This window comes from Sinohyriopsis cumingii, chromosome 6, assembly GCF_028554795.1.
Source record: "Sinohyriopsis cumingii isolate HCF-2022 chromosome 6, ASM2855479v2, whole genome shotgun sequence".
NCBI lineage: Eukaryota > Metazoa > Mollusca > Bivalvia > Unionida > Unionidae > Sinohyriopsis > Sinohyriopsis cumingii.
The window spans coordinates 20569806-21146521 of NC_142966.1; the positions used below are offsets into that span (position 1 = coordinate 20569806).

Consider the following 576716-nt stretch of genomic DNA (forward strand, 5'->3'; position numbering starts at 1 on the left):
GTGATGTGGTCCATGTAAGAGATGCCAAGGATGGTTCTGTAGCATCTCATTTCAACTGACTGGATCCTTCGTTGTAATTCTGCTGTCAGGGTCAAGGCCTCACATGAGTACAAAAAGACTGAGATGACTAGAGCTCGCAATAGTCTAATTTTAGTTTTCAGACAGATATTCTTGTCTCTCCAGATGGGTCTTAGCTTTGACATAGCTGCCATTGTTTGTGCTGCTCTTGACAAAATTTCTGCTCTTGATCCCTCTTCGGTGATTATGGAACTAAGATATTTGAACTGGCTCACTGTTTCCAGCTCATGTCTTCTGACTTTAATCTTGGCTGAGATTTGTTTACCACTATTTGTCATCAGCTTTGTCTTCTCAGCGCTTATCTCCATGTCAAATCTGGAAGATGTTTCATCCAGGTTCTTTACTAAGGTGGCAAGCTCGTCTTCACTGCCTGCCAGCCCATCAATGTCGTCTGCAAAGCGAAGGTTGGTGATGTTACGCTCTCCAATGCTGACTGTCCCACAGTGGTTTTCCAGGGCTTCGCTCATTATGCGCTCTAAGTAGATGTTGAAAAGCGTGGGTGACAGGAGACAGCCTTGACGCACTCCCACTGTTGTCTGGAACCAGTCCCCCACAGAACCTTGGGCGATTACTGCACTGGTAGCCTTGGCGTACAGCTGCTTGATGGTATTGGTTAACTTTTGACCCATGTCATACTTCTTCATTGTGTCCCACAATGCCTCATGCCACACTCTGTCAAAGGCCTTTTTGAAATCTATGAACACATGATAGATGTATTGTTGGTGTTGCGAGTACTTTTCACACAGAACCCTGAGATTGAATATTTGTTTTGTTGTGCTCCGGAACCCAGCCTGTTCTTCAGCGATTATTTCTTCTGCTTGTGGTTTCAGTCTGTTCAAGATGATCTTCAGCATTACCTTACTTGCATGGCTGATCAAACTGATAGTTCTGTAATTATGGCACAGCTGGAGATTGCCTTTTTTGGGGAGTGTTATAATCAGTGACTGGGTCCATTGTGTTGGCCATTCACCTGTCTGCCAGATCTTGTTGCAGATTTTTGTTAATAGCTCTTTCACTGATTCCCCCCCCCCCTTTGATAAGTTCAGCTGTGACGTTGCCTACATCAGCTGCCTTCCCATTCTTCAGTACTCTTATTGCTGACTCCACCTCTTCTTTGAGAATGGGGAAGTCATCATCATTTGAGAGTTTGAAACTTCAAGCACCTCTGGGTCTCCTGTGGACTGATGGTTGTAGAGTTCTTTGCAATACTCAGTCCATCTTTCTGCAATGTCACTCGCTTCTGTGAGGCATTTTCCATTTTTGTCTTGAATGGTACTGACTCTTGGTTGTTTCTGTCTGGTGAGGTCTTTCACAATTTGGAATGCCTTTTTGCTGTTATTCTTTATCAGACTGCTCTCTATTTCTGTGCACTTTTGTCCAATCCAATCTTCTTTTGCTTTCTTCAAGTTTTTTCTGATATTCTTGTTTATTTCTCGGTACTCCATTGCCCCTGTTGTCATGGCTGTGTTGAAGGTGTCTGTCATCCCTTTGACATCACCATCCATCACAAGGAGTGGAGCAAATTTTCCTCCAATTGTGGCTTGGAATGACTTGCAGATGTTAGGGTCCTTCAGTTGTTCAAGGTTGAATTTGAGCCTGATGTTCTTTGGCTTGTTGATTTTCTTCAGCCTCACTCGGAAGTTCATAATCACGAGGTCGTGATCACTCCCAACATCAGCACCTGGGAACGTCCTTGTTTTTGCTCTGTTGATGTAGTTGGAGCATAGACTTGGATAATTATGATGTTAAAGGGAGATGCTTTCAGACGAATGGAGATGATTCTGCTTGATATGGGGCAGCATTCAAGCACACATCCCTTGATGGCTTTGTTTACAAGGAAGCCTACTCCATTTATGGACTTGTCACACTCTCCACTATAGTACAATATATGCCCATCTTCAGTTTGGTGTTCTCCTAGGGCTTTCCATCTAACTTCACAGAGTCCCAGAATGTGGCATGTGTAGTTTTCCAGCTCATGTGTCAACTCTTGGAGTCTTCCAATTTGCGCCAGAGTTCTAATGTTCCAGGTGGCGATGGAAATGCTGTCTCTCGCTCTGATTTTATGCAGAGTACCAGTAGCAAACTTGTCATCTCTGTCCTGGTGGACAACGGCAGGCGCGGTTCTTGTTGACCCGGGCGACGACCGATCCGGTATGGTATGGTCTTGGGCAAAAGTCGTCTGGCGGAGCCCATCCCTCTCCAGACGAAGGAGGTGCCAGAAGGGGATGTAGTACATCGTCCAGCTGCCTTAGGGTCTCCACTCCGGATTTTCTTATAGGGTTTACTCCCTTAGCCTTTGGCTAACCAGAGCCGACCTGGAATGCAGCAGGAGACTCGTGGATGGGCGGGTACGTCCATTTCCATAGCAGATAAAGCATCTGCCACTGCCCACAAGATGATCTTCAGCATTACCTTACTTGCATGGCAAATGGTTATAATGAAAAAGTGACAAAATTGAAAATTAATATTTAAAGCTTTAATTAGAGACCGGATGTTGACCTATCCCGTACCGAGTAATAGCTGATCTTACGTCTTACGGCCTTAAATACTGAATACATTTAGTAAATGGCACAATAGATATAGAAGCAGCTCCAAGAAGCAGCTATGGTGCAAATAATTCTCCTGAAAATGGATTCCACGAACCACTCCACCCCCACCCGCCTATGTGATTTCATGATTATTAACGACATGAAGATGTGAAATTGATAGGCGTTGTCTAAAGAAACTAAAGTATATAACGTTTGGCGGGAGCAAGACATTTCGACCCCAAGAAAATTCCCAAGACATTTCGACCCCAAGACATTTCAACCCCAGCCATGGTACAATTCGACCCCAATTCGTGCATTCATAACAGTAATTAAAAGTGTGATATGTGAATGAATAATAGTCCAGTAGTATACTTAAATATTAAAATACATTCATACAAAGTATACTATCAGAAAAAATTCGAAATAATTGAAATAATTACTTTTATATGGACCATTTTACTTAGCATTACATGATGATATTCCCAGACTAAGTTAATAACCGACATTATTATGTTTTCGTGTTGAAAGTATGCCTGCATGCATGTACACCTGTTGACAGGTCTCTTGGTGAACCATCACTTACCAACACCATTATCAAAGAAGCAATGGAGGTCACATTCGAGGTCATGAAAGAATGAAGCACTCGTCGAAAGAAAAATCTGATGTCCTCAGATGGTTTTTCCTACTGCGTAAAGGTAATTCAATATCAAATAAGAAACAGTCTTCTAGTTACAGAATAATAAGCTTAACTTAGATTTTTTTATTTTGTAGTCCGAGTTTTCTCTTACCCTTGCCACCCCATTTTTGATATTTGGATATTTACGTTGGGGTGTAGGGTCAAAGTCCATTTCCTATCGAAAAGTTGGAATTCGCCGGGGTAGCTGCTTACTAGCCGGCTCAGCAAACTTGAACGACCTTTCATAGAGATATACCTGCATGAAATCGATAGAAATATGATTTATTTTCTCAGAAATTGCAACCATAGCATTCGTTATGTCTTTAATCCGCCGACAGACGAGACGAGACGAAAGTACATCGTTGCTGAAATTTGACCTGGATCTGGCTATTTGCATTCCTAGCCACGTGACTATACGACTTTCGCACATCAGAGGTCATACAGTCACGTGTTAGAAACAATAAATAATTTCTAGTGTTGCTATAGGAAAATAAATCGAACATATAAATAAAAGTCACGTAATTTGTATAGAAAAATGAAAGAAAAAAAACCCATAAACGTCTCAAAATATTTATTGTGAAAACAACGACCGAAAATCTGTAAAGGTTGCAGCCATTTGAAGAAACCAGATTCACCACGCAGAGAGCACATGTCAACGTGTTAGTCACGTGACACCAATAAACGCATCGCTGACGTGCTCGGTACTTCTTGAAAATATTTTTCTCCACCCTGCTGCGATACTGACAGGTTTCTGGTCCTTGTTCTCAGAATAAATATGTTGAGAATTAAGTGTGCATTATATTTATTTACAAACATTAAGTAACTTCTATACAATATGTCCGAATTCTATGTACAACAACTTTGGAAATTTATTGTCGATATCACGTGACTATATGACCTCTGATGGCATTTACATGTTGGGTGTGAGATTTGTATAGTCATGTAATTTGGGGTGCAAATGGCCAGATCCAGGTCAAATTTCAGCAACGACGTACTTTCGTCTCGTCTCTCGGCAGATTAAAGACATGATGAAAGCTATGCTTGTGATTTCTGAGAAATTAAACCATATTCCTATCGATTTCATGCAGGTATATCTCGATGAAAGGTCATTCGAGTTTGCTGGGCCGGCTAGTAAGCGGATACCCTATGCCGACACTAAATGGCGTCGGCGAATTCCAAGTTTACGATATGGACATTAAGAATGAATCAATGCGCGGTAAATTATCTTTATTTTACTGTGTAAAACATATAGAATGTAACATTTTACGGTAGTTATATTTTTTATGTGTCATCTACTTTTGTTTGACGTGCGGTAACAAGAGGTTATTTGTGTTGTATTTTCAGAGGCAGGAGGACGGCAGCATCCAAGGGCGATGCATTGTCTGGCGGAAACAGCTGATGTGATACGCAAGCTTGACACAGATGAGGGACATCTTTAGCCGTGGCACTACACGTCACTGCCATCCAGCAGATCCACTGATGGCCAAGAGCGTCCGAATGAAGAGAGATGTAAGTAAGACGTAATTAACTAAGACATCACAGTAATACGGAAATGATAAATAGAAATGCGATAGAGCAAATTAATCTATCACTCGTCTATATTTTATAATTCTTTATCATTGATGGTAATGTTCTGTGTATATGGAAGCTTTTCAGCGTGGAAAAGCTCAAGAACGACGTAACGTCATGCAAAATCGCGTAACGCAACAAATAAGGCCAAGTAATTACTTTTGGGTGCAACAACAGAAGTTAACAATAATTATTAATGATCAAATAACCTATAAACGGTAATTCTAATATCATAATGGTATTGCATATACACCGTTCCAGAGGCATTGGTCGATACATTTAGATATCCTATATATTTCAGGATTGTGGCTGGCGATTCGCAAAGTCTTCTCCAGCTTGAGTATTAAGGAATGCACCTTCCACTGGGATCAGGTTGTTTGTGGATGGTGGTGGAGATGGGGGACACATATCCTGATCCGCAATTTGTTGGCGCTTCCATTCCTACCCAGGAAACACATCCGCCGTGCATTCCTGAAACTTCAAGAAAAGGCGGAAGGGAAAACACAACCCATGAAGGAGCTGTTCCAATACATCAACAAACAGTGGTTGGACAGCTCGCTGTGGTCTGAGCAGGGGTGGTCTATCTGCCGATAGCCTATCCGCACGAATAATGATGTGGAGAGAAAGTTTAGCGTTCAAAATGGAAAAAAAGATACATTTGATTAAATACTCCGTTATATTTTCTTTCATCAGTATGTTGAACAGTTTTAAAACATATAATTTTAACTTGAAACTAGATCTTACATATTATTTGTCTTTACAGGTTGGCATCGCAGGCTAAACGGAAACCGAGGCCTTTAACCTTCTGAGAGCTTCTTTATCGGGTTAGTTGTTTTGTTACTTTTTTGCGTTAATGTTTTCGAAAAGTATACATGAGTTTTACTACGCTGACGCCTTATCGAGGTCGCACACTCTCTGTTGCTATCAATTTAAAAAAAAAGTTATATCAAATAATGACAAACCTCAGAGAAGCTTACACAACTAGATTAGCTCGGGAGGGAGAGGAAGCAATAAAACAGTATATACCACTGAGAGATGCTGTTAAGGAAAAACTACAAGCAAGACAAGAAGCTCAAGTTGAATTTGCAGAAGGTACTGAACAGTTATTTAAACCCGTCACAAAAGTTACTGAAAAAGTTGCAACATTTACTGAAGGTCTTCTTCCATCATTGAAACAAACCGCTGAACCAACTAAAAAAAATAGCAACAAGAACTAAACAAACCAAAAAGATTTTACGAGGTCTTCCAACTGATATAGCTGCCGCGCAACCTCCACCCGTCGGTGAGGAAATACTTGAGGTATTAGTAAAGTTCGTACTGAAATCGCTGATGTGAAAAAAGTTCTTACCCCTAAACCTAAAATAAGAAAGGAAAATATTAAACTGATTGAAAAATTTAAAGAAGGTGTTATTGACGAACTTAAAGAAAAAGTTAAAAAAAGGATTTTTCTAGGTTTGCATTTAATAGTTTAGAACGAAAGTTTGAAATTTTAAAACCTAATTATGTTAACATAAATGCTACTAGTTATTTTAAATGGCTATATCGTGCGTATTATAACAAACCCCAGGCTAGAAATGATGATGAAGTATACAATAAGTATTTTAACGACATAAACAGATTTTATTTGGAGTCACAACTTCAACAACAAAAATTACAACCCTCCCAGCAAGAACCCTCATATCAACCTCCCCCACCTCTGCAACAAATACAACAACACCAATATCCTTCATCTCAGCAAGATTTGATGTTGGAACTTGAAAAAGGCTGAAGAGCAACATAAAAAAAGTAGAAAGATCACCTTTAAGACTATTTAAGAAAGCAGATCAGACAACAAATGAGGAAGAAGGAGCAACCGGAAGTGGTTTTACTGGAAGTGGTCTTGTCACTTGTCCCAATAATATTCTCAATGACGTAGAACGACTAGAAGTTCTTATAGGAGGAAAACGAGCTGGAAATAATTCTCCAGAAATCATTAATGAAGCAGCTGATATCAGTCGACGATTGTTCACAGGTGATATCATGGATATAAGCATTTACCGGGAACTTATTGATGAACTCGTTGATGATTACATTGATTAGATAAATAACAAATAAATCAGATGATCGTACACGATGGTACACACAGACCGGTAATGATCCTAGCAGTAAACTCGCGATTGCCTGTTTATGAAGCATATTACGTAAACGGACTTGGTGAAGTTGTTAAGGGATTATTTAGAGGAATTGCTCCCAAAACAGCACCAATCGCAAAACAATTATCAATGAAAGCTGTCGATGTTATTCGTGAAAAAGTTCCTGGCGCTCTTGTTAGTGCTACTGGTAAAGCTTTTACGGCAATCAAGGATAGGATAGCACAATTAATAAGCAGACGTCTAAACCACAAGTAAACTTAACATCCACACAGGTTATGTCCGCGGATGTTAGTAAACTAATAAATCAGGCCGCAAATAAAAAACTAGCAGAGTTGGCTGGTGTACCTGCCCAAGAAAAATATAAAAAAAAATATAACTGCAAGTTTGATAGCAGGAAGTGGTCTTCGTGTTAGACGATAACAACTATAATAAAAATGTTGAAGCGCATATCCGAAACAGCATTTTACATGGATGCACCAATCCCCAAAGATGAGTCTGTACATGATTATCAGTATTATTCGTATGATGCGCGCGCACCAAATGCACAAGGAAGAATTGAATTACAAGTTCGGGATACAAGTAAAAATTTACTACCTTCTGAAGCATTTATCGAAGTTGAAGGTAGACTCACAAAAGCAGATAATACAGCATACGGAGATAACGATCGAGTTGGTTTTGTTAACAACGGCATAATGGCACTATTCAACAGAGCCACATACTCGATTGATGGAAAGGATATTGAATCATGTCTTGAACACATTGACGTTGCCACGACACTACTTGGTCTTGCAATATACTCCGACGGCTATACGAAATCGGCTGGTGCAACAATGATGTTTGCGAAAGACACAACTAACTACCCTAATGGTAATCCATATACTATAAGACGACCACAAAAGCACAGTGCCCCCGCCGATGATGCAGATGTAGGGACTGTGGTCATAAATGGTAATCCAGAATTCAACTTGGGTTTTGCTTCACGCCGAGCAATGTTAACAGGTAACGAGGAGTTTTCATGCCCAATTCCACTGACTAATTCAGAATTCAGCTTGAGTTTTGCTACAGGACCAGCAATGTTAAACAACAATGAAGAGTTTTCATGCGCGATTCCACTGACCCATACTTTTGGACTTTGCAGAAATGTCTGAAAAGTTATCCTTGAAGCAAAACACACAGTAGTACTTGTTAGAAAATCTACTGACAATGAAGCCATACGGCATGCTGATGGAGTTGATGATGGTAAAGTAACACTAATAAAACTGTCACTATGGATGCCAGTAATGACACCATCGATTACTGAAGAAAACCGATTACTTTCTTTTATGAACACAGGTGGTAAATCAATGCTAGCATGGCTTACAACAACTACAGATAGTGCCCCCGTTAACTCCGCTGGTTTGTTTATGTGGCAAATAGCATCACAACAGGGTGTGTCAGCACCACGACATATATTTGTTGCACTTCAGGAAAACAAGAGAGTAGGCAGACAACAAGGAAATCCAATGGGATTTGACACACTTAGAGTTTCTGAAGTTGCCTTGAGGAAAAACGGACATCAAGAACCATGGGAAGAAATACTGCTGGATTTTGATCATAATCGGTTGCACGTACGTATCATCGATTAATGTCGTATATGGGATGTGTTCAAAATATCGATACCAGTTTACAAATATCTCAGCGCGATTTTACAGCATTGTATCCGATTTATTACTTTTCATTGGAACATCTTGATTTATTCAGGCGATTTGTGGTTGATATACACTTTCGAGCTCGTATAGGTGAAGAACCAGCAGAAGTAGCTGGTCCACCGGTTATTCCTGGTGGTGCTAGAACAATCGCGGTTATACTTAGTGACAAAGCGATGTTACTCGAAAGTGTTGGTGGCAGAATGAAAATCGTTGACGCACCTATGGAAATCTTTAACGTGTTACCTTAATCCTCGTGATTTAGAAACATGTGTATTTTATAAAATGTCTTACCATCACGTTAGTGTTAGTCTGACTCCTGGTCAGATCAAAAAACTACAATCCGCATCAGCAAAAAAATGTGGAACTTCAATAACGTTAACACACGACCAAATCACAGGCGGTGAAAACGAGTTATCGTTGACGGAACGTCAGCGCAAACATTTTGATAAAGCCAGACAAGCCACGACTGGATTAAGACTTGAACTCTCCGTTGGTTCCATTAAAGATACTGCTAAGACAGGCGGGATATTTCCACTCCTCGCGGCAATACCAGCGCTGATAGCTGCTGCTGCCCCAGCTGTTGCAAAAGCGGCCGCGTTACGTGCTGTTGGAACCGCTGCTGAAATGGCATTAAAAAAAGCAACGGGAAACGGTTTAAGACTTCTGGGAACTTATCGAGGAAAATATCTGAGACTTCCAGGAACACTTCGTTGAAAACTCAATGGTTTACACCGATGACAAATTTTGATTTACTTGATGTTGCTAAACAACTAAAAATAAACATTTTTTAGAGGTGTTTTTATGCTAGATCAATTACCACAACGACCAAACAATATTGAAACCGGTATTATTAATCTGGTAACAGCACTGGACCTGGAACTCATTGGGTATCATACGCAATTGATCCACGTGGAATTATTTATTTCGATTCGTATGGGTTAGCTCCACCGCAGAAATTTATCAAGTATGTTACGCCGCTACAAGTAGCAGGTTGGTACTCAACGCTGCCAACACAAAAATTAACCGATCCGCCAATATGCGGCCGTGAAGCAATTGCTGTACTCAAGTCTGTATCAAAATCATCGTTACCACCTCACAAAGTTGTGCGTAATTATACAAGTCAACAGTTTAAGAAATCATTGATATTAGATCCCCCATTTGAAAAAACGGAGAAAAGAATAATAGTATATATTTACGGAAGATCCCGCGGTGGTATTACTGCGAGGAAACAAATCTGACATAGATTTGTCAAGACGATCTTAATGATCTCATGAACCTGTCTGGGGTTGACCGATATGAAGTTGTTGTTTTTCAGGATAAATACGGCGTTTTGAAAACGAACAATATCAAATACAATGATATAGTTCGTAGAGTTCTCGGTGCTACCACTAATAACATCCCTGTGTTTACTGACGGCGGTAGAATCAGAGACTCAAATATATCATTTACAACCATCAGAGATGAAATTGCAAGAAGCGTTGCTAATCGTTTGAAGAATACCGGCGACACAATGACATATCAGCTCAGCCTGAACGTAAATAAAATAGCAGTGCTCAGAGATCCAACGAAGACGCGGCAACAAAAAATATGTAGACGTTAACTACAGCACCGTTGATCGTAAATTATCCACGCTGAGGGCTGAGTATGATCTACACGTAATTACGTTTACAAATCTTCGTAGAAATTTCATTAAAAGTAATGAAACCGCAGAGGAATTCTTTGGTACCCCGTTTACCACTGATGTGAAACTCTCTGATATCAAGACGAGCATTGAAACGATTAGAATTACACTAGAAGATGTCGTAAGTGGAATTTCTGATATCGTTAACAAAATGAATCTGATTAAAATTCCCCACAAACATATCATTAATAACGTATACACAGTGGCATCCTGTGTACAGGTTGTCTGTGTTCAACGCTGAAAAATTTAGTATATACATTACATATCCCTGGCGGCATTCAACCAATAAGTTTTCCGGGGTTGTGTCTGTTGTCTTAAATAGCGGGAACTAAGAAACATTTATACTGGAAGCAGCTGATAAGAAATTAACCGTAACATATTACTGGTGGTGTGTGGAATTTGTTGCTGAAATGCCTCAATCGGTTACTGTGTAAAATAATAATGGCGCTGACATAGTCAAGGGTCCAAAAATTTAGATATGATCAAGTACGTGAATGGCAAACAACACTAAAAACCATCGTTGACAAGTATACAACGAAAGTAAAAAAATACCGAAGACGTGTATTTGCCATCGACGTCATTGTATACTCGGTATCTACACTCGTTGCGTCCACCGGCGCAGTGTTATCAGTGCTGACCCCGCTAACGGTAGCAATAGCAACGATATGTGTTTCATCATCGGTGGCCATCGCTGAGGTTTTTAATATTATCGCGAAAAAGATATCCACGTGCACAAGTTCAAAATTAAATGACTAGGTTGTGCGATTAAGTATAGCCACAGCCTCGTACTCGAAATTATCATCGCTGATATCATCCAGCCTTGACCATACGACAATATCAGATTCCGAATTTGCCATAATGGCTAAGACATACAATGAAGTAATTGATTTAGAAAATGGAAATTTAAATAATGACAGAACTACTTCAGCAGATAGTCGCAAATTCAAGTCCGTTGAGAACCACGATGATATCAGTAAGCTCAACAAACCCTAAATTCAGTATTAATTTTCCAACCGCGATTCCAGTAAAATAAATCGCTCTTGCACAGTTGCGATTATACTACAGTTGGCCAAATATCAGGTCAAGATCATTCGGTGGTTTGCAATCAAATAATTCGTTGGTCTTTGCAAATAAAAATAAACCAGATGAAACACCTGACTGGATAGTTATTGGAATACCGACCGGAAGATATCAAATCAAACAAATCAATGATGAATTACAGCGCAGAATAATAAAAAAATATCACCGAGAAAGCATCCAAGATAGCAATAACAGTTCATGAACCAACACTGTCCGTGGCCATCGAGATAAATTCTCCGGATTACGCCGTTGATATTTACCAGTCATCGATCAGATCAGTGCTAGGATGGCCCGATGTTGCCCCGCCACTGCCCACACCAATACCTAAACCCAAACGGGTTCATTTTGCTTCAGACAAACAATCATATTGGGAAATTACCCCATCATACAAAAACATTTACTTAATATGAAAAGCGCAATGTTGGGTAGTAAATTTGGACGATATATCGTGGGTTTTATTGTTGAACAATTCGCTAGGATGAATATCTTTGACAGGTATTCACCTAAATCAAATTATTGAATATTTTGAAATCATTAATCAAGAACATAAAACACGAGAAAAACTACACCAAAATTCGACTGAATATCTTTTTGATATAGCAAGTTCAGGCAAGGAAATCATTAAATAAATATAAATATTGAATCAGCTTGTATCTGATATAGAATATATTAACCAGCGAGTAATTCAGGAAACAATTGATTGCACTGACGACATAAATCGTTATAAACAATTTTAAGATGCATCCTCGATAACAGAAGCAGATCTTCCGAATTTTAAATTTCCCGGGTGAAACGCACCCAAGTTTAAAAAAATCAGTCACTAAAAAAAACAGTACAGGTGGCAACTATTCTCCGGTACAACAATGATCCCCACGGGGCAGGCCGCGACATTTCTCCGGGAATCATAAATATAACCCCGCCGATCACGGTCAATCTTGTGTTTGATGTAATTGATGGAAACTATCAGACAAACACAGAAATATCAACGCAGGCACGGCAAAGATATATATTATATACTTTTACTCCGCAAGTCCCACCCGGATATCTGATTGTGCAAGAACCAATTAACCTGGTCTATCTAAGATGACATAATCCGCTATTATCAAGAATAAATTTCAAATTAACTGACCATTTTAAGAACGGCAAAATACGTAAATCGTATCTAAGGACAGCACAAAATACATGGGAGCCATTCTCTACATTGAACAGATTTTTGCACATCCTCACCGAAATCAACCCCTGGAGGAGCAAAAAGAATCCACCACGTCGTGACATGGCGGGAGGGTGTGTTTCTTTCCTGTTGAGTTTCGAGGCGGAGGCTGGGCCCCCAATTGTATATATAATAATCGCGAAATATTCGCAACCGTCGACAATATCCGTCACGGGGATTCGATCGCCAGACCTCGAGTATCAGAGTTCTATGCTTTAGCAATGAGCTACGAAGACATCTGAGAGATATATGTTTCAGAAATTATAAGTTATTACAACTTGAATATAGTTCTGCACACATAAATTCAGAGAAAATACGCTATTATAAACGTTTTTCTACTTAACAAGTCAGATTTTGAAAGTTAGTTATTTTCTGAATAATACATACACACACTCATATACATATATCTGAAAATAACTCAGGATATGGTGTGACTGCTCGATCTTTGTTTTTTTAAAAAAAATAATCGCAGAAAAAATGTAAATGAACTAGGAAACCGGGACGAATTCAATAAAACAAGAATATTTTTTCTGAAAAAATATTATTTATCGTCAGTAAACGATTACACCTACCTGTACTGAGAGCCCTTGATATAAAACAACGGGAAGTAATGTTACAACGGAGATAACTGTCAGCACTTGAAATAGACACTTCCCTGTAAGACGAGCTGATTGTTGAGATAGACCGTAGTTATTTACTTCCGTGTTCAATTTCGATTTGTCGAATTAACATTACACTATTACAGATTGTTTTTTCCAACTATTAGATTTTGTGACTTTAGGAATACATGACAAGAAAGAATTAACCACAAAAAAAAAATTATTCATTTACAAGTCAATATTATTGTGCAATCTATCCCGTTGTTTTCTATCTGACAGAGTCAAGGGGGTACCTCTATCAACCGCGTTACATGTCCACTGCAGAGTTATCTCTCTTCATTATCTGTATCTGGACATAAGAAAATGAGATCCAGTTTTCATACTTGTGTGAAAACGCTGAATTTTGTATTTTATCTGCAACATGTTGTACCCCGCGTGGGTTAATACCGAAATACCTACCAGCTGCGGTCATTGACTGAAATATTATTTCGTTACTGGTCTCTATATTTAAGGATTTAATCGCCTTAGAAATATTTCGGTGTTTCCCAGTATCCCCACGTGCAGAATTCTCACTCTGTGTGACAATTTGAAGGTTCTGTAAAGATTTATTAAGTTTTTGTCCGTCAGTATGATCGATCACATGACCATCATAAAAAGTCTCGAATACAAACCTATGATTGAAATACCTCTTGCTCTTCCCAACGTTGACTCTAAGATAACCGGCGTTATCAGCAGCACCAACTGGTTTTTTCAGTCGAAGTTTCTGGTTACACCATCACAAAATGCTTCATAATTCTTGATGATAGGATGTCTGGCAATTTTTTTCTTCTCCATTTATATATAATATTATTTGTCTAAATTATAATTTATCTTCAAATCTGGCTATATAGTCTTCAGGGGTTCTTATAACATTATCAAGGACAGGGTCGTTATTTTTCTTATCATAATATCGTTTTAGTTCTCTGTATCTTTTACCACCACAACACGCACACAACTGCGTTTTCCCTCTAACTCCAACGCCACACCGTGAACACGGCTTTGGACCAAGACTCCCTCTCCTCACACTTTGTAAATGTTGATCGCAGAATTCATTTACACAGGATTTGTTACAAGGAGTTGAAGATCCTATCATCAACAATCGACATTGATTCCTTATTTGAGTCATCATATATATACTATTTTTATTTAAATACTTGTCTGAAATATAATATGGAAGAGTTTGAGAGATTATCTACAATCAAGCTTTGGGAAACTTCGTATCCTGAAACCAGATTTGATCTTAACAGACTAACTCCCAACCCGGATAGGCGAGATTTGGGTAATTGGGATGTTAATCTGATTTTTGATATCAGAATTGATAAAAAAAATAATTTCGTAATGATGGGGCATAACACACGTTGACGACATTCTGTATTTGGGGCAGTGACAATGATGGCGGGTTGTGTATATATACCCTTTCTAAAATTTAATATAAGCGAGAGAAAAGTATTATTGATTAACTCGACGATCAAAGATATTTTATCAGTGTAAAGTTTATTGAGCCAAAGTATCCGGATGCGGAGATGGAGTACCATCCAGAGTGGATAATTCGTGACGAACGTGATCCTGTCCGTGTTGATGATAAAATCCTTTTGTTAAGTAAAGATTTCGGGTGGGGAATGCTGGCTAGAATTGATAGACAATATAGCGCTCAGTTGGGTAAAATATAGGCGATTGTTTATCGAATTTATCGGCTAAATGATAATGAATTTTTATATTAATAGGATTTAGCAGTGCAAACTGTTTAGGAGCATCTGTAAATTGCGGGTTTACGTGTTCTCGTCGAACTCAGTAATCCAGTCTTTTTTTTTTACTTGATCACTATACTAGCATTAATATTACACCTAATTGAACATAAATTTGCCTAAAATATAATATAGAAGAGTTTGAGAGATTATATACAATCGAGCCCTAGAAAACTTTGTCTCCTAAATCCAGATTCGATCTTGACAGAATAACCCTTGACTTGCGGAGGCGAGCTTTGGTTGATCCGACGAATAATATAATATTTGGATTGTCAAAAAAGAATTTCGTGATGATGGGGCATCTCACACATCGTCGACATTCAAAATTATACGCAACACCAAAGGTATCGACGAAGTCATTGATGCTACAATGAACGATACGCAGGCGAATACGATTATCGATTATCTCAACGATGAAAAATATTTTTTCAGAATAAAATTTATTGTGCTTGCAGAAACAGATTCTAATGGGTGAATTATCCGTGATAATGGAAAAACCGCTGTGTTAAGTAAAAATTCCAAGCCAGGGATGCTGACTGGAATTGACAGACCATATTAAGCTCGAGCGTATCCTATGACCCCGGTTGTTTATGGAATTTATCAGCTAAATGATGACCCTAGCATTAATGATCTTGCACCAATGAGATTTTCAAAGTCAAGGTTGAATTGTGTAGCTGAACGAGTAATCGAACATTTTACAAACGCTATGCGTGGAAACGGGTTAACGGATCTACGACGTGAAAGAATAAACAAATGGGCTGAAATTAGTAAAGAATACCGGAGCAACAATAAATGATGTCGCTAAGTTAGAGAAAACACTAAAATTCCAAATAATAGTAGCAACGATAACAAGGGAGATTTTGTACGATTCGAAACGTTAAAAAAAGGGAGGAGCCCCAATTGAAATTATTGATCATAATGCGCACGATTGGACCAGCGCAGTCACAATATTTCCACGAGATAGAACCTTATCCTGTATCAGTATGGCTATTTAAAAATTCCGATGATGAAAAATATGATCAATTTGTAAGACCTAACGGTGAAATATATCGTAAAGAATCTCTCCACGAAGAAATGAAAAATCATGCAAAGACATTTTCAACAGAGAATACTGAGTAATTATTAAATAATTGTTTCTCAGTTCCGCCAGTTGCAGCTCACTTTCCAGGAGTGACAAATTCGTGGAAGCCAGCACGATTTGAACTTCTCGAAGACGTACAGTCAAGTTGCTGTGAATACGGACACGTTGGATTGTGGAATACCATGTATGACCACAACGACGCTATCTGGGTTGATATGGTCGCGTGTTTTCTGGAAAGTTTTCTTGGCTACGGAGAATGTTCTGGATATTTTAAGAGTTGGACACCCAACAAACGAGACGACAAGAGTATCGATAAATGGACCCCTACCTGATTTTGATCTAACCAGATTCGCTCGTATTGTATCATTCGAGTTTGCTAAGGGTCTTCATCCGATCTGTTATATTTGGCTTGGTAGACACTTTTCAGAAAAACGCTTTGCACTAATAGTTTTATTACGATATATGCTTCATTGTAAAATACTGATATCGTTGATTGTAAGTGAGGCAATTATACATATCGGAAGCAGACCGTAAGTTTGGTTACCACCACTTGATGATGATAAAATTGCAAAGGATCTCGGTAGATGAATAATCGGTAAATTTACTCAAGGTGGGGCATACGATCATAAACGACATTATGTACGAGTAATTCTGGATGATTCTGAATATGATTTTATAATCGCTTATGCAGCAAAGAGAAATATATTTGTAAGTCGAGAAAACGCTTATTTATCTGACGAAAGACGATTAGGTACAATTGTTGATTATATTGATGGCGAGTCACCTCACTTTACTAATTTAAGATCTTCAATGCTTGCTTATGTTTCTATAACTTTATTATCGATGATAAATAGATTCCCTGACACTGCAGTCAGAGTTGCTCAAGATTCATTTTATATCGAAACAAATATTCACAATTACTAACTCGTTTTACAAGTAGTGATGCATCATGAGGCAAATGGAGAATAAAAGAAGAAATGTTATATAATTATTCTGAATCCGCAGATGTTACGATTAAAGATATTTATTACAAAAAGAATCAGATATAAGAATTATCGTCTGCGGCTTCTGTGAATGATCCAGTATCCAGAAACAAGACGGTCTATCTAAACGGACCGGGTGGTTCTGGTAAGACGACTCGGGTGATCGAATTATTTCGACAGAATTCAGATGATATGGTTCTTTTAACACCTACACACAGACTCGCAAGAAATGAAACAACGAGGAGTGCAATCGTGTACTTATCATAACTTTTTTCGATACAAGGTTGACACATGGACTCCTGATCGAATGGGAGAGAAATATATTCCAAAGATCATCATTTGGAATGAGAAATTTGTAACGTGTCAAGGGTCAAGGTCAAATAAAATGGAATAGATGGACAGTTCACGCCTTTTTCAATTACTAGATCTCTCCAGTGTATTGCAGTGTCAAGAAATGTATGTTCACCACAAAAGTTCTTATATAGATCATAAAAGCACAAAACAAAACAAATATAAATAGTCAGCACAGTTTATTATATGTCTTCCAGGCTTGAATGTGTTTTCTCACAAAATCTAGTGCTCAAAATAGTGAATTATAATATCTGCCAATTTTCAGAACAGATGTTTGATAAAGAATGCTGAAATGACAGCAATAATTTCAGTGTTAAAATGCTTGTGACAATCAGCATAAATTTTCCATTTGTCTTCATTCACATAATCTCTAACTCAAATAATCCCAATTTCCAAACTAATCTTATACAGAAAAAGAAGTTAATAGTTCTTAAAATTTGTTCATTTAATGTGTCGGTATTAACTTGTCTACCTTGCTATTAAGGCTTGAAATTATCAGTTGAGAAGATGAGAGACTGTTTGCTTGGTGTTGAGACCTTTACTGGAGTCCAGTAGAACCAAAACTGCCAAAAGGGCGGATCTTACCCCTATTTATAGGTTTTGGGAACACACTCGGGAAATTCATGACAAAGTTTTCACGAATATGACTAAATACGGAAGAATTCGGAAAGATTAACCTGAGCGCCTACAAGTGGAAAACCGAGCGCCCAATACACACAGTAGTAAAAACGTCGGCCGATTTCAAACGACAAAAATAGCAATTATTTCACAATAAATTATACAAAGATTCAACATTGATGATGAACAGTTTCATCACACTGGTGATGACAAATTATGAACTTACACGAGTCTTACCTTAATCCTGGAGAAAAATTGTTACAATTGCCTATTTCTCTCCCAAAATAGAAGGTAAGTGAGAACGGTTTACTATCATATCATGTACACACTGGGCTTCAAAAATCTTTACCCAGATGATAACTATTTAAACAAATCATTTTTATATAATTTGCATATTGTATCAAATTACCTTTCCTTTGTGCAAGTGTCAAATATCAAAATTTGTTACTACAGTTACTATTATTTGCATTGGAAACAGAGGTACGACTTTCCAACATGAAGGGAATGTAAACAATAAATGGAGATTATAAATTATCTCCAACATTAATGATCTGTGCAAATGCACTTTATAGGAATAAAAGTTGACAGGTAGTCAGGATTGTTTCACTACTCCACTCCCGCTGAAAAAGTTCGTCCTCGAACTTTTACTAGTTGTTAAGAAAGGTTAACATATATTCAGTTATCTAACTATTAAAAATTCAATGATACTGATTCAAAGACATGGAGTATCATCTTGCAATATACATGTTACACAACTTTGATAATATTTTAACTACAAAGGATATGATTAAGAATGGAAAAGAATACAATTTGAACCTTATCCTAATCCATAATATTCCAAACACACGCTCTCATACACAAACACTCAGTCATAGTTATCTAATTATCACGGTAAGTATTTTTGCCTGTCACAGGAGAGACCGGGGTTCAATTCCCCAACAGAGAGCAAATTCATAATGCTGGAAACACAGTGCTTTTTGATGGTTATTTAATTCCATTTTTTTAAGAATTGAATTTTGTATATCCATTTAAATTTAAAATTGATTGTCCCCCTCAGCCAATGATAATGAATGAAATTACAGCAAAAGAAGAATATTTTGGGGATAACAATTATTAACACTAATGTGAAAGAAATTGCGTAATTCAAGTTCAAACTGAAAAATGGAACGCTGTTTCCTTTTCTTTGGTGCTCTTGGCAGACAGTGCTATTGATAGTGAAGATTCTTCTGTCTGTGTTTCTATATGTCTGGTTAACGGTCTTTCATCTACAGTCATGGTGTTCTTATTCACCCTTCTGATGAAAGTGGGATCAGGAAACCAAATTGATGTTAATTCATGCATTGTCCCGTCTGCGAGAACTGCTTTTTCGACTCTCTTCAACCACGCTTCAGGAGCTGAGTCGGAATGGTATGCATTGGAGAGTTTTCCAAACAATTTGGACTTCATCCTTATTCGCCTCAAACATTTTGCCTGGGTAGTTTTTCAATATATGCTGAGAGCTCCCACAAATGCCTCCCTCGGATCAGCATCATGAAGGGAGGGAAGACGGTTTGTATACTCATACAGGGCTCCTTGTGTCGACGTCTCCAGGTGGATAGGCCTGACCATATAAGTGGACGATGGCCGCAGAAGTTCAACATTTCTTGGTGTGTGTGTGTGGGGGGGCTACATGGCTGCATCATTTCTAGTGGCGTTGAATGGTATGGTGGCACTTCCACACACGAGGATCCCAAACACGGTTCATAGGGTGAGTCAGGTAAAGAAGATGATTTCATTGCCAGAGCTGGCTAGTAAATAGACTTCTTTGGCAGCAACATTCACCACTGGTTCATTGCCATGTCCAATTTGGATTTGAGGCCTCTGGCATGGTGACACAATATCTTCCCGCTGTGGCGTTGAAGGAAAATCTTCCAGATAAATGGGGGTGGGTGATTTCAACGGTGTTAGTGGTGCTAAGGGGTGATCTGGAGTGCTCACTGAAGTCTCTCTGCTATACGATCTCCTGGGATTCTTCCTGAATGCGGGGAAACTTGAAATTGATGAGACACAGGGTCTGGCTGCCGAGACTCTCCCGGATTTGTATGTTCCCTCCTATTATACATAGCGGCTCTTTCAGGGTGCTTGACAGCATAGTGTGCCCTCGTCCGGTATTGCGTGTTCTTCGCTACGGTTTATGTGCAATATTCACCCTGTATTTTATCTCCATGATGGTATATGTTGTGTCTATTGAGCAGCTGCCAGTTGGCACAGGACACGCCACACTCGGCACACTGGACAACTATTCTGAAAAGTGTCCAGAGAGGTATTATTAAAAGTTATTCAATCCTAGGACTATATGGCTTACAAGAGGACGCAATCATTTTTGTCAGTTTTTTATATATTTGTTTTATGTACAAGAATGAAACAAACTCAACAAAGTAAAACCACCATATGCAGAGAGTTATTTCATAGAATTGCCTGTTGTTGTTTGTTGGATTAAAGATTAAGCAATGCCTTGCCATCACTGTGATAATTATGCAAAAGGAGTGCTATTCAAAATACCAATATTTCTTTTGATCTAGAGCACAAAACGACCCCTCCCAATACACTGGACAGTGCTGCCCATACCCTACTTAAAAAAATATATAAAATGTATCATATAAAAATATTAATCTGTCCATTCTTCCACTATGCCAACATCAGAGCCCTCAGAAGTGAAAGTCCTCGCTTCCCTGACTTTCATATCCTGGACTTTCCTTAAGGTGGCTGTGAATATGACAAACTACCAACTAACCTCAGCACAAATATCTGAGAGCATTTGTCGACTAATGCCTCAGAAAACAAATGGGTACATTAATGCCGGGTACCCAAAGAGTCCTGTTCACTCCACAAATAGAATTCACAAGAACACCAGGGCTTATAATACCCTATCTCTGTGTCTTGTTAAACAAATGTGTCATGCTCATCACAAATTAGAGGTTTGTATCAACTATGCGGTTCCCGCCATAAAATGGCTTCAATCTGTCATGATGGACAATTTTTGATACTGCTTTAGGGTCGTTCTGTATTTTATAAACTCTCCGATTACATGATAAGGGCCTTCCCAGTTTGTTTGCAGTTTTGGACTACGACCTTTCTCCTTTGTTTTTGTGTGGAGCCAAACAATGTCTCCTATTTTATACTGTCTTGCCCGTATCTTATGATCATAGTATCTCTTCTGCCTATTGCTTACTTCCATCTATGATTCCTTGCCTTGTCATGAATTTTCCACATTCGAGTAAGTAGATGTTTAATATGCTTATTTTCTGGTCGTCAACCGTTTCTTGTTCCACTTTTGGCGGAGGTCTGAAAATTAGATCAACAGGTAATTGAACTTACCGTCCAATCATCATCATATTCTGAGTTTGACCAGTGCTTTCATAAACAGATGATCTGTATGCAAGCATAGCTAGTTGAAGATGGTCATCCCAGTCTCGCTGATCGTGCGTAATATACTTGCTTAACATATCTTCAATGGTGCGGTTAAATCTTTCAACTATACCGTCACTTTGAGGATGAATGGCTGTTGTCTTGGTCTTGTCGATTTGCAGTCTGGAACAGAGTTCGCTAAATAGCTTTGATTGAAACTGGCCACCCTGGTCAGCGTGTAGTTGTTGTGGTAACCCAAAGCGGCAAATAAATTCATCCACAAATAGATTAGCTATTGTTTCAGTATTTTGTTCTGTCATAGGGAATGCCTCCGTCCATCGTGTGAAGTAGTCTGCAATTACTAATACGCACTTGTTTCCTAATGGGGCACCAACAATGTATTGTTTCATAGCTGCTCTTGGGCGTAGCTTGGGGCCTTTGCGGGATTGACATATTTCTCATTCTCGACACCATTGTCTAACACTCTCTTTATAGCCCACCCAGCAGAAACGACTTTCTACTCTTGCAATGGTGCGAGTCACGCCAAGATGCCCAGCACTGGGGTCATCATGCAGCATCTTCAAGATTTCATTTGTCTGGCTGTTAGGCAATATAAGTTGCTATCGGATTTCACCAGGGTAAACTATAGAGTTTTCCATCAAGCAGCTGTATACAATCCCATTGAGACCAGTAAGCCCTAATTATTGAATTGCATGGAGATACATGCTCCCACAATGGTTTTGTATCTCCAGCCTGCTTCCATTTCATCATAAAAGAAAGATTTTCATCCTTGGACTGTGCATATGAAATGAATTAATCTTTGTGCTGAGCAAACCACGTTGCAGCAGACTCCACTTCTTCAACTGCATCATTAGTGTAGAGATCTGTTGTTGAAGTTTGGGCTTTTGCTTTACGGATGGCCATGATTGTATTTGTTTCTGTTTCCAGGATGTGTGCCTGGTCCAATGATGCATCCTTCTGTTCTTGATGCTTACAGTGGTCACATGATATGCATGGTCGCCTTGACAACCCATCAGCATTGCTATGAGTTTTGCTGCCCGATACTCAGTTTTGAAGGTTAAGTGTTGAGTACTTGCAACCATCTGGCAATTTGACCCTCTGGATTTTTTAAACGTAACAGCCAAGTCAGCGCGCCATGGTCAGTTCTGACAGTAAAGTGTGTTCCATATAGATAGTGGTGGAAGTGCTTAACACTATCCACAATTGCAAGCAACTCTCGTCGAGTTACACAGTAGTTTCTTTCAGCTTTGTTTAATATTCGACTGAAGTAGGCGATAACATGTTCTCGGTCATCAAAGTCTCGTGACAAAACAGCACCCAGTCCATGACCACTTGTATCGGTATCAAGAATGACTGTTTTGGTCATATCTGGGTAGCTAAGAATTGGAATTGATATTAGGAGTTCCTTCAGTCTTTGGAAAGACATTTCGTGGTCTGTGCTCCAGTGAAAAGGAACATTCTTTTCTGTTAAGCGGTGAAGAGGTTTAGCTATAGTGGAGAATCATCCTTTGATAAATCTGCGAGAGAATAAGCAGGTGCCGAGAAAACGTTTCAGCTCATGGATATTCTCTCGACGAGGCCAGTCCTTTACTGCAGCAACTTTTTCAGGATCAGTAGAAATCCCTTCAGAGGAAACAATATGTCCCAAGAAGGCAACCTTTTCGTTTAACAAGGAACACTTATTTGGAGATATTTTCATTCCGGCATTCTGGATACGCAAGATTACCTCCTCCAAATGAGTGAGATGTTCTTCAAAAATATCAGCAAAGACAATGATGCCATCCAAATAGACTAAGCATGTTTAGCACTGTAGTCCATGGAGGACATTTCATCAGTCGTTCAAAAGTCCATGGGGCATTGTAGAGTCCAAACGGCATAACTTTAAATTGAAAGAGACCGCATGTTGTGGTAAATGCAGTCTTTTCAGCATCATTTTGGATGAACTTCTACTTGCCAATAGCCGCTGGCAAGGTCTAACGTTGAGAACCATTTGGAACCTCGCAGAGCATCAAAGGTATCATCAATACACGGAAGAGGATAACTGTCCTTCAGTATTACATCATTTAGTGTGCGGTAGTCTACACAGAATCTCACTGCCCCATCGTTCTTTTGGACAAGGAAATTGGGTGAAGCCCACGGAGATTTAGAAGGTTCAATTATGTCATCCTTTAACATTCGATTGATTTCACCCTCTGCAGCTTGTCGCTTAGACAAAGGAAGTCTTTGGGGATGCTGTTTTATAGGAGTGGCATTCCACTATTGATTCTGTGTTGAACTATATTTGTAACCCTATAATTATTTTTGACCTATAAACATATAACAGAATTTTCCATAATTACCTACAGTAGCATGTGTTGAGGTCAATTCGAACACTTACTAAGTTTCCGCCTGATTGAGGTCAGCCACTTGCAACACTGTTCCCATTTGACCCATAAACTCTTTTGACCCTGTCAATATTTTTGACTCCAAGTACCATTCCCATGTTAAATCTATGGACCGATTTAACACAGGATTTTCTGTATGACCCCCAAGTGTCCCTCACACTTTTACCTATGGGAATATACCATTGACCCCCAATCGCCACATGTAACTTCTTTCATTGGAAGGAAATATCAATCGGAACAAGCATACAATATATATCAGCATTTCTGACATTTCAGTATCATGGACGACAACTGCAATATACATAACAGTTTCTTATTATCTAGAACCACTAATTCAGGCTGATTTTTTAGTACATGGTAGCAGTCATTTTGGTTAGCTGTGTGTTTTTATCTTTTCTAAATGCTACAATTATAGTACCCAAAGAAATTTCAGCCACAGAACACGAAAGTAACAGATGTAAGCCTCCATTATTTCCAGTGTGCATGTTTCAAACAGAAGCAACTTCACCTTACACATGTAACTCTCTCAGAAGTTCACAATATCTGTGGAGCCACCCCCTCCAAGACCAAATAGTTATTAGTATTGTATGATTTAATTTTCTTTGTATAGCTAAAATATGTACTTCACAAGCAACAAAACAGTCCTTTTCAATAATTCTCGTGTTTTTACCCATTTTAATAACTGCTAATGATTGTGTACTTTAAACTAATTCTGGCTAATTTCACACACAATACTGACACAAGGAATACTGTGTAAACCAGACGAAAATAAGCATAATTAGCTTATTTTCATGCATAACGACAATGTTAATTTACCATTTTGTTGAGAAGATAACACATGATGATATGATAAAATAAATACTTGCACGAAGTTTCATATTTGTTATGAAGACAATATAGGTCTTATTATTATAAGGTGATTTAATTTTCATTGTCAGACTGAAACATTTAAGTCACATCATCAGAACAGTTCTTTTTTAATAATTATCATCTTTTCCCCCCTCAGAACAATATCCATTAGTAGCGAAGTCCTATACAAGCCCAGCTTCCACCCCCAATGATAAAAATTCGACTATTTTAGAAGTGCACATTGCATTTTCTCAACACAGATACCTATATTATGCTGAAAGACAGGTACATGATATTTGCCACAATGATTGCTGACATGTCACTAATACATTGTACAGTTTAAAAAGGGATGGAACAGATAAGGTTCATGGAGGTCAAAGGTTAAATTTTTTTACATATTCTTCTAAGACTAGGATATGGAAGAAAGCAAATTTGCTTTGTCATCATTTATTAATTTCATTACAAATGAATGAAGAGAAACATTTTCACTATATATTTATTTCACTTAATACAACAGCTTGATCAGCAGAGAGGGTGAACAGACCACTTGCAGGAAGGTCCATTTTTGAAAAAATAAAGCTTCCTACGAAATTGAAAATAAAAGGCCAATAACGTCAAAACTAAGCCTCTAATTAAAACCGAGAGTTTCTTTAATTGGATTAATTTATTTTGTTTCTTTTTCTTTGTCGCTTGTTTTTTTATCACAATTTTTTTACACACCGTGACACTTATTTGTGGTCGCACCCTCAATCCTGCAGTCTTTTTATCCAAATATTTGATCAAGATATATTCGATATCGTGTAAAAGGATCATGTAAATTTCTTGCTATAAATTCGTGTGGAGCAGATTGTGCTTTTGAAAATACGTTTTGAATTTAATAACGTCCATATCTCCTGAACACAAAGTCTGATGAGTATTTCACAGAGTGTGTGTGTATCGACTCCTCTTATGTCACATGTTTAGGCTCGAATAAACAGTAACACAAGAAAGAGTGAAAACAACAAGATTTGAAAAATACAATCAGTTATTTCCCTGGAAAAATTCAGTAAAAATGAAAAAATATGGACTTACGGATTTATATAATCAGATCCAAAAATAATGCAAGAATGATCCACGAATAAAATTTTTGAAGTCATAATAACCAAATGTTCTACTGATTTAAAGTTCCAATCACGACGAAGAATCCAAGATGGAAGACGATGAGTATGCTGAAATCTGTAGTGTTGAATTCTACAGTTCCTTGTAGAAACAAGAATTATTACTCCGGTTTTGGAAATTTAAATAAATTTCTTATAAGAACTGTCTTTGATTAAGAATCTCACATCAGCACATTTATTTTCCAGAAAAATAACAGATCTAATCCTTTCGAATCCAAAAAAGTGAAATAACTCCAAACAGCACAACATACAACTTCCAATTTATCAGCCCAGCTTCTACTCAGAATAATTCTCCAAAACAAAGGTTATATCGTATTCTAAACGTAAACAAGGGGACACGTGATCATCTTCTGGAAGTTTTTAGAAGCTACGTACTTGTTAAAGGTTACGTACACCCAGTGTGACCATGGCGTAAACCAATCATTTTACTCTAAGAAAAAAAGTATCATCTCTTGTGAATAAATTTACATTACAATATCATGTAATGAAAAATATTTTTTAAACTGACAAACAATTAAAATGAAATAAATATATATTAAATCTGATATAATTAATCGAAATATACATAACACTTAACCCATAAAGGAAAAGATTTATACATAAAGTTTTCTTTTACCACAACCTAGCTATGCATGAGATGAAAAAGAACTCATATAAATTACATAGTGTATACAAAATAAGACATTGTTATACACGGGAAAGTGCGTCTGCTATTAAATTGTCTTTTCCCTTTTATGTGCCTGATGTCAAGATTCTATTCCTGTAACAACAAACTCGACCTTAATAGTCTTTAATTTTTATTTTTCATCTTGCCGATGAAAGTAAGGGGGTTGTGGTCAATAAATACAATAATCCAAGAAGGAGCTGAATTTAGGTAAACTTCAAAATGTTTTAATGCCAGTATCAAAGCCAAACATTCCTTCTCGATTGTTGAATGATTAGTTTGGTTCTTATTTAATTTCTTAGAAAAATAGCACACTGGATAATAGATACTATTTTCATCTTCTTGAATCAAAACTGATCCAACCCCAACATAACTTGCATCAACAGACAGTTTAAATGTTTGGCTGATATTTGGAGCTGGAAGAGCTGGCGCTGTTTTAAGTACGGCTTTCAAGTTGTCAAAAACATCCTGACATTTTACAGTTCAAAGGAACTTGTTTTTCTTACTCAATAAATTTGTCAGGGGTTCAGCAATTATAGCAATTGCATCAGTTGCGTTTTATTAACATGCACAGGAGATACATTCATAGGCTTGACCTTAGGATCTATAGGTTCAACCTTTCCATGTTCCGCGATGTGTCCTAAAAGAGTTACACTAGCACGGCAGAACTCACTTTTGGAAAAATTAATTGTGCAACATGCATCTGTGAGTCTGTCAAATAATTTCTAAATGTTCTTTCCACGTGTCGTTGTAGAAGAGGACATCATCGATGTAAGCATCACAATTGTCTAGACTAGAGTTAATAATATTCGTGAGACGTTGAAAAGTACCTGGCAACCGTTTCATCCCAAAAGGCATTACTTTATATTGGTGAAGTCCATCTCGAGTCAAGAATGCCGAAATTTCCTTTGCTCTTTCCGTTAGTGGAATTAGTCAAACTTCTTTCAGAAGGTCAAATTTGGTGACATACTTGGCCTCCCCAATCATATCAATACAGTCATCGATTCTTGGTAATGGAATGAATCTGTTTTTGACACATTATTCACCTTCCTATAATCAGTACACACATGGAAAGTTTTGTCTGGTTTTTGAACAAGTATGCATGGTGAACTCCAGTCACTTTTACTGGGCTCTATAAAATCATTCTCAAGCAAACATTGGATTTGTTTTTTCAAGTATTCTTGTTTGAGAGGGCTCATCCTGTACGGGTGTTGCTGACAGGTTTGAAATTTACAATTTCAACGTCAAGGAACATTTTGTTTGTCCTTGTACAAACATTTGGATATAAGTTCTCATATTCAAATAATAACTGCTTAAGTTCATTTCTTTCTTGCTGTTGTAAATATGAAAGTTTCTGGTCCGTAAATATCAACCATTGTTATTGTTTAAGATCTGTTTAATATACCATTTGTATAATCGTGTACGACTTTGTGCGGTGGTTTGTCCGAATTCGACACCGCGTCAAGTACAGCAATTGCTTCATTTTCGCATATCTGTGGATCAGTTACTGTTTGTGTTGGCAGTACTGAATAACACACTGACGCGTTAATCGGCGTAACACAATTGATAAATTTCCGCGGTGGAGCTAACCTGTATGAGTCAAAATAAACAAATTCACGTGGATAGATCGCGTATGCTACCCAGTGAGTTCCAGCCCCTGTGCGTTTATCAAGATTAATACTACCTGTTTCAGGATTACTTGGTCGTTGCGGTAACTAATCTCGCATAAAAACATCACTGAAAGTTTTTATTTTTAGTTGCCTGGCAGCATCAAGTAAACCAAAATATGATAACGGTAGGACCAATAATGGCCCCATCAATGCAGTGTTCCTGTAAGTCTTAGACCCTTTCTTCGATAAGTTCCGGGAAGTCTTAGACCGTTCCCTATTGTTTTTTTAATGCCATTTCAGCGACGGTCCCAACAGCACCTAACGCGGCTGCTTTTGCGACGGCTGGTGCTGCTGAGGCTATCAACGCTGGTATTCCCGCGAGAAGTGGAAATATTCCTCCGGTCTTAACGGTGTCGCTGATGGCACCAGTGGAAAGTTTAAATCATATTCCGGTTTTGGTTTGTCTGGCTTTATCGAGCTGTTTAAGTTGACGCGTTGGCAACGACAGTTTATTTTCACCACCTGTGATTTGATTGTGTTTTAGCGTTATTCTGGTTCTTTTTTCTTTCACTGACGTGATTTGTAGTTTTTTAATCTGACCAGGAATTAAACTAACACTAACTTGATGGTAAGCTATTTTATAAAATACTCTTTTTCAAATCGTTACATATTTCTACTGATGTGTCAACGACTTTCATTCGTCCACCAGCGCCCTCAAGTAACATTGCCTTGTCGCTGACTATAACCGCGATTGCTCTGTAATTAACACCACCTGGATTTACTCTATCTCGGAAGTGTATATCACATTGTCTGAAAAAATCAAGACGCTCGAGTGAAAAGTAATAGATCGGATACAGTGCAGTAAAATCCAACTGTGAGATTTGTAAGCCAGTGTCAATGTTTTGATCACGTCCCATATACGACATCAATCAATGATACGCGAGCGCAAAACTATTTTTTTCAAAATTCAAGATTATATCCTCGGATGGTTTTTAGTGTCCATTTAAGGGGGTCAAATATCATGTGACTGCGTTCCTGACTACCCATCCGATCAGCATTTTGTAGCGCAACAAATATGTGTCTTGGTGCAGAAACACCTTGCTGAGTTGATATTTGCCAGGTAAATACCCCGGTGACATTACTTTGAATGCTCTTCGTGGACTTTGTGTATCATGCAAACAGAGACTTCCCGCCTGTATCCATGAAAGAAAGTAATCGTTGTTCTTCAGCGATCGATGGAGTCATTGTTTGCATCCACAGTGAAAGTTTATGTAAATTTACCTTACCAGCAGCTGCGGCTGATCGCCAAATAGCATCATTGTTGTTACCTTTTCGCACAAGCACAACTGCGTGTTTCGCTCCAAAAATAACATTTCTAACATTTCTGCAAAATCCAAAAATATGTGACAATGGAATCGCACATGAAAATCTTCAATTGTTACCTTTTAGCACGTTTTTACGCGTAGCAAATCCAAGGTTGTAATTCTTGTTGGTGTTTTGTAGCATTAAAAAGCAGCACCAGGTCTAGCTATTGCTTCAGCTGGTTGTGGGTCAGCCGCCGTATCTCGTGGCACTTGTACTTGAAGAAATTTCCTGTGATCAGGCTGATTAGAATTATCTTTCATAAACGTCATCGACGGACTAGCTGATCTTGAATAATCGTCGGAGCATCTTGCTAACCCTATTATTTTTGTGGCAACATCAACATCGTTTTGAGTTGTCTCGATGATTTGTCCACCAATCATGTGGGTGACACTGTCAAATAACGCTATAATACCAATATTAACAAAACCAACTACAGCGCCCTCGTCGTATGGTGTATTGTCAGGAACATTTGTTACAAGTTCGCCTTTTACTTCAATAAATGCCTCTTAGGGCAGAAAATATCTACTTTTATCATGAACTTGCAATTCAATTCTTCCTTTTGCATTGGTTACACGTGCGTCGTAAGAATAAAATTGATAATCACGCACGGATTCATCTTTGTGAATTGGTTCATCGATATCGAATGCTGTGTCGGATATGCGTTTGAACATCTTTATTGTATTGTCGTTTTTCCAAATGGTTATCGCGCACGTGTACGAAGACTACTTCCTGAAAAAAAAACTTGTGTTTGTTTCGCCGGGTTCATGTCTTACCATTTCTGCTAGTTTTTGAATTGCGGCTTGATTTATTATTTTACGTGGCATTTGCGGGCATACCCTCAGTGCTTGATAATTTTTCTTCTTGTTGCTGAACCACCTTTCGTCGTCGTACTAATCATGCTATTCTGTCTTTGATTGCCGTGAACGCTTTACCGGCAACGTCGCTGATTACACCAGGAGCTTTTTCAAGAATAACATCCATGGCTTTCATCGATAATTGTTTTGCGATTGGTGCTGTTTTGGGTGCTATTCTTGTAAATACTCCCAGAACAACATCGCCGAGTCCATCCCCGTAATACGCGCTGTAAACTTGTAATTGTGAGTTTACTAGTCTGACAATCTTGGGAGTGTGTGACCGTTTTTGTGTATAATCATCTTATTGTTTAGTTATTCGTTTAATCGCTGTGGTATCCATCCACGATTTCATCAATAAGTTCCCGATAAACATTAATATTTATGATGCCTCCACGAAATAACCGTAGACAAATATAGCTGCTTCATTGATTATTTCCGAAGAATTATTTCCAGCTTGTTTTTGCCCCTATGAGAACTTGTAGTCGCTGCACGTCATTGATGATGATGTTAGGACAAGCAACAAGACCACTTCCAGTTGCACCGGTTTTAGATGGATCATGAAATTCTTCTTCGGGATAATACATTTCTTCTTGTTGTTGCAGAGGTGGAGGAAATTGATACGGCTTTTGCTGTGGTGTTTACATTTGTCGTTCTATTCGTCGTTGTCGTCGTTGTCCCATTTCTATGAATCTCTTGTTGTTTTTGTTCTCGCTCTAGTCGTCGTTGTTCTTGTTGTTGTTGTTCTGCTAGTTGTTGTTGTTCTTTATCATACTTGGCCGCTCCAGATAAAAATGTTTTATAATAAAGGTTTTGCTTGTTTATTTGACTAACATTTCGGTTTATCTTAAACACCCAATCATTTCACGAATCGCGACTTACACCGTTAATGTGTTCGGGTTTTAAAACAGCGTCTCTCGAAGGATAAATTGAGGCAGCAAAATGTTCAATGTTTCCCTGATGGTATGTTTTTTATTGTTGCTATACTGGATTCAGTAATTTTCTCTATAAAACTAGTTCCTTTTGCCTTTTTGGGTTATTCTTCAAGTGGAAGTTTAGGCGGAGGCGGAGGTTGAGGTAGAGACTGAGGCGAATGTTGAGCTGCAGCTATATCAGCTGGAAGATCTCGTAAAATCTTTTCTGTTTGTTTAGTTCTTTCTGTTGTTTTCTCAGCAGCAGCTACGACTTTTTCAGTAACTGCTGTGATAGGCTTAAATAATTGTTATGTACATGTAGGGAATTCATCTTGGGCTTCTTGACGCGATTTTATTTTTTGTTTAACAGCATCTGTCAACGGAGTATATTTCTGAATTGCTTCTAGTCGTTCTCGGGCTAGTCTAGCTATGTAAGATTCCTGCGCTGGATGCATTGTTTGTTATAATTTTTTTTAATTGATAGCAGCAACGAGGGCGTGACCACCGAGCTAAGTCAGAGTTAAACACAGTTTAGGCCATCGTCGACACACACACACAAACACGGTGACAAAAATTAGCTGACCCGGGAATTTTTTTTCGAAAATGCAGAAAATCTTTCACGTGCTTGCTGCGTGTTTTATGCGTGTTTTTAAGGGTCAGTTTACCGATCTGGACCTTGGATAAAAGTGGTGGGTTCGCCCTCGAATATTTGTGTGGATTTCTTTTGTTGCAATTTTGTGTTTTTGTTTTTAAGGATTAATTTACCGATTTGGACCTTTGATAAAAGTGTTGGGTTCGTCCTCCTGCTGCTCGTGTGTTGGATGTCCAAATCGCTCAAAATACTTAGAACACTCTCTCATTACAATAAATCTTCCAGGATAACATGCAACCATATCACGGTTAGATAATATCCTTATGATCGTATCTGGTATTCCATAATCCACCGAGTCCATATTCGACATAACTCGAAAATCTGTCATTGAGAAAATCAAGTCTCGTATGTTTCCACGAATTTTTGTCTCTAGGAAAATGACTAATGGAATCGTAAAACAATTACTGAGCAACTTTTCATGCATGACATCGTCAATTTTTTTTTTTTTTTTTTTTTTGACAAAATGCGATAAATATCTCCATTAGGTCGTACAAACTGATCATAGTTTCCACCATCGGAACACTGAAGTAACTATACTGAGACAGGATCATTCTTTCTTATTTCGTTAATAAAATCAAATATATATCCTTGGTAAATTTAAGAATTCAATTTCGTAGAAATATTGTTACGCATGTGTATTATGATCAAAAATTTTAATCGAAGCTCCTTTCGACTTATACTTTGATTCGTACAAATCTCTCCGGTAATCGTTTTTACCATTAGTAAAAATTTTAATTTCTTTCCTAGCTACGCGACGTCTTGATAGACTCTTTAACTATTTCTGCCTACTCGTTTATTTGTTTACGTCTTTTATCTGTTAACCCAATTCCACGAGTTGAAATTATAAAATGTTCCGTTACTCACTCTCGTACACAATTTATTTTCTAAACTTTCATCAGTTTTAGATCATGGCCGCTGGATTTATCATTCAGCCTATATATTGCATGAATAACTGCGGTCACATGATAAGCTATTTCATAATATGGTTTTCAATACCTGTCAACATTCCTGGTTTCGAAATTTTTTTAATACGGCGATTGTTTCATTGTGAAGGACAGGGTCACGTTTTTTTAGCATTATGAATACTTTCTGACGGATCAACCAGAGATCGTCTTCGTGGATCAGTGGTTCTTCTCTCAAGATCTAATCTATAGTAAGAAAGTTTAATCTTAATCGCTGATTACATCTTAAATTCATCCATATTATAATTAAGACAAATATATATTTAAATTGAAATATTATATATATTATATAATTATTCAAACAAAGAATAAATGGAAATGGCTAATGATAGGTTCTACAACACCCTGTAACAAAGCTAAGGTAAACGAATTATGTGGACTTCACTTACAAAGTAAAAGGAGATGTAGTTTAGGTTCTAAATCTTGTTTGAAATGTGGTGCTGGGGTTAGAGGAATAACGCAGTTGTTTGTGCAATGTGCTGGTAAACAATACATAGATCTGAAAAGATATTATGATTATTAAAAAAACAATGATAATAATGACAACGTCATAAAAAGGGCTGACGATTATCTAGCTAGATTTTCAAAATAATAATCTAGACAAATAATCATTTAAAAAATAATATTAATATATAAATGGAGCAAAAGGAATTTGTAAAATATCATATCATCAAGAATTATGAAGCATCTTGTGGTGCTGTAACCAGGAACTGCCGACTAAAAATCCCAGATGATAATTCACTAATACTTGTTACCTCATGATCAATACTAAGGTGAATAAACATCATTCCAGTCATAGATTGGTTTTCGTGGGGGTAATCGAAGACGGTCTTGTGATCGATCATTCTATTGTCTAGAAACTCGATAACTCTTTAGATTATTTGCGAGCCATTAAATAAAGCCAGAACAGCAGACTTGGTGGTACTGTTTAACATTCAGAAACTGCAAATCTTTTTAAGTCTGTATATTCAGAAACTGATGAAGAAATAATATTTCATTCAATGAACGCAGATATAAAATATTTTGATATTTTATTGCGTTCGGTAAATTATGTTTCAGACTGTATTACCAGATCTGCTTTTTCGAATAAAAATAAACATAACATAACTTTTCATTATTGATGGAAGAAGATAACTCAGTCAAATTAAGTTCTCTCCGGTAGAGTAATTAAGTAGTTATATCGCTTGTTACTGTGTAATTGACCGCAATATTATTGTCGTGGTAACTAAGTATATACAAATATTCAGTAATTTAACCATCTGTGTGATAATTAGTATCAGAGAGGTAACATAATTTTGTAATAGTTCAAATTTGTGAAAGGATATTTACATCTTAATTTCGTTTCCCTTGAGAAAGGCAAGGAAGAAAATCAATCGCTCTCTATGTAATGCAGTAGTTAATTTTAGATCTCTCTGTTATACAGATATACAAGAATTTTAAATCAGACTTAGTCAAAGGCACAAATATATACAATATGTGATTATTTTAATACGATGTGATCTGGAAAATGGAAAATAAATCCACACTGTGGTTATTATAATGATCATTTCTAGGAAATCCAGCATAGGTAATTTCATAAACATTTCTCAAACACAGTTCTGTAAGGTTGGAAGATGACGCAGTAGTAGCGTGTTGACTCTCATACTCGAGGGTTGGCGTTCTAATCCCGTGACTAAAAAACTGTGAACGGTGGCTATAATCGCGATTTTTCATTACAAAATGGGGGCTCCAAACCCCAAAAATGTACACCTCATCACCACGTCAAACAAAGCGGTGAGTGCGATTTGCACTCTCTCCGTGGTTTGATATGGGGGATGTACATGAAAGTGAAAGGGCCAGAAAGCCCTCTGAATCTCTAAAATTTCGTTTCTTTTAGGAATTCTGTGTGTGTGGGGGGGGGGGGGGGTCTGTGGAGCCTCCAAAAATAAACCGTAGCGTGCTGTGAGCTCTCAATCTCACTGTAGGGTACCCCACACGAAAACATTCAGAAAGAATGTCAGCCGAAAAGAAAAGCCTCGTGGAGTGCCAAGAAGACCATAAGAAATATCTCACAAAAGGATCTTAGGGTAAGTCACAAAGGCAAATATGAAGGGATATAATGAACTTTGAAAAAAGTAATGTTATTTCTGCAATTAAAAAATTAAAGTATGACAGTATAAATATTGAACATGATCCAGAAAAAAATTATTTATGATTTTGAATCATTGCAAACACGAAAATACGAAGATAGATATACACTACCAGGAGAGTACAGATTTATTAAGCTCATCCAACAGTCTATGTTCCCATCTTTGATCATGGCTATAGATACAGAAGTTTAAAAAAAATAGCTAATGAATATAGAAGAAAAAGATTATTAACACGCGCGTGAAAATGTTGAAAAGGTTTATGTCAGATAGTAAAAGTGGTTGTGAAAGTAAAAGTACTGTCAGTGACTGTAGTAACAACGTCAGTAATGGTATAGTGAAAGTGAAGGTAGTAACAATGACAGTTATAGCAACTTGTGTTTCTGTCGTGGCTAGTGAAAGTTAATATTTATCCTTGACTTTGTCAATTTATTATTTTGAAATTCGGATTTATTTTTGTATTCAAATTATTTTTATTCATATTATTTTGTATTCAGATTATAATATTTAATTTGTCAGAAAAAAATCAGTTAAATAGCAGATTTTCGAAGGGTCAAACCTCACCCGATTCTTCAAATGATTTTAGGATTTATCGATAAATTTTCATGAAACACAGTCCAAAGCAAAGTTTGCTTTACTCAATTATGTCTTATTTTTATTGCTTTATCAGCAGAAAAAGAAGAATTTATCTATAAATCGTTAAATCATTTAGATAAAAGCGTAAGGTTTGACTCATCAAATCACAAAATCTGATTTTCACAATTTCTAGTACCTATTACCCCATCAAATTATAAAATCTTAGTGATTTTCCTTATTTTATGTACTATTTACCGATAATCAGTATATATAAAAAATCCGTTATAATCTCACAAACGTGAAGATCTATGATCTTACATATAAATTATTATCAAGAATTTCTTCTCTTAAATCAATAAGGTGTCGAGTCTGGTCAGTAAGTTTGAAATGTATTCTTGATAATAACGAATTATAACAAAGTAAATAAACCGGATTAATGGGTTCTTGTACAATCAAATATCCAAGAGGTATTTGCGGTGTACATATATACAGAATATATCCTTGTTGGGCTTAATTGGATTTTTCAAGATATAATTGATAGCTGCCATCAATTACGTCGCATACAAGATTAATTGCGACTGTTGATGTTATATTAATGATTCCTGGTGAGATAGGACGAATTTCACCGTACGGATTATTGCTATGTCTGAGAATACCTGCTGGTGTATTTATTTTTTCTCCATGCGGTTAATATTTTTTGAGAAATTTTCATTGATAATATTATTGACTTTTCTTTTTAGTCCGTCAGTTTCAAATCCTGGTATTACAAACGTTGGTAATTCTGCTTCAGGTAATCTATAATAATCGAGAATTATTTCTTTATAAGTTTCTTTTCTATTATATTGTGGTATTGAAATATCTAACTTAGTTATATCCTGAATAATCTTTTGATTAATATAGTCAAGGTCTGATACAACTTGATTTAAATGTTGCATTGTTTCAATGATTTTCTATTTTTAAATCGTCATTAGGATACTCCAGAACATAATTTTAAATTAGATTTACTAATGTCTTGGGCATAGTTATATGTTCATTTCTAATTTCATCAGTTAATGAATTTAATGTTTCTTCTTTAACAGTATAAAATCCTTCTACCAATCTGACCATACTAGGTAAATAGGGAACATAAAAATTAGGATGTAATAGAGATTCTTCTTCATAATATAGTTGGAGTTGTTATAAAAAATGTGTCAGCTGTAAGGAATTCATTTAAGTTTGGTTCTGGTGGTCCTTGATAAACAGGCGGATTTTCAGGCCAACCAAACACTGACCGGATCGATGACTGATAAATATCTACAACATAATTGGTGAATTTATTTCTATCGCAGCTGATAATGTTGTTTCATGAACAGTATCTATTTTTGATTCTCTTATATACTAATCATAGACTTAATTCTGCGCCGGAATTTATCATTGATTTGTTCAATTTGATAAATACCAGAGGGAATTCTGACAACTTGTCAATCAGGAGTTCCATCATCTTTATTTTGTTTGCAAATACAAGCGAATTATTTGCTGGCAATCCACCAAATTATTTTGATCTGATATTTGGCCAGCTGTAATATATTCGTAACTGTGCTAGAGCTGTTTCTTTCGCTGGAATTGCAGTTGGAACGTTAACGTTAAATTCAGGATTAGCTGAGCTTGCCGATATCATCGTTGTTTTTAATTAAGCTGCATTAATTACGATTTGCTAGAGTAATTCGTTCGGCGTTGACATTATTATTATTATTATTATTATTATTATTATTATTATTTAAATCAGGCGTGGATTCCATCACAGTCATTAGTTCCTTGTATATTCCAATCATCTGTGTAAATTCAAAATCTGATATTTTTCCATCACTAAGACTTGTTGATATTAAAGAAGATAATTTGGACTATGCTAGCGTCGCTGTGTGTAATTGTATGTACATGCACAGGTACATGTATATAAATCATGTAATTTTGCATTTGTATATGTGCATATTTTTTGCAATGATATTAAGACCAGCAGTTGTTGTTGCAGCTTAAACACAAATTGTTTCAACTGCTGGTGCCATCGCTGGCGATGGTGTTATTGTTGATAATAACATACCGTTTCCAGCAATTACATCAGACGCCGACTACACAATTATTTCAACAACAACTGTGCGTCTGCGATATTTTTTACTTTTACTTTATATCCGTCAACAATATTTTTAAGGTTTTTTTGCCATTCACGTGCTTGATTATAACTGTAATGTTGCGCTGCCCGTTGAACGTTGATCGGAATGTTCATTATATTTTAATTAGGTGCGAAATTGCCGCCTAATTCAAAACACCATTACTTAATCAAGCCGAGTTTTATTTTTCTTCGGGTTAAACAGTAAATGTTTCCTCGTCGTTTTGCTCCAAAATTATTAATATAAATCCAGGAGATCCACCTGACGGAGTCAGGAGTGGATAACGCCGTGAAATTGTGGTAGATATTGTAAATATTGTAACGCCAAGTACTGAAAGCCTGCATCTACCGGTAACCTCAGCGCGATGTTTGATAGATTTATTGAGTGGTGACCATAACGCTTGTCCAGACGCTACTGTATATAAAACATTGTCGGTTGAAAAAATTTATGTAGGAGAGTTTAATATCGATGGTTGTTCGACTTCCCAAAAATGAATTAATCGATCTATTTTTGTTTCTACGAAAAGTAATAAACAATTGCACATGATTAGAATAATCAGTTCTAAATGAGGTTATTTCATTTTTAACTGAAACTAACAAGTTCATTACTGGAAGGATGTTTTTTTTCTTTGTTGTTGTTTTTTTTTTTTCCGTCATTGTCTGATTCTGGTTCTTCAAGATCAGTAATGTTATTATTAGACATGTTGAGAGAACCAGTCATTGTATCACCGGATTGTTGTATTCGACCAAGACTATCATTGGCATAATAATACCGGGTTTAATTGTTCCATTATTATCAAACACAGATATGCTGTTTTAAGTTACTCTATTAATTTTAACGATACTATCTTTAAATGAAACATTGCTTGTTTTTAATTTTCCTTGCTTATGTTGAAATACAACCACTTCGTTTGGTTCTACATTTGCAAGATTTATTAATTCATATGTTTCATTATTAATCTGTTTTCTTTTATTTTCATGAGTTATTCTGTCAGTTGTTTTGTTTTTGTTTAGATCTTGCGTAAATATCAACCATTACACTTTAAGATCTGTTTAAAACGACGCGTCTACTTGTATAATCGTGCACGACTTTATGAGGTGGTAATGTTGATGATGACAGTGTCGTGTACAGAAATTACTTCACGGCCACATATTGGCGGATCTGTTACTGTTTGTGTTGGTAATGTTAAATACCATACTGGAGTTTGTATTGTGTTTACGTAATTTAAAAATTCTTTCGGTGGAGGCAGTCCATACGAATCAAGATAAATAATTCCACGTGGATTAATTGCGTATGCCACCCAATGAATATCAGGACCAGAACTTTTATCGAGATTAATGATACCGGTTTCAATATTGTTTGGTTGTTTTGGTAATTGGTCACGCATAAAAACACCTCTGAATTTTTTTAAATATTTAAATTTTTAGCAGCATTTAGTAAATCAAAATTTGACATAGGAAGAATTAACAAAGTGTTCCTGGAAGTCTCAGACCTTTTCAATATCGATGAGGAGTTCATGGAGGTCTTAGACCCCTTCCCATTTTAAGTCATTGTCTTGTTGCTTTCTTTAATGCCATCCCAGCAGCAGTTCCAACAGTACCTAGTGCAGCTACTTTTCCAACAGCTGGAGCTGCAGCGGCTATTAACGCTGATATAGCTGCAAGACGTGGAAATATACCAACTATTTTACTCGAGTCTTTAGCTGCCCCAGCAGAAAGATTGAGTTTAATGCCTAATTGTTTATTGTTTGGCATCATTGAAATGCCTGAGTTGACGTTCTGACAATGATAGTATATTTTGACCACCAGCGATATGATCTTGTTTTAGTGATATTTTTATTCCATGGTTCTTTGTTGAATTGTATTGAAGCTTTTAATCTGACCAGGATTTGGACTGACACTAAGATGATGATATGACATTTTTATAAGTAATACGTTATTTTCAACTGAGAATGGTACGTGTTTTCTATCGGTGCGTCAGTAACTCGCATTCGTCCGCCAGTACCTTCAAGTATTATCTGACAAAATAACTGCAATTGCTCGGAAATGAGCACCACCTACTGGTTTCACACGAGCTCGAAAATGAATATCAACGACAGATTGTTTGAATAATTATATATGTTCTGATGAAAAGTAATATTTTGGATATAACGTTGAAAAATCTACCTGTGATATTTGCAAACCAGTATCTATATTTTGATTACGTGCCATAAACGTCATTAAACGATGATTTGCACGTGCTACATGATTTTGAGCATAATCTAACAATATATCTTCAGTTGGTTCTTGATATCCATTTATCCGCAAGGAAACTTCACTAACTCTGAGGTTGTCAAATATCAAATGATTATTTAAGTGTGAATTTATTCGTGCAACGTTTCGTAAAGCAACAAAAAATATGTCTTGGTGCAGAAACGCCTTGTTGTGATGTTACATGCCATGTGAATAACCCAACAACATTAGTCTGAATGCTATATGTGGTCACTGGCAACTATGATATTAATGATTTTCCGCCTGAGTTGATAAAATTAGTTACTCTTTCTTCTTCAGCAATTGTTGGAGTCATTACTGGTATCTACAACGAAAGTTTAGTCAGTGTTACTTTTCCATTGAGTGCTGCAGTTGCAGCGGGATTAGCTCCTTCAGCAAGCCAAAGTGCATTATCATCAGTAACTTTTCTAACAAGTACACCTCTATGTTTAGCTCCAAAGATAATGTTTCTGACATTTCTACAAAATGCAAGATATGTGACAGTGGAACTGCACATGAAAATATTATACTATCACCTTTCAGCATTGATCTACGTACAGCAAATCCTAGGTTGTAATTTTGATATCCCTCTATTTCATCAATATTCATTTGGGTAAATCTGTTAAACAGTTTAATTTTTTCTATCCCTTCTATCTTTCTTCTTTTTGTAATTGGTTCTTCGCCTTCAAGTTCTGGTGGAGGTTGAGCAGCAGCTATTTCATTTGGAAGATCTTATAAAATAGTTTTTGTCTGTTTGGTTCTTCTTGCTATCTTTTCAGTTTGTTCAGCAGTTTGTCTTATTGCTGGAAGAAGACATTCAGTAGCTTCTGCAACTCTTTCAGTAACCTTTGTAACAGGTTTAAATATTTTTTTTGTACCTTCTGCATATTCAACTTGTACTTTTTGTCGTTCCTGAAGTTTTTGTTTGAGAACATCGCGAACAGGAAGATATCTTCTGATTGCTTCTAATCTTTCTCTAGCTAGTCTACTAGTGTAAGATTCCATTATTGATATAATAATGATTTAATTACTCACACATTTATAGCAGCAGAGAAGGTGCGACCACATTAAGTGTCACGGTGGGTCAACAAAATTTTGAAGAAAATAAATAAACGACAAAGATAAAGTAACAAAATAAATTGACCCAATTAAAGAAACTCTCGGTTTTAGTTAGAGGCTTCGGTTTGACGTTATTAACCTTTTATTTTCATTTTCTTAGGAAGCTTAATTTTTCAAAAATGGACCTTCCAGCAAGTGGTCTGTTCACACTCTCTGCTGCTGTTTTAAATTTAAGAGTATTTCACTTCTGTGTTCCAAGACTTCTAATTTCCACATAATTAAGGTCATTACACATACAAATAATATAAAGCCACAAGGCATATTGTGTAAGTAAAATAAGAATAATTAGCTTATTTTCATGCATAACATCAGTGTTCATGTACCGTTTTGCTGATTACCTCATACATGATGATATGAAAAAAAGAACGAATATTTGCACAAAGTTATATATTTGTTTTAAGATAGCACTCTGCAGTTTCATATCTTGCATATGGTTAGATTTTTCAACAAAGTATTGCCCACTACCGTTTTCTTAGTCCAATAAATCAGCCCCGCCCGCCCCCCCCCCCCACATCTATGATGCTGATATACGAAAATCAAAATCATCATGGATGAGGCGCTGATTTCTCGACCAACCGTTTTCTTCACTTGTTATTGTACATGTTAGGCACTGTTAAAGAACTTTTAGTTAATTGTCTTTATTTTGATGTGTGATTGATGGATGTAATATGGAATGTATTTAATATGGAATGTATTTAGATTGTCCTTACTTCAGATGTGCAGATGTAAAAAAAAAAAAAAAAAAAAACAAGAAAAAGAAAACAAACAAAAATTAAACTACTTCGTCATGGTCGTTTTCACTTACTATACTTCAGAGGTTAATTGTTATTAAAAAACGAATGAGCCAATAACTTTTTCACATTTATCTGGTTATTTATTCATTGCATATTCAAAAGCTGGTATAGTATGGCAAATTCCTTTTCCCTATTTTAATAACTGCTAAAGATAGTGTGCTTTAGACCAATTCAGACTCATTTTTCGAGCACATTGGAATTTGGAGCAGTCATTCTCATGATTTTGGTTAGCAGTATGCTTAGATCATGTACAGTTTCTATAAGTACAATATCCCAAACAATTTCAGGCACAGTACATAAAGGTAACATAGGTATTCCAATATTCCAACATTCTGTTCAGGGTGCGAGCGAAGCATATGATCATGCACAAATATAAGCTCTCTACGAAGAAGGTAATAACAGTCAGGATATTAAACAAAAATAAAATGTCGTTAACACAAGTACCACCGCTCCCTTCGGCTTTGAAACAGTTGCAGCACTACCTAAAAACAGCAGTAGAGCACGATGGGAGGGACCCAGTGATTGCTTACTATTGTAAGATCAGTTCTCAAGTCTAATAACCTTAATTAGGGACGTAATGTATGCCGGCACGTCTGCTGATGAAAAGGTTCCAGTTTACTCAATGTTTACCCCCAGTTACCGATAACTTAAAGTTTATATCTAATATTTGTGCCGTTTGTATGATTATTTAAAGCAAGTGCCTTCCATTTGAACAGAAAGTAAATGGTCGATTCTTTAACGTGATATCGGCAGTTATTGAATATACATATCTATATATTTTAAATTTTGCAGGTACAGGTCATGTTGAAATGAGTCATACAAGGGTGCGCAAAAACCTGAACACGGTCGAAACAACGAAATGTACAACAATTATGCATAGTGTATCAATGCTTGTGTCTGTCGAGTTAATAATTTTGATAATGTAACATTATTATGCAATAGTGTTGTTAGACACATAGTTGGAGGGACAAATAATGCTACACAACACCCATGACAATCGCGTATGTATGTGTGTGTGATTTGGATTTTTAACAAAGCTTTTAAAAAAATGTCAGTCATACCATATGATTATCTGCAGTATGGCAGTTTATAGTGATATCTTGCACTGGGGCATCAGGCCACAGACATGTTGAATGATTTTCCACCCAGTCATATTATCCTGACACCAGGCTGACCAATCCTAACACTAACCTCTTAATGCTGAGCACCTTAGTGAGGCAGCTGTTAGTACCATTTTTATAAGTCGTTGGTATGACTTGGCAAGGGTTTGAACCTGCAGTTGTCAGAATAGTGTTCAGATGTTATTTATTTTTTAAAGCTGATTTAAGAAGCAAAGCAAGCAAAACTAAATTTCAGAACTGTTGGTTGACAGAGTTTTACATTCCGAGTTTGCCAGCAAGAAAACAAAAAGAGGCGTGGGAATTTAATTCTTTGCACATACAGCAAACAACATGTCGACATGATTCCTGTGTGTACCATTTCTTTCTTTTTTTTTGATATTCCCCATACATAGGTAGCTGTGGGTGAGAGAAACATCCCACAGATGTTTTTACAATTCTTTGTCTATACATGTCTTGTTCTCTGTATAAATGCTTCAAACAGCTAGATTTTGAGCTATTAAATTGGGGAATATGTACAAGAAAAGAAGATAGCCTGAAGAAAGAAAACACTATAATATGTTAGTAAGAAAAGAGAAAGAAATGTGAAGCAGAAGAGAATAAAAGAGAGAAGAATTGTAAGAGTATATCATAGGTTTACATAGAAATCTTTTAAAAGTAGTTTATGTTGATATATACAAAAATATAACCATGAGCAAATTCAGGATTGTAGATGCATCAACTGATTTTCATAAATATATCCAAAACATTTCAAACAATAGAAAGAAAATGATTACTGTCCTATACAATTAAATTAATAAATGTGAGCCATTCAGGTTCAAAACATTCCAGTTTATTGTTCTTTTGGCTAATTCCATCTTGCAAGTATAGTATTGATTTTAAAAAAAATTAAACAAAGATAGGTATGGAGGTTTTCTTTCATGGCACATACTATATATGTATCTTTTAGATATCAGCAATATAAAATTTCAGTACCTGCTTTTCACATACTGACAGTTATTCCTGTAAATGAAAAGGTATGCAGGAAATTAGTGATATTTCTAATCCACTGATTCAAATCATTCCAAAATTGATTTACAATTGCACAGTCCCCAAAAAGGTGAATTAATGTCTCAGGTGAATCCATACAAAAAGAATATTTGCTATTCCAGTTCCTTATCAAAAGTGTTTGATGCAAGAACTTGATGCAGTAATTTATACTGAAACCAAATTAGATTAGAATCTTTTGTAATTTTGTATGCTAAGGCAAAATGCCTTGTCCAATTCAAATGGCCTGGTAGATTACCAGCAAGTTTCATTTTCCATTTAATTAGTGTTTTAGTTTATAATATTAATGTCTTTTACCAAGATACTATAAATACTTCTGCAACCTTTCTTAGTTTCAAGAAGTACGGTATTTTTGCAATCCAAAGTTTTTCAAAAATTTCTGGTTGGGATTCATTGGATAATCTATTCATATAAGATTTCATGGAATTAAGTTGCCCTCTATATTGTAGAAATTTAGTTCCAACATTATATATTGCATTCACTTTTTGCCATGAAAGGAATTGTCCATTTCTCTGAACAGTTTTGTTTATAAATAGTTTACCTTTTTCAAACCATTTTTTGCTAAAAATAAAGACCCTAATATTTTTAGTATGCATTAGGGCTTGACTAAGAAAATTTGAAAAAGTCTGGAATAAACTTTTTAGAGCATATGTTATACATGTATTATAAGAACTAAAAATGTCCTTCCAAATACTAAACTTGTTAAAATCCTTCAGGAAATTAAAACAGTGAAACATGAGTTTACTCCATCTTGTACTTTTGGTATGTATTCTTCTGACCCAGGATATTTGTAGAGAACAAATTAATTTTTTTAAGGGCCCACGAGTGGCCAAGTGGTCTAAAGCGCTCACCAATCCGGATCACTGCCATCTCACTTCTGTCTGCGTGGGTTTGAGTCTCAGGATCGGCTAATGTGGATACATGTGAAAGCCTGCCACTAGCTTCTCGTGGGTCAGCTGTTCTTCCCAGGATTTTCCAGGGTTCTTCCTCCACCTGTTATACTGGCTGCTATGTATATAGCCTATCTTGTGCTGAAAAATGGCATTAAACCCTACAAACAACAACAACAACAAATTTTTTAAGTCAGTCATTGCATGTCCCCCTTCTTCATAACTTTTATTTATTACTTTTATTTTTATCTTGTCAACTGACCCGTTTCACAAGTACTTGTAAATTAAACTAATTTTTTAATAAACCATTCTGGAGGATTGGTAAACTTATTAGTATGTGATTTAATTTTGATAAAGCAAGTGATTTTATCAAATAATTTTCCCATAGGGGGTTTGAATCCTCTTCGATCACTGAGTCACTAGTGTTTTGTTGTCATTTAATTTACTATCATAATTAAGATTTATCTTGTGACTTAAATTTGTAGGGAAGGTAATGCCTAATATTTGAAACTATCATCTATCCAGCATATGTTATACCTTATATACAAATGACTGTAACGTTGCTTTCTTTTCATGTTTCCTATCCATATTATTCTTATTTTCTCTATGTTAACGTTAGGGCTGTAGGTCTATGTATAGAATTTTAATGTATGTATTGTATTTCTTCCAGATCCATCCAAAAACAACATTGTATCATCTACATACTGAGATATCAGAAATTCATTTCCATCTATATTAATACCACATACCTTTGTTTTTCAATCATTAATGACAGTATTTCTGCACAGAGTAAAAATAAACAAGGTGAAAGGGATTGCCTTGTCTCTTTCCCTTGCCTTGTCTGTATCCTCTATATTTATGAAACCAGGATGAGATACGTCCATTAACATTTACACGTGATTTTATATTATGATAAAACATTTGAATCCATTTTATAGTTGAATTAAGTTTAGTACTTTAAATAAAAATTCCCATTCCATAGAATCAAATTCATCCATAAAACCAGTTTGATCATCATTAATTATGGTAATTGTTTTTAAAAAATTCTATTTACAATACATGGTGAGGCCACTTTGTAGGTAGTAATAAAAAGAGTTATTGGTCTCCAATTTTTAAATAATTTTTATCTTATCACCTTTGGGAATACAAGTAATAATTCTATCCTTCTGAGTTGATGTGAGATTATTTATTTCATAACCAAAATTAATTGACTTGACTAAAAAATATCCTCAATCATTCCAAAAATACTGAAAAAGTTCAGCAAAAATCTGATCAAAACCTGGCCTTTTACAAATTTTCATGTTTTTTGGGGCATTTAAAGTTTCAGGCAAAGAAATTGTATCTGCTATCTCTTGGCTGAGTATTAGAGTCATTGAGTTGAGATCTGTTTTCTTCATCTCTTGAGGCATATATACTTTCACAATAGGATTTGTGTCTCTTCAAGTAATTTTTTTGCTTGGTAATGATAGTGTTATCATATTTTATGATACTTTTCATATATTTGCTGAGATAGATTTGGTTCTCTAAGTTGCAAAAATATTTCATCATTTTCTCACCCTCTTCACTCCATCTAACTCTGGACCAAATCATATGACCCTTAAGTTTTTACTGATGCAGTTCTTGTAATTCATTGTGTTTTTCACCAGTCACATTAGTATTGATTATTTCTTTATCATCCAATAAATTATTAATCTCTTTAATTAGATCTTTCTCTCTGGTCTCTCTTTGCCTTTTCTTGAAAGAAGAATAAGATACTGTTTTTGCTCTAATCTCTAATAGAAGAACTTCATACTATAATTGGTCATTTATCTTAAATTGTATTTCATCATTTGCAATATCGCTGACATCATTGTGGACATAAATATCTGACAAATATTGTAATTAAATGTTTATATTTTCAATATAAGTATTGTCAATAAGTAGTGAGTTATTGAACTTTCAGAATGATTTTCACCTCTTGAAGTTTTATACTCTAATGTTAACACATTAACCCCTGGAGCTTTTTGTCATTTTTGCCTGAAAATCGAGTAGGAAACACATTTTGAAAGCTACTTCTGAATAGACTCGAAAACACCAAATCCCCGGTCATCTTTCAATAACATACTGCCTAGTTGTGTTAGAAACATGAGCAGAAGGGTAAAAGTTTAACTTTTTTTTTTTGCTAAACGGAGCAATTATTTTTGTATGGAGACCAGTCTTTATTCCAAATGCCCATCTTATCCTACTTTTTGCAAAGGCTCATAAGTCTGTTTGCAGTTCATACTGGTTTGCCTTAGATATGAGGCCAAAAAGTCTAAAATCCGGACACAAATCAGATTCCGACCATGGGTGAATTTTGGGTTTAAAAAAGTCGGGTCCAAAAAATGATGTTTTTCTATCTGTATTTTGTAGTGCAACTAGATATTCCAGATTATTTGGCATCATTGTAGAGCTACATCTGTCTACCTTTCTATAATACCACCCACTTTAGTGTATCTTGCATGACCATGACGCTACAGAGCTCGGCAGTAGGCTACTACCTCCTGCCCCGTAAAGTCGGCGCTAGGGGTTAATGTGTTGAGAGAGAATGGTCCAATCCATACCTTGGTACAATATCTGCTGCTTCATTATCTATAAGGAGGTTCTCTGAAACCCCTCCAAGTTCCCTCTGTGTCTTTTTGTGTTTGTTTTTTTTTTAATTCGACATTATTGTTACGAAAACTGCTACTCCTCTAGATTGACTTGAACAATTTCTTAAAAAAGCATTCATATCCTCACCCACAGTGTATATTTGTGTGAAATAAGTATCTTGTAGAAAATAAATTAAAGACTATTTTTGTGTAGAAAATAAATTAAAGACTATTTTTGTTTAAAGACATCTCTTCTCTTGGATTTGATACCTAAACCCTGACAATTCATGGATGCAGTGTTAATTTTATCAGTCATCAGGTAAGGTCCCATAGTTACATCTATTTAGAACAAATGCTCACAGTAGAAATATCTGGCAGTTCGGTACATCAAAATATTAATATAACTTAGATACAATTCTAAGATGCAAATGCAATATATTTGTACATTTGCCTTTCACATAGGAAAGGACATCATTAAAGAGGGAGAAAAGAAACTAGAGAAGAGACAAAAGTAATAAAAAGCGTAAATGCGTAAAATCTTTTTACCTTCCTCTCGTTATAAGAGAGCTTATTAACAAATTAGAAATTGAAACATTTCTAATAAATTTATATTTTCTACAAATACTTCCATGACTACATTAAATGCTTTTGCAACAAAGAAAGCAGGCATAAGCAGAGATCTCGGAAACGCTTAATTACGCATATTTGGATGACAGTTTTTATCTGGGACGCAGAAAATCACTGAGGCGGGAGTCCTCTGTGTGCATGTAATAGGTGTGCGGAAAAATTCAAAGACTTGCCAGTCCTGCTTGAGCCACCTGCTTTGTGGGAAAATGTGTTGATCAGTTAGCTGTGCTGATATTTACAATGACAGCATTCAGTGACTGAAAGACCCCTTGATGTACATACATGTTGCCATTTTATAAGAGTACATAAAAAAAGAACATGATACAATAGCTGGGTGACAAGTTCAAAGGCTTTGACTGGCAGCCGGGTGGAACATGTACTGATATTTACAGTGATTGAATTTAGAGATAGAAAGACCCAGAGATGTAAGTTTGGTCATTTATAAAAGTACATCAAATAAACAACTTTAGCTTTCGTTATTGTGTTCATTTCCGATTGTAAACTTCATCTTCTTCTGTTAGGAAAGCGAAAACGACTTCGCCCTGTGATTATTTAAGAGGTACATTGACTGACCATACCATATTTTTTTTAAATGCCCCTCACCTTAGCCCAGTTAGTTCTATTATTGTAGCAAAATGCATTCATCAAGGTATCAGTAGCTAGGCCTAGTCTTTATATCAATTATGTTGACAAACAAACTCTTGCCCGTTCACAAGCATTATGTTTTGAAAGCTGAAGGTGGCAACTATCAATTTCCTGCATGCTATCCATTGATGATAAAACATACACACTTTGTGTCTTAAGATCAGAATCATGATCTGGATATATATTAACTGCCTTTTATACAATATTTCATCATAAAATTAGTTTGAAACTGTAAGTGAACCAGCAGGCCTTACAGGAAATAATGGCGGACTTCGCTAAGTCTGGGATGTACCAGTTTATTAGATTGTCTGTTTTCTTAAATCATCATATATCTATTGTAAAAGGTATTCTTCAGCTATCCTGTGGTCGTCTTCTCTTTACCGTCTTCTTTTTTCTCTTCTCCTAATTCTGTCTCTTTCTTTTTTGTCTTCTGTTCCTTTTGTTGTCAATTCAGTTGGTTTTGTCCCTGTTGTTGTTGTTGATATCATGGGCATTTCTTGTACTTCCGTTTGCTTGGGATTAGTTGTCTCTTTTCTGTTCTCTGTTGCTGTTTGTTCTGCTGTAGTTTTTGTTTTAATTGTTGCTGGTGGGATCCCTGTTGTTGTTTGTTTCTGATTATTTCCTGCTTGGATTGATGTTATTGGTCATAACAGTGAATATTCAGTTGTTACAATCCCTATTGTTGTTGGTGTTTGCATTTTCTGGTTCTTGTTCGTTTTCCTTTGTTGAGAGTTTTCTTTTGTTTGTTTCTTTATAGGTTCTTTTTGTTTTTGCTTTTGTTGCTGTTGTTCTTGCTGTTGTTGGATTTTTCCCTGTCTAGCTTGTGTTTGCTTGTCTTTCTGCTGTTGGCTTGTAGTTTGCATTTCTTCGTCTGGTTGTTTCTTTCTGGGTATTTGTTGTTGTTGTTGTTGTTTCGCTCTCAGTATTCTCAGTGTTCTCTGTTCATTTTCTTCCATTGGTGTCTTGTAGTTTTTGGGACATTTGTGTGGTGTATATCCAGTCTGATGACATCAGTTGCATTTCCTGTGGTAAATGCACCCCTTAAATCACAATTTGGCCAAAAACCCATGTAGAAAAAAATGCTCTTTTGACTTCTGTTAGTTTACTCTTTTCTGTCTCCTAGATTCTTGTCCCATTCTAAATAGATGTGATGGGGATTGTATCTAGTCTTGATGAAATGACCTTGATTTTTAGTTTTGCCTCATACTTTTAAACTATTGCTTCCAGAGGTTTTTCTAATGGTATATCAGAAAGTTGCAGTTCTCCCATTTTGTAAAATTTAATTGTTACTGTTTCCCTTGCAATGTTTATCTCTCCAAAGGGTAATACAGGTTAAGTTTCTTTAGGGCATATGATGTATCCTTGATACCTCTTTTGGTTTATTGAATGTATTTGTTGCAAATAGTCTGGGTTTACAACTTTTATTGCCACCATCACAGATGTCATTCCCGGTATTCTTTCTCTGGGTATCCCTGTCATGTCAAGCTCCTGTGTTCCTTTTCTGTAACTACATTCCATGATGCATCCCTCTTTAGTTTCTGTTTGTCTTGTTTAAAAGTACTTTTCTATTTCTCTGACTTCTTTGTCTGTTCTGTTGGCTGCCATTTTTTCCCTTGCATCTCATGTGGCTTGTGAATAGTTTGCAATGTTGAATTCTTCTGTGATTTTTCTTCTTAATATTGTAGTAATTTTGTTTCTATATGATTCTAGTTTGGAAATATTTATCACGATCTCACTTATCCAAAAATGCATATTATGGAAAAAAAATGAATGATTTCTTGTCAACTTTTAAAAAAAGATAAATCTTATTCGCTGCTACATTTTGAAAGACTACCATCATGGGATCAGACCTCAGGCAAAGACTTATAAAAATGCCTCATGCTACATTAAAAATCCAAATCACACACACATACACCATCTATCTACTTAGTAATGTGATCATGAGGTAATTTACAAATATGTTGTTATATTTACAGTTGTTACATGACTATCTTGTCCTGATACCATTACACTTATCTCATATGGGTTGACCACCTGTATATGTTATGCAGCATATGAGAACGTTATAAATGTATAAAATGTAAAGAAAGAGTACAAAGACTGACATCACATCTCGGCCTCAGGTTGCATTATAAAATGGTTTTAGTAACAACTGCAAGGAAATAAGAAGAATTGATGACTCTCAATAGTACATGTCACTTAAGTCATGTGGGCGCATTTACTTTTTTTTGTTGTTGTTGTTGTGGGGTTTAACGCCATTTTTCAGCACACGATAGGCTATACATGGTGGCCAGTATTAATGGTGGAGGAAGAACCCGGGAAAACCCCAGAAAGAACCACCGACCCACGAGAAGCTACTGGCAAGCTTTCTCACATACCCACATTGGCTGAATCCTAGACTCGAACCGCCGCAGACAGAGGTGAGATGGCAGTGATCCATAACGAAGAGCACTTTAGACCACTCGGCCACTCGAGGCCCCGGCGCATTTACTCATTTTAAATGAAATATAAATTGTTCTTGCAAAATTTAACATTAATTTTTTTTAACCAAAGTCTGTTCAGTCCTAATTATTGAATGCTCTGCACCTTAACTGTCATCAAGAAACTTCCAGACAAACATTATTGATCACTGTGGACTTTTACAATTGTGGCCAAGTACTAAACTTGGGTCAAAATAAAAATGCATCGAGTGGAATTGTCACAATCGAGGGTAGTACATATTTGTTTATCAGTATGCGTAGCTTTCATTGTGACATCACAGTGTGTGACATCCAATCCAGATTGTACTGGATCACACCTTTAGGTTCATTTCTTCCAAAAAGGCCTATGTACGTTAAAGTTGATTTTGCTATATGCACCTTTTGGGTCATCTAAATAATAACCTTCCAAAGGAATAAGGATGTATACCAATCCAAATGAAGTGAACACTTGCCACTTAAAGCTATGTAGAATCAAATTCTAAAAAATGACACCCATTACTGAAATAATCGGTGTTGAATGCCTGCATGACCCGTGTGATTTGTACTGTAGATCATGATGTGGTGACATAAATCCAAATTCATCACTGGTGAAAGAAAGAAAAAATGGTTCATCTGCTAAGTTTCATGCAGGAATTTCCTTTCCCCAAATCTCAGCAGGCACTTAAACTTATTCGGTGTCATGAGTAGGGACAATATTTGTTGCCCAGATTGAGTGTGCATTAAATGTGGGGATCCACAATGGCACCTTATTGTTCCAGATCTAAATCATGATTGACAACTTATTGCTTGGCATTGTATCTATTTATAATGTTAATTGCTTGGCATTGTATCTATTTATAATGTTAATTTAAAATGTTTATAAGATCATAAAAACTTAGCCTTACCTAGAGTTTCATTTTGGATCTTGCAAACTTGAAGCCTTTGTGTCAACCTCCTTTTCTAGGCAACCATTCATTCCCTAATTTCATAAATAAATTAGATAATCAGCACTTTTGAGAAAGCTTGATCCAATTCTTAAATGTTTTGAATCTGATCAGAAAGCTACCATATTAAATTTCTTTTTTCTTTTCTTGTAACATATCAAACAAAACTATTGTTCATTTGTCACACTCTTTGCGTGTCATCCATTTTGATTCTAGCACTAGTCTAATATTATTATATTTGCTTCACTCATACAGTACCTCATTCAGTTATAAAAATTATTAGGCTACCAGTCTATACCCCAAGTGTGGATTACAGCAAAAATATCTACAACATTGTGTCAGGATTCTGAGTTTGAACAAAACAGCTTTGCTTACTCAGTGACATATATATACTGTACAAATGATTTCTTAATTTCTGTATAACAAAAATTTATTGGAGGAAAATGTAAATACAAGGATTGAAGGATTCTTTTTGATAATTCATTTGGTGATGAACACAGTAGCTTACTTTGCATGTCTACATGTACATCTGCTAATACAGCCAGGAATTGGCCTTCATCATATATAACTCAGATCAATCATATAACATTTAATATTTAATTAGAAACACAATATCCCACAACTTATATAAGAAATTTAGAGTTGTTGCTTAGATTTTATGTAAACCTGTACTTCATTTTTAATAAAAATGAATGGGATTTCTTTTCACATAGGTCACTGTTGCAAATGCAGCCAATTAGTTAGCAAGTAAGAATAAGTACATAATAAAATGTAAGAAACCTCATCAAACATAAATTAAACAATGTTTATTAAATGACATTTATATAAATTAAGTGATCAGACGATTTATTTTCCAGGTCGGCTTTATACTATGCAGAGTGGAATGCAGATTGATAAGAAGTCACCAGAGTGTAGGAAATTTCTAGTAGCTCTTATGGACTACCTAGAGCAGGTATAAAATGAACTATAATATTGTGTATTCATATCATTATTCTTTATTTTCATGGTGAATACATTTCAGAAGAAAAGGATTTACTAACTGTCATATCTTATTCTGCATCTTACTTCTTCTTATTGTGTTATGTTAAAACTGTACAACACTCAACATTGTGTATTTCATGATCAAGTGAGGTTCAGGGATGGGGGACTGATTGACATGTTTATCATAACATGAACTGTTTTTTTTAAGTATGAGATGTCCTTAATAAATATTTGCCTAATTGTTTTGAGATTTTTTAATGTGCTTGTCATTAAGGCCGGGCTTGTCTTTAAATAAATATGGTAATTATTAGGGCCTTTATTAACCCAAGGACTTACTGACAAAGATAACTGACACTAAGTCCAGATTTAAATCTGAGACACATTTTCTGATGTAAGGCTATTCTATGATTTATGTTACTGTGATAAAAATTGACACTATACAAAACAGTTGCTCAAAAGTATCCTAACCAGTACTAGTCTATGACCAGAGATGGTTTTTTAGGTGGTATGAGTGGACATGCCATTTGGAACTTAGAAAACACTTTGAATATTAGTTTTCTTATATAAAACAGGCAGCAGAGTGTTAAATTTCATGTACTTGAACAGAAAGTTAGGATATTAATAATTACAAATTTTGAAAATTCTATAAAAAAAAGTGAACTGAAAATAGTGAAATGTTAACAGAGATTATGACAGAGGTGTGGTAATTACAAACATTGTCAGGAGATGTTATGACTCAAAGTCTTAAAATGTGTAACGTGAAGAAAGTGAAACCAACAACAAATATGTTATCACAAGTCCAGAAATATAGAATGTTCTTAATGAATTCCAGTAATCTTGAATGCCCTGATATAAAACAATGATCTAGTCCAGAATGTCTTTGAAGAAGTTCACAAAAATCCAAAATTATGATTTAATCCAAAAGGCACTGAACACTTTAGTTATTCCAATGAAAATTTAAATAAATCATTTCTTTATATAATCATATATATATTTCCACAACACAACTGTAAACTCTGATCACAAAATAGATTCCCACAGACTGACCTAAAACAGGAATGAATTATTTGTTTATCAAATACCTATTTATACACATTTTCACTTGACCAATAACGTAATAGAATGTGATGTTGTTGTTGTTGAGGTTTTAACGCCATTTCTTAGCACAAGATAGCTATACATGATGGCTGGTATAAATGATGGAGGAGGAACCCAGGAAACCCTGGAAAGAACCACTGTCCCACGAGAAGCACTGGCAAGCTTTCTCACATACCCACATTGGCTGAATCCGAGACTCGAATCCTCGCAGTCAGAGGTTAGATGACAGTGATCTGTAACGGTGAGTGCTTTAGACCACGTGGCCACTCAGGGCCCCAATAGAATGTGAAGCAATCCACTGGATAAACCTAGCCTAATTGTAAACACTTGAGCTCAAATGCTGTTCTGTTCAAATTCTGTTTACAACTTACAATCAGGCACAGATGTCATCTTCACCTGCCAAGGTTCTGATATGTTAGCCTATCTTCACTTTGGAGAATCGATCACATATTTCCATGTTTCCAGTCTGTGAATTTCATAAGGTTCATCAGCAAACCACCACATCCAATCCAAATCAAGTTCCGATTTCAACACTGTTCCTACATGAAGGGGAGCACACAGCTGGAATGGACTCATAGTAAGCAAATTAGATTTTTTTGATAATCCCAATGGAACCTCACTTAGAATACAAGAGGGGCATGATCTGAAATTAGAGGGGCCACAGGTGTTGGGCTACCAACTTTTATAGCACTTCTTATAAAATAAAACATTTTATTTGTGTTATTTGGTCATTGCTAGAATCATAAAAGTGAGTGGCTAAAAAGTTCATGGTATTCAGTTTCTACATAAACATTTGTGCACATTCAAAGAAAAATATGTAATTTCCCACTAAACTTGTTTGGACTATACATTATTTTGAGTTATGATGGCCTCTCTATTTCATCCATATTTCCAACTTGTACTCCTTTCTTTCACAGGGAAAGTCTCATTTCAGGAAGTAGATCTCATATAGAGGTGCCAACTGTCAACTTTCATGACTGATTATTGCATCTTTACATAAAGAATTTTGGATTTTGCAGGCTTGCAGCAAGCTTTCAGACTTGGAAAAAATTTTTTTACAAGCTTGTGCAAGCACCCTCACCAGCTTGTGCAACCTCAGCTAGCTTGTCATAAGCTTGCTGCAAGCTTGTGGTAAGCATTCATTTTAGGGTCTGAATTGCAGTTTGTGAATCTGTAATTGAGGTAATTAAGATTCAGGTAAACATCACAAGTATTTGAGTTGAACACAATGTTTACCATTGCTGCATCATTCATGAATCATATTTCTGGATTTTTAAATACATGGTTTCAAGCTTTATGATAGCATACACCATACTTAGATCTGTGAAAATTTTTAGTAAATATCTACCTGGTACTTATTTATCTTAATGATCAGTTACCCAGGTTCCCAATCAAAGGGTAAATTGTATTAAATGTGTACAAACCTGAACTGCATTGTTGCAGGTTGATGTTTGCATGAACGGGATGCAAAAGTATATTTTTTCAGTAGTGGAAGTGTAGAAGTCTTGGTGTATTTTGCAAGTCAGATCCATCTGAAGGGCTGACTTTGTCAGTGAGACAGAGTTGCGTTTGGAAAAATAAATAAGCCCAACTGGATAGATAGGTAGTTAGGAATATAGGTAGATAGGTAGGTAGATTAACAACTAAACTGTAAAATATAATTGTATTATTGAGTGGAATATGTCACAAATAAATTGACATCTTACAACTTGTTCTAGTTAAATCCATTAAAACCAACAATGCTTGATATTTTAAATCGGTTTATATCATAAAACCATGAATTCAGTTATAGGTCACATAACAGTATTTATAGGTTACTGCATTTGTATGGGCAAATATGAACAGTGTTGTTTTTTTATGGATGTTGCATGACCTGTGGTAGTGCAGTATCCTTCTGAGAAATTCAGTTCATATTTTCCCATAAATGCCATGACCTTTTTATTATATTCTCATTCTACCTAAGGCTTAATTGTAAAAAAATACACTACAAGAACAAAGTACCGGTAATCAAATTTATGCTGTATTCTAAAATAAATGCATAATTGTTGATTCATCAAAACAATAACAATATTATATCACCCAGGGTTATTATCAGTAGGCAGGTACCTGGGTGCCCAGTCACCTCTCTAACTTTACTAAACCTGGTCAAATTTATAGGAAAAAATCAACTGCCTTACTGAGAAGGTCTTGTTAGGGTTGACAGGTTTGGCTTTTTCTTTTTGGATTCTGGATCATTATTAGGTATGATGTCAGTTTTTAATAAAATTATGCACACAAAAATCAATACCTGTAGCCGTAATGGGTGGTCAGTTTTAATTTTTTCATACAAAATTTGCATTTAAATAGTCAAAGAATGGGAACATTATCAATCAAGTCACATTCTTGACAAATAAATATAGTTATTGCCTCATTAATGTTGGGGTATGAGGTCTTCCTCTAATTTTTTTGTTTTTGTTAATTTCTTCCATCTCTGTTAAAACATCACAGTCATTGTACAAACAAAATTCTCAGCTTCCCACATTTTTGTGCAAATTATAGTACATAATAGCCATTCCTAAGTTTTATATTTGTACAGATTTTCTTTCTTCTTTTCAGAATAAGAAATCTCATTCCATTGAGGCTATACACAATGAAGTGGTCGGTCAAGCTCATGTAGAGAACTATGCCCTGAAAGTGTTCCTTTATGCTGATAATGAAGACAGAGCTGGTAGATTCAATAAGTATGTAAAAGTATTGACTGACATGAAGTACAAGTCAAAATGATAGGCTTGCTGGTTCATGAAACTTCATATCAACAGACATAAAGGTCTGTGATTATTTTATTGTATTATCCAATGCAAACAATGATTGCAGTCTTATTGTACTTGAACTTTTTATATTGACAAAAATGATGCATGTGTTCAGGAAAAAAAGAATCTTTGCCATGTGTGCGGATCGAAAAGGAATATGAACGCTTGTGGAGTAAGATTTGTGTCAGGAACATGTCAAGCTTTTACCCAACAGAAAAATCTTATCTCTTTGGGTCAGATTTCTCAATCTACACACAAACATGCAGACAATTTTGTTAGTCTCATCGTTAGTAAATGGTAAGACATAAATGTCAGTTCTGGCAGCCATGCTGATGCCATTATTCTTATCATCAACAATTGGAATTTATATCATAGCACTTATATAACTAATATAAATATCTAATCCCTTCTTTTTCTGGACACCATAATTGAGATTTTGTAATAATTTTCATAACTACATAAATTCTCTGGACATTTAAGATTGGGGTGGGTGGGTAGGGCTGAAGCCCCCAAAATACAAGATTCAAAATGGACCATAAACTAAGGAATATTTTACCTATACTCAGATCAGTTGATGAAATATATGATCATCAGACCATAAAATATCTTTCAATACCATATTTGTCCAATGCATTAACTGTTAGCCTTGTCATTGGAAAACAATAAAAACAGCTAAAATGACACACAGCACATGAACACACAGTTCCCTAAACAAACTGGTCAACATATGCATATCAGTTTTATTCTTGGATGTAGTGATTTGTCATCAAACCTATAGTAATGTTAAAAATGACTTTTAATATCAGTAATATATTACCTGCTCCTATTGCTTAACTATTACCTTTGGGGAGAAAATTACTCGACTGAATGATGGAAATTCTCTCCTCCAAGTAGTGTGAACCAGATCCTTCCAGAACACTGAATGAGCTGCTGCAAAAGAACCCATACATTGGACATATTTGAAAGACCATCTCATATATTTTTCATTTGCCACGAGGGGCCCCGAGTGGTCTAAGGCACTCTCCGTTACGGATCACTGCCATCTCAACTCTGTCTGCGTGGGTTCGAGTCTCAGAATCGACCAATGTGGTTATGTGAGAAAGCTTGCCAGTAGCTTCTCGAGGGTCAGTGGTTCTTTCCGGGGATTTCCCAGGTTCTTCCTCCACCATTAATACTGGCCACCATATATAGCCTATTCGTGTGCTGAAAAATGGTGTTAATCCCAATAACAACATCATTTGCCATGAGGTAATAAGAATCAACATTGCTAACAATTAGGAAGATGAGCACCTTCTTTCGTGGTTCAGTGAGCAATCTGTTATTGTCTTGTGCTCTAAATAACTTCAGGACTATTCCTCGAAAGATTTTTTAATCCAAAAACTGTTTAATTAAGCTCTCTTGGTGTACGTTTTGTAAATCTTTGTTAGTAATTAACATTTGTCATTTTATTTACATTCTAAGCTGCAAAGGTAGGTATTTTATTTGAATTTTCCTACCCTTAGAGTTTTTTTGGTAGTCTGTGGTCTCACCTACCAATCATTAAATTCACTTTGCCATTATCGTGAATTGTGACTTTTTGTAATTGGTAAGCAGGTTGAATACCACTAATTAATTGCACCGATCAAAACTTTTTTTATCAAGAACTCGGGTTCTTTTTTATTTTATTTTGTTGGATAGCCTTCAGTAAATTTTTTCTTATCTTAGCAACCATAACCTATTGGTTTTTGCTAATACTTTTTGGTCCCATCTTGTTTTTTTTTGAAAAAGAAGGCATGGTTGATTTATTAATCTTTCTTTCTTCCTGAAAGCTTAGTGTTGCTTCCTTTTACAATTTTCTTTTAGTGAAACTAGCAGCATCTTTATTCAGGACAGTGTCTAAGCAAGGGATGGGTAAGTGTGGCCAAAAGAAATCTTGTTTATCATGTACAGTCAGTTAGAGGACAGACAACTGTCCATATTGTAGCCTGTTGTCAGACAAGATATGGGATTGTGCAGAGAGCCAATGAACCCACCAGGCAAGGAAGAAGGTATCCTCATAATCTCTCTGGTCGCAGAAAAAGATTACCCAGGTCTCTTGTGAGACTCCTGTGATTAGTGGGCACTCTCTCAAGGGATGGTACAAACAGGTTGAGAGTGAGTCATGCCCTCCCAAAAGGGTGGAGCAGCACAGTCCTCATTCTGTTTTGACAGAGAGTGATTTGTGCCCTTCTGAGAGAGAGGAGCAGCACCCTTTCTTTAACACTAGGATACTGAGTCATGCTGTCCCTTTGAGGAGGAGCAGCATGCTTTCACATCTAAAAGGACAGACTGAGTCTCACACACACACCCAGGGGAGCATCATTCTATACTGACCCACAGCTCAGTAAGGGGGACAGCACCCTTTCAGTCCCAATGACCTCATGTTGTCAACATGATCTAGTCCCATGAAGAAGTGAATGCTCAGATCCAGGTCTATCATATCTGAGGATACAGTAGCTTTTACTACAGACCTGAGTCGCATGTCCTTGCCTGGTGAGTGGATACCGTGCATAGGTCTTGAGAACCCAGACGTCATATCGATATAACTGGAAAATTGTTAAAGCTACATTAAAAATCCAAATCATGCATCCACTGACCTCAGCTTTAAAAAAATGGAAAATTTGATTCTGGAAGGTTCCAAATGTTTACAAGATAAAAAATCTTAGTTATAATTAGAAATTGTGTTACTAAAATTATGATATAAAATGTGGTAAACAACAGGTAGACCTGGAATTTCATGGGGAATTTCCAATGTTCTGTACTAAGATTGAGATAAACATATTTGCAAAAAATAAAATCAAACGTTCAGGTCAGGAAGAAAATGAACATGATTTTGGACAGGGTCAAGTCTCATATACACTTATCTTTAGCATATAATGAATTAAAAAAATCTAACAATGCAAATTAAATACACATAACACCATGACCATTATGCTCATAACAGCCATTTACCCTACTAGTGGACATAATTTGTAAACAAGTTCATATGGCATGTGACTTTTTCTAATCTATGGTAAGAGCTAGATTTTTAAAGAAAAGACAGCTTTGATCATTTTAGCTAATTCATAGTGGGTATTGATTAAATAAACTAAGTGTAAAATGTAGGAGGACTTTTATGAAATTCTGGATGATGATGCAACTATTTAATCTTTTATAAGAAGAAATAAGTTTTAAAAGTAGATATGATGAGACTTGTGACAGATGGTTCCATGTATCATGATGATGAGTTAGGTTTGAGTAAAATTTGATCAAGAAACTATTCAAATTTGTTATTTCCAATTTCTTTCTCAAAATGTTTTTCTTTCTTTTCTTTATGTTTGTTTTAATGCTGGCATGTCTTTGGAATTTTCTTTTTCAGAAATGTAGTCAAGTCATTTTATACAGCTGGAATGTTGTTTGATGTGTTGTCTGTATTTGGAGAGATATCAGAAGATGTAAGTAAATCAAATATTTTAGGTTACAGTCGTAATAAAGACAGTTTCATGTAGCAAATAAGATGACAATGATTTGTGAATGATACTTTGATTGATAACTACATTACTTTCTTTTGGCCTAATATTATACATGGATGGTGTACACATTAACTTGGACTGTTATCATTTGTGTTTTATGCCTCTCCAGAGGCAAATAAATCTTAAATTAGCTTTTGTCATGCCAAAGACAGTTAACATTTTAAGATTTACCTGCTTTTAAATGTTAGGTATGATGGAAAGAAACAACATTTGGAACTGCTAAATTTAATTGCTTAATTAAGTTTATTCGTTACAGTACATTTACAAAATGTTGAAAATTCTCAGTTGATCAGTGACATTTGATGAAAAGTAAACCCAGAAGCAAAATTGTTGGATGTTTGCATTGCTTAGATGTTGACATGTCACAGTGATTGACGAGATGATAGAGGAGATACTGCTGTTAAATTAGATATATAATCTGTTATTGTCAGAAAGTTGCAACAAGTTGTCTTTAATGTCTGCTTTAGATTGAGAAAAACAGAAAGTATGCCAAGTGGAAGGCAGCTTACATTCATAAATGTCTGAAGAATGGAGAAACTCCAATACCAGGTCCAATGCCAGAAGAAGGAGGAGATGAAGGTAATACAGTTCGTGTCTTTGACGCTATCCATTCCCTCCACCCATAAATTCACTGCAGGAAAGAAATGGCATTAATAACATAATTCACCTCACCTAAGAATATTGCTCAACTAATAGTCAAATAAATTGTGAATTGTCAGGTAGGGACCTAGTCCAAGCTGGTCTCAGATTTCTTGGAAAAACGAATAGTCAGATAACTTATAGTCTATCAGAGAGGGACTCGTGCCAACTAGGCCTCAGAGTCCATGAAAAAACTAATCAAATAAATTGTAGACTGTAAGGGAAGGGACCTAGATCAAGCAGGACTCAGAATTGATGGATTTAACAGACACTATACAGATAGTTGGAAACAAGTGAGAGAAAAATCTTGTCAGTGCAGGTGTTTTGTTTTTGATCTTGATATTTCTTTTTACTAAAGTAAATTATTGCTAGCCAAAAGTAGCTATTTAATACTACCCATTTAATCCTTCATCCCACTACATTTTCATGTGAAATGTTTGATAAAAAGTATGTAATTTCTTCATGTTTTGGTCTTTAAACTTCTTTAATGCAATAGTATTTGGTTACAGGTTTGGCACAGCTTGGGATTACACACACTTCCTTAATGTCACATATGTATGATTGGTGGTAAAATCATAACATGCATATTTGAGGGCATTAGAAGGTACTAAATTAGCACAAAAGTTGATGTTAATGCATGCTTCTGCTGTGTTACCCATTAATTTTATTATTTTAGAGAAATGGGAAATGGGGAATGTCAGGCTCAGAATTATGCTATGGTAAAATCAGTTTTTGGCTAACTGCTGTTAGTTCCCATTGCCAGGTTATTTTATGTGAAGTTTTATCAGTACCAATGCCTTGCCCCATACTACATGTAATAACAACAAGCCCACACCTACCCACCCATGTGATTTCTGATCAAATTGTACGTCCCCAAGATTAAAATCACCCATTAGAGGTTACAGCAGTGTAATTGCACAGACCTTTCTGCACTCCAATACTGACCCCTTTTGCCAAAAAAAAGCATAGGGCAGGCTTTACAAGCCAATCTTCAGACATTATAGCAATTTGCTTTGACAGTATTTTCCACCAGCTGTTATTAAACATCAGGCTCATATGAGGAGCAAGGGATATCACTAAAAATGGATGCAATTTTGCTTGTGAAAGATCGAAATGTGTAGAAAGCAAGAACAATGATTGCTATAACACATGCCATAAAAAGCATGACGTTAGAAAAATAGGAATAGCCTGGTTTAAACAGCAACAACCAACCTAAATTCCTTGATGTGCTCTGACACTCTACCCATGCTAGTGAAAATGGGGTGGTGCTCCGTCACAGCGAAGAGATTAATGAAAGAAAACTTGAGCTACTTTAACATGACTGCTTTATTGATGAAATCTGCTAATGACAGAAAGGGAGAAAAATTGGAATTATAATGGTTAAATGATCATGGTTCGGTATTTATCGAAGTGTAAATTGTTACCTAATCACTCACAAAGTTAATATCAAGTCCTTCAGACAGTTCAGTATGGCTCACATTAATTTTCAGTTCACCATGCTACACAGTAGACGTGGAGAGTATTAATTTTTTTTAAACCTCCACTAGACCTCAGCTTCTTGTCGAGAATAGCTCTACACACACAAGTTGCATCTGATGACCACTACAGAGTGGACATGGTCTCGATAAATGGGGTGTGGTTTACTGTTATGACCTCTGCAAGCATGCTTGCACTGAGGAAGTGCAGAGAGGGAGAGGCGCCAATTTATCTAAACCATTATCTCTTTTGGGAGCAATTTAATTACTTTTGATCCTGGATAGATATCATTCAGTTAATTATAATGTATGTAAGTTTCATATATGTGTCAGAGGGAGAGAGCATTCTTTAGATTTTTTATCTTTAATTTAAACTGTAATGTTTTGTATTAATTATCAAAGTAGCAGTTTTTGTTTGTTTTTATTTTTAATTACAAATAGTTGCAGAAAATCACCCTAGATATATGATTTTCTGCAACCATTTGTAATAAAAAATAAAAATAAATGAAAGCTGCTACTTTGATAATTAATACAGAACATTATAGTTACCCTTTTTGAAGATAAATGCTCATGTGCAAACTGATTACATAGCACATCAGTAGCCATCATCATGATTTGTCTTCTTTGCCATGGATTGGTTAATTTTTCATGCAGGATCTGATAACCTAAAAGTACAACATCAGCAAACTGCAGGTTTGTCTTTTTTGTCATGTTCACAGTTGGCAATGTACTTCACGATAAGTGAACAGTGTTTATTTTTATTCAATGAGCATTTTGTTCAATGATAATTAATAATCATGGGTTATTCACTTGTTTGATTGTTAATGAAAAACCAGTGTTTGAAATAAGAACTTGAGAACTAATCAATACTTTTAGTATAAAACTTTTGCCCTTTTTGACTTACAGTCCTTTCATCAGTCAGTCGCCTAAGTAAAGATTATGTGTTAATGATGAGAGAGATCTAACAAGATTAGTTGTTCTTTTGTTCCAGATTACTTTCAAAGATGTAGTTCTAACTTTTATTATTAACAATGAGACCTACAGCATTTGATCATTTGACTCCATTTCTGTTTAACTACCTTGTATCAGCATTATTACAATTCAACAGTGTGTAACAGTACAACAGAAATTGTAAGTAAACCATCTATTTATATAAAATTTTACAAGTTACCTGAACTGGGGATAAACATATTGCATCAGTGTATTATAACACTGCTGATCAGGTATTCCAAGTTAGATTACTCCACTGGGACCCAAATGTAGTGGTATAAATAATCATTTATTCTTAAATCACGTTTCCAACTATATGTTCTACACATAAAAATAGTTTAACCCTTTCTGTTAGGATGTCAACAATATACAGCTGTAAGCCGTCATGTTAATTCTGCTTTACCTTTTTGATAACAATTAAGACGACATCATTATTTGGCAAATCTATTTGCTCTGATGAAATTAAGATGCATAGCTTCCAAAAAGGGTGGCTGTGTGGTCTAAAGCACCTGCCTTTACTGATTACTGCCATCTCACCACTGTTCATGTCGGTTTGAGTCTCAGATGTGGGTAGCGTGGGTGTGTGAGAAAGTTTGCCAGAGGTCTCAGTCTCATTGGACGTTTAGATTGGGTGGTAAATATGGACAAGTCGGTGTGGGTGGTAAATATGGACAAGTTTGTGTGGGTGGTAAATATGGACAAGTTGGTGTGGGTGGTAAATATGGACAAGTTTGTGTGGGTGGTAGATATGGACAAGTTTGTGTGGGTGGTAGATATGGACAAGTCGGTGTGGGTGGTAAATATGGACAAGTCGGTGTGGGTGGTAAATATGGACAAGTTTGTGTGGGTGGTAGATATGGACAAGTCGGTGTGGGTGGTAAATATGGACAAGTCGGTGTGGGTGGTAAATATGGACAAGTTGGTGTGGGTGGTAAATATGGACAAGTCAGTGTGGGTGGTAAATATGGACAAGTCGGTGTGGGTGGTAAATATGGACAAGTTTGTGTGGGTGGTAAATATGGACAAGTTTGTGTGGGTGGTAAATATGGACAAGTTTGTGTGGGTGGTAAATATGGACAAGTTTGTGTGGGTGGTAAATATGGACAAGTCGGTGTGGGTGGTAAATATGGACAAGTTCGTGTGGGTGGTAAATATGGACAAGTCAGTGTGGGTGGTAAATATGGACAAGTGGGTGTGGGTGGTAAATATGGACAAGTCGGTGTGGGTGGTAAATATGGACAAGTCGGTGTGGGTGGTAAATATGGACAAGTCAGTGTGGGTGGTAAATATGGACAAGTCGGTGTGGGTGGTAAATATGGACAAGTCGGTGTGGGTGGTAAATATGGACAAGTCGGTGTGGGTGGTATATATGGACAAGTTGGTGCTTGTTTCTTCCCAACATTTTGTTCATTTGGTTATGGAGATCCCAGTCCATATTCCTCCCAAACATGTTGACTGCATTGTCCTAGTGTCAAGGGATCTTCTTTTGAAAATATTACCTTGATGAGAGAGTTCCTTCAACTCTTCAGCCTCTTCAATGCAACACTGGATGTCATAAATCTCAGCTGCTTCTACATATGCCATTTGCAGATTCCATTAGATCAGCAGATAAAGATCAGGCACATCCTAATTCAATGGCAGAACAGAGAGTGGCTAGCACTGGAAAATTTGTTGGAAGCCCTGCAACCACAGGTCACTTTCTGTTATGATGTAAGCTTGACAGGTTGGGGAGCCCACCTGCTAATGGACTTTGAGATGGTCATTGGCAAGTGGACACAACAAGAGAGAACCCATCATATCAATGCCACACTGCAGACATTGTAGCAATATGTCTGAATTTTTTTTTAAGCTGCTTTAAAAAACCAAATCACACACACAGAATTGCAAATTAAATCCCAAATAGACCAAAAAGTTATATCACAAGTCCTAATTAATAAAGTTCTAATTAATTCCATTGGTGTCCGAAATAAAATCCAGTGCTGAAGGCGTTCATGTGCATGTAGTCTTGAATGTACTAGTGTGCTAGTAGTATGAAGTGTGAGGATGTGCTAACAGTCTTCCAGTTAATCATAATGATATAGTCTAAGATATTCTTGTCTCAAATCACTATAATTTCACATTAATGTTTCTGTCAAAGAATATTATTTGAGAGCACTTTGTATTTCCAGTAAATAATTTGAATAAATAATTTTACCCAAATAAAATACTGAACACATCAATACAAATGATTTCTGCTTCTGCTGGTATTGCAGAAAAGAATTTTTTTCAAGTGAAAAAAACTAAGGCACAAAAGAAGAGCCAGGATGTAGGACAGAAATTCATTTGTAGAACAATCTAAGTTTTAAGTAGATAAGATCTGTTACTAAAATTATAATAATTAATGTGGTAAACATCAGGTAGACTCTGTACTTTTTACGGTGAATACCAATGTTCTTGACTCAGATCCAAATAAATTTTTACCTTCTTTGATAGTGATTGTAATTTTTTACCCACACTAGGGAAATATTAACTATGTATTATTTGTTTACATAATGACCAGCTCTAGCTAGGTACACAGTAAACTTTATTTTGGGCAAGGTCAAATCCAAAATACAGTAATATGTACCATATAATCATGGAGAGAAAGAAAAACAAAACAACAACAGTAGTTCTACAGAAAGGAAGCCAAATAATTGAGTGCTGTAGGTCTCATTACATTTTTTAAGTAGTTTATAGCAAGACCTTTGTAAGTTTTAAACAACTAATCTGACTCATGCATGCATGGAATGAAGACAACAAACAGACAAATGCAAAAAATTTATACTAGCTGGATTGATTAGTTCACAAGTTTTTCTTTCAGTCATCGACTTTTCTTTTATGAGAATAAAACAATGGAACAGTCTTTGGTTATACAGTATAAATCACTTATCCTGTACATTTGTGTGTTTTCAGCATAATGGCAAAGAAAACAAACCTGCAAAAGTTGCTATTGTGTTTTTAGGCAGGTTATCAGTTCATACATGCAATTAACATATCCACAGCAAAGAAAGCAAAACATGTTGATGGCTTCTTTTTTGCTAGATTATTAATTTACACATGAGCATTTATGTTCAAAAAGTATGTGTCAACCTACATGTATGTAGGATGAATTTTTTTGGCCATTTGTGATGCAACAAAAAAAATGCTATTTTGATAATTGATAGAAAATAGTAAAGTTTAAATTAAAAAAGATGCAAAATCTTAATACATGTACAGCTTTTCTAATTGATAAATTTTGTCACAAAACTACACTTTCTCAAATTTCAATTACACCTCTTTAATCTTGTGATTGGATATCAGGAGAAATCAAACACTATGTTATGTAGAACATGTGCAGTGGTAAGCATCAGAGGTTGTGTGATTTTGTTTAACTTTCACTTAAGTCAGGTGTGATTTTGTTTAACTTTCACTTAAGTCAGGTATGATTTTGTTTAACTTTCACTTAAGTCAGGTGTGATTTTGTTTAACTTTCACTTAAGTCAGGTGTAATTTTTTTAAAATTTCTTAACGTTTATCATTCTTTTCACTGAAGGATTACAATGTCACCAACTTTCATATGATCATTAAAATAGCAAATAATGTGAACTGTAACAGAAATAATGACATGAATATGTAGATCCCAGTAGCATTGTATTGAAAAAAATTCATTGTTCAGAATGATGTATTTATTCAGTTTAGAGACACTGTTAATATTATCTTAAATTTGATTTGACTTCATATATCATATGTTATCTTCGATAGAACTATGAAATATTTATAACTAACTGAATGATCATATTTTTTTACTATCAAAAGGTAAGTAAATTGCTCCCAAAAGAGGTGCATCTCTCTCTGTCTCTCAACATCTTTAAGAGTGTGATTGCAGGGGTTATAAATAGTAAACCACATCTTAGTTTTGAGACCATGTCCACACCAAGGTAATCATCGGATGAGACTCCACGAGAAATTGTTGTGTGCAGAGATATTCTCCATGAGACACCAGAGCAACTCTGTCAGGATGCACAGAGAGATTGTAGAGAGGTTTTTCCTCATCCTCTCAACTCCACCATGATATGTGGGGTTTGAAAAATTGCATGGCCTGTACTGTAAGGTTGTGTAATTCCAAGCTATTTTAACCTTAGATTTAGATATTGTATCATTAAAGAAGTTTTGAGACTGAAAGCTTTGAAAAAAATTGATGATTTTGTGCATTATTTCAGCTAAAAATATAGGGGGATGAAATGATTTGTTTTGTTTTATCAATTTTTGAGGTTGCTGTCCAATGCTATTACCAGGGTTATGTAGTAATTTTCAGATTTATTATTGAGAGCTTTTAAAAAGAAATTCAGTTTTATTGATGATTTATGTATTTTAGTTCTATTAAAGTCGATCAACATGTAAAACACAGTTACATATTAACTTCTTTTCTCATTAAAAAAATCTGATCTCACTTCTCCCTTTTTTCTATGACTTTACCCTATGTAGACAGGTGGGATAAGTACCATGCCTGAAATGTGTTACCCTTATTGTCTTGTTTACTGGATGCAGACTTTCTTTTCTCCCAATAAAACTTAAATTCATCTGTCTTTCAAGCAAACTGAAGACTTTGCTTAATGTGCAATAAATCATCTGATGTGGAACATGTACTTATCCTTAAAGTTAGAGATGAATATATTCATCTGATGTGGAACATGTACTTATCCTTAAAGTTAGAGATGAATATATTCATCTGATGTGGAACATGTACTTATCCTTCAATTTAGAGATGAATATATTCATCTGATGTGGAACATGTACTTATCCTTCAATTTAGAGATGAGTATATTCATCTGATGTGGAACATGTACTTATCCTTCAATTTAGAGATGAGTATATTCATCTGATGTGGAACATGTACTTATCCTTCAAGTTAGAGATGAGTATATTCATCTGATGTGGAACATGCACTTATCCTTCAAGTTAGAGATGAATATATTCATCTGATGTGGAACATGCACTTATCCTTCAAGTTAGAGATGAATATATTCATCTGATGTGGAACATGCACTTATCCTTCAAGTTAGAGATGAATATATTCATCTGATGTGGAACATGCACTTATCCTTCAAGTTAGAGATGAATATATTCATCTGATGTGGAACATGCACTTATCCTTCAATTTAGAGATGAATATATTCATCTGATGTGGAACATGCACTTATCCTTCAATTTAGAGATGAATATATTCATCTGATGTGGAACATGCACTTATCCTTAATGTTAGAGATGAATATATTCATCTGATGTGGAACGTGCACTTATCCTTAATGTTAGAGATGAATATATTCATCTGATGTGGAACGTGTACTTATCCTTAATGTTAGAGATGAATATATTCATCTGATGTGGAACGTGTACTTATCCTTAAAGTTAGAGATGAATATATTCATCTGATGTGGAACATGCACTTATCCTTAATGTTAGAGATGAATATATTCATCTGATGTGGAACATGCACTTATCCTTAATGTTAGAGATGAATATATTCATCTGATGTGGAACATGCACTTATCCTTAATGTTAGAGATGAATATATTCATCTGATGTGGAACATGCACTTATCCTTAATGTTAGAGATGAATATATTCATCTGATGTGGAACATGCACTTATCCTTAATGTTAGAGATGAATATATTCATCTGATGTGGAACATGCACTTATCCTTCAATTTAGAGATGAATATATTCATCTGATGTGGAACATGCACTTATCCTTAATGTTAGAGATGAATATATTCATCTGATGTGGAACGTGTACTTATCCTTAATGTTAGAGATGAATATATTCATCTGATGTGGAACGTGTACTTATCCTTAATGTTAGAGATGAATATATTCATCTGATGTGGAACGTGTACTTATCCTTAATGTTAGAGATGAATATATTCATCTGATGTGGAACGTGTACTTATCCTTAATGTTAGAGATGAATATATTCATCTGATGTGGAACGTGTACTTATCCTTAATGTTAGAGATGAATATATTCATCTGATGTGGAACATGTACTTATCCTTCAAGTTAGAGATGAATATATTCATCTGATGTGGAACATGTACTTATCCTTCAAGTTAGAGATGAATATATTCATTGATGTGGAACATGTACTTATCCTTCAAGTTAGAGATGAATATATTCATTGATGTGGAACATGTACTTATCCTTCAAGTTAGAGATGAATATATTCATTGATGTGGAACATGTACTTATCCTTAATGTTAGAGATGAATATATTCATTGATGTGGAACGTGTACTTATCCTTAATGTTAGAGATGAATATATTCATCTGATGTGGAACGTGTACTTATCCTTAATGTTAGAGATGAATATATTCATCTGATGTGGAACGTGTACTTATCCTTAATGTTAGAGATGAATATATTCATCTGATGTGGAACATGTACTTATCCTTCAAGTTAGAGATGAATATATTCATCTGATGTGGAACATGTACTTATCCTTCAAGTTAGAGATGAATATATTCATTGATGTGGAACATGTACTTATCCTTCAAGTTAGAGATGAATATATTCATTGATGTGGAACATGTACTTATCCTTAATGTTAGAGATGAATATATTCATTGATGTGGAACATGTACTTATCCTTAATGTTAGAGATGAATATATTCATCTGATGTGGAACATGTACTTATCCTTAATGTTAGAGATGAATATATTCATCTGATATGGAACATGTACTCATCCTTAATGTTAGAGATGAATATATTCATTGATGTGGAACATGTACTCATCCTTAATGTTAGAGATGAATATATTCATCTGATGTGGAACATGTACTCATCCTTAATGTTAGAGATGAATATATTCATCTGATGTGGAACATGTACTTATCCTTAATGTTAGAGATGAATATATTCATCTGATGTGGAACATGTACTTATCCTTGATGTTAGAGATGAATATATTCATCTGATGTGGAACATGTACTTATCCTTAATGTTAGAGATGAATATATTCATCTGATGTGGAACATGTACTTATCCTTTTTCATCTGATGTGGAACATGTACTTATCCTTAATGTTAGAGATGAATATATTCATCTGATGTGGAACATGTACTTATCCTTAATGTTAGAGATGAATATATTCATCTGATGTGGAACATGCACTTATCCTTAATGTTAGAGATGAATATATTCATCTGATGTGGAACATGCACTTATCCTTAATGTTAGAGATGAATATATTCATCTGATGTGGAACATGTACTTATCCTTAATGTTAGAGATGAATATATTCATCTGATGTGGAACATGTACTTATCCTTAAAGTTAGAGATGAATATATTCATGTGGAACATGTACTTATCCTTAATGTTAGAGATGAATATATTCATCTGATGTGGAACATGCACTTATCCTTAATGTTAGAGATGAATATATTCATCTGATGTGGAACATGCACTTATCCTTAATGTTAGAGATGAATATATTCATCTGATGTGGAACATGCACTTATCCTTCAATTTAGAGATGAATATATTCATCTGATGTGGAACATGCACTTATCCTTCAATTTAGAGATGAATATATTCATCTGATGTGGAACATGCACTTATCCTTCAATTTAGAGATGAATATATTCATCTGATGTGGAACGTGCACTTATCCTTCATGTTAGAGATGAATATATTCATCTGATGTGGAACGTGCACTTATCCTTAATGTTAGAGATGAATATATTCATCTGATGTGGAACGTGCACTTATCCTTAATGTTAGAGATGAATATATTCATCTGATGTGGAACGTGTACTTATCCTTAATGTTAGAGATGAATATATTCATCTGATGTGGAACGTGTACTTATCCTTCAAGTTAGAGATGAATATATTCATCTGATGTGGAACATGTACTTATCCTTCAAGTTAGAGATGAATATATTCATCTGATGTGGAACATGTACTTATCCTTCAAGTTAGAGATGAATATATTCATCTGATGTGGAACATGTACTTATCCTTCAAGTTAGAGATGAATATATTCATCTGATGTGGAACATGTACTTATCCTTCACGTTAGAGATGAATATATTCATTGATGTGGAACATGTACTTATCCTTCAAGTTAGAGATGAATATATTCATTGATGTGGAACATGTACTTATCCTTAATGTTAGAGATGAATATATTCATCTGATGTGGAACATGTACTTATCCTTAATGTTAGAGATGAATATATTCATCTGATATGGAACATGTACTCATCCTTAATGTTAGAGATGAATATATTCATTGATGTGGAACATGTACTTATCCTTAATGTTAGAGATGAATATATTCATCTGATGTGGAACATGTACTTATCCTTAATGTTAGAGATGAATATATTCATCTGATGTGGAACATGTACTTATCCTTAATGTTAGAGATGAATATATTCATCTGATGTGGAACATGTACTTATCCTTAATGTTAGAGATGAATATATTCATCTGATGTGGAACATGTACTTATCCTTGATGTTAGAGATGAATATATTCATCTGATGTGGAACATGTACTTATCCTTAATGTTAGAGATGAATATATTCATCTGATGTGGAACATGTACTTATCCTTAATGTTAGAGATGAATATATTCATCTGATATGGAACATGTACTCATCCTTAATGTTAGAGATGAATATATTCATTGATGTGGAACATGTACTTATCCTTAATGTTAGAGATGAATATATTCATCTGATGTGGAACATGTACTTATCCTTAATGTTAGAGATGAATATATTCATCTGATGTGGAACATGTACTTATCCTTAATGTTAGAGATGAATATATTCATCTGATGTGGAACATGTACTTATCCTTAATGTTAGAGATGAATATATTCATCTGATGTGGAACATGTACTTATCCTTGATGTTAGAGATGAATATATTCATCTGATGTGGAACATGTACTTATCCTTAATGTTAGAGATGAATATATTCATCTGATGTGGAACATGTACTTATCCTTTTTCATCTGATGTGGAACATGTACTTATCCTTAATGTTAGAGATGAATATATTCATCTGATGTGGAACATGTACTTATCCTTAATGTTAGAGATGAATATATTCATCTGATGTGGAACATGCACTTATCCTTAATGTTAGAGATGAATATATTCATCTGATGTGGAACATGCACTTATCCTTAATGTTAGAGATGAATATATTCATCTGATGTGGAACATGTACTTATCCTTAATGTTAGAGATGAATATATTCATCTGATGTGGAACATGTACTTATCCTTAAAGTTAGAGATGAATATATTCATCTGATGTGGAACATGTACTTATCCTTAAAGTTAGAGATGAATATATTCATGTGGAACATGTACTTATCCTTAATGTTAGAGATGAATATATTCATCTGATGTGGAACATGTACTTATCCTTCAAGTTAGAGATGAATATATTCATCTGATGTGGAACATGTACTTATCCTTCAAGTTAGAGATGAATATATTCATCTGATGTGGAACATGTACTTATCCTTAATGTTAGAGATGAATATATTCATCTGATGTGGAACATGTACTTATCCTTAATGTTAGAGATGAATATATTCATCTGATGTGGAACATGTACTTATCCTTAATGTTAGAGATGAATATATTCATCTGTCATCAAGAGACTTAAAGGTAACTTAGTTTTATATGCAAGGAATAAACACCTATTGTGAAAGATGCACTTTTAAAAATGATTGACTGCTTTGATGGCCTAAGTCATTGGAGCATCCACCTTGAATGCGGGCTGTCATGGGTTCAAACCCTGGCTGAGTCATATCAAAGACTTATAAAAGAGGTACTAGCAGCTGGCGCTCAGCATTAAGAGGTTAGTGCTAGGACTAGTCAGCCTGGTGTCAGGATAATGTGACTGGGTGGGACATTATGCTACATGTCTGTGTTATGATGACCAAGTGCTAGACATCACTATAAACTGACACACTGCAGACATTGTATGTTAAAGCTACAATAAAATTGCAAATCACACACAAGCATAAAAAAACATTAGACAAGGTTTCAGTCATCACTAAAAATCCTTTACTTTCAGGTTTCACTTTTATTTCATGCAGGTTATTTGTTTTTTTTTATGAAGAAAATATTTAAAAATATTAAGTAAGGTTGAATAGCCACATTTCTATAATAATCATATGTCATTGATTCATTGTGGTATAATAATTTTGTTGGAATATTAGCATAACCTCACAGTTAAATATGTCTAATTTGTTTATTACATCTGAGGTCTTTTTCAGCATTTGAAGGAAAAGGCCAAGTGCATTTCAGCTGTATATTGTTCCTCTCCTGGACTTACATGAATTGTAGAAATCAAATAAGAAGTCCGACATAAGTGGCTAGATGGTATCAAGGATTTCTTATGGACTTTGTTATTTAAGTTGATTATATTGACAATTCTTTATAACACCAAGTCTCATGAAAAAAAATGTTTTGTGTACATTTTCAGCAGCTGGTGGTGTAGGTCCAGTAGGTTTTGAGAGCCACCAGCCCCAGCCAGGGCCATCATACCACCCTTCATCATCATTAGACCTACCCATGCCAAATCAGTACCCCACCCCTGGGACACATGCTCCCCCCACCACACCCCAGGAACCACCCCAAGCAAAACCAGCCATCAGTCCACCAAAGCAACCCACAAATGTAACTTACAATGCAAACTGGACAGCACCCAAACCTAGTAAGTTATCTACATTTGTAACAGTGTTGATGATCATGATGTCTGTTTCAGGTTTCTGCTCTTTTTTTTCTTCAAAAAAATTACTTTAAAGAAAATAGGAATCTACAGAATGTATCATTATTCTATGGGTCCATTGTCAGCACTGCAGGTACTTATAAAACTTGAGTAGAGAGTGGCCTATTTTGGAAAGTTTAGTGACCATTTCAGATTTTAGGCTTCCAAAACTTAATAATTTAGTTATCTTAGACACTGAGAGCAGAAATATATTGAGTGGGGAGGTGATCATAGAAAATGACAAAAAGTGGAGGTTTAAATTAAAACAAAGAGAAATTATTGAAAGGCATAATGTTACTTTAAATAGTATTCCCAGATACTTCAGACAGAACTGTCAACAGTCATCTACTTCATCCTCTGGCCAGGCATTAAAATTCACTATTTGGAGATCTCTAAACCATGATACATACTGCCTAGTGCAAATTAATGGATATATGGCTTTATTCACTTTCTAAACCATGATACATACTGCCTAATGCAAATTAATGGATAAGTGGCCTTATTCATTATTCAACCATGATACATACTGTCTGGTGCAAATTAATGGATATATGGCTTTATTCATTATTCAACCATGATACATGCTGCCTAGTTCAAAAATAATGTATAAATGGCTTTTTTCATTATTCAACCATGATACATACTGCCTAGTGTAGATTAATGTATAAATGGCTTTATTCATTTTCTAAACCATGATAGATATTGCTTGTGCAAATTAATGGATAAATGGCCTTATTCATTATTCAACCATGATACATACTGCCTAGTGCAAATTAATGGATAAATGGCCTTATTCATTATTCAACCATGATACATACTGCCTAGTGTAGATTAATGTATCAATGGCTTTATTCATTTTCTAAACCATGATACATACTGCCTAGTGCAAATTAATGGATAAATGGCCTTATTCATTATTCAACCATGATACATACTGCCTAGGGCAAATTAATGGATAAATGGCCTTATTCATTATTCAACCATAATACATACTGCCTAGGGCAAGTTAATTGTTAAATGGTCTTATTCATTATTCAACCATAATACGTACTGCCTAGGGCAAATTAATGGATAAATGGCCTTATTCATTATTAAACCATGATACATACTGCCTAGTGCAAATTAATGGATAAATGGCTTTATTCATTATTCAACCATGATACATACTGCCTAGTGCAAATTATTGGATAAATGGCCTTATTCATTATTCAACCATGATACATACTGCCAAGTGCAAATTAATGGATAAATGGGCTTATTCATTATTCAACCATGATACATACTGCCTAGTGCAAATTAGTGGATAAATGGCTTTATTAATTTTCTTCAGGTGATAATTTGTTTTAATAAATTCTTAGTATTATGACTGTATGATCTTATACTAAGTAATAGAAAAGAACAAAAAAACAATAAGTTTTGTGAAATTAATCAATTTATTTATTTCCCTTGAATACAAAATGAAAATTTGGAAAGTACTTAAGCAATGCAGATTAAATCCCAAGATAGTCCAAAAGCTTTTATCATCAGTCCTAATCAGTAAAGTTCTAATTTAAATCCAGTGGTGTTCAAATTGAGATCCATTGCTGAAGGTGTTGCTGTGCCTTTAGTGGCCTTTTCCATGGTGATGTGACAACACTCATTTGATGAATCTGAATAATATAATCCAAGATGTCCTTGTTTGAAAGCAATGTAACTCTCAATTAATATCTCTGTCCAAAAATATCATCAAGCACTTCATAATTCCAGAGAATAATAATTTGAATAAATAATTCTAGCCCAAATTATACACTTAACACAAGAAATGATTCCGCTTCAAGATCTTGCGTGCCTGAATAATTTCTAGATAATCAAGATTATAATACCCTCGTCTTGATCTAGGTCACAATTCTAACAAAACTATAACTTAATGGAAACTTATATTAATGTAGTCACAGTATAATAATAATAATAATAATAATAATAATAATTTTGTCTATTTCAGCTGGAGTGAATCTTACCCCAGCACATTATCAAAAAGCTTTGAAGTTGTGCAAATATGCAAGCAGTGCTCTACAGTATGAAGACTCACAAACAGCTATTCAAAATTTATCCAAAGCTCTCAGTCTTCTTACCACTGGGCAAGAGGAGTAGAGATAATGATACCAATAATATTGACCTTTTGTATCTATCTTGCAACAAATGGAAACAACAAATGTACGATTCCTTCTACAGTCCTGTTGTTTTGTGAAAAGTTATATTTTCTTGTAGTAATTATATAGAAATTCCAATAACATTGTAAACTATGTTTCTAAACAAGTAATTGCTTGCTTATCATGACATGTAATTTTATGGTTACCTGTATGTTGAGGATAAAGAAATCATTTGAACCATAAAACATTTATTTATACCCCCAATGTGATATTGGAAAGGAGCATATTATTATTCTGCTGTCCAACCATCCTAAATCGTTTTAACTAAATAACAAAACAGTTTTAAATTAGAGTCAATAAATTTTACACATGGTATTAGTGATGGATTTAATATGTGAACTGGGACATTCAAGTCTACTTTATTCTTGAATTTCATTATTTCCAATTATAAAGAGCATGAAGACTAGGTTTAAGTTCTAATATATATTAATATAAGCAAGACAGTAAGATTGTGGATCATTAGGAAGTATATTAAACTGAACACAATTTATAGTATTTACTGTATATGTTGGGACATGATAAAATAAACAATTTTCCAGTCCCAGAATTTATGGTGAAACTTTTTCACCTAGGTCATATGTCCCAAGACTTAAGAAACAAATTAAATTTGTATTGCATTTGTGCTCCCCCCATTGCACGTTGAAATAAAACATAAATAAATAACTGGCAATTGGCAGTGATCAGTAAAATCCTTCTTTGAACTTACCGACAGGACATCAAAGACAAACGTTATTTTTATTACAAAGCAAGCCAACTTTTGACACTCTGAAGCTGTTTTTTTTTTAAAGGATATCAATACAAAGGTTAATTTATTGCAAAGCAAGCTTACCTCGGAAGCTGACCATGGATTCTTTTAAGTGCGCCATTCTTTATTTTTTGAATATACAAAGACGGCCGAGATATGGAAGCTAACTTTGGTTCCTTTTCACCGGTATTCATTGGAATTTTGAAAATAAATTTAATAAATGGAACAATTTTTAAAGGGACATAATATAGTGCTTCATGCATGATCTGCGATGATCCAGCGATGACCAGAAGATTTGGAGAAAATAAAGGCATATGATGAATTTGTGAAGGCCAGAAGAGAAGCAGATGATTTCGTGGACATTGTGATCATTAACATGGATGAAATTCTAGTGTACTTTGATCGCATTCCTTGATGGACTGATGATAAGATGGGGGTCAGAAGTGTGAGAATTAACAATACTGGTGTAGATTTGAAAAAATCTTACTTTAGTCATTGCAGTTTCCGCTTCAGGTGATGTGTTGCCTCCAAAAAAAAATCATGGTATAAACTTTAAAAAATATTCATGTACCGAAAAGAATGGATTTTACGTGCATGGGAGAAGGGTTGTGTTGAGATGCTGCTGCAGTGGATTAAAGAGTTTTTATCTCAAGTACAGTTTTATATTTTTAAAATAAAATTTCAGTTGGAGTACATTTTCCAACATGTAATTTTCGAATAATTTAAGAGGTGTCCCACAACTTACGACTTGAAGAAATAAAACATGTCCCAGAACATACATTCCACAAAAAATTACTTTTAAAATTAATGTATGGTGTCCCAACATATACAGTAAATATGGTAGGTGAGAATGACAGAACAGTGTCCTGGTAATTGTTTTTGATAAACAAATTAAAACCATATTTGCTCTGATTTTCTGTTGATACTTTTAATGGCAACTTGCCGAGTTTTACAGGTTCAATTAGTGGTTTTGTTTTATTTACATAAGTCCATGAGAATGTTGTATGATGTAAAACAGCTTTGTATCATTTAGATAATATTTTTGTGTTGAGATAATGGCTGTTTGTTTTTAAGTAATTACTGTTGGGTGCTCTTTGCATAGGGTTTGATTTTTAAAGAAAATGAATCACATTTAAAACAGACCTTATATGTCTTTGGTAAAACAACTCTTAATTCCCTTTATTGTGGCATATACTTGATGGGTGTAATTCAGGTTATTGAGTATACAGCATGGAAGCCTTACTTCAGATGTGTGTACTTCTCAAAAGACTGCTAGCTCCACCTGATTGTTTCACTTTTTGGAGTTCAAAGATAAATTAGAAAGAAAATGAAACAATAACATATTTTAACATTTTATATATTGTATAACTTTCAGAATCTGGTATTGTCTAATCTGGCAAATATCATTGTCTCTTTTTTAATAAGTGCTAAAGATTGTGTACTTTGGACTTGTTCAGGCTCATTTTGTAATTTGTACTTGTTCAGGTTCCATGTGTACTTTGGGCTTGTTCAGGCTCATTGTGTACTTTGGATTTGTTCAGGCTCATTTTGTACTTTGGATTTGTTCAGGTTCCATTTGTACTTTGGACTTGTTTAGGCTTATTGTGTAGTTTGGACTTGTTCAGGCTCATTGTGTACTTTGGACTTGTTCAGGCTTATTGTGTACTTTGGATTTGTTCAGGCTCATTGTGTACTTTGGATTTGTTCAGGCTTATTGTGTACTTTGGACTTGTTCAGGCTTATTGTGTACTTTGGACTTGTTCAGGCTCATTGTGTACTTTGGACTTGTTCAGGCTCTTGGTGTGCTTTGGACTTGTTCAGGCTTATTGTTTACTTTGGACTTGTTCAGGCTCCATATGTACTTTGGACTTGTTCAGGCTCATTGTGTACTTTGGACTTGTTCAGACTCATTGTGTACTTTGGACTTGTTCAGGCTCCATATGTACTTTGGACTTGTTCAGGCTCATTGTGTGCTTTGGACTTGTTCAAGCTCATTGTGTACTTTGGACTTGTTCAGGTTCATTTTTGAGCATGAGAGCAGCCATTTTATCAACTGCCTGATAGTGCTTCGTTTCCATAAATACCACATGTGTAGAAATCTGGGTCACACTGCATAAAAATAGCATGGAGGTGTGCAGGCATTCTCTGTATAGTGCATGTTACTAATGCAAACAACCTTATTTTATACTGGTCACTATCTCAGAAGTAAATAATAACTATACAGCAGCACCATTATTGTCTTAAAGAAAAAATAAACCACTCTGAGTAATGAAGATGCATACAAGACTATTTAGTGCATTAAACACAGTATTTGGGTCTTTTTGAGACTAAGAAAGTGTTGTTTTGAAATTGGAGTCTTTACCTCTGCAAATTAGCATAATGGGCTCACCCACAACTGTCTTCAAAGGACTAAACAGTCGCATCACCCTAGCTTTTGTCAGCCAGTTAAGTAATATGTGAGATGATGGTTGTTTATACCTGACCACCTTGCTTTTTAATTGCCTCTATGACAATTAGATTTATAAACTTCCCAGAGGATAGTTTGATGAGAGCTCTAAGCAGAATTATTTATTGTTTATACGTGCTACATGTTTACAGGCATGTATTGAAGTATGGTTTGTTTGGTTTTTTTCTGTGAAGAATACTTAAAATCTTGGGGGGGGGTTATGACCATGCCAGGGGTAAGAGAGTAGAAATTTTTTTAATATGACATGTTACAGCAGCCACAACAAGTAATATTTCACACTGTCTAGATATATTTTTGTCAAACACATTTAGTGAGAAGCATTTAGTATTTCTCTCCTTATCTATAGTTGTAAATAATATTTCCAGACAAATACAGAAGTCTGTTAATATGAAGGATACAGTCATGTAAGTTCTTTATTATGAAGTTAAGGTTGTTGATGTTACTGCATGAATGTTGTAAATAGCCAGGATAGAAGTAGGCGCTTGTAACCTCCATTTTCTGTTTTTAAAGTACCTCATGAAACTTAGCATTATAAATAGGTAGGACAGAAGTAAGCCCTTGTAACATCCATTTTCTGTTTTAAAGTACAATCAAACCTATGGCCACACATGGGAAAAGTTAAAACTGGTCATTGTGCACAGATGACTTCATTATACATGTTCATCTGTTAAAATTTGTTTTTGAACAAATACCATGCACACAATATCAATATTGTTACTACTACTACTGTTACTATTATTACTGCATTATCAATATTCTTTTTATGCACTATTGAGCCAAATCATAAAATGCATGAATATATTGTTCTCTTCCATATTTGTTTCACACAAGATTACTGTATTCTGCTCATGTTAATCCATTCTATAAATGAAATCATCACTTGAAATAGTTACTAATCATTGTTTTGTTTTCACTACTGACTAACAGCTTGCATGAAGCTATAAATGAAGTGCCCTGAACCTTTTTATTGGCCAGCTTGTATATATTTCACTTGAAAGCAGCTGTTGACATTTTAAAATACTTGAATAAGCTAGTTGCTCAATATGCCAAGATCAAAAGCAATTGACTTGTGTGAGAAACCGGTGATGAATAACAATTCCAAAGAAGGTGTATATGTCTAGTCTCTGTTACTATGAACCATAACTTTGCCTGGCTTGACAAACAAGTTTTATATATTGAATGACCCCTGACCCTAATGAAAAAGGATGTAACTCATATCTCTTCGCAAAGACGAACTTTTCAGAGATAGCTTTAATTTACAAGGAAATAGATAAAGATATCGACATATATCTGTCATGCTGGAAGATTTCTGCTGTGATAGCATGACAACATGTCTCACTGTCCAGTAACAAATTGCTTTGACCCTCTGTTCTAATAATATAAGTGCCACACTTTAAAATTTGACACATAGAAGCCTTTGAGTTACATTGTCATTGCAACTGAAATTATGAATATTGATTCACATTGTAATCTTTTATCTAAACAATGCCTTCCTTTTGATGCAAAAATTCAGTTTGCTTAGACTGAGCAGTTACTGTAGATACACTGCAATGATGCTTTAGGCAGGAGAGAACCATTGTTTTGGCAGGAATCACCTAGCTTTCACACTGCAGAAGACACGTGGCCCATTACATTCAGGGCATTTTGCTGTGGGAAAATTAGAATGGTCAGTGTGAACAGGTGACGGATGAGTAAAGGTGACCATTAGGACAGGTTTGACAGTACCTCATGAAACTTAATATTATTAATAGCCAGGACAATTGTTGTTGTTGTTGTGGGGTTTAACGCCATTTTTCAGCACACGATAGGCTATACATGGCAGCCAGTATTAATGGTGGAGGAAGAACCCGGGAAAACCCCGGAAAGAACCACCAACCCACGAGAAGCTACTGAATAGCCAGGACAAAAGTAGGTCTTTGTAATCATAATTCTTTTAATTTTAAATGACATCATAAAACTTAACATTATAAATTGATAGGACAGAAGTAGGTCAATGTAATCCCACATTTCTTTTATAAAAAGTATCTGATGAGAATTAGAATTTTAAAAGCGCTATGTATGGTTCATTTTTAGCTCTCTTCAGGTTACAGCTGTGTTTGTATTGTATACTAACATTACATATACAAATGGTGTCCTCAGTCAGGGTCAGTTAAATTTACAGAAACTCTGCAGTGGTATGTTTCTTTTTAAAATATACTCAGACTGTTAAATATTGTGTTAAGGAACAAATTTAACTCCTGTATTTGCACATGCAATAAGTGACAGTAGTATGGTTAATGTTTTTAATTGTACTTTTTTTCTTGTAACTTAACTAAGATTGCATATGTTTGCAATGTGCCTAAAGTAGCATGAATAAACCCTCCTTTCATTTGAAATGCAGAGGTAGTTTACTGCTCCAGCTTCTGTTTCATAAACATTTTTTAATTTTATCAGTATATAAAGCATCTTTACAGTTGATTCTTAGTTCAAACCATCTGTTTTTGAAATCTCAAGTCATAATTTAGTTTTTGAAACGTCTTTGTGCTTTTTCTATAAAACCTCAATAATTGACGGATATGTGAGCTTTGTAGAAATGTATGCATTCCTTTGTAAACATTATAACATGTATTTGTCCGTAGGTTATTGTGATCTGATAATTGGTACCTGAAAGTTTGTACAAACATACATACATAAAATTGTGCATCAGGTCCATTAAAAGATGATTAAAATTGAGAAAATGTCTAAATTTGGCTGTATTTATTACAGTAATTTATCCTGTTTCCATCCTTTTCTGGGGAGATGCACTATATCAAGAGGGTATGGAGTTGGTGCATGCATGCAGGGTGATTGTTGCCATAACCCATGGACCTGAGAGTTTGATTCTCAGTAGGGGCAAATTGAAAATTATCTTACATGTATAATAATACTATTTCACGTGTATCATAGAAGAATCAAGGGATAGCACTTCTGTTCTGTCTGATGCATATTTGTAACTTTATATATGTAATGGGGGTTCAGAGGAGACAGAATAGAAGTTGCATAGTTATATGACTTTAGTGTCCTGCAGAAAATTAATGCTTTTCATGGCATGTTGAGAGGGGAAGGATCAACAGTCCTTTCTTCATGACAGCAAAAGGTACATTGTGTTACAAAGCTGTTTCATTAGAGTTTAAGATGTATTTGAACATCAGTTGGGAAGACTTGGTGGAATAAAATCGTGGTTCACAAAAAGGAGGAAAAGATGGCTGGTAGTGGCGGTTCGATCCGTTACTACCAAAATCCAACAGGGATAGTTGGGCAATTAAAATGACTGATAGCTTCTATTCAAGCAGGTAATGTTGGTGCAGAACTAGATAACAAGATGGTCAATATTTTTGATCATCTACTGGACAGCGCTCTGCTTGCGCGAGACCAGTACCAAATTATGTAGGATGATCTGATTGTATTACAGTGGAAATGCTTTACATTTTTAAACCGATTTATTGGCACTGTTAAATGGTGGTAAAATTTCATTGTGTCAGCACACTAAAATAAAAATATTACTCTTGATGATACCACACTGTTATTTCATTTTCACTCGGTAAGATCGAACGTGAGGTACAGTCCTCCCGTGGAATTAGACCAGAATGCGTCGTACGAGATCGCGTTGATTTCGGTAGAGATCTGGAACTGTTTTTTTTTTTTAACGTAACTACTAACGACAATCAGTTCCTGTACTGGGTTAGTGCACAACGTCAGACGATCACGATCTCGATAGTCGGTTACAATATTACCGACATCGCCACGGAGATTTTCAGGTTGATCACTGCCAACGGACACATTGCAAAAACATCAAAAATCAAACCCAATTATTCCACTCTGCGCACCGCAATCACGTTATCCGATGGTTATTGTACAGGATTTGACATCTCCCATCGGAGCCATCTGGGATTTCAGTACTGGAGCTGTGTTATAAGGTAATGGCGTGTACAAGGGAGATTTATCAGAAAACGTTACCAACGTGAACAGTTTACTCATCAACTGCTCTATCGCACAAGGGTCACTCTTCGGTCGGTTCGGCCTCCAACGTCATTTACTCCACGGCGATTAACGTGCATCCGGGATCGTTGATGCAGATTCGATAAAATCATTTCATTTATTACCCCCGTCGTGAACACGTAGACGATCTCGGAAATCACCATGTGGCTCACGGATCAGTCTGGGAACGCCGTGGATAACAATAACGAAAGAATTCCCTTTACGTGCGAGACACGAGAGGGCAGTCGAGTTTTCAAAACAGTAATGGATTAAAGTATGAAACATGAGACGATCACGCACAGCGCAACATAATATCGCTGGTGGATTATTATCCACGTTGTTTACTTCGAAAACTGGAATCGCCTCGAAAGCCACTCCCATTGCCTCAAAGTCGCTGGAGCGACCAAAGCTTCCTTTACCGCTGGAACAGAGGTGGAACATAGCATTGCCTGCAAGATCACTGGACAGTCGTCACTAGTGACACCGTCGGCCATTTTAAATGAGATAAAATATTTTACAAATGATGATAACGATAAGATTTCATTGTTTTAACAAAATGCATTATTGACTATTTAATATAATTCATTACAGTGTTGGGTGCAAAATATATATTTAAAGGAAAATAACGATCAACACATGGAAAAGGCAAACATTTCTAATTCTTACATATTTATCTTTAGAAATTTTGTATCAATAGTAAATATTTTACACTAACATCAGTTTAAAATATTTATGTGCCGTTTTGGTGTGTCTATGCTTTGTCTTTAGGCGTCTTTGTCCATCTTTGCGCGTCCTTAGTAGTGAAGTGGGGCACCCTACGTACAATGGGAATTAGCATTACAGGGACCCCTGGGTCACTCTACGTACAATGGAAATTTAACATGGCGAAAAATCGTGGGTCACTCTACGTACAAGGGGAATTTAACATGGGAATAAATCGTGGGTCACTCTACGTACAAGGGGAATTTAACATGGGAATAAATCGTGGGTCAATCTAGCGTCAAGGGAAATTGAATATAGGATTTTTTTTAAAAAATAAAAAAAATAAAAAATTTTTTTAAAAAAGGGGTAGGCAATTCAAAGGCTATCTCTTTTCGAGAAATATGGCTGGCCCTGAAAAGGGCCTTTGGGTTTTATGTTAATGTATTCATTAACATAAATGGCACCGCATTGGTCTTCTTCTTGTCCTTAGGCTGCGTCTTACTGTTGGTCCGTACATCAGCACTCTTTTCAGGCATCCTTGTCTTTCGACGTAGATCCTACGTATCCACAGGCTGGTGTTTGTCCTGTGGACAACGGTCCACTTCGATCGGACATACATGAGCAAGTCTGTCCGAAACATCATGGAAGACACAAGGGTGGATGACTCAACTGTAGTCCACATCTTGAAGCGACGAGAACAGGTGAATCAATGCATTGAACGGCGCTTATTTATAGGCGGAGGAAGGATTGAAACGGATTGAGTTCATTTACCAATCCGAACACGCGTTACAGAATTCAGTCAGCTCGCATCCAATCCGAAGAGAGCAGTCTGTGACGTCACGTAGTCAATATAGATTCGCTAGTGCTTGTGTGCAGTCAATCTATGCGACAGTGATTCAACATGACGGAAACTCAGAAAACGATCCAGTGGGGTGCACCAGCAGGGGAGACTGTCCAAGGGAACCCGGACTTACTTTCAGAAGAGGTGAATTGGGATTTTGTGGATTTTCTCTCCTCGCAAGAATTTGTTCCGGAACCTTCGTTACTTTCTTCATTACCGCAAGTGGAGAATTTTAGACAGAGACAGAAAGAAGAATTGGAGAAATTTATACAACGACAAAAGGAAGCGGAACAGACTTTTCTCCTACAGCAACAGCAACAAGAAGAAGAGGTAAGAAAAAAACAACAGCAACAACAGCAAGAAGAAGTAGCAGCAAAGAAACAAGAGGGTGAAAATCAAACGGTCACGGTACTGTTGGACATTTTAGCGGAGTTAAGAAGTCTGAAACAAATGTATCAGACTTCTTTATCACGACCGAAGAGAATACGACCTTCCCGAGCCAAACATGTCAACCCTGTGACTAAGCCTACCGTACCACCCTTAGTGATTTCAACCCAATCATTATCATCATCAACATTACGCAGTCCAGAAGTAGGCCTTGGCCGTGGCAAAGGCTTAAGGCAGTTAAAATTGATTGCTTAAACTCACCCCTACACCATGAAGAAAAAAGGCCCTTTTCAGGGCCACCCACATTTCTCGAAAAGAAATACAATTTCAATTTGCCAATAACTCAAAAAAAACTCACCCATGTTACCCTTTTAATACGTGTCTGTGTATGAGTGCGTGAGTGTAGCTTCTTATTTTAAAATCACAACTCAAAGACACTTACCTTATATCATTCATTTATTCTTTTCTCCATTTTTTACAATCCAATTCACAATTTATAACACAACACTTTAATAAAAAGTTCATTAATTTCTTCTTTTCTCCTTGTTTAGTCTCTCTGTTTTTTGAATTTCTTCACCGTCACACTCTTTTCCTCTTCTTCCTCCTCGCTTTCTTCCCTTCTTCTTTTTTTCTCCTGTTTCTTTTTCTTCACCTGTCTTCTTTCTTCCTCAGAAGAATCCCTCTCTTCCTCTGAAGAATCCCTCTCTTCTTCTGAAGAATTCCTCTCTTCTTCTGACTCCTCTTGTTTCTTTTTTGGGCAATCTGGAGACCAATGTCCTTTTTCTTTACAATAATAACAGGTATCTTGACTTTTGTCTCTTTTATCCCCTGTTTTTTTTCTTTTTTGACGGTCTGGACACTCTGAAGACCAATGCCCTTTCTTCTGACAGATATAGCAAGTATCTTGACTTTTATCTCTAAAGGAAGGAGAGTAGTCCGTAGGCTGGTCTGAAGAGAATTTTCTAATGACCCCTCGCAAAGCTCTGACGAAACGTTCCATCTGGTCAGTCTCTTCCATCGTTGTGCTCGGCTCGAGAGTGAAATGAATAGTGAAAGGACAAGACACACACCCTTTTATATACGCTGGTCTGCTATGACTATAAAGTAGTTTATGGTGTTTGAACTTGAGTCATTTGACTTTTTGCTTTCAAGATGAAACGATCCCATTCATTCGAGAAGAAAGAAGAAGAAAGTAAGAGGCAGAAACGTGATCTATCGCCTCGTACCAGGGCTGAGATCTTGGCACAAATTCATGCCAGTGATTTTGAAGAGGACATGAGTGAACCAGAATCCGAACCCTCTAAACCAAGTTCATCACCCTTAGTTAACCCTGAAAATTACTATTCCATTCGAGAGACGGAAAAGCGCTCCTCTAGAAAATTTAGAACCACGGCTTACAAATACACGGTGAAGTTTAAAGATTTCAAGGCTGAAGTGCCGTTAGAGAAAGCAGAAGGGTTCATCACTGAGGTGTGGGATTCTTTGCTCACTGCACTCAAGCGACAATGTCAACCCAAAGAAGACGATCGCTTGAGACTTTCCATACAACACGACGGTTTGAAATCCCCTGTTTGGATCGAGTTTAGCACCCCTGCAGAATTAACTGCTTCCAAAGTCATGGACAAGATTCAACACGTACAACAATCTAATGATCAGTTTGACATCACCGATGGTAAAGCCACACTGGACATGACCCACGTCTCTCCTCCTCAAGGGACTGGACGCAAAAAGATGTTATTGGTGGACGACCTTCGCAACACCAAAACGAGTCTCGTCCGAATTAACAACCCTCATGACCAGATGTGTTTAGCCCGTGCCATCGTGGTGGGACGAACCTATGCCAACAAGAACGACACGGTAGAATGGAAAAGAACCTGGAACACTATTCAACGTTCCGACCGAGCCAAACAACGAAACGAAGCAGAACTCCTGTTACAACAAGCCGGACTGCCCAAAGACACACCTTGTGGCATTCCCGAGATGCAAAAATTGCAAGATGTCCTAGCTCCACGATACACCTTGAAAGTGCACCCTCAAGAAATGCGCGGGCCTCTATTGTTTCGAGGCCAAGATTTTAAGGACGGAAAATACATTCACCTTTATCATCACGATGACCATTTCGATACCATTACCAGTATCACTGGATTCCTGAGATATGTTTATTATTGTGAGAAATGTGACTATGGTTATAATAATCGAGAGCAACACAAACATTGTGGATGGAAATGCTCAGGATGTTTGGCCTCTCCACCCTGTCTGAGCGAAGAACCAGTGCCTTGTTCCACTTGTCTGCGCACGTTTGTCAGCCCTACCTGTTACCAACAACATTTGAAGACACAAGGTTCACAGAAGAAATGCGCTTGTCAACTCCTGAGATTGTGCCCTACGTGTGGACAAGGCATACTTACCAATAATGCCAAGGCACACGTATGTCGAGGAAAGAAAAAATGTCACATTTGTCACCACATCGTGGACTTGGAACACCAATGCTACGTGCAAAAATACCAACCCTCACCAGAGAAAGAGGACGGTCACAAGAAGAAAGGCAATTTCATCTTTTTCGATTTCGAATGCATGCAAGAGACCGGCATTCACATTCCTAATTTTTGCGTGGCTCATCGAGCGTGCGAGAAGTGCATTCAAGAACCTATCTTCAGTCATTGCCCTCACTGCAGCAAGATTCCTGGAGGACGTGAAAAAATCTTTCGGGGACCGAACACGTTAGCCGATTTTGCACAATGGGTCTTAGACCCCATCCACAAGACGTGGAGCCAAGAGGACATCGAACGTTACGGAGATTGTCATCGTCATGCCACGGTGATGGCTCACAATTTCTCCGGATACGATGGACAGTTTCTTTTGAGGTACTATACGGAACAAGGCACCGAGCGTCCTAAAGTGACTTTGAACGGAGCCAAAATCATTTTCATGCAAGTGGGACAAGTACAGTTTAAAGATTCGATGAGCTATTTGGCCATGCCTTTGAGTCGAATGCCTAAAACGTTTGGAATGACAGAAATGGCTAAAGGGTACTTTCCACACTTTTTCAATACGGAAGTCAATCAACACGCCGTTCTACCCCATTTACCTGAGGCTCACTATTACGACCCCGACAACATGCGTACCGAACAACGAGAAGCTTTCTACGCTTGGTACCAGGCTCACGCTTCGGACCCTTTCGACTTTCAGGAAGAAATGCTAAAGTATTGTCGTTCCGACGTGGACATTTTACGGCGTTGCTGTGGAAAATTTCGAGAACTGTTCATGGAACACGGAGGGGTCGATCCTTTGAAAGAAGCTTGCACCATTGCCAAAGCGTGTTCCTTAGTGTATCGACAACGATTCATGCCTGAAAACACCGTGGCTGTCATCAGTCCTCAAACGACCCACTTTGTCAAACGTCAATACTCGGTCAAAGCCCTACGTTGGTTACATTACTTGTGCGACAAGGAAGACAAGTGGATTCAGCATGCCCGCAACGGAGGGGGCGAAAAGACCATCGGAACGTATTCAGTAGATGGCTGGGACTTAGAAAACCCCAAGATCGTGTACGAGTTTAACGGTTGCTTATTTCACGGATGTCCCGTCTGTTACCCTGACCGTGGTACTAAAAATCAGTTTTTGCAACGAACCATGGAAGACTTGTACCAGGACACTTGTCAGCGACGCCTAAAGTTAGAACAGGAAGGATACCAAGTGGTGGAAATGTGGGAACACGAGTACGATCACCGTATGAAAACCGATCCCGAGTTTAAACGCCTCGTGGAAAGTTACCAGTTCATGGACCCGCTGAACCCGAGGGATAGTTTCTACGGAGGAAGGACCAATGCCACCTGTTTGCTGTACCAAGCCGACGAAGAGAAAGGAGAAGAAATCAAATACTTGGACGTGTGTTCGCTGTATCCCTACGTGTGCAAATATTGTCGCTTTCCTGTAGGGCACCCGCAATTGCTGACGGAACACATCGACCTGAAAAACATTCGACAATACGAAGGCTTGATCAAGTGCAAAGTTTTGCCTCCCACGAACCTCTACCATCCCGTCTTACCTCACCATTGTCAAGGCAAACTGATGTTTCCCTTGTGCCGTACTTGTGCCGAAACGTGCAACCAAGACCAACCTTGTCAGCACACCCAGGAAGAACGGGCCTTGACGGGAACCTGGGTCAGCGTAGAATTGTTCAAAGCTCTGGACATGGGATACCAACTGTTAGAAGTGTACGAAATTTGCCACTTTCCCAAGACACAACAATACCACAAGGGTGACCCTACTCAGAAAGGCATTTTCGCAGACTACGTGGATGCCTTTTTGAAACTGAAGCAAGAAGCCAGCGGCTATCCTTCCTGGTGTCACACTCCCGAAGACCAAATACAATTCAAAGAGAAATACCGGGAACAAGAAGGCATCACTTTAGACCACATCGAGAAAAACGAAGGCAGGCGATCGTTTGCCAAAGTGATGTTAAATTGCTTGTGGGGTAAAATGGCACAACGACCGTGTTTACCCAAGACGGAATATTTGACAGAACCTTCCCGCTACTTCCAGATGATTCACGACAAAACCAAATACATGAAACACGTGGACGTCGTTCGAGAGAATTTGATCTTGGTCAATTACGAAGAAGATCTGGACTTTGTACAAGACGACCCTTTTGGAAATGTCATCATTGCGGCTTACGTGACAGCCCATGCTCGCTTAAAATTGTACGAAGCTTTAGAACTGTTAGAAGAACGCGTCCTGTACTTTGACACGGACAGTTGCATTTACATCCATCACCCGATTCAACATCACCCTAGCATCGAAGGAGACCGTTTAGGAGCCTGGACAGACGAGCATCCCGACGACAAGATTCTAAGTTTTGTCAGTGGCGGTCCCAAAAATTACGGCTACCAATACCGTGACAAACAAGGAGAAGTGCACACGACGTGCAAAGTGAAAGGACTGACTCTGAATTATCGTACCAGTCGAGTGGTCAACTTTGGGGTATTGAAAGAAGCCTTGCAATCGGGAGAGGATGGAAACTTTAAAGTGACCACCTTTCAACCGAACAAGATTGTACGTTTACCCACTCACCACATCGTCAGTCGACCCTTGGAAAAAGTCTATCAAATCGTGTACCAGAAGCGAGTTCGACTTCCCAATCATTTCACCTTACCGTATGGACACGTTGGTATAAAACATTGGTTGTAAGATAGTTACCCCACCAGAAAGATGACTTCGCCACAGCAAGAATCGAGTGAGAAACCCGATGAGAACTCCAAGTTCAAACCCTACCATTTTCCAGTCTTCTTACCTGACTATTGTGATTGTGCCCGTCGATTGGACACGTTTCAGAAATGGCCTACGGATAGGGAAGGATTACCTTCTTCGCATGTTTTAGCTAGAACAGGATTTGTCTACTTGGGACCTGAGTCAGGATTGGGATACGAGGTACAGTGTTTTGCTTGCGGACTGAAGTTACGAATGGATCTATGTATCTATAAAGATTCAGCTATTCTGGAACATACTCGATGGTCTCCGCACTGCCCTTACCTTTCTATGGCCTTTCCACCCATCACACTACGGTACAATGTTGACGGTACCTTAGAGACGGTACCTTCCGAAACAAGACATAAAAAACGTAAAAAAGGAAAGATGTACAAGCTGGAGACTGCATTGCGACTAGTATAAAAAGGGGGCTATGGTCAAGATCGATAGTTCATTGTGACTACCAAGACCGAGCGAACAAGATGAATACTTTGAAAAAGACATCGTTTCAGTTTGGGGATTGTAAAAAAGTTGTATCTTCCTCTAGTGTGACTAATATTGGATGGATAAGACCCATGCATTGCGACGGAAAATGTCCGGAAGGAAACTGCGATTGTCCATGTGGTTACCATTGTAATTGCGTAACGGAGTTTGCAGACGAGTGCGATTGTGAGCCTTGCGATGGGACCGATGCTGTACCTTGTGACCTGAGCGATGCCGTAAAGCATCATGGGAACTTTAGTGCCCCTACCCCTGTCATGGAAAGTGATGCTGTGCGTGTCAAACCTGTGGGATGCGAAAGCGATGCTGCTCGTCCTCTTGGACATTTTACTGGGTTTCGTTTTAAAAGGGAATGTTCACCTTCACGTCTACCCCCCTACGGATGTCATCCAGCCCTGAGCAAACTCCTACCCATGTCACTCAACCCTCATCGAAACGAACCTGTGAAAGACGAATATTCGTTTCCTGTGCGTTTGTCGGAATACTGCGACTTTGAAAATCGTCTTCAATCGTTCAAAGGAAAATGGCCAAAGTATCTGGGAGGACCGACCCCCGAAGAATTAGCCAGAGCCGGATTTTTCTACTTGGGCGAAGGAGATAAAGTCAAGTGCTTCAGTTGCGGTGTGTCACTTCACCACTGGGAACCGCAAGATTCGGCCTTCGTTGAACATGCTCGATGGTCACCGAATTGTCATTACTTACCTTTAGTGGGACCGAGACATTGAAGTAACTTCTTACCATAATCATCTGTTCATGGATACTTTACAAGAGAACATTTGTGCTTTGCCTGTGGAGTTGAGAGAACGCATTTACCGAGAGCTGGTCAAAATACAAGTGAAACGTAAAGAACAATTGCATCCGATACGTCACCGGTGTTTGAACCACTGGTACCTGAAGGCTATACAAGGACTGATTCAATTGAAAGTGTTCCATTGGACAGACATTGATCAACGACCTCCTGGTTATAAAAAGGAATGGTTTGGTATTGACGATTCTATCTACTACATTGTAAACGTATTGCATCGAATTCCAGAGGAAGAGTTAACGAATTACCAACATCTTTCACACAATGTCAACTTGGTGAAAGAGGAAACTTCTGAACGAATTGTAATGTGTAGATTAGTGACTCAACGATTTAAATTCGACACTGAAGTGAAACCATGTTTGTGCAAAGAGTACATTTCTTGTGTCAGACCAAAGAGGATTTAGTATGACCTATTCATGGATACTTTACAAGAGAACATTCGTGCTTTGCCTGTGGAGTTGAGAGAACGCATTTACCGAGAGCTGGTGAAAATACAAGTGAAACGTAAAGAACAATTGCATCCGATACGTCACCAGATCTTTAACCACTGGTACTTGAATGGTATAAGAGAACTGATTCGTCAGAAATTCTTTCAATGGTCAGACATTGTTCAACACTTTGAGGTCGCTAATGATCGACATGTTCATAATTATGGTTACTTCGAGATTCACCTGCAGCAATACATTGAGGAAGACAAGTTAAAGGATTACCAACATATTTTACGTGGAATCTACTTAGAGGAAGAGGAAACACCTAAACGAACTCTGACGTTTCGGTTACAGTATGCAAGATTTAGATTCCCTACTGGAGAACGAAGATCTCTGGCTAGAAAGTACGTCTATTGCATCCGAAAAAAAGAGAATATAAAAACAGGCTGCCATGCCACGGTTTATGTCACATGTCATCCAACAGATTCCGTGGAAGGAACTCAATGACCATATTCAAACCGTGGATCATTACCATCAATTATTACAAGAACTGTATCCATTCAATTTTGGACGACAAGTGGTGTGTGTCTTAGTGACTTGTTTTCTGGGATTTCGTTTACCAGCCGATTCTTTGTGGACTCTTTACGATCAGTACTTACCACCTCCATGGCCTTAAATGGTCACGAAAAACTCCTTTTGCTCAAAGCCTTGCGTTTTCATCTGGATACTTCTCGACCTCAACAGGAAAAAAAGATTCGTCAACTTTTAGCGACCCAAGACGTGTATGACGATGTGTGTGTAGCTTGTGACTTACACCCTCATTGGACAGATGTTCGTGATTGGAAAAAGGGGGGTTTTGAGGCTTGGACCCAAGAAGTGGCCCAGTATGCACAAGAGTTGTTCAAGGAAAAAAGTTACTTTTCAACCTGTGTTAGTGACGGTGCCAGAAGAACCCGTCACCGAGAACAACCACTCGCTTCAGGACAGGACTGTCATGGACATGCCTGAAAGGTCATTCCGGGAGGACACTTGTGTGACAATACCTCATGTAGAGACTGTAAGAACATTACACACTGTCCCTAGGACATCTTGGTTAACCAAAACATGTTGTACAGACACTTGTTTATATTCCACTTTGATCGCTTTGCTGTGTTTTATATTCCTGTACATCACTATTTGGGTTGTATGTATTTTTGTCTTTCGTGTTCATATTTGAAACATTCAATAAACGTGTTCTGAAAAAGTATATAAACTCTTGTCTTGTTTGTTTTTTCGTGTCACAAGTGACATTTCTCATACCATGGCTACCTCTGCTGTCTCTGCTCCCTCTTCCTCTACTGTCAAAGTCATCGACGAACACTTAGATCGTGCCAGTTGGGAGGCTTTGTATCTTCGCCATCCCTTTAACATGCTCATTGCTGGACCTAGCGGTTCAGGCAAAACCGAATTCGTCAAACGTTTGATCGAACATAAACATCATTTGATCGATCGGCCCCCTCAACGGATCGTGTGGTGTTACAAAGAGTGGCAATCGGCGTACAGCCTCTTGCGAGAAAGTCAAGGCGATTCCATCGTGTTTGTGGAAGGCATTCCTAAAGAAGACGATGGCATCGTCTCTGACTCCCGTCTAACCCATTTGGTCATTTTCGACGACATGTTAGGAGAAGACGAAGAAGAAATTAAATTGTGGTTTACGCGCAAAGGGCATCACCGTAATGCCAGTGTCGTTTACATCACCCAAAATTTGTTTCAACAAAGTAAAGCCCATCGCACCATCAGTCTCAATGCGCATTACGTGGTCTTGTTTAAAAGCCCTCGAGATAAATCGCAAGTGCAAGTCTTAGCCAAACAGTTAGGAACGCCTTGGCTGACTCAGGCGTACGACGATGCCACTCAAACGCCACACGCCTATTTACTCGTCGATTTGAAACCTACGACCCCCGAGGATTTGCGATTTCGTACCCACTTGTTTCACCACTGGTGCCAAGACGGAGGGCCTGTCCTGTACACGTCTCCGTCCTCGACTTCATTTCACTCCCCATGAAAAAAATCTATAAAAACCTCAGACCCTTTTTCGTCTGTCTCACACAGTGTGAACATGACGTCCCTTCAGTCGCATCTTCCCGTCAAATTGATTCGTGCCTTGTATGGCATCAGCCGAGAAAAAGATCCACAAACACGAGCCCGTGTCTTAGAAGCTAGTCTCAAAGAAGTCTTACGATGGTTCACGGTGACGGCACGTCAATTACTCCAAGGAATCATTCAGATTCCTCATCAAACCCAACGCTTTTTCGATCGAAACAAAGTCGCTTTGGTCCAACTGGCCGATCCCCGCATCGACACTCAAACCAAAAAACAAATCATTTTGAAACCTGGAGGGAGCGGTACTCTAGGAGGGGTCATCATTCGCTCACTCTTAAGATGGGATCCTAATGCCCCCAAAGTTATCCCCAAGACAAAAGTCCAACGAAGCCCCAAGAAGAAAAAGAAAAAGACCAGGTCCCCAAGAAGAATAACTTCTCCAGTGGCAGGACCCTCCTCTTACCAGACACCACCACCATCACCCCGGAAAAAGAAAAGAAGCCCCCAGAAAAAGAAACAGAGAAAAAGTCCTCAAAAAAAGAAAAGTCCACAGAAGAAGAAAACTAGTCGCAAGAGAGGCACTTCAGCCAGGACGCAACCTTACACTCGCAAGCCACGACCTGCCACAACGTCTCCGGCAGCCTCACGTTTGTCCACTTCTCCGTTGATGTCACCAGGAACTGAAGAGTACTTGGAGACGTTGATTACACCAAGAACTTCTCCGTTGATGACCCCCAAAAGAACTTCCCCAGTGGCAGGACCTTCCCATTTAGCGGCAGTGGCTGCTGCTCACAAAGTACCTTCTCCCAAAATCAAAGTTCAAGAAAGATCGGGCATGTTACAAAGTTTACTGGATTTGTCCAAGCAAGAACTGGCTCGATTTAGTCCGTTACGTACCCCTGCACGACGTGTCATGCCTGTCCTCAAACTGATAAAACGTAAAGACAATCAGTGGCGACGCGTTCCAGTATAAAAAAGGCCTGTGACCGAGTAGGGTATCAGTGTTTTTAGGTGCTCCTAAAGACTCAAAGATGTCACCCTCCAGAAAACCCCAAGGAAAGAAAAGGAAAGGACTACCACCACGTTTAGCCAAACATGGGGACCTGTTATCTGTCCTGTCCAAAGCTTCTCCACCCCTACGAAAAAAACTCATTCAAACGGCCTCCAAAGAGGTCATCGATACCGTGTGCGAATGTTGTTTGAACGTTTTGAAAGGCACGATCCCTTTGTCCAAACACCAGAAACAATGCTTAGGCAAACATCGTCACGTTCTTCGGAAAATGGTTCAAAAGAAAATTCCCATTCGTCAAAAAAAGAAGATGTTGGTCCAACGTGGAGGCATTTTACCTCTCTTGTTAGGCCCCATACTGAAAGGAGTCTTGGGAACCATGTTGGGAGGACTGGTGGGAGCAAGATAAAAAGGCCTTCGGAAGTCCCAAGATCTCAGAATTCACCCCTGACAACCCCATGGAAGGACGAAAACTAGCTTTAGTGCCTTACAAACGATGGATGGAATACCATCGGTGGCAAGAACAACGCACCCCGCATTTACCTCCCAATCCCAATTTGAGCGAGATGTCCCAGTTACAACACGAATTGCAATCCTTGATGGATCGCCAAGATTTGTCCGAAACAGAAAAATCGCAAAAGTATGGTCAACTCTTGCAACGACTGCAACTCTTTCACCAGAAAGCTTTAGACGAAACAGCTCTACCCACTTTGAAAGATTTTAAGACCTTGATGAAAAGTCCAGCACCATCACCAGTACCAGTACCAGTACCACCAGTACCCGTGACCAAGACAGAAAAAGGAAAAGAAGAAGAAGAAGAAGGATTTCAAACTCCACCAGAAAAAGTACGCAAGTTAACAACACCACCTACCTCCAGAATTGGATGGATTAAAAAGATGATGGCCACCCCTTCTTCCTCACAAGAGAAAAAGAAAGTGAAGACAGAAGTGAAAACAGAAGTGAAACAAGAACCGATATCCCCCGCTCAGACATCCTCCTCCTCTTCGACACCTATTGCTGGCCGCACACGCAAAGCCTTGCAATCCAAGAAAATACCCCAAGAGAAAAAGAGTAGCCTCTTCCAAGAGTGGGTGCCTTATTAAGACACCAATCAACACAAAAAAAATGGAAAAAGTCTTAGCTAGCATTTACTACGATCCCTCCCATCCTGCAGGTTACGCAGGAGTTCAAAAATTGTATCGTGCTGCCAAAACGCGACTGAAAAGTCTCCGTTTACCTCAAGTGCAACGATGGTTACAAGAACAAGCTACCTACACTTTACACAAACCCATTCGACGCAAGTTTGCCAGAAGTCGCACCCGAGTGGAAGGCATCGATCATCAATGGCAAGCCGATTTAGCCGATGTCTCTCATTTGGCCAGCTACAATCGTGGTTACAAATATTTGTTTTGTGTCATCGACGTCTTTTCCAAATTTGCCTGGGTCGTGCCTTTGACTTCCAAATCGAGCAGCGAGTTAGTGCGAGCCCTGCAACGGGTGTTGAAACAAAGTGGCCGTCGCCCTCTTCGATGGCAAACGGACAAAGGCACCGAATTTCTGAACCAAGCTTTCCAAAAAGAATTAAAGAAACGTGACATTCATTTTTTTACCACCGAGAATCCCGAAACCAAAGCCAGCATCGTGGAACGTTTTCAACGCACTTTGAAAGAACGCATGTGGAAATATTTTACGCATCACCACACTCTGAAGTACATCGACATCTTACCGCACCTGGTGCAAGCGTACAACCAATCTTACCATCGAAGCATCGGACGTGCCCCGCAAGACGTGACTCCCGACAACGAAGTGCTGGTGTTCGAGCGCCTGTTCGGTACGTCCCCGACGAGGGCTGTCCCCAAGAAAAGTGGAGAGTTGACCGTAGGAGATTGGGTGCGCATTGGCAAAACCAAACGCACTTTCGACAAAGGTTACTTACCTAACTGGACGACCGAACTGTTTCGCGTCACTGGACGAGTACATGGCCGTCATCCTGCCGTCTATAAATTGGAAGACATGAACGGAGAAGTACTCAAAGGAACGTTTTATTTGCCCGAGTTACAACGTGTCACCAAAAAAGAAGACGACGTGTACGACATCGAAAGCATTCTCGAACGCAGAACCCGTAAAGTGGGCAAACGACGTGTCAAAGAAGTCAAAGTACGTTGGAAAGGATATCCACCCAGTTTCGATTCTTGGATCGACGCTTCGCAAGTCATCGACTATAAAAAGAAGAAGTGACCATCATGCCCTTTCACACAGCAGACGCAGCTACGTCGACCAGTCCTTCTTCCCCTAGTTCTTCTGTGCAAGATTTACAAAAACAACCCTTGTGGGTGTGGTGTGGAGAACGTGTGCCTAAAACGCAAATCGTCTTTTTCTGTCAAATCTTCGTGGTGTATTGTGTCATCGGGGCAGCCATCGCCAATTTGAGTTTGCAACAAGGAGACAAACAATTGTGGACCATTTTATTGAGCAGTTGCATCGGTTACCTGCTTCCCAATCCCTCCCTGAAATTCTCCTCTAACGGGAACGTTGTGTCCAGTGCCAGTGCCAGTCACCACTCCAACAACCACAACCAGAACCCCATTTTGGGCGGAGACACACCTCTGACATCCACTAATATTCCCTCGGACAGCCACAGAACTCTGGAATTATGAGTCACCAAAACCAATTTTACTTAACCTTACCCAGTGACAGTTCCATGGAGGTGTTTCCCAACAACACGTTGTGCTGTTACACGGCCAAATTACCTCAAGCCATCCCCTTAGATCACGAAGCCCATTGGGAAGTGGCTTTAGTAGAAATGATTCACCCGACCCAAGTCCTCAATGTCGTTGTCAATCAAAATACATTTGATGTGGAAGTTTATGACGAACAAATACAACAGTGGATGGATACCCATAGCAAATATAAGCATAAAAGCCCTAGCACAAAAAATCTAAAGTACACCACCTATCACTTGTTCATTCCCCAAGGGTATTATTTTAGTGGTCAACATTTGGTCAACACCATAGCCACCAGGTTTAATGGCGTGTTTGGGGAAGCTTTTAAGAATGTCAAGAACAAAACTGTCACCCTGGAATACCACAAAACAGCTCGTCGCTTCCTGATAAAATTTCCTGAGGATAAAATCATGGGTTTCTATTTTTGTGATGAATTGTTTGACATGTTGGGCGGTGACATGGAGATGAGGAAGAGAGTAGAACAACAAAAAAAACCCCCCGAATTATCAATCATTTACGACAACGAGTCTTTTGGCCAGTATTTTCGTACCCCGGTAGAACTGAACCAAGGACAGAATTTGATGTTCGTGTATTCCGATGTGGTGGAATACAACGTGGTGGGACACACCTCCGTACCGTTACTGCGTGTCATTCCTTTCAAAGTGGATTCTGCCGCAAACGCTGACGAGGAAGGTGGAAACACTTACCACGTCCACCGCGAATTTGTCCATCCTCACTATTTGCCGGTCAGCAAGTCGTATTTGGACACGGTCAACATTACTATAAAAGGAGATCTGGGACAAAATATTCCATTCACCAAAGGAAAAGTCACGGTGAAACTCCATTTTCGAAAACGGTTCTCTCACGACTCGTAAGCAAGTCATGTATCCAGTGTACCGAGGGGTGGCTCGACAGCGAGGACACGGTTTAGGAGATATGTTAAAATCGGCCTTTCGTTCGGTGGCCCCGGTGTTGAAACCGATGGTGACACGCGGATTGCACGCCTTGAAAGATGCGGCACTGACGCAAGGCAAAGAATTTCTCCAAAATGTCATCATCGACAAACAAAACCCTAAAGAAGCCTTCATGAGGGCAGGCAAAAATGTCTTGCTGCAAACGGGCAAAGACATTTTGGGCCGACGAGACACACCTATAAATGCCCTGCACGCTACCGAGTCAGGCATTCAGCAAGGACAAGGCAGAAAGAGACGAAGAAGAAAACACCCTTTCACCAGACTTCAAGCGAGAAAGGCCAAGAAAAGAAGAACCGTTCGAGACTTAGACGTTTTCGATTATTGAGACACAGAACAAAAAAAATGATGCACCGAGAGTCTTGCGCTTGTTCCAAGACGGAACTGGATCTGTTTGCCATGCCCCCCACCATGATGACCATGCAAGAATCTCAGTGGGTGGAATTTCACCCCGTCTCCTCATTGACCGATTCCGCTCCCATCGAGTTTGAAATCAAAGGACAGCCCGAAGATTACATCGATCTGAATAGCAGTTACTTGTACCTGAAAGTCAAAATTCTAGATAAGACTGGAGGTCCTATAGACACTGAAGCAGTAGCTCCCGTCAACAATTTCATGCATTCCTTGTTCAGTGGAGTGGACTTGTACTTGAATAACAAACTGGTCAGTAGCAGCATGGATACTTACCCTTATCGTGCCTACCTGGAAAATCTCTTGACGTACGGAATAGATGCCAAGAACACTCATCTCAATTCCTGTGTAGTATGGGAAGCTGACGAAACAGGCGAGTTTGAAACATTCGATACTGATCCAGCAGCCAAAAAAAACAATGCGGGATTTATAGAACGAAGAGACAGAATCAAAGATGGACAGAGTTTAGAACTGATGGACCGTTTGCATTTGGACATGTGGTTGCAAGAGAAATATTTGCTAAACGGAGTGAATGTTCGCCTGAGACTGAATCGGAGCAGTTCCGCTTTCCATTTATTGGGTAATGTTGACGAGTACAAAACCAAAATCCTAGAAGCCAGACTCTACGTACGCCGTGTGGAAGTGTTACCTAAAGTGGGAAACGACATCAGTCAGACGTTGAGCAGAACGACCGCCAAGTATCCCATACGACGCGTGGAAGTGAAAACCTTCACCATTCCCAAGGGACAGCGATCCATGATCGAAGATCATCTGTTTCAAGGACAGTTACCCAAACGTTTGATCGTTGGTATGGTCGAGAATACAGCCTTCAACGGAGCTGCCGAAAAAAATCCTTTCAACTTTGAACACTTTGACGTGTCTAAGATCGAAGTCAGTCGCGATGGCAAGACCTTGTGTACCCGACCTTTCGAACCTGACTTTAAAAACAAGAATTACTTGAGATCGTACTTGTCCCTGTACGAAGCCACGGGACAGTTAGGAACCAACACCAGTCACGGCATTACGTACGAAGATTATGCAGGAGGCTACGCTTTGTGGGCTTTTGATTTCACTCCAGACCAAGGCAGCGACGAGGGACATTTCCACCCTATAAAATCCGGCCAGATTCGTGTGGAACTTCAGTTTGCAAATCCTCTGCCAGAGACAGTGAACGTCCTCCTGTATGCAGAATTCGATAATACCATAGAAATCAACAGTTTGAGAGAAGTCATTCTGGATTATTAGAAGCCATGGAAGACTGTTATCCCTCTTTACAAAGTGAAGAAACTTTGGACATGGAATGTAAGGAGACCGTGGAAGGAGAATCCCAAGACGAAGAAATTGTCATGATGAAGTCGAGATGGCCAGAACAAGAAGCCCATTTAGTCTCCTGTTTTGCCAAACACTTGGTCGACAAAATGACGGAATTGATCAAGAAAAATTGCTATGGATGTCAAAACGATCATCCCAGTCAAATTCAACACGATAAATGCCTGATGTTAAGTCAAGAAGAAAAATTGGACGAGTATCTGGACGAAGCTTGGAGTCTCATCTCGAACGAAGACGTGTTGCACCAGTGGTATAAAGACTTGCGTGAACATTCTTGTCCAGCATTAACCACTCAAGAGATCCATCGTATCGAAGCTCTCCTGAATCAGAGTGAGGAAACAGAACGAATAACCGTTTATTCGTCAGACATTTTCAAGCAAAAAGTCAGGATCGAATTGACGACTTATTATTACCTGTGAAGAAGAAAACAAACACAAAACAATGGATACCTGGGAACTTTATTACCTTTTGAACCACAGTTCGTATACGTCTTCTTGGAATCCCGTCGTCTGTGCTAAAGATGAACTCCCTCATCGCAAACCTAAAGACCATCAAGCTTACGTGATCAACACGGACGACAGTCATCTCCCAGGAACCCACTGGGTAGCCGTCTACTTTCCTCAAGAAGGCTGTGTGGAATATTTCGATTCGTACGGATTGCCCCCTTTGGAAGACGATATCATCGACTTTATGAGAAGAAATGCTCAAACCACCCGATTCAATAACGTGAAATTACAAGGCACAGATTCCTTGGTGTGTGGACAATATTGTGTGTATTTTCTGCATCATCGCAGCCTGGGCTATTCCTTAGAACATTTAGTGACTCATTTCGATCCTCGTTCTTCTGCTAGAAACGATGTGAAAGTAGATCGATGGTTTTGTGACCATTATGCTTATCTTTTGTCTCAAGCTAGGAAACGTAGTGTCCATCAATGGCCTAATGATTTCCAACAGTGGAAATCACAATTTCATTCACAACGTTGTCAGCCTTGTTTAAAGTAGATTGTATTTGAAGAAAGAAAATGTTTGTGATTAGAAAAAAATTGTTTGATGTTATCATGTTGGATTATTGTTAAAAATGTTGTTGTTTAGTGTTAAGTGATTTTTGAATAAAAATTGTTGTGTTTAGAAAAAATGCCTTTGTCTTTTGTTTAGCTAGAAGAATGTTGGATTGATGCTCTTTCATTTCTTACTATCCCTCTCATGAACGTTGCGGCTCGAAAACCGTGTGGGGGGATGTTTTCCTTCACGTCCGCGCTTTCACTTTAAGAACCGGGTTGTTCCCAGTCTAGCCATCCATTGTCGACTCATCCTCCTAAGAAGATGTGCTCCAAACTAGCTAAGCTCAACGAAGCCTACGTGAATCTGCATAGGGTCAGACACAGTCTGATACCGAAACCAGAAGAAATAGAGAATGTGAGAATGTTAAAAATCACTGAAGACCTGATAGAAGAGCTCTTCCGAGAAGAAATGAACAGGGAGAAAGAAGAATGGACAGAGAAGTACAGACTTCAGAGACAGCAGCAACAGCAGCAACAACAGCAACAGCAGCAACAACCTGAAGCTGACAGAGGCTTTGTCGATTGTCGTATCGACACCAAAGAATTCTTCTTCTCTTTCCGAAGAAGCAGACCTATTGCCAGAAAGTCTATCCTCAGAGGACATCGCATTCTTAGAAACTGAAAAAAGAATGCCATAGCAAAACAAAAAAAAAAACAGCCCTTTTCAGGGCTACCCCAATACTCTAGAAAAGAAGTAACGATAGATTTGCCAATGTGTGTAGATAGAGTAGTGTGAAAATAAACACTAACTCTTTTATAAAAAATGTCAGGATATGTGTTTGTGTGATTGTGTTTGTAAGTGAAAAAAATAGGTTGATGTGGATAGTAGATTAAAATGATGTTAGTTATTTTTTTTGGGCTGTTAGAGGTATATCTTTGGGGTTAGATTAGATTGCTTTGCGTATGTGGATAGTCTATTGAAGTGATTTATAAAAATTTTAAAATAGTGATGGGTAGCATAAAAAGTAAGTGAGTGTTTCTTTTAGGTCCGCGCGCTGTTGTTGTTTTTTGGTCATGATCTAGGTAAGATCAATTTTATGTTTTTAGGGGATGTTTTCCATCACGTCCGCGCTTTCAGTATAAATTGAAACTCGCTAGGCAGTCAAGCTACCCTGTTCATTCGTTGACAAGACAATGAATACCAGAATTGTGAAACTGCTAGAACTCCAGATGCACCTGGAATATGCCAGGCGCATACTTAATGAACTGGCCGCAGAGGCCATTGTAGAAGAGGCAAGGATGAAAGAGGAGGAGGAAAGAAGAAAAAAAGAAGAGGAGGAAAAGGAGAGAGAAAATTTCAGAATCCCAGAGACAGAAAATTGGGATTCTGAAGCCACTTATCCCGCCTCTGCACTCCCAAGAAGAAAGGTAAAAGGAGACTGGGGAAGAAGATGTGTGTGTGGTGCCAGGCCTGGAAGGTGCCATCATTAGATAGGTGCATCTGGAGTTAAAAAACAAACAGCCCTTTTAAGGGCTACCCAAATAATCTAGAAAAGAAATAACGATCAATTTGCCAATGTGTGTAGGTAGAGTAGTGTGTATATAAACACTAACTCTTATTTTAGATAGTGTGAGGGTATGAGTTTGTGTGTTTGTGTTTGTAAGAGCTCAGGTATGTTAGTGTGAATAGTAGATTATGGGTTTCTTAGCGTATGTGAAGAGTATAGTTAGGGTTTTATTATATGAAATGAGAAAGTAGGGGGATGTTTTCCTTCACGTACGCGCGATGTTGGGTCATCATCTAGGTAAGATCCATTTTATGTTTTAGGGGGATGTTTTCCTTCACGTTCGCGCTTTTCGTATAAGAACCCACAGTGCTCGTTGTTCAAACCATTCTGCAAAGAATACAAAGAAGATGGCTTCTAACCAAATGGACAAAATGGAAAAATTGCAAAACGTCCTCGACAATTTAGGAATGATAGAGCAAATGTTGGTTAACCTAAACGAGGATCACTATTCATATAGTCCCCATCGAGTGAAGATGGAGATAAACAATTTAAGAAAAATGAAGGTAATCATCAGTGATCTGTTGAAAGAAATAAAGGAGGAGAAGGAGGATGAAGAGGAAAAGATAAGAATAAGAACATGGAACGAAAAAATTGAAAAAGAAGAGGAAAATGAGAAGAGGAAGAAAGAAGAGGAGGAGGAGGAAGAGAAGAAAGAAGAGAAGGAGAAAAAAAAGAAGAGAAAGAGTGTTGGAGATAAAATAAGAAGTTGGTGGAGGAAAAGAAGAAATTAGAAGAAGAAGAAAACCCAAAGGCCCTTTTCAGGGCCAGCCATATTTCTCGAAAAGAGATAGCCTTTCCATTGCCTACCCCTTTTTTAAAAAAAATTTTTTTTTAAAATTTAAAAAAAATCCCATGTTAAATTCCCCTTGTACGTAGAGTGACCCACGATTTATTCCCATGTTAAATTCCCCTTGTACGTAGAGTGACCCACGATTTTTCGCCATGTTAAATTTCCATTGTACGTAGAGTGACCCAGGGGTCCCTGTAATGCTAATTCCCATTGTACGTAGGGTGCCCCACTTCACTACTGTCCTTGCTGCTGTTTAGTAGAACCAAACGTCTGGGATGTAGAACTTGGTATTCAACATAAATTTGAGAATTGAGATCTTAATACGGAGTTGTACGCTGAAATAGATAGGTCTCTTACTATATTACAAAGCTCTCTAATTATATTATAGAGGTCTGCAATTCAATTACAGAGGTCTCCAAATGGGACAATATTTAGGTCTGTACTTTAATCAGAGATGTATATGATTGATATGTAGAGCTACGTAATTAAATTGAATTAGAGATCTCTCTAAATAAATATATGTCTTATTGAATTAAGTATATGTAAAAAGGGCCACACATACACGTGTCTCAGGAGTCGGACCCCGTGCGTAGCGTCATATATGGAAGGCTCTCTGTTTGCGGAAATAAACGCATAAAACGAACATAAACAGTCGCATACGCCGGCTTTTTGAATACGTTGGCGTTCTTTTACGAGAATGTTGGCAAAATAAATGGGAATGTTAGTATAAAGCGCTAAATTATGTATTTTTAATGGTTGCCTTTTACAGCAAGAAACGTTACTCTCCCTGACTAGGTAAATAATGTAAACCTAATAGGTTGGGTTTAAAAAGAACACGAAATATTCATTTTATGAAAAAACAGAAGTTTATGCAAATGAATCAGATTATGCAAAAATCGTGTTACTCAATGTACTATATTTATTGAAAATACACCCAAATATTACCCCAAGAAAATCTTTCTAACACTTCCCAAAATACATCTAAATACTACTAAATATATAATAATATTACCCAAATACTCCAAAATATATTAAAAATGTTCAAACATATACAAAACTATACTTAAATGTTTATATTCTATCACACAACTAGCGCCAGTTAATATGACATTCAGTCTATATTTTCATAAGCCTAATATATATTTCTTTATTTTCATCAATTCAAGTTGCATTTCTGTTTGCGGATTCTGTCCAGCAATTTCTTTCATTCCATTTTATTAACAATATAAATAACTTTAATTCGTCCTATTTATTGCGTATTGTTAGCAAATTCTAATACCTACAGTTAACTCGTTAACTTTATTGACCAAGAGTGGATTTAAAACATCTTTCTGCTATTCAAATCGACATGTGAAGTCATGATAATTGACAGTCATGGGCAGAGTTATTGACGTCATGCATTGTGTATAAAAGTTTTATGTTATTACTTATAAACAATTTTATTATCTTGTTTAAAAATGAATGCGTAAAGGAAAATAATGCACATTTTTGGGAGTGGAGTAAAGTTTGACTCTGTAAAGGTGATTACATTCAATTACTTTGTTAAAATAAAAGCTCAGATTAAAATTAGAAATCTTATCTTTTATTAAAGGAACTAAATACATTAAAATAACAGATATTTCCCAAATAAAAATGTATTGTCATACAGCAAGTAATAAAAGCCGTTACAAGCTTATTCAACAATGCATTAGTTAATTAGATGTATATCACCTATGAGTGCTTTATTTCAGCTGTTCTTTTGGCTCTTTGCCTTTTCCTCTGGTTTTCGACCGGTAGTTTCTTTTCATCTGATGAATGGACATAGTTTGACCACAGTGGCGATCGGAGCAGAAAGAAATTTCTTGAAATTTGTTTCTTTCTCTTTTACATTCTTTGAATGCCAGGTTTGTTTGTCCAAAAGAAATGAAACAGATTAATTAAAAGCTTGTAGTTGCCAGCGCCATACCTAGCTCGACTAAGTAGATGACATGAATTTTGTAACGGAAAACAATTTGTGTACACGTTTTGAGAGCTTGAGCTGTTTTAACTCGGTGACTTGTTTTATATGACTGTTTAAAGATTATGCCTTGTTGCTGGTCCATAACTCTTCCCTCTCTTTATCATTAGAACCAGTTTTCTTTTTAAAGAAAATGCCCAATGTAATCTTTCAAATGTTTTGTACATAGCAGATATTATACTTTGGGAAATTTCTTTGTTAAAGAATTTCTTATCGATTTTTCGTCATCGTTTCCTAATGTCATATTTTGTGAGTCTAGTTTTTCTCTAATTTGTGAAAAGAAACGGTGGTAAGTACTCTGCCCACCATCGAAATAAAGATAAAGAGGTCCTAGAAAAAAAAATGGTGACTGGTCAGATCTTCTGCTACTCACACATCTGTTCTTATGAAGCAGTGTTGTTAGAAAAACTTGACCAAACTTAACGTTCTGTAGATGCTCATCACCCTGCCTCCTTCCCCTAAATAGGTTTTTCGTCAAGTCTTTTATCTGGTTTTCAGTGTACAAAATTAAAGCGAGTTGCTTTCTTTTCGTCTTTGTAACTTCCTGAACAAAAGGGTTATCGCGTAGCTCTCAAATTACTGTCAATATCTCGACATCAAAAAATTTTCAGTCACCCTCCGAGCTGTTTTCTTTTTGTTTTCTGCGGAGATTGTATCCTAGAGTGGGCGACCCGATTTAAGAGCCATGAAACTGTCGTCATTAACCATCTTCCTGACTACTTCCGTCGCCTTCTTCCTGCTAACCTTTTTGTATGCCATTTGGAGGATACGTTGGTCCATTCTTGTGTATGATTCACCGTTTGTTGAGATACTATGTGGATTATTTGATTTTTTTTAACATTTAAACATTCAATCAAAAATGTAAACAAGAAATGTGCAGTATTTAAGCTTAGTTTCAAAATGGAAGACGAGCTAATGAAAAATGAAGATTATATACCTGCATTTAAATTGCCTGCAATTAACAGCGATGTTGTGTCCAGAATGTAATTCCGTCTATTAATGATCAAAATAAAAAATATAAAAAAGCCAAGAAAAAAAGAAGAAACAAAAACACTCATGAAACTCACTCTATATCCAAAGAAAACATGATGGCAGAGTCAGTGCTCATTATGCAAACAAAACCAATTTGCAGCTGAATTTTGCATGTTGCTGGAGAACAAATATGATTCTTAACTTTATTAAGTAAAGGAGAACCTGCCGCTTGATCGCCTCATTCGGCAATTTCTTTCATGCCTGTTTTTTCATTTGTCGACAAAAGGGCCACGTGCCGTTTGATGATTCTGTTCGGCAATTCCTTTCATTTCATTTTATGCGATCGCAGACAATTTACCTGTAACTGTTCTCATTTTCTAATACTTATAATTAACACCTGAAATTGATTGGTCAAGGGCGGAGTTTTCAAATCGTACCAAGATGTCATTATCCTAAAATTGACAGGCGAAAACACTGGAAAAGAAATCTAATTACAAATATAATCTATACAAGACAGTTACAAAATAATACAATATTACAATTATATAATCCAAACATAGATTTTTTTAAAATTTGCACGTTCAGTTCGAATTTCCTCGGTTCTTTGCTGGATTAGTAAAGGGAGATTAATTTTTTAGATAAGTTTTGGAGGGCAAATGAAAAATATGCTTCTCATTTTTTTTAACTATATATATATATATATATATATATATATATATATATATATATATATATATATATATATATATATATATTGAATTTATGAAGCAAGTTGAATAATATAATGTCCTGCTTTTGAGAGCCTTGTTTCTTCTAGTTGTCTTGATTTATTACATTTCCTGACGGGGATGGGTTCTTTTTCTGTTACTGAGGACCTCTTCACCTATTCCTTTTGCTTCTTTTTCTCTTAAATGTGCTCTTTTTCTTAGGACACACAAGACCGATGTCCTTTCTCCTGACAATGATCACATGTATCTTTACCTTTGTCTCTCTTTTCTCCTTTCTCTCCTTTACTTTGATGTTGTGGGCATTCTGGCGTCAAATATACTTTCTCCTGACATATTTGGTAAGAATATTTACTTTTATCTCGTGAGGAGGAGTAATCCGTCGTCTCATGTGCAGTATGCTCTCAAATGACTTTCTCCGAATCTAAAATAAGAAGGGCGATCTACTCTGACTCTTTCATCTTCACAGTTTGAAAACTGAATTAATACTATTTACTCTTAGGGTAAGACACTTACCCCATGCATAGGGATTTGGTGGATGTAAAACTTAGTCAAGTTAAATTTTGCAGTCAAGATGAAACGATCGCACTATTCCAGTGAGAAACCAGAAGAAGCCAAGAAATAATGACTTGCCGTGTCCTCTCATACGCTAGCTAAAGTGTTAGCTCAAGTACGTGCTAGTAATTTCTAGGAGGACACGAGAAAACCTGAATCAACACCACCAACTTCTATCACAAAACCAAGAGAGTTCAGATCTACCAAACAAGTAAGTGGTTTGGCAGCTCCCGAAGAATATTATCATATTCGTGAGACGCAAAAACTGACTTCGATATGATTAAGAATGATGGCTTACACATACACGGTGAAATTTAAAGAGTCTACGTCCAAAGTGCCACTCTATAAAGTTGACGGTTTCATCACAGATTTATGGCATTCGTTGTTAGAGACACTGAAATAACAACGCCACGCTATAGATGGCGATAATTTGAATCACGACAGTTTGAAGTCGCCCGTTGGGATCCAGTTTAGTACACTGGCAGAATGAACACCCTCCAAATAGTCGTCGAAAAACATTCAACACCTCTAACAATCCAATGACGAGTGTAACATAACCAATAAAAAAAACTACACTTTACATAGCACACGTTCCATCTCCTAAAGTTAACGGACGCAGAAAAGTGTTATTGATGAACGACATTCGCAGTACCAAACACAGCATCATTCCAATTAACATGTCCCAAAACAAGATTACATTATCTTAATATTCAGTTTTTTAATGCAGCTTCCAGAATCTAACAAGTTAATGCAATAAATATTTCTAGATTCAAAATTAAATGAAAATAAAATAATAAAAATAAAGCCATAAATTATTTTAATAATATAGTTAATATATAACAAAAAATAATTTTAGAATGTAATATACATTTTTAATTCATATAATACTTTTGTAATTATATTTGTCTCACTATTATGCAAATAAATAATAACATTATATAATTTCAACTACATCGTAAGAACCATCTATAATTCTCCTTATACATAGGACACCACGAACATAAGAAATCAAAACTGACAAGAACGTATCTTGACCAATTAAGCTATGACGTCGATAGATAATCTCATATGGGTAATGACTTAATATTGAATTTATCAAACGAGTTCAATAGCATCCAGTTTTTGCGAGCGTTCATTAATTTAATATTAAATACCGCATACGACATGATTCCAAGAAGCAGTGTACAAACTGTGGTTCAAAAGGTAATACAGTTCCCAGGTATCCCTTTTTGTGTTGTTGTTGTTTTTCCTTGTTTTTCTTCACAGATAATGATATGTGATCAATTCAATCCTGACGTTCTATTTGAAAATGTCTGACAAGTAACCGTGTCTTCGTTTCGTCTCTGCACTCTGAGTCAATAGAGCTTCGATGTGATGGATCTCCAGAGTCATCAATGGAGGAGAGGAATGATCACGCAAGCTTTTACACCACTAATGCAACACGGCTTCTTCCGAGATGAGACTCCAAGCTTCGTCCAGATACTCATCTAATTTTTCGTCTTGACTCAGCATCAGACATTTATCGTGTTAAATTTGACTGGGATAATCGTTTTGACATCCATAGTAATCTTTCTTGATCAATCCCGTAATTTTTTCTGCCGGGTGTTTGGCAAAACAGGAGACTAAATGTTGTTCTTGTTCTGGCCATCTGGACTTTATCACTATGTCCTCTTCGTCTCTGTCTTCGTGTTCTACTTCTATGGTATCATCCCATTCCATTTCCATAGATTCTAACAATTCAAAGAAGATTACAGTCTTCCATAGTTTCTAAAAGTCTAGAATGACCTCTCTCAAACTGTGGATTTTTTATTATTATTATTAAATTTGGCCTAAAAGATGACGTTCAACGTGTTGTTTAAGGGTATTGACTTTGCAAACTGAAGTTCCACACACATTTGGCCGTATTTTATTGGGTGGAAATGTCTCTCGTGGTCTAGAGTGAAATCAAAGGCCCACAAAGTGTAACCTTCTGCATAATCCTCGTACCTAATGCTTTGACTGGTATTGGCTCCTAACTGTCCCGTGGCTTCATACAGGGACAAGTACAATCTTGAGTAATTCTTCTTCTCGTCACTAAATTCAGGTTCGAAAGGCCTGGTACACAAGGTTTTGCCATCTCGACTGACTTCGCTCTTGGACGCGTTGTAGTGCTGAAATTCAAAAGGATTTTCCTCGAAGGCTCCATTGAATGCTGTATTTTTGACTATACCAATGGTCAAACGTTTGAGTAACTGTCTTTGGAATAGATATCCAGCTGGATTGGTGAAAGTTTTCACTTCCACGCGTAGTATCAGAGACTTTGCGGTCGTTCTGCTCAAAGTGTGGCTGATGTTTCCCACTGTATGTAACTTTTCTACACGTCGTACGTAGAGTCTGGCTTCTTGAAAAACTGGTTTGTCATAGGCAGACTATCAAATGGAAAGCGGCATTGCTACGATTCATGCGGTTATTGACTCAGTTCAGCAAATACTTCTCTTGCAACCACATGTCTAAATGCAAACGATCCATCAGTTTTAAAAAATTATTGATCCTTTGTCTTTGTTTCGTCGACTGTTGAATCCCACATTGTGGTTTAGTTCTTTATCTGTAATCAAACCGGTATCGTTGAATTTGCCTGCTGTGTCAGGCTTCCATACCACACAAGCATCTAGATGGGTGTTCTTGGCTTCTTTTTCGTACGTCAAGAGATTTTCCAGTTACACACGGTAAGGGTAAGTATCCATGCTGCTACTGACCAGTTTGTTATTCAAGTACATATCCACGTCACTGATCAAGGAATGCATGAAAATTATTGAGAGGGCAACATTATCTTCGTCCTTTATACTGGGACCGTTAGTCGATGTACTGATCACTTTCACTTTCACGTACAAGTAACTGCTGTTCAGATCGATGTAATCTTCGGGCTGTCCTTTGATTTCAAACTCGATCTGAGCTGATCCTGAGTCCTTGACAGATGAGACGGGATGAAATTCGACACATTGTGATTCTTGTTTCGTCATCAATGTGGATGGCATGGCAAACAAAACCAATTCCGACTTGGAACATGTAGCAAGACTATCGGTGCATCATTTTCTTTCTTTCATTTTTCTCTGTTTTTTTTAATAATCAGAAACGTCAAAGTCTCGGACGGTTCTTCTTTTCTTGGTCTTTCAAACTCTAGGGGTGTGAAGTCCTCTGGAAGGGTGTCTTCGTCGTCTCTTTTTGCCTTGTCCTTGCTGTGGCGTCAGTGAAGCAGGAATATATGGTATTTATAGGAGTTTCTCGTCTGCCCACAATGTCTTGGCACGTTTGAAGCAAGACATTTTTGCCTGCTCTCAAGAAAGCTTCTTTGGCGTTTTGTTTGTTGATAATGAAATTTTTGCCTTGCGACATCTTTCAAGGCGTGCAATCCTCGTGTCACCATCGGTTTCAAAACCAGGGCCGCTGAACGTAAGGCCGATTTCAGAATATATCATAAACAATGTTCTCGCTGTCGAGCGACGCCTCATTATTTACACTGGGTACCTGACTTACTACTCACCGTGACTTTCCCTTTGGAAAATGGAATCTTTTGTCCCAGATCTCCTTTATAGCAGCCACTCACTCGTCCAGTGACACGAGAAATTCCGGGGTCCTGTTGGGTAAGTAACCTTTGTCGAAAGTGCGTTTGGTTTTGCCAGTGCGCTACCAATCTCCTGCTGATAACACTCAACCTTTCTTGGGGACAGCCACCATCGGAGAAGTACAAAACATGCGCTCAAAAACAGTCACTTCTCTGCCGGGACTGACTTCTTGGTAAGATTGGTTGTACGCTTGAATTTTAGAGTGTGTTGATGAGTAAAATATTTACACATGCGTTCTTTCAAGGTGCGTTGAAAAGGTTTCACGATGCTAGCTTTGGTTTCGGGATTCTCGGTGGTGAAAAATTAATGTCTCGTTTCTTTAATTCTTTTTGGAAAGCTTGGTTCAGAAAATCGGTGCCTTTGTCGGCTGGCCATCGAAGAGGGTGACGACCACTTTGTTTCAATACCAGTTTAAGGGCTCGCACTAATTCACTGCTCGATTTGGAAGTGAAATGTACGACCCATGCAAATTTAAAAAAGAAGTCGATGACACAAAAATATTTTGTAGCCACGATCGTAGGTGGCAAATTGAGAGAGATGGGCAAAATCGGCTTGCTATTGATGATCTATGCCCTCCACTCGGGTGTGACTTCTGGAAAATTTTTGTCGAATGGATTTGTGTAAAGTGTACGTGGCTTGTTCTTGTAACCATCGTTGCACCTGAGGTAAACGGACACTTTTCAGACGGGGTTTGGTAACACGATACAATTTCTGAACTCCTCCGTAACCTGCAGGATGCCCTTTTTTCGTAGTAAATGCTGTCTAACACCTTCTCCATTTTTTTTTAAAGTTTCCTAATCATCGCTGATACTACTTTGAATGAGGCGAACGGATGGTTTGGAAACTGCTTTACGTGTCATATGTGCCACGGGAGTAGAAGTCGAGGGTAGTGATGACAGTGGTGGTGGTGGTAAAGGGATAGCTTTGGTCTTCTTTTATTCTTTCCTTCGAGTTTCCCTTTTTTTCTTTTTGACTTGTGTCTAAGGAAGAGTGGACATTATCTTTTTAACCCATGCTTTAAGTTCTTCTCGTTGGGGAGTGGGGGAGGTGTAAAGAAGGACGCTGCAATCTTACTAGGAATGGGATCTGCTGTTTGAAAGACTTCTCTTTTTCTTCGGGCATTAGTGGCACTGCGTCTATCTTGACCACTGTGGTTGTGGTGGTGATAGACGTTTCATCAGGGTCTTAAAATCTTTCAGAGTTAGCAGAGCTATTTCGTCTGAAGTTTTCTGATGAAAGTGTTGCGGTCGTTTTCTGTGGTCTTTTTTTGAGGCCTTTTCTATTTCTTTTTCTGTAGGCTTTTCCTTTTCTGTTGACATGACCTGGTCTTGACACCACTGCTCCTTTTCTTCTTCTGGGTCTGTTTGGCTTTCTTGGGAGTTTCTTTTTTCTTGGGGAGGACTTTGGGGGCATTGGGATCCCATTTTAAGAGGGAACGAAAGATGACATCTTCTAGAGAACCGGTACCTCCAGGTTTCAAAATGATTTACTCTTTGGTTCGAGTGTCAATGCGAAGATGGGCCATTTACGTCAGGGCTACATTGTTTCTCTCAAAAAGCCGTTTGGTTTGTGTAAATGATGCCTTGCAGTAATTGACGTGCTGTCACCGTAAATCATCGTAAGACTTCTTTCCAAACTGGCTTCTAAGACACGAGAACATATTTGTGGATTTTTTTTCGCGACTGATGCCGTACAAGGCACGAATCAATTTTACGGGAAGATGAGACTTAAGGGACGTTATATTGACGTTGTGTGAGAATGTTTTGTTGTTGTTGTTAAGTCTACGAAGGCGACGTGTACACGACAGACCATCGTCTTGATACCACTGGTGAAACAGATGGGTACGAAATCGCAAATAATCGGGGCTAGCGTGTTTTAAATCCACGAGTAAATAGGCGCGTAGGGTTTGAGTGGCATCGTCGTACGCATGAGTTAGACAAGGTGTTCCTAACTGTTTGGCTAAGACTTGCACTTGCGCTTTATATATAGGTCTTTGAAACAGACCTCGTAATGAGCATTGAGACTGATGGTACGATAGGGCCTACTTTGTCGAAACAAATTTTGGGTAATGTAAATGGCACTGGCATTACTATGATGTCCTTTGCACGTAAACCACAGTTTAATTTCTTCTTCGTCTTCTCCTAAAATGTCGTCGAAGATGACCAGATGTGTTTGACTGTGGTCAGACACGATCCCGTCGTCTTCGCCATGAATGCCAACCACAAACATGATGGAATCGCCTCGACTTTCTCTCAAGAGACTTACGCCGATTACCCCTCTTTGTAAACCACATGATCCGTTGAAGTAGGCGAGCGATCAAATGATGTTTATGTTCGATCAAACGTTTGACAAATTCGGTTTTGCCTGAACCGCTAGATCCGGCAATTAACATGTTAAAGGGATGGCGAAGATGAAAAGCCTCCCAACTGGCACGATCTAAGTGTTCGTCATTGACCTTGAAAGTGGAAGAAGAGGTAGCCATAGTGCACGAAATGTGACTTTTGACATGAAAACAAAAAAGACAAGAGTTTGTATACTTTTTTCAGCCTGTATGTGTGTATTTGTGTGTTTGTATGCGTTCGCGTACGTGGATAGTATATTTCGGAGTTTGTAAGCGTGCGCGTATGTTTGTGTGGATACTGGATATTGGTTTTTTTATAGTAAATATTAGGTCATTTTTGATAGTAGATATTGGATTTTTCCCCTTCCCTTCTGTGTGAATATTTCGGCTTTGATTTTTCTACTTCCATTTGTGACGTGTGTGTGTGTGTGTGTTTGTGCGTTTGTATTTATGCGCCTACGTTTGTGTGGATATTATATTAAGTTGGTTTTTATGCGTGCGCGTACGTGGGAGTGGATAGTAGATATTGTTTTTTTATAGTAAATATTTGGATAGTTTTTATAGTAAATATTGAGAATTTTACACTTCCCTTCTGTGTGGATAGTGTATTTTGGCTTCTTCCCTCTTCGTGTGTGTGTATTTGTGTTTGTGTATGTGTGTATTTGTGTTTTTGCATGCGTTCGCGTACGTTTGTATGGATAGTAGCTTGTGCGTTAATGTCAATAGTAGAGTGTGTGTTTGTATGTATACGCGTACGTTTGTGTAGATAGTACATATTGTATTTTTGATCGTAATTATTGGGGTATGTTTTATAGTATATATTGTTTGTTTTTTTACCCTTCCCTTCTGTGTGGATAGTAGAGTGTGTGTTTGTATTCGTGCGCGTACGTTTGTGTGGATAGTAGATATTGTGTTTGTATGCGTTCGCTTACGTTTGGGTGGATAGTAGATCTTATGTTTATATGCGTGCGCGTACGTTGGTGTGGATAGTAGATATTATGATTTTTGATAGCAAATATTTGGTATTTTTGATGGTAGATATTGGGTTTATTTTCCCCTTCCCTTCTGTGTGGATAGGATATTTTGGCTTTGTCTTTTTTCTTCTTAAATCTGTGGTGTGTGTGTGTGTTTATGTATTTGTATGTTTGTATGCATGCGCGTACGTTTGTGTGGATAGCATATTTGGTGTTTTTGTATGCATGCGCTTACGTTTGTGTGGATAGTAGAGTGTGTGTTTGTATGCGTGCGCGTGCATTTATGTGGATAGTAGATATTGGAGGTTTTGATAGTACATATTGGGATATTTTTATAGTAGATACTGGTTTTTTTACTCTTCCCTTCTGTGTGGATAGTATATTGTGGTTTGTATGCGTTCGCAAACGTTGTGTGGATAGTATATTTTGGTTTGTTTTTTCTTCTTCCCTCTTTGTGGTATGTCTATGTGTATATTGTGTGTGTATATGTGTGTACGCGTATGCTTGTTGTGTGTGTATGTATTGGTCTTTGTCTGTCACTATAAATTCCCTCTATCCATATCAAATACGTTTCACCTTCCTACCTACCTAAAGTAGCGCGTATTCTTGTCAGCCACTTGTAACACTGTTGCCATTATTCCCCTAGTGTCCAGTACAGTGACGTCATTGAAACTGGATATTTGGAGACTATAAATATAGACTTGGGTTTTTCCACAGGTTGTAGCTATAAATAGATACTCGGGTTTTTAAACAGGAACGTCACACAAGCTGAGGCTAGAAATAGTGGATTTTTACAATGGAATTTCCCACAAGTTGTAGCTAGATATAGATAGTGGGATTTCAAAGGAATTTAGCAGGTTATAACTATAAATATATACATAGGAGTTTATCAACAATCGTCACACAAGTTAAGACTATAAATAGTTACTAGGTTTACACATTTTATTCTAAACTAATGTAATCTAATGTTCAACAATATGTTTAGTCTCCTTTAAATGCTTAACTTTTAGTCACATTCATTTTGGCGTTAGTCTTTTCCTTGATTATATCTATTTATAGCATCATTACAATTATGCAAATTTATGAATACCGCCAACATATTTTCATGTCTATGTAATGCTTTATATTTAAATCTCCGGCTTGTATTAGTATATTTCTGTTTATGTCTATGTTGTATTTGGACCAATATAGGCCCTACACAATTTCCCCATTGTCTCTAAATAGTTTCATCATATGTTAAACTTTCCCTTGTCCAGCTATAGTCCCACCCATTTTAAATTTTCATTGTCTCTATACGTTCCCAGGGAGTTTTTCATTATATGTTCTCATTTGCCTTACGTTATCATCTATGTCGATGTTTCGCATGTGTTATATATGTCTATGTCTATATCTCTCCTGTATTTGTGTCTCCCTAGAGACGCGTGTATTCACGTCAGCCCCTTGCTACATTGTTACCAATATCCAGTACCGTGACGTCACCTCACCTGTTCCATTCCTATTATCCCGCTTTCCCTTGTCGCTATACATTCCCAATATTCCCCATGTTCAATTCCCGTTCTCGCTATATCGTCTCAGGGTGATCTGAAAAGTGTTGTCGCTATATAGTCCCGGGGTGGGTGGGTCTGTAATGTATTTTCCATTGTCGCGATATCGTCCCCATACACTACTTTCATTTGAGGGCAGATTTATTTTAAAAATTAGAGACACCTGAGCACATGAGAGACTATGTAGTGCCGGATCAAAGAAAGTAAAGTGTTGCTTGAAAAGAGACAAACAACGGCACCTGACCTGGACTGGTCTTGGCAGAATGCAAAACCAATAAAGCCACTGAACGTTAGTCTGGCAATCTAAACGCCGACCAATCAAAGCTCCCGCATTTGAGGGCGGACAAAATGGAAAACAATAACTGAAAATGAACTTCACTTTATTAATCAAAATAGAAGAAATATTAAGTTGATCAGACCTTATTCAGTTCATCAAACCCTATGTGATCAACCCTTATTTAAAAAAAAAAATCAAACACTGCTTTTCATTTTCACAGCGGTTATTGGGTAACCGTAATTATATATAGAAATAATGGGCATCGGGTGGCCGAGTGGTCTGAGGCGAGCTCTCTCATTTACAGATCAGTTATATATCTCCCCTGTCCGCGTGGGTTCGAGCCTCAGGATTGGCAATAATAAATGAATAAAAAAACTTGAGTCTGATCGATAACTGTTCTCTATTTATTATCGCTCTCGGTTGAAAATTTCACCAACATACTTTATTGGAAGTGAGGGTGGGATTGGAGAACACTTTCATTATGCCAAAGTGCGCTGAAATTAGTTTATCAGAGCAGTCACACTGTTTGGTATATGAGTAAAGCACATCAACCTACTGATGGGTCGGACATCTAGCAACAGTGTAAATGTCGATCACGGCTTCTCTTGCGTTCATTAGCATATAGCAAAATATACATTGCCAGAAAATAATATTTTAATAATATGTGTTTACAGTTATGCAAAATAAATTAGAGCGCTCCTCCCAAGCAAGACTCAGTGTTCAGTGGGATCCACTTTTATATCTTTAGTATAGTTTACATTGACCTTTTCCATAACACAAAAGTACCATATTATCATTTTAGTGGGTATTTTGACCCGACTACAATTAAATCTACGCTGAGGATATCGAATATGATAGGAACTATGGACATCGCTTCAGCTACTCCAATCATCGTTATCTCCGTGCCGTATCAGACGATGCGTCTACCTCATTATCATCAAATATATATAACGTCTGCAGACGAGACAACAGTATAAGGTCACCGAAAGTACAGACGATGAACTACCGTATTTTAGACCGTAGCCAACAGTTAAATTCAAGCTGTTCAACAACATACTACGTAGAACCAGTACTATCGATTTTATTCCATTATTTCTCTACATATTGCACTGGTGATATGACTATGTAAACCATTCCTAAATATCTGGCATGTTTCTCCCTAAGGAAAAAATTATTCACAGAGTGCAATTATCTACATGGTGAATTTCTGAATATTTGGAATCGTACATTGTACATACTGATAAAAGAAAAAAGAATATATATATATATATATATATATATATATATATATATATATATATATATATATATATATATATATATATATATATATATATATACACACACACACACACACACACACACAAACACACACACACACACACACACACACACATATACATACATACATACATACATACATACATACATACATACATACAAGATGTTCTCTGATCAAGTTTTGATTTCAAAACACACCAAAAACCTCACTTTCTCGAGAACGACTGCAGTAATTTGGAATTCCATGTTGTTAAACGCTATTTCTCAAGAAAAGTCTTATTCCAAGTATTCGTCCAACATGCACACGAAAGTCGAAATGGTCAGAGCACTTTGAGTTGTGTTATTCCACTTGCATTTATGACTTGTCAAATGCAGGAATATTCTGTACTTATTGCTAAAAGGACCCTTCAGATGTCCATTACTCGAGAACAGCGAGATATTCCGGTTATTGTCTTAAATAAGCACCGATGTATGCCGACAAGAATGTCTGCACACAATTTCACATTGTAAAGAATATGCGAGTTTAACGCCAAATAATGTGGTCAGTATCAGTGCAGGTTTAGGGCTGATTTATCGGCCTACCACCTGAAAGCAATGACCATACCAGATATATATTATCATTATTTTTGTTTTCGTCTCGGTTGTCGTTGACCCAACAGATTTTAATTATTGCGATATAAGAATTTGGTCCTAGGCATTGCGTGTCAGTGGAAGAGAAAAGACACATAGATGGGTAATTATTTCTAATTTTGGGTAATTATTTCTAATTTTCATTCATTATTTATGTTGTATATAATGTTTAAAGAATAATTACAGTAAATGATATGCATAAATAGTAAATAGATTTTGAAATATGAAGAGGCCATTACATTTTCTTTTCATGTAAAAGGAAAATATTGATTTTAAACATCAAGGTACTATATCAGAGCTGAAATTCGATATTACTGAAATTATGCAGTGCCATTCAACGATGTCGTCCACTATAATTTACAACTGCAAAGATTTAAGACCTGTGTTAGTACAGAGTTTGTAAACAAACAAACAATTCGTAACATGCTAGAATTTGCAATCTGAACTCCAGATTTCACGATATATTGCCTTTTTGTAATTCTACCATTTATTCTAACATTTATAAATATTCTTGCAAAATATAAGGAATATCAAAATGTCAAAACAATATATGAACATTTTTCATGATTTACTAAAACAGAAAGAAGGTAAGATCTCATCCGGCGTTCGGCACGAATGAGCATCAGTTGATTAACTGTCGCATGGGTTACATTTTACGCTAACGTACTATTTTTTTGGAGCATCACGCGTATTTAAATTTCTGCATCTTAAAATTTGGGGGCCCCGAGTGGCCGAGTGGTCTAAAGCGCTCTTCGTTACGGATCACTGCCATCTCACCTCTGTCTGCGAGGGTTCGAGTCTCGGATTCAGCCAATGTGGGTATGTGAGAAAGCTTGCCAGGAGCTTCTTGTGGGTCGGTGGTTCTTTCCGGGGTTTTCCCGGGTTCTCCCTCCACCATTAATACTGGCCGCCATGCATAGCCTATCATGTTCTGAAAAATGGCGTTAAACCACACAACACCAACAACACCATCTTAATATTTAATGATCATGACACGATTTGCTTTCCTGCCTTAGTTTTAACGAGTCTAACGCGAAAATGTAACTAAAACAATATTGGCGTATACGGTACTTAGGTCTGGGACTACATTGTGTATAAACTTTGCGCTGGTCGCGGGTCTACAGTTGTCAAGTTAACGTATCTGCTCCACCTAAAGCTAAAAGGTCAATATATTGATATATATGCTGACATGTTGACATATCAGTGGATACTTCTTGATGAATACGTGAAGAAATTCTTTAAACCTCGTATACGAACAAAAGGTGTTCACTAACAGGTAATTTTTTTGTAAGAAAGTTATTCAACCTAATGATAGTAAAATCATAGTATATACTGTTTTTTTCAGAAGATGAGAATTGTATTAACAACTTTAAGATTGTATGATCATGTTAAATATATGACTTTAATATTAAGTTTCTTTTTTTAATTACGACAGTGAAAAAACGTACTCATTTTAGTTAAGATCTCGCTTAAATCTGAATTATCATTGGCTGGAATGGTTCAGTGACACGCAATGTTTTTTGGGTTTTATAATAATATAACGGAGCGAATAGAGCGGAGTATTGGGTCTTAGTGAAATTGAAAACATTACGATTTGGCTTCGCCTGGGTTTTCCACGTTCATAATAAATAAAACGAACGAATGCAATGAAATATTATAATTCCAGAACCAGTAATATGTTTTATTCGGAAAAATTATTGGACCATTCAAACTCTAGGGTATTTTCAGAATGTTTTAAGGAATTATAGTTTGAAGTCGTCTTACTGCAGTAAATGGAACTGTTAAAGTGATATTAAAAAATCAGCAAAGGCAAATAAATTTAAATAAACACTAGATATCAACGACTGCACGTGTAATAAGCAGGTCCAATGGAGATGATCGGACATATACAAGAATCTGCTAAAAAAAATTATGATTGCACAAAATTAAAAACAAATAAATTAAATAAAATGAACACAGATATTTCCAAATCGTATTAAAACAAAATTGCGCACAAACATATAATATGAGTGCAGAGAGAGACAGCATGATAGGAAAACATCAGAGATAATACTATGACGATAATCACTAATCACTGTAAGCAGGGAAGCTAGACACATGCATACATACATACATGCATACATACATACATACTGTCACGTTATAAGTAAGGAACAATAGCCAGATTGCAACATGTATATGCTAGACCCTGAGGCTAATTATTCGCTTCATAAATGTTGCGAGTGTAAGCCGACATCAAAAAGGGATGGGAAGCTAGTTGTATATAACATGGTCATAGGAACTTGTTACTGGCGCCTTATTCTGCTGAGTGCGATTCACATTTGAGTAGCATGAATTGCCGGTGTTGGCTCAAAGGAATATCAAGTTGGGATCGTAAATCCACCCTTGATGGACTGCCGGGGAGGGGGCAATATCTGCTAGTTATGTTAAACCATGGGTAAATCGACATCCACTCGGAATTGAGCAAGGCGTGGCCACCATTGGAATCACAAGTTAACCTAGTGTCTTGAAACTAAACGTCAGTAGTCGCTAAACCATCTTGCGGGAATTACATAAGGGAGTTATAAGCTACTCCGACGTCATTCAAAATTGGCGGGAAACATTGTTATTCTGGGAATTACAAAGGAGCTTCGGAAAGGAAGCTTTTAGGGACCGGAGGAGCTGTAGGAGACAGAGAAGGGAAATACCCTGGTACAGTTGGTCCCGAGTCTCTGGGAGACAAGAGAAGGAGAGAACGGAAAAGGAGGGTTGAAGGACGTGGTTTGGACTGAAAGGGTACTGGTCAAGAAATACTACAGATGAGTAGAAACACAGGACACGAGGGAAATCTACCACACTAAGTCAGATGATGAAATTGGCCGTCACTTGGTCGAGTGAAAGACGAGTGGTGGGGTTTTGAATATTGAATTTCATTTGAGGAAGGACTATCTGTAATTGAATGGCATTAAATTTGTTGTTGATTTGAATTTCACCTTTTGTGTATTCAGTAATTTAACTGTCGGCATCGCTGACTGGGGGCTCGGAGCTTTGCATCTCTATCACTACTTCAATATCTAACAAAAACGAGCCAGGGTGGGTCTTCTGATAATACTGGGAGCACCCCACCCCAACCTAAGGTAGTCTACGAAACCCTTTTCACATACATACATACATACATACATAGACCATCCAGACTTGAACCAATTGACAATGTGGTAACAATGTCTGCTTGCGCTTAAATAGCTTTAATTAATATGATGCACAATGTAATATACACCATGTAACTTTTGGAAAAAGATTCAACTTCTCCCGATTACATTCCGCACAGTTAAATATGTAAACAAAGCGTTTTCTTCAATATCATTCGATGGAACATGAAATACAATACAGTATGGCCTTTCTAATAAAAATATAGACGTTACACGTATTGTGAAGAATGTTATAGAAATGAAAAGTGGTTGAGATATAAAATACTAGCCGTTATGGAACTTACCTTAGGCACACATTTATCTGGTAAAATCCTATGCATAAAAAAGTAGTCCTTAGTAAACTCTGACATAGACAAATGCAGTAACAGTTTAAAGAACTCATCGAAATAGAATTTTAGACTAGTTTTAAAATAACGAAAAAGAACAAGTTATAATTGTTATGTGTTGCAAGTATTGCATCATGAGCGCCTCAAGCCACGTACTATTACTTTAGTAAACGCGCATTAATATGATTGTGTTAATGACGGTAATTGGGTGTCCAGTCGACTCTGAGTACACAAGTTCTAGGCATGAGAAAATAGAAACATAAAATCATTTCATTTCATATTATATACCTAATATCACAATTTAATTGATGGACTTAATGAAAAAATAAAAATAAGTAATTTATGTAAAAATAAAAAAAGTAATTAATAACTTTTAAAAGTAATTAATAACTTTTAACTTTATCAGTTTTAATTTGGAAAAAGTTATATGGTACATGTAGGCAACGGTACGTTAAAGTACACAGTTCAGTCTTACGAAGTGTGTAATGACTGAGGCGATTTCTACTTTATGATATTCTTGGAAATCTATATTTTCTGTCCTGGAAATACGAAAAGTGTTGCTATTACTAGTACAATGTGGAACAGAACGTGGAATGAACCACTTGATTAGTAAGTACAGGAATTTGGCAAAGTTTACATATCTGGATGTTTCCGGCTTTGCGGATGCTCTAGAGAGAGTATCGATTTTTGTTGCCATGTGTATCGACCGTGTGTCTGGTACAGTGTTTTATGTCACAGTTCGTTCCACACAACATCGAGAATTTTATCCTATCTGTAGCTCAGTCATTTTTCAGGTCAGCGGCATTAAATCTAGCTAAAAGTACATAATTCGTTTAACATGAATTATTTAAAAACCGATTAGCTACTTTTAGCTATATTTATTGACGCTGACCTGAACATTTTACAAAGTTACAGATGGGAATAAAATTCGCCATGCTGTGAGTAGTTCCTAGCATAATACTAAATAACTTAGCTTCGTGTGAGTGTCTATGTCTGTCTCTCTCAAAATGTTTGTATGGTGTGCTATCAGAGTTGGAGAGACTTTAAGATGCTTTATGATATTCTTTGTTGTGTATCTGTTCCTGATGTTTGATTATATAACAACTCCGTTAGGCACAGCAGAAGATGACAGGGGTTTCTTATTGTTACAAGTAGTTCCTAGCGCGACGACACCATGACTAGATAAGAAACATAACGTTAGCAAAACCGCTAGATTTCTCCATCGCATGAGTGAGGAAAACGGATCCGAATGCAGTTAACTAACCAATATTCAGCATTCCTGCTTTCGTAGATTTTAATTTGCTTACATTAATATGCCAGAATGTTTCAACAGCATGAATAATGTTAAGATAAGAAACGTTGAGCATAAGTTTACTAGTATGTTTTTATTTTCTGCTCAGCGTCCCGCTAAAAACGTTTTCTAAAGAGCATCTTGCATCTTAATTTCAAATTGCAATAACACTTGCTTCTACAATAATACTGCTGAGAGAGAGAGAGAGAGAGAGAGAGAGAGAGAGAGAGAGAGAGAGCAAATTGCTTTGTAATTTACGATAAATCATTAATTTCAGAAGTTTCAGAATGGTAATCTATACAAATGCGAGGAGTTATAAACATCAGTGTTTACCAGCGTCAATGCTGGGAGTTTGCTGCACAGTTTGGACGCTCTTGGCCATATTAACAGGTATGTTTATTTCGATGCTTTCGCTTATTGCGGTAAAATATATGAATTTCTTTGAGATAAACGTTAAAATATGATATACATTTGCTATTATTACATATATGTGATTTTATTGCACTAAAACATTTCATGTAATTGGTGTCATACATGCAGTTTTGGACCGCCATATGCGGAAATTCAAAATTCGGAGTTAGCGAAGAAAGAAAAAAGCAGAAGAATAGATATAAAAGAATTACAACAAGAAGGAAGAATTGGTGGCAACCATATCAGATATCGATGTTCGCAAATATTTTAAAGAAAGTATAGATGTTACCCATTGCAGCTAAACTCATTATCATTTTAGACCAGCAAGTATATCTCCGTCTTTTTTCCGATATTGCTTGTGACGGAAACTAGCGGTGTGTGACACTACATGTGACGGACGTTTTAGACAACTGCTGACTGGTTCTATCAGCCCCTCTCTAGTGACTTGTAAGTATAGTAAGTATAATCACTTCTCTTGACCCACGGGATTAAATCCTTCAGAACCATAACTCGTTTAGTTTTAATCTCTCTCAAAATGTATATTCAGTTAATCACCTGAAATTTTAAATCGCTGACGCATGCGTGGTAGAGAATCATCCCAATGCACTCTGCAACATGGCTGCTAAATGAGCGAATCTTCTATCTGGTGATATTTCCCCTATGCCGACCAACTCTGAGGTCACGTCTGTATGTTAAGAGCAACACATTAGCTTCAAACACGTGGCCCATTACCTTGTTAATTTTCATGACTTATGGAAGCCATTCTAATTTATCTCTTGGAAGTAATTTTAAGCTAAGCACATTTTTTTAAAAAATTGGTGTAATTATGCAGTAAAGGGACACAGTAGCTTTTCAGAGTCTATTATTGTCAGGAACTTTGCCTTTTTCTGAGAAGTCTTCTCCTAATGAGAGTGTTCATATTCAGGGAGTAGAGTACGGTTTTGTTAATGTTCCTCTAAATTGTGTAAATTTTTCATCAGACTTAGTCTCAGGACCCTTGACAGTCGGAACAGTCTCTGTTTTACCCGTTGAGGGCATTCATTTATTTCTAGGCAATCACCTAGTTGGAGACAAGGTTGTGGTTAATCCACTTGTAACTGACAAGTCTTGCTTGGACCAGAAAGTCGATCCAATTAAAAAAGAATTCCCTGATGTATTTCCAGCTTGTGCAGTTACCAGAGCTATGACAAAGAAAGCTCTTGAGAATGATGTTGATAAGGGCAGTATTCCTTTAACTGACACATGTATTGGTCAGGCTTTTGATGAGGTCACTTTCACTCCTTGTTTGGATTAATCAGAAGCTATTGATCACAGTGATCTTCTTTTAACGACTCATTCTCTTTATTCTAATCAGGTTGATAAACGACAATGAATTGTCCTTGAACAGGAAAAGGATCCTGAGTTCTCTGTACCTGCTGATGATGAATAGTCAGTGAACTCTCAAATTGTAGTTCCAATACTTTACAGACCAGAAATACTTAGTCTGGCCCATGAAACTCCAATGGCTGGTCATTAAGGGGTCAATAAAACTTATCACAAGATCTTAACTCACTTCTATTAACCAAAAATCAAAAGTGATGATGGTAAATACTGTAGAACTTGTCATACCTGTCAAATGGTAGGAAAACCAAATCAGAAAATTCCGAATGCTTATATACAACCTATTCCTGCCTTTGACGAACCATTCATTAGAATTATGGTAGATTGTGTTGGTCCCTTACCTAAGACCAAGTCAGGTAACCAATACTTGTTGATCATTATGTGTGCGTCAACAGGGTTTTCAGAGGCAGTTCCCTTGAGAAATACAAAATCTAAAACAATAGTAAAAGCTGTGATAAAAAAATTTTAAACTCAGTTTGTCCGTCTCAAGTTCGTACAGTCTGATTAAGGCTCAGGTTTCATGTTTTGAATTTTCCAGCAAGTTATGTACGAATTATGCATTAAACAATTCAATTATTTTGCCTATGACCCTGAGAGCCAAGGGGCATTAGAAAGATTGCAGCAGACTCTGAAAAAAAAATAAGATTTCAATCATATTGTGATATGGGTAAAGATTGGGATGAAGGCATTCATTTACTGTTTTTTGCTGTTGGGAATCAGTTCAAGAATCGTTGGGTTTCATTCCCTTTGAACTGGAGTTTGGACACACTGTGCGTGGACCGTTGAAGTTAATGAAAGAGACACTGCTTTCTAATGAAGATTTTTGAAATTAATCTTCTTGATTATGTTTCTATTTTTTAAATATAAATTGTCAAAGGCTTGTGATGTCTCAAGAGCAAACCTGCATTCTGCTCAACCTAAAATGAAGTCAAGATATGATAAAAACTCGAAGGAAAGGAGCTTTCAGCCTGATGATAGAGTCCTGGCTCTCTTGCCAATACCACAAAATCCTGCTCAGGCCAAGTATTATGATCCCTACATAGTCGACAGAAAAATAAATTATTTAAATTAAATTATAAATATTCCTTGGAGGCGTAAACAAAAAGAACTCTGTCACATTAACATACTAAAAAAGTATATTGAAAGAGATAGCCAGGTTAAACATGCAATTATTTTAGTTGTACCGGTCCCACTCAGTGAAGATTTAAGTGAAGGAATATCATCGAATTCTGTTGACATTGGAGTGAAAATTGTTCGGAATTCAGATATTATTGAAGATCTGGACCAGAAACTTTATCGTTTGCAAGAGCAAGAAAGAAATGAACTTAAACAGTTATTATTTGAATATGAGCACTTTTTCCAGATGTTCCTACAAGGACAAACACAATTTTCCACGACGTTAAAATTGTAAATTCCAAACCTGTCAAACAATACTAGTACAGGACGAACCCTCTCAAACAGGAATACTTGAAAAAGGAAAATCAATGATTTTATAGAGCCCAGTAAAAGTGACTGGAGTTCACCATGCATACTTGTTCCAAAACCAGATAAAACTTTCCATATGTGTACTGATTATAGGAAGGTGATTATTGTGGCAAAAACAGATTCCTTCCCATTGCCATGAATTGATGTCTTTATTGATAAGATCGGGAATGCCAAGTATGTCACCAAATTTGACCTTCTGAAAGAATTTTGGCAGATTCCACTAACGGAAAGAGCAAAGAAATTTCGGCATTCGATATTCCAGATGGACTTTACCAATATAAGGTAAGGCCGTTTGGGATGAAAGGTTCGCGACGTACATTTCAATGTCTAGAGAATATGATTACCTCTAGTCTAGACAATTGTGATGTTTACATCGATGATGTCGTCATCTACAACGACTCATGGGAAGAATATTTAGCAACAATTCGGAAAATCTTTGACAGACTCACGGATGCATGTTTGACAATTAATTTGCCTAAAAGTGAGTTTTGCTGTGCTTGTGTAACTTTTCTAGGACACATCATGGGGTATGGACAAGCTAAACGTATAGATGCTAAGGTCAAGGATATCTCTGAATTTCCCGTGTCTGTTAATATATAAAAAGCACCTGATGCGAATTTTAGGTATGGCCGGATACTATCGAAAATGTTGTTCCAATATTTCTATAATTGCTGAACCCCTGACAAATGTATTGAGTAAGAAATACAAGTTCCTTTGGACTGAGAATGTCAGGAGGCTTTTGTCAAGTTGAAAGCCATACTTAAAAGCGCGACAGTTCTTACAGCTCCAAATTTCAGCCAGTCTTTTAAACTATCTGTTGATGCAAGTGTTGTTGGGGTTGCAGCAGTTTTGATTCAAGAAGATGAAAATGGTATTGATCATCCAGTGCGCTATTTTTCTAAGAAATTATTCAACAATCGAGAAGGAATGTTTGGCTTTGATATTGGCATTACAACATTTTGAAGTTTACCTCAGTTCAGTTCCTTCTTCGATTATTGCCTTTAGTGACCACAACCCCCTTACTTTCATCGGCAAGATGAAAAATAAAAATCAAAGACTACTAAGTCGTAGTTTGTTGTTACAGGAATACAATCTTGACATCAGGCACATCAAGGGAAAGATAATTTAATAGCAGACGCACTTTCCCGTGTATAGCAATATATTATTTCATATACACTCTGCAATTTATATGAGTTCTTTTTAACCTCATGTATAATTAATCTGTAGTAAAAAGAAAGATTTATGTATAAATCTTTTTTTTTCTTTATGGGGGAAGTGTTATGTATAGTTTAATTTTTTTTATATTTTTCATTACACGCTATTGTAATGTAAATGTATTCACTAGAGATGATACTTTTTTTTTTAGAAAATTGTTTGACATTGACTGCTAGTTTATAAAAACCAGGTGTTGATCTAAATCCTGACCTTGGTTGAAAATTCGTAGCATCCACGTAAACAAGTTTTATTTTATTTTAAATCGATTGGTGGTTTCGAGGTCATGATGGGACTTCGTCTATAAGATGTAAACAATTTGTTTTAATTTTTTATTTCTTAGAGTAAAATGATTGGTTTTCGTCAGGGTCACATTGGGTAGACGTGATCCTTAACAAGTACTTATTTTCTATAACCTTCAAGAAGATGATCACGCTACCCCTTGTTTACGTTTTACAAGACCACATAACCTCTGTTTTGGAGAATTATTCTCAGTTGCAGCTGAGCCTTTTCTTTCACTAGAAGTTGTATGATGTGCAGTTTGGAGTTTATTTTAAATTGCATGGACTCAAAAGGATTAATTATGTTAATTTTCGGGAAAGTACGTGTGCTCATGTGAAATAATTTATTCAGATATTAAAAACCGGTTTGATAATTCTTGTTTCTACAAGGAACTGTAGACTTCAACATTACAGATTGCAGCGTACGTCATCGTCTTCCATCTTGGATTCTTCGTCGGGATTAGAACTTGAAATCAGTAGAACATTTGTTATCAGCACTACTAAAATTTTATTCCTGAATTATTCTTGGATTATTTTTGGATTTGATTCTTTAAAACCGTAAGTTTATATTTTTTCATTTTTGCAGAATTTTTCCAAGGAAATAAATTATTGTATTTTTTAAAGCATGTTGTTTTCATTCTTCCTTGTTTTATTGTTTATTCGAGCCTAAACATCTGACATAGGAATCGTACATTTCTGCACGATTCTGACAATTTAAAGCAAACGGAGAAGAAAATGAGCATATAATAAATGTCAACACTTTACAAAACTTCTAACAAGATCATTTTTAGTATGAACATTTTCAGAGTTTACGCCCCCACACTAAACACCACCACAGATGCCAAGGATGAGTTCTACGATGGGTTTGACTCTTTCATCGACAAAATTCCCAAGGAAGAGAACTTGATTTTGCTGGGCGACTTCAACGCTAGGGTGGGTGCCGACCATGACTCATGGCCTTCGTGTCTTGGCAAGTTTAGCGTTGGGAAGATGAATGACGACGGACAGCGTCTTCTAGAGATGTGCTCGTACCACGAACTCAGTATCACCAATTCATTCTTTCAGACAAAGCCACATCATAAAGTATCTTGGAAGGCATCCCCGGTCTAAACACTGCCACCAGCTGGACTTGATCATTACAAGACGGTCTGTGTGGAAGGGTGTACTTCTTACCCGCACCTTCCACAGTGCTGACTCCGACACCGACCACTAGCTGGTGTGCTGCAAAATGAAGCTTCAGCCAAAGAAGATCCACGCTCTAGGCAAGAGGATAAACCACGCATTGATGTGAGCAAAACGCCATATCCAGACACGGCTGAGGATTTCACCTATTCTCTTTACAAGATGTTTGATTCAGAACCTCCCAATGGCAGTGCCAAAAAAAGACGGGATCACATCAGAGAGACTGTGTACAGCACACCACACGGATCTTTGGTAAGAAGCAATCAAAGAACTATGACTGGTTTGAGGCTAACTCCGCCACACTCATGCCAGCCATAGAAGAGCGTCGCAGTGCTCATCTGAAATACAAGCAATCCCCCTGCCAGAACCCACTACAGGCATACAGGTCTACCAGAAGCAAAGTGCAGAGATTAGCACCGCAGTGTGCCAATGAATACTGGCTTCAGCTCTGTCAGAGCATCCAGTCAGCAGCAGATATCCGAAACATCAGAGGCATGTACGATAGCATAAAGAAAGCAATGGATCACACGAAGAAAGTGAAAAAGCTACTGAAGTCTTCTGCAGGCGATACCGTCCACAACAAGAGCAAACAGATGGAGCGTTGGTAGCAGTACTATTCTGAACTGTACTCCAGAGAGAACCACGTGACCAACGATGCCCTCAACGCCATTGAAAACCTCCATCTCGTGGCCGAACTGGACGAGAAACCTACTGTAGCCGAACTAAAGAAGACCTTAGAGAAACTGTCCTTAGGTAAAGCCCCAGGGAAGGATGGCATCTCAGTAGAAGTCATCAGGTACCGATGTAGCGTGCTGCTCACACACATGCACAACCTCATCTGCCAGTGCTTGGGTGAGGGTGCAGTGCCTCAGGACATGACAGAGCGCCAACATCGTAACCCTGTACAAGAACAAGGACGACAGAAGCGACTGCAACATCTACAGGGGCATATCCCTTGTCAGCGTCGTTGGTAAAGTTTTCACCCGCGTCATCCTGAACAGACTGCAGACGCTTGCTGACAGAGTGTATCCAGAGTCACAGTGCGGGTTTCGCGCAGAGAGGTCCACAATCGACATGATCTTCTCCATCAGGCAGCTGCAGGATAAATGCAGAGAACAACACAGACCCCTCTTCCTGTCCTTTATAGACCTCACCAAGGCGTTCGATCTGGTCAGCAGAGACGGACTCTTCACAATTCTGGCGAAAATTGGATGCCCTCCAAAGCTGCTAAGCATGATCCAGTTCTTCCACGATGACATGAAAGGCACAGTGCAGTACGATGGCTCAACATCCGACCCCTTTGACATCCGTAGTGGAGTGAAACAGGACTGCGTCCTTGCCCCCACGCTCTTCGGCATCTTCTTCGCAGTCCTGCTCAAGCACGCCTTTGGGACGTCCACATAAGGGATCTACCTGCACACGCGATCAGACGGCAGACTGTTAAATCTGGCACGACTGAAGGCAGAGAGCAAAGTGCGTGAAGCAACCATCTGGGACATACTCTTCGCACTCACATCGCATGCGATGAATTTGGGTTGACCATCAGCCATAAACAAACGTGATGGTTGAGGTCGCGGACCCCCCAAGCATCATCATCAACAGCTACGAACTTGAGGTGGTCAGTCAGTTCACGTACCTCGGCTCTATCATCACCAACAACCTCTCACTCGATGCTGAGCTCAACAATCGGAAAGGCTTCAACAACTCTCTCCAGGTTGTAGCAGGGAGTGTGGAACTTATTGGTAATGCTAGTGATATTTACCATTCACTGTCAAGACACCAAAGTGTTGACTATGATGTGGTTAAGAAAAATTCAGAAACTATAAAAAATAAGCTGGACAAACTCGTGTTGAATTTGCTAGAGAAAAAGAGAAGTTATTTGATAGATGGTCCTTAGCCAAGAAAGTTGAACAAGATTATGAAAGACTCAAACAACTTGTATTACTTTGAGAGTTCAAGAACTGTGTCCATAGTGACATTAAGACTTATGTTGACGAACATAAGATCGAAACCTTGGACAAATGCTGCTCGTGCTGTTGATGTGTATTCTTTAACTCATAAATTTCCTTTTGTAAAAATAAGACGTCCACTCAGCAGTCTCCTGGCAGAAAAGTATGTCAGCCTATTACAAGCCCTTCTAAATCTCAATCTGGCACAACTTCTAAAAATCAAACTTCAGATAGGCTTGATCAAAGATCATTGTTTCTTTCAACGTGTACATATTGCAGTTAGAAAGGAACCTTTATTTCTCATTGCTACAAATTAAAAAATAGGCATCAAAATGAAGGCAGACCTATTGCAAATGCTCTTATTTCTAAGAGGTCCAGGTCACAGCCCTGTATTGAAAGCAATACTTTTGTTGGGTCTAATAAAGCCTAGTCTGATTTTTGATGGAGAATTATGAACCATTTATATCGAAAGGTTTTGGCCAGTCCTATCCCTATTAAAATGTTAAGAGACACGGGAGTCTTTTATTATCACGTACTTTGCCTTTTTCCGAGAAGTTTTCTTCTAATGAAAGTGTTCTTATTCAGGGAGTAGAGTGCGGCTTTATTAATGTTCCTCTCCATTGTGTAAATTTGTCATCAGACAGTCTCAGGATCCGTGACAGTCGGAACAGTGTCTGCTTTACTCGATGAAGACAATCATTTATTACTAGGCAACAACCTATCTGGAGACAAGGTTGTGGTTAATCCACTTGTAACTGACAAGCTTTGCATGAATCAGAAAGTCAATCCAATTAAAAAAAGAATTCCCTGATTTTTTACCAGCCTGTGCAGTTACCAGAGCTATGGCAAAGAAAGCTCTTGAGAATGTTGTAGATAAGGAAAGTATTACTTTTGGTGTCACATTTATTGGTCAGGCGTTTGATGAGGTCACTTTCACTCAATCAAAAGGTATTGACCACAGTGATTCTCTTTTTAACAACTCATTCTCTTTATTCTAATCAGGGTGACAAACGAAAATCACTTATCGTCGAACAGGAAAAAGATCCTGAGACCTACTGTTTGTTTCAAAGGGCCATTAGTGAAACTGAAGCCACTAAAGTTACTGTCTGTTATTTTATTAAAAATGGAATTCTTATGAGGAAATAGAGACCTCCCGAGGTACCAAATGGGATGAGGGGTCAGTGAACTATCAAATTTTAGTATAAAAATCTTGCAGACAGGAAATGCTTAGTCTGGCCCATTAAACTGCTTTGTCTTGTCATTTAGGGATTAATAAAACTTATCACAGATATTGGCCCACTTTTATGGGCCAAAAATCAAAGTGAGTGATGTCTATAAATACTGTAGACCTTGTCATATTTGTCAAATGGTACGAAAATCCAATCAGAAGATAAATAAAGCCCATCTGCGACCTATACCTGCATTTGACTAACGATTTAGTAGAAACATGGTAGCTTGTGTTGGTCCCTTACCTAAGACCAAGTCAGATAACCAATACATGTTGACTATTATGTGTGCGTCAGCAAGGTTTCCAGAGGCAATTCCCTTGAGGAATATTAAATCCAAAATCATAGTAAAAGCTCTAATAAAGATTTTTTTAAAATACTTAATTTGACCTTCCCAAATTTGTCCAATCGGGTAAAGGGTCAAATGTTAGGTCTGGCACTTTCCAGCCTTTGATGCTTCAATTTAGCATTCAGCAGTTCAAATTAAAAGTGAAATTATCGTTGAGAACTATGACGGAGAGAACTTTTGAGTCTGGTCATAGAGTTCTGTCTCTCTTGCTCATTCTTCAAAATTTTCTTTAGTTTAGGTATTACGGCCCTTACAAAGTTAAAAAGAAAACGAATGCATTAAATTAAAATATTATTGCTCCTGGGATCGAAATAAATTATACGAGTACTAGAATATTGAAAGAGATAGCCAGGTGAAACATGCATTTAATTTAGTTGTACCTGTGAAAAATCTTAGGAATTCAGATATTATTAAAGATCTGGACCAGAAACTTTCACATTTGCAAGAACAAGAAAAAATGGACTTAAAGACTTATTATTTGAATGTGAGCACTTATTTCCAAATGTTTCAAGAACAAACAAAATTTTCCATGACGTTGAAATTGTTAATTCCAAACCTGTGAAACCACACGCGTACAGAATGAACCCTCTCAAACAGGAATACTTGAGAAAAGAAATTCAGTATTTGCTGGAGAATGATTTTATAGAGCCCAGTAAAAGTGACTGGAGTTCACCATGCATACTTGTTCCAAAAATCAGATAAAACTTTCCGTATGTGCACTGATTATAGGAAGGTGAATAGTGTGACAAAGACAGATTCATTTCCGTTACCAAGAATCGCTGACTGTATTGAAAAGAGGGAAATACAAAGCATTTCCCCAAATTTGACCTTCTTAAAGGATTTTGGCAAATTCAACTAACGGAAAGAGCAAATGATATTTCGGCATTCTTAACACCAGATGAACTTAATGTACAAGTTAAAAGCCATACTTAAAAACGCGCCAGTTTTTACAGCTCCAAATTTCAGCCAATCATTTAAACTGACTGTTGAAGCAAGTGATGTTGCGGTTGGAGCAGTATTAACTCCAGAAGACAAAAATGGTGTTGATCATCCAGTGTGCTATTTTTCTAAGAAATTAAATAAGCATCAAAAAATTATTCAACAATCGAGAAGGAATATTTGGCGTTGATATTGGCATTACAACATTTTGAAGTTTACATTAGTTCAGCTCCTTCTTCAGTGATTGTGCTTAGTGACCACAACCCCTTTACTTTCATCAGCAAGATGAAAAAACTCAAAGACTACTAAGGTGGAGTTTGTTGCTGCAGGAAAATGATATTGACGTCAGACACATCAAGGGTAAAGATAATTTAATAGTAGATGCACTTTCCCGTGTACAGAAATGGATTATTTCATGTACACTGTGTAAAATTCATAAAAATTCTTTTTACCCTCATGTATAATTAACCTATGGTAAAAAGAAAGCTGAAATCTTTCTTTTTCTTTATGGGGCAAGTGTTATATGTATTTGATTTAATTTATATTTAATTGAATTTAATTGTCTGTAAGTTTTAATTTTTTAATTACATGTTAAAGCAATGCAATTTTATTTACTGGAATTTGACATTTTCCAGAAATTAGTTTGACCTGACTGTTTTGTCGTCAACACCTAAACATGTAACTTTGTTCTATATGCTGACCTAGTTCCTGGCCTTGATTTAAAATTACTAACAGTTCGAGTAAACAACTTATTTATTATTATTAATGTGTGATTGATAATATAGAAATGGAGGCTGACATGGACTACGTGACTTTGGAAGTCAATAGCTTATACGATGTTCTAGAAATTCTGGTTTTACGGGAGGGTTGACCCTCATCCGGGTATCTGTTCTGCACATTATTCAGGTTTTATACCGATGTCTATAGAGAATTTAATCAGTCTGGCTTCCAAATACTTGATGTCAAGGTGTTCGTTTTGCTGTGACCATTTTGAGTTGAAATTTTATTTTATGGAATTCTTTTTCCTGGAATTATCTGAGTGGTCATACAGAATTCTTGGTCAAAGACAATTATTTAAATTTTATTCAGAAATTCAAAAACACCGGAATATTATCTTCTTTGGTATAATAACGAAATGAAAACACATCAGTCTTATAAAGGCTACAGTATACGCCATCGCCTTCCATTTCTGATTGTCGTCGGGACTCGAACTCAAATTTCTTAAGAACACTATATTATAAGGACATCTGATTGTTAATTCTTGGATTATTCTTGGATTAGTTTTGGATTTGATTCTTAAAACCGTAATTTTTTTCCTCATTTTTACAGTGTTTTTCCAGGGAAAGAATTTATTTGTTAAATTTTCCGAAGCTTGTTGTCTTCACTTTTTCTTCGTTATTGTTTATTAGAGCCTAAATAAGTAATTATATATAGCGCCCGAGTGTGTGTGTGTGTGTGTGTGTGTATATATATATATATATATATATATATATATATATATATATATATATATATATATATATATATATATATATATATATATATTTATATATATATAGACACACTCAGGCGATCGACCCTCAAACTATTTTGGAGGAATTTATGGAGGTATCTAAAACTTTTGTCGTTCTTCCCGATGGTTGGAATATGATGCATGTGGCAGAAAACTTAAATCGCTCTTTCGTTTGAATACCTTATACAGATCTATCAGTGAGGCTCAAAGATGTTACATGCGTTTTCAAATACATAATCTGGACACATTGATAAATTGATTAACTTAGGAATGATCTTAGAGTTGGAACCTAATAAACTAGGCCACGTTTATGGGCGGAAAAAATTAAGCATAACATTTGGCCTGAAGCTCAGCAAACCACGTGCTATATCTGACGCTAGCGAGGGTCGTTATTCGAATGAATCATCTGATAATATTAGTAGCGAATAATCAAACGGTAATGAAGATACCTAATAGCAAATTAATTAAACAAATGTTCTGGGTATTATTATAACTCACCAATCATCAGTATATCTATGAAATGTGCTTCAACGACGGAGAAGAGCGATTCAAGCACTGGAAACACATGTCACAAGCTATTAATAAAAGCAACGAAGCAAGCAGTCTTTAGGAAATGTACCAGTGCTCCAAGACATTTGATGTTATTGCATACAAACTTAAAAGGTCTGATAGTTCTCTAGTTGGCGCAGCACCCTTTAACAGTTTATTAGAGTTAAGTTGGGCTGATACTAAGATGTACATTTTTATCCACGTTTGCAGATGAATTTACAAAAACGTTTGCGACATTTGTGTTGATTCCAAAACGAACAAGCCTTTTAATTTGAGAAAGCCTTATTTAATATTTCCAATTACCACAAAGTCGTGTATTTGGTTGTGTAAAGTTCTCTATTCACCTAGCCTCAGTATCAGTGTAACATTTGATGTAGAGGAGGAGATAAAAGAGCGGCGGGTTGTATCCATACTTAAGGTGGTTGAAAAAATGGATGAAGTTTGTGAAGTCCGTTATGTGCCCATTGATGTGACTTTTCCAACCGAATACACTTTTGCATGTATAAAAATGTCAATGACGAAGAGACGCAACATATGCAGATGTGTATGCCTTTGAAAATATGAACTCAGCAGTAGAACTTGTCATTATGAATTTTGTGCAACACATTTTCTAGTGTTACATATGGCCATTGTGCTCTAAATGTGGCATCTCAGTCAAATCAGGTAATCAGCATTACCTGTAATGTGAATCTGTTAATAATATTGCGCGCGTATCTCAGATGGACAAAACCAACTGCGATTGAACAAACATGCACTTAAATAAATAAAATAGATAAAATCTATTACGACTGTATGGTCTTACAATAAGCAATACAAAAGAGTGAGAAGCAACAAGCTTTGTAAAATTCAACAAATAATGTATATCCTTAGAATACAAGTGATATTTCCAGTAGTCGTTGTAGATGATGACATCATCAATAAAAGCATCACAATTATCGAGACCACATGTAATTATGTTCATTAAATGTTGGAATGTACAAGGTGAACCTTTCATCCCAAACGGATTTTACTTTCTATTGATAAAGTCCGTCTGGAGTAACGAATGTCGGAATTTTCTTTGCCCTTTCCGTCAGACAAAATATTTCAAAAGGTAGTATTCGGTTGCATGTTTTGCATTTCCAATTTTAACAATGCATACATCGATTTTTTTTAATGAAAATAAATCTATTTTGTTTACACTGTGCACCGTTCTATAGTCTGTGCACATGCAGACATTATTATCTGGTTTCGATACAAATATAGATAGTGAACTTCAGTCTCTTTTACTCGGTCCTATGAAAGCATTCTCCAGCAAATACTGAATTTTTTTTTCTTCAAACATACCTGTTTGAGAGAGTTCATCTTGTATTCATGTTATTTCACAGGTGTGGAATCTACAATTTCAAAGTCATGGTAGATCTTATCTAAATTTTTGGATAGGTAAATTGTAAAGATATGATATTCAGACCTATCACTAGAATAAATATAAGTTACAACTCCAACAATGTATAAGTATCAGTATGTTTCACGTGTTTAACGTGTTAAGTAACATAAAGAATACGGGTGCACCATTTATATCCCAGGAGTACTAATACTGTAATAACTCACTCGGTGGCCGAGTGGTCTTAAGCGCTCTCCGTTACGGATCACTGCCATCTCACCTCTGTCTGCCTGGGTTCGAGTCTCGGATTCATCCAATGTGGTTATGTGAGAAAGCTTGCCAGTAGCTTCTCGAGGGTCGGTGGTTCTTTCCGGGGTTTTCCGGGTTCTTCCGCCACCATTAATACTGGCCGCCATGTATAGCCTATCGTGTGCTGAAAAATGGCGTTAAACCCAACAACAACAACAACAACAACATAACTCACTCGTTTCCTTCTAACTTTGTAAGGACCACAATACCTAATGGGAAGAGAATTTATTTTGAAGAATGAGCAACAGAGACGGAATTCTATCACCAGACTGAAAAAATTCTCTCCATTGTGATTCTTGCATACCTTAATTTCACTTTTGACTTCAATCGTTGGATACTTAATTCATGCATAACTTCCTGGAAGATTGCAGACATAAATTTGACCTTGATCAGATTAGACAGGTTTGAACAGGCCAAACTAAGTATTAAAAAAAAAATTATGAAAGCTTTTACTGTTGTTTTTATTTAAATATTTCTCAAAGGAAGTGCATCTGGGAAACATATAGACGCACACATTATAGTCAACAAATATTGGTTACCTAAATCGGTCTTAGTTAAGGGACCGATGCAGTCTACCAGTTTTATTCTGCTAAATGAGCCGTCAAATACAGGAAGAAGTTGTAGATGAGCCTTAGGTAACTTCTGATTGGGGTTTCCGACCGTTTGACAAGTGTGACAAGATCAAAAGTATTTACAAACATCACTTTTTATTTTGGCTAATAAAAATGATTAAAGATTTTGTAATAAATCTTATTGATCCCTAAATGACCAGCCAAATAAGTTTGATGGGGTACACTAAGAATATCCTATCTATACAACTTTGGAAATACAATATGATAGTTCACTGACCACTCGTCAGCAGCAGGTACCTCATGTGATCTCCATTTGCTCATAAAAACCCATTTTTGACAAAATACCAAACAGGTACTTCTGTGGATTCAGTCTCGCTAATAGCCCTATGAAATAAACAGGATATCTCATGATCTTTTTCCTGTTCGACGACAAGTGATTGCTGTTTGTCACCCTGATTTGAATAAAGAGATTGAGCAGTTACTAGAGGGTCACCCTGATAAAAACCTTATGGTTCATCAAAATGAGGAACAAAAGTGACCTCATGAAAAGCCTTACCAATATATGGGTCAGTTAAAGGATTAATTTCCTGATCAACATCATTCTAAAGAGTTTTTTGTTTTGCCATAGCGCTATTAACTGCATAAGCTGGGTATAAATCGGGGACTTCTTTTTCATTAGGATCGACTTTCTGATCGAAACAAGGATTGTCAGTTACAAATGGATTAACGACCTTATCTTCAGAGAGGTCACTGTCTAGTAATAAATAAATGCCCTCGACAGGCAAAGACGATACTGTTACGACTGTCACTCTTTCTAAAACTAGGTCCAATAAAAAATATACACAATGAAGAGGAATGTTAACAAAACTACAGTCTACTCCCGAAGAACACTCTCATTAGAAGACTTCTCAGAAAGTACTGACTAAAAACAAACACTCTCATATGCTCCTGTATCCCTTAAATTTAGATATGGATCGGATTAAACGAATCACCAATAGTGCTATAAAACCGTTCGACATGAAGGCTTCATAATTCTCCATAACAAATTAGACTGGGGTTAGTTTGACCCAACAAATGTATTGCATTCAATAAACGACCGTGACCTTGACCTCGTACAAATAAGAGCATTTGGAATAGGTCTGTCTTAACTGTGTTGCACATTTTTCAGTTTGTAGCAAACATAAATAACGTGTCATTTCCTCTTGCAACCGATGCACGTAGAAAGAGATAAGGATTTCTTGTCCGACTTATCAGAAGCATAATTTCTAAAGGTTGTGCCAGTATGAAATTTGGAAGTGCTTGATTAAGCTCAAGTAGATTTTTTATCAGAAGAGTGCTGAGTGGAAGATATAGTGACAAAAGAAACTTGATAAGCAAAGGAATACTCGTCAGCTGTATGATCTGCATGTTTCGACTTTGTGTGCACCAAGGTAAGTCTTATCGTCATTATGAACGCATTTCTTGAACTCTTCAACTGATATGAGTTGTCTGAGATTTTCGTAATCTTGACTAACTTTCTTAGCAAAGCACCACCTATAAAATAATTGTCTTTTTCTCTTGCAAATTCGACATGGATTTGTCCAGTTTTTTATTATAGTTACTACACTTTTATCGATAAGCCTCAGGTACCAACTCAACCCTTTAAGATAATTCCTTGGCCAGATCATAATTAGCACTTCGTTGTCTAACAGGGAAGTTAAGATCTCAAGAGCTTTACTAAAGAGTGGACTTTGTAATGACAGAGTCCAATGCTGTCTTGGCCATTTCAAAGTTTCAGCAATTTTGTTATCAAAATGAGGAAACTATTTATTTACTTCTTTTTCTTTAAAAAGGGTACTAACCTAATGTTCTTAGTAACATCAAACCATGAGCCAGTGTTAAAATTGGGGCATTTATTTTTCTTGCCAGCTCTAATTCTTTCTAACAAAAATTAAATAGGATTTCTTCTTTTTCATTCTCTGTAGGTACAATTGCATTTTGTTCTCTCTTTCCTCTTTCCATAATTTCAATTGTGTTTCTTCTTTCTGTAACTGCAATTGTCTTTCTTGAAGCTGAAGCTTTTTTTTTAAAACTGAATTCATTCTTGTATTTTAAATTCAGTTGAATAACTTGGAAGTTAGACGGAGATAGAAATTTACTAACGATGTCCAAGATACAGTTATCCGAAACATTTTCCCACCAGATATTGGACCAAAATATGTTATTTCTTGCTTCATTAAAGAAACCTGTGCCTCAGAAAGATCATATTTTCTGGCAAGCGCGAACAATTCATTCTTTTCAAGAAGTCAAACCTTTCCTGGGTAGGATCTAAAATAAAGTTCTCCACATTAGACGACATTGCTACATTGTGTTCATTTCAATAAAGATTTTTAAATTGTAAAATAATACATAGAACTTTGAAAATTCCCAAAAAAGTTGAATTTAAATCCAACGTTTTCTGAAATATTTTAGAGAAAATCGTATCCAGGAGAGATCCCAATTTTCTGTTTTGACTGTATGGTCTTAAAATATGTTATAGAAAAGAGTGAGGAGAAAACAAACTCTGTAAAATTCCACATACAATTATATTCCATATAATACAAAGCGAAAATGTAATAAAAAGGAACTTACGGCATTGCGAATTAAATCCCAAATAATCATAGAATTAGAGACACGAGTCCTAATAATTATTGTGGTCCGTATAATGCTGATGAATTCCAGCCCAAATGACAACATACTACAACTTAATCTGCCAAGATGTTACAGGGAATTAATATTTTTTTTAGTAAGAAGATTATAATGTCTTCTACCTGACGTTATGTCACAATTAATATTTTCTATTAAAAAAATTACCTAATGGAAAATAACTTTCTCGAAGGTTCAAAATGTTTACAAGATAAAGTTATAATTTAAAGTATTTATATTATATTATAAAATGTGTTGTAAACAACAGGTAGACCATGCAATTCATCGGGAATTTCCAAAGTTCAACAATCAGATTGAGATAAACATGTTTACTGCAAAACCAAAAATCAATAATTCAAGTCAAGTAGAAAATGAACTTCATTTTGGACCAGATCAATTCCAAGATACAATGTAACATTATCAATAGCATATCATGAAATGCAACCCAAAAAACCCTCCAAAATTTTAATTAAATATACATGACATAATTTGATGCTTTATAAGTAAGGTGCTATCGGTTACATGTAATATCGACACGGTTTACAGGTGATTCATCAGGCTTTTGTTGGTTGTTAAAATCAAATCATGTATCAGGCCATGTGCCTCTTTACGCCATGGATTTCCTGATAACTTTGTTAATGTAGCCTCGCTATCACCGCTGACTTTTCTTTCAAAACCCCTCGCGTTGGCAACCGATGGAACTGGAACCAACTGTGAACTTGAACGACTTTGCTACACAGTCGAACACAACTTCCAGTAATAGCATCTCGCCCATTACGTGTTTGAACTTGAGTCAGATTTGCAGTAATGTGATTTGCCTGACATTGTACACAATATAAAGACATGCTTGTATTATATATTGTAGTATTCAATGGCAGCACGAAAACTTAAATTAACAGATGCTTTCGAGAAAAATAATGACCTTTCCTCATTGTTTTCTCTGCACAAGCAACTCCTAAACCAACCAAGCATGGTGATATATTTCTAAACTTAGTTTGTGAACTGATTATTGCCCTGCTGGACCAAGAAAATCTCAACTGTTCTTGAATATGATTTTGCGATGGTTGAAGTGAAATTGGTTGTAAATTATTGCACAGTAGATTGATGATCAAGTGTTGTGATATTTTAAAAGATTCTCAAAAAGTGTTCAGTGACAAGAGTGGCAATACCACCATTGATGTCTTTCCCACCATCGATGAAAAACCTACTATTGATAATTTGGTTGTTAACGTAAATATATATTGTAGTGTACGCCGATCTATTGCATGAGCACCAAGTCAATTCCACGCAAATGTTGTCACAAAACAATGATATAATCTATTTGACTCAAAGATACGAACGTGTGCCTAAAGTGATTCGTGACAAACTTACACACTAAACAGCGGCAATGACTGAAGTAAACAAAAAGACGCTGATAATAATGTAGAAGCCGTTTTTGTATAAAGAAAAGGCACCAATTTACTTGATAAAGACCGTAAAGAGGCAGTTGCCAGGGTACCATACGTGCCATCCGTTTAGTAGTCAGCGGTTGAAACACCACAACACCATTTTAATAACTGTATTCTTTTACTTCATAAGTGCAGGTCTTTATGTAGCTTCCCCCCCCCGGAAAAAGTTATTAAAGAACCATCACATAATATAAGAGATAGATGACTACGGGTTTATAAACGGAATTTACTGGATCTAAACAAATCTCTGGTGAGCCGTTTTACGATCAAATTCTAATGTTTACTGTCGCTCAAAGAGGAGAACTTTCCCAAGCTAGTGAAGCGATGGCAAATTTTATTGAACAATTACACGCAATAAAACAAAGTCCTAGGTCCCTAATACCTCAAATTAACACTGAAACACAGGACAGAACGGTAGCTACGCCTGAATAAGCAGAAGAAGATAAAAACAGAAACATAAACAAAAAAGAAAAATTTGTAAAACGTGCAGCATGTGTACTCCGAAGCGAAGAGTTGACTGCGCCACCGCCAGAAAAACCCTAAGAATCTGACCCAAAAAAGGTCCAAAAAGGGCAACGTTCTAGCCAAACCTGCAAAATGAAAAACTCCAGCCAGACAAACGTATGATTTGTCGATATGCTCCATATTATGAAGCTGATCAATAACAATATCGTGTATGTGAGGAACAATATCCTGTATATAAGAAATGAAGTGACCACCAAGACATAACTCGACCCCATTTCCGTAATCTACTTTACCATTACCGGCAGAAGAAAAACAAAAATACGAAGAAAGACTTTCTGCACCGTCAACGGATGAAGAAGAACAGAATAGTTGGTACCAGTAGCAATATATGCGACAAAAACGAGCAGCACCTGCATCTGCATCCCATACCTACAACTATATTTGAACATCGGTTTCTCATAGAGGAAGAAAAACAAAAGACATGAAAAGGTACCAGCCAAAACAAGGAAATAACTTTGTTGGACTGTGTGACCCTAACGATCTTACTGATTGATTAGACACACACACGGGATCAATTCGTGTGGGAAACAACGAATCAGAAATCATCAATGAGGCCATATCAATTTGTCAGCAGTTACTCACCAATGACATTATGATATTATGGACATAAATACATATCGTGCTGATGCATGAACTTGATGAAGATACCCATGGTGTATGCAACGATCGGTGTTACACCCATGAGTTCTGAAACGATTGAGACGCTGCATATGTTACGCAAAATGTATGCTGTTATGCAACAAGTTGTTGTAAATACAACCCAAAGCTCGAATTCAGTATGACTTTTTCTACACCTGTTACCGTTGGGGAATCACACACACTTGAGATTGCGCTAGCGTATATGCGAGGTTATTAGAAATTGGCTTAATATCCGATCACAACCGTTTGGTGTCTGCCTGCAAACAACACATTTGTATTTTCACAAGATCGTCGATCACCCTACAGGCACGTACGATAATAACTCAATCAATAATGAGATACGACAAAGTTCGGAATTTACCAATATATGTGAAGATGAGCCCACAATCATCCCTGTCATCGCAATTGAATCTCCACAACAGTTGGTTAACACTGGACAGTCATCGGTGAAATTAATTCTTGGCTGGCCTAAAGTTCTTTTCAGAAAATAAACAAGTTTTGCGTGTTGGATTTAACGGGACTGCACATCATTTCGCTCTAGACATTGTGATGATTACTTCAGTGACACAGTTCAATTTAACTTTCGACGCTGTCTGTGGTAATTACGAAAGCAAGTCTGAAACGATAGGCGTGGCAGTTCAGGGTTATATAGTGCTTGGAATTTCACAAACAGTTGAATCCGGTGATTTTATATCGATTACGCCCTCAGCACCTGTGTATCTTGTATGCCATAATAATCGGTTGACACATACTCGTTTCACTCTTGTGGATCAAAGCGGGCACGTTATAGATCTGAATGGTAAAACAATGACGATACAACTGTACGTTAGAAATCCAACTGACATTTAAACATAATAACAGTCTTACGTGTACGTGTGAAATCCATGCGCGTTGTTAAACCGAGAAAACCAGTTTACACGGCATATGGAACTGGCTTCGGTGACGTTCTTCGTTGATTGTTCTCAGGTACACCTAAGTTACTTGCGGTATTGTCTTCATGCGATGCATCAGTCGCTAAACAAGTTGCAATGGGAGCTGTTGATAGTATCAAAATCGTTGCTGTTGATCGGATGAAAAACTGGGATTTACAAGCGACTCAATCGCTTCGAGATCGACAACAACGATTAATGACTCGAGCACCTTCAAAAGCGGTTACACTACCATCAACAGAAACTATGCTGGCTGCGGTTGTTAAATTATTAATGAAGTTGCTCAACAACGATTGTATGATTCGGTGATTGCAAATCTAGCAATGAGAAGTGGATTATGGTTGAAAAACTGAGTGACAATGTCAGTTTTGCTTGTAACTGCATGACTCCTGTTAGAGCCACTTCATTTTCATGGATAATTATTTTTAATAACCCATGGGTTGTGTATCATGTGTGGCTATCTTGCTAACAAGGAAATAAAGCCATGTGGGATAGAGGTCGTGACATAGAAAAGTAATAATAAAAGCAAAGAACGGCAAAATAACACTACTCTGCATAAGTACATGTACAGTTAAAGAACGTGATACTTACCGCAGGAAGAAATACCACGGTAAACCGGTATACGCATCTTTAAGTAGAAACTGGTCATGGTTAAGCAGTGATTTACATGTCTTTTATCACAGTTAATTTACAATCGAGTAAAGCGGTTACAGTCTATGAACATTAGAGTATAAGGCATTATATATTGCCAGTCCTCCACGTTTCTCAAATGAGAGTTAGAAGGGCCGGATTAATGCGCGTGTAGGCCCTAGGCACTTCTTTAATAAAACAATTGATATTGACATGATAACAGGTATGTATATATGTATGTATGTATGTATGTATGTATGTATGTATGTATGTATGTATGTATGTATGTATGTATGTATGTATGTATGTATGTTCAGGTATTGTAAGTAATACCTGATCAGGTTGACAGGCCCGGTTGTGGTGTGGAGGCGGAGGGATAGCAGTCTTCCATTTCCTTGTTGGTAGGGTTCTATCATCCCCAGCAGAGTGCTCCTGACAGCGAATCCAACACCAAACTCTCTGGCTTCGTCGGTACTCTTTCCTTGCGAGAAGAACGTGTAGTTCTTTTCTCTGTGGGACCCGGAATCTGGTAGTCGTGTCTCCTGTAGCAAGGCGATGTCGACCTGGAGTCTCGCAAGTTCGTCGTTGATGACTGAAGTCTTTCGAACGTCACTGATTGTCTGGAGATCATCTGAAAGCCCAGAGAGCATGGTCCGGACATTCCAGGTACCTAGCTTGAGGATTGGAGGTTTCCTTGTTGGTTTTCTTTTGTTATTTCTTGGGAAAGTAGTTGCGGTCCGTTTGTCGGGTACTCACGTACCTTAAGTCTTACGCACTCAGCAAGGCAGGCGAACTGTGGCGGGACAGCACCTTATTGGCTGGGGCTGTCCAGTTTGAGGCGGGCGATAGCTGTCCAGTGAAACCTGTTGTACTCTCCCACCGTCAGAAGCAACCCCTGGCGTCTGGCTCTACGCCAATTGAGCGGTGACATAACCGGTAAACTGCTGACTCCCGTGTTGTGTCTACGCTGTAGAGCGAAGGTGGAGTGTCCTCTCCAGGGCGCAAGTCTGTGTAGGGTGATATGGAGAATCAACTATTGCCCATGCAGCTGATCCCCCATCTCCACGCAGCTGATGAATCCAGGAGAAAGGACAAGCCGATACATCATGGCACCAGATACGTCGCAGGAGTTGCCAAGATGGCACTGAAAGCAATTCCAAGTTTCCTTAGGGACTCCGTCTCCGGATTTTCTGTTGGGGTGTACTCCTTTAGCCATTCCCATGAGAGGGTATAGTCGCAAGGCAGTGAAGGTTTGAAATTGGAGTTTACCTTCTCCTAGATGGGCTTTCACACAAAGTTAACGATCCCCATCTGCCCGAAACGTCTGGTTTTGAGGTGCCAGAAACTCGCCTGTCATCCTTTCTGTATTCAGTTTAAACAGGTTCCGCCACTCGTGAAGGCCTAAAGCTGGATTTGGTTGTCAGAGGCTCTATCAGACGCAAGCCATTGGGGAATTTCCAAGGGAAGTGGGTACTTATCTTCCACATCCGACCCCGGTGATGACAACCCTTGTCGCAGAGAATGTGGAACAGCAGCATGCTGACCCTGAACACTAAGATCTCCGTGTACCGTGCCTGCGTGCTAAGCACTCTCCTGTGATGGCTAGAGCCAACCCGAATTTCAGTCTTGGATTTGCACTACGTCGATCACAACTCATTGATGGTTCATTGAGGTTTTCGTGTTCAGTTTCCTCAGTCACATATTTGGTTTTATACAGATGTTCGCATGGTATTCCTGGAATCAACCACACAGTCACCTTATTTCGTAAATTCAATTCCAACGATGCAGTTAAGTGCACAGGCGGTATTAATGGCAAAGTGGAGTTGTCAACCGAAGGGTTTTTAGATCAATTGGCAGCTGCTGTTAATGTCGATAACAATTATGTCCCACTTGTCGACGAATATCTGCCTTGAAACGGTGTTGCCAGACCTTCGTATACACTGAAATACAATCTAGTTAAGGGTCAAATAGAAATCAACCGTTGGGACCACCATAATGTACCCAGTGTTATTTCTGATATTATTTTACCAGACTTAAAGACAAAGAAATAATATTGCATAACATTTTTATTGACAGGTTTTAAAGTTGAAGGTCATGGTGTTCATCGTCGAAATGTCATTCAGATGTGCAACATGGTGAACTATTACACAAGTCGGAATTGTCTGGATTTCGATCGTTACGGCTGCTTCTGTGGCTATGGACAAGAGGGGAGAAAGCCTTTAGATGATGTTGATGAGTAAGTTTTGTGTTGGTGATTTCGTTTGTCATTTTGTCAGGATATGTTCTATACAATGTTCTATGATTAAAAAAGAGCTTATGTGATGGGATAACTAAGAAAAATATGATATGCATTTTCTACTCCTACTAAACTTAACTGAATCTAAAATCAGTGGATATAGAGAGGCATTAAGACCAAATAATACTGCAGGAAACGGTTCATGTCCTTCAGAACATGGTTATTCTAAGACTTTCTTGTTTCTATCAACGCAAACGACAGAAATCCATATCATAACATACTGCGTTTTATTCTTTCTCACTACTGAATACTTGGTTATTCCATTTTCAATTGAACTGGCTTCGAGAATTTTTGTAATATTGAGACCAGTTATCATTGTTAACGTCAACCACGAAGTTCATTCGAGTGTAAACACTCCGAGAAACATATTGGACGTTGCATATTTACTTGTGCACTTAAAATTTACAATTGGAATATATTTTGTTTTTCTCGTATCGAATTTTCACTGCAGATGTTGTAAAATACACGACGATTGTTACGGAGAGGTACGTTGTTCGTTTTGGAGCGGTCTTGTTGTGGGGTATCAATATGACTGTAACCAATTATCTAGAGAATGTGAATGTTCGGGTAAGTTTTATTTAAAGCTAAGTGATACAAACGACCATTAAGGCTCGAAAGAGAGGTAGACTATTATGTTACTCACGATGCTTGATCTGCCAAGTAGTTGTAGTTTAGTTATCTAAATTTATCAAACATGTTGTGAACAAGTCGAACTGACTGATTTCTTGGAACATGGAGTCATGTGGCAATTATACCCCATCTATAGACAATAATATTGATAGGTGATTGATAAGGCGTTAATTGGCAAATAGCACCGTTTTTCATGAATTTATTTATTCTTCTAATCGAACTAAACTTTCGAAGAAAGGATATGATTTTGAAAAAGAAAGTTCTATGGCATAATCAATATGTTAGGTTTAAAAACCGCTCAAATATTCAGTGTAGACTAAAGAGGTGCTACTCTTAATTCACTCGATTTAAATGGCGCTCTAAAGTTTCGTATTATGCATAGGGTTAGATTTTAAAGAAAAAGAATTTCCTTGGTTTTCATCAACGGATTTAATAGATATGTTTAAAAGAATCTTGTATATTGTATGTATTATTAAAAGAACTTTGAATTTCCTTTATTTTGGTGTATGATTGGTGGATGTAATTTGGGTTATAGAGTATAAAGCTTGGCCTTACTATAAGAAAAAATCTGTTCTCAGCTTCGTCATTTTCACTTCACGGACTTCAGAAGTAAATTATTTTTTAAAAAATGAGCCGATAACATTTTTTACATTTTATATACTTTGTAATTCATCCATTGCACTTTTAGAATCTGGTCTGGCCTCGCAAAATATGTTTACTCTATTTTAATAACGGCTAAAGATGGTTTTTAAGCACATGGGAATTTTTAGTCAGACGTCTGCTTAGTTCATGTACAATTTCCACAAGTACAATAACCAGATAAATTTCAGTCACAGTACATGATCGTAACATAGAAGTATGCCAACATTTACAATCGATCATTAAATGGTCGTTAAAACATTCAGTGCGTTGTACTTGCTTAATAGGCGGCCGCGATCATGGCTGTGTCGAGTTGTAGCTTGGGAAAATGGTATAGCATTCCTAGAAAGCTACGACAAACTTTGAGGGGTCATACAAAGTCGAATGCTTGAACTAAAAATGGGTACCATATTTATTGCGCTACGTGAAGTGTAGCTTGAAATACACTGGACAACAAATTTTTACAAAAGTCATGTTACTGAAATAAAATTAGTCAATTCTTATCAATTTTTATGTGCTGAACACGAATATGACAGTCAAATTGCAAAATTGGCTCTAGTTTTTTTGTAATCTGCAAGAAATTAATGTTTACATAACGAAATGCATTCCAATAGTAAAAGGTCAACTGTAATAGCCTACCTATAAAAAATCAAGTCATTAACTACATCTTAGATTTCTTCGCCTGTCTCTTGTACAGCTGTTCGGGAGCATCTCTGAGGAGTGTCCAGCAGTAGTCAGCCAGCATTGTAGTGGACCATTTTCCCTGGTATCTTTGTTCCATTGTTGCGATATCTTGATGAAAACGTTCGCCGTGTTCATCACTAACAATACCACAGTTGCTAGGAAAGAAATCCAAATGGGAATGAAGGAAGTGAATCTTTAGAGACATATTGCAGCCAAGTTTCTTATACTTCATCAACATGTCTTCTACTAGTTCCTTATAGTTTTCTGCCCTAACATTTCCGAGGAAGTTTGTAGAAACTAGGTGAAAAGCATTCCATGCTTGTTTCGCGTCACCTTCCAGCAAGTTGTTGAACCGGTCATCTTTGAAAAGCTCTCGAATCTGAGGACCCACAAAAACTCCCTCTTTAATCTTTGCTTCGCTGAGTCAAGGGAATTTTTCATGCAGGTATCGGAATGCTGGTAAAGTCGGGTCAATGGCTTTCACGAAGTTCTTCATCAAACCTAGTTTGATGTGAAGGGGTGGTAGCAAGATTTTCTGAGCCTCAACCAGAGCTGGGTGTTGGATATTCTTCTCTCCAATGGCTACATTCTGCCTGTGAGTCCATTCCTTCCTCATGTAGTGCATTTCCCTTGCTCGGCTATCCCACTCGCATAAGAAACACATGTATTTTGTATATCCTTGCTGCAGTCCCATTAAAAGGGCAACTACCTTCAAATCACCACAGAGGTGCCAGCTGTACTTGTTATACTCAATGGAATTCAGTAGCTGCCTTAAGTTATCGTATGTCTCTTTCATGTGGACAGCATACGCTACTGGAATAGATGGAAGAATGTTTCCATTGTGCAAAAGCACAGCCTTGAGACTCAGTTTCGAAGAGTCCACAAATAGTCTCCATTCTTGTGGGTCATGAGTGATTTTTAAAGCATTCATGAGGCCCTCAATATCGGAACAGAATATCAGATTACTTTCCTTTCTGAAGAAAGGCTCCAATTGCTGGTGGCGCTTTCGATATGCAGTAATTGTGACATCTTCTTCTAGAAGATTCCATTGTTGGAGTCTTGATCCTAGCAATTCTGCCTTGTTCTTTGATAAGTCCAAATCACGAATCAGGTCATTTAGTTCTTCCTGTGTTATTCTGTGTGGGGTTGATGATGCACCACAGTGAAAATCTGGATCACTGCATGCTGATGGACCAGGAGAAGAACAGGTCGACTCACCTTTGTCTTCGTCAGATGAATCAAGAGAATATTCTGCTGGAGGTTCTGGAATAGGAAGTCCCTCACCATGTGGAACTGGTCTCAATGCAGACGGAATGTTTGGGTAGACTATTCTCGACTTCTTTCGCTTCGTTATTCCGCCAGAAAGAGGAGGAACCAAGCAGAAGTAACAGTCATTTAGGTGGTTGCTTGGCTCTCTCCACGCAATTGGGACTGCAAACGGCATTGATGACCTTTTGCAATTCACCAATTCACCACTGTGAAAGCTGTGTTGTACATGTAGCACAGCATATATGCGGAGCCCAAGGCTTGTCTTGGTCACCAACCTTGCATCCGAAGTAAAGATGATATGCCTTCTTCACTTGAGAATTGATACTTTTCTTCTGGTTGGCAAATGTCACTTCCCCACAAATATAGCAAAAATTGTCCGCGGTATTAACACACTTTCGAGGCATTACTGTTCTTTATTGTACGTAAATGGATAAAATAATAAGTTTTATGTAACAGTAGCTTGAACTGTCTCGCACAACGTCTAAAATATTTTAAATGCTGAACCTATCTGATTGGGCTTTATATAGTACACTGCTTACGTCAGCTTCAGCAGCCGCCTGGCATTAGTATAATAGGCCTACACATGTATAGTACACTGCTGACGTCAACTTACTTCAGCAGCCGCATGGCATTAGTATTGCATTGCATCAGAAAATGATGCAATCAACTGTGGATGATGTGAGCATGATGGTATTATGCAATGTTACATCATTATTCCGGATGTTGCTGCAGTCCTACTGGAGAAATTTACACAGTGAAACATAGAAAATGAGGTATATGAATATCTTCAAAACGAGAGCCAATACAAATTTTTCACGGTTATATTCGTGTTCGGCACACCAAAATACTACAGATTAGGGCCTTTTCAAGTCAGTAATGATTTCACTGTTGACCAGTGATATCAGCGTTGATTCTTAAATTGGTCGCGCAGGAAGGGAGACAAGCAGCTCCGGATTACCAGATAGACAGAGTAGGCACCGGCCTAGGGGCCCCGCGACAACGGATCAAAATAATATTGATAATACGTATTAGGAGATAATTTGCGTGGGTGGCCCCAAGATTTCGATTGCCTAAGGGCCTCCACAGGGTTTAATCTAGCACTGGAGACATGTGTCCTCCCTTGTAGTTTTCTTTCTATTGTACATGTATTGCTGATAAGTAAATTGTGAGCAACGATACGAATCACTGTGCTTTGATCATGTATAATTTCCACAACTACAATATCCATATAAATTTTAATGTAGATATTGAATCACCTTGTCTACAACCACTGTTAATTTTGAAAGAAAGCCATTTAGAAAAACTGCCGATGAGACATTACAATAAAAAGTATCGTCCAGTTACTTGTCCAAAATTAAAGGTTAGAAATTTATGACTTAAATTCCATGAAATAGAATCAAATGTTTTTTTCCAAATTTATTAAGCAGCAGGGGGGGGGGAATCCTACAAAATACTTTTCACAATAAACCCCTCCAGGAAACTATTCCTCGATAGAGGGCTTATTTCGACGAAATAACCCTTCTATTCAGAATACAGGACAAAAAAAAATGTCCTTGAGAAATGCTTCGCATTTCCAGAAATGCTTTGTCGCCGCTGATATAACGCGAGTTACTTCAATAAATCCGACTCGTATCCGACATAATTTCCACGGTGAGGTATCATCGAAAAATCAGGTGTAGTTTGCGCCCCCCTGCTGCTCTACGAAGACGAAGATTTCCAAGAAAACATTTTTATGTCGCAAATAGTGTATCAAGGCCGACGCGGTATCGTGTCCGCGGGTCGTGTAAATTTATTGTCACAAATCCGTGCGGGGTTCTTTGAGCGCGACTAAAGAAATTTTTGAATTTATTTATGTCCATATCGCCGCTACACCAGGTTTGATGAATATTTCTTAGTGTGTGGACATCAACTCCATTAAACACCGCAAGAAGATTACAGTTATCGCGGATCACTTTAGGAATTTGTGTGTAACGCTGCGTAACATAAATGACATCAGTGTTTTTGTGACGACCCCGGGAAAATATTCTTGCAGGATTTTTTTGTTTGTCCAACATCACATCATCGTACACTACTAGGTTATTTATTTCACCGTCGAGGTCTTCCACAGACGGAGCTTCTTCAATATCAGTTATAAATTCAACTACATCCTCGTCACTCAGCGCTTTTGCACTCTCATTAAAATCTTTTATAACATCATAACATCGCTGATCATCTACAGATGGTGCTACCAAATACATCTTATCCCACTTCATCCACTTCATTATCATGTTCAGCAACAGCTGTGTTTTACCCGATCCTGACGGTCCTATAATAATCATCCGGATCGAGTTTGGTAGCACTGAATTATGCTTGACTGGTTCTTTCCTTCGCGTCGCAGAAAAATCAGTGATCTCCATTTGTATATAAGGAATAATAATTATGGATCTATATTGTGTGAAGTGTAAGGCACAAACCCCTACGAATGATCTAACAACCATTACAACAAAAAATAACAGACAAGCACTTTCTGGTAAGTGTGCGCGATGTGGCACAAAAAAATTTAGATTTCAAAAAAAAAGCCTGACAAAGTCAGCGGAGGTGACATCGCAGCAACCCTCGGACGACTTCCAGGTACCCCTTGGGGAAAATATCCCGGAGAAAAGCATCTCCCAGGATACAATTACTGCGGTCCAGGGACACGACTAGATATCAGACTTGATGAACAGTCTAAACCAAAACCGGGAGAGTATCCGATAAACGCTATCGACGCAGCGTGTCACATGCATGATGTTGCTTATCGAAGTAAAGATCTGCAAGACAGGCATATCGCGGATGTGAAATTAATTCATGCACTAAGCGCCATAAAAAATAAATCATTTAAGGAGTCACTCGCTAATTGGTTAATAAGATCAGCGATGAAATCTAAATTAGCATTAGGCGCTGGATAATTAATAACGATGCAGACAAGTCCAAGGACTTCCAACGCTAGTGTTTCCATGCAAGCGATTTATTATTCCCCAATCGGATACTGGAGAGGTAACTCAGCAATTAATAAACTCGCCAACGCGACATCAGTAACACGCGAGGTTGCCAAAAAATGGCTGTCAAAACAAGCAATATGGCAAATCTACTTACCACCACCTCGACAAATCAACTTTGCACATTTTGATGTTAGTACCCCCAATGAAGTTCATCAGGCTGACATACTATTCCTGCCTCATGATACTGTCCGCAGAAAAATATACAAATACGCGCTAACAGTAGTTGATGTTGCCAGTAGATACAAAGAAGCAGAACCGTTAGCGACTAAAACAGCGTCCGAAGTTGCCTCTGCGTTTAAACGAATTTATCAGCGAGGACCTCTAAACTGGCCACGATTATTACAAGTTGATCCTGGCAAGGAATTTCAGGGTGCGGTGTCATCACTGACAAAGCAGCATAACGTTACCATACGACGAGGACATACTGAAATTCATCGGGATCAGGCAATTGTTGAGCGATTTAATAGAACACTCGCTGAGAGATTATTCGGATACCAGTACGCGAGGGAATTCATTTACGATACGAGATCTCGTGAATGGGTTGCAAGACTGCCAAACGTGATAGCCGCACTGAATAATGAAATTACCAGAACAACAAACATGAGACCTGTAAATGCAATCACAAAAAAATATATACCCCGCGTCAGTGAACGTGTTTCAACGCAGCCAACGACGCTAGCGTCCCCACTACTGGGTAATGTCACCGTTAGGTATTTATACGAACCCGGCGAACTCGAAGGAGGAAAAAAAAGGGCAACTGATCCTATATGGAGCGTTACAACACATAAGATATCTAGCATAACCAGATCAACTGGGAGAAACGCAATCTACAGATTAGATTCAACTGCTCCTCAGCGTGGGTTCACACGCGAGCAACTTCAGGTGATTCCCACGGATACACAATTACCACCTCGATCACTTAAATAACTGCAGCAGCACCTCTGCGTCGATTACACTCAAGACAGGTCAACATCACATTTTCACGCGTATGACCGCGATTACTATCTATTCTATCTACGGTAAATTGTCTTGGGTCGTTTTTCGGATACTGCCACAGCAATAAACAATTACAACTCGCACAGTGATTATTCTGACGCTCACGTAACGACAACACAGCGTTGATATCCAGGTTAAACTCTCTATTATTTTTCTTGTCGCTTTGTCGGTAACTGTCTAATTTTTTTCTTATTTGATCTTTTTGCGTTAACTCAACAACGGCTGACTTCGTTGACGTATCTAATACAATTCTTCGTAACTGAGCCATCTTTCTTACTCTGGACACGGCTAAATAAACTAAATTTGACCATTCGATGCGGTCATCAACGATCCAAACAGTTGTATCAGAAATAGTTAATCCTTGTGCTGAATGAATCGTCATAGCATATCCTAGTGTCCACGGTGATTTATTTATTGCTAATGCATCTTCGACCGCATCGACGTTAACTGTTACTATATCATTCAATACTAAATTTTGTTTCTCTGGTTTTCCGGGAATATCAACATCAATATTCTGCAATCGTGTATCATCTGGTCTATAACATAACGGCACTTCCAACGTTGGAAATTTCTGCCGCTGTAACTGAAATAGTCGCCGCTGAAGTGTATCTCTGACTGATTTTCTACTTGCAACAATTAAATCATCTGGTTTCCACGCCGTTAAAAAGTTATCAAATGAAGTCTCTGGAATTATTTCACGCATTATTTCACATTGGACTTTATTGGTTTGTAGCCTAATTAGTTTTTTAAACTCCTTTAATGTGTCATCAAGCGCTCTGATGTCATCACGCATTTCCTCGTAATAATCAACAAACGTTCTTAACCATTCGTGGGGGGATTCGCCGACAAATGGTGGTGGTTGACCATGATCGCCGCACATCACAACTGCGGTATTTTTCGTTAACAACCACGTCAGGAACCGTTGTAATGTATCCAGCGGCACAGTGTCTATTTCATCCCAGATGATTTTCTCCGGGATATACTTCGTTCCCATTCGCGTAGGAGTCCATGTACCGCCGCTGTATTTGAAAAAGCCGTGATAAGTGCAGGCCTTTACTCCGCGTTGTATCATTTCTCTGGCAAGTCTGTGTGTTGGTGTTAGCACGACCAAATCAGAACCGCGGAATAGTTCGATTGCACGAGTTGTCTTACCACAGCCTCCAGGTCCGTTCAAATAAACTGTTCTGTGTTTAGCAATTGGATCGTACACAGAAGGCAACGACAAAGTTGTCCACGACAAGGTTGTTGATTTACGATATTCATCTTTAATTTCAACATCAGCTGATTCACAGTACGCGTGCAACTCTTCCTTTTTTACTCGCCATGTTCCCCATTGATCATCCGATGTTGGTAAATCTAACGCTGTTAAATCGTCTTCGTTAATATAAAACGAATCTGTTGCAACCCTTACCGCGAAGGGAACTCTATTCACCATCGACAATAAATTTATAGAAACATAAGCCAGCATAGAGGATCTCAAATGAGTGTACTGAGCTGAATCACCGTCGATATAACTAACAACTGTTCCTAATCGTTTTCCAGGCATCCCCGGCAATGATATTATTATATCCTCGCGGCTACAAAATGTATCTTTCGCAGTAGTATCAGCGATAATGAAATTTAATTCTTCTTCATCCATAATTAATCGACTGTGATGTCGTTTATGATCATATGCTCCACCTTGAGTAAATTTACCTATCAATCTTCGGCCGAGATCTTTACAGTTGCGCTCATCATGTTTATACGCCAGTGTGCGTAATTCTTCTTCAGACGCTGTAGGATAATTTAATTTTAAGTCAGAATAACACGCAGTATCAGTTGGAGTTGGTAACCAAACTGAGGTTTGTTTTGAGTAACAAATAATCCCCTCACTGACAACAACAGATGTTAGTATTGTTTTGTCAACCATAAACCGCAACAACGGAAACGGCACCCACTTCCTTTCGTGGAAATGTCTGCCAAACCAAGCATAATTAATAGGATGTAACCGTGTTGCAAATTCGAACGATTCCACGCGAGCAAATCCAGTCAGGTCAAAATCAGGTAAAGGTCCGTTAATAGCTACTCTTGTCATTAAATTTGTGGGATGTCCAAATCGTTTAAAGTATTCAGCGCATTCGCCATAGCCAAGAAAACTTCCTGGATAGCACGCAATCATATCCACCGATACCATATTATCACTAACAAATACACTATTCCATAAACCGCCGTGTCCGTATTCGATGCAACTCTGCTGAACATTCTCGAGAAAACTCTTCATGGTTGGTTTCCAATTATTTTTTTGTCGTGCTATATGTGCGGCAACACTTGGAACAGTAAAACAATTAGTTAGTAATTGATCAACTTGCTCAGTTGAATATTTTTCTGTGAGCGCTTTCATTTCATTTTGTAACTCCGCAGTTCTATATATTTCTCCGTTCGGGGTCACGAACTGGTCATAATCACCAACTTCAGAACTTCTAAACAACCATACCGATACCGGATCGGTTTTACTCATTTGATAAATACAATCAAACATACCCGCGGAATAATACCTTATAACACGATCGCGTGGAAATATTTTAACTGATTCCGTCCAGGCGTGGCTGTTATGATCAATAATTGTTATTGAAGCTCCACTACGGTTGTATTTCGATTTATACAATTCCTCGCCTGTTAGCGATAATACCGTTATAGGAAATCTTAATAATTTTTCTAGCGCGGCAACATCCTTAATTGACGCCCCTACATCTTTGACTCGATTAGCCCATGTTGTTATTTTATTTTTTCTGATCTCAGTTAGACCATTTCCACGTGCTGCGTTTTTAAAATGTTCCATTACTCGCTCAGCTACACAATTTAACACCACTGATGTTTTCATTGGCGTGAGTTTATCTACACTTGGTTTCTTTATCGGATATATTCCGTAAACGACTGCAGTTACTGGATACGATCTGGCGTAATACGGTATATCAACCCCCGTCAACATTCCTGGTCTAGAATTATTGCTCAACAAAATAGTTTTCCTTTTAATGTCAAGGATAGGATCATTTTTATCACGGATAATCCACGTGTCATCGTCGTTTTCGTTGACCACTTTGACAATAAATTTTATCTGTATGAAATATCTTCTATCGTCGAGATACCCAATTATGTTACGCGCGATTGTATCGTTCATGGTAGCATCAATGATAACGCTCGCGTCGGGGATAATTTTATATGTCGACCACACATGTGCGGCACCATCACGACGAAACTCTTCCTTGGCATTCTTGATAACACCAAGCAGTTCCTTTAACTCTCTTCGTCGACGATCAGTGGTTAACCGGTCAAGATCGAATCGAGAACCTGCGGGTTTTATTCTGGATAGTCTTTCAAAACTCATTATTATAATTAAGACAAGTATTTAAATAGACAAAAATATTATATATAATGAACGAAAACTCAAAGAGTTTCTCCGGCGATGCTAGCATCGCTCATGCAAAGCATTTCTCTGGTGCGCTTGCGCACTCATGCAAGTGGATTAAACTAAATTTATCAGCGCCGTGTAGCAGACGTTGCAGAGGCGAATACTGTGGACAACATGCTCAACAGGTCCGCGGTGGGAGTCTAGGACCGATACCGTGTATCAGATGCGGCATTGGAGTACGAGGAAAAACGCAATTATGTTCAGCGTGTGGGGGGAAACGCTATCGAGAACTAAAACGTTATTACGATAAAAAAAATCCAGACTCGAACACGTTCTCGGAGCGTGATTACATAAATAAGTTTTCAGACAAATTATGAATTAGACAAATGATTTGCTTATAGTATAATGAATCAAGAATTCGTCCCCGAACAAGAATTCGTCCCCGAACAAGAATTTGTTCCCGAACAAGAATTTGTTGCACATCCAACTATTCCAAATTATGAGGCAAACCGAGATGGCACGGTGCGACACTGCACGCGAAGACGACCAGTTGGTACAGTTGATAATGCTGGTTATTTAAGATTTACTGCCACGTGCTCAAAGAGGTATTTATGTCATCGTTTCGTCTATGAGGTTTTTAACGGAGTGATCCCTAAGGGGTTTGTCATTGATCACATTAACGGTAACATACTTGATAACTCTATAAACAATCTTCGTGTGGTCACTCAGAGCAAAAACTGCCTACTGGGTAACACAGGGTGTTGTAAAACAGTTGCAAGAAGAGCTATTAAATCTATAAACGCAGGTGAAGAAATTGTATTCCAGTCAATATACTCCGCCGGTAGGTATTTCGGTATTTGTCCACCTGCTGTACAGCGTGTCGCAGCTGGGATCCGCAAAACAGCATTTTCAAAGAAGCTCAAACAGAAGATTTCATTCTGCTATATAACTCTTATCACTGACACAAACGACGATAACTCCTCCACGAGTGTGTAACGCTTTGCAGAGTTGTCGTCGTCAGAGGATTTGCTCCCCTGAGAAAGCCACCTTGATAAAATATTTTATCGAGTTCATAACATGTAATCATTTATTTACCGTAGAATATATATTTTTTTACAAACAATATCCTCGTTTTACTGAATATATCCGACTGTTTTGCTCTTCTGTGCTTGTTATATGACCGCGCTCGAGAAAACATACAATTAAAATATTTTAAACAAGTCCCGCCCACTGCTAGAGCGAATTTCCAACTCGCAAGTAACAGTTGGGTTATATACGAAATCGCTCCCTAAGACCTTTGGGTCGATCGAAAGTCAGCAGCGCAAGCAAAACCATAAATTAAATCCGCCAATGGCGGGTGTCTTTTGTGCACCATCCAATGGTCGATTCAATGGATGGTTTTGCTCTGCTGCTGATCGTAGAAAATGACCCACCTGCATGTTTGTGTCGTCATAGGATAAGGTCTTAGGATAAGTTAGGATAAGATTACATGTTCATTGTGCCTTTACTTGCTGTCATACTCGAATCAGAGGTAAAGGTTGTTCTGTGTTGTATCGTCCCTCCCGAGCTTCTAGACCGTTATTTGACGATCTAGAAGTTCCTCATGGGGTGAGTGACCCCCAAAAATAAACAGATAGATGGATGCATAAAGCTCTACGTCACCTGGGTGCCCACCAATAGAAACATTCAGAAAGAGTGTTGGCCAAAAATAAACGGTAACATGAGGTGCCTAAGGGAAAAATCACAACACGAAGGTCTAATATAAGACCAAGAAAAAAAAATCCTAACAAAGGACTCATGAAAGAACCGTAGGCCGGTGAAGAGTACCCAGTAAGTGATAACCGCTCATCATCTATCTGTTTATTTTTGTTTTTGGTGATGCTAGCACGAGAAGTCCCTTGGACGAGAAATGCAAAGCATTTTTCATGCATTTAAAAATATAAAAATATATAATAATATGAATCACGAAAATATAAATACCATACTTGTTGAAATTAAAGAATTACAACAGCGAGGTTTTAATATTTTACTAGACACTGAAACAATTATGTCAGATTTTGAATCCTTGAATGAGCTATCACAATCGGGGAAGAACAATCTCCCCGCGTGTTATAGGTTCATTAAGGGTTTGCAAGATCGCATTTACAGATCACTTGCCGGGATAACTGAAAATCAGGTATCTGAATTTATTCCACTGTGCCGTGCAGTTGAGAAGATTCGTCTTGTATTGTCAAGCGAGTATGAGACTCGAAAATTAATTAGCACCAGGGTGAGACGGTTAAAAGGTTATATAAAGAATCTAGACACGGAAATGCCTTGCATTTCTGACGAAAATACTAGTATTTGTGACTACGAGGCCGACAAGGAAGTATAAACCGCCGCGTGTGACTCACAGCACAAAGTGAAAGTAGAACCTGAGAAACGCTAGCCCGAGAAGTCCCTTAGACTTCCGGGGAAACTCAAAGAGTTTCTCGAGTGTAAAGCACATTTCCACGGTAAAAAAAAGTGTATTATTTTTTTTGCCCGAGCGTGGAAACTCTTCGAGTTTCTCTGGAAGTCCTTAGACTTCCAGGATTTGCTTAAGCGTTTCAACATCAATACAACAATGAGAATAGTTCATAATCTGTTCTCGTTGACACCAAGCTGTGATCATATGATTTTGCTGTAGCTGTGTTAATTGTGACGACGTTAACAAGAAGTCTTCGTCGCCGTACACGTCAACGATTATTTTAACGGGGAAATACTGTTCTGGGAATGTCTGTATTTGAAATGCGGTTTTTATTGCCTCGTGAAGAATTTGCTTATCATGAATATGAACTCGTGCGTGAATGTATTCACACATTATACACAACCGTTTTTTTAAATGCGCGCCTGCGTGCTAAGCACTCGCATGAGAAGTCCCTTGGACTTCCAGAGAAACTCTTCCAGAAATGCTTTGCATTTCCAACGATGCCGGTTTTGATGGGGTATTTGCACGCGATGACGAAAGTGGACCACTGCAGAAAAAAAACTATTATTATGGATCCGTTGACTTGTCCTTGTCCTCGAAGAGTTTCAGGACTTCACCAGTAAGTTCACGGAGACAGTCTCGCCACGCAGGTCCAACAACCCCCCCCGTTGGTCGGTGAGTTTAAAATTTATCGTTGACAACCACGGATTATTACACCGCAGATAGACCACATTGATTGGTTCTTGCACAATCAGAAAACCAGGAGGGTCTCTTGGTGTAAACGTATACAGGATAAACCCCTGTTGGGCCGTCGTAGTATCTGATGCGCTGTAGCTACCGTCAATGACGTCACATACAAGATTGACCGCAATAACATCTGTGATATTTACGATCCCCGGAGATACGTGTCTGCCATCGGATGCTGTACTGTTGTCGTGCTTGAGAATAACCGGCTGTGGTTTTGTTCGCGTGTACGTGGCAGAAATATCTTTGTAGGATTCCTCGATGAGATCCTGGACTGATTTTCTCAGTGTGTGCGCGTTATATCCAGGAAGTTTAAAATCTGAAATATCCTTCACGGGAATACCAAATAGGGTTGCAAAATTCGATCTTTTTCGGTTTCCATAATCGCCCTTGAGATCCAGTAGATGTTGAATTACTTTTTGATTTATAAATTCCATCGTGGATGCGAGTTTGTTTAGTTTTTCTATGGTGGTGATAATGTTCGTGCGAGAACTGCTTGCAGTTCCAGGTTTTGTTATATCAGAGATATAATCTTGAAAATATACTCGCAACAGGTCTAGCTGTTGTTTATGTGCTTGTTTGATCGGATTAAAAAAATGAGCTTCTATATCTTCTGCCCGGTAATCCCGGCCTCCATACCCCTCAAAAAAAGCTGCCCCTATTATATCCAAGGGAACTTTATCTGATGTTGAAAACCAGGCTTGGCCTGATCGTAATCGATCTGAAAATAATAAATACTCGCCGTACACGAGGTCGTGTAGTTCTTCCTTCGTGGTCTCGAAATCCGATTTTTCAGGTTTTGGTGGATCCGGTCCAACCTCGGGTCGTTCTCGTGGCCATCCTAATACTGTTCGGATTGAGCTGCTATAAATATCCACGGCGTATCCCAGTGTTGAGATTTCAATGACCGTAGACAGCGTTGGTTCGTGCGCGGATATAGATATTTTGGATTCCTTGCCGGTGATTCGTTTTATTTGGCGTTGTATCTCCGCGTTGATTTCTTCGATTTGATAACTCCCAGTGGGTAGCGTAATTGTATCCCATTCAAGTTCACGTTGCGGGTCCGCGCTGGGTCTCCCGAACACAAACGAATTATTCGGCTGCAAACCGGAAAATGATTCCGACCTGATATTGGGCCAGCTGTGATACGCACTGAGCTTCGACAACGCGATTTCGTTCACGGCAATTGGAGTTGGAAAATTAATGCTGAATTCTGGTGTCGTCGAGGACACTGAGATCATCGTTGTTTTTACCGGCGTTGTGTTTGTGACTATTTGCTGAAGCAGTTCCTGTGGCGTTGCCATCAGTGACATTATTTATTTGTTTAGTTTTCAAATAGTCATTGTACACATCTGACATTAGTTTGAATTCAGAATCTGATATCAACGCAGTGTCGCTGGATTGCGCGTCTAACGATGATGATATCAGCGATGATAATTTCTGATATGCGGTCGTGGCTGTATTTAATTTTGTCGTGTAATCGTGTAATTTTGTGTTAGCACACGAGGATATTTTTTTTGCTATGATGCCGAAAACTCCTGCTGTTGCTGTAGCAGCGGAAACAGAGATCGTGGCAGCGACTACTGCAGTCACTGGAGTGACCGCTGATAGTATTACTCCCGCGGATGCAACAACGGCGGATACTGAATAAACCATAACGTCTAACACTGTTATGCGTCTGCGGTATTTTTTTACTTTTTGACTGGTTACTTCGATGACAGTTTTTAACTCAGATTGCCACTCACGGACTTGATTATATCGATATTGTTGAGCATCTGGAAATGTTTCGGATTTCAACGTTGACATTATTATTTAAAAATCGCCGGCGATTTTCAATTACGCGGTAACCAATTGAGGCGTTGCAGCGACGAATTCCAAACAAAACCAGTAAGATGTTGCTGTTAAAGTATCGTCCTCGGCTTCAAGCATAAATGTTTCCTCGGCGTTGCTGTTTAGTATTACAGTGCAAACCCCGGAATACTTATCGGTGGAATGTCTCCAAGGATATGTTGTGAAGATTTCAAATTTAGCGGCTGAAAACACAGACAACCTGTAAACACCGGTGGCTGTTGCTGTATATTTGATAGTGTTGTTATTTTGTCGTGACCATGTTGCGAATCCCGATGATACCGTGAATACGATGTTGGTGATATGCCCGGGAGTAACTCCAGTGGGAACTTTAATCAGACTGGTTTTGTTAACGATCTCAGGAATACCCGATACGATATTCTGCTGTGTTTGTTTGATCGTGTTAATGTTATTTTCTATTATCTGAACTTGATCTGAAAAACTTTTTTCCGTTCTGACTACACCTAACCGGGTATTAATCTTATTGATATCGTTGGCGTTATTAGTAAGATTTGGTATGATTTCAGAAAGTTTCGTGTCGACGACTGGAGGATCCCCAAAGAACTTATCCACGGTCTCATCAGTTTTTGAGAAGTTTCTTCGAAGTCTTGTAAACGCGCCCACGTGAACATCATACTCTGCACGCAGCGTATTTAGTTTACCGTTGACGATGTCCACGTATTGTTTGTTTGACGCATCCTGGTCGGATTCGGGATTTGCTAACGCGGTTATTTTGTTGCCGCTCATGTCAAGTCCGCCGGTCATTACGTCGCCGGCTTTTGTTACTTTATCGATGATTAGGCCAGCAACGTGTTGGTACTGCGTGTCGACGTATTGTTTATTTGCGGCATCTTCGGGACCTTCCGGATTTTTTAGAACGGTTATTTTGTTGCCGCCGAGGCTGAGTTCTCCAGTCATTACGTCGCCGGTTTTTTTCACACATTTATCAACACCTTTATCAATACTGTCTTTGATGCTTGCGATTGATATGTTCGAGTCCTTGATCCGGCCGCCATCACTAAATGCAACGAAGTTATCCTTGGTAGCTCCAAGAACTCTGCGAATTATATCATTCCACTTAATGTTGCTCGTTCTTAGTTTTCCCTGCTTGTCCTGAAAAATAGCAACTTCATCTGGGTCAACTCCAGCTATATTCAAAAGATTATCGACTTCATCTCGGGTCGCATATTTTGAGAGATCAACATCTGTGCCAGGTTTGACTTTTCTTGTGAAAGGTCTTCCGTAAATATCCACCATTATTCTTATTGCTGTTTTTCAAATGCTAGCATGAAAATGCCTAGCATTTCTCGATGCGGTATATTCATACACTACTCGATGCGGAGACGTTGCTGGATTTCTTGAGATTGCATCAAGAACATTTAAAACCTCGTTTCCACAAATGGGCGGATCAATTAATGTTTGTGTTGGTAGCGTCGACTGCCACACTGGAATTGAAAATCCTTTGGATTTCTTAGAAAATCTGCTGTTGAGAGTGCGAGGCACTCCGCGGACATACCTGAGAAACTCAGTTGGCGGTGCTAAACCGTACGAATCGAAATAGATAATTCCACGTGGATCGATCGCGTAAGCAACCCAGTGAGTTCCCGGACCATCTTTGTTGTCGAGATTGATAATGCCAGTTTCTGGATTATTCGGCCGCGTCGGTAATTGATCTCGCATAAATACTCCTCTGAAATGTTTTACACGCAATTTTTTAACAGCATCGAGTAAATCAAAATTAGAAGCTGGAAGCGTCAACGGCGTTAGAATTTTTTTGGATACCATGATGGTGGAGTTCCTGGTAGTCTTAGACCTGATCCGCGAGTGGATCTCCCCTTTTTTTTCTTGTATCCTTTTCCGATTGCTTTCTTTAGTGCCATTCCAGCTGCGGTTCCAACTGTACCTAACGCTGCAGCTTTTGCCGCTGCGCCAAGTAATCCTGGAATTGCAGCGGCGAGTATTGGGATGAGGGGAAATATTCCACCGGTTTTAGTCATGTCCTTGATAGCTGCAGCAGAGAAATCAAGGCGGATACCGGTTTTTGCTGTTAGTGCCTTATTAAAATGTTTAATCTGAGTATTAGTCAACGACAGCTTGTTTGGACCACTACCAAGTTGATCTCGTTTTAGTGTTATTGATGTCCCGCATGTGCTTGCGTTCTTCGATTGCAATTTCTTCGTTTGACCGGAAGTCAAGGTGACATTAACGTGACTGTATGACATTATATTTCAAAGACTGAATTTAATTAGGTTACATATTCTCGACTGGAGCGTCAATGACTCTCATTCGTCCGCCAACACCTTCCAAAAGCATTGTTTTGTCGGAGAGTATGACAGCAATCGCTCTGTAACCACCAGCAGGAACTACACCCACCCTAGCCTTAAAGTGTATATCAACGACAGATTGTTTGGTTAGATCAAGATGTTCCAGCGAAAAGTAATAAACCGGATATAACGTTTTGAAATCCAACTGTGATATCTGTAGACCGGTATCAATATTTTGATCACGCCCCATAAACGTCATCAGACGGTGATACGCACGTGCGACCTGATTTTCTTCAAAATTTATATGAATGTCTTCAGATGGTTCTTGATGTCCGTTTATTCGCAGCGAAACCTCAGTGACGTCACAATTATCAAATACCATTGAATTTTCTTCTCGATTGTTTAATCGATCCATTCCCTGAAGTGCAACGAAAATATGTCGCGGTGCTGATACTCCCTGTTGTGATGCTATATGCCACGTAAAATTTCCAAGAATGTTACTCTGAAAACTATCTGTTGTTGTTGTTAACCATGATAACAGTGATTTACCGCCTGTATCCATGAAAGAGAGTAGCCGTTGCTCTTCAGTGATCGATGGAGACATTACTGGCATCCACAACGCAAGCTTGGATAATACTACTTTACCTTCAGCAGCACCGGCTTCACACCAGATAGCGTCATTGCTGGTACCGTGTCTAACAAGTACAACTGAATGATTAGATCCAAAAATAATTTTTCTGACATTTCTGCAGAATCCAAAGATGTGAGACAGCGGAATTACACATGAGAATCTTCTGTTATTGCCTGATAACATTAATTTACGCGTAGCAAACCCCAGATTGTAATTAGGGTTGTGATGAACTATCGGCCACACATCAGCATCAGCGTTATCGGCAAAGTTTCTTGGTCGTCTTACAATGCTAGATCTATGATCCGGATGATCAGAATTATCCTTAGCGAACATCATAGTCGGACCAGCTGATCTAGTGTAATCATCTGAGTATCGTGCTAATCCCAAGATTGTTGTAGCAACGCCAACATTATCCTGAATCGTTTCAATCTCTCTCCCGTCAATGCTGTATGAAGCACTTTTGAACAGCGCCATGATGCCATTATTAACAAAACCAACTCGAACATCAGCTCCGTATGCTGTATTAGCGGGGACATTTGTTACAATTTCACCCGTGACTTCAAGAAATGCTTCAGCGGGCAAGAAATATCTACTTGTATCCTGAACTCGCAATTCAATTCGTCCCGACTGATTAGGTACTGTTGCCTCATAAGAATAATACTGATAATCACGCACGGACTCATCTTTGAGTATTGGTGCATCCATGTCGAACGCTGGATCAGATATAGGTTTAAACATTTTATATAAAATTATCGTCTTCTAAAACGAAATCCGCTTCCTGATATCAGGCTTGTATTTATTTGTTCGGGTGTTTGGGTTACAAGCTCTGCAAGTTTTTGATTGGCAGCCTGATTTATTACTTTACTGACGTCCGCGGGCATAAGTTCAGTACTGGCCAGTTTCACCGGTGGCGGTTTTTTTGATCTACGAGTTAACCGTAACAGTCTATCCTTGATTGACGCGAATGCCTTCCCGGCGAGATCACCAACAGATCCAAGGGCTTTATCCTTGATAACATCAATAGCTTTCATCGACAATTGTTTTGCAATCGGTAATGCCTTAGGGGCTATTCTTGAAAACAAACCAGTAATTGTATCACCGAGACCATCTCCGTAGGTTGCTCTGTAGACTGGTAATCGCGAGTTTACTACGCGGACTTGTAACACACGAGCGTGTCCGGGTTGAGAATTGTGCACGATCATTTTATTTAATTATTGTTTCTCTAACTAAATTTGCTAGTCGCTGTGGTAACCATCCGCGAGTTCATCAATGAGTCCCCGGTAAACGCCGATATCCATAATGCCACGCTGAAATAGTCTCTGACAGATATCTGCGGCTTCATTTATAATTTCCGGAGAGTTGTTTCCGGCACGTCTTCCTCCGATGAGAACTTCCAACCGTGATACGTCATTGACGATATTATCAGGACAGATGTGGTTGTTATATCCGCGACCAGTGTAACCTTCTCCTTTTTTCTCTAGTTTTGCTAATGTTTTTAAAAATTCATCAAATAGAGCTCTTTCCCTTTTTTCTATCTTTTCTACCTTAGAGTGGGTACTCTTTTTCGGTATTCCTTTTTGTAATTTTTCTCTTTCCTCCTTTAAATTTTTTAATTCATTTTTTAATTCTTTTATTCGCTCTTTCAGTATTTCCTCTTCTGATATATCGGGGGGGATGGGCGACGAAACAGGAGTGGTAAAATCATCATCGGGAGCACTAGCCCCCATTTGTTCACGCGATGAAAATTCAGGCACTGGATCAGGCAGTGTCATTACGGGGTCTATTTTTAGAGCTGGTGGTCTCTTCTCCTGTAGTTTTGACTGTTTTTTCATTTCCTTTTCCTGTATTTTTTTCTTCTTTTCTTCCTCCCTTTCCTGCCTTTTCATTTCCATTTCCTGTATTTTTGCCTGCCTTTCCCTTTCCTTTGCCTTCATTTGTTGGTCTCTTAGTTCCTTACTAACCCCAATTACGCCAGTTTTTATGAAATTATAGGTATCATCAATTTTAGATATTCGAGAAATACCTCGGTTTATTTTGTAAACATAATCCCTCCAATCATTCAGGGTCATACCTGAAGCAGCTTCTGGTTTTAGAAAATCTTGCCGGTTAGGATAATTTAAGACAATCCAAGCAGAAAACTCCCTAAGCTCATCCACGCTAGTAAGTGGAATATTTTTTATATCAGTAATACCATCTTCGGTAAATTTATTAATAAATGTTTCCTTAGCAACTGTCACTACTCCGGCGGCACCTGGATCAACTACAGCACCTTCATCTGCCTGTTGCTGTTTAAGTTCTTCTATTGCTTGAAGTAACCCTCGTTTTGTTTTGGTAGGGTCAGCAGGATCAGGTTTTCCTACAATTGCAGTTTTAACTTCACCAGTAGCTGCTGTAATAGGCTTAAATAATTCCTCCGCAGATGTTGCAAACTCAACTCGCGCTTCTTGTCTTGCTTTTAATTTTTCTTTAACGGAATCACGGACAGGAATAAATTTTTTAATCGCGGCTAGTCGTTGTCGTGCCAATCTAGTTGTGAATGCTTCTCCGATATTTGCCATTATTTATTTATCAATGATTTAATTTCCCCGCGAAAACTCTTCGAGGGATCGGGGACATTTTTTTTTGTCCTGTATTCTGAATAGAAGGGTTATTTCGTCGAAATAAGCCCTCTATCGAGGAATAGTTTCCTGGAGGGGTTTATTGTGAAAAGTATTTTGTAGGATTCGCCCCCCCTGCTGCTTATTAATAATAATAGTATACCCGTAATTTTGAGCTATTCTGTATTATTTACGATCCTTGTATTTTTGCCAATATATTTTCTTTTACAAAACCAATTTGATCGTCAGATATTGTTTTATTCAATACTGCCTTAATTATTTTGGCAACATATAACTTTTTCTTAAACGTTAGGAATTACATGACGTTGACTCAAGTTTCCGGGTACTGACCAATGTTTTCGACAATAAAACAAGTGATATATCGAGGGTTTATCTACCATCTTCGATCGCGATTTTCTTCACTTTGAACAAATAGAGACCATTTCTTAAAAAATATTTTCTAGTAAAAAAAAAAGAATAGGATGCACGCCTGAGTCTGCGTTATTAATGGGTTTACGAGCTATCCGGGTTCGAGTTGTCGAGGGAGTATTGTGTATTGAAAATAAACCTCTTTATGACCTTTCAGTACTTTGAGATTGTCATGTGTTTTAATACATGTATTCGATCAAGGAATGCCCAACCGTATTCAGTATATTTACTATTTTGTGTCATTTTATATGTGCATGCTATGATTGGCAAGTGCAGTTGAGAACCTTCTTGATGTATTGTTAAGTCCCACTCATCTATTCAATACCCTTCCATTTTCAAATATAGATTCATTATTTGGATATTTAGTTAAGAAAGTATATTCCATGTTGTTGTTTTTTTACAACGTAATAAACTATGATACAAAAGTATATGTCGGCAACACTTGAAATAATATTAACACCTCCAGTCTTGCTGTTATAGAATTTGAATGTATTATGTGTTGCAATCATAATACATACATGAATTGGAGCTCAGTTTATGTCTGATTGTTCTTAAGTGAAGGAAAATATTATTAGTTTTTGTATAAAAAAACAGCATGATGAATTACCGTCAGTATTCACAGGTGAGCATCAGGTCAGTTGGGTTTAGAACATTTTAACCATTTTATTCCCTAATTTAAATCCATCTGTTTGTTAAACAATATTCAATCCATTGCTGTCTGAGTGAGGGAAATTTAAGGATCTGTATATGCCATTATTTGATAAGATGTATGGTGCTAAATTTCCTCACCTTACAAAGTAATCTCTCCCCTACTCTCATGGTTCATGCTATTTTAACTATAGATTACTGTTCCAGATAACACGCGCTGGGTCAATTTCATTGGCAACTGCTATCCAAACAAAGGAGAATGCCACTATCATGCATGGTGTTACATTTTTCTGCTTGGACTGCTAGACATAATATTCGCCAACTTCTACAAATCTTAACATGTTCATTTAACATGTTATCATTCGCAATAACCACCCTCCAACACCAGAAACTGTGCACATTGTGTTTAACAAGTGATTATTATTGAATGGAGATAAATCTTTTTCTCTAGTAGTTCTATACATTGACAGTGAGGTGTTGCATATCTACTTTTTGAAAATTATGGCTTCTTTTCCAAAAACAGTACACATAAATTCCGACGAAATAAACCAAATATCACAGAAGCTCGTTTCGTAAATATCGTGTTAACAGTTAACACTTGTGGAGGTCATTTGGTCTATGAAAGAATGTTAATCTTACTAAATCTTCTTAAAGTATCCAATTAGACAATCGAAAGTAATTCATATGAGAAAAATAAATGTATCAGGTAATTATTACCATGTAATTGCAGTCATACTTACAAGTAAGAATAAATGATAAGGAGAGTGGACCATCTTTGGTGTGTGTGTATGTGTGTGTTTTGGATTTTTAACGTAGCTTTCAGGGGTTTTCAGTCATATTGCTACGATGTCTGCAGTGTGGCAGCTTATAGTGATGTCTAGCACTGGGGCATCATACCGCAGAAATGTAGCATGATGTCCCACCCAGTCACATTATCCTGACACCAGGGCGACGAGTCCTAACATTAATCTCTTAATGCTGAGCGCCCAGCTGTTAGTACCATTTTTACAAGTCTTTGGTATGACTCGGCCGGGGTTCGAACCCGCTACCTCCAGCATCCGAGGCGGACGCTCTAACCACCAGGCCACCGGAGCCTTCGGACCATCTTTGGTGATATTATAGTTGGAATATACATTTTTCATTTCAAGTAATAGTTCTAACCTTACACCATGAAAACCCGATCTTAACATTGACTGAGAAAAAAAAAAAAATATATATATATATATATATATATATATATATATATATATATATATATATATATATATATATATATATATATATATATATATATTGAATGTGTTTCAAGATTTAAACTTGTTCTGGTAAATGATCGTACTGCTGAATTATTTGTATACATTCTTCACTTGTTTGCCTTTTTCATTTTTGCAAAAACCATGATTTTAAAATCTTCACATGAGGTTGTCAAATGGAATTTGTTAGGCATAATTATGTTCAATTGAAAAAACCTTATTAAACTTTCATGCCCTTTAATTAATTTTTTTTATATTTAGCACATGTATAAACATTTGGGAATTGGAAGTATTTGACATTCATCTTGCAAGGAAGATAAAGGAATCACTTGAAGTAGACCAATTGAATTTAGTTAGGCATATTTTTAATATATATATATATATATATATATATATATATATATATATATATATATATATATATATATATATATATATATATATATATATATATATATTAGATTTGCAAGCTTTAAGATGAATATATTCAATTTAAAAAATGAAAAACAAAACAAACTATATTTGGATTTTTTTAAAAACCAAACAAACTTGCTTGCATTTGCACTTTAAGGAATATATATATATATATATATATATATATATATATATATATATATATATATATATATATATATATATATATATATATATATATATACACACACACTCGTAGAGCACCAGGCCAAATCAGATTTTTAGATACCTATTTAAGTTCTGGTGACTTTATACTAATGTTTTACTTTTGCTCATATATTTAAAATTTTGGAACGAGACTTATTTATTTCCAGAAAAATCATACTGGCATGGTTATTAGAGAATACAATTTAGTAACCATATTTTTAAACCAGATGTAAATGACAAGAATAGGTTTTCTGACCATCACATCAGTTATTCCATTATTTACACGTTAGTAACATTTTTGAGTTGGCTTTCTATATCAAAATTTGTTAGCTTAAAAGCAGTTGATGCAGACAAATGAATTTGGTATGCATGTTGATATGCATATCTAGATAACTTCATTTGATTTCATGTTATTAGTATATAAGTTTTTCGTATTTTTACATATTATTTTTAAATTAGACCCTTTTGGTTTTGCACAGAGGTTGAAAAAAAAAACACCAGCCTTTTTTCTGGGTTGTTTTATTGAGGAGGATGTAGCTTTCTTATCTTAATTCCGTATTCAACACGCATTCAACGCGTATTCAACACGTATTCAACACGCATATGTTTATGCATTAATGAGTAACGACTAGTAGCAGGTAAGCAATATATAATTCATTCATTTATAATGAAATGTGTCCTAAAAATATCTACTTGTACAGACAACATTTCTGAGTTGCATGTTTTGTATCTTGTTAAAACTATTCAATTTGCTTTGTTTGTTAGCTAGTCTTTTCTTTTAATTTATTTCATTATATACTATTGTAATGTAATATTAAATGTTGGACTTAACTTTGTCCAAAATCAAGTTTATTTTCTACTTAACCTGAATTATTGATTTTGTGTATTTTATTCTTTAAAAAATTAATACATATCTAAAATATTCTCTAGATGTTTGTGGATTTAAAACCAGGATCATTAATAATAGAAGTAAATATGTTTATTTGGATCTGGGTCTAGGTTATTGGGAGTCCCCAACAATTTACCTGATGTACCTGGCATTGTCCAGGTTATATCTTATAAATGTAAGAACAAACTTTCTAATAATAGCTAACATTTTATTTTGTAAACATTAAGAACTTTCTAGATGGTTATTTTCCATTAGGTATCGATTTTTGAAAAAGTTAATTGTGAAATAGGGAAAATGAATTTTCCAGACAAAACACCAATCCCTGGATGTGTAATGAAAAGTTTACAAAATATGTAAAAAGTAACAAAAAAGCTATTGGCTCTTGTTTGGTCCAATTTATCGTTCCTTAAAACACATGAAACGTTTTGAAATATCGTTTCTTCTTTTATAGCATCAAAATATGATGTTCTTACCAAATGGTACACTAACATTGTTGTTATGCATGATGAAAATAAACTGATTTTTTTCACCTTCTCACTCAATAGGCCTTGTGGCAGTCTTGTGTGTGCATTGACCTTAATTATGGGGGAATTAGAAGTCTTAGAACACATGAGTGAAGTCAACTTAAATTTAAACTGTTGCATTAAGTGAAAGAAAAATATAGTGAAAAATATTTATTTGTATTTATTTATAATAAAAGAGAAAAATGAAGACAAAGGAGATTCGATTTCTTCTATATTCTAATATTAGAACAATAAGCAAACATTATAGCCTTTGACTTTTGACCTCCATGAATCTGATATGTTCTGTCCCAGTTCAAACTTTACATTTGATTAGCGCCATATCGGGAATAATTGTAGCAAGTTTCATGTTCCTGCCTTCAGGCCCGGCCCGAGAGCAAGGCGAATGAGATAACCGTCTTGGGCCCCGCGCTTTCAAGCAGTTTTTATGTGCTTGGGGCCTTGCGCTTATCGCTTGCTGCGTTGGGCCCCTCATGCTGCCTTGGGCCCCGTACATCCTATGTTGCTATGTTGAGAAAATGCAATGTGTATTTTGAAAATGTTTCACTTTTCATCGGGGATGGGGATGCGGGGCTGTTTGGGACCCTGCTGCTAATAAGTACTTTTCAGTGGGAAGAAACGTGAGCATTATTCAAAAGAACTGCTTTGATGCTTGCGACTTAAATGTTTCAGTATATAACCCAAATTAAATCATATAATGAGTATATCTATGTGGTGGTGGTGGTGGTGGTGATGGTGGACGCTCTACAGAGATTACGTACTTCAGAGAGAGTGACAGGTATAAGGTGAAGTTAGTTGGATTTGTAACATGCACAATGGAGAGAATGTTTACATACTTCTATGAGACTTTCATGTATTGCGTCTGAAATTTCTTTGGATATTGTACATAATCTACGCACACTTCTAGCCAAAATGGTTCCTCCCATGTGCTCGAAAAATCAGTTTGAATTAATCTAAAGTACGCTACATTTTGCAGTTATTAAAATAGATAAAACGAATTTTGTCAGACTTGACAATACTAGATTTTGAATGTGCAATTATTGAATTGCAAAATATATCAAATGTAACAAACGTTATTGGCTCTTTTTCTTACAATTTACCTCTGAAGTCCATGAAGTGAAAATGCCCAAGCGGAACTTGCAGTTTTTTGATAGGCGTACATCCAAAGTTAGTCCAAGCTGTAAACTCGACAACCCAAACTATATCCACCAAACATACACAGAAGATGAAGGGAATTAAAAGTTCTTTCAACAATACATGTTTTACAAGGTCCTTTAGTAAATAGCTTCTATAATCAGTGAGGAGAACCTTGGAAATTTGTTTTGTTTAAAAACTAAACCCTATACAAAATACGAAACTGTGGAGTGCTATATTAAAACAAATACGAAAACTTATGCAATTGCTTTATTTCTTTTATGTCATTGTGCAGAGGTATGCCAGCATTTCCTCCACTGTGCATGTTGCAGATGAAAGTAAACTTTACCTTATACCTGTCACTCTTCTAGCAGGCCGTAATGTATGTTGTTACGTTTATTTAATTTGCATTGCTTGTTGGCTTAAAATTTCTTCATGATTATATGTTATGCATAATGGTATTTTCACCTTAGTCCATAATCGCATTCACTGTATATTTAACTAGGGACATTGATTTTGTAATCAGCATAATACATAACTAATATTGCTCGGTGAATTTAGATTAAATATTAGAATCATTGTTAACTGAGGTAAAGGCGTTTATTTTAATATGTCTAGGACATTGCTTTACAGATCACTGTACTGAATTGTAAATAGATGTTATTATTGTTAACAGTATCCTAGTCGCTCCATATATTAGTACATAATGTCATAGACTTGTCATTTCCCCATAATCAAAAGCTTTTTAAAAATCAATAAAAGACTTGGACATCGAGTAGCTTTTGAATAAAAGAAAGTTGATATGAAAATGGCACTTACTGTACAACTATTTTTCTTAAAGCCAAATTGTGCATCAGTAATAATATCCTATATAATTGCCATGAGGACAGTCTTGAATCTTATCTACAAGTGAAACTGTTTCCTATGGAACTAAGCAATGTTATCCATCTATGAGTATCTGCATTGGATGGATTACCTTTGTTAAAACTTGGTATAATAAGACCTTTCTCCCGTTTAAAGGATAATTACCGCTGCTAATATCATTAAAAAGTTGAAGAATAATTACCGCTGCTAATATCATTAAAAAGTTGAAGAATAATTACCGCTGCTAATATCGTTAAAAAGTTGAAGAATAATTACCGCTGCTAATATCATTAAAAAGTTGAAGAATAATTACCGCTGCTAATATCATTAAAAAGTTGAAGAATAATTACCGCTGCTAATATCATTAAAAAGTTGAAGGATAATTACCGCTGCTAATATCATTAAAAAGTTGAAGAATAATTACCGCTGCTAATATCATTAAAAAGTTGAAGGATAATTACCGCTGCTAAATGTCATTAAAAAGTTTGAACATGCAATTTGATAAAAGTGAAACGACCTTATAATATTGATTAAATCTATCGGTGTCAAGACCTGGAGCTTTTATTGCTCTTTTTTTATCATAGTTGAACAGTTTTTCAATTGTAACAGGAACATCCAGCGCTGCAAATATCGGTTCGCTTGAATTCTGTTTTACTTCGTCTTGTATGTTATACTCGGCTCTAATTGACCAGCATTATTTTCTGATAAGGCTGCTGCATGTGTTCTTAGAATTTTCATAAAAATCGCAGGAATCATTCGAATAATTATTAAAATATTTCGGATTTATACAAAGATTCCAAAGCTCACGTGGATTTCCTTTTCGTAAATCATGTAATTGTTTCTCCCTTGCGCTATTGTAGAGTAACTTACGCGTTCTGTAGAACATTTTCTATTCCTTTTTTCTTCGTTTGGTAGTTCTTTTTATTTGCATTGGATCTGAATGAATTGTAATTAATCACACGATTTTCATATAGTTTTCATTTTTTCTTGACATACGCCAAGGTGCATTATCTTTAATATAAACATGAAATTTTACATCCTAAAAATGAACTTTTATTCAAATTATCGATTTGCATTTTTGGTAATAAAGAGCGTCAATGCTTCAGCTTTTTCATCTATTGAATTTTGGTCTCTGAGTTCAATAGTACTATCATTAAAGTGTTATTCCAGTTCCCAAATGACTCGTTATATTTTCTTCACTGGTTATCCTGGTTATTCAAAAACTACGTTGCATATCTTAGGTACTTTTGAAAGAACCTTTAATTCCCTTTATTTGGTGTACAATGTTTTGGGCTTAATTGGGTTATAGAGTATATAGCTTGGACTTGACTTCAGATGTGTACCTATCAAACAACTGCTAGCTCCGATTGGTCATTCCCTGGACTTCGAGGGTAAATTGGTAAGAACGACCCCATAAAATATATTTTGTATATTTTAGAATTCATTAGTTGCTATTTTAGAAACTGATGATGCTTACTCTGTAAACATTCGGGGGTGGGGTGGGGTGGGGTGGGGTGGGGTTGTGTTGCTTGATCTTTTAAAAACAGCTAATAGTATACTTTAGACTGCGTCAGGCAGATCTTTTGAGCTCATGCGAACAGCCATTTTGACAAGCTGTGAACTTAGATCATGCACAATTTCCTCAAGTACATTATGCAAGCAATTTCAGCCAGATGACAGGAAAGTAGCACAGAGGTATGTATGCCAACATTGTCTCTATTGGACATGTTGCATATGCAGACAACTTCACCTTGCATTCGTTACTCTGTCAGAAGTACGTAATGAGTGGAGTGCAACTCGAAGAAGCATACAGGAAATGCGTAACTAGTCGCTCAATTTTTGTGTGGAGGGTATGTCGTTTTTCATTTTCAGTGTATATATATATATATATATATATATATATATATATATATATATATATATATATATATAATTTTATAAATTTCACCTTTGTTTCTATCCAGACAAAGACCTATGCGCCCGCAGTGTATGTCAGTGCGACCTGATGTTCTCCGAATGTCTTCAGACGGCGAAGTACAATCATACCTACAAGGGATATGACAAACGGCTCTGCTATTGATGACGTTATACGTTAATATTTGCCAGCATATCTACTCTTGGAAATAGCAACCAATGTAACTAGACTGGATTTCAGCAATTTATTTCATCTGGAAATATGAAATAAGTTCGAGAATGACTTCTGTAAAACTTTTATATATAATGACCCAGTATATAAATTATCCAGGGAAGTTGATATTGGTAAACAGTTAAAAAAAATATTCAACACACTACACGCAATATAAATCAGGTAAATAGACTATTTTGACGACAGAGTTGTCACAGAAATACAAGTCACCTCAGTATACAATTCTAGTAAGATCAACACAAAATAAGGGTGAAAAGCAGCTTATAATGGACCCAGCGGAGGGAAAACATGTCTTGTTATTCTTTCGAGTCGTGACCAACGTATCATTCAAGGACTTAAAGGGTTTATACGGATATTTTGCAAAGTTTAAAGACGTTTGCACGTCTAAAAGTAAGAAAAAAAAGAAAAGAAATATTAATGGGATAATTACATAATTATGTGGGTTTTAACCTAATAGGAAACTACGACTGGTAGATAGGAATCTTTTGAAGCAGTATTTAACAACATAATGATTTAAGTGAATTGTTTGAATTTGGACGTATGGCTCAATTGTTACCTCAAAAAATACATGTCTGTTTCTTCACTTTGTTTTAACATTATTTCCTGTCTAAATTGACTTTTCTTGACTTAATCTTCCCGTAGAAATCCTAAAATTAATTTTAGTAAAACTACACGTTTTTCCAAGGCACATTAAAAATTTGCTCTTTTATAAAATTAAAATTTCGATGAAACCTCTTCTCTCCCAATCCTCCTTTTATTAAATAAAACTCTTCCATTTTCTTCTACAGTCATCCAGTTTCACGCTATGGCCGCCAAAGTTTATGTTCGAGTCGATGTTTTCTTGTAGACTATGTTTGTTATTATACGTTTGAAAATTTTAAGTGTTCATAGAGAAAGTGTTTTCGACCCATTCCACTCACATAAAATATAACGGGAACGAAGGCAATTATTTCTTGTATACCAGATATATCCTTAGACAATACACATCGTTAGTCGAATTGTACGCGACAGTCAAATTGCAAAGACCAGAACGAAAAGGGGGAGGTAATGAACTTCTCGAACGTTCAGTCCCATCTTCAAGGGTGGGGATCACATGTTTCCAAAGAGACTAGAGCCGATGGACTAAACCTCGTGCGGTGAGGACCAAGGTTCTTAGAAAGAGAGAAACCTGAAAATTCTGACGATGGGGAAGGGCGTTTCCTCTGCCCTTCATATATGAGTCTGGAATCAGAGATTCCAGATTTCAGTTGACCATACTTCACAAAGTGCAGTAGGGGGTTTTCGTGTGCAATTTGAACACCTGAGGCAGTACCGGTGAGTGGTGCATGGGCTCTTCTTGTGCCCACGCATCCACAAGGTCTCTTCCGATATTGTTCTTTGAAAAAAAAAATAAATACTAGTACTACTACTGCTGATAATAATAATAATAATAATAATAATAATAGGTATGCTATGGCACATGTAACTGTTGTTATGTAGTGTGTTACATGAACCCTAGTGGACGCACAGTATAAACAATAAAAAGATATCGTCTTCACATGTGTAATAAAGTAAGAATGAACATTGTTAAACTTTATTAAAAAACATGTTAAAAACACACACACAAACACAAACACACACACACACACACATGCCAAATATAATATTTACAAAAATGACAAAAACCGGATTTAGTGTTTAGATAATTAATTGACCTATCGCCAGTTGTCAATCATTCTGCTCGATTGACCAATCAGCGAGCGCTATTATACACACCTCCAGACACTGTTTACGTCCGCCATTTTCCTCCGACAAGCTGCTTCTGTCGATATCGTCTCAGCTATTTTATATATTTACAAATTTCGCAACGGTTCGGAGAAGTCGCCCCACTTCGTCTGGAGAAGTCGCCCCAAGGATCATATATAGTAATTCTGAGATATAGCCACGTGGTTAAGGCTTTATTTATTGTTGTTTTTCTTCAACCTAATAACTTATTAAATTTAAAAAATTTGCAATTTTCAACTTTCCCATTTGATCAACTGCGGAGTTGAAAAATAACGAAAAATAAGTGTTATCTGTCCCTTTTGCTCTGATCTTCAAATCATTAGATGCATTTTAATAATATTTGTAGAGATAGTGTTATCAATATTTTTTAATACATTTACATCTAAAGATGAAACATGCGTACTAGATGCAGTGTAAGTAAATTTAATCTTCGGGTGAAAATGATTTAGGCGATCAATCATTTTTTTTTCAGTTCTTCAGTTGAATGCTTCCAGATCATAAATATGTCATCTAAAATTCTGAACCAAAGAGATGGATTAAACTTTTCGTTTTGAATAAAATCCTTTTCTAATTACCCATGAAAGGGAAGAGTGTATATGAGCCATATTAATACCCATCATCTGTATGTAATTCGTATTATTAAATTGAAATTAATTATTTTCCAAGATAAGTTTTTATTGTTTACAAATATCTTCGCTAGTTAGTGTGCTATTATTAGGATTGTTATCAAGAAAATATTTGCACGCTTCAATACCATCTGCATGCAGAATGTTGGTATATAGTGATGTTACATCTAATGATACCAGGATTTAAATTATCAGATAGATGTGGAATATACTTCGACTTTTTAATGAAAGTAGTTGTATCTTTAATGTATGAAGGAAGTGATTTCATTAAAGTTTGTAAACACTATCAATACATTTGGATAGGTTTTCAGTATATGAATTACAACCTGATATAATGGGTCGTCCTGGAAAATTTAAAGGTAAATTATGGTCAGGATTTTTATGAGTTTTGGGTAATATGCAGAATTGAGGTGTACGTATGTTAAGAGGGATAGTATCAAATTCCTCATATACGGAATTATTATTTTTGAGGTGTACGTATGTTAAGAGGGAAAGTATCAAATTCCTCACATACGGAATTATTATTTTTAGCGATCTCATTAATGCATGTTGAAATTTTTTATTTAATTTCTAATTGACGTTCAACTTCTTTAACATAATCATCTTGATTCACAATAATAATAGTGTTTGACTTATCATCCTTTTTAATCACTATACTGTCGTCATTCATTAGATTATATACACACTTAATTTCGTCCTTATAAATATTACTATGATATTGCTTTTAGTTAATATCTCTTGTGTGATCGTGTATATATATATGAATCACGTAAAAGATCACTTAATTGTGTTATAAAAAGGTTATTTGGGTGACAAGCTTTGGGATGACTTCTCCAACCAATTGGGAAGACTTCTCCAACCATTCTGGGGCGACTTCTCCAGATACGTGGGGGCGAGTTCTCCGCATACCGACGTAACTTTGAGAAGTGCAAGCGATGGATAAATGCTCTCGCTTTCTGTCTCTGTCTCAGTGTTGCTTCATATGGCAAATATTGCTCACCAATACCGTCTGGTATATCTTTTAATGTTATCAAGCACGCCATTTTCACAGAATGTTTGTCGGAGGTTAAGACGTTGTCAAGTCACGTGTTCGGTAGGCGGAGCGATCTACCTTCTGGCGTAAGGTCAGTTAAGAGAATGAATACATAATTTCCACTATGTTAGGATGTAAATTTAAAACTGAGCTCGATTGTAACCTAACCCAAGTAGTATAAGTAAAAGGGGTTTTATAATTACACTATTGTTTCAATCGTCTCGACTCACTTTTTCCATGTAACCTGAGAGCGGAGACGATCATCTCTTTCTTTAGGAGATCAAGAAGCCTCTATGAGTATACATCAAAACTGATTTCGGAAAAGCTCCGCACGACCAATATTGGAAACGTAACCTGTATTCCCAATAACTCATTTTACTTCTACTGTAGTAAGAGATACTGAGGTAGGTTTCTAGACCATTGACAATTTTCTGGTTTGACGTCTCTACCTTTACTAAAGATTTATGACCCCCAATCTCAAGGATAATAAAACATCTTTCTCATCTTCTTCCTAAAAGATAAAATGTTTCAATTATAATGAAAGAAGATTTTTTAAAATAAAATTAAAAAACGAGCAACGGTCACGAATGTTGTTCTAAGATTTTTTTCTGCCTTTTCTTTCATTTAAGTGTATTCTAAATTTGTTAATATTTTCCAAGCTTCTGGACAATATTGATTCAGCCTTGTCGTTTTGAAATGCTCTCCTACTAAATCAACTTCAAGAGGCCACATTATTTTATTTTACTTCAGCATAATCAAGATCTTTATAAAGTTATTATTTTCTCCTTGTGTTACAGCTGCTACTTGTGCTTCGATATTTTTTCAATCACATATAAAGCAGTAATAATTTCAGCATCATTATAAGAAAACTTTGCGATGACACAATTTTTAAAAAAAGCTGCTGTTCACGCTTCAGCATCGGATGTTTTACCGTTTACTGCCAGAACAATTTCAGCATTATAATCTTGTCCGAGTTCTCTGTGCAATCGTCGTATAGCAAAATGCTCACGAATTTTAGGATTTTTACTTAATAAAAACTTTTTTTCTTCTCATGCGCCGATGCACTCCATGTCATTTTTATGTTGAGCATCTTGTGTTTTCTCAGCAAACTAAACTTAAGTATAGTGTTATGAAGAAGTCCCTCTACTTGTTCGTCCATTTCAGCTTTAGCTCTATTCGAACATTAATTAACAAATACATCATTCCGATCTAACATTTCTCTCATCTGCTCAGCTCTCAGCGAACCGACTTAAAATTGAACCAGTTTTCCGAAAGATTTTCGTATTTTGTCGTCGTGTTTTACACTGTGCAGATCAGAAACTGCTTTTGCCTGAACTGGTGAAAACGTTACTCCTTCCGGAGCTCTATATCCGAGATAATCACGATTAAAAACAACATCATGTAAACGTCAAATATATCGCTCATCTTTATTTTATTGTTTACACTAAATCGTCCAACGAGAATATTTAAAAAGTCATTAGACCAAGATTAAGCCGTACAGCATATGTACAAGAGATTCTGAACCACTTGTACTTTTTGCTGCTGTACCAAGTGTAAATTCATGCACAGCTGATCCGATGTGAACTCCAACTCCAAGAAATTGTTCAAAAAATGGTCTTACGAGCAAGACCAAAACTCGACATCAGACGAACTTAATAAGATGGGTCAGCGTACGTTTACTACACGTGCTGAAGATGTGTTTCTGCTGCCGCATAAAGCTGTTCTTGAGGTGAGAGGTAGAATACAAATAGCTGCAGGCGTCGATCTTGCTTCTGGCGTTGAAATTGCGCTTATTAGTAACGGTTGGAGTTTGTTCAGAAACGCTTAATATCAACTTGCCAATCAAATTGTCAAAGATATTTCCATGCACTTGCCAGTTGCAAGAACTTCTTAATATAGTGTCGTTCAGCGAAGAGTATTCGAGGAACATTGCAATGAATATCATGTGGTTCAACTGCAACTGATTTACTGAGATTTGCCTTAGCACCAGTTGCTTGGTGCTTATGCCGCCGGGACATGGGCTAATATTAATGCATTTTTAGCACCAGATTCTGCAGTTGATAAGGCAGAAGGATATACTAGAAACGTGCTAAACGTTCTTTGTAATGCGATTGGAATTATCCGACCAGGTGTAGCAGCTGACACAGAAGCTAAGTCTTTTGTTCCAATGACCAACGTTCGATCGTGCAACGAGGTTACTCCTCTAAACGACGACAGATAGTTCAAAGCAAGTTACAGTAACGCTTCAGTTACGTACAATATTTGAATTTTGTAGAGACTATAACAAAGTATTTCGCGACATCAAACACACTCTTATTCTTGACATAGCAGATCAGAAAGAATGTTTTATGAGAGCCGCTGATGTTGCTGATGGCCAGTTCATAATTAAACGACTTGCATTATAGATGCCACGAGTGGTGTCGGTTAAGAAGTCTATCGAACTCGAAACAGTGTTAGCGAAGAATATACTTCAAACGAAATAAGATTTATTAGACTGTAGTATCGAATTCAATCGAAAACACCTGGCGAGTAACAACAGCGCTGAGAACAGCTACCATGTCACTTATTTATCGTATTTCAGCGACATAACAGACGTAATAATCAATGCTGGTTTTGATAACCTGGGCGTCAGGCGAATATTTGTTAAAATAAATTCTAAATAGTAACCAGAACGAGCTATCGAATGCAATTTTACAGTTGGCCCAAATCGGTACGTATGTCGTGCGTTTATGATGCCGATGGAAGCAAAGCAAAGTACCAGGACGCTGATAATGGATCTCAGATTTCAGAAGAAGAGTTTAGAACACTTTATTCAATCTTTCACTTTAACGTATTAAAACATTCCGAACGAACTATTGGATCAAAGGCTGATATAGAAGTCACATGGACATTAGATGCTGTAAAAGGTAGAATGAGCATTAAAGTGTGAGTGGCGTCTAGCAAATTTTATCTAACGAAACAAGCTTTTGTAAAACGACAAGCGGTTTCAATTAAGATTGATTTCGTGACCTCGTGAGATACTCGTATCTCAGCCAAATTACTATTAACAACAACACAAATTAACAAAATTAATTCTAAATTTGTTAGCAGTACAAGTTACGGCAATGTCCAGATTGCATGCGATCCGAGGTGGTTCACTAGGACCTGCACTAGCAACTATTGCAAGAACAATAGTATCAAATATACTTCCAATGCTTGGAACCATAGGTCTTGCTGCAGCATCAGGCGCAGTTTCGGAGGCGCAAAGAAAACGATAGAACGCGAGAGTTCCGGCGGTGGCATCAAACAAACAATGTAATTTTGTCTAATGAAAACATAAATAATACCAAAAAAGAAAGTGACTGGTAAGTAAAAGAAAAACAAAGTCGAAATCGACTCGACAAGAGAAACAGGGAGGAATCATAGGACCACTGCTAGCAGGAGTAGCTGCAATTCTACTTCCAAATCTGCTAGGAATAGGACGTGGACTGCAACTTCGAGCAGCAAGCAGGATTCGAGCGTCTCAGGGAAGAGGGATGAAGATTCTAGGGACAAAATGTTAGCGTCACCGCCTCTTAGTAATTTTGAGATTGCTTACCAGCTGAATGGACTAAAAGGATTTATTGGAGTTTTTTATTCTAAAGATTAGCTGGCGGGGCCATGGAATGTAAGGCATCCTACAAGTTGTGTTATAAATATTCAAAACTTTAATGACGGTTCAGGTACGCATTGGGTAGGACTTTACGAGAACAACTTTTTGTATTTGTTTGGCCTTTTTCCAAGTGATGTTATTAAGCACTATGTGCAGTTTGCTAAGGGACCGTCATCGAAAAAAAAATACAGAAAAAATAAATTATTCTTCTAATCAGCTTCAGCCGATTTGAACTGCAGTCTGTCGTTATTATTATATTATGTTTGTCAGACAAATGGACAAGATGCGAGCCAAAGGTGGCTATGGGCCTAATAATTTTTTTAAGATTTCTTACGCATTTCACACCCAAACCATGTGCTGACAATGAAAAGATATGTGATAAATTTTATAAAACACTCAAATATAAAAATGACGTATTGCCTCAATTGTAAAACCAAGACAAAACATACAGATGAGATGACCAAAATTACTAAAAATAATAGATTAATGGTGTTAGTAGCAGAAAAAAGAGTATGTTTCTGAAGAAAAGAAGAAAGAAAAAAAATAGAAAAAGCCGGCAGTGGGATCGCAGGCGCTTGCGCCTCCGGCCCAGACAGAATTATTCTAATTAGCATTTATATTTTATTATGTCAAACAAAATAAATGCACCACTGCGACTGTGATTCAGATAGAGATTTTACTATACAGGATGACAAAATATTAACATACTGTCAACGTTGTAATCGGCGCGCTGTTATTGGATCAGGTTTAGATATTCATAAACTTACTGGAAAATTTCCAAAGCCTAAAAGAGGTTGGATATTGCCTGGGTAATAAGTACACAGCAGCGTGGAATCCACTTAATCAAGAGCTTGATGAAAATGATAATCCGCTACCAGGACAAGAACCTTATAATTAGGTTGATGCAATTGCTATGAGACACGACATCTGTTATCGCGATTACGAAGACGACAATCCAGGACGTGACTGAAAGATGCTTGACACACTAAAAAATGTGAAACCACTTGGACTTCGAGAACGTTTTCATCGAAGGCTAGTGCTGGGTATTATTTGACCAAAATATAAATTAGGATTCGGACTGATCAGACGTCCCTGGCGCTAGCGTCAGAATGACATCGACTTAAAAATGTTATCAGAAGAAACGCAGTTGATAATATTTGTGCAAGACATCTTGCCTATATATCGAATGTTGCTCAGGATAATGATAACAAACGATACCTGCTCAACATTGTTAATGTTATATGGACAACGTTCTTTTGCATACCAGGGCCCAGCAACATGGAATGAATTGCCCACTGAACTTAGACACAAAGACACAGTGATCCCATTCAAGAGTGCTCTTAAAACTCACTTATTTCGACTGCAAGAACAAACATAAAGACATAATAATGTTTCTTACCTTAAATATTTTCAGCATGTTTTTTTTCTAATTTGATGGTGTTTGTTTTCAGTAATCATATCATTATATATGTTATGGGTGTTGTATAATGTTGCAAAGCGCTTAGAGCTTCTAAAGACTATGAGCTATACAAAGTCCTCATTACTATTATTATTATTATTAAAGATGTTAATCAACTGGTTGACCTGCTAGCTGGCTAATAAGAACAGCATAAATCTTCTCAAGTTTTATCGTAACAGACTTACTTGACAGGTTTACATAATGATATTAGATAATGTTTCCTTCCTGCTGTGCGAGATCTGCTTGCATTGTCCCAATTCAGAATTTTCGCAAACATAAAATCAAACTTGATATTTTTTGTCGACCTGGTGTTCTAATGTTCATAAAATGTCTAAGCCTATTCCAAAAACTGATGATGCTCATGAATAGGAAAACCAAGGTTCTTAATCTTGTTAGCAAGATGGCATTTAACATTAATTCTTCCCGTTGTTAACATACTATAATTCTTTTGATTACAAGCAACTATTTTAGTAAAATCGTCAAGAACTCTACCTTCTTCTGGTGTTCCTTCTTCTTCAGGAGAAAGATAAGATTTAAGATCAAATTTTGATTGCATTTCTTTCAAGCTATAGGGATGCTCATAAATATATCAAGATTAGAGTATAGATTAGATATTATCTTCCGCAATGACATTATGATATTAACTTTTATCTGAATGTGGTAATAAAATGACAGTGATAAGATACCACACAGAGTATACGTCCTAAATTTAGAGCAACTAGAAGCTGTAAGACAATGTTTCAGAACTAGAGTAACTGTTCCGGTTTGTGCTAATCTTGTTATTGCCAAAGAAGAAAAAAATAATCTGTTGTTAGCGGCTGATGAAATAAATTGCAGAATAGAATTGGTGTTCAATATGATAGGAATCCAATAATGCTGTGGTCACATTATTGTATAAAAAATACAAAATTTATTTGGATTATAAGACCGGATCTAATTTACGAGTCGCAAAAATGAAAGAGGATTCTAACATCTTTGACTGATTGTGGGTGAATATTAGAATATTTTGCCGCTGCTGACATTGAAGGAAATCTTATTCTTACTTTGGTTTCCGTATTAATAGAAAAGACAGGATTTGCAAGTTGTTTAAAATTAACACCTCCTCCTCTTCCGCGTCGTATGTATTCTTTCGGGGTGATCTAAATTTTCTTTGCGATTGACGGTTATGATACCGTTGATATAATCTATAACAAAGCCTTTCTGAAGAGATCCGTGAAGAACTTCCCACAAAAAGATCAGTGTACTTTATAACAGATCCAATCAGTATTAGTTTTTCGAATCATTATTTGCAAGCAACCAACATTATTAAGATTACCAACAACCTTCTTTGTTCTAATGTGTTGAATCAAACCTCTGTCAGTGGCCTGATCATAAACGGTATGTAGTTGAAAGTCATCTTGTAGATTAGATTGGCAATATTATCAGTAGCATTTTCTTTTACATGATAAATACGAGACTCTTTTGGAATCTCGTCGCACAACAAAGTCCAAATGAAATCATGTAAAAACATTTCAGTACACTCTGTATAATTTGTTCCTCTTAACTCTTATCGTATTTCCCGCCGACGTTTAAAACCAAAAGACATACCAGCTTTAAGATCAGTCACAACACCTAACATGTTTCCAGCATAACAATCATATTTAAGATGTGGCCAGAATATTTATTGTTCTCTGACACATGGCTTAAGATCGCTGAGCATTATTTTTTCGCATTTTAAATCTCTAATTGACGTTTACTTAATTAGAGAAACAATCAGCCGCGATATTGCGGAAAGAAGCTTAATTAAAGCAGAAAAAATTGCTACAGCATTGTTAATCTGGATTTGGCAACATGGCTTGACATTCATTGGCTTGTATATGCGGTGACACCTAATCATTTACTGCATTTCGACTAATATGGACATGGACCTCAACTTGAAGCTGATGATTATTTAACCAGACAGGAACATAGTCGTCTTCCATTATTATTTTTTCCGACTATACCAAGGCAAGCTCGGTTGGATGTCCTTATTATGGAATAATCTTGTTGTTGAATCATTGCATGCACAAGAGCGTTCAACCTTTCAAAGACTTACTGATTTTACATTAAATTACGTTTACCATTTATCAAATGTTAATTGATATTTACCGACGTTATTCAAGAAGACGCGGTGGTGATGTGGATCTGAACAGGTATGCCACCAACGCGGATCTAACCAAGTTTACTAGTCGGGTTGTTGAGTTGACCTTGGTGAACTTGTGATTTTTCAAGATCGAACTGATAAACTGCAAAAATGAAACGCTGACATTCAAGGTATTCTTACTAGATTGAGAGGTGCCGTTGCAAACCAACTTTGCCGTGATTAGTGAACTCGGAGGAATCAAAGACTGATAGGTCGTTTGCGTTTATCAAAGAGTATTATTGGAGATGTTGCTTCTATAGCAAAACACTAAGTGGATGAACAAATCATAAGTATGCCACCATCATCATGTCTAGTAGATAGGTTTATAAATACACAACAATGTTTACCAACAAAGAATAGACAAAAAATATGAATGCATAACAATAAACGGTCGCATTTTTTTCTGACGTGGGTGTCTTTGGTAAATCTCACAACTTATCAACGCTGAAGTCCAGATTGTATTTATTTATGATATTCAGTTATTACAGTGGGTGTGATCAATTAACCATATCAATCAGCAACCAGCCTGGCAAACATGTAGTAATTTGTAAAAAGCTGACATACGTTTTGCAATCACTGATAGCTTTAAAAATGGAATTCAATTTTGAAGTATTTAACCTATTTCCACTCGGGTAATTTTATTTTTTTTAATTTTTATTTTTTTAAAATAAAAAAATTAAACAAGCCGAAAAGAGTGCTAGAAAGAAGGATAAACAAAAGCTTACTTTGGAGCTACGCCATCGTCTCTCGTGGACGGACGGATGCCAAGCCTCGGGTAATTAACCATCTTTAGCGTTTGTAGTTAGGATTAGATTCTCATTACATATAAATAATGGTCTCTGACTGCGGTGATCTGATTGCTTAATTTTTTTTTACTGAGAGGGTGTTAAGCCGATTGACAGGATGCTACCATTGATGTAGGTTTTGTTCCACTTGACGAATATTTGCATCAGAATGGTGCCAAAAACTCTGGTATACAATGTATTATAATCTTGTTAAGAGTCAAATCGAACTTTATAATTTAGACCACGCTAATGTGCTAATATCAACTAGAGGTCACTTGATGCTATAGCTTAGGCGCATGAAAGCGCCCAATCGTTGAATGCGCCACCACACATGAAGTCACTCCTGCAACATTTATATAACAACGAAGTGGAATTCAACGCCATGTTCACCCCGGTTAGCTTTTCGAAACAATATGTAAAATACAAGATCAACTCAACCGAGAAAAGAAAATTCTCGACTGTTATTTAAGAAGGACGCAATTGTTCGGGTAACAGTCGAAAGCGAGAGCGTTCGTTTAATACACCAGGCACGGATGCAACCAGTATATTTCTATATGACCATATTACTTGGCCCAATAATATAGAATCGTTGAAAACAAATATTATTCATGCTTAGATTGTTATGATTATACGACAGTTGAGTAAGAAATGGTACTTGGTTAGTTACGCGCACTTCTAACCGAGTAAGAAATGGTACTTGGTTAGAAGTGCGTGTAACTATTGGACATGGACATGGTGAATCTGGACAGCTGGACAGTTTGCCTGTCGTGCATTTGTACTACGTGAGTACATTACTGATAGAAGAACTATGATAGATCCTCAATGTTATCTACGTGAATAAATAATCAACAACTGCAAATGACCAATGACGACTGGGCCCAGTGAAAAAATATTTTGCTTTGATGGGCAAACGAGCGAAGGTAAAAGTTGGAGAAAGTAGTGCGAGTGCCAAAATGCGGCTCTCATCACATCCTCCAAAGATTAATAAGTTAGATGTGACCATGAGGTAGCAGTGACACGAACCTCACGGGCTTTAAGTTTCATAAAGGAAAAGTCCCTATCAGCAAGGGATGGGCAAGACCTCTTAAGAGTTAATGCAATCCACCTAAAAATGTTAGAAACTGAGCGATCGACTGGAGTTTTAATGATAGGTAAAGACGTTTCCTACCATTCCTTCTCACTCTAGTGGCTTCCAAGTAAAAACGGACAGTCCTAACTAAACAAAAAAGTATATATATTGGTCATTCACAACATGGATGCGGCTGAGACAGGGGATCTGAATAGGGGGTGAAGCACCTATAGGAAGCCGTTTTTCTCCCTAAGAGATCTGGTGGGCAAGAGAAACTGACTCGTAATTCACATTGAACCTCACGCAGCCCTGCTCTGTGGATACTGGATAGGGAGTGGAGCTCGCTCTTTCGCCTCGTAGACAATAAGGTGCGCAAAAAAACCATCTTAAGTGTAAAATACGCAAAGGAAACTTCACCCAAAAGTTCATAATGGGTTTATTTAGAGACCACTAGAGACAAGAGATTCAGGTTTGGCTTCAGAGAGCGAGGCACTGATCTTTGTAATTAGTAAGGTCTAAACAGGTCTGCAAAGTGAGAATCCACATAAGCAAAGAGAGGATCTCAACTCAGGCTGAAGGTGTCTGTTGCCAAGGTCATCTGTTCGCGGACTGCGGAAACATAAAAGTGGAGCTTGTTGTTCAGTTTGGTAGTAAACGGGTCTACCAAGAATGTTCCCCACAGATGGAAGAGAAAGTCTGCTACGCATTGGTGGGACCATTCCATAAGAACTATATTGTTCTTCCTGCCGGGAATTTGGCGTACTAGAAGGAATACTCCTTCTGAAGATGTCCAGTGAACGAGATTCCAGACCACCACGCAGAAAAGGTACGTGTATGATGCCTCATCGCCAATGTGTTGTTGGAGAAGACGCAAATGAAGCGTGCCTTGGGGAACCAAGAAGCCTGTGTCGTTCAAGGTCTTCTGTATGCAAAAAGAGAGGGGGGGGGGGGAGGGAGAGAGCTCAAACGAAGAATTTACATCTCTGCTTTTAATCTTTGCGTTTCCAACAAGGACATTGTCTTTTCTGTTCTGTCCAGAGGAACTCGGACTAACCCTTTGTCTGTTAGAAAATTCATCCCCACGTAGACGAAATCTTGAGATAAATTTATTTCTGATTTCTCTAAGTTTGGTAGGAGACCAATCATGGTCACTATCGACCAGAAACGAGACATGCCTCATCTAGGCTAGGTCAAGTTGAAGGGAGTCTAGATTTACAATGGATCAACCATCATCGAAATATTGGAGGATTGGGAACCACCTCTTATGATAGAAAGGACCCAATCATCGATCATCATGCTTGACAAACCCATTAAAATAGGCATAGTCTCGCGCGAAAGGCAAAGAAAGGAATGGGTATGGTCTTTAGTAGAGGTTGTTGTTGTTGTAGGGTTTAATGCCATTTTCAGCACAAGATAGGCTATACGTGGCGGCCAGTGTAAGTGGTGGACGAAGATCCCTGGAAAACCCCGGGAAATACCATCGACCCAAGAGAAGCTACTGGCAAGCTTTCTCACGTACCCACGTTAGCTGAACCTGAGACTCGAACCCACGCAGACAGAGGTGGGATGGCAGTGAACCGGAAAGGTGAGTGCATTGGAACGCTTGGCCACTTGGGGCCTCCTGCAGTAAAGTGAACGAGTTTCTAGTGATGTCCATCCTTGTCCATTGAAAAAGATAAAAGTCCTTTGAACTTCTTCATTAGTGCTCTTTGGAGTTCCCATCTTGATCCCGCCCGCTGAAGGGGAGGTCTGAAATGAGGCTGTTGCTTCGACTGGGGCTATACGGCTATAAAGAATTTAGTCAGTAAACCATGAGAGCAGTAGTGATGATTCCGCTTCTTGGCTGCTTTGTATGAGCCAGACAGGGATGAAAGCAACTAGTGTTGATCCTCACTAGCCAGACTGTGGAGGAGCCTTCCAAAGATAGGCTCAACGTCCAGAGGGCAGCCCTCTGAAACTTCATACTGTGATCTATTAAGACCTTGTATATGTCCAGTGCCGGTTACTATAAACATCGAAGTACACTGAAAAACCAAAATACACTGACATACACACAGAAAATACACATGCACTTACATGTTCTCTCTGTATATATCGGTTTCCACACACAAATTATTCTTTGTTTTTGTTTGAATAATAACATAAAGCAAAAATATGTGGCCTAAGTCTAGAAATCCCTTGTTGCATGTAGGAAAAGGGCCAATTGCATCCTTGGGGAGGAAGGCCACACATCCCATAGGGATTAAGAGGAATAAATGGGAATAGCATTATGCCAATTAAGCTGATTCCTATCTCTGCACCATATGGGGTCTAAAGACCCATGCCTGGTGCCCTGTCACCGAACAAGCACTCAAAAGGTGACTGATCTGTAGTAACAGCCATCCTCATATATGAGAGATTTATATCTGAGAACACCATTCTTCAGCAGGCTTGACTGCGTTGCTAACAATGGGTCCTCAGGACTGAAAGGATGCTGCCCCCACCATATGGGGGGTTGCAGAGTTTGACTCACAGTCAGCTCCTACCAAGATGTGGCTCAGGACATCTAGCTGGGGTTGGGGGGGGGGGGTACGACTTGCTCTCTGCCCTTTTTGACACAAAATGGTACTGCTCCTTCCCATGAGAGGGCACGGCTTATTCTCTATAGTGCCGAAGAGACAGTGTTGCTCCTCCATCATAAATGGGCACAACACTCTATGCCATCATGGAATGGAGATGGTGTTGCTCCATCCTCAAGTGAGGGTGCAACTCATTCTCTACCTGTTTATAACTTCCCCTGGTAGGGGGGGCGACTAATCCTAGGAAAACTCTGAAGATGGGGGTATCTTCTTTTACAGTTTGTTCAGGATCACAAGTGCAGTGTGTGTTCCAAGGGGACTTCTTATGGCAATACTTACCCACACTTTGCTTAGAACTGGTACTTAAGAAAGATGCTAAATGAATGATGGTATTCAAACAATTCTGAATGCAACAGGTAAAGTGTGGACTAAGTCTATGCTGATATAGTTTATTCAGTGAAAAGACACCTTACTTGAGTTTTTCACTAAAAATAAATGGTAGAAGGAAGTAGCATTATGCTATCAGGACGTTTTTTTTAAAACACAGGGCTATGAAGAAACTTGCCAAAAACCAATAAGCTAAGATTAGCAATTGTATATGCTATTATAAATCATATATAATTTTTTTTTACTGAAGGTTATCTGAGCTAAAATTAAAAAGAACCCAAGTTCTTGAAAAAATGAGCTTCACAGTAGATGCAATAAAGAAGTGGTGTGTGACATACACATTTAAAATGTAGCAATTCACAATATAGGCAATGTGACCAAAATGATTGCAGGTGAGTCATTAGGTTGGAAGAATGTAAAGATAAGGTAATTCAAATAAAACACCTAAAATGCAGCTTAAAATTGTTACTTAAATAAAAGTAAATAAATCAATCTGAATTGCTTAACACTCTTACAGAAGGGAAACTTCAGTTACCAAGACATACACCATGTGTATGGAAATTGTATTAACGAAAATGCTCAACAGAGCTTAATTATACACTGATTAAAAACAACTGATCATGTATAGTCCTGAAGTTCATGAAAAATATATTTAGCACACAAGACAATAATAATTTACTTGCTGACGCATGTAAAAAGGGTCTAATCTTCCTTATGTAAACAATGTTGAACCTTACAGCATGGCAACTTAAGAATAAATGAGAGAGTCACGCATGTCCAATGTATATGGGGCTCTCAAGTGGGGCTGATTCACAATAATGGAAGGACAGAATTTCTGGTTTGGTTGGGCATTTTTCTCTTGAAAAAGTACTAGCTATGCAAGAGATATGACATTTCTAATATTAAAAAAAAATATTAAATTCACATACTGTGCCGTGTGCTCATTTGAGTAATGGGGAAAAAAGAGGAATGTATGATTCAAAATATAGCTTGTGAGAATGGCATAAATATGATTTGTTTGGAACTATATATCAGCACAAAAATAGCAGCTTCTCTGTTATTAAAATCTACAGATCCTTGACTGATCATAATTAGAATAAAAGATCTATGGTTAAATCAAAATAACATAAATAATGAAGTCCTATAAAAATAAACTTGTTTATTTCTAGGGTTGCTGAAGGCCTAAAGTCTATGTCTGTATAATTGTGTCAGTAAGACAAAGATTCAAATTATCTTTCATGAGGTATGTACATGTATACAACTCACATACCGGTATTTAGGTTACTATAAAAAAAACATTGCACACAGAGTGAGTTGGTTACAGGTATGCTGCAACGACAATTTTACTTAAATAGCCAAAGAAAGTACTTTCAATAACACATTAACCACAAGGAATTTTGATAGCTACAAACAGACCTTAATCTTATGATATTAAATAGCAGAAGCGTATTAAATAGTATATCTACAGTCACAAAAAATGATCATATATTAAAAATTGCTAGGCAACAATATATAAAAACAGGAACAAAATGTAATATCTGATCAATGTTTCAGAAATAATGAAGGGACAGGTAACAATACATTAAAGTTTAATGAAATTTGTAGACTGTGATTCCATACAAAACAAGTAAAAACACAGGTCCTTGAAGGGACTGATGCTCTACTAGGCAAAAGAATTTCCAGGAATTCAAGACAATTTCTTCCTTTTTCCTACCATTCCATATGCCTTTTAGTGGAAACCTTATGTTGATATTGATTATCTATTCTGGAGAAGTAGCCATAACAATATTTTCATGATGGCTGCCTTGGTCACCATATTTGAGATCTGATGAGCACTGTTTTCATTTAGGACCAGCTTGACATCAAAAGACATAACAAAAGATGTCTTTTAATGAAAACTCCACGTTGATATGATAATAAGATTTTCATCAAGGTCAATGTGGCAGCCATATTGGAAGTGTGAGCAGAACTATTTTCATTTAGGACTAACTAGACAAAGGAATGAATGTGTGTGTAAAATTCAAAGGCAATCATCAAAGAAATTAATGAGTATTGATAACAAACTTGTGCTAATAGACTGATGGATGAGAAATGAAAGACCATCCCACAAGATCTTTTTGCTTGTACAAAGATTCTGAAACAAGACCGCTCCGGTGGCCAAGTCGTTAAGAGTGTCTGCCTCAGATGCGGAAGGTCGTGGGTTCCATCCCCGGCTGAGTCATACCAAAGACTTACAAAAATGGTACTAAGAGCTGCCTTGCTTGGCACTCAGCATTAAGAGGTCAGTGTTAGGACTGGTCAGCCTGGTGTCAGGATAATGCGACAGGGTGGGACATCATGCTACATGTGTGCGGCATGATGCCCCAGTGCTAGACATCACTATCAACTGTCACACTGCAGACATCGTAGGGATATGACTGAAAATTGTTAAAGCTATGTTAAAAATCCAAATCACACACACACACACACACACACACCCACACACACAGATTCTGAAACTGAGCCAAACAACACCAAAGAAAGAAGAACAGTTCCCTTGGGAAAAGGCAATAATAAAATAATGATTTCAAACACAAGATCTGACATCACATAATGCATTGAGAGACTTGAGTCTATGCTGAAATCATGCAGTAGAACAAAAATCATAGACCTTGATTTGCTGGCACATCATGTAACAGGAGAATGAGATTCTACACTGTTCACAACCATGTCTTATACATGTTGGTTAGTATATATGTGCTCTCCGATATCTATGTAAACTGCTCCATTTTGTGCTCTTGCTTCTCTAAAAATGCTACTTCCACCGCAAGGTGAGGTCTACAATTTTCTGGTTGAAACATCTGCTGTTGTATTTCCTTCATTCTTCATGAGATTCACAAAAAGTGACAGATTTATAATGCAACCTTATAGATGGTATATATCACTTTATGCCAATGTATATGGGGAGATACTGTTCAGCCAGTTTCCATGTTAATTATGTTGTTGTTATGGGTTTAACGCCATTTTTCAGCACACGATAGGCTATACATGGCGGCCAGTATTAATGGTGGAGGAAGAACCTGGGAAAACCCTGGAAAGAACCACCAACCCACGAGAAGCTACTGACAATCTTTCTCACATACCCACACTAGCTGAATCCGAGACTCGAACTGGCGCAGACAGAGGTGAGATGGCAGTGATCCGTAACGGACAGCGCTTTAGACCACTCGGCCACTTGGGGCCCCCCATGTTAATTAGGATATGGGACAAAACTACAGCATATAATAAGCAAGTAAATTTGCAGAATCAAATTGCAAATTAGCATTCCAATCAAACTACTTATCTTTCAAAGCAATTTAATGATAAGGCTCTATGGTACAAATTTGCACTGAGGTAAGTATATGAACCATAAGCACAACAAATTATTGTTTCTGGTTTTCTTAAATTACTCAAAACTCAGAGTAACAAAAACTTAAAGATACAATTTTTATCATCAAAGGTCTTCTGAAAGTGGCAAATGAAATATATTGACCCAGATAATACATACAGAGCTATAACACAATGAAGCAATGAAAATTAAATACTAGACAACAGAATGTACATATACAATTTTTTCATCTAGCAAGTACATTATGTTTCCTTAAAATAAAACCTGAAATCTGAAATTTTTCCACTCTGGATGGGAAAAAAAAAATTGTAATATGAAGACTGAAAATGTTTTTGATACATGACAGAAGTATCACACTCTGAAATTAAAGAAGGCATGAAAAGCATCAACATACAATTCATACCGATAAAGGTAGAATTATCACTCTATGACCCGAAACAGATCTTGCAAGAAAAGTTTGTAAACCAGACATTTGGGCTAGAAAGATGAGGTAGTGTATGATGAGCTGTGACTGGTCAAGCCAGTAGAGCTAACTTATCTAACTATATACAAAATGGTATGAATACCTAACTGTTACTGGCTGATGATGTTGTGGTGCAAGAAATTTAAGGCTTATTAACTTCCATCTACAGTCAATTAACATTTACAGGTGACTGATCAGGTGTCAAGTTCCAATTGATAATTCCTTTTGTTAGCATTCTGTATATGTGATCGAAAAGACTGGTCAGGACAGATCAAGAGATTTCCAAAGTTTGGTCATCAGTTTTGACCTCAAAAGAGTGATTTTCATCAATCCAATTTTTTGCATGCAATTGAACAAAATAATACAACCATTGAACAAATTTACATTTTTTCTACATATTAAAATTATTCACATCATCTGATCAAGTCAGACCTTTGACAGTAAGTAACATTCATGCCCTTCTTACCAAAAACAGTTTTAGCTTTTCTTAAATTGTTGCTGGATTATAAAGGTGTCAGTCCTCATCACTGTTGATCTTAGGAGATGATGTACTAGATCCAAGTTTCCTCTAGAGTCAGTGTGAATTTGTCTTGGAATGGAAAATAACCTTTTAGTGTTTGCATTGAAATTTGGCAATGTCAGTACAACTCTAGTGATTCCACCAAGAAGTTTAAATCATTCCCAGCATGTGGGTAGATTCAGATTGCCGACTATCTGCCAGAACTGCTCGAGATTGTTGCTGTCTGGGTCTAATTCTATTATTGTTTTAATGTCAGTAAGATTCTTCACTTGAAGCATAAACATATATATTATATCACACCCAATTGACTTTAAGCCTAATTTGCAAACACCTTTGTAGTTATCATCATCATTACTATCACCACTCTAATAATGACAATTAAATCCAGAAAAAGATTGTCACTTATAAGCATTATAAATAAAGAGAAAGATCCAACTCATCCCAGGCATTATGGATTACAAAGGCAGTTAGTGACATGAACTTTACATTCATTTTTACAAAGGTTTTCAATCAAGCTAAGTGGTATTTGTATTAGTTATTGTGACACGTTTGTTCAAAGCAAAGTGCAATGCACATTTATAAAAAATCATGATCACTGGTTGCGTTCTGCTGATGTGCACTCATGAAAGATTAAATGTGACAATAAAGTGGGTCACCTAACTTTATCCACATCTGATGAAGTGCTTGTTTGAGATTGTGATTCTGCATGACATGTGATTTCATTCTTGCCACTGTAAGAGACTTACAAACCAGCTTTACAGGAAGAGTAGAACACATATTCACGTCCCTTTAACATGATTGCAACCAATGAAATTCCTGTTTCCAAATGATTGCAACCAATGAAATTCCTGTTTCCAAATGATTGCAACCTATGAAATTCCTGTTTCCAACCATCATCTGATTTTGTAATATTTTGGATGCTTGTATTTCTGTGTTTTGAATGGCAAACTTTGACATCTCGACAAACTTTAAAACACTTAAGTCAAACGAATCCAGTGTTATGACACTTGTAGCTCCAACCATAATCAATTGCAGGTAATATCTTTAATCTTGTCCATCTTACTTTTGATCATATATAATATAAACTCTAATCCATTTCAACAACTTTAAGGTCCAAAGCCGAAGTTACCTTTCTGAGAGATTCAAAGTAATTTTTATTGTTTTTTGCTGATTGGGCTCTTCAGACTAGCTCAACCAAAATCAATTAACTTATTTAAATCATTTCTGAATTACTTCTGCTCTCATACTATATAATCCACCTCCACAAACTGCAAACAATGAAGCCAGATGACTTTACTGATCATGACCAGAGGGTGTAATTAGCAACTACATATTCCTGCATTGCTTAAGCAAGATCAGTCAGGTGGTCACAGGCAATGTTATGGCAAATATACTACAACTGAACCAAAATATGATAAAAAAATTGGAAAAAATAAAAAAAATTACTAATCATTTTGTGTATGTGGGAGATTCCAGTGAGTGATGAGAAACAATCCAAAACTGGAAGAAAAACACTCCCATGTGAGAGGTTCACATCTGTCAGGTAGTTTTAGTTGCCAAGGCCAAGCAGCCAAAATCAGTTTTAAATTGGAAGTAACACTCCTCAAAGGCAGCTATGTTCAGACTGTGTCTATGCAATATTTGCTCCTTGTTTATAGTGGAATCCATACACTTAAAAAGACCAGAAAAATTGCATGTATTAACTTTACCTTACCACTGTCATGAGAAGTGTATTGTCCAAAGAAAATTAATACAATACAACCTTCTGTTGTCATTCAAACAAGTAAACAGCGCTGCAAACACTCAAATCTATCCAACCACAAAGAATGGCACGTTAATATCAGTTAACCAATGCAGCCCTATGCCATTTTATACTTTCCATCTTCCCTAATGACATACAAATATTGAGGTACAAAGAAATTGCATACAAAATTTAATCACAAGCAAATGACTAGAAATAAATAAATCAATAAGTACTGTGCTACAAGGAGTCTGATGTGATAATACATTTTGGTCTGCAAGTAGACATTTATAATAATCTCAAATTCCAAGATAGATTCAAGGGTTTATTGATACAGAATAGTCCCAATGGGTTTTCCTGCATGTTGTAACAGGCGACCAATGGAGGCAGGAGTCAAAGTGTCTCAGAGATTAGTACACTGGATGCAAGTCTGAAAGGGCGTGGATTCCGATCCTACAATCATATCTACCTGCATCAGCTATCATGGTGTGTCTTTGAGCAGGACAATTTACTCCCATTTTCTTAAATAACCAACCAGTATTGCTGTGCTGTAAACACCAAACCAAAGTTTGATTTGAAATTGATACAACAATCAGCAACAGCCTTTATTCATGCAAATATGATTACAAATGCTCAGTTGTATACTGCAACCACTTGCATCTTCTACCTTTTAACCATTTAGTGACAGGAAAATCCTGCCAATTCTATGGTAGATATGAATCATTTTATTATGAGAGTTGACAGTAGAAGATATTTTGGTGGAGAATCTAGAATTTTCTTTGACAAAAACAATATTGCATTGACATAAACAATATTGCAATCTTAAAATTCTAACTTCTAACTAGATAAAACACAATAACAATAAGGAAAAAGACTTTGAACAAAAGTTCGACTTGGAGATATGAAAAGTTTTTCTAAGTAAATTACTGGATGATGCCATCACCATCACAATTTGCACAATATGGTCATTTTCCATATCATTATGTGAGAACAGGAAACAAGTATAATAAATACAGAAAATCATTTTTTTCCCCATTGACTTTGAGTCTCATACAACTAAATACTTTAATTACTCAACAGATAAGCTCGTTTGCTTATAAGCTGCCCCCTCCCCATGAATAGGTATCAAGATTAAACAGGGCATGACCCACAAAGAAGCTGATTCACAGTCCAAGACATCACAAGATGGTGGCAAGTTGTATATGCATTTATTCAGGCAAACTTATATCAGCAAACATTATGCATATACCTCTATTGGGGTTGGCATGTATGGTTATTACACTGAAATGTTATAAGTTAATTAATTTGTTTTAAGTCAATACATTTATTTAATTTCTGTTTTCTTATTGTTTCTGCCTAATTCAGATTTGTGTATAATTTGATCAGATGGTGATGAGAATTGAGCATTCATCAGTTGCTAAACACTACCTATCCCCTTTTGACTCTAGTTAATTTTGTTTATGTGCTATTGCATTAGAATTTTGTATCAACGCAAAATTAAGTTTTTATTTGCCTTGAAATTGTAAATACCCAACTCATTAAAATGTGATCCCAGCATGACAACAATGGACAACAATAGTGTTTGCTTCAATGCTCACATTTAGGCATGTTATATAATGGCACTACTGCATTTACATCGAAGGTTGGAAATTGCGCTAATGAAGTACATCCTGTTGAATGAAGTACATCCCATTGATTTGAATCATAGGCACCACTGCACTAAAATTAAATAATATCTTCAAAATACAATAATAATCTTTAGGAGCTCATTCAAGGATGATCTTGGATAAAATTTACTGATATTTCTAAGACTTCATAAATGATTTTCAAATGTTGAACTAAAATTGAAATGCTTTTGTCAAAGAGGTCAATAGTCAATTTTTTTCCTGGTCACATAGTACACGTTGCTGTAACCCATTTCAGTGGATGATACCTGAATCACACCAGAAGCAGAGGCGGATACAGAAATTTATTCTGAGGATTTTGTTTAGAAGAGCTGGTTCAGAGTAATTCAGATGGCTAACATTCTTGTTTTCACCTAATAGTGTATCATTTTGACAGATGAGAGAGGGAACCTAACCATTTGACACTATCCTCCCCCAAATGGATTTCTACATGGTAAGTAAATTAGTAGAACATTTCCAAAGCCATATAGAACAAAAGTATAAAGAGTTTCCTCACACAGATCTCATTCATATGCTCTTATTTTTATCTGATTAAATATTATTAAAGTATTTGAGGAACTTCATTCTTTTCTTTCATTGTGACAGTAAAATCTCATGCTAATTAATGTTCACCATATATTAACATTTTAATTTTAATATATGATATTATTCATACTTTTCACACATCAAGAGCTAGAAAAATGGAGGTATGTGACCATGTATAGAATAATTTAACTGATGTCATATCAGTTCTTCTGATGTGGCTAGCTAGGTCAGCTTTGTTTACAAGCTTGGGCAAGCTTGTACACCACTCCTTCGTTATCTCGTGCCCTGATAACTCACAAACCCGCTTATAACATGGAGTCAGGCGTGGATCCCATTTTTTAAACCAGATAAAATACCCCCAAATTTGATCCATATTTGCTGAACTTGGAGAAAATCGTGATCAAAATTGGTAACAGAAACTTTGATGTATTGCTCGTTTATTCGTCGAAAAAAGTAGATAGGACCTGGAAATTTTAATGTCACTCACGCCGAGTAGAGGCAGTACTTTAATAAATAAATACAAACTAAATAAAAAAAATTATCAATTGAAATTTGTGTTCTAGTTCCATCTTTTAGTTTTTTTTTAAGTGTAATCATCATAAAAGCAATGTGTCCTCTTGTAATTAAACACAAAATGCATCAATCTACCATAACAGCTATGTCCACGAGCATTTCTCTGAGAACCTAATTAAGTGCCGACTGTGTTTGGATAACTGACTTCTGGAAGTATCTGTTGTATTGTTGCAATGAATTAAAAGCTGGCCTCCATTGGGTTATCACGTTAATTATGTCTTTTGAATCAATTAAAGGAGGTGGAATAAAAGTTTAAAGTTAAAAGGCACGAAAATTCTACAAACTTAAAATCTAGCAGCCCCGGTCGTATGTTGGGTGAACTCACTTCATTTGATCAATCGAACACTTATAAATGTCATTGTCTATGAAACATAAACTACCTTAAATTAACCGACTCTTTCATAACTGTGATCAAAGATAACAATGCAGCCAAGCGAAACGAATACTTCGTAAAATAAAAAGCTTGATTTCACATATATAGAACATAGTGGGCAAGCGAGTTTCAGAGAATTCTTGAACTGGCACTTAGAGATATCCTCAAGGATGATAAGAAGTTTCATTATTAATTCCAATTAATTAATTCACGGCACCAATATTGTACTAATTGTGCAATACAAAAATTGAGTTTCAACGTAGGCGATTGTCTCATGAAATAAATGTTGCATGTTTTTGAAAATAAGGAATCTTGTTTGGTGGTGTATCAACAGTTAGTTTAGTCCCTTGCTCTATGGACTCCCAATTTTGTGTGTGTGTGTGTGTGTGTGTGTGTGATTTGGATTTTTAACGTAGCTTTAAAAAAAAATCAGTCTTATCACCACGATGTCTGCAGTGTGACAGTTTATAGTAGTGTCCAGCACTGGGAAATCGTGCCGCAGACATATAGCATGATGTCCCACTCAAGTCACATTATCCTGACACCAGGCCAACCAGTCTTAACACTAACCTCTTAATGCTGAGCACCAAGTGAGGCAGTTGTTGGTACCATTTTTGTAAGTCTTTGGTATGACACAGCTGCGGATTGAACCCACGACCTTTCACAACTGAGGGGGACACTAACCACTAGGCCACCGGAGCAGTCTCGTCTGGCATTTTCATGTGACTCAATTGTCATTGTTTAGTCTAGTGTGACCTTGCTTTGGGCACTTAAATCATCAATGTGACTTTTGTGTCTGCTATCGTAAGTGGCTTAACCACAAAAAACATTGGTACACAATGCAATAAAGTGAATTTGTAGTATCAGACCTTGTTATAACAACAACTTGACACTTCAAGGGAAATAATATGTAAATTTTATGATGAAAACTGAATAAAATAAAGAACAAAATTAAAGTACAGTATAATGTCAGTTTTGCTGCTGCTATCAAAGCAAAGTCAACTGGATATGGTTTAAGTCTAGAAAGGATTCAATTACAACTAGAATAGCATTTCTCTATACTAGACTATATAATTAATGACGTAGCAACCTTAGAAAAGATATACAGTGATAATGCTGATGTTTAAAACAATTCAATTAATCATACTTCATAATGCTTCATTATGATTTTCATACAATAGTGATGATGCAATTTTTGTTGAATTATAATAACTTGTGTGCAATGCTATTTGTGACGTGCATAAATCCAAATCTAACTGCGTAATTGCTCTGGAAAGTTGGTATTTAAGCTATTCACAAAATCACAAGTACATAATAGGCAGTATGAACTCCTACTTGCTGGTATATACTGCAACAGTGGATTTAAGACTAGATTCAAGTTTTGGTCACCCCACTATGACTGAGACATTTTAGAACTTTCTAAAAAATATAAGAACTAATTTTATAATAATCATCATCTACCTCAAACAAATGACTTTTTAAAAATATTTGCAGAGGAGATTTTTACATTTATTAATGATTTTATCATTTTGCAGTTTAAAATGCAAAGTACAAGATGTCACCATAGTTATAACAGCAAGCTGACTTACTGCTGTAATATTTTTGGAGGAATGGATGTAATAAGTAGTAGTACCAGTCAGCCTTTGATGACGGGGCAGAAATAACAATGATAACAGCTTCTATGTTGCATTTTAATTTGCTAAACAATCAAATCATTAAAAATTAATATATCTTTCTCTGTAAATATATTTAGAAAGTCATTTGGTTCATGCAAATTAAAAATAAAATAAAAAAACCTGCTATAAAGGTTCAATCATAAAAACCTGTACATATGGAATACTTCAGGAATCCATCTGGAAGAGATATGGACTGAAAGAATCAGACAATTTATTCCATATCAATTCCATAAGTACTTCACAGCAAGTGAAAATTCCATATGGAATAAAGTTGTAACTTTAATCCATAAGCACTTTTTTCCATATGGAAAGCAGACTCATGTATTATAGCATCATGGAAAATACTCTCTGAAGAATTAATAACCTAAACTATCTGATTAAAGTAGAAATACTGGTGGGAGTTAAGAGTACATATATATGTCAGTGTAGCTGATGTGGAAGGATGAATATATACTCATATAAATTTGAAGAAAACACATGCATGTCAGTTTTCTTTATTTTCACAGATGTTTAAAAACAAAGACATGACCAAAAATGAAGAGAAAATGTAAACATGATCAGAATATTAATATCTGGTAGTACAAGCATAGGTGAATCTTTGGACTTTGAAAGTTTGGTGCAAGATGGATTTTGGACTTGATCTGATGTTTACTCTGAAAAATATTTTTCTGTGCTTCCTATTAAAATATGCTCTACAAAAATCATACCCTAGTGAAAATGTGACTGAAATTTCAGCAAAATCACAGTGACCTTTTTTTTTACATTCACTAAAATGTTATTTTTTCACTAAAATTATGGTATTTTATATAATTTTACCGAAATTTCTGAAAATATCAGTGAAATTTTGTGATTGAAATATCACTGACTCTGCCAACATTTCTGAAAATATCAGCGAGAATTTGTGATTGAAATTTCAGAGTTTGTCAAAAATTCAGAAAATATGGTGATATTTTGAAACTGTAATATCACTGACTTTTCAATAACAAATATTAATAAGATATAATAAAATTAATTTTTTGTTTCTTGTACAATCTGAATGATTTTCAGCAACATTTATATTTCATGTTTCTGATAGCTGTAATTCTATTGTTCATTTTGAACACAAAAACGTCTTTCCACATCTCTCCTTGTTATATTTCTTTTTAAAATTTGTGCTGCTGTTGTATTTTTATTTAACTTAAATTGGATTTAACTGCCCTCAAACAAGTTTTCTTGTTTTCCATTTTAAAACAGCATTTCACTTTTCTTCAGACCTGAATCTGATTTTCCTCGATATGGACCCATTTTTTAATATCGTTCTCCAAAACTTTTTAAAAAATAATGCTCTATCCGATCCCATTCCACAATGAGCATTCTAATAAGTATTTGTTCCGTTTATTATTTAACACATGATCGCTGTAAAGAGCTTTCTGAATGGTCAAGATTTTGAACTTGTCCAATGAATCGTCGCGTAACGGAAACTGATGGGAATAAGCTTGCTTGCTAAACATGGCGATTCAAATTTTCAAGCAGGATATGAGTTTGAATAACCATTTGAAAAATATGCGGCAATGAGAATAGCTTGAAGGCAAAGTCAATGAGAACGTAATTGGTCAATCTGTATAGAATCTGAATGCCAGGACTAGCATTTTGCTTTTTGTGCCATAAAGAGATTTACATTAGCGGCTAAAACGTGCTAAAAAACGACAAGGAATTGAACAAGGATGATTTCGAACTTATATAACTCCAAACTGATTAACTTCCAGAATTAAAGGAGGGACAACGTATAGATCACTGATGGGAATTGTGGCCAGATACTCGTGTCTATCAAAGACAGTCATATATTTGCAGAGTTTTCTTGGCCCACAAGTAGAGTCATCCTTCAATACCATGAGTGGCATTATTGTGTATATTATCAAAATATTCTAGGTGTGTTAGAACTCAGTGTAAAATAAGAGTAATTATATCATGATAAACGTTGTCACGGCTGCTTATGAAACAAGGACTAATTTAAGAGACCACAACAGCATCATAATTTGTACGTTAATAAAAAATCAAGTCTACAGTACAAGTGACATATGGCAGGCTCCTAGCATTTCTTCTTTTCATAATCAATGTCTCAAATGGATTATTTTCTGTAATTTTACATCATTTTCACAGTTAATTTTCAACGCAGGATAATATTTTATATTTTATATATGTTTATGTGTTTAAAGATGCCTGTGCATATGTTCCAGGCTTGATACTTTGATTTTTAAAAGCACTTAATTATTTAGTGTCAAGTAAGATTCTTCACATCATGTTGTATATAATGTATATACCAGGTATTGTATGTAACAGACAGAAGGCCTCACAAAACTTTCAATGAAATGTTAGAGATCTTGCCAAAACATAAGTGAAAGTTTTGGCCAAATTTATTTTGAAACCGCACAAATATTTCAGTGAAATTTTAGTGAGATCTCACCACAATTTCAATGAAAATTTTTATTTGTGAAATCTCACCAAACTTTCCATGAAATGAAAAAAGACTTAAGTCATTCCATTATGGATTATGCAAGAAGAAAGCTGGACAAGAAAAACTTGAATCTCATGAATGTCTGTCAAAATAAAATTTATGATCCATTTGTAAAATTATTGTGAATATTTATCACTGATTCCCAATAATGGATAAAAACCATATAGCAGTTTAATTGAAATCTGAAGTAGATTTTTTATGGTTTAGGCAGAAAGCTGTTAAAAATCCCATCTGAAATTTGACTCAAGTCCACCTGGAAAATTTTGTATGGGATGGACTATGACCAAATTCCATATGAACAATTTACAAATTCCATATGGACCATTTACAAATTCCATATGGTATATTTCCAAATTCCATATGGACCATTGCCAAATTCCATATGGAATTTTAATTTTATTCCAGATGGACAACCTACAGATCTCATGGACTAATTTGCATATTCCATGGGATTTTCCATAAGAAGTATGTAAGGAATCCATAACTTTTCCATGTGGACATACTAAAATCCATAAGAGTGGTTCAGATATAGAATAAAAATGTCCATATGGATATTTCTGTAAAAGTATGTATGGATTCCATATCCAATCCATGTAGAAAATTTGGTATGGGAAGGTGGGGTGACCAAAATGTAAGGTAGTGCATACATTTTACATGAGAAAATACATTAACCAACCAAAGTAATATGTCATTAGAATTTAACCACATTCATCAATAATAATGCAAATTTATTTATTATATTTAAATTGCTAATTGGCTGTTCGTTTATCAGGGTATTTTTTTAATAATAACTGACAAAGCAAACAGCTCACCAACATCACAGAATACATCTATAAATAAAATATAAAGAAAGAACAAAGATAAACCCGTACACCTTATAGGTCTGCAACTGTATGTTATGAATCAATGGTCTTAAATTATGTAACTGAAAGAAGTGAAACCAACAAATTTAGTAAAATCAACAAATAATTTATTTCCTTAAGTTACAAAGTGAAAATTAATGAGGAACTGACCAAATGATTTTAAATGTCCTATCACAAGTCCAAAAGTACAGAATGTTCCAATGAATTCCAATAGTCTTGAATGTCTTTTAAGTATCACAATGATATAATCCAGAATGCTTTGAATGAGTCCTCAGCAAACCCAACTGAGTGCTTTAGTCCAAAAAGTCAATGAAAACTTTGCAATTCCAGTGAATATTTTAAATGAATAATTCCTCTCTAATTATATCTGAACACAACTACAAACTCTGATACTAGATTCACAAGACTGATATGAAAAAGGAATTAATTGTTTACCAAATCATATATATATATATCTATGTATGTATGTATGTATATATATATATATATATATATATATATATATATATATATATATATATATATATATATATATATATATATATATATATATAATTCTTATCATGCAGCAAGTATAACACTGACATAAAACGATTCATGTTCCAGTGATTTTGGAAATACTTTCAATAAAACAAAACATTTGACTTCAAATTCAGTCAAGACTGCTTCATATTCAGAAACACAAATCCCCAACATATATTTCCAAATAAAAAAGATATTTCACTGGATCTGAATTAAGACTATGAGATACAATATAATGCCCAAATAAGGAAGAGTAAAATTTAAGATCTACTGCTTCAAGTTAACACAGTTCAAATATGTGACGTGTGGATTTGATATCAAAACATAATAATTATTCTAAAAGAAAAATATCTTCATATTTCAAAATACAAAAAAGTGAATTGCAATTTTTTTTCTTTTTTTTCTTCAACTTCCAGTAAAGCAAAGCAAAAAGATCCCATTTTCATGCTGATCTTGTTATTTCCATCCACTCTTGCAAGCATGTCTATGTAAGTGTATTTCTGTTTACATATTCAAATCATTCTCCTAAACTTAATATGTGCTATATCCAAGAAAAGCATACTATGAACAAAGCAACTTTTGCCCTAATGAGATCATACAATCCAACCTCCTCAGGGGACTATATTAAATTTACTGGGAGATGGCAAGGCAGCAAATAATTATCTATTGAGGGTGGGAAGTAAACCATGAATTTTTAACAAGCATGTCTATCCTATAGTCTGTGGGTTGCATCTGGCCTGCAACCCAATTTTATCTGGTTATATCTGACCCACACCCTCAAGGAAGTTGCATGCCTGACCTAGGACCTAGCAAAACTGTCGTAATTTGTGAATAGCGCCTACACAACTATGAACACTGCTGACCCAGATTTAATGCAATGTGCAGGTAGAACAGGTCTGTATCATGTTAAGTAAATGTACTGGAAGAACACAGTTTGTATTGTGTTGAGTAAATGTATTGGAAGAACACACTTTGTATTGTTAATAATGTACTGGAAGAACAGGGATTGTATTGTGTTGAGTAAATGTGCTGAAGAACATGGTTTGTACTGTGTTGAGTAAATGTGCTGAAGAACATGGTTTGTACTGTGTTGAGTAAATGTGCTGAAGAACATGGTTTGCACAGTGTTGAGTAAATGTGCTGGAAGAACACAGTTTGTATTGTAAGTAATGTACTGGAAGAACAGGGATTGTATTGTGAGGAGTAATGTGATGAAAGAAAGGGTTTGTATGGTTTCTTCTTATGGTTTTAAAGGTAGTCAGCTTACTAACACAGCTGAAGTTGATGTGATCATTAGATTATAACATGCTTGATACAGCATCACTTTTCAAAGTATTATAAACTTGAGGCAAGAGTGAATGTAAAATGATTACTTCTGTTACTTATTACTTAATGAAAATGATCACCAAGCAAAAAAGTGTATATTAAGACCTTGGGAAATCTTTAGGGATCTACAATAGTAGATCATTCCAGAAAACAAGAGCAATATAAATAATTGAGTCAGACTAAACAAATTCCATCATCAACATAAATGTTTCTTTGTGTATTTGATTTGAGAAAGCTGTCTACGACCTTCAACCTGTGAAAATTTGTGGAACTTTTCAATACTTATTCAGCTTCTATTTTATGGCCAGCTTACAATATGGTACTTCTTCCTATGTAATGACACTTACTTGAGGAATAAGTTTCAGCTAGGAGTAGCATAAAAAATGCATACAAAGTATAAATTTTTAAGTGATTATCAATTGCCTGGACCCTTAGCAAAGTGAAAATATCAGTTTCTAAATAGGTTAAATACCTCAATGTTTTACAAGTGAAAAGAATAGATCCGGATCTGCCAGCAGGTTATATGTTGGTAGATGTGGGTCCAAGGCATTCATAGACTGCAACACACTGTGATCTGCCAGCAGGTTATATGTTGGTAGATGTGGGTCCATGGCATTCATAGACTGCAATACACTGTGATCTGCCAGCAGGTTATATGTCGGCAGATGTGGGTCCATGGCGTTCATAGACTGCAACACACTGTGATCTGCCAGCAGGTTATATGTCGGTAGATGTGGGTCCCTGGCATTCATAGACTGCAACACACTGTGATCTGCCAGCAGGTTATATGTCGGTAGATGTGGGTCCATGGCATTCATAGACTGCAATACACTGTGATCTGCCAGCAGGTTATATGTCGGTAGCTGTGGGTCCAAGGCATTCATAGACTGCAACACACTGTGATCTGCCAGCAGGTTATATGCCGGTAGATGTGGGTCTGTGGTATTCATAGACTGCAACACATCTTCTGCAAACAGACCTGGGTATGTGGAGTTCATAACTGGCTACACATTATGATCTAACATTATGTGTCAGCAGATCTAGGATTGGGGTGTTCACAGCTGCCTACATATTATGATGTGCCAGTGTTTTAAATGAATGCAGAACTGGATCTATGGTGTTCACAGCTGGCTACATTAAGATCTAAGTGTTTTATGTGTCAGCAGATATGGGTCTATGGTATTCACAGCTGGCTGCACACATGATCTGCCAGCTTGTTACATGTCAGCAGATCTGGGTCTGTGGTGTTCAAGCGGTCTACACATTATGACCTGCCAGCATATTATGTACAAGCAGATCTGAGTCTGGTCTGTTCACAGCTGTCTACACACTGTGATCTGCCAGCATGTTATGTGCCAGCAGATCTTGGTATGTGGTGTTCACAGCTGGCTAACACATGTAACTGATACACACTGACAATTATTTATTGTTTTTCAAGGGTGAGGGATGAACCAAAAAATAGTATTTTGAGATCTAAAAGCCTTTTTGTTATTATCTTTGTTACCATTTTTTAAAATCTATTTTTTAATCTTTTTAATTTTTTTCCCTAAGCTTTACATTTTATCAGCTGCTGGAATACAAAAGTTGGACTTCTACATCTTCCAAGTAAATTTACATGGAACAGTCCGGAATCACAGGTACATAAGACCATATCTAAACAACTGGCTATCTACACCTTTTGCCCATTACAGAATGCTCTAACAAGTTTTTTTTTTAAAATATACAAAGTATAGTACATTTTATCCATGCTAAATTTATTATTTAGTTCCATCAGTGAAAACACTGACTTGATATCATTACAGCTGCAATAATATACAGTATCAGAAAATGGTAAAGGTAAAAAGGCAAAACTTCTGTGCTTAAGCTGTCAAAAATAATCTTTTGCTTTTTTGGTCTGATGTTTCCATCCATATACATTTTGCTGGTAACTAATACATACAATGATAAATTACAACATGCTTTTCACAAGGAGTACAGAAGAATAATAAAAACATTTAAAATTTGATAAAATTATGTGACTGTCTCAAATCCTTCAAGATATATGATCCTCAACACTTTACTTTCAGTACCTTAGTAACTTCTACCTAGATTTATTACAGTGTTTAATAGACTTAAATGTTAAGATTGAGAACATATTTCCGTAAAGAATTACTCTGTTTAGAACTTTCCATAATATGAAAATGTTTTAAATTTAGGAGGCACAAACTGTTTATATAACAGGAGGGTGCAAATAATATAGCACAAATTTCATTGATCGCATCTACGCAGGACTCCATGACATATATATTTCAGAAAAATGTAAGATCGGGATCAGAAGACAGATATGATACAAACATTGAGCAAGATGAACAAAAAGAAAAAATATTAACATACAGAAGTCAAAGTGGATGGTTCACAATCTCATTTTGAAAGTATGTAGTAGATGATATGCATAAAACACACAATAAAATTTGAATAATTATATATTAATAAAAAGTGAGATGCACTTTGGGATCAGCTAGATATCCAGACTTATTAATGCTGAAAACTTGCCATAACAGTCAAAATAGTCATAAACAATTAATAAAATAATTATGACACATAACAAGCAGAAATATTCACTTTCCACGATTTGAATAAATAAATCAACAGAACATGAGTAAGAAAAAAAAGGGGGGGGCACTTTCCATTTACACAGCTTTGCTAAATTATTAGTGTAGCAGCAACTACCAACTGAATAAATATGTCATTACCAGTGACTGGCAGCACAAAACTACAGATTATTTTGCCGACAACATGGAAACAAATTGGCACACACCAATCAACATCTGTTTGAAATGAAAGATCTCAGGGACATTTGAATTGCTGCAATTATGGGTATTATCAACCAATGAGATGGGAATTCATGGTTAGACTTGAAAGTTAATATACTTGTTAAAAATAATATTACAGTTTATATTAACTGGACATGTTCATTATCATGGCATCTTAAATGCCACAGACACCTGCAATGACATGTAAATGGAAAAACCCGGAGAAGATAACTAACAACTGTACAACAAAACTGAGAAAACTTATAGCTCTCTCTCATGTGTTATCTTTGCTGTCATCCACAGGTTCCTCTAGTTCCGATTTCTCAACAACCTGTTGAACTGTTGGGGACAGTGAGGAAGGGGATTCAGATTCTTCTTTGATTGACTCCATTTCAGGCCTACTCTCATTTACAGCTGAACTGCTACCAGTTACCGATCCTGAGACTGTGGAGTCCTGATAATAATAATGATAATAATATTATGCTTTATTCTTGAAACATAGGTCACTAACCCAAATTATATACATACACAGTAAAACAGTGAGAAATTAACAACTAAAACCAGTGTATCCAACTGGATGCAAGATTGAGAGTCACAATTCCCCTTGATGTCAGAACTGAGGGTCAGACTGAGTAAAAGCAAACTTTGGTATCAAAAACTGGGGGTGAAATAAAAAAGTTGGGGTAATCCCTGAAGCATAAATGATGGTAAAGGGAAACAATATAAAACACTGACTATCTTTTAAACATTTTGCTAGATGAGGAGCAAAACAAGCAGCTAATCATCAATATGATTAAGTCTCTGCATACAGTCTTAGAAAATGTAATTTGCATTACAGTAAGTGTTCAAATGCAGATAAGCATTCCTGAAACTACTGTACTTTGGACATTTTACAACAATGGGAAACTCCTCTATGTTGGCACAAAAATGGCACCTTCTATCAATGCTGGGAATATTTTAAAATTTACCTTTATTTACAAACATAGGAAGTTTTCATTTCTGAACATACACAGTAAGCAAACAACGAAGGAAGACTTTAAACAATGTTTAAAATAGTGACAACTAATATAATAATAATAATAATGAGGACATTGTATAGCACCTAATCTTCAGAAGCTCTAAGCGCTTTACAACATTAGACAACACCTATAAGATAAAACAACATATATAATGATATGATTACAAAAATAAACACCATGAAATTAAAAAACATAAAAAACATGCCAAAAATATTTATGGTAGGAAACATTATTAGGTCTTTAAGTTTGTTCTTGCAGTCAAAATAAGTGAGTTTTGAGAGCACTCTTGAATGGGATCACTGTGTCTTTGTGTCTAAGTTCAGTGGGCAATTCATTCCACGTTGCTGGGCCCTGGTATGCAAAAGAACGCTGTCCATATGACTTGTTTTCATAGTGGGAATAATGAGTATACGATTGTCAGAAGAGGAGTGTAAGTATCTTGCTGGTGTGTACACATGGGTGAGGATGGATAGGTATGTTGGACTGGAGTCCGTCAGTGAAACGTAGCACAAAGAATAAATTTTGTGTTTCATTCTGGATCGAATGGCTAGCCAGTGTAGGGTACAGAGCAGTGGGGAGGTGTGCTCTGATCGTGGTACTCTAAGTATGATCCGAGCAGCTGTGTTTTGAACTTTTTGAAGTTTCTGGAGCAGATACTGATACAAACCAGACAGAATTGAGTTACCATAGTCCAGTCTTGAAAGTACTAATGAACACACAAGTGTTTTAGTGGCATCAACTGAAAGATATTTGCGAATGGAGCTGATGCGTCTCAGCTCAAGATATGCAGCCTTGCATATGTTCATGACATGTTGGTGCCAATGTGAGAGTACTGTTCAGAGTAACACCTAAGTTTCATACTGATTGTGTGAATTTAATGTTGGTGTTGCTGATATTTATTGTTTGAGGTAAAGGATGTGACTGAGAAAGTCTTAGTGTTGTGATCAGAATGGCCTCAGTTTTATCATCATTCATCTGCAGCTTGTTACATGTCATCCATGATTTCACATCAGAAATGCACCTCTCTGCACCTTGGATGGCAGCATCAACTTCAGTTGGGTGGCTAGATTTGTATATTTGGGTGTCATCAGTGTACAATTGGTGAGAAACTGGATGATGATCTCTGACACTTGAGAGCGGCTGAGTGTACAGAATGAAGAGAACATGTCCAAGAACAGACCCCTGTGGAACACCACAAAACAGATCAACTGGGCTGGAGTGTATTCCATTTGCAGACACAATTTGTGTCCTGTTGACCAAATAGGACTTGAACCACAGTAAAGCTGTATCATGAATGCCAAATACATGCTGGAGATGGTGAAGTAATATATCATGGTCTATTGTGTCAAATGCTGCAGACAAATCAAGGATGGTGAGGACTGTAATCTTTCCGCTATCCAAAGCAGAGAGAATGTAATTAACTACTTTTAGAAGAGTAGTTTCAGTACTGTGGCAAGGGCAATATGCAGATTGTACATTGTTAAAAAGACTGTTTGAATTCAGATGAGATACAAGCTGGGATAGAACAACCTTTTCTAAGATTTTTTATATGAATGGGAGATTAGAAACTGAGTGGTAAATCTTAAAATCGTTAAATATAATTTCATAATATATCCTTTGAATTTAAACTCCCATTTTATTTAATTTTAAATATACCAGTGCAGTTGAGAATATGTTTGACTTTTTGACCAAAGAAACTTTTTGTAATCACTACAACAAGAGTGGTCTGTTTACATCAAATTTTTGAAATGCCACCATGACCTGTTGAGGAGTCAGTTGGTTTATTAAGTAGTGACTGGCTTTCCTATTCTGCTATATTTACTTATAATATAGTTGCCTCCCTTTGATTTGTTTGCAGCATCAAAAAATTGACTCCTCCAGAACTCTGCACAAATATGGCTGATTACATGTATACAGACCAGTCTTTTTTCAGCATGAATCAAATGAATCGTCTTGCAATGTCAATATGAATTATGTTAAATCATTTGCGCATGAAACAAATTTGGTAACTTCAGCTACAATTTCAACACAATGACATGAAAATTGAATGAGATGCAGACAAGGATCATTTGTGATGCTGTGCAAAATGTAATTTTCTTTTTGTTTAAATGAAACAGAAATTAAAACACAGACTCCGATTTGGATGGAAGAATGTATTCTTTTAATCTTTCTTTAGGAATGCATTTTGTGTCACTTTCTGGTGCATATCATGATAAGTCTGAATAATGAGATGAGGGTAGCTAAATATGGAAGGGGTGTATGACGGCATGCAACCCACAACAAAAACAGCAACAACAACAAGCAGCCTGTTATTCTTTACTAATGGCTTCTGAAGGAAAAGGAATGATAAGAAATAAAAATTATGTGTTTTTGTTTAACTTGATCATTTTAAATTTCATTTATTATTTTAGTTGGCTCTATGGACTTTATTCAACTCTTAATGTACATAAATTCACACTCTTGAAGTCTGTCAAATGGGATTAGAATATGTGAATTGAAACTATACAAACAATGATAGTACTGAAATCTGCATTTAATCCAATTAACCTGCAATATTTATTGGCATCATTATTTACTTGTTTCCATTTCATGAATTACTTTAGTAACAACTTTACAGTATCCTCTACGACACAGATAACTGAAGACGTCTTCAGCAGACTATAACAAGGAGAAATAAAATTCAAGCAATAATTTTTTGAAGAAATGGATTATACTGAACAGATATGAATTTTACTCTACTTTTAATGCAATCATAGGCATAAAATGGTTTCTATCAAAAGAGAATAAAAGTTTGGGTACCAATTTGATTTTACCCTACAGAACCTGACAAAGCCACATATTCTCTCTCTCTCTTGACGTATATGTGTGTGTGTGTGTGTATGTGAACTTCGCCTGCAAGTCAGGAGCAGTCGTGTAAAAGTACAACTGTTGTCTTCATTAGCATACAAAATATTAAAGCATTTGCTGAAGGCTAAGCTGGAGATTTTTTAATTATTTTTAATGCATATAATAAGTTAATTTTACTTTTACCTTTTATGTTTATCCTGATGCACAATAACTTTATTTGTCTATCGTTGCCATGATAAGATTTTTTTTAAACGAATAACTTGAAACCTTCATCTTTCTAAAAATTTGAATTAATTTAAAAGTATCCCTGAAAGCAACTGTTTTCAAATAATGCTATTTAAACCTGTCATTGATATTATCTGTTCATCGTTATCTAGATTATTTCTTGTTTTTCATTCAAGTTTCCTTTAGCTGATTAGTGCATATGTTTTGCTCATTACAATTCATGTACGTATGAATGAGAGAAAGAGATTTGAGACAAAGTCTATTTTGGAACCCTATCCTTAGCACTGTTGCCACTGTTACGAAGCTGGATTTAAATGTCATATTTTTCTTTAATTTTCTTACTTAAAATGTCTCAATGTGTTAAATATGGTTTTGTGCAGATCATAAGAATCAAGTGAGATTGTAAACCATAACTGCTTCATCTTTATTTTCAAATAAAGTTATAAATGAATAGATTGCCAACCTCAACCCTGGCACAAAATTCTCTTTTTCTCTGCGGAAGCAATCTCTTTTAAAAATTTCACAATTTCCCAGGACTATTGTGTTTGTGTTTGTATGCATGTGAATATTGGTGTGCCAGTTCAGGCAAACATGCACGGACAATATTTTCTGTTATTAGTATGGTATGGACATCATATTCATGAACACGAAATTTTTAAAATTTTTCGCAATTTAATCTAACATTATTAAAGTGGCATACATGGTTTAAAGGCTTAGCTCTTTGTTCAATTACTTACAACATGGTTGGTCAATCTGAAATTCATTGTGGGTTTGAGAACATAAACTTACAAAGACAAATTGCTATGGTGTATATCTTGGTATTCATAAGTGACCATCTATGTCCAAGTCATTTAATATAAATTTAAAAAAACAACTGGGGAAATAACAAATACATAGATATGGCTTATTTTCTCACCAAACCCCCAATCTAGTGCTGTTTCATGATTAACCACTGAATATACAAAGGCCTAAGGGATAAATACATTTTAAATTTTTATATATTATATAATGCTGATTTCTATTTGACTATGTGACTGATTATTTTGACAATAAACTTAATAAGGGCTTGTTAGCCACCAAATCTATAATCCATGAAAAAGGTGTTACAATGGAAGAGAAAACTTTTGGCTTTTAATAGTTGCTTTCCTTTATTAAAAGCAGTCCTGGAGAAAAATATATCTTGAAGGGAGAGGTCCAAATTGGCCCTTATCCTATCTTGTCATTTAGTATAATACATATTTAGGATTCTAAGTTCATCAAAATGATGGAAATCAAATTCAATCCAAATATCACTAATACAAAGATTCATTGTCAAATCTGGTTCAAACTGAACAATCCTTGGTAATGCAATATCATCGGGGTGGGGTGGGGTCAACACCACCACCAAAGACCCCTTACAATCCAGGCCATGGAAAATGTTGATTTTTTAACTGCCAAAAGCCAATCCAAGCCTTACATGTAAGCCTGGTTGGTGCCAAAAAAAATATAATTAATTAGCAGAGGAGATGACCACATCCAACTGAATGATGTTCAAATACTATTTCATGGGTAATTGTAATATTTATTCTTAATTTGTTATAATTGTTAATTTGTAATCAGGCACCCCATCCCCAAATGATTCCAGGTTGCAAAACAAACAGCCTATAGGGTTCAGAAAGGGGGACCAGGCAAGTTTCACCTAAGTTATATTTTTTTACAGATTATCTGTTCATTAATATTTTAACATCTTCACAGCTGTCCCCAATTATAATAATTTTATTAACAAATGCCAACAAATTATCCGTTGCATGATTCGAACAAAGCTTCCACTTGCCGACCAATGGGCTGCTGAACAAACTTCCCACCATGCTAAGCGTTAAACTGTGGAGATAGTTGTTTGAAATATATTTTGAAACTGATATATAAAGATACCCATGGCATCAACAACAGGCATGTTTTAAACATGATCCACTTAATTAAGACATCAATGTTATTTAAATACCTCTGTGTGTATAGCACTGTGATTTATTAGCATTTTTCAAATACAGCCTTGCTTTTATCAGTAAATTTGTTTGTGTCAGTCTATACCACTATGCTATTAAGGAAGTAAGTTATTTTTATCCGCAACAGAATATGTGCCATTCTGGAATTCTAAGTTGTTACTGGAATTCGAAGGGGTCTGGTAGGTCGTTACTGTAGGTAAAAAAATATATCGTACATTACTAAATATACTGAAATTTTATTTTTTGATTATACCACTTCGATAGAGCTGATTTTTTTCCTCAAGTCATAAGACTGGTTTCTGATCATGCACATTTTTTGATTTTTTTACCTAGATAATCTTCAGCATCTTTTATTGTGGCACCCATGACATCACTTTGTTGTTCACAGCATCATTTTAAGTGCTCTCTATTTTCTACAACTACTTTGAATACAAAAGATTTTCCCCTCATCCCTATTCCGCTTTTTACACATGGTTTTGGTGCTTAACTTCCTTGCTGAACATTTGCTAAATGAGATGCACAATACTCATTAAAACAATTTTTTCCACATGGGGTTGTCAATCCAATCATAAGCCACTTACAAGTATTTTTTGCTTGTGACATTATTATATAATATTCCAAAATAATGTTCAATAAGAGAAAAACATGCCCTAATTATATAATGGGCTGGTGGACTGTAGCAAAACAATTGCAAGAACAGTATCATAATCTCATCAGTGTTAGACAAGCCCTTGTTAAGTAAAAACAAAATGACCTAGAAAATTAGTGAAATCAGATTAAATTGTTAGAAACTACAAGAGTTTGCAAGATTATTTATGATTAAACCAGCTGCAGCTAGGTTTGATTTTGATAGAGTAGACGACAAAAAGAAAATGCCCACCATTTCATTCACATTTACACAAACAAGCGGGATGATGCAACTCATGTTTGTTCAGCTTTCTGGATAGACCATGACGGTATTTTCAATGATGCTACAATGAATGACCAATAGGCAGTGATGATTATTGATTATTTAGCTGATGATAAAAGGTATTTAAATTCAATTTACTGTCAAAATTTAATGGCAGCCAGGATGGCCCAACATGGATTATTCAGGATAAAGTTGACCCTGTTCAATAATCACTAGCACGTGGCCTGCATATCACCGTTGCAGATAAAAATTCTGTGCCCAGAATGAAGACGGGCACTGATAAGTCATATTATGAAAAATTATTTCCAGCGACTGCTGTTGTTTATGCACTTTATTGTTTAAATGAGCCTGATATTAATGCTCTTCAACCGATGCAGGGGCAGCAGTGGCCACTGGTATCTTAAAATGTGTAGCTCAACACGTAACAACATTTTATGAATGCCCCACGAGGAAATGGACTGACAGAATCACAAATAAAAAATAATGAATGGACAGAGCGTGTTAACTACAATGGAGCCCACTTGGAAGACATTTCAGTGTTGGAAAACAATTAAAGTTACCCCTAGTTGTAAAAACAATAACATATGAGGTTTTTTATGATTTCAACAACTATCAAAGTAAAGGCGTCTCAACAGTGATAGTTGACTACAACGCTCACGCATGGATGCATGTTTAACAAAATTTCTGCCAATTTACCACAGTAAAATTTTTGAGGAAATTTATATTAGCAAACTTGATCCAGTCTCATTCGGGCTGTTTCAGAGTGATCCTGAATCAGGATCCAATGGATCTAGGTTTGATTTATTGGATGAAACAGGTAGCGATAAAATATAGCATAGGCGAAATGCTGAATAACTGTTTTACATTCATGTCTGTGGTTGCTCATGTCCCCCCCAGGAATTGTTTTTAATGGCGACCAACACCTCAGGGACTTCTTGATATATCCTGTTTATGTATTGAATCAGGACATGGTGACCTTTCGAACACAAAATATAATCCTGCTGATGTTATTTCAGTTGATGTAGTGGAGTGTTACCCCGCTAGTTTTCTAAGAGCGGGTCAATGTGAGCTGTATTTCTCATGATTTGGTCACCAAACACATGAAATGACCAGAGTTGCAATAAATGGACTGCTGCCAGCAGTGGATCTAACTGGATTTGCCAAGATTAAATTATTTGAGTTTGCAGCAAACATACAGCTACTGTTGCTTGGTTTGGTTGTCTTTTTAATAAGCCAGATACATGATAAATCTCCAAAACTGCTGTGCAAAAAATAAATGTGGTTGGACTTAGTGCTACTGAGATATATACTTGATGCAAGGAAATAGATAAAGAGACAGTAAATCAATCAACATCATTCAGGCCTCCAAAAGTAGAGAAACTGTATGTTCTTAACTCATCTTTAAACATATTCTTTTTTTATAACAAGGATTACCAGTGGAGAAAATTAGGAGAATACCTTTCTTAAAATCTGAACCCTACAGAAAAATGTACAACTCTGGAGTGGAATCTAAAGATAAATTTTAATAATGGTGTTATTCCTTTTCACTTTGTTACACAAGATGTTTGATTTTCTGCATTAAATGGTATATTAATACAGCTCTTATGCATGAAAATGAACTAACTATGCCTGTTTTCCTAAGAAGTAATGACTGTATGGTAACTTATTCCATGCAGTAACTGCTGCAGACTCTCTAATCAAATTACGCCTGTACAGTTTTTCCCTTAAATGTCATGTTTTGTCACTTTGATAATTACTGGCTATTATTACCACTGATAATTGTCAACATGGCAAAAGCCGACAGTTGAGAAGCACTGAATGTTCAGAACAAGCCAGTGTGACATCTGCCATAAAGTAAAAATGGTATGTTAGCCTCTGTGGTTTCTCTCTCTCTCTTATATTACAAAATATACTTGAAAGAATGCCGGACTACAATCAATTGATCATGTGACCAGCTCACTTCCTTTATAAACACTAAGCAATCTGTGTAATAACAAAAAATTTCCAAAGAAGGAATAAGTCTTTGCAAAAAGTGCTAAATATCATCAGACATGCGCAGATTAAATAGAAAAGAGGAACAACTAAATGAAATGAGAGACAGTAATTGAATCAATGTTAACAAATTTGATAAGACAAAGGATTAAATAAACATTATCAGTTATACATTCTGCAGCAGTGGCAAAAAGGAATGAACAGAATAGTAATTATAATGTGATAATTGTACCCTTTGTGTATTGACAAGGTGGTTCAGAAGCACAATTGATTATTCACAAATATTTTAAATAATATTGCAAACAATATCCAAGATGTGGCTATCAATTGCTGGCTTGAGCCTTGTCTAGATGGCAGACATATATTCTTCCCAATCCAGCTTCTAAATTATTAGATTCAGGTCTGTAGACAGAGTAGGACAAAATTCCAGGTCTCACAACATTCAGGGGCTCACTGCCATCACAGTCTGTGATTCATAGGGGCCTAACTCCAGAAATTTTCCTAGGGCCCACAAATCCAGTCCGTGGCCCTGATATGATTAATGCAGCAAAATGTATAGTATCAGTGTTTTTGACAAAGAAAAACCTTAAAAGAAATAAATATTTCTTTTGATCCTTCTATGGATTAAAGTGTGTACATCTCACTGAATCTAGGCAAGTGGTTGAAGTCCTGGGACAAGTAAAAGTGTATGTGGGACAAATAAGTTTTCTGAAACTACCTGACCTACACAAGTGGATGAATAAAAAACTGACATGCTTGCAGAGATTTTGATCTTACACCTTTTGATCCAAATGCAGAGTTCTTTCCTTACACCATGTGCAAGTTATCTGCAAAGTTTGCTAACTGTACATGGTTGAGGAGCCATTTTTTCTCAGTAACAGTGACCATGACCTTTGGATTCTGGAATCTCAAGGATTCTTACTTATCCCAAGTGCAGGTCATCCATAAAATCAGGTAACTTGTCAATGGTTGACAATACTGGTGTTCATTATGTGGAATCAAAATTGCTAACAGATAGACAGACAGACCTTTTATCTTGTGGGCTTTTATAACTGTAATCCTGAGCTGTTCTACATCTGCTGAAACTGCACAATTTGGCAGTGACATCTTAGGAATAACTGTGGAAAGTTTCATGTTCCTTTATTTTAATGTAACATTGATTGCTATGTTGAGAAAATGTGATGTACATTTTGAAAATAGCCCACTCATCACACTTATATGGTATTGGATACGGGTTGGGGTTAGGGCTATTAAACATTGGAACTAATGAATACTGCTCTGTGGAAGAAAATGCATTATAATTATTCAGAAGTAATGTCTACATGCTTACAATTAAAATTTTCAGCTAAACCACTCTGAGCAAATCATTCTATAACAATATTTGTTTATCCTAAGGTTCTGCTCCCAAGTTTTGGAGCACCGCTGAAAGTGGGAAAGCAACTGGGTAAAGATGTTAGCTCTACAACTCTCACAATTTAGAGAAAGTAAACATGCTTACAACTCCAACACCTGAAATTATGAAAAACTATTCACTAACCTTTGATGCATTTAACACATGCAGGTCTTATGCTACTGACCTCACATGTAATCAGTCCTGTCAAAAACATAATCTGGTCAACTTTATTACCTGTTGAATGGTTTCTAATTTCTCTGCAAAGACTTTTTGTTCTTCCTCTTCTTTCATTATGGCTACCCACATCTCATGGTTTTCTTTCAAGTGTCTGGTTAAAAGACAATTGACTTTACGGGTTTTCTTGGTAGGTTTTGGCACAATGGTTCCTGCAAAAGAATTTCTTTTGAATGTTTTGGTGTTTTATGGCACAGCAATATTAATGTTATATCATGTCAAGGTAAGTAAAGTGTCTTGGCCATGGACACACCATGGCAGCTGAAATGGGCTAATCCAATGGTAGAATTTGGACCCACAAAATTAACGGTAAAAAGTCATTAAATTTTTTTTGAGTCACAATGACTTTGACTCTGACCTTTTACCCTAAAATTAAATGACAACCCCTTCTATACATTATGTGGAAGCCCTCCACAAACTTTGGTCAAGGTACTGGGTCTTGAACTAAAGTCATTATGCAAAAGAAGAGCTTTCTTTTTATCTGTGACTTTTTATCTGTGACTTTCACATCTGACCCCAAAATCAATAAACTTCTATTTTACCCCAAAAAGTAAGTCAGGCACAAACTTTGATGATAATACATGGCTCAAAAATGAAATTTTGTGTACAAACATTTTCATAGTGGTCAACACTCATCCGGGAGAAAAAAACTCCCGATATTTGGGCTCTCTTGACCACATCTCAAAATCCTTTTCTGGCTAAGTAGTGAGTGACTTAAACTATATCATTAACACTCGTGGGAATTTAAAAGCAAAACAACTTTGCATTATAAATATGTTAAAGGAGTATGCTGATACAGATGGCCATGTTATTCATGCAGTCAATTTAGTTGTACCTGTCCCACAGTCAGGATTTAAGGGATGGAATGCAACTGGAATGTAGTTACTTTGGCATAACCAATCTTCGGAATTCTGAAATTTGTAATAATCTGGACCAGAAACAGTCACATCAACAGCCACAAGGAAAGAGTGAACTAAAACAACTATTTCTTTTAATATCAGCGCTTGTTTCCAATGTTCCACCAAGAACAAATAAAATCTACCATGATGGTGAAATTGTAAATTCCACACCTGTGAAACAGCATCTGTATAAGATGAATACTCTCAAACAGGAAATGTTTGAAAAGAGAAATTCAGTATTTGCTGGAGAATGGTTTCATAGAACAAAGTAAAAGTGACTGGAGTTCCCCATGCATTCTGGTGGCGAAACCAGATAATGCTTTATGCATGTGCACTGACTATAGAAAGGTGAACAGTATGACCAAAAGAGATTAATTTCCATTGCCAAGAACAGACAACTACATGAACAAAATTGGAAATGCAAAAATATGTCACCAGGTTTGACCTTTTGTAAGGCTTCTGGCAAATTCTACTCATGGAAAGGATAAAGGAAATTTCAGCAATCGTAACTCTAGATGAACTTTATTAATATAAAGTGATGCCCTTTGGGATGAAAGTTTTGCCTTTATACATTTATTGAATATGATTATATCTGGTTTAGATAACTGATGCTTACATCGATGACATTATCATTTATAATGACACCTTGAAAGATCACAAGGAAACCGTTGGGAAATTCTTTGACAGACTTAATGATGCAAATCTGACAATTAATTTACGTAAAAGTTTTGCCTTGCTTGTGTTGCTTGTTTTTGATGTACAAGTATTGTGGGACATGGTCAAGTTAACCTATAAAAATTTAAGGTGAAGTCTATCTCGTGAATTCTCTGTTCCTATCAGTAAAAAGCAATTTTTGTCCAACTTTTCCATAGTTGCTGAGCCCCTGACCAATTGAGCAAGAGTAAAAAAACAAAGTTTCATTGTGCTGAAAATTGTCAGGAGACTTTTGTTAAGTTAAAAGCCATCCTTAAGACTGCACCTGTTCATTCAGTTCCAAATCTGCAGTCATTCATTTAAAATGTATACTGATGCAAGTGACATTGGGGCTGGTGGAGTATTGATTAAAGAAGATAAGAATGGTGTAGATCATCCAGTATCTTATTTTTCTAAGAAATTAAATAAGCAACAGAGAAACTATTCCACAATCGAGAAGGCGCTTTTGGCTTTGATATTGGCATTACAAAACTCTGAAGTGTTTATAAGTTCAGCTCCTTCTCAGATTATTATATTCAGTGATCACAACCCCATTACTTTCAATGGCAAAATGAAAACAAAAATCTCTTTCTTGTTCTTTATGAGGGGAATTGTTATGTATATTTAATTTGAACTATTTGTTGTACTATGATTCTATGGTCTTAAAGCAAGTAATAGAAAAGAGTGAAAACCAACAAGTTTTGCCAATTCAGCAAATAATTTATTTCCACAGAACACAAGTCCTAAAAATTAAAGTTCTGAATAAACTTTAGTGGTATTCCAAAATAAATCCAATGCTGGAAGTGTTGATGTGCCTGTCATGCCCTGTGTCATAGTGATGTACCAAAAGTCTTCTGTTGAATCACAATAATACAATCCAAGAATATAAAATTATTTGGTTTTCACTTTAAATCGAAGTCTATATTTTTAGTACATCATTTTTTAGCAATTTGTATTTCCAGAGACGAATAACTTGAATGAAAAAATTTGAATAAATAAGTTCCAGCTCAAATGAAATACTGGTAACAACAATAATACAACTGATTCTGCTCAGATCTTACAGCACAAATGAATATTTTCCAGATAAACAAGATTATATAGTCCTCTACTTGACCTAAGGTCACAATTAGCTTTTTCTATTAAAAAAAACAACTATTAATTATTAGAAAATTTCATTCTGGAAGTTCTGCATGTTTACAAGATAAAATCTTTGTGATAATTAGAAGAGCTGTTACTAAAATTACAATTCAAATGTAGTAAACACAGGTAGACCTAGCATTTAATTGGGAATTTCCAATGTTCTGGACTCAGATTGAGACAACATGTTGTTTAATAAACCAAAATCAATGATTCAGATCAGGTAGAAAATGAACTTGATTTGGGACATAAGTCAAGTCCAAAAAACAATTATCCATAGCATATAATGAATAAATAAATAACAAATTAAATATATCTAACAGTTAGCTTTTCTTAATGATTATATGTTTTGTATGTATGTATTTTGTAATTGACCTTTGTCCAAATTCAAGTTAATGGCATACCTGACCAGTGACATTTATTTTGTAAAGAACATAATACATCCTGACACATCTCTATAATTATAGATTAAATATCGAGATCTTTATTAATGGATATAAACAAGTTTACTTCTATTTGAATGTAGATCTTAGTTTTCCATTTGGAATTTCCTAAACATGTTGACACCTTTGACTGTTTTAGAGACGATGAGACATACATACATCCAGTCTCTATTATTGTGTCTTACCTTTTTATATCAAAGTTGTTTACTTGAAAAATTACTAGTTCTTTTCAAAGCATCCAAAGCAGAATAAGTTTTGTTGTTGTGTTCAGTTTTTAATTTGGTTGGATTTATTCAAATTATTATTCACTGGAATTAAAAAGTGCTCAATAATATTCTAAGAAGAAAACATCTGGAATAAAAGTGAATTCAAACAATGACATTTTGGATTATATTATTAATATTATACATCAAAAGATTCCAAATACATCACATCATTTCAAGCCATTGACACACCAGCATGTTTGTAACAACAGGCACATCAACACATTCAACACTGGAATTTATTTGGAACACCACTGGAATTCAAGTGGAACTTGATACATTTGGACTTTTGATAGAAACTGTAACACTACTTGCAATTTAATTCACAACACCCTAAGTTCTTTTTAAGTTTTAACTTTGTAATCAAATGAAATACATTATTTGTTGAATTTTAAAAAAACTTGTTGCTTTTTGTTCTTTTCTGTTACTCGGTTTAAAGATACAGAGTCATAACACAAACCACTAAAATTATACATTTTATGTGGTGCATGCAAACACTATAACTATTTACTTTATAAGAGAACTCTGAAACAAAGTTTTGAACTGAAGGTTTCTGTAATATGATAAATACTGGTATGTGGCATAGCTATATTTCACTTGTATCCTGTTATTTTCCATGTTTTTTCTAAATTTTGTTATCATGTAAGCCAAAATAGCCTCAACATTTTTATTTTCCTACATGTTGTAAGCCAGTATATCCTCTATGTTTTTATTGTCCTACCATGTTGAAAGCCAGTAGAGCCTCAATATTTTTATTTTCCTACCATGTTGTAAGCCAGTATATCCTCCATGTTTTTAATGTAGTATGATGCTGTAAGCCAGTATGTCTTCCATGTTTTTATTGTCCTATGATGTTGTTAAGACAGTATGTCCTCTATGTTTTTATTGTCCTATGATGTTGTAAGACAGTATATCCACCATGTTTTTATTGTCCTATGATGTAAGCCAGTATATCCTCCATGTTTTTAGTGTAGTATGATGGTGTAAGCCAGTATATCCGCCACGTTTTTATTGTCCTATGATGTTGTAATCCAGTATGTCCTCCATGTTTTTATTGTCCTATGATGTTGTAAGCCAGTATATCCTCCATGTTTTTACTGTCCTATGATGTTATTTTCCAATCATTCAGAGAATGCCCATTGCCAACTAGGAAAGATTGGAGCAAAAGGGTCAAAAAAAATTATTCTAATAAAAATTTGTGACATTTACTGCAGCAAAATAAAATTCCATGTGGAAGCCATAAGAATGATACAATCATTTAAAAACATTACAAAACAGGCATATGTGCAGATATATAATACTATTTACAGTACACGGCTCTATGTATTCTTTACAACTGTCCTCCAAACTGCTACTGGCTCTTTCCAGTTTTGGTAAAAGATCCTTTTCCAAATTTGTTTCTACACGTTAAAGGTTGGATCAACATTTATCACTCTGCATGACTCATTTCTCAGCTCTCTCAATATTTTTTGTATGTAAAACATGGAGGACTTGTTTTTTATTTTTATTTGATTCCATATAGCCTTCAAGACTGGCTTAAAATCAGTCTGACATTATAAATTCATGGCAGACATGAAAGGTTTATAGAAACAGTGCCAATTACAGTTTGCAAGTAAACACAAATGTTGCAGAAATCTAATTTAAGACCCATCCACCAAAACAAACAACACAGTACATCATGAAGAAAACACAATCAATTGAAATGAAGCATTCCAAAAAATGGTGCAAAACTGATCATATGATACAAATTACCAGATAAGACTGGTAAGGAATGAAACAAACTTTCTGATTATAATATGCCAGAAACTGGTTTTATGTCACAAATTAGCATAAATACAGAGAGGACGAAAAACACTCAGCTGTATGCTGGAAACTGATGATATACTACAAATTACTGGAAAAGATATGAAAGGACTGAAAATAATTGCACACCGCTCCCTCGATAACTCGTGCCTGGATAACTCGCGATCCCGCTTATAACGCGGTGTCCGTCTTGGCTCCCGATTTTTTCCAGAGAAAATGTATTTAAAATATCTTTAAAATATGCTGAACATGAAAAAATTACGATAAGAATTGATAAATTAAACCTTGATACATTACTCATTTTATCATCGAAAATGGTGATTAATGCCTGTAAAAATATAATCCATATTTTGAAATTTGCAAGTTCTAAAGAAGAATTAATTTCAGAGATCTCGAAAACACTTAATTATGCATATTTGGATGCCAATTTTTGATCTGGGATGCAGAAAATCACTGAGGCGGAAGTCCTCCGTATGCATGTAATAGGTGCGCGGGAAAATTTAAAGATTTGCCAGTCCTGTTTCAGCCACCTGCTTTGTGGGAAAATGTGTTGATCATTGAAAACATGAAAAGAGTCAATCAACCGTCACATCGAAACCCGTGAGTACTTCTGTGAGAACCTAACTACATGTACATGCCGGCTTTGTTTTGATCAACAACTTGAGGAAGTGTTTGTTGCATTAAAAAAAAATCAATTACAAGAGACCTCGGGTGCTGGATTAAGGGTCTTGGAGCTGCCTTTGACGTAAAGCAAAACAGTAGCAGAGACAACGACGATTATAGTGACTTCAAATGTTTCAGTGAAACTGATGTCATTAATGCTGAGGCTGTTTGGGAGAAATTCGTACAGACTCATGGTCCTGAGATGGGCATTTCTCTTGATGATATGGAGGAGTGGATTTGTGCTGACAATGATTGCCCCACAGCTGAATACATGTCAGATGAAACTATAATTATTTCTATAGCGAACAAATATGCAGCAGAAGACGATTCTAACTGGAGTAACACAAGTGTTGAAAGTGATGCAGACGCAGATGTTGCACCCCCCACCCCTCTGCACAGGAAGCAATCAAATATTTTGATATTGCCATAAGGTGGCTGGAGACCAAAAATGTTGACTACGTAAAGCTCATGCAGTTGAGAAATCTGAGGTATTTTGCTCGGCGGCAGAGAAACCAAGGAGTAACACACACACAAAAAAAATAACTGATTTTTTCAAAAAGTGAATTGATAATTGTCAAGCGTAGCACAAACGGCAAGTATTAACTTATTCTAATTTACGTTGTTTTAAATTTGTAAACCAATTAAATATGTTAGTACTGATTAACCCTTGTTTTTTTTGTTTTCCATTTTACTTCTATCGCATTCAAATCTATCTATCTATCTATCGTTCGATCGACACTGTTTCTCGAAAAGAGTCGATCTTTTGTATATAAAAAAATATCTAATTTGGATCAAACAATAAAACTAGAAGGTATTCAATTCAACATAAAAATTAGTGACGTAGTACACAATGTGTGAAGTGATACACATGTTAAGCGAAAGGAAACAACATGGAATAATGTTTTCGATGATCGCCTCAGTATACTGTAATTTATCCTGAAATTAATGTTGTCCTATGAGGAAATAATAAAGTACACCGTTATGAAGAGATATTTATTAACAGTTAATCTCAGAACGATTATAAAGTGAGTATTCAAGAGTATAATCTGCCTACCCCCCCCCCATTTCTCCATTATGTTGTCAATCACTTTACTGGTTTTGGGCTTATTTTATAGGTCCCTCGATAACTCGCGCCTCACTTATAGTGGGGTTGATGTTTCTGGACCCCGATGTGCGCGAGTTATCGAGGGAGTGGTGTATATGGCTTCAACTTCTGCCAAATTTTTCTTCTCAGTATTTTTTTAATGAAAAATCATGATTATTTATTTATGATGGCACGATTCGTGAACAGGCTCAGCAACTCAGGGCATACCTGAATCATGTTTGCCAGTAAATCTTCTCTGTGCACATAAATAAGCACAACCATACAGAAACATACCTGTTTCAGCTTCAGTATCCATTTCATCTTCTGTATCTTTAGATGTGCTGTCCCCTTTTTCTGAGTCTGAATTAGCTGAAAGCATTAAAGAAGAGACCTAATAATGATTCAAATACTTCTCGATATGACTTATGCAAGAGGTGAGGAAACACTTGTTCAAGATGCACGTGGAATTTTCTAAGTCCAACTAGAACCATAAGAAATTTTTTTTAGCTGAAAGATCAAAATTAAAGTCCATCTTAAAGAGTCTAAATATTATAGACCATTTCTAAATCAATTACATCATTTAAAAGTTACAGAGATAACATGAAATTATTATGCCTGGACAAAGTTTAAAGTCAAACAGAGGCCTTATGTCAAAGTTTGCCCCAATCCCCCAAAGATAAGTGTGTGAGTGAGACTTTTCAATGTAGTGTTTTAAAAAATTTCATTAATATAGCAATGATGTCTGCAGAGTAGCAGTTTATAATGATGTCCAGCACTGGAGTATCATGCTGCAGACATGTGGCATCATGTCCCACCCAGTCTCATTATCTTGAAACCAGGCCAACCAATCCAAAAACTAACCTCCTAATGCTGAGTACCTATCATAGAGAAAACAAATTCACGGCCAATGGGATTTATGCACAAACAGACACAGACAACTCAGTAAAACCTCCGCATAAAATATGACTACAGTGGGGATGGTGGTGGACAAGACTTTGTCAAGCTTTAAATTGCCACTCATCCTGTTGTGCATGACAATACAACCCGTTATGAAAGTACCTAATGTATGAGCCCAAAGTGGTCTTTTAACTAAGGGATATAAACAAACACCCAAATCTATACTTCTATAAAATATGTACATATATTGTTTTCAACTTTATATATATATATATATATATATATATATATATATATATATATATATATATAGAGATACATACACACACACACACACATACATACATGTATACACATACCTCTCCCTCGATAACTTGTGCACAACAGGGTCCAGAAACAGAAACACTGACTGCACTAAATGTGAGGCAGTGAGTTACTGAGGGACCTAAAAAGAATTCGACGGACATCCAGAAAACCGTGGGGGTGGAGGTGGTAACTGGGCTGTTTAATGACTGAATCCTTGTTTTATATAGTCGCACTGAGAATAATTTTCAATAAAGCACTTTTTGTTATGATGAAGTTGTTCGTTATTCTGAATAAATAGCATTTATTTTCAAAATGTCCAGCATCTGAAAGTTATTTTCAAAATGTCCAACATCTGAAAGATCGTTAACATTATTCCAGCTGGTTTCAACAACCATCATGTGTACAATAAAACATTTTGCATATTACATCACTTATTTTTTTGTTTTGTTGATTTGTTTGGTTCCTAATAGTGAATAGTGTAGCGTGTAGCAGGGAACCAGACTAACAGTTAACGCACAACCAAACAAGATTCCTTCTCTAAAAGAACTAGCGATAATTATTTTGTGAGAGAATCGTTTACATCGAAACTAAAATTTTGTCTTGTTCAGTTAGTAAAATATTCATGCCATGATTTTATTGCAATTAATAGTTAAACTTCTTATCATCCTTGTAAGTGGCAATTGAAGAATTCTCTAAATCTCGTTTCACCCACAATGGTCCGTGTCTGTGAAACAAAGTATTTTAGTTAACAAAGTATTTATTTCACTTGGTAACATTGCTATCTTTGATCACAGTTATATTTGAGTAGGTTAATTTAAGGTAGTTTAATTATATTATGTAAACATTATTCAATTGATCAGCTGAAATGAGTTAACCCGACACATATGACCAGTCCTGCTAGATCTTAATCATCTAGGATTTGCATGCCTTTTAACTTTTCTTTTATTCCACCTCCTTTTTTTTATTCAAAAGATGTAATTAACATGATAATACAAAGGAAGCCAGTTTTTAATTCTGTGCAACAATACAAAAAATACTCCCACTAGTCAGATTTCAAAACAGGGTCGACACTTAAATAGGTTCTCAGAGAAATGCTTGTGATAATAGCTGTTACGATAGATGCACAAATTTTATGCTTAAATACAAGAAGACACATTACATTTATGATGATTAAACTTAAAGGAAACTAAAACACATTTTTCACTGGATAAATTCTTTTTATTTAAATGTTATTTATTTATTAAAGTACTCCCTCCACTAGGCATGACATTTTCACTGATCAAAACAACCTTGAACATCGTTAATTACGGCATACTAATATTATCATTTGTAAAGAAAAATATTACAAATTAAATGACTTCCTACTAAAAGCAGATAATTTCGTAATGTTGATTAAAATTTCCAGGTCCTATGAACTGTTTTCAACAATAAAACGAGCAATATACCAAAGTTTCAGTTAGCAATTTTGATCCTGAATTCAACAAATAGGGATCGATTTTTTGGGTATTTTCTGGTTTAAAAAATCGGATCCATGCCTGATCCTGCATCATAAGCAGGTTCACGAATTATCAGGAGGGAGTGATGTATATGTAAGCCATCCATAAAGTTTGGCCAAAGCAAGTTATAAAGAACTAGGGATTTTGTGCAGAAACCATTTTTCTTTTTGGTGACATTGTGACCATAACCATTTGACATCAAATCAATTCATGTCTTTCTCCTCTCAAAAAGTTTTGTAAGGGTACCTTGTATACAAATTAAGTTACTGTGTAGAAACAAAGTTGTCTTCCTTCAGTCCCTGTGACCCTGACCTTTGACCTTGAAAATAAATAGGTTTTTTTCTAGCCCTATTTCCTGGCACTGGTAGCTAATGGAAAACTTCATTGCTAATACATACATATTTTAGCCTTAGCAGAGGGCACACAAATTTCATGGTAACAGCCCTACCTTCATTATCACTTTCTTCCTCTACCCAAATTCCAGGCAGGAGACTGGCTGTTACCATGCAGTTGCACAGGGGAGCCACCAGATGGTTGATAAAAGTTTCCTGCAGCTTGGCCAACTGAGGATTTCTTCTGTCCATGTATGGAGATATTTGCATGCCTCGATTTGCTTCTTCATCACCCTAAAATGACACAACAAATTGTCACTAAGAAATTGCAATTTACATTCCAACATATTTAATGACATAGTAAGATGTTAACATTCCCAGCAAAAAAAATCATTAATAAATTATCAGAAACAAAGATGTCTAGATATCATCATGCATAATGGTACAGACAACTAGTAACACTTCAAACAATTTTCTGACAAAATTTTCATGACTTTGTCAGGATGGGAATAACACTCATACTTACTTGTCTGAAGTCACAGGAATTTATTTCACCATTGACATGTGAACAGAGGTCCAGATAAGAATGGAATGAACTGGGTAATTTATTACCTGGTTTGGAACTGAGTTTCTTTAAAGAATATTGTTGGTGTATTTGTGAACACAGCAAAACAAACTTGAAATGCAAGTCTTATTCACGATCATACTCATGCTTTTTAGAATGTGTTAAACAGCTTAGTGACCAAGACCAATTCAAGATACATGAAGAAATACCAAAAGCAATAACAAAAGTTGTACAAGTTTTCAAATATGTATCTGGAGCATCTTGAGAAAATAGCTGACTTAGGAATTTTATTGGAAAGACAATGATGCAAACTTGGCAAAAATACAAAAAAGGAAGAAAAATCATTGCTTCATATTGTGCAAGAAAACTTTAAGTTGTTGATGTATAGTGATGAAGACAATAAAAATGTCAGAAGTGATATTGAATCCAGTAATAAGCAAATCAATTATAAAGATAATTTTAGTATTAATATAATGATGGCATTTACACCCACTAACCAACTGGAGAAATTTTATGAACCCCTTTCTAGGTCTAGAGAAGCAAAAACCACAGCTGAGAAATATAGATAATCCAAAACATTTAGCATTACTGGATTTGATGCTGTGAACAAAACATGCGGGTTGATGCAATACACCACTTCCTCAATAACTTGTGCCCTGATAACTCGTGAATCTCGTTATAATGCGGGGTCAGGCATGGGCACCATTTTTTTAACATAGAAAATACAAAATATATATATATTACCCATATTTGTTTAACTTGAAGAAAATCATGATCAAAATTGGTAAATGAAACTCTGGTGTATTGCTCATTTTATCCCTGAAAAAAGTAGACAGGACCTGGAAATTTTAATCAACATTATGAAATGATCAACTTTTAATAAGAAGTCACATATTTTGCTACATGTTCTTTCCAAACGACCTTCTTGGTACACTGTAAATAATGATGAACAAAATTTTTATCAATGAAAATTTCACTAATGCCAGCTAGAGGCAGTACTTTAAGAAATAACTATGAATTAAATAATTTTTTTTTTTTTGTGAAACTTGTGTTTTAGTTCAGTTTAATTTTAATCATAAGTGCAATGTGCCCTCTTGTATTCAAAGGTAAAATTCATCAACCGATTATAACAGCTATGTCTGTGAGCGTTTCATTGAGCTTAATTACGTCCCAACCGTGTTTTGATATCAGACTTTTGGAAGTATTTGTTGTATGGTTCCACTGAATTAAAAGCTGACCTCCTTTGTATTATCACATTAACTGCATCTTTGTATCAAATAAAGGAGGCTGAATAAAAGAAAAGTTAAAAGGCATGCAAATCCTACATGTGCAATATCTAATGACCCCGGTTGTAAATCAGTTTAACTCATTCCAACTAATTAATCGAACAGGGTTATAAATATTACTGTGTATGTAGGTGTCACATTACCAAGCGAAGTGGGCAACTAAGTCGCCTAAAAAGCATAAACTTTGCCTTCTGTTGGAAAAGTGAAAATGACTTCATCCTGTGATTTGTTTTAGGTACATTGACTGACCATACTTTTTAGATGCCCCCTCGCCTTAGCTTGGTTAGTGAAATGTATTCATCAAGCAGGGTTAATACAGAATTCCGAATGATAAATTCAAAGACTTTTCCCAAACTTTCAAAGACCACAAACACAGATTTGCAAGACCTATTTTCACTAACGTTTTGTATACAAGTCATGTTATATGAGAAAACAGTGAAAGCAAAATACTACAGTACTGTTTAATGATGAAATGAAACTGAATGGGTCATCAAAAGAAAAAAACCAGGACAACTCGACTACATCCGAAGCTAACAACCTTGGACAATTTTATTTGTGATTATGAAAAGAAATTAAAGTGTGTGGGTTTATTTCAATTTTCAAAGACTTTTAAAAGATCTAAGGGTAATTTGCTCGATTTTCCCAAACTCTCAAGGCCTTGAAAATGCTACCTCATTTTTCCCAAAGTGTCAAAGACCTTCAAAACCGTATGAACCCTGTCAAGCCATCAGTAGCTAGGCCTAGTTTTTATATCAATTACACAAACTCTTGCACCTTCACGGGCATGTGTTTTGTGAACTGATTGACCATAATCCTTTCCCAAGTTAGTTAGCAACTATCGCTGTTCAATTTCCACGTTATCCATTGATGAGAAAAAAATACAAACTTATGTTTCGAAACTTTAACAATAGTATGTAAATAGCTATTTGTGTTTTGAGAACAGAATCAGTGATTTGGATATTTTAACTGCTGCTTGTACACTATTTCGTCATATTATTCCAAGTTTGAAACCGTAAGTGAACCGGTGAGTAATGGGGAAGTCATGACGGACATCAATGTGTCTGGGAAGTGCACGTTTATTAGATTGTCTGTTTTTGTAAATCATCATGCAGATATATTTTTTAAAAAATATACATTTCTTAGAAAGCAAAGCCTAGGTATTATCACAGGAGTCTAATGTTTTATCACTAAAGTATGATGAAATCTCTGACAACTCAAAATCACCTCATCAGTACTGTAAATTTACAGATAAGGTGATTTCATGTTGTCAGAGATTTCATTGTACTTTAATGATAAAACGTCCGACTCCTGTGGTATTATGTTATTTAAAATTTAACATTAAAATGCAATTATGTAGGTCAGAAACATGTGGGACAGTGCTATGTTGTGGAATTCCCAAGAAGAGTTATAAGGTCAATGTTATAAGGGTTTAGTTCATATACCGACTATAAAGGAGCCATGTTTGTAATTGTATGCATTTTAGTGAGTTATGTATGGATAATTACAGTAATGTTGTATCAACAACAAAGAAATTAGGATGAACAGTATGACCTGAAGACATGTGTGCATTTGCCCTCATGTACATGGCACAAGGGTTGTTTCTTACCCGTTAACAAATCTTACAAAATGCTATTATTGTGAACTTTTATAAAGTATTTTAAAAATTGTTGATTGAGCATTTTTACTATCATGTAATTACAATAATGCAATCTGGTTACTCAGTTGAAATGTGTTACAATGTAGTTTCTATTATTCTCTTTTAGAGTCATATGGCAAAAATAATTCTAGTTTCTATTTAAAAATAAATTATTGTTTAAATCCAATGTTAAATGTAAATATGAATACTAGGAAATAGGGCAAAATTCAAATAAGAGAACACACATTATATATATATATATATATATATATATATATATATATATATATATATATATATATATTAGTGTTTCCCTTTATGCACATTTGTGCGTCAGGGACGCATGCTGGAGAAAATTGACGCACACATTTTGTTGCCATGCGTTTTTTTGACGCAAAGGATTTTCATAATGTGATCAGGATTTATTTAATACCCAATGTATTGGACAATGGATGCCATCGTATTTTCTTCGAGCATAGGCACTAACTGGTTCCCCGCTTTGTTTGCTCCTTGCCTTGCGCTCGTCTATTCGTATAGCAGAGTGCAACGCAGGGAACATTCGAAACAATGAACCAGACTAGCATAGGCATTCCCCTAATCTCGTGAGCTCTCACGCGATCTCCATTAAGCTCAGCAAGCCGTCATCTAGATGTTTAATCTCATTGATTGATGCACTAGAAAGTGATCTCCAGATTAAAACGTCGTGCACTAAAAGTCATTGGCGAATAAAGTGAAAGAAGCAGAACACAAAAGAGTAACTGTGGATCTAACTTTAATGAAAAATGGAGAAAATAATGCCCTTGACTGGAATATGGTATTCATACATTAGGATTACCGGTGTGACTTATGATCGTGTGATTGTGAAGACTGCAAAAGTGAATAATCCTTTCTTGACAGTGTTTTAGAATTTTAAAAAATCTGCCCTTGTTCGCCACAAGATATCTGGAGAACACATTATAACCCAACACATTCTTTCACAACAAAGAAATCAGTAAACTTGCAGAGACAAACGCGTTATTTGGATTACAAAGTCAGCGGGTCATTGCAGATTTTGTTGGTTTTTAACTTTGCTGCAATAAAAGAGAGATCTTAAAGTTCAAGTGTAACTTATTAAAAAGAAGATAATCATTATCCTCCTTGATATCTGGATAAATATGTTCTATGACGAAGTACAATGAAACTGATGATAGTACACATTTTATGAAAGGCAGTAATTTGACTGCCATTTTGTTAAAAAGATTTATTTGGCTTTTTGTATTGGCATGTATATACTGTGTTGGGCTATAATATTGCTTCATATTGATTACAAGAAGACTGTTAAAAGAATGACTTTAAAAGAAAAATGAACTAATAAAATTATTCTTTGAATGAACAATGCATTTGTTTGTTAATTATGCATGTTGATTTATTTGTATGTTTAGAGAGAGAGAATGTTGTGCAAGTTGCAATATCCTATTTGAAGCTGAAAAAGTACGAGTCACATGAAAATTTGTCAGTATATTTTTGACACCCACATTTTTTATTTGACCCCCAGTTCTGACACCAAGGTTTTTTTTTTACCTTCAATTTTACACCCATGGGGGATACACTGATATATATATATATATATATATATATATATATATATATATATATATATATATATATATATATATATATATATATATATATATATATATATATATATATATTGCCTTTCTTGCTTTGCGTCCACTTCTTCCTGTTTAGCTCCCATTTCTCCCCTGTTCTGTACAACAGGAGAAGTAACTTTTCCCTAAAATTCAAGTCTAGCTTGACCTCTGGTATTTGTAATATAATTAAAGTACCTTAAATTATCCAACTCATTCATAAGTGTGATCAAAGATAGCAAGGCACCCAAGTGAAATTAATACTTTGTCAAATAAAGATCTTTATTTCACAGATAGGATAATTGTGATGAAGTTTCAGAAAATTCCTGAATTGGCACTTTGAGATATCCACTAGGATGAGAAGTATCACAAATATTTGCAAAATCATGGCATCAATATTTTCCTAAGTGAGCAATACCGAAATTTAGTTTCAACTTGGATGATTGTTTCATGAAATAAATGTCTAGAGTTTTTGGAAAAGAGAATCTTGTTTCGTGGTGTATCAACGTTTAGTCTGGTCCCTATTTTGTAGACTCCCTGCTTCGTACTTCATAGCCATATATGAAGCAGGAATCCAGACTAATCAACAAAAACATAAAGCAATGCCATCATTCACAAATGTTCTCTCATTCACATGAATATTGTTTGAAACCATTTGGAATAATGCTAACGATCTTTCAGATGCTGGACATCTTGAAAATAAATGCAACCACTTCATTAGAAAAAGTGCTTTTTTGAAAAGTACTCTTGATGCAATTATAAAACAAGTTACCAGCCATTAAACAGTACCTTTACACCCCACCCCCCATCCAGCGGGGATTTGATTAATTTTTTTTTTTTAGTTCCCTTGGTAACTCGTGGCCTCATTTATAGTGCAGTCTTTGTTTTTGGACACTGTTGTGTGCAAGTTATCGAGGAAGAGAAGTACATAGTGATAAATCATTTACGCTCATTTGGGCAGAGGTTGACATGAGACATGTTTTACAGGAGTTTGTAGATTTATATGTAACTGAATATGTAGACTGCATGCCTTTTTATTTACAATAACCTCATACATTATTTCCTAATATTACCATAAATGAAGAGTATACTCTATATGGTACTATGTTTCTACTCAGATAAACTTTTCACAACATGTATAAAGTTCAATGGCATTAAATCACTGCAAAAGTGCATGCCTTGGAAAATATGAACTCTGCAGTTGAACATGCCATTACAAATACTGCAAATAACATTTTTAGTGTTATATGTTTGTCTTTGTGCTTGACCATGCCTAAAATGTGGCATCTGAGCAAGATAAGGGTAATCAGTTTTGCTGACTATGCAAATCTGTTCACATGTATTATTTTGAGTAGGTGAAGACCCACTGAACCTATGACTGTAGAAACTTCAAACTATGTCAATGCCATTGAAAGTTATACTGCAGCGAATGAAATAATATCCAGGATGGAAGCTATTGCAGTTTCTAATCCTGCTAAAGTAAAAACAAATATCTAACAATTTCTCAATTAGACAATGATTTCCCTTACATATACACATGCCAATTGTGATTCAACTAAGGCAACTCACACAGGTGTAGGGTATATGATTACCAAGTGTTATGTATATTTAATTTGTATTGTTTTTTGTTAGTTTTGTTTTTTTAATATTTTTTGGGCAAATTCATTATATGCTATGGATATTTGCATTTTGGACTTGACCTTGTCCAAAATCAAGTTCGTTTTCTACTTGACCTGAATCATTGACCATTTTTTAATTTATTCTGTAAACAACTAGTACATGGCCAATATTTTTTCTCTCAGTATTGGTTTAATAATAAGATCATTATTAATGGAAGTAAACATATTCATCTTGGTCAGAATCAAGAACATTGCATTTTCCTTGTTCTTTATTATAATTTAGTAACAGACCTTCTAATTATAAATAAGATTTTACTTTGTAAACATTTGGAACTTTCTAGAATGAAAATTTCCAGTAGCTAATAATTTTTTCCTGTAGAAATGCTAAATGTGACCTGAGGTCAGGTTGATGGGTATCCAACTTTGTTACTGGAAAAATTATTTGTGCTTTAAGATCTGAGCAGAATCAGATGTATTATTGGTGTGTCCAGTATTTCATCTGGGCTGGAATTTATTCATTTAAATTATTTAATTCAAATAATTCTTCTCTGGAAATATAAAGTGCTCAAAAATAATTATCTTGGAAATAAAGACTTTGATTTATAGTGAAATTTCAAATAAAGATATATTCTTGGATTGTACCATTGTGATTCAACAACAGACTGTTCGAGCATCACCATGATATGGGACACCATAGATGCATCAACACTTGCTGAAGTGGATCTATTTCGAATTAACATTTAAGTTTATTCAGAGCTTTATTAGGTCTTGTCAGAAATTCTAGGATTATTTGGGATTTATTTCACAGTACCACAAGTTTGTTTTGCATTTTTCAACTTTTATAAATTATTTGTTGAATTTTAGAAAACCTATTAGTATCACTTATTTCTATTACTTATTTTAAGACCAGAGTCATAATCCTAAGTGGTATGAGAAAAGCTGACATAATTTTAATGTTTCGGCTTTTGCTATAGTCAGCTGTGAAGAAACTTCATGAAACAGCAGCATATTATAGCAAGATTCCTACACAGGCCAAAGCAGGCTGTAATAGTACAGGTGGTCAGTGATGAAAAAGACTTTCCCAAATCGCATATGCCATTGCCACTGAGGCTGCCACAAAAGCACAAGAATCGCAAGTTCCTGAATTTGTGTGTTAATAAAAATCATGGAGATTTATAAGACTCTCCAGCGATTTTCCAATTAATACAAGCCACAGAAAGACAGTGAAGCTTGTTTCAAAGATGCACCCTGGAATTGTATTAACATGTGAATTTGATTATGCCACTTAATCATGATAATGATAATGTGTTTAAAATCACAAGCCCATGGATTCATGTACTCATGTGATTCTGAACCATAAAGATAATGAATGAGACCATTAACAATGATACTGAAAAATCTTTTGAAGGACTCTTGTGACATTGGAAAAATTCACCAATGTAGGATCAGGATGGACTGTAAATAGATGCATGGAAGTTCAACTGCACATTTCCACCTAATTCCTTTTTGTGGGTTGAGATGTGTTCCAACACCAGCATGAATTCAACATTGTTCAGTAATCAAACTAAAAAATGATGACAAATGATGCTTTGAATTGGTTCTCTTGTCTGCATTGCATCCCATGATTTATAATCAAGACCAACCTAGAAAATACTGGCAACACCTAGGTGTAATTTAAAGTTTGGTAACAGAACTTCCTACATAAGTTACTGACATCAGTAAGTTTGGGCAACTTAATCCTGGCATTGCTGTTAATGTATTTTTCTGGAAAACATATGAACATGTTTTTTTTCGGATGGATACTGCATGACATACAGGAGTGTAGTATACATCTGACAAAACGAGTTCATCTTTTTCAATACAAATGCAGTAACCTTTTTATTATATACTCATTTTCTTATTCTACCTAAGGCTTAATTACATAAAAAGATACACTACAAGAAACAAAGTAAGTAATTTATCCTGTATTCCAAATTAAATACAGAAATGATTGTACCTAATGATCAAACTTTCAAGTTTCCACAGTCACTCATGCTGGATCTGTGATGGTACATTTAACTCCAATGATGCTGATTACTGTCACATTACTGCTTATACATGTAGAGAGGAGCTGCACACAGCTTATGCAATCTACAGTTCCAAATTTACTTAGGAGAAGAAAAATGCCTGTGGTGCTTCATAACATGTGTCTGTATGATGGTCACCTGTTCATGCAAGAAGTCAATGTAGCATCAAAGGCATTAATAAGTGTAATCTTCAACATGGAAAAGTTCATGACATTTAGGCTGGATCTGCCGCTGTTCATTGACCCTCTCTAGTTTCTGAATAAGAGAGTCATTAACCTTACAGCACGCTCTAATGATTGATTCAAACTCACTGGTTGATATGGTACTGCTAATCCTCACAAGTTGAAGTTGACAACTAGAAAAGGAGTATATCCCTATGAGTACGTGAGTGGACAGGAAAAGTTTGCAGAAACTCCTCTGATAGAGGCATTTTATTTGTTGCCGTCATGTGAAGATATTTCCATCAATGACTATGATCACACGAAGTCTGGTCAGCATTCAGATGGTGACTATCATGATTTGTATTTGAGAACAGATGCACTTTCACTCACAGAAGTCTGAAAAGTTCAGTGATACAGCCATGTATGTGTACAAGTCTGATCCTGTGCAGTACAATTTTTTTGTTACCGGGACTGACCTGGGATGCACTTTTGTTTTAAACCAAGGCTGAGCTGGAACAACTCACTGACACTGATGAACATCTGTTGACAGAAGAATTTGTGGTTTCATTTCAACTGTCAGCCACTGATGTGTGTGTGCCAACAACTCAGGTGTGGATGGGCATGACCCTTTGGTTCCAAACATTTACATCATGTAGCTTAACTGCATCTCTTTATGGACAGGAAATGATGGAGCCCTTGCATGTTGGCATTAAAGAGGATCCATCCTGCACATGCTGACACTGCAAGTTTGATAGCAACAGTGATATTAAATATTTCTTTGAAGCTGACAAGGACTATCCTGACAAGCTTTACAGCAGCCACAATGATTATCTGTTGGCCCCAGAAGCACTGTTGGTGCTGCAGTATTGGTTCTAGCAGTAGAAGTGCAGGATTAAAAATGATACTGGACATAAGTATATAGAATGTGTGAAGTTAGTTCTGAAATTTGGGACTGAAAACAGCAATGTAGTTCACATACGAAACCTCCAGCTCTATCTGCAGTTGGGGATTTGTATATCCAATATTTACCAAGTGTTATAGTTTCAGTAGAGTGCTTAGATGGTCCCATACATTTAAATAAATACAATCCTGCATACTACAGCAACCATCAAGTTTAGGAAAGCCTTTTTCATTCTTATGAACAATGCTGTGTTCAGCAAGACTATATCAGAATAGACGTTGTCTGGAATAACAAGTAAGACAAGCTTTGCAGGCATATTGCTGACCCCGCATTTGAGATCCGATGTTAGGCTCATTGTTGTACATAGTAATCAATGCTTGTCTGTATTGGACTTATTCAAACTGCTTACAATAAAGCTCAAGTATGTTCAGAGCCTCATGCACTGCAGTGGAGGACTTAATCCTCTCCACTTTCATTGTGCAATAATGCTCCTCAGTGGAGCAATAAAATACTTAGATATCACCATCGTGCCTCTGCTGGCACACCAATGGCATCTCCACCATGGAGCAGGCTTGATCAGTATAGCTGATTGATATTTGAACAAGCCAATCAATGAAGACCACAAATGGAAAGACGGAGATGTCATGAGCGATTACCAATCAATTATCATTTCAGCAATCAGTGATATTTCAATCATAAATATTTACAAAACTTGCGCACTGACTTGACGAGAGGGCCACCTTGTTGATCTTCTCTTGAACAGTGTAAGTTTTCTACTGTTTAAACATGAAAATCAAACCATTGAGGTATGGACAATTAAATTCCAGATAATGGCAGCTTCTGTTTAAAAACACAAACAAAAAATAAAACACTGAATTTATACTTAAATGCGAACCATGTTTTGTCTTTAAGCAGTGATGGCCCAGTTATGAGACTGAATATACATGTGCACAAAACTTTGAACTGGTTCATTTCTGAATGTACATGTACTATCAAACATTTACTCCCCCACCCCCCTTTAGAAATTTAAATGGTCTCTCTCTCATAAGACTTGGCTTTAGAAAATGTTCAGCAGAAATCAAGGCAGTGACCATATGAAACACTGTTATGAAATGTTAGATGTTAATTTCAGCTTTGGAAAGGTGTCTTTGTATCACATGAACAACCTGGAGCATTGTACTTGTAGTCTGAATTATGATCCAGTCATTAACAATGGAAGTTTTACTATTGACATCTGAATAGTCAAGGAATGATGATCACCCATGTAAAACTGAGACATCATGCATAATCAGATACCATTTTCAAGAATCAAGTGATCTTATTTTCTATCAAATATATTGGGACAATTAAAAAAATAAATAAAAAAGTCATGTATATTTGTACATTCGGAAAAGGCTGGTCAACTTTGTTTGCAATACATTTACAATTTTAATCAGTGAAATCTGAACAAACTCACCCACTAACTCAACGAGAGGCACACTGTATTGATCTTCTCTTGAACATTTAAATTTATATTGCTGTTTAAGCATGAAAAGTAATTTTCTAGGATTTAGACAATTAATTCCAGCTGAGACACACTTTGTTTTGAAAAACACCCAACAAAGACAAGCAAATTCCAAATTTACGAACCACGTAATGATTCAATCACGAGGCTGAATATACACACTTGTTCAATTTTAACTAAATGTGTACTGAAAGGGACTGGTCATTTAATTTATGGGGAAAAACTCTTCTTTTTGACTGGGATATTTTTTGCTGTTTCATTCATCACAAGACAAATTTCAAATAATAAAAGGAATGGTCTGGTGTAATTTTTATAATACAAGTTTAAAAAAACCCACTTTAATCCTGTGATTGGATGTCAGAAGGAATAGTACAACTAATTACTGAGAACTTGTCAGAGCTGGATCAGGGCCCCAATCCTCAACCCCACATAAAAAAAAAGAACATACACACAAACCTACAGTCACTTGTCACTTGAAATTTGACCACTTTATTCCTGCCCATGTTTATTGGGTATTATGCACATTTTGAGTAAATAATGTTTGCTTTAGTGCCTTTTTGTGGAGGGTAAAGGTTGGAATACTCCCCCTCCAACACTTGACCTGATCCAGCCCTGCTCATACATAGGGTAACTACCGTAACTTGTGTAATATTGTTTCATTTCAGTCAACTATGAATTCAATTTCGTTGTAAAATATTTGACTTCTATCATTCATTATTGTTCTTTTCACTGCAGGGTGTAAAATATTACTGAATTTCATATGATACTTAAAGTAGATTGCATGAACTGCAACAGAAATAATGAAAGCATCTGTACAATCTGATAACATAGTACTGAGAATTTAAAAAAAAAAAAGATTTGTTGCACTAAATGTACTTGAAATAGATCATTAGCACTTTCTTAATTTTTTTTTACGTTTTAAGTAGAGGATTCCATAATATGCCATAGAAAGCAATAAACCTGTCTGAGATAAATACATAGACCAAACTTAGTATTACACCTCTCCCTCAATAACTCACGTACAACAGGGTCCACAAACATAGACCGCACTCTAAATGAGAGCACGAGTTATCGATGGACCTCCAAAAATTTTAAAAAATCTGCTTATACATCGAGAAAACGGGAGGGGGGGAGGGGGGTAGGGAACTGGGCTGTTTAATAACTGAATCCTCCTTTTACAATCATGTCGATAATAATTTAATAATTGTTAATAACGCGCTTTTTCTAATGAAGCTGTTCATTATTCTGTATAAATAACATTTTTTAAAAACTTTACAACATGTGAAAGTTTATTCCAACTGGTTTCAACAACCATCACATGAAAACATGTGCATTATGTCACTGTATATTTGTTTTGTTGATTAGTCTGGTTCTCAGAGTGGAATTAAATAGTATATTAGCAAGTTGGGAGTCAAAATTGCCAGAAACTAGACTATCTGTTAATATACCACCAAACAAGTTTTGGACCATCCATTTAGTATGTACGCAAAATTCTGGCAAAGCTTAACCCCTCCCTCCTTCCTGTACACATGCATACTTTTTTTACACACCCCACTTGTGTACGTATGTTTGACACGCCCTCCTCAATTCTATAGAATGGCCTATATTTAATCCACGCAGAAATAATCAAGGATTAATAATATTAATGTGTTTAATAAAATAAATAGTCCACTGACGCTGAATGTCTGGCTGCATCAAAGAAATAAGCTGCATAACTTTAAAAATGTCTAGTGTCTGCTAAAATTCAAATGCCTACTGAACCCAGTCAAACAGGTTATGTATTAGACAAATTAATACCGAGGTTTCAAGCCCCCCATTTCCGATACATATATACATACATTATCAGTAGACCCCCAAGCATATACATTTGGGTTAACCTCCCCTACCCCGATCCCTGTGTAAGTACTAAATAGACTGCCCCATTTGTTTTTAAAAAAAACTAGCAAATTTTTTTCGTGAGACAATCGTCTACATCAAAATTCAATTTTGTATTGTTCAATTAGTACAATATTCATGTTGTAATTTCACTGAAAATAAGAGTGAAACTTCTTATCATCCTTGAGGATTTCTCTAAGTGCCATTCATGAATTCTCTGAAAATCGCTTGCCCATAATGGTCAGTATCTGTGAATCCAAGCTCTTTTTTGAAGTATTCGTTTTGCTTGGCTGCCTTGCTATCTTTGATTACAGTTATGAAAGAGTTGGTTAATTAAAGGTAGTTTATGCGGAGCCGCTAGATCAAAAGTATGTAGGATTTGCATGCCTTTTAACTTTTTATTATATATTCCACCTCCTATATTTGATTGAAAAGACAATTAACGTGATAATACAAAGGAATCCAACTTTTAATTCAGTGCAACAATACAACAAAAACTTCCAAAAGTCAGTTATCAAAGCACAGTCGGCACTTAAGTTCTCAGAGATGATGCTTGTGGACATAGCTGTTACGGTAGACTGACACATTTTATGTTTAAATACACACTGAATTTATGATGAATCTGCCTAAGTGGAACTAAAATATAGAATTAAAACACAAATTTCACTTTTAATAAAAATTGTTTAATTGGCATTTAAATATTAATGTACTGTCCACATAAGGTGTGACTTTTTCATTGATCGAAATTTCCTTGAAAATCTTTAATTACGGTGTACTAAAAATGTCGTTTGGGAAAGAAAATGTACCCAATTATATGACTTCTTATTAAAAGTTGATAATTTTAAAGTGTTAATTAAAGTTTTCAGGCCATATATGTCTCCAACCATAAAATGAGCGATATATCAGCGTTTCAATTACCAATTTTGATCACGATTTATTTTTCAAGTTCAAGAAATAGGGATAAAATCTGGAGGGTATTTTCTGGTTTTAAAAAAATGGGATCCACTCCTGACTTCAAGTTATAAGTGAGATCGTGAGTTATCAGGGCACGAGTTACTGAGAGAGTGCTGTACTGCTACTGATAGGTCCATCATTTGATAAAGCCATTACATCATGTAAATTTAACATACATTATTTTTCAAGAGAGATCGATTAAGAATCAATCTGATGTCTTTCACTTAATCCATTTTAACCACAAAGCAGTTTATCAAATAATGAATTCCGCTAAATACTATGAAAAGTAACTGGCTTGTATGTTTTATTTTTTTGTCTCAATAGCCAAATGCTCCAACAGACACAAAGAGGAAACATGGCTGAAATAATTAACCGTCATAGACCTATATTATGATTAGGTTATTGTTGCATCATTTCCATATGATTGATTTTTTTTATATCATGATAGAACTTTGTTTATATATTTTTCTTTACAAGAACAAACAAATAATAGGACACATTTGGATACAACCATGCAGAGCACCTGGAATTGTTCAGGCATTCCATGGTTGACATATGGTTTCTTACATGTGTTACTGATCTGATTGTCACCCATCCCCCCCACTATTAATAATTACAGATACATTGATACAAGCTTCTGTTGTTGTAGGGCACAAGTGGCCGAATCTGAGTCCCTGATGCACAAAAAAAAATCATTACATATTTAAATGAACCTGTTATGATTTCAATAATATTTTATGTAATCATGAAGTTGAGGTTGGCTTTAGCCCAAAGCAGCTTGCAAAAATAAAGATACTGGCTGTCAAACTGGGATCATTTTAATTTAGGACAGAGTTGATATCATTAGAAGCTTTTGGCAAAAACACCATGCCATAGTGACAGCAAGAATTTCAAGACAGCTACATTGGATGTGTGACTGGCACTATTTTGTTGAGGACAAACTAGGTATCAAAAGAAATTGTTGATATAGCCATCCATTTTTAAGCAGTTGAAGCACTATTTTGAAGATAGCTACTGTGTTGGCGATTTTGTGGGTAATTCAGACCAACCAGACACGTAAGAACTCTTCTAATGAAAAGCCCATGTCAAAATGACTTTCCACAAGATTACAATATGGCCACATATTGGACAGGAGATCAGCACCATTTTAATTCAATACCAACAAAACATTCTAAGAAATTTTTTAGTGTATTAACACCTTCAAATTTTAGTTATTGTTTCTCACATTTTATTCAGTGGCAGATTTACCTTTAATAACTTCATTTTGGCTATAGCAGATTTGGTCTTTCAAAAAAGAGTATATAAAGAAGAGTAACTCAAAGTGACTGAAGCTCTTCTGGACAAAATGAGTATGTGTGTGTGTGCGTGTTTATGTGATTTGAATTTTTAACATAGCTTTAACACTTTTTCAGTCATATCGCAATGATGTCCGTAATGTGACAATTTAAAGTGATTTCTAGCACTGAGGCATCATGCCACAGATATGTAGCATGAAGATGTCCCATCTAGTTATATTATCCTGACACCAGGATGACCAGTCCTAACACTAACCTCATAATGCTGCGTGTCTAGCAAGGCAGCTGTTAGTACCACTTTTATGTCCTTGGTATGCCTTGGTTGGGGTTTAAGCCTGTGACCTCCCACATCCAAGGTTGATGCTCTAACCACTAGGCCACAGGAGTGATCCTCTGGGTAACAGGAATTCTCAGGTATACTAGATAGTCATTTCTTCATTTTATCTGTCAAGTGCTGAAACCATTTCTGATATTTTCAGCAATAACAAGATTTTCAAGTATGTGGTACACACAGTGGATGTCATCTTGGCACTATTTTCATTTAGGACAAACTAAACATCAATAGAAGTCTTCTGATTCATCCGTTCAGGGTGGGAAGTGACAACAAGATTTCTAGGACAGTCACCATGGGAGCCATATTGGATGAATGAATGTCACTATTTTCATATAGGACCAAACTTTGTATCACAAGTCTTTTGATAAAAATCCTACATTGCTATAGCCAACCATCTGAAGAAGTTGAGATCTTTTCAAGACATGATTTTCAAAACCACTGCTTGGCAGCCAAATTGGATAGGCACCATTTTCATTTAAGACCAACAGGACAATATAAGATGTCATCAGGTGAAAACCGCTAGGTAATATGACTTTCTGTTCAAGTAGAGCTGTGATAAGATGGCTGCCATGCTGGCCATAATGGATGTCAGACTGATATCATTCTTTACTTAGGACCAGCTACACGTCAAACAAAGTCTTTTGGTGAAGAACAATAAACTATGTTGGTCTGATCATCAGTTCAGAAGAAATTGTGGTGAAAAGGATTTCAAGATGGCCAATGAGGTGTTTGCCAGAATGGATGTCAGACTAACACCATTTTGATATAGGACCAACTAGATAAAATAAGAAGTCTTAATGAAAACACCATGTTGATTATGATCACCCATTAAGAATGATTAGCGATAAAAAGATTTTCAAGATGACCACTGTGGTGGTCATATTGGATGTCTGAGCTTCACCATTTCATTCAGAACCAACTATTTCATGGTATGAATGTGTGTGTCATGTTTCAAGGCAATACTCCAAGTAGTTTTGGAGCATTAGTGATAACAAACTTTGTGCTAACAGGTCAACGGCTGGCCATTTTGGATGTCCAAGTAGCACCATTTTCATTTAGAACCAACTAGACCATGAGATGATTGTGTAAAGTTTCAAAGTAGTCTTCCAAATAGTTTAAGAAGAGTAGGGATAACAAATGGACAATGATAAACAGAGCATCCAATAAGCTCTTCTGATCTATGACCAACAGAACTCTATATGACCTTTTATAATTAAATTTATGAACCAGTTAAAGTGATTTGGCTCATTGATATATTTAGGGCAATCATCACTATATTTGGAGCAGTAGTGTTCTGGTTGCTAAAACAAATCTGAAGGAAACGTTGGATCATCTTGGAAGATTTCCAGAGGTAAGATAATAATTACAGATGTACTTCATTACAATGATACTTTCTTGTCAATTTGTCATACTTTCTTTTGTAAAAGATACTTTTTATTTTACAAAACAATAATGATATTAGAACTAGCCTCAATCAGCAGTTTGTATATTTTATTATTGTCTCAGTCACATCTGTAGAAATGATTACGACTGTTGGACTTTCAGCAATTGATTTTGTTAATACTTTACTCAATTAGATTAAACATACTATGTGAACTTGCCCATATTGACAGAAATTAAAGTATTGTAATTAAATCATTTAGGGCTGGTAACTTATTACAAGCAGCAGTATATCTACACAATCATCTGAAAGATATAGTTTTAGACACACAAAAATCACCAGAAATTCAAATAAAACTCTTTATTTGTCAAACAAATCACCAATACAGCATCATGAAAGTGTTCTTTCCTGGTAAGTAAGGCACTTATTGCAACCTAGTTTATCTAGACTTCTAACATGCGTTGAACTTACCATGCAAACTGATGCACAATCCTGACAATAAAGATATTAATTTTCTGGACAAAATACACAAGAAAAGGTATAATTTTCATTAGTACATAAATTAGTCAGAATGAGCGAAGTAATTATTTTTTATTGTCCACATATTTAGGCCAATGAAGGTATTTAGGTTGTTGTATCATATCTAATGAAGTTGGGTATTAAATTTTCAAGGCAAACAATTAGTAATTACTAGATTCATGACTAGAAACAATTTTAATGTAATAATGCTTAAAACAATCTTATTAATCTAGTCTAGTTCCCTCCCCCCCAAAAAAAAGAAGTATTGTGGTAATGCTAAATGCATGTCAATGATGGATGAAATTACACATTTGAAACAGAAGTAAGAAAATAACATTAAAATTAAACATCTAAATTGATATTTTAAATAATTTATATGAACCTAATTTATAAAATTCCATTTATTGAGTAATGGGAGAAGTCCCTTAAGATTTGGTAAGTAAGGGATTTAAACATTATGACTGTTAGAACACTTGAATTGGCAAGCTTAAAAAAAAGTTATCGGGTGTCAAAAACTTATAGTACATGCAACACATTACAATGATTGTGTGTCCCAACATTTATAGAACTTGAAAAAAAATGTTTTTATTTTTGAAAATAATTTGTGTTTTCTGACTTTGAGAGTGTCACAAGACATATAATGATTATGATTAACCTCAAAAAAATTCATACAAATCTGAGTAAAAGATAATGTACTTTGTCCCAAGTGACTGATCAGGGTCAATTTCATATACAAGGAAATCAGTGAGATATGAACAATTTGAGGTCTTGCTATCTGAGAATAAGCTGGGAATTTCAAAGAAAATAAAAGTCTTATTTCCATGAGTGACCCTCATACCTGTTCATAGAATTCCTCTGCTATCCTCATTGTCCATGATGTGTGCAATTCCCGTTCTTTAGCAGGACCATTGATATCAGCCAACTTGATGACCATTTGGGACACCAACATCCGGTCAGTTTCATTTGTCCAGTCAATTCCTGGAGCATCATCATCATTGGCCTAAAAGGAAAACATAGCAATTATGTTACAGTAAGGCACACATTTCAGTAAAAATTAAAATGTAGTTCACTGAATTATAGCTACTGTAACAATAACTTGTTGAACTGTTCTGCTTATGTTACATTAGTGCAGGCAGTAACTAATTATTTTAGCAAAGTAAATTGTTTTGCACACCTACAGTACCCAGTCTGACATCAGTGCTAAAGCATTTAAGGATGTACAATTTGTTTCTGAAATTAACTTGCAGTATAACCTGCCTTGAATAACCACCCCTTCTCTCATCAAAAAGTGGTCATTCAACAGAGGTGAAATATGTGCATCATTGCATGTCTGTATGTGAGGGTTTATTATCAATAATTACTGTACATTATATTTTGTTCTTTATTCATAGTTCTTGTCAAAATATTATATGCACTGACATAATAACAATTATATTGAGCTGCAAATACAAAGATGATAAATGTTCTAATCTTTCATCTAACATCAGATGAAGTCTACTGGCATTATGGTATATGAACAATAAGGTAACACTTGTCCTGGCTGTAAATTGTATAGTTTGTTATGATAATGCTTACTTGGTAAATTTTTACAGACTAAAGTTAACCACAGGATACAAAGACACACAAGATAAATAATAAATAGAGCAATTCAACAAAAAAAAGGACTAACAGATGTGCTATGGTAAACTGATGACAAGATCAATAACCATGGCAAATATGGCCTCATGTACAGTTTTTAATAAAAGTAAAAGTGAAGTAGAAACTCTTGGCCCAAGCAGCTGGACAGGTGTATAGACCAATTTTGGTGCAGGTCTTCTTTGAAAAATAAAGCTTCATACGAGAAAAAAATGAAAATATAAGGTCAAGAACATTGAACCGAAGCCTCTAACCTACCAAGATTTTCTCTAATTGGGTTAGCACATTTTGTTACTTTATCTTCATTTTGTTACTTTATCTTTATCACTTGTGTTTTCAAATTTGTATGTATGTTTGGTTACCCACCCGGACACTCAGTTTTGGTCGCACCTCCCCTGCTGCTGTAGTATGTAATTAAATCAACATTATATCAATAACAAAATCTCACACAGCTAGATTTGCTCTAGAGTGACTAGAGGCAATTAAGAAATATATCCCTATTTGTGATGATGTCAAGCAGCAACTACAAGTGCGTCAGGAGTCTCAGATGGAATTTGCAGAGGGTACAGAACAGTTATTTAAACCTATTGTTGAACCAACAAAAACAATTTTTACAGCAACTGAGGCAGCTCAAAAAGCTCTTGAGACATTACCTGTTGATATTGTTGCCCATCTTCAAGCAGCTCAACCACCACCCCAGCAACCTTCTCAACCACAACCTGAAGTTCAACCACAACCTCTGCCAAGAGTCAGAATTAACATTACAAATAAATTTACACCCAAAGGTATTGCCGCTATCTATGACCCAGACCAAACAATTAATATTGACAGGTTTGGATATCGTGATAGAGATAAGTATGTAAAACCCGATTATGTTAAAACTCTAAAAGCTGCCGATTGCATTAGGGATGTATATCGCAAAGCTACTAATACTCTGCAGATTAGATCTCAAAGAGACATTAATAAGTTTAATATTTTTAACCTGGCAGTAGATGAGCATATTAGACAAGCAATGCAGGAAAGGGGACAAAGATACGAAGAAATGAAGCAGCAACTTGGAAAAGCAAAAGCAGAAAGGAAATGAATAGAAATGAAATTTAAAGAGGTTGAACAGGCAAGTAAACAAAGAGAAGAAGAAGATTTGGAATTTTAAGAAATGAGATGAAGGAGAGAATTACTTTTGCCAAGTAAAAAAGAAGCAAAAGAAACTGGAAGTGGTCTTGTAACTTGAGGAAGTGGTCTTATTGCTCCATGTCCCAGCAATATCCTTGCTGATGTGAACAGACTAGAAATCATCACTGGCAGAAAATGAGCCAGTAATAATTCCCCAGAAATCATTAATGAAGCAGCTGATATTTGTCAATGATTATTTACAGGCAGAATCATGGACATTAATGTTTACTGGTCTCGTATTGATGAAATCATTGATGATTATCACAGTGATTGGGTGTATACAATTAGATACAATGACTAAAATAAGATGATCATACATAATGCATAACATGGACCGATCATGGTCAGGGTGATAAATTTGCAATTACCAACCTATAAAGTGATCTACGGTGATGGACTCAGTGATGTTATTCAGGGTCTATTTAGAAGAAACTAGCACGATTAATACAACAAAAACCATCACCAGTAAAATTGCCTAGTACTGTTGGCAAAATAATAAATCAGGCAGCAAATCAAAAACTAGCAAAGTTGGCTCGTGTACCACTATCAGAAAAATAAAAAAAAATATAAATACAAGTATGATAGCTGGAAGTGGTCTTCGTTTTAGATGATAATAAATATAATAAAATGTTTAAACGTATATCTGATCCAGCATTTGACATAGATACACCAGTTCTCAAAGATGAATCTGTGCATAATTATCAGTATTATTCTTATGAAGCATGACAGCCAAATCAATGTGGTCGAATTGAGCTGCAAGTTCAGGATACACAAATATTTCTTATCCGCTGCAGCATTTATTGAAGTAGAAGGAGAACTTGTAACAGACATCGTTGCTAATACACTATACGGAGCTAATATCAGAGTTGGTTTTGTTCATAATAGCATCTTGGTGTTATTTAGAAGTGATATATATATATATATATATATATATATATATATATATATATATATATATATATATATATATATATATATATATATGATTGATGGAAAAGAGATTGAATCAATTCAAGATAATGTTGACATTGTCACAATGATAGTGGGTCTAGCAAGATATTCAGATGATTATACAATAATGTTTGCCAAGGATAATTTTGACCAACCTGATGGCAGACCTGTATAAAATAAGATGACCACAAAACAATGCTGACACTGACGTGTGGCTGGTGATTCATGGAGCCAACCCAATTTTCAACTTAGGGCTCAGAACACGTGAATTAATATTACTGGGTGAACGTAAAAGATTTTCGTGTGTAATTCCATTGTCACATATCTTTGGACTTTGCAGAAATGTCAGAAAGGTCATTTTTGGAGCCAAGCATACAACTGTACTTGTGAGAAAGAGTAGTGATAATGATGCTATCTAGTACGATGGTGGCGCTGCTGGTAAAGTATTATTATTTAAACTTTCATTGTGGATGCAAGAACTGACCCCATCGATCAATGAAGAACAACGGTTACTTTCTTTTATGAGTCAGGGTGGTAAATCAACATTGTTATGGTTGATGATGATCGCAGACAGTACTCAACGCATAGTTAATGGTTTATTCACATGGCAAATAGCATCACAGCAAGGTGTTTCTGCACCAAGACATATATTTATTGCTTTCCAAGATACTACATGATTAAACTCTCAAGAATGCAGTCCAATGATATTTGACAAACTTGGAGTTAGTGAAGTTTCCATAAGAATAAATGGACATCAAGAGCCATCTGAAGAAATGTTATTAAAGTTTGAGAATAATCATGCTGCACATGTATATCATCGTTTGATGACATTCAAGGGACATGATCAAAATGTTGATACCAGTCTACAAATATCACAACTAGAATTTACAACACTTTATCCAATTTATTACTTTTCACTGGAACACCTGGATTTATTTTGACAATCTGTTGTTGATATACACTTTTGAGCTTGTGTGAAAAGAGAAGTTATTGCTGAGTACAGAGCAATCGCTGTCATACTCTCCGACAAAACAATGCTACTTGAAGGTTTTGGTGGACGAATGAGAGCCAATGATGCCCCAGTAGAAAACGTAATTAAATCGCTCATGGTACTTTAATGTCATATCATAGTGTTAGTGTCAGTCTGACTTCTGGTCAGATTAAAAAGCTTCAATCGAAATAAGCAAAAAACTGTGGAATAAAAATATCACTAAATAAAGAACAAATCGAAGGTGGTCAAATAAACTATCATTGTCAGAACGTCAACTAGGGCACTTCAATAAAGCTAAAGAATTAAAAACCAGTGTTAGACTTAGTCTTTCTAAAGACGCAGTCAAGACAGGTGGTATATTTTCAATTCTTGCATCTGTACCAGTGTTGCAAAATCAGCTGCACTTGGTGCTGTTGGAACTGTCGCTGGAATGGCATTAAAGAAAGCAACAGGAAAAGGAATAAGGACTTCTAAAAAAAAAAAAGGAAAGGCTCTAAGACAACCTGGAACTCCTTACTGGTATGGAAAAGGTCTGATACCTCCCGGGACATTTCATAATATGCAAACTGTCTCCTTCCTATGTCAGATTTCGATTTACTCGATGCTGCTAAGCGATTATAAATAAAAATATTCAGAGGTGTTTTTATATGTGATCAATTACCGACACAAGCAAACCATGTTGAAAGTGGTATCATTATTCTTGAAGAAAGTTCTGGTCCCAATACTCACTGGGTTGCATACACGATTCATCCATGTGGAATTGTTTATTTTGATTCATATGGGTTGGTGCCACCAAAAGAATTTTTAAAATATGTCGGCAGTCTGGTATTCAACATTACCAAGAAAGACAACAACCGATCCACCAATATGTGGCTGTGAAGAACTCACTATACTCGACAATGTGTCATCTTCAACAATACCACCTCATAAAGTCGTACACGAGTATACAAGTAGATTGCATTGCAATCCACCATCATTTTAAACAGATTTTAAAGTATTGTGGTAGATAAATGTTTTATCGACAGTGTAGTAAATATGGTAGCATCTGGATCAACATTATGGTTACCACTCAATAAATCCATTAAACACTGCGCTGAGGTTACTGGGTTATACAGGTTCTCAGTACTCGGAACTATGACACTGACAATATCCCAACAATAACATGGCGTTATCCAATTAATGAGTTTACTGGATGTGTGTTATGTTAGATCAAAACAACGAGGGAACATTTGTGGTGGAACCTGAAGAAAAAGGCAACCCCATGTTGTATTATTGGTGCCTTGAATTAGTCGGAAAACTACCACCAATTTAAAATATCATCAATGTTCAACATTAGAGATACAATCAAGTATAATAATAATAATAATAATAATGAGGACTTTGTATAGCGCCTAATCTTTAAAAGCTCTAAGAGCTTTACAACATTAGACAACACCTATAAGATAAAAACATATATAATGATATGATTACAAACACAAACACCATTAAATTAGAAAACATAAAAACATGCTGAGACTATTTAAGGTCGGAAACATTATTAGGTCTTCAAGTTTCTTCTTACAGTCGAAATAAGTGAGTTTTCAGAGCACTCTTGAATGGGATCACTGTGTCTTTGTGTCTAAGTTCAGTGGGCAATTCATTCCACGTTGCTGGGCCCTGGTATGCAAAAGAATGCTGTCCATATAACTTTGTTTTCAATAATGAGTATATGATTGTCAGAAGAGGGGCGTAAGTATCTGGCTGGTGTGTACACATGGGTGAGGTCAGATAGGTATGTTGGATTAGAGTCCAACAGTGAAACGTAGCACAGAGAACAAATTTTGTGTTTGATTCTGGATCGAATGGATAGCCAGTGTAGGGTACAGAGCAGCAGGGAGGTGTGCTCTAATTGTGGCACTCTAAGTATGATCCGAGCAGCTGTGTTTTGAACGTTTTGAAGTTTCTGGAGCAGATATTGAGATGAACCAGACAGAATTGAGTTACAATAGTCCAGTCTTGAAAGTACTAATGAACACACAAGTGTTTTAGTGGCATCAACTGAAAGATATTTGCAAACTGAGCTGATGTGTCTCACCTCAAGATATGCAGCCTTGCATATATTCATGACATGTTGGTGTAATGTGAGAGTACTGTCCAGAGTAACACCTAGGTTTCGTATTGATTGTATGAATTTAATGTTGGTGCTGCTGATATTTATTGTTTGAGGTAAAGGATGTGAATGAGAAAGTCTTTGTGTTGTGATCAGAATGGCCTCAGTTTTATCATCATTCATCTGCAGCTTGTTACATGTCATCCATGATTTCACATCAGAAATGCACCTCTCTACATCTTGGATGGCAGCATCAACTTCAGTTGGGTGGCTAGATTTGTATATTTGGGTGTCATCAGTGTACAATTGGTGAGACACTGGATGATGATCTATGACACTTGAGAGCGACTGAGTGTACAGAATGAAGAGAACAGGTCCAAGAACAAACCCCTGTGGAACACCACAACATATCAACTGGGCTGGAGTGTATTCCATTTGCAGATACAATTTGTGTCCTGTTGACCAAGTAGGACTTGAACCACAGTAATCATGAATGCCAAATACATGCTGGAGACGGTGAAGTAATATATCATGGTCTATATTGTCAAATGCTGCAGACAAATCAAGGAGGGTGAGGACTGTAATCTTTCCAATATCCAACGCAGAGAGAACGTCATTAACTCCTTTTAAAAGAGTAGTTTCAGTACTGTGGCAAGGGCTATATGCAGATTGTACATTGCTAAAAAGACTGTTTGAATTCAGATGAGATACAAGCTGGGATAGAACAACCTTTTCTAAGATTTTTTATATGAATGGGAGATTAGAAACTGGGCAGTAGTTCTTTAAATCATTATGGTCTAGTGTTGGTTTCTTCAGAAGAGGCTTTGCAATGGCAGTTTTGAAAAATGATGGGAATTCCCCAGATGAGAGAGAGGTATTAATAACATCAGTTAGTGAAGGCAATACTGATCTAAGCACTCAAGCAGCAGTGATGTTGGAATTGGATGAAGTTCACATAACTTTGGTGCACTCTTCATCACGATTGTACATACGAAATCCATAGAGACAGGTTCAAATGCTGCTAATGGTTGCCGCTCAATTTCTGTATCCCAACTGTATGGTGATGATGAGTCAATTGAAATTGTGGTGTCAGGCTTATCTCTAATGGTTTGTACTTTGTCACACAAAAAATTTGCAAACATGTCTGGAAGGTCGACTGGAGAGAAGGTAGTTGGAAGTGGTGTAGATTTGTTCCATGACATTAGCTTGTTTGTAATCTCGAAGAGCTCTTTGCAGCTGGAACTTTCCATGATCTTAGTAGTGTAGCGGGTTGATTTCGCTGCATGGACTATATTTGTGACATTCTTCTTAGCAGCTTCATAGATTTGCTTTTGAATAGTGAGTCTGGTGGAAAGCCAAAGCCTCTCAGCTTTAACGCAGTCTCTTTCAGCAGTCTGAAGCTGGTCCCTAACACTGATATGCCACGGAGAACACATTTGAAATGATACTCTGCACTTGGTAGCTGGGGCATGTTTGTAAAGCAATGAATGCAGGCAGTGATCGAGTTGTTCTGCTGTAGGAGGTAAGCAAGTTGTTAGGTTAGCTTGGATGTTGTGCATTAGTTTAGTTCTATTTATCATACGGAGGTTTCTCTTAGTAGCAGATAAAGATGGAGGGTTAGGGACTGATACGTCAATATGGCATATAATGCAACGGTAATCTGATGCAAGGTCATGAGATACCAGGGAGGACCGTAGAATGTTATCATCAGGTCTATGAAGAATCCAGTCTAAAATGTGACCATGTTTATGGGTGGGTTGGTTAACTGACTGTTTCAGGTTGAAAACATTAATGGAATCTATGAGTTTTGGTGTATATGAGTTTCCGGGACTGTCAAAGTGAAAGTTGAAATCTCCAAGAATAATCAGGTTGCCACGTATCGAATTTCCAAAGTCCAGGAGATTCGGAAACTGCTCCAAAAAGAGAGTCAGCCAGCTTGTTTTTTCTACTAGGAGAAGGGCAGTATAGACAGAAAAAATGGACTGACCTTTGCTCCAACGTGAGTGTGGTTTGGACTAGTTCAAACGATGTGTGGTCGAAATTGAATGTTGTGGTATGTGAGTGGCAAACCAAACTGAAAAATATCATTGACGAGTATACAGTAAAAGTAAAAGAAATAACGCAGACGTGTGGTTGTCGTAAACTTATTTGTGTATTTGACATCTGCTGTTATCGCTGGAACTGGTGTATTGCTATCAACAATAACAATGACATCACCAGTAATTATAACAATTTGTGTTTCAGCTGCAATAACAATTGCTGGTGTTTTAAATGTCATCACAAAAATATATCTACATGTACAAATACAAATGCATGAGTATACAATAAAGTTGCATGCAGCAATGCTAGCATACTCCAAATTATCTTCGTTGATATCATCAGGTGTCAGCGATGGGATAAAATCAGATAATGAGTTTAGAAAAATGATTAGGATTTATAATGAGGCAATGACTGTATCAAAATCTGTCCGATTTAGAAAATTGGGATTTAGAACCAGGATTTAACAATAATGTCATCATTGCAAGATTTACTGCAACAGACCACTGCTAACAGAACTCTGTCAAAAATCACGACGATATCAGCAAGCTCAACCAATCCTGAGTTCAGTGTCAATGTTCCAACTGCAATTCCAGTGAAAGAAATAGCACTAGCACAATAACAAGTATATCATAGTTGGCCAAATATTAGATCAAAATCGTTCAGTGGGTTGCAAGCAAATAATTCACTGGTATTTGCACATAAACATAAACCAGATGGAACCCCAGACTGGAATGTACTGAGTATACCTATGGGTAGTCATCATATAGAACAAATCAGCAATGAATTTCCGTGCAGAATGAAACGTATCACACGAAAAGAATCCAAAATTACTATCACTGATCATGAACCAACATTATCAGCCATGATAGAAATAAACTCTCTAGATAATGCAGTATTAGGATGGCCTGAAATACCACCTGTTTATCGAAGACCATTAGAACCACAACATGATGAATTCTCCAAGGATAAAAAAAATAGTTATAAAACTTCCAGAATATCGAACATATTATCTTTGGAAATCTTGAAATGAGGAGGACTATTTTATTGCATCTGATGGTATGAGGCTTCCTAAATTAGGAAGGATTTTATACAGCTTTAATGATGAACGGGGAAAAAAATCATCGATGAAGAATATAATAACTTTTTTAAAAGTATTAAGTCTGAACATTTTAAATCACTTATAAATCTGCAAAATCTGTTTTCTTCTCTATCTCAGCATTATGATGATATAAAACAAGATCATTGAAATGATTCAACATCTAAACCAGGTTGCAACAGACCTCAAGTATATCAATAAAATTATTGCTGAAACAGTATTTGCTAGTGATTATGAAAAATATTGATCCTTCTGGTTCATATACAATTCGATACTCTGAACCGATAACCCATAAGAATTATTTCTCAATTATTATAGAATAACTAAAGCAGATCTTCCAAACTGTATACAATCCATATTTAATGGCGATGAACTAACAAAATCAATGATCTTACCAATGTATATTTTCCACAAATCGTTGAGTCATGGAGAAAAATAGCCCAACCAGCAATTATTCTCAAATATAACAATGATCCATACAGTGGAGATTGTCATATTTCACCAGTTATTGTTAATATAACATCTACAATTACAGTCAATCTTGTATGTGGTGCAACTGATTGCAGCTATCAAACTGATCTTCAAAAATCCAGCCAGGCTCAGTGGGGATACATTTTATATATATTTTCACCTCAAGTACCTCCTGGATATTTGATCGCACAAGAATCCAATAGAATAGTTTATCAGTGATGTCATAATCTGTTATTATCAAGATACAATTCAGCCTTACTGAACAACTGGACAACTTGATTTGAGACATGAAGTTTTGAATTTAAATCTGTAAGATCATAGATCTTCATGCTCGAAGAGGATTTTGTAAAATCTGTTTCGGAGTTGAAGTTGGCATTTTACAAATTATTATTCCTTGATTTAATCAAGGGGTATTATATACTGTATTAACACATGAAAGTTTTTGTACTCAACAAAGAGATACTCGAAAGTGCTGTCAGAACAATATTGACACTTCCACACACACACAAATTTAGTGTTAATATAATTCTTGATGAAAAACAGCGATGAATAATTTTTGTTATTGCAGGAACAGTTAAATGAACTGCAGTGAGAACATTATTATGATTATGTGTGATAGAAATCAGATTCTGAATTATGCACATTCTTGTATTGAACTTGATCAGCTTAAAAAAATAATCTGATTTTGATAAATATCATAATCTGAATAAATATCATCAGCATAAAATTATAATCTTAACAAAAATTATAATCTGATCAAAAATTATAATCTGAATAAATATTATAATCTGAATCAATATAATTATCAGAATAAATATTATTATCAGAATAAGATTATAATCTGAATAAAAATTATAATCTGAATATTATTATCAGAATAAAATTATAATCTGAACAAAAATTAAAATAAAATTATAATCTGAACAAAAATTAAAATCTGAATAAATATTATAATCTGAATCAACGTAATTATCAGAATAAATATTATTATCACAATAAGATTATAATCCGAATACAAATTATAATCTGAATAAATATTATTATCGGAATAAAAATTATAATCTGAATAAATATTCTAATCTGAATAAGATTATAATCTGAATAAAAATTATAATCTGAAGATTATTATCAGAATAAATATTATTATCAGAATAAAATTACAATCTGAATAAAAATTATAATCTGAATAAGATTATAATCTTAATAAAAATCATAATCTAAAGATTATCAGAATAAATATTAATATCAGAATAAAATTACAATCTGAATAAAAATTATAATCTGAATAAATATTATAATCTGAATAAATATTCTAATCTGAATAAGATTATAATCTTAATAAAAATCATAATCTAAAGATTATCAGAATAAATATTATTATCAGAATAAAATTACAATCTGAATAAAAAATTATAATCTTAATAAAATATTATAATCTGAATAAGACTGATCTTAATGAAAATCATAATCTAAAGATTATCAGAATAAATATTAATATCAGAATAAAATTATAATCTGAATAATATTATAATCTGACTAAATATTATCAGAATAAATATTATCAGAATAAAAATAAAATTATAATCGAAATAAATATTATAATCTGAATAAATATCACTATCAGAATAAATATTATCAGAATAAAAATAAAATTAACATATGAATAAAAATCTTATTTTTCACTGATTATCAAATTTGTTTGGGTAAATGATACTTAAAGTAATTAAAATCCTACTGAAAACGGAAAATTACAAAATAATTATAAGTTCACAAGTAAAATAAAAATATTGCTGAAAAATATAAATATTATTAGAATAAAAATAAATCTGAATCAGAATAAATATTACAATCTGAATCTTTGTTTTTTTACCAGTCAAACATAATTTATTCAGTTTAGCCGTTACCAGTCACTAGTGACTTTGTCATTGTTTTCACTTTCACAATCCGTTACCTGACAAAGCTGAAATGCTCGCTTTTGCCATAACTTTCCTTTTCATCAGTGACCTTTCCACTACTTTCACAATCCAATTTAGTGACATTTTTACTACTTTCACAAGTAACATGAGTTACTTGCAGACATAATCCTTTTCAATTGTCTTATACGTGTATTCACCATTTTTTTGTTTCATATTTGTGAGCTAATTCTGATCGAATTTTTTCCATTGTGCATTTGAGAGATACGAATTTCTCAACTTCTGTATGTTTGACTGTCACCAAGGATTGTACCACAGACTGTTGAATCAGCTTAATGAATCTGTATTATGCTGGCAATGTATATCTATCTTCAAACTTTCATTGTTGTAATGATTAAAAATCACAAATAATTTTCTCAGGGTTAAGTTCATCATATATTATTATACTGTCATGTTTTAATTTTTGAAATTACAGAAATAATAGCATCAATATTTTCAAAATTCATTTTATAATAAATATATATTTAAAATAAAATAAGTATTTACAAACACAACTCCCATGTGAACTCCAAGATTGCCAAACGACATTCTAGCAAGTTCAGAGGGTGAAATATTTACAAATGCAACCCCCATGTGAACTTCTAGATAGGCAAACGACGATATTCTAGCAAGTTCAGAGGGTATATATATATATATATATAAAATCATTAGACCTAAGGACGGCACAACTCCAGTGTGAATTCCTAGACTGCCAAATGACATTCTAGCAGGTTCAGAGGATATATATAAAATCTTAATTCTATGTACAGCAGAACATACAATCTTGTCTACCTTTATTCTATGGATGGCACAACACTACATTATTCTATAACTTAATTCTATGAACATCAAAGCATTAACTTATTCTATAACTTAATTCTAAGGATGGCACAATACACATATGGGGACTTCTCTATGTTCAACAGATTTCTGCACACCCTCCCCTATAATCAACCCTGGGGAGTGCTATAAAGCGCACCCACCAAGTGGTGAGATGGTGGGAGGGTGTGCTTGCCTGTTGAAGTAATTTTTTTTTTTTTTTTTTTGGGGCACCAGACAGATGCCCCCTCTATCCTAATTACATTAATTATTTATGTGTTTTTTGTATTCCCCCAGATATGTTGTAATGTATTATTTCATCGTTTCTGTAACGTGAATTTAGGAGTTCGGGTATTTATTCAATCCCTAGTGTATCTATAGAGGAGTATCTCCAAGAGTGATTTAAATTATCCTCTCGGTTAAACTTCCTCTATTTCGTTTTCTCTGTGACCTTGCTAGGGTCTCCTACATCCCATGTTTGTTATATGTTTGTGCTATGGGTTATGTATGCTATATTGTGTTTTTGTTGGGATAGTTTGAGAGATCAAAATCTTGTAGTGTATAAGTTTTCCTAATATATTCCGTGTTCACATACCACGGAAGGTCATTTTTGTACTTTTCTGAATTTGGGAGAAAGGTGATGTCCCCTTAATTTTTGAATCTTATTGATTCTTATGAATGTGCTATATCACCTTTCTTAATAAGATTAGACTGAGCTCCAGGAAGGGTTCACATTTTTTTTTTAATTATTATGCTTCTCCCCCATGGAGCTGGTCTATCTTTTAATTATAAATGTTTCTAAATTGGTCTAATAATATTATTAGAGGAAAAAAAAAAAAAAAAAAAATTTTTTTTGTTAGTAAAGAAGGAAGAAGAAAAGGTCTTCATTTTTTTTTTTATATTTTAAAATATGTGATCTCAAGAGGGTTATTTTCCAGACTCTTACATGGGCCTGTTCACTTCGCGTAGCGCCATGTGACATAGCCTGTTGAAGTAAGTTGTTGTTGTTGTTGTTGTGGGGTTTAACGCCATTTTTCAGCACACGATAGGCTATATATGGCAGCCAGTATTAATGGTGGAGGAAGAACCTGGGAAAACCCCAGAAAGAACCACCGACCCACGAGAAGCTACTGGCATGCTTTCTCACATACCTACATTGGCTGAATCTGAGACTCGAACCGGCGCAGACAGAGGTGAGATGGCAGTGATCCGTAATGGAGAACGCTTTAGACCACTCGGCCACTCGGGGCCCCTTGTTGAAGTAAGAGCAACTGGGGTGGACCCCCATAATAAAACAGGTCCTATGCTATATAAGCTAACCAATACTTAGAAATCCAAAAGTAGATCACACAATGGGCATGGCTTACTTTCTGTTTGTATAATTCTTTTTTTCTTAATTATTATTGCTGACAAAATCTAGAGGAATCAAGAAACCTGACAGATTCAGAAAATATGGATAATGTTTCTTGAAAAACCAAGAAAAACATTATTCATCAGTAAATAAAAATTATTTATAAGATACAGGCTCTACCTTTATCTGACAGAGTTATATCCCTTGACTTAGTCCAATGACAAAGTCATTGACATTGAATTTCTCTGTCTTACAATAGAGTTATACTCTGAAGAAAGATACCTTTTGTATTTCTTTGAAAATACAGATTTGGTAATATTATTTGAAACACGGGAGAAATATTAACCAAAAAAATTAATTTATTTATAAGCAAATATATTGTAACATGCAGGTGAGATAACCTCACTCTATCTTTTATCTGAGTTATTTTCCTTCAGCCAGAGTGTTTATATCTAACAATGGGAGAGAATGAAATATTATTGTTTATATTTCTCTGGAAATGCTGATCTGGTAATATTATCTGTGACACATTGAACCAAAGGTCTGTAAATATCAAATATTTGCCAGCTGTATTTATTGATTGAAATATTCTTTCTTCACCATCCTCCACATTCAGCGTTATAACCCTCCTTGCAATTATTTTGTGCATACCAGTTTCACCAAATTTGAAATTTTGACTTTGTGTAATGGCTCATTAATTACTCAAGGAATTATCTTTCAGATCTTAATTAATGTGATCGATCACAAGACTGTCTTTGATTACTCCCTGAAAACACTCATTGATAAATTTGAGAAAGAGAATTTTTCTACCCACCCGTACTGAACAGGAGTCAACCAGTATTAGTTACAAAAGCGAGTTTTTTTCAGTCAACAGTTCTTAATTACACCACCATGAGATGCCTCAATTTTTGAAAATAGGATGTTTCACCAATTCGTTTTACTCCATTTATATAATAATATTGTCTAAATAGTTAAATTGAAAATCTGGTGAGATAGTCTTCAGTGTTTTTTTATGACATTATCATTGCCAGCATTATTTTTTTATCATAATATTGTTTCAGCTCTATGTAATTTTTACCACAAGATTGCACACACAACTGTGTTTCTCCATTAACCCCAACACCACACTTCAAACTCGGTCTTAGTCCTAGACTCCCTCTTGACATGCTTTGTAGGCCAAGCTTTGTTACAGGGAGTTGTAGAACCTATCATTAGCCATTTTAATAATATGGAAGAGTTTGAGAGATTATCTACAATCGAACCTTATAAATCTAGATTTGATCTTGACAGAAGAACCCCTGACTTCCTGAACAGAGCTCTGGTTGATCAAACGTAAACTCTGACTAAAAGTATTCATGATGCCAAGAAAGAATTTTGCAATGATGGTACAACTCATGTGTGGTCAACATTCAGAATTATGCATGTGAGACAGACAGGTTTTGTTGATGCTACAATGAATGACCAAGCGATGATTATTAACTACCTCAACAACCAGAGATATTTTTTAAGAGTAAAATTTATTGTGGAGCTAGAAGATACTTGGATTATCCGTGACAAAAATGTGGCTTTCTGACTTCACACTGGAAATAGTGTTAAGTAAAAATTCCAAACCAGGAATGTTGACTGGTATTGACAAACTATATTTTGAACAAGCATATCCTGTGACTGCAGTTATTTATGCAATATATCTGCTGAAAAATAAACTGAGTGTTCATGATCTCAAACCAATGAATTTTTTGAAAATAAATTGTGTGGCCGAGCGAATACAGAATATTTCACAAACATGATACATGTATGTGGAAACAGTTTAACAGATCTAAAATGTAAAAACATAAATGAGTGGGCAATAACAGTTAAGAATACCTGAGCAGCTATGAAAGATGTTGCTGAACTGGAAAAGAAACTAAATTTTCCAATAATAGCAAAAACAATAACTGGACAGATCTTGTTCAAATCGAAATATAAATCTAAAGGAGCTCTGATAAATATTTCCACAATATCGAACTGTTAGATTTTACCAAGGAAATACAGTGTGACCCTGCTATAACGTGGTTATTGGGAGCCATAGAACCCAACCCTGTTATATACCGAACCATGTTATGAGCAACCAGGTCAGTTAGCCGAAGAAAATGATGAATGTACCCAAAACCAATCTGTGCAGGGGTGGGTGGTAGGTAATAAATGCGGGCAGTAAAATACATGCCTTCATTGGCACAGTTACCATCTTAAATCGATGCACATTAAATAGGAAATACACCTGTAGCGAAAACAGAGCAGGCAGAACTTTAACAAAGGGTCAATGGACGATAGAGACGCAGGTGTTCTAGTCTGATGACAAGGATTAGTACAGAAAATGTGAGTGTTCTGAAGGATTTCATTCTGACGGAAAAGAAGAGGAATTTTACTTACCATCGACATACAAATGTCAGTCAATGTAAATATATTAATTACTAGCGAGCAGCTGAAAATCCAACGAAAGATAGATTACAAGATAATGCCTCGTCCAGTTGATCTCCACTTCCAGAAATGTCAACAACAAAAAAAGCAGATATCTCACAACATACAGTACTCATGCTCGATGTCAACATAAGCGGATTATGATATAACAATGTGCTGTAGACGGTTTGTCAATATGAACAAAGAAATTATTTATGTAACAATAGATAAATTTTAGTGCATTTTATACAAAGTTTGAAGCTTCCTGTCATGGGGCTTCTGAATTTCTCCACTCCAAACCAATTGTTGTATATACAAGTTTAAACAGCCAACAATGTCGCCAATAAAAAAAAAAATCACCTGATGGTAAATTTTGCCACCAATAAGCAAAATAAAATCGCAGTTAGCAACATTGGTGAAGCCCTACATGATCCCAGAATAAACTTTTTAGAAGTTATTATTCATACTTTTAAGAAGAAAAAACTATTTTTTTCATGTACAAGAAAAATATACAATATCAGAAGCCATGCAGAAATCAAAGATATTTATTACAGAAATAATCAAATATCAAAATTGTCATCAGTATAGATCCTGTGACCAGACGCACGACTGTTCTGGTAAAACAACACGTGATCGAATTATTTCATCAGAGTTAAAAAAAACCTGCTGATATGATTGTGTTAACCCTTACAAACAGGCTTGCCAGAGAAATGAACGAACGAGGAGTAAAATCACATACTTATCATAGATTCTTCTGATGGAAGGGAGATACGTGGACTCCAGAATGAATGGGTGAGAAATAGATTCGAAAGATTATTATCTGGGATGAAATATGTAGTGTCGCTGGAGACTTTTAAAATATTTCTTGATTGGTTGTTGAAGAAAAAAAAATGCTGCGATAATGCCCATCGATCATGGTCAATTGCCACTTTTTGCTGGATTGTCTCCACATGAATGGCTGAAAAGATTTTTTAATTATTATGAGGAAATAACTGATGTTCATAGAATGCTTGATCCAGAATTAAGAGAGCTTAAGAAATTAATCAGCCTACAACCAAATATAAGTCAATGTGAAATAATGCATGAGATAATTTCAGAAACTCCTATGAAATTTTCTGCAAGTGTGTAGACCAGATGATTTGATAGTTGCAAGTATAAAGATAGTTCGTTGTTGTTGTTGTAGGGTTTAACGCCATTTTTCAGCACACGATAGGCTATACATGGCGGCCAGTATTAATGGTGGAGGAAGAACCCGGAAAAAACCTGGAAAGAACCACCAACCCACGAGAAGCTACTGGCAAGCTTTCTCACATACCCACATGGACCGAATCCGAGACTCGAACCAACGCAGACAGAAAGATAGTTCGTGATACACTTCAACAACAATTATTTCTGTTATGTAAAGGTTTCAAATCTACCTGTACCATTGTGTTATCACGCAGCAGGTACTCAATGGCAAAATATCACTGAAATTCCAGGTTGCGGTAGTAAACAAAATCTTTTGTTAAATGATATTATTTTAGTTCCTGCCAGTGTTGTTGAGAGCGTGTTAACGATGGACAAAACTCCATGGACACCCATGGACACCAGGATATGCTATAATGACTCATTCATCACAAGAATTAACTATTCGGATACTAATTTTTGGATTGTTGATGATCGCACTGAATGGTCAAACTTAGTTTATCTTGCAGTGTCTCGAGTCAGAAGAACATCTAAGCTGCGGAGGGTTATCACAGACTTCACAGAAAATAATAATCAAACTAAAATGACGACAGAATAATCATTGTGCGCGATGTAACACAGTAATGTTGTAGCAGTATTCAAATAATAAACCAAGACAGTTTACCGTAGATAGAATTAATAGTAGTCTTGGTCACATGTGAAAATGTGATGCCGACCTGTCTTGAATGTAATCGACATCGAGACACTAGTTCACAAAAGTGAAGACGGTGGCAATCATTTGTCTTCAAGAATTACTTGTAATTGTTCATGTACAAATCCACACAAAGGAGCAGTTCAATCTAATCTGTAGATTGAAGGTCTACTAGTGGATCTTACCACTAAGGAAATTTTATGTGTCACACTCCAAATAGGATCAGTTGCTCCTTTTTTACCACCTTCAAGTTCACCAGGTTCATATAAATATCTGACAGTCACATTACCTAGTACTGGTTGTTTTGAAAAGGAGTTGTGTTATTGTATTGGTATATTTTGTTTGTGATTGCATTGGTAGGTTTCATGGAAATTGCACAAGTAATTTCATTATTTAACACAGCTATTATACTTGGTAGTCTTGCAACCCATTCACAGGATCTCATATCTTTCTGAATTATTTCCTTTGCATATTGATATCCAAACCATCGCTCAGCAAGTGTTCGATTAAATCATTCAACAACTGCCTGATTGTGATGAATTGCAGTATGTCTTTATCTGATGTTAACATTATATTTTTTCATCAGAGATGATACTGCACTAAGAAATTCCTTGCCAGAATGAACCTGTAGCAACTGTGGCCATCGCAAGGGTTCTCGCTAATATATTCGTTCAAAAGCAGATGTAACTTTCAGTTGATAATGGTTCTGCTTCTTTATATCTACTTGCAACATCATCAACAGTCAATGCATATTTGTATGTGTGTGATTGACATCAAACAATTTTAACAGTATCGTGTGGTATGAACAAAATATCTGCTTGATGAACTTCATCTGGAGTGCTGACATCAAAATGTGCATACTGAATTTGTTTAGGTGGTGGCAGATAAACTTGTCATATTGACTGTTGTGCTAACCAATTTGCAGCAACAGAACGTGTGAAATTTGCTGCATCAGCAAGTTTACTAATTGCTGCTCTGCCCCTCCAATATCCTTTTGGGATATAATAAACCGATTTCATTATAATAATTGGTTGATTAATTGCATTAATACATCATGAACATGGCACGCTTGATCAATCGCCTTTATTGGATACTCTCCAGGTCTTGGTTGATCTTGCTTGTCAAGTCAGCTATCAAGTCGGGTTCCAGGACCACAATAATTATATCCTGGAAGAAGTTTTTCTCCTGGGTATTTAGCCCATGGAACTCCTGGTAAATTTTCTAATGAAGAAGTGATAACACCACCAGACACTGTGTCCAGAGATAAATCTATATTTGCTAGTACCACATTTTACACACTTACCTGTAAATGCATGCTTTTTATTTTTTGTTATTATTGTTGTTAATCCACTGGTTGGGGTGGATGCCCTGCATCAAACACAATATAAATCCATATTATTTATTATATTTCTACAACACAGATATCATTGATTTCTCAGTGCCATGAAAGCAAGAGCCAGTAAAACAGCATCCAGCTCTACCAAATTATATCACAGCAATTATCGTAGGTTCATCTGGGTCTGGTAAGATGCAATTACTTCTTAATCTGATAATGAGATGGCTCAAGTGGGATATGGGATAAGTTATATTTAGTGGTACCATCTGTAGATGATCAGAGATCCTATGATGTGCTTAAAGATTTTAATGAAAATGCAAAATTGTTGGATGAGGATGGTAATGATATTTTGTATCACCGATATTGATGAAGCCCCCATCTGTGGATGACCTCAATGGATTTATTAATAATCTCGTAGTATAAGATGATGTGATGCTAGACAAACAATCAAATCCAGCTCAGATATTTTCTCGAGGCAGACACAAAAACACAGATGTTGTTTATGTTATTCAGCAATATACACATGCACTGCAAAATATTCATCAAACTTGGTGTTCAGGGGATATGGATATGATTAAGTTAAAAAAACTTCTTTCTAAAAGCGCAATCTACCCCACACGGATTTATCATGATAAATTTGCATGATCGTCAGTCACAATATTGTGTAGGTCTTGATAAAAAATTTGATTAATAAAACAGCAGCTGGGGAGGTGCGACCAAAAATGTGTCTGGGTGGGTAAACACACACACATACAAATCTGAAAACACTAGTGATAAAGAGATAAAGTAATGAAATGAGCTAACCCAATTAGAGAAAATCTTGGTCAGTTAGAGGCTTCGGTTTGACGTTATTGACCTTGTATTTTCATTTTTTTTTCATATGAAGCTTTATTTTTCAAAGAAGACTTGCTCCAAAATTGGTCTGTTCACCTACCCTGCTGCTACCTAAATGACATAATAAAGAACACAGACCTTCACAATAACTATAGAATTAACTCTTCTGCAATATGCAAACAACTTCAGAGAAAAAGACAACGATCTCATTCACCACAGTCATTATGTATCATAGCTCCATAGTCAAATGATTTAGGGCAGTCCCAGTTGTGCTATAGTGAAAGCAGGCTAGATCCCTGATCATAACATTATTGGCATTGTGCAGGCACTCATAACAGAAAAATAAACAATATTAACCTCTGAACTATGTGCATCTATGCATGACTGCTAATCATTAAAGACAGAATGGCTAATAGTAATAGGTACTTTAATGACCACAGTATTTCAGTGGTAGTTTTACAAGTACATATATCCGATTTACAAGTCTTTGGCAAACAACTTAAGTTTTTAATCAGAAACTTATAACATGACTCCAACTTTTTCTTCTGTTTTTTCTGCATCTCAGTTTGGAACAATCTGATTTCCACCTGCTAATCAGCAACTGTGGTAGCAAAATATGAAATAAGACTCTGCAGTGCTTATATCTGGTTCAACTACATGGCCATTTATGGCAGGGCTGAAACATACTTTGCCTAAAAATCACAGTTACAGGACTTGTTTATCGTAAGATCACTCACTCCAGTGCATATAGCAAAATTAATCTGTGCAAATTGATTTGGGTCATAAATAATAGGTGGTAGTTCATAGCAGAGGTTGCTCAAATCAGATGAACTGACCAATATGTAAAAATGAATTGAAACTTAAAAGTCTTGCACAAGAAAAAAATGCCAATTCCTCTCTTTAAAACATTTGACCACTGTCGAATTTTCACCTAAAATCATATATATCCAATGAAACATTTAAATTCAGTTTTAAGATAATCAACTGACATAACAGGAGTTAAATCTAATTTGAGAAATAAAATTGTACCTTGGCATTGAACTCTGCTAGGATTTCAAAATGTCGTTTCAGGTCTGTAGCTAGTATGGCCTCTATAACTAGATAGCGGAAGCGTTTGAACTCTGCCTGGTCCAAGCCAGATAGAAAGTTGTGGTCAGGTTTGCAAAGGAGAAGATTCCAGGCTGCAGCTGCATGATGGTTCTCCAACACAGATCTGTCGTTGTACAGTATGGCCTGGAGTTATAAATAACATGAGTGTTTATAGTACTTCTTCTATATAACACTAATTTTGGGAGCCATGTAACCTGTATAACAAGTACAGTCTCCTTATACTTAGGTATTATTCAAATAATCAGATCAAACATATGGCTTACAAGCTTGGCCAATAAGATGCAAATGACTGTATTATTATTATTCATAGATCTTGTTCATTTATGGGCTAACAATTTCTAAGCTGAACTAGCCCAGACTAATCAAAATCACTTTCAGGCAAGTAAAATTTCATGTTGATAGCCTATGTTGTACATAGCAAAACAAACAAAAAATGTAACTTTTATTACTATTTTCTCAACATCTTGCCAAGCCAGCAAATGAAAATCTGAACTGTCACCCTCAATCATTATGCATGTATCCTGATTATTATCAAATGTTTTGTTCAAGATCTTGATGAAATGCATATATCTGGGGTGTAAAACTAATCTCAATTATGCAATACTTACCTGCCACTATTGCGTAGCTAACCTACTTTTATACCAAAAACTAACCATCCATTCAATGTGAATACATCTTCCCATATAGTAGAGAAAAAGTCAGAATGACTTTTTGCACTCCACTCTTATTTTGCACACAACTCTCAATGTCACATGGTAATATGCAGAAGGTAGATAGTGTCATCTTTTCACAGAAGACATCAGAGCAGGGTAGGAGGAGGGCATTTGGCAATAGTGACAGATAAGTATTACATAGTTAAATTAGTTTTACCCCACCAAAAACTACATTTTAATAGCAGCAGTTACTTATCCTACCACTACTGCAAAGCTCAATTTGTCAGTTAGGTGAGTAGGCTGATGCTCTAGTCAGTGATTAAAAACAGAAACTGAGTTGCTCTCGTCACAGAGGGAGAAGTCTATCTATAGAAGGTTGATGACTCTCCAAGCCCCATATTGTGTCATGATACCAGAGAGAAACACAAATATGAGATGTGTTGTAGTCTTCTACCTCCCTAATGGGTGCGAGTAACCCACAATTGCAGTGCTCCACCTCCCTAATGGGAGGGCACAACCCACTGTCATAATGTTCTACCTTCCTAAGAGAAGGGTGCAACACATCATTGCCATGTGCAACCTACCTAATGGAAGGGTGCAACCCACTAAAGAAACCAGAGGCAGCCAGTGTCAAAAGAAAAGGCATGAATCTCACTTCTCAAAACACGAGACATGAACATCAAGGTGACAAAAGCTAGATAGCCCTTGAGAGTGGATACTGATCATCTTTTGGTATTAAATAAGGAACATTAGGAAATCAGCAATGAAGTTAATGGGGGCGGAGAGGATCAACGTTCCTACATGCAGTAGGAACGTTGACCCTCTCTGCCCCCATTAACTTCATTGCTGATTTTAACATGGGGCCCCGAGTGGTCTAAAGCGCTCTCAGTTACGGATCACTGCCATCTCACCTCTGTCTGCGTGGGTTTGAGTGTCACATTCCGGCTAATGTGGGTATGTGAGAAAGCTTGCCAGTAGCTTCTCGTGGGTCGGTGGTTCTTTCCGGGGGTTTTCCAGGTTCTTCCTCCACCATTAATACTGGCCACCATGTATAGCCTATCGTGTGCTGAAAAATGGCATTAAACCCTACAACAACAACAAAGCAGCAAACACAGAAGATTTTCCTCCAGACATCATAGACCTCTGAAGTAGAGGCTCTCTTGGCCTGAATGACACAAATGGCAACTTGGCTGGAGAACCTGTTCTGGCAGAGAGAATGCTAGGGATAAGCCAAGCAAGAAGGTCCAGAATGTGTAGGCTATTGTGGAGGAAGGATCCCTGGTGTGGCGACAGAGATCCTTCCTGTGAGATAGAGACCTGGGTCTATTGATTAACATGTTGAGATGGATGGACCATAATCACTGCGGCCACAAAAAGGTGATGAGAATGTTCCATGCAGAGAAGTTTGGACTTGTAGCTGAACTTGTGGTAGCAGTTGGAAGGGTGGGAAGGCAAATCAGCGATCCCACTGGAAGCTGAATGTATCGACTGCCCATGCTCTCTGATCCAGGACAAACACGTAAAAGGGAAGTTTTTTGAACTTGGTAACAAACAGGTCCACCAGAGGTCTTCCTCTGAGGGAAAAGAGAGACTCTGATACTGAGTGGTGAAAAGACTATTCACTTGAGAAGGCTTGGTCTTTTCTGGATAGACTGTCCACTAATACACCATCTTGCCTGGAATGTGGATAACTTGGATGTGCATTCTCTGAGGCTGCACAGATGATGAGGTTCCAGACATATATGCTATGAGAAAGTGCATTTATGCCTTCTTGATGTTGTAGATATGCTAAGATGGACTTGTTGTCGGAGAAAACCATGACACATTGGCCCGTTATTATGTTGATGCACCCTTGCAATGCTAGAAATACTGCTTTCATTCTTAGGTTGCTGAAGTGGAGGGACAAATTTGTCTAAGTCCAAGAACTGTGGAAAATTATGCCCTCAAGCCCTAAATTATGGTGCATGCATGGGAACCCCCACTAGGAATCTGTCTCGACTCATCTACAAAACAAATGGTGGTGAAAAACCAGTCCTAGGTGAATTGAGGTTGACAGAAAATCTCTCCGAGGCTTCCAACTTGCAAGAAGGAAGATGCCATTGTGGGGTTTAACGCCATTTTTCAGCACTTGATAGGCTATGCATGGCGGTATTAATGGTGGAGGAAGAACCCGGAAAACCCCGGGAAGAACCACCGACCCACGAGAAGCTACTGGCAAGCTTTCTCACATACCCACATTGGCCAAATCCTAGACTCGAACCCACGCAGATGCAAGAAGGAAGAAATGTAGTGGACAAATGTGGCACTGAAGGTTCAAAGTCAGAAAGGATAAAGGTGAGCAGACAACACAGTTTGCTCATAGCGTTTCTAGGAGGGCAATGATTTGATCTATCTGATCTAGAGGAACCTGGACCAAGTTTAAATTGTGAGGAAGTTCATCCCCACATAAACAGACACTTGTGATAGAACAAGTTCCAACTTCATGGTTTGGTAAGAGACCCAACTGAGTTAAGGTGGACCAAGAGTGAACAGATCCTGATGAAGGGACTAAACTTGAACACTCTTGATCAGCCAGTCTTTGAAATACTGGAGAATCAATGTTCCCTGTATTTGGAGGTAGGCTGCTACCACTCCCTTGATCTGGGTGAAAAATGGATGCGGAAGAGATTCTGAATGGCAGAACCCGGAATTGAAAACCTTCCTGGTCTAGGTAAAAAGGAGATATTTGCTGTATGAACGAAAGAAAGGGATGTGCAAATAGGCATCCTGAAAGTCAATGATGATGGTCCAATCGATGGGATTAAGAGCATTCTGGATTGATCAGCATGTTTCCATCTAGGTTTCATCTGAGAGAAACAGGATTAACGGGGTGAGATCAATTAAGGTTAAAAACTTCCTGCTTTCTTGGTGACCAGGAAGATCTGGCAGTATACAGAGGGAGACTGATTGCTCAAGACCCTCTCGACTGCCTTTTCTGCAAAAGGCTGTGCACCTCTTTCTATAATTCCACCAGATTGAACTGGGGAAAGAAATGTGAGTCATTGATAGTGGGGGTTGTTCCCTGAACTGGAGACAATAACCCTCATTTACAATGAAAAGGACACACTGATTATCTCAAAATACTTGATCAAGCTCCTAAAAGGCCTGGGCAAGCACCTACTGGGATGCATGAAGGGGATGCACAGCAGAACAGGGGTTAATTGTTAGGGCTGCCCCCCCCCCCATCGTTCCTGCCGGTAAGAAAGGAAGGAGGGTCAGAGAACTTCCTCACAGATCTGCGGTGACCTGGGCACTGTGGACCTGATAAGGAAGTGGTCTAGCAAGAGTTTGAGACTGGAGTGGGCTTGCACCTGCTTGTTAATTTGCAGATGGCCCCTGTGGATGATTAGCTTATCTCATTTCCTGGTATGGACCGAGAGTAGAGAGAAAAATCAGTGTTATTGATCCAGCAAGGCTGAAGAAGCCAGGGTAGAAATTATGCCCTCAAGAGGGTATTCACTTCTAGTGGAGCAGCCCTTAGAAGATCTTTACTACGGTTAAGCAAGACTTTTGAGGAGTCCAATGCAACAACACAGCGGATGTGTAGAAGTCCACCAATAATGCCATGGCAACAGAGCACATGCCAAGATGCCTGGCTATGACATCCTGCACATGTAGTAATGTGACTGGATTCCAAATGGCCTCTCAGTGTACTAAAGGAAGTAGCTGAGAATAGTGCCATGCAAAACTATGGTTACAAGAAACCGTTTTCCTGCTCCATGACATCAATTGTTTTGATGGGAAGGCACGCCCATGCTCCCATTCAAATACCGGCTTTGGCCACATTTGCGTACAAAGGAGGTTTGATAGGCCACTTCAAGGAAATTACCCAGTAGCTGGAAGAAGAAATAGGGGGTCTCAATGTTGAGTGAGGAACAGACATGATGGGAGGGAGCAATCAGCTAATGGAATGCTCAACTTCCCTAAGGGAAGGGTGCAACCATACAGTTGTGATGCACAACCTCCTTCAAGGCAGGGTGCAACCTGCTATTATGGTGCTCTACCTCCCTAACAGGAGGGCATAACCCACTATCATGGTGCTCAATTTCCCAAAAGGGAAAGTGCAACCCGGATTCACGGTACTCGACCTCGCTAATGTGAGTGCATAACCTGCTATTGTGGTGTTCTAACTCCCTACAGGGAAGGTACAACCTGCTATCATGGTGCTCAACCTCCCTAATGGAATTAATCAATCTGCAACCAAAGGCATGCATGCTGCTTGAGACATGAGAAATGTTCATCATCTCCCTACATGGGTTGGTTGCCTTCTCAAATGTCGTAACCCTCCTTCAGAAGGGGCTTTACTGGCCACTAAAGATGTTTGTCCCAACATGTGAGACATGAAAGAGATTCTTTTACAGAAAATTCTTAACAAATGGGGAGGGAAGGTTTCCCTGGTCTTGATACAAGACTATATTCGCAAGTGTAATGGTTTTTCTGCATGCACTTTGAGCACTAGTGCAATCTCTGTGAGTATCCCAAGGGCCCTTTCTCGGCGGCCCCACTGCCCCACAGACTGTTCTGACATTATCCTGTAAAAGAAATAATGAAATCACTTGTTGCCTTCAAACTCACCTGGTTGTATGCAGTCATACTGCATACACTTTTTTATTTCAGTGTATGCATCAATAATGCTGTTACAGTATCATGTTGCTGCAAAACTCACCTCATTGTATGTAGGGTCGTACCATGTGTATGCACTAAGAAGACTGTATACATAAAGTAAAGAAGTTGACCTCATGAAAAATTACCAGTAGTTTTTTGATTGAAAAACTAGATAATTCACCTGTGAATTTGTTTATTAAAGCTACAATTAAATACATTTGCGATGTCAACGTGTAGTGCAAACAAAAAGAATAAAATGTGAATTTAAAGAGACTAACATGTCTGCAATGTTATGCAGGCCTGTTGTTATTTTCTTCATAACACAATGCCTTACCTCTACCACAGTGCTTTATATATGCAAAGAAAACGATGTCCTCAGAGTGAGGCACAGCCTGTTGTTATTTTCCTAAGAACACAAGGACTTAATTGTACCACAGTAATTTATCTACATGTAAGAAATGCGTGTCCACCATAAAGATGGAACACAAGGCAGCCTCTCAAGTCCTAAAAAGAACCAAGTTTTTAAAGGGAAAAGGCTACAATATGGTTTTCTAGAAAATGGAACAGACAGTTGAAGCACTGAGACTAATTAAAAACTGCTGAAGAAGACTGCCTTTTGCAGTAAGTTGCTTGATGTAGTTTCTCTGGTGACAGTTTTGGCAGATGTGTCTAAACAGTAAGGCATCCATGAAAATAATGACATCATAATAATAATAATAATAATGATAATAATAATAATGAAGACTTTGTATAGCACCTAATCTTTAGAAGCTCTAAGTGCCTTACAACATTAGACAACACCTATAAGATAAAAAAACATAATGATATGATTACAAAAACAAACACCATGAAATTAGAAAACAGTAAAAAAAACATGCTGAGAATATTTAAGGTAGGAAACATTATTAGGTCTTTAAGTTTGTTCTTGCAGTCGAAATAAGTGAGTTTTGAGAGCCCTCTTGAATGTAATCACTGTGTCTTTGTGTCTCAGTTCAGTGGGCAATTCATTCCATGTTGCTGGGCCCTGGTATGCAAAAGTTGTTGTTGTTTTAGGGTTTAGCGCCATTTTTCAGCACAAGATAGGCTATACATGGCGGCCAGTATAACTGGCGGAGGAAGAACCCGGGAAAACCCAGGGAAGAACCACCAACCCACGAGAAGCTACTGGCAGGCTTTCCCACGTACCCATACTAGCCGAGCCTTGGACTCAAACACATGCAGACAGAGGTGAGATGACATTGATCCGGAACAGTGAGTGCTTTATAGACCACTCAGCCACTTGGGGCTCCAGTATGCAAAAGAACGCTGTCCATATGACTTTGTTTTCATACTTGGAATAATGAGTATACGATTGTCAGATGAAGAGTGTAAGTATCTTGCAGGTGTGTACACATGGGTGAGGTCAGATAGGTATGTTGGATTAGAGTCCGACAGTGAAACGTAGCACAGAGAAAAAATTTTGTGTTTGATTCTGGAACAAATGGATAGCCAGTGTAGGGTACAGAGCAGTGGGGAGGTGTGCTCTGATCGTGGTACTCTAAGTATGATCCGAGCAGCTGTGTTTTGAACTTTTTGAAGTTTCTGGAGCAGATATTGAGATGAACCAGACAGAACTGAGTTACAATAGTCCAGTCTTGAAAGTACTAATGAACACACAAGTGTTTTAGTGGCATCAACTGAAAGATATTTGTCAAATGAGCTGATGTGTCTCAGCTCAAGATATGCAGCCTTGCATATGTTCATGACACGTTGGTGCCAATGTGAGAGTACTGTTCAGAGTAAAACCTAGGTTTCATACTGATTGTGTGAATTTAATGTTGGTGTTGCTGATATTTATTGTTTGAGGTAAAGGATGTGAATGAGAAAGTCTTTGTGTTGTGAACAGAATGGCCTCAGTTTTATCATCATTCATCTGCAGCTTGTTACATGTCATCCATGATTTCACATCAGAAATGCACCTCTCTACACCTTGGATGGTAGCATTAACTTCAGTTGGGCGGCTAGATTTGTATATTTGGGTGTCATCAGCGTACAATTGGTGAGACACTGGATGATGATCTATGACACTTGAGAGCGACTGAGTGTACAGAATGAAGAGAACAGGTCCAAGAACAGACCCTTGTGGAACACCACAACATAGATTAACTGGGCTGGAGTGTATTCCATTTGCAGATACAATTTGTGTTGACCAAGTAGGACTTGAACCACAGTACGGCCGTATCATGAATGCCAAATACATGCTGGAGACAGTGAAGTAATATATCATGGTCTATTGTGTCAAATGCTGCAGACAAATCAAGGAGGGTGAGAACTGTAATCTTTCCACTATCTAACGCAGAGAGAGAATGTCATTAACTACTTTTAGAAGAGTAGTTTCAGTACTGTGGCAAGGGCGATATGCAGATTGTACATTGCTAAAAAGACTGAATTTAGATGAGATACAAGCTGGGATAGAACAACCTTTTCTAAGATTTTTTATATGAATGGGAGATTAGAAACTGGGCGGTAGTTCTTTAAATCATTATGGTCTAGTGTTGGTTTCTTCAGCAGAGGCTTTACAATGGCAGTTTTGAAAAATGATGGGAATTCCCCAGATGAGAGAGAGGTATTAATAACATCAGTTAGTGAAAGCAATACTGGATTTAAGCACTCAAGCAGCAGTGATGTTGGAATTGGATCAAGTTCACATGACTTTGGTGCACTCTTCATCACGATTGTACGTACAAAATCCATAGAGACAGGTTCAAATGCTGCTAATGGTTGCCGCTCAAATTCTGTATTCCAACTGTATGGTGACGACGAGTCAATTGAAATTGTGGTGTCAAGCTTGTCTCTAATGGTTTGTACTTTATCACGGAAAAAATTTGCAAACATGTCCGGAAGGTCGAATGGAAAGAAGGTAGTTGGAAGTGGTGTAGATTTGTTTCTTGACATTAGCTTGTTAGTAATCTCAAAGAGCTCTCTGCAGCTGAACTTTCCATGATCTTAGTAGTATAGTATAGTATAATATCTACCTTCTGCATATAACCACATGTCATACTGAGTGATGTGCAAAATACGAGATTGGAGTGCAAAAGGTCATTTTGACTTTTTCTTCACTCTGTGGGAGGATGTATTCACATCAAATGGATGGTAAGATATCCTCACTAAAATAGGTTAGCTATGCAATAGCAACAATGTAAGTAATTGCTGCTATTAAATCAAGGTCATATTCCAAGTTTGATACAAATATTAGATAAGAAATAAGGTCTCGAGAGTGGTAACAAGTATATTTGTACAGAGTTTAACAGCATATCATCACAAGATATAAATATGAAAAGATAAAAAATTGCCAAAAATACTTAGGAAAATAAACTCTTCCAAATCAGTGATAAAAGTAATAAAAGATATTAAGTAAACATTCTTTCCAAAGGTATATAAATTAAATGAAAAAGATAAAATGATAAAATTCTTAAACTTAGGTATCAAAATTTTCTATAAAGATTGCAATCTTTTAAGAAGCCTGAGATTTTTTCATTAAGCTTCTTAATAAAGTTCACCTCAAAAAGTTCCATCTCACAGGGTTGAAGTCAATAAACTTGACAATAATGTGTTCCATTGTTAGTGGATACTGGGAAATGCATGCCCTCTGCTGGAGGTTTACCCTTCAGGAGGTATGTACAAGTCAGGTACCGCTACGGTGGCCTAGAGGTTAGTGCGGCTGTCTCAGATGCAAAATGTTGCGGGTTTACACCCTGGCCGAGTCATACCAAAGACTTCTAAAAATGATACTGACAGCTGCCTCGCTAGGCACTCAGCATTAAGAGGTCAGTGTTAGGACTGGTTGGCCTGGTGTCAGGATAATGTGACTGGGTGGGACATCATGCTACATGTCTGTGGCACGATGCCTCAGTGCTAGACATCACTATAAACTGCCACACTGCAGACTTCGTAGCGATATGACTGAAAAATTATTAAAGCTACATCTAAAATCCAAATCAAACTCACACACACAGATCAGGCATAGGTATCATTATTGTGATTAGTATTATAGGGCTAAATATAGTCATTTCAGTGCTATGGTATTTATAACAGTTTTAAAGGGAGAAGATACATTTGTATATAAATTTTATAAATTCTCTCCATAAATTTAATAATTGTATGTCTATTATAGGGATTACATCTTTAGTTACTGTTAAATTTGGGGGTTGAGATTCTGGGTAAATATGGTATTATCAGAATTAGTCAGATGCAATGGTGCTGGGTTACAGTCCAGGCTGAGAAAATGAACAATTATTATTATTGTCATTATATTTAGTATTGTTGTTGTTATAATTTGATCTTTGTTCAATTCAGCTGTAAATCTTTGGAAGTGAATTACGAGAATATAATATATTCTAATGATAAAAATTATTTAATGATGCCCATTTTGAGTACAGTAAAACAAACTAACCCATTCAGATTCGATGTTAAATACCCAAAACCAACACTGAAAATGTTTTCCCCATGGTAGAGCACAAGTTATCATTCAAATGCCATTGTTACAGAAATGATACAAAGACTCAAGGCCCTGGCTCATAAAAAGTCTACAAGTTCACATATCCTTTTTTACCAGGCACTTTTTAAAAAAATGATTAAACAATACTATGTTGACTAAATTTCGGTTGGTGTGGTGTGGTGGTGGTGGTGGTGGTCCAGCGAGGTGTATATTTCTATTTGTAACTGGTTGTTTCGTACCCAGCCTTCTTCCTGTATTCTCCATTAATATTAATATTAGCTGAACTTAGAAGAAAAGAATTACTAATAGTTTTAATTTGTTATTATTATTATTATTATTATTAAACCGTTAAAAGAGCAATAAAATCAAAAATATTGAAGGACTCGAAAATGGACCTTAAAATAAAAGTGTACTTACATAATTATTATAGTGCCTTAAATCAGAAGAATAGGTTTATGAATAGTGTCAAAGAGAATATAACAGATCATCCATGCATATGGGTTGTTAGGCAACAAAAAAAGTATCTACAAAGCAATCAATCAGATTAATTATTGCATCATTATTTTCTGGCAAAACATTACACTGCTTTATCCATTTTTTCTAAGTTCCATATTTTAAAATTAAAATAGTGGTAATGACCAGCCACATTATTATTTGTTCATCAGAAATTGCAGCAGCAATCTATTTTGAGACCCGAGGTAGTGATACATGAAGCTGCAATATGGCCACTGCTAAACAACTTTATAGACCTTGCATTCCCTGATAGTATATGCCGTTCATTTAGGGTGTAAATTTGCACACTTTAATGAATTAATGTGGTTCATATGTTGATGATACTGTAAAGTACTTAAATTGGATTTCATTTGTTTATCTAATTGAAAAGTAATCGTGGCATTTGTGATAATGATCTCATGCTTTATTTTACTTGTTGCATACGAATTTGCAAAACTGCAAGCATCAACGATCTCTTAATTTCATAAAGAATGTCAGGTTACATAATTAAAATGATTGTTTTTATTTTTAAAGGCCAACATGCCAAAAACAGTTTTTTCAGCAATAAACATGGGTATATGTATTTTTCCTAAGTAATAGACCAAGATAACAGAACAAAACAGACTAAAAGACAGTAACTCCAAAAAAGACCAAGGAATGATAAAAGCTTTCTAAGCAACAAGCTTTGTGTCATATCTTTAAGGGTTGATTACAGTACAATGAAATTGTAAGATAGTAACTATAAATAGTATTAATTTGAATATAATATGATCGTGGCATGGTTCCTGAAATTTTATATACATGTACGTGTATTTTTCTTTTACCCCCATTTTTTTTTTTAAAGTGCAAGAAATAGTGTGTAAAATGTTTATTATCATTTGGGGGAAGAGTTCATGTATGAATTCGAATATAATACGATGGTGGCATGGCTTCTGAAATTTAACAATTTCACCAGGTTCTTGAAGTGTTATGCCAAAATAAACATTGGAAATTTTGCTTATTACTGATCCATGAGTAAAGCCAGTAAGTCATCTTTGTGATCGTCTTCAATTAATTCTCTATACAATCGTTGCTCAAACAATAGCTGACATGTGTGTCTTCTTTTACTGCATACACAACCAAGCAGCAGACAATGCAGTGGTTGATAAAAGATTTTCACAATTTAATAAACATCCAAAAAACTAAAGCCGCCAACATGTTTGCTGGGCTTGGCAGTGTTATTAGATATAATCAGCTGACCTGTAAATAATGTCCACTTTATCAGCTGGAAATTGAAAGGGTATGAAACTGTACATGCGTTCAGCTTAAAAATCTTTATAAAAGTATTTTTCACATGTTTCTATGAATATTCACAAAATCTGAAGTAAACGTTATATGCACGCTGAAAGCATGTGTTGTTTGTTAATTACTCTTGCTGTAGTAGTTCAAATGTACAAGTGTTAATTATTGGAAATTTACAATGGATACAGGTACACGGAAACACATATAAAATTTTAGCATATGATAAAATTTCTTAACCTAATTTTGCTGTTAATTTTTCCCATTAAATTCAGACACATAATGATCTGTGACAAAATTACTGAATAGTTTAAATATGTATGCAATGTTTGCAATGGTTTTACATGTATTATGGATTAACTGCATGCTGCGATGGTACGATATCAGACAGTAAGTATACAGTGTTATTACTCTGTTCATGTTCATGTTCTGTTCTATTAGACGTTGAATTCAGACACAATGATATGTGACAAAATTATTGAATATTGTAAATCTTTGTGCAATTTTTCAATGGAATTACATGCATTATGGATGAATGCATGCCATGACGGCACGCTAGTAAATGGTGTTGATACCCTCTTTATGATATATATCAGACATGAATAAACGTATATGTGCCAATGCATTGTTTACTGAAAAAAGTAAAATACTGCAAAACCCTGTACTAAAGCGACCCCGTTATTAACACGATCCAAAATTTTGGACCTCAATTATCGCATTATAGTGGGGCTACACTGTATGTAAATTTAAGGCTGCCAATAATAGTGTTATATGTGTACTATTTGTTTTATTAATTTATTACATTTTATATTTTCAACCAATACTTTTTATTCAAGATATCTGATACAAGAGTAAACCATTTTCATTTAAAACCAAACAGACATCATAAAATGTCTTTCAGTGAAAACCACTTACTGATATAACCATCCATTCAAAAGGGGTAACAATAAAAACAAATATCAAGATGACCACTCTGGCATCCATACAAGATGTACAAGTGGCATCATTTTCATTCAGGGCAAACACGACCTAATTAGAACTCTTCTGGTGAAAACTTCATAGCAATATTGCTTTTCATTCAGGAAGAGTAGCAATAACAATATTTTCTAGATGGCCACTATGATAGCCATACTAGATATTGGTTCAGCACCATTTTTCATTTTGGATCAGCAAGACAAAATAAGAAGTCTTTTAGCAAACAACATCTCATGCTGATATGATCATCTAATCAGGAGTACCGATAACATTTTCAAAAAAGCTGCTGTAACATCCATATTGGTCATCGGTTTGGCACTATTTTCATTTAAGACCAAACTAGACATTGTAAGTGTAATTTTGTTGATATTTTTGCAGTACATTCTGTCATGGTCAGTGTGACACATAACCATTAAGATTGGCATATGTGCTAGGCTTGCAATAAATTGGTAACTTGCAATGGTTAACCACTCGTTTGGAAGCAAGATTGGATTTTAATTAGGACCCACTAGGATAATCGTCTGACAGATATGTTACGATAAAATCAAGTGGAGGAAATGACAAAGAAGAGACAAGTCAGAGACAACATTTGGGAAATCTTGGGCCCGTTGAAATAGGTGACATAAAATTATATTTTCCAAAATGGTTCTTAATAAAGGTGGACTAGAGAGAATTATTCTGACTTTGATGGGAGTGTTAAAATTTTGATGATTATTGAAAGTTAATCCTGATTGGCTAAGCGAAATTAGGGTCTATGTTTCCCTGATGAAATGTTTTAATTAATTTCCCTGCAAAATTCAGCAGTCTAAGTTTTGTGCCAAAAGGACAGTCTGAGGGACTCAAAAGAAAAGTAACTTCTCTTGTTAAACAAATTTGTCTAGAAAATTGGAGGACATGGAAAGAGAGATTTGGCTTCATAGAAAAGGGAACAAATTGAAGAAAAGCACAAGAAAAAACTAGCTCCATACCTTTGCATCACATAGTGGGAACAGACAGCAGGCAGCTAGGTTATATATATATATATATATATATATATATATATATATATATATATATATATATATATATATATATATATATATATATATGTATAGAGTGAGAGAGAGAGAGAGAGAAAAGGAAAAGAAACATGTGAATGCTGACCTGTTGTTAACAGTGATTTGTAAAGAACAAGAAGCAACCAGGTTATGCTTATATGCTGGCAATATGAGTTTGATCATTCACTCATTTCTATAATGAAATTTGTTTTTTTTCTCAGTATAACCAAATGATTAATTACATTTCACATAAATTTTGTAATTGTAATATTTCTAAGAGAAATTGTATCATTCAAATGTTATGTTCAATTTCAATTTATGTAATTGATATTGTTGTTGTTGTTGTTGTTGTAGGGTTTAACACCATTTTTCAGCACACGATAGGCTATACATGGTGGCCAGTATTAATGGTGGAGGAAGAACCCGGGAAAACCCAGGAAAGAACCACCGACCAACGAGAAGCTACTGGCAAATTTTCTCACATGCCTACATTGGCCGAATCCGAGACTTGAACCCACGCAGACAGAGGTGAGATGGCAGTGATCTGTAATGGACAGTGCTTTAGACCACTCGGTCACTTAATTGATTAAACTGTTATATTTTGCATACAGGGGCTCATGTTGTTCTATTCTGTATCTCTGCTCAAATCTTTGTTAATCCATCCATTAATTTAATATATTATTTTATTGTTTTCTTGATCCAGGAAATAATAACACCATGATCAATCATCTCCTACATAATGATAACCAAAGCACCATAACAGGTAGGGTGGGGGAATCATCTCACATATCACCCACCCCTCCCTAACAACGAGAAATCTTTCAGTTAAAATCCTATGATGATAAAACCTACCATTCAGAAGGAATAGTTAAAACAAAATCTAACCAACAGACACTATTGTGGCTATATTCAACATCTGATCAACACCATTTTCATTTAAGACTAAGTGGTCATCATAAGAAGTCTTCTGGTAGAACACTCTATATGATTATATCTTTCTAAGCAGGATGAAGAGTAACATGAATTTCAAGACATCTGCTGTGGTGGTCATACTGGACATTATATTGTTTCATTTAGTACCAACTAGGCATTATAAGAAGTCTTTTAGTGTAAACCCCATGTCGATATGACCATCCATTAAGGAGAGCTGCAATAACAAGATTTTTACCAAGGCCACTCTAGCAGGATATTTCGATATCCTGAGTGTACCACTTTAAGATCAACTACACCATGGAATACATATGTGTGTACATTTTCTTCACAATCCTACACTGAGTACTGGAAGGGTAGTGTTAACAAACTAGTGCTATCAGACAGATGGGCGGTGATGTATCATCATTAATTTCTTCTTGTCCATGACCAATTGGGCTAAAATCCAACATAATTATGCTTACATGACAAAATTGTTGGGAACAAATACAAAAATGCATTGCACTAGTGCAATGTCAATTTCTTAAGAATGTACAAATATGTTCTAGCTTTTGCATTATGCAAGCAACAATAAGAAACAAGTAAATGATATAACTCATTTGAAGACACTAGTTAACTGAGATTGTAAATAAAGGAAATACTCTTTTAAATGTTACCTCTGATCTTCTAATATAATCTTACACCATGTTTAATTTACTATCTGCTGCATTTATTTCTTACAGACATCGAATTATATATTAATTTATAATATAATGGTTATCTTAATTATGATGAGTATATTTTAAATCAGTGGCTGCCTTGTGTCATGGGCACTTTAGGAAAAGATGGCTATGATGTCACAAGTTTTTTACACCTGGGTCTCCATCAGATGTACAATCTAGTCAGTCACAAAAGAGAAGATACATTTATCCATTACAATATACACAATGGTGCATCAATCTTGTACAACAGGAACATGTCCTTACTAAAAATACATATGAACTGAGTGTTCAGTTTTTAATATTAAGAATATCTCTGATGAAGAGTCCATCAGAGTTAGGGTGTAAATGGAAGAATGGATTAATATGGGTAATATAGGGTGTACATGGCTGTATGGATTAATAGGGTCAATATTGGGTGTACATGGCTGTATTGATTAATATGGTCAATATAGGGTGTACATGGCTGTATGGATTGATAGGGTCAATATAGGGTGTACATGGCTGTATGGATTGATAGGGTGAATATAGGGTGTACATGGCTGTATGGACTGATAGGGTCAATATAGGGTGTAGATAACTATGTGGATTGATAGGGTCAATATAGGGTGTAGATAACTATGTGGATTGATAGGGTCAATGTAGGGTATAGATGGCTATACCAATTGATAGGGTCAATATAGGGTGTACATGGCTGTATGGATTGATAGGGTCAATATAGGGTGTACATGGCTGTATGGATTGATAGGGTGAATATAGGGTGTAGATAACTATGTGGATTGATAGGGTCAATATAGGGTGTAGATGGCTATATGGATTGATAGGGTCAATATAGGGTGTAGATAACTATGTGGATTGATAGGGTCAATATAGGGTGTACATGGCTATACCAATTGATAAGGTCAATATAGGGTGTACATGGCTATACCAATTGATAGGGTCAATATAGGGTGTACATGGCTGTATGGATTGATAGGGTCAATATAAGGTGTAGATGGCTATACCAATTGATAGGGTCAATATAGGGTGTACATGGCTGTATGGATTTATATCATTAATCTATGGTGTGAATTTATGAAGTTAATCTAAGGCTCAAACTCAGATCACCATGGGGATCAGTATATTTGCCTAAGGGCTGCATCACTGAAACTTTTTTTATTCAGTGAAAGCTGCTCATGTAAAAAGTAGCCACTTAGAATGATGAAAACAAGAAATAAATGATTTAACAATCCAACTTTTTTCAAAACTTGCAAGCTGTGAGGAAAAAATTTGCATTATGAATTATTTTGAAAATTGCAGGCATCATTACAAACAGGAAATAGCTCCATGGGTCAACTGCTGCCCGTAGGCTGCGTGTTTGGGACCCCTGGTCTATATATTGGGTGTGAATGGATGTCTGAATTGATATGGTTAATCAAGGGTGTGAATTGATATAATTAATCTAAGGAGTGAATTGATAAGCTTAGTCTAGAGCATTAATTGATATGGTTTATCTAAGGTTTGAACTGATAAGGATAATCTAGGGTGTGGATGAATGGATGAATTGGTAAAGTTAATCTACAGTCGAAATGGATGTGTGAACTAATTAGGTTGGTTTTGGGTGTGGATGGATACATGGATTGATAACGTGAATTTAGGGGGTGTGAGTGTGTGTCTGTGTGTGGTGTGGATAGATGTATGAATTGCTAAGGTTAATTTAGGAGTGAACAGACGCAATGATTGGTATGGTTAATCTAGGGAGTGAATGGATGTATGGATTAACAGGGTTAATCTAGGTTGTTGATGGATGCATGAATTGGTAAGGTTAATCTAGGGAGTGAATAGATGCTTGGATCGATATGGTTAATCTAGGGAGTGAATGGATGTATGGATCAACAGGGTTAATTTAGGTTGTTGATGGATGCATGAATTGGTAAGGTAGCTTGAACAATTTTAACACAGCTTTAACAATTTTTCTGTCTTATTGCTACGATGTCTGCTGTGTGGCAGTTTATAATAACAGTGATATCTAGCACTGGGATATCATGCCACAGACATGTAGCATGATGTCCCACCCAGTCACATTATCCCGACACCAGGCCAACCAGTCCTGACACTAACCTCTTAATGCTGAGTGCCAACTGAGGCAGCTGTTAGTACCATTTTTTTAAATCTTTGGTATAACTGAAGCAGGGATCAAACCCATGACCTCCCTCATCCAAGGCAGATGCTCTAACCACTAATCTAGGGAGTGAATAGATGCATGGATTGATATGGTTAATCTAGGGAGTGAATGGATGTATGGATTGACAGGGTTAATCTAAGTTGTTGATGGATGCATGAATTGGTAAGGTTAATCAAGAGAAATGAATGGATGTACGGATTGACAGGGTTAATTTAGGTTGTTGATGGATGCATGAATTGGTAAGGTAGCTTTAACAATTTTTACATAGCTTTAACAATTTTTCAGTCTTATTGGTACAATGTCTGCTGTGTGGCAGTTTATAATAATAGTGATGTCTAGCACTGGGACATCATGCCACAGACATGTAGCATGATGTCCCACACAATCACATTATCCTGACACCAGGCCAACCAGTCCTGACACTAACTTCTTAATGCTAAGTGCCAAGCGAGGCAGCCGTTAGTACCATTTTCATAAATTTTTGGTATAACTGAAGCAGGGATCAAACCCATGACCTCCTGCATCCAAGGAAGATGCTCTAACCACTAATCTAGGGAGTGAATAGATGCATGGATTGATATGGTTAATCTAGGGAGTGAATGGATGTATGGATTGACAGAGTTAATCTAGGTTGTTGATGGAAGCATGAATTGGTAAGGTTAATCTAGGGAGTGAATAGATGCATGGATAGACAGGGTTAATCTAGGTTGTTGATGGAAGCATGAATTGGTAAGGTTAATCTAGGGAGTGAATGGATGTATGGATTGACAGGGTTAATCTAGGTTGCTGATGGAAGCATGAATTGGTAAGGTTAATCCAGAGAAATGAATGGATGTATGGATTGACAGGGTTAATCTAGGCTGTAGATGGATGCATGAATTGCTAAGGTTAATCTAGGGTTTGCATACATGTATGACTGATATAGTTAGTCTTGGGTTAAGATGGATGTATGGACTGGATAATTTAGGTTTTAGATTGATGCATTAATTGATATGGTTAATCTAGGGTGTGAATGGATGTATGATTGACAAGGTTCATTTAGGGAATGGAAGGACTGACAAAATCACTCTAGAATGTGGACTATGTACATGTATGTATAGATGAATGGCTATATGGACACCAATTTGTAAGCTATGTTGATTTTTTTTGTTGTTGTGGGGTTTAACGCCATTTTTCAGCACAGGATGTAAGCTATGTGGAAAAGATTTAGTTATTTTAATAACATAAAACAACATTATAATTGATTCTCCTTAGTCAATAAGTAAATCTATCATAAGTAAATCGATGTAAAATCTGGCTGTGGTAAGTAATAATATAACAATCTTTAATGAAATTAAATAGATTCATAACCCTAACTTCAGTATAAATGGTGCCATGGAATATTCTATGGCCTTTACTGAAGAACCACTCTGTATAATCATTACAGGGAATAAATACAACTCACAGCAATATTATAAACAGACTGAAATACATTATGTAACCTTTATACTGTCTTTTCTCAACTCTATGTTAATACATTAATAACCTGATACTTTACACTTATCTTCAAAATTCTGTTTGTACCAGCACTGACATGAAGTTTCTGAAATAAATGTGTTTTAAACTAACCTTAATATGTATAGTTCTAGTCAAACAAGACAGAACTTAAAGTTATTAGGAATATCCCATTCATTGGTCATAAAATTATAAAACAAGAACACAGTAATTTATTTTGTACTTAATACCATGTAACCGAGATTTTGATTAAGATAGATCTGAAAAGTGAAAACTTGTTTGATCTCCATAGTAACAAGAGTCATAGAATTCAAATTAAATCTGACAAGTAAACTGAACTTTTTACTCTGGTTACCTGAGGTGCATGAGTGGCTACAAGAAAAGCATTTGTTCTGCCTGGATGGTCATAGTCATGCATGGCTGCAGCTGTGTATAATGCCATAAGTTCTAATGCTGGGAAGTTACAACCCATGATTCCATAGCTGTCATCAGTCAGTGGGACACTCCCACAGTGGTGTGGAAAGTTTGTCCTTTCCACTGCATCACCATCTGAAAAAAATCCATATTGATAGTACTCAGAACATGTTTTATTGAAAAGACAAGACTCTGAAAACAGGTCTGGGGCTACAAAAGAAAGATTAACTTCAGCTGAGTACAATGTCTCCCCAAATGTGGCTGCGGCTGCAATGTTTGCCAAACTTTTTGTAAGATGTACACCAGGCATGTGCATTTACAGCCCACAGGCTGGATCTTACCCAGAAGCTGGTTTTATGCGTTTATTTACATCAATGGGTATTACTTTAAAAATTGCTTATTTGGCCCACACCCCTTTAAGTGTTCCACATCCCTCGTGTACATGGTATATGATAATGAAAACCATGCTCTTCACTTGAAACTCTTTGAAACCTGACCTTTCATCCTGTCAGGATCATGGCAGATGTCTATCTGCATCTAAATACTGCCATGCAATATCTGGCTAAACTTGCAACAGTTTAATTTGCTTTGCTTCTTTTCTACCTCTTATTATTACAGGATTCAGTTTTTAACACACATTACTGGTGAATATATCTGGCAATTTAAGTGAAGTATCCTTAGGATGGACTGTTATGTACATATAATTTATATTGTGTGCTTGACCTTTCTCCATGACTAAGGGGAGTTCCAGCCAACTGAACTTATGACCTTTTTCTAAAAAAAATATGTTTACTTCAATTTGAGTTCAAGACCTAAGTTCTTCCATGGGAGTTTCTATTGTGTCTTAGGTGAAGTGAAATGGTATACACCACTCCCTCAATAACCTGCATCTTGATAACTCGTGAACCTGCTTATAATGTGGAGTAGGGCATGGATCCCATTTTTTTTTAACCATTAAAAAAACTCCAAAAATGTACCCTATTTGTTGAACTTGACAAAAATCACAATCAAAAATGGGTAACAAACTTTAATTTATCATTCGTTTCATTGTCAAAAACAATAGATAGGACCTGAAAATTTTAATCAACAGTATGAAATTATCAACTTTTAATGAAAAGTCATATATATTTGTTTCATTTTCTTTCTAAATGACCTTCTTAGTACACCATAAAAAATGATTCAATGAAATTTCAATAAATGAAAATGTAACTTACACCTAGTGGAGGCAGTACTTTAATAAATAAATACCAATTAAATAAGATTTTTATCAAGTGCAATTTGTGTTCTAGTTCTAAATTTTAGTTTGGTTTAAGTGTAATCATTGTAAATGCAATGTGCCCTCTTGTATTTAAATGTAAAATGTGTCAATCTACTGTAACAGCTATCTTCGTAAGCATTTCTCTTAGAATCCAAATAAGTGCCAACATTGTTTTGATATCTGACTTGCGAAGTATTTGTTCTATTGTTGCCCTGAATTAAAAGCTGACCTCCTTTGTATTATCACTTTAATTGCACATTTTGTATCAAATAAAGGGGGTGGGAAGAAAATAAAAGTTAAAAGGCATGCAAAATCATACAAGCATAAGATCCAGCAGCCCTGGTCACATGTCGGGTAAACTCATTTCTGTTGCTGTTGTTGTTGTGGGGTTTAACGCCATTTTTCAGCACGATAGGCTATACATGGCGGCCAGTATTAATGGTGGAGGAAGAACCCGGAAAACCCCGGAAAGAACCACTGACCCACGAGAAGCTACTGGCAAGCTTTCTCACATGCCCACATTGGCTGAATCTTAGACTCGAACCGCCGCAGACAGAGGTGAGATGGCAGTGATCCGTAACGAAGAGCGCTTTAGACCACTCGGCCACTCGGGCCCCTAAACTCATTTCAATTGATCAATCAAATACTGTTTAAAATATTGTGTTCATAATATCATGAAATTACCTTAAATTAACCTACTCAATCATAAATGTGATAAAAATAGCAAGGCAACCAAATGAACGACTACTCTGTAAAATAAAGAGCTTTGTTTCACAGATACAGGTCATTGTGAAGAAACGAGTTTCAGAGAATTCCTGAAATGGCACTTTAGAGATATCCTCAAGAATGATAAGTTTCATTATTACTTGCAATGAAATGATAGCATCAATATTTACTAACTGAACAATAGAAAAAACTGAGTTTCGACACAGACGATTATTTCACAAAATAAATGTTGCTATTTTTTTATAAGTAATCTTGTTAGGTGATATATCAACAGTTAGTCTGGTTCCTGTTTCCTGTCTCCCTGCTTCAAACTCAGTCATCATTCACCAAGCAGGGAACCAGACTGATCAACAACAACAATAAGTAGTGACATAATGCACAAACGTTTTCACATACACATAAAGGTTTCTGAGTCCAGTTGGAATAATGTTAATGATCTTTTAGATGTTGGGCAGCTAAAAATAATTGCAATTTATACAGAATAAAGAACAAATTCGTTATAAAAAGAGCTTTATTGACAATTAGTCTCAACGCAAGTATAAAACAATTATTTGGTCTTTAAACTGCCCAGTACCTCCATGATTTTCTCAACGTCTAGCTGGGATAGCCTTCACTTATTTTTTTTTAGGTCCCCCTGCAATTTGTGCCCTCGCTTAAAGTTTGGTCTACCTTTTTGGACCCCATTATGCACAACTTATCAAGGGAGAGGTGTCTATAGGTTTTGTAAACAAAATCTTCACTCCTGCTCTCAATATCAGTCAGTATTTATAGGTGTTTTCAGATATAATCTGCAATGATTTATTTATTTAAATTACTCAATGGAATTACCAAGTGCTCATTGATCTTTTGGACTAAAACACTACTTTGGGCTTATTTTGAATTCAAAGAAATTCTGAATTATATAACTGTGATATATCAAGGCTATTGGTGCATCACCACATTCAAAATTATTGGAATTAATTCTGAACATTCTATACTTTTGGACTTGTAATAGAAGATTTAGGATTATTTGGGATTTAATTCACAATACTGTATGCACCTTTTGATTTTTCACTTTGTATTCTAAGGAGAAATAAATTCATAATTTTCTAAAACTGTTTGGTTTTGATTCTTTCTGAGAAAGGATTCACAGCAGAAATGGAGGCTCATCCAGGATCAGATTTTAATAAAACATTTTGAGAAAGATTAAAAATTATCTTTAAAATTAAAATAGACTTTGTTTAGAAATTTTCATTGTCCTTGGTAAAAATATTTATTAGTGAAACCAGCAAGCATCCACAATACCATCTAAAGTGGAGAATTTTGCATTCAATCCTACATAAGAAGGCTCAGAGTCTCTAAACAAGGATGTGTTGCTGGCGACTGCCAGACATTATGATCTACCTGAAGCAAAAGCACCTAACAAAACAAGAGATACAGTAAATTTTGGTTCAGTATTTGGTGGGAAATGAAATTCTGGACAATAGTACATTGGGCTTTATTAAGTCTACTCTAGGTTTGAAAGGAAAATATTGGAATTACAATTTAAAAACCAGACTGCACTGGAATTAACATAGTTTCTGCTCATTTGAGAGGGAAAGAAGAGATAAATGCAGAGAGATAACAAGAGAGAGACAAATGCACAAACAGGAAATGGTGAGACAGAGAGGGAAAAAAAACTCTCCAAAAAAATAGGTGTGTATATATATATATATATATATATATATATATATATATATATATATACTTTCCTCGCTTTGAGAAAATTGCTGAAAACTTGAAATGGCCAAGAGAGCACTGGACTTTGTTATTAAAAGTGTACTTATTGGAAAGCTCATTAAGTCTACACCTGATTGTTGTACAAAAAAGTGCTGATTATGATGTACCAGTAGCTAAGGAATGTATTTTAATATATGAGGCATATTGACCAAGGTTTAGGAACTGTAGAAAACAAAGTGGACAAACTCATGTTGAATTTGCATTGAAAAAGAACAACTATCTGGCAGGTGGTGTTCAGCCAAGAAGGTAGATAAAGATTATGATAACCTCAGAGTTGTTTTAGATGCTCTTATTTCAAAGATTTCAAAACCAGTCTTGTACTGAAAGCAATATATTGGTTGGGTCAAGCAAACACCAGTCTGATTCTATTGTGGAGATTTATGAACTATTCATGTTGAAAGGTTCTATATAACTTAGTGGTGATTCTGCTATGCCTATTATTAAGTATATCAGTATTGAGTGTTTCATTTTTGGTCCATTAATGTAGATTCTACTTTTAGATAGAGCAATAAATAGTATTTACTGGCTTTTAAACTAAGCCTTGATAATAAAACTGTTTACAAGTTAAGGATAATTTTCTCACTGGATGATTGGGTATTGCAACATAGGTCAGATGGGTTGCATTTTGACATATATTCATTAGGTATTGTGTTACAAATCTATGCTCTTAAAATAAGTAACAAAAAAAAGAGTGAAAAGCAACAAGCTTTGTAAAATTCAACAAATAATTTATTTCCCAGGAATAAAAAGTAAAAATGAAAAAAGAAAAAATCTTCCCATATTGCAAATTAAATGTCAAAATAATCCTAGAATTACTGATACAAGTCCAAATAATTTATAGTTCTGAATAAACTTTAGTGGAAATTACAATAATTCCAACATCAAAGGTGCTGATGTACCTGTGGCAGCCTGGATTGTGTTCTTGGACCAACAGTCTTTTGTTGAAACACAGTAATAGAATTCCAGGTTTGAATTCACTGTAAATCCCAGTGAATGTCTCTGACCAAGAATATTATTTGTTAATGAGCACTCTTTATTTCCAGCAAAAATTCACTTCAATTGAACAATTTGAAGAAATAAATTCCAGCCCTACTGGACACAGCAATGATACACTGATTCTGCTAGACCTTAAGAATGAATGAATAATCTTTCCAGTGATAAGATTATATGGTCTTCTACTTGACCTCAGATCACTATTAACATTTTCACACAAAAAAACCCATTACTTAATGGAAAATAACCTTTAAGAAACTTCTTAATGTTTACAATATAAACATTAGTTATTATTAGAAACTCATTTACTAAAATTATAATATATAATCTGGACAATGTCAGGTAAACCACCTAAACTTATTGGGGAATTCCAATAACCTAGACCCAGACCCAAATAACATATATATTTCTATTAATAATGATCCTAATAATAAACCCATATACACAGAGAATATTTTAGCTGTGTATTACTTGTTTACACAATTAAAAAAAAAATAAAAGTCAATAATCAAGGTCAAGTAGAAAATAACTTGATTTTGGACATGGCTAAGTCCAACATACAATGTTACATTACAATGGCATATAAAGAAATAAAAGAAGATTATTAAAAAACAAACTACCTAACAAACAATGCAAATTAAATATACATAACACGACTCAATCAGGGACCCCGAGTGGCCAAGTGGTCTAAAGTGCTCTCCGTTACAGATCACTGCCATCTCACCTCTGTCTGCGTGGGTTCGAGTCTCGGATTCAGCCAATGTGGATATGTGAGAAAGCTTGCCAGTAGCTTCTCGTGGGTTGGTGATTCTTTCCTGGGTTTTCCCAGGTTCTTCCTCCACCATTAATACTGGCCGCCATGTATAGCCTATCATGTGCTGAAAAATGGCGTTAAACCCTACAACAACTTCAACCACTACTCAATCAAATATTTCACAATACCTTCTCACAGAGACAACCACATAACATTAACTAGCCAACAATAAATAACTGAATGAATTTAAGGAAAAATACCTTATAAATTGTACTCATTCACAAATTTAGAACTATTTTTCCTATTTTCCATCTGTAAGGAACAAAATTTCCATACACAATTGTTTCTATAGTTGCAACTGTGGCATGAAAGTAAGCATACTTCACTTTCATCTGACTACCAAAAAAAACATGCTTTGAATCGCTCAGGCTTTTGTAAATGGGTAGCACATAGATGAAATAAAAAATAAACTATGCTTGAAGACGAAGTCAGTTATACAGTTGATGCCAATTAGTGCAGAATCAGAGATGTAACAGTTTGACACCAAACCAATTGATAAAATTCCAAGAACTATCAAAGATTTTATTAGTGCTATATTTTATGTGGGTCTTGTGAAACAGTTCAACACATACTGGAAACTTATGAGACTAACATAAAATATACTGAATTTGGGGAAAATAACCCTTAAAACATAGATGTTAAACCTACACACTGAAAAATAATTTGACAATTTATTATTTCATTCTGATGATCTCCACATAATTTAAAATATATAAGTTGTTCTAAGGATCTCTGTATAATTTAAAATGTACATAATTGTGCTTTCTCAGTTAAATGAATGTCAATGACAAATCTCTAGCTGTACATTTTGATGGCATTTAATATGACATCCTAACTATGGACATGAGGAAACACAGGAATTTCCCTAACAAAATCTTCTTTTTTCAATTTATTCAACAAATTGCCAAATAAATATATACTAATTTCGTCTGTCTAATTTCTTAGTCATTTTTCTCTTTATTCGAAAAAGAAATAGAGCAATTTTTATTTTTAAGTTTTACCTGTTTTGAAAACATGTAAATAAAAGTGATGGATAATTCATTAATTTATACTGGAAATATTTCTCCAACAATAAACAACTACTCTGCAAATGAATTAAATTACATAATAAATTAAATGGTGATATTTTGTTTTAGCAGAGTTCGAATCTTGACTGACCACTATCAGGAAAGTGGGAAGTTTGATGATGTGAAGGTGGGGCGGCACAATTTATGGCAGATCATGGTGCATATCAACAAGTCCATGTCCTTATGACAAGCAATGGAAACAAATGCCATCTTTGCATAATATTTTAGCTCTCTGACTTTGACTCGATGAAGATATTAAACAACAACACACTCAATATGTATTATCTAAGTTATACTGTTATGATTATTTGAAAACACATCACTATATTGACTCTTGAAGAATATGTTCACGGTGATTCACTTAATTAGGATTCAGGTAGTTTTGTAAAAAAAAATTGTACATCCATTGATAAAACTGTATGGAAAGACTAAAAGGTCATTCTTTATAATGAACATAATCAAGAGTGTTACTGTGTTATGGAACAGATGACACAGAAGATGTTGCTTTTCCTTATCACAATTAATACTGAAGGACTTTGCTTAAAAGACCTTAATTTTACTGTGCTAATCAAACTACATGGGAAGGTGAAAAAAGAATGTTCAGAACAAAAATGGGTCTGACATTAAATCATGTTATCACTTAAGGAGATAAAGAATACTATGCATTTCTTTTATATTTCAATGATATAAATCTTTTTCACCTTTTTTATCAGAATGTACATATTAAGAAACATTCTGTGACTTTAACACACACTAACCCTGATGCTATAAAGAAATTCTGTTGAGATCACTTATGGTAACCAGCAATAGTTGACAAATGGAAGACAGGGCCATACAATAAGTTTACTTGGCCTCATGACCACATGAAATCTTTTAACCCCAACTGCTAGCAAACAAAATTTTGAATCTGTGGATTTTTCTTGAAAGAAATTTCTTGAATTTCTATAGATGTTTTTGTAGAAGCCCAAAATGTATCACTTTGGCAGACTTTTATGTGACTTTTCACAACTTTAATAGGAATTAATCTTCAGTTTTTTTTATTTTAAAAAAAATCAATATTTAGACATTCAGAAAAATACCTCTTCTGGAATTCATCAGACTTTGGTTTTGATACATTTTCCACAAAAGAAAAGATATTGTCCATTGCCTCCATATGAGAAGGAAGTTAAAGTCACATTAAGAAAATATATACTGAAACCAGCATAATACCTACTCTGACACTCTCTTTACAGCTTCTCTCATCTTCTGTAGTTGTAACAGTGAACATATTTTGGGGCATTATAAGCACTTGCTTTTTTCCATACATGTCATGATATGCCATTATCACATGACCACCTCACCCACCCACCCACCCACCCCAACACAGTCATGGTTAAAAAAAAACATGATTTACCCAAGTTTAACCCCACTGTTTTTCCAACAACAAAAAAAACCAACATAGTTCATGACCTGTGGGACATGATTGTGAGCTGCAGTAAGTGATGTATGAACAGTAAACAATCCTGCTCAGAGCTCTGTTAAACTTATCCTTGGGGCATACAGCTAATACAGAGGCCCTTAAAAGTTAAGGCAATCAGAAATAAACAACTACTTTTCAGAGATTACTTAATTGCCTAACAATAGCTAGGGCATGTCATGTCAGACGTTGCTGTGTGAGAGCTCTTTTAGCCAGTGTGCATAACCAAGTGATACAAAGTTGAACAACAGAAATTCATCTGAAGTACATCAAAGACAGTGCTAAATAACAGATGTTATTATACTTGACTGAACTGAATGAGAATGTTGAAACCAACTTTATTATAGTTTGTGATGAGCCAGCCACATTTCTGATGTCGAATTTTTACTCCATACATATACTGCAAAACATGATTATTTGGATTGTGTACAAGTGTTACAATTTGAAATGTCGAAATATTATTGTGATCCAGGAAATGAGCCATCTCCAAAGAAATTTAATTGCAAAAGGACAAAAACAGCAAATATAACTAATGCAATTGCACAAATGTTGGACAAACAGGTGACAAGAATTATGCCAAAATAACAAATTTTCAGTCTGGATTGACAATTCTAATGACAAGGGTGATGTCAAGACCATCGCTTTTTTGATCAGTGTGTATAACCATGCCATGAAGAAAGTTTGTAAAAAGTTCTTTGGACTACCTGTATGTAACATCGGGACAAGTCAAAATACATTTGACATGCTGATTGCAACATTTAGGTTAGTTCTCCTATCATTTGTTATCTTAATCTTGTGAAACTGCCAACTTTTCAGGCTTTCCAGTATGATTATAACCAGGAAAGAGATCAATTTAAAGGCAATAACTGGCACATGAACATGTTTGCACATTAAATATTTTATTGACAAAATGATTATATGAACACCCTTACCTGACAGGCATTTTTATTTCCACCCCCTTCCCCCTACCCATAAATGTACAAAGAAGAAAAATTATGACTTAGTATGTAAGATATATACATTCAAAAAGTGTATCTTTTAACAATGCAAACAATCAAACAAACTAATGGTCATTAAATAATGTTTAAATGTGGTTCAGATTTATCATCGAAATTGCATCCTTTACGTGTACAATACATACCAAATCAATTAAGCTGCTTTTCTCTAAAATCACTGCAACTATCTTATCAAAATCTTTTAGTTGTAGATCTGGATGTTAGGCTAATAGAGTACATCAAAATGACAAGTAAGCTTCTCTACTGGAGCAGGCAGATACTTAACACCACTTTAGGAGCTACCACAATTTGACAATGACACAACATACACGAGCCACCTCTGAGCATAAATGGGAAATTGCCATCTTTCTTCAGGAAAACTACAGTTTGATAATCTGACTCAGGTGGCCATTGCATATTTGACACTCCCTCACAGCAATGCAGATCCTGAAAGGGCATTCTCCATGCTAAGAAAAATCCATCAAGATCTTTGGGGAAATCTGAACAGCAGCACCATGCCTAATGAGTGCAAAGATGAATATGAATGACACTTGCGTTGCTTTTAAACCAACTAATGAACTACTGAAACTTTCCACTATCCAATGGATTTTAAAGATTGTAACTTGGTGTATTTTTTATTTAATATCTGGGGAGGCTGTGTGGTGATGTTATCTGACAATGGTAAGTGTACCATGTTTTGTTTGTAAGTATATTTAATGGTTCTGTGAAAACAGATTGTATTTGCTTTTTATTAAGATTTGAATTTCCAGTCATTTGCTATAACATCATATGAAAACGTTTTTTCTCATTTTGATGATGTTTTCTGGACATCTTGAGTACTGACCACATTGAGTCTCAAAAAAGAAACAACAGAGCCTGGGAATATGGTATGTATGATTTTCACATTTTCATTTTCAAAATTATTTTGTTGTTTTTCATTTCTAAAAACATTTGGATATTTTAGGCTAAATGTTTGCAACAACTGGAAAGTCTTCTTGCCAAGAAGCCACTGATCATTTCAAATAAGACAAATGGTTACTGAGCTATACCAGTTTCAAAGTGAGAAATGGTCACTGAATTGATAGACAGAAAAATTATTAGCGGTACAGCTCCATCATCTAAATTTTTTGTCTCAGCATTAACATAATTAAAGACATCAAAAACTGGTGTGTGTGTTCGCATTTGTGAAAGGTTTGCAACGGCGACTTCATTATGAATACACACAAACAATTTGTGGACATCTTAAAAAGGGGAGGTCATCATTTTGTAATAGGACTGCCGAGGATTTCCTTACTTGATGAAAAAACCTTGAAATTAGCATAACTGAGCATGTCCCCATTCAGTTGGTATTTTTTCACATCATAGTATACATAATGATACACACATCCCGTTAGACCCAAATCCCCATGTGTATCCGTCAGAAAACCATGTCCCCATTTGTGCAGCAAAACTGCGCAACGTCTGCTATGACGTTGGCTGGCATACTTTGCTTATGAATTACTCACAGAAGATGGCATGAAGAAGATCTAACTGGATTGAAATAGGTATATAAATACAGAGAAATATTTATTATATATATATATATTTTTTATATATTTTATTTTTTAACATAGAGAGCAAAATCAATGCATGTGTTCATGAAAGGGTAGCCCAGCATTCATAACACACTTCATCAAATTAGATTGGGAACACAAGAAAACTGAATAAAAAGTTTCATGCAGATATTATGCAAGGTGTTTTTTTCACAATGGTTAAGATGTTCTAGCCGTCCATCTGTGCTTGCACATTTTATGTCTTATTTAACTGTGGGCCATTCACATCTGGTTAAGTAATACACTGTAAAATAACAACATAGATTTAAGTTCATTTGAATGTGCTTATTTTATTTTTAATCAAGTGGGAACATTGAAATCAAATGATAATTTGATTGGTTAAAAAAAAATGTTATATAAAATATTTTGTTGTCGAATTGTAAGCGTGTGTACATTGATTCAATTTTCATTAATTATTTGTAATAAGGGTGAATTGAGCACGTTTATATTTAATTAAAATATTTGCCTACATTAAGTTTATTGTTCCAACCACCACTACAACTGACACAAACTGTCATCATCATTGTTGTTGATAAGAAGCATAATAACAAAGAGTCTACATGGTAACCAAAGAATAATACCATTTCTTTCTCCAATTAGCAGTGTCATAGTTAAATCCAACATGTTAATCTTGAGCCGATAGGAAATAAAAATAAGTTTTAGCACCAGTCACGATGGCTTCAGACTCAAATTTAGTGTTTCTCAATGTAACTTGTATATGCAGGATTGCTGATGTACAAATAATGTAAAAACAAAATATTCATATAAATTCTGTTCGACTCTATGGTAAATTATCAAATATTTTTCATCCTTTAGTTGTTTAGTCAGTTAGAATTACATAAAGCATTTCCTGCACCTAGTAGATAAAGGATTCATGCCATATATACTTGCGTATAATCCCATCTGCCCATAAGATGACCCCCAAACTGAATAGGTATAAACACTAAAAAGTGAATGACCTGTGTATAAGCTGACTTACAACTCCGAGGCATCTCAAGATGCACAAGCTAAGTTCTAAATGTTTTTATTTAGGCAAAATTGTATTTAAAAAAATTACATGTATACTCATCTCGAGGTTGGCGTGCATGATTATTAAAAAGAAATGGTATAAACTTGTTCAAAATATAGAATGCAACTCCTTTACGAATTCCAGTCATCACTGATACATTATCAGCTGAAAACCCCAAACAGTTCTGCCAATTTATATTTATTCAAAGCATTACCAAGCAAATAAAAAAATGTTTTCTCCAGTGGAATCTACTGTTAATTCTGGTAATGAAAGAAGAGCACTCTGACTTTGCCCTTTTCATTGTCAAAGTCTGTAACACAGTCTGGGTACAACTTTTTGTCATCATAATCACTACTCATGTCTGTTGCAATACTAAACAACCCAATTTTCATGGCTTCTGCAATTTTAAGTGAAGTATCTTCTGCTAAACACCTAACAATATTAGATTATATTGTTCTTGCACATGCATCTTTTATGCAATTTTGGAATCGGGAAACATCCATTTCAACAAATGACCAATGCAGTCTTCTACCGCTACGGGTAGTCCGTGTTCTCTTAAGAACTCAGTACATAAAGCCTCTGCATTTATAAGATTTGTGTCCACAATGTAGTTCTGCTGTAGAAAAGAAGTTACCTTAGTAATATTAAAATCCTTTCCACACAGCCTGCAAGGGGCGTGAAGCTGCCTGTATTGTGTAATTCATGTATTCATCTCTGAATAGATTTTTCATCTTTTCCTAATCCATCTGTGATATTATTTGATAAATATTTTTGCTCTAACACACACATCAACTAGAATAAATATGACCTGACTTTTAGCGTCAAATACCTACAGACTGGTTCTGTACCAGATATGAATTAGAACAAAGAATCTGTGAGCAAAGATTAAAAGTTAGAAAACCCGTCTGTTCTCTCCTAAGTAAGCCATACAGCTGCTATAAATAGAAACTGAGGTCAAAAGTTTGAAAGAGAAACCAGCGTGTTTCTTGGAAATAGGGCAGCTGCTATAAATAGAACATAATGCTGTTAGGAAAGTGCATGCAAGTCTATGGACAAGCGTACTCTTATGCCGTAGTTACACAGAAGCCGTCTTTTCTAGAATACGGTCTGTGGGATTAATGGGATGTTAATAAAAATAAGAGAACAAATTAATTTTTGGGGGGAGGGGAATATACTGAAAAATCATAATCCGAATACATTTATGCGTAAGGCATAATTTAGTGGGGAAAAAAAACAAACTGATTATGCCAAAAGCGTAATGGTTTGCATGAATGCTAAGATAGTCAAATTTTGGACAGGTATCTCATGCAGCTAGACATTATTCTGTTACATTCATTTAGAAATGATCAGTATAGGTTTTGATGTGACTAAAGAAACATAATACTACTTCGAAAGCAATCGTGTAGTCATAAAAAAGAGCAAAAAAAGGAGTTCTAGGAATTTCAGATGAGATTGGGAACAACAGCTTCTGAGGTAGGATATCTTCGCCCGAATCTGTCTCACTTTCCTAAATAGGTGTTGTAAGATTTATACATAATTGTGTGCATTTAATTTAGTTGAAATTTAATCTTTTATGTATAGCTGAATTATCAATATGTCATAATGTAGCCCACAACTAATTAATATTCAAGATTAACATATGTGGGTTGTTAGGATAGAATCAAAATGGATGGTGTAATCTGCTATGATGTTGCATCGTGGTACATAAGTTAATTTAATAGTGAGTTGTGTTAGAACATGTACCTGTTTTTATTTGTATAGTTGTGGATTATGCAGAGTTAGGCTTTGTTGGCCTTCTGCACATATAATTAGGCATTTTATATTTGTATATGTCTTTTATAATTGATAAGGTAGGAAATGCGTAGAATATTGCTGATGTTGATAGTTTACTATACCGAGAATTAGGGATATGTGTGCATGTATCAGAAGTCGTGATATTATTGTTGTTGTTATAGCTTTTATTATAGAACTACTGTGTGTGGAATATTTAGATGTGAGTGTATGAGTTGACCTAATGATTTAACTGTCACTACGCTGCTGAAAGGTCTATGAGAGTGTGTTAATTCTTGTGTGATTGAGGAAGGAGACAAAACTGGACGTCCCTTTTAGTCCACATGAAGCTTTCTAGGTGGGATAGAGCGCTACCTGAAGAGCAGAGAGAGGAGAAGACGTGGAGAGCACATGGAAATTGGCAGTTGTGTGAAATCACAGGGCCAGGAGAATAGGCAGTAGTGCGAAGGTGCAAGGCCAGAGAGCTACAACAAGGGTACCGGAAGTACCATATTGGGCTACAAGGTGGAAGTTGTAGATGAGTAATATAGAAGAGGCATGGGAAGAAAGACTCTCACCTTTAATTTTGTGTGATGAAATAACTGGCAATTTGAATAGATCTTTGAAATGATTGAGAGAAATTGCTTTGAAAACTTGTCCTGTAATTGTTGAATACTGTGATACAGTTCATTAAATTGTTATACCATTCACCTTATTATTTTCATATTTTATTTTATAGCTTTGTTACGTTGAATTATGATAAGTCAATATCTGATGCAGAAATAGTGGAATCATTGCTTGATCCAAGATGTGAAAATTCTGACATGTATTTATGTTTTATTTGATGGGGGAAAAATGTAACTCCATACCTGTACTGCATAGTGGAACAGAGCAGGCTACAACCAAGATGGTTGATGACCTGAAGAGGCTAGAGATTGAGAGAGAGAAGGAAAATATATATGGCATCACCAACCAATAAAAAAAACATTACTTGGAAAGGACCAGAAGCAACCAGGTTATGCTGACATGCCGGCAATCTCAGTTTGATCAGTCACTCGATTATATGATGAAATTTGTTTGTTTTTTGTACAACAAAAGGGCCAATTGAATTTCACATAAATTTTGTAACTCTGTTTCTAAGAGAAAGTGGATCATTCAAATGTCATGCTCCATTTCAATTTATGTAATTGATTAAACTTATATTTTACATACAGGGGCTCATGTTGTTCTATTCTGTATCTCTGCTCAAATCTTTGTTAATCCATCCATTAATTTGATATTTTATTTCATTGTTTACTTGATCCGGGTAATAATACTAAGGTCGATCTTCTCCTAGATAACAATAACCAAAACACCGTAAGAAGTGAGGATCTTACATCATCCCACCGCTGACAGTGCACCAACTCACCCGATTCACTTGAGGATCCTTGTCGAGAGAATATGTCTCCTGTGTTGATTTGTGTAAAGCCAGGAACAGGCTGGGTAGTTAGATAATATACACCATGCAATACGTCTGTTGCATGTACCCTGTTGTGATCTGGAAAAGAAAAGACAATCATATGACAAATACATGTATACAGTAACAGAGTCAGCACAGCAAATAAACTAGTAAATGAGGCATCTACCAATCTTCCTGCACAGTTTATATTAATTTCTTTGTAAGGAATTTGAAAATTTCAATCAAGCTATATATTTCCTTTTGATGGTAAAAGCGAACAACTTTTACCAATAAATTTTTATAACTGATATTGAGGTGGTGGGGTCAAGTGGCCTTTGAAATGGAAAAAAGACGTGGATATATCTGAGAAAACCACTTATCCTGCAAACACATTCACTGGCACTAGAGCTTGATCCATGGACACCAGATGGTGCAAAGCAAATGTATTACCAATGCACTATCCAAAGTTCTTATCTTTAATTCACAGAATTTGCAGTTAAAAGTGTATCAAGGCCAATAAAATCTCAATTATATGTAAAAGAACCTGATACAGGAAGTCAATAGGTAGCTCTAATTTCTAATTTAGTGACAAAAAAGATATACACAAAGGGCAAAACTGCACAATGCAAACCTTAATGTTTATCCAGTTTGATGAAGACAAACTGTCAAGTCAACAATGTGAATATATATAGGAAAAATTATTTTCCCAAACATTTTTTATTTTATGTCAACATGCAAACAGCATTATGTTTTGTCAGCATACAAACAGTAGGTGCAACTATGGACACATTCAAATACATGTATATAGGGACATTCTTTAACACATTAACCCCTAGCGACGACTTTACAGGGGAGGAGGTAGTAGCCTACTACCGAGCTCTGTAGCGGCATGGTCATGCATGATACACTAAAGTGGGTGGTATTATAGAAAGGTAGACAGATGTAGCTCTACAATGATACCAAATAATATGGAATATCTAGTTGCACTACAAAATACAGATAGAAAATCCTCAGTTTTTGGAGCAAACTTTCTTTTACACAAAATTCGCCCGTGGTTGGAATCCGATTTTGTGTTTGGATTTTAGAATTTTTGGTCTCAGATCTAAGGCAAACCAGCATGAACTGCAAACAGACAGATGAGCCTTTGCAAAAAATAGGATAAGATGGGCATTTGGAATAAAGAGTGGTCTCCATACAAAAATAATGGCTCCATTTAGCAAAAAAAAAAAGACCAACTTTTACCCTTCTGCTCATGCGCAAGTCAAATAGCCAATGAAAAACGATGTTTCTAACACAACTAGGCAGTATGTTATTGAAAGATGACTGGGGATTTGGTGTTTTCGAGTCTATTCAGAAATAGCTTTCAAAATGTGTTTCCTACTCGATTTTCAGGCAAAAATGACAAAAAAGCTCCAGGGGTTAATGTGTTAAGACTTGTGTCAAAATATAATTAATTATGCACAATATTAACAGGAAAAGATTTTCATGTCTATTTTTCTACATAAATGGAATCAGATTATGCAAGTTTTTACTTATGTACGACAAAATATATTCTGCAGAGGGTCTACATTAGTATCTGTTTATAAATTAAACAGACATAAAAGACATTTCAAAGGAACCAAAAATATCTTAAATTTATATGTGTTTAGCTGCTTCAAAGATGAAATGATCATATGCAAGTTTTACTAGTTTTATATGACCAAAATGATTATCCAAAGGTCTAAATTATTATCAATTTTAAAATGAACCAGAATGAAGGGACATTTCAAAAGGAGCTTTATATGGGTAGCTATTCATATTTAGTCCTGATAACAGTATAAACACTGTTGTTTAGACATGGTCATAATAACAGTACAAATACTGTTGTTTAGACATGGTCCTAATAACAGTATAAACACTGTTGTTTAGACATGGTCCTAATAACAGTATAAACACTGTTGTTTAGACATGGTCCTAATAACAGTACAAACACTGTTCTTGAAACATGGGCCTAATAATAGTATAAACACTGTTGTTTAGACAGGGTCCTAATAACAGTATAAACACTGTTGTTTAGACATGGTCCTAATAACAGTATAAACACTGTTGTTTAGACATGGGCCTAATAACAGTATAAACACTGTTGTTTAGACATGGTCCTAATAAGAGTACAAACACTGTTCTTGAGACATGGTCCTAACAACAGTATAAACACTGTTGCTTAGACATGGTCCTAATAACAGTATAAACAGTGTCATTTAGACATGGTCCTAATAACAGTATAAACAGTGTTGTTTAGACATGGTCCTAATAACAGTATAAACACTGTTGTTTAGACATGGTCCTAATAACAGTACAAACACTGTTGTTGAGACATGGGCCTAATAATAGTGCAAACACTGTTGTTTAGACATGGTCCTAATAACAGTATAAACACTGTTATTTAGATCAACTGCCTATATGCATTAAAAAAGGCCTTCCAAAAATAAGCCTATCAGGAAATGTTTCATCACTTGAAATCAAGGACTATTCTGACTGACAACATCCATCATTGATAAATGAATAGTCAAAGTAATGGAATTATTTGTGTGTCCTTGATGACAAAAAAGTCAAGTTCTTCACTACCTAAATGCCTGCACTTGCTTGTAAGTTGTAGTTTGTTCTTTTCCAACAAATCTGAATAATGCAGTTAAGGGGTTGAATATATATATATATATATATATATATATATATATATATATATATATATATATATATATATATATATATATATATATATGTATGTATACCTACAAAAGTCATTGCCTGATGACGAGATTGTTTCTGATAACTATTATCTACTATTTCATGCCATGTTGAAGTCAAAATGTTAGGAAAAATCTCAACTCTTAAGGCCATGATCTACAGTTATTGCCCCCCCCCCTCCAAGCATCTCTTTAAATACAATACTAAACATATATTGTCCTCCATTTTCTCTTGAAGATTTCATGGCAAAATAGACTCCATCTTAATGAAGTGTCACAGAGATACAAAACCTTATGGGAAGAGTGACTTAAAGTGGACATGTAACAGGTATGATTATGTTCCAGATAATCTGATCTAATCTGAAACTTCAATCATATAATGTCTTTACCTGGCAAGATGACAGTACCTTTCCGTTGATATTCACGTTTTATGCAACAGAATCTTGGTTTGGCTCATTCTTTTATATTAATTATTTGATACATTCTAAAGGAATGTAACTCTTACAGTTCCTCTTGTTACTTTAATGCAGAAACCAAACACAATGATGCCTGAATTCCAGACATTTTATCATGCCTGCTTAGAAATGTATAAATAACATATGCAGTTAAGCAATTACTTCACTGTCTCATGTTATCTAGTCTGATACACACTGATATACTATATGTTGTGCACTGTTGTCAGATGTTCACAGGTGTCAAAAGGTAACTCTCCAGACTTCAAAGGAATTTATTATTTTTCATGTCACAACCAATCATAATAAAGACAGTTTTTAATTTTGTACTTGATGTAATATCTTCAGAATATATAAAGAAACAAATGTTTTTTTCTATTTTTAGAAATCTTTCTAAAATGTTATACAGTGAGTTTTTCTTTTCATATCCATTTTCAAAAATCAATTGTATCCACAGTGTAACTTATTCTTATACACTAATACTTCTTTTTTGCTGTCTGACCTTTATATTAACAGAGATGCCATTTGCCAACCAGGAAAATTAGGGACAAATGGGTAAAAATGTGTGATTCTGTAACGAAAAATTTGTGACACATATTGCTGCCAATACAAATTCCACATGGAAGCCAGAAGAATGATAAAATCATTCAAAAACATTACAAAACAGGTATATGTGTAGTTATATAACACTGTTTACTGTACACAGCTCTGTGTATTCTTGTAATTCTCCTCCAAACTACTACGGGCTCTTTTCAGCTTTGCCAAAAGTTCCTTTTACCAAAATTAATTCCACATGGCAAAGGTCAGATCCCTGTTTATCACACTGCATGGCTCCATCCTTAGCTCTCAATATTTTTTGACAGATTTTTTAAAATTTTAAAACACGAAGGACATGTTTTGTTTTTTAAATGATGATTTTAATTAAATTTTTATTCCATATAGCTTTCAGGATGGGCTTAAAACCACTGTCCAACATTTTAAAGTCAAGGCAAACAGAAAAGATTTACAGAAACACTGACTATTATAGTTTGCAAGTAAACACGAATGTTGCAGAAATCTAATTTGATTTTTAAACAAAGAAAAAAAAAAAGAAAACATAGTACATCATGCAAAAATACTATCAAGCGAAATGAAGCATTCCAAATAATGGTGCGAAATTGATCATCTGATACAAATTACCGGAAAAGACTGGGAAGGAATGAAACAAACTGTTCTGATTATAATATGCCAGAAACTGGTCTTATATCACAAATTAGCACAAAAACAGAAAAGACACTCTAGTTGTATGCCAGAAACTTATGTTACAAATTACCCGAAAAAACATGAAAGGACAAAAAATACTCGCATATGGCTTCAACTTCTGCCAAACTTGACTTTCGGTTTATTTTTTTTATGAAAAAACAATTTTTTTATATGGTGGTGATTCATTAACAGGCTCAGCAACTCCGGACATTCATGTCAATTTCAGGATGATGGGTACCTCTGAATTTATATTCATCATAATATTTTTCAAAATAAGGTTCAATTACATGTACTCAAAGAAAACATGTTCAGTTAACATTTAACCTTTCATACAGAGACGTCAGTCCACAAAGAACCAACTCATGTCTTTCTTTAACTAACTGCACCACATGGGTAGAATTCACTGTCTAGAAACAATTGTTTTGGAAAGGGACGATATTCATTCTCCCCATGTTTAACAGTCTTTTATGTAAGCATTTGCTGGGCATGCCCAATTCTAGAGAAAAAGTGACTGATGGTCAATGTGGACATTACCTTTAAACCCTATATATCATAGGTTCTTTCTTTGCCATAAAGACAAACCATTTATTTAATTTGTTGAAAGGAGATGCTGCTGAATACAAGTTTCCTTCTTTGAATCATTGTCACACTGATATTTCAGCTATCCCAATATTTGCACCTTAATTCTGTGCAATAACATCAAGTTATCTTTAAGTTGTTTTAAGTTAATATGTTGTTTGTAATTAAAGGTATGAAACATGAATTTAATCCCCTGTTTGTGTCACAGTGATTTTGACCTTTACATTTTTCACCCCAAAATTAGTACTCTGTCCAAGATGCAAAACTATCCACACAGTTTGGTCACAGCATCTGATATACAATGAAGCTTAATGTATAGAAACAATTTGCTATGATGGTATTTTTGCATCATTTGACAAACTCTATCATCCTGTGTCTTCCTTACAAGCCATTCAAAAGGTTTAGATCAGGTACGGGGCCTAAGACGTAAGTCATTGTGAGAAAACCATTTCCTTTCTTATGTGACCTTGACATCTGATCTTGTGAACACCTAAACAATAAATTTCTTTTTTTACCCAAGTTGAAGCATTCTACTAAAATTGGTTGAGGTATATGGTCTACAGTACAAAGGACAATTCATCTTTCTCATTGACAACTATTACATCAGGATATCAGAGCTGGGATGGAAGAGGGCATTTGACGATATGTATGGGTAAGTATTGCATAATTAAAATTAGTTTTACCCCTCAGAAACCTACATTTTAATAGCAGCAATAACTTACCATAGTTATTGTTCAGCTGAATTTGTCAGTAAGGTAGGGTGGCCGATTCTCCATTAAACTGATATAAAAAAAAAAAAAAAATGTAAAGTACTCACCATTGGTGGAGAGGTCCATGTTATGAAATGTTGGTATTTCTTGGGGACACACGTTGTGCCATAATAATGGGTACCAGAGAAAAAATGCCCATGCTTTGTTGTGATAACAAATAGAGGTAAGGTAAAAGGAGGAAAAGGTAGCATGGGAACATCAAAATGCTGCCTTCATGATGTTCTCCAAGGAGGAATTTTTAAGGTAGGCCCAGGATTACCAATGGCTCGAACCTCATGGACTTTAAGTTTCATGAAGGAAATACCTTGATCAATAAGAGACTGGCAGGGATCACACTATCAGGCGAAGTGGATGACTAAGTCGCCTAAAAAATGTAAACTTTGCCTTCTTCTGTTAGGAAAGAGAAAATAACTTTGACCTGTTATTATTTTTTAGAGTAACATTGAATTACCATCCGTTTTGAGATGTTCCCTCGCCTTGTCCAAGCTAGTTCCAGTGTTACATTTTTGCTCAAGGCAAAATGTAGGCTTCAACCCATCAAATAGTTGGTGTTCATATCAATTGCACTGACAAACAAACTCTTGCACATTCACAGGCATGTGTTTTGATAGCTGATTGACTATTAACCCTTTCCTGAGTAAATTATAATAGTAACTATCACTGCCTGATTTCTGCAAGTTATCCTTTGATAATGTTTTGAAACTTAAACTTATGGAAAAAGCAATTTGTCTTTTGAGAACAGAATTAGTAACATTAATATTTTAACTATCACATGTACATTACTTTCTTCATAAAAATCAGTTTGGAACCATAAGTGATCCTGTCATGGAGATATAATGGCAAACATTGCCGAGTCTGGGAAGTACTGCTTTATTAGATCGTCTCTTTTCATAAACCATCGGGCAAATATATTCATGAAAATATGTAATTCATAGAAAGAGTCATCCAAATATTACGTTACTGAAGATTTAGCTTTAAAAGCTATTATGTAGGTCAGAAACATACGAGACAATGTGGACTTCGAGAGACACTGTAAAGATGAGGTTACATTCTGAGTTTATTCATTTTTTTGAAATTATGAAAATAATTCCCAAACAAACAGCAAAGCAAATACTACTTAACCAATGCCTAATGTTACACAAAGTAAGTAGACAAATAATAAAACCTTATATTTGCAACCCTATCAATTGACTGTTATAATGAAGATATAAAATGAATGGTTACATTAAGAAAACCCCTCTTGCTAAAATTAGATGCACTTGCCAGTTTGGCTAAAATGATTTGGTTGAAGAAAGGGTTTAGTTCATTCATATAGGCCTACTGACTTTTAATTCTTTAGTGTGTTGTCTATGAAGAGTTAGGGTTAAGTTTTATAGGCAACAAAGAAATTAGGCCAAACAGAATGCTCTGAAAGACGTATGCTATTGCTCTCATGTACATAACACAGGGGTTGTTTCAAACAAGTTTAGAAATCTTTTCAACTCCTATTTTTTTAATTTGTGAAAGTGAAAAGAAAACTCTTGATTAACTCATTAACCCCTGGAGGTTTTTGTTGTTTTTGCCTTAAATGCGAGTAGGAAACATATGTTGTGGGCTATTTCTGAATACATCCTATACATCAACTTCCAGGTGATTTTCCAATAACCTAATGCCTAGTTGTGTTAGAAACATCGTTTTTCATTGGCTATTTCACGTGCGCATGAGCAGAAGGGTACAAGTTGGAGTTCTTTTTTTAAAAATTTTGTTGTGCTTTACAAACGCAATATTTTCGTATCAAGACAACTCTTTATTCCAAATGCCCATCCTACCTTTTGCAAAGGTTCATCTGCCTGTTTGCAGTTCATACCAGTCTACCTTAGATCTGAGACCAAAAAGTTTAAACTCAGGACACTAAATCGGATTCCATCAATGGGCAAATTTGGGTGGAAAAAAAAATCGGGTCAAAAAATGAGGTTTTTTCCCTCTGTATTTTGTAGTGCAACTAGTTGTTGTTGTTGTTGTTGTGGGGTTTAACGCCATTTTTCAGCACACGATAGGCTATACATGGCGGCCAGTATTAATGGTGGAGGAAGAACCCGGAAAACCCCGGAAAGAACCACCGACCCACTAGAAGCTACTGGCAAGCTTTCTCACATGCCCACATTGGCTGAATCTTAGACTCGAACCGCCGCAGACAGAGGTGAGATGGCAGTGATCCGTAACGAAGAGCGCTTTAGACCACTCGGGGCCCCCTGTAGTGCAACTAGAACTTCCAGACTATTTGTTATCATTGTAAAAATACATCTGTCTACCCTTCTATAATAACACCCACGGTAGTGTATCATACATGACCTTGACGCTACAGAGCTCGGCTACTACCTCCTGCCATGTAAACTCGGTGCCAGGGGTTAACGAGTAGGGTAGTTGATTAAGCACTTGTACTAACTGGCAATGACATTACTGTAATCTATTTACTCAGTTAAAATTCATTACTTCTGTTGTTCTCTTTTTAAGACATATTTCCAAAATACACTGCATATGAATATGATAGTTTTGAAATGTGCACCAAATGTGTTTATAATATAGACAAATTCAAATAATTTTCTACTTGAAAATAAATTATTGCTTAAAACCAATGTTAAATGTAAATATGTATATTGGGAAATAGAGGGCATAATTCAAATAAGAAAATGATAAAATGATAACAACACATGTGCATATATATTTTGTGTCTTGGTTTGCCCCCTCTTCTCCCTGTTCAGCTCTCACTTCTCCCTGTTCTGTCCAAAACGAGAAGTCACTTCTCCCTAACATTCAAGTCCATCTTGACCCCTGGACTGGTATGTTCATCTGATCATGGTCACAATCCATCGTGAAACGGTGGCAGCTGAAATGTTGATGGAGCCCTTGAGAGGGAGAAAAAAACTTCCTACCCCTTCTTTTTCCTCTGGATGCCTTTAGATAGAAACAGACACATAATGCCCCCATGAGACATAAAAAAGACTATCTGCATCATCTACAGCACAGATTCAAATGAGATTGGGGACTTCTACTGGTAGTGTAGTTATGGAAGGTAATTGATTTTGGCTAAAAACAACTCTTGGTTGACAAAGAAGGGAAACTGACTCATAATTACCATTAAACTGGGGAAAGACAATGTCAGTAGATAAGGCATGGATCTCACTTCATCACTGCACTGAGGTGAGGGCAAGTAGAATCTGAGGTCCTGAAAAGAAGCCTCACTCAATGGTATAGATGGGGCTTTGGTTAATGCCCATGAAACACAAGCAAGATTCCATCTATGGGTATGAGAGTACAAGACAGGTCTCTGCAGCTCAAAATACTTAATAAGATCAGCAAGGTGCAAATCCGAACCAATTACTTTGCCCTTAGCGAATTTAATGTCTTAAACCAACAGCGGTACAGATCTTGATGAAGGGACTGGATCTGAACATTGTGGATCAGTCGTCAAAATACTGGAGAATTGGTATTCCCAGAATACAACCATCATCTGTGATGCTTGACCAGGCCTCAAACAAGAGGCCCAGGTGAGCTCCAATGTGAATGCCTGGAAGAGAGATATGCAGCAGGAGATGACTCAAGTCCCTAGGGCTGTCCTCCACCCCCTCCTTTGGGTAAAAGAAAGAAGGGGGCTGAAAAAACTGTTTTCTTCCTTTCTGTTTTTCAATTTCTGGGAGCCAGATGGATGAGGGGGTCCATTTTGAGGTTGCATAATGGACTGGGGCTGTGTCTGCTTGAAGAACTTGGCAAAACAAAGACCCTTAAGGGTGATTCACAGTGACAAATTTCCTGGCTGACTGTGATAGACCAGGCATGGATGTGAAGGATCTATGATCCAACAAGATTTCAGGGTAGGAATATGGCCTCCAAACAGACTCTCAGCTTCAAGCAGGGAAGCCCCAAGGAAGTCATCACTGTGATCGAGTAATACCTTTGAGAAGTCCAAAGCAACGTCACAGTAGATGTTAAGAAGTTCCATCATCAAAGTCAAAGAAATAGAAAGTGCATGTCGAGATGTCTTGGCCACAGCTTCCAGCACGCATTGAAGGGTGGCTGGGTTCAAGGATGCTTATCTCAGCACAATAAAAGCAGCAGCTGAGAAGAGGTCAGCAGGTGAAGCTATGGTGACAAGCTGTCAGACTTTCTATTCCATAGCTTCAATGTCTTTCACTGAAAGGCTTGCCCCAGCTCCACTTGAAATACCCACTTTGGTCACACCAGCATCAAATTGGGGAGGTTTTGTGGGCCACTTTGGGGAATATACCTGATAGCTGGCAGAAGAGACCAAGCATTGCATCATAGTGGAGGGAATGGCCCACCCTTGGCAGAGATTAATATTTTGACCCATCAAAAACCTCTGAGCAATTTCCTCAATCATAGAAGAATGAGGAAGGAGGAGAGGAGGTCTGGTTGAGGTTGATACCCCAAGATCTTTTCCAGACTGGAAAGGATCTTTCTGGATTGTGTGGCAGGTTTTGAGCACATGCAAGAGACAATATACATCTTTTATTGCCTTGCCAAAACACCATACCTCATCTTCCGCATCTAACAGAGATGAAGGAGCCAGTGTAAGAGCATGAGTCACTGGTGCTTCCTCCATGTCAAATTCATTAGAGTCTACCAGAATAGAGACAGCATCATCTAGAACACTGAGCTAGAGAGTGTGTTGGCATCATTAAGTCCATGGAAGTGAAGAGGGTATAGGAATACTCTGCACCAAGTCCATACTTCAACATTGTGAGTATGAGCTGAAGGAGTGCCATGAGAGAGATGACAATATCTGTCAAGTTTAGAAGAAATTATGCCTCTAGCCTTCCAAATGGTTTCCACCTGGTGATGAGGTGATGGTGGGACATGAGCTGCAGTATCACCTCTGTTATGAGGGCAAGATCCAAAAGCCCAAGTGGCCATACACGACCAAAGCCCCTGAGGTGGAGGTCCACACATCCCAAAGGGATAATAGGAAAGGGCGGATACTGATCTGAGCCCCTAGACTAGTCTGAGCCCAATGGTTAGACTCCCAATGTTCATAATTAGGTGGTAGAGGGTGGAGATCGGTCCAAACCCTATCCCTATACCTCTAGGCCATAGTGTGATGATCAGTTGTTGTTGTTCTAGGGTTTAATGCCATTTTTCAGCACAAGATAAGCTATACATGGCAGCCAGTATAACTGGTGGAGGAAGAACCCGGGAAAACCCAGGGAAGAACCACCGACCCACGAGAAACTACTGGCAGGCTTTCCCACGTACCCACGCTAGCTGAGCCTTGGACTCGAACCCATGCAGACACAGGTGAGATGGCAGTGATCCAGAACGGTGAGCGCTTTAGACCACTCGGCCACTCGGGGCCCATGTGATGATCAGAGGATACAATATCATCAACTGATGCACAACTAAGGAAGGTGTGGTGTTGATCTCTCCCAGAGGGGGAATCCGACACATTACCTCTGACAGGAAGGTGGCAGTGCATCTCCTCTTCAATGGAAGGCTGTGACATGCTATGAAATGATGCATCTCCTCCAAGGGAGGCAGTGACACACTATGGTATAAGTGGTGCATCTCTTCCACAATGGGAGGCAATGACACACTAAGAGGTGAGCAGTGTACCTCCAGAATGGAAGGCAGCAACATGCTGCTACATGGTTGCTGCATCTCCTTAACAATGGGTGGTAGCTACATGCTGGGAGAAGTATTCCAGGCAGAAGACCCCTTATTTTCAGTAAAAGAGAAGCTGGAAAATTCCAATGAAGGAGAAAGAAATTTCTTCTTTCTCTGATAAGTGTGGCAGGAGTCTGTAAGATTCTAGCTTTCTGCAGACCATGACTTACAAAATGTACAATTTTTTCTCGCTCATTTGGAACATTTGATACAGTCTGGACTTCTTGTGACCACACTTTCACAGTGACTGTGTTAACAATATTCCTTTATATAATAAATAAATTAAAATATTTATATTGTCTCGTATAACTCACCTTGTTTGTATCTACCATGATTGGAGTACACCTGTGTTATCTAGAGACTAGTAAACATTAGTATAAATTTACCGGTCTTTTCATGTAAGAAAGAGAGTTCACAGTGTTTTATGTAACTTTTCTTGAATAAACGAAGCATACATACATACAAAAGGAATGTGAACAAATTTGATGTGTTGAATCAAATATCTTGTATAGATAGTGTATACAACATGATTCTTGCCATGTCAATCTACACTGAACAACACGTATCATCCAGTGGGCAAGCTGTCATAATTCTTTGCACACAATAACCTACTGGCAACTAGATATAAAATGATTTTGATAGTAAGTGTATCTGACCCATGTGGGTGTACACAAAGTAACCCCAAATCCTTGAAGGAACTGAAACTGGAGGGAAAAGGTTACCACGTAAAGATTTGGAAAAAAAACAAACAGATAATATAACAACATTATAGATAAATTAATTTAGAGACCAGGCCACAGTTGTGGTTAAAAAACACTGCTATAGGCAAATTTTCTTTGGTAAATTTGGCACTGTTCTGATAACGTTAACATCCTATCTGTGCTTGTTTTGAACATACTCAGGAAAAGATGAGTTGCAAGAGGAAATGCATCATACTAACAGTTCTTCACTCTAATGGATGATGCATGCACATGAAATGGACAGCATATTTTTTCAGCACAAAAAAAGACAGCTAAACAGCAGCTATGGCTAAGCTGCTGCTGCCTTAAATAATTATTTGAAATTACCAAATATAGACAAATAGACAGAGCAACATCACATCAATATCTTTCAATCTTGAGGTGCTGAAACAGACTTACTTACATGGTTTATCTCTGTAGCCCATTTCTAAAGCATGAAAATAACTAATAAATGGACCAACTGGTATTCGGAATGTTTCAAACAAACCCACTTCCATGAACAGCTTATATGCAACCTACAATGAAAAACATGTATATGTAAGAACAATATATTGCATCATAATTATGATAATGAATACAAGTTTAATGTATAATATGCGCATTTTAACAGATTCCCACATACTTTGTAATATTATATGAGTGAACACAGATTACAAAGTTGGGCTCCCAAATATCACTCTTCTACCTGACATCAATGGTAATGTTACACCTTGGTTAAGCTGTCAAAGGGACAGTTTATTTACCTATATTCACTAAAAATCCAATTTTTTTAATTTATGGGACACAACCAATTTAGCGTAAGAGAATGGCTTGCTCAAGATTTGGTAAGGACAAGTTGTTTTTGAAAACAAATACACTGTAGAAAGAACATTATAATCTTACTAATTCTCAGTCAAAAGTTAGAGTAGCAACCTGACATTTTTTCAAGTCCTGTAAGAATTTTTGGCTACTGCTTCCAAATGATCTATAATATTACACATTTTCTCAGGAAAGCATTGTTGATGTTGTGATACCCTTTCTCTGAATTTAGGCATTCAGCATTGCAGACAGTTACACAAACTAGGATAAAATAAACATAAATTCAGCATATTCACAACAAATATTTTTTTACAAAATTACCATCCACCCATAATATCTGATACACTTGAACTGAATAACAATTTGTAGATTTGGTTCCCATGCAAAATGTGCATATTAAAACTGACTTTCAGTATATACTCATAACTCTGATCTTTTCAAAAGCCAAGTAGGGTCCAGACCGAATAAAAAGAGATTGGGACCTAAAATCGGGAGATTTTTCACAGCATTCTTTAACCCTCATTTTCACTAAATATTGGTCAATCTTCCAGGTACAAAACATGCATGAAATTCTCAAAAGAACATGCCGTTTTTCCCTGTGACATGCCTTATTTTCCCCAGGACATGCCTTATTTTCCCCAGGACATGCCCTCTTTTCATATTGTGTTCAGCTGTGGCCAGACTGGATAATATAGCTAAAGATTAGCCGAAAGTAAACAAGAAAGCTAATGTGACTAATTAACAATTACTCCTCATTACAATTATCTTGTGCAATGGACTGGCCATCCAATACATTTCAAAGAAATCATATTTTACAGCATGCTATGTAAGCACCATTGGCAAATAAACTATGCCCTATCTTGCTGCAACTAATGATGCAAATTATGCAGTCTCAAGCTACCATACATCTGGCAACTATTTTCCCCTCGTTTTATAACCCACCTTTTTTCCTTACTGTCCACTCGTAAGGCATTTAACATTGCTTAATATAAACATGTTTATTCTGAATTAGTTTTTTGATGACACATATGCTGTGTGGTACGTATTTTCATTCCTTCTTTTAATTGAATGATGGTAGTTTAAGTTCATATACAAGGTACAGTAATGCTAGGTGTTTACTCATGCAAGTTTCTTTGGTGGGAATAAAGCTACAGCATTCACAGTGGTCATTCCTGGGAATGAAATTAATGGCTGACAATTTTATTGTTGTGGTTCATTTTTTGTTCTGGTTTATTTTTTTATTTTAGTACTGTTGTTGATGTAATAAAAAAAAATTCATAAATTTACATGAATAATGTTAAGTTTATTAACATTCTACTTAGTTTAGAAGCAAATTCTTTGTAATGTGATAATTATTATGTCCCAACAATATTCACATGTGATAGAATAGAACATGGCTTCTTTGGATTGAATGAAATTTATCTATGGTACTTAAAGCAAGATTTTTTTAATACAGTAAAACCTGTCTTGGGAGACCTCTGCTATGAGAGACCACCTGTTTTGAGAGACCAGGATCTCCATGCACAGATTTACTGATTATATAGTCTTATTACCTGTTATGAGAGACCACTTGTCTTGAGAGACCAATAGTTTTTGGCAGAAGAGGTGGTCTTTCAAGACAGGTTCCACTGTAGGAGAAATGAAAATCGACATACATCTTATAATCAGGAGTTCTCTGCAAAAATCGGGAGATATTATGAAATCTGGAGTTAGGCACCCCAAAAATATGGAGTTTTTTCTCTCCCAGTGTGAGAGTTGACAGGTATGATATAACTGCTCACAGTGACAAAAGCAAAAAGGCATATCATTTTTGTCTCTACCAGGCAGTGAGGATAACAAGGTAATATTAATATAATTGTCATTCACACTGACTTTTTCTAAACAGAAATATGTATATTATATACGAAATTTTAAGATAATACCCATACCCACCTTAATTAGTGTACCCCCTCTCTTTTCAATCAAATCTCACATATACTAACCACATGTCTTAATTTCAATGAAGCAGCAGGTCGTAAAGCAGCAAGAAATGGGGGAGATGGGCTTGGATTTTCTTTCTATAATTAGTTATTTTTCTGCATAAATCAGAGCAAGATTAATTTCTCAAACTATCTTGGGGCCAGACACTTTTTTATTAAATAAATCCCAACCTCCCACCCCATCATAAATTCAATGGCTGGTCCCAACACTGTCAAGAACATCATGATTTTCTTGGAATTTACTATCATTGATGCTTGATATATTTTTTTACCTATTAACTTTGTGGATTAAATACATTTAATTCTCATAAATGGACATTATATATGATCCAATCAGGAGAGGGAAGGAAAATATATCTCAAAAGTGGAGAGCTCTACACACAGACTAAGGTTGCTAAATATATTATGAACAGGGCTGCAGTAGCTCAGTAGGATGATCATCAAACTTGTAATCCAAGGGATACAGGTTCAATACCCACACTGGTCAGTCTGCACTGGCTGCCTGTGTGTCCTTGGGAAAGGCACTTACACCCCATTTCATTGGTATGATACAGCCTATAATGTGCAAAATGTGCCATTAAAACACATGACTGACATAGTTGACACTGGAAGTGTGCCATTAAAACACATGATAGACATAGTTCATGACACTGGAAGTGTGCCATTAAAGCACATGACATAGTTAATGACACTGGAAGTGTGCCATTAAAACACATGACATACATAGTTCATGACAGTGGAAGTGTGCCATTAAAACACATGACAGTTCATGACACTGGAAGTGTGCCATTAAAGCACATGACATAGTTCACGATGGTGGAAGTGTGCCATTAAAACACATGACAGACATGGTTCATGACACTGGAAGTGTGCCATTAAAGCACATGACATAGTTCTTGACAGTGGAAGTGTGCCATTAAAACACATTATAAGACAGTTCATTACACTGGAAGTATGCCATTAAAACACATGACAGGCATTGTTCATAATACTGGAAGTGTGCACTTTTACAATGAACTTCAGATCATGAAATTCACCCAAATTAGAGTTTCAGAAGCACATTAGTGCAGGATTAAACATGATACTTAACCTATGTGAAATCAGAATTCATAACTCAGACAGCCTGCAGATTTGTCATTTTGTTAATGAAGTTACTCAAGTTACCCTTTCCTGCATGAAAATAATATCTCCTCTAGCTTTTATAACCTGTTGGAAAATTACTGCAAAATACTGTTTCAGTGAAATCAACCTGGATGTGTCTGTAAGCAAGTGCTTACACGCAGCTTGTCCATCAATCCAGCCATCTGCAGGAAAATTACTGCCAAATACTTTTAGAAGAAGTTCAACTAACTGCATCTTTAGACAAGGGTTGGAGTGTCCATCCATCTAAATTCATTCCACCCAGGGCAAGAGGTGAGTATTGAATTGAAAATCATGCAATACTGAATGAAATATTGCAATATTATTGTGATATACTGATTTGCAGAGATACAGGATATTTTTTTTTTTAAATTGACAATTACGACTGACGTAATTGTCAAGATCAAAAGATGGTCAGATAACCTAAAAAGATTTTGTGGATTAACACACAAATACACACACACAGAGAAAACAATTAACATTAAACAAAACAGAGTACCAGACAGACCAAAAAATCACGTGACAGTTCATGTATCACTTTCTGTATAAGGCATTTCGTTTACAAATGTTTCATGTGCAAAATGAAATTGCAGTATTGTACGATTAGCCTGGGGCCCCGAGTGGCCGAGTGGTCTAAAGCGCTCTTCTTACAGATCACTGCCATCTCACCTCTGTCTGCGGCGGTTCGAGTCTAAGATTCAGCCAATGTGGGCATGTGAGAAAGCTTGCCAGTAGCTTCTCGTGGGTCGGTGGTTCTTTCCGGGGTTTTCCGGGTTCTTCCTCCACCATTAATACTGGCCGCCATGTATAGCCTATCGTGCTGAAAAATGGCGTTAAACCCCACAACAACGATTAGCCACATAGGAATAAATCATTACAAAACTTTAAGGCGAGTGGTCTAAAGCGCTCTTCGTTATGGATCACTGCCATCTCACCTCTGTCTGCGGTGGTTCGAGTCTAAGATTCAGCCAATGTGGGTATGTGAGAAAGCTTGCCAGTAGCTTCTCGAGGGTCGGTGGTTCTTTCCGGGGTTTTCCTGGGTTCCTCCTCCACCATTAATACTGGCCGCCATGTATAGCCTATCGTGTGCTGAAAAATGGCGTTAAACCCCACAACAACAACAACAACAACAACAAAACTTTAACATGTCATCACGTAAATGAAGAAATAATACTTTAGAAGAAAAATAAAAGTTATTTGACTTGATGACAATGGGAGAGTTCACATGTAAAAAAATGTATGTTGGGAAGACTCAAATAAACAAGAGTGCTGATTCAAACATCATGGATTTTATTTATATAGAAATGCTAAGCCCTAACTGGGCATAAAAGTCTATTTTGATCATCTCCAGCACAGATTCGACTGAGACTGGGAATCTCTACTGGCGATGGAGACTTTATATGGATTCATAATTCCAAATAAACTGGAGATAACCAGTGTCAACGGATTATGGATGACCATTGCTGCACCTTCTCGCAGATGAAAAAGCAATAAAACCACAGTATTGTGTGTGAAATCATGAAATGATGCCTCATTCAGGGTTTCATATGGAGTTTTGGTTAAGGATCATAAAACATCATTCCATCTGAGAGCAGGAAACAAGTCTCTGCCACTCAAAATACTTAATGTGTGGCAAGGTGTGAAATCTGAACCAACTGCTGAGCCCTAAGAGAATTTAAGTGTGTTGGAAAAGCCAGCTTTATTGCCCTTGAGAGCTGATACTGAATAAATTTTGCTCTCAAAAAGGGACAAAAGGAAATCAGCAAAAGAAGCTACATAGAGACAGCCAGAATCAACACATTTCCTACTGCACCAATGACAAAGATTATCCACCTGGTATCACAGACCTTGGATGTTGAAATGCTCCTGGCAGTGGCTTGAATGCTGCATCTGGCAACCCTGCCAGCAAACTTGTTCTGGAAAAGAGATCACTTGAGATGAACCAAACATGAAGATGGAGAATGTGTGGTTTGTTGTGTAGGAGGGAGCTTGTGTTGCAACAAAAGATCCCTCCTGTGAGGTAGAGACCTGGGCTGAAGAAGACTGATGAACCACAATTGCTGGGACAATAAAGGGGATAAGAGAATGATATCAGCAGCGGAAGTTCTGATTTTTTGCATAACTTGCAGAATCAGTTGGACTTCTTGCAGAATTGGAGAAGAGAGTTGGAACAGTGGGAAGGTGCACAGGAACAGATAATCCCATTGGATGCTGAATGCATCCACTGACCCATGCTCTCTGGTCTGAGACTGGTAAGATGTTAAAGGGAAGTCTGTTGTTAGCCTGGTCATACACGAGTCCACCAGGGGCTTTCTCTACAGTGTGAAAATGGACTGTTATACAATGGTGAAGAGTCCAGTCCATAAGAATTATTTTGCCTGACCTGAATAGACTGTCCACCAAAATGTTCTTCTTTGGAATGTGGCTAACTCAGGGTAATTTTCTCCATGGTGGCCCAGCAAAGGATTTTCCAGACCTCTATGCAAAGAGAAGGGTTATGTGTGCCTTCTTGATGCAGAAGATAACACCATGACATACATTGTTGTCAGAGAAGACCATGACACATCAACTCTGGCAATGCACACTTGCAGTGCTAGAAATACAGTTTTAATTTCTACGATGTTGATGTGGAGAGATGATTCATCCCAAGTCCAATGACCCTGTAAAATTACACCCTTGCCTCTAAGAGAGAACCCAAGCTGGAATCTGATACATTGGAGAACCAATAGTAGTGGGGTTATGTGTATGCATGGTGACCCCAGTCAGGAATGTGTCCCGATTTATTCACCAATGATGATGAAAGTGTTATTTGAATTAGAGCTGACAGAATCTCTGTGTGGTTACCATCTTACAGGAAGAAACTATAATGGATGCACATAGAGACATCCAGATCTTCAGTTGCAGTCAAGGTTCTCAATAGGTAAAGGCGAGCAGACAATGATGTTTTAACCCACAGCACCGCTGGAAATGCCAGAGTTCAATCTATCTGATCCAGTGGAACCTAGACTGATAAATAGGCCTTCTCCAGAAAATGAAGTAGGTAACCCTCACTCACAACAGAATGGACACAACCATCATCAGTGATGCTTGACCAAGCCTATGAAAAGAAGCCTAGTCAAGCACCCCTGGGGACTTTCAGGAGAGATATGCATGGCAGGAGAGGGTGTGAATCCCCCGTGGTGCACCCCCCTTTCCTTGGAAAGGAAGTTGAGTTGGAGAGCTTCTTCGTTGAGGCTATTCAGTGATATCAATGTCTAGAACCTGGCTGATGAGAAGGACCTCTCATTTGAGGTTGTACATTGAACTGGGAATGCATGTTTGAAGAATTTTCTGGGTGCACCTTCTGACAATTGGTATTAGAATGTTTTGTGGCCAATTGTGATGGGCCAGGAACAGTTGTGAATGATCTATGTTGATGACCCTTAAACTCTTAAGTCACAGAGGGACCAAGTCCTCCTAAGAGGCTCTTGGCTTCCAAGTGAGCAGCCTTTAAAAGGTCTTTAGTATAGTTAAGTACACCTTAGAGGACTCCAGTGCAATGTCATGGTGAATGTGTAGAAGTTCTGCTGAAAAGCCTTTGCTGGAGAAAGTGAATATCTGAAATTTTTGGCTACAGTTTCCAGCATGCACAGTAATGCAGCCTATTATTGATGTACCAGAGAAAAGGTCAGCATGGAAAGCTATGGTGACCATAAGCTGGTCTTTCTGTTCAATGGCTTCAAAACTATTGATTGGAAGGTATCCCCTGGCTCAAGTTATAATACCCACTTGAGACTGTTCTGCATATAACTGGGGAGGCTTAATCGGCCACTTCAGGGAATGTACAAGGTAACTAGAGGCAGAGAATATAAATAGAGGAAGGAACAGACCACCCTCTACACCATCAAGCACATTATGTGGAAAACCTCTGTGAAATTTCCTCAGTCACTGCCAGATGCATAAGGAGCAGATCTGACTGTGGAAAGGGTCTTCTTTGGCTGTATGCCAGATGGTTTGGGACACAAGTCTATTTGTAACAGGCCAGATTTCCTCCTCGTCATCCAACTTAGAGGAGCTGGTGGGCCTGACAGAAGGCTTCAGTTGAACTGTTTCCTTGGATTTGATGAAGATATCAATGTCTAGAACCTGACTGATGAGAAGGACCATCCCGGACACTCTGAGCTGAAGACTGGCTGAACATCACAAAATCTTCTGGGAGTGACATATTAGTAGCACTCTGTACCATTTCTCATATTTCTTTTGCCACAGTGAATAGGTGCTATGGCCACAGTGCAAGATTGAGGAAATTAAGAGGACGCATATGGATACATCCTAGGGATCCAATCGGCAGTGGCATTCAAGGTTCCAAGTAGAGATGCCCAGGTTCCTGTGCAAACAACCACTTTGGTCACATCAGCATCCAAATGAGGAGGTTTGAAAGGCCACTTTAGGTAATGTACCCAGTAGCTGGAAGAAGAAATAAGGGGTCTCAATGTTAAGGGAGGAACAGACCACACACTATTTTGTCAAATGATATTATGGCCTTGCGAATACCTGTGATTTTTCCTCAATTGTGGATGAATGTGGGAGAAGTGAGATGTGAGATCTTTTCAAAATGTAAAGGATCTTACTGGACTGTGTGCCCGATGGTTGTGGCACATGTCCTGGGTTAATACCTCAATTACCTCCTTGTCAAAGGATCAGGCCTCTTTTTAGCCATCCATCTGAGATCAATGTATGGGCCTAAGAGAAAGTGTCATTACCACAGCTTCTATCTTGAACTCATTGGAGTCAATGAGGATAGAATGCATACTGTATATACTCGCGTATAAGCCCGTTCACGTATAAGCCGACCCCCTCAAACTGAATTGGTAAAACTGTTATAAAGTGCATGACCCGCATATAAGCTGACCCATAATTTCTAGACTACCGGTACATCACAAGATGCACAAAGTGAGTTCTGAATTCGTTTATTTAGGCAAATCACATTATCAAATAAAATAAAAGTAAGAAAGCTAATTTATATGCTGAAATAAAAACAATTCTAAAGTGTAAAGTCTTAGAGGGAAATTTAATTAATCCTCATTCTAAAATCATGAATATAAAAGTTCTATCACTTTTAGAATCCTTCAAAATCGGGCTCTGTATCAGACTCGCCAAACAGTTCACAAAACTCGGCTTCTGTTACGGGCGTGCTTTCATCATATACGTCATCATTGTCATCATGGTCATCCGATAGTGTGTCATTCTCCTTCTCGATCTCCTTGTCATTGTCGGATTGAAATATAGCATCATCCTCTGTTCCGTCCATGGCATTGCTGATACAGCACTTCCTGAATGATTTTGCAATCATTTCCGATGGAATTGAGTCCCACGCTTCGTTTACCCACTTGGCAACCAAATCAATGTCCGGCCTCATTAAATTCCCGCCTTTTGTCATTTTCACAGCCCCTGAACAAACCCATTCTGCCCACATCTTTCGTAACTTGTCCTTAAAAGGTTTGTTAAGGCAGACATCAAGAGGTTGTAACACTGACGTTAAACCTCCTGGTATCACAGCCAGTGTTGTTTTCATTTTCTTTGCAGCCTTTTTTAACTTCATCGGTCTTGTGTGCACAAAACATATCCCATACAAGCATTGAAGGTTTCCGAAGAACTGCACCTGGTCTCTTGTTCCATACTTTCTCCAACCATTCAATTGTTCCACTTTCGTCCATCCATCCCTTTTGCTGTGCACAAACGATGACACCAGCAGGAAATTTCATGCTTTTCGGCAGCGTCTTCCTTTTAAAAATGATGACAGGAGACAGCTTTGATCCATCAGTTAAGCAGGCCAATACAACCGTGAAATGCGTTTTTTCATGGCCAGTCATTTTTATCAGAACAGTTTTCTCACCAACAGCATTGACTGTTTTGTTGCTTGTAAGTCAAAGGTCATAGGCGTCTCATCCATATTTCCAATTTGTGATAGTTCAAATGAGCACTCTTTTCTGCGTTTAATGATGAACTGCTGAAATGATTCAAATTTTTCTTCCAAGTCTTTTGGTAGCTTTTGTGCTATCTTCGTTCGCTGCCTGAGGCAGAAACCATTCCGATTCATAAAACGAGAACACCAGCCGGCTGATGCAACAAATTTTGAATCTGCCAACTTATATTTATCATTTTTCACCATCTGCATACCACATAGACGAATTGCAGTTCATGTGACAATGTATCCATTTTGTCGACGTTCACTTACAAAATCACTGAGTTCTTTCTCCAATTCAGGGAAAGAGGCAATCCCAGTCTGACGAGCCTTCTTGGATTTTGGCATTTCTTCTAATGCTGCTTTGCTTTTCCGCCATTCCCGTACTTGCTTCTGGTTCACAAAAAATTCGCTGTTGTTATTTGCTTCTGCATATTCAATAACTTTAAGTTTGAATGCTGCATCATAAGCAGAATGCTTTCTTTTACTTCCAACACTATTCATTTTATCTGATTGAATTGAATATAAACTTCTAGAGAGATTAAACTGAAATAATTTCTTATAGTGGTAGTATACTATTTATATACCTTATCCTGTAATTATTTCCATGTGTGGTTGGTTATCAATTTGTATTTGATAATTATTTATCATTGTTGTTTATCTGTGTGTTTTTTTTTAAACTACCGGTAGTGTGATTCAATTGATCAAAATATGATTGGTTTCAGCATGGACATTATTCAAGTATTGTGACAGTTTATAACTTTGAGCAGAAACCATGTCCACTACCATATCTCATTAAACAATAAATCTGTGAGTCGGCATGTATTAGTAAAGTCATTGGCATTGTGCAACAAAACAAACCTATTATCCCCAAGGCATTTACCACAGATTAAGCATATGGTAGCTATTGTACAACACTCTACCGCTAACAAACCACTTTGCTTTACAAACAACTAAACAACAGAAGTATATAAACTGTGGCTGCCGATTACTTCTAAAACACCTGTCAAAGAAATCCCACAAATTATACTGTTTTACAATTATTCATGCTGACTCGTATATTGCCCTGTCATTTACCCTTCCTAACTGTGCGTGCAACAAACCCCTATGGAGCCTCTCGCTATAGTTCCTTTAAGACTATCGTACATGTATTTCTACTCTCGATCAAAATGTTTGTCGTATATACCTTCAGTATCGTAATTCTTTTATTTTTTTTACGTAGATTCTTTTCATATTTACAATGACATAAGCTAGCATGCATTTGTACGATACCGTAGAGTTTAATGATTACTGATTAGCTGAGGGTTAAATACCTGACCGGAGATTACTAATATGGCGGTTCTTTTGGAAAATACATGTACCACCATGGCTCAAATAACACGTATGGCTGCATTTTCTGGTGGATGGACATCTGTCAAATAGACGTCAAGTACATTAAAACATGTATTTCATTCATTATCCTACCACTTAAGTTTGAAAAAAAAATATCTGTTTCACTTCACAACAGCACAAATCTTATGAGCCATGTGGCATCATTAGGCATGTCATCTCATCTTCGGCGATCGACAGAAACAATAAATACTGGAAATCGAGGGAAAAAAGCATTAAAAATTTCAGACTTGGACCTTGGCCCGCAGATAAGCCGACCCCCCTTCTTCCAGGCCTTATTTTTTTCTAAATTTTTTGGCTTATACGCGAGTATATACGGTAGTCATCATTATAGTCAAGGACACTGAGCTGGAGAGTGGCTGGGCATCAGTATATCCCCTGATGGAGGAAGTATAGGAACACTGCACAACAGTCGCTGGTTTATCATGAGTTCCAGAGAGGAGACAACAATATATGTTTACCCAAGATGATGTAACAACTTTAGCCTTTCCGAGAGGAAGCCACCTGGTGAGGAGGTGATGAGACAAGAACCGCAGCATCACTTCAACTGAGGGCAAGGTTCACTAGCCCATGGGTACATAATGGACCAAGGGCCCTGAGGTGAAGGCCCCACATCCCATTAAGGTTTAAGGGGTATAACTGGGAACAGGGGAACTCCAGTGCAATCTCTGTCTCTAGCTTGAGTCCTGTGTATGGATTGCAAATACTGCACAGCGTGGGATTGTGGGGTGGGGGAGAGTGGAAGGTCGATCCTTGCCCTGTCCCCTGTACCATGAGGCCTGTCAGTGACAGACAGAAAAGTTCTGTTCTTCCACTGATTTATCAGTGTGTGTTTCATAGGTGTGGTGTTTTGCCTCCAGAAGGGGACAACACATTGCCAGAAGCACGATATGTATTGCTATGCTCTAACTTCCTGATGGGAGGGAATGACCCGCTGTTATGGCATTTCATTCAGGGGAGGGTGCAACCCGCTATCTTGTTCTCGTAATCGCAGTGCTCCACCTCCCTAAAGGAAGGGGCCAACTAATTATTGCAGTGTTCTAGATACCTAATGGGAGGGTGCAACATGCTAAGACATTGCTTAACCTCTTCTAAGAGAAGAGTGCAACCTGTTATTGTTGTGTTCAACTTCCCTAACAGCACAACTTTCTATTGCTGTTCTTTACCTCCCTATTGGGAAAGTAAAACCCACTGCCACAGTGTTCTACCTCCCCAACAGGAGGGAGCAACCCGCTACTCAAGGCATGCAGGCTGTTAGAGACAAGAGAATTGTTCATCTCCCTACAAGGGGAAGTCAATCGGTATCTCAAATGTCTGGACCATCGTTCTGGAGGGGCTCCACCAGCCCCCAAAGATGTTTGTCCCAACATGCAAGACCTGGAAGAGATTCCCGAAAATTCTGAAGAAAAAGTAGAGGGAATGTTTCTCCAGCCTCAATATGGATGTCTGGAATCAACTCAATTGCAGGAACTGGAAGCTCATAATATGCATAAAATAAATGATTTTTCTGTGTGCACTTTGAGCAATTATGCAGTCTGTGTGAGTATCCCAAGGGCCCTTTTTGTTGCCCCACTGCCCCACAAACTGTTCAGACATTATCCTGTAATAAGAAATAATGAAAGTAATCTGAAATCACTTGTTGCCTTTAAACTCACCTGGTTGTATCAACACCAACAGTGGTGTTGTACCACTTGCAACCAATGTGTATGTACTAAGAACACCATATGATGTTGCAGTGAAACTCACCTGGTTATATGCAGTGTCATACCATGTACATACCTGTGCTGTTAAGCTTGAAATAAATAACAGAGTTGACATGGAAATTAACTGTGGTTTTTCCGATTGAAAAAGATAATTCACCAATGAACTTTGTTTTAATTAAAGCAGTATTCAAATACACATGCAATGTCAATGTGTAGTGTGGGGAAACAAAAAAAATATACAAAGTTAAAATGAAGATAGAGGAAATGATGTCCTCAATGTTAGGCATGGCCTACTGTTATTTTCCTTAGACACAAGGACTTACCCGTACCACAGTGTTTTTTTTATATATGTAAGGAATGTGTGTCCATCTAAAAGATGGAACATGAGGGGTCCTCAAAAGCCCCTTAATGAAATAAGTTCTAAAGCGGAAAAGGCTACGATACGGTTTCTTATAACATAGGACAGTTGTAACACTGAGACAAATTAAAAACTGCAGAAGAAGACTGCTTATTTGTGTTTTCTACAGGCATAATTTCTCTGGTGATAGTTTTGACAGACATCTACACAGTATGGTGTCCATAAAAATATGACAGGTATTATCTAACTTCTGCACATGACCATTTGACATACAGAGTGGTGTGCAAAAGGTCATACTGACTTTTCTCCACTCTATGGATGGATGTAGGAAAATAGGTTAGCTACACAATAGCAGCTGGATTAGTAATTGCTGCTATAAAAAACACCTATTTGTATATACTGTGTTTTATATACACCCCAGTGTATTTGTACAAGGTAAACAATTGTCCTCTGAATAAAAAAAAATTCTTGAAAGAGAACAATAAAATAATTATAATAACAATGTATTATTTTCAAATGCAAAACTCACCTGTTCATATGTACTGCATACTATATACAACCCCCCTATATGTACAATGGTAAACAAGGAATTGAGGAACAATTTCCTGTCTTCCCACTCTCCTTTCTTTCAATAAGGAAGATGTTCATTTGTTTAACCTTTATTGTACTCTATGAACAATGCAGAGACATACAATAACAAAGTACTGTTTACATGTGGATGAAAATATAATGGTATAATAGGCAAATAACACCAGAAGATATGTTTGAGCAATTATTTATTAATGGATATACGACTTCCTACTAACTGCAGATGGGTCTATGTTGTGTTACAAGTGAATACAAAACGTTTACCCATTAAAGAATTAGAGGCGTATACCCCCATTAAAAAATTAGAGGGGTGTACCCTAACCCCTAAAGAGTGGGATATACAGACCTTTCCAGAACTAATTACTGCAAATGGGCAGGGGTTACCAGCATAAGAACATATGGACGAATGTAACTCCAAATGAAATATAGCTGAAGACTTGGAGAACCAAACAAGGTTTAAACTTACAACAGACAATTTTTCTCTGGTCATGATCTTTAATGACAGAACCATTAACATGGTGTCTTTGAAAAAGATGACTCTTTCTGTGCAAGTACTACAAATGCACGAGTGGACCATGCCATATTGACTATTCTCCACTCTGTGAGAGGATGTACTTACATCAAACGAATGAGATTTATTTATTTGGAAAAAAAACAGTAATAAGCAATGTAATTAGCTATGGGTAAAGTATTAAGTAGCTGTTAAGAGATTTGTTAAATCTTGGGAGGTTGCATTAACATCTTTTTCTGATATAACCAACTACATATAGTGAGAAGAAGTTTAGTGAAAAGCACATATCATTATATACATCCACAAATGGTCATAAGATTTTCAAGATGGCCACCAAAGCCATCATGTTCGAGGTCTAATCAGCACCATTTTTATTTAGGACCTACTACATATTATAATAAGTAGCAATACTAAGATTTTGTAATTCGTTTAAGGGATCAGACTGTCACCATTTTCATTTAGTATCAGCTAGACATTATGCCTTTTGGTAAACATCCCAGGTCGATATGACCATCCGTTCAGGATGAGTAGCAATGACAACATTTTCAATATGACCACCACATACTGAATGTCAGATTGGCACTATTTTCATTACAGACAAACTTGACCTCACAAGAGATCTTTTAGTGAAAACTCCGTATCAACCAATCTGCCCTTTAGGCTATTAGATGGTGGACAGGCACCATTTTCATTTAGGACCAACTAGACTTCATATGCATTTTATTCAAGATCCCATTATCAACCATTTACTGCTACATAAAACATGAGGAATGGTGGAATTCCCTCTCTCCAGGTACATGGCAGCATTTAACACTACCTCATCACAAAACAGCCTTTTGGTGCTAACTAGAAGTAATGTCTGAAAAATGGAAACAAGAAATATTGCACAAAAACTTTAGGTACATAAGCCCTGCCTTATATATGTAGACATGAAGTACACGATACAATACAAATGGTAAAGATGTCGAAATTCTGTAAAAGATATAAATGATAATGGTAACACATGCAAGATCCTCAATGCATATAGTCAAATTTGTTTATAAACCACATTCACTTCAAAATGCTGAAGATTTTCTCAGATGCATCATCATAATACAATTTCTTCATTTTCAGATCAAAATACTTGTGTCTCGTAAGATGGAAGTCAAGACATGTGACAAGAATGAGCTTTACTGTTAGTGGACACTGGCATAGGGTGTGCTCTGGTTGAGGCCACTCTACAGGAGCTACTGGGTGTACAAGAGACAGGTATGTGTGGCTAATATGCGATTAGCACATTACCACATCTAAATGCTTTTTTTAAAACGTGTCTGAACACATTATAAAACATTTGATAATTGGCCAATAGTGCAATCACATACAACTAATCCCAGATTAGCCATCTTACAACCATATTCACCAACAACTGTGTTTTACTGGATCTAGCAGGCCAATGATGAGTGCATGAAATGAGTTTGGAAACATGGTTCCATCTCCATGCTAATGGCCAGTTTAGGTCTTGCTTGTGCCGAGAAATCAACGAAAGTCATCTGCACATTTTCTATTTTGTGATGCCATTGAATAATTGTGTCATTATAATACAATCATGTCTTCATATTGCGTGTGATTTTGTACCAAAACATGTACCAGAAATCCAACTCAAGCTCCAACTAGTAATGCATGTGCTGCAGTTACAGGAGCTTGTGCTCCATGTGGGGCAAACAAGCTCAGCTTGTAGGGTCCAGTTTAAAAAAGTCACAGGTGGCAGTGATAACGTATTTTAACAATGTTACCTGGGGCATTTGGATTAAATATTCCAGCAAGAAGCATCTCCCTCGCTACAATTACTGTGGTCCTGGTACACGCCTGGATCAATGACTCGATTCTGACTTTGCATACCATACATCCAATGATATCCACAGACATCAACTCACTGGGAATGGGTAAACTGACTTCCACTGGTCATTGCAGCATTGAACAATGGGGTCACACACACAACAGGATTAAAACCAGCCAATGTGATTCAACAAAAGACTCACAGTTACTCAGAAAACAATTTCACAGCTTGCACCATTACAACCACTCATAGACAAGCTTGTCTGGTATTTATATGCGCCTGCAGAGTTGGAAGGCATACAACAATGTTGTGCTATTCATCTGACTGTATGGGGGCGTGCAAGCTAGCTGGTGAAATTTGAGCACTCAATGGATCTTGGTCACATGCAAGAGTTGCAAGTACAACTGCAGATTTCTCATGTGCAGTACATAATTGTGTTTGGTGCATTTTGCATATGCACAGTTGAACTCCTCAATGACAGAGCACTATTACATAGACAACTATGAACTGGGCATCCCAGCCCATACCCCTTGATGGAAAGTAATAGGTGGGATAGAGCTTGTACATGTGCACGACAGTGTCACAAAATGCCTGAAACACATCTACAAGCAACAAGTCATGTGGAGATACAGGTTGTGACAGTCAGTCAGGTTTTAGCACTAGAGCAAAGACCAAACTATCTTTGCATGTTTGTGGTTGGCAGTGGACACAAAGTCATATGACAATGATGAATAAAATGCTTGGATCAGTGGCGGCCATGTTTCTACAAATTTGCTCCAGGTGTTCATGTACTTCTTGCCTTTCTCGTGATCAGGTCTGTATTGGTTGGACAGTATTGGTGAGTGATTTTGAAGTTCTCTGCAATAAGATTGCTCAGTAACTTCTACAGGGATGAATTCATAAACTGGATTGAATTGATGAACTGCAATTGTCCCAGCTGAACATCATATTTTTCCATGTTGTTGGGGATTACGCTAATCGGTGAGTAGGATGCTACTGCTTACATAATCAAGTGGCCACTGTACCCATGCCGGTTATGAAGCACCAAAGGAAGTTTGGTTTTGTTGGAATAATTCTTAGCTGCAAATTACATGCACTGTGTGAGGCACCGATGTACATGCAATAATCACTTTGGAACCAGAACTTTTACTTTTATCACTGGATGGGCTTCACTCTTTGTCAGTGGACTGGCAATGCTCTTTGTCAGTTAAAGTTGTTTCAAAAATCTAGATGTGGAGAACTCGTGAACTTTATCACCCGTCACAATAATGTGTGCTGGTGAAGTGAGCTGCTGTTGAATCCATTTTGCTTTGATTTTGATCAGTCTGAGGAATACCTCCAATTTGTCTGGAGTGTTACCACTCTGAGCACGATAAAGGACTGGCAACTCTGATTTACCATCACATCGAACCACAAAATAACAAAACCTGCACGGAATTTGTTCTGCAATTTGCTTTGTCTGGTTAGTACAAGGTGGATTTCTGTCTTGTCATAGGCGAAAACATTAACAGTGATATCTGGGTTAAGTGTTTCAAATTTCTTTAGTGTGACTTCGGTCACTTCCATGGAAAACTCAATATCACCAAAGGTGAGTTTTCTCTGATGTTGCCAGTATTTTTGAGGCATGTTTTGATTGTCATTGACCAGGAATAGTACCGAAAAAAATTGCCCATTCAAAACAATGATAATCAAAATTCTTCAAATTGATCACTTACTTTCATGGGACCCATTTAGGTGTTGCTATGTAAATGGATCCATGTAACGAGTGATATGGCGAGAGATGGACCTCGACTTTGCCACATCTTTTGAGTGTCCTTCCAACCTGCATTGATGTATTTCTCCAGCATTTTGAGAATCTTATCAATGCCTCTGCCAATTTCATTGCTAATGGCGCTGCTGTCTTTGCAGTTCAGGATCACTTGGGCACTAATGTGAATCCCTGGAGTAGTCATTTTCAATCCAGCCTTGTCAAGACTATGTGAATCCCTGGAGTAGTCATTTTCAATCCATCCATGTCAAGACTAAGTGGCATAACCACATGAGCATTGAAGACAATGTCTGCTCTGACCCCGGTATGAACAAAGTTTTGTACACTGCTATGATTCCTGTAATCATATTTGTCATCAGCTGTTGATTGTCTTTGCCTGGTGTGTAGGTGGGTGAGATAATAGCCACATGATTTTCCAACTCACCTCTATGCTTCTGAAATTTTAATTCAAGCACCTGAACATACTCAGCTGCTTCAGTTGTCATAGCACAGGCAAGACAATGTTTTTCTTCCTCCTTATCACAAGGACAGTTTTGTTCATACAAGTCTACTATCAAAAAGATGTCAGCTCTTCTTGCACCTCTGGGTATTCAGATATTGTGCTGGCACACAAACTGTCTTGATTGTTTTATCATTGTTCTGTTAGTTGCTGCCACAGTGGCATTGACAAACGGTGGTGGTGGTAACAGTTGTGGATACTACGCAAAGATGGGTCTCAATAATTCATGCACGTCTGTTTTTCTCATACAACTTCGTATACGTATACCATGCTGCTGTGCAAGCTGTTTTAGCTATGGTAGTGTAGCCATTATTATATTAAGGGGAGGGCAGAACATTTTTATAATCAGGCAATTTTGTCGATGGCTTGTTTTATGTTTGGTATTCTGTCAGGATCAGAAACTGCAATCACTTCAATCCTGGTGATTATTTCATCAATTTCTTTTGTGGTATTTCTCTCTCTTTGTTAGGGGTGGGTATTGAATTAAAAATCAAATTGCGATATGTTGCAATATTAAGCAAAATATTGCAATATTATTGCAATATATTGATTTAAGAAAGAATTACCGATTACTGTTAATTTATTAAAATAAAATGAATGCAAACTGCACAAAATTACTTAAAATTATTTAATTACATAATTAAAATACAGTAGAGAAAATTAATAAACTGCAGTACAGTACTTGCAATCTAAGGCAGATATAGAGTTACAATTTAAGTCTTTTGTCTGAACAGTTCACAGTTTGTGGTTTACATTCTGATAAACATAAAATGCATGAAACTCCAGATTGGTCTCTTTGTTGTCACTTTACCCCCTGTAGTTCAAACTGAACTGCCTTGAAAATCACATGATGGAACTTACTTCATATTTTTTTAAAGAAGATAAGAGGATCAACATGATTTAGTTTTAGGGCTAAACAATGTGCATTTACTATATCTCCAACAGTGGAGAACACCCTCTCAGAAGGGACACTTGTTCCTGGGATATGCAATAAGGATTTAGCAAGGTTAGCTAATCTAGGAAATATCTGCTCATGATTTTCCCACCATTGAAGAGGATTCAATCCAAGGGAATCAGCAGAAACACTCTATAGTTCTTAAGCTCTTCTTTTAGTTTTTCCATTTGTGTTTTTGAAGTCTCAACACCAGTTATGTAGACATCACCAAGAAGTTCTTGCGTGCCAGAACAACAGGTAACTTTATTTATCATATCACTCTGACCAATGTCTGACTTGAGCTTCTTGCAAACTGGTTGAGCATCCTTAGCAGCAGAATTGGCAAACACACATAACTGTTCAGTTAGCTGTGGTAAAGGTAACAGTTCTGACTGCCCACTATCACCCACAGGTGAGTGATCAGTGTCATGTTCAGCCTTAACTCTAACAATGATTTCTGATGAATTCTGCAAAATTTCAGTAAAGATTTCATTCCTTCGTGCATCGCTGAGGAAAGGTAAGGCTTTAAAACGTGGATCCAAGGCAGCAGCAATGGTGAGAGTTTCTTCTTGATGAGTGTATCTATCCTGAAGATAATCAACACACGGCCCTTTTCATCTGAGCTATTACAAGAGAATCATCATCGCTATGTTGGAAAATTCTGTTAATAAGTTTGCAATGAAGAGGCATGATAACAGAAACGGTTGGAGCTGACTCAGCAAAAAGTGTGGTTGTCACTACCTAAAGAAGTTTTAGACAAACCATTACCTCATCTGCCAGGCAAATGTCATCATCTGATAATGTGTTCAAATCTTTCTCTTTTATTTTAGCAAGATCTTTGGATCTCAAAATGGCAATTACTGCACAATGCACTTCAACAAACCTTGAAATCATGTCATAAGTACTGTTCCATCTAGTGGACACATCAGCTATAAGCTTATGATCCAGTACACCCAGCAATTCAGCCTGACTTCTCAGTTTAGCTGCAGCAGTTGTACTTCGGTGGAAGAACCCAACTATTCGACGAATCCTGCTGAGGAGAATTTCAATGCATCTGATCTTGAGACACTTTTGTGCAGCTAAATTAATTGTATGTGCATAACTCTTGATGTAAAAGTTGCATCCTAAAAGAGTCCCTACCTTGTTCATGTTTGATGCATTATCTTATACAATAGGTGGTATGGGGATGGACTGTATTTTCCATTCTTTGAGGGCCTCATGAATCACAGCAGCTATATTCTCACCTGTGCCCTTCATACATGGACCGAGTTTGAAGAACACAGTTTATCAGATTCCAATTTTTATCAATGTAAGCTGACATGAATGTCAGATATGATTCAGTTGACCCTGACGTCCAGCTGTCTGTTGTCAATGAAACCTTCTTAGCATTTCATAGGGCTTCTGTTACCAGTGCCTTAGGGGCCCCAAGTGGCCGAGTGGTCTAAAGCACTCTCCATTACAGATCACTGCCATCTCACCACTGTCTGCATAGGTTTGAGTCTCGGATTCAGCAAATGTGGGTATGTAAGAAAGCTAGCCAGTAGCTTCTCGAGGGTCAGTGGTTCTTTCCGGGGATTTCCCAGGTTCTTCCTCTACCATTAATACTGGCCACCATGTATAGCCTATCGTGCGCTGAAAAATGGCGTTAAACCCTACAACAACAAACAGTGCCTTGACTTGAGCATATTTTTTAGGAATGACAACCTCTGCAAATTGCTTTCTACCTGGAACATTATATTGGGGGTCAACTGTATGTAAAAGGTCTCTAAATTCTGGTGAATCCACTATTCTGGTGAATCCACTATTATAAATCTGCACACCTTGTCAGTTATATGTAAAGCAAGAGAAGAATGCGAGGGGTATTTCGCACCAATGAGCCCTGGAAAGGTTATCTGGATTGGCTGCAACATTTTAGCTTTAGAAAGATCAGAAGTATCTTCACATGACGAACTCACATTAGCAGAGATCGATGATCTATTGTCTGTCATTTTGTAATTACCACATTTCCCGGGATGATGCTTGTTCATGTGGTATGCTAGATTAGTGGTTCTGCCAGAAAAGTTAACATGAGTGTCACATTGTCAGCACACAGCAATTGCCTCATCAATTTTCCCATCCCTTTTCATCTTTCGTAATGCAAAATGAGACCATATGGCAGACCATCCTTTAGAATTTTGCACCAGGTTGTACTCAGCCATGCTTGAAATGTAGCTCAAAGTCAATGTCAGTTAGTCATCCATGTCAGCAAGGTGCTTATTTGTTGACAAAGAGAAGTTAAAGCTGCAACTGCTCAGGAAATGAAATAGAAATGTTACTGAAGCTGAGCTAAAGGTATGGAATTCAATAGGTCACTGTCATTCAGAAACTATTATAAGTAGTGAAATATGGCTAATTTATAATAATAATAATAGAGTTCGTTTGCTACTTGTTATAAAAATTTACATCAATATCACACTATATCAATATGAGAAAGGTATATTGCGATTATTGTATCATCAGTTTAATACCACAATATACCGGTATTTGATATTATCGCGTACCCCTACTGTTTGTGCATGTGCTTGGGCAGCCACAGATATCTGTGGTTTTGATTTTTGTCTACTCAATTAACAGCACTCCCAAACAGATAGACATGGCTGGCCAAGGTGGTTACATGATTTTACTCTGATGCCACATTACAAGCAGGGTCATGCCTCTAGGCCTTCATGTAATATTTGTGTGCATGTTCTACAGTACTCATAATGTCATGCTCTGCTACAGGATTCATATTTTCCAAGGTAGGCCGCTTTGCATTGCCATGGAGCTTCCTATTTATGTACATGTGAGCATTTATGTAATTTACAAAAACACTGCTACATTTTCTGATAGCAGTGAATATTCATTTCCACAATCACTGCAGGCTAGAGTAGTGCAAGACGCTAACCCCCTGAATGACTCACTCATATTGTGTGCGTGTTTGCACCTGGAGGTTCCACCACCAGTGGGACAAAAAAGTGAATCAGAGACAACGGCCCACATAACGGATAACTATGTCACGGGCATTAGAAGCAAGAATGGGTCAAATGACTGGTACAAACTGACTTTGGGTGAATCTCTTATGCAATATCTTATTCACCAATAGTGTAGCAGTAGTAGTGAAAACAAACTTTGCAATAACAATGGTCAAAAGACAGCCAATGTTTAGCTATCATTAAGGCTCCTCTGGTCTATGACCAGCTGAATTAAAACTATCCCTATAACTGTCACTAATGCACAGTGAAAGTCACATGGGAGCAACAAGTTGGAATGTAATAGCAATGTGCTCAGCAACTACAGCTTGAATGGTTCTGTTCCAAAGTCATTGTCCAGATGCATGTAGGTCATTACAGCAACACAGTATCATCTGCCCCATGTACAACTGGGACAAGAGTAGATATCTACGTTTCCATCCACATTTTAAGAAATAATAAAGGACTAACTCAGATTTTAAGCATTTTGGCCATTCCATATCAAAATACTGAGAGTTAAGTATGTGGATTCTCAGTGTTATCTTGGATTATATGTACCTCCTTCAACAAACTTTACAGAATTAGTTCATACTGCCATGACAGCATCATCATGAAATGCCAATTTAAAAGAAAACTAAAATATAAACTTAGCAGGCAAATTTTATCTAAACTGTATATAACTTCAGACATGTTTTTGGAATATGTCTGTGCAGTCTGGGATGTATGTTCATTAACAGGTTTAGAAATACTTGAAACATTAGACTGAAGTGACAAGAATAGTTTCAGGACATCCAAAATAAACAAGAAGGCAATCTCTCTATGTTTAATCTAAGTGAGAAAATCTGCAATCTAGATGGAAAAAAAAAAAAATTATTACAACTCATTAAAATTAAAAGGAGGCAAGTTCTGGACTTAATGTCAATGAACTACACCCTCCTCCTGCATCTGAATAAACAAATAATTGCCTCTGACATTCAAATAATATAAAGACTTTCAATTTCAAGCTCATTTTTTATACCCTTAACAGCAGCCTCGTTGAATAAACTTGAGTGATAAGAATTTCAAATTAGCCACTGTGGCAGCCATATTTGACAAAACATTAAGTTCCAAATAATCCTCGAATTTCTAGCACAAGTCCTAATGATTAAAGTTCTGAACAAACTTTAGTGGTATTCCGAAACAAATCCAATGCTGCAAGTGTTGATGTGCCATGATGGCCTGTGTCACGGTGATGTGCCAGTCTTTTAATGAATCACAAGAATAAATCCAAGAATATATCCCTGTTCAAATTTCACTATAAATCCTAGTCTCTATTTCCAAGAATGTTATTTTTTTAGCACTTTGTATTTCCAGAGAAGAATAACTTGAAATAAATTATTTGAATAAGTAAATTCCAGTTCAAATGAAATACTGGACAATAATGCAACTGATTCTGCTCAGATGAATAATTTCAAGATAAACAAGATTATATCGTCCTCTACCTGACCTCAGGTCACAACTGGCACTCTCTATTTTAAAAAAAACTGTTCTAATGAAAATTTCATTCTGGAAGGATCCCAATGTTGACAAGATAAAAGCCATAGTTATAAGGTCTGTTACTAAAATTAAAATAAAAAAGTGGGGTAAACAACAGGCAGATCCAGCATTTCATTGGGAATTTCCAATGTTCTGGACTCAAATTGAGATAAACATCTTAAGAAAACTAAAATTAGAAAAAGAAATTGATTTTGGACAAGGTCAAGACCAAAACTGAATTATCCACTGCACATGATTAAAAATAACTAAGAAACAACTTAAATACACATAACAGATATGACCAACCATTTAGGAAAAGTATTGATAAGCAGTGTGTCCCCCAGGGGCATAAAATTGAGGGCAAAAAGCAAAACTTGGTGTCAGAATTGGGGGTCAAATAACAAATGCTGAGGTTTAAAATGTTGACAAATTTTCAACTGACTCGTACTTTTTCAGCTTGAAATAGGATACTGCAACTTGTACAACATTCTCTCTCTCTCTCTTCTCTCTCTCTCAATACAAATACACCAACACTCACAATTAACAAACAAATGCATTGTCCATTCAAAGAAAAGTTGTATTAGTTCATTTTGTTTTTAGTTTAAAGTCTTACTTTTAATAGTCTCCTAATCTTTTTCTAGCAACATTATAGACGAACACATTACTTATAAGCCAATATAAAAACCCAAATAAACCTTTTTCACCAAATGGCAGTTAATTTACTGCCTGTCATAAAATGTGTACTATCGTCGGTTTCATTGTACTTTGCCCTATAACACATTCATCCAAAACTCAAGAAGGCTAATGATTCATCTTCTTAATAAGTTACACTTGAACTTTTAAATCTTTCTTTTATTGCAGCAAGGATAAAAACCAACAAAATCTGCAATGACCCGCTGACTTTGTAATCCAAATAATGCATTTGTCTCTGCAAGCTTACTGATTTCTTTGTTGTGAAAGAATGCCTTGGGTGATAATGTGTTCTGCAGATATCTTGTGGTGAACAGGGCAGATTTTTAAAAATTCTTAAACTCTGTTTTGAAAGGATTATTCACTTTTGCAGTCTTCGCAATCACATGATCAGAAGTCACACCAGTAATTGCAATGGTTGTGCGTAAATCAAGTCAAGGGAATTATTTTCTCCATTTTTCATGAAAGTTAGATCCACAATTACTCTTTTATGTTCTGCTTCTTTCACTTTCTTGGCAAGGGATTCTTAGTGCACACAGTTTTAATCAGGAGATCACTTTCTAGTGCAACAAGCATTGAGGTTAAATATCTGAGCATCATCTTGCTGAACTCGATGGAAATCACGCGAGAGCTCGCAAAATTAGAGGAAGATACTCCATCATAACACTGCCTATGCTCAAAGTATACATGATGTCATCCCTCATCCTAAGCATTGGATATTAAATAAATCCTTTGCGTAAAAAAAATGCATGGCAACAAAATGTGTGCAATCAATTTTCTCCAGCATGCATCCCTTATACACAAATGTGCATAAAGGGAAACACTGGAAAAGATTTTCAATATGCTCATTGTGGCAGCCATATTAGAAATCATTTTAGCACAATTTTCATTCAAGACCAACAATATATCATAATTAGTCTTTTGCTGAAAACCTCATGCTGACAAAACTTTTCATTTAAGAAGAGCAACATTAAAATGATTATAAAGATGGATGGATGGTTACCAAACTGAATGTCACTTAGGCACCATTTTAATTTATTACAAACTAGACATCATAAGAAGTCTGTTGAAATCCTTATGTGAATATGACTTTCCATCTTGGAGGAGTAGCTAAAGGATTTTCAAAATGTCTGCTGTGGTGGCCATACTGAATTTCAGATTGGCATAAGTTTTATTCATGACCAACTAGACACTATTCTGGTGAAAACCTCATGTTGATATGACCATCCATTCAAAAGAAGTAGCGATGGCAAGATTTTAATAATGTTATTAAATTAATATTTAATGACAGATCAGCACTATTTTTATTTAGACTAATTAGAAGACTTTTAGTCAAAACCCCATGCTGATATGACCATCCTTTCAGGAAGATTAATTATAACAAATTTTTAAGATGGCTACTGTGGTGGCCATATTGGACGTCAAAGCAAAACCATTTTAATTTGAATCAACTAGACCTTGAGATAAATGTATGTCAAGTTTCATGGCAATCCTCTGAGTAGTTTATGAGAAGTAAGCAGACACTGGATGTCAGATAATGGATAATAGACAACTAGCCATCCCATTAGCTCATCTGGTCTATGGCCAATGCTCATCTGGTCTATGGCCAATGTTCCTCTGGTCAATGACCAATAGAGCTAAGAAGTACTTAATTTTGTATCTGGCACATTGTATGACATCTTACACATGCATACCATGTTTATAAAGATTTCTTAAATGGTTCAGGAGATACACTTATAAACAGCACACTAAAGAATAACTGATTAAATACAATTTTAAAAAGGCCAAACAAAGAAAATGATGTGTTTCCTTTAACAGGCTTGAGAAATGTTAGGTCAGTAGGTAGGGTTCTAAAAAAAAAAAAACATTTTGTTTGATATATGCATATATATGTTCTCAAATAAATGCAATAAACAAATTAAACATCTAAGCAATAATATATTCAGAGTGGTCAATATTTAATACCAAAATGTCAAAAAAAGTCCAGAACAGACTAGATATGAAAATTTCCAGTTGGAGTTGGCAGGATTTTACAAGGGTAAGTGAGGATACAAAGCCCGGTTTTGTATCTGGTATATCATCTAGTCATAATACACATATACGCCAAATTTCAGGATATATTGGAATCAGTATCATCAGAAACCCTGATGTGATTGATTCACTCTGTGGTAATGGAATTTATCACAGGTGGGTTTCCAAAGATGCAAAAACAGTAATGTAGGCATCAATGGCAGACAAAAGTGCAATGGAAGGATGTATGGAGAGGCCGACCCCAGTACATGCCACACAATCTCCTTTTATGGGAGATATGCAAAACAAAAAGGATAGACAAATTCAAATTTGATAATAGTTACCACACTTCTTAATCTCCATGGATTCTGACTACTCACAATTTATACAAAGTAGTTTCCACAACACTAGGTTTCAAATCACAAACAGAGACAAGTTCTAATTAGAAACCAAGTATCTCTGGCAAATGCAGTAATCCATCATTATAATGCTGTCCATGGGAGTCATAGAGGTTACAGCCTATAATGAGACCACCTAATAATGGAGTACTTGATGAACCATATATAATTTTACTACCCACCAAATAAAAGGGATAAATGACCATATCAACCTACAACAGGAACTATGCTATAATGAAGAACCTTATAATGTAGTGAGTGCTGTATTAGTGCATGGCTGCCATTCAAAACCTCTAAAATCTTCAGACAGCTCTGTGCCATAAGATTCTTCAAGTGGCACAATTTTGAAAAAGTCAACCACTTTACCATCTCACACAACCTTTACTTTCTCCCAAATGATAGTTATTATCTAGCAAAGGTTGATCTCTATTGAATTTACTGAACATTTCTTGTCAATAAGTGCCATGGAGGTAGTATTTTCTCACTGACATGATCATAAGATCATCCAACCTACATGTTTCACTTTTTCGACAACTTCTAAGGTATAGTTGTTGTTGTTCTAGGGTTTAATGCCATTTTTCAGCACAAGATAGGCTATACATGGTGGCCAGTATAATTGGTGGAAGAAGAACCCTGGAAAATCCAGGGAAAAACCACCGACCCATGAGAAGCTACTGGCAGGCTTTCCCACATACCCACGCTAGCCGAGCCTTGGACTTGAACCCATGGAGACAGAGGTTGTTTCCTGAGACAACAGACCCTTTCTACCAAGACCTTCTTTTTTGTTGTTATTGTTGTTATAGGGTTTAACGCCATTTTTCAGCACAAGATAGGCTATACATGGCGGCCAGTATTAATGGTGGAGGAAGAACCGGGAAAACCCCAGAAAGAACCACCGACCCACGAGAAGCTACTGGCAAGCTTTCTCACATCCCCACATTTGCCAAGCCCAAGACTCGAACCCACGCAGACAGAGGTGAGATGACAGTGATCTGTGGCGGACGGCGCTTTAGACCACTCGGCTACTCAGGGCCCCCCTTCTTTTTTGTTCAGACTACCATCTAGCTAAGAAGTCAAAAACTTTAACATTGCGCTTAATGTAAAAAGGATAAGTACATGGACCTTGATCTATTTTGCGGACAGACATAGAGACATGCACGTGAATGCCAAAGTGATAGCCATCTCAAGATTCTGAAAAGGTGGAGATTCTGCAAAATAAAATTTTGCACGAGTTTTGCTAGAATGTTATTTTAGCCTGTAATCAGTGTCACACTGTAACCTGACTGTATCTGACCTGTTACAACTTTCAAACAAAACTTTAAACCAGGATCTTAACATATATTGAGGCTGCCCACGCATTGTAGCAGCACGAAACAGTAACACATATACCACTCCCTTGATATCTCAAGCCCTGATAAGTCACAAATCTGCTTATAATGCGGGGTCAGGCGTGGATCCCATTTTTTAAACCAGAAAATACCCCAAAAATTGATCCCTATTTGTTGAACTTGAAGACAATCACGATCAAAATTACTAATGGAAACTCTGATGTATCGCTCGTTTTATCGTCAAAAACAGTAGAAAGGACCTGGACATTTTAATCAACGCTATGAAATATCAAATTTAAAATAGGTCATACAATTTTTTACATCTTCTTTCCAAACGACATTCCATGTACACCACAATTAACGATACGTAAGGAAATTTCAATCAATGAAAATGTCACTTACGAAGAGTGGAGGCAGTACTTTAATAAATAAATACAAATTAAATAATTTTTTATCTACTGAAATTTGTGTTCTAGTTCTATCTTTTAGTTTCTTTTAAGTGTAATTTTCATAAATGCAATGTGTCCTCTTGTAATTAAACATAAAATGTGTCAATCTACCATAACAGCTATGTCTGCGAGCGTTTCTCTGAGAACCTAATTAAGTGCCAACTATGTTTTGATAACTGACTTCCAGAAGTATTTGTTGTATTGTTGCAGTGAATTAAAAGCTGGCCTCCTTTGTATTATCACCTTAATTATGTCTTTTGAATCCAAAAAAGGAGGTGGAATAAAAGAAAAGTTAAAAGACACAAAATTACAAATCCTACGAACTTGAAATCTGGCAGCCCCGTTTGTATGTCGGGTTAACTCACTTGTTTTGATCGATCGAACACTTATAAATGTTACTGTGTATGTAACATAAACTACCTTAAATTAACCGACTCTTTCGTAACTATGATCAAAGACAACAAGGCAGCCAAGTGAAATGAATACTTTGTAAAATAAAGAGCTTGATTTCACAGATACGGACCATTGTGTGCAAGCAATTTTTTTGACACTTTCTGAACTGGCACTTAGAGATATCCTCAAGGATGATAAAAAGTTTCATTATTACTTCCAATGACATCACAACATCAATACTGAACTAACTGAACAATAAAAAAATTGAGTTTCGATGTAGAAGATTGCCTCACGAAAAAATGTTGCATGTTTTTGAAAAAAAGGGATATTGTTTGGTGGTGTATCAACAGTTAGTCTAGTTCCCTGCCTTGTGGACTCCTGATTTGGCAGGATAATATTAAACACCGCTACAGGAACCAGACTCGTCAAGAAAACAAAAAGCAGTGATGTAATACACAGATTTTTTTGCATACACGTGACGGTTGTTGAAACCAGTTGGAATGATCTTTCATCTGTTGGACATTTTGAAAATAAATGTTATTTAAACAGAATAACGAAGAACTTCATTAAAAAAAGCACATTATTTAAAAATTATTATCAACGTGATTGTAAAATGAGGATTCAGTCAATAAACAGCCCAGTTCCCTAATGCTGCTCCCCCCACACAAGATTTTCTCGATGTCCATGTGATTTTTTTCAATTTGTGGAGGTCCCTTTGTAACTCAATTCTCGCTTATAGTGCAGTCTATGTTTGTGGACCAAGTTGTGTGTGAGTTATTGAGGGAGAGGTGTATGTCTAAGTTCTGCTTATGCAAATAAATGACATTCCTTCTGTTATCTCATTTCTGGCTGGCAGAGAACAAAATGCAAAACAGTAAATAAAACAAGACAAAAGCCATGGCCTCCATGCTTAACTCAAAACTTTGATAATGAGGATACTCACTGTGATAGATAAAGATAAGTGTATGCTAAAGCTTTAGTCCAAATCCTGGTGAGATAAAATGGTACTGAATTTAAAGGAAAGTATTAAAACAAACTTAAGACACTGAGGTGTCAATGATGTGGATGGACATGCAGACGTATGAACATACAGATATGCACAAGGATGTCAGAGTGATGGCTATGCTGACCCTTTCTACCAAGATCATCTATAAAAAAATTATAAAAATTGTGTTCAAAATTGTACTGTGACGAATGGTTTGTGACCCATGCAAGATAAAAAAATGAGACATTTCTCAAGTTCATATTCTTACCTTACTGAGTATAAAATTCCCACAGATATCTGAGAGTTCAAAAACTGGATAATCCCATTCTGATAATCGATGAATATTTAACAATTCACACTTGTCAAGTTCAGAATCATCAAATAATTTGCTCATAAAAGAATTCTCCTTTTTATCAATGAACTCTACAGTCTCCTTTGAAAGCAAATCTGTCCTACTGTTATCCACAATTTGTGTCAGTCCACTTCTTTCTGCATTTTGTCTTATATTCACAATCTCATCACTATCTTCATCATCATCCTCATCTTCCACTGCCACCTCTTTCCGCTCATCGTCATCACAGTGTCTACTATGTAAGCTTCTCTGCAAAGAAAAAATAAAACATTAGCCTTGAAATAACGCTCATCTTCATTTTTGAAATAGTGGACATCTTGAAATGCAAAAACCGTATCATTAAATAAACAAGCTTCTAGGGATGGCTAGATGGTAACACGAATGCGACCAAATTAAAATCCAAGACTACATGCAACTGAGTATACACAAAATGAAAACTGTTGTTAAGCAATTACTAACAATACCTTATGTGCCCTACACATTTAAATACAAAGGATTTTAATTCAGTGCTTATTTTATTATGTATATTTAATCTGCATTAATTGCATGGGTTTCTTTTTATTTGTTATATGCTATGGGTTATGTAAAATTGTATTTTGTAGGTGACCTTGTCCAAAATCAAATAAGATTTTTTTTAATTTTGTAAATAACTAAAACATAGCTAATATTTCCTCTGTATGAGTGGGTTTGATATAAGGATCATTATCAATAGAAGTAAACATATTTATCTTGGTCTGAGTTAAGGACATTGTGTTTACCATGTTCTTTGTTATAATTTTAGTAACAGACCTTCTAATTATTACTAAGATTTTCCAAGAAATGAACCTCTGGCCCTCATCTGGGTTTTTCTTCTGTGTATTAGTTTCTTTATATAACCTTCTTTACTGGAAAAATTATTTATTTCCTGTGATAACATCTGGGCTGAAATAATTTATATTGCTGCATTCATATTTTGATTTGGCTGAAATTATTTGTTATTCTCTGGAGTACAAAATGCTCTATAATATTCTTGGAAAGAGACACTAACTGGGAATTATAGTGAATTCAAACAAGGAAACCTTGGATTATATTACTGTGATATCAGCACCTTCAGCATTTGGAAATTATTTGGCATACCACTAAAGATTATTCTGAACTTAACCCATTAGGGATTCTGTTAGTAATTATACGATAATTTGGGATTTAATTACTGTATGTTCTTTCTTTTTACATTTTCACTTTGTATTCTGGGAAATTTTACAAAACTTGCTGGTTTTTGATTTTTCTACTAATTTGTTTAAGATCAATGAGTCACACAAAACTGAATGCAAAACGCGGAATGATTTCTACCTTTCTGTAAGCCTTGATGAGCAAAATTCACCATTGTTTCAATGAATATCTTTAAAATTTCAACTGAAATCTGCACAAATTTCTTTTTTTAATCACAAGAGCACATAATTCTGATGTTCATATAGTAACAACCAATAGCTATGAGTTCTACCATACTTACAATCTAGATTTTACATCTATATGATGTGTGATGTGACTATACCACATGATGTGATTATAATATGTACAATAATCAATATCAACAAGAGCTAGCACCAATGTGTGCATTACAGTGGGTCACATTCTGTAAAATTTCCTTGGAAGGGCCTCAGACAGACAACAATTCTGAACAAGAGTCCCTCAGTGGTACTGACTTTATACTCTCCAAACAGAATTTCCTGGAATTCAAGGTAAGACCATTTCTTCTTTCTAACAGCCAAGTGAAACAATCTCTTGAATAATAAGATTTTCAAATTGGACATTGTGTCAGCTACATCTGATGTAAGATCAGCATCATTTTTATTTGGGTCCAAATAAGACATTATTATAAGGCTTTTGATAAAAAAATCCCATATGACCATACATGCGGAGAATTAGTGAAAAGATTTTCATTATGTTCATTGTAGCAATCATATCTGAGGTCAATTTAACATTTTTATTCAGGACCGACTAGACATCATAATTTGCCTTCTGGTGGAATCCCCATGTCCATTTGGTATGAATACATCCTCCCACATAATGGAGAATCATGAATAAGACAAGGTCCACTTGTGCACCTCAAATGGTCCTGTGCAGAACAGTCATCTTTTTCACAGATGATGATTATGCAAGGATATCAGAAAACAGGAGGGCATTCAATAATGGTGATAAGTAAGTACTGCATAATTATAATTAGTTTTACGCCTCCCCCCAACTTCATTTTAACAGCAGCAATAACTTACCCATTGCTATTGTGCAAATGAATTTGTTAGGTAGGTAGGCTGATGTGTTAAACTGATCAGAAACAGAGAAAATGTGAAGTTTCACCACAGAGGGAGAGATTTATCTTACAGGATACTTGTGTCTCTGGGCTGCATATTGTGCAAAAACTATGGGTCCCAGAGTACAAAAAAATGTCTGTGCTTTGATGTGCCAACAAATGAAGGTAGAAGACGACAGCAAAGGCTTGTCAAAATGTTTGCCTTCATGATGTCCTCCTAAAAAGATTCAGATAAGCACACGAGGCAGTGATGGTATGACTCTCATTGGCTTTTAGCTTCCTAAAGAAAAGGTCTCTGTCAGTAAGGGATTAATAAGCTCTTTTGTTTGTGGTACAATCCATAATGATATAGTGGAAGCCAAAATATCAATAGTGCCCTTACGAAGGATGAAAAGACGTTTCATACCCTTTTCTACTGGAAGTATTAGTATAGAAACATAGTACCAAAACTGGGCATAAAAGCCTATCTTGACTATCCACAGCATAGACTTGACAGAGAAGAGACTGAGGATCACTATAGGTAGTGAAGCTACTGAAACTGATGTTTTTAAAAAAATTCCTAAAATTTTAGTTGACAAAGCAGAGAAACAGACAATCATTAAACCTAAGTCCCTCCCTACCCCCAATAACTTAGTACCTGGATCATAACATGGAAATTATTGAGATCCCCACCCTATGCATCCTGTGGTCTTTCCCTGCCCTCAATAATTTAGTCCCCTCATTATAACATTAAAACTATTGAGATCCCCACCCTACAATAGTTACTAGGCAAGAAGAGACAAATTCATATACTGACCTCACATGACATCTGCCCATGTGATGGTCCTAACTCTCAATGACCTAACCAAAATGCTCACACTTTTGGATGAAAGTCAAAAGGAGTAGATATGCATTTCATATCAATAGAATTGTAGCCATGATATATGATACGTAGTTGGTTGTGAATGACAATGGTGCCAATATGACCTACTAACCATGGCCACCACAGCAGTCATCATAAAATTCTTGTTATAGTTATACCTCCCGAACAGAGAGTTGCATCAACATAGGGTTTTCACTGGCATACTTTGATCAATACTAAAACGATTCTTATGGTCATCTTGAAAATCTTTTAATGACAACCTCATTGAACAGATAGTTGTACTGACATGGTCTTTTCAGTCAAACACTATAGCAACATGTAGCAGGTCCTAAATGGAAATGGTGTCAATCTGATCTCCAACATGGCAAACCAGACTGACCAGCTCAGAATCTATTATCACATGTACTCCTCTGGAATAAATGATAGCATGCAATGACAGAGTTTTCACAAAATAAAAATCGCTAAAATTATGGTACTGCCATGGAGTTTTCAATATAAAAAAATCACTTGAATTATGCTATTGGTCCTGAATGAAAATGGTATAGATCTGAACATGAATATGTATGTAATATTGAAAACTAGTGTGAAAGCCATACTTATTTGATCTTTAGGTCAAGTCAAAGGTCAGTGCTTGCATTTCTGTACTTCACGGAACAAGTGACCACAGTGACTTGTATGTATACCAATGAATTTTGACACAACTTTTATTTTGTGGCTTTTCAAAAGACAATTGACAGTCTGCAATCTGAGTCTGATTTGAAGTTCAATGATCTTGACTTGTTTTTTTACATGTGACAGCATGACTGCCATGTATAGCCTATTGTGCACTGAAAAACAGCTTCAAATAAAAACCAACAACTAAAAGCATTTGAGCATGATAACACACACTAGTGTGGATATATCTAAAGAATATCTGGAATAAAGTCTGTTAAAAAAACTTGGATTTTAAAAATAAAAGAAACTAAGCATGTGGATATATCTTGACTGCATCCTGAGGTAAGTTCAATGATTTTTGTACTGTGTAACAGAAAGTACTGGAACATGTAACAAATATGGAATATTGAAGTTTCTAAAGAATATCTGAGATGATTCAATACTCATAATAAAAGAAGGGAATAAATGGACTTCAGTATATTTCTACAAATTCTTTTCAGCTAGTGGAGCATCAATTCCTCAGTGGACTCTTACACTAATTTGTGTAAAGACTTCGACGGTAAACCAAGAGACAATTCAGTATGTTCAGATACAGGTACTGTACACATCATTATTTAAAACATGGCCTTGGATTATTATCAAATTGCCAACTAACTTGTTTGCCTTGGGGGAATTTTAAGTTCTCACCTAGGATGGAACATTACAAAAGAAAAATCCTGATTGCTCCACAGCAAATGTAAGGAAGTTTAATTGTGCATGATTTTCATACTGATAGCTGGTTAGATGTCCTGAAAAACTTTTGTTGGGATTGGGAATTTTATCAGAGGTATTAAAACTTTTCCTTTTTATCTTTTTCATCAATGATTTTATACCTTTGGTCTCTCTTTTGTCCAACTGTAAAATGCATCATAATTTTTGCAAAGCCTGATCTGTCTGGGTGCCACACTGAATAAACCGATTTAGGTTTATTGAAAGGAAGATTAAATTCCTAACCCAACTCAATACATGTGCATATATTGGCACTCTTCTGACTCTGAATTTTCAAAATATATACAAACTACGCATTTATTTAAAAACTGACCAACAACTACCCTGGGGACTATTTTTAGCTCATTAAATAGAAATACCCTTTTCAAAAATTTATCTTTTGCAAAGAAACAAAATATTTGTTTAAATAATGGCAGAAATGCATATCTGACCTGTTACACCTCTCCTTTGATAACTCATGCACAACGGGGTCCAAAAACATAGACCACACTACATGCAAGGACACGAGTTACAGAGGGACCTCCCCAAAAAATCTGCAAGACTTCAAGAAAATCATCGGGGTTGGGTGGGAACTGGACTGTTTAATGAGTGAATTCTAGTTTTATAATTGCATCCAAAATCATTGTCAATAAAGCGCTTTTTCAGATGAAGTTGTTCATCATTCTGTAGAAATTACATTTATTAACATCATTCCAGCTGGTTTCAACCACCACCACATGAAAACATTTGTGTATTACATCACTGCTTTTTGTTTTACTGATTAGTCATGTTCCCAGGGTGGCTTGTAATAGTGCTCTGTGAAACAAGGAGTCTATGAAGCAGGGAAACGAACTTTTTTTGAAAACATGCGACATTTATTTCACGAGACATTTGTCTACATCGAAACTCAATTTTTGTATTGTTCAATTAGTAAAATATTGATGCCGCAATTTCATTCCAAGTAATAGTGAAACTTCTCATCATCCTTGAAGATATCTCTAAGTACCAATTCAGGAATTCTCTGAAACTCATTTTCTCCACAATGGTCCATATCTGTGAAACAAAGCTCTTTATTTTATAAAGTATTCATTTCTTATAGTTACCTTGCTACAGTTATGATTGAGTAGGTTAATTTACGGTAGTTTAATTAGATTATGTACACAACAAAATTTATAACAGTGTTCCAATGATCAACTAAAATGAGTTCATCCGACATGCAAAAGGGGACTGCTAGATTTTAAGCATGTAGGATTTGCATGATTTTTTACTTTTTGTTATTCCATCCAATTTGTCATCCAAAACTGATCTAAAAACTCAAAACTGACCTAAATGCAATTCTTAACCAGAAGGACAGCTGGACAGACAGACAGACACTATATGCCCTGCCATTGTTATGGTGAGACACGAACATTAATATTAAAAAAAATAAATGAATTCAAATAATCAATATTGGGGGTATTATGTAACTCCTGAGATCACTTACCACACCAATCTGACTCTGCTGTGTACAAGAACCTTCAATGTGACTGGGATGTGTAATTGTCACCCTTTTAGGCGGCGATACTGAAAGCAGTTCATCAGAAGTAGGAACATTATCACTATGATCACTACTGCTTGGGGAGTCATTGCTCTCATAATCTGAGGTTACATTTAACTTTCTAATGTGTGACGAGAAATGTTCTTTAGTTGAAGAGGGCATTTTTGTTCTGTCCTCCTTGTCAGAATATGTGTCCATTCCACCTTTGAAGGAAGAACTGATTACCTTTTGTGGTTTTGATACACACTGTGTAATAGCAGTTTCTGATGTGGAAAGAGGAGTCATGCTTTTGCGTGAAAGTCTTTTGACATGATTATTTGAGCTAATGGGTTGTGTCGTAGCTGCCATAGAAAATGATCTGGATTTTGGAATCGTAAGCACAACTGTCTGAGAACTAGGGGATGGACTATTGCTTCGACTTCCTGTAGGACTGGATCCTGGAGTAACATCCCTTGTGTGACGAAAACTTGCACTGCGAGACCTGTTTGGTTCTGGTTCTAATGTGGGCATGCCTGTAGCTGATGTGGTGGTTGTCCAGGTACTGGTTGACATTCTTCTGATAAGACTGGGAGGTAAGCTACGACGTAATCTCTAAAAAGATTGAGAAACAAAATTGAGCCACAGTCTAATAATAATAATAATAATAATAGTCATAAGAACAACTTATTTTCAGAGGTTACAACTCATTTAGCCAAATTTTCAACTAATCTTTAATCAGGCCTACACAGGCATACAACATTCCATACATGTATAAAATATTTATAAAAGAAAGAAGAAATCAGCATCTTAATTACAGATTAATGTCACACAAAATAATTAACTTAAAACTTGCAATGTTCATACAGGTGCATCATGCAACATGTATATGTCACTGGTTTATGCTATGATAAGAACAATGGATATGCAGCTGGAATATTTGTTGAGGTACATTATATCTTGAGAATCAATCAAATGAGTTATGTATCCAAATATAATAATCACCCAATTGTAAAATCATACAGAAGGGTGTATAACCACAAAATCTTTACAGCATGAAAAAGAACTTGTACTCTAATTTCCAGGAATATGATTGATTCTAACTGGGATTAAACTTAAGAAAATTTGGCATTAGCTTAGTTTTTGAATCCATATAAACCAACCAAATTTCAATAAAACTAACGTATGAAAGAATGATTTTTCATTTTCTCCTTTTGCCCGAGTTTAATTGTTATGCTCGCACAATTTCGTGGCCATTGGGCTAGAATCTGCTTCGTTATATAATCTGAGATATTTAAAATCTCTGATAAATCAGTCATGAGCACTAAACACACTTCCTCCCCAAGAATAATTTCTTGCTCAATCAGATATTAATAATGATGTCAATGGAGCAAAATCATCTGAAAGGTTGTTTTCTGGAACTTATTCTGTCACCCATTTTTATGATAGTTTTAAGTTATTACAATCTGAGACCACTCTGTTTTCCTTCTGGTAAGCATTTATTAAATTTGAAAAGTCAGAGCAGAGCACTTGAATGTACTTGATGAAGAAACAAAAACATGAAAAATAAACTTGTAGTATAAAGTATTAAAAATATTGGCAACATTCTCAACTGAACATCCTTTCACTAAAGAAAAATGCTGAATCAGCACTTGCCGAAGCAGGTAAGTGATCAGAAAATTCATTAAACCAGATATTCACATTAAAACAGATTCCTTTTCTTAAAATAAACCTGGAACACTTAGTTCGTGAAACAGCAATCATTATCAAAAGTCAATTATTTTACTGTTCTGTAATATAATATTGATGCCATGATTTCACTGCAAGTAATAGCGAAACTTCTTCTCATCCATGAGGAAATCTCTGAATGCCAATTTAGGAATTACAAATTAACTACAAACTCTGAAAGTAGCAATTCATTAAAAGAACATCTCTGTGAAACAGAATTTTATGTCATCATGTATTTATTTCACTTGGTTGTCTTGCTATTACATTCAGTGCTCAAAAAGTCTTATAGCCCAATACCTATCACCTAAGAAATTGATTGCACTAAATGAAATTTGAAATTTAATTCAAGATGTTGAAAGACTGGTAAATTATTAATATTTGTCCCCATGTATGCCCCTTACCCCATACTTCTATTGAAAGTGATAAGCAATGAGTACAAAGCGAAGCATAATAATTGTGATCTATGAATTGGGAATAGACTCAACTTACTATAAATAGTGCTCACATGGCTTTAACATACATGTGATTCTAAAATACTGTTTTAGATATTTATGTAGGAGAAACCAGGAAGCGGCAGTTAATAATAATAATAATCAACATCATCTTAATGATACTATTTTACATTATTCACAACAACACAAAAACAGTAATAATAACTGGTAATGGTATGATACTCATGACAATAAGAACAAAAGATTCGGCAAAACGGACTCTTGTAAAAAAAAATACTCATTATTTAAATATTGATTTTGTATGGAAATGTATAATACAGGAAATAAAATCATATTTATTTACTTATCTTAAATCTCCTAAGTATGGAGCTTACAATCATTTTTATTATTACTATTGTTATTAAAAGTTTTGATATTTCCACCTTCAGAAATGTATATGTATGGACATATTAAATGTAACAAAATGGACTTACTGGAAATAAAAAATAATCTTTGTTATATTAACTGAGGGCCTTGTTAACATAAAATTGTTTTTTTGTACATTTGCTGCTTGATAGTGTTTAAAATTTAAGTTTTTTGATACCACTGTTATAGATAAATTGCATACACTGTGCAGATGGAGCACTTGAACATTAGAATCTTGCCCTTGAATAATATTGTATTCCAGCGAAATGTCAATTTGACATTAGCCTGAATGCCATGCCAGATATCCAACATTTGCACAGAATATTTAAATCCAAATTGCTCATGTGGAAATCACATGAGAGAAAATCCAACTTATCATGTGTCTAATTGAAATCAAGGTCCAAAATCTGCACATGTGACAATATGGTTAATTATTCCTTGGTTCACAAGGTTTAACAAACTGCACACATGAGCTTGCAAAATCAACCCTTTCTGCATACATTTTTAAGAAAGTTCAAATGTGCAGTTTATAAGAAGCTCATTAGAATTGTTATTGATTTTTCTGCATGGCTACCCCTAATCAAAATGCCAATCTTGAAAATTGACGAAGTTCTGTTTGGGTTAACAATATTCTAAGTCCAAACTGTCCACACTTTTCCAGGGTTTTCCCTGCTGAAAAAATTCTGATCCCAAACTGTCCATGGTTTTCCAGGCATTTCCAGCCTTTTCCATGTACAATGTCCAGGTTTCCATGCTAAATTCTGCAAAGTAATTCATTTTTTCAGGGTTTTCCATGTTTTTCCACAGTAATCCATAAATTTCATGAGTATACTACAGAAAAAGTACTGCTGGGAAAAAGTATTTGATACAAAAGACATAATACAAGAAGGTCAGCCTTTAATTGAGTTTAACAATACAACAAATATTTACAAAAATATGGTATCAAAACACCGTTGGCACTTAATTAGGTTCTCACAGAAACGCTCATGGACATAGCTGTTACAGTAGATTGACATATTTCACATTGGAATACAACAGGGCACATTATATTTATCATCATCACACTTAAACAGAACTAAAATATAAAACTAAAAGACTTGATATAAAAACGTATTTAATTGGTGCCTATTTATTAAAGTGCTGCCTCAAGTAGGCATTAGTGAAAACTTAATTGATCAAAACTCCATTGCATACTGTTATTTACAGTGTACCGAGAATGTTGTTTGGAAAGAAATTTTAACAAAATACATGACTTGTTATTAGAAGTTGATAATTTCATAATGTTCAAATTTCCTTGTCATATAAACCGCTCTTGATGATAAAGCAAGCAATATATAAGGTTTCAGTTACTAATTTTGACTGAAATTTCATTATGTTCAACAAATTGGGGTCAAATTTATGGTACTTCCTAGTAAAAATATTGGATCCATGACTGATCACACATTATAAGTGGGTTCATGAGCTATTGAGGGAGTGGTGGCATGTGTGGGTATGGATATGTGTGTGTGTGTCTATATATATATATATATATATATATATATATATATATATATATATATATATATATATATATATATGCCATAACTGTTGAGAAACCTTCTGAAAATTACATAATTGGTTACATGTTATCACATTATATCAACAAAATAAAATGGTCGCTGCAAAACATATGATGCTCCAAAACTGGTCACAACGATATTTGGTGTTTTCTTCTTTAAAATTTTGCTCCCAAACTGATCACATCAATGTAACTGTGGTTCTGATCAGTCACGTGATCAATATCATTTCATGGGACCACAATGCACTTATGGGGAAGTGACCATCACAAATATGCAAGTGATACACAATGCTGGAGTTCAAAAAATGACAAAAGCTTTTGAATTACCTTTGGTAATGATGAGGGGCGTTCCCCAAGATATGGGTTTTCCTCTGTGTCGGACCCATATATGGTAGACTCTATTACAGAAACTAGTGGGCTGACTCGTGTTTTGTGTATTGAGGAGTGATTTTCAGGTGGGGCTAGAAGACTGCTGACAGCTTTAAGACCACTGATGACATTCCGGGGCAGGCTCTGGCTGTTGTCTGCCAACATATCGCTGATTATGCCATGAGCTTCATTTAACACTGCAGATTCAAAACTAGAGGTGGAACTCTGAAACAAAGAAACAAACAAAATCATTAATTTAAGCATCTTATTTAGAATATTCTCTTTCAAGAATTCTACAACCAAAGGGATTGTGGTGTGGGGAAAAAAGGTTACATTATATGGATGAATGAGCAGGAAATAAAAATAAAAGTTACCAGTATCAGGTTTCAAAATTAGCAACAAATGGGAAGGGAGAATTTAGAAAACATATCGACATCAGGGACAGTTTGTGGGATTCAGGAAGGCAATGACAAATCTGGGTAACTGGGTTATATTCATTTTTATGCTGTTTCAGCACCAATTAGTTACAGTATGGTCTCTGAAGCCTGTCGTTCATTTAATAAGGGTTAGTATTACAACTCTATCATTGTAAACTAAGTAACAGAAGAGACAAAACCAACAAGTTTTGTAAAATTCAACAAATAATTTATTTATCTAGAATACAAAGTGAAAAATGTAAAAAGAACAGTATTGCAAATTAAATCCCAAATAATTCTAGAATTTCTAACACAATTCCTAATGATTAATATTCTGAATAAACTTTAGTGGTATTCCAAAAATAAATCCAGTGCTGAAAGTGTTAATGTGCTTGTGACAGCCTGTGTCATGGCAATATGCCAACAGTATTTGTTGAATCGAATAATACAATCCAAGAATATATCCTTATAAATCCAAGTCTCTATTTCCAAAAATGTTATTACTGAGTATTTGGTATTTCCAGAGAAGAATAATTTGAATTAAATAATCTGAATACTGGTAAGTTAATTCCAGCCTAAGTAAAATACTGGACACAACAATAATATAACTGATTTTGCTCAGATCTTACAGTACAAATGTTTAATTTCTAGCTAAAGAAGATTATAGTGTCATCTAGTTTTTCTAAACAGAAACTATTATCTAATAGAAATATTTATAAAATAAAATCTTGATCATTAGAAGGTCTATTACTAAAATTATAATATAAAATATGATAAACAGATACAACCAGCATTTCAAAGGGAATTTCCAATGTTCTTGACTCAGACTGAGATAAACACGTTGTTTATAAAAACCAAAATGAATAATCCAGTACAGGTACAAAATGAACTTCATTTTGAACAATGTCAAATCTAAAATACAATCATCCATAGCATATAATGAATTTAAAATTTAAAAAAATAACTAACAAACAATGCAAATTAAATGCACATAACACTGTGTGAAAACAATTTCCTGGAAATCAAAATAAGATCAGTTCTTCTCTTCAACTGTTAAATGTTGAAATCATCTCTGATATTTTTGACCAAGAAGATTTTCAAATCAGCCATTGAGGCAGCCATACTCAAAGCAAGACTGACAATTTCTTCATTTATGACACAAAAGACACTATTAGAAGACTTTTGGTGAAAGTCCCATGTTTACATGACCATCCATTCAAGAGAATTCGTAACAAGATTTTAAATCTGATCCTGTGTTAGCTATATCTGATGTCAGATAGATAACATTTAAACCATTACACAGGGACAGAGAGACAGCGGGGGGGGGGGGGGGGGGGGGAGTCTTATTATATACATTAGGGAAGATGCAAATGCATAAAGGCAACCTGACTTGGAGTCACGTCAAATTGAGAGTATCTCGGTGGAAATTTCTCATAATAATCCAAAATCATTCCTATTTGGTTTCAGTGTTAGGCCACCTTCCTCCAAGGCAATCTGCAATGAATACTTTTTGAAAGAAATGGAAAACGTTCTTGCACAGGATAAACATGTATGCTCGGCGATATAAATAAGGACCTTTTCAATACTCAAATAAGGAACTACTGGATGGAATTTATTGGCTCATCAGGCCTAGTCTAGCTGGTAAATGAGCCCACAAGGGTAATAGAAATATCAAGCACTCTTACTGATGCCATTTACACCAACCTACCAGACAAGGTGGCTTGTGATAATGTACCAAATGTTGGTCTTAGTGACCACTATCCTACTTTTTTTTACAAGAAAAGTTAAATGCATGAGAAATAAGAAGAAAAAAACTATCATTTCATCTTGTTCAAAATTTTTTATGAAGAACAATTTCTCAATGACCTATAAAAAGTTCCATGGAATATGATCCAAAATTTGGATGACATAGACGAAGCTCTGAGGGTGTGGACTGACTTATTTGTGCACCACTGAAAGTACATCAAGTAAAGAATGAAATCCAACCTAATTGGCTTACTACAAAAATCCAAGACGCTATGAAAACTTGAGACTAATTCAAGGCTATGGGAAACCATGCACAATATAAAGTATGGAGAAATAAAATAACAAGTATAATTAAGTTATAATTAAAAAAGCTAAAACAAACTTACTATCAGTCATTGCTTGAAAACAAAAAGAGCAATACAAACTCCGAAAGTCTTCAATGAACGAGAAACACACAAAGATGGGACAAATAAAATTCACTCACTTCTGGTAAATGACACCACAGTCAATGATGACACTGACATTGCAAATGTTTTCAAAGATTTTTTCACCAACATTACCAAAAAGTTAAAAGAACCAGTGATAGAAAACAACTTTAATGAACTGAAAATGTTCTGCAGCAGCAAAATCTCATAGGTGTGCTACTCTATCCCACCAGTATCAAAAAACTTTGTTAAAAAATGTCTCTGTGAACTTGATACCAAGAAAGCTACAAGACTTGATCAGATTGGTCCACATCTCATTAAATCTTCTACTTCAGCTATATTAGATAGTATAACATTCATAATCAGGTTAAGTATTGCAACCTCATCTGTCCCCAAAATATGGAAAACTGCAAAAGTAACTCCTATTCACAAATCTGGCTCCAAGGATGATGCTGATAACTACCCGCCAATCTCAATACTACCAAACAAATCAAAATTGATTGAAAAACATGTCCATGACTCATTCATGTCAATCAGGCTTTAGACAGAAACATTCATGTGAGACTGTCTTGATCTCCCTAACTGATAAATGGATTCATGCCCTTGACCATTATAGAATAACAATATCTGTATTTGTAGATTTCAGGAAAAGTTTTTGACATGGTGGATCATGAAATCCTTTTGAAGAAACTGAAAATTTACCAACGTGATGAAAGCACAATTAAATGGTTTACTTCATATTTAGTTGAGAGAACACAATGTTCTGCCTGAACCTGGAACAATTAAATATGGAGTACCACAAGACTCAATACTAGGTCCATTATTATTTATTTTATTTATTAATGACCTACCACTTTTACTAAAGGACTCAATATAATCTACAGCTCTCTATGCAGATGACAGATGGCTACCTGGCAATACTCCACACAGCAATCCATGTCAACCAAACAGTATAAAATTCCCAAACCAAATAAGGAATTATTCAAAAAATGTTTCCAATACTCTGGAATTTTGCTCTGGAATAGTATTCCTGTTGAGATTACAAATGCCCACCCCATTTCCTTCTTCCAAGCCCAATATATGCAATGGCTTCAGAGATGCAGCTAAAATAAATAAATTCCTTTGTAAGAGGGCCTCAAGGTGGACTAGCTCTTAGCTAATTGTGTCATTCTCTTTAAATAAAGTCACTGTTGTTATTATTATTATTATTATTACCATCAGGACCAACTAAATATCATAATTAGTCTTCTGATGAAATCCATGTTTTGATATGTCTTTACATCAGTGATCAGTAACAATAATAAAAGATTTTCAAATGGCAGCCATGGTGGTCACACTCGATGTCAGATTGACACCATTTTCATTTAGCACCAACTATACATCATGAAAAGTCTGGTGATAATCCAGTGTTGATAAAACTTTTCATCTACAGTACAGCTCAAGCAATTTTTCTTTTCTCCACACATCATGGTCGGGGTAAAGAGAGAGAGAGAGAGAGAGATAGAGTGTGTGTGTGTGTGATTTGGATTTTTAACAGAGCTTTAACAATTGTTCAGTCATATCGCTACAATGTCTACAGTGTGGCAGTTTATAGTGATGTCTAGCACTAGCACTGGGGCATCATGCTGCAGATATGTGGCATGTGTCCCACCCCGTCACATTATCCCGACACCAGGCCGACCAGTCCTAACACTAACCTCTTAATGCTGAGCGCCAAGCAAGGCAGCTGTTAGTACCATTTTTGTAAGTCTTTGGTATAACTCAGCCGGGGATTGAACCCACAACCTCTTGCACCCAAAGCAGATGCTCCAACCACTAGGCCAACAGAGCGGTCGAGAGTGTGTAGAAGATTAAGAAAAATTTCCTTCACATCTGATTTTGTGTCAAAAATCCATTTTGTATCAAGAAAGAATGATCGTACTTTAATAAGGAAAGTTATATTCATAAAGTGTACAAAAATATCCCACATTTCGACTCAAAATGCATATGAAAGTGTGATTTCTAAATATCAGGATGAAGACCCACTCCATGACCTTCTTGAACAAAGTAACCCAGAAAATCCTATTTACTACGTATCTTTTAGAATCATACAAATAAATACATAATATAAAGGATGGAAATGTATGCCTTAAAAAATTCTGCATCTTAATCCAAATTTCCAATTTTGCAAGCTGTCCCACACACACAAAATCATCTGCTACCTAACATGTCAACTTGCCGCTAGAACAGGATTCTCAAGAAATTCCCAAGTGTATAGTCCGTTTCTAAATTCTTTAGTAACTTTTCCCCATAAACAAGATGTTGTAAACACATTACATCCTATTTATTGTTGTTTTTCTTTTACATAATAGGTTATTTTTTTATATAAAATGTTGAACTTTACTAAAATATTTTACAAGATTGGTTTAATAAATTGCGTAATATCTCTTGCTATTTACTGGGTGTATGTGTGATTTAGATTGTTAATGTAGTTTTAACAATTTTTCAGTCATATCGCTATGATGTCTGCAGTGTAAAAGTTTATAGTGATGTCTAGCACTGGGGCATCATGCCGCAGACATGTAGTATGATGTCCCACCCAGTCACATTATCCTGACACCAGGTCAACCAGTCCTAACACTAACCTCTTAATTCCGAGTGCCAAACGAGGCAGCTGTTAGTACCATTTTTGTAAGTCTTTGGTATGACTCGGCAGGGGATCAAACCCACGACCTCCCGCATCCAAGGCAGGTGCTCTAACCATTAGGCCACTGGAGCGGTGCCATTTATTGGCATTGTTGTGTTGAATTTTGTACAACTAGCTATAAACCTGACCTAATTACTCAACTGATCTGCTGACAGAAACAGTCCAAAGTAATATATTTCATTTCTATAGCCTGATGGATAAACATTAAATATTTTCAATGCTGTGCGCAGAATATTCAGGTGACAACTGCCTTTTTTCAAATGGCAAGCATTGCAGTATTTTATTTCTGTCAATCGATCAAATTCGATATGTGTTTTGCTTCAATATTGGAGATGGAAACCTTATGCGTGCAGAAATGCCTGACAGCATTGTAAATGACACATTCCCAGGCTGAAATTCATGTGATGCTAATGCTTGTCAATATTTTATAACTGCATTGAAAATAACTACTGCTCTGATTGCTAGATGACATCTGCAAAGTCAAATCTCTCTGGACAGACCATTTATTTTTGTAAGCAAGGACATGATTATGTTTCATTTAAACAACAATGGTCTTATTCTGATTATTCCAGACATTATTTTACTTCATAATTTTTTTTTTGGTCTTTAAATGTCAATTAGCAATACTGACCAGCCTTCTCTATGGTGGAGTTGCCAAATACCTACCTGCTGAGACATAGTAGTGATTTGCAGGTTGTTGTTTGTGTTGCTGTCATTGGGTTCAACACCATTTTTCAGCACAAGATAGGCTACACATGGCGGCCAGTATAAATGGTGAAGGAAGAACCTGGGGAAAACCCTGAAAAGAACCACAAACCCTCAAGAAGCTACCAGCAAGCTTTCTCACCTATCATACCCACATTGGCTCAGCCCAAGACACGAGACCACACAGACAGAAGTGAGATGGCAGTGATCTGTAACGATGAGCGCTTTAGACCACTCTGCCACTCAGGGCCCCAATCTGATGGTATTTAACCCTCCACTGTGCAGTATTATCATGGAGCATGGTGAAATGAAAACTGATTTGAGCTGTACTGTTGGAATGTGTGTTTGTGTGTGTGATTTGTATTTCTGATGGAGTTTTAACAATTTTTCAATCATACTGCTACAATGTCTGTAGTGTGGCAGTTGATTATGATGTCTTGCATTGAGGCATCATTCTGCAAACATGCAGCATCATGTCCAACCCAGTCGCATTATCCTGCCCAGAGCCAAGCGAGGCAGCTGCTGCTAAGTACCATTTTTATAAGTCTTTGGTATGACTCAGCTGGGGATCAAACCTTTGACCTCCTGCATCCAAGGCAGATGCTCTAACCACTTAGACCACCGAAGCAATCTCTGATGCAGAATGAGTAGCAAATAAGATTTTCAAAATGGCCATACTGGATATCAGATTGGTGCAAATGTTATTCAAGACCAACTAGACAACACAAGTCTTCTGGTGAAAACTCAAGGCTAGTATCACCTTCCTTTCTGAAGAATAGCAATGACAAGATTTTCAAGATGGACAACACTGTGGACATATTAAATGAAAGAGTGGAACCATTTCATTTAGAATTAATATTTAAAGTCTTTCAGTGAAAACACCATGTTGATATGGCCACCCATTCAGATGGAATTGCAGTAACAAGATTTCCAAGATGGTCACTGTGGTGGATATATTTTATGTTTAGGCAGCACCATTTCATTTAGGACCAATTAGGCATATGTTAAGTCTTCTGGTGAGAACTTCATTTTTGTCCCTAATATTTGCGACAGGCAACTTATTTCTTATTTCTTGTGTGTAAATCTTAGGTATCTAGGAAAATAATAATTAACTGTGTGTTAGTATTATTATCTGTACATCAGAAAAATAAACAGAAATAATGTAAGAAAATTACAGACAAAACTATTCAGCATAAAAAATATCTACTTGCAGCAGATAAACAAAGCATTTGCCTTATGTAAGCAAGAAAACGAAATTATTTACCATTTAAATTGCAAGCACCGAAGGTCTCCTGTGATCGGAGCATTCTGCTCCTAGATCTTTCCACATTAAAAAAAATTGTGTTAGCAACTGGCACTCTAAGAATATCAACTTTAGAATTAACAAATTAAAAAAATCGTGCTAGTACAAACACAAAATAGTAATTCACCTATAACTGCCATCAAAAAATGAATAAAGTAGAGTCATTATAATATCAGAATTCAACAAACAAACTGAAACTGGGACTTCACCTGTATCTTGCCTTTGTCTCTTTCCAAATGCAAATATGGCCTAATATATAAATGACCTTGTTGATAAGATTTCTTGAAATAAGACACCACTGGCAAATCTAGAAAAGGCAAGCAGCCAACTAATGTAATGCACAGATAATATATGATATATAACCTATTATGTTAAAGCACTGCAAAACAACATGTTAGAAAACCAATGGGTGGAAATTATATAGTTGACCAACATAAAAGAATAGTGATGAATGAACCTGCTATCTATTGTATTTGACCGACATTAAAGAGCAGTGATGATTGAACCTGCACCATTCTATGAAGTAAATCAGGCAATTTAACAACAACCAATGCAATGTATCAAATGACAATGAACATTGGTTTCTGACAAGATCTGCAATACAAAACCTTATAATTTTGCATCATTCCAATTATTTTAAATTTTAAAAAACAGATTTATCATCAAAGGTCCAACCTAATAAGACATGAAAAGTTTTAAATAAATTAAATAAAATCATTTCTTCCCAAAGGCTATTTACTCCACAGAATTAAAATCTCATGAAACATGAAACAATACCCATTTGCCAATGGCTTAACTAGAGTGGTTTGAAGTGTTTTAATGGATGATATAAGGTTGTGTGCTTAGATAGCTACCATCTCTATGTATAAATGGGATCAAATAAAAACTCTTCCATGTGTGCTATACTCAATGTGACTAAAGACCTTGTGAACAATTTAAGACTAAATGCAACATGTGCAAATGTAAGAATGCTTACTGTGAAAGGTACATGAATAATTTCAGCTAATACATTTAAAGCTAACCAGGAAGGAATATTGATTTTTAAACACCTTATAAGAACAAAAACAGAAACATTGGATTCAAGATTGACAAAAATGGTATTGAAGTTGTTGTTCTGGGGTGTAACGCCATTTTTCAGCACAAGACAGGCCAGTATAAATGGTGGAGGAAGAACCTGGCAAAACCCCTGAAAGAACCACCGACCCACAAGAAGCTACTGGCAAGCTTTCTCCTGTACCCACATTGGCCAAGCCCGAGACTCGAACCCACGCAAAGGTGAGATGGCAGTGATCCATAACAGTGAGCACTTTAGACCATTAGGCCACTCAGGGCCAAACGGTCATGATAAACAATCATACAGATATTTGGGTAAGTGTATGGTAGAGTAATTCCACCTTTCAGTTAAGAACTATTTTGTAGCAGAAAAAACTGGTAAACCTTGTTTGAGGAAACTAATTCTGATCCAGAAATTTTCTGCTCACCAAGACAGACCTAGCTGTTCCTTGAGTACAATTAAATATGATAGAGTTCATACTGCATTGGGATATTAATAGTTTTCTCCCTATCTGCTGTTCAAAACGTAAATAAAAAAGTAATTATCCTATCTGTATTCCATAAAAAATGATTTTCCTGTTTTTGTTGCAAAAACACCATCTGGCTTGTATTGTATATTATGACACTGATCAGTAAGAAGTGTCATATTATATAATGTCATCAAAGCATCACATGGCATCGGAGATATTCACATGAAATACTAAGCCAATTAAAGTATGATTTCAAATACACAATATTTCTCTGCTACATATCTGTAAGAATTATCTGCCAGTAAATATGATCAATTCTAACCAGTCTCCTAATTTCTATCAATGATGCATGTCATGGTACCGTATATGCTCATTTATAAGACGAGTCCAACTGCAAAATGCAGATAACTAGATCTGCTGTCGCATTATGCACTAGAAGATCTGGTTCCATGCAGTTTGTTAGGAGTAATCAGTAGAACAAATAATATAGATATTAATCTGCCGGCACATTGTGATTTGGCAGGTCGGGATACTTCTTGTTTACAATTTGACTCAACTTATGAGTAAATAGGGTATATCCTAAAACTGAATACGTATGGGTCAAATCCCCATTCCAACCCCTTGAATCTGTGCAGAAACAGCTATGTTCTTATCAGACTGACCTCAACCTTTAACCATTAGACCCCAAAAGCTAAAGGTTTCTTTCCCTACAAGCGAGCCATCCACATTTGCTCAAGGAACTTAAATCTGGAACAAAAATAATATATAAAACCCATTTGTCACAATCACGCTGACTTTTGATCTTTTCATCAAGGTATCTGGTCTAGAACAATGAATTTTATTCAAAAACAGTCAACTTCTTTCAGAGACCATGACCTATGACTATTTTAACCCAAATCAACGGTCTTCTTTCTTTTATCCACCAAAAAAGCCATCCACAGCCTTTAGCCAAGGTACACGGTCAAAATTGAAGATTTTGGGCTGAAATGATGTTTCTTCTTAGAGCATTTCATGTTTTCATTCTGACTTAATAAGCTTCTTCATCAGCTTATCGATGAAGTTTAATAAAGGCAAAATGCTGTACAACTACAGTTCCTAGTTCCTGTGTAGAAACAAAAAACAGATGGACAATGTGTCTGTGTCATTTGGATTTTTAACCCTTTACCTCATGCAAGCGTCTTTTGACGCCTCTACTCCATTCATATGGAAGCGCCTTTTGATGCCTGCTGTAAACATCAGCCATTTTGAGCTGGTTTTCGTAGCGCCACCTTTGGGGAAAAAAACCCTATTAGATACTACATTCATTTATGCGAATGACAATTATGTCAGATCACATGGTCACTGTTTATGCACTAGTCGATATCTGCTATTTAAAGTAACTGGGTTGTAATCTCCACTCTCCAAAATGGCGGTCGCGTATGTCATTCAGTACTTATGAAGTTTTCACGATTAGAATCACAACTATGAAAGATTCAATAACTTAGGCAAAGGCTCTGATATTGATGTAGGCAGCAATTAGTTTTTATTAATTATCAAATTCAGATGACTTAGTGATGTAGACGCAGACGAAAAACATGTAATTTTCGAGTATGGGAAATGGCAGCTACGGTTGGTCATGCGGCCTCATTGATATGACGGTGAATGAGTTCTCTCAAGATTTTAAAGCACATAAAAAATTCTTCCGTGAAAAATAATTACACAGCTATAACAATAGGACTTTACTCTTAAATTTTTCCACATATAATAGATGTGTACCAAAAATGTAAAATAGTTAAAATTGCTGTTAAACGTAACATACACTACATTGCTTAACAGTTCACAGGCAGGCCTATGTGTATGCAGTCGACTAGGTCGTTGTTGTGTTTAACGCCATTTTTCAGCACACAATAGGCTATACATGGCAGCCAGTATTAATGGTGGAGGAAGAACCCGGGAAAACCCCAGAAAGAATCACCGACCCACGGGAAGCTAATGGCAATCTTTCTAATATACCCACATTGGCTGAATCCAAGACTCGAACTGGCGCAGACAGAGGTGAGATGGCAGTGATCCATAACGGAGAGCACTTTAGACCACTCGGCTACTCAGGGCCCCGTCGACTAGGTAACAGGTGTTCTATTTATAGTGCACTGCACTTTGTCACTATACTCTGTGAGGTAAAGGGTTAATGTAGCTTTAACAATTTTTCAGCCATATCGCTAAGATGTCTGCATTGTGACAGTTTATAGTGATCTCTAGCACTGGAGCATCAAGCCACAGACATGTAGCATCATATCCCATCCCGTTATATTATCCCGACACCAAGCTGACCATCCTAGCCAAGCAAGGCAGCTGCTAGTACCATCTTTATCAGTCTTTGGTATGACTTGGCTAGGGTTTGAACCAGCAACCTCCTTCATCTGAGGTGGATGCTCAAGCCACTAGGCCATGGGAGTGGTCCACATGGACAACAGATGGATGGAAATACAATGTCATAAAATTATATGCCCCATCTTTTTGCGTGAGCAAATAAAAATTGAACTGAGGTATTAAAAAAGCCCTTTCAATTATAGTGAAATTCATATCGGTCATGTAGGCATTCAAAAACAATTATTTCATTAATGAGTGTCATTTTTTAGAATTTGGATATACACACCTTTAAATGGCAATTATTCACTTTATTTGGATCCTCATACATCCATATTCCTTGGAAGGTCATTATTTAAATGTATGGCAAAATCAATGCACAAGTACAATGACATTTTTGGATGAGATCAACCTAAAGATGTGATCAAGTACAATCTGGATTAAATGTTGCACACTGTGATGTCACAATGAAAGCAACACGTTTTAATAAACAAATTCGTACCACCCTATACTAAGTTGATTAGACTCGAAATGCTCTTTTCTTCACAAAGCTACAAGTACCTGGCCACCACTGTAAAAGCCTGTAGCAATCAATAATTTTGGTCTAGAAGTTTCTAGAGTTAAGGTGCAGAGCATTCAAAAATCGGGACTGAACAGACTCTGAATATACAAAAGTAGTATTAAATTTTTTAAAAATATTTTATATTTAAGATCAGTAAATGTGCATACATAACCTGTATGACCTTTACTACAGAATTCTCCACAGACTCGCCGATTGTCCCTATATCGATAGTCTGAAAGTGGATATAAAAGATAATACCCTGTTTATCATAATGATAATTATCAATTTTTAAGTTGAAATAAAATGCTTCTCAAATATTAAACATTTAAACTGAAAATTAAGTGGAATTGTCATTATCTGAAGTCAGTTTTCTTTATTCGCACCAAAAGTCAGTGTAACAATGCCAAATACTGATTCTGACCTTTAGAGCAGTAATCATTATTCACTTCTAAGTAAGTCCTTATTTTCTTTATCCTCCTCTGGGCAGATTGTGTCTGGCAATGTAATCAGTAAAAATAGATTGTTCTCACTCTTGTGACAGCAGAGACAGTCTTACAAAAGCAAAGTAATCACTTTAGTTGCAGATAGTCCTACATGTAAGACCTTGATGCTGATATTTATGTTTTGGGCACTAAAAAAAAACTAACATGTGCTATGTCTTACACTGTAGGACTATAGTTGCAGACAGCAGTGCAAACCACAAGTATGTTTTAAGTGGCATTTCAGCCTAACCTACAATGACAGTTACTATTTCACCACCTAACCTACAATGACAGTCACTATTTCACCACCTAACCTACAATGACAGTCACTATTTCACCACACAAAGCATACACATGATTCACACTGACCCTTGGCAAGGATCACTTAAAGAAACAAGGCAGGAAACCAGCCAGTGGAGAGTACAAGCCTTCTGAAACAAATATGGGGTCAGGGCAGCAGCAAGAATCCTTATTCCAAATCAAATAAAACTTTTTCTCAGTAATTCTTTTTTTTTAATACACGCTTAAAACAGACTATGGGAGATACAAAAAATAATATCCTTTACAAACTTCAGACCAAGGGGATCCCTTCAAAGTTCACCACCTTAATTTAATCATAAGTAAGGAACAGAGAGGGGTCCACTCAAATAAACAAGTGGCAGTCACAACTATGTACACAAACTAAAAGCTCTGCTCTGGAAGAGAAATCTTTAATCCAGATTCAGTGTAACTATGAAATCCAAACATATTTAACAAAAATATCCCGATGATAAAAAAGCATACAGCTATCAATAATAACAACTCTACTTCTCTCTTTGATTAAACCATTTTCCACATACAATGCATGTGTTTCTACTTCAGTCCTATTTTCTGATGATAAATGACATCACTGGTGGACAAACTAGCAGTATCTGATAGGTTCTAGTATTGGTTAGATAGAATTTTTACAACTGAAATAAATTTATAGAATCCCAAGAACACACATAAATCAGTTGAAGATCAGAAAAGGTTTTATATCCAGTTTGTGTGCTGATTTGTGTCTCAGTAGGACTTGCTGAAATGGCAAATTATGCCTAACCTATATAAAGGACCAGGTACTGAAATGGCAAATTATGCCTAACCTATATAAAGGACGAGGTACTAGCTTCTATTTTATACAAGAAAATTTATGACCCAGTGTCCAACGAAGATTAAAAGCTTTATAAAAGCTGTCTGCTCAAACCCTTACAAAAAAGGATACACACACACACACACACACACACACACAATCTTACGGAGGAAAGGGAACAATTCAGTCTGTAAAAATGAACAATTTCATTGATCACCAGTAACTAGAATTATGTGTTAAACACATTTCCCCATTTTGACCTCCATCTCCAAGTTGGAAACTCTTTAACAGCTAGACTACATGATGATAATGCTTTATTGCAACTTTGGTGATGGACTTTCTAATTATGTTTAAGATCTTTCTAGAACAATGTTCTTTTGATACTAATCCAGGGGTCTCTTTGTACAACTAAGTTTAAAACATAAATCTTGTTTATTTGAAAAGTAGTCATTTGTGCTATAAGATCTTAGCAGAATCAACTGTATTATTGTTGTGTCCAGCAATTCGTTTGGGCTGGAAATTATTTATTCAAATTAATTACTCAATGGAAATACAATATGTTCTTCAAAACTACCATTCTTGGAAATAGAGATTTGACTTTATTGTGAAATTTTAAATAAGGATACCTTCTTGGATTGTATTATTGTGATCCAACAAAAGACTGTAAGCACATCACCACTCTATGGCTACCACAAGCACAACAACACTTCCAGCATCGGAAGTTTAATCATTAGGACTTGTGTCTGTAATTCTGGGATTATCTGGGGTTTAATTCGCAGTAAAGTAAGTTCCTTTTTATCATATTTTCACTTTGTATTCTAGGGAAAGAAATTATCTTTTTAATTTTAAAAAGCTTTTTGCTTCTCACTCTTTTTTATTGCTTGTTTTAAGACCATAGATTCATAATACTGTTCTTACCAGTAGGTGTATATAAGGCTATAGCAGTAAGTATTCAAATTATGACCCAACAACTAATTCCCTGAGGTTAAAATTAAGGATTTTGAGTGTAATTAAGGAGTCTTGATGCAGCTTACCTGCAAAGTGAAAGATATGCTTTACTTTATTGATTTTCCTTTTAGGATCTTGAAAGTTCTGCGAAATAAAGCACGTGTTATTTATTTATTATTTATCATGTGAAGTGCATGCTTGGTGATTTAACAGCATTATTATCTGCAAGGTGCAGAGCCTGCAGTCCACAGGGGAACTTGGTCAGTGGTCATTGTCTGTGGAGCTCCACAGCTGCTGGAAGAGTCAGTGGCCTGGGCCAAAGGGCATAACGACCTGGTCCACAGATCGACCTGGTCCACAGATGTTATGGAAGGTTGAAGTCTAGATGACAGATAGATGGCTCATCTATGAAGAAGTGGTTTACAACATCTTTTGAAGACCACTCATCACTCGATGCCAAAATAGCTGTCATATACTCTGACAATGGGCCCAACCCAATAAGATGTCTCAAAGCCATGCAAACTGCTGGATGTGAAGTGATGTCCATGCACAGTGATAGTTTCTCACTGGCATAAACCTTAGCCAGCAGTTTTGTGGTTGCTTCCTGACTGTCACAAGATGAAGCTGCATTGGGACTGGATTAGTGAAAACACCCAAAGCAACTGCGTTAATAAGATGTTTATTTATAAACAAAAAATTAACAAATCTAACACCGTTTAAACAAAAAAGACAAGGAAAATTATAAACTTCCTAACATGGAACTATCAACAAGTAACTCAATGAGAAAAACTCAAACATGAATTTAACGAATGGAATTTTAAACAAACATGAATTAAGTTCTATCACCAATCAACAAAATAAAAGTATATGATCTACCCCACAATATAAACATGGTCTTATTAAACACCAAGGGATATAGGGATTTGTATAAATTTATGAATCTATCGCTCATATAATGATATTGAAATGGGAATGCATGTAATTTTGAATTTATCATTCATATAACGATATTGAAATGGGAATGCATGTAAATTTGAATGTATCGTTCATATAAAAATATTGAAATGGGAATGCATGTAAATTTGAATTTATCGTTCATATAACGAAATTGAAATGGGAATGCATGTAAATTTGCTCAGATAGCAATAGCAAAAATAACAACATGGAACACATAATATAAATAACTATCGTAGTGCCCATTTGACATCAAGATGTATCTCCAGTTTCACTTGCTCTAGTCAATGGTCAGAGAAGTGCCCACGCATGGTCCGCCCCTCTCAGTCTGTTGAAGGATCCCTCGAGAGCCCTCACATTTAACACAGACCCGATGGTCGCGAAGCCTTGGTCCCACGCATCGAGAACACCAGTACACTCTTCCAAACCAACATCACTAGACACAGCGTACACATCACAAGGAACCACACAGAGTTCTGTGACTCCACATCAAACCATGTACAAGGCAGCTCTACAGCTGGAGATTTGCTCCCATAAAGAGGTAAGCTTCCTGACAAGACTCGTAATGTAATTTGTTTATAGAGAATTTGCTCTATATCTATACTAGCTGTGACAGATATGCGCAGCTAGGTACTTAGGTTTTCACTGCAGGCAATTTGCACATGCAGCATGGGTTGAGTTTCGTTCAGTATTTCGAAATAACTAGAGCCGAAAAATATACCACTCTTGGGTGACGCTGTATGCGGCAACGAAACTCGAGTACATCTTTGATCACATATACATATTGATATAACTCATACACAATTCATGGCCGAGTGGTCTAAAGCGCTCACCATTCCGGATCACTGCCATCTCACCTCTGTCTGCGTGCATTCGAGTCCAAGGATCGGCTAGCATGGGTACATGGGAAAGCCTGTCAGTAGTTTCTCGTGGGTCAGTGGTTCTTCCTTGGGTTTTCCAGGGTTCTTCCTCCTCCAGTTATACTGGCTGCCATGTATAGCCTATCTTGCGCTGAAAAATGGCGTTAAACCATAGAACAACAACAACATACACAATTCCGTGACACTGACAACAGAGATGTGGAGGAGGAATGTTGCTGAGTACTGGTAGCCATGGTAAAGGAGTAAGACGTAGTGTTCCAGAGATTATGCACAATGTTGTGTTGAGCTGGATGTCAGTTAGCTTGGTATGGGATGATAATGCCCAGACAGGAGTGAAATACTCAGCTGTTGAATAACAAAAGGCCAGTGCTGATGTCTTGAGCATCTGAGAACTAGCACCCCAGGTTGAGCCAGCCAGTTTGTGGAGTAGGTTGTTTTGAGTGCTCAGTTTTTCTGCAGTTTATTCAGGTGGTTGTAGAATGTCGGGGATCAGTCCAAAGTCACATCAAGATAATTGGTATCAGGTCGTGTTTTATGTGCTGCCCATTGAGGAGGATTCAAAGCTCTCAGTTTGCATTGCATTGTTAATGTGGAAGATGCTGGAGACTGTCATTGTTGTGCTTAGCTGTAGGCGCCATTTCTTGAAGAAATCTGTCATTTCCTCTAGGTCCTTGTTCAGTACCTCCTCAAGCTCACTAAATAAGTGATTTTGGGTCCTGAGAGCAATGTCATCTGCAAACATGAACTTGCATGACTGTGTTTCAGGCAAGTCATTGGTATAAACATTGAACAGACTTGGCAAAAGAACATACCCCTGTGGGAATCCATTAGTCCAATGTCTCCACGAGAAGAACCTCTCTCGGATGTGAACTCTGACATGCCTGTCACAAGTATGTCTACATTTTTGGAGAAAAAATTGTGGCAGTTCTGGGGGTTAAAACAAATTTGTAATACAGGTTGTCATTATTGTTTAGCTTACCCTTTCTGCAGTGGACAAACTCTTGTCCATACCAGATACATAATGTGCATAAACAGAGTCTGTCTATATTGACCCATGGACAATAGCGTATCTTCATTCACCTCTAGGACCTTGAATCCATCATTTAATGATGGACATCAGCGCAGAGTAAAAGGAGGGCACCCAACTGTGACAGGTAAATAAATATTAAATAATTAAAATTTGTTCTGTTCCCAAAATGAAAATCTGTAACACATTACATCTCACTATTGTTTTAGGCAAATTTGTTGGTAATGAGGGAGGCTAATGGACTCAATGAGATGTTTTTCTTGTTGAAAGACCATCAAGCTCTCTTGATGAGCTATATACATCCATCTAGAATTGGTGGATGCTGAAATATCAGCTAAGCTGCCTAAGGAAAGAAAATAAAATTTCCTAACCTTCATTCTCCTGTTAGCAACACCTAAATAAAACCTACATGCTCCAATCAAGGATGAAAGTTCTGATGAATCGTAAACATCACTACAATCTTTGTAAAGCAAGTAGTTGACTTCTCAGCATTGATGATACAACTAGAAAATAGGCAGCTATAAACATAAGATTTTCAAATGCAGCCTCACTTAGAGGTTCATATATCCAAAGAATATATAAAAGTTTCCATCATGGCACCAACAAGCGAGACACCAGTATCTACAGCTTGAGTACTTAATAAAATCCATAAAATGAGGATCTAAGCCAATGAACTTACATTTGGAGAATTTAAGTTTGAGATGATCCAAACATGAAGATGGAAATTATGTGGACTGGTGTGAACCAGAGTATCTTTGTGTTGTGAAAACAGATTCTTCCACTGAAGTAACACCTTAGGTTGATTGATTAATCGGTTGCAGATGTCAATGAACTAAGACCTTTGCAGAAGCAGGAATGCTATCAGAATAATGTGAGCTGTGGAATTTATGGGCTTGTTAAGTACCTGCTAACTCAACCTGAAGGGTAGGAATGTGCAAGTGAATGGCTGATCATACCTGAAGCTTAAGGCATCCACTGAAACATAAAATGGAAGCAAAGTGTTCTGTTTCATTGCAAAAATGTCATCCAGAGGTTTCTCCCATACAATGAATAGCAAATGAAGAGACCATTCTGACAGGCCTGGTTCGATCTGGACAAAACTGTTCACAAGAATATTTTGGAATGTGATGAAAAGGACACAGACCCACTCTGATGTGTTGGTGTGCAGATAAGAGGGTGGATGGGGACATCAATCAAGAGTTTTTCTCAATTGTACAATGACTTGCAGTGGTACTGAAAAGTAACAGTGAATCCTTGTGTGACCACCAACATGAGAAACTGAAAGACACATATGGAGTCTCCCTAGGGGTACCAGGTATGTAGTTCTGGGTCCTCAGAATAGAGGGATAAAGGCAAACTGACAAAGAAGTCGATGCCTGTCAGGTTTAAATTCTGAGATGAATTCTGATTTCTGAAGACTGAAAGCAATCCTGGGTCACTACTGACAAACACAAACAGCGGCAGGTCATATTGATATCATAAGAACTGTTTGTTGCTGTTGTGCATCTATCAGTCATCAAAGTGGTGGATAAGAGGAATCTCCAGACACCTCAAGTGTGCAGCCACTACTCTCATGGAAAGGAACTGTAATACCTCCTAATTGAAAAACAGATGAATTTCTTCTTTAGAGGAATGAAAAGGATATGGAAATATGCATCATGCTGATTGATCAAATCTTTAGAACAGATTCCAGTTGTCATTTTGACAGTTTCCTCTTGCAAAACTTTGTTTATAGGTGCAAGGTCTGTAATCAATCTCAGTTTCCTGCCTTTTTAGGTACCAGAAATATCTTGAAGTACAATGCTGTTGAATGGGTTTTTTGAAACCTCCCTACTGCACCCTTATTAAGAAGGGTGTGCACCTCTGCCTTATACTTGATTACATTTAGCTGATGAAAGAAGACTGTCCTTGACCAAGAGGGAGTTCTGTGAATCATGTATAAACCCTCAATCTTTATATAAAGGACTCAGAAATCATCCATGATGCTCAACCAGACCTTTGAAAGGGGGTTAATCAAACACCTAGTTGAAGGAAAGAAAGAGGGATGCACTACAGGAGAGGAATGGCATCCCCAGGAATGCCCTCCCCTCCTCCTTGGGAAAAGGAGAGAAGTCACAATACTTCCTCACCTTGCCTGCCAAATTTTTCATCTTGAGTTTGACTGTTGCTATGTGTGCTTAAAGAAGGGTTGGTGACTTGCTGTTGGGGTTCGATAACTGTCTTTTGAAAATTGGTCTGCCCCATAGCTTAATCAGGCTGTTCACTAATTGGACAGTTTCAATGAGTATGTAACTGAAACAAGACATATCTGAGATGTAATGGCAAGAATGAGACCTCTGAATATAGGCTCAGATTCCAAAGGTGAAACCAAAACCACTGTTTTCTATACTGTAGTAAAATCTTTACAAGTGTCAAATGTGACATCTTTGTGCAGGTGGAGTAGTTCCACTGACAACACCATATCCACATACAATGTGTGCCTTGAAAATTATGCAAGCGCCTCCAACGACCATTGTAAAGCAATGAGGTATCATAACAAGTGTTTTACTGAAAACTTCATGCTGATATGACTTTTCATTCAGAAGGAGTAGCAATAAATATGACCAGTTATTCAAGATGGTTGATGTGGTGGCCATATTAGATGTCAAATCAGCATCATTTTAATTTATCACCTACTACTAGTCATCATAAGGAGTTGTTCAGCAAAAACCTCATGTTTCCATTCAGGAGAAGTTCAGATAACAAAATTTTCAAAATGGCCTTGATGTTGTGCCCATATTGGATGTCAGATTGGAACCATTTTTATTTAAGACCAACACAACTTCATAAACAGTTTTTAAGTGAAAACCCTACAATAATATGATACTCTGTGAAGAAGGAGTTGGAATTTTTTAAAAATCTGAAGATTGCTGCCATTATCATCATATTGTTCATCAGATCAGCAACATTTTTATTTAGGCCCAAGCAGACATCATCAAAAGTCTTCTAGTTAAAATCCTATGTTGATATGACCATCCATGGATGAGGAGAAGAGGTAACAAGATTATGAAGATAGCCAATGTCACTGCAGCCATACTGGATGTCTCAGCAGCATTATGTTATTTAGGACCAACTAGACCATGGGATGAATGTGTGTATGAAGTTTCAAGCCAATTCACCTAGTAACTTTGGTAAAGTAGCAATAACAAACTTTTGCTTACAAAGAGATGGAGGACAGATGAAAGACACTCCAATAAGCTCTTATGGGCTATGACCAATAGAGCTAAATACTGAAACATCTCAACCTGTGAGAAACTCTCTGTAAGGCAAGATTAATCCTGCCCTGCTATTCACTGCTCCTTTTACCTTCCTTTCCTACTTCAAATGTCTCCCTCAACCTACTATAAAAGGAGGATCAATTTTGCTTTTTTTTGTTGGTTTTAATGGCACTTGTAACACATTTGGTTATATCCTTTTGTGGATACTGAAGTCAAGTGTTTTTCAAAAGTACAGAATGAGGCAGCTGACCCAGGTTGGCCTGGGCATGCATCAATCTGCAACCTTTGGATCTCAAGTAACAATGCTCTACCAATGGAGCTACCATGCACCCCACAAAAAGGATCAAAATGGTCACAATGCTGTATGTATATGTATAACTATGAGTTAGAACTATATGTATATGTAGAACTATGAGTTAGACTCGTAAGAACATCTTGAAATACCATGACTTAAGTGATTCAAATGAATGCATGCATACTGCAAGTACATGTAATTTAATTCTGAGCAATGGAGACTTTACAATACCAAATAAAGCCATTTCGATAAAAAATCAAAGTGAACACATTGCTCCCCTTTGCTCATGAAGTATAACAAGTGTTACAGTAGCTCTTTTACAAACATAATATGGTCACATGCCCAGTCATTTGGCTACTTAAATGTGTTGATAAAAACATCATTACACACACACACACACACACACATATACATACATACATACATACAACATACATACATACATACCAGTACATACATACATACATACATACATACACCTGAAACACACTTGAAAATTTGCATTAAAAAACAGTTACTTCAGCTTAGGCAGCACAAGTTTTTCAACATAGCTCACAAAATAACCTAGAGTTTATCTCAGGTAATAAGTGTCCTGAATATGAAATTTCTTGACATATTTGAAAGTTTCAAGGCATGATAAGTGAAGGCAATGGAGATGACGAATACCATTTTCTTGATGATGACCACTTTCTGTATCACTAATGACAAATCATTAGAAATCTGACCTCCATTTTCAAATTCAAGTAAACTGTGAAATTTCCCTTCTATTTGGTCTATGTCATAAGCTTAATGGTTTATAAAGATAGTTCTTCATAATCCAATCAACCACAAAGGGTCATCATCAACAAGAAAAGTGATAATGTGATTGCTAAATGTATCTTATAACGTAATGCTAAATGTATCTTAACAATGTAATGCTAAATGTATCTTAACAATGTAATGCTAAACGTATCTTATAATGTAATGCTAAATGTATCTTATAATGTAATGCTAAATGTATCTTAACAATGTAATGCTAAACGTATCTTATAATGTAATGCTAAATGTATCTTAACAATGTAATGCTAAACGTATCTTAACAATGTAATGCTAAACATATCTTATAATGTAATGCTAAATGTATCTTATAATGTAATGCTAAATGTATCTTAACAATGTAATGCTAAATGTATCTTATAATGTAATGCTAAATGTATCTTATAATGTAATGCTAAACGTATCTTAACAATGTAATGCTAAACGTATCGTAACAATGTAATGCTAAGTGTACCTTATTATGTAATGCCAAATGTATCTTAATGTATCTTAATGTAATGAAAAATGTATATTGTAATGTAATGATAAATGTATATTGTAATGTAAGACTAAATGTATCTTGTAATGCTAAATTTATCTTAACAATGTAATGCTAAATGTACCTTATAATTTAATGATAAATATATCATATAATATAATGCTAACTTCTTATAAATAACTGTGATGCTCTCTTACAGTGGACATAATGCCTGATAGTTCATTGACATACAAGTTTTGGTAATGTCATACTAGATTGGTAAACCATAAGGAATCATTATGAATTGTGTACATGACTGACTGACACAATGAAGTACCTGCCACTTTGGAAAATGAGACAGTTTTCTAGGGTTGTTGTTGTTGTAGGATTTAATGCCATTTTCAGCACAATATAGACTATAAATTGCGGTCTGAAGAACCCGGAAAAACCCTCGAAAGAACCACTGACCTGCGAGAAGCTATTGGCAAGCTTTTTCACATACCCATATTGGCCAAATCCGAGACTCAGACCAACGCAAATAGAGGTGAGATGACAGTGATCCATAATGGTGAATGCTTTAAACCACTAAGGGACCATTTTTCTAGTTTCAAATTTGGTAAAGCAAACATATATTACAAGGCTTTCCTTATCAGCCAGGAGCCAGGTGATTTACCTGGCTACTTTTACTTTACACATGGCTTCTTTAAAAAAAAAATACTGTATCCCTCTTTAAAAAAAAAATACTGTATCCCCATTGGGGAGGACCCCCACCCCACCTACTTTGGTAACATACCCTCCAACTTTAAATCAAACGAAAAGCCATGCATTAATTTCTGACAATTGTTTGCTTTCAGATTTATATTTATCCTCACTGATAACAACATCTAAAATACAAAGTCATAGTTCTAATTTTCTTTCCTTTATTCATGTAACCAAGTCAATTTTAGCCATAACATTGAATAAGCAGACCGCTCCGGTGGCCTAGTGGTTGGGGTGTCCGCCTCTGATGTGGGAGGATGCAGGTTCAAACCCCTGCAGAGTCATACCATGGACTTATAAAAATGATACTGACAGCTGACTCGCTAGGTGTTCAGCATTAAGACTAGTGTTAGGACTTGGGTCTGCTTGGTGTAAGGATAATGTGACTGGGTGGGACATCATGATACATGTCTGCGGCATGATGCCCCAGTGCTAGACATCCCTACAAACTGCCACACTGCAGACATCATAACAATATGACTGAAAAATTGTTAAATCTGCATTAAAAATCAAAATCACACACACACACTCACAAATGACACTTCTTGACACATAAGATTTAAGTTTATTCCATTTCATGAAATAGATACTATACTAGTTATAGCTTTGCAAACAAATGCACATTTGCCTTCTTTCTCTTCAAACATGTAGAATTTTAAACACCATTCATTTGCCTGTCATTCCTATAGTAAAAGCATTGTCCAGATAAATCACTGAACAGTGTTGTTGGTGTCATTCCTATACCGAATAATAAAATCTAAAATTTCAAATGTTAATAACATTTTAAGATTCAATAAAAAAAGCAGCCAATTAGCTCTTGTATTATTTGATCCAAAGCTCTGAATGGTCCCGTTTTGAGGAGATGATTCGTTATATTTGTTAAGGGCCAATACAAGTCTTAGAGAGACAATAAAGCTGTCCTCAACACCAATCTTTTATTTAACTAATAAAATTTCTGAGCTGTCATATCAGCATCTTCCTCTGTGACAATTAGTTTCAAGCAAATTCTAGACATCTGTATCTGCTGGAAACAATATATCCACAGCACCATATACGCTCACAAACAAGCACTTGTTGGTAAGGTAAGATATCACATTTAATGAAAATTTCTTTGTGGCTCAATTTAAAAGAAATATCACTAATATGGCTAGTATTGTCATGCACCTTTGAAAGATCATTACAAACCTGAACATTCCATTTAAAAACTAAATTTCTGGTTTTGTATTTGTTATTCAATGCTGATGTAAAAACAGTCGGATTTCACGAATGGTTTGTTTTTGTTTTTTTAAATTACCATCTCACATGTATAAATGGGGACTTGAGTGGCCGAGTGGTCTAAAGCACTTTCCATTATGGATCACTGCCATCTCACCTCTCTCTGCGTGGGTTCGAGTCTTGGATTCAGCTAATGTGGGTATGTGAGAAAGCTTGCCAGTAGCTTCTTGAGGGTCAGTAGTTCTTTCCAGGGATTTCCCGGGTTCTTCCTCCACCATTAATACTGGCCGCCATGTATAGCCTATCGTGTGCTGAAAATTGGCATTAAACCCTACAACAAAAACAACATGTATAAATAATAATGTTGGATAATCTATAAACTTCCTCAACTTTTTAATAAACGAAATAAGAGCATTCAAAATAAACAGTACAAATGAAACTGCACGAGTTTAACATTCAAAATAATTATAATAAACATCATAATACTCACAGAAAGAGGCATTTACTTTACTGATGTCATCAAATTTATGCAATAAAGAATATGCATAACAAAGAGAAATTATCACAGAACATTCCAAAGTTAACTTATGATTTTACATAGAAACACAACAAAAAGTGTATTTTGCTAATGTTTGAAACTTGTGATTAGTGCTGGTTCTTAAGCTAGCTAAGCAATTCTGATGACTGAAAACACTGATGAACTATCAAACATATCTGAATTTATGAATCCACTGCTAATCATGAAATGATCACGGCTTTCAACGTTTCAAACTTTGTATCCATTTACAACTTTATCCCGCTAAGATCACTTTAACAATCTTCATTTTGCAGACTTCAAATATGTTCAACCCAGAAGCATTTCCAACATTAGCCAATTTTAACAATTCCAGACTAATGAATATAGCATGTAATTTAGGTCTTGATATTCCTTCTACATGAACTCATGCATGAATCTCATCATCTTATGCTTAGAAAAACTGCATTCTGAAATGGTCACCTTTTGAAAAAAACATTAAACTCATTTCACACTGCACTTAGAGCCTCATATGACATGCATTATTCTAATATTACCTTGACAGTTTGATCAAATTAACGAGTTTGTGTCCCATCTGATTGCAAGCAAGGGCTTAGTTACTATAATCTTAAAATTACATGATAATAAAACTACATGGTCCAATACTTTAAATTCACAACTCTAATAACATTACACAGTAGAAAAGGCAGCCAATAGTGTATTATGGGCATCAATCAATGGTTTTATTTTGGGGCAATATGTCAATAAATATGTGCCCAATATATCCAATCAAGAACATTTAAAATAAATAAGTAAATCTTTTGTCTTTTAGGAACTTTTTAATAGTACCATTCCATACAGTGAAAAGCTGCACACTAGAGGAAGACACCAAAAAAGTTTAGCTTAAAAATATCCTGGAAAGATCTACAAGTATGAATTCCAAGGTTGTTGTTTATGGGATAAATATGGGGCATATGGTAGCAAAACTTCAAGAATAAAAGGCAAAATAAAGATGGTTATACAATGGTTGGTCATAAAAAAAAGATGTTTTTATTCTGATTATTTTGTATAAAATGATGGCTTAGAAGACTTTTTCTAACCATCTTGATGCAGGTGGTTAAAAAAAAGCCTTGTTTTGATCCAGAACAAACTAACTGTAAACCATATAATATACAAAATTTTATCAATGTACATTAAGCCCTGCATCTATCAGAAAACATTGGGTCTGACAGTTTAGCTATATATATTTTTATGCTGATTTATACACAACAATCAAATATTGTATGGTTCTGTAGTGAGTGCATAAACATTTCTGCAGAGTACAATTTATCCTGCCAAATTAAATCTTGAAATTAGCATACATTGATCAATTTAAAACACATTCAAACTGAGTCAGAAATTTGTTTTTATATTTACTGAAGAAAAGGTGTTACATTATTTCAGACTCAGTGAATGATTTCCATCTGAGAGGCTGATTACAACAGCTGATTACAAATATTTTAATCACTATACCAATCGGCAGCTGTTCATATCCAAAGAAATTATGACAACAATTCATACTTGATAAACTTCTCTGAATTAGAATTAATTAAGTAGCTGAAAAATAAGGTAAGCAAAACAATCAGAATGAACCTGTGAAGTTCTGTATTTATCTTTCTCTGCTCACGTTATGTAAATGCACAAACAAGGCATACAGAAGTCACTACAAGCACACCAGCTGAAGGTTTTCATAATACCGCTAGGAGCAACTGATGCACAGCCTGGTTCTGTTGAAGATGTTCCCCAACACCCAAGAGTAATTTTCAATCTTCATTCTCACCACAGTTCATGCAATAAGGATTAACCTGGGGCTGGGAGGAATTAACCTTCTCATGAAGGAGTGGTAGATCTGGAATTTGTCAGTCAACTGAGAAACAAACTTTACATGTATTTAACATTCACTCACATGGAAGACAACTGGTATTTTAATATGTACAGAGTATCTGGGACTAGAAGTATATGTAATTCTAGTTGTAAACAGTACCTGGTGCATCTTGGCACTAGATATTCAAGTGATAATCTTGATACACTATTGGCTTAATCTTCAGTCCTTGATACCATTCTGATAACAAAACCAAAAAAAACTGTGGCACACACATGATCACATGTGGAGGTTTCTGCAAATCAGAGTTAACCATGCAGGGAGGGCTATCACCACCCAAAAATATGAAAATAAAAGCATATTTGTCAAATGAAAAGATTACAGCCAAGACAGTAAGATCAGTACTCAAATAAATAAATAAGGCACAAACCAAACAAACAAGTGTCCACTACCAATGTCATCTGGATAATGACTGGAGGAAATGAAAAGTGTTTAACCTTCAAACACTGGTCCAACATTGGTGTGCCCCAAAGATGGAACAGCGAATCAGCTATGAATTGGAGATGAGATCAATCCATGGGGACTATATTATCTTTACTTGACAGACTGTCCTCCAAAATAGCATTCTGTGAGGAATGTGACCAACTCAGTAACACCTTCTGAGGCACCAAACAAAAGAGGTTCTATAGTTCTATAGCTTCACATAAAGAAAAGGTCAAGTATGTGTCTCCTCCTGGAGGTATCTTACCATCGGTGTCACTGGAGGAGATAATTATGCAGCAAACTATCGTTTTACTGATGCACCCCTGAAGGCTAAGAACACTGCACTCATTTCAAATCTGTTGATGTGAAGGATACTGAACCCTAAAGAAACAGTTCTTTTAGCTCCAGATGAGCACCACAACCTGAATCAGATATGTTTACAAACTAACAGGAGTGGGATTCAGAGGCATACATAAGGAAACCAACCCAAATTTATCCACCATATCAGATGTGGAAATCCACAAATGGAGAAATCAGAGCAATCAAGGGTCACTGTGCAGTTTCTAGTTCGTAAAAAGGACAAACTGGAGAGGACACAAATACAGTCCACGTAGTGGAACCATCTCCATTGCAGAGTACAAGGTCTGAAACAGAGAAAGAAAAGGATGAGCTGATATGATCAGTGCTCTTAGCACCTCCAAAAAGGACTGGATCTTGACTACTGAGGGACAGAGACTAATCCTGTGTATGATATCAATTCCCATGTAGACAAAATCATGAGATGAAGTAATCTCTGATTTCTCTCTGTTGGGTAAAGACACAGCCTGATCACTGTGGGAGCCAGCCATTGTGGCTCAGTCATCAACGAGGAAGATTGGAATTTTTTATTGTCCGTTAATGAATTGAACCACCACACTACTGCAACATTTTGAAGAAGGGAGTGTACCTCTTCCTTCAACTGCACCAGATCCAACTGGTGGAAAAACATATCAGCCAATGTCTGAAACTTGCCAAAAACTCCTGCAAGCCCACAGGACCTGTATCCTGAAATTGCTACTGTTCCTACCCATTATTAGGAAGTCCTGCATTTCATCATATAAGAGGAAAGGCAGGTTTTGTAAGTAATGAAAGCCCAAAAATAAATTAAAACACAAAATAAGACATTTATATGTCAAATTTATTACATTTTAGTCACGTATGACCAAAGAGATTCTTAGTACATATGACAAAAGGGATTTTAGTGTGAAGAAAAAGTAAAATATACAGCAGTACCAATATCAGGTTCCTAACTAGTAATGTGTGGGGTGTGTGAATATGGGAATTTCAGAGACAGATGTGAGGGAAGCAATGATAAATCTGGTTAACTAGGTCAGCCTCATAGAAATGAATGCAAGTTGGGTGTGAGAATCATTGATAGCAAGTCGAGTTTTGGGGTTCTGGAAGGCTTTGACAAATCTGGGTAAACAGGTCAGCATCAGGACATATCTGGATAACTGGGTCATACTCCTGCTGTTTCAGCTCCCTTTAGTTATGGTATGATCTGGGGGAAAGGGAGCTGTCATTCATCTAGTAATTGTTAGCCAATCATATTCTGTATGAGGGGGAAAGGGTGTGGGATATTGATATGTGTATATAGATAGATACAAGATACAGTGTGAGGTAGAAAGCAGAAGGCAGAAGGACACAAAGCAGAAAGAGGGCAGAGAAAGAAAAAGGGACAGTAGAGATAAGATGTAGTTGGAAATAAGAATCAGACAGAGATATACAAGATGGGGAGTTAAGAGAAAAAATACCTAATAGACATAATGGAGTGATAGATAGATATTCTGAGTCGACAAATATAGTGAGAAACAATGTATATAAACATTAGTGTAGAATTTGGAGAGGTGGACAGAACTAGTGTATTTTGGATATAAACAGTTGATTACAATATGAATTAGTATACCCCTGGTCTCCACCTCACCCCAAAGTCAACAGAAGGATCCTACAGGTCAGATAGACCACACCTAATGGGTCAGAAATTGAACATAAGATAGCCACTGTTTACTGATCAGTAGTATGTTTACTGTCGAGTTGATCCAGATCAATACAAGCTCGTGTAGAGGCTGGGCATCAGAACCTGTTGTTGTCATTGATGACCAATCAAAATCATAGAACAAGAATTGGGATCCTCATCCACTGACAGTATCAGAATTAGACCCAACATCCAAAGATAAGGCTCTGGTATCCAAAATACATCTGCCTAATTAAAATGTTAAGCATGCAGAAAAATGAGTTTCAGCATCCTACTACTGGAAAAGGACAAAATGCATCCACAGCAGAATGTAGCTCAACATGATGGATAGTCATGGTCTAAGCATGCATCCTGTTGTTGTATTTCAAGCAAATTCTGTAAAGCAACTATTTGTAAAACATTGTTTTTGTTTGAGAGTGTAGTGTTTCCTTGTGATAGTTCTTTTATTTCCTTGGCTTAGCTTCTAGGCAACCAAATAACTCTACATGTTAAGGCTGTAAATCGGAAGCAGCAGATATCATGAATTACATAGATACCGGGGCTGATCAAATAATCCCATAGCCAAATATTCTGGACTATGAATTTTTTTATGTCTGGCAAGTAATATTTTCCAAAGTGCTAGTCTGGAGCAAGTGTTTTGACTTCTTGTTTCAAGTCAGGCAAGCACTAATTTTCTTAATCATTTTATGTACCTTTGTCTGGCAAATCATGCCCTCTGAGCATTCTGCATGCTGGAATCCAACCGTTATCCATTTATCTAAACACATCCAGTGATATAACAATAATTGGTTATTGATAACTGTCACATGTGTGCAGGTTCTATCGTTTACTACATATTTGTGACCAAATTATCGGCCAATCAAAATGCCTCAACAAAAAAAAAAATTACTGTATGATTACTTAGCAATGTTTTAAATAACGTTTACTCAAACCATATACATCTGAGAAGATCACATTTTGAATCAATCCACCAAGTCAATCCACTGAAATGATTTAAAGGAAAATTATCAACACAAGTAATTTCCTTCATATACTGAATAAATAAATTGAAAGAGTCTTCAATTTATTTTCTAACTGATTATACAGATGATCAACTTCAATATACCATATTGCATTTCAAGCGATTACTTCAACAAAAAATATAAAATATGACGTACACAAAAAAACTACAAGACAAAGAGATTTCAGCCACAATGGGTTGACAAGTATCCATGGCTTGAATTTACTGACCAAAAATCCAACATGTCAAATGGACAGGCTACTCATCACCCCACCCCCCATCCACCATGAATTTAATTGACATATGATTGTTAAGCTGGCAGCAATTGCGCACACTGATAAACCTGAAGTCAGGGGGATGACATGTTGTCAAGCAAAGTCCTGACCTTTACTACACCTTTGGGAAAGCACCTTAGTTGTGAATGAGTGAAGATTAAGAAGAGGTCTGGATGAAAGTTAGTCCAGGAAAGTTTCTCCAACGAGGAAAACATTTCAGTTACACCAGAATCTAAAGGCTTGTGATACAGATCACTGGACAAAAGATGGTAAACCTCATTTCATGCTTGTCAAAAGACCAGATCTTGTCTTCCTCTCTTGCCTTTACTAACTGATGGGAGAAGGCCGAGGATCAGAAGGTAGGGCATACCTGTTCTGTATCAAACTCATGCAGAAAGCAATGATGTCTTCATCCCATTCTAGGTCCTGGTAGGCAGGACTATCAACACAATGTCCCTCTGTTGCAGGGGATTTACACTGGGGAAAGAGGATCCCAAATGCACAACTCCTGATGTAAAGCTAATGGACTGTGCCTAGTAGCAGACTCAACTGGTAGGCGAGAGTCACTCTCCACCCTCCTTGAAAGTTTAAGGGAAGGCCAATCCTCTTCTCTTCATAATTAACCCAAGGTCATAAAAGGAAGATGTAGATCCACAGCCTGCAGCCTTAACCTGGTCCAAGGTCCTGAATACAAAGGCTGCAGGAATGGAAAGGGTCAATCACTTCCCTGTTGTGGAAGACCTCACATCCTGTATCAATTTTGAGATTACTGGAAAAATGGAGGAAGGATATGTCTTAATCGATATCACCTCCCTAGACTGGAATCTGTATGAAGATTCCTAATCACCATGGGATGAAACCACGGTCTAGAGAGAAGGGGTGGTCTTGACCCAATCTTTATAACTGTACAAAAAGTGATCCAGTTACTGGTGATGAATGCCTAGTACTCAGTCACACAACTGAGATCTCTATAGGATCTCTGTGACTCGAGGAATCCAAAAGGAAAATTCCAATTACTGGGAAAGACCAACAAGAAACTCTCTTATTTAAGTATTATCATGACTCTATTGTCTTAAACTAAATAACAGAAAAGAGCAAAAATCAACAATTTTTGTAAAAAATTAAGCAAATAATTTATTTCCCAAGAACACATAGTGAAAATATCAAAAGTACATGTATTGCAAATTAAGATCCAAATAGTCATAAAAGCTTTAAAAGTCCAAACGTATAAAGTTCCAACTGAATTCCAGTGGTATTCCAAATGAGTTTGAATACTGAACATGTTGAGATGCCTGTAGTCTCAAATGTGGTAATGTACCAATGGCCTGTCATGTGGAGATGAGCTAACAGTCTTATGATGTATCACAATAATATAATCCAAAATGTTCTTGTCTGAAATCACTAGATTTCTAAATTAATGTTCCAGTCCAAGAATATTACAGATGAGCACTTTGTATTTCCAGTAAATAATTTGAATAATTAATTCCACCCACTCTGGCTAAGATGTTAAATGTAAGAGTAAGTAATTTCTCACATAAACAAGATTATAAACCCCTCTACTTGATCCCAGGTCGCAACTACTTTTTTTGAAAATATTCTGTCACTTCATGGAATTTTCAGTTCTAGAAAATTCTAAGTTGTCATCAAGACATGGTCTATTACTAAAATTATACTAAATGGCATGGGAAACATCAGACAGCCCAGGTACTTCCATGGAGAACACCAATGTCTGAGACCCAAATAAACATATTTACCTCTATTGATAATAATCCTAATATTTAATCCATACAGAGAAAGATCAATAATGTATTATGTGCTTCCAAAATAAAAGTTACTGGTCAGGTACACAATGAACATGATTCTGGACAAGGTCAAGTCCAAAATACAATTATACATAACATACAATCATAGAAGGAAAAAAATAACAAACAATACATGTAGAAATTAAATATACATAACAGTATGAACAAAAAAAGCAAAAATAGGCAAGTGGGGTAGGCATCCAGAGCATCTTTCCCATCCCGACTGTACTTTTTCCATAGTATACTCTGGAAAAGGATGGAATACCATGGGAAAGCAAGGAAAACCCCAGAAAACAGTGGAAAAATTAAATATTTTGCAGAATTTAGCATGGAAACTCTGGACACTGTACATGGAAAAGGCTGGACATACCTGGAAAACCATGGACAGTTTCAACTTAGAATTTTTTTAATATATTTCTGCACAGAAAACCCAAACAGTCAATTTTCAAGATTGGCATTTAGCATTATTTTTCATTTCTTCTGCTCAACAGATTAGGGTTTGCCATGCAGAAAAATCTCAACAATTCTCATGAGCTTCTTATAAACTGCACATTTGAACTTTGTTAAAAATGTATACAAAAAGGGTAGATTTTGAAAACTCATTTGTGCAATTTGGTAAATCTTGTGAACCAAGGAATAACTACCCAAATTTTAACATGTGCAGATTTTGGACCTCAATTACAATTAGACATATGATAAATTTGTTCTACACATGTGTTTTCCACACGAGTCAATTGGATTTAACTATTCTGTGCAAATGTTGGATATCTGGTATAAAATCCAGACTAATGTCAAACAGACATTTCGCTGGGATACAAAATTACTCAAAGACAAGATTCAAATGTTTAAGTGCTCCATCTGCACAGTGTATGAATTTATCTATAACAGTGGTATCAAAAAACTTAAATTTTTAACAATTTCAAGCAGCAAATGTACAAAAAACAATTTTATGTTAACAAGGCCCTCAATTAAATTGACAAAGATTATTTTTTATTTACAGTAAGTCCATTTTGTTACATTTAATATGTCCATATTTATACAAGGTGGTAAATATCAAAACTTTTAATAATAATAATAATAATAATAATAATAATAAGAAACCCCATACTCAGAGATTTAAGATAAGTAATTAAATATAATTTTATTTCCTGTATTAAACAATATCAATACTTAAATAAGGAGTATTTTTACAAAAAAAGGGGAGCAAAAATTAATCATTATTTGAGAAAAGTCAATTTTTCAGAATCTTTGCTATATTCATATTATACCTCTCCTGGTTATTATTACTATCTTAATGTGGTTGTTAATAATGTAAAATAGTATCATTATGATGATGGTGAGTTTTATTATTATTATCTGCTGCCTGAAGAAAATAGCTATTTTCAAACTGAATACAAACTTTAAATTGTATATAGTTTTTGGGGGCCCCGGGTGGCCGAGTGGTCTAAAGCGCTCTCCATTACGGATCACTGTCATCTCACCTCTGTCTGCACGAGTTCGAGTCTCCGATTCAGCCAATGTGGGTATGTGAGAAAGCATGCCAGTAGCTTCTTGTGGGTCGGTGGTTCTTTCTGGGGTTTTCCCGGGTTCTTCCTCCACCATTAATACTAGCCACGATGTATAGCCTATCATGTGCTGAAAAATGGCGTTAAACCCTACAACAACAACAACAACAATATAGTTTTTGCTTTCTTTGAGAGAAACCAATCCCATTCTGTCAGCATTCTATAAAGAAATAAGTTTGCTTTTTAAAAAAAGAAACCAAACAATAAAATGATGCACAATAAAATGTGGTTTTCCATAAAGAGGCTTAAAGATCGGTATCGAGATCTTAATGTCGGTTATTTCTGTTGTTTACAGTTCTGGAGACTGGTTTATGAGCCTCAAAATATACATACAATATCTTTGAGGTATTAAAAGGCAGAACTACCATGACAGCCTTATTTTGACATTTTCAAAATTAAACCACCACAATTTAGCTTATTTCAGGAAATTTTATTGCAAGCAGTACCAATACATGTGCAGCAAATGACCCTAGAAGCCCGGAAATAATTTATAATTATGGAGTTATCAAGTTGGTGAGTAGAATCAAGACTCTATTACATTTTGTCAGTTTATGGGACTAGTTTGAAGTCTGTACAGTAGGGCTTATATCTATCGCTGTTGCTGCGCAGCTTTCACATAAGATTTAATACATCAGATGAGGTTTTGTAATCTTGCTTAAAGTAATCACTGAGATGATAACTTTGCAGATCATTACTAAACCGCTGTGCCTGCCAAACCGCAGTTCTCGATGCATTATCAGTTACTGACAACAGACTGATAAATTTAGCAAACCGCATGCATGCTTGTTAATCTGATTTCCATTTTTCTTCTCATGTGTCAAAATTGGCAAATCTTCAGGTCATTGTATCTACGTTTTTCATTATTAAACAAAATTGAAATATTATATTTCAAACATATCAAAGAAACTTTAGAAATAGAAAATATAGCATAAAGTACAAATCATTTGACATGTAGCCCTTGCAAAATGTGTGGTAGACCTAAAATACAGGATTTCTTTAAACGATGATCATAAACAACTCTTAAAGATATTTCTAAGACTGGTGAAGTGATTTTTGAATGTTGAACTGGAAAAAGAAAAAATCTTTTTGCTGATCAATAGTCAAATTTTTTGTTCAGGATAATACAGTGTACTTTATTTCAGTGGATGGTACCTGAATAATACAAAAAAGCAGGGAAGGATGCTGGATTTTATTCTGAAAAGATTTTTTTTAAAAAGGTGGTTAAATGCGACTGTGCTCAAACATAAACTTTTTTTGACACAGGCCCTTGAGAGCTCAAGTGACTTAAAAATAATAACAAGCCGTGAGTATAATTTTCATGTGCCCAAAATTGCACCCTTTTCGGTATTATTTTTCAAAAATCGCTCCAATTGCTACACTTCAAATATGAAAAAAAAAAAAATCATATTAACTTTACTCAAGTGTTTATTTGAATCTCAAAAAAAAAAAATCACCAAAAGCAATGTTTCCCACCAGGTCCTAAGATCAGCCATTGTCTAATTGCTCTAACAATGTCTGTCTTACTCAAGAGGATCAACAGTGTTTATGTTCTTTACAATCGTAAGTATGTCTTTATTTTTATACAATTTCCGTTTACACTTTTTAATTTGTTCATAGATACCACTTAATTTCACTAGTGTAACCATAATTAAGGGACAGCTCAATTATTATTAGTTAATCTTCAACTTCAAGAATCTTGAACAGTGCAACAGCATTAAAACAAGACCATAAAAAATCAAAACTCTTGCACAAGGTTTTGGCAAAAATCATTTTTAGTCAGTTTTTCCTTCATAACTCAAGGTCAGCCAATTTTTTAATAAAAGACTCAAAAGCCAACACAACCACATTTGACCCCTTTATTACTTAACAGTGCAAATTTGCTCTAAACTCTTCAGCTTACAACAACAAAGCAATCAGTTAACAGCTTGTCATGTAGACATGCCTGAATGACATTATGTGGTCACAGATCATTGCAACAATTGCTAAAACAGTTGGTGTCTCCACTAGACTGTCTCTGGCTCCACTAGACTGTTTCTGGCTGGTTTCTGTTACACAAATATCTAAAACAGTATTTTAGAATCACATGTACATTAAAGCCATGTGAGCACTATTTACAGTAAGATAAGTCTGTTCCCAATTCATAGATCACAATGCTTGGATTTATACTCAGTGCTTACTGCTTTCAATAGAAGTATGGGGTAAGGGGCATACATGGGGATAAATATTAATAATTTACGTCTTTCAACATCTTGAATTCAATTTCAAAATTTCATTAACATGGGCTATCAGACTTTTTGAGCACTGAATGTGTGTATGTGTGATTTGGATTTTTAATGTAGCTTTTAAAAAAATTCAGTCATATCGCAACAATGTCTACAGTGTGGCAGTTTAAAGCGATGTCTAGCACTGGGGCATCATGCCGCAGACATGTAGCATGATATCTCACCCAGTCACATTATCCTGACACCAGGCCGACCAGTCCTAACACTAACCTCTTAATGCTGAGCATCAAGCGAGGCAGCTGTTAGTACCATTTTTGTAAGTCTTTGGTATGACTTGGCTGATGATCAAACCCGCGACCTCCCACATTTGAGGCGGACACTCTAACCAGCACTGAATGTAATTCAAATGGCTAATATTCTAGTTTTTCACCTAATAGTTTTTAACAGACAGGATGGGGATCCTGTCAGGGTCTCAGCCAAATGAAAATTATTCTATTGGGGAACTCTTTGTTTTCATGAAAAACTTTCATGGTCTTCCAGCCAAATATTACAGTTTTGTCGAAGCCAGTATTCCAGGATTTTTCATGCAATATTCAAAGGTTTTCTATGCTAGAATTGTCCAGGGTTTTCCAAACTAGAGTTTTCCATGGTTTTCCAACCAACCCTGGACAGAGCCTGGAGTATTAGTCCAAAATACTCCATGGTTTTCCATGCTAAATTTTTCCAGCATTTTCAAAGCTTTTCAATGTCCTTTTTTCCCTATGGTTTTCCAGCCTACCCTGGACAGAGCCTGGAATAGTAGTCCAAATGCTCCACGGTTTTCCATGCTAGAATTTTCCATGGTTTTTCCTGGAATACCATATAAAATCTACAGCCAGGGTGGTACACCCACCCACAACCAACCTAGCTACTGCTACAAGATTGCTGTAAATAAGATTCATCCAAAAACTTCTATACAAGTAGATGTATACATGTATTAGTGTATTTATGTGGACTAAGTCTACACTATTATGATAACAGCAAGAACTCACCATTTCATGGTGTTTTCTCAGAGAATTAAACAATCACAGATATTTTAATGCAATTTTAATAGGAAGTGATGCTAAAATGAGAATAAATTGGTGTTCAATAACTAAACACACAACATAATGCAACCTGCCTTTCCAGGATAAAATGCAACCTGCCTTTCCAGGATAAAAATAGCAAGTCACATTAAAAGAAAATGTGAAACATGATGGTTCATTACTAAACAACAAACAGAACTGATTTGAGTCTGCAGGCCAAATTTACTAAAGGCAATAAAACCAGCAAATAATACTGAAGATAATTAAAAACTGACATCAATCAGCCTTAAATGAAAACTGGTGATCACTAATTTAGCAAAATATTAGTCTGGTAAGATTGCTAATAAAAAGGAATACTATATGATACTAATTACATGAATACTCTCTTGTTCAATAACTAAACAGGCAACATAAATGAAAAAATGTGTGTGACCTGCTTTTCCATGATAAAATCAGCACAAGACACATTAAAAGAAGAAAATGTGAAATATGAAGATTTGTTACTGCAATAAAAGCAATAAAAGCAGCATATACAAATTTGCAGACTACATTCATCAAAGACTAGGATATTTATTAATACCTACCAAAGCTATAAATAAATCCTCAATAATAACAGTTCTGTGAGGCAAGAACTTACAATTCAAGATCATATCAAACATAACCAGAAAAATGTTACTATATTTCGAGTGAGAGCTCAATTTAAACAGAAAAATTCTTGGTCAGGGGTAATTCTCAATGATAAAAACAATTAAAATAAAGAGAAAACTTAAATCACAATGCAAAACACTAAGCAAAGGCAATTTCTCTACAATACAGAATTTAAGCATGGGCTACATATCTATAGGTTAAATAAGGGGCAATCTCCTGTTCTAGAATCTTCTGGTTCCACCTAAAGGATCGACAAACTCTGGTGATAAAACTGGGGTATTTTCTGCCCATAAAAGTACCAGCTATGAAAATAGCAACTGGATTTTATATTACACCCAAAACAAATATGCTTCCGATTGCACTGGTTTTAAAATCAGGTAGGTAAGTAGGTTGTTTTTTTAAAACATTATATATATTATAATGAAGAGTATATATAATGTACTAAGCACTTTAATGTACTGGGCAAAACTGGCTAAATTAGATGCACAAATCAATATAGCAAATTTTTGTTTTAAAGTACATGTATGATGAATTTAGTCACCTGTTCATGGACAGAGAGAGAGAGAGAGAGAGTGAGGTGGGAATGAAAGATTTAAACAAGGGATACAACTCCTGCTTTAAAGCCAATCTCATATACAAGGTTATCTCCCTTATATCAGTCATGCACCACATCCATACATGTAGTAGACTGATTGTAATTTTAACCACAGCTTGCTTGTCAGTAAAGGTTAAGCTAATAATCTTCAAGTGCAATATCTACATTATGAAGACATATTATCTATGACATCTTGATCTACCATTACAAGTCTGAAGAGTAGGAGAAAGAGTTAAAATGGTGAGCTTCTTTGGGCAGATTACAACAGATTCAATTATTTGGACTGCCTTCAATGTGAACCTCTATCAATCCAATGTATTAATTATTTATCACTGTTCATTACAAATCTCTCTCAGAATCAAACATCAATTAGTTGACAGTTGAACTCCCATGCAAACTACTAATCCCTGTGTGCAAACATCCACTGTTACACATGCTTCTGTAAGGTTATTCTAGGCAAGAGCAACTTGTTTGACTACAGTATAGCCATAACTATCCAATTATTTCTGATTATCTGTTTATCCAAGCTGAAAGGTCCCAAAACCAATTAAATATATACCATGAAAGACAACTGTCCAAACTCCCACTGTTCAACACACTGCTTATTATGAGTCTGGATCAATGAGGTTTAACTGGAGTGGCTAAATTTATCAACCTCAAGGGAATCCACATTCATGATGTACATAATATATAGAACTTGACAAGAATTTATAAAATTAAGTTGTTCAATTCAGTGCACATTTGTACCAGTTTTAGAAATATGAGTACACAAACATTAATTTTATATGCACCCTTGGATGATGGTTTTAAAAAAAATAACAGAGTACATTGTACAATATGTTTATGTCCATATTTTTAAACAACTGATTTATGCTGTTAGATACAATAGCATGGTTCTTCCCATGGTTCCGATTAATTTGTAGTAATTTTGTTTCTTTCCTGGAAATACTACAGTAAACCTCTCAGTGAGTCACTAAACTGAATTTTTTTTCATTGGGGTTTTCTATTTACTGAAGTTCTCTGACATACAAGTAAATGTTTAAATGTTTTGACAATAAATCAAATACCAGTCAATTTTTAAAATGTATATATGTGATATGTGATAATCAGCCTTTGACTGCATCTATATTGGTATACATTTTCATACCAAGTTTCATTCCATGGTTTGTCGCTATCAAAAGACTATTTACAGGCCTTCAACTCCCCTATTAAGATTTGATTTTATGTAGACCATTTTTGGGACCAAAGGTTTATTTCAGTTTCTGGAGTAGAGGGACTTCAGCTTTGAGTTAAAGTTTACTGACATCCAATGAGGAATTTGGGATGTTTTATTACACATCTGTTTACCCATGTATATCATATAACCAACTATAAACAGCATATTCGATGTGGTAACTGAGTGGTTAGCATGCCAGACTTGCAAATGGAAGAATGTGGGTTTGAATCCTATCATCAAATCAGAGAATCAGCCACCATGGTGTCCCTAGGCAAACCAAACCCAAGTCACTGCAGTGACCTAGATCTTCCATCGTATATTATGCTGTGAAATGGAAAAATATTATATCAAGATTTTATCATCTAAACATTTAGGATAAATTGGATGAATTGACTAATGAATGGGATTGTTTTGCTTTAGTGTTTTATTACAAGGCAACACAAGTAGGCTATTGGAATAAAGTGTCTTGCCCAAGGTCACACCACAGCAGCCAACCTGGACTGTTTCAATGGTAGGATTCAGACTTTTTCGACCACAAGTCTCATCTGATAACCACTAAGCCACCTCTTACAACATGTAGGAGAGTGCATAAGGCTAATTCTATACTCTACATTGTATGTAACTGAGCCTGCAGGATGTTTGGTAAATAAGTAAAAGAAGAAAATACATCCATTAACAAAACTGATAACAATGATTAATATGCTGAAAAAAGGAGAATAAAACCCAAAACAAAATGTAAGAGTCTAAGGGAAATTAGCCTAACAATATGATCATAATATCTTATCTCTGAGATGTTCTTTGGCATATTCTACAAGCCTTGATAACTGCATAGGAGTAACAAATTTGGAAACAAGGTCAAAGGGCAGGAGACACTGTGCCCCCTATCTTCCAAAAATCCCAGTCACAACATTTTAAATGGACAAAGAAAACTGTACTGCTCAAAAACAAGATAATCTAATTTGCTTCAAAAGATCTGCCAGCTTTATCATTTTTGCTGTACTATCAGATTTTCCATGGTCACTTACGATATTGCAATAAATATTTTATCTGTACTAAAGTAACTCATGAAAACTTCAACATGTTTGAATATCTGATTAACCTGGAAAGAGCTGCAACAGGGAATTCAGGCATTCTCTGTTAAAGATCTATCTCTCATTTAACTCTAGTACTCACTCACTACTAAAGCATTTATTATAACAAACACAAATGTTTTTCTAATGACTTTTCATGAAAAATTAATAAATTATTAGTTAAATGACAATCTGTATATCTGCATAAATTTAGCCTCTTTTGGTATCAATTCAATCTCAAATAAATTAAATATTCCTGCCATTAGTATGACCTGAAAAGTGAAAATATGTTACAATAGCATCCATCAAAAACTTTATATTGCAACTCAGCTAACTACTTCTAACCTTTGATGTTTTTATTTCCAGTACATTGTTTTAAAATAGATAATCACTGCCATCTTCCTGAGCTATTATCACCTTCAGTGATTTTTGCCATTACTAGTACCAACATAGATGTGGATGGGTTCCACCAGTGATAAGTTGTAGGCATATTTTTATACATTATTTTTTTAGTAAAAAAGGAGCCCTGGGTGGCCAAGTGAACTGAAGTACTCGCCTTTATAAATCACTCACATCTCACTTGTTTTTGTGTGGGTTCTACTCTTAGCTCAACCAAGTGGTTATGTGAGAAAAGTAGCCAGTGACTTCCATGGGTCAGCAGTTCTTTCCAGCATCTTCCTCCACCAAATATACTGGCTGCCATATATACCATGTCATGTCCTAAAAAAGACCCCCAAAATCACAGATCAAATTCATGACAATACATGCATGCCCAAGAGGGAGTAAACTGTTCAACACAGAACAAAAAATAGTGGGAACCAATGCTCACAGTACAAACTGTACGATTGTAAAATCATTACAATATTCCTTGCCATTGGCAACCTTTCATTTTAGCTGACAAGTGCCACAGCCAATTACAAAAAGCAATGGATAGCATCAATGATTGTTATCGAAACACAAGGCATCAGCCTCTTGTTAGTCTTTATAGCCTCCAAGGTTTTATACCATTTAGCATTCTACATGTTACTACCATGTTTATCCATATATGTAAGAAGATCCAACTTCAAAACATCTACACCCTGTTCTGCCACCCCACCACGACAACAGATCTCATTATACCATAATGATTTCACTCCTGATTTTACACAAACAGCAAAGACCCTGATCTGCTTGAACAATACAGTGGAAAATGTGTTTGCAGTCAGGTTCATGCTGTAGACAGATAACTAGAGTATTAACAATGGCATTTGAAGGTAGCCAGCATGAAGGCTGCCAAAAGTTGGACCTTTCAATTAAATCCACTGGAATAAATGTTGCTTTCCTTCTGGAGGAATGTTGACAGCTTCTGTCAGACTTTTTTTCTCCCAGTGAATCAAAGACAATGAACAACAAGCTATTCTAAGCTGTATATTTTTTGTCAGAGAAACATGTAAATGTGAAAAAATGTTCAGCTATGCTGTTGAGCAGATCATATATGCAAATAATTGGTTTTTCAGTAGTCTACTGTCATATAATCAAGTTAGCTTGGTCTAATGATCCCTCAAATCCGCAAACTACATTTGCATTTAGTTCCAAATTCACAGAAAGAATGAGTCTGAAATGATATAGGGATGCATCTTGGCAGCCAATACATGATGACTTCAAATGGTGTAGGGATGTATCTTGGCAGCCAATACATGACGACTTCAAATGGTGTAGGGATTCATCTTGGCAGCCAATACATGACTTCAAATGGTGTAGGGATGCATCTTGGCAGCCAATACATGATGACTTCAAATGGTGTAGGGATGCATCTTGGCAGCCAATACATGATGACTTCAAATGGTGTAGGGATGCATCGTGGCAGCCAATACATGATGACTTTAAATGCTATACCTGATGACTTCTTCCCGCTCTTGGGATAAAATATGAATGCATTTTTGGTTTTATTGCATATCCTTACATTTATGCTGTCCAAATATGTTCTGCTAATCAGTATGAATAGAATTTAAACCAAGCTCAGTGTATGTTAAAAAGACTAAACATAGTATCCAACACCAGATCAACCATACAAAGCCTGAATAGATGTGTAACAATTTGCTCAAAACTCTAAATTATTCTGGGATTCTAATACCTACAACAGTATGAAATATAAAGCACATGATTTTTTACTTTTTCACAATAATCACATTTAAATTTGTGTCAAGTCTGAAAAACACAGCCACAACTTGGGTGGAATTAAGACTTCAACGGATTTAAGTTAAATGAATTCCAGGCTAAAATTAAGATAAAAGAGGAATGGTTTTAACAAGCCGGAAATTCACCAGAGGTGACACTGAAGAGCCTTCAAAATTGTAGCCTGACAACCATTTATAAATAGATCCTAACCATAACAGGAGGCTCAAACTATGGAAGGGCTTCATCATTAAGAATGACTTATGATGCTTCATCATTATTAAGTAATCTGACTGGTCTAAATGTTACATGCTGACTTTGCTGAGCAACTATTTCTAAATGTCAAGTCCAATCTATCAGAATTTTTATTTAATTACTGAAGAATACTATCTAGTATTAGTTTGTAGTGAATTTACCATGATAATGACCTTTGATTGTTTTATCCCAAAATCTGTTTTTTTTTATTACCATAAATGCAAGCCATCCAGAACGTTTGGTCATTGAATTTGCTCTAAAAAAGTTATTGTGTAAAACCCAGTGACAATGATCCTGACCTTTGACCTTTTTTTTAACCCCCAAATCAATATGCCTCATTTTTACCTTAACTACAGGCCATTCACAACCCTTGGTTAAGGTATGCAATCCAGAAATAAAATTGTCATTTTTCTTATTACAGTCACTGTAACCATCTCATTTAAATTTTAAAATACACAATGAACAGGCTTCTTTCTTATCCCATGTGCAAGCCATCTGCAAAGTATGGTGCTGATCTATTTTGTACAGCTAATTTTATTGTGTGCAAACTATTTTTCTTCTTTCAGTCAAAGTGACCATTACCTTTTGCCCCCAGATTGAAAGACTTCTGTCTTACTCCGTGTGCAACTACTTAGTGAGTATGATCCATATCTATAATGTAGAAATGTAGTGGGGGGACGAGATGTAAAGCCAACTGAATTATCTGTCACTTGTGTGCTGCTTTAAACTTTTGCACATTGAAAATCAACTGCCCGTTTTATGTCAATACATCATTCCAGAGTATGGAATTGTCATTATGATGCATTCCACTCACGCATCTGGCACGAGACATGCGTAAAAAGATGGCAATTCCAACTAGACATCAGAGCGTTGTGGGAGGTGGGCATTTGAAAATAGTGACAGGCAAGTATTGCATAACTAAAATGATTTTTTACCCACCAAAAATATGACATTTTAATAGCTGCAATAACTTAACCACCACTATTGTGCAGGTGAATTTGTCATTTGAGTAGGCTTATGCTCTCGTTATAACTGACTACAAACAGACAAAATGGCATCTACTCACCATTGAGGGACAGTCTCCATGTTATAGAATATTGGCATCTCTAGAGCCTATGTTGTGCCAAAATTAGTGTTGTTCCGATTATCGATTATAATCGATCATCAGTTGGTTGAGCGAACCAATAAGATAATCGATTGTGAAACTCCATAATCGATTATGTGTAAAGGGAGACTACTTTTTAGCTGTATGCAAAGCACAAAGGTTAGTAAAACTCCCAGCCACTAAAGTTGACCTGAAATTTATTAATTCCCTTCACAACTTCAAATATAAAACCATTTGATATTTCATAGGTGCAAAATTTCATAATTAGGTACATATAGCCATTATTACATGATCAAGTTGTTAAATAGTTTGAGTTAATAAATTTAAACACATTTTGATGATTTGTTTCAGTTTAAATTCAACATTATTTGTAGTATTTGTAAACAATAACAAACAAGAAAACCATGTCCTTCTACACTTAAAATTATAGACACATCACATATGAATGAAAGGATTTTGGGGGATTGTAGCAGTATTTCAGTTGCATATGACTTATCAGCCATAAAAAAGTTGCGTTAAATTTAACAAAGATGTAGAACAAAAATAACACACAACACAATAGACAAAAATGTAATATTATTATCAGGTTCAAGTATACATGCCATTAAAAGAGATTACTCCTGTACATTTACTAACATCTTGAACTATTGATCAAAGATATAACTGAATAACAAACAAAAATTAAAATTTGCTCTTAGTAACCGATTATAATCGATCATCAGTTGGTTAAGTGGAACCGATTATCGATTATGAATTTTGACCGATTCCCATCACTAGCCAAAATGATAGGTCCAAGAGAAAAAATGCCCGCACTATATTGTACTAAAGAGAGGAGGTAAAAGGAGATCATAGTATGGGAATGCCAAAATGCTGCCTTCATGACATCCCCTAAGGAGTGATTAATTAAAGTCTGTCAATGAGGCAGCAATGGCTCGAACCTATGGGCTTTGAGTTTCACAGTGTAAAGGTATTGATCATTAAAGGACTGATGTGCTCTTTTGACTGTGGTCAAAATCCACCATGAGACAGTGGCAGCTAAAATGTCTATGAAGCCCTTAAGAGGAAGGAAAAAATATTTCCCGCCTTTCCTTTTTCCTCTGGAGACCTTAGGACAGGGCCCTCACTGGGCATAAGTCTATCTTGATCTTTCCCAGCACTGGTTTGACATAGACTGGATCTTTGGTACAAACCAAGGTAATTGATTTTTTCTGCTAAATATACTGGCTTATAAAGGACAGACATGGAAAGAATTTTCATTAAACCAGAGACAGCCCATGTCAATAGATAAGGCATGAAAATCACTGTCTTCTCACAGATGTTATAGCAAAAGAAATATAATCCTAATTTCCACTATACAGGAGAGAGCTGGTGTCAACAAACAAGGCATAAATCTCAATCTCAAGTCTTCTCACTGACACTAGAATGAGTAAAAACAGTCTTGAGTGTGGGGTCCTGAAAGGAGGCTTCACTCAATGGTTCCTTCAATGTTTTGATTGAAGACTGTAAGACACAAGAAAAATTCCCTCTGAGCATAAGAGTGTGGGTCAGACAGGTCTCTGTTGTTCAAAATACTTGATGAGGTCTGCAAGGTGTGAATCCAAACCAATTACCAAACCATGAGTGAATTTAAGTTATGATATTGATTTTTGGGTAAGGGGCTGATATCACCTATTCATTAAAAGCTGCAATTATCTGCATTCAAAATGGCTGCAAACATCAGTGTACATGTTATACACTTACCGGTATTTCTCATGGCTGTGTAGCTACCGTCAGCTAAAGGGTTCTTTTGGTGACATATAGATTATATTTCTTGAGCAAACCATATGTTTGGTGACTTGTAAATCCACCTGGAATATCACAAATATCTGTCCTGTGGCCATTTTGAATTTTGCACTTGATATGGCTGTTACCAATTACTGGAATGTGTTTAAAGTGTACGCAGGTTTGTTCCGGAATGATTTGCATGCAGCGAAATTGCCCCGTTTAATGAACAGGTAAAATCAGACCCACAATATCGTACATCAGTATCAACACAGATTTGTGGGGTCGATTTATCGGACTATGTTCTATTGCTCTTGATAGTGGATACTAAGCATTCTTTCTTCTCAAACAAGAATATGAAATCAGTAACAGAAGTTACATTGGGACAGTTTGGATCAATATGTTTTCCATACAGTGAGGCCACTAAGCAAACAACTGAAAATTACCTCGTCCTAATCTGAACCATCACTCAAAATGGTGCAGTGCTGATCCTACCTACTGGGGGAGGCAGTGTCGACACAACACACTAACCGTAAAATATTGGAAGTGGTACACCACCTCCATGACAGATGCACTTCCCTGGACATGATATGTGAAGTGCACCACCTTGCTAATGGGAGGGTGCAACACAATGTCATAAATGTAAGATGTGCAATGCACCACCTCCCCAGTGGAAGGGAGTAACATACCATCATTGATAAGAAGAGTGTGGTGTACTGTGCACCTCCTCCCTAAAAGAAAAGAGCAACATGCTACTTGGGCACAAGACAAGCAATGTACCACGTCCCTCTTGAGAGGAATGCCTGACTTTCCATTTCAGGGATATGGGGGTGGAGGTGATCAACTCCTCAAACATTCAGTCTTTCCTTCTGGAGGAGCTGCACAAGCTGCTGAAGATATTGGATCAATAAATTCATGGAACCCTGAAGTGCATTTCAGAGCTGCTGTGCTAAGCCTCTTGCAGAGCAATGGAGGGCCTGCAAAAGAAAACCCCCAAGATTGGGAAAGTCTCCTCTGCCACTAATAACTAAATCAACTAATTTCCCAAGTATATAATGATGCACTTGGGTCAATAGATACAGTGTGGGAGAACATTTTAAGGGCACTTCTTCTGGACATACTGCACCACAGACTGTCCTGGCATTATTCTGAGAAACAAAATGACGACAATATATTTTAATGTTACTATTAAACTACCTGGTTGTGAGCAGTGCATACCATTACACCCCCGTGTATGCACAAGGTAAACCACTGAATGACCCATTTTACCTGTCCATTTCCTTTACTCAACGAAGATGCTTTTCTCACAGTTGTAACATTTTACTGAGGAAATTATGCAGACACACATGCAATAAGAGCTGAAAAACAAGTGTCAACATTATTATGATACAACACATTGATGAAAACAACAAAATATCACCAATTATTTTGTCAATTTAAAATTAGGTAGAGAGTGAGGAACACACTAGTCTCTCAATGCCCTTTAATGGTATGCAGGTTGTGCTGTTACTTTTAAACACAAGGACTTACCCGTACCTTAGTTATATATTGAAGAGTTTGATAATGTACCCAAACCCCATAAAGGGTGGGATACATGAGGTAACTCTTATGCCCCTTGAAGTGCTAAATTCTAAAATGGAGAAACAGTTCTTGGCACTAAATTTAAATCTACAACATGGATAGTGTAACACAGAGATTCAAAAAAACTGACAAGGGAGATCGCTAATGTCATAAACATTCACTGCAAGCAAATTTTCTATTTTGACCATCTAGACATAACATCCATACAGAATGGCAATTGGCATCCTTTAAAAAATGACCTTTCATATTGACAATTCTTAACTCTGTGGGCGGATGTGTTCACATGAAATGGACAGTTTCTTTTTGACACAAAAAAAACCTGTTTAATAGCAACATGTAAGTTATTGCTCCTACTGAACAAAGGTAAGTAGATGATAAAGAGCAATATATATTGTATGGAAATTAACTGGGGAATTGGCATACAAATGTATCTACTGACAGATAAACTGAAAAGACAAAATGTTGCATCTACATATAATAGGCAATACACTTACCAAATGACACCCAATTTGGTGTAATGGTTGCAGAGCTATGCTGATTACAAGTGTGAACAGAAGGACCAACTGACAGAAAAGGTAATTGCTATAGGTTTCCCACATCTCAATACCTGGGTGCTCTGATTAAATAATCTGTCAATTTCACATTTGCCTGCATCTTTGGTCAAAGAATGGTAAATAAAACTGGAAGCTAATTTGCCACATGTGATTACTAATTTTAAACGCAGGCATGCTGCACCAACTATATGTACTCCACTAACCGAAACATTATCCTCAGTTCATACTGCCACCAAAGCAAAGATCAGAATATCAGGCAATACCTTCCCCCTCTTTATATCTCACTTTGTGGTCTGTGTATATCTGAAAGCTGTCTTCATCACATGGCATAGCTAATGTGCACTGCCCATGGAGGAACCAACAGACTGGTGAGGTGTGCTGCTAAAAAGAAAGGGTAAAAGCACGCATACAGTGCAACCAGTCTATGTTAGGGTTTACACAGAGACAAGGAAATCCATGTTAAGGGTTACATTAGTTGTGTCCACACAAGTCTATGTCGAGCGGGAGAAAAATAATAACCCTTGACTGGGATTTCTTTGTCTTGATACAAACAATGGCATAGATTATTTTTCTCGCCAAAATTTTTCCAATTAAAAGTAAAATAACCCATCACTTTTGCAATTTGGTTAGCAGGTTCAAAACAGTATTCATCATGTACTATATAACATCTCAATCTATATAAAGGTCATCAGATTTTGTACTCTTTTATGAAAATCTGAATAATTATCCAAGTAGAATCTAGCTGTATATGCCGCTCTTAGAAAAGAAACAAAAATTCTAACTGTTCACATCTTTACAGATGAGGCTCATATTAATTCCAACAAAAAGTCTTCAAAAAAGTCTCTTTCCTATAAAAGCTTGCTTGCATGTGTGATCTGGACTTTTAACATAGCTTTTACAATTTTTCAGTCATATCGCTCTGATGACTCCATTGTGGCAGTTTATAGTCATCTCTAACACTTTTTCTATTTGGGTCATGATTGGATTTTAATTAAGGCCAAGAAGGATAATGGTCAGCCAGAGACTGTAATATAGGGTCAAATGCAGCAAAATGACAAAGCAGAGACAATCCAGAAACAATCATGGGCAATAGGAAATAGTTGTCATAAAAGGCAATTTTCCAGAAATAGGTATTAACCCTTTACCTCATACAGCATAGTTACCATGTGCAGCACACTATAAATAGAACACCTGTTACCTATTTTGACTCCATACACATAGCCCTGCCTGTTAACTGTTAAGCAGTGTAGTGTATGTTACGTTTAACAGCAACTGGGTCGCAGATTTCATTCAGTACTTAAGCAGTTTTCATGATTAGAATCACAACTATGAAAGATTCAATAACTTAGGTAAAGGCTCTGATACTGATGTAGGCAGCAATATGTTTTTTTAAATTATCAAATTCAGATGACTTAGTGATGTAGACGCAGACAAAAAACGTAAATTTCGAGTATGGGAAATGGCAGCTACGGTTGGTCACGCAGCCTCACTGACATGACGGTAAACAAGTTCTCTCAAGATTTTAAAGCTCATAAAAAATTCTTCTGTGAAAAATAATTACACAGCTATAACAATAGGACTTTACTCTTAAATTTTTCCACATATAATAGATGTGTACCAAAAATGTTAAATGGTGAAAATTGCTGTTAAACGTAACATACACTACATTGCTTAACAGCTCACAGGCAGGCCTATGTGTATGCTGTCAACTAGGTAACAGGTGTTCTATTTATAGCGTGCTGCACTTTGTCACTATGCTCTATGAGGTAAAGGGTTAACTTGGAATTATAGAGAATTCAAAAAAGGATATCTTGGATTATATTTTTGTGACTCATCAAAAGACCATTCCCACATCATCTCAATTCAGACTATTTATACATCATTACCTTCAAGATTACAGGTAAATCAACACCTTCAGTGCTGGATCTAATTTGGATTACCACTGGAATTTAATTAGAACTTTATTCATTAGGACTGATGATAGAACATTTTGGACTATTTGGTAGTTAATACATATTACCCAAAGTTCTTTTAAATTTTCACTTTGTATCTTATGGAAATAAATTATTTGTTGAATTTTCCAAAACTTCTTGGTTTTCACTCTTTTCGATTACTTAGTTTAAAACCAGACTCTTATTAATTCCAACAATAAGTCTTGAAAAAAGTCTCTTTCCAATAAAAGTGTGTGTGCATGTGGGATCTGCATTTTTAACAGAGCTTTAACAATTTTTCAGTCGTATCACTCCAATGTCTGCAGTGTAGTAGTTTATAGTTATGACTAGCACTGAGGCATCAGGCTGCAGACATGTAGCATCATGTCCCACCCAGTCACATTATCCAGACATCAGGCTGACCAGTCTTAACACTAACCTCTTACTGCTGAGCACCAAACAAGGCAGCTGTTAGTACCATTTTTAAAGTCTTTGCTATGACTTGGCCAGGGTTCAAACCCGTGACCTCCAGCATCCAAGAAAGATGGTTGCCAATAAAAGTAAATTTCTATTTAGATAATAAAATGAATAAAAGCTACAGGTATGTAAGCAAATGAAAAAATAATAATTAAAATCATTATTATTGTACAGATACAATGTTCTGCTTGTTTGGCATACATTGCTGTCTGTCTTTATGAAGATATGAAGTTTCATTGATGATTTATTACATAGTGAAACAAAATTTAAAACACAAAGAGTCAATGACAAAATACATTTTTACTGTTAATGGTGTATTCAAATTTTCTAACTTCATCTAATGGCTCAAAACGATAATCTCATGTGACAATGACTTGTTCTTCTGCTATTGTTCAAAAAGTCAGTCAGCTGTTCAACGCCCCAATAAATTAGGTTAATTGATCTGTACTAAGGCACGCTAACAAGTAAACACCCTTTAAAGGTGACATAAATCGTTTCTAATAATAATGCAAGCATATCAATGGTTACCTTGTTCTTTAACATACACCCACAATACAAATGACCTGTTTTAAAATTTGTGCATGTATTGGGCCTTAAACAGTATATGACATATACAAACCAAATGACCTGAGAATTTGTGCAGCAGAAAGAATGAAAATTGTAACTGCCATTCATTATCAAGACCATTTAAGGAAAAGGAGAATTAATGCACAAGAGAGATCCCTCGGTTTTTGGAAAGTTTGGAAGTCTGATGAACTCCTCTCAGATACATGTAATTACAGACTCTGGACTGAAGGTCTGGTTTTGCCAAATTGTAGAAAGTAAAGTTTGTAATAAAACACCATAAAAGTATATAACAAAACACAATTTATCAACTAGTTTATTATTAGTAGATGTCAAATAGTTTAATCATTGTGTTAAACACTGCCTACCCTCTAACCCATACCACCCAAGGAAAATGTTAATCAATGACAGATGATAGACCAATCCATACATTTTTTTTACAAAATTGAGGGTAGCCTAAATGCAACGCAATGAAAAAAACTAACTAAAATATTACAGTAAGTCTCTTAAAAGCAAATTCTGAACAAAAATAATAATAAAGCTGAAGGTATTATCATGCTGTAAAAATAAAGCAGGCAACAAAAATACTCTATTTCCATGATGCGACTCAAGGCAAACAGAATTTACTTTTAAGAGTAATTTAAACTGGAACTGGGTACCATGAAAAGTTTTGTACCATGTTATTTCTAATGTACTACGATATGTACCATTGTTTACTGCAATTATGTTAGGCCAGGACCAATAATTCAATGTTCTGGGGCGGTGGACTCGCACATTTATTGTTCATTTTCCATCTGTCAATAGCTGGAAAAAAATCTTACTCTGATTTACATAACACCATATTTTATATCCATGATATTATTTTGCAAAAAATATTATCCTGAGATAAAAGAGAGAAAAAAAGTTCAGCTTCTAAGGTCACAGCCCCCACCCCCCCAAAAGAATTAAATGGACAGAAAGTACTATAGCAGATACTGTGAAAGACATAGTGCTGACATCAGAGATAAAAACATGGAAGTGCTGATACTAAAGCCAACAATTTTCAAGCTACACTGTTACTATAATAGGCAGGCAAACTCTGAGTAGTATGCCAACACCCAGGAAAGATATTTAGCAGAGATGGCCAGTAACAGGGGTCAACTAGACCTGAATTTTAGGGTGATGTAACTTCTCATTTTGGACAGAACATGGAGAAGTGGGAACTGAACAGGGAGAAGTGGGAGCAAAACTATAATATTCATATGCAGTGTATTTTGGAAATACATGTATGACTTAAAAAAGACAAGCTATACATTGTAATGAATTTTAACTGAGTAAACAGATTACAGTAATGTCATTGCAAATTAGTATAAATGCTTAACCAACTACCCTTAATCAAGAATTGTCTTTTTACTTTTTGAGTTATAAAAATTGCAGACAAAAAGATTTCTAAACTTGTTTGAAATAACCCGTCATATATATGAGAGCAAATGCATACGTCTTTCAGATCATACTGTTCATCCTAATTTCTTTGTTACCTATAAAACTTAACCCTAACTGTTCATATACAACACACTAAAGAATTAAAGTCAAAATGCCTATATGAAAGAACTAAACCCTTTTTTCAACCAAATTGACACAGCCAACAAGTGCATCTATTTTTACGACATAACCACTCACTTTATAGCTTCATTATATAACAGTCCATTGATATGGTTGCAAATAAGGTATTTTATTATTTGTCTATGTACTTTGTGTAATATTAGGAATTGGTTAAATAGTATTTGTTTGGTGTTTGTTTGGGATTTTTTCTCTCGTAATTTCACAAAAATAAGTGACCTCAGAATATAACATTGACCTTACAGTGTCTTGAATACCACACTGTCCCATATGTTTCCGACCTACATAATAGCTATTAAAGCTAAATCTTCAATAACGTAATATTTAGACTCTTCTTTCTACGAATTGCACATTTTTCAGACTATTTGCCCAGTAGTTTATAAATAGAGACAATCTAATAAAGCAGTACTTCCCAGACTCTGTGATTTTCACCGTATCTCCATGACAGAATCACTTATGGTTTCAAACTGATTTTATGAAGAAAAAGCAATGTACACGCCGCAGTTAAAATATTCATGTTACCGAGTCTATTCTTTGAGAAGATGTCAGCCTGTGAAGCTATGATGACTAACCACAGGGTTTATTGGTCAATAGCTCTAATTATATTTATGAGAAGGCATGCCTGGGCTCCTGTAGAAGTACCCATTGGAGATGAGCCAGCATACAAGTGAGAAGGTTTGACCACTTAGGGAATGTGCCTATTAGCTCAAGGCAGAGACCACTGGTCTTGAAGCAGAGGAACAGAACACCTATTTGAAACTCTGAATGTCCTCAACCACAGAGGAAAGAAGACAAAGCAGGGGATCTGGTTGTGTTGAGCCCATGTAATCTTTTTAAACGGAAAGAATCACCTTGATCTGATGGTTTCAGGCACAAGTCCATGGTTAACATATTTCTGAATAAATCATAAAATACCAACTTCCAGGTGATCTTCCAATAACATACTGCCTAGTTGTGTTAGAAACATTGTTTTTCATTGGCTATTTGGCTCGCGCATGAGCAGAAGGGTAAAAGTTGGAGGGGTTTTTTTTGTTGGTTTTTTTTGCTGCTTATTGGACCCATTATTTTCATATCAAGACCACTCTTTATTTCAAATGCCCATCTTATCCTACTATTTGCAAAGGTCCATGTGTCTGTTTGCAGTTCATACCAGTCTGCCATGGATCTGAGACTAAAAAGTCTAAAATCCGGACACAAAATCAAATTCTGACAACAGGTGAATTTTGATCAGAAAAAAATCAGGTCCAAAAAATGAGGTTTTTTCCTCTATATTTTGTAGTGCAACTAGAAATTCCAGATTTTTTGGTATCATTGTAGAGCTACATCTGTCTACCTTTCTATAATACCACCCACTTTAGTGTATCATACATGACCTTGACGCTACAGAGCTCGGCAGTAGGCTACTACCTTCTGCCACTTAAAACTCATCACCATTGGTTAATGTGTTACGAGGCAGTAAAGACTTTGTTTAACACCTTACAGTGTATCAAAAGCCAGATCTCATCCTCGTACAACTAGTGGACCTGATAGAAGAAGTCAATGGACTTGTTTAAACATTTAATTCAATGGGGTCAACAAGGATAGATAGGACATCATCATCAGCTACTATACTTCAAACAGAAGAATGACTGTCCATCAATATGTCCCTCATAATGAGCTGAGTTGAAAGGACCACTCTACACCACTGCCCATAGCTCACTGTGGTAAGCACATGCTCTTCTATGTATGAAAAGTTCCAGTGGAAAGACCACACAAATTGTCTTTCCTGAATGGCATGGATGATGCAACACATCTAGTCTTCCTGACGAAGTCCATGGAGACATAAAGGATCAATTCCTGTAAGGTGGAGGGCCCCACATTGCATAAGGATTCATAAGGATGACAAGGACTGGGGGTATATCAATCCAGTCCCCTTCCCTAATCTGAATCAGGTGGGCAGCCATTCCAGCATTGGGAGGGGGCCCAGTAACCCCAAGAGTGTCCAAAGAGACTTTGGCAATTTTTCTTCAGTACCCAAGGGACTGAAAACCCTGACAATTCTGAGAACGACGAGAAAGGAATTCTTCCTTCCTCTAAAAGTATGTTTAAAAAATAATTCTCAAATAATAATAGTTACACTAACACACCTGTGGAGTAACAATCTCAATGCAAGGTAACCAAAAGAACTTAATGACTCTTTCAAGTGCGAGCAAAATTCAAACTGAAAAATGCTTGATTGAGAGTAATTCCACGTGATGAAAAAGGTGTGAGAAAAGTTCATACTGCAGTGCTTTCATGCACAAAGTCAAAATGAATGTAATTTCTGTATGACTTAAATTACAGCAGCAGTAAATTCTGCACCAGGAAAAAGAATGAATGAGACTGTGTATCTGTGATAAGGTTTTTTAATGTAGCTTTAACAATTTTTCAGTCATGTCTGCAGTGTGGCAGTTTATAGTGATGTCTAGCACTGGGGCATCATGCCGCAGACATGTAGCATGATATCCCACCCAGTCACATTATCCTGACGCCAGGCCAACCAGTCCTAGCGAGGCAGCTGTTAGTACCATTTTTGTAAGTCTTTGGTATGACTCGGCTGGGGTACAAACCCACGACCTCCCGTTTCCAAGATGGACACTCTATATAGAGGGGGGGTGTTATGATATTCCAGAACTTTCCCATTTACACTATGGGAGGATGAATTCTTATCAAACAACTGGGGTATTTTACATCCTGAAACAGCCAGCTATGCAATGGCAACATGTTACATATTACTGACATGTGTATTAAAATAATAAGAATGCTGAATGGTATTTAATTTCGAGCTTCATATCAATCAATTTTCTTGTAATGAAGTGAAACTTGCGATAATTTTAATCCAGCTGGTACAGTGTTACTTTCCATTAAAAAAATTAACAATATTTATAGGTTATTGCATTTGTATGGGAAAATATGAACGAGTTTTTTGGATGGAATACTGCACGACCATGGGAGTGCAGTATATCCTTCCAACAAAACAAGTTCATATTTTCCCATACAAATGCAGTAACATTTTTATTATATGCTCACTTTTTTATTCTACCTAAGGTTTAATTATATAAACAAAATACACTACAAGAAACAACGTAAATAAATGTATGCCACATTCCAAACTAAATACACAAGCTCATATTCATCATTACACAAATCAACATTATTACTGCACACATAACTCCGCCCAGATAAATTTGAACTTAGTCGCATGCTCGACATAACTTTAGAAAGAAAATGACGCGTCTAGTTTAAAATTGAAATTTGGAGTCATATTGTGAATGAATATGCATTGAAACAACTTTTCCATTTGATCTGAAATGAATAGATTTTGGCATTTTTCTCGATTCCAGGAAATTTCGTGATTATGGACTGGATTTGTATGTGACAATTCCACATGAAATACATGAGATTTAATAAGCTAGGGAGAAGCATGTTGACATCTGCAAATGTGTTTCTGTTTCTGTCATTGAATGTTTGAAATCATAATGTGGGAAAAATATGAAGTCTTTCAATTGCAATTATCAAAAAGACGCTATGGAATTTAATGCTTATTTCATTTTGAGTGCAATAAAGAGGATGCAATTGCACTTATCATTGAAATTACAGCACAATTTCGAAATGTGTAATCCAAATTGAAAACCTATGACATGACTCATGTAATTCAGATTTGCAGAATTAAGAAAATACATTTTGAGGAAATTCAGGATGTAAAACTGTAAGTATAATTTATTTTGCCATTCTTATCACCAGCTAAAGAAGAGAGTATATGACTTGTCACTTGTATGTTATTTGTAAGGACCTTATCTTGCGTCTGTTATATACTGTAGCTAGCCTAAATCTGTAACACTGTATCAACACAGAATGTGCCAAAGCAGCTGGTATGTGGCAGTCCACAAAACATCTGTTTTAGTTCATTCAGAAACAAATTTAAACAACCACAACGTAAAGAGCCTCTTACGCGAGTGTACATGATTTGTGTACAAATCAAAAGTGCTGGCGTCTGCATCCTTTGTTTGTTTACAATAGAAAGTAGTTCCTTTATGAACATGAATGTTATATGTGTACTGTCACGCAGATTCAATATCGGGTAATACTGCACGATTCTGACAATGTAAAGTTAATGGGGAAAAAAATGAGCATATAATAAAGAACCTTACACGTATATTATCTATACCAGTACTTTGTATGAGTTTTGATTCTACAATTCTTTGTGTATAAATTGTTTATGGCTAGGAATAAGATCAAAGGGATCTTAATCCACAAATCGCCAAGAGTTTTTTATATTTGGAATTTGTGTCAAAAAAGTCTTGAAAGGGGTAGCAGTTTTTCAACAAGGACAGAAGTTTAAGTTGTAAATAAATATGGTGCAATAAGTCTGCAATCACAGAGGGGTTATGACAGGGTTTACCATCCCTATTTACAACAAAGTTAGAAGAATCATTATGATAGGCTCTATAACCAAGAGCTTGTCTTATTACTGCCTAACTTATGGGGATTACCTATTTCATAAGGATCATCCAAACAAAATTCAAAGGGTTTAGGAAATGTAAGAAATAAAAACTTTACCTAAAACTCTAATGCAAATTCTCTATGGTTATGGCAATGGAGCAAAGATCAATATCACCAAATAATTTGTCTTTGCTTCATAATGTTTCATCCCATGTATGAAGAAAATCATCAAAGCATTTAGGAAATGAAAAAGCATGAACCACAACCAAATACAAATTTTCTATGACTGGGACACCCCAGTGTCACAGGAAAAAGCAAGCAAGAATTAATTCCCAAATTATGTTAACAGATTCATGCTAAGTATGATGAGAATCTATGGTGACATTTATTTTTTTTTAAAAACAATTTTGACCAAAACATTAACTAGCCACAAGCACCTCTTTCACTAACAACTAATCCAATCTTGAAAAAATCAGAAGCCGTACCGAACTACTGTGTTTTACCTGAATCCATGTTATAAATAAGTGCATCATAGTGGGATTCACCTGTATATTGTATATAAAAGTATGTCTCAAAGTAGGCAAGTCATTAGTTGTTATTATAAACAGTAGCAATAGTGTTATATCCTCATGCCAAATTTTCTTCCAGGTATAAAGATATGTATCTCTGACAACTATATCACAGCAATAACACTTTTTGAGATGAAACATTCTATAATTCGAATTTTAATAGAGTGCCAGTGATGTTTAAACCCTTTTTCAACCCTTCTTCATTTGATCTTATCTTTAAAATCCTAACACAAACTGCTTCACATTCCATTCAATCCTGCTTCTGCTACTGCTATCTTTAGAAAGTTATTAAATCCTACTTTTGCCATCACTTAAAGGTGTCAGTAATTAGTCAAATTTACCAACCACCTGCTGGGGCAAAAATAGTACTATAACCAACACATGATCGGGTTAAGGTGAATCTGCCTCCCATCAAACAAACAGACTGAACTAACCAAACAAGACAAATCTTGGCTTCAGACCCATCTGTAAATGCTGGCAGGATGTGGAATCTAAGTACATGTACATGTAATAAGATAATTCACCTTTCTTTTTTTCTTCTTTAACTAATCATCTGTTTTAATTTTACTATAACACATTTGCATCATGTCAATATGGGTTTATAGAAAAATCTACATGCTGAAAAAATACAGCACAACCTCTCTTAATAAACCTGCTGTTGGATAAATAGACGATAAAATGTCCTGAGGGGACCTCATAAGAAGGTTAAACTGCATTACCCTTCTACATGCACCTCAAAGGAAAAATCAAAATTCACCTCAAAAGAATTTAAAAAAAGGACCATCACTTATCACTTCTTACAGCTGGCTTGTTTAAAGAGGTTGCACTGAATTCTACTCTGCAAGTGAAACATTTTAGTTTTTTTTATCTGACCTCCATTTACTCAAAGAGAGTCATAATGGCTCAATGGTTAGCATGACTGACTCACAACCAATACTGTACAGGTTTGAATCCTACCTTGGGAAAACTTTTTGTTCTTGGGCAAGGCACTTTATTCCAAATGCCTTTGCTCAATATCGTCTATCACAGAGTCCCCAAACACCAGACCAATTCAACACATTCATCTGACACTCAAATTTTTATGATTTCATAAAGAGGAAGGATTTAGTCAAATTTATTTATGAATTCAATCCATGTATCAAACACCTGTCTTTATCTGGCATTTTCAGTAGTAACAATTAGTTTTTATGTGCCTCACATGAAGGGGAACATCAAAATAACATCCTTCCAATGAAATGATGCTCTACTGTCCAAATGAATTTTCTGGAATTCAAGGTATATGTAATACTATCTCTTCTTTTTAACTCATTAACCCCTGAAGATTTATCTCATTTTAGGAGTTACTTCTGAATAGATACAAATACAGCTTCTTCTAAGAGATTTTCATTTAGCCAGATGCCTAATTGTGCTAGAAACATTTATTTCCTTTGGCTACTTGCTTGTGCATAGCAATACTTTTCCAGACATAGTAATACCTGGAGCTTAGCACAAAAAATCCTCCTCCCATTAGTACTCTGGATTTCCCCTAGGACACCCTGCACATTCTTTTTTAGGGAACAACACAACTATGTGGGACATCAGTGCAGGGTGGAAGGAGGGAATCTGGTAATACCAACATTAAAATTAGGTTTCCACCACCATTCCCCCAACAAAAATACATTTAAAATCAGTGATACCATACCTGCTGCTGTTGCATAGCTGAATTTGTTAGTTTGGTAGAAGGGAATGATGCATTCATGTGACAGAAACAGGATCTCATGCCAGTGAGTTAAAAATGTTGATCAGTTGATTGATTTCTAAACCAGTAGATTTTGATACCTAAACCAGTAGATTTTTTTATCTGCGTACATTTTATGTTCTTCAAGGGGATTGAAAACAAAATAAGTGCATTTTTTTTTTACCACAGTATGTATTTACTTCATATATAATAAAACAGCAAGTTTTGAACATAAATTGGATTTAAATTCTGATATTACAATAATAACTAATATAATCAGTATATTGTCAATTAATGAAAAAGAAAAACTTATCTTTTCATGCAAAGATATTTTTAGTAACATCCAATAGCAATTTTTGTTTCCTTCACAAGATTACTGTCTGATTACCACTGATGACATTCACTATGATTATTAAGCTTCACACTTAACTGCCTCCCAATAGTTCTCTGATTCAGATTGTCCCCTGAATTATTCTGTATTTTGTAAAGAATGGATAATATCCTCTTTATCAGCATTAGAATGTTGTAAGGACAGGACGACTAAGCATTCTGAGAACATCCAGCTTTAGTTTCCTGTTGCTGGTATTGTAAGGTTGCTGACAGTTCTCCTTCAGTCCTCCAAGTTATGTTCACTCCATGGAGGAAGTTCCTGACTTGGACTTGAGATTAATTTCAGTCTCATCCTTCCTTTTTTTTCATGGCTCAGATCCAAAAATTAATTTGCAGTTTTCACCACTGTAAATTAAAAAAATAAAGACTGATTCAGACTTTAAGTAAACAATGAATAATACATTACATATTTATGCTTTTATGAATAATGTATCACAACTTTAAAATTAATTATCTTGTAACAAACTGTTAACTGATATATTTTATCTATGGATAGAACTTAATTTATGTACATGACATACAAAAGAAGCATACCTCTGAAACACACAATACAAACTCCAGACCTGTGCTACCTACCTGACATTCTTAAAACTGATATCCATGCACTGTCGAACTTGTCATATTTCTTAGCCAGTGGTTTCTTAGCATTTGGAGAAAACACATTTTGGCATTCTGCCATTAACCTAACAAACAAAAAAAAAAACAACATTCAAGGGCTGCATTTAATTTATTACATCTTGAACAATAAAATAATAATTAAACATGGTAAAAAAAAGTAAAAATACTTACTCTAATGTATCTGCCAAAATAATTTGTTACGGTCAGTCTCTCCATCTTATCTCCTTTTTTCCCAAAGTCAGCCAATTTTCATCAAAGGCTCAGAAGACATCATGACCAGCTTTTGTTCTTTATTACTTATAAGACTTAAAACACATCCCACGTTTAGCTTTAAACTCCCCATATTCCAGCAATTTCGTAATTAATTTAGCAGCTTGTTGTGTACACATGTTGGCTGTTCTTGAACAACTGATCCACCATGCACCAGTCATTATACCGATGGAACATTTCTTTCAAGTCCCCAGAGACTACTTCTAGCTAGATTGTTTGAAGTGTTGATAGAACATGTAAAAAATACCCTATCTGGGTTTTTTTTAATTAATTTTCAGAAGTAGTAGAGTTCAACAATAAAATGATATTGTGGTAGATGGTGTTTAAAACAGTATTTTTTGGCCTACCAACATAAGAATCACATGTATGGTGATGATTCCATAACTGGTCAATTAAAAACAAACACAAGGAGTACTCATAATTAACCCCTGGAGACTTGTCATTTTGCCTGAAACGCCAACAGGAAACACATTTTGGGGGATGCTTCTGAATATTTCCCCAAAAATCTGTTTCCAAGAGATTTATGTTAAGCATGATGCATAGTTCTGTTAGAAACATCATTTTTCACTGGCTATTTCGTTTGTGCTTAAAATCCACAATTTATCCTACTTCCTGCAAAGGTTTGCCCAGTCTGTCTTAGATGTGACACAAAAAGTCAAAAATCCAGACAAAATCTGAGTCTGAAAATGGGCGATTTTTTTGTGTAAAAAATCGGGTCTCAAGAAATATGTTTTTTCCCCTCTGTATTTTGTAATGTGAGCAGAAAGTACTGATTATTTTATATCCTCATAGCGCTAAATTTGTCTACTTTTCTATAATACCACCACAACTATTAAATCCAATAAGCAACAATTTTTTTAAAATATCCTTCTGCACATGCTAGAGCTAAATAGTCAATGAAAAATGACATTTCTAGCACAACTAGGCTCCAGGCTAAACAACAATCTCCCAGAAGCAAATTTATTTGGATGTATTCAAAATTAACCTCCAAAACGTGCTTATTACCCCCATTTCAGGCAAAACTGACAGAATTCTCCTGGGCAAAATGAGTTAAATGTTGATCTTCTCTTGGATTAAATGATGTACTTGGCAACTTTCACTGAAAGTTTTCCTTTGAAGAGAGATCACCTGAGATAAGCCAAACATACAACGGTATGTCCCTCCTCTGGATTAATAGCCTGGAATGGTCCACCAGCAGGTTGATAAGAATGTTTGAGACAGAGGGGCAATCAAAATGAGCTTAGCAGTGAAATTCCTTACTCTGTGAAGTACCTCTGGAATCATCCTGAAGGATGGGAAGGCATAGCAGGCTGTTACACCATGACAGGGAGGTGGAGCACTGCAATAGCGAGCTCCCTCATGTTAGCACTGCACAAGAATGTTGTTACCTCCCATTAGGGAGGTGATGCACCACACATCTCATGTCAAAGGAAGCTTGTTGCCTCCTCTCACACAGGATGTGGTGCACCACTTCCAACATTTTAAGGGTAGCCTGTTATGACCCTCAGATGGAATGACCAGCACTGCAACATCCCTGTGATTTCTTTACAAAAGCTATTTTTATCTTAGGCTTCTGCTGATCTCACTGTCTTACCTGGACCATGACTTCATCCAAGATTTACTTGACTAACCATCGAGAATAATGTGGCAGTGAAGGCCTTAAAAGCTGGAAAAAATCTACTGTGTGGTTTAATTCAAATATTTAACTACATGCATGGAAGTATCATATTAGGTTAACAAAACTGTGTAACAAGCAACATAAAAAAAAATAATCAGCATTATATGTAAGATATCAAGGAACTGGTTGGGAGGGGGGGTTGTTACATAATGATCTTCATTCTCAAAAAAACTAACAATTTGGGGGTTTTTCCAGGTTCTTTTCTGAAATTTTTTCCCCTGATAACAAAAGCTATAGTTGTGCCTCAGTTTAGTTTTTAGTCTGTAGGGGAAACCTTTGCAATGCCAGTATGTCCATTATGTATATCAAACTGTTCTGGACTGGAGGCATACAAATGTTTTAATTTATAACATCAGAATGTTTATCCATACTGTTGTACATCATACACTAAGGCCCCAAAAATATGTGTGCATATATATATATATATATATATATATATATATATATATATATATATATATATATATATATAGAGAGAGAGAGAGAGAGAGAGAGAGAGAGAGAGAGAGAGAGAGAATGCACAAATCAATTTCTGGAATTATTTTATTTTTAAAAACATATGTTAGGGTGGAAACTTTTGTAGAGATAATTTCACAGTACATTCTGCTGAAGTCAGCATGATATGCAAACATTAAGTTTGATGTATGTGGCAGAGTCACCATAAGCTGTTGACTGTGAGGGATGGAATCTGTTCTGTTCAGGGCATGAATTGAATTTTAATTAGGACTGATGCCATTAATGGTTAGGCCAGATAAGAGTGCAATGCTAACACAATGTCAACAACAGTAAAATGACAAGAGTTGAGGCGAACCAGGGAAACAATTTAGGAAGTCAGGGGCCATTTCAACCAGTTGTCATAAAATGATATTTTCTGGAATAGTTATTATTAATGGCAGTCTTGAGAGGGTTATTCTAACCTGAATGTGAGTGACAGAATTGTTTGCAGTTAAAGTAGTAATCCTGAATGGCTAAGATAAACGAAGGAGTAGGAGTGTTCCCAGATGGAATTCAGGGTTTTTAAATAATCTCTCATGATATTAGTCAGTCAAGGTTATTCTGCCAAAAGAGAAACTCTGAGGGACTCCAAAGAAAATTAATAAGTAATTTCTTTCATTAAATAAATCATCCAAGGGACAAGGGGGTCTGGAAATTCATGAGACCCAAAACCAGAGAACAGCCAGAGGGAATTCTCTGATAATAAGCGAGCGAGGGCTCAGGAAGGCAAGGAAATAGCTCCATACTTGTATTGCACAGTGCGAAAACAGCACGGTCTGCAACCAAGAGGTTGATGACCCAAAGAGGCTACTAGAGAGTGAAAGAGACAAGGAAGGAAGGAAGGAAATAAAGGAAATGCTAACCTATCACCTGCAGTAATTTGTTAAAGACAGAAAGCACCAGGTGATGCTGTCATGCTGGCAAATCTGAGTTCAATCAGTCACTTGAACATATCAAGAAATATGTTCAATCAGTATAATAGAATAGCTAACTGAATTTCAAATAAATTTTCTAACTCTATTTCTGAGAGAAAGTGAATCTTTCAAATGTCATGTCTGATTTCATTTTTAATTATGTAACTGATTAAATTGTTATATTTTATATATGGGGCTCATGTTATTCTATACTTCCATCATTAATTTCATACTTTATTTTAGCAATTACTCGATACAGGCAATACCATTGTGGTAAATTATCTACTAGACAACATATATCCAAAAACCATAATAAGTTGGGGAAATCACTTCACACCACCACCTCCTCACAGTGTATGTATGTATGTCTGTCTATATATATATATATATATATATATATATATATATATATATATATATATATACACATATATACACACACACTAAGTAAGCACTTCAAGTATAGGGCTAAACCAGGTCAATTAGAGGCACAAATCAATTTTGGGAATTAAAAAATATATATTTTTGGGGCAAAATGATAACCTGTGCCATGTATTGATATGATTCATGATAAGCAGCCTGCAATACAGTACATATCGATACACATATGAACTTGATGGTCATTCCATCTTTGAAAGGTAGGTGGTGCCCTTTCATGTATGTTGACATTCTGGTCCTATTTCCAGTATGCAGGCTACAGATAGAAATATAGCTATCATATATTTATATGCATTTCTCATTGATGAGAAGATAAGAACAATACTTTCTAACAGACTACCTGTTGGTTACCTTGAGTTTTATCCAACATTTTAGGCCATTTAATGGTGGCTCCATTTTGCATCCTTAGCTCTCTACAATGTGAATGATTTGAAAACATCTTATTACCAATTGTGCGTCTCAGTTACACTTGTTAGGCATTACAATGTTATCTTCAAAACAAAAGAAATAATGCAATTTCCTCATGCAAAGCAATTCTCATCTAGAACAAATCCGGCATGGGAATAAGGTTGATTACCAACAAAAACTATCACATTTTATTTCCTGCCGATGCAAAAGACTGCTGCAGCCACAGGTACATTGTATTTGTTAGAGAAGAAGGAAAACTACTGTCTATACCCAGTCCTATTCTACAATTTTTCTTTTAACTCACATAAGGTGATAACTTGAGCAGTTTGAAATCTGCCCCATTGCTCATTCTATGCTAATTTCATTATTTCCATCAGCACCTTCATTTACTGGTTAAATATCTCTGCATAAAAGAGAGAAATTCCAAATTTGTCCCCACATACAATTTAAGGAGAGATGATGAGAGGATTTTATCATAAGGGAGACCTTCCCCTTTATCAAAGAAAAATGGAGGAGGAGGAAGAAAGTTATTGGTCAATATTTACCTAAACTTCAATATCTGTCTCTTTCTTCCTGCTGCACTTTCTTAGTGCTCCAGTGAAATAACATCTTTGACAGATGTCACCTCTAGCTGTATAAGCATTAATCTGTTAATATGCTCCATTTCTTTGTATAAATATTGTTCTGTGCTTCTTTCTGGAGGGGCATATACACAGCTAGCTTTGTCAGCTTAAATAAGTTGGGAAACTGATCTTTGTGACTGTCATGCACAATTTTCCAGAGCTCAAAGATATTATCTTTTGGATACATCTGCTCCAAAATAGGATTTTTCACCAACATAAACTTCTTTGTTAAATCAGTAGTTTACTGACTATCATGCCAAATTTCTTATCTGTTCCATAATGCCATATAAGGGTATTTAGTCCATATTAAATATCTTCACTTTTTCATTTCATTTACCCTTTTTTAATTCAGTTCATCGTAACCCTGATATGGATATGTGTATATGGTTTTGTAGCATGTAATCCGCAGGGTTAAACTTATTAATTAAAAAAAATGAAAATTGGATTATACTTTTAAATTGTCTGTATTTTAATTAGGCTTAGTATTCTGCCCTTTGTACATATAATTTCGAATTGCCACTGACAGGGTCATGCCGTCTGACTCGTAAATTTAACACCATTTCAGGCTAAAAATCACTCACTGGTATCTCCATTAACACTTTTCCGGCTCCAATAATCTAATATACTTCAAAACTTTAACAATTTTGTCATCATCACTATCATCAGCAATGTGCTAATCAAATTTAGTTTCATGACCATTTATGCTGTGCTTGAAGAACCCAAAGGTGGAACAGTTGCTACCCGGAAAACAGACGTCTCAACAAAAATGGCTAAATAAAAATGGTATACTTCACCGAGCACAATTTTGTATGTGGGACTTTCAACAAATCTGAGGGACTTTCACTGTTCTCCAAGCATGTGAATTCAAACCAATTTTGCACAATTCGTGCAATGGCACTCCCCTACAGCATCTTCAATTAAGTACTTCACAGATCTAATGATTTTCACATGAAGTCTCTCTCTTGCTCTGATAATACTTCCTGTTTGTCACGCAGAGAACAAGCTACATTGATTTCTGATTGGTGGTTATTATTTTTAACCTGAACTGGAACAAGCAATAACCACAAATGATAATTCAATGTAACATATTTCAAAGTGCAACACACCAGTGGCGTATCTTTCAAATTGACCAAAAGAGTCAAGATACAATTTAAAGTAGAAACTTTGTGTGAAAGTGGTTATTATATGATAAGTAAAGTACTTTATTATACACGTGGAACAAGTCTGGAATGTACAGTATATGCAGAACATACTTCTGGGTTAAGAGCATACTTCTGGAATTGGGGAGAGGGCCAGATTACAAACTATGTCATTTTGTATTAACTTGTAGATGGCAAGTGGCTATTCTCAAAAAGTTATTTCTTCATTCTTACTAATAAACATGACTGCCTGTGACTGCAAATGCTGTTTCAGATGGATTATAATTTTACAGAATAAAACATGTTAACTAATAATAATTATTCCTGACCGCTGATGAGTAAAATAAAATGCATACGGTATCATTTTTGTCTCTATTCTCCGTCTCTTGTATCGATGTGTATCATTTCAGCAAAAGTATCTATGCATTGACGATGCCGTGGAAGAGACCTAGACGAGTACCTTTGGGTATGTTGGGAGGGGAGTACATGGCAGGATTAGAGAACTTGTTCTTGGGGTCTGAGGCATCTATTTCCTGTGTGCTGTGAACTTGTAGTGCATCATTTCAGCAAAAGTATCAATGCATCGATATAATCATTTTTTAATGATGAATTGTTTCAGCCATTATACACACACTATATATATATATAGTGATTAGCCTGTAGAATATAATAAGTATTGCCAGATGTTTTTTTATTTTTTTACCTCAGGAGAAAAAAGTGCTAGGGTGGACCACAAAAAAACAGGAACAGTCGACTGAATGGAAACACATGGTGGGGGGCTTAGCTTTAAATAGATAAGGAAAAGCCTAACAACAGATATCAGCTGTTATCAACTCTAAAATTTAATTTCAAAGGAAATAAATGGCATCTATTTTCAAAGTTCAATAAAAGGAGAGAAAAAATCCATTTACAGCAATAAAATAAAACTTTTTACAATAACTTGTTTTTAAATAAGAAAGCTTTTCCACTTTTGAAAAGAAGAATGCCCAAATGGAGTAAATCTTGCTAGAATAACTAACTTCCTTATAAAAGCCACCATGGAGGAAGAACTGAAATAGTCTCACAGTCTCCGTGAGAATGTGATATGGATTTGTTTTGTTTTTGTTTGTAGATGATTCTTCATACCTATCCAGTGCAGCTTTGGTCACAGCTGGATCCATCTTATTAAAAGGTCTATTTTAGCTATACCCTAATAAAATTACAACTACATATACATCTTAATAGACAAAACAAATTTAAACGGACTAGGATCCGACATGTCTCATTTTATCCTGAATCACCTGTGGACATTTCCACCCCATTACATGATTATGTGTACTGTGATTAATAAATTTTGTTTATCTTGTCAATGGGAAATAATTATTTTGTATCAAGTTTTTACTTCACTCTAACAATGGGATCTTTAAAAGTAGAGAATGCCCAAATTTAGCTGTGAAGACCAAAACTCACTGATCCATGCACCTGATCATTATGCAGTCATAGCGCATGTATTTGGAATATGGCACCAAGGAAAGCAATTAAAGTAACCTCAAGCAAAGTACATATGAAAACATTAACATCAGGGCAGAATAACAAGATCTCAAATAAATGCAGCAATTTGTCATTTGTCTAACTGGTCAAACTTTCTGTAGTTCTGCTCTCTACCTCATCACATGAGGTTTCACTTATCCATTGTCAAAATATGTACAGGAGGTACACCGTATGTAGATTTGGATTGACATCTCATGGTATGACTTCAAAATGTCAAGGGCAAAATAAGATCCACAGGTATACATTTTCAACAAAGAAATAAATAAATCCCCTATCCAGCAACCTCTGCACATAAGTCATTTTTCTGTGCCATGAAATAAATCCACCAGTTAATCTAATTTCATGCACATTTTCCTGCAATTCTCATTAAAAGTACATGCAAATAGAAATGTTAAGATACTAGGGTGTGTTTTAAGCATAAATGTGCATAGAACATGTAAATGTATAGTTTTGTTTTATGTATATATGTAGATATTATGTCAATATTTATAAGTCATCTGTTTTATGCCCTGAACTATAGCTTTTCAATAATTAAAGTTGAATAACAACCACCGAGTTTTCTGCAGAACCATCAACTGTTCCTTAATTCTTCAGTTAAAATTTTTATAATAGGTTATATGCTCTAAACCAGGGGTCTCAAATTCAAACAACCCTGAGGGCCGCATGAGGACATTTTTGATGAGCCAAGGACCGCACCACCTTTGTTATCTCTCATGACACCTTGTGAAGCCAATCATTTTGAGGGCCACAGGATACGGCTTGGCTGGCTGCATGTTGCCCATGAGTCGCATGTTTGAGACCCCACTCTAAACTAATACAGTACTCAATCTCTTTGTAATGCTGTTCATGCAAGTCAGAAGTGACCCATATCATAGTGGAGCCTTATACTGAGGGATGTTTCATAATGATGCTTAAAACCAAAAAACTAATTATTTAATAATATTAAAACAAGTTATGTTTTTTATTTACCACGGACTAAAATTTTTAATTCAGTGAAATAATTCAAGCAGCAATGACAACACAATACTGAAAAAGACTCAGTGAGATATATGACTGTAATTCCATTATAATATAGGCAGCAATATCCTGATTGGCTTTAAAAATGAGGGATCACTGTAATTAATTTGTATTCTACCACAACAAAGATAAAAACTGTAGACATGCATAGCAACAAAGGCAGTCACAAAGACAGATAAGGAACATGATTTTAAATTGTAAAGGGACAGAAACTTTTACCCAGGTCACCAAGTTTTATTTATATCCCGCAAGAATCTATATTTGAAAATGGATGCATGTGTATATAAAGGGAAAAAGAGCAATATGATCCAATGCACCATGAATTAGTCTGTGTTCATATTCTCAAGAAGACTCCATAAAATGTCAACAACAAACAAAAAACACAATTAGTTCCAAGCCAAAAAACTATCCAAATCTTATCCATAGCACTCCTGTAATATTAATGGGGAATGACTATTCATGGTTGTAATTAAAGTGCATGTAATATCAACTGATGGAATATTCAAAAGAACAAGTGAGGGTTTATTCTATTAAAGATCTAAAAACAAAACTAATATGGATTAACAATATAAATGATAGATGCAATGTTATAGGCCCACATTTCAGACTGATTCATGCAGCATGGGCTTTGGTCTTGATTATTTATCCTGTCCTATTTCATTCTGTATTTGCATCTGTCTGGCCTAGAATGATTGACTACAATTGCCCTCAGTTTAAGAACCTGTCAATGACAGAAGAAAAGCTGATCATTAGCAAATGAAGATTTCATTTCTTCATATATGTATCAACATCTAAATAAAGAGGTTTATTCCACATATCCAAAACTGTTACAGACTGTGCATCACACACAAGACACCAGAAACCTGGGTTCTGTATCCCATATTACTAGATACTGAAAGGCTCACATATTTTGACTTTATCTTAAGAAAATATATATATATAAACTTCTAAAGTAAATCCAACAAGGTTCAACTCCAATTAAATGCAGCTCTCTATCACATCCAGCCAGGAATTGGTTTCCCTCCAAATACATCTAAGGGGGTGTCTTTAAAAGCCGGGGCCCAAGCATTTCTCCCGTTACATGTAGTCTGCTGCTTCTAAAGCTGACTATCTTATGAGAACTACTAATTCTAATAAAATGCTCGGACCAGGTAATATCAGATGCTGACATGTAATTTTTGGAGGAGAGAGTAAAACTGATTTTAATTACGTCATACTTACCCATAGCTATTGTGTAGCTTTTTTGTGTTGAAAAACCACCATCCATTTGATGTGAATACATCCTATTACAGAGTGAAACATGTATGACACAATCCAATAGTGCAGAGGCTAGGCCAAAAAGCCCAGCTCAAAACTGGAAGCAAAATCAGAGGTACTTCCTGTGTGGAATAAGGATCAGGATATGAAGGTACACATCCTGATGTTCAATGCATACCACCCAATCACTAGGTCTTACAGTGCATGGCATTCCTGACTAAGGCTATGGTCTCCATCAAACTATTTAGGTAGGAAAGGTCAGTACTTAGATGGAACTTTCCTCTCTTACTATGGAAACCAGGAAGATCAGGGAAATTAGTTATTTAAGCACCTCTCTGCTGCACCCTTCTGAAGAATTGAGTAACCTCTTCCTTTAAGTGCACCAGATTTAACTTGTTGAAGAAAATGGGGGACCTTACTTGAGGATGGAGATTCCAGGACACAGGTTTAGTCTGGTACCAGTAGGAACAGTAGAAGAGGTACACTCTGCAGGACAGGAAGAGTCCCCAGAGCTATCCACCCTTGTCCTTAGGAAAGGCTAAAAAAAGACCTGCAAAGTTCTTCCTTATACCTTTGCAGCACGCCCTTTTAGGGCCTGACAGCACACAGGGAGCTCCAAAATGGGACTATTGCTTTTTATTTGGGCTGTGCAGATTTTAGCTGATGGAACCTGATAGCAGTCAGGATGATTTTGCTTCCTTGCCAGTTCTGAAAGGCCAGGAAATAATGCCAACTACCAGTGTTATTGGTCTCTCAAATCGTAAGTAGCCACGGAAGGAATGAGAACTCTGAAGAGAGCCTGTACCTCCAAGGTTCTTACTGAAAACATTGGAAATGTCCAGAGCAACATCCCTCATGCCTTGAAGTGCTTGCCTCTGCTTCCAAGAGCCAATGAGAAGAGAGATTCCTCTTACAGCTGGCTGAACAAGGCTGCTAAAAAGAGGTCAGTGTGCTTAGCTACCATTACCTATGACCTATCCTTTCACTCCAAAGTTTTCACTGGCAGGCAAAGCCCAGATCCCTGGATAATAATAATAACAATAATAATAATAATAATAATGCTTTATTTATAAGAGGGTGACTCAATAGTCAAGGACTATTCTCCCTTGAGGCCCTCTTAAAGAGAGTATAACAAATAAATACCGACTTCACTGTACTATTGTCTTTTTTCTCATGATCAGTAAAATGAGACTCAAGTAGTATATACATGTATAATTTTAGCAGATCTTTGAGTATTATAAATTAAATTAAGAGCCATATTTCTTAAAAAACTGGGAATTCAATACCTTATTGTTTTAAAGTGCATATTTATTTAGAAAATGATGGGCAAAATAAGGTAACCATCATTTGGGATGTGAATGTTTTGAATCATCATGAACTTGCTCTATCGAGAAAGTTCTGTCTTTTTAATTATTTTTCTTCTTCTGCCTTTCATCATATGTTGGATGCAAGATTAATTTCCATCATGTTGTTGTTGTAGGGTTTAACGCCATTTTTCAGCACAAGATAGGCTATACATGGCAGCCAGTATAAATGGTAACAGAAAACCCCGGAAAGAACCACCGACCCACGAGAATCTACTGGCAAGCTTTCTCACAAAACCACATTGGCCGAATCTGAGACTCAAAACCACGCCGACAGAGGTGAGATGGCAGTGATCTGTAATGGTGAGACCTCTAATTTTCATCATATACACATATATATATATATACACACACACACACACACACACACAAATTTTTAACTCGTTCTTGGAAATTAAGGTCAGAATGCCAGATTTTTTTTTTCAGACTGGCAAATTGTCTTTTAAGTAGACCTACTGATTATTCATCATCCTGGGTTCAAAATTATTCATTCACACTAGTATGTTGATTTCATCATCGGCCTAACTACCCTTCTAAATACACTTATGTGGTCAGCTATCATTACATTGGCTAAATACTCATGAACTAATGAATCAAATAATGTCAACCTCTTTCAAATGATTCTCCTACTTTATGCACTCTGTTTTGAGTTCTGTCTTCATGATATGGATCAGACCTGCAAAAAAGTCCAGAACTTGTTGAACCAAATGTCATGCAAGGTGAAAAGTTTATTTCCAACACCACTAGGCTGAGGTACTGTACTGTATATATGTAACAAGTACAATTTAAGATTGTATACTTCGTATCCAAGGATTACAATTAGTTCATTTCTGAACAAAACTGGTATTATTGTTTGTTAAATATTGTAGACCCAATCTAGCTCTGAAAAAGACAATTATGGTCATAGTGCACGAGACACCATCAAGCTTAAAGAAGATTATTTTTTTCACTTTGTACGGGGCAGATTTTTATTTGCACAAGGGACATGTATCCTGGCATAATATTTATGACTAGTTCTAGTTAATAAACCACAGTGTATATGACTGCTGCTAATATTCTCTTGTGTGTAAATGTATCCTTGGTGGTCTCTAGAGGCAGTGTTGGAATTCGCCTTTAAAGGTTTTCAGTTTGATTCTGACATATCTCTCATCTACACATCATTTGCCTGGAATAAGGTGTAATCATTTCTGCACCTGCTGTATTGATCAGGTGTCTGGAAAAATAATCACTTGGCCTGTTACAAAGAAGAACTTGGGAAGTAGAAAAACAGATTATGTCCTGGAAAAGATTTATCTCATTGGCATCAGTGCACATAGTGTTGGGCAGCTGATCTTGATATATATGTTGGTCCAATTTACAGAGGACACAACGTCTTCTATTGATCAAAAAGGAAATGAAACAAATCTCTCATTTTGCTTGTGGTATAGCTGTTGGGTAGCAAATTAAAAATGCATACTTCCTTATTTTGAACCATACCATTACAGATGACTAGATCAATGGATTCATTTTTGGCCATACAATACAGATGCAAGGGGACATGTACTGTAATATATATATATATATATATATATATATATATATATATATATATATATATATATATATATATATATATATATATATATATATAATACATTTCAAGATACATAATCATTTGCAAGCCATAGGTAAAGATTTTGCTTCTTTTTAATAGCAGCAGTTATCTGTTGCTATTGTGTATTCCAAAAAAAGTCCATTATCATATAAATTGTATTACATATTTAAAAAATCCATTGTCATATAAACTGCATTCCATAAAAAAAAAGTCCATTACCATATAAACTGTATTACATAAAAAAAGTCCAAGTATTTCCCCCGTGGCACACTTTCATAAAGTTTCTGAACTGAGGTCATATAAAACAAATACCATGCAGTATGAAAGTTGATACACTCAACAAGAATGTGTTTTACTGTATGCACTCTGGTTATGGTTCAGGTGGTTCATATATGCACAAGTCAGTTTTGGTGTGTTTTACTGTATATGCATTTGGTGCTATACCACCTGAGGTTTGTTCTATCCCATGTGGGCACCATTCTCTCATGATGGGCTTAATGTTCCTGAGCTTGTTTATAAAATTTTCATTCTAGATATTTTGCCAAGTACAAGTACAAGAACATGCTGATATTTATATCTGAACTCCATATATGGAATCTTCTATAACGAAACTGGTAACCACTATGGCTGCATTAGCTCTCTTTCATTACCTATAATGACAACATCACTATGCAGCCAACAGAACTCTGTGTGTGTGTGTGTGTGTTTGTGATTTCGACTTTTAGCGTAGCTTTACAATTTTTCAGTCATATTGCTACAATGTTTGCAGTGTGGCAGTTTATAGTGATATCTAGCACTGGGGGCATCATGCCACAGACATGTAGCATGATGTCCCACCCAGTCACATTATCCTATCCTGACACCAGGCTGACCAGTCCAAACACCAACCTCTTAATGCTGAGCGCCAAGTGAGGCAGCTGTTAGCACTATTTTTGTATGTCTTTGGTATGGCCTGGCCAGGGATCGAACCCACAACCTCACGCATCCGAGGCGCATGGTCTAACCACTAGGCCACCGGAGCACTTCCAACAGTACAGAATACTATAGGTATGCCGTATTGCCAGTTTTTGAGTGAAGCTGTTCCGATGTCAGTTTTTGCCCATTATGCCGATACCGTGTGTAGCCAATTAATAAAATTGCTGATACCGATAATGAGACCGATTATTTCAAGAAACCACCTGTTCTACAGTTAGTGAAAGCACTAGCATTTGATTGACAAGTAAACGATGCCCAACTTTTTTTATAACTAACAATGCCTAAAATGGGTGCGGATTTATGTGGTCTCAAGCTACCATACATGTGATAACTATTTCCCACATTTTATATCCCACCTTATTTCTTATTGTTAACTCATGTATGCAAATAAAACTCTTTACTAAATAACATATTTATTCCGAATTAGTTTTTTGGGGACACATATGCTCCGTGATATGTTTCTTCATTCCTTCTTTTAATTTAATGATCGTAATCAATGCTTATATATACAGTACAGTAATGCTAGGTCAAGTTGACTCGTGTAAGTTTCATTGGTGGGAATGAAGATCATAATTTGCTTGTCAAGAAAAAATCTACAGTATTCAATGATCATTCCTGGGATTTAAGAAGCAATTCACTAACAAGTAAAGCATGTAAAGCATGGCAAAAAATAAATTTCTGAACTCCTGCTTGACGAATATGTACTTTGTGAAGATAGCCATAAAAAGGGAGGGGGCATTTAATTACTGATTGCGTGAAATCGACGGCTGCATTATACGTCACTTATCTTACATTGCAAAGTACAGTCATAGGGTTTAATATTAAAATGGCATTATGTAAATAAAAGTTTCTTACAAAACTATTATTTGGAAAGTAATATAGATTTGCTTAATACCTGATGTTTCTATTAAAAAAAGAGAGACTGTAGAAAAGTAGATATTTTACATTTGATAATGCATTTATTTCAGGTGACAACAGTTAGACCTATGCACTAACGGTGATGTGCAATGCAAGACCATGGAAGTAGTGCAAAACAGTCATGTAATGATTTATTTTGTCATATTATGGCTGTATTGCTTGTTGTCAATAAAGTAATAACTATCCCATCTTTTCCAATTTTCGCTGCCTATTACATTAATAGTCTTTGAAAAATATTCACTACTTATTCTGGCAACATTTCTTTAAATCGGCATAGCTTTATTTTCGAGTTTATAACAGTAATTTTTTCCAAGGTGCATTTTAACTGCAGTGGTACATCAATAGTTTCTGTCAGTAAGGAATGTATTGAATTTCCTGAGTAATCATGTTACAAACTTAAAGATATTACCTGCACATTTTCATTTTTCATGACAAAATAATTCCCCCCCCCCCTTTTTTTAAAATACAAAACTATTTTTGTTACTAATCAATTTTAAATATTTAAAATATAATTATATTCATGATCCTTTCGACAACAGGTTTAACACATGACACATATGGTAACATGGTGCCAAATGGGATGTTGTGGAAGATATTCAGGCTAAGTGCTACTTTTGGAAAACATTGGGATTTAGAAAAATAGCAGTAATTTCTTACTTATTTACTATCATGTGTTAATGTATTAAGTACATGTATTCCTTTATAAGATTGCAAATCATCCTAAGATTGTTAGGAAGCACTTGTCGTTTTGTTTCAGAACTATGCAATTTCCAAAGTTCACTAATTATTTATATAATCTGAGAGGGGATTTTCTTTTGCACTGAGATATTGTATTTTCTTTTAATTTTTTCTCAGCCAACATAATGCATATAATGTGCTTTTATTTGGGCTTAAATCAGCAAAATATTTTTTCCAGCTATTCAGAGAATTTCTGACCACAATCGTAATACATAGATCAATTTTATTATATAACTGCTCTCTTGTGAACGACCACCTGTTGAACGTGACTAGTGACTGTGATGTCTTGGCGAAATATACATTTTGACACTGCTATGAACAAACACATTGCAAAAACCCCGTAACAACAACTGCTCATACCGTTCTGAAGAAGAAAAAAAAGCTGGCTACCAATATTTTAAATTTTGCAGGTATTCTTAATGAGTTTTAAGGTTTCTGTTGTAAACCAGACTAAAGTACATGTAGATTATTCCCTAGTCTGGTTCCCTGCAGACACCAATGACCTATATGTAAACAATTGTTACAATCACTTGATTAGTAACGACTGTTTTATCAAAAACGAACATAAAAGGAATAATTAAAAATAAAATAAAAAAAGGGATAGTGGTTGCTACAGTTCGTAAACCAGACTAATTAATGTAAATGACACGAATTTTCAATGTGGTGCCATTTGTCTTAATCAGTATTGCCTGGGGGTGAATAAGGTCATTATCTATTAAACCAGTAAGAGAAAACCATTTGTGGGATTCGATTGATAAGTGTTCTAGACTGGTGATGTTTGGTCCCCCCCCCCCAATGTTAAGTGATTAGATCTCAATCACAAAGCTCTTGTCTATTCAAGTTGCTGCGACTGGGTTACACACTTTGTTCATAGAGTTAATCCCTGTATGTCTTCTTTGACTGAAGCTGTTGACTTTTGTCTATGAGTAAATGGTTCAGTTTCTGAATGAGAGAATTTTCTTTTTTTTTTCATTAATTGTTAGATATGCAATGAACATGTATAGATTTTTCATATTTTCCCAAAGCTCAGTCAAAACTGTCTTTACGTTTGATATTACGATTTAGCACTAATACACTAATAATGTTAACACCTAGAACCTTAATAACAAGAGACAAATTTTAAGGCTGGAGAAATTAATTACTGTAACTGAAATAAGTGCAAAAGAGCAGACCACTCGCAAAAAAGCGGTTTAAATGTCAGTAAAACAAATTTAGGTTGTTATAAAGGAAAAGGAGTAAATCAGAAATTATTTCATATGCTAAATATGTGATCTTCAAATGTAAATGTGATTTCATGTTTAATGTTAGAAGTATATTTTTCCTGCTATATAACTTCATTTTTTGATGAATGCATACAATATTTTTGGCAAAAACTAATAATAAAGAATACAATATATGTATAGTGATTAACCATATGGATAGTGATTATGGTTATTTTTCTTTAAATTGTTCTGAAACTGGACCTTGGAAACTTGTCTTTTTGTACAAACCTGCTATAAGACACCATCTGTCTTTAGATGTTGGCAGAAGGGATGGTCTCTCATAACTGGTTTTACTGCATTACCAAGAAGTTACAGGCCCCTGTCCCAGAACATTAAATAATATAACTGTGGCACACCATGGTACATACTGTATTGCTAAATGTTCAGAAATAATAAGGTATATCATGGTAAAATGTATTGTGGTACCCAGCTCTGCAGAATACTTTCTCCTAACTGTATAACAAATCATGTTTCTGTTAAAGGGTTGTCAAATTTTAATTTTTTGCAAGACTTCCAATTGAAATGGAATCCAAAATGATGAAATTTCTTTCTGAGAAGTTTCAGTGCAGTTAAAAAATTTGAGCACAGCTGTAATTTTTTTATGCAAAAAAGGAGACTATCCAGTAACCAGCTCATGATTTAGACAATGGAGTGTTGAAACAGCTGCTCCATCTTTTGAACTATTTATACATAGAGATATACAGCAACAACAGGAGGCCTTAATTAATTCAATTTACATGTACTCTACAACATTAGATGACTGGTTGAGGACTTTTTCAATGGGCAAAGATCAAATAATATATTGGGAGATATGATAATCAAGGTGGTGATTTTGAAACTAAGACTTCTGCATTATTGGTATGAGTGACTTTGACCACTTCTGGATAAGGACAAATTTCTACGCCTGATGGTGGAATATAGTGCTACACCCTGGATGAGCTGTCAGGGGTAAATTCTGTTTACCTCTGTCCCTCCATAATTATCACAAATGTTTTTTTTTTTTACATTTATGGGGTCACAAAGTTTGGTGTAAGAGAATGTCCCTGGGTTCATGCTAGGTATAACACTGTTAATGAAATTTGGTTTCAGATTTATACCACATGATCCATCATGGTATGTATGGCAAAGAGACTCTTGTACTGCATGGACAAAGAAATAAAGTTTATTCTTGGTGACAGATCTTACATTACTAGCTAAGCATGAAAACTGGATTCAAAACATATAAAGCTTCAAAAAGAACCAAAGATATGTTAAACAAATCAATGACATCTTCCCAGATCATTACATTTGCCAAAACCAATGAGCACTGTGGATTCTTTTTTTAGAACATACCTGTACCTCACCACCAAATAAACTCTATAAATATCACGGACTTGATACCACTAGCATTTCTTTTTCCACAAAAAAAATATTCCTTGAACTGAATCATGAAGAAAGCCCAGAGAAGAATCTAAGAATATAAAAAGTGAAACAGATGGGGTGTTTGTCAATGATCAGATATGGAAATCATGAGTTTCATCAGCAGCCTGTCAAAAATGATGTTGCAAAAGTACATGTTTTGTGATTTTCAAGTTTGATTCACTGAATGCATTTTACACACTATACTATGTGTGTATATGTCTGCATATCTTGCCCAACTTCTTGCCAGCAAGAGGACATGCACAACTTGCTAAATACAGAAGAGCTTTCATAATGTGGAAGCACCATGAACCCAAATGTGGAACCACTGCAGGTCCACATTTTTAAACTGTATATGCACCTCTGCTTTATTTAATAATGTGCAACAAGGTTCATAATCATGTAACCCAGAGCAAACAATGGTGCAAAATAGCAAACAGGCTGAAATTTATTGGTAATACTAACATATGGTGAGAGAAGTTGGTGCTAGCAACTTTCGTATATACATGAACGAGTATTATAATAATTTGTCCAACACAAATATTCATATAATGGATTGTAATATTAATGGATATTAGATTTTAAGATGTCAATTAAAGTTAATAAACTAATAAACTTATGATGGTCTTTTAATAGGAATCATGTAGTAATAGGAATCATTTAGTAAAGACAAATTTGCATTTAAGTAAAACTGAGCTGCCTCATTCTATATGCATCTCATAGAAACTAACATTTCCTGTTACAGTATGAAAAAAAAATAAATGCAAATAATTCGAATCTTGCCTTGTAACAAAAAGAGCTTAACCCTGAATTGATCTGTGCAAATAAAATCCCAAACAAGATTTTTCAAACAACCTAATCTCCTTAAGACGATCTGGTTAAAAATCCATCCTTTAAAAACATTTTCAAAAGGGTTGATTTAAATTTTGACAATTTTAAATTTTGACAAAAGACCTTCAAAATTATATACTGTTGTATAAACAAGGACTGAATTGTCTGTAAAATCAACTTGTCTTCTTGTAATTCCTTAAACCAGTCCCCAAACATGTATTGACACAGGAGCTCACATCGTTTTTAATATATACAATGCTGTCCGCATTTCTGCGCACCTATATCCAATACTAATGCAAAATGCATACCGAATTTGACCAATTGATGAAGATAAAATACCGCAATGCTTACCATTTGAAAAAAGGCAGTCGTCACCAGAATATTCTGTTCAAAATAATATTAATTTTTGTTCACACGGGATACCACCACTGTGTCTTCATGACTTGCGAGATGTCGACCAATTCTGCACACAGCTCTGAAAAGATGTAATGCTTATCCATCGGGTCATAGAAATGAAATACATTACTTTGGACTGTTTCTGTCAGCAGTTGAGTAATTTGATCAGGTTTATAACTAGTTTTACAAAATTCAATGTAACAGTGCCAATAAATGGCAAGTGATATTAGGCCAAACTAACCGATCTTGTAAAAAAAATTAATAAAATTCAATATCTTATTTTTAAAAAAGTAAGCTATTATGTGGAAAAGAAACAACAATGAATAAGGTGTAATGTATTTACAACGTCTTGTTCATGGGAAAAAATTACAAAAGAATTTAGAAACAGACCATAGGCCGGGAAATTTTGTGAGAATCCCGTTCTAGCAGCAAGCTGACATGTTGGGTAGCAGACGATTTTGTACATGTGGGACAACTTCTTGTAAAACTGGAAACTTTGATTAAGATGCTTAATTTTTTTAAGGTATACATTTCCATCTTTTATAAAATGTATTTATTTGTATGATTCTAACAGATACATAGTAAATAGGATTTTCTGGGTTACAGGTTCAAAAAGGTCATGGAGTGGATCTTCATGATGACATTTAGAAATCACATTTTCATATGCATTTTGAGTCAAAAGGTGAGATATTTGTGTGCATAAATCCCCACCTTTATGAGTATCACATTTCTTAATTAAAGTACAATCTTTCTTTCTTTATACAAATTGAATTTGTGGCAACAAATAACACGTGATCCAATGTTTACAAAAATGACATATCATTGCGCAGAATTACCCAACGCAGAGAATTCGCCAACATGGTGGTAATACAAGGGACGACAATTTCTCATTTCAGCTCTGAGATTCAACAATCTGGACTACAAATTTGGCTTAAAAGGATTAACAGTCCGTTTTTTAATCTGAGTTTCCTCCGAAATATTTCCACCCCATTTTTCATATTTGGACATTTAGGTTGGCGTGTGGAGTCATTGCAACTGCATATATAAAATTTGAAATTGCCGCCACCATGAGTTAGCGACATGGTAGTCACTTACCTACAAGTCCCTGAAGGAACTGAAAACCAGAGGGAAATGTTTACCACATAAAGATTTGGAAAATTTATGGATAATGTAACACTATTAAAGATAAATTATTGTCAAAGCCAGGTCACAACTGCAGTTAAATTTCTAGTCTTGAACATAGTCATGCGGAATAGAATCCACATCTTCCAAAACAATACAAGCAGAATCTTTACAGCACACTCACCCCATGGCCTTATTGACATTAATCATTTGGTTTAACAGGTCTAGCTCTATGGTCTATGTAAGCGAGAACAGGCATTTGTATTTATGCAAATTAATTAAACGATTATTTACTGAACTTACAATTAATTATTTATTTTGAAAATGCTGATGATATTAGAGACAAGATACTAGATTAAGTTTCTCTAATTAGCAAGAGTATCTTATATATAGATTTTAAAGAAATATATATTTTATACTTGAACTCTGACAATCTTTGCCAACCCTTACACATAAACTACATTTGTTTAATATTTATATTTTGAGAAAGAGGTTGAAAGTGAGTGTGAGTCTGATCAGATATAGTATAATCATTTATGTTTTCAAATCAACTTCTAGACAACTCATTAGGAAGATATCGAATGTTTAGTTTAATGTAGGAAACACATATCTGTGTACCAGAAACAATCAAGCCAGTTATAGAAATATGATATCAGGATGTCTCTAGGCTGATAAATATACAGAGGTAGAGAGCTTTTAAATCTGAATTAAAGAAATATGTAACCTACGGTCGATGTTTGTTTGTTGGCTCTACCTGCAAATTCCCCAATGTAGCTGTTGCCCACCCCACACAGCTACAACAAACATCTTATCACCTCCTTGAAAAAAACAAACATTGTCTGTGATTCTTTTGCACATAACATACCAAGGACAAGATGAGTTGCACAAGGAACTGCATCATACTGTCAATTCTTCACTCTAAGGGAAGATGTGTGCACATCAAAAGAACTGTTTTTTTGGGCACAAAAAAGATAACAAGAACTATGGGAAAGCTGTTGCTGCTATTAAATTACTTACTTAATGACACTGCACTTAACAGTACCTTTTTATTTTTCATGCCCCTTTAATCTTTGGTACCATTACTGTAATTTGTTCAGAAAGTTTTCATATCAAAGATTTTCTACAGGATTGGAGATCAATCTATATGGCTCATGATTTGAACATGGATTCAAGTCATGTACCATCATTTTGTGTTCATCAATTCCAGCAATGTAATAATAATAATTGTTTATGCAAACATCCCTAACATATACTCACTCAAGCATACCGTAATGGTAGCAAAATGAAAGTCTCAGTTATTTACCATACTTACCTGATTATAGGGCCTATTCTGATCTTTTATAAGATACCATATCAGCGCATGTTTAGACCATGGGCTTGCTAGATGAACAATACAGTATGTATTCCCCCAAGTTAAAATGTTTACATTTTAGTGTCAAAAAGCAGAGATGCAATAACCCTAAAATGTAAAATATAAATTCATTATAGTCAAGAAATTTAAAATTCTCATGAACAATCTTTAAACATGAAAACTTGTCTCCTTAAGCATAAATGCTAACTGCTTAGAAACTGATCCCATAATATGGTGATTATTCATAGTGAAATGTACTGGTATAAATAAAAAGAGTATTTTTCTGAATATTTGTTTATCATTTTGTTTCTTTGAATCTGTCAACAAACTGAATGCCAAATGATACACAAAATCACTTTATACAATGATTTGTAGCTGCACATACCGAATGCATCACACATGTAAATATATGCATGTGAAGTAAGTAAATGACAGTCACCTAAAAATGTCATTGGAGAACAATCCTGCCATGGAGCAAAGAGCATACTGTACAATTCAAGCACTCTTAGGCTACTCTCAGACTAGTTTCAAAACCACCTGGATAAAGTTTACAGATTCAATTTTATGTTATATCCTACAATTCTGTGGTGATTTTCATCATTTTAAAGATGGATTCATGGAAGATTACTTACCAGTATGTTCTGGAAGACCTTTGAAAATGATAAGCAGGAAGATGCTGTTGTGAAGGGGTACAGTAATTGATGCTCAATACAAAGTGAAAGATAATTCTTTTATGATGGGCTTAAATTCATTGCTATTTTTAAATTTATTTAAGAATCAGCTGAAACTCATAAAGTTTTGTGCAATATGAGTCCTGCAGCTGTTGAAAGCTGACCAAAAACAGACTGGGGCCAAAATTGCCAAAAGGCTACATGTCAAATATAAAGCCACCAGATACTTCTGAATGAGACTGTTTCAGGTGATGAAACATGGGATTTACTTTTTGAAACCCCACTAACGAGAACATAAATATAGTTTGGATCAAATAAAACAAGCAGAGACCACAAAACAATCAACATTGACTTTCAAGAGAATTTTATACATTCCTTTTTATCCAAAAGTCTGTCATCCACCTAGGTACCTATGGCTGACTCTGGTGTGTATATGGGCATTTTCAAGCCTCCAAATTGTACCAAAAGCTATGGAACACTACCAAACCATTTCATTCATTCAGTCAGTGACCTGGACCTGTGACCTTTTTGCCCCGAAATTATGGTAATACAGTTTTCTCCCTAGCATAAGGGAAAGTCACCCGGGAAAAAAAAATTCTGCACTTCAAGGGGTTTTATTCATTTATGTATTTACTTCAGCTTCAGTACAAACAAAAAAAGAATAAAAAATAAATAATTAAAAGCAAACAAATAAAATTTCACACTGAAGTTTATGATTTATTTAATTTTTTGTTAAAATACAGATAATCTGATGTGCAACAGATGCACACGAAAAACAATAAACACCAAAATTACCTGATGTATCAAAGCTGACAACTAGAAATTATACAATCCCTCTAGAGAGCTAAAAATGCTTTTCCCTACTCAGCATTTACACATGGTGCACACCACGCCTCCCTTTCCTGTGGCAGAAAGCCAACTGAATTCTGCCTTCCATAATCGCACGCGATTATTTGGGGATCTGGTTTGTGACATCGAGGAAACATCAATAGTTTGATCAGGTAAGACAGTTTCAGAAGTTTCCTTCTGCTCATCAGATAGAGCTAATTCATTTTGTTCACTCGACTGAGAAAACAAGAACTTGAACAAATGCCATCTTGTTCTCTACCAGAACCAAAATTTCTTTACCAATAGTGATTAAAGGTTCGGTCTCCAGTTACTTTCATATCCTATTTTTATTTTCGTCCCAAAACTTTCTTTACAAGAACAAATACTTCTGTAAAAAAAGAAGGTAATACATTTATCACACAAAATGAGCACAATATTATGTGATGGGAACCAATGACATGATTTTCATGATGGCCACAATGGATATCCTAGCAGCACAATTTTCATCTAGAACCAACTAGACCCTGCGTTGAACAGGTGTATAAAGTTTCAAAGCAATCCTCTATGTAGTTAGGATAACAAACTGCTAATGGACTGATGGCTGCTGGACAATATAAAAATCATGAAACAAAGAACATGAGCAGATATGAATAACCTCAGTCACTGGGCTTTATTTTCATCTTATCATTTAGAGTATCTACTATAAACAAAGTAAAATTACTCTTATCTAACTGGATAAAACATACACAAACAGAAACACATACACACAATCAACTACATCATTTCAAAGAATTCATTTTTAAATGATATCCAAAGTACAGCAAACCAAACAATTGTTTACAGGTATTTTGTTTTTAAAAAAATATACAATCGCTATTATATGTAGTAAACAAAAATCCAAGAAGCAAAGAAAAAAAAAATATATGTGAAAAATGCTGAATTTCTTTGTATCACAGACATGTGCATTCATTTTTTATCAAAACTACAAATAATGCACCCAATTAACAATCTTGTGTACAGTAACAATGTTGACTAGGGGTGTTTATTCACAAACATTATATTACTGCTGAAGAATATCAAGATGTAATAGAGACAAATTTAAAAAAACGAGACCTTTATCACTAAACTAAACTCCATGTATCAGTTTTTGTTTGTAAAACCAATACATACATTTTTTTATTAAAAAAATCCAAAACTTGGTCAGCTTGAATCAACATTTGCTGAATACTGTGCATGTAGTGCCGGTGACTTAGTAATTCATTAATCATTTTTGTATATATAGTGGTAAAGAAATACATAGATGCCTTTCATATAATGGATTAATTGAAATTCAAACAGGATAATGTCCTTCTTGTGCTAGCAATTGCTTTTCACTCTAGAGCAATGTCCCGTGGCTATTAAAAGGCTTGTTTATTACATTTTGACAACTTGTTCACAAAGCATGAATGTGTATTCATCACAAATACTTTAAAACTGCACACATTTCATACTTAGTGATATTTCTTATATTTTAAAAAGAAAATACACTTGTACATACAGTATTCATAAGTAAAAACTGGATACTGTACCTTTTAATGAATTTTTCACTTTTTTTTAAAAAACATAGTACAGTATCATGCTAAGTTGCGTCTAAATCCAAATTCTCATTTTGTGTATGCCCGTATTTTTTTGGCAACTGATACCCTGCACCCACTAACAGTAATAAAAGTTGTTGTTGTTTGGGGTTTAATGCCATTTTTCAGCACAAGATAGGCTATACATGGCAGCCATTGTAACTAGTGGAATAAGAACCACCGACTCATGGATAGCAACTAGTAAATGTTCTCACACACCCATGTTGACTGAGCCTGAGACTCAAACCCACATGGACAGAGTCAATCAAAAGTAATAGCAATAGCCCATACCCTCCTTCTTAATATCCCTTACATGGATCTGTCCCTCTCTTGCATATCACAGAGAAAAAAATCAAACTTCAAAAACTGTTTTTCAATACTAATCACTTGCTGAAAACATCCCAACTGCAATGAATGATATTAAAATGTTAAAAGTGAACAAATATTTTTAAGAAAGGCTAACCCGTGCAAAAAGTTTCAAACAATATGGACCCATTATATGTTTTCAAACAATATGGTCCCATTACATCTCAATGAATGATTTCATGCTAGAAATCAATGCAACACCCCCAATTTAGGATCAGTTTCAGCTAAATACTTTTTCATCCCAAAACCAAATAAAGAACTCTTTAAGAAAAGTTTTCAATATTAAGGATCACTAATTTGGAACAGAATTCTAAAGGAAATTAGAGAAAGTACAAATATAAATAAATTTAATTATAATCTAATTCAATGGATGAAAAGAGGAACCTGTTCCATCTGACAAATACATTATAACTTAAAGAATAAATTCACTGAACTTACACTTGGTTGTCTCACTACTTTTGTACTCTATATACACAATGATCCTAGTTGGTGCATGTTCATTTAAAGTTTGTTCACCGTATATACTAGCATATAAGCCCGTTCACGTATAAGCCGACCCCCAAACTGAACAGGTATAAACACTAAAAAGTGCATGACCCGTGTAAAAGCTGACTTAAACTCCGAGGCATCTCAAGATAAGTTCTAAATGCATTTATTTAGGCAAACTTTTATTTAAAAAAATTACCCATATACTTATCTCGAGGTTGGCGTGCATGATTATTAAAAAGAAAAGATATAAACTTGTTTGAAAAGTAATTTATTTAATTTTCTGTTTTCTTATTGTTTCTGCCTAATTTAGATTTGTGTATAATTTGATCGAACGAGGATTTAGCAATCGCGAATTCCTATAACACTACCTCTCCCTTCTGACTCGATTATCAGTGCACTGATAATTACGTTTTTACTTTGCTTTGAAACTGTAAATACCTAAACTCATTAAAATGTAATCCCAATATGACAACACAATGAACAAACAATATTGTTCGAGTCAACGCTCACAATTAGGCTACTGAACGTATTTACGTAATGGCGCCACCGCATGTACATTGTAGGTTTGATTATGAACTGAATTAAGTACATCCCTTTAAGTCGAATCATGGGCACCATTGTACTCAACTTTTATGATATCTCCAAAATACAATAATACAGTTTCGGAAATAATGCTTCAAAAATTATGCTAATACAGAAAAAGCTGAGTTGTAGTTTGCTTTGATGTAAGCGACCTTACACCATACCTGTCAACTTTCACGCCTACCTCCAGATTTCATAATATCTTCCGATTTTTGCAGAGAACTTCTGACTACTACATTATGTCTTCAATTTTCATTTTTTCTAAACAAGAAAAGTCCTTCATGTTCTGTTGTATCACCGGTGAATTATGGTTGTGACGAAATAATTATTTTACTATAAAGAATTCACTTCTTCACTAAATATAATGTTAAGTTTAAACATTATTCACGTAAATTAATGATTTTGTTTACCTCTACAATAACACATAAATAAAAAAATAAACCTGAACAAAAAAATAAACCACAACAATAAAATCGTCCACAGTTAATTTCAATCCCAAGAATGATCACTACGAATGCTGTAACTCCATATGCTATAGCTCCATTCCCATGAAAGAAACTTACACGAGTGAACATGCGGCATTTTTATACCATATATACCAATGTTAAACTGGTTATAGTTACCGGTCAAAATTCCCTCTTATCACAAGCCAGTTTCATGGTTTTAACGATTAACTGGCCTGGACTGCTGTCAAAAAACAAAAGACAAAATCACCGACTATCAACATAGGAGACACCGAAACACCGAACTTTCCATTGTGTGGAAAGTAATATTTGTTCAGCTAAAACACAAAACTAAAATTGACTGATGTTGATCTTAGTTTATCTCTATGGGAATTTTAGCCTTTATTATTACCACTATTCGTGAACAGGTAAATTATGACGGTTAAGTGCCTTGTACAAATAAATGTGCATACCTTTTAAAAAATATTACCTCAATTTGTAGGATCACTTATATCATTGAAAATGAGTAACTCGTGAGCGCATGATTCAACGTAAATGAAACAGCTATTAAGGACTAGCTGAAATGTTATCTGGAAGAATGCAATTTGTTCGAAACAATGAATAAAGCGAAATCTGCTTCTATATTTGGGAATACATAAGGATTTAAGTGACGCTATGTACGCTTTGCACTGTGTAAGTAGTGTACATTATAGTTCAGCATGGTCTCCCTGGTAAACTCAACTGGCCTGTGAATTATGAAGTCTGCATTTAACTTTCATTTAATTTCATGTTGGAGAAATATGCACATGCAAAATAATAAGAAAATCAATCTTAGCAATTTATAACAGTTTAATAATTGTCGGGTCACCAAAAGTTACTTTGTTTTTTTCACATGCCTATGTCTTAGGACACAGACAAAATTATTGTTTCGTTTCCTAAGATTTACAGCCATTGCAGTAGTCAACAAAAAGACATAAAAACTGTCCATTGGCCCGCGGATGAGCCAACCCCCCTTCTTCCAGGCCTCTATTTTTTCCTTAATTATTCGGCTTATAAGCGAGTATACTCGGTATTGTCTATCTATAAATACAGCTTATCAATGTGTGTGTATGTATGTCTACAGTATGTACATGTACTTTGAATGTAAACATGCATATATTAGTAGGACAGGTGGAGGATTAGTTCCATACAACTGTCACCCTCAGAGGCCACTATTGTTATCAATGCTATTATTATTATTATTATTATCATTATTATCATGGGAAACTTTCTGTTTGTAAAAATGTAGTTTTTGTTTACAGCAAGTACATGTTCAACTAATTTTAATGCTGTAACGCTTACCTATTGCATAGCTGGGACTTTTCTGGGTGGAAAATCCCAACCATATGATGAGAATTCATCCTCCCATTAGGGTAAACTGGAAGATTCCAGAATCAAAGACTGCACCACAGACACCCAAAAGATATGTTACCCATGCCCAGTGTCCTTCATTCTTTTCTGTTAACACACACTAACTTTGTGAGGCATCAGTACAGAGTGGGAGGATGGAATCTGGCTATAGCAACAGATAAGTATTAAATCATAAAAAAAACTGTAAACCCCCTTGCCAAAAAATACAATTCAATATCAGTAATATTTACCTGTCACTACTGCATAGCTTCATTTATCAGTTTTGGGCTTGGCTGATGATACAAAAACTGGAAAATAAAAACAAACACAAACATATTCCCCTCATTAAATGGAATACACATACAGTACACTTTCTAAGTGAGGACAATCAAGCCGAAGGGGAATGTGCCTTCACTTTCATGAGCTAATAAGTGAAGGTAAAGGAGAGGGAAATAGTACAAGACAGCCAAAGTGTGGCTTTCATCACACCCTCCAAAGGACAAACGAGTTAAGACAGGCCCAGTTGGCTTTAATTTTCATAAAAAGCATGTCCCTATTGGTAAGGGACTGGTAAACTTGCTTGATAGTTAATGCAAACCACCTAGAAATAGTGGAAGCTGAAATATCAGTTAAACCATTAAAGGACAGGAAAAGACACGGATTGGAGATACTGATACCAAAGCTTATAGCCATCTTATGACTGAAAGGACGCAGCCATCACCCTTAATGCAAGACCAAGCCTCTGAAATTAAGTCTAGTCAGGTGCCTGTGGGAACTAGCAGAAGAGGTACTGTACATTCTGCATGTGATGGAGCAAGTCCCTAGGACCATCCACCCTTATCTGCAGGAAAGGGGGGTCAGAATCATGAACTACCTACCTGGGCCTTTGCAGTACACACTTTAAAGGCCCTAATGCCAAGGGGATGCCCTATAATGGGGTTTTTGCTTTCATTGGTGTCGCACAGCTTTAAAGAATTTAGCTGATGAGTGTGGTCAGGATAATTTCACTTCTTGGCCAATTTCAAAGACCTTGTTTACTGATTTGTCTAAAGACCAATTGTTGTCCTCTGCTGCCTTAACTAACATGGAAAGGAGAGGGTACCAAGTCAGCCTGGTCTTGATCTAACTCATTCACATCAAAATGAGAAAAGATGTCTTCATCCACTCTCTTCTTTGAGGCAGGTCTATAAGACCCACAGTTTCTCAGTTGTGGAAGATACTTGGGTGGAAGAGGCACTTGAACTCCTCCCTCAGAGCAATCTGACCTGTCCTTAGCGGTAGATTCAGCAGGTTAGTCAGAGTAACTCTCCACCTGCCTGGAGTATTTATGGGAAGAAGATCCACCCCATCCGTTCTATAATGACCCATGTTCATAAGACAGGCCAATTTCCTGTAGCAACAACCTCAATACCATTGTACCAAGGTCCAGAAGTCTAGGGCTGACACAAGGAAAGGACCAATTGTTTTAATGAGGTGGAAAGCCCTATATCCTGTAAGGATAATACAGAAGACATGGATGTTTATCCAATCTCTGTCTGTAAAATATCATCTGTAAGCTGACTCCCAGTCTCCTGTCAGATGAAACAGCAGTCTGGAGGGGTGGGAGGCTTGACCAGAACCCTATCCCTGTATTGTAGGGGCTCCAATGACCAGTGGCTCATCACCAGTCAATGGCAGGTCAAGCAACTCCTATCTGTAGAAAGATTTTTAACAGATCTGATAGATTTTAGATCTTCCCATACCTGTCAACAAACCACAAGCTATGGGTAAATGGGTGCTGCTCTCTCCTTACAGTGTATGTCAGGGTGCAACTGACACTTCCAGCCCACACAATGCTATGGCTGAGTAGAGAGTACTGCTTCCCCATTCATAGGAAATTTACTAGCCTCATGCTATCAGACAACTGCTAATTTTCAACCCTGTATGCCATCAGTTAAATTTACTTACAGCATGCTCATCTGAAATTATGACAAAAAAATATTTTGCAATGACCAAAAAGTGGACATAAATCTTAATATCTTCCTTTTATCCCATTTGTTTTGTTTTGATGAAGAAAATAAAACATGTAAATTGAACATGAACTTGTCAAAACCTGTGCTTTTCAAAAATTACAATTTGAACTATGTCATGAAAAGTAAATCCTACATGTAACAAAATCTACCAAACATTAAACTCATGTTTTTCAAAAACTAGATCAGAGCTTGCAGAAGTTTAAAGAAGTGCTAGAAGATAAAATGAACCTGTTGTTTGTTTTCATTATACTTGGAGGAATTCGATAAGTTGGTATACTGGCTAAGAAAGAAAAGACACTTGGTGACAAAAGCCAATTCTTGGTGCTCAGTAGAATGTGAAATTGTAATGGCCCTCTTTTATTATTAAGGTCAGTACATACATGTGCACTGAATCTCCTGTTAATAAAGATATTAAAATTCTGTCAAATATATGTAAAATAATATGCACAAGTAACATAAGAAAAGTCTTTTAAGACATGCTTAATTTGTTGAGTAAACTGCACTCATTTACAAACTCTAAGATTTTACAAACATGAGACAGTATTTTTTCAAAATAAAATGTTCCTCATCAACGTTTCTGTTAATGAACATGTTTTTCAAATGCAAATAATGCACATGTATTCGAAAGAATTATTTGCCAGCAAGGTAGCAAGGCTAATAATCAGCCAGATGTATAATTTTATTTGATTTGCTGTAAAACCAGTTCTCGTCAACTTGGGCTTTTCCCTAGTGATGTCACGTTTGATGAGATAATCATCCTTACTTTTAAATCATTTTAAATGAAATAAAATCTTACTAATAGTTTCCCGAAGCGCCTTAAGCACAGATATGTTACTGATATCCACATGCATGTTTATTTACACCTTAATGAGTTTGTAAACATTAATAGGCAGTAAACTACACTAATAAACTAACGTATCTACATGTGCATGCTTTGCAACTTTACATACAACCATACTGTCATGCTCAGATTTTAAAAATGCCATTGGGAAAAATATTGGGAATAGGTTGCAAACTAAACCCTCTTTAACACATGTACATGTACAGGAAAAGGAAAGACATCAGAAAAAAATCACAACAGCCAGTATTTGCTGGGAGCTCACTTTTTTTAATAAAAACAATGTTGTTCAACTCATTTATTTTTCAAAAGGAACATTTTCTCTTCTTGACTCTAGTGTCTTCAGTTGTATAGCTGTTAGATGATACATGTATATAGAAATGTACTTTTGAGTCATCCATTCTAATTATTTAGGTACTTGTCCATGTAAGTTTTATTGAGACATTTTTTAATTTTGTAGAATTTTTGTCCTAATCTAGGGCATCCTGTTAGTGCTTGTAGCCTGGTAGTTTACACACCTAAATCTCCCAGAAAATGGTTACTGGATGTTTTGCTGCCCCCATGTAACTCTGTTGGACAGCCTCCTTAAATGCCCATTACTTGTCCAGTTTTATGGAGTGCAGTGCTAGTCACTCATTATTTAACTTGTGGGTTCAGGGATGCACTCCTGCATGTTGCATGTGTGCAGAAGTGGCTCAGTGAACTGCATGCTGCACTATTGTCAAATATGTTTAAATCCTACTGTTGAATAAGCCCAGGTTGACTACTGTCATTTGTCCTTGGGCAATGCGCTTAACACAACTGTTTTGACACAATATAACATTTTTGTTGTGCCATAAAACACCAAACACCTCCAATTGTATCCCCCTCCCCCCCCCCCCACTTGTTGACCAGCTTAAAATTAATTAAAAAAACAAACTTACTCTGGACCAAGAGTGCAAAGGCATTCTTTAATTACTGGCTAGGTTTTAGTTGGGTTCACAGATGGATATACATTGAGTGCACCTGTAATGAGCAAGTTGGTAGTCAAGTGATTAATTACTGATGTTTGGCCTAGTGTTCTGCTAAGGTATACATCAAGTACACCTACTTGCTAGGGTGATGGGGTCCTGTTTACAGGTGCTTGTCATTCAAGTCACAGTATTGTACAACATGAACATGTCAAACATCTACATCTTATATAAATGTACATACATGATGTATTTAGTAGTAAAATAGGAAATACACATACAATTCCTTCACCTAGAAGGTGTAACATGCAGAATTACAAACTACTGTAGCTATCACCATACACTGGACTGAATTAGTGGGGATTGTGTGAATCCAATTTCTGTACACAGACAAAAGTACCACAGTAACCCAAATTCAAATAGCAGTCTCCCACCTTGTCCACAGTGCCATCCTTTTGCCCCATATACAGTCAGTTCTGCCATAAAGGTCTCATAAAAATTAACAAATTCCAGACACAGAACCAGGACTGGTGACCTACCTTAAATAAAATTCACGAGCCCCAACTCAAATTCCACAACCCCTGACCCCAGTTCCATGTGCCCAAAGGGCTCTATTTTTGCTGCTGTACTTTATATATTACATGAAATAAAGCAAATCATACTAAACTGATGTGTTTTTATACAAATCTCACAATATTTCATGTAAAGGAAAATGTCTTTATCCAGGTCGTATGTCAGCCATTGTCCAATTGCTCTATCAATGTCCTCCTTACTCAATGGATTAGCAGTGTTGATGTTCATTAGCATCTAAGTGCATCTTACATTATACCATTTTATAAAATTGTATGTAAGGTGGACGACCGTAAAAACTATTTTTTCCTACCATGAGTAGAATCATGTGTATGTTAAAGCCAAGAGAACACTACAGATAATATCCTAAGCAATCTGTCCCCTGTTCATAGGTCAAAGGTTTTGCTTTTTACACAGTTTACCGCTTTAATAGAAGTACAGTAAGTGGACAGTCTTCCAAAGGGGTAAGAGACATATATGGAATAAATATTACAAATTTACTTGCTGAAAAACAAGCTTTAAAAAATTATATATTTTGTCAGAGTGATCAAAGAGTTCTCAGGCAAATAAATCTTTTTGACAAGTCCAATGTGCACTTCACTTAGAATAGAGGAGGAGCCTGATCTGAAATTAGAGCAACCAACCCACCAGTGTTGTCTATCCGATTTTTGAGGCATTAATGCTCGAAGAGTACATGCTTGGTTGTCAAATTCAACTCTCTACTGAAACAAAAAAAAGCAGTCCACAAAAGCTTGAGGTAAGACAAATATAAACACAGATTTTACTTGCCCAGCAGACCGCTCTGGTGGCCTAGTGGTTAGAGCATCCGCCTCAAAAGCAGGAAGGCTTGGGATTGAACCCCAGCCGAGTTATACCAAAGACTTACAAAAAAACGGTACTAACAGCTGCCTTGCTAGGCACTCAGCATTAAGAGGTTAGTGTTAGGACTGGTCAGCCTGGTGTCAAGATAATGTGACTGGGTGGGACATCATGCTACATGTCTGCCACATGTTGGCCCAGTGCTAGACATCACTATAAACTCCCACACTGCAGACATCATAGCGACATCAATGAAAAATTGTTAAAGTTACGTTAAAAATCCTAATCACACACACACACTTGCCCAGCACAGATCTGTCTTTATACGGTGGCTTTTTTAAAACCATGCAATAAAACCATAATGATCATTATAACCACCCCAACCTCACATCCTTTTTTCTAAAGTTTTACTGGTCATAGACTAGAAAAGCTTAAAGAATGTCTGTCATGTGTTTGTCCATTAGGACAAATTTGTTATCACTACTCCTAAATGAAAATGATGCAGATTGGATCCAGTATGACAACCACAGCAGCCACCATGAAAAGTTTTAAGATACTCCTCCTGATCGGACAGTCATATCAACATGAAGTTTTCACTAAAAGACCTTTTAGGAGGTCTTGTTGACCCTAAATGAAAATGGTGCTGATACAATGCCTATTATGGCTGCCACAGTGGTAATCTTGAAAAAAAATGGTTATGGCTATAATTTCATGTAATGGACCATCATGGGAATTTTCACTTAAAGATTCTTCATGATGTCTAGTTGGTCCTAAATGAAAATGGTACCAATCTGACATCCAATATGGAAGTCACCATCTTGAAAAATCTTGTTATGTTGTCACTACTCCTGAATGAAAAGTCATATTTAGACAGGGTTTTCACCAAAAGACCATTTATGACGTGTCGTTGGTCTTAAATGAAAATGGTGCCAATTTAGATGTCTATTATGGCAGCCATCTTGAAAATCCTGCTATTCGTACTTCTCCATTAAGTCTTCTTATGATGTCTATTAGGTCCTAAATAAACAAAAATGGGCTGTCCTGTCTGACTGATACAGTGGCCATCTTGAAATCTTATGCTTATTCCTACCTAATGGATGACCATATCAACATGAGTTTTCACTTTTTACAATGTCTAGGTGGTCATCAATAAAAATGGTGCAGGTCTGACATCCAATATGGCCACCACAGTGACCATCTAGTAAATCTTATCACTACTCCTGCATAAATGGTCATATCAGCATTGTGTTTTCAATGAAAGACTGCTTATGATGTCTAATTGGTTGTAAATGAAAATAGTGCCAATCTGATTTCCAATACAACTGACACATTGGCCATTTTAAAAATCCACTTAGTGCTATATATACACTTCCCCAGGGGACCCGAGTGGCCGAGTGGTCTAAAGCGTTCTCCGTTATGGATCACTGCCAGCTCACCTCTGTCTGCGTGGGTTCGAGTCTCAGATTCAGCCAATGTTGGTATGTGAGAAAGCTTGCCAGTAGCTTCTCATGGGTCGGTGGTTCCTTCCGAGGGTTTTCTCGGGATCTTCCTCCACCATTAATACTGGCCGCCATGTATAGCCTATCATGTGCTGAAAAATGGCGTTAAACCCTACAACAACAACACTTCTCCAAGATGACTGGTCATATCAATATTATACTTGTAAAAAAAAAATTATAATGTCCTAAATAATGGAAATGATGAGGTTGCTATCAACTATGGGCAGCCATCTTGTCAATTTTTGCTTTTGTTACTTCTCCAAAACAGAACATGATATTAACATATTTTGTTGTTCTAAATAATGTTTTACAGCTCCCAAATTTGTGTCATTCCAACATGCAAAGCAGCTAATTATTGCTGAAGATTATAAGAGATGATTTCAACAATCAGCTGTTACAATGAAGAAATGGTCACTATTCCATTCTGCATTTTACTTGAAACAAATTTATCTCCTGATAAAAGAACAAAGAATATCTCAGTCAGAAAAAAATCTAGCCCCATAAATTAAGTCTTTACAGTACACATGCAAGCAGAATTGAACTAGTACATACTTGTGTACATGTCTTGTGACTCGACCATTGCTGCTTAAGGATTTAACAAATGGTTCACAATTAAGTGTGAATTCATTGTTTTCTGTTTGTGTTTTTGTTCAACAAAAGAAGCTATCATTTTCAATTTAATTGTCTATACTTCAGAAGATTAATTTTAATGTTTTAACATTAGAATAAATTTATACTGTTCACGAGAAATTCAACATGGTGTGCTTTCCGTCAAGTCAGTGTGCAAGTTTGTTCAGTGTTCTTAGAATTAAGTAAAAGATAAACTTACAGCAAAAAAAGTTCTAAATAAAAATGTATTGAATATACAAGACTTTTAAAAATATTTTGTTTCATATATATATATATATATATATAGTCTTTCAATCAATCTAAATAGCTACAATGATCCTGAAAAGCATAGGTCAATTAATAGTTCATATTATAACAAGATAATGAATTATAATAAGGAGAACTAATTTAAAAATTCAGCATTGCAAATGTGTTACATACAGTTGGTGCTCCTAATTTGACAGACATGGTTCACACAAGAATGACATGTCGATATGTTTGCCATATGTGCAAGGAATTAAATGCCCCACACACATACACAAACACCTTGCTAGCGTGCTTCAAAAAGTAAAACTGTCAACCAAGAGTTCTGAAATTTATTTTTGGTGAGCTTTTCTTGCTTTGCTTCCTCAATCATCTTCAAAAATGAATCACACTTGAACACTATTCCAACAAATGAAATAGTCATGCTTTCCATTTTATATATGAAGTAAAATCAAACTTCAAAGCAACGTCGCCCCTGTTCACAAACTTTTCAATACTCTTTAATACAGATGGCTCAAACATTCTCATTCAAAACAATGACATGCAACAACTTTTGTTCTTCTACATGCATCTAACATCTCTTTGATTTGCCTATAATGGCTTGTTCCATTTAAACTTTCGTTCTTTGCCTGTGCAAATTAGCACAATGGACTCACCCATTAGTCTTTAAACAGATAACATTAGCTATTGTCAGCTGATTAAGTAATACATGAAATGGTTGTTTATACCAAACCTCTTTTCCTTTTAATTGCCTCTATTTAAACTGCCCAAAGAAAAGTTTTACATTAGCTACAATGACTTTACCATTTATACATGCTTCATGCAATAGGCACATACTGAATTGTTTTATCCCCTCCATTTTTTTAATACTGAAAATCATGCTTCTCAAAACAAGACAGTGTCTTATGTTTCAGGAGTAAAAATCATGTTTTTAACACGACACACCATGTTATGGCATGTCAACATCTTGCAAAAAAAATTTCACATTTCATCAGCACAACCAAAGATTTCTGAAGCAAATTAGATTTTTTTTCAAAAGCCCAAAGGGCATCTCATTCAGAATACAGGAGGGGCATGATCTGAAATTTAGAGGGGCCATGGACATCGGACAATCAGATATTATGAGCACCATGAATACACACTCTATTTCCATGCAAATGTCAATGTAAATTTCATAGAATAACAGCACTTAAATGCATTAAATTGTACACATACTGCTCACGGCGCCCTGAGTGGCCGAGTGGTCTAAAGCGCTCTCCGTTATGGATCACTGCCATCTCACCTCTGTCTACATGGGTTCAAGTCTCGGATACGACCAATGTGGGTATGTGAGAAAGCTTGCCAGTAGCTTCTCGTGGGTCGGTGGTTCTTCCCGGGGTTTTCCCTGGTTCTTTCTCCACCATTAATACTGGCCGCCATACATAGCCTATCGTGTGCTGAAAAATGGCGTTAAACCCCACAACAACAACAACATACTGCTCAATCTTTTACAGTACTTTCAAACTCTCAATTTTTTTATTTTAATTACAAGAAAATTTTAATGGTGCAAATGTTTTTTAGATCCTTTCACAGCTTTTCATCATGGTCAGCTTGACATAAACACAAAAATAAAAACAGTTCTGCATGCAATTATTATTGAATTAGCCCATTCATATAACAGTCTGTGACACAGGCCCCAAACTGTGACTTAAACAAACTTACTATCACGCACTGAAATTCTACAAAACCGGACTCCAATTTTTACACGCCCAAAATTTCCCTTTTAAGTATTGTCACACAATGTTGCAATAGCTAGAAATCAAATTCAATAGGGTTGAAAGGGGTTTGAAGTTAATACAAATGTTGTTAGTGTTCTTCACTCCACTCAGTAAATACTGGTTGGTCATGATGTTCGAACTCCTCTTTTGGAGTTTCTGAGTGAATCCTGGTCAGAACCGAGATGACACATGCCGATGTGTTGTTTGCAATATGTGCAAAGAATTCATAGCCCCTCCCAATCATTTTTATTATTTTTTCACTGTTGTGCTTCACAAAGTAAAACTATGTCAACCATGAGTACTGAAATTTATTTTTATTGGGCTTTGCTGATAGCTAATTGCTTCCAAAACCAGTTAAAAAAATGAATTACACTTGAGCACTATTCCAACAACTGAAATGATCATGCTTTACATTCTATATATGCAGTAAAATCCGACATCAAAGAAATGTTGCCACTGTTCACAAACTTGTCAAAATACAATAGATATGGATTAAATATTTTCATTCAATCCTACCTATGCAATTAGCACAATGGGCTCACCCACAGCAGCCTTCAAACTCATCTCACTAGCTATTATCAGCTAGTTAAGTAATATGTGAAATGGTGGTTTATACCTGACCATTTTTCCCTTTCATTGCCACTATTTAAACTGCCCAAGGGATAGTTTTACTTTCAGCGTCAATCAAGACTGCTTACCATCTTATACATGCTGCATGTAATGGACACATACTGAAAGTGTGTGTTGGGGGCGGGGGGTAAGATAACCGAAAATTGTGTTTTCTCCAACCATGATGGCAGGGTGGGAGAGTACAAAATCATTTTCAGCATGACATGCCATTGCTTCAGTTTGATTAAAAAAATCAGATCTCAATTTCACAAAGGAGATCTGATTTAGATTGCACAGTGTTATGGCAGGTACATCAAGATCTTCAAAATACATTTACACATTTCATCAACACAATCAAAGTTTCCTCAGATAAATTTTTAAAAACTTTTGAGAAGCCCAATGGGCACCTCACTTTGAATACAGGACAGGCCTGATCCATAATTAGAGGGGCCCCAGGCTATCAGATTTTTTAAGCACTGAATGCAAATATAAACTTTCTGTTTGGACTCTGTTGTCTTTAAAATTTATTTCCACAAAGAATAACTGTTTATGTATTTTGAGATCAAATTTTTGACAAATATTTATACATTTGTTCATATACATCAAGAGAAGCAGTAACAACAAATGCAAATGTTAATTAGAATCAAAGTACAAGCCATGAAGTTTATGTAGGCATTCAATACCAACTATTTCAGTAATGGGTATCATTATCCAGAATTTTATTACATAACATTTAAATGGTGAATATTCACTTTATTTTGATCATCATACATCAACACTGCTTTGAATGGTCACTATTTACACACCACAAGAAATAAATGAGCAAAATTGTGTCAAAGTATTAGGACATATTTGGGTGAGGTCAACCTAATGAAACATTCCTACTACCCTGTCTTCTGTTATGTTAGATCCATTTTAGCACCTTGACACCACTTTAACACTCCATAGACTGGTAATCAATAATTTTTATCTCAAAGTTTTTTATGACAAAGTGCAGGGCATTCAACAATCATGAATGAATAGACTCTGGTTCAACTATAATAGTATTAAATTTTAGAACCAACAATTAACATTTAATCTAGGTAAATCTGAGTACAAAACCATATTGACATACACTTTAATTTCTTAAATTATAAACCCAAAACTGCTTTTCAAAAAGAAAATAACAAATTAATATTTTTACACATAAATAGTCTGTTGTACTACTGCCAATTTTTATTTTTATTTTAGAAAAATGTTTATGATTACTATAAAGTGGAGGGAGGTCTTTTTCCACGTGCATCTGTGCTTCTGAAATTTTCAATATAAATTATACCTTACAAATACAACAAGTATGACATATTTAGCTATGTTTGTGCACCATTTGGGTATTTTTTTTAATTTAGTGCATCTAGATAAATCACCCCTGTAGCAATTAGCATTATGCAATCAACAAAATTTATTTAATTTTAAAATATTTTATTTGCTTTCACTGACAAATACATGCATGTGTAATTGTGCAAATTTTTTGTAGATGTTTGGTCACAGCGAATTCTGACATGTAACCATTAAGATAGATATATGAATTACTCTCACAGTAAATTGCTGTCCACTTGTGATGGGATACTGTTTGGGGGCATGATTGGATTTTAATAAGGTTATACTAGGATAACAGTCAGACAGGTATGTTAAATCAGGGTCAGGTAGAGGAAATGACAAAGGTGAGACAAGCCAGAGGCAAAGTTTAGGAAATCTTGGATCAGTTGAAATAGGTGTCATAAAATCATATTTTCCAGAATAGTTATTAAGACATTAACCCCTGGAGGTTTTTGTCACCTGAAATTTGAGTAGGAAACACATTTTGAAAGCTATTTCTGAACACATCCTAATACATCAACGTCCAGGTGATTTTCCAATAGCATAATGCCTAGCTGTGTTAGAAACATTGCTTTTCATTGGCTATTTGGCTCATGCTTGAGCAGAAGGGTAAAAGTTGGGAGTCCTTTTTTGGGGGTTTAACTCTATTTATTATTTTCGTATTGAGACCACTCTATTCCAAATGCCCATCTTAGCCTACTTTTTGCAAAAGTTCATCTGTCTGTTTACAGTTCATACCAGTCTGCCTTAGGTCTGAGACCAAAAAGTCTAAAATCTGGACACAAAATCGGATTCCAACCACGGGCAAATTCTGGGTGGAAAAAAAAATCGGTTCAAAAAAATGAGGTTTTTCCCTCTTTTGAAGTGCAACAAGAACTTCCAGATTATTTGGTATCATTGTAGAGCTACATCTGTCTACCTTTCTATAATACCACCCATTTTAGTGTATCATACATGACCTTGACGCTACAGAGCTCGGCAGTAGGCTACTACATCCTGCCACGTAAACTCATCACCAGGGTTTAATGTGTTAACAAAGGCAGACTAGAGAGAATTATTCTTGCTTTCATGGGTATGTTAAATTTTTGGTGGTTAGAGAAAGTTAATCCTGACTGGTTAGGCTAAATGAGGGTATGTGTGTTCCATATGAATGTTTTAAGTAATTTCCCTGGCGAAATTTGTCAGTCCAAGTTTTTGTGCCAAAAGGGATGTCTGATGGACTTGGAGGAAATTAACTAACAAGTAATTTATCTCATTAAATAAATTGTCCAAGGGGTGAGTGTCTGCAAACCTGAGGACATGGGAAAAAGACTGGCTTCATAGAATGGTATAAAAAAATTATCTCACTCACATACAGTATGCTCACTAATGTCAGTTTGTAATTGTTTCTTGAATTTTTCAGTTTAAATTTGGTTTCAATTTTCCTCTAATTCAAAAGCTAATCAAGCATTCATTGTCTTGAATGTTATCTGATTTATGTATTGTAAGAAGTTAAGACAAGATGTGAAGTCCATTAATTCATCTGTGAAATTAAGTAGTGAATTCTGTCCACCAACGATGACCAGTGTCAAATGACATCATTCAGCTAGTGATTTATATAGCCCACAGTAAGACATACTAGTTTATCAAAGAGGTCAAGTTATGTCAAGAGGTCAAGTTATGTCATGGTTCCAGTCAGAAACATGAATATCTGTCAAAAAGACATAAATTTCATGATAATAAAACTGTGTATCAGTATCAGGTTGCAAACTGACCATGTCAGCTTAATTCTATCGAGTTACAATAAAATGATATCTGACACAACGAGAGTGGGAATACTGTTAGAAAAGAAAAACCTGACATATTTAGAATGTGTCTTATTTATTTCAATGAAAAATTAGCTCCATACCTGTGCTACATGTGGGAAGGAGTGCAGACTGCAACCAAGTTACAGCTGATGACCCAAAGTGGATGGAGAGAAAGTGAGAGAGAAGGAAAAGACATACTGCAACACTGGTCTTTCACCAACAGTGATGAAATTTGTTTATCTAGTTAACAGACTGGCTATTTCATTTCTCATAAAAATTGTAACTCTATTTCTAAGTGTAAGAGTATTATTTGAATGTCTCATTCAATTTCATTTTGTTTATATAATTGATTAAATTGTTACATTCTATAAATGGGGGGGGGTCGTGTTAGTCTATTTTATATCTATACTCTGATCACTGTTATCCATCAATTTATTTCATATTTTATTTATAGTTCATTCTGGGCAATATCACCATGGTTGATCACCTAGGATAACCACAGCACCATAACAGATGGGGAATTATATATCACTCCCTCCCTCAGAGTATGGTTGGGCTACAAGTTCTCACAACATGAAATGAATTTTCTATCTGAATGGTTATCTTTAAGCTGTGTCGTCAGGACATGAATTGCTCTGAGTAATTAATCAAATAATGGTGCTAACTAAATCAACTAACTGTACATGTATTAACCAACAAAAAATAGCAGAAAACATAATGTATACACAATATGGCATTCACGATTCAATTCACAAACTTTACTTGCACAAGGTACCAGTTATAAGATAGCGTACATGTACACCAATGTGACCAATATAATTGAATATAACTGTCTATATAATGTAACTTTATTACTGTACTCAAACATATGCATTGCAAATGAGTGACCTTTTCATACTGATGTAAATGTATGTACACATTGTGTACACCAATGCAATATGACTATAGTAATACAAGTGTCATATACATCTATAGGTGCTGGTGCACAAATGTTACCATTCAGTTTTATCTCTCCTTGTCTTATGTACTATCAAGTACTGTTAGCTCCTTTCTTTCAAGTATGCCATAATCTGCACCAAAACATATTTTTTGTCCAAAGTTCTGCATTTTATTCAAATTGTTATCTTTACCAACTACTTTTAGCAACAGATTTTTTCCATCCTTGAAATTATCCTTACAGTTTGCTTTTATCTGAATACTAAATTCACTGAAAATTAGTTTTTAAGAAATAAAAATGCACTGCTTGCTTATATTTTAAATTATATGCAGTGTCTTGTCCAGTTGTATTTTGTATTATGCTGAGTTTCTGTGTCTTGCAAATCATGTTAGATTTAATGTCTTTATTTTACTTTCTTTTTGTGTGGCTTTTGTTTTGTTATATAATTTCAGCAAAAAGCTCATTGGGTCTAATACTGAACTGGTGCTTTAAATCCTGTCGATTTTTTTAAAAAAAAATTCTCAATGAAAAGATGTGTACACCATGGATTAACATTTTTAAAGGATCTAACTGGTTCTGCAAACTTAGTACGGTTTTAGGTGCAAGGAAACAAAAGAAAATACTGACCCAAAAAATAAAATATGAAGCAGCTATATCTAAGACACTTACCGGTAATTTTGGAATAAGAGCTGGTAGAGACGTTCTTCTGGTAGACCGATGTGCAGAGAATGCACTAGCATTTGAAGAACTAGACCTTCTCCTTTTAATCACGGGGATTTTTCCATCACTGGTCATAAAATTACTAATCTGAGGTTTTAATACTGTTTCCATATATTTTGCAACCACAAAACCCGCTAAACCACAACTGTAGGCCAAATACGGCCTTAAACTTTGAGGTAGGTCTACTAAATTTGCACACGCTAAATATCGGCCAAAACTGACCAGGGATATAACTAATGCACTGTGCGTTGTTTCTAATGAGGAAAATACACTTGCACTACATACTGCAAGTAAAACCACAAATATAACCAAAGGCTGGGTAGTATTTGTTGTTGAAATATTCTCTGCAACCTCGTATGGGCCCCACGATGAGACCAAGAATAACTGTGCCAGGCTCTCTCCTACGAAACACGATGAAAACAAAAGATAGACACTGGTAGTACTCCATGTCTTCCGTAAATATAACGAAAGCCAGTAAAATGAACACACAATTGTAAATAATGGAACGATTAGGCCGCATATTTTCTGAAAAATAAATCCCACGTCGCAGCGTAGTAACTGATACACTATAACACTGCCAAACAGCAGTAGAATACCATAGACAATACCAGCATGTTGATTTGTGAAATTATTAGCTTCGTTTAATCCAAGCCAATTAAGAATAAAGCTGTAATTACCCTGCTCGAGAGGTTTAACCAATATTTGAATATAACCATTGTTTTCAACATCATCATCTTCTTTCTGTGAATCGTTTTTTGACCCCCTTCTTGATACAGAAGTTCTGTGCAAAGCCATTTTGTTCCTACAGCCGATTAAGCTGCCAATGGCACGGAATTGTGGGTACTATAACTGCCCCCTGGTGGAAATTACCGCCTTAACACGAAAATAAACAATGCTTGAATAGGCCTAGACAGAAACTGCTAAACCGTCAGAAAGTTACAAATTTTAATAAGTGGTATCCTTATTCACTGGTAATCATCATAATATAAAATCTGCTGATTTTAAAGTAATCAGTAATTTGATGAACACATAATAGGAAAATAGTGGTTGATTAAAGATTAGCGGACCGCAGAATATTGAATATGTATGTAGGTCAGTCAATACACAACACTTGAATACAGCTTATAAAACCCAAACACATTTTTTTTCTGAAAAATATCTCAACTATTTAGGCATAAATTCAATACGTAAAGAGAGCTTAGCAAGCTTGTGTAGCCGGATGTAATAAAAATCCATATTTTGAAGTGAAAAAAGGTGATTGCGCTTTAAGGAAGGAAATGTACCTGTGGAGTTTTTGGAGGGTGTCGTGCATGAAGGCTATCCAGCATTGCGGTAAACATGTTTGTGTACAAATTATTTTTACATGTGATTTGTGCTCTCCCCCCCCCCCTCTCTCTCTCTCTCTCTCTCTCTCTCTCTCTCTCTCTCTTTCTCTCTCTTAAACAGTGGGCACCATGGGCGGCCGTTTTTAAATATATTCAATTGAATTCGAGACCTCTCTAAATAAACAGTGGTATGTATTGAATTGAATATATGTATAAACGGCCGCTCATATTTACACAAAGGTCATCTCAAGATATAGACCATCTCGTAGAATTTTTTGTTATGGCTTGGAAATGTGTGTATGTGTCACTTTGTATGTGCATATGTGTTTTTGTATATCAGCAATTTTAAAGGATATAACACATGGACAATACGGTTACCATCGTTTGTTGTTTATGTTCAGGTATTAAAGAAAAAAAAAAGAAAAAATGTATATCTGAGACTGCTTGTTTATTCATATGTTCTTCAAAAACAACGAGAGAGTGGTTACCTGCAGATCAGTGTAGTATGTTACACTTTACTGGCATAAGTGTGATGTTGATAGATCATTCCAAATCAGTATTGTCACTAAACCAAATCGTGCATATGCCAACTCCATTTAGTAATTACAATGAACTTATTAAAAATAACGTATAACAAAAACATACCAGGAAACAAGATGTAAGCTGTGACACTGAACAGCTTGTTTTAGATGAGACACATCGTATCCCAAATTGTAACTGCTGTTCGTATTTACATAATTATTGGGGTTTTTTTTAGAAAATGATAAAATAACAGTATTTTTAAAGTTTCTGAATATCAAAAACTGTTTTTTCTCATTGTTTGTTTTGGGAGGATACTCTTAAGATATCTTTTGACATAGAAGGAAACCTTTTAAAAATTCATACCTTTCTAACACACCCATTTCCTTCACATGATGTACAATATCATGTACTGTAGATCATTTAGTATTCACCACATAATTTCACTTTTACTATGTAATTCTTATGGTAGCAATTAAATTTATGTTCTAGTTTGGTCCATTAGTAACAACTACATGCAGAGTAATATTACAAACAAATAAAACACAGCACACAACACTATCAAAGAACTTTCTTGGAATAATGTTTATTGTGTCTGAAAATCTTGACAACCGATTGGCAACTTTTTTTCCAGATGGATACAGAAGCATCTAAAGTGGGTATTACAACAGGAGCCTTGGCACGTCTTCTGATTAAAACAATTGAAGTCTTTGAACAGAGGGCTTGGCTTCATGTCACAATGGTTTCTCTTGCTGACCTATTCTCAGCTACTTCGTTTTGTTTGCTGAAGGAGACTGCTCTGAATCGTGTTGTGTTACAATACATGCTGAAAGTTGTGGCCAAGACATCTTGGTATTCACCTTTTGTCGTAATGGTCTTTTCCCAAGGAAGGAAGGAGGACAGCCCAAGAGACTTGTACCTTCTCCTGTCATGCATTCCTCTCCCAAACATTCATGTAGGTTCTAGTATATGCATGTTGTCGAATACTTGGCTAAGCTTTACGTGCGATTGGTGGGTCAATTCTATTGTGAGTGAGAGTTACTGACTTTAGTTTTGGGAACAACCCCCTTAATAAAGGGCCCACATGCTCTTCCACCAGTCCAATCTGGTGAAATTATGGGAAGAGTGTGCAAACAACAGCAGTCGAGAGGATCCTGAATGATCACTTTCCTGCAATTTACTTCCAAATCTTCCTGGGTATCAATTTTCTGGAGGATTCGTATTGCATAGAACGAATCCTGACTCTTTTATCTGCTCCCCCTTACATATCCTTACTGGAACCGTGAGCGCCGCAGGGGGAGCACAGAGTTTCTCTGTCATCTCTGATTCCTCTAGGACCAGACTTTCATCACATTTTACGCTGGTTGATGAACTGGGACAGATTCATGACTCTGATCACCATGCATGCAACTGACCCTCAATCCTATCTGTTCGCCAACGCGACAGATTCCTGTTGGTGCGCACATTTATAACTAAAGGGCATACTTTTCAGGGTCTTTGGACCTCACATCAACAGCCTCTAATGAAAGCCGTTTTTCTAGCGTTGCAAGGGTGCATCAACAAGTAAGTGGTTAAATTATCGTGGTCTCGTTAGATAACATGTCCGTGGTATCAGTATCTCCGACGTAAAGGAGGCATACATTTTTGTTTATGGAGGTCTGGAACCTCCTCCTCTAGGTCACCTTGAAGAAAACCAACCTCTGCGTTAACCACATTCCAGAGAAGAAAAACGTTTTAGCGAACAGTCTGTCCAGGCCAGCCAAACAGCCATCACAGAACGGCCTCATCACCGATCCGTAACAGAGTCCCATTTCTTCAATGGAAAAGGGTCTCTTGTGGACTTGTTTGCCAACGGACTAAACAACATACTTCCCTTTTACATCTCTCTAGTCCATCGACTAGAGAACATTGACAATGGAAGCCTTCGGTTTTCAGCGGGATCGTCTGTTCACGTACGCCTTTTCACCTTTCTGACTGTTGCATCAAGTTATGCAAATAGTCAGAACTTACGTTACCCAGTTCACTGTCATCGCCCTACTGTAGCCTCAACGATCTTTAGGCATGCTGTTAGATCAACCCACGTCTATTCTACAGAGGAGGGGTCTTTTGACGCAGCACAAGAGCTCCCTCTTCAACAGCACACACACTCTCCATCTTCTTGCTTGGCTCGTCTCAGACTATGTGTCCACCTGAACAAGTACTTGGGCCGGCTGACAGCCGTATCCTTCAAGCCAGCAAAGCTTCAACATCCATCGTCAATAATGACAGGCAGATCATTTAACTTTATGTGGCTAATGCAGTAGGAAATACTTTGATCCTACCTGTTCCTCTGTAAATTCAGTTGATGCTTTCCTTTTATTCTTTTGGAAACAAAAAATATTCAGTATCAGCTATCAATGGCTATAGAGCTGTAATTTCCAACACACTTTATTTCTCTCAGAGCTCAGCAATCGTTTCCGATTATCACATTGCTGACTTCATTAAGTAGTATGAGCTGCGAAGACCATTCTGCCTCTCTCCTACGCACAGACGGAATCTTTCTTGTGTTATATTGCCGTTAGCCAAAAGCCCTCCTGAAATATTGACTGATGCCTCCTTTCAGGACCACGTCTCAAGCACGACAAGCGCATACAGTTTTTCTCTGGGACCTATCGTTGCGGCTACAGCATGTGGCTCAGGGAGACAGTACCAATCCTATAACATGGACCTCTTCATCAACGGCGAGTACATGGGGGGGGGGGGGCAAAACGCCACATTTAACAACTTTTTGTAATTTATGGCATGAGTTACATGATTGTGTTCGCAACTGGACAATTTATTTAAAGTATGCGTTACGTCTTTCATAATGGAATGATGTTTGGTTACAATGACAAAACTATTTACGAGAAAAATGAAAAATATTAAAACTTGATAAAGAGGCATTTTGCCCCTATGGTGGGGCAACACGCCCCCTCCGGGGCCTTTTGCCCCACAATGCATTCGACATCTGTAAAAGTCTGTAAAACTACAGGGATACTATTGAACTATAAAATCAAGTATTATTCCTATATGGACATTTTATATATGGTAAAGATGCTAAAACTACATACTGTAGCATCAATCAAATTTGCACAACAATGCGGGTAAGCAAGCAGCTGCAACAATGCTCAAGTCTAAACAGTCCCTAATTTTCACCGTTAATGAAGAAAAAGACAAAGCCCAAAAGTCGTGAATGTTCCTGGTAGATTCTTTATTACTCACACTTAGCATAGCAAACTTGCATATTGAGGGTGGTGTCACAGGATTCATGGCACCACCTGGAACATTCCTTGCACTGCGACCAGGAATCTTCTATTAAGGCAGGGGTCTCAAACTCAAACCACCCTGAGGGCCGCATGAGGGGATTTTCAATGGCCAAAGGGCCGCACCACCTTTATTATCTCTCATGACACCTTGTGACGCCAATCGTTTTGCGGGCCACAGGATACGGCTTGGCGGGCCGCGTGTTTGAGATCCCTACTCTACAGTCTTATAGCGAAACTTGCTCTTACTAAATCTTCGTTGCACTGACTAACATTGGTAAAGAAACTTCTTTGTTTGCATAACGCTGTTTTAAGTTGCATAACTTTATCCTCTCTAATTTTGCCCGCGTGAGCGTCATATTTTTCACGGTGCACTGTTTCGTAGTGCCGACGCACGTTATACTCCTTCGGAACAGCTATCGTTTGTTGACAAACGAGACATTGAATTTTATCGCTGACCTCAGTGACAAAATATAAATCCTCCCATTTGACTTGAAAAACCCTCTTTTCGTCCGCGAGTTTTCTTTTTTTTTCGAAACAGAAGACATTTATACGGGCTTTTATGTTTATAAAAATGCAGCAAAATCAACTTTATAATTCAACATCAACTCGATCACTTTACTAAAAAACCGGAACCAGAAGTCCGCATTAAGGGCGACAATTAATAGAAAGACCACGAATAAATAAGTAAGTCAGAGTTTCTTATGCTTAAAAAGGCGCTAACGTTAAAGTTCAAAAGGCGGCGAGAGAAAAAGAAATAAATGAATAGTAAATTTTTTGAAAATCCCAAAATGCGTCGCGGGCCGCACAATATGCCTTTGCGGGCCGCATGCGGCCATTGGGCCGAGTGTTTGAGACCCCTGTATTAAGGGATCTTCACTTCCGCCATATTAAAATTCGCAGTTTCCACAATTGTTGTCTTTATTATGTGTTGTGTCTGCTGACAATGCAGCACCTAACTTTGGACCCGAAGCCTATTTTCCCTTTTCATGGTTCTCTATACAAGTTGTCTTCATAATCTTAGATGTTTTTCTTTTTGTCCTCTCTACGTGTCTGCTTCCTTTTCTTCCGTATTTCTTTCTGTTTTGAAACTTTGGTTTCATTCCGTTCACTCCCACTTGCCTGTGCAGTACTATCACATTTGCCTTTTGTATGTGTTATCGTCTTTCTTTGCTTTTCAATAAGCATTTTCTTTTTATACGGTGATGATGTTAAGTTCATGGTTGATTCTGCCTTTCGCTCTCTTGTGCGCTGACTATATATTCTAGGCCTTGGCGAAAATTTAAGCAATATGTTTATAAATGCTGAATCGTCTGCATGTTTTCATTCGTTATGAGATACCCCCAAGGTAGCACTTTCCGTTCTTTCAGCAAGAATAGCTTCGTCAAACATTTTCCGATTGCCTGTCTCCTCGACGGTGATGGCCTGTGTGTGTGTGTAATTTGGATTTTCAAAGTAGCATTTACAATTTTTCAGTCATATCGCTACGATGTCTGTAGTGTGACAGTTTTGTAGTGATGTCTAGCACATGGGCATCATGCCACAGACATGTAGCATAATGTTCTACCCAGTCACCTTATCCTGACACCAGGCCGACCAGTCCTAACACTAACCTCTTAATGCCGAGTGCCAAGCGAGGCAACTGTTAGCACCATTTCTGTAGTAGTATTTGGTATGACTTGGCCATGGATCGACCCCACGACCTTCCGCATCTGAGGCGGACGCTCTAGCCACTAGGCCACCGGAGCGGTCGACAGTGATGGCAGAGTGATGTGTTTGTTGATTATTAGGTGCCTGAGTATAAATTATTTTGTCTGTCTCTGGATTACCTGACCCATCCACAGTGGCTGTAGAACTACCAGTTAGCAGAAATTCAACCTTTTTGCTTGGTTCAGTCAATGTCTCTACATTGTCAGAAATGATCATAACGTTACTAAGCGATTGATCATCAATTGACCTATTTCGCTCATTCGATGTTTCTGTTGCCTGTCCCATTTGCAATAATTATAGGAATACCAACTGAGGGTTTGTCAGCTGTCTTGTCCTCTTGAACAGATGTTTCTGGATCAACCGACCCCTCCAACATGTCTTTGCAGCCAGTAACCGACAGCTGATCAGCTGTCTTATTTGATTCAATCAGATGTGATAACATAGGTAGTGCTTGTTGACACGCATTAGGCCTATCTGATACTGGCTGAGGTTAATCAGTTACCAAAGAAGGAGCGAATCGTCATCTGTGAACTTATTTGGATTAAAAGCCCAAAGTCTACAGGCTTCAAAACCAGTGACAGCTTTCTGTAAACTGGCAGATAGGTTATATGCTGGAGATATTTTGTTAGCAACTTTAAATGCACTTATTCCACTTCCCAGACTGCTTGTCATCCAGTTTCCAGACTCCAAATTGAAAGCTCTTTTTAATGCCTCGAAAAATGTGACATCAAGAGGCTGGATCCGATGTGTGCAATGGGGAGGAAAGGTTAACAACACAGTTCATTTCTCGCGTGCATAAAGAACAGCTTCCAACATTTTATGGCTATGGTATCCATCAAGAAGAATTTGTGGAGAGTCCTTCGCACATTTCACAAAACAAGTGAAATGTTCCAGACATTGCAAGAAAATATGACTGTCTGTCCACCCACTTGGGCTACACAAGCCAAGTGCTCCGGCTGGTGCGACATTCATCAGTAATGGATTCCATTCGTTTACGTGGGTAGGTAAATGATGGCGGTGCTAGGTACCGGCCGCATTCATGGCACCTATTACAGTAATATTTTGACCACGTTCACCGCTTGTAACTTTACCAACTGATCTAACACATTTTGATGCAATGATGTTTACTGCCTTGTGGACAGTACTAATGCCTGTTTCATCCATATTCCATATTCTGAGACCATCAGCAAGTGTTACATCAAGAGATTCCGTATATACTTGGTAAAAATTGACTACCTGTGGCTGGTTAAAGCCGACGGCTCTGCTGACACTGGTTGCTTATGGAGCACTAATGGCTAGATTTGGATGCTTTTTCATAAAGCCTTTCAGCCAATCAATACATGCTGCATTGCCTTGAAATGCATGGTTTTTAATATTCAGATGAACTGCTAAATCGTATGCCAAACGCCGTACGTCAATAGTGGTAATTCCTAATAACGCCTTTTCCATGGACTGGATGTGCTAAACTAGAAGTAACTTATAATCAGGCTTGAAAACATTTGTCTTACTTTCCAGTTTTGACACTTCCGGTTGCGAAACCTTCAAATCTCTATGTCTGCTCAAAGTTTTAGCTGGAATTCCTGGCAGCATCTTTCAGTGAAGTTTCAGAATAAATTGCTTCAAGAGCCGCTTTTAGAGCTGGTGTCCCATATTTCCTCGATCACTTTTCCTTCTGTAAGTTCGTACCATCTACAAAAAAGTATAGAATAATTTAAGGCATAAAAACGGTTTGTTAAAAAGTGTACAACATTTAAACAGTTATGGGACAACACGCCACCTGTAGGGGGCATTTTTTCCCTATCGTACTGCATTGACAATTTAACAATAGGTGAAATTAACAACTGCTGCGAATCATTAAATATTATACATATTGCATCTCTATACTATGTTGTTTAAAAAAATGCGTACCCTGTTTTCTTAGGTAGTTCCAGTCAAGAATACTGCAAACAAATGGATTGAACACTTTTACAGGAAGATGCCAAAAAAGTAATATTCTTGCATAAAAGCCATGCGTGCAGCTACATCCAACAATGGCCGCCATTCACAAGGCCTGTGTAACCTGGGCAAGCTTGCTGTATAAAGACCAGCCCATTTTCCAGCGCGGGGGAGTCAGGATGGCTTGGGGGCGTTTTACCCGACGGAGGCGTTTTGCCCGCCCCCATCTACCCTACCAGTTTCTCTGTTTTTGATTAGTTATAGCATCACCCAGCACACATAACTAACAAATTCATCTGTATAATGGTGATGTATTGATTCTATTAAAATCTGGTTGCTGTTCCGATCGCTATTGTCGAATGCCCTCTTCCCACCCCGCTCTTATGACCTGGCGGAAAATGCTAACCTTCGACGCATGATCTAGACAGGTGCATGAGTGGACTGCGTCGTACGGACGACACTGTGCTTTATGAAAGGGTGTTGTTACGACTATATGGTCTTAAACAAAGTAACAGCACAGAGCGAGAACCAACAAGTTGTGTAAAGTTCAACAAATATTTTATTTCCCTAGAATATAAAGTGAAAATTTCATACAAGAAGTTACAGTGTTGTGAATTAAATCTCAAATAGTCATAAAAGTTCTATCATAAGTCCAAATTATGCAGTTTTAAATAAATTTCAATATTGAACGCGTTGGTGTGCCTGTAGTCTCGAACGTTCAAGCAAGTCAGTTGATGTATCAAACTAACATAACCCAAAATGTCCTTGACTGAATTCACTATAATTACAAATTAATCTTTTAGTCCAAGTATATTATTCAGCACTTTGTAATTCTATTGAACAATAATTAGAACAAAATTAAAGAACTGAACACAATAATAATAATGTTTCTGCTTCAGATGTTAAGGCAAGAAAGAATAATCTTTATATAAACAAGATTATATACCCCTTCACTCGACCGAGGTCGCAGTTACCATTTTCTGGAAATACTCTGTCAGATTAACGGAAAATTTATTTTCTGAAGCTTTCTAAGGTCAGGATCAAGACTATCTTTTAACTCAGACTGAAGTAAATATGTTTACCATTAATAATGATCTGAATATGTAATCTATAATTATAGAGAAATATTAGCTATGTATTATGATGCTTACAGAATTAATGTCACCAGTCAGGTACACCATTAACTTGATCTTGGACAGAGGTCAAATATAAAATACAGATCTACATAACATATAATCAGTGATAATAGGCAACAAACAATACAGATTAAATATCCATAACAATGTATTCAGAGTTAACCGATGGTGGTTATTTTACACGAACAATATAAGATGCACAATAGCGATGGGTAAATATTGCATAATTAAAATTAGTTTCTCCTCAACTATGCAATCCCCAAAGTCTACAAATCTGAATGCAATCCGAATTGCCTAAAATTAGTTTGTTTTCTTTTGGGAAAATGTGTAAATCTTCCTGAAAGATCATTTCAGAACGGCAAAGACGTTACAAGTTCCCTCTAAGTGATACGTGGGTCATGTCAGCATAAACATTTTTTTAAAACAAATTTATATACTAAAGGAAACACATTTTCCAAAATGATGCGTTTCTTTTTGGGGTCATCACGTTACGAAACAGCTGCTGCTTCATTCTTTTCAACGTGGCCCCCCACATGCCCCCCCCCCCAATGAACACGAAACAAACCGAACGTTTCCTAGAGTAAGTTTTCTTCTTTACATTTGAATGCCTGAAAGCATGCCTAAGAAACGCTTGAAATGCAGGGCTTCCGTATTTTCCGCTCACACGCGCGCGCGCGCGCACACACACACACACACACACACATGGGCAACAAATGGTTCGATCCCAAAGACTCCTTGCCTACTTGCTTGCGTCGTTATCCCCCCACCCCGAAATTCCTGGATTTGCCCCTAGCATGGGTGTACTATAGTAGAATAATAGTGGTTTGGGATTCCTGTTACTGATCGAAGCCAAAGCCTTTTACCCTTAATGACTTTGCCATGACATCACACGCGCATGCACGCGAACTCGCGCTAGAACCCGAGATTGTAATCCGTGATTGTTATCATGACACGCCTTTCGCAGAGGAAAATCACGTGGGATTGAAGACTTAAACCTGGATCAGTAACCATCAAAACCGCAGTTAACATAAACACATTTGTTAATCACTTGACTGCGAAATCGTACGAGTAATGATTATTGTTCCAAATTCCCAAATCATAAGTGCGCTGGCAAACATGCGAACTCGAATTTCACTACCTGTAAATCAGCATTGTTAATGCCCAGGTTCCGTATCTTTTCTCGAAGAAGATCGGTGGATTTCCAATTTAACCAACATTGTGTCGAATTCACCCATGCTAATCGTTAGATCTTCAATAGCCGTAGAGTGCAACTTCTACTGAGACTGCCTTGTGCCGCCACGAGACGTTCGAAATAAACACTTACTCGCAAGTGCAGCCTTGATGAGATCATTTTACCGGCTCCATCAGTCGTATCGGATACAGTTTATATGGCCAACAACAATTCCTGTTAGTGTACCTATATTAGTTAACGTAGTTGTGATGGCGCTGTTCTCTTGGTGATTTCATCTCGCATCGATTATTTTTCTTACCTTCGTGATATTGAGAGTATGCCATAGTTCATCTAATAATAATGTTATCGCGAAGTATAACTGCTCGACAATCTTGCCTTCTTCAGGTGCAAAACGCACACGCACGTCTAGCCAGTTTCTCTTATTTACTGGTACAACTATCATAATTGCCTCTGGCGAGCGTGAGTTATGGAGCCTAACAATACGTTCATACAGAAACACTCCGATTACACCATTGGATAGTTTCTGAAACGATTATCCACGTATTCGTCCTACATAATACTGACAAGTGCGCCCTTGTTCAATAACAGTCGATTTTTTATTATTATTTTTTTTTTATTGATTTTTTTGGGGCTGAGTCAAAGCTGTTGTAGCGTATTCGTCGGGAAATGCAAACGGAGAGGATTTGTCGGTGAGTTTCTGTTTATCGCTGTAGATACAATCCCTGAGTGTTTTGATGCCTAGCTCTGTAGACAACGACATGGTATCTTCGTGTTTGTACGATCACTCAGAGCTGTACTTCCTATGACATGTACTTTGCAAACTACATAATGCAGAGCTAGTATTTTTCTCTGATTGTAGATTAAATATTCAGATCATTATTAACGGAGGTAATCATGTTTATTTCTATCTGAATGTATGATATTAGTTTTCACTTGGAAATTCCGAAAATTGTTGACAACTTTAAATGCTTAAGACTGACCTACATCCGGGCTCTGTTGTTAGGCCATAGCTTTTATATCAATGATGTTTACTTGAATAATTACTAATTCTTGCCTTAACATCCGAAGCGGAATCAGTATTATTGTTCTGTCAAATTTTTAATTTAGGTGAATTTATTTATTACAATTATTATTCACTGGAATTACCAAAGTGCTTAATAATATTCTTGGACTGAAAGTTTAATTTGGAATTATGGTTAATTCAGACAAGGACATTTTGGATTATATTATTGTGAGACATCAAAAGACTGTTAGCAAATGGTCATATTCCAGACTATTGACACATTAGCATATTGGAGACTACGGCCACATAAAAACATTCAATATTAGAATTTGTCTGGAACACCACTAGAATTCAACTATTCATTTGGACTTGAGAGGACTGTTTGGTATTTAATTCACAATACTGTAAGTTCTTATTTAATTTTCATTTTGTATTTAAGGGAAATTATTTGTTGAATTTTACAAAACTTGTTTTTTTTTCCTCGTTTTTCTTTTACGTAGTTTAAGACCATAGAGTCGTAACAAAGTAATGTAACAGGAATAGGGAAAGTTAACACCAGTGAAGCTAAAACATCGTCACAGATCCAGCAATGAGTGGCCGAGGAAAACTCGGGTTTGTCAGCATTAGTTATAATTATCTCTGGGATTGTGGAGACTTGTAGGATCCATTTCACTACTGAAATCTCGAGTGATTTAAGAAACACTGCTACTGTGTTTGGCGCTGGTGCCCTGGGCGCAGTACAACACGTGTCGCTTGGTTTGCCTGTCGCATCTGAACACAATATAACAAAACCTACAATGGCCTTGTGCAGCTACTTGCGGTGTGTTTGGTTGTTGGAAAGCAAAGCTTCCACAGGAACTCTGAAACATTCAATGTCCGTCTATATGATATACGGTATATTAATTTTTTGTTCAACTGCTGTAAATATCAGAATGCTATTATCAGGTTTCAGCATAATCGTATGTTGCCTTTCACTGATTCCATCGCAGTAGAAGTTATCTAGTCAGGTTGCTCTTGGCTACTATACATTGGGCAATTTATGCATGGCATTGAGATTCTAGATCGTATAATAATAAGAAATCAATATTACACTGCTTGTATGTGTATATTGATTGGTGAATCGCCTACAGGTCTTTATTACAAACAAAAACAGAGGGCAATGTCCGGATAAAACTTACTGATGTCAGTAACTTGTATAGGTTGTGTTGTTGTGATTTGGATTTTTAACGTAGCTTTTAACAATTGTTCAGTCATATCGCTGCGATGTCTGCAGTGTGGCAGTTTTTAGTGATGTCTAGCACTGGGCCATCATGCCGCAGACATGTAGTATGATGTCCCACCCAGTCATATTATCCTGACACCAGGCCGACCAGTCCTAACATTAACCTCTTAATGATGAGTGCCAAGCGAGGTAGCTGTTAGTACCATTTTTGTAAGTCTTTGGTATGACTCGGCCGGGGATTGAACCCACGACCTCCCGCATCCGAGTCGGACGCTCTAACCACTAGGCCACCGGAGCGGTTTACTTGTATAGGAAAAAGTGTTGCAAAACTTAAGTTCTACGAGATGTTGCCGGTATTTTCTAGGTTGGTAAAAAGAGAGCCCATTCATTGATTTGCCGCATAATACATGCTAGAATTGGTATGCAACTATATTCTCAGAATGGCTTCAACAGGGAAATATGCGGCTGAATTTCTTCAAATCTGTCCACAGTCCATTCTAACAGGGGGCTGGTGAATTTTTCCAACGTCTCGAGACTCCTTGCAAAAAAAGCTGTATCAATTGCATCCTTAATTAATGACCTCATTGTCTTTGTATATTCATTATCAGACGAACACCGCGATGAATCCACGGGCTTTTGATTTTAAAAGCATCATCATTGTCACAGCTTTTTAGCGGCATAATCACATTCACATGAAGAACAATCTTCATCTTAACAGAGCTGTTTTGCGCTGCAACGTTGATACGATTTATGGACTCTTCTTTAAAAGATGTTTCATCCGTCTTTATCTGGCTCGTATTCGATCGGGATAATTGCCCTTTGGTATTCGAAATCATCACTACGTTTATGTAACTCAAAGTATTGGACTTGTAATTTTCGTGCGTTTGCACCATCCACTTGTGCTATTTCAGACCGATTGACCCTTGTAGGAATCTTGATATGATACCCCTCGGCTATCTCACGTTTTCAAGTCAACCGTGGAGCCTCTGGGCAATCATCACTTTACAAGTATGCTAGCTTTTCTCATTCTGCTTCGAATTCTTCAGTTGCTTTAGTTGGTTTACAATGGGCATGCAATATAAGGGAAATCATTGTCTAACTGTTGTAGGATGGTTTTTGCTTTACCAGGATTAGAAACTGCAATCACTTCAGTCCTGGCTATTATGTTATTGACTTCTTTATCGTTTTCAGTGATGTTGGCGTCGTTGGGTGCATTGTACAATCATAGGTTCAGTGAGTCTTCGCTTGAACGCGAGATAATATACAAGAACAGATTCGCATGAACGCAAATTACGCAACCTTACTCCGATTTCACATTTAAGACAAGGTTGCGTACCGAGGCCAACACCTAACGCTAGCAAATGTGAATTACATATTCGTAATGGCATGTTCTGTCACTTAGTTCATATTTGCCAAGACATAAACTTTTGCAAGAGAGAGAGAGAGAGAGAGAGAGAGAGAGATTGTGTGTTTTCGTACAAAAATTGCATTGGTATTTAAAAACTTCGACAAGTGTTGTTATTAGCTACTTACACAATTTAAGATACAGCTTCTTCCTCGGAAAGAGTCAGTATTTTTAAATAATTTGAATAGAATGAGGTCACCGTAACCAAGATTGCATATATAACTTAATGTCAAGATTCACCCAAATTTGCAATTTTGCAGGAGAGACAAGTAGATCAAAATGTAACGGAAATTAAGATCGGAAAAGAATTAATTTTAAATAGTGATGAAGAAACCATGGGTAGTAGGTAACATTGATCAAATATTGAAGTTCACCACGCCCTCACAAGATTCAGTCACACTTTAAGTTCGGTTTGAAACTCAAACAATTTGAATTTTGCATTTCACTCATTGCCGGTCATAAGAAGTTCCTGTGTGTATGCACCCGTTTTCCCGGGCGCCAGAATGATCTAAATCGCTCGCCTTTACCGATTACTGTCGTGATCACTATCGTGTGCTTAGAAAATATCGCTAAACCAAACACAACAACAATATGCACGTACCCAACTGCATTTGCGTCAGTGATGAGTTGTGTTCATTTTAGCCGTCTGGTGCAGTCACCTATTTGGGTCATTACCATCTGGTATACTATAAACATATTTGACGCAGTCAGACTGGGAAGTATTTTGCAATATCAGAGTTAAAAATCGTGCTTTGTGAAATTTATTTAAAGTTTAATTGTAACATATGTAAATTTATCTACACTGTGATCACGAAACACGGATCTGGATGACCTTTATATGTATATTGCTAGTATACCTACATAGCTGTTAGAAAGCAAGGGTGGTACCTGGGGGAAGTGGTCGGGATGAACAATATGTGCATACTTGTTGTTAATCAAACCAATTAACTGAAAACTAACAGTAATACGGTTATCTAAATGTCTAATGTATGAATTGCTCTGCAAGAATAGAAAGTTAAAGACTGATATTCATCGACTGTACCTGTTCCAGTTTGTATGATACCAGTGACAACTAAAAGAACAATATTTTGGTTACCACAAACGAAAAACATTCCTGGACATATTAAGGATGATACAGATAGTACTCCATTTAGAAAGTTAGTGTGTTAAATCTACATCTTATTAGATGAAAACAGACAATGATGAAAGGAATGTTTTAATAGAATTAATTATACAATCTACGATGAAAAGGCGCTTGTAGGTTGCAACACTAAAGGTAAAAAGGTACGAGCTGCTCACACCTCAGCTCTATTGTCGTGTACTTTAGGTATTAAGAAAACATCGTCTTTATGGACAGTCTTTGCAGAGATTAAATTCAATGGAATATCAAAGCCTTATCAAAAGTTTTTTTTTTTTTGTTCTGATAGAGAGTTTCTATAACTTTTTTTCATTTCGTCTGGAATAACGCATTTTTAACCTGTAGGTGGTTACTTTCTTTGTTTTACACCAGTAACATCGCCACAGTCATTATTCACAAAATAGTTGTTCATCGGTTTAACACCAACCCGTAATTCTAACTACTTATAGAATTGATCACAAATATCTCTCATGAACACATTGTAATCCTTATGTAACCATTTTATATTGTAAATCGTGATGAAGTTAGAAGGTGAACAAATAACAACTTATACAAGTTTCTGTATACAGTTTCAATCAGATTTTTCTATTACAAACAGTCTTGTCAAAATTAGTCACTCAACAAATTACCAATTTAAGAAGTATGCAAGGCTTTGCAGTTCCTTTAAGTGCATGTTGCCGTACCAAATATACGATTAATTTTAGTTTCTTTTTGCAAATTCCAGTGTGCTTCTGTTGTCCTTTAAAGACACACACACACACACACACACACACACACACACACACACACATATATATATATATATATATATATATATATATATATATATATATATATATATATATATATATATATATATATATATATATATATATATAGATAGATAGATAGATAGATAGATAGATATAATGACTTGTAAGCTGTTGTCTTCATTCAAAGCGCTTGGGATAGACCATATTTGTATAGTCATTGAGATTTATTTTATCTTTGTTTTAAAGCTTTCCTTAATTACTTTCTTCTTTCTTTATTTTGTATGTGCGTTAAACTCATTATGAGAGAATCAAGTGTGAGGTTTGTTATAGTAAATGTTATATAGTTTATGCATGCGCATTTACTCATCTTAAATTAAATATAAAGTGTTGTTTTAAAATTTAATCTTAATTTTGTTTATCCAACATGTATTATATCCGAATATTGAACGATCTGCTACTTAACTATAATGAAGAAACTTCCTGACGAAAATTATTGATCGCTATGGACTTTTATAATGGTGGTTTTGTGCTAAACTAGAGCTAGAAAATAGCACGTCAAGTCTAATCGTTGCCATATAGGGTAGTAAGAAATTATCAGCATGCATATCTTTCATCGTGACATTACAGCGCGCAACATTCAATCCGTATTGTATTTGATCACACCTTTAGGTTGATCTCGTCCAAAATGTCGATGTACTTAGCATTAATTGTGCCATATACATTTCTTGAGGCGTGTAAATAATTACCTTCCAAAGGAATATGGATGTATGAGAATCCAAATAAAGCGAATAATTACCATTTAAAGAAATTAAATTCTACAAAATAACATAAGTACTGAAATAGTCGGTTTTAAAAAGCCTACATAACCTGTATAAATTTTACTATAGACTTGTACTGCCTGCAATGTCGATTAGCATTTCCATAGCGATGCGGTCATAAAAAAAAAGGAATTCCGTATCTATATTGGTTGTTACTGACTGCGCGCCTTCTTTCGATGTAATCGTATTGTCCTGGAGACGAACTTTTTCCAATTCCCAGTCCTGATCGCTGCCTTAGTTAACTTCAGATGATTTTGCAAGTGCTGCTTTAAAGAGTCATAAGGATACTGTCGACCAAGAAAGATATCGTACAATCTGAAAGCCTATCATCTTAAGATTTATCATCCTAAGATATCGTACAATCTGAAAGCCTATCATCCTAAGATATCGTACAATCTGAAAGCCTATCATCCTAAGATATCGTACAATCTGAAAGCCTATCATCCTAAGATATCGTACAGTCTGAAAGCCTATCATCCTAAGATATCGTAAATCTGAAAGCCTATCTTCCTAATATATCGTACAATCTGAAAGCATATCATCCTAAGATATCGTACAATCTAAAAGCCTATCATCATAAGATATCGTACAGTCTGAAAGCCTATCATCCTAAGATATCGTACAGTCTGAAAGCCTATCATCCTAAGATATCGTACAATCTGAAAGCCTATCATCCTAAGATATCATACAGTCTGAAAGCCTATCATCCTAAGCTATCGTACAATCTGAAAGCCTATCATGCTAAGATATAGTACAGTCTGAAAGCCTATCATCCTAAGATATCATACAGTCTGAAAGCCTATCATCCTAAGATATCGTACAATCTGAAAGCCTATCATCCTAAGATATCGTACAATCTGAAAGCCTATCATCCTAAGATATAGTACAATCTGAAAGCCTATTATCCTAAAATATCATACAGTCTGAAAGCCTATCATCATAAGATATCGTACAATCTGAAAGCCTATCATCCTAAGATATCATACAGTCTGAAAGCCTATCATCCTAAGATATCATACAGTCTGAAAGCCTGTCATCCTAAGATATCATACAGTCTGAAAGCCTATCATCATAAGATATCGTACAATCTGAAAGCCTATCATCCTAAGATATCGTACAATCTGAAAGCCTATCATCCTAAGATATCATACAGTCTGAAAGCCTATCATCCTAAGCTATCGTACAATCCGAAAGCCTATCATGCTAAGATATAGTACAGTCTGAAAGCCTATCATTCTAAGATATCGTACATATCGTACAGTCTGAAAGCCTATCATCCTAAGATATCGTACAATCTGAAAGCCTATCATCCTAAGATATAGTACAATCTGAAAGCCTATCATCCTAAAATATCATACAGTCTGAAAGCCTATCATCATAAGATATCGTACAATCTGAAAGCCTATCATCCTAAGATATAGTACAGTCTGAAAGCCTATCATCCTAAGATATCATACAGTCTGAAAGCCTGTCATCCTAAGATATCATACAGTCTGAAAGCCTATCATCATAAGATATCGTACAATCTGAAAGCCTATCATCCTAAGATATCGTACAATCTGAAAGCCTATCATCCTAAGAGATCATACAGTCTGAAAGCCTATCATCCTAAGCTATCGTACAATCTGAAAGCCTATCATGCTAAGATATAGTACAGTCTGAAAGCCTATCATCCTAAGATATCATACAGTCTGAAAGCCTATCATCCTAAGATATCGTACAGTCTGAAAGCCTATCATTCTAAGATATCGTACATATCGTACAGTCTGAAAGCCTATCATCCTAAGATATCGTACAATCTGAAAGCCTATCATCCTAAGATATCGTACAATCTGAAAGCCTATCATCCTAAGATATAGTACAATCTGAAAGCCTATCAGCCTAAAATATCATACAGTCTGAAAGCCTATCATCCTAAGATATCATACAGTCTGAAAGCCTATCATCCTAAGATATCGCACAATCTGAAAGCCTATCATCCTAAGATATAGTACAGTTTGAAAGCCTATCATCCTAAGATATCGTACAGTCTGAAAGCCTATCATCCTAAGATATCGTACAATCTGAAAGCCTATCATCCTAAGATATCGTACAGTCTGAAAGCCTATCATCATAAGATATCGTACAATCTGAAAGCCTATCATCCTAAGGTATCGTACAATCTGAAAGCCTATCATCCTAAGGTATCGTACAATCTGAAAGCCTATCATCCTAAGATATCGTACAATCTGAAAGCCTATCATCCTAAAGTATCGTACAGTCTGAAAGCCTATCATCCTAAGTTATCGTACAATCTGAAAGCCTATCATCCTAAGATATAGTACAGTCTGAAAGCCTATCATCCTAAGATATCATACAGTCTGAAAGCCTATCATCCTAAGATATCGTACAATCTGAAAGCCTATCATCCTAAGATATAGTACAGTCTGAATGCCTATCATCCTAAGATATCATACAGTCTGAAAGCCTATCATCCTAAGATATCGTACAGTCTGAAAGCCTATCATTCTAAGATATCGTACAATCTGAAAGCCTGTCATCCTAAGATATCGCACAGTCTGAAAGCCTATCATCCTAAGATATCGTACAGTCTGAAAGCCTATCATCCTAAGATATCGTACAATCTGAAGGCCTATCATCCTAAGATATCGTACAATCTGAAAGCCTATCATCCTAAGGTATCGTGCAGTCTGAAAGCCTATCATCCTAAGGTATCGTACAATCTCTAAGCCTATCATCCTATGATATCGTACAATCTGAAAGCCTATCATCCTACACATCTTACATACAGTGCAAACTCTCTAGTTTAAGTACCAGTATTGTGTACATTAGCAGGTCATGACGTCAGTTTGTTCCGTCCATGATCAAATAAATCAAGTAACCTCAAATCTTTTGGATATAATGAATATGGTGCAGTCAATCCGCTTTAAAATGCCATCGCTTCAGTAGGATATGGTGCTGTGTTTCGCAAGCATTTTTCTTACACTTGTCTACAATAAACGACACAATGAACTTCATGGAATAATCAATAGGCTTAAACATAGCTTTAGAATTACTGTCCGTTATTTTGCCATTGCCAATTTATTTATATGCTTGAAGTCACTTAGTTAACAAGACAGCAGTGTTGTTTGATTTTAATTAAAAATGGGAATATTTGTGCAAGACCCTGTAAGTAATATATAGACTAATACCACCCACAAGTACAATACAAATGTATTCCTATTTGACTTGTACATCTGAAGACTTATATAAATATTTCAGTTTGGGTTGTGGTGTGCTTTAAACTTTTTGCATTAGCACCATTCATTTAATCGAGTTTTCAGGATGCTTTCCGTCCATGTATACCACATAAAGCACTCCAGGTTATTACGTTCATGAGGCATAAAGAAAAAAAACCCAAAAAAACAAGCATTCAGTAATCCTAAATATACATGTATTTCCCTAAAATATAATGTCAAACAACTTTAATTTTAAAAAAATGACAGTATGGTAAGAATTCATTGTCACTGTAATCTGGAAGTATGCCGTAGTATTCAAAATGATAATTTTATTGTGCTTATGTGATAGCACCACAGAAGAATTACTGTTTAATATCCAAATGATTTTAATTGTTCAAGGTAAATCCAACGAAATTTTAATGTCACTAATGTCCTTGAATGTTTCATGGTATTGCAACAAAATTAATGAAATATCCAAGTCCTTAAATAACTTCACAAGCGTCCAGCATCGTACTGTCTGTTTAGAATAAATGTTCCCGCTCTGCAGTTTCAACGAACAAATTGTTAATAAATCAAAATTCCTTCTTCTAACTCTCCAGGACTGATAATTGTACAATGAGATCGCTGCGTATCTAATTCCTTTATATTATCACTATATATGAACTAAACAACTCGAAATCCCTATAATATAATTCCAGGTATTTTGAAATTATCGTATATTGCGAAATACTTTAGCAGTCAACACCTGACTTTTTATTATTTAACTAATCATCAGCTAGGGCAGTCTGACATATCTGCATTACAGATATAATCCTATATGATGTGACGTTGACCTGACCTGCAATCAGCACTCAATGCCTATTTAGACCGAAAAAAGGATGTTGATTTGAACTTGGCAATGCAACCTTGATTAATGAATGGGAATAGTACATACATGTACTCTTCTTATACGACAAAGCAACCGCATACTTAAAGAATTAAAAAGTATCATTAACTAAATGACTTTAAAAAAAACTATATTATTAAATAATATGTGATATACATGTACATATCCTTAACTAGGTAGATTCATACAGGACAAAAGCAACATCATCCAGTTTGTTAATTACTCAATAACAGAGATTTGTTCTCTCAATTATCATTATGGACTGGTTCTCTCAATCGTTCAAATAAGTAGTAAAGTGTAACTATGTTCGTCGAACCCGGCAGTTTTTCTGTGTAATTCTTCATCTCGTTCAAATCTGCAATAGATAAATCGTAAAATGTTTTGATGGCTTATATGATGCTTTCATGCACCTTTCTCCCTTCTCTATTTGGTACGGAATTTGGTTAAATCTTTTCCTACCCTCAGAGGGTATTAGTGTTAGCTGTTATCTGTTGCCTAAGTCAAACATTTTATGCTAAAATCTTTTATTATCTGTTACGAATCCGTAGTCTTAAACTAGGTAACAGAAAAGAGCGAAAGCCAACAAATTTTGTAAAATTGAACAAATAATTGTTTCCCTAGAATACAAAATGATTTTTTTAAAGGCACTATTTCGAATTAAACCCCAACTGGACCTAAAAATTATATCACAAGCCAAAAATATACGAAGTTAAAACTGAATTCCAGTAGTATTCCAGATATTGATCGTCTTAATATGCTTGTAGTCTCGAATGTACTAATCTACTAATGGCCTGGAATGTGGTTATATGTTAACAGTCGTTTGATGTATTACAATAATATAATACAAAATGTCCTTTTCTGAATCCACTGTTTTAGTCCAAGAAAGTTTATGATCACTTTGCAATTCCAGCGAATAATAGTTTGAAAAAATAAATCCACCCAAATCAAACACCGAACAAAACAATAAAAATGACTGTTCCGGATCTTAAGGCAAGAAAATCCCAATGTAAACAAGATCATATACTCCTCTGCTTTGTCTAGGTCGTTAGTACCATGTTTCGAATATACTCTGTTAATAGGAAATTTCCATTCTGGAAGTTTCTATGGTCAGAATCAATCATTTATCTTTAACTCAAATTGAAGTAAACATATTTACTGCTAATACTTACCTGAATATTTAATCCACAAGTATAGGCAAATGTTTGCTATATATTATGTTGTTTACATCAGCTGGTTGTAAATTGTTGAATATTAGGTACTCCGTGTCATCTATACGCGACACAGTCGCCCTGTCTCTGCTCTTCACTTTTTGATTTCTGCTAGACGTACATCAGTAGATACGGCTCTGTGTCTCTCCAAAACAGATCCTTTAAATCTTTCTTTGTTTGACTAAACTTGAGTCTAACGTTCTGATATCTTGTTCGGTCTTTCCGTACCAGTGTAAATAAACCGTAGCTGTTTATTTAACTTTATCTTCAACTTGTTCTCATTATGTTTTGATTGTGTCCTTTCCTAATTGCTTGCAATGACCATTATTGTATGAGACAGAGTCTCCATAAAAAGCGACTTTTTGGAATCAAAGACTCGAGTAAACACGAACAATAGCCATCAGAGTAATGTTTTGTGTTATTGGCCAGGCTTCTAAAGCCCAGACTTCATCAGATTCGGTAGATGTCTGTACATCTTAATATTTCTGTGTTGTAGTTGGTTATGTACACTGTACAAGTTTTCCTCGGGTTGATTGAAACCTATGAGTTGTGTTTCAAGATGTCGACAGTTGTACATTCTTCTTTGAAACCATTTAGCAGTCGTTCATCATTTGACTTTAGTCACAAAGAATTAAAAGTTTGGAAAACCATCGTGATGTTTTAAACAGTCCTTATTTCATTCTTGTTGTTTGTGTCGTAAAGGATATTATTATTGAGTTCGTTCAGACATTTTGAAATAATGTGATACCCAATAATAAAATCTATTATTTTTTTTCTCAATGAAATAAAGAGTATGCAATTTCTATTATCAGCTGAACTGGTAAAATATATTTCTTTGTTAGGGAGATTGTAGATAGAAAGCATGCCATGTTTATCAGACATAATTAAAGAGAGAAATTTTGTAATGAAGTCACGGGCTCCTCTGTTACAGTGTTTTCTGCTCAATTTGCAACCGACTTCCGTAGGTACCGAAATCGAGGTGCCCCCCCCCCCAACTCTTATCTCTTTCTCATCTAATTTTTCCCATCCTCCAAAAATGATTTTGGTAGCTTAAAGAAGACATCAAGCAAATGATAACATTATTTCGAGGAATGGGATACAAGCACGTAATAAAAAGTGGAATCAGTCATTGTATTTATCTTCATCATTGAGATGGTGAACATTATTGTCAAATCTATTTTCTATAGTATGATGATTTATTACAAGTTAGGCAGCGGCTCTTTTAATGACAATTATTGTAATAGTTGTGGTTTAACACACACACACACACACACACACACACACACACATATTCTCCATTTTATATTGGCCTTTCAAAAAAAATATTTTATTACCGCTCTATGGTCTTAAACTAGGTAATGGAATAGAGCGAAAATCAACAAGTTTTGTAAAACTTAGCAAATAATTTATTCCCAAGAATACAAAGTGAAACGTCTAAAAATGAGTTTTCGATATTGAGAATTAAATCTCAAATAAAACCTAGAATTTCTAACACAAATCCTGATTATTAAAGATCTGAAGAAACTTTAGTGGTATTCTAAAATATTACAACGTTGTGATGGTCTGTGTCGTAGTGATGTGTCAGCAGTCTTTTGTTGAATCACAATAATTCAATCCAAAATTATATCCTAATTTGAACTTCACTATAAATCTAAGTGTATATTTCTGAGAATGTGAGTTTTGAACACTTTGTATTTACAAAGAAGACTGACTAAATAATTTGAATAAAGAAATTCCACCCCAAATGAAATCCTGGACACAACAATAATACAAATGATTCTGCTTAGATCTTACAGCGCTAATGAATAATTTCTAGAGGAATAGGATTATATAGTCCTCTACTTGACCTCGGGGTATAATTAGCATTTTCTATAATAAAAAAAAATATTTCCTACTGGAAAATTCCATTCTGAAAGGTTCCACATGTTTAAAAGATAAACTCATTATAATAAGACGGTCTGCTACTAAAATGAAAATATAAAATATGGTAAAAAACAGGTAGATCCGGCGTTTCATCGGGAATTTAAAATGTTCTGGACTCTGAGATAAACATGTTGTTTACAAAACCAAACTCAATCATTTAGGTCAGGTGAAAAATGAATTTGATTTTGGGCAAGGTCATGTCCAATAATCCATAGGGTATAACGAATAAAGAAAATCCTAACAAGTAATGAAAATTGATCTGACATAACAGTTTCACTGTAAAGAAACCAGAAATGATTACCGATAGAGGCAAATCTTGATTTAATGTCGAAAGTTCCATTAGGAATCTGAAACACATTTCCCATTGATATTGCAACGTTAGTTACATCCTCCGACAATAAATCGGATATCTGAGCCGTGATAGCATTTAACTTGTCTGCTTTATTTTCCCTATCCTTATTTGAGTCATTTGTTTTAACAGTTGTCTATGTGTCTGTGTTCCGTTTACATTACCTTTGTTTAGTTCCTCTTTGTACTCTTCATCTTCTACACACTACATACCGTTTTAGCGTTAGTGTAGGTGATATTTGTAGCAACATCGTAGGCTAAATTGTTTGAAATAGTAAATGTCCGGATTATTTCCAGTTGTCCTTTTTGCATTTATTTTGAAAAACTTTTATAGTAAAATGATGTGTTAAATGTAGAAGTTCAAATAGATGTTGATGACAATGTAATTCTTGCAAAAATGTTGAATGAAACTGCACAGTCTGGGCGTTCAGAAACGAAGTTATGTTAAGAAGTTGGTACCAAAAAAAAGCAGATACAAAATTATTGGATATATACGAAGCTCAATATGAGTTTATAAGAAATTGCTTAAAATATTTTTAAAAATGCAAAACGCTTCTCACCTAAAACACGACTCAGATGGCCAAACCCCCCACCCCCCATCTTAATAGAAAATTTAGCATGAATATGCAAAGGAGATTTTAGAAACATCAGTTTGGACGAAACATATGGACAATTCACACAGGGTACGTCTCTCTGAGTATACACAGCCTAAATATTGGAATTCGTTTGATGCCACATCTGTACCTTTGAAACTAGAGCTGCAAACAATAAACATAAAAGTGCCATTTTAATACCTGGTAAGACAATTTGAGACAACAACTACCAAACCTCAACGTAGCTCACCTCGTATTAGTTTCTCCAATAACTTTTTAATAGTGTCTGATGCTGTGGAGGTTGTGTAATAGTGTTCTGTTTTGTACATGTACACATAGTATTCATATTTCCTAACATCTTCTGCTTTGATTCACCCAGTTATTCACTCATCTGTGAGTTCGTTGCTGCCTTTTAGAAAATTAACTATGCACAGTCTGTAAGTCAGTGTTCTCATTCAAATAACTCTATTTTATGTTGACCTGATATAATCAACCAAGTTTTTCTCTCTCCAGTTAATAAAATTAATTTCAGAATCAGATAAATCTTTATATATTTTCCAACAATATCCTCATTTATAATTTTAAAGTATTTTACGTTTAATATATATCCGGAAATTATGTGGGTAATTGGTTAAACCTGATGTAAATCAAATAAGCTGTTTCAGATTTATGCTATTGCTGGTTTGGTTCTTTTATGTTCTGGAATTAGAGATGAAATTTGTATCCTGATGTTGCTACATCTGAAACATTTTTATTTATCTAATGCCAGAACGAACGCAATAAGCTGCTGTGAACCATGCTTTTCCAACCATTTGTACTGTCGAAATATCATATTATACTCTTCTCTGTTCCAGTCCACAGAAATTTCACTATCAAAGTCATATTCAATAATTAAAAAAATGTTTAATAAAATTTTTTGTATATGACAATTAAAATTTTAGTGTAATATAATTTTATTTCGTTTAATATGTTTGATATACTAACTTAAAGTTAGTCGTCATGTTAAATCATATTAGGTCGTTTTTTAAAAATAATTTAAAGCAAATTATATATATTTTAAAATATAAGTGCACTGAGCCTGTATCTACAATTTTTCTACGTTCAAATGTTTTCCGTTGATTTTTCTTCAATTCGTCTGACGTAATACCAGTCTATCTCGTCTATTTTTTACATTCTTTGCATATGTGCTATTACAAAGAATACTGGTTAACATACTACAAAGTATTATATCCTTATTCTAAGCCAAATACAGAATTTAATATTGGTTACGTTATAGGGGAGACAAAAAGTAGAAGAGTGAAAAATGTGTCATCAGTCTTTCAAGGAGAGACAGAGTACAATAAGTTAAATATATTAATTTTTAACCATTTTCCACACACACACACGCACACACACACACGAATGCATACATACATACATACATACAGACATACATAGAGATATATGCCCATAAATATATGAATGTTACCTCTAGATTCAACATTCACTTGTTATTACAAGTTTCATACTGTCACTGTATTTTATGATTCATTTGAAAATATTTGTATTCTGTTATCATTTCATTTTTGTATCACCAACCTCCCAAAAATAAAAATATAAATTAGGAGACAAATAGTACTTTAAAAATGTACTGCATTAATACCTTGAAAACTACTCTCCTTTCTAGATGTCTATCCAAAACTACACATGCTTAATTTCATATATGGACATACCGGAGCTTATTTAAAAATATAGATCTGATTTGCAAAATAGTGCGAATCATTCAAAGAGATTTCAAGCGCATTGAAAATAGGTGGGGAAATGGGTGTTTCTGAACCAGGTGACTCGATGCAGAAAAATAGGAAAATAGGGTTCTGGACAATTTTCCAGAGTGGTCACTCAGAGATATAAAATGGGGGTTCTGGACCACTTTTTCCAGTGGTGGTCGCTTAAAGGTATAAAATGTGTTGGTTCTGAGCCATGTGAGGATGCAGAGAAAAAAGATAGGAAAATAAACGTTTCTATGGTGGTTCTGGGCCAGGTGACAATAAGTTGTCTGTTACTGTTTTGTGGCAGTGTTATGATGTTGTGTGAACGTATTAGAGATTACAATACAGTATAAAAGAATGAATGCTCGAGAGACGCAATTTTCCGCGATTCGTTTATTGAGGGAATTATGGTCGGATACACGGTGTGTCACAGAGCGGCAGTAGACATAGTTGATTACATTACAGCTGGCCCCCAAGGAAGATTATGAGGATGTGTTGAAACGTTTTGATGAGGTTGTGGCTTTTGTCAATCACGATTTATGTCCCAGAGATAATATTTCTGAGATGGACATAGATGAGTACGAGGATGATCAATTGAAGAGATGATGTGGAGTCACCAGAGACCAGCGCAGAGATACAAGCAGCAGTACTAATCCATAGTAAGTTAAAGCGGTTTAATTTATCAACATCCGAGCGAGGTCAGTTTTGTCAGTTGCTTAATTTGGTGACGAGAGTGACGCTTCCAGGTCGTCAGATATTTGTGAAGTTTGATTACGTGTTTAAGCGTATTTTTGAGGTGCTGGGAATGCCAGAGCATGCAGTGAAGTGTAAGCCAGTCTCTCGTGAAAAGGTGTCACAAGCGTACGATAAAATTATTTCATAGGCGTTCGCGCCTCACGCGTTCAGCTCTCAAGAGAAGTCAACGCCGCCGTCGGAATCCATTAGTTAAATCTGTAGGAGAACCAAACTATTTGCCTGCAGATCTTTTTGCCATTGGTGGAGAGGACTTTTTCGATCCTGAATACGTCCTGGCTGATTTTCTGTAATTCCTGCTCGTAGAACGAACCTTCGATGGGTTCTCCTGGGGTATCTTTAAGCGTGTAGGCGACTGGGATGGTTTTCATGACTGTATCTACCGTGAAGACTTACTTGGATGTGTAGCCTTTTTCGAAGGTGGTTTTTTTGTCTGCTGATTCTGACGTGATTACCCATCTTAAATTTATCTCTCAAAACTAAGGCGTATGTGACCTCCTGTTTTCGGTCATGATAACCTTGTGGGGTTATTGAAACGGCTTCTGCTGCAGACATTCGATGTCATGCTTGATTAAACTGGTTAACGATTTCTGGTTAAAATTTAAGTATCTGTTGGTGTTATCGTTGACGAATCTTTTCCACATGCGATATTTTAGAGCCCTGTTAAACCGCTCTACGACAGAGGCTTTGACTTGATTTTGTGTGCTGTACATGTCGATGTTATTATTTGAAGCCAGTTTGACACATCCTTGTTGTAAAATTCGCTGCCGTAATCGACCCATAGTTTTTGGGTTTTGCGTATGTCCACCACGTTATTCAGCGCCTTAATGACAGTTTCCTTGTTTGTTTTTCAGAGGAACCACCCATGTGTATTTGCTAAAGACATCGATGACCGTCAGCAGTACTGGAAGTTATCGTTATAGGCTTGGTAATCTATAATGTCGATGAGATCGGCTGACCATAGATCATCTACCTTCACAGCAATGACTTTGCGACGTGGAAAATGCTTGCGAGTAGGTTTGTGAAGTTCTTCGGCAAGAGTGACGACGTCGTCTCGGAGACAGATTTAACTGTCACTGACAACTTTGATGAATCCGTTACAGAAACACCGGGCGTCTTAACGCCTATGCCTAAATTACGTTTAGCTCCTATGATTCCACTTATCAAAGCGCAGACCGCTCGTTCTCTGAAAGTTTTGGGTTTGAGTTCCCTGAAGTCCATAACCTAAACATGATTTGATCACATCCTGCCTTATCGTCTGGATGATCTCTGTAAGAGATACCATGATGCATGGCAATGGCATCCACACAGTAATAAGGTTAAATTTATGTCCTGGCTATGTCAATCCTTCGCGTGTTCTTGGAAGTTTTCAAATCAGTTTTATGGATGTCCACAGCACCACATACGATCTGACATTTACAATATTGTTTACAATCTCACACACACAGATTTCATTCTATCCGAAAGTCTTCACAGCTTATGTTTAGATGATGGTGTCTGCAATGAGAGCGATGCATTTTTATACAGAAAAGGTACACTTACTTACTGACGCCACTGCCACGTTGTGACTCCAAGAGGAGCTGCTGATCGACCCATTACAATCTGCGATATTTTGGCGCCACATACCTCGGAGAACGAATTGAACATGAGGAGATTATTTTTGACCACCTCTGTAGGGTTTTTACTACCCGTTCGAGCTTTCCACGTGAGACACCACGAGTCCATAATAGGATTGTTGTTGTATTATTTTACATATCCACAAAATAACCTGGAAATATATGCTTTAGTGACAGCACTGTTTCTGCAGGAGATGTTCCGCTCTATCTCTGCTAGACGTAAAACAATGCTGTATCAGAAGTAGGTGTTGTCATTTACATCTTTAAGCTGTAATGAATTGTACAAAGCAACACTGTGAGATGTGTGTAATTACTCGATGATTTTTTCAGGAGGTAGTAATCCAAATGAATCGAAATATTCCACGTCACGCTGCTGAGGATCGTTATAAACAGTGACCCAGTGAGTTCCCGATCCATCGTAATAATCCTGAAGATTAATCAAACAAATTTCTCTGAATCTTATTATGCCCAGCAGCTGATCATTAGAAACATTCCACGGAAATTTTTAATAAGGCTAACTATTGTTGTATTTCAAAGTTGGACAGCGGAAGACTTTCTTGATCCTTTTTTTTTCTTCTTGCAATTTCAAAGTCACCAAATCCTCTACCTCTCCGAGCACGTCCCATGTGGGAGATGACTCTGTCTCGTGTAGTTCCAGGAAGCTGAAGTCCACTTAAAAACCGACGGTGGATGGAATGAGGGTTTGAGCAAGACTTACTAACAGTGGTGCGATAAACCCTCCCTGTTTCCTGTACATGTACAGAGCTGGTGAATCTCTTTATAAGACCAGCGTGTGTTTATCCCCTCTGAAGACCGTGCAGATATCATGACATATTCCAAAAATACTGTTCGGAGGAAACATCATGCAATTTTCTCGTCTGGAATAAGTAAGATTTCGACGTATTTTAAATCACAGATTGTATGCATCGTTTCGAGCAACAGTAAAGTTGGCTCTGAAAAGATTTCTCGTCACATTTGCATCATTACCCACATTACCCACTGCGACACTTGTGGCAGCACCGGTATTGGTATCTTTAAACCACCACATGTATGTCTCACACGATCGCGTGTAATCATCGTTGAACATGATCAGATTCAAGATCGTTCTGGCTTGTGGTAAGTAGCCGTTTATCTCTTCCACGGTCTGATTCTTCAGCTTGTATTGTGCTGACTTAAATAACGACCACTCATTGTTCAGCAGCATGACTAGAGCACCACCTAAATAATCTCTTCCAGGCAAAGGTTGTATCTTTCCTCGATTTCCAGGAAGGCTTTATGAGGAAGTAAATAAAATATCCTCGTGACGCATTTCTACTGTTCGGTGCGTGCTCGCGTTGAGATTGGTAATATTCGTATCCTGATACTCGACATACGTGTACTCTGTCATGGAATCGTCGATGGAAGTATCATCGTCTAGCCTCAGCTAATCAGGAGTGAGTCTCAAGGGCATGGTTTTTGCATACTAAAGGTAGTGTGATAAAATCATGTACACATCGTTGATCGCAATAAAAACAAAAAGCAGTGACACCGGCGCACGTCCATCTGGTACCATAATGGTTTTAATCCATAGCCTGACATCATGCTATCAACAGCAGGAACTGATATGGTATATGTGATCAGTGCGTTCACCTTGTTTTCAAGGTCTTGTAAAATCATATTTTTTATTTATATATCTCGCTTTGAGAACAGCAGATGTTTTCCAAAGCGCTTGTTTTGCCTCTGATGACACATTGGCAATCACTTCGGGCACTTACGTGGTGAGCACAGGCGATGATGCGATCGGCATGATTTTAGTAAGATGGCCGCTATCGCTTAACCGGCTTGAAGCAGCTGTTCCGTTTTGTGTGTGTGCAGTTTTCATGATATATGTGCTTGTTGCCTGTCTTTGTCTACGTTATTGTGTTCATGGTGTATCGGTTGTTCAGTTCGTACGTGTTTCTTCATCTCCTTGATTTGAAAACGAGAACAATTAGACTTTTTCTCAGCAGTCTTGCTCCACCGTTACAACTTTCTTTGTTGTTGAACAAACCGCCATCATGGGATACTCGTCAGTCAACCCGTTTATGCTATGATGGACCCTCATTAATTGTTTTAAATGACCACTCCTTGGCTCTGCACACTACATTGTGTTCTAGACTAAACGAACTGGGACTACATTCGTCATTACTTAAATGTAAACAGAAGCGAAAAAAGAAACGTTGTTTCAAAGCTGGCCCGCGTAGAACAGGAAGAAGAATTCCAGTTATCTCCCTGATCAAACGTTTAAACCACACCACAACATTCAATTTCGACCACACATCGTTTGAACTAGTCCAAACCACACTCACACTGCAGCAAAAGTCAGTCCATTTTATCTGCCTATACCGACCTCCTCCTAGTAGAAAAAACAAGCTGACTGAATCTCTTTTTTTTTTGGAGCCGTTTCCGAACCTCCTCGAGTATGGAAATTCATTAGGTGGCAACCTGATTATTCTTGGAGATTTCAACTTTCATTTTGACTGTCTCGGAAACCCAAACACATCAAAACTCCTAGATTCCATTAATGTTTTCAACCTCAAACAGTCGGTTATCCACCATAAACATGGTCCATTTTAGACTGGATTCTTCATAGACCTGATGCTAACATTCTACGGTCCTCCCTGGTATGCCACAAACTTGTATCAGATCACCCTGCATTATATGCCATCTTGACGTATCAGACCCTAATCCTCCACCTTTATCTGCTACTAAGAGAAACCTCCGTATGATAAATAGAACCAAACTAATGCATGACATCAAAGCAAACCTAACAACTTGCTTACCTCCTACAGCAGAACAACTCGATAACTGCCTGCGTTCATTGCTCGAGAAGCATGCTCTTGCTACCAAGTGCAGAGTATCAATTTAAAAGTGTTCTCCATGGTATAGCAGTGTTAGGGACCAGCTTCGCACTGTTAAAAGAGACCGCCGTAAAGCTGAGAGGCTTTGGCTTTCCACAAGAGTCACTATTCATAAGCAAATCTATGAAGCCGCTAAGAAGAATGTCACAAATATAGTGCATGCAGCGAAATAAGCCTACTACAGTACTAAGATCATGGAAAGTTCCATCTGCAAAGAGCTCTTCGAGATTACTAACAAGCTAATGTCAAGGAACAAATGTCCACCACATCCAACTACCTTCTCTCCAGTCGACCTTCCGGACATATTTGCAAATTTCTTCCGTGACAAAGTACAAACCATTAGAGATAAGCTTGACACCACAATTTCAATTGACTCGTCGTCACCATACAGTTGGGATACAAAATTTCAGCAGCAACCATTAGCAGCATTTGAATATGTCTCTATGGATTTCGTACGTACAATCCTGACGAAGAGTGCACCAAAGTCATGTGAACTCGATCCAATTCCAACATCGCTGCTGTTTCAGTGCTTAGATCCAGTATTGCCTTCACTAACCGATGTTAATAATACCTCTCTCTCATCCGGGGAATTCCAATCATTTTTCAAAACTGCCATTGTAAAGCCTCTGCTAAGGAAACCAACACTAGACCATAACGATTTAAAGAACATCCGCCCAGTTTCTGATCTCCCATTCATATAAAAAAAATTGTAGAAACGGTTGTTCTATCCCAGCTTGTATCTCCATGATATATCACTTCACCGTCCCCAGCATGTATTTGGCATTGATGATACAGCCTTACTGTGGTTCAAGTCCTACTTGGTCAACAGGACACAAATTGTGTATGCAAATGGAATGCACTCCAGCCCAGTTAGTCTATGGTGTGGTGTTCCACAGGGATCTGTTCGTGGACCTGTTCTCTTCATTCTATACACTCAACCGCTCTCAAGTGTCATAGATCATCATACAGTGTCTCACCAATTGTACGCTGATGACACGCAATTATACAAATCTAGACACCCAACTGAAGTTGATGCTGCCATCCAAGGTGTAGAGAGGTGCATTTTTGATGTGAAATCATGGGTGACGTGTAACAAGCTGCAGATGAATAATGATAAAACCGAGGCCATTCTGATCACAACACAAAGACTTTCTCATCCACATCCTTTACCTCAAATGATAAATATCACAACACCAACATTAAATTCACACAGTCAGTATGAAACCTAGGTGTTACTCTGGACAGTACTCTCACAATGGACCAACATGTAATAAACATATGCAAGGCTGCATATTTTGAGCTGAGATGCATCAGCTCCATTCGCAAATATCTTTCAGTTGATGCCACTAAAACAATCGTGTGTTCATTAGTACTTTCAAGACTGGACTAATGTAACTAATTTATGGCTGGTTCATCTCAATATCTACTCTAGAAACTTCAAAAAGTTCAAAACACAGCTGCTCGGATCATACTTAGAGTACCACGATCAGAGCACACCTCTCCACTGCTCTGTACCCTACACTGGCTATCCATTCGATCCAGAATCAAACACAAAATTTGTTCTCTGTGCTACGTTGCACTGACGGACTCTAGTCCAACATACCTATCCGACCTCACTCATATGTACACACCAGCAAGATACTTACGCTCCTCTTCTGACAATCGTATACTCATTATTCCCACTATGAAAACAAAGTCATATGGACAACGTTCTTTTGCATACCAGGGCACAGCATCGCCCACTGAACCATGAACACAAAGACACAGTGATCCTATTCAAGAGTGCTCTTAGAACTCACTTATTTCGACTGCAAGAACAAACTTAAAGACCTAATAATGTTTCCTACCTTAAATATTCTCAGCATGTTATGTTTTCTAATTGTTCTTTTATGTTATAGGTGTTGTCTAATGTTGTAAAGCGCTTAGAGCTTCTAAAGATTATGCTCTATACAAAGTCTTCATTATTATTATTATTATTATTATTATTGTAAATATTTAGTCATATTGGTCTTCCTGCTGAAGAGGCCGCTCCGGTGGCTCCAGCTTCTAGGGATTTGAGAGCAGTATGTATAGCTTTGGAGGCAAGACTAGGTAATACGGATGAGATTGATGTAAACAACGTGGATAAAAATCCACCCACGATTTTACGTCGTACAGTGTGTGATGGCTTCATGTTGTATACCTTTAACAGCAACTGTTTTTTTTTGTTGGTCTCTGACAACTTTGTTGTCCATGTCTTCCGTCGTTATGCAGATTTTCGCTGTTATGAGACATTATGTCTCACGTGTAGATAATAGGTGATTGTTTCATTGTTGTTGTCCACGTTGTTTCCAGACTGATAGGTGAACCACATAGTGATTTCAGAAATCGCAAACTTGTTCACGGTGGGATAATAAATAAACAGATTAGGTAGGATTTTCATGAGTGATCCCGATGGTACATTATTTGCCTTGGAATAAGTGAGATTGGAAGATGATCCGACGGATGAGAGCGATCCCTGTGCGATCGAGCAGTTAATGAGTAAACTATTCACATCGGTGATGTTGACAAGTAAATCCCCCTCGTATACACCGTTAGCAGACAAAATACTGCCTTTGTTAAAACCCAGTAGTGATCCGATCGAGTTGGAATATCATATCCAACGCTATATCCGCCTGATAAGGTGATTATTGTCCGCAACGTGGAATAATGGTGTTCGAATTTTATGTTGATGGCAATATGACCTTTAGCAGCAACCTGTCTTGCAATTTCCTGGCGATATCAATAATGTTATATATGCCTGGTGAGACCAGGAGCGTCTGTCGCAACGCATAAGTCGTCCGATAAAGCTGTTCCATGTTACAGCAAAAAGCAGGGCGATCTCTTACATCTCAGCTTTGTCTAATTCTAGTGGAGGACTGTACCTCATCGTGGATCGGACCGAACGTGAATCGCATAACAGTGTGGTATCGCTGAGTGACATCTTATTTCACTACCCACTGACACTGAAAGCAGTCATGGTTACCAATGTGGCTCGCAATGGATCGGTTTTCAGCCGATTACATCCTCGTGCAAAATATGGTACTGCTTCGTTGTAATAAAAGCACTCTCCAAAAGATGGTTTAAGATGTCCACCATTTCGTTATCGACTTCCACGCCTACATTACCCGCTTGTTTAGAAGCAATCAATAATGTTAACCGTCCCATGATTTTTTTTGTAGTAGTGAACCACAGATCATGCAGTCTTCTCTTCCTTAAGCCATGATTTAATACCACTTAACATAACTGTCTGTTTCTGCTCACCTGTTTTAGTTAACATCATAAGCTCTGTAGGCTTATTTTCTAGTGCCAACAACACTTCGCAAATTGCTGCTTAATTTCTTTTAAATTGCCATTTCATCTCTTACATTTCCATCTACGTATACAGAAATAATTTTACCTTAACTATTGTTTACACTGCCTATCAAGACACCTGTTGCAGGAGCGTTGAAATCATCTCTGATATTGGTCTGTTCTTTGAAAAATCTCTCAATAGCTGGAATATTTTTATCATGAGAGTCTACAAACCATTCCTTAGATGAATTGTATGGAAGAAAATGAATGTTGCTCGTCAACCGCTTGTACGCTGCATCACGCATATCTTGTTCATACAGACGATCTTTAATTTCTACTTCCTCCTTTTTCATTCCTTCTATACTATCCTGAACGTCTTTTTCATCTTCATATATTTCTCTTCTCCTTTCTTCAGTAATTTTGATTAATGTTTTTCATCTCCACTATTTTATCTTTAATTTCCTCCTCTTATTTTTTCAGCTTTTGTGAATTTTACTTTTTAGCTTTAGTGTTTTTCAAGTGCTTTTCCTCAGCCCATCTGATGGGCTTTGCTGCATCTTCCCCTAGAGTAGACATATCTTTTTCAACTATGTTATCCAGTAATTGTTTCTCAGATCGCTGTGATGTCTTTAATATATAAAAATTCTGATATTGTTTTGTACCGTGCGCTGTTCTCGTTTCATCTGTTTTGGTTAGAAGTTGTTTAAACAGCTCCTGAGTGACATCACGCTGAAATACCTGCTGACCGACATTATCATCGATGACCTTCTGACGTATCGCCGCCTATTGCTTGACAAATTTTCCGAGCACGTCCTCACGCTGACGTTTACTGGTGATCTTCTCAAACGACATGGTGTTACACCGACGTGGAAGATAAAAATGACTACTTCGAACCCCCTGGATCATAATATTTATCCGGTATGCTTTCTGCATCGCGATGAAACGTCATTGAATCGAGCTTACTTCCAGACGTCGCGGCTGCGTAACACTCTTTGAATTCTTGAGCGGTGATGCCTTTGCAATGGTCGCGCGCAATCGCCTCCATCATCTCTGTTATCTAATCCTGAAAATAGCACAAAGCATCCGGTATTTCGTCGGATGTATTTGGGAACGTCGTAATAGGACTCTGATTACTATGTGGCTGTACCCTAAGTAAGAGGCATCTATTGTTCATATTTGTGTTTTTGGCGACAAATGTCCGGGTTTTCCACGAATGTACAAATTTTTTTTTAACACATACAGCCATGGTATTATATTCATGGTAAGACCCGATATGTTGCGATTAGTTCAAGTATTTCGATATTTCCATGAATTGATGATATCAAGGTAAAATATATGCCTAAAACAAATCATATTTAAATAGAGAGAACGGTTGACATGAATTTATGAGTTACCCCATCATTATGAACGAAATGGAGCTGCAGAGGAATCTTTAAAAACCTATCAGAACTACAGAACAAACTGAATAATACGGCCGTAAAACCAGACGTAATCTGCCTACAGGAAACCCTCATAACGCAAGAACACAAACGCCTGCCCAAACTACAAGGCTATACCCAGGGAATCTTTAAAAACAGACCCATGGGGCAGAAAGGGGGTGGACTAGCAATTGTTTTAATAGATACACTAATCTACTATGAAGTAATAGAAGTACCCCCTAACCTAAACATCAATAATAGCATCGAAATAATGTCAGTAATGATAAATATAGGAACCACAAACATTCAAATAATAAATGCATACGACCCAGGGGGTACCTTCTGCCCTACCATCCTAATCTCACTAAAGGCAATCACTAATAACAACAACAACAATCTAATGATCTGTGGCGACTTCAACGCACACAGTGAATTATGGGGAGGTAAAAAGAAAGATCAAAGAGGGAAAATCGTTGAAAAATGGATAACTGAGAACAATCTGGTCATCTTAAATGACGGGTCGAACACTAGATTAAACCCTGAGGATGGCACTCTCTCAGCCATAGACCTAACCATCACTACCCCAAAATTGGCTCAAATCACAAATTGGTGGGTGGATCAGGAAGATACGTTAGGAAGTGACCATTTTCCCATCACAATCAATATTCAAACAAAACTCAACACATTCCAAACGAAACTCCACCTAAATAGAGGTACCAACAGGCAGACTGGGACCAATTCCAATTATTACTAGCTAGAGTAAATCCAGATAACTTAGAAAGCCCAAGTATTGACATGTATTATGATAACATAACAGACAGAATTATAGAAGCAGCTAACGGATGCATACCAAAGACAACTAATATCCAAAATAAAAACCCTGTACCATGGTGGACTAAACAGTGCACTATAGCACATAAAGACAAAAAAGGGCCTTAAATAAATATAAACGCACCAAAAATTCTATCTAATTCCAGCAATATAAAGATAAAGAAAAAGCACTAAAACAAACTATAAAAACTGCTAAAATTAATCTATGGCAAACCTTTTGCTCTAAACTGAGTCTAAAATCAAACTCAAAACAAATATGGGACAAGATAAAAACCATCAAAGGAAAAGCAACTACCTCAGCCCCAAAAATTAAAAATGCCATAACAAATAAAGATAAGGCAGACCTCCTAGCGAAGCATTTTTCGAACATGAGTAGCAACAATAATCACACCAGAAACTTTCAAGAACACAAAAAACTAATGGAGAGAACCCAACCTCAAATGTTTCAAGACCAAGGAACAAAAGAATCTCACCTAAATAGCGACATTCACAGTACATGAATGGAAGATAGCCCTACGATCCAAAAACGAAACATCCCCTGGTATGGATCAGTTAGGTTACATTATCTGCAAAAAACTACCTATCAATATAACAATAGCCATAATCAAACTCTTTAATAGGATATGGGATAAAGGCCAACTACCCATAGCAATACCAATCCCCAAGCTAGGTAAAGATCCCAACAACAAATTCGTACCGACCCATCTCCCTTACAAACAATATTTGCAAAATAATGGAGACAATAATCGCAAATAGGTTAAAACACCACCTAGAAACCAATAACCTACTCTCCATAAATCAATGTGGCTTTCGGAATAAACGGTCCACCACTGACCAACTTCTCAGATTGGAAACAGACATCAAACTCGCTTTTAACGCACATAGGAAAACCGATCGCAACCTCATAGCGGTTTTTTTAGACCTAGAAAAAGCGTTCGACCTGGTATGGACCAATGGACTAATGGCCAAATTAAACCAATTTGGAATAACTGGACGCTTGTTCAACTGGATTGGCGATTTCCTCACAGGCCGGAAAATTACCAGAAGAATAGGCAACACCCATTCGGAAGAATTTTCACTTGAAAATGGAAAACCGCAAGGCAGTGTAATAAGTCCCCTACTATTTAACCTAATGGTAAACGACATTGACCTCAATGCAGCCTCCACAAAAATAAACTTGTCACAATTTGCAGATGATAGTGGCATATGGAGGAATGGAAATCCTGCCAATAACACAGTAGTTAAAGAAATCCAGCAGAGTCTAGACAACATAGGGAGATGGGCCGACAAATGGGGTTTCAAAATATCTCATGAAAAAAACTGTGGCAATCATATTCACCCCCAAACGAAATAACAACCTAGTCTATCCAAACTTCTATATACAAAATCAATTAATCAAATACGTAACAGTAGTAAAATTCCTAGGAATGTTCTTTGACAACCACCTCACATGGAAACAGCACATTGAACAACTCACCCAGAATTGTAACAAAGATCTCAATTTACTCAGGAACATCACAGGGACTGACTGGGGATCCAACCAGGAAACCCTCCTCACGATATATAAAAGCCTAATTAGATCAAAACTGGATTACGGTTGCCAAGCATATAACTCGGCTAAGCAACCTGTACTACAAAATCTTGACACTATCCAGAGAAAAGCCTTACTATTATGCATAGGAACACTCCTCTCAACATCATTAGAAGAACTACAAACACTAACAGGAGAACTACCCTTAAAATTACGTAGGCAAGAACTGCTCCTCCGATACTCCATTCGATTAGATACCCAACCAGACAACCATCCCACCAAAATAGCTATAAATAAGTGTAAAGTTGTCTTCAAACCCAAAATCATACCCATCACACCAAGTGGCAAAGTAATCCTTGAACTAAGAGAAAAGATACCTCTACTAAAAAAACAGGTAACAAACAATACAGACCAGAACAAATCACCATGGTTACAAAAACCACCAAGGATTGACACTGAAGCTACCAAATTAGGCAATAAAGAAGGACAAGAAAACTTACTAAAACCTGTACTGGTAAACGAAATCAACCAAAAATACCCGGACTATGTTACAATATATACCGATGGATCAAAAACAAACAACCCACCAAGAACAGCAGCAGCAATAGTCATCCCTGAATTCAATATACAAACGGGATCCAGATTACCTGACTATTGCTCCATTTACACCACTGAATTCTGGGCTATACTTGAATCACTACAATGGATCAAAGACAACCAAATACCTAAAGCAGTCATTATAAGCGATTCCCTAAGCGTTATCAAATCGATCCAAAATCGCAATACACACTCTAGGGAACAATTCCTCGACAGAACATGCCAATTAATCGACGATATCACCACAGCACATCAATTAGTCGAGCTCATGTGGATACCGTCGCACATTGGAATCTCTGGCAACGAAATAGCAGACAAAGTTGCAAAAACCAAATTAGGAGATCAAAACTCTATCAAGCTTAACTATAGCTCTACAGAAGCAATAAGCTTCGCACAAACATATATAGACCAAACATGGCAAGATTTTTGGAACTCCTCCACAAAAGGTAAAAAGCACCATGAAACCCCCAAAAGACGTAGATAGGAACATACAGCTACCTAAAGGTACCTATTTAGAACAGAAAACCATAAACAGGATAATAACTGGAAAAACTAAACTAGCAAGCAGTTTTGGAAGGTTTATAGGACCCAAACCAGCAACCATTAACTGCTTTAACTGCCACACCACCGAAGATCTACACCACGTATTCAATATATGCCCAAAATATCAACCCGCTCGGAAAAAATTTATCAAAAACCAAAAAGAGATTGGATCACCACACACATACCCAGAGTTACTTATGGACTTAAATAAAAATAAACAATCAGCATATAAAAATATAAATCAATTCATAGACTCAGTAGGACTTAGGAACAAAATATAATTACTATCCCCACAAAACCAAAAGACCCAGTAACTAGCTAAATAAATTTAGAAGCCACCACATAAAAACCCATAACATATCATTCAATTTTATAAAAGTATTAATAAATAATTCACTTACGAAGCACCCATAAAAAACTAAGGAAACCGCAAAATCGGATGTCCTAGATGTCCTTAACGAACCGAGTAATCAGCTAGGATTCCGGTCCTAGATGTCCTTAACGAACCGTGTAATTGGCTAGGACTCCGGTCTCTTGCTAAATTAAGTATAAATAACATTCAATCTCTAAAAACATTAATTAATAAATAACTTAAAGAGTTAATATCTAAAAACTCATAAATAACATAACGTAGGAAACACACCCTAAACACCTCGACTAGTAATACCATAATAACCTTGAAAATCTCTCTTCATACATGATTTCTACTAAGAACCTCTATAAACAGCATAGAACATCCCCCCTCCTTTTAGAACATTTTGAAGAAGAAAAAAAATCGCAAGAAACACCAGGCAAATGCAACAAGAAACCAGCGATGTAAAGCAAGCAGGACCGTTCCCGAGCTCTCCTTCCCACTAATGACAGCCAACCATTCAACTGTAGGGACCTTTATGGACCCACAGATTGAGGCCAAACTATCAGGGTTCCTTGAATCCATAAAAGCCGGGGGGAGGTGGCACCATCCCCTTCCCCAGGAACAACTAGCAGACTGCGGTGCAGTCAGAAAAAGTGGCACATGCACAATTGTACTTACGCCACTATAATTAAACTCAACAACAAAAAATCAAAGTTTTTGAATAAAACGTCTAAAAGAGAATTATTGTAGTTTCTTGCTTCGCAATTAGTTCTGTCTACAAAATATATGCACGTATACTTACTAGCTACGAAATATATGCATGAGATTAATATTCATTAGCTGCGAAATATATACATGAATACCAATACTCACTAGCTACAAAATATATGCACGTATTCTTACTAGCTACGAAATACATGCATGAGATTAATATGCAATGGCTACAAAATATATGCATGAATACCAATACTCACTAGCTACAAAATATATGCATGCAGAGTAATACTCACTGGCTACGAAATATTTGCATGCAGACCAATACTCACTGGCTACAAAATATATGCATGTATACTCACTAGCTACGATATATATGCGTGTATACTCACTAGCTACCATATATATATATATATATATATATATATATATATATATATATATATATATATATATATATATATATATATATATATATATAGTTTCAGACCAATACTCAATGGCTACGAAATATATGCATGTATAATCACTAGCTACGAAATATGTGCATGCAGATCAATATTCACTGGCTACAAAATATTTGCATGCAGATCAATATTCAATGGCTACGAAAGATATGCATGCAGATCAATATTCAATAGCTACGAAATATATGCATGCAGATCAATATTCAATGGCTACGAAATATATGCATGCAGATAAATATTCAATGGCTACGAAATATATGCATGCAGATCAATATTCAATGGTTACGAAAAATATGCATGTAGATCAATGTTCATTGGCTACGAAATATATGCATGCAGATTAATATTCAATGGCTACGAAATATATGTATGTAGATCAATGTTCATTGGCTACGAAAGAGATGCATGCAGATAAATATTCAATGGCTACGAAATATATGCATGCAGATCAATATTCAATGGCTACGAAATATATGCATGTAGATCAATGTTCATTGGCTACGAAATATATGCATGCAGATTAATATTCAATGGCTACGAAATATATGTATGTAGATCAATGTTCATTGGCTACGAAAGAGATGCATGCAGATAAATATTCAATGGCTACGAAATATATGCATGCAGATTAATATTCAATGGCTACGAAATATATGTATGTAGATCAATATTCAATGGCTACGAAGTATATGTATGTAGATCAATGTTTATTGGCTACGAAAGAGATGCATGTAGATCAATGTCCATTGGCTACGAAAGAGATGTATGCAGATCAATATTCACTACCGCAGGCTACTTAAAAGCCTTCATTCTAGGTCTAGAATTTATGCAAGTTTAAGACAGACCCTGAGAATTTGCCAAAATGTTTACGATTAAAGATTTCAAAAGAATTTAATTATAAATGCATGAAAAATTTCCACTACGTTTTCCTTTATAAATATTTCTGCAAATTTGGAAAACATTGTTGTAGGTGGAAATATTCTGACTCACGGTTGAATTTCCATTAACATTCAGAGTCTTTCTCTTTATGTATTTAATAAATTCAAGACGTGGTCGCTGTACAATAAATAGCATATTTTTATGCATTGAATGTCCTTTATATGAGATGTCATGTAATTTCTATATACCGACCGTTATTTGATGGATGAACTTAATAAATGAATACAGATTATTACACTAAGACTTGACTTAGAATTTAATATATAGGAAATAATTTATTAATTCCATAGACCATACAGAGCAATATTTATGCTTCAATAAGTTTACATGTTATTAAAATTTGGGCTGCTTATAGAATAGTTATTTATGTTAAAATACGTAAATAAAACATAACATTCCTCAAGATATAGTTAATATAGCTAGATTGCCACCCTCCCCCCCCATGGTTTTTAGTGTTAGCTACACTGGCACTGAACCAATTTTCCGTGAAAATGAAATATCCGTAAATTTTGCATAAATTTTTAACTAATAAAATAAATATGTATTTTTAACGTAAGAGGATATATACAACAATTTATAGACTTGACAATATTTAAAATCTGTAAAAGAAAAATTGTTCAATTATAGATTTATAGCTGATTTCTTCTCTCACCTTTTATTATGTAGCTTTAACTGTTGAGCAATTGTTCATAAATAAACATTTGGTGTTTTATAAACAGAAACCGGATGGATATCATTTGTTTACTAATTTGATATGAAATATATATTTTATAATATTAACATACGGCAATTTAATAAACTTATCTTACCAGTATGAAAAATAAAAATATAATTATAGGACTGAGAAATGAGAGCAAGATAAACAACCTGTTAATCGGTTACGTCTAGTCATCTGTGAAACCGTGTAATAGATGTCTCTTGTTAGCTGTGACACCGGGTAATAGATGTCTCTAGTCATCTGTGACACCGTATGCTAGATGTCTCTTATTAGCTGTGACATCCTGTAATAGATGTCTCTTGTTAGCTGTGACACCGTGTAATATATGTCTCTATTCATCTGTGACACTGTGTAATAGATGTCTCTTGTTAGCTGATGGTTAGTTAGGATAACATTTTCGTGAAAATCTATTTATTACAGGGCCGGACCAGGTCAAGTGTTGGGGTGGGTGGTCCAAGATTTCAAAAGAACCATGACTTTTCTCGAAGGGCACCAAAAGCAAAAGACTGTGTATGTAATCAAAGTGTGCATAATACCCAATAAACGTGCAGATGAATAAAACAATGGTAATATTCAAATTTCAAGTGACCAGTGTCTGTACGCTTGTGTGTGTGCGCGCACTTTTTTTTATGGGGGGGGGCAGAAACTCCAGACCCCCTCCCCCGATCCGGCCCTGTATTCTGGCTGTCAGATAGTTTCTGACGCTATTGGTGAATTGCAATCTTTACTGGTATCTAGGTATGCGAGGAAAGCGGTACATTATTTTATATAAAGCGAACAGAAATATGAATTGATTATAAATAAGTTTACATGTCTATAAAGTCAGATCTCTGTTAAAATAGTTATTCTTGTTCATATATATGTATTCATTTGTTACGTTCAGGTAATTGGAGTTTTACTAAATTTATTTTCTTTTTTAGTTGTCGTAGAGCATTCACATATGTCCTCTTGGGTTCGAGTCCCATGCCAATGTAGGTATGTGATAAATTTTGAAAAAAGGTTCCCGTGGGTCGGTGGTTCTTATCAGGGTTTTCTATGATCTCTTCCTCCACCAGTAATATTTGGCGCCATGTATGGCCTATCGCGTGATGAAAAAGGGCGTTAAACCCCAAAACAATAACAAAAACAATAAAAACAATCTACAAAGATAACAAATATGAAGCTTAGCACCAGAAATATGTAAATGAACGAAACGAAACAGACCACGAAGGCGCCCCGAGTGGTCGAGTGGCATAAGCCCTCAACCTTACGGATCACTGCCATCTCACCTCTGTCTGCGTCGGTTCGAATCTCGGGCTCGGCCAATGTGGGAATGTGATAAATTTTGCCGGTAGCTTTTCGTGGGTCGGTGGTTCTTTCTGGAGTTTTCTGGGTTCTTTCTCCACCATTTATACTGACCGCCATGTATAGTCTATCTTGTGCTGAAAATGGCGTTAAACCCTATATCAACAACAGCACAACATGAAACAAAAACAAAAACAAAAGACAAAACAAAAAGCAAAAACATGAACACAACGAAACAACCCATGAGACAAAACAGAACAATTAAGAAACGAAACAAATGCTTTTCACTGTTATTCACCCCTTCCTGTGGTTTTATGCTACTCCCCGCCACTTCAGCCGATGATCAACGGGAGTAGATGGGTGAGTGTAACAATTATGTCTTTGTGCACAGTCCAATGTTACCGTTAGTTGTTGTTGTTGTTGTGGGGTTTAACGCAATTTCTCAGCACACGATAGGCTATGCATGGCGGCCAGTATTAATGGTGGAGGAAGAACCCGGGAAAACCCGGGGAATAACCACCGACCCACGAGAAGCTACTGGCAAGCTTTCTCACATACCAAAATTGGACGAATCCTAGACTCGAACGCACGCAGACAGAGGTGAGATGGCAGTGATCCGTAACGGAGAGCGCTTTAGACCACTGAACCACTTGTTACCGTTAGTTACGAGTAGTGAAGTGGGGCGATGTAGGGACAAGGGGACTTTAACGTTAAAATAGGGGGTTTGCTTTATAGGGACTATGGGAATTTAACATGGGAAAATTTGTGATGCTTTATAGGGACAATCGAATTTAACATGGCAATATATTTTGGGTCGATATAGGGACAATGGGAATTTAACATGGGATATAGATTTTGGGACTATATAGCGACAAGGGAAAGTTAACATGGTGGGTCTGTATAGTGTTATGGAGCATGGGAGATTTATAGAACACAGAAAATAGACAACATACATTTTTAAAAAAAAGAAATGTAGGCATGAAAGGGAATCTCTTTTCGAGGCATTGGAGTGGCCCTGAAAAACCTTTGTGTTTTATGTTAACATACCATATTGTTAACATAGAGGGCACCGCTTAGGTCTCCTTCTTGTCCTTAAACTCTGTCTTACTTCGGGACTATCATCACTCTCTTTAAACAACCTTGTCTTTCTACGTAGATTCTTCTTTTCCACACGCAGGTATCTGTCATCTTGACAATAGTACACGTGGATCGGACGTACATGGGTAAGTCCGTTCTAAACATCAATGAAGACACAAGAGTAGAGGATTCCACGTCGGTCCACATCTTGGTGACGAGAACAGGTGAAGGAATGCAGCGAACTGCCCGTATTTATAGGGAGAGGGAGGATCGAAACGGATTGAGTTGATTGACCAACCCAAACACGCGTTACAAAATTCAGTCACCATTCGTCCAATCAGAAAAGAGCAGTCCGTGACTTCACATTCCCTATATAGAGACACTAGCGTTTGTGCGCAGTCAATCTATGCGACACAGTGAACATAAACATGACGGAAACTCAGAAGAAAATGAATTGGGGTGCACCGACCGTGGAGACTACCCAAAGGAACCCGGACTTACTTCCAGAAGAGGTGAATTGGGATTTTGTGGATTTTCTTTCGCAAGAATTTGTTCCTGAACCAGTACCTTCGTCACCTTCTCCTTCTTTACCATACGTGGAGAATTTTAAACAGAGACAGAAAGAAGAATTGGAGAAATTTATACAACAGCAAAAGGAAGCGGAACAAGCTTTTCTCCTACAACAGCAAGAAGAAGAGGTAAGAAAGAAACAACAAGAAGAATCAGCCAAGAAACAAGAGGGTGAAAGTCAAACGGTTACGGTACTGTTAGACATTTTAGTGGAGTTAAGAAGTCTGAAACAAATGTATCAGATTTCTTTATTACGACTGAAGAGAAAAAGACCTTCCCGAGCTAAACAATCCAACCCTGTAAGAACACCTACCATACCACCTTTAATAATTTCTACCAAATCATCATCATCGACAGTACGCAGTCCAGAAGTAGGCCTTGGCCGTGGCAAAGGCTTAAGACAGTTAAAGTTGATTGCTTCCTAAGTTTGTTGTTTAAAACCCACCAAGACCCAAAGGCCCTTTTCAGGGCCACCCATGTCTCTCGAAAAGAGATAGTATTTCAATGGCCAACATCAATTAAAACTCAAAAATCCCTTTCTTTACCCCTATGGTACGTGTGAATGATTGAGTGCATGAGTGTAGATTCTCATTCTAAAAATCAAAACCAAGAGACACTTACGTTTTATAGACTGTTTATTCTAGTACAAATTTTACAATCTAATCCACAACACCACATAGCACTTTAAAAAGTTCATAGGCTTCTTCTTCTTTTTCTGTCTTCACTCTCTCTTTTTTTTTAGATGTCTTCACTTTCACAGCTTTTTCCTCCTCTTCATTCTCACTTTCTTCCCTTCTTTTTTTCTCCTGTTTCTATTTCTTCATCTGTCTGCTTTCTTCCTCTTCTTCCTCTCCATAACTCCCCTTTTCTTCTTGCTTCTGTTGTTTCTTAGGGCAATCTGGAGACCAATGTCCTTTTTCTTGACAATGATAATAGGTATCTTGACTTTTGTCTCTTTTAACCCCTGGGTTTTTTGACGGTCTGGGCACTCTGAAGACCAATGCCCTTTCTTCTGACAGATATAGCAAGTATCTTGACTTTTATCGCGAAAGGAGGGTGAGTAGTCCGTCGGCTGGTCTGAAAAAATTTTCTGATGACCCCTCACAAAGCTCTGATGAAAAGTTCGATTTGTGTAGTCTCATCCATTGTTCTGCTCTGTTTGAGAGTGAAATGAATAGTGGAAGTACAAGACACACACCCTTTATATACGCTGGTCTGTCATGGATATAAAGTAACCCATGGTGTTTAAACTTTAGTCATTTGACTTTTTGCAGTCAAGATGAAACGATCCAATCCAATCGAGAAGAAAGGAGAAGAAGAACGTAAGAGACAGAAACGTGATCTATCGCCTCGTACCATTGCTGAAGTCTTGGCACAAATTCATGCCAGTGATTTTGAAGAGGACATGAGTGAACCAGAATCCAAACCCAGAGAGTCTGCACCTAGCCCAAGTTCACCACCCTTAGTCAACCCTGAAAAGTACTATCACATTCGAGAGACCGACAAGCGCATCTCTAGAAAATTTAGAACCACGGCTTACAAATACACGGTGAAGTTTAAAGATTTCAAGTCCGACGTACCGCTGGAGAAAGCAGAAGAGTTCATCACCGAGATGTGGGATTCTTTGCTCACCACACTCAAGCGACAATGTCAACCCAAAGAAGACGATCGCTTGAGACTTTCCATACAACACGACGGCTTGAAATCCCCTGTTTGGATCGAGTTTAGTAGCCCTGCAGAATTGACCCCTTCCAAAGTCATGGACAAGATTCAACACGTGCAACAACCCAATGACAAGTTTGACATCACCGATGGAAAAGCCACAGTGGACATGACCCACGTCTCTCCTCCTCAAGGGACTGGACAACGCAAAAAGGTGTTATTGGTGAACGGCCTTCGCAGCATTAAGCGTAGCCTCGTTCAAATTCACAACTCTCAAGACCACATGTGTTTAGCCAGGGTTATCGTGGTGGGACGAACCTATGCCAACAAGAACGACACGGCAGAATGGAAAAGGTCTGGGAGAATATTCGAAAATCGAACCGAGCCAAACAACAAAATGAAGCAGAACTCCTGTTACAACAAGCCGGCCTGTCCAAAGACACACCCTGTGGCATTCCTGAAATGCAAAAATTGCAAGATGTCCTAGCTCCACGCTACATCTTGAAAGTGCACCCTCAAGAAGTGCGCGGACCTCTGTTGTTTCGAGGCCAAGACTTTAAAGATGGAAAATACATTCATCTCTATCATCACGATGAACATTTCGATACCATTACAAGTATCACCGCATTCCTGGGATAGAGTTATTACTGTGAGAAATGTGACTATGGCTATAACAATCGAGAGCAACACAAGCATTGTGGATCGAAATGCTCAGGATGTTTGGCCTCTCAACCCTGTCTGGACGAAGGACAAGAACGAGTGCATTGTCCTGCTTGTCTGCGCACGTTTGTCAGCCCTATCTGTTATCAACAACATCTGAAGACACACGGTTCACAGCAGAAATGTGTTTGTCAACTCTTGAGATTGTGCCCTACCTGTGGACAAGGCATACTTACCAATAATGCCAAGGCACACGTATGTCCAGGAAAGAAAAAATGTCACATTTGTCATCGAATCGTGGATTTGGAACATCAATGCTACATACAAAAATACCAACCCCAACAAGAGAAAGAGGATGGTCACAAGAAGAAGAAAGGCAATTTCATCTTTTTTGATTTCGAATGCATGCAAGAGACCGGCATTCACATTCCTAATTTCTGCGTGGCTCATCGATCGTGCGAGAAGTGCATTCAAGAACCTATCTTCAGTCATTGCCCTAACTGCAGCAAGATTCCTGGAGGACATGAAAAATTTTTCGGGGACCTAACACGCTAGCCGATTTCGCCCGATGGGTCTTAGACCCCACCGACAAGACATGGAGCCAAGAGGACATCGAACGTTACAGAGATTGTCATCGTCATGCCACGGTGATGGCTCACAATTTCTCCGGATACGATGGACAGTTTCTTTTGAGGTACTATACGGAACATGGTACCGAGCGTCCTAAAGTCACTTTGAACGGAGCCAAACTCATTTTCATGCAAGTGGGACAAGTACAGTTTAAAGATTCAATGAGTTACTTGGCCATGCCTTCGAGTCGAATGCCTAAAACGTTTGGAATGACAGAAATGGCTAAAGGGTATTTTCCACACTTTTTCAATACCGAAGCCAATCAACATGCTGTTCTACCCCATTTGCCTGAGGCTAAAGACTACGACCCCGACAACATGCGTACCGAACAACGAGAAGCTTTCTACGCTTGGTACCAGGTCCATGCCTCCGACCCTTTCGACTTTCAGGAAGAAATGCTAAAGTATTGTCGTTCAGACGTGGACATTTTACGACGTTGCTGTGGAAAATTTCGAGAACTGTTCATGGAACACGGAGGGGTCGATCCTTTGAAAGAAGCTTGCACCATTGCCAAAGCGTGTTCTTTAGTGTATCGACAACGATTCATGCCTGAAAACACCGTGGCTGTCATCAGTCCTTAATCGACCAACTGTCAAACGTCAATACTCGGTCAAAGCCCTACGCTGGTTACATTACTTGTGCGGCAAGGAAGACATATGGATTCAGCATGCCCGCAAAGGAGGGGGCGAAAAGACCATCGGAACATATTCGGTCGATGGTTGGGACTTAGAAAACCCCAAGATCGAGTACGAGTTTAACGGTTGCTTATTTCCCGGATGTCCCGTCTGTTACCCTGACCGTGGCACTAAAAATCAGTTGTTATAACGATTTTTTGGAAGACTTGTACCAGGCCACTTGTCAGCGACGCCTAAGTTAGAACAGCAAGGATACCAAGTGGTGGAAATATGGGAACACGAATAGGATCACCTTTTGAAAATCGATCCCGAGTTTAAACGCATCGTGGAAAGTTACCAGTTCATGGACCCCCTGAACCCGAGGGATAGTTTGTACGGAGGAAGAAGCAATGCCACCTGTTTGCTGTACCAAGTCGACGAAGAGAAAGGAGAAGAAATCAAATACTTGGACGTGTGTTCGCTGTATCCCTACGTGTGCAAATATTGTCGCTTTCCTGCAGGGCACCCGGAATTGTTAACGGAACACATCGACCTGAAAAACATTCGACAATACGAAGGCTTGATCATATGTAAAGTTTTGCCTCCCACCGACTTGTACCATCCCGTGTTACCTCACCATTGTCAAGACAAACTGATGTTTCCTTTGTGCCGTACTTGTGCCGAAACGTGCAACCAAGACCAGCCTTGTCAGCACACCCAGGAAGAACGTGCCTTGACGGGGACGTGGGTTAGCGTGGAATTGTTCAAAGCTCTGGACATGGGATACCAACTGTTACAAGTGTACGAAATTTACCACTTTCCCAAGACACAACAATACCACAAGGGTGACCCAACTCAGAAAGGCATTTTCGCCGACTACGTGGATGCTTTTTTGAAACTGAAGCAAGAAGCCAGTGGCTATCTTTCCTGGTGTCACACTCCCGAAGACCAAAAGACATTCAAAGATAAATACTGGGCACAAGAAGGCATTACTTTAGACCACATCGAGAAAAACGAAGGCAGGCGATCGTTTGCCAAAGTGATGTTAAATTGCTTGTGGGGTAAAATGGCACAACGACCGTGTTTACCCAAGACGGAATATTTGACAGAACCTTCCCGCTACTTCCAGATGATTCTCGACAAAACCAAATACATAAAACACGTGGACGTCTGTCGTGAGGATTTGATCTTAGTGAATTACGAAGAAGATCTGGACTTTGTAGAAGCCGACGAATTTGGAAATGTCATCATTGCGACTTACGTGACAGCTCATGCTCGCTTAAAATTGTACGAAGCTTTAGAACTGTCAGGGGAACGCGTCCTGTACTTTAACACGGACAGTTGCATTTACATCGATCACCCGAGTCAACAGTACCCTGACATCGAAGGAGACCGTTTAGGAGCCTGGATAGACGAGCACCCCGACGAGAAAATTTTAAGTTTCGCAAGTGGCGGTCCTAAAAATTACGGCTACGAATACCGGGACAAACAAGGAGAAGTGCACACGAAGTGTAAAGTGAAAGGATTGACTCTGAATTATCGTACCAGTCGAGTGGTGAACACTGGCGTATTATAAGAAGCCTTGCAGTCTGGAAAAGATGAACTTTAAAGTGACCACCTCTCAGCCAAACAAGATTGTACGTTTACCCACTCACCACATCGTCAGTCGACACTTGGGAAAAGTCTATTAAATCGAAATCGTGTACCAGAAGCGAGTGCGACTTCCCAATCACTTTACGTTGCCGTATGGACATGTTGGTATTGGTCTGTATATAAAAAGGGACAATGTCCAAGATCGACTAGTGGCATCGCTTTCCAACCAGCAAGTCGTTTGACACGCACAGCATCACTTTCCATGATAGGGGTAGTCCGGAAGGAAACAAAGTTCCATGATGCTTTACGGCATCACTAAGGTCACAACGTACAGCATCGCTCCCATCGCAAGACTCACAATCGCACTCGTCTGCAAACTCCGGTTACGCAATTACAATGGTAATTGCGTAACGGAGTTTGCAGACGAGTGCGATTGTGAGTCTTGCGATGGGAGCGATGCTGTACGTTGTGACCTTAGTGATGCCGTAAAGCATCATGGGAACTTTGTTCTCACTACCCCTATCATGGAAAGTGATGCTGTGCGTGTCAAACCTGATGGATGCGAAAGCGATGCCACTCGTCCTCTTGGACACTTTACTGGGTTTCATTTTAAATGTGGATGTCAACCTTCACGTCTACCACCCTACGGATGTCATCCAGCCCTGAGCAAACCCCTGTTCATGTCACCCTAACCTCATCGAGATCCTGTGAAAGACGAATATTCGTTTCCTGTGCATTTGTCTGAATACTGCGACTTTGAAAATCGACTTCAATCGTTCAAAGGAAAATGGCCTAAGTATCTGGGAGGACCGACCCCAGAAGAATTATCCAGAGCCGGGTTTTTCTACTTGGGTGAAGGGGATAAATTCAAGTGCTTCAGTTGTGGTGTGTCACTTCACCACTGGGAACCACAAGATTCAGGCTAACTGGAACATACTCGATGGTCACCGAATTGTCATTACTTGCCCTTAGTGGGACCAAGACATTGAAGTAACTTACCATGTCGTTGAAGAAACCAGATTGGCTAGGAGTCAAATGTTGGACATCACCGAGACCAGTATTTAAACTTCATTTAAAAATGATATTGAATCATTACCTAAAGAACTGCAAGAGAAGATTTACAAGGAAGTTTGGCAGGGACTTGCCAGAGTGAAATCTCAATGGGTAACTGTATAACTTTTGTGCCGAGAAATTCACAAGAGGAAAGTGAAAAGAGTTAACCAATATGTTAGATTTCTCTGGATCAAGGGTGCGTTCATCCTATTATACCGCTTTAGACCGTTTACATCACAAGATTTCAGTGACATTCTTGGACGTTACTCTGAGTGGCAGTGGTCAGAAATTACTTACTATGTGGACTACTTTTGCTCTAGGAGAAGATTGTAAATTCAATTGTACGGACTGACCTATTCATGGATACTTTACAAGAGAACATTCGTGCTTTGCCTGTGGAGTTGAGAGAACGCATTTACCGAGAACTTGTCAAAATACAAGTCAAACGTAAAGAACAATTGCATCCGTTACGTCACCGGTGTTTCAACCACTGGTACCTGAATGCTATAAGAGAACTGATTCGTCAGAAATTGTTCCAGTAGTCAGACCTTGTTCAATACTTCCAGGTCGCCAATGATCGACATGTTCATACTTTTGGTTACTTCGAGATTCACCTAGAGCAACGAATTGAGGAAGACAAGTTAAAGGATTACCAACATATTTTACGTGGAATCTACTTAATGGAAGAGGAAACTTCTAATCGAACTCTGAAGTGTAGGTTACAGTTTGGAGCATTTAATTTTCCAACTGGAGAACGAAAATCTCTGGCTAGAAGTACGTGTATTGCTTCCCAAAAAACAAGAGAATATTAAAACAGGCTGCCATGCCACGACTTTTATCACATGTGATTGAACAGATTCCGTGGAAGGAACTCAATGACCATATTCAAACCGTGGATCATTACCATCAATTATTACAAGAACTGTATCCATTCAATTTGGGTCGACAAGTGGTGTGTGTCTTAGTGACTTGTTTTCTGGGATTTCGTTTACCAGCCGATTCCTTGCGGACTCTTTACGAACAGTACTTACCACCCAAATGGCCTTAAATGTTCACGAAAGACTCATTTGGCTCAAAGCCTTGCGTTTTCATCTGGATACTTCTCGACCTCTACTGGAAAAAAAGATTCGTCAACTTTTAGCTACCGAAGATGTGTATGACGATGTGTGTGTAGCTTGTGACTTACAGCCCCATTGGACAGATGTACGAACCTGAAAAAAAGAGGGTTTTGAGGCTTGGACCCAAGAAGTGGCCCAGTATGCTCGAGAATTGTGATCCTTCCTTTCAACGTCCAAACAAAAAAGTCACTTTTCAACCTGTGTTAGTGACAGTACCAGAAGAAGAACTCGTCACTCAGGACAGAACTGTCGTGGATATTCCTGAAAGACCCTTTCGGGAGGACACTTGTGTGACCTTACCCCCTGTTGAACTGGTCAGAACATTACCCAAAACATGTTGTACAGAAACTTGTTTCTATTCCACGTTGATCGTTTTCATGTGCCTTTTATCGTTGTACTTAAGCCTTTGGCTTTTATGCATTTTAGTCTTTCTTGTTCATGTGTAAAATATTCAATAAACATGACCTGAAAAAAGTGTAAAAACTCTTGTCTTGTCTGTTTTCGTGTCACAAGTGACATTCCTAACACTATGGCTACATCTGCTGTCTCTGCTCCCTCTTTCTCTACTGTCAAAGTCATCGACGAACACTTAGATCGTGCCAGTTGGGAGGCTTTGTATCTTCGCCATCCCTTTAACATGCTCATTGCTGGACCTAGCGGTTCAGGCAAAACCGAATTTGTCAAACGTTTGATCGAACATAAACATCATTTGATCGATCGTCCACTTCAACGCATCGTGTGGTGTTACAAAGAGTGGCAGTCGGCGTACAGCCTCTTGCGAAAAAGTCAAGGCGATTCCATTGTGTTTGTGGAAGGCATTCCTAAAGAAGACGATGGAATCGTGTCTGACTCCGTCAAACCCATTTGGTCATTTTCGACGACATGTTAGGAGAAGACGAAGAAGAAATTAAACTTTGGTTTACACGCAAAGGGCATCATCGCAATGCCAGTGTCATTTACATCACTCAAAATTTGTTTCAACAAAGTAAAGCTCATCGCACCATCAGTCTCAATGCTCATTACGTGGTCTTGTTTAAAAGCCCTCGAGATAAATCGCAAGAGCAAGTCTTAGCCAAACAGTTAGGAACGCCTTCGCTCACTCAGGCGTACGACGATGCCACTCAAACTCCACACGCCTATTTACTCGTCGATTTGAAACCCACTATCCCCGATGATTTGCGATTTCGTACCTAATTGTTTCACCACTGGTATAAAGACGGAGGGCCTGTCCTGTACACGTCTCCGTCCTCGACTTAACTCTAAAAAATCTATAAAAACCTTAGACACTTTTCGTCTGTCTCACACAGTCTCAACATGACGTCCCATCAGTCTCATCGTCCCGTCAAATTGATTCGTCGCGAAAAAATTCCACAAATACGGGCCCGTGTCTTAGAAGCCAGTCTCAAAGAAGTCTTACGATGGTTCACGGTGACAGCACGTCAATTACTACAAGGGATCATTCAGATTCCTCATCAAACCAAACGCTTTTTTGATCAAAACAAAGTCGCTTTAACCCATCTGGCCGATCCCCGCATCGACACTCAAACCAAAAAAACAAATCATTTTGAAACCTGGAGGGAGCGGTACTCTAGGAGGTGTCATCATTCGCTCTCTCTTAAGATGTGATCCTAATGCTCCCAAAGTTCTCCCCTAGAAAAAAGCCAAACGAAGCTCCAAGAAGAAAAAGAGCCACGGTGTCAAGACCAGGTCCCCAAGGAGACCCGTGTCTCCAAGAACTTCTCCAGTGGCTGGACCCTCCTCTTTCCGGTCACCACCCCGGAAAATGAAAAGTCCCCAGAAAAAGAAACAAAGAAGTCCCCAAAAAAAGAAAAGCCCACAGAAAACTAGTCGCAAGAGAGGCACTTCGGCCAGGACACAACCTTACACTCGCAAACCACGACCTGCAAGGACGGTGACCGCGTTTCCGGTAGCCTCAGGTTCATTCTCTTCTCCGTTGATGACACCAAGAACTGAGAAGTACTTGGAGACGTGTATAACACCAAGAACTTCTCCGTTGATGACACCAAGAGCTTCTCCAGTGGCAGGACCCTCCTCTTTAGCGGCAGTGACCGCTGCTCACAAAGTACCTTCTCCCAAAATCAAAGTTCAAGAAAGATCGGGCATGTTACAAAGTTTACTGGATTTGTCCAAGCAAGAACTGGCTCGATTTAGTCCGTTAGGTACACCTGCACGACGTGTCATGCCTGATTTCAAGTTAATACGACGTAAAGACAATCAGTGGCTACGCGTTCCAGTATAAAAAAGGTCTGTGACAAAGTAGGGGTATCAGTGTTTAGGTGCTCCTGAAGACTCAAAGATGTCACCCTCCAGAAAACATCCCTCTTCTAAACCCCAAGGAAAGAAAAGGAAAGGACGGCCTCCTCGTTTAGTCAAACATGGGGACATGTTATCTGTCCTGTCCAAAGCTTCTCCACCCATGCGGAAAAAAACTCATTCAAACAGCCTCCAAAGAGGTCATCTATACCGTGTGCGAATGTTGTTTGAACGTTTTGAAAGGCACGATCCCTTTGTCCAAGCACCAGAAACAATGCTTAGGTAAGCATCGCCACGTTCTTCGTCAAATGGTTCAAAAGAAAATTCCCCTTCGCCAAAGAAGATGTTGGTCCAACGTGGAGGAATTTGGCCACTCTTGTTAGGCCCTTTGCTGAAAGGAGTCTTAGGAACCATGTTGGGAGGACTGGTGGGAGCAAGAAAAAAAGGACTTCTGAAGTCCCAGATCTCAGACGTAACCCTTGACATCCAATGGAAGGACGAAAACTAGCTTTAGTGCCTTACAAACGATGGATGGAATACCATCGTTGGCAAGAACAACGCATCCCGCATTTACCTCCCAATCCCAATTTGAGCGAGATGTCCCAGTTACAACACGAACTGCAGTCCTTGATGGATCGCCAAGATTTGTCCGAAACAGAAAAATCGCAAAAGTACGGTCAACTCTTGCAACGACTGCAACTCTTTCACCAGAAAGCTTTTGACGAAACAACTCTTCCCACTTTGAAAGATTTTAAGACCTTGATGAAAAGTCCAGCACCATCACCTCTACAACCACCACCAGTGACCAAGACAGAAAATGGAGAAGAAGAAGAAGGGTTTCAAACTCCTCCAGAAAAAGTACGCAAGTTAACAACACCACCTACCTCCAGAACTGGATGGATTAAAAAGATGATGGCCACCCCTTCTTCATCAGAAGAGAAAACGAAGGTGAAGACAGAAGTGAAACAAGAACCGATATCACCTGTTCAGACATCCTCCTCTTCGACACCTATCGCTGGTCGCACAGCAATGCATTACAAACCAAGAAAATACCCCACGAGAAAAAGAGTAGCATCCTCCAAGAGTGGGTGCCTTATTAACAAACAAAATGGAAAAGATGTTAGCCAGCATTTACTACCATCCATCCCATGCTGCAGGTTACGGAGGAGTTCAAAAATTGTATCGTGCTGCCAAAACTCGACTGAAAAGTCTCCGTTTACCTCAGGTGCAACGATGGTTACAAGAACAAGCTACCTACACTTTACACAAACCCATTCGACGCAAGTTTTCCAGAAGTCGCACCCAAGTGGAAGGCATCGATCATCAATGGCAAGCCGATTTAGCCGATGTCTCTCATTTGGCCAGCTACAATCGTGGCTACAAATATTTGTTTTGTGTCATCGACGTCTTTTCCAAATTTGCCTGGGTCGTACCATTGACTTCCAAATCCAGCCACGAGTTAGTGCGAGCCCTGCAACGGGTGTTGAAACAAAGTGGTCGTCACCCTCTTCGATGGCAAACGGACAAAGGTACCGAATTTCTGAACCAAGCTTTCCAAAAGGAATTAAAGAAACATGACATTCATTTTTTTACCACCGAGAATCCTGAAACCAAAGCTAGCATCGTGGAACGTTTTCAACGCACTTTGAAAGAACGCAGGTGGAAATATTTTACGCATCACCACACTCTGATGTACATCGACATCTTACCGCACCTGGTGCAAGCGTACAACCAATCTTACCATCGAAGCATTGGACGTGCCCCACAAGAGGTGACTTCCGACAACGAAGTACTGGTTTCTGATCGCCTGTTTGGTACGTCCCCGACGGGGGCTTTCCCCAAGAAAAGTGGAGTGTTGACCGTAGGAGATTGGGTGCGCATTGGCAAAACCAAACGCACTTTCGACAAGGGTTACTTACCTAACTGGACTACCGAATTTTTTCATGTCACTGGACGAGTGCATGGCCGTCATTCCGCGGTCTATAAATTGGAAGACATGAACGGAGAAGTGTTAAAAGGAACGTTTTACTTACCCGAGTTACAACGTGTCACCAAAAAAGAAGACGACGTGTACGACATCGAAAGCATTCTCGAACGCAGAACCCGCAAAGTAGGCAAATCGTCTTTTTCTGCCAAATCTTTGTGGTGTATTGTGTCATTGGTGCAGCCATTGCCAATTTGAGTTTGCATCAAGGAGACAAACAATTGTGGACCATTTTATTGAGCAGTTGCATCGGTTACCTGCTTCCCAATCCCTCCCTGAAATTCACCTCGAACAGGAACAACGGGAACCTTGTGTCCAGTGCCAGTGCCAGTCACCACTCCAACAAATACAAAAACCCCATTTTGGGCGGAGGCACTCCTCTGACTTCCAGTAACCCCTCGGACAGCCACAGAACTCTGGAATTATGAGTCACACTAACCAATTTTACTTAACCTTACCCAGTGACAGTTCCATGGAGCTGTTTCCCAACAACCCTTTGTGCTGATACACGGCCAAATTACCTCAGGCCATTCAATTAGATCACGAAGCCCATTGGGAAGTGACTTTGGTAGAAATGATTCACCCGACCCAGGTCCTCAATGTCCTTCCCAATCAAAATTTTTTTTCAGTGGAAGTTCATGACGAGCAAATGCAACAGTACTTGAATACCCATGTCAAATATGATAACAAAATATATAACTCAGCAACTCAAAAGACGACCTATCGCTTGATCATTCCCCCAGGCTATTATTTTAGTGGTCAACATTTGGTCAGCACCATTGCCTCCAGGTCTAATGTCGTGTTTCTTAAAGCTTTGGAGAGTGTCAGAAAAAGTGTCACCCTGGAGTACCATAAAGTAGCTCGTCGCTTCCTGATGAAATTTCTGTGGGGAACAAAATGTTGTCTTTCTTATTTTGTCCTGAACTGTTTGACATGTTGGGCGGGGACCTGGACATGAGGATGGCCATGATGAAGGAAAACGAATTACAACCAAGAACTCAATTTGATCTTTGTGTACTTCGATGTGGTGGAGTATAACGTGGTGGGACACACCTCCATACCGTTACTGCGTGTCATTCCTTTCAAAGTGGATTCTGCCACACTCGCTGACGAGGAAGGTGCAAACACTTATGACGTACACCGCGAATTTGTACATCGTCACTATTTACCCGTCAGCAAATCTTATTTGGACACGGTCAACATTGCTATAAAAGGAGATCTGGGACAAAATATTTCAGTCACCAAAAGGAAAGTCACGGTGAAACTCCATTTTCGAAAACGGTTCTCTAACGACTCGTAAGTCATGTATCCAGTGTACCGAGGGGTTGCTCGACAGCAAGGACACGGTTTAGGAGATATGTTAAAATCAGCCTTTCGTTCGGTGGCCCCCGTGTTGAAACCGATGGTGACACGCGGATTGCACGCATTGAAAGATGCGGCATTGACACACGGCAAAGAATTTCTCCAAAATGTCATCATCGACAAACAAAACCCTAAAGAAGCCTTCTTGAGGGCAGGCAAAATGTCTTGCTTGCAAACAGGCAAAGACCTTTTGGGTCGACGAGAAACGCCTATAAATGCCCTGCACGCTACCGAGTCAGGCATTCCTACTTCCCTGAAGCCACAGCAAGGATAAGACAGAAAGAGACGACGAAGAAAGCACCCTTTCACCAGACTTCACACTTCTAAAGCTAGAAAGACAAAGAAAAGAAGAACCGTTGGAGACTTTTTTGATTATTAAAATATTGAGAAACAGCAAAAAATGATGCACCGAGAGTCTTGCGCCTGTTCCAAGTCGGAACTGGATCTGTTTGCCATGCCACCCACCATGATGACCATGCAAGAATCCCAATGGGTGGAGTTTCATCCCGTCGCCTCTTTGACGGATTCCGCTCCCATCGAGTTTGAAATCAAAGGACAGCCCAAAGATTACATCGATCTGAACAGCAGTTACTTGTATTTGAAAGTCAAAGTTCTAGATAAGACAGGAGGTGCTACAGATGACGAGCAAGTAGCTCCTGTCAACAATTTTATGCATTCCTTGTTTAGCGGAGTGGACTTGTACTTAAATAACAAACTAGTCAGTAGCAGCATGGATACTTACCCTTATCGTGCCTACCTGGAAAATCTCTTGACGTACGGAATAGACGCCAAGAACACTCATCTCAATGCTTGTGTGGTATGGGAAGCTGACAATGCTGACAAGTTTGACGAAACCGAAATTGATACAAAGAAAGACCACAATGAGGGATTTATAGAACGAAGAGACAAAATCAAAAATGGACAGAGTTTAGAACTGATGGATCTTTTGCATTTGGACATGTGGTTGCAAGAAAAGTATTTGATGAAAGGGGTGAATGTCCGCTTGAGACTGAATCGTAGCAGTACCGCTTTCCATTTGTTGGCTTATAGTGCCGATTACAAAACCATCATCCAAGAAGCCAGACTCTACGTACGACGTGTGGAAGTGTTACCTAAAGTGGGAAACGACATCAATCACACGTTGAGCAGAACGACCACCAAATATCCAATACGACGCGTGGAAGTGAAAACTTTACCATTCCCACTGGACAGCGATCCATGATCGAAAATCATCTGTTCCAAGGACAGTTACCCAAACGTTTAATCATTGGTATAGTCAAGAATACAGCTTTCAATGGAGTCCACAATCAAAATCCTTTCCACTTTCAACACTTTGACGTGTCCAAGATCGAAGTCAGTCGCTATGGCAGGACCTTGTGTACCCGACCTTCAAACCTGACTTTGACAAGAAAAATTACTTGAGGTCGTACTTGTCCCTGTACGAAGCCACCGGACAGTTAGGAACCAACACCAGTTACGGTATTACATACGAAGATTATGCAGAAGGCTATGCTTTGTGGGCTTTTGATTTCACTCCAGACCAAGGCAGCGACGAGGGACATTTCCACCCTATAAAATCCGGTCAGATTCGTGTGGAACTTCAGTTTGCAGATCCTCTAGCCCAGACGGTCAACGTCCACCTGTATGCAGAATTTGATAATGCGATAGAAATCAACAGTTTGAGAGAAGTCATTCTAGATTATTAGAAGCCATGGAAGACTATTAACCCTCTTTACCTAGTGGAGAAACTTTGGAAATGGAATGTGAGGAGACCGTGGAAGAAGAATCCCAAGACAAATACGACGAAGTCATCATGATGAAGTCGAGATGGCCAGAACAAGAAGCCCATTTAGTCTCCTGTTTTGCTACAGTCCTGGAAGAAAAAATGAAGGAATTGATCAAGAAAGATTGTTATGGATCTCACAACGATCATCCCAGTCAAGCTTGGGGTCTCATCTCGAAAAAAAGTTGTGTTGCATCACTGGTATAAAGGCTTGCGTGAACATTCTTGTCCTCCATTAACGCCTCTGGAGATCCGTCGCATCGAAACTCTTGTGGACCAGGGTCCAGAGTCGGAGCTAAACGCCTTTTACTTGTCAGACATTTTCCAAGAGAAAGTCAGGATCGAATTGATCACTTATCATTACCTGTGAATAAAAAAAACACACAAAACATGGATACTTGGGAACTTTATTATCTTTTGAACCACATTTCGTACACTGCTTCTTGGAATCCTGTCGTATGTGCTAAAGATGAAATCCCTCATCGCAAACCTCAAGACCATCAAGCTTATGTGATCAACACGGACGACAGTAACCTCCCAGGAACCCACTGGGTAGCCGTCCACTTTCCTCAAGAAGGATGTGTGGAATATTTTGATTCGTATGGATTGCCTCCTTTGGAAGACGATATCATTGACTTTATGAGAAGAAATACTCAGACCACACGATTCAATAATGTGAAATTACAATGCACAGATTCCTTGGTGTGTGGACAGTACTGTGTGTATTTTCTGCATCATCGCAGTCTAGACTATTCTTTAGAACATTTAGTGACTCATTTTGATCCTCGTTCTTCTTCTAGAAACGATGTGAAAGTAGATCGATGGTTTTGTGACTATTATACTTATCTTTTGTCTCAAGCTAGGAAACGTAGTGTCCATCAATGGCCTAATGACTTCCAACAGTGGGAATCACAATTTCATTCACAACGTTGTCAACCCTGTTTAAAGTAGAGTGTTATTTGAGAAAACATGTTTGGTATTTGAAAAAATGTTTAATGTTATATTGTATAGATATTGTTAAAAAATTGTATGTTACTTGTTAGTGTTAAATGATTTTGAATAAAAAATGTCTTTGTGATTTCTTTTGACTATGGGTATTCTGATTCATGCTCTTTGACTTCTCTCTATCCCTCCCATGACTACTATTTGAACGTTCCGACTCGAAAACCGTGTAAGGATGTTTTCCTTCACGTCCGCGCTTTGACTATAAGACCGGGGCAGTCTTCAGTCTAACCATTGGATAGTCGCGTCGAGCAGAGCAAGAGGTAACACGACAGCGATGGAAAGCAGAACTGCACAGAGCGAACAAAGCCAGCCAGGCGTCACGAAAAAATGGCTGCCGGCTATTGCAGTAATACCCGCACCAGCACTGAGAGCCATTAGAGCCATTGCTCTCCAACAGGCAGCTAAATGGAGCTTACGAGCTGGGACGAAACGAACTACATTACTACTCGTTTGGGAAACCAGCAATGAGGGAAGCCACTTAATCGACGAGAAGGAAGACCTATATTTCGTGAAACGGACTACACGTAAAAATTGGCAACGTATGCAGAGAAGGAAACTGGACCCACTACAGGGGACTAACCACTCTACCAAGCCCGTTACGAGACCGTACGAAAAAGAGAGTCGCCTTCACCCGAAAAAAACGCCCCTATTAACTGGGACTACCACCACCACCACCACCATCTCCACTCAAACCAACAAACTGTAACCAACCCAAAGGGCGGTGAACACCAGGGAAGCTTCTTCAACAACTACAACTATAGAACCACAGCAGATTGAAGCAGTCATGAAATCACCACCACCACCACCACCACCACAAATTTTACCGATGTTAAAAAGCATCCGGAGTATGACTGATACACCTATTCTTTCAACTGCGAAAACGAAAAAGAAGCTAAAGCTAACTCCATCACCGCCACCACCACCACTACAAGCCGTACCTCCTGAAATTTCAACAACTTTAACTGACCAAGCGAAGTCCACTACTCCAGCCACATCTCCACCTAAACCAGCAAACCCATCAGATCCAAGGGTGGGCAAACGCACTCTGTACGAGGCAAACAGACATATTGCCTGGGGATATTCAGCAGATTACGGCATAACAAATATTTGGCACAGCAAAGATGAAGCCACCCTCTTTCTAGACGAACTTGGCACCCTAATACTCTACAAATGGGAAGAAGATGTTGGCCCTACTACCAAGCCAAGCAAATCAAAAGCAAAAAGAGCTTTGACGGCCTTCAAAAAGAGAGGAGAACTACTTCTAGAGTGCCCTTTAAATCTAGCAGTCATGATCGCTACTATAGTGACAGTACACCACGGGCTCAAAACACAGATCATCTCATACCAGGTTCGAATGCTTGACTGGATCCTGAAAGACCTAACCGATCCAGGTCTACCACCAGCAGACCGCCCCCGGAGACGATATACACCGCCAATAACATACTTCAACATGAGTGGAGTAAAACAGGCGGAACTACCACCACCACCAAAATAGTCCTTTTAAGGGCTAATAAATTGCATTTTTTATCTAATACGGAAACCTAAATTGGCTTGGTTTCCCTCTTTGAATTTACCAAAAAACCTACAAATTTGAACCATTGGACCACCGCTCAAAATTCACAACTATCGAAAAACCTACCAGTGACAAGACTTTTAAATGTCGCTTAGACATATTACTTTAAATAAGGAATAATAGGGAGTTCATTTATGTACACTTCTGTACTAGATTAGATAGAACGTTAAGGGATAGGAAATTCAACAGACTAGCAGGATTTGAACTAATTGCACAGGTGGCTTACACAATATTGGTATTTTTCTGTCCATTAGTATAACTGGACTTTATTCGAATTAAGTACGGGCTGGCGTTTCGGGAAGTACACAACATCCAGGGCTGGCTTGCTGAGCACCTTTTCCTCCTTTACCACGCTCGGATTTCGTCCAAAAGTGGCAAGATGTGGAACGATTTCCACTTGCCACAAGCCCATGTGTCCTAATGTGACGTCATAGCTGGCCAATGGCAGCTGACGTTACATACTGCTTGGGTTGACACCTGGGGCTGCCAATGCAACTGAATACATGAGTATGGGTTTGCACTACTCCTACTCATGAATTATGCCTTACATTTAGTATCGTTTGGGCACATCACTATTGTCTACGAACTAACGGCCCAATCAAATAGTACTCTATGAGTACATAAATGCCTGAGGGGTGTGGCAGCTTTCCTCCCCTATTGAGTAATCAAAAAGGAGCCCTTGGCACCACAAACCAGAGGTACATGTCTATTGCAGACGAACACCTCTATAATTCAACTCAACAACAGCAACAACAAGTCTAACCATCCATTATCGACTCATCCTCGTATGACGATGTGCTCAAGACTAGCTAAGCTAAACGAAGCCTACGTGAATTTGCATAGGGTCAGACACAGTCTGATACCGAAGCCTGAAGAGTTAGAGAATGTTAGAATGTTAAAAGTCACTGAAGACCTGATAGAAGAGATCTTCAGAGAAGAAATTAACAGGGAGAAAGAAGAATGGACAGAGAAGTACAGACTTCAGAAACAGCAGAGAGAACAGCAACAACAGCAGCAGCAGCAGCAGCAACCTGAATCTGAGGCTTTGTCGACTGTCGTATCGATACAAAAGAGTTCTTCTTCTCTTTCCGAAGAAGCAGACCTTATCCTGAGAGAAAGCCTATCGTCAGAGGAGGCCGCAATTTTAGAACCTAAAAGATTGCCATAGCTTCAAGTTCACACACAAAAAAGCCCTTTTCAGGGCTACCCCATACTCTAGAGAAGAAATAACAATCGATTGCCTATAATAAGTTAAAAAATAGAAGTGCGTGTATAAGTACATGAATTCTTTATCTTGCTTAGAAAGTGTGTGTGTGTGTGTGTGTGTGTGTGTGTGTGTGTGTAAATATTTTCTTTAAGTGGCTTGTCAAAATATTTTAGAATAGTGATGGGTAGTATAAAAAAGTGAGTGAGTGTTTCTTGTAGGTCCGCGCGTTTTTTGGTCATGATCTAGGCAATCTAAGTTTTGTGTCTTAAGGGGATGTTTTCCTTCACGTCCGCGCTTTTCATATAATTGAAAACCGCTCGGCAGTCTAGCTACCCTTGTTGATTGATCAGCAGTAAATATGAGCAGCAGGCTAGCGAAACTTCTTGAACTCCAGATGCACCTGGAATACGCCAGGCGCCTACTAAATGAGCTGGCCGGGGAGGCTATCGTCGAAGAGGGAAGGATAAAGAATGAGGAGGAGGAGAGAAGACAGAAGGAAGAGGAGGAAAAGAAGAAAGGGATCCTGCCTCACGTAATAATGAGGCAAAAAAGTGAAGTGAAACCTATGGTGAGGGCACCTTCGCAACCAGTAGCTACACCACAGCCACAGGCACAACCTCTTCCACCATTACAAAGGCCAGTAGAAGTGCGTGTGGAAAATAGGAGGCGACAACAACATCCACGATTGTGGTACAGAGGACAGGAAAATTTCAGAATCCCAGAGACAGAAGATTGGGATTCTGAAGCAAGTCAACCCGCCTCTGCGCTCCCAACCACAACTGTAAATTGGCAAGGAGACTGGAGTAGACGTTGTGTCTGCGGTGCCAGGCCTGGAAGGTGCCAGCATTAGATCGGTGCCTCTGGAGTTCAAAAACAGACAGCCCTTTTCAGGGCTACCCAATACTCCAGAAAAGAAATATTAATCAATTTGCCAATGTGTGAATGTGGAGTAGTGTGAATATAAACACTCACTGGTTTCCTGGTGAGATTGTGTGTGTTTGTGTTTGTGTGTGTGTTTGTGTGTGTGTGTGTGTGTGTGTGTGTGTGTGTGTGTGTGTGTGTGTTTGTGATTGTAAGTGCTAAAGTAAGTATGTGGGGATAGCAGAGTATGGGTTTAATTTTGCTGCTTAGCGTGTGTGGATAGTATAATTTGGTTATGTTTTTCGCTGCTTAGCGTGTGTGGATGGTAGATTATGGGGTTTGATTTGGCATTTCTGTGTGTGTGAATAGTAGAGAAAGGGTTTAAGTTTGCTGCTTAGCTTGTGTGGATAGTATATTTTGGGTTTGAGTTTGATGCTTGACGTGTGTGAATAGTAGATTATGGTTATGTTTTTGCTGCTTGTCGTGTGTGGATAGTATATTTGGGTTTCATTTTGCTGCTTGTCGTGTGTGGATAGTATATTTGGGTTTCATTTTGCTGCTTCAAGTGTGTGGATAGTATATAATATGAGATGACAAAAGTAGGGGATGTTTTCCTTCACGTCCGCGCTTTTTATATAAGACCCCACAGTGTTCGTCGTTTGTACCATTCTACGGAATAAAGAAAAGGAAGATGGTGGCTGTAACAGAATTGTTTAACCAGCTGAAGGATATTTGGTATTGGATGGTGGATGGAGCCTATGTAGTGGAAAGGACTGAACGTGAATGGAAGCATGAAGTTACCCGGGATTTTGTCAGAAGGCAAGTGACAAACATGAAATTAGCTATGGATCTGGTGAAAGAGATGATAGAAGAAGAAGTAAAAAGGCTAAGAGGCTTTATCGATCCAGAGTATGTGAAGATTGGTCACTTGAAGGAAACCATAGATAATGTGATAGAAGTAAGGTGCTTTTTGGAAAACGTAATGGAATGGACAAAGTGGTCCTATGTCAAAAGAGGCCTGGACCAGCTGAAGAAAGAGGAAGAACTTATGAGAAAAGTGATGGAGGAAGAAGTCATGAAGATCAAAGAGAAATGGAGTTAGGAACGAAAGGATAAGGAAAACAAAAAGAAAAAGGAAGAGTTTGAGAGATTAAATAATAATTGGATGAAGATACAAGCCAAGTTCAGAGCGTTGGGCCATCCCGACTGGTTACCAGAGTCAGAAATAAAGAAGAAGAAAGGATTATTAGGAAAGATAAGGGGAGGGATGAAGAACTGGAGGAAATAGAAGAAGAAGAAGAAACATAAAAGCCCTTTTCAGGGCCACTCCAATGCCTCGAAAAGAGATTCCCTTTCATGCCTACATTTCTTTTTTAAAAAAATGTCTGTTGTTTATTATCTATGTCCTATACATCTCCCATGTTCCATAACACTATACAGACCCGCCATGTTAAATTTCCCTTGTCGCTATATAGTCCCAAAATCTATATCCCATGTTAAATTCCCTTTGTCCCTATATAGATCCAAAATATATTGCCATGTTAAATTCGATTGTCCCTATAAAGCATAAAATTTTTTTCCCATGTTAAATTCCCATAGTCCCTATAAAGCAAACCCCCTATTTTAACATTAAAGTCCCCTTGTCCCTACATCGCCCCACTTCACTACTGTTACGTCTCGCAGATTTAATACCTATTTCACCGAGTTCAGGAGGATTTTTGGTCAGAATGTTCTCTCTGTATGAGCTAATACATTAAATTTGTGCAGCACATTTATTTTACGAATATTTTGTACTTCCTTCTCCTCGGATTCTCCGTCATCTGAATCAGAACTGTTATACATTTTAGCCTTTACCGTTTTAGGACTGAATGACTGCATTTACTATCCTAATGCATGGTTGTAATAAACGACTTTTAATATAATCGCCCGCCCTTAGTAAATAACTTAATCAAATTTGTCCTAGTTTTCTCCTCAGTACATGGTGAGTCTCTTCATTTGTGATTTAAAGGTAATGATAAAAGCAGGACAGTGATTTTCATTTTGGCGTGTACATACGAAAGATGAGCTATGATCATGACGTCTTGCACATGTACATCGTTTGATATCTTCAAAATACTAAACATCACACTGAAAATACAGCATAGTATACATTCTTGTACACATTTTGTGCCATTATTCAGGTCTCAATAATCAACGACATTTTTTATAGAATATAATTTATTTATATTAGCTTTCAACGGTTCATTACACGTATTATGACATCTTCACAAGCAGAGAAACTTTAAAAGGATGAATTTCTCCAAGACTACTGTCCTATCTCTAGATAAAATAGTATAAAAATCTCTCATTTATCAGTGAAGAAACAATTTTAAAGATAGGTCAAACAAGTTTTTTGGTCATTAATTTTTAGATTGATTCTTTTCACACTTTACCTTGTAAATTGGCTTCTTAATGAATTTTGAAGCAAGAGTCCTGAATGCCAGCTATCCTTAACGATCCTTCAACGCCAGCGTTAAAGGCAATCCTTTTTTAACTTTGTTTTTGTTTTGGACGGAAAAAAATGTGATCTGAAAGTCATGTTAATTAGTTTTTGGAGCGTCATTTTAAATAACAGATAAAGTAGACAGTGAGTAATACGAACGTTTACACATAAAATAATATTTGTACTAAGCTGTATATATTAGAAATTATAATTATATATTTTTCATAAACAGAGACCCCTTTTAAATTGCCAGAAAACTGCGAAGCTGAGAATGACAAACAGTAGGAGGGTAAACTACGCCATCAGGCACGCAGATACACTATTTGCACTTATCAAATTAGGTGCAACTAGTGTGTCAAAGTTTTTAATATATATTTTTATCAGATCGATATATTCCAAGTATAAGATCCTTCAATGGTTGATGAATATATATATATATATATATATATATATATATATATATATATATATATATATATATATATATATATATATATATATATATATATATATATATATATATATCTGTGTGTGTGTGTGTGTGTGTGTGTCTGTCTGTCTGTCTGTATGTATGTATGTCTGTATGTATGCACACATTCCACAAACAGATGGAACATAGTCGGCCACTGGTATACGCATTAGTGCGCACTAATTGTGAGCAACTCACAAGAATAACTATCCAGCAATTAACTCGTCTAATACACAATCACTCAGGATTCCTACGACAGATATCAATGCTGAGCTTGAGTCTCGGTATTGAACGAATTAAAAATATTCTCCAAACTGAATGGTAATATTCTTTCTCAATATATGCTAATTTTGCTTGATATAATCACACATTCTAATGTAGGATACAAGGATAGTCCGTTCACCTCTGTATGACGGAGATTTATCTGTATTCTTCAGTGATATCTGATGAAACAAAAGTTAATCGGTGACACAAGACAATAATCTTTAAGGCAAACTGTAACAGACTTTTAAATAATTTAGCTCTGAATTAGTTCCATATACTCGCTGCTTAAATGTCAATCTAAGCTCGTTTGTTAATTAGTAGAAAATTGTTTTAGACCCTATGTATTTCACTTATTTCTAATGAATTTGTCTTGAAGAATGATTTTATTCACCTCTGTAGTTGTCTTTTATTTAATATAATAATAATAATAATAATGAGGACTTTGTATAGCGCCTAATCTTTAGAAGCTCTAAGCGCTTTACAACATTAGATAACACATATAAGATTAAAAAAAATAATAAAATTATTGCAAAAACAAACACCATGAAATCAGAAAAACATTAACAAAATTAAAAAAAAAACATGCTGAGAATATTTCAGGTAGGAAACATTATTAGGTCTTTAAGTTTGTTCTTGCAGTCGAAATAAGTGAGTTTTGAGAGCCCTCTTGAATGTGATCACTGTGTCTTTGTGTCTAAGTTCAGTGGGCAATTCATTCCACATTGCTGGGCCCTGGTATGCAAAAGAACGCTGTCCTATGACTTTGTTTTCATAGTGGGAATAATGAGTATACGATTGTCATAAGAGGAGCGTAAGTATATTGCTGGTGTGTACACATGAGTGAGGTCGGATAGGTATGTTGGACTAGAGTCCGACAGTGAAACGTAGCACAGAAAACACATTTTGTGTTTGATTCTGGATCGAATGTATAGCCAGTGTAGGGTACAGAGCAGCGGGGAGGTGTGCTCTGATCGTGGTACTCTAAGTATGATCCAAGCAGCTGTGTTTTGAACGTTTTGAAGTTTCTGGAGTAGATATTGAGATGAACAGACATAATTGAGCTACAATAGTCCAGTCTTGAAAGTATTAATGAACACACAAGTATTTTAGTGGCATCAACTAAAAAGATATTTGCGAATTGAGCTGATGCGTCTCAGCTCAAGATATGCAGCCTTGCATATGTTCATGACATGTTGATGCAATGTGTGAGTACTGTCCAGAGTAACACCTAGGTTTCGTAATAATTGTGTAAATTTAATATTGGCGTTGATGATATTTATTGTTTGAGGTAAAGGATGTGAATGAGAAAGTCTTAGTGTTGTGATCAGAATGGCCTCAGTTTTATCATCATTCATCTGCAGCTTGTTACATGTCATCCATGATTTCACATCAGAAATGCACCTCTCTACACCTTGGATGGTAGCATCAGCTTCAGTTGGGTGGCTAGATTTGTATATTTGAGTGTCATCAGCGTGCAATTAGTGAGACACTGTATGATGATCTATGACACTTGAGAGCGACTGAGTGTACAGAATGAAGAGAACATGTCCAAGAACAGACCCCTGTGGAACACCACAACATAGATCAACTGGGCTGGAGTGTATTCCGTTTGCAGATACAATTTGTGTCCTGTTGACCAAGTAGGACTTGAACCACAGTAAGGCTGTATCATGAATGCTAAATACATGCTGGAGACGGTGAAGTAATATATCATGGTCTATTGTGTCAAATGCTGCAGACAAACCAAGGAGGGCGAGGACTGTAATCTTTCCACTATCCAACGCAGAGAGAATGTCATTAACTACTTTTAGAAGAGTAGTTTCAGTACTGTGGCAAGGGCGATATGCAGATTGTACATTGCTAAAAAGACGGTTTAAATTTAGATGAGATACAAGCTGGGATAGAACAACCTTTTCTAAGACTTTTGATATGAATGGGAGATTAGAAACTGGGCGTTAGTTCTTTAAATCGTTATGGTCTAGTGTTGGTTTCTTCAGCAGAGGCTTTACAATGGCAGTTTTGAAAAATGATTGGAATTCCCCGGATGAGAGAGAGGTATTAATAACATCAGTTAGTGAAGGCAATACTGGATCTAAGCACTCAAGCAACAGTGATGTTGGAATTGGATCAAGTTCACATGACTTTGGTGCACTCTTCATCGGGATTGTACGTACGAAATCCATAGAGACATATTCAAATGCTGGTAATGGTTGCCGCTCAAATTCTGTATCCCAACTGTATGGTGACGACGAGTCAGTTGAAACTGTGGTGTCAAGCTTATCTCTAATGGTTTGTACTTTGTCACGGAAGAAATTTGCAAACATGTCCGGAAGGTCGACTGAAGAGAAGGTAGTTGGAAGTGGTGTTGATTTGTTCCTTGACATTAGCTTGTTAGTAATCTCGAAGAGCTCTTTGCAGCTGCTGAAACTTTCCATGATCTTAGTAGTGTAGTGGGCTGATTTCGCTGCATGGACTATATTTGGGACATTCTTCTTAGCTGCTTCATAGATTTGCTTATGAATAATGAGTCTGGTGGAAAGCCAGAGCCTCTCTGCTTTACGGCGGTCTCTTTTAGCAGTGCGAAGCTGGTCCCTTACACTGCTATACCATGGAGAACATTTTTGAATTGATACTCTACACTTGGTAGCTGGGGCATGTTTGTCAAGTTATCGAGTTGTTCTGCGGTAGGAGGTAAGCAAGTTGTTAGGTTAGCTTGGATGTCGTGCATTAGCTTGGTTCTATTTATCATACGGAGGTTTCTCTTAGTAGCAGATAAAGGTGGAGGGTTCGGGACTGATACGTCAAGATGGTATATAATGCATAGATGATCTGATGCAAGGTCATGGGATACCAGTAAGGACCGTAGAATGTTATCATCAGGTCTATGAAGAATCCAGTCTAAAATGTGACCATGTTTATGGGTGGGTTGTTTAATTGACTGTTTGAGGTTGAAAACATTAATGGAATCTATGAGTTTTGATGTATTTGAGTTTCCGGGACAGTGAAAGTGAAAGTTGAAATCTCCAAGAATAATCAGGTTGCCACCTATCGAATTTCCATAGTCCAGGAGATTCGGAAACTGCTCCAAAAAGAGAGTCAGTCAGCTTGTTTTTTCTACCAGTAGGAGGGCGATATAGGCAGAAAAAATGGACTGGCCTTTGCTCCAGTGTGAGTGTGGCACTATAATTATAATTTATAATTTAAAACTGCACGATGAACGTTTAATTTAGGCAGGTCAGTTTTAAGATATTTTTGTCATTTTGTAATACCAATAAACAATTCTGAGGAATTTGTAATTTAAATTTATAATTTATAATTATAATTAATTTCACGGTAAAACGGTCTTCTGACGAATATACAATTCTGCGGAATTTATAATTTATAATTATAATTTATTTCACGTTCATCGTGCAGTTTTAAATTATAAAATATAATCATAGTGCCACACTCACACTGGTCGTCAGAAGACCGTTTTATCGTGACATTAATTATAATTATACATTATAAATTTAAATTATAAATTCCAGCAGAATTGTATATTGGTATTACTTTTTTAATTTATGTAGCGGTAATTTTTAAGTTGTTTAACAAAAAAGGATGCTACTCTTTCAAAGGTCTTTTGCTTATAATGATAACACTAACTGGCTTTTAAATGTTACCATTAGCCGATTTTAACATGATAACAGTAACAGGCTTTATAATGATTCCATTTGTCGGCTGTTAAATTATACCTTTAGTTGACTTTAAAATGATACCACTAACGGATTTTTAAATGATACCACTAGGCGGCTTTTAAATGATAACACTAAATGGCTTTTAAATGATAACACAAGACGGTGGCCTTAGTGATTAGAGCGTCCGCCTCGGATGTTGCAGGTCGTGGGTTAAAACCCTGGCCAAGTCGTACAATAGACTTACAAAGAATGGTATAGAAGCTGCCTCGCTTTGCGCTAGGCATTAAGAGGTTAGTGTTAGGACTGGTCGGCCTGGTGTCAGGATAATGTGACTGGGTGGGACATTATGCTACATGTCTGTGGCACGATGCCTCAGTGCTAGACATGACTATAAACTGCCACACTGCAGACATGGTAGCAATATGACTGAAAAAATCGTTAAGCGACGTTAAAAATCCAAAGCACACATAATTATCTGGATTTTAAATGATATCGCAATCCGGTTTTTAAGGACACAACTAACGGATTTTTAAATGATACCACTAGCCGGTAAAAGTGTCCAAATTGCTATTAGAATAACATCTCGTTAGATATAACGAGATTTGGTACGTGTTGCTCGTACCTAATGTTTACATTTATTTGGAAGGGTTTATGTTTCTAAATTTTTGGACAATTCATGTTAGTGTTTTTCAAACTTTGCGTTTAGTTTACACTACATATTGTTGGTGCCTTAAAAGCCCTCTACATCCATACACATTGTTACGTGCCGCATGCACGTAGCTTTGCTTCACAATTAAACTTCGCTACTTGTGTGATTATTAATATGTTACAAAGACTTTTTAAAATTACAAAATGATAAAAATATCTCAAAATTGACCTGCCTAAATTAAACGTTCATCGTGCAGTTTTAAATTATAAATTATAAAATACAAGATCTTTTCTCAGACACAGTGTGGAATATGGTTTATAAATGATGAAAGTTTCACTTTTCCTAAGTCTGTAAATGGCTCTGATTTATGGCATTTATCCTGGTTCAGTGAGGACTCTTCGGCCATTCCTATAATCAAGGAATAGCATTGTATTTCTTATGTGCAATCGTATGTAGATTTTAAAGAAAAAACAACAACTGGTCGTCAGAAGACAGTTTTACCGTGAAATTAAGTAAATACATGTAACCGAAATACTTTCGAGCTGTTTTCTGTTAAATTGATTGATGGGTATCTTTCTTCCTTGTGAACACTGAAAAAATGAAAGAAGAATAAAAACTGGAGCAATGTGCAAACTTGAAAAGAACATAGAGCTTATAGAATAAGTATGATGTCGGGTCAAGTAACGGAAGTAAACATCCGACGTGTATAATTTAGCACCAAAGGCACGAAGAATTTAAAAGTATATCAGAAGTGTCAATATAAAAATGTAATTGCGTTCAATATTTGATGAGAAGAGACACACTCATACAGCATTTATATTACGAAGAAAATCAAACAACCAACCTGGTGATTCATGCATCGTAACTTTAGTCCATATACGTCGTTAAAATCATCCATGTTTAAACTAAGCAGCAATTGTTGGGTTAGTCTTTAGAGATTCCGATGATTTTTCTTTTTCCATTGTGCGTGAACACCATCCCCTGGTGAATCGCTAAGTGCGAAACGAAATTTGAGAAATTCTGAGGGCTGTCCAGGCTGAATTTTAGTCTGTTAATTTATAGTCAAGCATGTGATACGCGCAGTATTGTCCAAGACAATTCTTTCCACAAAGAATTACTGATCAGGGCAATGTATAAATATCTGGGAATCACAGCAATTTATTACACGCATAGGTATTTTTAGCGCAAACACGTGACCGGGACAATGTCAAAACTGTGAGTATATCTGAGATTAGGTAATTCATTGAGATGGAAACAAATTACATTACATTACTGGATATACTGAAGTTTTATTTTTCAGCAGAGGAATAGCTGTCGAGAAAATCCTTTGCGTCTTTTATTCTGATGTCATAAGAAGCGTATTGTATCTCGTAATATCGTTTAAGCGCTCGATATTTTTGTCGGCCGCAAGAAACAGATAACTGGGTCTTTCCCTTTACCCCCACCCCACACTTCGGACATGATTGTGGTCCATTAATATCATGGCGAACACTGGTTATGTGATATGCACAGTATTTTCCTTGACAATTCTTTCCACAAGAAACTACTGATCCGATCATGAGCCATCTACAGCTATTTTTTTTTGCCTAGTGCATAATATATTATTGGATAAAGTCCAATTGAAGAACATACTTTACTTATATATAAGAATGAATAAGTATACTGTTGCAAAACAAATGCAAGGACAGTATTTTCGTCTAACCGTGATAAAACCAGCTTTCCCAAGGTTGAGAATTGCGCAAGAAAAATTACGGAATGAGATAAAATCATTATTAACCGCGAGTGAAATTGAGAGATTAACAAAATAGAACCAGAGAAGAGTGTACATACGTTTTTTGAACGAGAATGAAGAAGATTATCGGCGATTGAACCAGAGCACATCGCCAAGTTCGACATTAAAGATTAACCAGAGATAAGAAACAAATACCATTGGAACTACAGCTGCACGATTTATCACGCAATCAGAGAATGAATTTATCAACGATGGTGCTGCTCATGTTTTTTCAACACTTAATGGCGATGGTATTTCCGTTGATTCCACAATGAATAATAAACGAGCTGCTGCTATCGTTAATAATCTTGTTGATATCAGCAAGTATATATTCAGAATAAAATTTATTGTGGAAAAAGATCAGCGAAGATGGTCCGACTTGGATTATTCGTAATAAACTCGACCCCATTAAGGAATCACGGTGACATAACAATGTCGTCATAATAGATAAAAATTCTAAACCAGGTATTTTCACCGGAATCGAGAAAACATACTACAAGAAAGTTTATCCTGCTACAGCTGTTGTTTACGTAATGTATCGTTTAAATGAACCTGACATAGCTGCTCTTGCTCCAGTGAAAACAGGCTCGTTAAATTGCGTGGCTCAACGTGTCGGAGAACATTTTTAAAACTAAAAACATATGACGGCGACAACGATGATTTACTCATTAACTGTTTTACATCGTCGTCTGCTGTGGCTCATATAGTTCAACACAAAATAAATGGCGTCAAACACAAAAGGAATTTCATAACGACATATCACAATCTTGCATCGAATTTGGGCATGGCGGTTTTTGGAACACAAAATATAACAAATTCAACATGAATTCTATCGAAAATGTCTCTGCTTATCCGGTGGGTTTTCTTGGGCTTGGCGAGTGTCATCGTTATTTCGAGCGATTCGGGAATCCAACGCACGAAATGACAAGAGTTACAATAAATGGACCACTACCACTTACTGCTTTGCCGAGATTGAATCATTCCAGTTTTCAGCGAGTATTCATCCTGTGATACCAATTTAGTTTGGTAGACACTTTAACAAACCTGATACCAGTGTCAATCTTAACGACTGTTGCGGTTGGGCTCCAATAGTGTTATTACGATACATGTTCGATGCCAAGATTCTCACATCGTTTTCTGTAACCTCTGCAATAATTTACTACAAATCACAAAAATCTGTCTGTTTACCACAATACAGCAAAAATATATGCAGAAAAAATAATCGGTATGATCCCTCAGAGTTCATCATCGCACAATGCACGTCGTTGTACAAGATTAATTATGGATCCAGAAGAATTAAATTTTGTCATCAAGGACATAGCGGCCAAAGGTATATTGGTGTCATGGAGAAATGCAATAACACGAGATGGAATAATTATTGGCACGAGCATTAGCTATTTAGAACGCAATTCTTCTTAGTTTACGCATTTGAGATCATCAATATTCGCTTACTCTTCAAATAATATACTATCGACGATGAACAGATTTCCTAATGCTGTTAGAGTCGCGACAGATTCTTTCTATATTAGTCGTTGTAAAACGAATCTTGTGAAACCATTTATCGATAAAGCCACTGAAAGTGTCCATTGGGGTTCGTGAAGAATAAAACACAAAAAAAATACGCAATTATCTAGAGTCAGCCGACGTTAAAGTACCATATATTTTTCATCGCAACGATAATTGATCACAGATTTCATAATCAACGTCAGTAAACGATCTAATCATGAGATATAGCACGGTGTATCTGAATTATATTCCAGGTAGTTCTTGTAAAACAACACGTGCGATAGAAGTATTTAAAAACTTTGACGTGATTGTGCTGACGCCATCTCACCGGCTTGCCAGAGAGATGAGACAACGTGGTGTCTGCGCATGCACGTATCCTAGCTTCTTTAGATGGCGAGGTGATGCATGGAAGTCCGAACAAATGGGTGAGAAATATATCCCGAGAATAATTATCTTGGATGAGATTTGTACAGTATCGCACAGTATCCAAAGAAACATTGCGATAATTTCTTCATTGGTTATTTATCAACAAAATCTACAGCAATTATCATGTGTGAACGGCCTTCGCCGTTTACAGGTGAATCACCACACGAATGGTTGATCAACTATGTTTGCCACTACGAAGAAGTTTTGTACTACCATATATGACAGGATGAACAGCTAAAACAACTGAAAACGTTAATCAGATAACAACCTGAAGAAATTCAGTGTGAAATACTGCATATCGTAATTTCAGAGACTCCAATATCCGATTTCTGGAACTTTTGGCGTTCTAATGATCTAATAGTTGTATCCAGCAAAAACGTCCGTGATTCTCTTCAGTGCAAATTAAATTTCCTGATCAGCTAGTTCCATTATGTTATCGAAAAACATATACACTCAGACAAAATATACTCGTTGACATTCTTGTCACCGGTATCAAACAAAACTCGTTCTTAATGATATCGTCGAGGTTCAAATATAGGCTGTACAACAGGAGTTCTCGTAAACCCATCATGTTGAACTCTGGGATATACAATAATAATTCATTTGTCTAGCGTCTGCGATGCCGTATCCAATCTGGTGGTAACTAGGCATTTTCAGGAAATACCTGTACTTGTTCACGGACAAATCAACATTGACGAGCGATTGGTGGCTGCGTAGTAGATCTTACCACACTGTAAATGTTATGGGTTGTTACACTCCACACGGGATCAGTTGCTCTTGCTACACTACCGTCAAGTTCACCAGGTTCATATAAATACCTCACTGTTATCTTTCTGCCCAACACTGGTTGTTGCAGCTGATCTGGTGATTTTCGTCGTGATATGTGTTTTTTTTTCGCAATTGCATCGACAGGTTTCATGTTAACTGCACTCGTGACCTCGTTGTTTAACGCGGCCACCACATGAGGTAGCCTCGCAACCCATTCACAAGACCTGTCCTGAACGTACAGTAATTCTTGGGCATGTTGATGTCCAAAGAGTTACTGTGCAAGTGTTTGATTAAATCGTTCTATGATTTCCTAATCGCGATGTATTGTGATGTGTCCACATCTGGTTTTAACGTTATGTTGTTGCAGCAGCGTCTTTATCGCACCGATACATTTTGTGCCAGGATCAACCTGTAGCAATTGTGGCCATCGCAGGCCACCATGCGGCCCGGGTCCTCGCGAATACATTCGTTGAAGCGCTGCTGAGACCTCAGTTGCTGTTTTAGGCGATAACGGTTCAGCCTCTTTGTATCTACTTGTAACATCTACGACAGTCACCGCGAATTCGTATGTACGTTGTTTATATACGTCATGTAGTAAAAATAAGATATCTGCCTGATGAACTTCGTTGAGTGTGCTGGCATGAAACCGTCGATGTTGAATCGTTTTGGGACGTCGAAGATAAATTTGCCATATGGCCTGTTGTGACAACCAATCTACGGATACAGCTTGTGTGACACCTGCTGCATCGGCGAGTTTGTTTTTAATGCTGCTGTACCTCTCCAATATCCTCTTGGACTATAAAAAGTCAACTCCATTATGTAATTGTCGGCGCTTAATTGCCAGCTCCTAACACTATATTACCTTTCATCGCCGATCATATCAACCAATTTGCGAGTGATTGTCGTACGTTTTTATACTTTATCGAATTCAGCGTGTGAATAAACCGGACGCCCGCGATGTGTCGTTGTTGTAGATCTGGATTTTTTTACGCAACATCATGAACATGGCCCGCTTGATCAATCACATTTACTGGAAATTCGCCTGGTTTTGGCTGAATTTTTGTCAAGTTTAAGATCCAGGCGAGTTCCAGGACCACAATAGTTATATCATTGAAGACGTTTGTCCTTAGCCCATGGTGTTCTAGGTATTTTCCCGAGTGCCATAGCAATATAGCAAACCCTTTTTTTTGCAACAGGAATACTCACAAACTTATATTTTTGTGTGCCGCACTTAACATATTTACCCGTAAGTGCCGGCGTGTTTTTTTTTAACGTGTAACAGTGACTCTCTTCCATTGAATACAATAAAAAGTCATTAGAAATAATAATATATTTGTACAATATGAACGTAATTAACTTTTCAGTGACACGTATGCAAAAAGCGATTAAGCATCATCCAGTGTTACCAGACTCCATTCGAGATATCATAATTGGTCCATCTGAGATTGGTAAAACTCTTGCTCAACCTGATAATGAGGTGGCTCAATCGGGACAAACTTCATTTAGTAGCGCCATCCGTGGATGACCAACGGTGATATAATGTTCTTAAGGAATGTAATTACTCTGCAGCGGCTGAGACGATGTTATTGAATTTATCACAGACAACGATGAAGCGTCTTTCGTCGAAGATATTAACATAGATATCAACAATCTAGTGGTTTACAATGATGTCATACTCGACAGGCAAGCAAATCCAGCCAGAATATTTTCACGCGGTAGACACAAAAACAGATGTTATTTACGTTACTCATTGGTATCATCAGATCCACAAGGTAATTAGAGTCATTGCAATTTTTTGGTTATTTTTAATGGGATTGATACACATACGCTTCGAATATTCAACAGACATGGTGTCCGGGAGACATGGACATAGTTAAGTTTAAAGACTTGTTCGCACATGTTCAGAAAGCTACGCATTGATTCATCACGATAAGTTTACATGATCCTTAAAACTTATCGAATTGGTCTCGATAAAATGTTTTAATAAAGAAATGCATTTGTTGCATAATGAGCCAAGAAAATATTAACGCGATTATCTCTGAGAGTGAGCAATTACAGCAAGATGGTCTCGCGGTTCAACGCAATGTTGAAAAAATTCAACGATGATTTTGAGATGATACAGCAGCGACAGGAAGAGGGCAGATATACACTAGTTGCAGAGTATAGTCATCAAATTACTCTAGCGTGAAATGGAATCGTCATTGCCATATTTACAGGAACAACATGAGATAGGTAAATTTGTTCCACTGGCAGGCGTCATTGAGAAAATACGATCTGAGCAATCTTTGCAATATGAATCTGAAGCAGCTAAAAAAAACTTGTATTGGAATCTACTAAGATTTCCGCAGAATCCACCAAGGAGGAATAGTCTAAACGACAGAAGAAAGAAACAATGACGAAAAAAAGGATATTGATAAAAAATTAACGACAAAAAATGTTCTTTTTGTTATTTAAAAGCGCTATTTTTGCCGTTAATTGTTTTTTGTTTGTTGTTTTTTCTCATCACTGTGGGCCTTATCATGGTCTGTCATGCACATACAAACTAACGGTTAAATCTCCACTACGTGTTTCCAATAAATTACCGTCTTGGTCGGTTAGACAAAAACGTATTCGTGACAGTTATGGATTATGACATCGTAAATAGACAGGATTACTTGGCACCGACACAACCAAATGACCAGGTGTGACATCCGGAGAAAAGCTGTGAAGAACATATTTCCACTGGGCCCGCCCTTGTAATGCTTGCCCAGACGAGGTAAAGCTACCGTCGACTGTGTCACATATTAGATTTACAGAAATAGTCGATGTGATATTAACAGTGCCTGGCGACGCATGACGACCACCGTCTGTTCGATCGTTATTATATCGGAGAATATATGTAGGGCCCCGTGACTTCTCCCATGCGGATTAGATCTTTGGAAAATATTCGACAATCATGTCATAGCGTTCCTTCTCTATTTTATCGATATCATGGCCATGCAGTCTGAACTATTCAGTTGGTCTTCAGTGATCTTAAGATAATCAAGAAACTTCTTTTTATAACTGGAATCTTCACGGGTTGTTTCGACAGATATTCCTGTCAAAAATGTCAGCATTGGACCTCTAAGATGTATTACTGTGTTAGTGATTTTTTTAATGTTAAGATCAACATTTGGATATTCAATCGCATACATCTCAAATAGGGTCCGTAGATTACGCTGCATATTTTCATATTCCTGCGCGATCCCCCTGGCGGTTTCTTATACCCGAGAAACATTCGTTCTATGCTCATTTAACAAAATTATCCGCCTTTGAAATAGGCTCCAGTACTTTGATGTTTCTGTAGAATAATTTCCTCTTGCTGAATAATTAGATCGTGTTGGTTGCGGATGTCCAGTATAAATCAGTGCGGGGAGAGACCATCCGAACACGGTTCTGATCGACTATTTGTTTATGTGAACAGCGTAATTGGGTGCCCCAGAATCCTGCGGAGATATTTCAATGACGGCTTTCAGCGTTGGCTCGTGTACCTTGATGGCGATCTTTGATTCTTTCCTTATTATTGATTTAATTCTGCGGTGAAAGTTCATCATTGATTTGTTAGTTTGATATGATCCTGTTGGGATGGTAACAACTTCCAGACTGTGGCTCAGCGGTTCCTTCAGTGGTAGCTTAATGCGAGAATACCAGTGAATTATTTGCGTCTAATCAACCAAATGATTTTTCTCTGATATTTGACAAAATGTAATAAAGTCGTAATAGTGCCAGTGCGATTTCAAGTGTCCGACCATTAGGAGCCTTTATCGGAGTTGGAAAACCAATATGAAATTCCGGTTGTGGCCGTCGGCGGAGTTGTGTTAGCTATGATCTGTTCAAGTCTTGTGGTTATTTCTGGTGTCATTCTATACGAAGGACTAAATGTGGCGATGGCAATGTTGGCAACGTTTTCATGGGTGTGTTGGCGTTTTTGTGATATCGAAAATAAATATCTTTAATTTCAGCAAATTCATTGTCTGATATTGCACCGTCGTTTAACCCCACTGACAGTATCGGTGATATATCTATGCACGCAGGTGTCACAGTGTAAGTTTGTTCTGTGTGCGCATGCAATTTTTTACTCGTACATTTGCATATTTTTTCGCAATAATATTGGGTATACCAACAAATCCGATAACAAACGATACACCAATTCCAGCCACTGACGGTATCACATGCGTCGCTGATAATGTGACGATTCCAACGAGGAACCGCATATACAGCATTGTTGATGACAATGATCCGTCTACGATATTTGTTTTATCATTTGCTCGTCGATGATTTCTTTCATCGATGCCTTCCAGGCAGATGCCTGATTATACCGAAATGATTGTGCGTGATTCATTGTAGTATATACTAATTTACCAATTAAGGTGTTTTCGCGACGACTTCCAGACAACACCTTACGTCGTTGCGGTTTGGGTTGTGTCTTCTGGATTCAGCATGAATATTTCCTCGGCATTTAGATTTAAGACAACTGAGACGGTTCCCGAAAATCTATCGGTGGAATGAGGCAATAGATAGGTAGTAAATATCTCAAATTTTTCAGCGCTAACCACGGAGAGTCTTTACACACCGGTAACCTAAGCGGTATATTTGGAATCGGGTCACAATTAATACTTTCAGTTCAGTATCCACGAATGTTGAGATGAGTCACTTGATGAGGGCCCAGGTATGCTTATCGCATCCACCAGCTGTTAGTACTTCCTCCCCCACAGACCTTTGAATAATGCCGGTAGTTTGAGCAGTCCCCTGAATAACAGCTCAGAGTGGCATCCAGTACTTGGGGAAGTTGACATTTAATTTTTGTAACATCACCACTATTGTCCTCCATCATTTGCTTGAAGATTAAACCGCAACGTGCTTTAATGTCTTGGCTGACAATTTTCTGTTTGAGCCTTTTTCCTTCTCTTGTTCTTATTCCTGGAAACATGTTTTCACTAAATATTGCAGAATTACACCGATTGAACTGTAAACTACCCGAATGGATGGGATCTGACAGTCTTTCTACTTTCCACATTGGATGCAGAATGGTGTAAGCATTTTGGAAGCCAGCAGCAGCCTGTGCATCTCCATCTGTTGTTGCATGTCTAATGAGAATCTCTTGCAGCACAAACTTGTTTCCCATTTCTCTTGCCATTTCATACTCTGAATGTGGTGCAGCTGGTGACAGATTTGCTGTGCAGTCAACATGGCCTCCTGGACATTGCACATAAAAACCTTTCCCCTTCAGCCATGCTCCAGTCCAACACAGCTTGTTTTCTACTGTAGTCCCCACAATGTATTGCTTCTCTGTAACAGTGTCGCAGGCAATTCCAACAGCTTGTGATGAACTTTGACCAGGTTTCTTTTCATGTCCAAAGCGAATGGCATTGTATCTTGCATCAAAAGCAACATTTATTTGCTCAGGGTGCTGAACACCACGCATAACATTAACTTGTCTGACTAGTTTCAGCTTGTCTGTCATGTCCATTTCATTGAGCTCCACAGATGCTTTGCCTACAAGGTTGGAGGCCCTTTGCATAGATGTTCTGCTAGGTGGCGGAATGTCAGTGGCTGCAAGCAAGTATCTAGCCGTGGTGTTGCCCATTGGTGTATATTGTAGTCCAGCTTGAAACATCATATTTACAGCAGCAGGATTTGGCCAAGGTTCGTTTCTTTTTATCTCCTCATCCAACTTATACTCTGGTGACTTAAATCTGCAGTTTTTACACATCATAGTATGCTTCCAAGCAAGTCCCCATTTTATTTCATTAGCAATTTTGAACTCTGGACTGCCACATATGTTGACTTGATTACCATGGCGAGGAATGATATCATTCCACATTTCAACAATTTTTTCTCATACAGGTCATACGTGTCCCATCGTGCTCATTCAAATTTGTTTCTTTCAAGTCCAGTTTTGCTTTGGATGATGGTCGTAGAATTTTTGCAGACTCAGTTGTGCCATTACAGTCTGGTGCCTGAACTGACTTGAGACCCCCATTTGTCGGCTTTGTCACTGCTATGAGAGAGAACTTGTCTGCATCAATTCTTCTGGTCACTGGAACAGATGAAGCACTGGAACTTGGTAGAGTATCATCAGTCAGATATGTGACTCCTTTGTTATTTGGAATATATCTAGGTTTAAAAAAGTTGTCTTCCTCTTCTTGTACCCTTTCATAGTTTCAGTTACAATAATTGCATGTAAAATACAAGAATTATCCTCTCTCTCTCTCACTTATATAACTAAGAGAAGGCATGCTAGATTGGTTTCAGAGAACTTCACCAACTCTTCAATACTACTGAAAGCCTAACATCTGAAGACTGCTCACCTTCATGGGTGGAAATAATGCCATGTACTTGGTTAGATCTAGCTTGCTTATTTAGATGCTACCAGATTTCAGGTGTTACCTTTCATTGACAAGCTCTGGTTTAATTGCTTCACACCTGATAAGGAAAACCATTGATGTTTATGACATAGAACAAAATTTGTGAACTTCAGGTTTTAAATTTTCATTAAAATTTAAGTTAAATTTAAATTTTCATATAAAAATATGTATCATTTTTTAAATATGAATTTTCTAAGAAAGTTAAACAGTCAAGTTTAATTCTAGTAATTTCCAGATTGGTGTTAGAGCTAAAAACTAATTACAGTTTGTTTGAAGTGTTTATCTTGATTAGCAAAATCACAGTTAAACTTTAAGTTTTGTGCATTTTTGAAATTCGGCAATTTGGAATTGGCTTGTTCTTGTGTTATAGTGGTGTCAGCTAAAAGCCTTCAGCTGTCCTATTCATAGATAAAATTCCTTAAAACTTTGCAGCAGTATTTAAGATATATTGATTTGATTACGGATGGAGGTGAAATTGTCTAACCCTGTCAGGAATCGGGTCACAATTAATACTTCCAGTTCAGTACCCACGAATGTAATTCTAGTATATTTTTAGAACATTTTTCCCCTCTCTCATTTTGGTGGTGATAGAAGAGTTTTATTTATGCTTTTTTGGTAGGGATTTAAAGGTAACTGTTTATTCTTGAGAATATGAGCTCAGGGTGTTGTTGTCTGTGTGTATTTCGACGACAGTGCACACTGAGTAATAAGGCCTTGGTGATGATCCGGAAGTGAAATCTGTGTTCTGTTTACATGCTGATATGTTGACAGTCCAGCATCTCAAAACAGAGCAGGTCAACCTTTGACGAGAACTTCACCGTGAAGTCATCTTTGAAGGTATTTTAGATTAACATATGATTTGTATTGATTGTCACACAGTGGAAAGGTCAGTATTGAGAAACAAATGTAGAGAACATATAGTAAAATTAATTATGTTATATGTCCATTTGATGGAGTTGTTTTGTTGTGACCACGTAGCCGATCCAGACGCTACTGTGTTGATGAGCGTGAGATGTATGAACAACACGATCATGAATCGCTTTGATTTTATCGGTGCTGTCAACGAAGCGTGTGCGAATTGCAGCGAGCTTAATGTCAATGATTGTTGGATTTCCAAAGAAATTATTTATGGTTGTATTTCAGTTTCTTCGCAAACCCGTAAAGGCGGTTACATGGTTAGTATATATAGATCAGAACGTAGTCAATCCATCAATGATTATCATTAATGAGGTCATCATCGGGATGTTGCTGTTGTCCAGGTATTTGTTTCTTTCAGCGTCTTCATTTCATTTTGGTTCTCTCAATTTAGCAATTTCCGCTCATGTTGAGATCGCCAGTCATTACATCACCGGCTCTAGCAACGTACTTACTGATCTCAGTTCTGATCGTGGTGTTGTTGTTATCCAAGTATTTTCTTGTTTCCGCATCATCGTCTAATTTTGGTTCTCTCGCATTGACAATTGTAATTCTGCTCATGTTGCGATCGCCATACATAATGTTTCCAATTCTTCTATTCCGTCCAGCAACCACTCAGATGATTGTTACAATCAAATCTCTCGATTCTTTAATTTTACCGGTTTTAGTAGACACCACTAAGTCATCTTCTGACGCGCCTGGAACACTTTTGAATAAGATCTGTCGACGAAATATTGCTCCTCTTTAACCGTCTTTGCTGATCCTGAAAAACAACAACTTCATTTAGGTCAACATCAGCGAAACGCATTAGATTGGCACGTTCATCTCGTGTCACATATTTGGATAAATCAATGTGACTGGGGCCTTTGCGAGCAGCAGTTCTTCTGTAAATACCTACCCTTATAAACTATTAACCTGTTTAAAACGACTATTTTTTGTGAATTAGTGTGGCCAGAACAACAACAGTTTCTCATTGAAAACAATGACTTGAATAGTCTCAGACATCTTTGTAAACTCTGGTAATGTTGTGTACATTATAGTAGTCTCACTTGGATTATTTATCCTGAAAATTGAAGATGATAGTCTTTTGGGGGTTGAAATAATCACCTTATGATTACCCTCTATACAATATACTGCAGTGTCGTTTATATCTGCTCTATTAACACCATAACCATCCTCTTCTTTGCGTGAAATATGAACGATCGATATTCTGAAATATCCTGCTGACAACTTAAACTCACTGTCTGGGTTTCTCAATCAATTAACATTGCCCTCCCTGGGAATGATGGTAAATTAATCGAGTATAAATGGTCTATTTATATCCTTTACGATAGTGTTCAGACTATCAATATCAATAGTCTTATTATTTATTTTTGTGATCTCTTCTCGAAAGTCTTCAAGTAATTCTGACATTTCTGAGAGCGATATTAAAATTTATTCGACTGATGTTTTAACTCTTGAGCTGTGTGCAAATATCAGCGACCTCAGTGCTGACGACCATTGGGCTTCCAAGACAGTTATGTGCGACCTAAAGAAGAATCTAATAGTTTCTGAGATGGACCGTAATATGGTTAATCTATTACTCTTTGTTGTTAACAAGGTCCTTTTCTGGGTATTGCTGTCGTTCTCTTACTTCGTCTCAGCGTCATCGGCTAATTTCGGTTCACCCAAACAAGAAATTCTTCTTCAAGTCATGACGAGTAAACCAGTCATTGAACCACCGGTAAATACCACGATGTTTTTGTTGGTTGCACCTAAAACTCGCAGGATAATATCGGCCCACTTAAGGTTGCTCGTCTTTAACCGTCCTTGTTGATTCTGAAAAACCAACAACTCCATCTGGATGAACCCATGTGAGACGAATAAGATCAGCAAATTCATCTCGCATCACATACGCAGACAGATCAACTGCACCTAAGCATTTACGTGTAGCAGATCTTCCGTAAATATCTACCATTATAAACCCTTAACTTGTTTAAAACGATGCCGTCTGGTGGTATACTCATGCACGACTTTATGAGGTGGTGCTGATAACCTTGACACAGCATTAAGTACAGCAATTACTTCTGGACAGCATATTGGTGGATCCCTTATTATCTGTGTTGATAATGTTGAATACCAGATTGGAGTACTTCGCACTCTGCTGCTATACTGTAAAAATTCTTTTAAAGGCGCTATTCCATATAAATCGAAATAAACTACTCCACGTGAATCAACCGCTTATGCAACCCATTGAGTACTTGGACTAGAAAGTCCATCGAGATTAATAATACCAGCATCAACATGGTTTGGTTTATTCCGGTATTTAATCGCTTATGAAACCACCTCTGAAGTTGTTTTGTTTATTTAATCGCCGAGCTGCATCAAGTAAATTAAAATTATACATGGGAAGCTATAACGAAGCGTTTTCGGCGGTATCAGATCTTGACCATACCGCGTTACTGGCAAACTTAGACCCCGACATTTTGTTTGGAGGTGTTTATGCTATGTTCTGTTGCTTTTCTAAGTGCCATATCTGCAGCTTTTCAAACAGCACCAAGTGCAGCTGCTTTTTCAACAGCTGCAACCGCTACTGAAATTATCGCTGATAACATCGCTAGAAACGGAAATATACCGCCGAGTATTGTTGTGTCACTGATCTGATTCGCAGAAAGATCAAGTCGAACACCACTACTTGATTTTTTGGCGTCACTGTAGTGTTTGACCTAACGCTCAGTCAACTTTAAATTCTTCTTTGACGCGGACTGCTTTGTTTTAATCTGACCAGGTGTTAGAGCAACATTGACGTGACGATATGACATTATAACATCATGAATGTCCTAATTAACAATTACATATTTTCTACTGATGCACGAATGACTCATTCGTTCCACCACTACCTTCAAGCAACATTGTTTTGTCTGACAGAAAACAACGATTGCTCTGTAACCACCAGCTGGATCAGCGTCAACAATAGTTCGCACATGTACGTCAATGACTGACCGTCTGAATAAATCCAGATTTTACAGCAAGAAATAATGAATCGGACTCTACTTCGAGAAGTCCCGCTAAAATATCTGCAGAAACGACGTTCTAATCACGCACCATAAATCTCAAACTATGATACTCCCGTGCAACGTTGTTTTGGTCAAAATTCAGTAGTATGTCTTCAGATGGTTCTTGATGACAACGCTAATCTGTCAAACACCATTGGGTTTGTTGTCTGATCGTTATACCTGGTGTCACGCTGAAATTCCACGAATATATGTCGTGGTGCTAAAATTCCTTGCTGTGATGCGATCTGCCATGAAAATTCAGTCACGACAGCGATGCTTTTTCGCCTTTATTCACGACCGATGATAATTTTTGTTCTTCTGTCAGTCATCGTTGGCATCCATAATGCTAGTTTTGTTAGTGTTGCTTTAACAGCACCACCACCACTAATGACATCAAGGCAGATGTTATCGTTCTCGGTGGCCCTTTGAACCAGTGCAACCGTATGTTTGGCTCCGACGATAACGTTTCTAATATGGCTACAGAATCCTAAGATATGTGACAGTGGTATCACACATGAAAATGTACCATCAGCGTTAACTTGATATCGTCGTGTTGCAAATCCCAGTTTGAATTCTGGATTGGCGTTTTGCAGTTTAGTTTCGCAAAAGCATCGGTGGGTCGATGTATCAATCAAGCTGGTTGTGGATTAACAGCTCTGACTAGCTCTAATTGTACCATGAGATGCTACCAATCGTCAGGATGGTTGGTAATGTCCTTAGCAAACATCATGGATAGACACCTGCAGACTGTGAACAGTTATCGGAGTATCTTGCAAGACCGATAATTGTCGAAGCAGCATCAACGTTATCGAGGCATACTTCGATTTCTGTACCATCAATGACAAACGAGGCACTTTTAAACAAGGCAATACTGCCGTTGTTAACGAATCCACATCGTTCATTTCCTGCATATGCAGTATCATCATTTTTTCACAAGTTTACCATGAACTTCAACAAATGCTTCGGCGGGCATGAAATACATTGATGTATCTTGGACTTAAAATTCGATTTGTCCACGTTGGTCTGGTTCTCGTGCTTCATAAGAATAATATTGATAATCATGCACAGACTCATCCCTGAGTACTGGTGCATCCATGTCAAATGCTGGAGTATTTGAGTATTTTTACTGATATTCACTGTTGTCTAAAACAATAGTCTAAACTGATAAATAAGTGGTTGATCAACGATGACGAATGGCCAAACCACTACCGGCTACTAGGTTTGTGGGTTTTTTTTCGATCTCGTCTGCGGCATCTTTTATCCGAGACTGCCCACTAACTAATTCTTTCAACCTCTCATTTGCAACTTGATTTTTCAATTTACTTATACTTGCCAGCCTCACTTCGGTGCTGGGCAGTTTTACTGGCTATGGTTTTCGTCGTACTAATAGTGCGAGTCTGTCGTTGACCGCCGAAAATGCTTTACCAGTAACATCACCAATTGTGCCAATACCTTTGCACGAATAATTTCTATGGCTTTCATACCTAATTGTTTTGCAATCGGGATAGCCTTTGGAGATATCCTTCTGAATAATCCTTAAATAACATCGCCGAGTCGCTCTCCGAAGATCATTTTAAATCGCGAATTTGTCGCCCTGACGTTTAGGATGTTATAGGGACAAAATTTGTCCTGAATCACCGCGATTCAGGGATCACATTACCACTTTGGTTTTTACGACAATCGCGATTGTCAAGGCCACTTCAGGTTGCTCCTTCAGGTGGTTCGTCGCCTGGATCTGGTTGTGGTTCTTATGAACGCTGCCGGATAGGTCCTTTACTCGATTGTCCCTAAATCATTTCAGATTTAGTTTTTATAGCTGATTTTATTCTTTCTTCTCCTGCTTTTCAAGTTGACACTTTTTTTCTTCGTTTGCAATATATTCATCTACTGCTCGGTTAAAGATTCCCAATTTTTTTTTATCATCATTAGAACTGATTTGCTGAATATTGAAAGCAGACCGAAATACATCCTTAACCCAATCGGTGGCTTTTAGAGTGCTGACATATTCTGGTCTTACGTATTTTTTCTATGTACATATCCATCCGCGGAGATATCAAGTATTTGGTCTTTATTACTGATATCAGCAATTTCATCCTCAGTAAATTTATCTAGTATCTTGGTTTTAACTTTTGGTGGTGTTAGAACTTCGGGTATTGGAAGCTGTTGAACTTGGGGTTGTTGATCAGGTTGAAGACGGCCAGCAATATCATCGGGTAATGTCTCGAGAGTTCTTTTTTATGTAACCTCAGTCGCTGTAACAAATTGTTTGGTTGGTTCGATAATAGATTTAAATAACTGCTCTGTACCCTCTGTAAATTCCATATGAGCTTCCTTGCACTGCTGTTACTGTTGTTTGACAGAATAAAAGACTGGAAGATACTTCTTAACTGCATCTAGTCGTTGTCGAGCTAATTTAGCATTATGAGTTTCCATAGTAAGCGCAGAATCACTCATTATTATTATTTTATTATTATTACAACAACGATTTAAATACAGATCACTAAGTCAGCAGATATACAAGGTTTTACTATATTACAGTAACGTAACGTATTTTTTTTTCAGCTACAGGGAATTGTCGGAATTATTTGATCTCAATTATGCTCAGTTAAGACATGGCCTGGTCAAGTGTTTGCACTAAAAATACATATGCGCGTAATAGCTCGCTGAGATTCTCAGCTATGTATACATTGCCCTATTCAAGTGATTGAATGCTCCATGACTCGATGTAATTTACAGGTAAAATTGATTAATGTATACTCCGTGGAGAAAAAAAAATTAAATTATACGATTTAAATACGTGTGTATGTTTAATGTCTGTTTTTCTGTTCAGTAAGCGTGTGCTCATAGAAATTATTTTATCGTATGTTCTTTACTGAGAGTGTGGCCGAAGTGGTAAGAGAGTACAGACACACATTCGATCGGACTTCATGGGTTCAGTCCAAAAACGTGGTGGAAATATCGTCGGCGTTTGCGACAGATGCTATAATGGTGGGAGGAACTCGCGACGCATCGTAAAAAGACGAGATATACTTAAATGGATAATTGTAAGCATGTAAAAAAAACCTAACCAGGTGCAACTTACCCCCCCCCCCCGGGCCTCAAAAGGGCGTACATTTTAAAGCGCCCGGGGATCACCGGGGGGGGGGGGAGCGTGCTTGTCTAAAAATTAGCAAACTAAAATTCAGCCTGGACAGCCCTCTGAATCTCAAAAATTTCTTTTCGCACTTAGCGATTCACCGGGTGATGGGGGTGGGGGTGGGGGTGGGGGTGTTCATGCACAATGGAAAAAGAAAAATGGAAGAAGAAACAGCCTATGAACCTCTAAATGATCCAACAATTGCAACGGTAGAAGAAAAATATTGTATTAAATTTGGAGTATGCGCATTTGGTTATAGCGACCAGTTTTAAGGAATTCTTAGAATTTTGTGATTATTTTTCTGATTATTGGAATTCAGTGCAATGGAAATATCCCTTAGCTGGAAACAATTAGCCAGTTACTAGGAGCATACACCAAGAGTGAATTGTTAGTGAATTTCCACGATGCCATGGTTCACTTTTAGGGAATTCATGTCAAAACCGCATGAGTATCCCTGGGGTACCATCGCCCCTAATACAATCTAGAGGTGAACATTGGTGGTGTGACTGCTGTATAAGTATTTACGGGAGGAAACCAGTAAATTACACAATGGAATCAATATGAAGGGACTCGGCAGGTGCCGTGTATGTTGCCATGGTGACAAATGTGATGCAGTTGTACTAGCGAATCGTGATTTGAAACCATACATGAACTGGCTTAAGATGGCGTGGTTAAAATAGTTCCCTGTGTTAGGTGATAGTTGTATAGTTTCTACGGCGTGAACTGCGGACGGTACGGAAAGTTGATGAAGAGAAACGATGCGGATGTGCGATTTATGTATATTTGGCAAGTTGTGAGATCTGTGGTCTAGCATTGGTTAGATAAATTTATGTATAGAATGGAAAATTCGGGCTTTCTAATTTACAACGGAAGTTGTATAGAAGTCTTTTTAAATTTGGGGTATACTTGTGACTTATAGCGGAATCGCGCCAGGGTTTGACACCACTCGGTCAAGCAAATACCCCTAGCTAGTAACAATATAACAATTACCCAGGATTTAAGAGATATCCAACGTCATTCAGCCTGGTCGCGGGAACTTCCTATTCCTCTTTTTTTAGAGGTCAGATAAATTTGCCTGTTGTCATTTTTTTTGTGGTCTGACCCCCTCCCCCCGTAGCATATTTATGTTTACAAGCCTCGTATTGGCCTTTGGATAGTTTAATGAGTCAATACAACTTGACTAAAACAATATTTTTTAGCCCCCATTTTGCAAAATGGGCCTTGATGAGAGGCGCCAGCAAAAAATCGGTCGCCACCTTTTTCTGGTTGGACCCCCCCCCCCCCCTCCTGCTCAATGTGTGCCCTCTCGATTTGACTCTTCTCAGTCACCAGGATTTTTATTATTTCCCAGTTTATTGATGCTCCGTGTCGAATATTTTATTTTATTTTTTAGGTGGGTTGGGATTTTCTAATAAATTAAACGTAGAAAGGTTCTGATTGCTCTTGAAAGGACCATGTTAAAACATTTGAACACAATATATTCTTTCTTGCTACTTTTTTGCAAGTGATAAATATATAGTACAGTCAAATTTCAGTTAACAGGACTCCCTTGGAATCCAGATTTTTTTTCTCCAAACATATGATCTCTCGAATAATTACAGGATATTTTCTTTTCCTGCGTTAATACTGAATATATTTCATTTTTTGGTGAGGTGATATTTAAACGAGTGGCGCAGTGGTACCACAAGATGAAATGCGTAATAACGTAGGAAAAGAACATTTCTTTTTATTATACACAAAACTTGCTCCTGAATAGCAGTTGAGAAGATTAAACTCGCTCTTTGGCACAATTTTTTTATATCAGTGATTAATTTCCATGTCTGAAATGTAACGCAGATTCTATTTTTGTTCTGTTCTAGGTCACAAAGTACTAGCTTTTGTTGCTTCATGTTCAACTTTTGTTGGCACACACAATCAAGCGTCGCATGACATGAAGGGAAATCTTATAGTTTCACGTGTGAAATATAATTACATATTTTTCACATGCAAAAATATAAGGACATATTTTTTCACACTTGAAAATATAGAAATGACAAAAATATGAAAATGATTTCGCCAATAACAAGTTTTGACTTTTTGTTTGTGCGGATAAGTTTAAATTGTATAGTGAAAAAATCGAGAATATGCATGCACATTTATTGCAATGTTCAAATGGGACGTTCACTTTATCCCTGAATTCTAAATAACTACGTTGATTAAAAAGCTAGGTATCACTGTATTTACTCCTCATTTAATTATTTTGGTGGATATCGGTTCGCGATGAAAGGTTCCTTGCATGAAATATTGGTATTTTTTCATGCATTTAAGATGCAAAGATACCAACAGAAAGCGTAAATTTATTGTACGTTTCAGAAGCTTGAAACAATATAAGTGATTACAAAACTGCGTCTAGCTGTTTATCTACTGGTCTCAAGTGAAACATCTAGTCACTTTTATCGAGTAAAGAGGAAACAGCTTTGACGCATATCAAGTGCAAAAGGGAATAGTCAGTATCAAAACTGGGTACGTATTTATTAACTCCTACTAGTACGGCAAGACAGGAACAATAAGACAATTGTGCTGACACAGTAAGGCACAAAGTGCTTATTGAAACTTAATTCCGTGATCCCCATTTGAGAACAACTTGCATGTTTGCTTTTGTATTGGAAAACCAACTGTTCGATTCTTCGTTTGTTTCTTGACATTTGTTACTATTTAAAGAAATACAGCATTTGGATTGCGATACGCTAAGACACGAATTAGCTATATTCTTCTGTAGAGGATATTTGAAACATCTGACATATTTCCTGTAGGTTTTGGCTCCTCGCCAGATTAACCAGCGATACACTTTCATTCCCGAATGACAGTCATTGCAAATGCGCAGCAAGCCAGTATTGTACTCATTACCTATGTCACTATACATTCTGGTGTTAACCATTAATAATGTTGTAAAATATATTTTTAATTAAAATTCAGCTTCAGATGCAAAATATTTGTTTTGTGAAATGTATATTTTGACGTTAGATTCTGGTTTTATCATTATAATGACTGTATAATTGCTTTACATTATAATGTACTTACAAATACAAATATAAATTACGTTTTAAAGAAGACCAGAAATCAAACATTTCCTTTTACTTATGTAATTCTCTACAAATTTTAATTCGACTGTAATGTTTATAAATTAAATATCGTAAGCGGGTAGTAATTATATTACGTGGAAGCTACCACGATTCCGTAAATTGCCGAGTTTTTCCGAGTTTTAATGAGACGACAGATCACGTGGTATCGTGACGCAAAGCCAGTCCTCTAATACAAACAAACATGGCGAGCGAGACAGACAGGAGGAGACTAGATTTTGGTTGCACATTCAAAAGTTGAATCTGCTGTCTGGTATAATAGTTTATGTACTGTACTGGTCAGTGCTCAAAGAATTTTTTTTTAGGCACAAGCCCCGGGCTGGTGACTTAAATAAACTCAAGCCCTGACTGAAATTCCACAAGCCAGGACAGTATATACCTGTCAACACTCAAGCCGGGAGAAAAACCTCCAGATTCTGGAGCTATTTCCTCAACTACCTCCTGATCTCGTAATATCTCCCAAATTTTCGCAGAGAAGTCCCGATTATTTCATTATGTCTGTAAATTTTCATTTCTCAGACGAAGAGAGAAAAAAGCCCATACATCAATAGATATAACGTATGCAATACACAGATGCTATATTCTATTTTACCACTTGTGAATATTGTAGTGATGAAATCAGTCCGGATTTAGGCATAAGCTAAACAAGCTACAGCTTAGGGCCTCACAGTCTGAACTCAGAGTATGAAGTGGCCTCTTCATTTTTTTACTACCAAATAGGGCCCCTACAGCTTCGCATATCTTAGGACCTCGCTATGTCTAAACTGCCACACTGCAGACTCCGTAGCGATATGACTGAAAAATTGTTAAAGCTACGTTAAAAATCCATATCAAACACACACACACACACACACACACACACACACGTCTAAATCCGGTACTGGACGAAACAATTAATATCACACGACAGTTTTTTTTTTTCCTTCAGTAAAAAGAAGGTTAGGATTAAACATTATTCACGTAAATTTCAGATGTTTTTAAACAACTACAACAGTACTATAATTTAATTACCATGATTACATTAAAAGAAGGAATAAAATAAAATATGCCATGCAGTATATGTGCCCCTAAAGAACTAATTCAGAATAAATATTTTATTCAGTAAACAGTGTTACATGCATTTAGACTTAAACATTTAGGAAATAAGGTGGGCATAACACGTGGGAAAAATTGGTGCCACATGTACGGTAGCATGTGACTGCAGATTTGAACTGTTAAAAAAGAAGTCCTGGGCATCGTAAGTTACAACAAAATAGGCATCGTTTATTTGGCAATCAATTGCTGGTGCTTACATACATACACTGTCGAACATAGTTTCTTTGAAGTATGTTTGAAGGGCAGTCCTTTTCACAAGATAAATGCAAGGATAAGGATTAAGTATTAATTAGTCACACTGGCTTTAATGTTTGTGTACTTAAATCAAAACGTTAGCTATTTTGCAGTTTAGCCAGAGCTGACCAGAATATGAATAAGGGGCTTGTCCTGAGGGAATAATGAAGCGTATCACACGGAGAAATGGCACTTCGCATGGGTGCAGTGGCGTCAATCGGGTTGGTGTCACCCAGTGCGGTAGCTCATGGTGTCACCCCTATGGTCCTCCTTCCGTAACAGACCATACAGAATCCTTAGTAATGTCATTTTGGTGTCACCCTCTCTGATGGTGTCACCCGGTTTAGTCCGCATCCCCCTACCGACGCCACTGCTGTTCTTGCTAGTCATGTATTTAACTATGATTGGTTATCCGCTTATGAAATCAGACTAGACCGAGCAGAGGCGTAGCTATGATATTTTGCGCCCGGGGACGAACTATAAAATTGGCGCCCCAGCCCCCTCCCCGTTTAATCACATTTTTGAATATTACCCTTGTTTACTTATTATAATGTAACGTTGTAAGCCTCATTTTGGCGCCCCTGTACCTTGGCGCCCGGGGACATATGTACCCCCCTGCCCCCCCCCCAGCTACGCCTCTGAGACCGAGCAGTGTGTGCTCTGTAAAATGTGCAGTTTTTCATTTTGGTGTCACCCCTCTGAGATGGTGTCACCCGATGCGGTCCGCACCCCCCGCACCTCCCTAGCGACGCCACTGCATGGGTGCTCGCACATCGGGGCAAGGGGGTGGTGTCAATAGTCTCCTCCCCCAATTTATATTGTCAGCTAGTTAATGTGAAACTTGGACCTCTTTTCTGTTAATTGCTGCTATTTAAACTGCCAAAGGGATAATTTTATATCAGTTCCAATCATTACAGATTACCGTTTATACATACTTCATGTAACAGGCATAAACTGAAAATTATGTTTTATCGAAACACGACATGTTTAGAATCTTATTTTTAGCAAAGCTTCCATTTGATTAAAATCAGATCTCAATTTTCACCTAGGACAGTAATGATTTGATTTAGATTGTGCCGTGTTAAGGCTAGTATGTCAACATCTTGAAAATACATATAATCATTTCACCAGCGCTATCAAAGTTTCTTCAGGAGAATGATTGTTGTTTCGACAAGCCCGACGGGCATCTAACTTTGAATACAGGATGGGCCCAAACTAAAATCAGAGGGACCCCGGGTGCCGGACTGTCTATCAGATATTTTAGCACTGCAGGTGTGGATAAAAGCTCTGTGAATTGATGTTGCATTTTGTGGTCACTTACTCGGCTTTCTGCCTATTTTCGTAACTCACATGTTTAATACTTTACCCAGGATTTAAAATATCCAAAGGTATGTTTGGAACAGCGCCAACTTTTAGTCTAGGCCTAGCATTTGCGTAGCCTAGGGATGCCATTTTTTCCCCTCCATGATCCCTTTCGTAACATTCCTTTGAGAAATGTAATGAGTACAGAGTGCTGTGTGGTTTTGCTTTGAAATCGACTCATTTGTAGTAATGTATCCATACTTTCTTTATGCCTTTATCTTTTGGAAAATAAAATAAATGCTGTCCACAGTCTTTTCTTAATGTGCTATTACACCCGTAAGCAACGCAAAACGGCATTGTCTTTTACTCTTACAAAATATATTCTCCTTGGACTATTACAAGTTAGGTCCATTAAAGGATTTGCGAAAAGTCGTTCTGTTCTTTTTATCATTATAGGCCATAACCTGAACAAAAACCATGTTTACTCTAAGAAAATGGTTCTGGTTCATGGTAAAAAGACACAGAGATTTGTCATATGGCAGAACTGGATCCGCGGCTGGTCACGAAGTCTGTCACATGACCTTGGCACGTCAGAGATGTCTCGTCAGAAAATAGACACAACTGTGCTTATTACCAATATTTATTCGATCTGAGCACCAATTCAATATCACAGTAAATTATTCTCATCCTTTCATGGGATAGAGGGCAATAAGATTATTATAGATATGAAATTCGAAAATAAGAACGTAACGTTATCAAAAATGTATGGTCCAAAAACGGACTCTCATAATTTTTATCAACATATGAAAAATGGCTTTAAAGACCATCATGATAACTTTATAATCTTATTAGATATTAATTTAGCTATGAATCAACAACATGACACATATATTTATGTCTGACTGAACAACCCAAGGTCAAGCGAGGAAATGATAGAGATCACAAATGAATTTGGGTTCACTGATATCTGGAGAGAAATTCATGGAAAAAATAAAGAAAAAATATACTTGGAGGGCAGAAACAAAGAAAAAGCTTGATTATAACCAGGTTTCGGAGAACTTGCATATAGATACTTAGCAGCCAATATTGATTCTGGGTATAAAAGGACCATTTTCTCTTAACATTAGTATATGAAATTGTAAACTTCAAGAATGGAAAATCATTTTGGAAGTTCAATAACGTACCACTTAATGACAAGACATACATTCAAAATATAAATGAAATAATCAACAACATTAAATTGCTATTTTTGACACAGAGATGTCAGTAATATTCCAAATAAAGAAATACAATTTATGATAAATGGATAATTCCTTTTTGAAGTTCTTCTAATGGAGATTAGAGCAAAAACAATATTCTATTCTTCTTTCAAGAAAAGGCACAGAAAGACTAGAGGAAAAATCTAATTATAAAGATTAATAATGTTTGTGTGTGTGATTTGGATTTTTAACGTAGCTTTAACAATTTTTCAGTCATATCGCTACGATGTCTGCAGTGTGGCAGTTTACAGTGACGTCTAGCACTGGGGCAACATGTGGCAGACATGTAGCATGATGTCCCACCCAGTCACATTATCCTGACACCAGTCGGATCAGTCCTAGGACTAATCTCTTAATGCCGAGCGCCAAGCGAGGCATCTGTTTGTACCATTTTTATAAGCCATTGGTATGACTCGGCCGGGGATGTTACCCACGACCTCCCGCATCCGAGTCGGACGCTGTAACCTTTAGGCCACCGGGGCGGTCGATTAATAATGTATCAGATGATACCGAGATAATTAATTCTAATTTGATTGGTCAAAAACACAATGAATTGCAAGAATTGCGTCAGGAAAAACTTAAGGGTCATGTGATTAGGCTTATTGTTAGATGGATTAAAGAGGGTGAGTAAATGACGATATACTTTTGTATCTTAAAAAACCGAAACTATCTCTGGAAACTTGTACGATTCCAGGTTCAGATGGGTTTTCTGTCGAATTTAAAGTTCTTCTGGAGTGATTTGGGATATTTCTAGAGTGGTTAATTAACTTTGGTTATGAAATAAATAGTCCCTCAGCAATTCAGAAGGAAGGCGTCATTACCAAAAGTTGATAACGATAAGACTTAATTTGCTATTTGGTTGTCAGTTTTAGGCTGAAAAGTAATAGCATCACAATTTCGTCAATATCCATGCTTGGCGGTGGACCAATTGTAAATATCAAAGCATGCTGTAGGCAAAAGGACGATAAGTGGTTATTATTGTGTGGTGAATTGTTGTAGGCTATGCTATTTATTGGCCAAAACGTTTGGCAATGTATATTTCGTTTTATCTTTGTGTCCACTATGTTAACAGTTGTGTGTTCTAAACGTTTATCTAAAATGTACATGCTAGTATATGCCATCAAATTAAATTAAATTAAATATTAACGTTGTCCTAAAATTGAATACTAAAATAGTTTAAACAAAGTCTATTGAAGCCTATTTTTGAATGCTCTGATTTTGCTGAATGTATTTCTCGGCGAATGTAAATACAACTCTTCCAAAGGAATATGGATTTTTGAGGATCCAAATAAAGTCAATAATTGCTATTTAAGGTATGTGTAATACAATTCTATAAAATGCTACTAACTACTGTATGACTGTTATAGGTTGTCGATCATAACTATTATGGGTAGCCGATCATGAACTGATTACTACTGCAATGACTCCAATATCCACGTTAAATGGTGGGTCTATTGACAACTTTCGTCAAGAACATTCTTTAGGCAACTATGGGTGCAGATTGTTATGTATTGAATGGTAATTAAAGCTGATAGCGATTCGCTTCTCCACTCCATGTAAGTAAAAGTTGTTCTATCTATTAGCTGAAACTTTACAGCATTATGAGTCTTCTCGTCCTTTAATTAAACTTTCAGCTTTCCTTTTTACAAATCTCTGGAACGTTTTAAAAGTTGTCAACTTCTTCAGAATTGAATTTTGTGAAGTGGCTTTTTCAGGTGATTTTTATATATTTCTATCTTTTGTTCTTGTCTTGTTCGCCTTCTATCTATTTGTACTAACTTTTGGAAAGGTAAACCAACAGGATTGCGACGTGATGGCAATGCTACTTGTAAGTTCACGTACGATGCTACTTTAAGATACTGAAAACAATTTTAAATTTACTTTGGTAAATAAAACGGCAATTGTTGAAATATGTAGCAATTTGTGAAGATGCAAAAGACATTGCCAAGTTTAATTAGAAACAAAGCAACGTCACAATGTGTCAGAAAGATTATACGAAAGTGGTATTAAAAAGAAAACATCAGAAAGAAAATGTCACAAATAGAGGGATGATAAATGATGTCCTTAACGAATCCAAAGACAATGATATTGACAGGAAATCAAACTTAGTAAGAAAAAGACTGTTAAAATTAATAAAACAAGTCGCCATACCACAATGTCAGTGATGATAATCAGTACAACGATCACTTCCTTTCAAGTTCATCGTTTTTATTTGTCTGACGTTGAGTACCACCACGATCGTTTAAAATAACAGCAAGAACAAAACACAAAAAGATAAAATGTCTTCAAAGCGAGAACACAAGTAAATGTTTAATCAGTTAAATAAGTTTGTCATTGATGAAACTTAAAAGTGTTTTTGACCTATTTCTTTGTGAGATTATATTGCATAATAGATGGCGAGTCCTGAAATAACAATTATTCTAGATAAGCACGAAGGGAACAAATGTTTGAACAAGCAAACCGACAGAACATGATTATTTAAGAAGAATGTTATCAGTATATTTAATTTTCATTTGTCTGATCTGCTTTACAGACGCTCCGTCAATTTTAGCCTTTTCAAACCAAAAGTTGTCAAAGTATTAAACTTGCACTTAATGCATATAATGCAACTAAGGCCTAAATTATGAACATCCAGTGAAGTATATAATTATGTAGCCATCTTTCAATTTACTCTACAAGCATTCTAAATAGTCGATTGGGAAAAAATCGTATACACAGTGATGTTACACCAGTGGACAATTAATTGGAACGTGTGACAGCTCTATTAATAATTAGTCTCACCAGTTGACAAATGTAGGTAAGATTTACATTCGTCAGAACATAACCATGTGACCATATACAGTTGCGCTTGCGTTTATTTCTGTATAAATTGTAAAGAGAACTACTTTATACTTCCATAGATAGAGTCACGTGTCAAATAACTAATGTAAACTCTAATCGTAAGGCATAAAAAATGCATGACATGAAATCTAAATAAAAACGGTGGGTTTATATTTTATTTAGAAAATTTAATAAATTTATTTGACAGAATCAAATAACAAATCTTTTTAAGTTGTCTGAAGATACATAATTCTTTCTTTGATTAGATTTGGAGAAAAAAGAACTCGGAAACTCAGAATCTGCCACGAAGAACATCGGGCTATTTTGTACATCACATTCGCTGAGGCTCGTTACAAATGAATTTAAAAGTATAGGCTAATGGATATATAAATTAGGAGGAGGGGGTTCAAGAAATTGCATTACAACAATTGTATTCACAATCCTACAATGTAAGATGATGACCTTAGTTACGATGTGGAGTGGGTGGGTAAAAATAAAAATCTCGCTACTCCCACACTTTAATTGCCAGGGTTGATGTCTGGCACTGTTTGACTATTAGACTCAATCACTTTAATCATTTACCGATGGTCTTAATTTCATTTCTAAGGAGGCCCTGTAGGTAGCATATACTATTAACGAACACGAAAACAGGTTTCAAGAAGTGAAAATTGGATACTCAGGTGTAAATATAATAATATCGTGTTATTAACACAACCGATTGACAATAACGATTTGCCAAGTCATAATGAACTCGTTTGAGCACCAAATCCAAGAGTTATTCGTATGTCAAACAAAATAACACACCCTTTGCCTTGAATACTGAACTTGTACTCAGATGACATATGCCAATTTAGATAAATGATTAAGACCATCCGGACATAGAACACAATTAATTTTATTATATGTTATCTACATTTGTTTCTCAATACTGACCTTTCCACTGTGTGACAATCAATATAAATCATACGTTAATCTAAAATACCTTCAAAGATGACTTCACGGTGAAGTTCTTGTCAAAGGTTGACCTGCATTTTTTTGAGAGGCTAGTCTGTCAACAGAGCAGCATGTAAACAGAACACAGATTTCACTTCCGGATCATCACCAAGGCCTTATTTCTCAGTGTGCCCTGTCGCCGAAATACATACAGAAAACCACACCCGGAGCTCATATTCTCAACAATAAACAATTACCTTTAAATTCATACCAAAAATGCATAATTATATCTCTTCTATCACCACCAAAATGAGAGAGGAAAATATGTTCTAAAAGCAGACTGGAACTACATTCGTAGGTACTGAACTGGAAGTACTAATTGTGACCCGATTCCATCCTGTGGAACGTTCTAAACCTTAGATAGCCTACCATTGTTAGAAATATTTGTTTGATGGTGACGTAGCTATTACGTTGCAGACGGATAGTCCCCTGTTTTATAAATAGCTACGTCGCTGGCGTTCTCAACAGGAATTCATACGCTGAAACAAGGCAGTAAAACTGATAGGAAATATCTATAAAAACACACAAATAATAATAAATAAATGAAACGGTAAAGAATTGCAATTATAACATTTAACGTCTTTTGTTTTTCCTTCGGAGTTTGTTGTGGTATAAACTGTCAGTTTCCGCCTCACACAGCTAACATATCTCCCTTTGTGCGTTATTTACTGTGTGATATGGCAAATGACAGCTTATACCACGATAAACGTAGGAAAAAAAACAAAGTTAAACTGTTAATTAACACAAATTCTATATTGGGTCACCTCTATCTTTTCAAGCTCTTTATCAGCAAAATTGTTACCTGTTACCTCTTTATATATTCATGAGTTGAGTAAAATATTTCTTGTCTATTGTAGTCAGGAACTAATATGCACTCGTTGCACATATCAAATCTTAAATTTTCTTTTATCAAAATAATTCTTTGTTCATTTACATATTTTATTTTCCTTGTTATCAGTTGTGAACAAATTTTGTTTATATTAAACAATACAACTCTTTTATTGACACACCCTTTAATTCAGCTGTTAAAGTTTTTGTTTTTCCCTGTTAATTAGTGTCATTTTATAGATGTTTCTTTCAGGCGGTCTCTTGCATCATAAATGTTTTATTTCCTTTTATGTATTTGCAATTGGGTGTTTTTATTGTTGGTTTATATTGATGCAAATAGAATATGTATCAGTCAGCAAAAGTTTCATTTTACTTTATTTCTTTTTAACGTTGCTGTAATAGAAATCACAAATGTTTCGTTTGAATAGTGCAAATGGGCGATATAGTGTAGCCTTTTGATTTGTTAGACTTTTTAATACTAATTCCTTATCTGCTGTGTAGAAATGAAATATAGTTTTTGCAAATTAGCAAAAATTATTTTCGTCATTATATATGTTAATATTAGTTCTATTTCTGCGGTTTTTATCTGTCTACCAAAATACAGAATTGCCCATCGAACGTAAACAGTCTTTTCAAATTTATATGTTGCCTTATGCCTCAGACTTTAATTGAGGCTATAGAGAAATCAAATCAAGCTTCATTGAAATCAAATTCCTTGATGCCTTCTTTTTTAAAATTAGGAAGGGGGTGTGTGTGCTACAAACAAAGTGGGTTGATATGAAAATATCTTATATATGTTATATATGTCTTATATATCACAGATTAATGAAAGATCGGCAGTCATAGAAAGTGCTTTAAGAAGCTATATTTCTTGAAAACATGACATATACAAATACATAATCTATAGCGAGTCGTTCAAATCACCATCATGCGAGTTGAGTCTCCTTTTGCCTGACTGTGTGCTGTGATGCGTGTAAGGTATACAAAATAATCTTAATATTTAACGCGTGTTATTATTACCGGTTCTACATTCGAGTTCGACTACATATTTACGATTTAGATTCAAATTTTCTTGAAACTACAATAAATGAAGTTTGTTGATTCATGATTATTTAGTAAATATCTCGACGTAGTTGGGTGTTCTTTTGTTGTGTTTTTGTTTGTTGGTGCATTGAGAAAATGGATTTGTATAATGTTGTTATGGCATATAATTATATATTTTTAAAATCATGTTTCAAATGAAATGGCTTCGCTTTTAATATTAATGTTGAACTTTAACTAAAAACGTACTTATTTTCATTTCATGTGAATGTACATTATTCTTATGAATAATAGGATATATTTACTTAGACCCGTAAAATCTTGTTTCTAACAGTCTAAAATATAACGAGTATCAATCTGCACACACTAAGATAATCGTCCTGATTGGATAAAAGTCACAAGTCACCCAGAATTGGACTGGACTATTTGTGCTGTCTGGAACAGATGTGAAATGCAAAGGACAATGTCATTTCCTTTTGTGTTTTAAATATAGAAATGAAGGACTTTTGAAAACAGAACTGGCCTTTACTAAAATACGATGCCTGTTTTAATAATATTTGATCTCCTTTCAATTAACAAACTAATTTATGTAAAAACAACTTGGAGATACACACCTGATAATTCGCAAGCTCCCACTACATGTTACAAAGAAATGACGTTGACAAAAAGGCAAACCAATATGGCGCGAAAACTGGCACAATATTGGTTACCCATTTTCACAAAATTGAGCTGAAAGAGAAGTGACACAACAGCGCTTTTCCTGTCTTGTGACTTGCTAATTGGTGCGAATGTCTCACATGAATGTGGGTTAAAACCATTTAATATAAATTACATTTAAGTCAGAATCCCACACGTTTTGCTCAGATATTTTGTATCCTAATTTTTGAGTGATTATACTAGTATTTTAAAAACACACATTACTTACAGTTATTATAGAATTCGGGGATAACATTGTACAAGATTGGAGTGGAAAGAGAGGCTGGAGATCGACATAGAGTACCATAATTTGTTGTTTTTAAGAATTATTCTGTGCTCATATATTCTAGCAGTTGTAAGCCAGTGGTCTGAATCTTTTTTATGTTTGTTTTTAGCATGGGGATGAGATTGTTGTCATTCCCATCGCCTGTTTAACGAAGCGACACATGTTACAAAACCATGTGTTAACGGGCGTTATAATGTTGTGATGGCGTGCCACTAAACACACACACACACACATTCATACATACATACATAGAGACAGACAGACAGATAGACAGACAGACAGGCAGACATACATACATACATACATACATACATAGAGACAGACAGACAGACATACATAGAGACAAACAGATATACTAATCAAACACCAAGATCCAATACCGCTAACTCTACATAAATTTTAGATAGATATTACTTATTGCTGCAAGAACGAAGTGTTTCAAGATGGCGGCGTTGAAGTAGATTTACAACTTTGATTATTTCTCCCATATATATTTATTACAGTATGTAGAGAAATTGTTTTTAAAAAAGTGTGACATCCATATGAAAGGCATTTTACATGCTTTCAGTGGAATAATAGATTTCAACTAACCAACAGAGTTGCAATAATGAAACACGCTGTTATAATTACACAAAAAACCAACACAACCATCTTATTGGATCTAGATTTTCCTGGCAGCTAAAACATTACATTTAATTTGTGGTTGTAATAAAAATGCCAAATTCGTGACATGAGCGATTTTGCTATAGTATCTCTGTCATCGGTTGTTCATATCACTTTCATGTAATGAATCGCTACTTCGATAATAAGCCAATTTTGATGTCATTAAATACCATACACTTTGATAGATGTCAATTTAGTCAGAGAAAGCAGTTATATCCAGGAGATACGGTTGATATTCATCAAAAAGGTACTTTGTTGTTTTGTTTGTTTGTATGTTTGTTTTTGTTTCAACGGCACTTTAAAATGAAAGAAGTAAATTTACAGGAAACCCCATCACAGAATGAAAGTGCAGAGTAGATAATGAATTTCTAAAAGGTAGCTAATGAAATATTATGCAAATTTCTGGTTTCTGTCAAACGTTACTCTCATGGAATTATTTTAAACAACATTATGCCAAGCCTCGTTTCTAATTTGTACCTATTACAAATATAATTTTTTGCAGGTCTAAATTTTTCAAATGAGATTGCTTGTCTGTTGAATAGCATACATGCAAACTGCATGAATGAATTGCACAGATGCATTTGGTTTAACGTTTACAATTTTATGACATCTGCCTTACTACTGCAACGTAATTCCACAGCTGTTTTCAACATCATCATCATCGTCATCGTCGTCAGTCCCGTAACTCTCTCCATCTTTTCCTGTTCTCTACTTCCCTATGTGAATCTCCAAACCCCATGCCCGTCCATTCTGTAATGTTGTCTTCCCACCTATCTTCCTGTCCGCCTCTGTTGTTTTCTCATAGCTGTAGGTTTCCTTTCTTGGGAAGCACGATAACCAAAGATTGACTCAGTGTGGTGGGGCATTCTCCTGTCTACCATATCTTGTTGCAGATTATTGTAAGGACTGTGACTCTCTTTTCTCCTCCTGCTTGAATGAGCTCTGCTTGTATTTTGTCAACGCCAGCTGACTCTGCTTTCTTCAATGACCAAACTTCAGTCTCTACCTCCTCCCGAAGAATGGGGATGTCATGAATTTCTTCTACCTGAGGGTAGTTTAGAACGCTGGATCTCCTTGGGTCTTATGATTGTACAATTCTGAGCAGTATTCTGTCCACCGCTTGAGGATCTCTTGATCTTCTGTGAGGCATTTTCCTGACTTGTCTTGGATGGTGGTAGTTTTCCTTTGCTTATGGGTTGCGAGATCTTTCACCAGTTGATATGCCTTCTTGCTGTTGTTTACGCTTATACTGTCTTCGATTTCACAGCATTGTTATTTGTGTTTTGTTTTTTCCTTTGTAATTTTAGCTCTCTTATGATCTCTTTTTCCATTATTTAGTTCTTTCTTTTGTCACATAGTCGTCTGTTGTGACCCTAGGTTTCTTTATTTCAACGATTTTTGCCAATTTTCACGCCAGTCGCTATGAATATTGAATATGGTTATTAAGGATTCTAGGTCATTTTCTTGGTTTTCCAGGGTTATCAGAGTTGCACATTTACCATATATCATTGCTTAAATCTGATTCTTGGTTGTTTAATGTTTTTTAAAAATATTTTTCAAGTGCAGGCGAGACGGTGTCGTTAATAAATCATGACTTCCAATATCTGCTCATGGGAAACTTCGTTCTTCTGGCGATATTAAATTCTGTGCTGAATCATCTTTTCCCCAAGATGGAGTCAATTTGGTTGTGATATTGTTCATCTGGATTGTGCCAACTACATCTTCAAGATGATTTGTGGGAGCCGAACGTGTTGGCCTGCACACTATCGTTGTATGCGGCAAACTCCAAGAGCCTGAGTCCTCTTTCATTTGTTTCTGCATTGCAAAAGGGTCCTCAGATGTTTTACCAGTTTGTCTGCGAATCAACTCCATGTACGAGCTAAAAGTCCTTGGGTGAGTTCTCTGTGATATCTTGCAGTTGATCATAGACATTCACCAGCTCATTGTCATCCATTTAGATGTGGCGCATAGGTCTGTATGATTGTGATGTTGAAGAGAATCGCTCTTAGGTGGATGGTAATGACTTCCGATCCAATATGGAAGAATTTCTAGTTGTCTTCATGTGGTGTGTCAAGTACAAGATACAGCCTGGCGGAGCCCATCTCTCTCCAGACCGGATAACCACAGTCGAAGTCCACCGATATAATGTACGCCCTGGTCCTGAGCACGCGATCGTTGAACTCATCTTCAGCCATGGCTGTTGACTTCATCAAGAAGACGTCCTCCAAGTGATGCCTTGCTATCATCGCACTAATTTTCCTTTAGGAAACTCGTGGCGGCGAGAACGTCTTATTCTAGCTGGTACGGATCCAATGGACTCGTACCACTGCTGTTTAGATACCGTTTCTTCTGTGTGACGTACTGTTGTTGTCTCACACTCATATCGTTGGCAGTATTAATGTTACTTCCTTCTTCGTCGGCGAGGTACTATTTAAAATCATTCTATATCTATAAAAAAAAGGAAAATCCGGATGCGAATTACCCCTTTCAACACTTTTGCTCATGTTGATAACAATGCATAGATAATAGGATTGACTGATATTTCGTCACGTATATGGGCTAAATTGGGTTCAATCTTTGCGGTGGAAACTGCCCTTTAAGATGATATCATTCATCTCAGAAGAACCCAAATAAAAAATATCATTCATCTCACACAAACCCCCCCCCCAAAAAAATATCATTCATCTCAGAAGAACCCAAATAAAAAATACCATTCATCTCACAAGATCACAAATAAAAAACTGTATCTGTCCAACTTATTTTTTGTTAGTTTTTTAAAGTCAGAATTTTCCGAACCAGTTTAAATCCACCTTGTGAAAACAGAACTGCTTCAGAAAGAGCCGAAATTCGGTAGTTTTGCCCTGTTCCAGTTCTAACATGCAAGCGTTTTTCCTACTACTGCAATTTGCGTCATTTAATACAAAAGTTGAAAGTAAAAATCCAAATCGGCTAAATGTTTTAAATTTTATCTCAAACGTTTGAAAAACTTTTGCTTTTTTAAAAAAAAAAACGGACATTCACGCTGAATGCATTGTTTCGCATATGAACCCTGAAGTAATCACATTGAGCTGGGTATCTGGTATATAATTAGAATCAGCATAGGCATTTCTGGATAATTAGAATCAACGTAGGCATTTCTTGATAATGAGAGTCAACATAGGCATTCCTGGATTCTGCTTTCAGTTTCAGGAACACATGTTCAAATGTCAAGATTCTCGTTTTGCTCGGAAATTTCTCTGACCTACGAACTGTGAAATAGAACCAGAGTGCGTCATACGGACAGAAAAGTCCTCTGTTTCATATAGATGAGCATGTTTTGTAAGAGAGGCAATCTTGCTTGCTAACATTGACTGTAACATATTTCAACGCGGTTCTCTTGGTGATTCCATCTTGCTCCGCTTCGATTATTTTTTCACGTCGGTAACATTGATGGTCCGTTATAGTTCTTCTATAAATAATGCAATTGTGTAGCACGACTGGCAGACCATGTCCGGACTCATAACATTCAGGTGCAGTGCGTACAAGCACTTCTAGCCAGTTACTGGTGCAACTGTCATTCAATTATATAGCACATATCTACCTGGGAAATATTTAAATCTCCGATCATTGTGCGTTCTTTTCATTTAAAAACACACCAATTATATCACAGCAAAATATATGGCAATTTAAAATGTAATTTATCGGAAGCTTTTAGGAGTCATTTTTGACAAATCTTAAGTGGCAAAAACAAGTAGACAGTCTGTGTTGGTCATTTACATTAGAATTAGAATAAAAAGAGTACCTTAAAAAGGTCCCCAAGTATTCTCTAGTATAATGATTATATACTTCCAACAATTGGCTACTGTTCAACAATACGGGGAAGTTATACTAGTTCCAAACTAAACAGAATTCACAAGCTTCAAATACGAGCAGCTCGTCTGATTCTTGATGTCCACATTGCTACATCATGATCAGACATGTTCACAGAATTAAAGTGATTAAATAAATAGGCGAGGGCATAAAGTGTCTGAAAACAGTTATGTTTTTCAAAGGAGATATTCCAGAATTCTCAGTTATTCTGCAAAGCATCTTCTCCCTACGATCTAAGATTGAATTTTAACAACAATCTAGAATTACCAAAACCTTGCTTTGAACAATTGAAAGGAACTATCCAGTATTCAGAGGCAAATATATGAAATCCACTTCCTATTCAAATTGGACCTGCTGAATCAGTATAATATTTTTACTAATTGGCATGCAATATTTCAAACCTACAAATTAACGAAATGGAAAATATAAATTCAAGTTTGAGTTCTGGATTGATTATTGTTATTCTTCAAATTTATCATTTATCTGTTTTGCAGTTTTTATAAGAGCATATTTACAAACGTAGGTAAAAGGATTTTTATTTTTAAATTCAGTGTATAAACAGCTCTAAACTTTTGTACATAATTTTTTTTCTCAATGAAACGTATAAATGCATGAGAAAGCTTTACTGCATGCCACAACTTTCAGAGTATCCTAGAGTTATATCCAAGCAGAAGTGAACATTAACTGCTACAAATAGAGGGAGATGATGCTGAAAGTCATTTGCAAAGCAAAGTTTATGGTGAGATCAAACAAAAATGTATATGTGAGATCAAACAAAAATGTATATGTGAGATCAAACAAAAATGTATATGTAGTTAAATCCTCCTATTGTCATACTGTATTTAAGTATGCATTTGTAAACAGTTCTTTGCATCACAGGTAAACATTTGTACTTAAAACATATTTATATATACTTTATCAGAGGGCCTCAAGGGAGATTAGTTGTATTTTTATAATTGAATTACCTTCTTTAATTATTATTATTATTATTATTATTATTAACCTTTTACCTCTAACGATCTTCGTCGCCCAAGATCTGTTACACAAGCAAGCCCGTCCTTGTTGAATAATAGTCGAGATCGGTCTTTTCTCAGCCGAATTAACGTTGGTATATTCGTTGGTGAACGTAACCGGGGTGGATTTGTCGGTGAAACAACTTCGTCCTCATTTGACTCCAGGAAGTATAACAATCCATTAGTGTTTCGCAACCGGTGGTGCACTCAGCGATTGAGCGTTTCACGTAAAAATGCTACAACACCATGCTTACCTGTATAAAGTTGGTATTGATACATCATGGTGGTCCTAACTAACAATTTCTATTTGGCTCTTAACAAAATTATATTTGAGTGTATTCAAGGGTCTGGTACTACCACCACTCTGACGAAGATAATCATCGACAAGTAGATCAAAATTATCATTTATAATTAGTATTAGCTGTCAACCGGTCTAATACCACGTCCGTAAATTCCACATCACATTCTATTTAATCTTAAAAAGAAACACCAATAGATGGTTAATTATCAGAGTGGATATATGCAAAGCGCTCATCTTTGGCAATTAATGATATTTATGTTGCATATGTGAAAGATTCTGCAATCTCGTCCAGATTCTTCGTGGCCCAGGCTTATTGTTTTCATTAATAATGTTAACTGACGCCAGCCAGTATAATAACCCGATGTAATAAATAAATACGATTCAGACTCTTGCGCTGTAAGATTTAGATTTATCAAAACCATTCACGTTATCAAGAACAATTTCACCTTCTTTTTATTATACTATTATCAGTTTGTTCTTTTTCCTCTCTTTCATTTGTCAACAGTTTTGACATTTGTGATCTGTTCATTTACGTATTTTTTCATCCGCTCATTAACATTATCAAATTATACTTTGATCAACGGAAACACCATAATTTTTTTATTCCACCATTTATGTGATCTCAACCGGGTTCTTTGAACAGATCATCTGAACCTGTCAACACTATCTTAAATGTCAACGTTAAACGGTTTAAGTTTACCAGTTCGATCTTAAAAATTCACAAGGTCACATGGATTAACAAGATTAGTAAACTAGGTCAAAATCCGTTTTGGTAGCAAACCTGCTTAGAAAGAAAACTTTACTTCCTGCCAGTGCATGCACTGCGACAACTACAAGATGACCGCATTTTGGCCCATCCAACCTAGTTTATATCGTCATAGTTGAATAAACCAGTGGCCGACGACGGACGCTATCGCCCCTGGTTGTGCGTGTCCATTTGAGTCAAAATATTAAACGATGATTCGATGGAATATCGTGCATACCATTGCTAGCAAATCACATTTGCTGGGTTATCAGCATGTATTACAACGGCGTTTTTTCCCCACCATCATACACTACGCTCAGGTACCAATTGTTTCAGTTGCTGTGACATAACCGGTCTTGGATTATCAAGCGAAACTAATTAATACCTCAAGTATTTCTTCTTTTCGCATACGGCTTGGTAATTTGTATTCCATCCTGCCGTGCCATTCGTTTTAGCTGATGCACGTTCGGCGTTAAATCGCTCTCTAATTGTAAGGTACGTCAATAATTTGTTTTAATTTTCTTACTTGACCAAAATCAGAAAGTGCAATAGCTTTAATCCTAGTTATTATTTTGTTTATTTCTGTGTCTGCTTTAACAGCATCAGGTATTTGTGCAGTCATGGGTGTTTGTGCAATAAAAGGTTCATCAAAATCTCTGCCTACGCGCGCAATAACAAAGTTTCTTGGATCGAATGTAAACACAATATATTTTTTCCCCAGTTACTGCCCTTTTATCTCAATAACACAAAACTGTAAATCAGCCCCTTTTAAATAATTAAGTGAGCCTATTTTAGGTCCCTGAGCGAAGTTATATTGTGGCATTAGAAAAACATTCCAGAAAGACGTCTGCGCAAATAACATCGAATGATCCATCACTGAGTATCACGTCAACATATATTTTGTCAGACGTACATACGTACGGAACAATATAACACGCATTGCACAGCTCCACAGTAATTTTCGGATTTTTATGTCTGTATTTCGATTTGTTATATAATTGCAAAAATCATTTATTTTATAGATTTGCTCTTGGATATTTTCATTACTGCTATAATATTTGCTCTTATTATCAGATGATTCATACGTGTAACTCACTTCAGACATTGTTTCAGACGTATTAGTTGATTTTGTCAGCGTCAGGGACTTCATTTATTCCTGCATTATATATCACATAATTTTTAAAAAATCTAGTTCTGCTCATATGCTTGTCCAAGCTTGTATCGTTGCTTTTCTATAATGATTCGTAAGTTAATCAGTTTATCAGTACATTCGTGATATGTGTCCAAGAAAGGAAAAAATCGTTTAAGCTTTTTGGATAAATCTGCTTAATGCATACAAACGAAACAGCGATTTACTTTCTTCTGCCACATTTTCTACATGATTGTCATTTCGAATGTTAACACCATTTTTGGAAACTTACAGCAGTAGAGGAGGGGCAGAATTTTTTTAAATGTAAGCCTGATTGGCAAGATTCCGGTCGCATTTTGAAATCCACCAGGCCAAACCTTTTTTATAACTGAGGAGCCACACACCCGTGACAACAATAACGCACAGTACGCTCCGATGCGGTTTCCGCCAGGTGCAAAAAAAAACAAAACAATTATGGGCCGCACACATCG

The 576716-nt window shown here is 36.6% G+C and overlaps 4 protein-coding genes across 6 annotated transcripts; 2 read left to right on the top strand and 2 right to left on the bottom strand.

Moving 5' to 3' along the window:
• Positions 1-42280: 42280 nt before the first annotated feature.
• LOC149796469 (vacuolar protein sorting-associated protein VTA1 homolog) lies at positions 42281-82646 on the top strand. 2 transcript variants are annotated; one of them, XM_089961173.1, is made up of 7 exons: positions 42281-42416; positions 53079-53173; positions 56896-57020; positions 60466-60541; positions 61087-61198; positions 74236-74466; positions 76502-82646. In XM_089961173.1, the coding sequence occupies exons 1-7, from the start codon at positions 42308-42310 to the stop codon at positions 76648-76650; spliced, it is 897 nt and encodes a 298-aa protein (XP_089817299.1). In that variant the 5' UTR covers positions 42281-42307; the 3' UTR covers positions 76651-82646. The 2 variants fall into 2 exon arrangements, with proteins under 2 accessions (XP_089817299.1, XP_089817300.1); XM_089961174.1 differs by having other exon boundaries at positions 74239-74466.
• A 41344-nt stretch (positions 82647-123990) lies between these two features.
• On the top strand, positions 123991-178509 carry LOC149796470 (acidic phospholipase A2 E-like). Its single transcript, XM_089961175.1, has 5 exons — positions 123991-124061; positions 124692-124804; positions 148043-148202; positions 148714-148829; positions 177745-178509. Exons 1-5 carry the CDS (start codon positions 124039-124041, stop codon positions 177858-177860), a joined length of 528 nt encoding a protein of 175 aa, XP_089817301.1. The 5' UTR covers positions 123991-124038; the 3' UTR covers positions 177861-178509.
• A 26293-nt stretch (positions 178510-204802) lies between these two features.
• On the bottom strand, positions 204803-463844 carry LOC149796471 (cGMP-inhibited 3',5'-cyclic phosphodiesterase 3A-like). Of its 2 annotated transcripts, none has more exons than XM_089961176.1 (13): positions 462978-463844; positions 360185-360451; positions 355685-356329; positions 349568-349900; positions 319521-319632; positions 306924-307052; positions 292019-292212; positions 272741-272944; positions 251500-251661; positions 233054-233231; positions 230201-230275; positions 222922-223073; positions 204803-212773 (listed from the first exon to the last, which is right to left on the bottom strand). In XM_089961176.1, the coding sequence occupies exons 1-13, from the start codon at positions 463821-463823 to the stop codon at positions 212594-212596; spliced, it is 3477 nt and encodes a 1158-aa protein (XP_089817302.1). In that variant the 5' UTR covers positions 463824-463844; the 3' UTR covers positions 204803-212593. The 2 variants fall into 2 exon arrangements, with proteins under 2 accessions (XP_089817302.1, XP_089817303.1); XM_089961177.1 differs by having other exon boundaries at positions 463706-463828.
• On the bottom strand, positions 338431-339693 carry LOC149796472 (uncharacterized). The gene is made up of 2 exons (XM_089960162.1): positions 339313-339693; positions 338431-338697 (listed from the first exon to the last, which is right to left on the bottom strand). Exons 1-2 carry the CDS (start codon positions 339691-339693, stop codon positions 338473-338475), a joined length of 606 nt encoding a protein of 201 aa, XP_089816288.1. The 3' UTR covers positions 338431-338472.
• Positions 463845-576716: the final 112872 nt, after the last annotated feature.

Coding starts and splice junctions, on each gene's coding strand:
- LOC149796469 (XM_089961173.1), top strand. CDS start 42,308: ATGTCGTTAACACAAGTACCACCGCTCCCTTCGGCTTTGAAACAGTTG. Junction 60,542..61,086: donor TTGGAGAGATATCAGAAGAT/GTAAGTAAATCA, acceptor TGTCTGCTTTAG/ATTGAGAAAAACAGAAAGTA. Junction 61,199..74,235: donor AGAAGAAGGAGGAGATGAAG/GTAATACAGTTC, acceptor GTACATTTTCAG/CAGCTGGTGGTGTAGGTCCA.
- LOC149796470 (XM_089961175.1), top strand. CDS start 124,039: ATGGGAATAAAATTCGCCATGCT. Junction 124,062..124,691: donor GGAATAAAATTCGCCATGCT/GTGAGTAGTTCC, acceptor CATTAATTTCAG/AAGTTTCAGAATGGTAATCT. Junction 148,830..177,744: donor TAGAGAATGTGAATGTTCGG/GTAAGTTTTATT, acceptor GTTTCTATCCAG/ACAAAGACCTATGCGCCCGC.
- LOC149796472 (XM_089960162.1), bottom strand. CDS start 339,693: ATGAACAAGGTAGGGACTCTTTTAGGATGCAACTTTTACATCAAGAGT. Junction 338,698..339,312: donor ACATTTGCCTGGCAGATGAG/GTAATGGTTTGT, acceptor TAAGAACTATAG/AGTGTTTCTGCTGATTCCCT.
- LOC149796471 (XM_089961176.1), bottom strand. CDS start 463,823: ATGGCTTTGCACAGAACTTCTGTATCAAGAAGGGGGTCAAAAAACGAT. Junction 251,662..272,740: donor TAGCAGAGTTCAATGCCAAG/GTACAATTTTAT, acceptor TTTTCCTTTTAG/GCCAATGATGATGATGCTCC. Junction 212,774..222,921: donor AATTAGAAACCATTCAACAG/GTAATAAAGTTG, acceptor TATTATTATCAG/GACTCCACAGTCTCAGGATC.